Source organism: Schistocerca piceifrons, chromosome 1 (genome assembly GCF_021461385.2).
Source record: "Schistocerca piceifrons isolate TAMUIC-IGC-003096 chromosome 1, iqSchPice1.1, whole genome shotgun sequence".
NCBI classification, from domain to species: Eukaryota; Metazoa; Arthropoda; class Insecta; order Orthoptera; family Acrididae; genus Schistocerca; species Schistocerca piceifrons.
The window spans coordinates 68,329,013-68,837,688 of NC_060138.1; the positions used below are offsets into that span (position 1 = coordinate 68,329,013).

At 41.2% G+C, this 508,676-nt stretch overlaps 5 protein-coding genes and 1 long non-coding RNA gene across 10 annotated transcripts; 3 read left to right on the plus strand and 3 right to left on the minus strand.

Annotated features, from left to right (window-relative positions):
• The first annotated feature begins 4,482 nt into the window (after window positions 1-4,482).
• LOC124798521 (probable protein phosphatase CG10417) lies at window positions 4,483-100,545 on the plus strand. 4 transcript variants are annotated; one of them, XM_047261970.1, is made up of 8 exons: window positions 4,483-4,742; window positions 12,778-13,051; window positions 20,713-21,484; window positions 79,444-79,548; window positions 79,687-79,861; window positions 87,647-87,881; window positions 95,599-95,819; window positions 99,445-100,545. In XM_047261970.1, the coding sequence occupies exons 1-8, from the start codon at window positions 4,632-4,634 to the stop codon at window positions 99,634-99,636; spliced, it is 2,085 nt and encodes a 694-aa protein (XP_047117926.1). In that variant the 5' UTR covers window positions 4,483-4,631; the 3' UTR covers window positions 99,637-100,545. The 4 variants fall into 4 exon arrangements, with proteins under 4 accessions (XP_047117926.1, XP_047117933.1, XP_047117941.1 ...); XM_047261977.1 differs by having other exon boundaries at window positions 79,690-79,861; XM_047261985.1 differs by lacking the exon at window positions 79,444-79,548.
• On the minus strand, window positions 100,255-226,513 carry LOC124798548 (intraflagellar transport protein 20 homolog). 2 transcript variants are annotated; one of them, XM_047262003.1, is made up of 3 exons: window positions 226,279-226,513; window positions 222,244-222,398; window positions 100,255-100,441 (listed from the first exon to the last, which is right to left on the minus strand). In XM_047262003.1, the coding sequence occupies exons 1-3, from the start codon at window positions 226,400-226,402 to the stop codon at window positions 100,325-100,327; spliced, it is 396 nt and encodes a 131-aa protein (XP_047117959.1). In that variant the 5' UTR covers window positions 226,403-226,513; the 3' UTR covers window positions 100,255-100,324. The 2 variants fall into 2 exon arrangements, with proteins under 2 accessions (XP_047117959.1, XP_047117967.1); XM_047262011.1 differs by lacking the exon at window positions 226,279-226,513 and adding an exon at window positions 226,098-226,268.
• Window positions 226,514-226,567: 54 nt separating this feature from the next.
• Window positions 226,568-330,937, plus strand: LOC124798561 (BTB/POZ domain-containing adapter for CUL3-mediated RhoA degradation protein 3). Its single transcript, XM_047262022.1, has 5 exons — window positions 226,568-227,072; window positions 248,158-248,417; window positions 278,802-278,854; window positions 303,699-303,897; window positions 330,078-330,937. Exons 1-5 carry the CDS (start codon window positions 226,907-226,909, stop codon window positions 330,276-330,278), a joined length of 879 nt encoding a protein of 292 aa, XP_047117978.1. The 5' UTR covers window positions 226,568-226,906; the 3' UTR covers window positions 330,279-330,937.
• A 41,083-nt stretch (window positions 330,938-372,020) lies between these two features.
• LOC124709186 (otoancorin-like) lies at window positions 372,021-386,218 on the minus strand. The gene is made up of 6 exons (XM_047240822.1): window positions 386,171-386,218; window positions 376,266-376,433; window positions 372,914-373,060; window positions 372,544-372,829; window positions 372,314-372,420; window positions 372,021-372,236 (listed from the first exon to the last, which is right to left on the minus strand). The coding sequence occupies exons 2-6, from the start codon at window positions 376,359-376,361 to the stop codon at window positions 372,021-372,023; spliced, it is 852 nt and encodes a 283-aa protein (XP_047096778.1). The 5' UTR covers window positions 376,362-376,433; window positions 386,171-386,218.
• Window positions 386,219-427,719: 41,501 nt separating this feature from the next.
• On the minus strand, window positions 427,720-428,212 carry LOC124709202. Its single transcript, XR_007005395.1, has 3 exons — window positions 428,112-428,212; window positions 427,849-428,018; window positions 427,720-427,775 (listed from the first exon to the last, which is right to left on the minus strand). It is a non-coding gene; the product is annotated as an uncharacterized LOC124709202 (long non-coding RNA).
• A 13,224-nt stretch (window positions 428,213-441,436) lies between these two features.
• Window positions 441,437-501,926, plus strand: LOC124776852 (trichohyalin-like). Its single transcript, XM_047252063.1, has 3 exons — window positions 441,437-441,506; window positions 476,183-476,337; window positions 500,031-501,926. The coding sequence occupies exons 1-3, from the start codon at window positions 441,437-441,439 to the stop codon at window positions 501,924-501,926; spliced, it is 2,121 nt and encodes a 706-aa protein (XP_047108019.1).
• The last annotated feature ends 6,750 nt before the right edge of the window (window positions 501,927-508,676 follow it).

A 508,676-nucleotide genomic window follows, 5' to 3' on the forward strand; every position in this document is an offset into this window, starting at 1 on the left:
TCTCTTCTGTTCTGTCCATGGTACCATCCTACACCTGTCCACAACTACATGGTATTCTATCCACTTCTGCTTTCTCCAGAGCTTGACAAGCAACTTTGGCTAACTTTAGATAGCCACAAATCTTCTTTTTAGATTTATATATTAAGGTACTGTTACATTTCTCTACGATCTTCACTATGCAGTCAGCGACATCTTCAATTAATTGTAAGAAGACCGATTTAGGAGATAACTGAATGTTAAGGTGGCCTATTTGCAACAGAAGTTCAACAGTGTCTGGCTTCCAGTTCTGAAGAAATGCACAAGTCTTTCACATTGGAACGACAAGGATGGTGACAGTGCTCTGGACTGACCTCGAATCCTCAATAGTCTCTGAATGTGTCTACTGTGTATTGGGACTAAAAATTACGTTATCTAACAGATCCTAGAAAATCAATCAAAATATATTTAAACTTTCTGGGCATTCTAAGTTACTTATGTAACAAATCGTTTCACAATGATAGTACCCCAGAAACACTTGAACATGCTGTTGTCAAGTCAGTCTACAAAAAAGGAGACAAAAAATAGTTATGAAGTACTACTCATCACATAATTTCAAGTGCTTTCAAAAATTTTCAAGATGATCATGTACTTTAGACATTCTAAACATTTAGTGCAGGAAGATATATTCCATAGCAAACAAAATATGGATTTCAAAAAGAGCTGTCAGCTAAACAGCGTGTATTTACCCTGACAGATAATACACTGTAACCAGTAAACAAGGAATTACTACCATTGGGAGTATTTTGTGACTTGGCTAAGACTCTAGATTCTGTGAACGATGATACCTTAACGCAAAAGTTAAAATATTACGAAATAGTAGACACAACAGATTGATGGTTCTTATATTATTTGAATGCCAGAAAGCAATGTGTGACAGTTCCATGTTGATGACATAAGAATAGGCTCACAGAAGTTGAAGTATTTAGACATGATGAAGTCTAAGGTTGCGTTTTAGGTCCTCTGTTGCTTTATATATACAACAGAGGACCTAAAATCCAACTTTGGAGTTCACCATATCTGATTGCTTCAACTTCCTAGAGCCTACTACAGTGTGATTGACTTGGAACTAGTGCACATTGCTTTCTGTCGTTCAAATAAGTTAAAATCATCAACCTGTTATATCTAATAATCTGCCAAACAGTGCCAAAGTGAGTTTCTGTGGCGGCAGAGAAGTCATATGTTCTACAACTGTGACTGTATGTGCTGCAGTGTTGTCCTCATACTTTCATTGAGTATGTGGTTGGCAGCCTGTATGTTGACATATAACAACCAGGTGACTGTACTTGCCTTAGACCCAGCAGTTTGCTGCATGATGTAGGCATCAGCTTGTGGTATGCTTGCAGCTACCAAGCCATACATTGCAATGCAAAGGAGGAAGGGCGTTCCTGACCCACCTGAACATTATGAAAAAGATCATACGATTCTGAGGAGGGAGCAGAATCCTCAACATACTTAAGCTCTCACAAGGTGCTGGCAGTCAGACATCAGGTGAGACTTACGGGTAGAAATAGAAGATAATTAATTGAATTCATCAGTTGCTTGTGATGGTGACTGACCACTTAGGAAACTTGAATCTTGTTTGTAAAAACATGCTGAGCTTACAAACCAGCATCGAAAAATTTAGCAATTTGAAGTACTTCATCAAGACTAGGATCGATTTAGCTAAATCATTTGCAGTGACCACCCTTTCAGGGATAAGGCACACAGTCAGCAGCACAAGCTATGTATCACTGCTTGTATTGTTTGAGACACTCATTAAACTGAAGCCTAGCCACAACAAGGTGCGTCTCCTGACTGTAGCATTCGACTAACACCGCACAGAAATCACTAACAGGCAGTTCACTATGGTCTGAGAGTGGTTTCAATTTCTCCACCACTTCATACAAACAACTACTAGAAGATAAAAGCAAAGCACTTTGCTGCTACCAGATTAGATTAGATTAGATTAGTACTTGTTCCATAGATCATGAATACGACACTTCATAATGATGTGGAATGTGTCAGTGTTATAAGTGAAACAATGAAATTCAAAACGATGAAAGTCGACTTCCCAGTTCTCCAAAGATTTGCCCAATGCAGCGAATGGTAGTAGAGGCAGCGACTGATGTATTTGTTGCTGCTGAGATTGAGTTGAAGAAAAGCAGCCCACTCCCCTTTGTACCATCGCCACTAAATTGTCTGCGTCTGATATGAACATGTAATCCGTGAACAAAGCAAAAGTTGTCTTTTGAGGAGCACTGTATAAACACTGAGAGTCTAAACCAGAAAGTGACATCGAAAATGGGTTGTGAGATTTAACTGAGCTCATGCAAAGTACTAAACAAGACAGCTGCAGCTGCCTGCCTACTGGCAGGCTACTATTGTGGTTGTCTATGTTACTCAGTGCTGACCCCACTGATAATGCCTGACCAAGGGCAACTGCAGTGCCTCTGAAACTTCCTGGCAGATTAAAACTGTGTGCCCGACCGAGACTCGAACTCGGGAGTTCGAGTCTCGGTCGGGCACACAGTTTTAATCTGCCAGGAAGTTTCATATCAGCGCACACTCCGCTGCAGGGTGAAAATCTCATTCTGCAGTGCCTCTGTTCTGCTATTGACAACGTCTGCTGATGGGGACATTAAAAGGGTTTTCTTGCTTTCTATGAAAAGTAATTAAAAGCATGAACATCACATTAGCATCACAAACAAGTTCTACAAAGACTTCAAGAGACTAACATTACTATATAAAGGAGTTAGATACATGAATACATATGTATTCAACAACCTACCACAGCAAATTAAATGGTACTTATATAATTTGGAGCTAAAGACAGAATTATAAAAGATTCTATTAGTCAGTTACTTCAGTAAAATTCTTCAATTTAATGCGCTAGGTTATTTTATAATATTGTAATTAGCACCACAATATAGTAAGGTAAAGCAATTTCACTGCATTGCATTTAAATCAAATTAAATGTATACCTTTGACTTCTTATCACATTCCAGAGCCCACTCTTCAGTCTCATAACAAATGTAATGTGCCAATAAGACCAATCTCATTTTATAAATAAGCTTCTCACACATACATGCATTTTCATGAATTTACAATACTTAATTTTTTCCGCATTCAATGTTTTGTAGTTGTATATTAAAGACTCTGCACCCTGTGTATGGTTGTAACTTTCTAGCTTACGATATTACTCAAATGGTTACTACAAACCTACTCGCTACTCTCCCATTTCAACAAGTACTCATTATTTCCAGGAGAGTGAATAGCAATGCAGGCAATTTCTGAGAACGTTAAGCTAATTTCTTAATGAAATTAAGTGTGCCTTACTTGTATTTTTGACAATCGCAATCGTCAAACAATTATTTCTTACTATGTATACGATTTAAGGAATTTATGGTACTCGAAAGTCTCTATCTTCCAAAAATACGAACATGGGATTCACTGACTGCAATAACATTTTGAATATGAGTAACATATTTCTTGTTGGAAGGTAAACCTCACTGCAAGCATGCTGTTCATGATATACCAGTACAATCCCTCTAAAATAAAGCCATATAAATTTTTGGAAATTTGTGGTAAGGTCTTTTGGGACCAAACTGCTGAGGTCATCAGTCCCTAAGCCTACACACAACTTACTCTAACATAAACTAACTTACGCTGTGGACAGCACACACTACCATGCCCGAGGGAGGACTCGAACCTCCATATAAATCTAGAAGTTCTGTGTAGCTCACAAAATACATAGGTACAGGTACAATACGATAGAGAGAGTCAGATCTCACCATGACAGCTGTCACTCCTCTAATAATGTGACAGGATTAGGTTGACCTGTATTTGGGATGTGTTTATCTACCAGGTCAGAGAACCGTTTTGAAAACTGGAAACGGAGAAGGAACATAATGTTATAGGCCTATATTGTATTAATGAAGTGATATTCAACCCAACTCATAGTCAGTTACACGAATCGTATGAATAAAAAGGTTTTCCGTAGGGGATGCAGAGGGAAAACAGCTGTCTATATAAAGCCCATAAATAAAAATGTATCTCGAACAAGAAAATTCGGCCTGTCGAACAATGTTGAAATATGAGTATTCACACTCAACATTTTTCAGGATACTCTCTCTATAATAAACAGATTAAGTATCAGATTGGAATGATCTGTAATGAGCTTTTGACGCGTACACATTTTTCAAGGCAAAAGCCACAGAAACAGAAAGGGCCCTTCTTTTCTATTCGATTGTAATTAGATAATTAACATTTTTAGAATTAGGAAATAATCCGTCGTTTTATGTTTCAGGCGCTTTCCATAGTAGCATTAACGTAAAAAATAATATTGTACTTCAATCCAAATTTTGTGTTGGTAATATATTTTGAATTATCACGTGTACATTTCTATTGTCAACTCTTTGACGCGGGCAATTTTGTCTGTGTCTTAAAATCCGAGTGGCGCGATAGGTAGCGACACCATCGTCGTACGCGCAACATAGAATTTGGACATGGGCGATAGGAAGCCGATGCAGTTGTGTTAAGGTTAAAGTTGCACGGTCGTTTGTGATTACAGTTCCCGATTTGTTTCTGTGATTGTTTTGTTTTTTTTTCGTAAAATGGGTGCGTATTTGTCAGAACCAATCACTGAAAAGGTGTCAACTGATGAAACTGGCAAACGGGTGAAATGTGGCGCGAGTTCAATGCAAGGGTGGCGAGTTTCTCAGGAGGTATGGAAATTAAGTATAATCTATATTTGTTATTTCTAGTTTCTTTCGGTGTATAATTTTACCACCTGATCCACTTTCAGTGGAGATGTTTGTTTTATTACACGGTGTGCAATTCTCTATATGAGACAAGTGAATATTCATGCTAGACATATACGTCTCCTACAGTTCAAAAGACACGATACCCTCGACGATCACATTATTGAAAGTATTTTTTCATCATTGGCGTCATTTTCTCCTATAGGGTAGTGATTTTTATAATTAGTGTTACAGCTTTAATTGTAAAGATTAACCTTCTACGATGTATACAGTATTATGAATGTATACATAACCAGTTTATTGCGTTGACTTTTCAATGTTTTAATACTTGGTACCGATAGTATGCAGCACATTTCAATTAATAGCTGCCCGTTAAGATTTCAACTATTGATTCAGCAACAAGCACCCTTGTTGTTAGACAATATTTCTTTATATCTTTCCTTCACGATTCCATTGAAGACCGGCTTGTGTGCCAAAAGAGAGAGAGAGAGAGAGAGAGAGAGCGCTTGAGAGTTTCTGTAAAATTTGCGTATGTTAAAGTGAAGATTTTGTATCAGATGGAGTTCTACTAAATTACATTACAATTTTCACTCATTATAATCAGTGTTTCATTATTTATTTGGCATGCTAGACTAGTGACAGTTGATACAGACATTTTACTTTCGTCATTGCAGATGTTTTGTTACACGTAGGTACATAGTCTTTTTTTCCAGTGCAACACTTTAATCTGTCATGAACAGTAATAAGCAGTCTTTCCGAACTGAAATGGCGGGATTATCTAAAGATCTGCTGAGAGTACTGTAACAGACATGTACTACTAAAGAAATCAAACAGAATTGTCCACAAAGTCCCTAAATAAACTAACAAAGGAAGATAAACTGCATACACAGAACACTTCTCAAGGTGGAGCACATTATGTCTCCATATCCAATATATACTATTCCAGCCCTATCAGAATGGCTACATTTCACCAGTATGTCAATATTGTGGCATCAGTTCTCTCCAGTCGCAAAAGTAGACTGCCAATGGTGTATTGATGCCCTTTCCATAAAAGAATCGTTAATCACTAATCTCTTCCTCCAAAATGACAAATGGAAAAGTTAGGCACTACATTTAGGCCTATGCTCCGAACTGTTATAAGCAATAACAAGTGTTTGTGTGTTCAAATAGTAATATTGTTTCTATATTTTAAATATTATTTTACAAAAGGGCATGTGAAGTCAGTTTTTTTTTTTATTCTTTAATATAAATATTGATTCTTGCTCTTATTTATATATTTTGATTGGTAAACTTATTAAATGGGTAAGTGTGGATGCTTAGCATACAAGTAAGGGTATAATAAATCGTTTGACCTCTTAGATTAAGTGCCGCATCCAGGAAAATGACTTAGTACAGTGTTAAGGAAGAAAATTTTTCCTTGCCTATACAAACATTTTCTTTTAATTCAAAATGTATTATTTATTTAATGTCACCATGAAGGTAAAATTTTAATGTAATTACATATATTAAAATTATGACATAGCAAAGTGAAATTATTGGTTAGTAAAATAGACTTTGTACACATGTAATTTAAAACACTGTTCTAAGAAAGTATACTTGAGTGTAGTAAAATAACATTAGAAAATAGTTTATAAACCGCAAAATAATTCAAAATTATTGCTTAATTACTTGCTAAAGAGAGCATCAGTAATATTACTGGGAGTCTTAAAAAAGAAAGCACCAGAAAAAACTTTCATTTGTTGTGGTCTTCAGACCAGAGACTGGTTTGATGCAGCTCTCCATGCTATGTTATCCTGTGCAAGGTTCTTCATCTCCCAGTACCTACTGCAAGCTACATCCTTCTGAATCTGTATAGTGTTATTCATCTCTTGGTATCCCTTCACTCTGCCCTCTGATACTAAATTGGTGATCCCTTGATGCCTCAGAATATGCCCTACCAACTGATCCCTTCTTCTAGTCAAGTTGTGCCACAATTCATTTGGTTATTGTTCATAAATGTCAACAGGGCCCGAAAATGTATAAGTCTGTCTGAGATCTACCATTAATATGTGGTTCATGTAACACAAAATTTAACCAGGAGAAACATTACACACATCATTCTAGACAATTTAATAGGCCCTATATGTTTTTAGTGTTGTCTGTTGACTACATCCCCTTCAGTTTGTAAATGTCTATCAGCATGAAACTTCTGGATAATGCATGCATACCTGCATACAAAAGTTGTCTCATTACACTTGACGAAGTAGAAGTGACCCATTAGACAAAACTGAATCATTTGTAAACTTGCTCTGAATTAATTAGTCCTGCTGTTGAAAACATGTGCACTCTGAATAATTTTATAGATGCTCCACTACTACACTTCCCCAGAGAGAGAGAGGGGGGGGGGGGGCAGAGTTTTCCACAAGTGTTGCATGCAGTGATATTTTCGAAGGCCACTTACAGGCAAGCGGTTATTCTGTTGCCTTTTCAACATTGTCTTTATTGTTAAATTTCTTGACTCTGAGGTGTGAATTGCAATAATATTTTTGGCAAGATCTTTCGCAGCTGTTGCAGTTTCCTGTGCATTATTTACTTTTTTTCAGGAGTATCAGTCGAAAACTTTTTCAGTTCTCTTCTGATTGCATCATGTGGACCCTTTCCATGAGCAGTTTTGTAATAACTTTGGTCAGCTGTTACTGCAAAATCTTGTTTATGAGAAAGATCATGAACAGAGAACAGCCTTTTGATTTGACCTGCAGCTCCATCATTGAAATAATGAACATGTGAAACTAGAAACTCCATTTTCTTTGTTCTCAAATGTGCTGAAATTGCCACACTGAAAGCACGGTCACTCTCCATACTGTGTTAAAAAAAAATACTACCGAGTAGCTATTGTGCTTAAGCTTATGGCATTTGTAATACACAATTGCTGTAGAAAATAGAAACACTGGGTTAACTCAAGTATGCCTGCATGATCTCAGATTGATGTTTTATCGAAAAGTTTTTGGAGAAATCGTCTAATATAACAGCTTTGTAGTTTCTGGAAAGATATGTTCTAACATGCAATTCACAGTGCTGCCTACATGCATTGTAAACATGCTTGGATGGAGTCTATAATAGTAAATAAAGCTGGACCTTTGCTTCTACCAATTTTTTTCTATACACTATTTATAAAAAGTTACTTGCATGGTAGATCTAATCCTTCAAAATAACTTTTGAGATTTGAAATACCACATTCTTCATCTAAACTTTTTGGAATGCTTAACATATGCTTGTTCAAAGAGCTTAAAAATCTAACAGCATTTTAATGAAATGTGCACACACAAATGTCTTGATGTGAATGTTACAGGCACAACATGCTTTGGGTGTACTTCATTAAATTTTCGAAGTTAACACTCCATGCTGTTTGCAGAAAAGATCATAAATTTCTTTAATATTGTGTAACAAAAATATCTTCTCCCTGCACTCTTCTATCATATTTAATGGAAAAGAATTCATTTCTACCTGGACACTCCCAGCTTATATTGTCTCTTTCATGAAACTGTATGATCTTCATAATGAAGCCAGCGACTTCAAATCTTTAAGGTTTTCAGGTGATAAGTCTCTATGCCACTGATGATGTAATAATGCTCTTATTTGAGGTAATTATAGATAGAAAATTATATTTAATTGTTCATAATTTTTTATATTGAAATTATATCAACAGTTCATTACAGAAGGAAATTTACCATTTTGGGGGTAATTTTATGTCTCGAATAAACATATATTATTTCTTCTTTTAATATGTGTATATTACTAATAGGTTAACTTGGTGCTCAAATAATTATTCACATAAGCACCAATGTGTCTGATAAAAATAAGAATAAGATGTCCTCCCACGGCAAAAAATATTTTTTAATTTGTGAAAAATCACACTATTTTTTGAAAAGGAAAAAAAAACCTCACCATATGGGGCTCCAAAATTTTCTGAACAAATAAGAACAATGCTTTATTACTATTAAAGATTATTGAATTTTGGTACCTGCAGATACAATATCACAGCCTGACCCTGCTGTGACAGATGTGTTTAAGCGAGTCCGGCTTTCAATTTCCGGGAACTGCATTGTATTAAAGTTTTGCCGTGTGTAACTAACTACCTGAATGCAATAATCAGCTCCATTATTTCTGTTAAAACATCGTATCCAGTGTGAAAGAGAAAAGTCGGTCCGCTGTAGCAGTACTGTTTATTTCCATTTTCTGCATGAAACCTCAGTCATACATCCAGTTTCATATTGTAACAAATTTCATTTGTAGGTAGGTTTGGGTGGAGTAAGGTTTTAAACCTCCATTGCTAAGTGATTTTGTTTCAGGAACATAAATTTGATAGAGTAGAATGAGGATTACTACCTATCGTCTGAGAAAGGTAAATAAAAATTCGTGGAAGAATGCTCTAAGATAATTAATAACCGTAGCCACTAATGTTTATGCTGTTTATTAGGTGTTCCATTGGTATAAGTAGTTTTTGGTAACTGGTAGCTGCTGCAGGCAAATTATTCATATACATGGTCAGCTGGAGAGACATTTCATATGAGAAGAAAACTATTCATAGAAAAAATGTCATTTCTCCTTCAGTAATTTATTAATGTAGCCTGGCCAATGCGTTGGAAGAAACAAGACCACTTGGTTTCTATCTGCAGTTACAAAAATCGTACACCATCTAGCAGTGCTTTGTTGTTTATCGAATAGATAATGTCCATGTTTAAGGAATAAGCTTGTTTTGCAGAATATAGATTGTGTTCATAACTACACTCAGTTTCTTTAGCGTAGAAGAATTCCAGCAAAATATGGTCCAGTTATAGTTTTTAAAAAGCAGATGGTTTTTATTGTTGTGGTAGTAAGACAGGATTTTCAATCGTATTTTTTTTCAATTATGTTAAGTTTTCAATCCTCAGATTACTCTAGCAGTATAAGAATTCTTCTCACACTGCTGAAGTTGCTGCATGTGGTATGTTTAAAGACTACTGAAACTATTTTCACCATAACTCTAGCGTTTTGAAAAACAGTAGGGCGGCAATGCCCTCATTTGGTATAATGTGAATGGGGAGGGGGGAGATTCCTCGGGTGTTTCCCCGTTTTCCAAGTTGTTCATATCCAAGAGATCTAGTTGATAGTTGACAACAATAAAGTTATTTTTCCTGTATTGACCACCCATTAATCTTGTAAATCATTTATGCTCAAGGAGGTCACATGAAGAGGTACCCGCATTGAAATGCTTACTGATCTTGTCTGTAATATATCTTACCATGATGAAGAATGAAATCTGTTGCTCTTCCAGTTTTTCTGCTTGGCCACTACTCATAAGTGCAACTTTAATTTACACTTCAGTATACTGACAGAGAACTTTCAAAGATTAAGTTATTTATATTATTTAAGAATATAGCCTATTTACAGAAAACATGCAGTGACCAATCCCCAGGTTAGTTTAATAGGTAGTTGCTGTGAGCTGCTTAGTTTATTTCTGAATGTCTGAGGATTTCCACTCCCCAGTATTGTGATGCGTGGCAGCTTGCTTGTATTTTTCTGCCAAGCAGAATCATGTCCAAAAGTGGAGAGCAAAATATTTGATTCAGACCCTCTTGTAATCAATAGTCTCAATAAGCATTAATGACCAGTAGTGTTCCATAGTGAAATTAACAACAGTTCAGTTCATGAGAGAGGGAGATTATTTCAGGGGTTCACTTTGGGTATGTAATGGTATCTCCTATGATCTTTCCTTTGAGAGGTCAGAGGAAATGAAGATAAACTTGTGTTTAAAGTTTAGATGTCCATTGACGATACATCATTTATGTAACATTAAAACTTTGAGAACAAAATTTATGGTTTGATTTTTTTCAGTTTAAAGATCTGAATAATTATTTGAATGAAAATAACTTTGTAGGTGATCGTAGCTCTGTTTGTGATATTGCACTTGTCAAGGAAAACTTCATTGTGGCAATGCTGTTAGATTTTGAAAATTTGCAGAGTGGGCCATGTAGCCCATAAAAGTTGTGATGAAGTTGCTGTTTCCAGTATTACTGAGCTCACTCAAGTGTTAAAACAAAGCAGTTGTGTAATTGGGTCCATTTCCAAAACTAAAAAGGAATGCAATTTGATAATGATGTTGAAGTCAACCATGTGGAAAACCTCTCTCTTCTTGCAAACTAAATACTTGCAAATTAGAGACCGACTTGCTGGTCAATGCCTACTATCAGTAGGTAAAAATTTTTAATACTGCCAATACACACACACAAACATTTGTATAAATTCTTACTCTGTCCATTCTACCATCTCTGAACTGAATTTAGCATGGAGTTTATTGCTGATCCCATACTGTTACGCCTTTCGAGTCATCTTTACCACACAGCTGGTGGGTCCCTATCAATGTAGGGTATAAGTGATCTGTCCCTTCTTACCATCCTTCCACAACCAATAACCAGTGTCCCTTTCCTTCCTGATGAAAGAGCGCAAGACCTCTGAATGATTGGAAAGCTTTTTCCCAAGTTGAGACCTATATGACAGTACTTGGAAGTTACACCTACTGAAGATAAATACTCGTCAGCCTGTCTTTCTGTTTGTAATGTAATAGTTGTTCAGATTGAATTTACGAAAGTAAATAACTCATCACTCTGATGTGTGTTGGCAAATGACGGATGTTGATACTGAGCATTAGGCCTAAGATTTTGGTATTTGTCTGTAAAAAAAGACAGTATATGAAGAATTGGGAGTCTTTTAGCCAATTTTAAACATTCAAAATGAAAATTAGTGATGTTGATACGCTCTAAGTAGATTATTCTTTAACTCTCTTGCAGCAAATATTATGAAGATAAAAATAGATTTTAAAGTTAATGTGTTATTCTTTTGTACGGTTGGCATAATGTAGCTGCACTGACAACAAAATATGTTAGAAAGTAGTTGTAGCAAAACTGGTAAAAGTTAAAACACTGAATTTGCATTTTGTAAAGTAGACAGACAATGTTTAAAATTAAACTGGTGAACCCAGAATACAGTTATTTGATATTCAGAATTTTTTTATGCTATCCTGCATTTTTCAAATATGGTGTTATTGCAGTACTGCAGCCCAAGGTTGTAATTGTGATGGGTCACGTGAACTTAACCTTTCATCGTTTAAGTGAGTCTGAGCACTGCCGTTATTGCTGCATAAAATGTGTATCAGTTTTGCTCAGATCATTCTAACTTACCATTGAGGAGGTAGTGGTAACCACCTTGACAGTTTAAATTGTCCTTTTATGAGTGGTTACTTTCATAATATGGTAACATGAAATAAAAGATCACAGGTGAGAAATTACGAAGAACTGCAAATGGTGCTTTGTCTTATGGTATCTTGCTGTGGGAATCATTGAAATAAGTTTACTTTAAAGTTGAAAGAATTATTGTGATAGAAGTATAGTCTAGTTACATTTTTAATGTATCTTTTGGTTGAGGTCACAAATTTATCAGCCAGAATGCCACAGAAAGTTGGCACTTGATTTTGAGGCATTAGGTCACTCACTCTCATTGAGCCAAGTTCCTCCATTCAGTTGGTTTCAACTGTGATTATCATGAAGAACATTGGTACCAGTCTGATTCCTGTGTTACATCCTACAGAATGTTGGGATTTGAAATATGTAGAACTTCCTTAAACAGTATCTCAATATAATTTTAATGATTAAAAATTCTTCGTGTGAACATGTGTGATAGTGACAGTTATGTCCCAAGTGACTGTTTCATGAATCATTATTGTTTACTTGCAAAGGCCATGTTTGGTATATGGAACAAACATACATGCCTGTTCTGTTCAGTCAGCAGTTTCTCTCCTCTCTCCCCCCCCCCCCCCCCCCCCCACCCCCCTCGTTTTTTTTTCCATCACTTGTGTGAGGAGTGAGGAGATTTCAACTTCCACATTTCTGCATTGTTTCCAATAGTTTTGACTGATGGGTATTATGTTTGCCAAATTTAGAAATTAGTTATATGTTTATTATCTGTGTTGTAATTTTTGTTTCAGGATGCTCATAACTGTCTAATTAACTTTGACAAGAATGACACATCATTTTTTGCGGTTTATGATGGGCATGGGGGCCATGAAGTTGCACAGTATTGTGCCCAAAATTTGCCAGAGTTTTTGAAAACTTGTGAGGCATATAAAAAGGGTGATTACGTACAAGCTTTGAAAGATGCATTTCTGGGATTTGATGCCACATTGCGTGAACCCGAGGTTATTGCTATACTAAAGCAAATTGTCAAAGGGAAAGAAGAAAGCGGAGACAATTCCGCATCAGGTAGAGTATTACAAGAATACATTCATAATAATTGTAAATTCTATGCTGAATATTCACAGCTTTATTTTCATTGAGATTGCTTAATTTTTCTTACCTTGAAACTGTTTTCTTGTCTTGAAACTACCTGAACCACGGTAGTTAAAAGGAAAGTTACATGTAAATATTGCACACTCACAAATAATATGGCCTCATGTTTAGTGCTACTAGCTTTAGTTTGCAGGTTTGCTTAAGGTTCTAATGACATCACACAGTGTTACAAACTAACTGCAAAAGCAGAAGGGTAAATGTTAATTTGCCAAAATAGTGTTTTTTTCATATGACATCACAGCTAATGAATTTGAAAAATATCTGGTAACAAATCTGATTATTTTAAATTTTGGAGAAATATTTTTTCTACATATTTGTAATCAAAATTGTCTTTCTTTTGTATTGTTTCAGTAAAAAAATAGAGTAACATCTGCCAAATGAGGTGACACATTTGGGGATAAGGTACATTATCATTTATATTCAAGAGGGTGACATAACTTTTGACATCTTTTACTGTACCATTAAGGAAATTGAGAACTTTCACCTCTTCGGATTTTGCACCATTTAAAATAAAACCATCAGTAGCCAATTTTACTGTGTTCACTTTTTATTTATTGTGGCCTTACTGGGAACTGTGACTGTGTGCAATATTTATTTGTATTTTCTGCTGACAGTCACTTTTATATAATAAAACTACTCACAACTGATAGTACAGCTAAATACACTCCTGGAAATGGAAAAAAGAACGCATTGACACCGGTGTGTCAGACCCACCATACTTGCTCCGGACACTGCGAGAGGGCTGTACAAGCAATGATCACACGCACGGCACAGCGGACACACCAGGAACCGCGGTGTTGGCCGTCGAATGGCGCTAGCTGCGCAGCATTTGTGCACCGCCGCCGTCAGTGTCAGCCAGTTTGCCGTGGCATACGGAGCTCCATCGCAGTCTTTAACACTGGTAGCATGCCCCGACAGTGTGGACGTGAACCGTATGTGCAGTTGACGGACTTTGAGCGAGGGCGTATAGTGGGCATGCGGGAGGCCGGGTGGACGTACCGCCGAATTGCTCAACACGTGGGGCGTGAGGTCTCCACAGTACATCGATGTTGTCGCCAGTGGTCGGCGGAAGGTGCACGTGCCCGTCGACCTGGGACCGGACCGCAGCGACGCACGGATGCACGCCAAGACCGTAGGATCCTACGCAGTGCCGTAGGGGACCGCACCGCCACTTCCCAGCAAATTAGGGACACTGTTGCTCCTGGGGTATCGGCGAGGACCATTCGCAACCGTCTCCATGAAGCTGGGCTACGGTCCCGCACACCGTTAGGCCGTCTTCCGCTCACGCCCCAACATCGTGCAGCCCGCCTCCAGTGGTGTCGCGACAGGCGTGAATGGAGGGACGAATGGAGACGTGTCGTCTTCAGCGATGAGAGTCGCTTCTGCCTTGGTGCCAGTGATGGTCGTATGCGTGTTTGGCGCCGTGCAGGTGAGCGCCACAATCAGGACTGCATACGACCGAGGCACACAGGGCCAACACCCAGCATCATGGTGTGGGGAGCGATCTCCTACACTGGCCGTACACCACTGGTGATCGTCGAGGGGACACTGAATAGTGCACGGTACATCCAAACCGTCATTGAACCCATCGTTCTACCATTCCTAGACCGGCAAGGGAACTTGCTGTTCCAACAGGACAATGCACGTCCGCATGTATCCTGTGCCACCCAACGTGCTCTAGAAGGTGTAAGTCAACTACCCTGGCCAGCAAGATCTCCGGATCTGTCCCCCATTGAGCATGTTTGGGACTGGATGAAGCGTCGTCTCACGCGGTCTGCACGTCCAGCACGAACGCTGGTCCAACTGAGGCGCCAGGTGGAAATGGCATGGCAAGCCGTTCCACAGGACTACATCCAGCATCTCTACGATCGTCTCCATGGGAGAATAGCAGCCTGCATTGCTGCGAAAGGTGGATATACACTGTACTAGTGCCGACATTGTGCATGCTCTGTTGCCTGTGTCTATGTGCCTGTGGTTCTGTCAGTGTGATCATGTGATGTATCTGACCCCAGGAATGTGTCAATAAAGTTTCCTCTTCCTGGGACAATGAATTCACGGTGTTCTTATTTCAATTTCCAGGAGTGTATGTTAGTGCCATATCTTGATATGGGAACAGAATGACCTTCTCATTGCCAACCACCATGGTTTCCGAAAACATCGATCATGTGAAACCCAACTAGCATTTTTTTTACATGACATACTGAATTATCTTAACTGTGTCTTGTTAAATCCCCTTTTTCTTGCCACAGCTGGAAAGAGCATACCTTAAGCTTTCAAAGCTATATTTCTGGATCTTGCAGTTTGAAGAGTAAGAGTATGTGTCAAAAGCAGGGAAAATGGATTATCGATAAATACAAAAAATTAATACAATTTCAAGTTGTAAATCAAAATATGTGAAATTTTGAGTGTCTCCTAATAGTTCGATTTGCCTGTGGTTTAGGAAATGGAACTATGGTAATAAGTATGTTTATTATTTTACAGTGTAGAATATAAATATAATAAGACCTGATAAAATGCTCTTAGCTTTATAAAATCTGGAAGATGATAATGGAATGCTATGTTCCTATAAAACATTTTGCTCCTGTAATACATAGTGGTGCATATATGCATTGTCACTCAGTTTCCATTGACATTATAAAGCACGAATAGTTTAAGGCTCTATCCTCACAATGATTCATTGCTGAACCGCACCACTTTCAAATGTTGCTTTAATTATTGGCAATTTTCACAGTGGCAGTCTTCTGTGTGGTGTTATGTTTGATGTTGACATAGTTCTGAGTGTTTGAATCATCTGTAATCAATAATCATTGTTGTAGCTGAAGGTAAGCAGTAAAAAGGTTTTGATAGCATAATTTTTATATTTTATATACAAACAAGACCAAATCTGTTAAAAGGAAATTACAAAAACTGAGATTTTAAGTGAATGATTTGTATTAAATCATGTGTAACAGCATCTTACGTTATGCTTCAAACCAGGATATTCAGATCTTTCAAAAATTGCTTGTTATAGGTTAGTAAAAAATGAACCAAGAGACCCTTGCACCCTGCTGCTTTGGTGGATCAGATGGAGCTGATTGTCATTAGTCGTCACCATTCTATTATGGCAAAAGTCAATTACAACCAGATAAGGGAATGTCACCAATGGACAAGGAGCTTCTACGATATTGGTCTGGGTGTGATTTTACTGAAGATGCTCAAATTTGTTCATACCATAATGCCTTGTTGATGACAAAATTTCAGTTCCTGCAAAAGACTTGCTGAAACCCATTTGGTAAAGAAAAACACATAACCGACAAGGCTTTAACACCAGTAGCCATTGCAATGTCTGGTATGTTGAAGTTACTGACTAATTGAGTCTTTAAACCTGGTCAGAAAATTTGAACCAAATGTAGGTATGAAGAGGCCCAAAAAGAATCGCACACCACCAGGATAAGAAAGAATCACCATCCACTGAAGACATGGATGATGTTGATGCTTGCTTTACTGCTAACACTTCATATTGTCGCCTGGTGAGCCAATATTAAAGCTTCGACAGATTGGTGAAAGAGATTAAATACATAAAGTGCAAAGTTCTGAAAGCCCAAGAAAGCATTACTAATGTAACTGTTGCAGCTGCTGATGTGAGTGAAGTAGATATTGCTCCAATACAAACGAAAGAGTGCCAAAAGTGTAAAGATATGGACATAAAGATGGAAGGTGGGATTCTGGCAACATCTGCAGACTGAAAAGGGGAAAAGCTCAGTGATGAAGTAAAACAAAAGTCCTCACTTTTTGAAGACTGAGTTTTCTTGTTTATGCACAGGTAGAAAGAGGTGTGTTGCAGTAAGTATAAATGGGATAAAGATTTAGCAGAAACAACTGTTCCTTTGGTACCTGAAAGAAATATTCATTGTGTATTGTAAGCAGTGTAGAAACAAAGAGACCTTCTCATAATTTTGTGAGCTGTCCAAAGTGGTGTACTACAGCTTCTGGATCACATTCAGTATGCGTGTGTCAGTTCATTGTAATATCAAAGTAATGTTGGCTTCAGCAATAGATCCAAGATGACAAGGATTTGATGGAAAAAACTGTATGCAGTTTGGAATAAAAAGATTGTATGCTGCAGTGTTGTGAGGAATGTCCAGGAAAAATGCACCAAGAGGCTTTTCTTGAAGACGCTTTTGAAAACTGACCCTGAAGAAACAATGGAATACAAGCAATGGATCCATACCGACACACACTGGAGACATGCCAGAGAACTGTTGAAGATTTGGTGGTGCCACTAATTTTGAAAATTACCTGTTCAAGGAGCCATCACTTTGTGTCAAACCCTTAAGAAGCTAAAAGGAAATCTTGCAGAGAATGAACAAATTATATTTATGGATTTTGCTGAGAATTAATAATTTGTTATAGGTGTTGTGCAAGGATTTCATTGGGAGAATAGTCAGGCCACATTACATTCATTTGTTGCCTTTTTTGGGGGCAAAGAACTTCATAAGTATTTGTATGATTGTGACTGTCTCCGTCACGATACCACTGCTGTCCATGACTTTCAAATAAAGTTAATTGCATGTTTAACGGCAGATATTGAAAACATTAAGAACGTTTATTACTTAGTCATGGTTCAGCTCCTCAGTATAAGAACTACAAAAATTTCACCCATTTATATGTGCACAAAAGTGATTTTGGTATCGCTGCCAAATGGTTTTTTTTTTTTTAAAAACAGCCCATGGCAAATCACCCTGTGATGGCATTGGTAGAACAGCAAAAAGACTAGCACCCCGTGCTAGTTTACAGAGGCCTTAGATAAACCAGATATCAACTCCATATGACATGTTCAAATTATATGATGATAGTAGTCCAGGCATAAAGGTTTTATTTACCGAAAGAAGAAATTGAAAAAATTCAGCCCGATCAAGAAAGTTTTGCTGGAGCAAGAGAAAAATATCAGTTTATGTCAATTAATTGGAATCAGCTCAAAGTAAGCCGAGTTTCCAATAATGCTATAGCATTCACAGTTAATGACATCAAAACAGATGAACAAATTCCAACACTTTCAATTGCAAGTTTACAACGAAGAGAGGATGCTGCATGCATGTAAGAAAAGTTTTGATGTTTTTGGAACAAGATGATGTCAGCATCAGCTTTATGCATCCACACAGTTCTGCTCGTTGTTTTGACTGGCCAACTGCAAAAGACACTTGCTAGATTCCTGAGCAACCTATTTTACAGCTTTAGATGCACCATAATCATCATCATCAGAAAGACAATACAGTTATCAGCACTCTGCCCTTGACGAAACTGTGTAGCTGTTTAACCAAATGTGGAACTGACTTTTTAGTATTTCCGTTTTGCAGATTTGCTGTGTTGTGAAACTTCCTGGCAGATTAAAACCGTGTGCCGGACCGAGACTCGAACTCGGGACCTTTGCTGTGTTGTGCATTATACTTGTTTTTATGACCTGTGTTAAATTAATATTTGAGTGTGATTTGTGTACTTGAATTGAAAAGAAATTATTACCAGTCGTATTAAGACTTAATGAACCAAATATTTCCCTTTTAATCTTCATGAAGTGCTAAATTAACTTACGTAAGGTCTAGAAATCAAATAATACAGCTTTGAAAGCTTAAGGCATGCTGTTTCCAGCTGTGGCAAGAAGAAAAGTGTTGAACAAGACGCAGTTAATCATATTATCGTCATCACATGATATGAGCTATGACTGGCTTACAAAAGCGTCGCAATCTCGATTTCAGTAAAGTGCTGTGATTGGTGGAACTCGAATATATACTTTTGTAATACGGAAATAGGCAGCGTACATGTTGCTGCACATAGAAGCTTGTCCCAACGCATATGTGTCTGGAAGTTTTACGCTGGTGTGTAAAACCTAAACCATTCAAAGATTGATAAGTTTTACAGTTCAGAGGGAAAGTTTACTATCGCTTAAATTGGGAAAATGTGTATTTTCACCCAGGAGAAAGTATACTTTCAACCAGGAAATCAGGGAAAAATGGTTTCTCCCACCCCCCCCCCCCCTCCCCATATATACACCCTGGAAACATAACTGGTGCCGCCTCAAGGTCAAGCAGACCTGCCAGCTGCAGGGGAGCCAAACTTGGACAGTTGATGAACCAAACACCACAAACGAGAATAGTATCTCCCCCTTTGTACAGATTCTAAGATGCATTAAAACTAGGGAGTTCTTTTTCAAACACACTGTAATTTTTATGGCAATGATTCCACTCTAATAACTGCAGTTAAATGTATTTGTCAATAATAAAGGAGTTTTGAAAGTACACAAAGTAAGTAAAAAGAAAGAAAGAAGGAAACCTTTTTCATTAAGATAGCTGCAGCAAATTTTATCATTTTCAAATAGTACCTTTGTACTTAAAACTGGAATTTTCACCCTTAGAAAATTTGATAAACTTTCTATTCAGTTTGCAGCTGTTTGGTCATAGTCTCCGTCAATACTTCTTTCTATATAGTGGTGTTCTCTCTTTGTGCTGCTGCCCTGAGAAGTTTCGTTTGGAATATCCTTCCATTAGTGAGTATTAATGTAATCAGAAGGCTGTGCTCTGGAGGAAAATAGAACAGAATGGGATGGGGGACTAGGAATATCAAAGGTTGAGGGGGGGCACTGTGTGAGAATGAATGGTATGTTGTAGGGAGAGTTTCCACCTGTGCAGTTGGGAAGAAAACAGTCTTCGAAGCAGTTGTCAAAGTCAAGCAACAGCATTGGACATCATGCTCAGCAACTGGTTGGAAGCTCTCTCTTGGTCACATTTTGTCAGTGGCCATTCATGTTGGCAGGCAGCTCATTAGTGTCCATGCCCACACAGAATACCACACAGTGTTTCCATCTCAGTTTTCCCACTGTTTGAGAAAAACAGAGTATCAATTTGATATTGTTGTTGTGCTTGTTTTGGCCTACTTTTGTCCATGTTGTAGCTGCAATCCAACAATCTCTTATGAGAGCTCTTTTCCTTAATTTGTTGTCATTGTCAGCTTATTGAAAGAGTTCCTAGCTAATATTACATCTGTCATGTTTACTCCTAAGTCATTAAACAAGGAGGAAACTCTTCTGCAATGTCATGAGTGGTCAGTTTTTCAGCTAAAATGTCGTGGCACAAATCAATTAAGTCACTTACGTAAGTTCCATGACAGGTGAAGGTTGGTGTGCACCTGAGCCTTTCTTTTCTAAATGCCACCTCCCCGTGAACTGGGAGAACCATTTGTAATTTACAGCTTGAAGCATTATCTTTGTAAGCTTGCTTCAAGAGTTCAAAAATTTTCCTCCACCATCAAACAAGATTTCTCACTCTACAGTTGCTCCTGTAAATCAGACATTGGGCAAATCACCAAGAACACTGGTTTGCCTTTCGCTCAATAATATATGGAAAATTTAGGTAGATAGCCATTTGAAACAAGAGCATATATGCCAAAAGATTGTGACTGATAGTGTTGCCAGTGGTTTGTTGATAGGGCATCCCAACAGCAGAGAGAGGACATGTGCACAAACATCTTTTAAATGTGAGAATAATGAGAAGCAATTTCTGTGTTCTATTTGGGTAATATAATTTACTGCTTTCTTATTGCAGAGGATGAAGAAAATGTGAAGAATCTGTTTGCTGAAGCTGAGATGCCTCTGGAGCAAGTAATGGCAAAATATCGCCGTGATATGATTTCTTCAAGTACAAAAAAATCAAAAGACGGTTATGATGAAATAGGTGATTATCCAGACTTGGACAAGGAAAACATACCTGAAGCCTCTGGATCAGGAACAGCTGGCATTAAGCTGACAGATTGTGAGTCAGATACAGATGCAAACAGTTCAGATTCTCAGGAGAAACCATCAGCTGATGGTGATAGTGCAGCTGTTTCTGATTGTGATGCAAATCACAAGCCCACATCATCAAATGGTAATGGAGATAGTGAAACAGAACCACATTCTAAAACTGATTCACCTGATGTCATGGCTTCAGTTAGCGACAAAAATAAGGAACCTCTTACAGGCAGTGACACTGAGACAGCAGAGGAATTGAAAATGAAGGAAGAAATGAATGGAGAACATAATGTAAATGATGATCAGGGTGCTGCAAGTGGTGAACCACAAGGCAAAAGTTGTAATGTTACTGGCTCAGAGGCACCAATAAAAAATGGTGAAGTCAGTGTAAGTGAAGATAAAGATGACACATCTACAAATGAAGATAAAGGCAAAAGGAAAGCAATGCCAAACTTAAACCAGTGCATACTTAGGAAATCTCTGAGACAACATGCTGCAGTTGCATTGTACCATTCTCTTCTGGGTGGTCAGGATCAAAGTGACAGTGACTCTGATGAAGCAGATGAATCATTCAAAGCATTTGACAGGTAAGTGGCAGTTCTTTCCATGTCTTACACTTTAACATGAAAATGAAGGAAATCACCTACTTTTTGTTTTGTTGAACTATTTTTAAGAAGTGTTGTTTCGTAAACCAATTAGATTGTGGTCAGACATAGTGCGTTCGAAGAATGGAAAGAGAGCTTTTGAATGTCGTTTGGGCATTGAAACTAACCAAAATCTTTGTTGCACCATCGTGGTGACCAGGATATCAATTTGTTTGGAAAATAAGGGATTCTTAGGGAAGTAAACATGACTGGAAATCTCGTTGAATTCAGAGATTATCTGAGGAAGTTGAATTCTTTGTTGATGGAAATAAATGCATTGGGTAATTTTTGTACAAACCCAGATTCTGCTTTGGAATCATGGTTGTGGAATGTGTAAGGAAAGGTGAAAATATGCGTTGAAGTATTGTAATGTTTGTTGCTATCTCGTGCACGCTCACTAATGATGGAAATCTCACTGTCCATGAGTTCTCATTTATAGTCCATTTTCCATTGCGTGCTGAAGTGTCAGTGCTCATGAGAATTTTTCATACATATCTGAATTCATCAGTCACTCAGCAGAAGTTTTTTGAAATGTGCATATGGAGCTAAATTTTATGTGTTTTATGGGTGTAGCAGTGTAATGCTTAAAGTTAACAATACTGTATTTTACGGACTATAAGATGCACCTTAATTTTAAGCAATATTCTAAAAGTTACATTTTTACCATTTTTGTTATTAGATTGCAAAGCCAGACTAAAAAATTTCTTAGTTTATAAAACCAATGTGACAGACTGACCTTTAAAATCCCTGAAAATAGTCATCTGAACATCCTCATCGTCCTCTTGATACAGATGATGCTCTTCACTGCCATAGAGTGTTACTTATGCTTCACTTCTTGAGATTTAACAGTGCCTTCTGTTACCCTAGGCCATAATTGTTTTATCCACTGACACACTTGGTTGGTTGTGGAGCATTTTAAAACTTCCTTTGGCATGAATTCATCTTGGGTTTCATACATTTGTTCCGTCAAGAAGTTGCAGTTGTGAAGTAAGTTCTTTCAGAATAACAGCAAGCTCTGCATTTCCCTGTCGGAGTTTCTCTTTGACAGACTTTTCAAATTACTACCAAACTGATCTTGCATAAGAAGAGAATTGTTCTTCAGTAAATCACCTTTCCTTCTCTCCCACACTCAGCTAATCCATAATTTCCTACCAGCTTCATCCAACCAAACCTTGTCATGTATGTGAAGAATGACACATGGTGGTATTTCAGGAGGTTTTGGCATTGTTTTGCACATAAAAATGATTGTTGGATTAAGTTTAGCACCGTCAGCACAACATGCAAGGACAACAGTGTAGTACATTTTTTATGTCCACTTGTTTTTATGGTTTCAGCACTTTGTATGGCAACTGTTCTGTTACTTGCCACATCAAATATCAGGAGTTTCGCCCAGATTCGCTATCTGGCTTAGTACCACACTGGTTTTATTTTGAAGTTGAATAATAAAGCAATGGAAAGATAAAAATTTCCTTTTCATACTTGTAGCATTTTCTGAGATATTTTGGTTCACATGCTAAGTCAGTGACACTTCACAAACATTTAGCATCAACAAAGTCCGCCCTTAAAGTCTGCATGTATTTGAATCATTTTTGTATAAATTCACATGCATTTTGACGATGTTCTTGAATCCATTTCATTAGTCATCCTTTAGTTTTAACCATTCTGCATTCAGTCTTGTTTTTGCACATTTAGTCTTCCTCACTTTTTTTAGGTATTCTTTACTAGCCCACCAAACGAATTTCTTTTTTTCTGTTGGTGGAGGGCTGAAATTCCGTTCAGCTGCTCTGTTTCCATGGTCTTCTGCTTATGCTGTTTCAGTTTATAGCCTTCATCATATGAATGCCTTTTATTTCTTTCCATTATGAAACTAGCTACTAACAAAAATACTACACTGTTACTGATAACAAAAATCAATTTCAGTTAAAGTTCTCTGGCACCATAGACTGTAATGACACACCATAGGTCAGACAGTGTTCTGGGTTTGTGATGGCAGGGCAAGAAGGAGGCACTGTTAGCAAGTTTTAGAATCTCGCACCTCAAGTTTGTTGCATTGGTGTACTGCCGCTGTCAGTTGAATCCAGTGTTGCCATATAGAGAGAGGTTTCCTGCAACATCAAATATATGACAACTGTTTCACGACTGGTGGAATTTTAAATCAAGCACTGAGAATTTTTATACAAATTTAGAGTGTAAAGGCAGACCTAAATTTTGGACGCAGTTTTTTGAAGAAAAAAGTGCCTCTTATAGTCAGTAAAATACGGTAACTAAACTACAGAGAGCATTTGGTTTGAAACTTGGTAAATCATTACTATCAGTCTGTTGATATCAGATTTCTGTGAGAACTGTTAAAAACATATCCTGTGAGGATTTTTTGTGCATTTGGGGTTACCATATGACACACTGTTGACAGACAACAGTAATGATGGAATTTCAGGGGGTGACAAAAACTTATAGTTTGCAGAACTGTTGTTAAAAATGAGTGTGTGTTACTTTATTTTCAGGGTTTTGGTGTCCACTGATTTAGCCAAAGATCTCTCCACTGGGGGTGTCTTTGTGAATAAAGAGGGCATTTTATGAAATATGAAAGAATTAGTCGCTGTACATAGTAAGGCCTACAAAACTGTTGGGCAACAGGGTGGGATGAAGAATGTTGCCGAAACAAAGTTGTTCTGCTGCATTAGGAATATATGTTTTCCTGACGCATAACAAATAGCCTTTTGTGACACAGGATAATTGAAAAAGGTGATGCTATTAAAAGTAAAAGAATTGGAAGCAAAAGCATGTAGCAGTATAAGCAAATGTCTAAAAAGCAGAAGTAATCAAAATTGGTCACAGGGAACTGTGTAATATATTAAGGATAAGTTTACAGTTTTGATCTTTAGCAAAGATCAGTTACGATCTCCTCAGTTTAGATATGGCAGAAATTTCATTTATTATGAAGTAGTTCGGCTGTCTTATAGTACGTGGGTTCCCTCTTTTAATCTGGTGGCTGTGTTAAATGATTAAGATTATTGTTGGTTCACTGACCAGTACATAAGAGTAGGCCGTGCTTTGAAGTAAAAGTTCCTTTTCGCTGTTACAGAGTAATGAATAGTTTAAACTCTTGTCCTAACCTAACAAAAATCGTGTGATGTGCAATGTATCTGGAAAAAATGGCAATCAGCAGTCTGGGGCAGAACTAAAATCATGGTTGTTGTTCAAGGCAATTGAAGCTAACCTCTATGAACAAACAGAAAAATTTCAGTTACAATGCTAAAAGAAAACTGTAATTTCTCACTCTCATGTGTGATGAAATACGAAATGGAAAGGCCAGACCCAGTATTTGGGATTGAAACACATAAAGAAAGAAATCCATACAAGGAATTGGAAGTGAAATGACTAATTGTTGTGCCAGTTTGGCAACAGCAAATAGCTCAGGTATGATGCTGAGCCCTCTGATTGGAGGAAACCAGCTCCAACATGTAAAGTGTCAACTATAAAATATTATTAATTGGACTATAGTAAGAGTTTCCTCAGTGTAACTCAAAAGTTATAATAAAATATTTACTTGCGGTGTTTCTTCTACAGTATCTTACAATTGAATGTTATTTTTTGAGCAGCAACAAAAATCATGAGTTTTGCATGTATGTTTTTACAACCCTAACTCTACTTGGAATGATCACTAATAAGTGACATGGCAGTGTAACTTACTTCTTTTGTGGACATGAAAACTAGTAAAATAAAACTTGCTCTCATACTCAACAAAAAGTGCTTAAGAGAAATTTGGAATTTAAGTATGAAAATATCAGGGAAATAAGAAACTCCCTGGCTAACTAAAACTGTGTGATGGACCAGGACTCAAATCTCGGACCTTTGCCATTTGCATGTAAGTGCTCTGACTGAGCTCTCAAAGCATGGCTCTCCGCCTGCCCTCACAGCTTCACTTCTGCCAATAACTCATTTCCTACATTCCAAATTTTACAGAAGTTCTCTCCTATATCGGTACGGCACATAGTTTTAATCTGCCAGAAAGTTCCAAATCGGTGCATAATCTTTGCAGAGTGAAAATTCATTCTGGAATCAGGAAATCTTGTTATCTGATAGTCAGTGTCCTGAGGGCAGATGTGTATTAAGTTTATATATGCTGTATTAAGAAGTGTGGGAAATAGTCCTTAATGTGTTTGATTTGGAACTTTCCATTGTTAAGGTACTGGTATAGCCTCCCTTTCATAGAAATTTTTGATTTCATCTTTTATGCTTAATTGTGGTACTGAACAATATGCCAAATGTGTTGCTCAGCATATTACTTCAGAATTTGTAAATTTCCTGCAGATACCTGGTTTATGATCTTCCTCGTGGTGTGTTTAGTCTGCCAAATTATCTACCTACCTTTTTACAGAAGTTGGTTGGTTTGTAGAGAATCACATCATTTAGAAAACATTGTTTTCTATGTACATTTATCATCATTTAGAGTTCTACTGCTATAAAACACATGTGACTCCATTATAATATAATATACAGTATTGCAAAAACTTTCTCAGTGATTCCTTTCATGTGAAAGAATTCCTTGCATGTGAAACAAAATGGCTAGTAGAATCATGATGTGTACTCTACATGAAACTGTGTGTGGCCTCATAATGGGTTCAGTAAGACAGTTCACAGGTTGGAGAAAAGCATGGGCATACAAGCTCCAATCATACCTCGTGAAGTGCTATGGCAGTCTGAACAACTTTTGCCTCATCAGTGAGTCTTTGATTTTAAATAGGATTATTAAGAATATGCAGTATTTTCCTTTGAATTATGGAAGAGGCATTTTTTCTCTTGAGATATGCAGTAAAAACGGAAGTTATGAAAAATATATAAAATAATGTGACTTTAAAATATAAATAAAATACAATGCAACCCATCACAAAATAAGTGAAGGGCTAAGTTGTGATTCTATTTCTATTTTAAACTCACTCACAGAAACATTCTACCAAACGTGCATGTGTAAACATGTAACTGTAGTTCAGTTTCCACTGTCAGGCAACAAAGGTTCGGGATGAGGTGGTGTAGAAAAGCAAGTAAAAGCACTAGAAAAAGAGCAGATAATGGAGAAATCAGTACAGTAACCTACAATAAATGCCTTAGGTCTCTCCCCAAATAGGACTTTCAAAAGTCATGAAACAGTGATCTTTCTTAGTTTGACTTAAGATACTAGTGAACCTGGCTCCCATGTAGTGTTGTCTGCACTAAAATAAAAATGTTCCACAATTTGTGTGTGTGTGTGTGTGTGTGTGTGTGTGTGTGTGTGTGTGTGTGTGTGTGTGTCTTGTTTAATTGTTTTTTGTCTTAATATTGACACCCCAAGTCAACCAGATGTTATTTTCAGGCTGCTGGGAGATATGACAAACCCGTTGTGCCTTCTGTGAGTCTTCAAGTGTATTTTTCTCTGGTGTTTAGACAGATGTTTGCAGTTTAATTTTAGCAATGTGTAGATGTTTGTAGCCCAAACAAAATTTTGGGAGACAGAATTGCTGCCTGGTACTTGTTATAATGCTTGTGCGCACTCATGCTCTCTCTCCCTCCCTCCCTCCCTCCCTCCCTCCCTCCCTTCCCCCTTTTTACCATTGCTGCAACAGCATTTGTTAATGAGTGTAGTCTTCTTAGCATTGTCATAGCCAGTTACTACTGATTACTATCTCCTATGTCTATTTTCACCAATCTTTTTTAGCACTTCATTTCTAACTTCTTCTGTAAAATTTTCCTGTTCTAACCTTTTTATTCCTTATCCATGGATCTGCTTCCTACACTAACCATTCTCTGCAAAAAAAAATCTGGAGTCACATTTCGCGATTTCAGTTTGTTTCCCACATAACTATTTTTCATTTTGGATGCTTGCTTGCGAACTGTAATTATGGTTTTTAATTGTTGACTACATATCATGTTATCACTGATTGGTGGACCATGGTATTCGAGCTGTTTTACTGGTTTGATTTTTCTCTTGTCTTGTTGTTTTCCTTTCTTTTGAATCGTGGACCATACACTTAGCTTCGTTCTTGTTAGCTTTTATTCTACACTCTTGAATGTGGATCTCCAGTTATTGTGTTCATTAGACATAGCAGATACATAGCCTAAACCTTTGGGCCTTGGAACATGAAATTTGGAGGGGATGCTTACGTATAACAAAGACAACCATTAAAGAAAAGATTCTTTTTAAATTCAGCCTCTAACTTTTTGTGGAACAGTCACATGGAGCGCTGCTAATTGTTCTCTGTAAAGAGACCCTTTTCTGATAAGTGAAAGTTGGCTGTCTAACAGTCACTTCGGAGTGTTTATCCACATTGCTAACCTTAGCTATGTAACGATGTTGTGCACCATAGCGATAAGTAGTCATTGTGAAAATAGTGTTTTGAGTAGTAGTGGTGGTGGTAGTAGTAGTACTAGCTGTAGTAGTAGTATTAGTAGTAGTAGTAGTAGTAGTAGCAGCAGCAGCAGCAGCAGTAGTAGTAGTAGTAGTAGTAGTAGTAGTAGTAGTTCTGTTGTTGTTGTTGTCGGCAAAGAGGCTGTACCTCATTCTTCTAAAAGCTTGCATCAAAAGTTGTCTCATTTCATTTTTAAGCTATAGGGTGTCTGTGCGAGGAGGAGGAGGCAGGGCAGCAGGTGGTGGGTAGTGTGTGATCAGTTCTACATCAACATGGATACATTACAAATCAGATTTAAATGCCTGGCAGAGGGTTGATCGAACCCCTTTCACAATTCTCCATTATTCCAATCTCGTATAGCGTGGAGAAAAAGGGACACCTATATCTTTCTGTGTGAGCTCTGATTGCCCTTATTTTATTATGGAGATCATTTCTCACCATGTAGGTTGGCGTCGACATAATATTTTCACAATCGCAGCAAAAAGTTCGCGAGAAGTTTCCGCCGCAACGAGAAATGCCTTCATTTTAATGCTGTCCACCCCAAGTCCTGTATCGTGTCAGTGACACTCTCTCCTCTATTTCACGATAATACAAAACATGCAGCTCTTCTTTGAACTTTCTCGATGTATTCTGTCAGTCCTTTCTGGTAAGGATCCCACAGTGCACAGCACTAGTCTGAGGACGAACGAGTGTAGTGTAGGCAATTTCTATAGTAGATCTGTTGTATTTTCTAAGTGTCCTGGCAGTAAAATAGTCTTTGGTTAGCCTTCCCCACATTTTCTGTATGTTCCTTCCAATTTAAGATGTTAGTAATTGTAATTCCTAGGTATTTAGTTGAATTTACAGCCTTTAGATTTGACTGATATATCACGTAACTGAAGTTAAACTGATTCCTCTTAGCGCTCATGTGGATGAACTCGCACTGTTCATTATTTATGGTCAGTTGCCAATTTTCAAACCATACAGATATCTTTCCTTAATCGTTTTGCAATTTTTTTTTTTATCTTCTGATGATTTTGCTAGTCTATAAACAACAGTGTCAGCTACAAACAACCTACGATGGTTGCTCTCAGATTGTCTCCCAAATCGTTTACATAGATAAGGTACACCAAAGAGCTTATAACACTACCTTGGGCAATTCCAGAAATCACTCATGTTCTACTCGATGACTTTCCATCAGTTACTACGAACTGTGACCTCTCTGACAGAAAATCGTGAATCCACTCACATTACTGAGACGCAACTAAGCACGCAATTTCACTACAAGCTGCTTGTGTGGTACAGTGTCAAAAGCCTGGAAATCCAGAAATACGGAATCAAGTTGAAATCCCTTGTCAGCAGCACCCAACACTGTGTAAGTTCAGAGCTAGTTGTGTTTCACAAGAAAGATGTTTTCTAAACCCATGTTGACTATGTGTCAGTAGACCATTTTCTTCAAGGTAATTAATAATGTTCAAACACAATATATGTTCCAAAATACTGCTGCATATCAAAGTTAATGATACGGACTTGTAATGTAGTGTATTACTGCTACTAGCTTTCTTGAATATTGGTCCGATCTGTGCAACTTGCTAGTCTTTGGGTACAGATCTTTGATCGAGTGAACAGTTGTACATGATTGTTAAGTATGGAGCTATTGCATTTTCATCTTCTTTGGTGAAGGAATTTTGGAACGCTGTGTTTAGTAGCTCTGCTTCGGCAGCACTGTCTTCAAAAGTATCTCCATTGCTATTGCGCAGAGAAGGCATCGATTGTGTCATGCCTCTAGCATACTTCACTTATGGCCAGAATCTCTTTGGATTTTCTGCCAGGTTTAAAGGCGGTTTTGTTGTGGAAACTATTATAAGTATTTCACATTGAAGTCCACACTAAATTTTTAGCTTCTGTAAAAGATCGCCAATCTTGGAGATTTTGTGTCTGTTTAAATGTGGCATGTTGCTTTCGTTGTTTTTGCAACAGTGTTGTGATTCGTTTTGTGCATCGAGGATGATCAGCTACATTGTTTGTTAATTTATTTGGCATATATCTTTCAATTGCTGCCAACACTATTTCTTTGAATTCAAGCCACATCTGCTCTACAATAAAATTGTTAATTCAGAAGGAGTGGAGATTGTCTCTTAGGAAGGCATCGAGTAAATTTTTATATGCTTTTTTGGATAGGTGTATTCTTCGTTCATTTTTGGAGGATTTGGGGGGTTACAATATTCAATCTCACTACAACAACACTGTGTTCACTAATCCCTGTATCGATTTTGATGCTTGGTATTAGCTCAGGATTATTTGTTGCTGAGAGGTCAAGCGTGCTCTCACAGTTGTTTACTGTTCGCATGGACTCACGAACTAATTGCTCGAAATAATTTTCAGAGAATGCGTTTAGCATAGTTTCTGATGATGTTTTATGTGTACCTCTAGAATTAACCATGTATTTTCACCAACATATCGAGGGTAGATTGAAGTCGCCACCAACTATAATTGTACGAGTTGGGAACGTGTTTGGAATCAGTCAAATTTTCTTTGAACCTTTCAGCAATTGTACCATCTGAATTGGGAGGCCAGTAAAAGGATCCAATTATTATTTTATTCTAGTTGCCAAAAATGACCTCTGCCCATACTAACTCACAGTAACTATCTGCTTCAGTTTTGCGACAAGGTAAACTACTACTGACAGCAGCAGACAAGCCACCACCAACTGTGTTTAGCATATCCTTTCGGAACACTGCTAGCTTTCAGTGCCTATAACAATTTAAGCAACAGTAATTTCTTTCAGCACTTGGAGCTCTGCTACTTTCCCAACACACCTACGACAATTTACAACTGTTATACTGATGGTTCGTGTATCTACATCCTTCCCTGTATTTGACCTGCACTGTTTGTGACTGAAGCCTGTTTTGTGTTGTCCTTGAGACCCTCTAACCTAAAGAACTGCCCAGTCTATGCCACACAGCCCCTCCTACCTGTGTAGCCACCTCCTGCATGTAGTGGACTCCTGACCTATTCAACGGAACCCGAAACCCAACCACCCTATGGCACGAGTCAAGGAATCTGCAGCCTACATGGTCGCAGAACCATATGAGCCTCTGATAACTAGATTAATACATAGAGATTAAAAAACCGAACTTCTGAAGCATTCAGGAGAGACTAAATAATTCACTCTTAATTAGGAACTTGTCATACTTTGCAAAATCTGTTTACTTTCTGGCACAAATGAAAATGCAAGAACTGTGATTATTAGATATTAAACTAACACACAGAAACTCAAGAAACTAAACTATCAAAGCACACAGATGAAACTATACAATTCGTTCCAGGCTAGGAACTCGTAAAAGTTACAAAATCTGTTGCTGCGTCTGTCTCAGCCAGTCGCTGCTGCCTGACTAGCTGGCTGCCTAACACCCACATCTCTATAGCTCCAATAAAATAACTTCGATAGAAGAGGTGGGGCCGGAAAGTTTGCAACCACCCACTCTTGAGAAGGATCTGCATGTGCCTACTGATATGGCTACACTCACCAAAGTGGCACTCAAGAATGAGCTGTGATTGGTTGACCCATACCAATTGAATTTCTGAAATGTCAATCACAAAGCTATCTTGATCAAAGAATAATTGGAGGTCCTCTGTGTGAATAGGCTATACAGGCTTCATCATAACCCTGTACACACACACACACACACACACACACACACACACACACACACACACCTCTGTGGTACTGCATAGCACATTTAGAAGCACAGTGATTTGGCCCCAGCAAATCCTAAATTATATATTGGTGCTACACACTTGTCATTAACTCGATAGGCATTCACTTTAGCCGCTGGTCAGATCACAAATGGGTGTCTTGATTTAGTCAGTATCTGGAATAGAAGAAATTGTTGTTAATTAAAAGCTGTTTTATTCAATTAATGGTGCAGATAAATGACTTAATGAAAATGAAAAATCTTAAAGTATTATAATTTATCGCTTGAAAGTAAAGTGCAGTTTGCTTTTCTTATCGGCAAAACATACTGGCTCTAGCTAGTTGATGTAGTTGTCATCTTTTTTGTACAACAATTGAAATAACCTTCAACAAGGAGGTATCAACAGTCAGTTGTGTTACATTCGAAGCTGCAGCAGACGTGTATAGTCAGTAAAATATTCATTTCTCATTACTAGCGGCTATGTTTTGTAGAAATTTGCATCTCATTTTTATTGTTATGGTTTTAATTACTGACTGTAAAGATTTAAAAGGTTGTTAATGCTACATGCCTGAAGACAGACTTAATATGTTGACATTGACTGTTAAAGTTGTGATTGGGGAGCTTTTTGACTTTCACTTTTGCAAAAACTTCAATAGTTTTTATTTTCCCCCTGGAATGGTCTTTCATGTTTTCTTCTTTTGCTTCTGTTTAATTTTCCAACAAATGATTGCTTTTGTCGAGAATCATTAGCATATTCTCATCGGTTTATAGAGTGCTTATATGATTTAAGGTTTTTCACAAGATTGTTCCCCCCCCCCCTCAGATTCGATAATTACAAAATTAATAGAAATTGACCTCCCATGTCCACTCAGTAGTCAGACCCGTACTTGAGTGCTACAGACCAAACCGACAAAGTACTTATAATAGAAGTAGAGCCAAAAATAACGAGATTCACACATTAGGAGAAGACTCAGCATGTTTGAAAAACATTGACAGGTTTTGTTTTCCAGTCTGTACAATGTAGACCACAGACTATATAAAGCTGCAGTCAGACATGATCATTAGCAAACCAAATTTATGATTGCCAGAGGGGATATTCATAGGGATCATCGATCCCTTCTGGTGTTGTGATGGCATAATCAAACTCATTGATGTACCAGCCTTTCCACTCATTTCAAAATCAGAAAGGAACAAAAAAAGTAATGCCCAATGCAAAGCATTTGGTAACAGCTGCTGTGCAGTTTCTTGCTTAGGTTGGCAGTGTAGTAAACAAGGTAGTTCAGGTCTGACTTCTACCTGTATATGCCTCAACCACAATTCAAAGCACCTGCTGCCTAAAACTGCCACATTAAAGTATCCTCATTCACTATGTTCACAATGGGTTTCTAAAACAGGACTTACTAAACTGATTTCCCAGTTCCACTTTTGGTTGGTCACATGAACGTACTTGGGTTGTCAGGTTGTCTTGTTAACTTTTTCATTAATGTGGGCGAATGACTTTAGTGTAGTGAGGGAGAAGTAGAAATATTAGTGTGAAGTTTTCTACCTCTGGTACTGAAGTGGAGAGAATCGACCATTGTGCTGGCTAAATCAGAAACTGGAATAATTTATTTTCAGATGCAATATTTGTGACTAGTCTAGCAAAACAGTTTGAGCCCTTAACATGTTAATATAACAGCGAAAACAGCTTCCAAAAGCTGTCACACATGTAAGCATAGTGATTATACCAAGTTTTGCTGCCAAACAATTGTACGTGTTCCTTTGTTCTAAGATGTTAGGTCCCATGGCATTATGCAGTTTTATAGATCATGTCAAACATTGAGCACACCAATATGATATTGCATTTGTGCACTTTTGTGTTTTTGGAAACACACTCTTCTGTTTCTTATCTTTCCAAATTGCACTTCGCCAGATGATACACAATACCAGTAATCAAAAATTCATTAACTTTTGGATTTTTATTTGCAAAAAACAAAGCTATTTCAAGCTCTGTCGCATAAAATAGTTCACCTGATACATTTCGCGATAAAATAGCATTTATTTAGCAATATCATGTTTTCATATTTTGAGGCAGAATTCGCAGGTTTTCCAGATTCATACTCATTATGTCCTTCAAAGGAATGAAATTGATCTCTGCACAATGTCGTTCTGTATTTAGTTTACACAGGCTAAATTATGTCCATGTCTACAAGTTGCAGGTGACTGACTTATACAGTTGGCAAGAAATGACAAGTCATCAACTTTCCAGGAAATGTTGTTACCTTAGGGTGTGCAGAGCATCTGTCAGTAATATAAAGCTTTCTTCCCACTGTAGCCGTCTCACTATCTAAGCTCCTAAGAATCTTTGTACATATTGTATATCAGTTGTCATCCAGGCTTTGCTAATTATCATTACAAAGTTGTCCTTGTTTTTTAATCACATAGGGGAACAAAATTTTCTGATTATTAATTGCACTAAATTTTCTCCGCTGTTACCCTTTCTCCCCCTGAACAGAATAGGTTTATGTTATTGAAAGAAAGAAATCCCATTTCATCAACACTTGAAAATGCTTCTGAGTTCCTGTCTGTTCTAAGCTGTAGCAAAATATTTGTCTTCAAATGTTGAATACTTTCCATGTCTACTGCCTCACTTCATTCACTTAAAATAATTTTGGTAATAGAGGTTGCGGCACTTTCTATTTATTTTTATATTATTTGTAAGAGGATAGTTTCTAAGTCCTTAAGGGGTCTACACGCCTTTAGATTAGCTGTGCAGCTTGTTGCTTGGGATGTAACGTCTGAGTGATCAGCTGTACCATTATCTGACCTAACGCATTTTTCTGGCAGGCCATCCGCCTGCATGAGACACTAGGCTTTTGCAACAATAAACTGCTCAGTTCCCTCTTAATTGTCATCTGCCACATGAACTTCAACCTGTTACTATCAGTAGCTCCATGGAAATAAGACATTTTTATGTTTTATTGATAAGTTCCCAAAATTTACTGAAATGCGTATACAGAATTAATTTAGTGTTCTAAATGGGTGAAGGGGAAAAAAAGTAGCTATGTGTGATATTTTTAATATAAAAACTGTGGCTTTTTGGACCTTGACACAACTCATGTTGTAGTGAAGCAAATAAACAACCTTTGTCTTGCTTTTTGGAATTAATTAAAAAAGCCATACAAAAAACTTAATTGCTCCTTTTCCTGGCCCCTGTTGTCACTTTATCATCACAAACACTGCACAGAATGCTAGAGGACTGAGCTTTAGTTTAGATAATCATAAAGATTTCTACTTGCACAGTTATACAGAAGTCATGTAAACCCATTTAAAGGATGAATGTTTACCCATTTTTAATAAAGAAGAACCACGAGTGTGATCATTCATGAATGCCTGCTTATTTTTCAGTATATTCCGCGCAGAGAAGACTCCACCAAACAATGTCAAAAACATTGTGGTTTTCTTACACTTTAAAAATCATTGTGAGCTGTTGCTGAATCTTAGCTTTCTTCTTTTGGTGGCTATAACTAAAGAAAATTTTCAGTGAAAAATTCAACAGTTCGATAAACAACACAGTGTCGTCAGTTCATGCACTAGGACCTAATGGCAATGTTTTCTGTGACATCAGATTTCGTAACCTACATGAGAAAATTGGCGATTCTTCAAAATTATTGACCAAATACTATGACCTATCTATTGACAGAGTAAATTCAACTACAGATGTTTCTCCTAATAGCAGTTTCACACAGCTCATTTCAAAGTTTAGAAATTTCTTCATTACTGGGTTTCTGTTTACAAACTGTTTGATATTTATTTGTTAAAAGTGGACATTTTCTTAATGTGGAGCCCTTTAAAATCAAACTTCAGTAACATTCTTCTTATGCAGTTTCACTGGAGCCAACAGAAAGATTTGTTAAAAGTGTGAATTCGTTAAAAGTTGGCTCATTATTACACGGTTCTACTGTTACAACAACATAATAGGTGGTGTTACAGCATTATTACTAGGAATTTCAACAGGCACAGCCTTACGTAGCAAAAGTGTGCATCTAGAGATGATCTGTGTCACACTCAGTGTCCGTAAACTTGTTCATGTTTTCAGTCCAAGGATAAATTTGCAGATTTCTATACAAATGTATTCTGTGCAAGTCGCCTCTTGCCTCCATAACATCTGCAGCCTACATTGATTTGAACGTGCTTACTAGCTCATTCTACAGTTTTTACTTCTTAAATATCCCACAATTGTCAAATTGTTTCTTGGCGCCTCAGGATGTATCCTATCAACAGATCCCTTGTTATGCCATAAATTTTTCTTCCAGATTCAGTTCAGTATCTCTTGATTAGTTTTCAGATCTACCCATCCAATCTTCAGAATTCTTCTGTGGCACCATATTTGAAAATCTTCTATTCTCTTCATTTCTGTTCTGTTCACCATCCACATTTTCTTCGTGCCTAAAGCCACTCTCAAGACAAATACTTTCAGAAAAGATTTCCTAACACTGAATTTATATTTGAGGTTAATGTATTTAGCTTTAAAAGAAAGCTTTTCTTTCTGTTGCCACTGTGCATTGTTGTTTGTTTTTATTTTGATCATTGTCAGTTATTTTGCTGCCCAAATAGTTACTCATCTACTAATTTGTTTCATTTTCCCATTCTAAATTCTCCAGTGTGATTTAATTTCACATCAGTGCATTGCTTGTGTTTTATGTTCATTGATTTTTTTTCTTTGTATCATCTGTTTGCAGAACACTATCCATTTCATTTGACTGATCCTCAAAGTGCTTTGCCATTTCTAACAGAAATACAGTATCATAGGCAAATCTTAGTTTTTACTTCTCATGCAACAATACTTCCCATAAGAAATCTCTTCCTGGTTTCCTTAACTGCTTGCTCAATGTACATATTGAATAAAATGGTGGATATGTTAAAGTTCCTTCTCCCTTCACATTTACTGCTTCCCTTTAATGTTACCCTTATACTAATAATTTCAGTCTGGTTTCTGTCAAGTTGTAGATAACACATTACTTTCCATTTATTATTCCTGATAACTTCAAACTTTCAAAGTGTGCATTTCAGTCAACACAATTGAACGTCTTTTCTAAATATGGGTTTCTCTTTTTGCAATCTGTTCTGAGATAAATAAAGTCGATTGCATTGTGTCCAGTATGCCCACTTTTCTCTAGAACCCTAATTGATCTTCTCCCAAGTTGGCTTTTACCAACTGCTGTTACGCTGTAGATTATTAGTGTTAGTATTTCGTATCCATGACTTACTAAACTGATAGTTCAGTAATATCATCACCTTCAGTGCCTATGCCCTTTAGTATTGGGATTATTATATTCTTAGCTCTAAGCTTATTTTACATTTCCCATGTACATACAAGGTGGAATAGTTCTGTTTAGGTTGTTTTTCCCAAAAATTTGTTTCGAAATAGATGTTTCCATGATCTGTCAAATTCTTCTTGCGTTATTGCATCGCCATCTCATCTTCACCTTTTCTCTAATATTGTCTTGAGATTTGTTTCCCTTTTATATATATTTCTTCCACCTTCTCATCTTTCCTTAGTACTGGCTTGGTGTCTGAGCTCTTGGTGCTTGTTGTACAGCTGCATCTCTTTCCACAAACTGCTGCTTCAATTTTCTTCCTTACTTGTGTTGCATGCTTTTAGAGCTTTGCAGTTGTCCTTTAGCCATTACTACCAGTTCGCACCTTCTGTCAGTCATATTTTTATATTTTCCCCTGATACCAATTAAATTTCTATCTCCTCAGTTATTAATCCAAGGCTTTCTAGTGGACCTTGGTGCTCTACGTAGTTGTCAAACTGCTGCCTTTACTGTTTCCTGTCACTAAACTGCTGATCCAACTTTTATTGTATTTCTGCCACCTATTTAAGAAATTATTGGCTAACGCTCCCTTTAATACACTCAAAAGTCTCAGATTCTTTCAATTTAACCAAACCCCATCTCCAATTTTTCTGCAGTATCTTCAGCTCTAACCTGTGTTTCAGTACAAACAAATTAGAAAAGAAGGCGTCTTGCTTTCAGCTGTTAGTGTTTTTATTTATGACTGCCATTCAACATCATGCTATTTCAAACATCTACACAACATAACATAATGAAATAACGAGAGTGTAAAGTGGAAGTAACTGTACATAAACCAGTTTTGTAGCTTGTTGACATTCGTATACTTTAAAGATTTTGAGATACGGGTTTAAGTTATGCAGATATACCAACTAATATGCACATCAAAGAAAAACCAACCAGGAATTAATTTCATGTTCTGCAGTGTGATGTATATATCAAGACAGTTTGACAGTAACTGTGCACTTAGAAGGTCCATTAATGTGCCTTTCTCTACCCTATGTAGTACCTTTTAAAAATTTCTCAATGCTGCTGGTGTTGTTATTGTAGTTTCGTAGGTGTGCAGTGAATGAAGATATACAGTTCTTGCTTAAATTTTTGTCCCCTCCGAATCTGTTGGAGCAACATGTACTTGTTTACCTCACATACAAACTTTCAAATTCAAGACGTAATATTTTATAAATCCCTGATCGTGTAAGTGGTTTTGTTTTGTGGGTGAAGTGTATGTTGTCCCTACTTTGTTGTTTGTGCAGCATCAGATTTGTACATTAGCTTCACAAAAAATGTTGGTTATTTTGTCTGACACGGCACCATAATAAGGTAACAGTAATATAATTACAATGTAAGGAAAAGATAAGACCGCTACTTAACGTAAAGATTACATGTTAATTTGCAGACAGGAACAACTAAAAGATAGATACCCATTAACTTTCAGCCATACCCTTTGTCAGAAAAGGAAACGCGCGCGCGCACACACACACACACACACACACACACACACACACACACACACACACACACACACACAAGCAGACCTCACGCACAGATGACTGCTATCTCTTGACAGCTCAGATCAGAAGAGCTTCTGCGCGTGAAGTGTGCTTGCATGTGTGTTACCTTTTTTGATGAAGGCTGTGAGCGAAAGCTGATGTGTAAGTGTCTTTCACTTGTGCCAGTCCACCAAGTAATGTCACCTTTATGGTAAGTAGCGAGCTATCTTTTCCTTACGTAGTTGATATTGCAACCAGGAGGAGTTTCCATTGTTTAAAGTAATGTATTTCATTTTTCTCATTGCGTCAGATGGTCAATTTTCACACTTTCTGCTTAACTCGGGACACAGTGATTTCCATAAACAAAGCAATTAGCTGCTCCAAATAAGTTTTGCACCAGTTACTACAGTTCAGAAGTTGACAGCCAAGCATTACAGAGATAGATCACATGAAGGAGAGGCCTGTGAAATTTTGGTTTGATGGGAAAGCTTTAAGCTTTACCAAAGACTGTATGGAATAACATGCTGCAAATAATTGTCAAAACAAATCTTGCATATTGCCAAAACTTTTAATACTGAACATTGTGATCCAATAAGAAGTTGTAGATATACATTGGTTTGTTTGTAATGTAATTCCAGCTGGAACAGTTTGTGCTTCTACCATGAGGGGGCAGTATATCGAGTCTATGGTCACTGTGTCATCTGTAAACATTGCATTACTTGCACTGCATGTCATTGAGAATTGTTGCTTCAGGGTGGTTCAGCCAACAATAATGTATGATCAAAGGCTCTGTGTAGTTGGTCTAATATAGCAGGGAATGAGACAGGTGGACATCGCAGTGAATGTGTCTGAGTCGAAGTGAAGTCTCTAGAATCTGGAACGAGTTTCTAGCAACAGGATCAGTTGAGGATAATCAAAGTGGTGGCCGTGAAAGGAAAATGTGTGCAGAACAGATATCTGCATATAACAATAAGTGGAAACCCTTAACACAGTGCTACACATCTGTGACAGTGGCAGTCCCAAACATCTAAAAGTGTAGGTGTCATTACAAGCTGTACAAAATAGATTCCATGAGCAGGTATAACATGCCAGATGACCTTTCAAGGCGGCTCCTCCAAGTCTGGTTTGGAGGAGGGCTCTTCGTGGGCTAAGCAGCAGTGGGACAAAACACTCTCATTTGATGAGACACCTATCAGTCTCCATCCTGGCAATACTTACATTCATGTGTAGAGGCAAGGAGAACAAAATTTACACCCTGACAGCATTGTACACCACCAACCCTTACCAACAGAGTTTTTCTTTGAGTGGAATCATGTATAGACACCCTTTGTGTCAATACATAGGAGGATGTTTGGTGTGAAGTATCGGGGCAACGTCATTTCACGCATTGTAGCTCTCTTTGGTGAACATATTGAAGCAGGATTCACACTGATGGAGAACAATGCACACCTCCACTGTTGTAATCTTGTGAACACCTTCCTAGTGGAGTGTAGAATCAGTCAGAAGGAATGGCCTCCTTATTCTCCAGACCTCATCTACACTGAGAATGCATGGGCCATGCTAAAACGAGCTGTTTGCAATCATCCTGCCCCACCAGAAATCTTACCATAGAGGCTGCTGTGGAGAAGCGGGACAACACCCCACAGGATTACCTTGACAATTTGGCAAGGAGCATACCTAAATGCATTCAAAAGTGTCTCCAGTTAAAAGGAGGAGCAGTTGGTTTGTAAACTGTAGTGTTTCCAGTGGAACCGTTTGTAAGGTTTTGTTTTTGTCTTTCTGTTTTTGTTTATCAAGTGGAAATGTGTTTATCTTCTGTTGTGACTGTACCTGACAGAACAAAATCATTTTTGAATTTAATTCACTGACGCAAATTCCTTGACTTTAGTTGTATTAGGTATAAATCTACTATCCAGGAGTGACACATGAAAGTGGGACTTGAACCTGGATTTCCTGCTTGCCTTGAGTGGTTGCCTTAACCCCTTTGCCTATATGCGCATGCTCCCCAGGCCGGCTCAAACCTCCACATATCACACATTCTTGTATCATAGCCCACTGAATTAATCACCTAATCTAGGTCTACTGGGAACGTGTTTGGATAGAATCCTGGTCTGGCACTAATTTTCTTGTTGCTGTTGGGTAGCAGATCGATACGTAATATAGCTGATGTCGTGGAATTCCCTGTCAGCAAATTAATCTTGAAGTATTTTCTACAACTGTGGATCATCTAACAGCATCTGTTCTTTCAGACGTGGGTGTAAGTAGAACAAAATCAGTTTTGTACATGTTATGGCCATTATTGTTAAAGCATTTGTTTTGACAACTGTGTTTTGAGATTCATGTTTCTCTCTTGAGAGTCAAAAATTTAAGCAGTCCAATTTTTATAATATACTACTGTTTCTCAGGGAGACAGAGCTGATAAATGCAGAAACTAAATTTTGTACCTTCCATCTCATATTAAGTTTCTCATTTTAATTTTCATTGGGCAAGTGGTAGTAATCAGTCTTACCTCATTCTAAAATTTATCACAATCAAGCAGCAATTCTGGCTCAATGTTATCAGATGGTACAATGTAGCCGTGCAAGGACAGAGGGTCATGGATACATTGAACCTAGTTAAAGAAATAGATCAGTTATTCTTGAACTTACCATCTCTGTCATTACACAGAGAGGTTTTGCCTGAATTAGCACACACAAATTCATCTCTGTATGTTTTCAGGGAAAACAGATCCTCATCCTACTAGTTTCACAGTATTTTTATCCTCTTTGCTAGAAAAGATAAACTACTTCCTCTGGATCAAATTAAACTTAGCTTTTAAGCACAATATTCCACACTCTTAAAGCTGGTAATGTAAGTTGGAGTGAAATAATGTATGCAATACTGTCACATTTACAAAGAATAACTGCATATTTTGAGAGCACCCATTTCATCCTCACAGAAGAGGCGATTTTGAAAGATACGTGCTTATTGTATTCAGTTATGAAAAGCAGATTTCTAAAATCTGTTTTTACCTTCACGCGCTTGGATTGTGTGTAAAGTCCAGAACAATCATTAGACAGACACAGTCATAAAATATCAGCATTTTATCATTGAAAACATAGTAAATGAGAATATGTACTCTGTTTATAGCCTAGGATATTTTTTAAAATTGTTGATAAATAAATAAATCAATCAAGCCTGATTGTTTTATTAAATTTAGAGTAAAATGGCATGTACTCTTATACAGAGGATCATTTCTTACAGGAGATGTCATTTCTTCATTGGTAATTAGTTAAATGTCACTCTCAGATTCCTATGTGTTGGTCCTGAAGGTACTGGAGGCTTTTCAGAATGACTCCAATCTTCTTGTGGAAGGTGAGTTTGGATAAAAAAACAGCTCTCAGATTTCTTGTTTGTGAACATCAGAGAAGGGTAACAGTTTATATGATCTTTTGAGTGTTTCTGTCTTACGGATGCAGAAAACCATATGGTATGGCCATTGCCTCTCAACCACTTATCGGATTTACCATAGCAGTTCTATTACGTATGGTTTTCAGTTTTTACTGTAGTAGCACCCAATTAATCAGAGTAGTTTTTGTGCACCTTCATGGTGGTTGAAGTTTGTACTTTTATGATGATCAGTATGTGAGGGGGAAAGGAGGGGTGTTCAGCAAGCTCTAGAGCCCTGTGGAGTTCAGAAGGCAAAGGTAGTGAGGAGATTCAAAGTAGTAAGCAAGAGTATATCATGTGGCACATTCTGTTTTTCATACATTTTGTAAATGTTTAGTTGAGATTTTCACATCAATGAACCTATGTTGCAGCTGTATTGCTCACAAAGTACTGATTGTGGATCATGTGAAAATATTACATGAAGAAACTAGAGCTATATTATTTTGTATGTGTAATTTAGTCAGATTCAGACTGTTCGTATTCATATACTGTTTGCCCCATCGTTTCGAATTGCGAGGAGGGTAGCAGCTCAAGTCGTGGTGTAAGGCAGTGAACGGAGCATGATTATTAAGGTTGGTGTATGTGCATTGATTTTGCCCTATCGACGAAAGAAGCAGAGCCATAAGAAAGGAATGGGTGTTGTAGATGAATACGTAAAACTTTTCTCATTGCATAATACTTAATATGTACAGTGTTCTGAAGATGAATACCAGATTGCAGAAAAATTGAAAATTTACCTCCATTTGTGAAGAATCCAGGAATTTTAGTGGCAGTTGTTGGTCAAAGTTAAAAATATTATTTAATGGGTGTGGTATTGAGCATCTTAAAATATCAGTGGGAGGAAATTACTTACGAAGATAAGTGATATTGTGCTGCTTAGAAGCAGCAGAGATTTGAGGCAGTGGGACATTTTGCATTGTTACTGTGACACAACAAATATTAAAGCAGAACCACATAAGATCTATGTGATGGAAAATGTGTGACAGGCTTGGTTGTTGGAAAATTCAGAACCTAATTTGACTTAGTCACTGATGTGGTATACAAATCAGCTGTTGCCACACATTAAAAACTCCCTAGTATTTTGATGGTAAACACCAGCAGCCATCTGCTCAGTGTAAATAAAAAAGCCCCTACTGTGTACATTATCACTTAGTGCTCACTTGCGTGAAAACGGTAATTAAGAAATACAGGTTGTCCATAAGAAAAGTTCGTTTAAAGACACTATAGAAAGAGAACCAACAAATTCTGAGAATGACATCAAATTTGAACAGTATATTATTGACACGGGAAATATCATGGACCAAAAACATTTAACTGATATTTTACCAGTAGATGGCACTGTAAGCATCTTAAATGTAAACGGGGTCGGCTATGCCTTCCTGGGGAAAGCAATTGTCAGATAAAAGTGACGCAAACTAAAAGTTTTTACAAATGTTAGTCTTCATAATCGTAGATGAAATAAAAGTTTTTGAAGTTGGATCGGTGTTAACGCATGTTGTTAAGAGTTGGAAAGAACTTGCAACGTATTTTCGTTGCTCTGCTGCAGTTGATTCTTCTTGTAAATTTCTTATATGATGACAGGCCAGAGAATGCAACTATTCACTGATAATGCGAAAAGTCAAAGCAAATTTCAAATGTACACAAATTTATTTACAACACACAGTTCAGCTCAGTCTCACACTGTAATGGCTCTCCCACATGCTTTCTTGCAGGTCTTATATACTTTCACTAACAATTTGAATATTGTTACATATAGTAATTTTGTTAATGAAAATCACAAAAGTTTTTCAAAATTACAGAAAATGTTATCATTTGGAGATGACAGTTGGAATACATGAAATAGATTACAATGTCAAATACATATGTTGTTTACATGGGGAAAAACTGAAATAATTAAAATAAACAAAGCTGATTACATTTTTGTTAATAGCACTGAAACTACACTATCTCAAGTATTTCCATCTGTTTCCTGCTTAAAGTAAGAGTGTGTTTTTAGTGTAGACAGAATTTCAGTATGTAATCCAGTAGCCTATATAAACAGTTTATTTGCATTGTCAATTAGTTTTGTTCTGAATTACAGTAATTATGCTGTACTAGCTAGGGTAGTGAGCTTCACTGACTTGATATGAGATTGTGTGCTAGGTTTAATAGAAGAATTAACTTCAAAGTATAACAGGTAAAAAAAAATTATTGAAAACAATTCTGTTTACAGTACTTGTTTATAAATAGGATTTTTCATTTGGTTGTCTGGGTATACATGTACAAATTTCTGCGAATTTCCTACTCGAGAGCAAGCCACGCATAGTTGACCATGAGAGAAGCAAGACTATTTGAGGTTGATGCCACAATATTTTCAAGTTTGTCTTTGCGCTTTGTTAATTGTGAAACTGTAGCCTAAGTTAGTTGGAAATTGTTTTTCGGTTTCTCTGCATCTCACAGTACTCATATTTGTTTGTTGAGAACTTAGACATGCTTCGCACTCTGAGTCTGTTTCATTTTCTCACTGTTATTTTCGTTTTTGCCATTTTGCTTCTGAACTGTGAAAATATAAATCAAATCAACTTTCTGTTAAAAAATACACTAAGTACACTTTACACATTTTGCACTTTATTTTCGATTTATATTCAGTCACTGTATCACTTTGATTACTCACACTTCACCATTTTTTGTTCAGTCACTGCACTACTTTTTCTGTTCCTCCCTTTGTACTGATAAGAAACTGACATTCGAATCCACTACAGATCTTGCTTTATATACCCCTACCAATGCGTAGCCCCACCAGTGGCAAAGTCCAGATCATACCAAAAAGGCTTCGAACGATTCTCAATGTTCCAGACCATTCCCCAACATTTGAAAGTGTTCTGAAATGTTCCACAATGATCTGAGATGTTTCCGAACATTCTGAAATCTTCCTGAATGTTTTAGACTATTCTAGAACATTCCGGATCATTGTGGAACATTCCGTAACATTGTGGAATGTTCTTGAATACTTCTGAATGTGTGCAGCTGGTGACCCCCAGTTGTGCTCATTGTGTATGTTTCCGCAACTCCACTTAGGTGAAGCATCGATTCATCACTGAAGACAACACAATCCAAAAGATCTTTATCATCATGCAGCAACATTTTGTTTGCAAAGTTAGCACGTAAGCTATTGTCTGTAGTCTTCAGACTTGTAAGAACTGAAAATGATAAGAACGTAGTTTAAGCACCCCATTACATTTCCACACGCTCACTGGAATTGCTAATTCACAACTAGCCTTCCGAAGGGGTTTCTTAGGTCCCCGTGTGAAAGACTCTCACTCGTTCAACGCATTCTTCAGTTACTCTTGGTTATTCCATACTCTTCCCTCTGTACAAAGATATACAAACAAAAGTAAGTTGAATGCAAGGCGGTAAAACCTGTATATTTATTTTGAAACATTGAAACACCCTGTGTGCGTGATGTTTCTGGCACTACAAAATACAATATATTTTGTACTTCATTTGCTATCCAATTCTTTGTAAATGAAAAGTCCTAACTGCAATTTAAAAAATAAGCAACCCATGCCCCTACCAATAGACGTCCGTAATATTAGCCAAACCTTGACATGAAGTTGTTGGAAATAACATTACAGAGCTCAAGAGACAAAATTACATACATGGGTCCTACCTAATGAGTTAACAATGAAGGAATCCAAATTAGCATCAAAATCTTATGAAAAATGAACTGTTATGATTCAGCTATAAATTATAAATGAATCGTGATATGGCGGCTATGGTTTGAGTTGCGCATTACACCATTTGTATTGTTCCGTTTGCACGACTGGACAAGTTCAACAGTCGACAGTTGTGGCATTGTTAGTTAGGTAAGCCTATCCACCGTGGCAATGTCATACCACATCAGATGAGAAAAATTGGTTTTTAATTATCGTGAGGCCAAAAACAGTATAAAAAGCAAACTGACATCAGTTTCTAATTGTCATGAAACTGGCACAAGACATGTTCAATATGCTGTCCACTGTTATCTGCCACAAATTGAAATAGTGTCGGCGTATTTCATAACAGAAAGTGTCTCAGGGCTAGCATGCAGAATGTGTTGCACAATATATGCCTTCAATTCATGTATGTTTGTAATTGGAGATCTGAACACATCTTTCAGATAACCCCACAGCCAGAAGTCACACGGATTTAAGTTCAGGTGATCTAGATAGCCAGGCTGTAGGGAAATGACAGATGATAATTCTAGCATTTCCTAAATGCCACTGCAGCAGCCACTTCACTGGCTGTGCAGTGTGCGGAGGAGTGCCATCTTGCATAAAAATAACATAACCATACATGCAAACTGTTGAGTGGTTGGAATGACATTGATTTTGCAGAAGACCATTATAGCTTTTACCAGTGACTGTAGAGGAAACGGGACCCGTAGGAATCATCTCCTCGATAAAATGTGGCCCTGCGATAGACGATGGTGTCAATTTGCACCACACAGTCACCTCTGCAGAATGAAGTGGTACTGATTGATTTCATGTAAATTTTCTGTTCCTCGTATTCTGCAATTCTACATATTGACATGTCCTTGAGAAGGAAATGGGCTTTGTCTGATCACAGAATGTCCCATAAGCATTCATTGTCCACTTCCGTGCAAGCAAGAAATTCAAGAGCCAATGTTTGGCAGCTGCCAGGTAAGCAGGAAGGAACTCCTGAACATGGCTGATTTTGCACACCACAGCTCGAACTCTCCTGCAGTGCTGTGGCCACATGTTCGACAGACATTGGATCAACTGCTTTCCTTCCACTGCCACTTCGCACTTCAAAAGAAACTGCGTTTTTGAATTTCGTAATCTTTTCTCCAGACCCATAGCCAGACATTGAATCAGTGACTCTTTTTACACCCTTGAGTGTCTGGAACTTCGGCAGGGCTGCTGGGGCACACTCACCGTTCTGATAAGAGCTTTACTAGCAGCGCACAAACCCTTCTGGAGACAGCCATGTTATGGTTCACAGGCACAAACTGAGGATCAGTTGTGTGCCACACATCTGTTGGTGTGCACCCTCTATTAGTAACGTACAGGGTGATCAAAAAGTCAGTATAAATTTGAAAACTTAATAGACCACGGAATAACGTAGATGAAATGAAATGAAATGAAATGTCGTGTGGCTAGGGCCTCCCGTCGGGTAGACCGTTCTCCTGGTGCAGGTCTTTCGATTGGACGCCACTTCGGCGACCTGCGCGCCAGTGGGGATGAAATGATGATGATTAGGACAACACAACACCCAGTCCCTGAGCGGAGAAAATCTCCGACCCAGCCGGGAATCGAACCCGGGCCCTTTGGATTGACAGTCTGTCACGCTGACCACTCAGCTACCGGGGGCGGACAATAATGTAGATAGAAAGTAAAAATTGACACACATGCTTGGAATGACATGGGGTTTTATTAGAACAAAAAAAAACAAAGTTCACAAAATGTCCGACAGATGGCACTGGACAGCAAAACAGCTACCTGATGGGTGAGAGGTATGCCGATATGTTACAGAATCACATCGTCCCCAGCCTGGCTCATAAACAGCTGCTGAAACATAAGATGTTTATGCAGTATGGCGCTCCACCCCATAGTGCTAGACGCGTGAAAGATCTCTTGCGCGCGTCACTTGGTGATGATCGTGTGCTCAGCCGCCACTTTAGTCATGCTTGGCCTCCCAGGCCCCCAGACCTCAGTCCGTGCGATTATTGGCTGTGGGGTTACCTGAAGTCGCAAGTGTATCGTGATCGACCGACATTTCTAGGGATGCTGAAAGACAACATCCGATGCCAATGCCTCACCATAACTCCGGACATGGTTTACAGTGCTGTTCACATTATTCCTCGACTACAGCTATTGCTTAGGAATGATGGACTTATTGAGCATTTCCTGTAGAGAACATCATCTTTGCTTAGTCTTACTTTGTTATGCTAATTATTGCATTCTGATCAGATGAAGCGCCATCTGTCAGACATTTTTTGAACGTTTGTATTTTTTGGTTCTAACAAAACCCCATGTCATTCCAAGCATGTGTGTCAATTTGTACCTCTCTGTCTACATTATCCCGTGATTTATTCAGTTTTCAAATTTCTACTGACCTTTTGATCACCCGGTATTATTATTATTATTATTATTATTATTATTATTACATTTCTCCCTGCATCAGTAACTGGAACTTTAATTATGGACACACTGTAGATAGGAACAAGTTATGAATTGCCACCATACGTTTACTGTTACCTTTATATGCTGTGAAGCCTTCAAGCTGATATGGGTGCAGGTGAAATTGTTTGTTCCACAGAAAAATAGTACAGCCAGTATTTTTGGCATCAAACTGTTTTTTGTCCTGTTTGTCTGTCAGGACCATGGTTGCATTGCAAAACATTACGATCAGTCTTCAGAATAGTAACTGTGCAATTGTAGGATTTATCTGTGTAGAGAGAAATTGTGATCTCCATTATCTGTCATTTGAAAGTACAGTATAATAGTGACCGGTAATTTCCAGAAAACCAATCACTTCTGATCTTGTTCTCATTTAGTAAATTAAGTAAAAGACTATATACACCTGACTGGCTACTAAGGTTTGATTAAATATGTGAATCGCCAAATAGCATTTCTTCTAAATAAGTAACTTTGTCATATCCTTGAGCAGCACAGAGTTCTTTTTTTACTTCTGCCCAGGCATTTTCATTGTTTTTTGCACAATCATTTATGGGTCTTTCGTCACTTAGTATCACATTTGTCGTTTATGTGACCATGTTGATCATTACAGGTATACCTGCTAGACTTTGTAATTTTTATTCCACCAAGTGGCTATTGACTTTTTGTCTGATTGATGTTGTCTTTGGTTCTGTGAATAAATATTATTTTATATGATATTCTTTTAGGTTCTGTCTGTGAGGAATCTGCCATGGTGCCACAAAACCAGTGTCTGAAAGTGCAGTAGTACATTGTTGGCAGCAAGTTGCACATCACTGCCTTTGAATTTGTGTCTAGATGTTCGATGTATGACACATGGCAGTGTGTAGAAATCAGGTTTTGTATGTACTGAATTGTGGAACCGTGACACAGTAGTACATGAATGAGTACCTAGATTTGTGGAATAACACTACTTCCAGTCCACTGCAGTGGGCAACATCTTGTTGGTACACTGTCAGCTATTGTGGGTTGTTACAGTGGTTCAGCAGATCATAGTTCCTCAAAACACCTGCCCAATTCAATGTGTGACATCTAAAAGCAGTCATACCACACAGAAGCATGATACACAGAAACCACAGTCTCCTCACATGTACCTCTACTCTCTCTGCATCACAAGGCATAGAGATTAGGATTTTGTGAACACCACAGTTAAACGTGTTCCGAAAATTTAAAAAAAAATTAGCAGGCGTGATTATGCATCACAATTGCCAGTACACCTTTACTGCTGCTAGTGATTGAAGTATTACCACAAGGAGGGTGTGGTTTTTTTTTTTAGGGGGGCCAGAGAGGGTGGGTGGGGGTGAAATTGTACCTCAGTGTCATATAGTCTCTCTGTAGTGAATGATGTAGGAACATACTTGCATATCCATCTGTTAACTTAGTGTACTTCTGGTTACAAATGTGGATCTAATAGAGTTCTAGAAAGACCAATAAAGTTTTTATGTACTTTGCTTCACATGTAGACCTATACTCACAACCAAAATAATTTTAAAATTTAATTTTTGTGGCTGACTTCAGCTGTGGGTCATTTTCAAGCATATATCTTAAGCTTCCAGCTTCATTCCCCAATCTAATAAATCATTGGTACAAGAGGAACGATATAACTCATTTCTGTGAATGTGGCACAGCAGAGTAAAAATGGGAATTTCCCCACCATGACATTAAGTTTCACACAGTGTGCAATGTGGCTGAGAAACAGAACAAAACAAATTACAAACTTATAATTAAAAAGCAGTTTAAACTTTCCTGCCATGAGTCTGTAGCTTTATAAAGCGTAATGCACATAATTTTAAAAAGAGAAGGTAAGTACAGTCTTAAAACTGTCTAAATCTGCATCTGTACTCTGCAAACTACAGCGAAATGCGTGGCAGACATGGCATCGTACTAGTTCTTAAGTTTTTTCCCATTCCATTCATGTATGTTCACAGGAAGAATGATTGTTTAAATGCTTCTGTCCATGCTGTAATTAATCTAATCTTGTCCTCACAGTGCCTGTTAGCAATATGTAGGGGTTGTGTGTAGAGAATTCATAAGTCACTGATTTATAGCTGGTTGTTGAAACTTTGTAACTAGGCTAAAAGGGAAAGTTATGTATGTGTCTTCCTGTGTTTGCCCAGTTCCATTTCTTCAGCATCTCTGTGACACTCTTTTGTGTATCAGTCACCCATGTGTTGGTTTGTGCAGCCCTTGTTTGTATACATTCAATATCCCATGCTATTTTTATTTGGTATAGATCCCACACTCTTGACCAATATTCTAGAATGAGTTACATGAGTGATTTATAAAGTGTCTCCTTTGTAGACTGATTGTGTGCCTCTAGTATACTGCCAATACACCGATTTTTGCCACTTGTGCTTTACCTATGACTGAGACTACGTAATCATTCCACTTCATTTCCCTACAAAATGTTGCACACTGGTATAGGACGCTACATTTTTCATTTTGTGAAGCACACAATTTTACATTTCTGGACATTTAAAGCCAGTTGCCAGTCTTTAAACTCCGTTGAAAACTTATGAAGATATGTCTGAATATTTTTGCAGCTTCTTTCAAACAGTATTTCATTACAGATAACTGAATCATCTCTGGAAAGTCTGAGCGTAGTATTAATATTGTCTGCAAAGCTGTTAATATGAAACATGGGCAGCAAAGGTCCCCAACACACTTGCCTGGGGTACACCCAAAGTTACCTCAAGAAGTGTTAGTTTCATTTTGGAATAAAAATAAAACAAGTGGGCTTTTCTTAGCATATTTTCTTTTACATGAAAGCCTGTACTTTAATATGCTTTTCTACATAATTCACCCCAGTATTAAGACACTTCTCTTATCGTATAACCAGATTTTATTCCATCTTCATAGAAATCTGCCACCTGATTATGTAAAATTGTGTATAACACACTTTTGGCACTTGAAGAAACTCATAAGATACAGTAACATCAAAATCATAGAGCGCTGTTCTCACTCACTTTTTCATAAACTTTCTGCACCGATTTGTCAGTAATTACTGAAAATCACCCACATCGTTTCTCATCATGCACATTTTTGCAGCAGTCTTTAAATGCTTTCACCCATTTCCGTACCATCCCATCACTCGTAATTTCTTCTCCATACACTTCACTTATCTAACAATGAATTTCAGCCACTTTCACACTTTCAGCATTAAGAAAAGTGACAACCCTAAGCCCAAGACTGACAACCCTAAGAGGCCAGGTGACTACAGGCTGATCAGCATACTACCTGCAATATCTAAAGCCCTGGAATACATCGTCCATGAACAGCTGACGGATTACCTCAAAACTCATAACATCCACGACAAATATCAGTCAGGCTTTCGAAAGCACCATAGTTCAGCAACTGCATTAATCAAAGTAACTGATGACATTAAACATGCTATGGACAGACGTGAAGCTACCATCCTAACACTGCTTGACTTTAGCAAGGCTTTTGATACAGTTGACTTTGATATATTACTAATTAAAATGAAGCAGCTTAATTTCTCAAACAGCGCAATACACTGGTTCGACAGCTACCTCAAAAACAGAAGTCAACAAGTCATTTGTGGATCTGAAAAGTCATCATGGAAAAACATGCGCTCGGGAGTTCCCCAAGGCTCCGTCCTTGGTCCATTACTCTTCTCACTGTACATTAATGATATTTCTTCAGTGATTCACTCCTGCAACTACCATCTATATGCCGACGACACCCAACTGTACATAAGTGCAAGCCCCAAGAACATCGCTGACGCAGTAGCGAGTATGAACGCAGATCGTAGCTCTGTTTATCGATGGGCACAGAACCTAGGTCTGAAACTAAACCCCAAGAAATCCCAGGTCATACTTATATCTCATCCAAAGTTAATCAGTCGGTACTTTCGCGAAACAGTCCCTCAAATACTCCTCAATGGTACCCAACTACCATACCAAAAAACAGTAAAAGACCTTGGAATAATCTTGGATGAACACCTAAACTGGGAAGAACAAACAGTCACAGCTTGCCGGAAATCGCTCTCCTCCCTACATGCAATTCAAAAATTTAGAAAAATATTTCCAACCCATGTCAAACAAAAATTAGTCCAAACACTAGTCTTGCCTAATCTTTACTACTGTGATATAGTTCAACACGGCACAAATAGTGAAAATTCGAGATGCCTCGCGCTAGTGATGAATGCTTGCGTTAGATACGTTAGATACGGTTGTATGATCATATCAGTCCTTCATACTCCCAGCTAGGTTGGATACGCCCACATAAGGCACGCAATCTCCACACGATGTGCTTACTTCATCGATTTCTTAGCCAGTAGTGCCCCCAATACTTATCTTCTCACATTAAACACCTATCATCATTCCACAACCGCAATACCAGATCGGATACGTCTAGCATCTTGGCTGTACCTTTACATAACACAAAATCTTTCTCCGTGTCATTCTCCATCTCAGCCATACGACTATGGAACGCGCTCCCCTGTGATCTGTGTCTTATCCAGAACCACTCAACATTCAAGAGGGAACTCAAGACTTACATATTAGGGACGGTATAGCCACCATTGTTGTGCCCCTCTCATCTTTTTCTTTCTACTCTCCATCATAGCTTCGAATTTTACCATTCTATTTCTCTTCCTCTAACCTATCTACCTCTTCTATATCTCTTCCACCCCATTCTATCGTCTTATGTCTCTACTTGATGAGAATAACTCACAAGCTGCAAGAATATAACGAGAAAATTCCCAACTAGCAATAGGACTGACAATCATAAAAGAAAAATATGTTTACTTTCATACACATAGTCATTATTATTATTATTATTATTATTATTATTATTATTATTATTATTGAGTGTTATAATTATTTTTTGATTGTTATAATTATCATTGTACTACTTTTATAATCTCTATTTTTTCTTTAACATTAATACTGTATAACATGTTATGTCCTTAATGTTCTGTAGAAACTGAAATTTGTTGTATATGAGTATGCCTGGTTAGGTGTAAGAGAGGGCCTGAAGGCCCTAATCTTGCCAGGTAAAATAAATGCATGAATAAATAAATAAATAAATAAAAACAAATCACAGTTTGTGTTTCGCAGTCATAGGGTTCTCATTTGGAGTAGGCATCTCAAATTCTCACAAACTACACTGAATATTGTTGGGAATAATGTAGAAAAGTAATTTCCTGCGCAAATGATTGTTGAGGCTGCTTATAGTCAGCATCTCCATCAATGATAGCATTGTCTTCTTAACTTTCTGCTACTACCCTAGACTGATACAGTTCATTCAAAAACTGCTTTCATGTGACAATAAAATTGGTCAGTAGTCTTCTTGTTTTATTTTCATTTCAAAACTGTTCTTATTTAGAAAAACACCACTCTTATGTCTATTGACTCCCCATCCAAGACAACTTGCTGCGTCCTCTCTACCAAAAAGTCCTCAATCCAGTCACAGATTTCACTTGATGACCTCGCACTTTTGATAAGGAGCATTTTCAGAAATTAAGAAATACTGCACCTACCGACTACTTTGACCAATGGATTTCAGGTCATTCTGTGAGAAAAGTGCGAGTTGGATTTCACATAATCTATGTTCTTGAAATTCGTGCTGTTGGCATGGTGGAGGTCACTCTGATTGAGATATTTTATTATGTTTGAGCACAGAACATGTTGGATATTAGACAACAGTTTTGTGGGTCACTTCTACTACTATTCTTGCAGATTAGTGTGCCCTGTGCTTTCCAGAAACTAGTTAGCATATTTTATTGCTAGAGGAATTTGCGGTAGGTTTTAGTTAAAAGGACTAACTAGGCTCAGTATGGAATCTGTTAGGGATTCCATCGGGCCCTTTGTTCAGTTCTATTTCAGCTGTTTGTCAATGTCACTAATACTAACATCTATTCCACTCATCTTTCTATGGTACAAGAATTAGTTGGGACAGTACTCCTAGCATCGTTTTCCTTTGTAAAGTAATATTTGAAAGTGTTCATCATTTCTGGTTTTTGCTTTGCTACCCTCAGTGTCTATTCCTGTATCCTAGATTGCCTGGGCACTAACTTTTGTGTCACTAACAGCCTTTACATATGGTCAGAATATCATTGAGTTTTGTGAAAGATCATTTGATGACATTCTGCTACGGTAGTCTTTGAAGGCTTCAGCAGTGCTCTCTTGACAGTCAAATGTGTTTCATTCAGCATCTCTCCATCTACACTGAAGGGACAAAAGTCATGGGACAGTGATATGCACATGTAAGATGGTGGTGGTATCATGTACATAATACATGTCAAGTAGCTTCATGGTTGTAGCCCTCTGATCATGCAGGGATTACACTGTTGGTGCCTGAAACCTCTCCAAGTATGACAAGGAGTATGTGCCCCTCGTGACTGGGGCACAGGGACTGTGTTACTGGCTAGGTAGCAATTGCTGTGGCTGGGTGGTGCCCATGGGGAGAGGCCCAGTTTGGAATGGGTGGCATCATTTCAGATGAATCGCATATCAAGTGGATATAGCTTTCTCCTACTGTGGTCATAAGGCCCCAGCAGTCTCTTCAGAAGGAAATAACTCATTCAACACAGAGAGATATGACCCCAAAATGTTTCCTTCCATGCCTATGCTTTCGGAGGAATGTAGGCCTAAGCAGCAAGCAGAGAAATACTCCCCCAATACGTGGTTTCTACAAGGACATAAGGGGATTCCTTTTTTTATTCCCACAGAGATTTTATATCTTGTCAAGACTATAGAGGGTAAGCTTTGAGAAGTTGCAGCCACCTCCAAAAATGATGAGTGGGTCCATTTTGAATAAAACAGCATCCTCTGCCCAGTCACAGGCATTGCTTGCTTCTGACAAGCTGGGTAACATTCCAGTGACTACCACTCCCCATAATAGGCCAAACATTGTTCAAGGCATCATTTTCCAATGTGACCTCTTGCAATCTAAAGATGAGCTACACACCATCTTGGAGCGATGGGGAGTACACTTTGTTCATTGTGTCCAGAGGGGTCCAAAGGATGATAGGGTTGCTACTGGGGGCCTTCATCTTGGCCTTTGAGGGCAATTTGTTGCCTGGACATGTGACGTGACATGAAACTGTAAGTCAGCCCCCACCTCCTTCCCTAAGTTGTGCTTCAAATGTATGAAGTTCGGGCACATGTTTTTGTGTTGCAATGCTCTCTTTCAGAGAGGAAAAAAATTACAGGTATATAAAACTCTGGGCAGTCTTGACGAAGAGGCCAAGAAAAAATATGAGCATATCCATCCAATGCACATGACAATGTCATATGCTACAAGAATGATGATATTGCCCTGTCTGCAGACAGTACTCTCCTTCATTATGCATCTTACACCGAGCCTTCAGGGCTGCTCAACCATGCTTGCCCCCCCCCCCCCCCCCCCCCCCCCCCCCCCCGTTCCCCTCCCCAACTGTTGGGGGTTCTCATCCTTCTGCTTCTCCCACATCCACTTAGGGATCAATGGCTCCCCACTCACAGGGACATCAATCCCTGCCATCCAGCCAGAGATCTAGCACCCTCATCTGCCTTCTCATACCAAGAAGGGGTCCCTCAGGACACTCCCCTCCATGGTTTCTGCCAGTCTGCAACCAGGTACTAGCCAGAGACTGAAGGAGCCACAGGGTATATACGCGCACGCACGCACGCACACACACACACACCCAACCACACATATACAGACACAAGCAGACATATATATATGTCTGTGGATATGTGTGGATGTGTGTGTGTGTGTGTGTGTGTGTGTGTGAGAGAGAGAGAGAGAGAGAGAGTGTATACCCGTCCTTTTTTCCCCCTAAGGTAAGTCTTTCCGCTCCCGGGATTGGAATGACTCCTTACCCTCTCCCTTAAAACCCACATCCTTTCGTCTTTCCCTCCCCTTCCCTCTTTCCTGATGAGGCAACAGTTTGTTGCGAAAGCTTGAATTTTGTGTGTATGTTTGTGTTTGTTTGTGTGTCTGTCGACCTGCCAGCACTTTCATTTGGTAAGTCACATCATCTTTTTATATATATATATATATATATATATATATATATATATATATATATATATATATATATATATATATATATATATATATATATATACTTTCATTTTGTTATGTCGTATGGGATCATATTCTAAGGTAACTCGTCAAATTGAGCAAAAGTTTCCAGACTTTTCAAAGCCTGTAATGACTCATTGTGATGTGAATTCAGTAAACATAAGCCTGTAATGACTCCTTGTGATGTGAATTCAGTAAACATAAGCCTGTAATGACTCATTTTGTGTTGTGGATTCAGTAAATGTGTGTCTGTTTCCAACCAATAGCTCAATATGTAGTATCAGTATTAGGAATAAGAACAATGTACATAGAGGCCTAAAATCACTTACCTTGGTCCAAAAAGGGGTCCAGTATTCAGGTACACACATTTTCAGTAAATTGTGAGCAACCATTAAAACCCATTTTCAGATAAAGTACAGTCTAAACAGTTTGAAAGACTTTTTGGTAGGTGACTTCTCCTACTCTATAGATGACTATCTTAACAGAGAACAGCTTAAGTAAAAATGTCTGTTAGATTTCAGTTTTGGCAGCACCTGGTCACAATAGGCAAGATTACATATTTTGTGTGTGATAATTACATTGAAAGTGCGTAACTATGTTTCATTCTGTAAATATTAGCAGTTCCGGTTCAGTGTATTCACATGCCTTGACACTCTCCTGACTAATGATCAGGGAAGTGAGTATTATATTCAGATGTTCTATGTTTTTATGTAATACTTTGACATGTCCCACACCCATGAGAATAATCTCAGTTTTGTGTCTGTGGACCAAAAACTGAATCTAATCTAATCTGATCCAAGAGAATGGGATCCCTCAGGGCTTACTATTAAATGTCTCTCTCTCTCTTTCTAATGGCCATCAATGGTCTGGCAGCAGCAGCTGTGTGGTCTTCAGTATCGCACTCCCTGTATGCCGATGATTTTTGCTTTTAGTACTGCTTGTATAGCTTGGGTGTTGCTGAACGCAGACTGTAGGACACCATTTAAAAGGTGCAGTCATGGGCCCACACCCACAGCTTTCAGTTTTCAGCTGCAAGATGTGCTTCATGCTTCTGTCAATATCGTAATGTTCATCTGCTACCAGAACAGTACTCAATTGGGGGGAGGGGGGAGACTTATTGCTTTTTGAGACTGGTCTTGTGTGCCTGGCTGACATGGCTTCTCCATGTTTGCCAAACATGCAAAGGTGCTGGCTACACCTGAATACACTTCACTGCTGAAGTAACACTAGCTGTGGTGCAAATTGCACTACCCTTCTGCAGCCTTGCAAAGCCCTGATCTTGTCCTGTCTTGATTGTGGGAGTCTGTCATATGGTTCGACATTGCCTTCAGCATTGCGGTCACCGGACCTGATTCGTCACTGTGAGGTCCGACTTGCAACAGAAGCCTTTTGAACTAGCTCTGAGAACAGCCTACTTGAGGAGGCTGGGGTCTCCACTATGATCAGGCACAAACAACAGCATACTCAGTTATGCTATACATATTTGTAGCTCCCCTGAGCATCCAAACTACCATGTTCTTTTCCCTAGTAGGGAGGTCCGTCTCCCACGACAGAGGCTCGGAAGTGAGGTCACAATTGCAGTTACACTACAGTGTGTCTGCTCTGAACTCGAAACTCCCTCCAGTATTGCCTCTTGTCGGGGAGCAATCTTGTATGTCCTCATAGCATGTACCCAGACCTCAGATAAGTCTTGATTTATCCTTTGGTCCGAACAATTCTGTTCACACCATGGTGTTTAACCACCTGTTCCTGGCTGCCTCAATGCATTTTTGGATTTGGAAGGGGTTTTGTGTACACACATGCAAGGTGCTGTGAACTATGCTCCCTGTCGAATGGATGCAGAGTCTTCACTGCTGAATTGATGGCTCATCAAATGAGCCCGTAGCTGTGCTTGTACTTGCACCAGCGAGATTCTTCTAATCTGCAGGGACTCCCTGAGCAGCCTTTAGGCTCTAGACCAGTGCTACCTACCTCACCCCATTAGTCATGACTATACAGGATCTTCTTTCTGACCTCCATCATAATGAACAGCCAGCTGTCTTTGTTTGGACCCTTGAACATGTCGGGGATTCAGGGAGTGAACATCCTGATCACTTGGCAAAGTTGGCTACCAAGGTGCCATTTCTGGAAAAGAGGGTCCCTGAGGGCAATGAGACCAAGACCACGTGGCAGTCATACCTTCATACTTCTCACAGGGAATCCACTGTCCTTTGTCGGCTATGCCTGGGCAAGATGTGGCTGACCCTTGGCCCCATTCTCTGATTTGAGGACCCAACTTACTGCCTATGTGGTGCGTGCCTGGTGGTAGCCAACATCCTAAAATATTGCCCAAATTTGTCCGCTTTGCAATGATCTCTCAACCTTCCTGGCATGCTACATCTGGTGCTAGCAGACAACACCAAAGTGAGTTGCCCGGTTTTATGTTTCACCCGTGATGGTGGTTTTTACTTGTCTGTGAGATGGGCTGCCTTGGTTTCACTGACCGCCTTAGGAGTTGGAGGAGCACACCTCGCCTACTCTGGCCCAAGGGCACACAGCGACCTTTGTCGGTGGTCTGGTCTGGCCCTACCCTTCCCACCTTTGTTTCTCCTTATTCTTTTATGTTTGCTGTTTTTAGTGTTTAGTCTCATAAAATTTTATGAACTCGGTACTGCTAATTTTCTTGGCTTAATGGGTGGTTAAGCAGTGCTGGTGCGATGCAGAGGGTGTGGCTCCCACTACGTACCATGCTCTGGGGACTTCTCAACTACATCCTGGGCATAGTAGCTTGCCAACCTTACTTCCTCTCCCTCCCCTCCTACTTCCCCTTGATTTTCTGTTATCTTATTGTATCTTGCTTACAATTTTGGTTCCCAGGATTTGTCTTTTGTATCCTTCTGAGGATTATTCCTGGTTCGATACATAGAGGGTGAAGGGACAGATAATCCTGCAGTGTGGTCCCTTTAACTCCAACAACCAATCCCTCCATCGTGGACTGTGCTCCTGGGCACATATCAATCCAGTGCATGGTCAGCTATTCTTTTAAACTTTAGCCGTAGTTCCTCTACATGCCCCTGTCCTGTGCTGAAAGATTGAAGTTCCTCATTAAAATAAGACAGTGTTACTTTTTTACCTATCTTAGTGAACATAGTTACCCTTTGTACTTTGGTAATCATTGTTGTTTCAGCTGTCTCATGCTCACTGGCACCAGTGTCAGTGTGGACATCCACAAAGATATCAGGTCTGTTTGTTGCCATTAGATCTAATGTATTTCAATCATGAACGGGGTTCTGAATTACCTGTTCTAAGTAGTTTTCAGAGAAGGCATTTAGTAATGTTTCACAGGATGTCTTATCACACCAACCACTAAACAAAACTGTGATTTCCTTCAGTTGATTGTTAGATGATTAAAGTGCGCGTCATATATCTTGGCGGCCGAGTTTAGGTTCGTTCTGCGCATCTGACGTCGCAAAACAGTCAGCCAATGAACAGAGAACGACGTTGCCAGATCTCGACTGCAGTGCAGAGCACAGACTAGTGTCTTCAGTTTTAGAAACGTTCAGTCATAAATGAAGTAATAGAACAAAAGCAATGTCTTGATAGCAGACTTTCTTTTATAGAAAGTTTGGAAAAATCATTCTTTATACCAATTGCTTCATATTCTATTAATTAATTAAACCAAACAAGCAATAAGACTCCTAATTCAGGCGATAGCAAGGAAAGGTGTTTGTTTCAATCTCACGAACTGCTTTTTCGCATTAAAGAACAGTGGTAATTGTTTATTTCCTATTGTAATTCGACGAAGCGTGAGTAATTCATAGTCATACCAACAGTGTTTATAAGTAGTTGCATGAGGTGTTACAATCCTTATGGAGTTATACTGTTCCATGAGCTGAGGTAGCGGAACGGTTAAGGTGTTGGGCTGCCAAGTGAAAGGTTATGAATTCAAACCTTGTGCGGTGCTTAATATTTTCTTTATATAAAAACAATATTGGAGTGCCTTACTTCGCGAATTTTATTCGTTTGAATGAAATTTCTAGTGCTTTGCCTCTTCATTAACTTTTTCGCTACTGAGACACGTGCTCCCCACATTCCGCGCTGTGTGCGATTTTGTCTTCACTGCACTGCTCGCCTGTGCAGACACATGGTGTTCCCACTGCTTTGACACACTTATCATTCGATTTCGCAAAAACTATTTGGCCAAAAAATTTGATTTTTACACGTCGTCTTGACTTATACCTTCCCCCCATAAATGACTTAATTTTGTTTTGATGTGCAGCATTAAATGTAGTAAACCATTTCACGAAATTTTGAAGAGTTTGCAGAGGTAAAAGTCCATAGCGTATACTTTCCGTATGGTTGATTTTAGTTGCCACAATGTTGAGAATGAAATGTGGTCAATATACCTAAATTTCATATAATATTCACTGTATAACAATATCTCATTTAATTTAAGTACCACGTAGGTGTCGTATGTAATATTGAGAAATATTCCGTCTTTCGCGACTGTAATAAAAGTTTTATTTACACAGGGCGCGTTTGGCTTTATTTTAAAGCACTTCCATCGGTGAAAGGTATGGCACATACAGAATGGTATTCATGTTCTATTTCTTGTTTTTGTTTTTGTTCCACAGTCGCAGTTTTACCAATGGTATTGAAATATATCCCTCTTCTGCAACTGTAATAAGCGACTTATTTAGACCAGACGCGTTTCTCTCTTTTGAAGCATCATAAGAGAACTGTATTTTGTGTCCTCCATTGCCAAGTCACCTTTCGTAGTTTTGTGCTGCGGTAGCACAAGATTCAACGTTTGTGTTGGCTCATCAATGTTTTAGCAAATAAATGCTGTTTGTGTGTGCCACACACAAAATTATATTTGACATAGCTCTGAGCACTTCACTGACAGACGGTATATTCAAGTCCTAATGTTTTTGTAAGTCCACAGTTTTGTTTAATGTATTTTGTCTACTTCCTTTTGATTGATTGAAGTGCTTTAAAATAAAGCCAAACGTGCCCAGTGTAAGTAAAACTTTTGTTACAGTCGCGAAAGGTGGAATATTTCTCAATATTACATACGACACTTATGTGGTACTTAAATTAAATGAAATATATAGGTATCTTCTCCACATTTCATTCTCAACATTGTGGCAACTAAAATCGACCATACGGAAAGTATACGCTATGGGCTTTTACCTCTGCAAACTCTTCAAAATTTCGTGCAAAGGTTTACTATATTTAATGCTGCATAATAACTGCATTGAACATCGAAACAAAATTAAGTCATTTATGGGGGGAAGGTATCAGTCAAGAAGATAGGTAAAAATCTAATTTTTGAGCCAAATAGTTTTTGTGGAATCGAATGATAAAAAGCAGTCGGAACACAATGTGTCTGCACAGGCGAGCAGTGCAGTGTCAAAATCGCCCACAGTGCGGAATGCAGGGAGCACGTCTTTGTAGCAGCGAAAGGGTTAATGCGGCCGTGGTGGCTTTACTTCATGAACAGCGCGCTCCCCCCTAAACGTAAGCTTGCGAACTATGCCATTATGGCGCTGCTTCTCTTGGCGCGTGCGTCGTGTGCAGCTGGCAACGCAGCGATCTCCCGCGTCTAAGCGGGCATGCGCGAGCCGCCAAGATAAAAGAATTGAACTATAGTCTCCATTGATGATTACTGTATGAGAGGAGACCTTATGTACAAGCAAACTGCTGTTTTCGCTAAGTTTCCTGGTTACACCAGGAGGTGAGTATGGTGTTCAGTACAAGGATCCAATTACAATTTTATCCCCATCCCTGATATTGAAACTTGTCCAAACACTCCCACATGCAACTTCAGCTCCATTTTTCGTTAGTCTATTTTTTCGATATTAAAAAAAAAAAAAAACTCTCACAACTTCATTGCAAAAGCTTCAGCAGTTGGTAAGTGGCGGAAGGGATATTTCTTTCAGTCTTGCACTGATACTTTACAGCTGTCATTACTTGAACTGAATGGAGAGTTGCCTAATCTTAAAAAATGCACCTGAATAGCAGCCTCTGGTGTGTGACGCACACACTTGATCCATTCAGGGGGCCCATCCGTTACCAATCCTATGGCACTAGTCTAGTAGGAAGTCACAGCTTAGCTTATCAAAAAATCTTTGCAGACTCTGGTTCAACCCTACCACTCCACTCAGAACCAGGGGACCACTATCTATTCTATATTGTAAGCTTTGTTGAAACACCATGCAGTGATCAAAGTATGACCTGAGACCCCTGACAGACAGAAATGATTTGTCCCAACATGTGCTACAATCTTCAGTTTTGTTACACCTTTCTCTCTCTGTGGCTGCCAGAATAGTCTCTTGAACGTGTAGATTGAAATAGTAAAGTAATTTAGTGTTTCTTATAATATTGTATAGAGAAACTAGAAGCAGACAGGCTTATTTTTGTTGCTTTATAGGTAATTTATAAAATGTATGGATGTTCAGTATGGTAGATTGCAAACTAGTGTTTCTTTCTGTTTGAAACTGGAAAGATGGCATTTCACCTGGAAACTACATTAGAAACAGTAAAAATGTAAATGTCGTGTGACTAGGGCCTCCCGTCAGGTAGACCGTTCGCCTGGTGCAAGTCTTTTGATTTGACGCCACTTTGGCGACTTGCGCTCCAAAGGGGGTGAAATTATGATGATTAGGACAACGCATCACCCAGTCCCTGAGCGGAGAAAATCTCCGACCCAGCCGGGAACTGAACCTGGGCCCTTAGGATTGACATTCTGTCATGCTGACCACTCAGCTACTGGGGACGGACATTAGAAACTGAACAAAGTAACAAGTACATTGGAAGTGAGAGAACAGCTAATATCAAAGAAGAAGTTAGAGCTGTGTCCCCTTTCACCATACTTCTAGGATTAACATCCTTAAGTGAGAGAAAACAATCAAAATATGAGATATACAAGAAAAGTAAGAAAAGTGAAAAGACTGTTGTTCTCCTTGTGTAGACCAGTGTGTTCATCCCTTCTAGATGTTCAGTCTGAGTTTGTTCCTTACAGCCATCATGTGATTTTTGAGAGTGCCATCAGTGAGTTATCAAGAGCACGAGTTTTTCACTGGCACAAATCATTTCTGTGAAGGCTGTGAGACGTGTTGAATATTAACTTCCCTCAAGGAGATCTTCAACTTAAAATGTTGAACGTGTGTACGCCCTTGTGAGATCACATCAGCATTTAGATCCCATGTAGGATTGGGTGGGTGGTGGGCAGTGTCCAGTTTTTAGCCAAAGTGTTTGGAAAGTTCAATTTTTTGTTCCGGAGGGGAGGCAGAAAGTGTTTGGCCCTCCCCTTTCAGTCAGCAATGACAAGAGCCGAGGCATGTGCCATGCAGTCTTTCTCAAATGATTTTACAGAAACTATTCAGTAAAAGACTTTCATTTTTGCATTACTTATAGCTTTGTATGTCATCTGTGTGCTGATGTGCCCATCATTTCGTTAACACTCATGTTATTGTGATAACTTGCATGCAAGTAAGATACTCTGTCAAATTTGAAAAAGTTTACAATGAAAAACAGGGGCCGCTGTTTGGTGCATATTACATAATATGTTGCTGTGTACAAAATTTTGCTGACATATTGAAGTTCTCTTTAGACTTTGGTGGAGGTCTTTGTCACCAACATCGAGAAAACTGATCTGATGTAGCAGACCATTTGTGATCATGCCGTGCAGTTCCATCTGCATAACATGTTAATGTAATGGCACTGAGTAAAGTCTGCTGTGTTTTAGCAAAAGAAGCAAATTTTAATATGACAACAAGAGAAATCCATGTCTTACTCAAAATTCACCATTCGTGACACTTCTCTGAAAGTTATAAATGGTTAAAAGACCAGATGAAAATAAATTGCTACTTTTGTTGCATTTTTACTGGAATTTCTTGTAGATAATAACCAAAGCAGAGGTGACACTAAATCCTTTTGAATGGCCACCATGCAAGTATGGGTGTAGTGGGGCTCCATTTAATATTTACAAAAAAAAAGTAAGCGTAGGCTTCAGTTTAGAACATCACTTCGCCTCCAGCACTCAGCATTTCCTCTATTGTACCTGCCCACAACCCCAACCACTTCTGCTCTCCCCACACATACCCTACCAACTACGCATCTACCGGACATGGTATTCAGTGCACACTCTAATGATAAAGATGATAGGTAACCTGTTAAACACTTTCACCATACATCAAATTTTCACTGGAGATTTCCACAAGCCAAAGGCTTGTACCAAAATGGTACCAGCAAACCTCACAACTGAGCAGAAGGCAATCGAAGCCACATGTGTTGATCTTTTGAGAGGGTAGCCAATAATGCTGAATGGTTCAGTTGTGTGATCACAGATGAAGAATCTTGAATTTCTTAATACGATCTTGCAACCGATGGTAAGTGAGCAGTGGCACATTGAGACATCTCCTTGATCGAAAAAAGCTCGAATGAGCAAATGAAAAATCAAAACAGTGTTGGTTTGCTTTTTTGACAATAGGGATATTGTTCATAAAGAATTTGTTCCTCCAGGACAAACTGTTAGCCAAGTCTTTATAAATACACTCCTGGAAATTGAAATAAGAACACCGTGAATTCATTGTCCCAGGAAGGGGAAACTTTATTGACACATTCCTGGGGTCAGATACATCACATGATCACACTGACAGAACCACAGGCACATAGACACAGGCAACAGAGCATGCACAATGTCGGCACTAGTACAGTGTATATCCACCTTTCGCAGCAATGCAGGCTGCTGTTCTCCCATGGAGATGATCGTAGAGATGCTGGATGTAGTCCTGTGGAACGGCTTGCCATGCCATTTCCACCTGGCGCCTCAGTTGGACCAGCGTTCGTGCTGGACGTGCAGACCGCGTGAGACGACGCTTCATCCAGTCCCAAACATGCTCAATGGGGGACAGATCCGGAGATCTTGCTGGCCAGGGTAGTTGACTTACACCTTCTAGAGCACGTTGGGTGGCACAGGATACATGCGGACGTGCATTGTCCTGTTGGAACAGCAAGTTCCCTTGCCGGTCTAGGAATGGTAGAACGATGGGTTCGATGACTGTTTGGATGTACTGTGCACTATTCAGTGTCCCCTCGACGATCACCAGTGGTGTACGGCCAGTGTAGGAGATCGCTCCCCACACCATGATGCCGGGTGTTGGCCCTGTGTGCCTCGGTCGTATGCAGTCCTGATTGTGGCGCTCACCTGCACGGCGCCAAACACGCATACGACCATCATTGGCACCAAGGCAGAAGCGACTCTCATCGCTGAAGACGACACGTCTCCATTCGTCCCTCCATTCACGCCTGTCGCGACACCACTGGAGGCGGGCTGCACGATGTTGGGGCGTGAGCGGAAGACGGCCTAATGGTGTGCGAGACCGTAGCCCAGCTTCATGGAGACGGTTGCGAATGGTCCTCGCCGATACCCCAGGAGCAACAGTGTCCCTAATTTGCTGGGAAGGGGCGGTGCGGTCCCCTACGGCACTGCGTAGGATCCTACGGTCTTGGCGTGCATCCGTGCGTCGCTGCGGTCCGGTCCCAGGTCGACGGGCACGTGCACCTTCCGCCGACCACTGGCGACAACATCGATGTACTGTGGAGACCTCACGCCCCACGTGTTGAGCAATTCGGCGGTACGTCCACCCGGCCTCCCGCATGCCCACTATACGCCCTCGCTCAAAGTCCGTCAACTGCACATACGGTTCACGTCCACGCTGTCGCGGCATGCTACCAGTGTTAAAGACTGCGATGGAGCTCCGTATGCCACGGCAAACTGGCTGACACTGACGGCGGCGGTGCACAAATGCTGCGCAGCTAGCGCCATTCGACGGCCAACACCGCGGTTCCTGGTGTGTCCGCTGTGCCGTGCGTGTGATCATTGCTTGTACAGCCCTCTCGCAGTGTCCAGAGCAAGTATGGTGGGTCTGACACACCGGTGTCAATGTGTTCTTTTTTCCATTTCCAGGAGTGTATGTCTTGGAAATGCTCAGGAATAGGGTGAATTGAGTGGGGCTCGAAATTGCAGACAAGTGGATGCTGCATCATGACAACGCCCCATGTCACACGGCCATTTCCATCACAGAATTTTTGACCTCAAAAGGCATTTATTTGTGTTGTTCCACAGCTCCCCTGTGTGCCTGATCTAAGTCCTTGTGACTTTTCTCTTTTCCTGAAATTGAAAAATGTCTTAAAAGGATGTCATTTTGGGACTCTGGAGAACATTCAAAAAAATGTGACTGATATGCTAAAGGCTCTACCGGTTGAAGCCTTTCAGCGCTGCTACGAAGACTGGGAACGATGATTCCATTGGCGTATAGCTGTTGAAGGGAACTATATTGAAGGGGAAAATGTTATAAGAAAAATTTCAAAAAAATTGTCATTACTTTTCTCACATACCTTGTAAATAGAGAAACAGTTCATTGCAGTCAGTTTTAGTGGCAGATTAGAGAAAAAAGGCAGAATACAGATGACACTGACAATCCCACTCATTGTAAATTACAGCATTATTACGAATAGAAGAGACGGTTACTCTCTGTAAAGATGACATTTAGAGTTGCAGGCAGCCACAGTGAAAAGATTTACACATTGAGCTTTTGGTCAAAGCCTTCTTCAGAAAAGAAAATGCACAAACCTTCACATAAGCAAGGACACCACATGACTGCTATCTCCAGCTGATCAGGGCAGATTGCAATTGTGTTGAATTGAAAGCAGCAATCTGGAGTGGCGGCTGGGATAGCAGGAAAGGGGTGGGAGGGTAGGGGGGGGGGGGGGGGTTGTGCTGCTTGATGGGGGCAGTGTGAGCTAGGTGGTAGCAGGACAAAGCTACCAGGCACAGTGTAGGGAGGCTATGGGGCAGGAAGATGGGGGAAGATTGAAAAGATTTCAGTGGCTGCATCATAACTGGAGCCGTTTTGGTCCTCCCTTTCATCACTAGCTTTTCTGAACTACACAAATGCGAGTCATCCTTAACACATTCTCCACTCCCTGAATCATTCCGACCTCAACCTGAGGTACCTTACTGTTTCCACACCCTGTGCCATATCACCTCCTCCTGATTCACATCCCCTGTTCTTCCCCCCTCCTCCTCCTCCTCCTCCTCCTCCTCCTCCTATAAAATATAAATTGATGTAACCCAGGGAAAATACACTGTGAAGTGCCTCTATTATCATCAGAAGGTTTTGTGAACCCCATGTTGTGATACGGAAGCATTTGGAAAGTTTTTGTGCATATAAAATCTGATCTGAGGTGTTAAATTCTACAGTGTTAGCGTTATTTAAATTTCACTTAACTATCAAACTTTTATGGGTTCTTAAAGTTATTTTCAATGTGAGTGACATGCTCTGCTGTAGCAGGGAGAATACAGGAACCAGTGGGAAAATGCTCATCTTTATTAAGTCTCTGAAAAGTTGGGTACCATCTGTCTCATTCTACCTTCTTCAGCACTTTCAAAAATTTTCCTCAACGTTTTGGTATGTGAACATGGTTATAGAGGAGAGAACAGCATTGGGATGGACAGTTGTGGTATAGAAAGAGTGAAGGAGACAATGGCAGTGTGCGTGTGCGCACTTTCTACTAGAAAAAGAGCAAGAGCCAGAGCTGGAAAGCTAGAGAACACTATTTTGTTACTTGTGTCTGTGCCTCATATCAGTCAGCTTTAGGCAAGTAGTTGCCTTTCCCTTGTTTTATGTATTGTTTCATTCATTTTAACTGGAAACAAATACAATGTGTGTTTATTACCATTAAAAGGAAATGAGAGGAGGACGGAGTTACACTATTGTCGACCAAAATCGTGCAACTTGAATTGCACTTGGCTTTGCAAGCTTGAGATGCAAGATGACAATCCATTAGATGCTTCGTGGTGTATGGTTCTCTGCAGTCATGGTGGTGATTTCTGCAGGGAGCTGCCATTTCTGGAGGTTACTTCTGGATCTTCCATCTCCAGAGTAAATGTGATTGAGTGACCTCCACATGATAAAATTCTGTACATGCCCGGAGGGAGGGTTTCTGAAGAGAGATCGGGTAGTGTTATTCTCAAGTTGAGAAATCAGCAGTTTTTTTCTTGCTGTAGCTGCTGCTGTTTACAATACTGAAATGTTTTTAGGGAATGTTCAAGAACCTCAACCTTGGGCTGCTGGAACATGCCCATGTAATGGATGGGTTTCGCGATGAACCTGGTTTGTTCTGAAAAGGAAAGGTTCAGACTGGCAACAGTAAGTTACATCAACTGTTTTGACATTTTTGACATTAATGCCATTCTCAAATTACCTGTGAATACAACATTGGTGACATCAGCACATAACATTGTTGTCCATGTGAATAATTGATACTTGCAACTAGTTTGATTTGACGTCCCTATTGCACCTACAGTAAACTGTCATCGTCTAAGTCGTAATTATTACACGACATGTAGTGATTATAAAAGTAGGGAATACATTTTGACACTTACTTGATAGATTCATAACTATAAAGTATGATTTGTTATTTGACAGATTGTTTACTATTATGCTGCTTGTTTGGAAAGTATAATTAGCTAAACAGTGATAATGTTATATTCTACTCATTGGATTTTGCTATGAATCATATGTTTAGTTGGGGTATGTTTTGTTGTTTATATGTACTAGCCCTTTTTGTGTTCCAGTATGTCAATAAAGCTTTCCACATGATCCTTGTTAAGTCTGTTTGTTCTTTTAGTAATTCGTGTCGGTAGTGTCTCGTTTGCACACACGTTTCAATTAAAGTATGATCAAAGTGAATCCTTTTGGTATTCTATGTAGTATTTGTAATGCAGTTTAAATTTTGTCAGTTGTGTGGTGTTTGTTTTTTAGATATAAAATGAATCTAGATTGATAAGTCACTATTTCTGGTATGTTCTTTGAGTTTGATACTAAAATTTTAGTCGATATAGAAATTATTGCAATTTGTCAAAGTGGTTCTGTATATCTGATTATGCTATAAATTGCAGAGTTGGTGTCTCATTTTTCTTTATTACTTCATGACTAGTTTTGAGGCTAAGCTCATTATCAAGTTATCCTCAAAAACAGAAACCAATACAAAGTACTTTGGTTCGTAAACTCTCATTACTACTGCTGTGGAGGCAGAGTTGCCACTGTTGTTACGGTAGGCAGAGTTTGAGAGTTGTGAAATGGTTTCTGGTGCTGTACACTGATAAGACAGTTTCTTTCTGCCACTGTTACACAGCTACAACCCAGGGTCAGGTAACAGGATAGGAGAACGAAGGTTCTACAACACTCTTACAGATTAGTAACAGTCACACAAAGGAGTTCAAAAGGTTTGCTTATCTTCGTGACTTGTTGACTAATGAAGTCTAAACCTCTCCTTTGTAATGTAACATGAAAATTGCCCCCAGTGGCTAAGTGCAAAAAATCGTAGGTAAACTTCACAATACATAGCAAATGCAATTTACAGCTACTGTCTGTTTACTTCTAAGGATTCACTAAACGATGTTCTCTGTCTTAAGTCAACCCTGGGCGATGATCTAAAACCAAGTGGGCTAGAGCTGCTCTTCTGTCTTCAGAGTGGGCTTCTGTCCGTTGTCGTTCAGTCATTGGCGGATTGTACTCAAATGGCAATTGGCCAAGGCAAAGTCAATATCTTCATCCTCAGTGCCACACATGCCACTCGCGTACGTGGCATGAGTCTCTATGGCACTGGGACCAGCTTGCATTTTTGAGTCTGTGGTGCTTTTGGCCTGGTTGTGTCGTGTTCGGATGACACAGCACTTTGTACATTACGAAACAGTGCCACTGTAAAGATAACTGATGACAAATAATCATACCACTAACCTATGCAATAACATCAATTACAACACCATATGCCTATTCATTCCAGTTATTTACATCTTGTAAATTAGTGCAGGGCTGAACCACATTCACCTAACTGACACATCACAATGTGGAAGGTATTGGGAAGACAAGGATAAGGGGTGTTGATAGGAGCTGTGCCGTCTAGCAGCAACTTTATTTTACATATTTTCATTTTTCCTCTTTTTTTCAGTTTCTTACTAAGTGATTAACTGCACTTGTGGTAACAAGAATTACAAAATACATATTTAAAATACAACATAAATCTCTATGAAAAGATACTCAAGTTAAAATTTGTAAGGGAAAGAAAAATATCCCTATACGTTGCTGTGCAACTCCATACATGGTTTGCTGACGCAACAAATTTTGAATGCCTCGATGACACTAGTAATATGAAAAAAAGTTTTGAAAATGCCAACAAAAAGATCCATAGACAAATTTTTACAGACAGCTTTGTACAATATGGTGATATAAGAAACTGCAGCAGTACTGAAACCACATATTCATTTAGAAAATGATCATATAAAATCAGACATAAAACAGTGGTAAAACCACATTAAGTATGAACCATTATATACAGCCAGAAATAAGACAACTAAGTACAGTATAGCAAGATAAAATAGTTCAACATGAATAAAATGTCAAGTATAAAACAATTCCATAATATTAGACATAAGTTATAGGTAATAAATAAGTATTAGAGGTACATCTGCATTTGAGCTTGTGGCAGCAAGGCCCCATACTCACCACAAAGAGCATATATTCACACGCAATGTAAATTATCAATGTAAACATAGTTTTTTTCGAAATTGTGGAATTCCATTCTTTTAACTCTCAAATGAGTGTAAAGCTGATACCAGTTATAAAACATTGAGATATTAATGCAACAGCATATTTCTGAAATAATTTTAAAATTGTGCTTCACCCTTAAGATAGCTTCATGGGTATAAAATTGACATGTCAAATGTTATAAAACTAAGTTGCTGTAGGATAATGATGATACTGACCACTCTCATATTAATTACTTGAATTCAGAGAAAACTGAATTTTCTCCTGTGTCAAGCCTATTATAGGCAGGTAAATTAAGACTGCCATCCAAATTAAAAGAATACAGGAATGGATATGTACTGATGAAAATTAGTACTGTAAAGTGCAACGCTAATATAATTTGTCATAATATACCAGGAACCGGATTGTGCGGACACTGAGGTGTGGAAGGTGGAGGGGGAAGAGATCCACCTTGAAAGCTGATGTTATTGTACTGATAGTTCTGTGAATAAGCGAAAGTAATTGGCACATTGGCTCACAGAAGTGCAGAGTGCAACATGAATAAATATAAGCACACAGTCTGCTAACAAGCAACATTACCAAGCAAGCATTATGTTGTGCTTTGGGCTTCTCTATGCCAGTATTTCTGTTACTGTCCCCTGTTTGGGTAGCAACAAATACGTTCCTAACTTTCATTTTATGTTCAGGTCCTTGCTTCTATTTCAGATCCATTTACTGGATAATTTTTAGAAGGTCTTTAATTTCATGAGTTCTTCGATAGATGTTTTCCTGCATTATGAAAAATTGTGTTTTGTAATCGCTCTCTCATTCCTTGTACTGGTGTACTAGCATATTAAGTTTGTGGTGTTGAGACAGATTTGCCATTAAGTGGAATTTGTATGTTTTATGGTTTTTTTCAAAGCTACTTATTTGTGTATTTGTTGATAATTTGTTTAATTTTTTGCTTACCAAGTATGTTGAACAATTTATACAGTTCACTATGGGGCAGATGGGAATTAAAGGCTTATGTATTTTTTGTTTAGCACTTAATGCTGGTTTCATTGTAGTCTGTGTTCTCTTTTCATAGTCATTTAGTATTGCATTAAAATGTTTAATACATTTCCTTATTTGTGCTACATATTTATTTGTTGGGCTATTTGGCAGTTCAGTGATGTTGGTGGTTTCAAAAACAGTCATGACTTTATTTATGCAATCATTATGTTTAAATATAACAGTGCTGTTCCCTTCATCATATTTTACTGCTGTTGCATTGCATGTTAGTAATTTCTGATTTAAGCTTTAGAGAGTAGTGTTTTATGACTTTGGTCATTTATTATGTTTTTACTCATTACGTAATCCCCTCTCTGTGATGCTTACTACAATAACTGTTAGAGTTATTTCTAATTGGTAGGTTTTCCATATCAGTTAAAACTTGTGCTCTAGCTATTAGAAATAAGTAGATTTGATTCATTGTCTGTGAAATCAGTATTTGTGATACTTTCATCCATGTATAAAATTGGAAAGAGGACTGATAATCCTGCATAGATTTCTGTTTAGTGTTGAGTATGCATTATCCTATTAAATTTATCATTATGTGTATAATTAATTTGTAATATACTATAAATTTGGTAATATAATCAAACACCAATGGGTTACACTGTTACTTAAAGAGTAGATGTGCTGTAGGCAAGTCAACGAAGACCAGAAAAGGGTCAATAGGAGAAAAAATTCATTGCGGGTATTGTGCAGTGGTAGGGGTGAGTGTCATTAACAACATATTAAAAATCCCCACCTGTGAGGTGTGAACATTGGGGTAGGCTAGGGTGTCCATTCGTCCCATTTTTCCCGGGACAGTCCTGTTTTTTACCAAAATGTCCCGAAAGTTTTTTTTGTGAGGCTCAAATGCCCCGTTTTATTATGATTCCGCTTGGCTAGAGTATTTTACGCTACTGGTCGTTTGACTTGCTATTAACTGCGCAATTATTTACACTAGAAAGTGTGAGATGACTTTCAGCATACCCCAAACATGTACCGAACTGTCAAAAATCGCAAGTAATTTTAAGCGCACTATGGGTTACAAATAACAATGACAATTCTTCTCTTCTAAATTGATACACTGAATCCGTCCTTTCGGTCCAGAGATACTCTACACCACTGATACTTGCTCTCTGGCTTTCGTCACCACACTGCTAATGTTTTGCACTGTGCAATCACTGTTTCATTATGCCAACATGACAGTGTAATTTTAACAGCAATATAAAAAGAGTTTCCTTTTATCACTGGTAGTGGAGAAACTGTAGAATGTACGTTGTGCAGATCAAAATTTGCTATTGGTCTTGGTGGTAAGTCTGACATTGTGAATCAGATTAAGACAAAGGAACCTCACATGAGTGATCAAACGAAAAGAGCAAATACATGCGTGAGTGACTACTATGTAAACTTAAAATCAGTAACAGAAATGGATAGGCAGTTGGCAGCACAAGAATCTGTTTGCATACCACAGTGCAATGCATAACCATAGCTTTAAGTCAATGGACTGTACTACAGGAGTTGTTAAAAAAAACTTTTCAATCCTAAATTCACATGTAGATGCAGAAAAAGTAATGCAATCATTTCAAATGTTATTGCACCTTATGCAGCTCAGCAGGTTTTAAATGAACTGAAAAGTGCTGGATTCATTTCTGTAATGATGATACATCAAATTAAATGGATTTGAACTTGGTTACTCACCTTATCAGGTATTTTCACCCTGAAAATGGCATCACGGTGAAAGTGCTCGAATTGGTTAATTTAGCTGTAGAAACTTCAGATTTACTTCAGAATTATGTGCTGGAGGTTTTAAAGAAATATGATCTTGAGGGAAAGGTGATTGCAGTTTCTGCAGACAACACTAACACCAATTTTGGTGGTAATCAGAGGAAAGGAAAAAAAAAAATTATTCTATAAACTGCAACAGAACACAGTGAATAATATAGTAGGTGTTAGCTGTCCAGCACATGTGGTGCACAATTCCTTACAAACTGGCTCAGATTGCCTACCCATCGACTTCCAATTAATTGTAAACAAAATCTACCAGCATTTCCATATATATACAGTAAGGGTTGAATCTCTGAAGTCGTTCTGTAAGTTTACTGAAACTGAATACAAAACTGTACTTGGGCACAGCAAGACAAGGTGACTATCTCTGCTACCAGCATTGGAAAGAATTGTAGAGATATTTCCTGCTTTGAAATCATATTTCATTTCCCTTGATAAGTGTCCTGTTATCCTTAAACAATTCTTTGATAACCCTGTGTCTATTGTTCTTCTACATTTTCTTGTTAGCCAGCTAAATCCTTTCTCCACAACAATTAAATATATTGAGAAACAAGAAATCACAGTAGTGGAAGTTTATCAAGAAATAAACAAATTATTGGGCAAATTACAATGTAGAAAATCTGAAAGATTTCTCACATCCTTTGTACATGAAACTCTAAGAAAGCTGGAAGAAGAGGGTGAAATTACTGTAGAACAATTTCATATTTATGCTGACATCTTCTATGACTCTTGCATTGAGTATATTAAAGAATGGTGTTTACCATTTTTCTCACACCTTTTAAATCATTTGACTGGGTTAATACTGAAAAGGAGCAGCTACAGTGGAAAGATATTCAGGACTGTTGTGTTTTTGTTAAAAGTATTGTACCAAATTTTCCTGTTGATGAAGACAAACTATACGATGAATTGTCATGTGCACAGAACTTCATAAAAAGTGAAGGAGACAAAGAAAGTGTTTGTGCAACGTGGTGTAAAAAATTTGCTTATTTCAAAAGTAAAAACATTAACATGAAAAAGTTGATTCATTTGGTGGAGTTTTGTCTGGCAATTCCTGGGTCAAATGCTGCCGTGGGACGTGTGTTTTCGTTAGTGAACTCTTTGTGGTCTAAAACCGAATGAAAGTTGAAACAGTGAGCGCCTTGCTCATTGTCAAAACACGCTTTAATGGTGTATCGTGTACTGACTTTTATGATACAATTTCAAACGATAATGCACTTCATAATAAAATACATAAAAGTGAAAAGTATGGTGATAGTGTGGTAGAATAATTGTAAAAAGTGATTTGGGATCATCTGAGTGCACATTGTAAAGGTAAACTTGCATGTGTATCAAATTTAGTCAATACAATATTTATGTCCCGTTTTTTTTTTCTTCATTGTCCCGGGCTTTTCTCTAATTTATTTCAAATGTCCCCTTTTTCAATGAAAATGAAATGGGCACCCTAGGGTAGGGGAGCATTTAAAGGCCACTTTTTCTGTTTTTCTTGGATAACATGAAAACCGCAGCTTCACACGAAAATATTTCACAGCACAAAATTAAACTACTTTGTGGTTCCTACAAACAGTCCTTATTCATTTTTCCTAGCGAACTTAGTTTCTGCATTTCAGGGAATGGAGAAATAGCAAATAATTAAAAGTTGTGTTTTAATGGTACAAAATTAATGTTTATTGTTAAATTATAATGTAGCTCTCTCTCTCTCTCTCTCTCTCTCTCTCTCTCTCTCTCTCTCTCTCTCTCTCTCTCTCTCTCTCCCCCCTCCCCCCCCCCCCCTCCCCACCACCACCACCACCACTATGTTGCAGGAAACAACTACACTCTTTCACAATCATACCAATCCTTCTGCAGCACACCTTTTAAATCACTGGCGATACAATGCACAGAAACATTTGGAGAGTGTTTACTTTTTAAAAAATGCATTGCGTGCAGACTCTTGTAGGAAGAGTTTATTTTCCACAAAATGCGTTAACACTAAATGGAATATAGATATTAGTTACTAATAATACAACGTGTATGAAGAGAAACTGCACAAATCTCATCATCCTGCACTCTTAGTAAGGAAATTGTTAGTTATCCTGTAGAACTGTTGTGGCTTTCTTCTGTGAAAGGTCTGTTTCCTCACCACCAGAACTGCTCACTCTTCAGTTCCATGCAGTAACACGTGTATGACTGGTGGACAGTTACTCGATCTGATGATACAATTGTTGATATCTGAAATGCACTTATTCAAGATAAGGCATTATTTTATAACAACTAATTTAGATTTTCTGTTATTTCTAAGTTCAGTTTGTTTGCATTAAACACCAGTTTTTTACACTTAAAATACTATTGTCAATAATTTTTGTGTGTATTTTTCTTTTTTTTCCATACCCTGCAGCACGGAAACTCGTTTTTATAGAGGAAAAATGAATAGGGTGTTTTTTGTGTGCTATTGGCTTCCATTCCATCAGCTGCATTTTCAAATAATGTGCCACCAGTTATGCTGCTGTGTTTCCTACAGCTGTCATTGTGGCACGAGGGCACTGCCACTTACAATTATGCCACTGCCAGTGAGACACAAGCATCCCCTCTCCGGAGCTCCAGTAGTGGGTGTAATTAAGTTTGAACATTCATGCACTGATGCCATTTTTGTGTGTTTGCCAGTTGAATAACTTTTACAAACTTTCATAATGGCCGGGGCTCAGCATTGTCTGAATAGACATTAAATTAAAGAGTGACAGATTTATAAATCTTTTGTATGTATATGTATGTTTACATTCAAATCTGTTAGCATGTGACACTTCAAATGCAGCAACGAAGTTATGTATTATTTTTACTATTTGATATTAGATGTAGAATAAATTAATTTCGGAATTCTCTGTTCATGCACGACATGTGTTCCTCACTCCAGTAGCCACGAAAGAACCGCACAGCATGTAAGGAAGCCACAACATTTTGTAGGAAATTTAGTGTAGTTTAATTTTGTACTGGAGAACATTTTCACTAGAAGTCTCGATTTTCTAGTTGTTCAAGAAAACGTGTGCACCCCACCCTTTCATCCCAGCACTCACACGCCACAGGTGGAGATTTTCAGTATGCTGTTCATGACATACTCCCCTACCACTGTACAAAAATTTGTGATGACACGAGTTTTTCCCCCTAATTTTGCTTTGTTGACTACTGTGTACAGGTCTTGGTACAAGAGTACTTTACGTTGTAGTTTGTCCTTTATTCCTTGATTTATCGATAGTGTTGCTCAAGCATTCTTAATTGTCCCTTCAGTTTGGATTTTGCTGTTACTTGAACATAGATGTATGACTGAATAAATTTGTGTTGTAGATTTCATTTGTAAGATTATATGCCTTCAATTAGTTTTACTAATTTAATTTTTGAGCATAAATATTGCAAACATTCCCTCTTATTTCATATCACACCGTCACCAATATTTTTCATTAGATTGGGCCTGCAGCATAGTACATGTAACGACGTTTTGTAAAGGAAAGGTCCAGACTAACTGCAGTAGGTTTAATATTCTTTCAGATGGCTGTTTCGGCTTTAGTACCATTCTCAAGTAACCTGCAGATAAAACATTGGTGATATTATCTGCACCTGTGATAGATGCCCATTTGAATAATTATACATTGGTACTTCATGCAGTTCGATTCGATGTTCATATTGCATATGTAGTACACTGCCACTGTCTAATACGTAAGAACCCGCAGTATTATAGACTTTGTAAAACTTACATTAGCTCAGAATTATTTAGGGTTCAAAGACAAAATATACACCCAAGCAGGTGGAGTAGCTATGGGAAACATTGTAGCTGACACAACATCTGCTACTTTGACATACTGGAAGAAAAATGTTTTAACTCTAAATTACCAGTAATTAATAAAATAATTTACTGTTATAGAAATGCTAATTGATAGAAATCGTACAGACATCTGAGAAATCCACCAAACACTTAACTTCCATTCCAGAATAAAATTTACCATGGAAATAGAAAAAGACAATTCACTAAACTACCTTGACCTCAAAATTGGCAAAAGCAACCACCATCACATATCTGACCGTTATAGAAAACATGCCAACTTCTCTCATCCAAAATCATGAAAGCATGCACACTTCCACTCTGTGATCAATAGACTAATTATTTTACCATTAGAAAAACCAACAATACAAAAAGAACTTAAAATACTCAGTTAAATATCCCACAAAAATGATTTTGACTCGGACATAGTAAAAAAAATATTTAAAAAAATAAAAAATACAGTACATGATGACATATGTCTAACTAAAGAAACCTCAGTTAAATAAAGAAAAATTTATATACATACGGTTTATGTAAAACAAATATCAAAGAAGATAAATCTACTATTCAAAACCACACACACATAACTAGCCTTCTGTACTAATAAGTCTTCTAACAAAACTGCATTCAGAATCTCAGAATATGCCAATCTGGAGATACACAAAATCAGTTGACAGATTCAAAGAACACACCAGAAACAGTGACAGTTATCAGTGTAGATTCTCTTTACATTTAAAAAGTAATCACCACATGGCTAACAAAATTGAAGCTGCATTACATACACTACACAGAATACTGAAGTAAATCGCTATGAACATACTTCAAGATTTGGATATATGTAAACGTATGAATTATTAAAACACCACACAGACTTTCAACAAAGATTATGTGGAAAACTTTGACATACTGGAACATGAAAAGGGCTAGTAAATATGGGCAACAAAACGTATTTTTACTAAAGATATAATTCACAGCAAAATCCAATTAGTGAAATATTACATTATCTTTGTTTAGCTAATTATACTTTCTAAACATGTAGCACCATAATAAATGATCTGTCATTTAAAATCGTACTATAGGAAATGAAACATCAAATAAGTGTCAAAATAGATACCGTATGTTTATATTTACTACATGTTATGCATGAATTGGATGACAGTTTACTATAGCTGCAGTATGTCTGTCAAATCAAACTAGAAGTACATATCAACTTACAATTATCCACATGGACAACCACCACAGATGCAGATAATCTCACCCATGTTGTATCTACAGGCAACATGAGAATGGCAATGACACTAGAGCAGTTCTTGTAAAGAAAATTAACTTACTGCAGCTAGTCTGGACTTTTAGTGTTTAAAATACCATAATAATTTGTACCATGTTACGAGTCTTATTGAATGGGGAGAAAAAAAAGAGTTTATTCTATCTGCGTTGGCAGCCGCTTGTGGACAAATATCTGGAACTAGGTCTGAGAGCTTGGCAAGAGTTTTATGACTGACGTAGGTTTCGAATGACATGTAATAAGCTTGCACCTTCTGTTCAGACTCAAAATATGTGAATAGCATATGGATTTGTTATTAATGTGTTTAAGTGATTGAATATAGATTCAGAGTACGTCCTCAGAGATAGGTGTGTGCATATGCGAACGCGTGCATTGTTGAGAATGAACAGCAAGGATGTTGTCAGCTGTGCTTTTAATCTTTGCCATCTTCTCCTCCTTTCTCCATTTACCAGCTCTGCAAGATTGCAAATAATAGACAGTTTGTGCTGTCATTTTTTTTTGCTGTTGGTGAAATGCAAAGTTTGCTTTTGTGCACATTTTTTAACAAACTCTGAGAAAATATGGACGTAACACATTTAGAAACACTTCAGATATTGACGTGGACAGTTTTTCATTTCATTTTATTATTTTTTTAAGTTCTTTCATCATCTATTTGTTCCCTGCATAATCTTTCGTAAAATTGTTACATTATTGTAGGTAAATACTAGTGTAACAATCAGATGTACAGTAAGTTCCTGTTTTATTTTGGTTTCAGAATTCAGCCTTTTGCAAGGCTGATTAACTTTGTTTTCCCAGTAAAACAATAACTTACCTCGTTGATTTCATTTTAAACGAATATTAGTTATTATATTAGAGCTCTCATTTTATGTTCATTGTTTTATTAATTTCTAGGTCTATATTTGGTTTGTTTGGAAGATTCTTCTATATTTGCAAACTGAAGATTTTTAGCATTATAAAGTTTCTGATTCCAATAGGGATCTTTAATTTCCATTTAAGGTAATATGAACAATATTATCATTCTTATTATTAACAATAGCTTACTACTCACACTCTAATAACATAGAAATTGTATTTTTCAGTGTTTTGTGGAATTGTAAGTGTCGAAAAGCAACTTATGCCACTATATGTTTCTAGCAGTGAGGATGAGGAAGGAGAAAGTGGAAAGGGAGAAGAGGCAGAAGACGACTTAGAAGATGAAGAAGATGAGGAGGAAGAGGAAGAGGAAGGAGGAGACGATGAGGACGATGATGATGACAGTCTGGATGCAGACGACGAGGAAGAAGACTTTGGCGCAAAAGTGACAGAAGAAGTAAGGAATTTTTAATTAAGCTCTGATCACATTAACAGCATAGTGTGAATGAGGAATATTAGGCATGCAATAAGAATAAAAGATTGAGTATGTGCATCTAGATGGGCGTGAAAAATACATCTGTATTTGAATGACCTACATACACTGAAGCTAATTTTAAGTCACAATTAAAGCCACATCATATTCCATATGAAAGATGGCAGAATGGAATTTAAATGTATCGTAGTTAATTGAAAGTGTGAAATTGAAATTCGTGCATGAGAAAACATTTCTGCAGCCTCTATTTGATGTCTTCAGATATTATTAGTAGTATTTGAAGGATTAGCACAACCGAGAGAACCACTGAAAATAGCTGGAACTTTAAAGCTGTGCATTGACTCTACGATGGAAATCTAAAAAGTGATTAATTTTGTCCCAAATAAACATCATTTACAAAGATGCTTTAATATAGTATAATGTGTCTTTGACGATCAGCTGCATTTTTATGCATTACTTGACGGCTGTTAATAGTCACCTTCCAAAAATGATATTTTATCAGTTTAGACTTGTTTTTGGAGAGGGTACGCCGTGATCAAAACAAAATAAAAATTGATTTGTTCGAGGTGGGCCCTCTCCAGAAACAGATCATTTTGTAAGTAGAGAGAGATAGAAGAGCTTCAACCTCAAGATCGTTACTATATCAGTCTGTTGCTGGATTTCTCGTATGGTGATCTTGTTAAAACTACTTTGAACCAAGCAAAGTGGAGACAGTTGAACAGAAACAGTAGAATTGTACTTGTCTCATTGGCACTTTGATTATGGTTTGACTTTTGATTACAGTTTGCCTTTCATTACAGCTCTGCCACTCAAAAATGAGCAATTTGCATCAGATAGATCCGCCATGCCCACTATTTTTCATCTTAAACTCTGTTTCCTGCATGTTCTTTATGTATTCCATGCTTCCCTGGATTCTTATGCATTTCTTCACACACAGAATCGTGTTGTGTTGTTCTCCCCCCCCCCCCCCCCCCCCCCCCCCTCCTCCTCTCCCCCTCTCTTGACAAGTCATTACCTTATTTGTAATCCTTTCTGGGTTTGAAATGTAAACTGTTCTTTCGGCCTCAGAATAGCCTTAGACCCCCCCCCCCTACTTCTGATAGTTCTTTTCTGGTTATTGTGACTGTTACATATAAAAATTCAACTGTAACAACTGTGCTGTAGTGTCTTCCATATTTGGCTCGATGAGATAGGCATTTAGATTTGCAAGTATCCTAGCACAGTCAAATTCTGGCTCTTTCTTAAATTGCTGCCTTCTCGTTGATGTTTTTTGGGGAGGTGGGGGGTGAGAATCTCACCTTCCTACTAAAACTTAGGTGTTTTCATATACTCCTATCTTTTTCAAAAGAAATTTGAAACCTTGTGTTTCTTGTTACTTCCTCTAGAACTTCATTTAGTGTGGTCAGAGCACTTTATTTTTGGGTGGAAAACACACCATTTGTGAAAGAGTGGTTTTCAGTTTTGAGTCCAGCTTTTTGATAACATATCATAGTTTGTGATCATGTCAACTCATTTATTTCTGTCACCTTTGAATTACCTTTTCCAGTTGCACTTACACAGAATTGATAAGATAGTCTTTTTGTCTTACTCCTGTTTTTTATGAAAATACTCTGTGTTTCTATTCTACATTATGTAACTACTTATAAATGTGTCTGTCATGATCACCTTCTTATTTCCTGCTAGCATTTTAATTGTGATCTTAATGGTGAAGATGTTTTCTCCTTGTTGCTGATCTAGGTGACTATTCTGTTCTGTAGGGCTTTGGAGTGACAAAGTGGGGATATTATTATTATTTCTTTCCCTTCTCAGACGTTATGTCTGGTTAAAAACGGAAAGTGACGTGGACCTTGATCAAGCGTGACTTCCTTTTAACTGTACAGTATATGTTACATTGCATTTAGGAACTTTCGGGTAATTGAACATGTATCAATAATTACAGATTTCTGTATTTGAATATACAAGTTTGGATGTACAATATAATGGAAGGAAACATTCCACGTGGGAAAAATTATATATAAATACAAAGATGAGGTGACTTACCGAACAAAAACGCTGGCAGGTCGATAGACACACAAACAAACACAAACATACACACAAAATTCAAGCTTTCGCAACAAATTGTTGCCTCATCAGGAAAGAGGGAAGGAGAGGGGAAGACGAAAGGAAGTGGGTTTTAAAGGAGAGGGTAAGGAGTCATTCCAATCCCGGGAGCGGAAAGACTTACCTTAGGGGGAAAAAAGGACAGGTATACACTCGCACACACGCACATATCCATCCACACATACAGACACAAGCAGACATATTTAAATATGTCTGCTTGTGTCTGTATGTGTGGATGGATATGTGCGTGTGTGCCAGTGTATACCTGTCCTTTTTTCCCCCTAAGGTAAGTCTTTCCGCTCCCGGGATTGGAATGACTCCTTACCCTCTCCTTTAAAACCCACTTCCTTTCGTCTTCCCCTCTCCTTCCCTCTTTCCTGATGAGGCAACAATTTGTTGCGAAAGCTTGAATTTTGTGTGTATGTTTGTGTTTGTTTGTGTGTCTATCGACCTGCCAGCGTTTTTGTTCGGTAAGTCACCTCATCTTTGTATTTATATACAAGTTTGGATGTAGCTGTATTGCGTTGATGTGCTGGTGGACATTGTGTGGTATGACTCCTGTAGTTGATAGTATAATTGGTATAATGTCAACTTTATCTGATGCCACATGTTCTTGACTTCCTCAGCCAGTTGGATGTATTTTTCAATTTTTTCTCCTGTTTTCATTTGTATATTTGTTGTATTGGGTATGGATATTTCGATTAGTTGTGTTAATTTCTTCTTTTTATTGGTGAGTATGATGTCAGGTTTGTTATGTGGTGTTGTTTTATCTGTTATAATGGTTCTGTTCCAGTATAATTTGTATTCATCATTCTCCAGTACATTTTGTGGTGCATACTTGTATGTGGGAACGTGTTGTTTTATTAGTTTATGTTGTATGGCAAGTTGTTGATGTATTGTTTTTGCTACATTGTCATGTCTTCTGGGGTATTCTGTATTTGCTAGTATTGTACATCCGCTTGTGATGTGATCTACTGTTTCTATTTGTTGTTTGCAAAGTCTGCATTTATCTGTTGTGGTATTGGGATCTTTAATAATGTGCTTGCTGTAATATCGGGTGTTTATTGTTTGATCCTGTTTTGCAATCATGAATACTTCTGTCTCACTGTATATATTGCCTTTTCTTAGCCAAGTGTTGGATGCGTCTTGATCGATGTTTGGCTGTGTTAGATGATACGGGTGCTTGCCATGTAGTGTTTTCTTTTTCCAATTTACTTTCTTCGTGTCTGTTGATGTTATGTGATCTAGAGGGTTGTAGAAGTGGTTATGAAATTGCAGTGGTGTAGCAGATGTATTTATATGAGTGATTGCTTTGTGTATTTTGCTAGTTTCTGCTCGTTCTATAAAGAACTTTCTTAAATTGTCTACCTGTCCATGCTCCAGTCCGGAATCCCTGAACCATTACACCAACAACCTGAAAACAGCTTTCGCATCCCGCAACTACCCTCCTGACCTGGTACAGAAGCAAATAACCAGAGCCACTTCCTCATCTCCTCAAACCCAGAACCTCCCACAGAACCACCCCAAAAGTGTCCCACTTGTGACAGGATACTTTCCGGGACTGGATCAGACTCTGAATGTGGCTCTCCATCAGGGATACGACTTCCTCAAATCCTGCCCTGAAATGAGATCCATCCTTCATGAAATCCTCCCCACTCCACCAAGAGTGTCTTTCCACCGTCCACCTAACCTTCGTAACCACTTAGTTCATCCCTATGAAATCCCCAAACCATCTTCCCTAACCTCTGGCTCCTACCCTTGTAACTGCCCCCGGTGTAAAACCTGTCCCATGCACCACCACCACCTACTCCAGTCCTGTAACCTGGAAGGTGTACACGATCAAAGGCAGAGCCACGTGTGAAAGCACCCACGTGATTTACCAACTGACCTGCCTACACTGTGAAGCTTTCTATGTGGGAATGATCAACAACAAACTGTCCATTCGCATGAATGGACACTGGCAGACAGTGTTTGTTGGTAATGAGAATCGCCCTGTGGCTAAACATGCCTTGGTGCACTGCCAGCACATCTTGGCACAGTGTTATACCGTCCGGGTTATCTGGATACTTTCCACTAACACCAACCTGTCAGAACTCCGGAGATGGGAACTTGCCCTTCAGTATATCCTCTCTTCTCGTTATCTGCCAGGCCTCAATCTCCACTAATTTCAAGTTGCCGCCGCTCATACCTCACCTGTCTTTCAACATCATCTTTGCCTCTGTACTTCCACCTCGACTGAGATCTCTGCCCAAACTCTTTGCCTTTACAAATGTCTGCTTGTGTCTGTGTATGTGCGGATGGATATGTGTGTGTGTGTGCGAGTGTATACCTGTCCTTTTTTCCCCCTAAGGTAAGTCTTTCTGCTCCCGGGGATTGGAATGACTCCTTACCCTCTCCCTTAAAACCCACATCCCTTCGTCTTTCCCTCTTCTTCCCTCTTTCCTGATGAAGCAACCGTTGGTTGCGAAAGCTTGAATTTTGTGTATATGTTTGTGTGTCTATCAACCTGCCAGCGCTTTCGTTTGGTAAGTCACATCATCTTTGTTTTTAGATATATCCATAATGTAGGTTTTTTATGTCGATAAATCCCCTTCCTCCTTCCTTTCTGCTTAATGTGAATCTTTCTGTTGCTGAATGTATGTGATGTATTCTATATTTGTGGCATTGTGATCGTGTAAGTGTATTGAGTGCTTCTAGGTCTCTGTTACTCCATTTCACTACTCCAAATGAGTAGGTCAATATTGGTATAGCATAAGTATTTATAGCTTTTGTCTTGTTTCTTGCTGTCAATTCTGTTTTCAGTATTTTTGTTAGTCTTTGTCTCTATTTTTCTTTTAGTTCTTTGTTAATATTTGTATTATCTATTCCTATTTTTTGTCTGTAACCTAGATACCTTTTTGGTAATCAATGTATGCGTAGTGCAGCGACCTTTTAGTTTTAGCTTGATATGTCACCTCTGCATCTATTATCAGTTGCTCTTTACATCCTCGTGCTCCTTTGCAACAGACTTTTTGTTCTTCATTTATAATTTTGTTCTGTGTTGTATGTGTCATCAATTTCTGTGTAATGACTGAAGTTAATATTTTGTATATTGTTGGTAGGCATGTTATGGGGCGATATTTTGCTGGGTTTGCTGTGTCTGCTTGATCTTTAGGTTTCAGATAAGTTATTCCTTGTGTAAGTGTATCAGGGACTGTGTATGGGTCTGCAATGTAATTGTTAAATAATTTAAAAACAAAGATTATGTGACTTACCAAACAAAAGCGCTGGCAGGTCGATAGACACACAAACAAACACAAACATACACACGAAATTCAAGCTTTCGCAACCAACGGTTGCTTCATCAGTAAAGAGGGAAGGAGAGGGAAAGACGAAAGGATGTGGGTTTTAAGGGAGAGGGTAAGGAGTCATTCCAATCCCAGGAATTGGAATGACTCCTTACCCTCTCCCTTAAAACCCACATCCTTTCGTCTTTCCCTCTCCTTCCCTCTTTCCTGATGAAGCAACCGTTGGTTGCGAAAGCTTGAATTTCGTGTGTATGTTTGTGTTTGTTTGTGTGTCTATCGACCTGCCAGCGCTTTAGTTTGGTAAGTCACATCATCTTTGTTTTTAGATATATTTTTCCCACGTGGAATGTTTCCCTCTATTATATCCAAATCATTAATTTGAACTCAACAATTACATTTGTTAAATAATTTAGTTACATGTGAATGTGTTTAGGTGAACTTCTTTAGCCAGAAATTTGCTGTTTTATCATTTCCAGGGGCTTTCCAATTGTGTTTAGAATTATTATTAATAATAATAATAATTATTGTTGTTGTTGTTTAAATGACACAATGCATCTGTAAAGTCATGATGGAGTGTGAGTTACTATGTCGATATGTATTACATGTGACATATGCTATGACAACCAGCTGCAGAAGTAGCATGTTTAGTTTGGCTGTCATTCATGTATCTGCATACATTTAATTACACTGATCTTATGTTTTAAGTGGATGGAGTGGATTGAAAATGTTTCCTGGTGCTCTCTCTCGCTCTCACAGGAAATTACTTACCTAAATGCTAGTTCCTGATCTATTAAACAAAATCGTCATAGCTTTCTCTCAGTGTTTCATGATTGACTTGGTACACACATGGTAAAACATCATGAAAGGCAGATCTTCTTTATAATTTGTGTCATAGCTTAAATTCTACTCAATCAGTAGAGCTAACGGGATTTGCATGTTAGGTTGTTCTGTTCTGTAACAGATTGTTGACAGTTGTCGAATTGTATCTTGACTCTGTGGCAGACGCCAGTCTAGGTACACACAATGTAACTGTAATGCTTGAATAGTATTGTTAGAGCCAGTAAATCATCCATTATAGTTTATTTATTGAGTGGTAGACAGGCACAGAAGCAAGATTTCATACGTGTGTGTACATGCACACCTGTTTACTGCTTCGTAAATGTTTACCTTTACTCCTTCCATTGTTTCCACTCCACTCATAAGTTCTCGGGATCACCTAATGTTTGTAATACAGTTAGATTACTTTAGAAATGTTGGGGAGCAATGAGCTGGTAATCAAATAGATGAGGTGTCTTTCCAAAAATTTATCAAAGTGAAAGACCTTATTTGTTTATGAGAAACAACTTTCTTCTGTCTGCTCTGGCACTCTGTCCAGTGTCAGTTGAATATTATTAAATTAGTATCAAGCTGAAATGGTCTATTACTAGGAAGTTTGTTAGTGATATGTTGCAGACTATATCAAGATGTTGGATTCAAACTTTATTTCAGCTTATTGATGTAACACAACAGCAGTAAATCTATCCTCTGGGCATAACAAACTTGTAGTTACTGAGGAAAGGCCAATAGTTCCAAAAATGACCAAAACCGTTTGGCATTTGAAAAACAGATGTGCAGGTGTTAAATAGACTATGTTGAACATATCATAGAAATAGTGTATTTGCAGAGGACAATATGTACAGTTTGAATAGTGTCATCTGTAACTGTGCAAAAATATTGGCCATAGCAATAACAGTTTTTCAAAACCACAACATGAATATCACATTACATATTCCAGAAAAACCCCACACTTTTGAAGTATGCACACCTTCTATGCAGTCTTTGATATTGATAAAACTCTTTAAATTTTACTTTCTTCTCAGACACTTAGTGGGGAATTGTATTATGTCCTCTTAACATATATGTTGATATTACATTAGAAAATCCTACTTGGACTGCAGAAAATTTTATGAACAGTCATCAACATGTAGAAGATTGTTGGCAACTATAAATTAATATTGTTTCTCATTAGAGAGCTAAATTTTACTTGGAAAGGAGTGAAGTGCTTAGTATCAACTTATTTAATACTTCAGAGTTACAAAATTGCATACAACAGAAATGAGTTCAAGTGTAGATTATATTAAGAAATTAAGAATCTCCTCAGCTACACCATTTGTACCATAAATAAAATCTGCAGCACAGCTGAGAGTAACACACATACAGCCATATTGATTTTTCAGTATGTGAATGTAATGGCTGTGAAAATGTTACCACACATTAATTAGTTGCAAGTTTCACAATGTAGAGAGATTTTAAAACTTGTATGCCTTTAGTGTACAAAGTTATCTAGGATTAATGACTTGTGTGTGTGTCTTTTTAATTACAGCCGGGATCGGATAGTGGATGTACTGCAGTTGTGGCTCTACTGAAAGGGCAAGAACTCTATGTAGCTAATGCAGGAGACTCTCGATGTGTAGTTTGTCGTAATGGGCAAGCTGTTGAAATGAGTTTAGACCACAAGCCAGAAGATGAATGTGAATTGGAAAGGATAGAGAAAGCAGGCGGAAAAGTTACTACTGATGGAAGAGTTAATGGTGGCTTGAATCTGTCACGGGCTATAGGTAATATTTTGAATTTTTTTCGTGTGTGCCAGAAATATCTACATATTATTTTCTTTTCAAGAATTTGAATATGTTTGTGTTTAAAAAGAACATGTTATATATGCTGCTGATATCTAAGGATTGAATATAATTCTCAGGAAGCTGCAGAATTGGAATTTTATGAAAGCACAGTAAACTTGTACAAATGAATTAAACATTGTGAGAATGTAAATAGACCAAGCACAGTGCTGAATAGAAACTTGGGCAAAGTCTAAACACAATTGATACTTGGGTCTTCACTTGTGTTCTACATTACATATCTTGTAGAAGTGACACAGTTCTTCTCAGTATTTGCAAAGTATTATTTGGAGTAAGAAACTCTTTAACTGAGTAATTTTTAAAAAGTAAAATCATTTGGATAATTTTTACATTACTTACTGTACAGCCCTGTACAGTCAGATAATGTAAATGTGTCACAATATACATAACATAGAGTATTATTAATGTTCCTGTATTAAGTCTTATTACAATCATGTACCCTAGTAAAAGGTAGCTATTAGAAGTCAGGTAATTCATATGACAAAAGAGAAATACGTTAGAAGAAACTGTACTCTCCAAGCATTATGCAGTGTCCTGGATCAAGCTAGGCTCAATAAGACAGGACTACAGAGATGTTAAGTTCTGGTTCTGGATAATTTTCCTTCTTTATCCATAAATAGCCCAGGTTAGTCTCTCTCTCTCTCTCTCTCTCTCTCTCTCTCTCTCTCTCTCTCTCTCTCTCTCTCTCTGGTGTGTGCGTGTGCGCGTGCGCGATTTTATTTATAAACAGGACAACATTAGCGAAGTTAAGTGTTTCATTTATTCTACAAATATCTTGTTACTGCCTCATATGAAACTCTTAACTTCGCTAATGTTGTCCTATTTATAGATAATACACTAGCAACCTGCCCTGGCTTCACATAGCCAGACGACTTACCTGGTGTAGTGGGAATAAATCTCTTCATCTCTATGCATATTAAAAGTGCAAATTCATGATGAGTACCCTATTCACTCATTTTCTTTTGTATTAATTAAAGCTGAAGAACTCCTAAGTTTTGCTTTGAAACTTATTATGCCTAGAGTCCTGAGAATCCAGTACCAGATCTGTCTTTAAAGAAAATGTGTATTGAGTTGCAGTTACTTGCTCAAAGACAAATTATGATATCAATCGATTTGGAATTGTCAGATAAAAGTAGTGAGTGAGTGATCATTTTGTTAAAAACATTGAGGTGCAACTATACATCATTTCTGCCAAAATAAAGTCCATTGCAAAAAAAAGGTAATGTTTCCAGGTTTTTGTCTGACGTGTGTGTGACATTGTTTATTAGGAAATTGGTGTCATAAAGCAGTGGTTCCTGCTGACCAGAAATATTATGGTATAGCCCTACATGATTAAAAGTGAAAACACCAAGTCTAGCTTTCAGGACTATTAGTTTATCAAGAAGGAAAGAGGTGTAACATGAAAGATTAGAAGGGAGACACAGGCCTCAAGTACCCAGGCTGACAGCATTGCACCTATTGCAAGTAAGGGTGGAGACAAATGAGTGTAAGTGTGGAGAAAAGGTTGAAGGTGGTAAGGAAGTATAATGCCTTTGTTTTTAGTGAAACTCGGAAAATAAATAACTTTGGTACAAATCTGGCAGGGTGTATCATTTAAGCTTTCCCAATATAGGTCTTTAAAAATATTGTAACACAAGTCCAATGGTCTTTAAGTATAAAAAGGGCAACTGTATATAGGTTATGAGGATATTGTCCACTAATATAATAAGACATTGAAGAGGAACATGATCTGGTTCAACATTTTGGATTACTTGACCTAGGTAAATAGTTTTTCCTTTCCTTGCCACAGTTATGAAGTATGGACATAAAACATTATGAAAGCTAAGGTGGTCATGATGCATTCCATTAACTACTATGATTTCCAGGTTTTAGAACTAAACATGTCGTTTAAAATTTCTGAGAATAGCTTTTGTGGTATGGAATATCCCAGCCTAGCTTGTCAATTTCTGAGATTCTCACCGTCCTCACGAGGTCTAATGGGAGCTGTAGCATTAATATAGATACTTCTCAACACACTAACAGATTGGGTCAATTACTTTTCACCGAGCGGGGTGGCGCAGTGGTTAGACACTGGACTCGCATTCGGGAGGACGACGGTTCAATCCCGCGTCCGGCCATCCTGATTTAGGTTTTCCGTGATTTCCCTAAATCACTCCAGGCAAATGCCAGGATGGTTCCTCTGAAAGGGCACGGCCGACTTCCTTCCCAATCCTTCCCTAATCTGATGAGACCGATGACCACGCTGTCTGGTCTCCTTCCCCAAACCAACCAACCAACCAATTACTTTTCTCAAGGGCTGTCAGTACACACGTTGTTGAAACAGTGTCAAAGGCTTTTTCAAAATCTAAGAATCAGAGAGTTATAATTCAAATTGTTTTAAAATTTCAGTTGCAACTTGCAACTGGTCATTCCTTTGTCTGATTAAAAAAATCCAGTGTTGTTTTTTTACTCGTATTGTAGTGACTGGCTTGTCCATTATGGATAGCAGGGTGATAGGCCTGTAGTTTAAGTCCTATCTGTTTTTCTTGTGAAGTGAAATTTTTACACTTTTGGGTATTGTCTTTCTGTTGGGACATTTTGTGAACAATTTTTGCAAGTTCCTGTCTCACTTCACCTCAAACTGCTTTCCTTTCTTCATTTCTTGAGTGGCTTTGTGTACCTAATCTGGTATTACTTCTGGAAACTAATTATTTTCATTATTATCTGTGTTCTTGGTTTGTGTATTGAATTACAGAAATATTTAAACGCTTTTACTATTTTGTTCAGTATTTATTCTTTGTTTATATAAGTCTCCAACTTGCCAGTCTGAGACATATTATGTAGAGTATTTAAGTGTATCTGGTCTGTGTAGATATCACCTCACACAGTACTTTGCCAGTGTGTTTCAATTAACAGTAGCCATTCTTCTTGAATCCCGTGTAATTTTCATTATTTAAAAACAAAATCTAAATGGTTCATGCAAGCATCACTACTATACACAACATGTCAAAAGTATCTGGACACCTCTGTGTAACGTTGAAGTCGAGAGGTGGACGCACCAGTATAAAAGCAGGCAAGGGAGTTATGTGTTATTAGAGAAGTAACAGCAGAATTGAGTCAGTCAGAAGAGCTCCATAACTTCGGACATGGACTAATCATTGGATAACACCTGAGTAACAAATCCATCAGGGACATTTCAACCCTTCTAAAGGTGGCAGAGTGAACTGTTGATGATGTGACTGTGAAGTGGAAACACGAAGGAGCAACCGTAAATACGACTGATGTTGTGATGGTTGAACATTGCGAAGGTTGGTTTGAAAAAAAAAAATAGCACAGAATCAGTGGAAGGAATAACTAGAGTTCCAAATTTCTACCAGTGATTCAGGTAGCAATAACTGTATACAGGGAGTTAAAAAGAATGGGGTACAGTGGCCAAGCAGCTCTTCATAAGCCAAACATTTTTACAGCCAGTGCCGAGTGACGCATGAAGTGGTGTAAAATGTGATGGCAATGGACAGTGGATGACTGGAAACGAGGGATCTGCAGTGATGAATTGCACTAGACCCAATGGCGGTCCAATGGAAGGGTTTGGGTATGGTGAAGGACTGGGGAATGCTAGCTGGCATCATACATAGTGCCAACAGTAAAGTAAGGAGGTGGTGATGTTACAGTAGCAGGGAGTTTTGCGTAGTTATGATTGGTCCCTTTATTGCGCTTAATAACATGTTAAATGCAAAATTATATGAAAACATCTTAAAGCATTTCGTGCTGTGTACAGCAAAGGAACAGTTCAGAGGTGGTGATTGATTCTATCAGCACAGCTGCAGCTTTCACAAAGCAGCACCTGTGAGGCAGTGGTTTGTGGATAACAACATTCATGAAATGAAATGGGCAGGCATGCTTAGAGTCCCAACCTGAACCCAATGCAACCCCATTGGGATTAGTTATAATGTCAACTTACAAGCTTCGGGAAGAATGGGTTTCCATTCGTCAAGACAGGGTCACTTTATTGAAAGTGTCCCCAGCAGACCTGAAGCCATTGTAAAGGCACAGGGTGGACACACCCCATATTAATATCAAGTGATAGGTATCGGGATAGTTTTGAAATGAGGTTTAAAGCTACTTGTGTACACAAGAAAACATAAAATTGGAATATTAATGAAACCTTCTACAGTACAGCATCATTCAGACATCATGCAAAGCTGCCAAGAAACTGGAATGGGGAAATATATAAATAAAAGATGTGATAATTATTTTTAGTAAATGATTCAATTACACACAGTCTATATATATATAGGTTGGTCAGAAGCAACACAGTTTTTTATTAACAATTATTTTTCAGCATAACCTACCTTGCAACACTCTCACAAGATTTTTCAGGCTGTTTGTAACAACCCTGTATATGTAAATTGAAGTCACTTGTTGGTATCGTCTGTATATGAAGGCTAGTCTCAGGAACTGTTGTAGGGAATTTAATGATTTTGACTAATAAATATACTGAATCATGAGGAATGTTTTTGTATATAAATTATAAGTACTTAAAAGTTTTCTTAATTATGATGAATTCAAATTAAGTTGTGAAAATGCCATTGCCCCCTAGTGAACTGCCTCAAGTACACAGTGGGACCAGATTTGCATGTGGTGTGGTGGTCTAGCAGTAGAGCATGTGCCTGGAAATGAAAAGGTTATGGGAGCAAACCGCAGCTGGGTTACTTATTTTCACTCTACCTCTTAACGTAGCAATCACCTCTCAGTATGGAGATAACATATTTTGAGATATGACTTCAATTTCAGACAACCAATTGCTGCTTCTCTCCGATTAGCAATCGCAATTCGCACACTTAATTCACTGCAAATTATTTGGACAATGGGCAGTTAGTTACTCAGCTTTGAAGAATTGTAATAAATATGACCAATACCGTAAAGGTATCATCAGGCTCTGATGTGACCCTTACAATTTGAAATAATCAACCTTTTTAACCAATAGTTTCCTGGAATTATTTGAGAACAACCACATAGTTAAAAAAACTTGTGAATCTAAAATGTGCTTTTTGTATGCTACAAGGAAAATGTTTTTCAAAAAACTGCTTCAGACACTTTGCCTTGTCTACATACAGCTTGTTCTTTCAGCAGCACAGCAGATGGCTCAACCTACAGTTGAATCAATTAGTGACATCCATTTTCCTGGAACTGAGCCTAAATGTGGACCTTATTCCTTATGTGGCATGGCAAAGAAGTCTGCCATGGAGTCCACAACAAAGAATTGCAGCAACAATGAGTCTCAACAATGCTTCACAGTATGGAGAGCTGTAATAAGAACTAAGCATGTGCATCATGCAGTTTTTTTTCTTTTATTTGTGTGACTTCAGCCATCCTTGCGTATGTTACTTTGTGATGGCCTCTTAAAATTTATTCATAACTTTACACAGTGGCCCACAAACAAAATACTGAATGCTGCCTGTGTGAAGCCAGACTGGGTTGCCACTGTTTTCCAGTTTTTTTTTTTTTCGTAAGAGAACCTTCAAGGTGTATGTGGGTGGAAGAAGGGGGGGGGGGGGGGGGGGGGGAGAGGAGGAGAGTTGGGAGACAAGGGACAAGTGTGAAATTAATAAGAAATAATTTGTTGCTCTTACAAGAGAAACTCCCCATTGCAATCCCTTCAGCTTTAGTGGTATGATGGTCCAGTGGATAACCTGTCAAAAACTGAATACAGATCAAGCATGAAAACAGTAAGAAGGTGTACCGAACTGCGAAAAAAGAAAGTAAAATAGAAACTGTGAATGATGCAAGGTCAACAATTAAAATATTAAGCATCGTGGTCCAGTGGTCATGTTGTTGGACTGTAGATCAGACAGCCATGTTCAAACCTCCCTCGTGCCATTTATTTATTTGTTTTTCACAACATTGTGAACTGTTCATCCGGCCACTGAAATGGTTGTTTCCTTTCTGTAGTTTTGCCAGTTCTACATTGGTTATAGAATATGAGTGTTGTAGTAAGAATGTTACCATTGCAAGTAAATGTGGTGAATAGTGAGAGCAGGCGAGATACCACATAGACATATCACTGAAATGAAAACAACAAACTGGTGTGAACTGTTACAACAAAGGTATTAGTCAAAACTTCCAAACATGTGTTTTGACAGAGCACAGAGAAACTGTGTGACTGTGAAACTGTTGTGTTCATTTGTTGCAGCTTATGTGACAAACTATAATATTTTCATCATTTCCTTGTGAGTGCTCACATTCACATTCATACAGACACCTAAATCGAGCAAGGAGGCATATCTCACTCACTCACCAGGCATACAAATTAGGTGCGTTGGTAAGAGGTGCCTATCATACGATACACATACTGTCACTAATGCCACACACCAGACATGTTTTTCGGTGGAGGACTCCGTTGACTTGTCACCTTGAGATCAAACATTTGCAATTACCATTTGAAAGCCACTTCCTTTAGGCTGCTAATAGAGTAGTCTGCAGAATCAACTGTCATTATACGTTCCTTCCTTACACCTCGCTGTTGCAGAAGGACATGACACAATGGCACAGACACAAATTTGAATACATCAAACAGAGGGGGAGGAGGGGGGAAATTGGCACAAGAGGTTTGAACACGGCACGCCTGTGTGGCAATCCAACACCATGACCACATAACCACGACACCGTTCCTCTTAGAGGTTGCTGTATATTGCATTTCTTGTCCGTGGACCATTCGTTGTTTCTATTTTCTTTTTTTCCGCAGTTCAGTACACCTTTTTCCTGTTTTCATGCTTTATCTGTGTTCAGTTGATGGGCTGTCCACTGGGCTTCTGACAACTAAATGTGACGGGGGTGCGATGCGGAGTTTTCCTTGTTAGTAGCTATCTGTAAACACAATGTGACAGAAGTGTTTCATGATCTTTTTCTGTGACTGTGTGCACTGAATTTGCATTTTTAACACCTACCCCTTTCTTGCATTAGACAACATACATGTCTGAATTTACTGAACTTTCTGAGCAAGGATTGCAGTAGGTTTGCTTTTTAGGTTTTAAACTCTTACACCCTTCATTGGTTTCAGTTCATGCTTCTTCTCATTACATCTTATTAGTCCTCCTCTGTTGTTGTGCCATAATTTTCCACATATCAGATGTGCAGACTGTGTGATGCATTCCTAGTGAGATGTGCTCAGATGGCATATTTAGAAGTGCACTGCCTGCAAAATACAGGGATCCAAGGTTGAGTTCCAGTCCAGTTAAAAGTTATTAATATTCAGCATCTTTGTAGGGAATAACTGAGACAGGTGCAAATAAAATAACTGAGACAGGTGCAAATAAGATGTAGCCAGTAACATGGAGTACCATGCAGCAAAGTCTGCTCTGCTGTGTTTAACAGACCTGGATGTTTCACAATTTGGGCATTTCTTCAATATTGAAGGCACAAAACAATGTAGTAGGAATTTAACAGTCCACCCCATACCACAGATCGCAATAACAAGTTTGACACATGGACCTTCTTTGTTGCCAGTTAAGACTAAGAATTACAGACTCTTTTTCTTTCATTTGTATTCACACTATTTGCAAATCCACGGCTGTGAAAGAATCACAACATTTTGTAAGTATTGCATATTATTTTTGGAAATACAAATACTTTGCCATTAATAAATTTTGAACTTCAACAGGTGATCATGCATACAAACAAGCAGAGAAGCTTCCACCTGAGGAACAGATGATAACTGCACTACCAGATGTGAGAACACTCATGATAGACCCCAAAGAAGATGAATTTATGGTTTTGGCATGTGACGGTATATGGAACTTTATGTCAAGCCAAGATGTTGTGGATTTTGTACGCCCTCGTATACTAGAAAATCCAGAAAAACTATCACATATATGTGAAGAGGTAACATGATGACTAAAGCTGCTTTCATTTTAACTTCTCTTTAGTCTTAAATGATGCGGAGAGTTTGCAGTTTGTACAAACTTTTTATTTCCTCATGAACCTCACTGTGGAAATAGAAACAAAAGTTAAGCAAAATTAAGTGGTTTCTAAGTAGCCAATAATCATAATTTATGTATGCATTAATACTCTTTTGGAGTGGTAGTGAAAATGCTGATTGAGTGTGGAAGTTTTGATATGGCTCATCAGATAACTTAATCTTGACTGAAATACTCAATCATCTGCAGGTATTGTATTGGGGCTTGGGAATGGAGTAAAAGGGGTGCACAGGTGAGCAAACTTCTAAGAGGACAGGATGGCAAATTTTGGTAAAGTTCCCAATTTCTCATGAAGGAAGTAATTGTCCATCCTGTCATCAAATACTAGCATAACTTTGAGGGAAGTACAACCAAAGGTTGACGTCTTCCTTCCTGGTGCCTTTTATTGAGGCAACACCAAGTCAGGGCTTGTATGTTATGTCTCCAATTTTGCAGGAACCAGCCATACCCGTATACACTGGTAAGCTCAAACAACACACAGGTATTACGGAGGTGCTTTGAGATCTCAAATGTGAACCCCTTGAGGGAAGGAGATGTAGTTTTCAAGCAGCACTAGTGCGCAAAGATTCTACTACTGCCGATGGACATGGCAGGTAAAGACCATGAAGAACGAGAAAATCAACTTATATGGAGGCTTATAGACATTCATTTTTTCCCCTAACTCAATTTTCGAGTGGAACAGGGAACTAAATGACTAGTAGTGGTACAAAGTATCCTCCGTCACGCAGTGTAGCTTGCGGAGTATATATGTAGGTGTAGATGTAGGCAATTAATAAGGTGGGGTCAAGACGTTTTATAGCTGAATCTCTGTGCCCTCTGTGTGTAGGATAGTTATATGGTCAAATGTGACTTCATTTTTCAAAGTGTTAATGCATAGTCCTCAGACAGAGCAAGTAGACCACCCAGTGTTTATCGAGGTGGATATGGAAAGCTATCTAAAAACCACATCCAGGCTGGTCAGTACCCCAGCCCCTGTTGTTAATCAATGAGGAATAGTTGCTCTGAAGAAAAGGCTGAAGTTCAAGACATTGCAATTAATTGGTATTTGTCACCTTTCCATTCTCCTTATCTTCCTCTTTGTTACAGAACTCATCCACTAATCAGAAGTTCAATATAAACACATCTGAACTTTCTATCAATCCAGCATTAGCCACTCAATATTCTTCATCTAGAAAGTAACAATATGGTTGTATTTAATTATGTTTTGACTATTGTACAACTGATATAATCCATGTGCAGATTTACAATTCGTAAGTTGAGTGTTTTCCCTCGAAACTGTAAAACTTGTCAACCAGTTCTCTCTCTCTCTCTCTCTCTCTCTCTCTCTCTCTCTCTCTCTCTCTCTCTCTCTCTCTTTTAAAGGGAAAAAAAACACATTTTTGAAACACCTTTGATGTGCAGCAACATGTATGCTGCATATTTTCATATTACAAAAGTATAAATTCAAATTGCTCCAAAAGCAGCACGTTAGCTTCCGAAACTTTGAAATCAAGCTTACCATGCAATTTTGTAAGCCAATCATAGCTCACATCACATGATCCCGCCAGCCAATGAGAGCAGATATTCAGAGCATAGGGCATGTGATGTAGTCAGGCACATCATCGTTAAGTAATGTGAACACACACAAAGAAAAAGTTAATGGTTTAAATTAATATACATGGTGTAGCTACAAGAAAAGCTAAGCTTTCTCATATAATATTGGTCTCTTAAGAATAATAAGCTAAAAGGAAAGCTAAGCTTTCACTAGTAGAAATGGTCTTTTTTAGCGTGTGACATGCAAAGACACACGACACAAATGTCAGCAAAATTTTAATAATGACATTAATGTCCAGTTTTCTGGACTCAGTGGCTGGTTCTCAAAGTGTTAAGTTTTAAATGAGTCACGCGCTCTGCGATTTAAGAAATTCATCGACAATTCTTCTTGCGTAAAAAGATATTTACTTTGAAAATAACACTTTTCAAACCATATTTTTGTGCTACCTCCTAGAAATAGGTTCATTTCAGCAGTTGCCAGAAAATAAGCATCATGTAGTGTGTGCAGCTGCAATGACTTAGGAAGCCTGTATGTTCGTATGTATAAAGCATTAAGAAATCTTATGTTGTATCATAAAAGAAACAGGACATCAGAATTTCATAAACCATACTAAAACGCATAATTCGGCTTAAAGTGCACATTCGTATGTCAAGATTCACAATGAAGTAGGCCCCAACATGTTAAAACTACTGTATTATCACATGTTTGGTTCTTTACTACGGGATAAAGCCATATGTGCTAGAAGATGAAAATGTGTACTTGAAATTCCGCAAACAGTTGAAACTAGCAAACAGTGTGGGATGAAACACTTTGTTTCAAATAAACTGATTGACTTTTATAAATCTTTTCCACTGAAGCAAATTTCTTTAGCAAACCGACAAAACTAACTTCACTGTTCTGTAAGGCGATTAATGCTTTGACTGCCAAAAACATGGAAATAAGAAAACAAACTAATAACATATTTTAGCCTTCCGTAACTATGTAAATGTATTTTAATTCACTTGATAGCTCTTGGCCATTTGGGTTCATTTGACACAAGTTGTAAACAAAGTGGAAACAGCAAAATGACTTGACATAAACACAGGTCACATGAAAACTACCCCCTTCCCTCTGTAACTAGAATCGTTTTGTGCATGCATGAATTTGGCAGTTTGGGCGCGTCAGAAAAATTTCTGGTAGCACATGTCTGTTGCTACTGCCGATATAGCTAACAGCCACACCTTAAAATAAAGTAGCCAGAAGCAGGAGAAGCTATAGAGTATATGCGACTCAACTGTGCACGAGTCCACTGGCAACTGCTCAGAAGAACCTAATGTAAACAGTTGTGATGGCATGCAGTTTGTTGTTACGAAGTATTCCATACTCTTCGTCCTTAGGCCTTTGAAACGTTTTGCTGTTGGCAGACACTTGTATGTGCACGGTGTTTCGTTGTTGTAAATGGCGCATTTCCTTTCCAACTTAAGTTTTGTTTAGGTTTGGTTTATTTTTCTCTCGTTTGTGTTTCATTGCTGCAGTAGCAGGATACAGTAATATTCTTTGTTAGTATCAATTCTTACTAGTCAAAATTACAAAAATTTAACTGAAAACTAAAACAATGAAAAATTCCTGGAATTCTTAAAAATTACTGTGGTTTTCCTGATTTTCTCCCGGATGAAAAAATTGCAGAATTTTTTTTTAGTGTAATTTTAAGGAGGGGGGGGGGGGGTGATACAAATAAAGTAATGGAAAGTCCAGGTAGAACAGAGATACACATATTTATTGCAGTAGAGTCTTTTGTAATGTGTTAGTAGCAACCTTTTAGTATAACAATTACCTGAATTAATAGTATATGAAACTGTTGTGAATTTATATTTTACAGATGCGAATTTAACACTTAGTTCAGATTGGTAAATCCCTTGAACTTTTCAGATGTCTACTTCCAATATTAGCAGTAAACTTTGCCACACCATGTCATCAAATAATTACTGGTTTGTAATGTGCTTTCTTTACCTTTCAGCTGTTCGATCACTGTTTGGCACCAAGTACAGTTGGTGATGGAACTGGATGTGACAACATGACTGCTGTTATTGTCCAGTTTTTATCAGCAGATGCTTCCAGCAATGAAAAATCAGGAAAACGCTGTTTATCACCAAGACCTGAGGAAGAATCAGTGAAGCGTCCAAAAACTGAAGAAGTGTCAACCGTGTGAATTGTATGTTAAGTCTTACAGTTGTTTATCTTGCGAAATCTCAGGTACACAGCTGAGTCTTCAGATTCACAGTGCTAAAGACAAGTGATGGTCACTTCTTTTCTGAAGGAATTGAGAGACATGTTCATTTTTATTTGAAGAGGAGTAATCATATTAAGGATTCTTTGTTTGATTAGTGATGTACTTGAGATATACATACTTGACAGCACGTTTCTGTCCAAGCTATGTGAAGATTTCAGTTCTCTGCCTCAAGTTGCACATATATTGTGAAATTGACATCAGTATGTACAATATTTATGTTCAAATATCAGACTTGGGATAGTTGTAGAAGGTACACCCCAAGACAGTAAATGTCCAGTTTTATTGGATAACATAGTTAGAAATGGTTCATTTTATCTTATTTGTCATTTTAATATATTTTTCAATAAGACTTTTTACTTTGAGAAAATTTCATCATTTTTACTGTAATTGTACTTTCCAGTATTTTTGGAAAAACAGTACTTCTTTGCACACTAGTACAGTATTTGAACAATGAGAGGGACCTGTTACACATTCATAATGTAGTGACTTTTCTGTGAAATAATGTTAAGTGATAATTGATACTGAAAATGCACCACAGTGATGTCACATTGTATTCACAACTTTCATTTGTTTCTTAGCTAACAAGAACAACACAAGTATTTCAAAATCAGTGATTCAGTACCAGATTTTCAATTATGTCTTCTTGCTCTTGTTCAGTTTTCTGTAATGACTGATGCTGTATTCGAAGCCGTTCCAGTTCTGTGGATTTCTCGATTATTAGCGCCTGTAACATTTAAGTACCTTTTGCTGCATTAACTGTGTACATGCACATAAGTGTTAAACATTATATTTTTATATATCAAAAATAAAAAGGAATGGTGCCACTAATTTTGCTAGCTATTAATATTAACACCAGTGATGGTAGTTGCTTATGCACTAAAAAATATTTGTAGTATTAACAAGTAGTAGAACTGCCCCTTTATTCCTTTCAACTACTGTCTAATCAAAAAGAAAAATTAAAATCTTCTGGCTAGCCTTTGCCATGTCTTTCAGACGCAAAATTTAAGAGAACATGCATGTACTGGACACGGTTTATTAACCCCAGTATAGTTTATTATAAAAAGGATAGTTGCTACTCACCAGATAGTGGAGATGAGGAGTCATAGACAGGCGCCAACAAAAAGACTGTTGGAAAGTTAGCTTTCAGCCAACAAGACCTTTGTCAGAAACACACAAATGCAACTCACATACATGACGACAGTCTCTGGTTTCACCTTTCCTACAGTCTTTTATGTTTTGCCTGTCTGTGACTCAGCATCTCCGCTATCTGGTGAGTAGCAACTATCCTTTCCAGAATATTGTTAGATTCCATCCTGAATTTCCATTGTTTCATTTCCAGTTTCTTTTTTACTGTGTGCAATAAATTGTGTCTGTTGAGAGAAGCTGTGCCAGTGCTAAGACAAGCATCCCAACAGTTGATCACAAATTCGAAATGACACAATAGTGTATAAAACACAAATTTTCACGTAAAAGTAGCCTGTTAGAGTAAGAACAGTAATTTCTTAATATGTACACCATAGCCATATAGTACATGGTTTCTTTTCACAATATGTGAAGTGCCTTTGGACAATTTCCAAAAGTTGGCATAATGTTTGACAGATGCCAGTAATCAGTGAAATTTCAGAGTGCACCCTCCCCTGAACAGTCGTACAACTACTTTTACATGAACACACCGCCATTTGACAATATTGTTCTCAGTTACGACCTAGGTTTCGGCCTTTTATGCCATTTTCAAGACATCAATTCAATCACTCGAAAATTGCGTAAAAGACCAAAACCTAGGTTATAATTAAATAAACAATACAGTCAAAAGAAAGTGGTAAAACCTGTGAATATAATACTAGAACCATTTTTTTTCTTTCTTGAATTTTTGTACTGGCTTAATATCGGAATCTGCTACTAGTTTCATTCAATCAGATGGTCACTACACCATTACCCTGTCTATCAATGCTCTAACTAGTTGCTGTTGATGCAAAACAAACAATTAGTACTTTAAAATAATACTGAGCACAAAAATATTCGGAGTTTGTATAAAAATAAAAAGCAGCATCATAATCAGCTGAAAATAAAATATAACTGAACAAATTGAGAGGCAAGAAATTCACTGCCAGACTGTCCAGCAGTGACGCTTTTTGTTGACAGCCGTTGATGAAAGTTTGAGCTCGTGCCACTAAGACGACCACAACAAGCTTCGTCTAAATTCCCAGTGCACAGAGTACTCTTGCAGGTGTTAGCTGGTTTGTCAGTTTTCTGGCCAGTCACCATAGAGCACTAGTAAGTAGTACTATCAGGTGGGATAGGTCCCTTCAGAATGTCCGTATGTGAAATTTCTATACACAACCAAATGCATCTGAAAGTTACGTAGTAACTGACCAACTCAAGAGGCCCACATGGAACTATGTCTAAAAATGTGCACTTTATTTGTTAGTACTGGGAGCTACAGTTGACTGTCATAATATAAAGTTAGAAAGTTTTCTCAAAAAAAGGGGGGGCGGGGGCATTTAATTACTGATGCAGACAAGCTTGACATCCATTAAAAGCAGGATAGATAGTGCCTGCATACAGACTTGATCTGTAAGTAGTGAAACAGTAACAGGTACGCACAGGGAAGCCAGTATGGAATTACTATAAACTGAGCCACTTTTCGTGAGAGGGCAGGAAAAAGGAAGCCCAACAAAGGATGAAGGTAAAAAGAAAAAAGATGAGACTTCATAGCAAGGAACTGTGATTTTTATACTTCTGAATATTCAAATTTCTATTACACATTTTTTGAAAGTTTTTTTTTTTTCCTTTTGATGTAATAGTGGGTGAGGGATGAATTGTGATTTCACAAACTTTGAATCTCTGTCTTGGACTAGTTAATGTTCTGTAAATTGCTTTACAAACATAAAACAGGAAATTACAAAGTACCTGCAATTTAAAGAAAAATTTGTTCCTAGTTTTGACACTATAAATCTGCATTCTTGATCAATAGAGGCATTAGAACACTAAGAAAGTAAATCCCAATGGATCAGATGTATAGATAACTAATTTCCACACAAATGAAGGGTAGACAGGAGAAGGTAAATAATAAATTTATTAGTTTTTGTAATCCAAAATCTGACATTGTTTTTTTTCTGATATTGCCACATGCTTGTAGCTACCAGCATTTATCTTCAAACTGGGTTATCACAAAATTTTCCTCAGTTTCAAATACTGCATAATTGCACATGGAAACTGCTACATTGTTCACCACCCTTTCAACCTTTTCATAGTGCAGTTTGATTGGAGACACTGCATTCTACTAATTTGCCTTGAGAATGTAGGTGTTCTTTTACCTCCATTACACTGGAGACTGTACATAGTTATTTGCTGTGATAGAGTATTCAGAAAGACATGAAAGTCATGGCATGGTTGGAAATCTTATTCATACAAATTAAAATAACACCAAAATGAGAAGATGAGCATTAAGTAAAATAAACTGTCCAAAAAGTTTTTTCATCATCCCTGATTCGCATATCTCTTTTTGAGTACTCTTGTAACCACAGTAATTCGCTACATACAGCCACGTGTAATAGAGGGAAAAGTAAACCTGGCTTGGCTGTTTAGTGATATGTCAGATGTGATGAGGTAAACACGCAGTGATGCCATTTAAACTTGTAACTGCTGTTGTGGGACACAGGATACTGAAGACATGCCCCCTAACGGCTGCCCTCGATCAGGCAAGCCAGCTACCAATAAATTCTAGCTCAAAGGTGTGCCAAGGAGAATGCAACAGAATTGCACACTGCCTTTTGGGAGGCAACTGAAACGGCCATACTGACTCGGGCAGCACGCAACCATCTCCACATAGTCAGTTTGGCATCAAGCAAAAATTGGCAATTGACACTGTGAACAAAACATGTACCATGTAAGTGATTGGGTGGTGACCCCACAGTTCTTAAAAAGAACTTGTAATCCTCATAGTGTAACGGATTTTGAGATTAAAAATAAAATAAACGAAATTAACTTGAAGTTCGGACCTAATTGTTGAATGCTCTCGGAAACATGGCACCACTCGGAACACGGCCCCACTACGGATGCTGTCCTTGGGCACAAGATGACTGCAAGCAACTGACCTGATTGCTGTTGAAAGCTGCTGTAAGTGTGTGTGAGGGGAAACTATCATGTCACATACCTGCGGATACCAAAGGTACTTCGTGTACAATTCCTTTCCTGTGGATGCTGTCTTCTCTCAAGGAAATAAAGGGGTGGCATGTAGTCACTGGTAGGCGTAGGGGGCAGGGACCAGGGAGAAATCAAGCTATCCCTCTACCAACATATTTTAGGTGCTGTCTCACACTGAAATTAAGCCAGTGATACACACTTCACATTTGCTGGGAAACAAGCACAAAAGTGTAAAACTGTTCATAATCAGTAGTCCAAATGTATGGTAAGTAATGCTACCCCTTCATAAAATGGCAGCAAAGCATAAGATGGATCACATTGTGCATGTGTGCAGCAGCTCTGATATGTTGAAGAGGCAGCCATTGATGGAGCATGGTCCTATCAGCTACAGATTGTAGCATAAGTTGGAACATATGACATGTCTCATCTGAGCTCAGATGTTATTTCAGTTATTCCATCAACTTGAGTAGAAGTTTGAGAAAACCAGCCTTGCTGTTAGAAGTCCACAATCTACAGCATAGTCCCCGAAACTGATTGTGGTCAGCTGGCTCTGTCGAGGAGAAATACTAATCACAAATGAGACTGTTAAAATCAACTGCTGAACCAACTGATATTAAGTTTGAAATGCTCCTAAAATGCAGGTTGGAGCTCACCTCATACTAGGGTACATAACGCAGTTAACCTGAAACTGAGAGATATTGTGAGTAAATCTTGGTACACATTGTAATGACCGTCTAATGGTGCTGGAGATATTCATCATATCAGACAAAAAACGTAAATCCACAGAGATAAAAATGAATCTGCATGCAAGTTCATTTGGGCATGACTTAGCATTATTGTCATTAGGAGGACATTCAATAATTAGAAACTAATTGATGGAGAAATGAAACAGTTTGTAGTAGTTGTTTTGTACTTTCATGGTTTTGGTTGGCATCAATGGGAAGAGCTGACACACAGAAATTGTTTTGTTTATCAGCTAAACATTGCATTTAACAATAGTTGAGCAACATTCAGTGATTCGTTTTTTGCTTTCTGAATGTGAAAAACCTGCTAAAATCTTTCCTTTACAGTATGGTCAAAATTGTATGAACTGCGGAAATTTTTATAAGTGGGTAGAATCGTTCAAAAACTGGTAGACTTGTTATTTAGTTGAACATACAGCAAAAACAGTTGCAGTAAATGTTGGCACAGTTCTTAATGTTATCAGTAACAAGCTCAAGTACACAAAACAAATGCAAGGTAGGTCTGAAACAGTTAACATAAAGGAAACATGACTGAAATTGTGTACAGACTTTAAAACACTATGATAGGTAAGGTAATCATTTTCATATCACCACTTTGAACCAGAACCCAAAAGACAAAGCATATAATGAAAGATCACCTGTTCGAAATAAATTCAGAACAAGTATCAGCTGAAAATCATGTTGACCATCCTTTGTGGTTATTTAGACAATCAACATACAATACACAGTGCCTAGTAATTAGACAAGCTAATGACGTAAGTAAAGCCAGCAGTGAGAGAAACGTTGCACATCTCAAAAGGTGTGATATTGCTACCTAATAACGCATATTCCACAATTGTCCACCTTATCCAAGAAAGCATCGAGGAAAAAAAATAATGGGGTTGGAGATATTACATGATCCTCCAGGATTTGGCTCCCTCAGATTTTCATTTGTTTGGTCCACTTGAGGCATTATGTGCAAAACAGTACAGCTACAGTCAAAAAATTTGTGGGAAAGTTGATCAAACAATAAGACAGACTTATTTGCATCAGGTATAAGAAAAAAACTAGTGCATCATTAGAACACACGTTAAGGGTGTTCAGATTACGTGGAATAGTAGTAAAGGTCTCATTTTTAAAAATACACCTTTTTCTGTGTCAGTTTGTCTCCTTACTTTTTGATTACCCCTCATACATTTGGGTCCTTTGTTCAACCACCAGGCTCATTCCCTAGATGTAACTGAAAGTTAAGGAAAAAACTCAAGCCTGCTAACCTCCTAATACACACATTCACAAATCACAGTCATCACTGAAAGGGTAATCATCCCACAATTATTCGGGAGGACGACGGTTCAATCCCGCGTCCGGCCATCCTGATTTAGGTTTTCCGTGATTTCCCTAAATCACTCCAGGCAAATGCCGGGATGGTTCCTTTGAAAGGGCACGGCCGACTTCCTTCTCCGTCCTTCCCGAGACCGATGGCCTCGCTGTTTGGTCTCTTCCCCCAAACCAACCAACCAACCAACATCCCACAATTGACTGGCATAACGATCATTCTGTGATTTGTGGGTTAAATGGGACACCCTGTGAAAAAATATAAAGTGCTTAAAATGAAAACTGCTTACAGGTATAATAAATAGTTCAGAAGCCCACTTGTGATGGGAATGTTAGATCTAATGGCAACAAATAGACCATTTGTCTTTGAGGATGTACACCTTGCACCTAGGTTTCTGTGACAATGAGGCAGTTGATACTATAATCATTAGCAAAGTACAAAGGGCAATTAAAAAAAAGTAGAAATATTACTGTAACATTACCCACTTCACTGAGCATGTAGTGTCATATCTTGAGAAAGAACTGGAACCTTTAGCTCCGATAATAGGCTGAAGTTTAGCAACATAGGAGATGTAGTTCATGATGGGATGGACCCTCCATGGCAAATAGTCTTGTAAAGATAGCTTATAAATAAACAGTGACTACTCCACAATGTGTGTAAAACAAAGCGTAGGGCTGTAGATATAGAGGGGCTAAATGAAGTTTGTTTGGTGGTCAAAAGGACAGTAGGTGAAGCATTCCACAACTACCCTGCAATCCCTACTCTGCAATCCATCATACAGCGGAGGGTAGGACTAGTCATTCCCTTTCCTGATCCAATGCAAATGGAGTGAGGGGGGAAAAAACAACTCTCTATATGCCCCCATACAAATCGATTTCTCTTATCTTGTCTCTGCGGTCTTAAGTGAAATGTGCATTGCTGCCAATGCAATTGTTCTGTGATCAGCTACAAATATCAAGTTTTTTAAATTCTCTCAATAAACTGAAGTAGACCATTCACCTTCCATACTATTGACCATAGATGCTCACACCATTTCTTACTGCTTTGTAACAGTATGCCTAGATATGTAATCAATGTGACTACGTCAAGCAGCTCACTACTAATCCCGTGTTCAAACATTACAGGATTGTTTGTTGTATTCATCTACATTAAGCTAGACTTTTCTGAAGTTTGTTCAGTTTATGCTGCTTCCTCTTACAGTGACTAAATGATGACACTTTCCTGTACACTAGTGTCATCAGCAAACAGTCACAGATTGCTACTCACACTATCCATTAGATTGTTTGTGTGTATATAGAAAAAGAGCAGTCTTATCACACATCTACATCTATATACATACTCCGCAATCCACCAATACGGTGCGTGGCGGAGGGTACCTCGTACCGCAACTAGCATCTTCTCTCCCTGTTCCACTCCCAAACAGAACGAGGGAAAAATGACTACCTATATGCCTCTGTACGAGCCCTAATCTCTCTTATCTTATCTTATCTTTGTGGTCTTTCCATGAAATATAAGTTGGCGGCAGTAAAATTGTACTGCAGTCAGCCTCAAATGCTGGTTCTCTAAATTTCCTCAGTAGCGATTCACAAAAAGAACACCTCCTTTCCTCTAGAGACTCCCACCCGAGTTCCTGAAGCATTTCCGTAACACTTGTGTGATGATCAAACCTACCAGTAACAAATATAGCAACCCGCCTCTGAATTGCTTCTATGTCCTCCCTCAATCCGACCTGATAGGGATCCCAAACGCTCGAGCAGTACTCAAGAACAGGTCGTATTAGTGTTTTATAAGCGGTCTCCTTTACAGATTAACCACATCTTCCCAAAATTCTACCAATGAACCGAAGACGACTGTCCGCCTTCCCCATAACTGCCATTACATGCTTGTCCCACTTCATATCGCTCTGCAATGTTACGCCCAAATATTTAATCGACATGGCTGTGTCAAGCACTACACTACTAATGGAGTATTCAAACATTACGGGATTCTTTTTCCTATTCATCTGCATTAATTTACATTTATCTATATTTAGAGTTAGCTGCCATTCTTTACACCAATCACAAATCCTGTCCAAGTCATCTTGTATCCTCCTACAGTCACTCAACGACGATACCTTCCCGTACACCACGGCATCATCACCAAACAGCCGCACATTGCTATCCACCCTATCCAAAAGATCATTTATGTAGATAGAAAACAACAGCAGACCTACCACACTTCCCTGGGGCACTCCAGATGATACCCTCACCTCCGATGAACACTCACCATCAAGGGCAACGTACTGGGTTCTATTACTTAAGAGGTTCAAATGGCTCTGTGCACTATGGGACTTAACATCTGAGGTCATCAGTCCCCTAGAACTTAGAACTACTTAAACTTAACCAACCTAAGGACATCACACACATCCATGCCCGAGGCAGGATTCGAACCTGCGACCATAGCGGTCGCGCAGTTCCAGAGTGAAGCGCCTAGAACTTCTCGGCCACACCGGCTGGCACTTAAGAAGTCTTTGAGCCACTCATATATTTGGGAACCAATCCCATATGCTTGTACCTTAGTTAGGAGTCTGCAGTGGGGCACTGAGTCAAATGCTTTCTGGAAGTCTAGGAATATGGCATCCGTCTGATACCCTTCATCCACGGTTCGCAAGATATCATGTGAAAAAAGGGCGAGATGTGTTTCGAAGAAGCGATGCTTTCTAAAGCCGTGCAGATGCATGGACATCAACTTCTCTGTCTCAAGGAAATTCATTATATTCGAACTGAGAATATGTTCGAGAATCCTGCAACAAACCGATGTTAAGGATATTGGAACCAGAGGTTGTACAGAGTTTCAGGGAGAGCATAAGGGAACAATTGACAGGAATGGGGGAAAGAAATACAGTAGAAGAAGAATGGGTAGCTTTCAGAGATGAAGTGGTGAAGGCAGCAGAGGAGCAAGTAGGTAAAAAGACGAGGGCTAGTAGACATCCTTGGGTAACAGAAGAAATATTGAATTTAATTGATGAAAGGAGAAAATATAAAAATGCAATAAATGAAGCAGGCGAAAGGCAGTGCAAATGTCTGAAAAATGAGATCAGCAGGAACAGCAAAATGGCTAAGGAGGAATGGCTAGAGGACAAATGTAAGGATGTAGAGGCTTATCTCACTAGGGGTAAGATAGATACTGCCTAAATATGGAAATGGAAGAGGATGAAGATGAAATGGGAGATATGATACTGCGTGAAGAGTTTGACAGAGCACTGAAAGACCTGAGTCGCAAAAAAGCTCCGGGAGTAGACAACATTCCATTAGAACTACTGACGGCCTTGGGAGAGCCAGTCCTGACAAAACTCTACCATCTGGTGACCAAGATGTATGAGACAGGCGAAATACCCTCAGACTTCAAGAAGAATATAATAATTCCAATCCCAAAGAAAGCAGGTGTTGCCAGATGTGAAAATTACCGAACTATCAGTTTAATAAGTCACAGCTGCAAAAAACTAACTCGAATTCTTTACAGACGAATGGAAAAACTAGTAGAAGCCGACCTTGGGGAAGATCAGTTTGGATTCCATAGAAATATTGGAACACGTGAGGCAATACTAACCCTACGACTTATCTTAGAAGCTAGATTAAGGAAAGACAAACCTAGATTCCTAGCATTTGTAGACTTAGAGAAAGCTTTTGACAATGTTGACTGGAATACTCTCTTTCAAATTCTGAAGGTGGCAGGGGTAAAATACAGGGAGCGAAAAGCTATTTACAATTTGTATAGAAACCAGATGGCAGTTATAAGAGTCGAGGGACATGAAAGGGAAGCAGTGGTTGGGAAGGGAGTGAGACAGGGTTGTAGCCTCTCCACGATGTTGTTCAATCTGTATATTGAGCAAGCAGTAAAGGAAACAAAAGAAAAATTCGGAATAGGTATTAAAATCCATGGAGAAGAAATAAAAACTTTGAGGTGACATTGTAATTCTCGGAGACAGCAAAGGACTTGGAAGAGCAGTTGAACGGAATGGGTAGTGTCTTGAAAGGAGGATATAAGATGAACATCAACAAAAGCAAAACAAGGATAATGGAATGTAGTCAAATTAAGTCGGGTGATGCTGAGGGTATTAGATTAGGAAATGAGACGCTTAAAGTAGTCAAGGAGTTTTGCTACTTGGGGAGCAAAATAACTGATGATGGTCGAAGTAGAGAGGATATAAAATGTAGACTGGCAATGGCAAGGAAAGCGTTTCTGAAGAAGAGAAATTTGTTAACATCGAGTATTGATTTAAGTGTCAGGAAGTTGTTTCTGAGAGTATTTGTATGGAGTGTAGCCATGTATGGAAGTGAAACATGGACAATAAATAGTTTAGACAAGAAGAGAATAGAACCTTTCGAAATGTGGTGCTACAGAAGAATGCTGAAGATTAGATGGGTAGATCACATAACTAGTGAGGAGGTATAGAATAGAATTGGGGAGAAGAGGAGTTTGTGGCACAACGTGACCAGAAAAAGGGATTGGTTGGTAGGACATGTTCTGAGGCATCAAGGGATCACCAATTTAGTATTGGAGGGCAGCGTAGATGGTAAAAATCGTAGAGGGAGACCAAGAGATGAATACACTAAACAGATACAGAAGGATGTAGGTTGCAGTAGGTACTGGGAGATGAAGAAGCTTGCACAGGATAGAGTAGCATGAAGAGCTGCATCAAACCAGTCTCAGGACTGAAGACCACAACAACAACAACATATACAGGCGTCACCTGCGCTTTTTTCCAGTCGCTTGGGACTTTACGTTGGGCAAGAGATTCGCGATAAATGCAAGCTAAGTAAGGAGCCCAATGCAGCAGAGCACTCTCTTTGAAACCAAATTGGAATCCCATCAGGACCTGGCAGTTTAATTATTTTCAACCCATTCAGCTGCTTCACAACCCCAGGGATGTCAATCACAATGTCTTCCATACGGGAATCTGTATGAGACTCAAACGGCAGTATGTTTGTACGATCTTCCTGCATGAAAGATTTCTCAAATGCTAAATTTAAAATTTCAGCTTTCGTTTTGCTGTCTTCCGTTGCCAGGCCAGAACGATCAGTGAGTGCCTGGATGGAAGCCTTCGACCTGCTTACCGATTTTACGTAAGACCAGAATTTCCTTGGGTTTCCAGCAAGATCTTTTGCTAAGGTATGATAGTGGTAGTGGTTGTATGCTTTGCGCATCGCTCTTTTTACAGCAGCATGAATCTCTACTAACTTTTGCCTGTCCTCATTCTTCCGATCTTTCTTGTACCACGAGTGCAACTGTCTTTGCTTCCTGAGCATTCTCCGAATTGCGCTGTTAAACCATGTTGGGCCTTTTCCGTCTGTAACCGCCTTTTTGGCACATACTTGTCCAATGCTTTATTTACAATGTGTTTAAAATTTGCCCATAATTCTTCCACGCCCATTATACCGGAAGTAAATGAAGTCGATTCATTTACTAAGTGGGATGCTAACAACTGCTTATCTGCTCTTTCTAGTAAGAATACTCTCCTAGCCGTCTTGACCGACTTAACTTTCGTAACTATAGTCATAATGACAACATCATGATCACTAATCCCTGTCTCAACACTGACACCGTCGATGAGGTCTGGTCTGTTCATGGCTTACCAGATCCAAAATATTTCCATTACGCGTTGGCTGTCGATTTAGCTGCTCAAGACAGTTTTCGGATAATGTGTCAAAAGTAATTCACACGACAGCTTGTCTGTACCACCTGTAATGAATCCATAGACATCCCAGTCTATACTAGGTAGGTCGAAATAGCCTCCGACTAATATAGCATGATCCGGGTACTTCAGCGATACAGAGTGTAGACTCCCTTTGAATGATTCTAGAACTGTCACGGTGGAATCTGGTGGCCGGTAATAACACCCAACAATTAACTTTATTTCTCCTAGTCCTGTTAAACGTGTCCAGATAACTTCCCAATCACACTCTTACTTCGACCTCAGTAGACACAATATTTTTGTAAACTGCAATGAAGACACCACCTCCTACGGTGTCTAGTCTGTCTTTCCGATATACGTTCCAACCCTCACTAAATATTTCAGAACTTCCTATCTCAGGGTTCAGCCAGGTCTCAGTCCCAAGAATAATTTGCGCGCCACGCACTTCCTGGAGGGCAGTAAATTCAGGAACTATATTCCAAACACTCTGAAAATTTACTGCTAATATCTTGATAGCTGAAGTGTCTTTACACTGAGCGCGTCCTGATTTCCCTGCCTGCACGTCGACTGGTGAGTGTTCATCAGGACACCTCGCACTACTGACTAGCCTAAAAAAAACCCATGTGCACGCCACAAGTACTCTGCTACCCGAGTAGCCACTTCCTTTGTGTAGAGCACCGCTGACCTATCTAGGGGCGTCCTACAATTCCCCACCCAATAGCGCAAGTCTAGAAATCTGCAGCCAAGACCGTCACAGAGTCAACGAAGCCTCTGGTTGAGACCCTCCACTCGGCTCCAAACCAAAGGACCCCGATCCACTCTGGGAACGATGCTGCAAATAGAGAGCTCTGCTTGCACCCCACATGCGAGGCCAGCGGTCTTCATCAAAACTGTCAGCCGCCTGTACGAACTGAGGAACGCCCCACAACCCAAGCAACAGGCATCATTGGTGCCAACATGAGCAACTACTTGCAGACGACTCCACCCCGTACGCTCGATAGCCGCAGGCAAGGCCGCCTCCACATATTGGATGAGGCCCCCCGGCAGACAAACCGAGCACACGTTGGACTTCTTTCCAGCCCTGTACGCTATTTCCCTAAGGGGCTCCATCACCCGCCTAGCATTGGAACTCCCAATAACTGGCAAGCCTTTGCCCCTATGTGCCTGCTCGGGCCCTGTTGAAGGAGCGGCCACCTGCCCACTGACAGGATGAACAGGCGAGGCCAGATGGCGAGCCTCCACATTGGCCCTCTGCCTCGAGCGGCGCAAACACGTTGCAGCCCGCCGCTCACCCTGAGGTGAGGGCAGCTCCAGCGCGCCTGGTACACTAGAAGGTGCCTCGGCAGCAGAGTGAGTGGATGTAGCAAGCGACACCTGGGGTGTCTCAAGTGATACACCAGACCCTCTGCCATCACTGCACCTCGAGGCAGCAGCCTGAAGGCGGCTGACTGTGGCCAACAGCACGCTCAGCTGCTCGCAAACTGCGGCCAGTTCCTCCTGCACCCGCACACTGCACGCACACACCCTATCCACCCTACTGCTAATATCTGGACGTATAGAGTTGTGACAAATAAAACAGCAGTATGCGACTGCACCGCTGCATCACCAGTGCCAGATTGAGCTGCGATATATTAACAATTACTTATGAACTAAGCAATCAAATGACCACAACTACGCCACTATACAGATATTACAATGCGATTCTACACCCGTCTTAGTACAAATGACAACTGCCTACGTGATGTTACACTCTACCATTATTAAAATTTGATACTACCCCTCACTAATTCAAAAATACGCAAAGATCCGAAAAATTTCACCACGCAAGCACACAAAGTAATTTGAATTAAACCTGCAGAACTAATACAAAAAACTGAATATATGACTAGTTTCCGCTATTGCTGCTCGCACACATCACTCTGCAAGCACAGATGAAACTGCACTGGCCTCTGTCTACTGCTAACTGATTCTACGAAATAAACAGAAAGCACTGGCTGTCCAAAACAAACAACTGACTAACGACTCCACGAACTTATACTCTAAAGCTATCAATAAGCAATATTACTCCTCTAAAATACGAGAACACACAAGGATTTTATGTAATTAAATATGCAAGCACACAAACACTCGGAAAGAAATTAAGAATCAAACTACAAAACAAATATGAAAGCTAAATATGGGACTTGCTACTGCATTGATACTTCACCAGCAGTTGCTCAAGGCGCACTTCCCAGGGCACTCCTGACTATCCCTTTCTCTCTAATGAACACTCACTGTCCTGGACAGTGTATGGGTTCTGTTATGTAAGAAGTCTTCTGACCACTTGCTTATCTAGGTGCATGTTCATACATTAACAGTCTGCAGTGCAAAACTGTGTCAAACGCTTTCAGCAAAATCTGGGAATAAGGAATCTATCTGTTGCCTTTCATCCATTGTTCACAGGATGAAAAAAGGGCAAGTTGAGGTATGTGTGAGCAATATTTTCTAAATCTATGCTGATTTGTGGACAGAGGCTTTTCTGTCTCAATGAAACATATTATATTCAAACCTAGAACATATCCCCCCCCTCAGTGCCCCATGAACCATGGATGCAGCAATACAGATAACTGTACTATAGGTGCAAACACAATGGAGCAGTATCTGCTGAGAGGCCAGACAAACGTTTGGTTCCGGAAGAGGCAGCCTTTTCAGTAGTTGCAGGGAGCAACAGTCTGGATGATTGACTGATTTGGCCTTGTGACATCAACCAAGACGGCCTTGCTGTGCTGGTACTGCGAACGGCTGAAAGCTAGGTGAAACTACAACTGTAATTTTATGTGAGGGCATGCAGCTCTACTGTATGGTTCAATGAGGATGACATCCTCTTGGGTAAAATATTATGAAGGTAAAATAGTTCCCCGTTCGGATCTCCAGGCAGGAACTACTCAGGAGGACGTCATTATCAGGAGAAACAAAACTGCTGTTCTACAGATCGGAGTGTGGAATGTCAGCCCCCTCAATCAGGTAAGTAAGTTAGAAAATTTGAAAGGTAAATGGATAGGTTAAAGTTGGATATAGTAGGAATTAGTGAAGTTCAGTGGCAGGAGGAACAGGACTTCTGGTTAGGTTAATATCAGCTTATAAATACAAAATCAAATTGGGGTAATGCAGGAGTAGGTTTAATAATGAATAAAAAAATAGGAGCGCAGATAAGCTACTATGAACAGCATAGTGAACACATTATTGTAGCCAAGATAGACACAAGGCCCATATCCACCTCAGTAGTGTAAGTTTATATGCTAACTAGCACTGCAGATGAAGAGGAAATGTATGACAAAATACAAGAAATTATTCAGATAATTAAGGGAGACGAAAATTTAATAGTCATAGGGGACTGGAATTTGACAGTAAGACAAGGAAAAGTAGTTGCTGAATATGGACTGGGAGACAGGAATGAAAGAGGAAGCCACCTGGTAGAATTTTGTGCAGAGCATAATTTAATCGTAGCTAACACTTGGTTTAAGACATGAAAAAAACTGTATACGAGAAAGAGACCTGGAGACACCAGAAGGTTTCAGATTGATTATACAATGGTAAGACATTTCCAGGTGCAGATTTCGACTCTGACCACAATTTATTGGTTATGAACTGCAGATTAAAACTGAAGAAACTGCAAAAAGTCAAGAGTTTAAGGAGATGGTATTTGGGTAAATTGAAATAACCAGAGGTTCTAGTGTGTTTCAGAGGGAGCATTAGGGAACAGCTGACAAGAGCATGGGAAAGGAATACTGTAGAGGAAGAATGGGTAACTTTGAGAGAAGAAATAGTGAAGGCAGCATAGGATCAAATAGGTAAAAAGACAAGGGCTGGTAGAAATCCACAGGTAAGACAAGAGATATGAAATTTAATCAATGAAAGGAGAAAATATAGAAATACAATAAATGAAGCAGGTGAAAGGGAATACAAACATCTGAAAAAATGAGCAAGATCTGGGACACAGCATTATTGCCAGATGACGTAATGGTTACTACACCTGTCTGGTAGTCAGGAGATCCCGGGTTCGAATCACGGTCTGGTACACATTTTCGCTCAGCGCCACTGGTTCTGCTTAATGTCCCACTGCAGCTGATAGTAGTGATCCCCATTCAGTTTATATATTTTAAGTTCTGCCCGTAATTCCTCTGCACCCATCATTTTGAAACTAATTGATGTCCATTTCTTCTGTAAGTAGGATGCTAACATTTGCTTATCTGCTCTTCCCAGAATAAAAGTTCTCCTACCATATTGGTGGGTTTATTAACTTCAGTAACAATATCATGATCACTAATTCCTGTCCCTATACTGACACTGTCAACAAGGTTTGTTGCTACAAGGTGTAAAATATTCCCATAGCACATGGGTCGCCAAACTAGCTGATCAGTTTTTGGAAGATGTGCTCAAAACTACTTCACATGACTGATTGTTCATACCATCTGCAATGAATTTATACACATCCCAGTAGCCTCCAATTAACAGGTTTATTATTGAAACAGCAGCCAGCCACAAGTGTGGTATTTACAACCTTTATTTGAATCAAATCATGACCATTTTCAAATTTTTTTACATTTTCTATTTTTGTGCTTGCAGGGGCCTTATTTTGTATCTGTTATTTGTTTGCTGAACTAGACAGACAAGTTTTTCGTTAACTGTATGGTAAAGTTTCGATAGATTTTTCTCCTTACAACATCTATTGAAGCATTTATGAAAAAGTTTTAAAGTAATTAAAATGTGAAGTATAGGGAAAACGTACTAACTGCATGCTTATGTGTGATGAAATCACCCCGTGGTTTTGTTGTGAATTTTGAAATTAACACATGCACCATGCGAATGCTGTTCACTTCCTTGAAAAACACATTACACCACTTTGCTGTCTGTTTAATGGTAGAACACATGATAAACATTTACACAACCTGTCTAGCTTCACATGAGTAACATAAACAGTCTCATAGATCTTACAGTCAAATGAAAATTAACTATAATTATTTACACCACTTTCTAATATGACAAATGGTTAGGATTACTCATAAGAACATTGATGACGATGATGATGATGATGGTGATGATGTCGTCCCATACTCCGAGGAGTGTAGGGGACGATGTGGGAGATGCGCATCGCCATGCTAGGCAAGGTCCTAGTGGAGGTCGTTTGCCATTGCCTTCCTCTGACCGTAATGGGGATGAATGATGATGATGATGACACAACACCACCCAGTCATCTCGAGGCAGGGAAAATCCCTGACCCTGCTGGAAATCTAAACTGGGACCCCGTGCACAAGAAGTGAGAACGCTACTGGAAGACCACAAAAATATCAATGCGTACAGTACATAAGCACAATAAGATATGTTTTATATTATAGTGATAAAATCTAAGTGTGAACACTGCATATGAGGCTATCAGCGCTATAGTGGCCTAAACCGCAGCACACTAGTTTGTTGGAATGGCCACTGGAAGATATTGACATTTGCGGTATTGATGTGTAATGCAGTGATTTCTGTGTGTACCAATGATTGTGGTATACATAACGTGGTATGGTGTCCGATAATCTGCTATATGTAGAGTTAACTGTAACAGTGTTTTTAGTGTAGGTTAGACCACTATTGTTTCGGCACACTAGGCCGTAATACACGAAACCTGTGGGATGGGCTGTTATTGCTTTACACACTGTAGTCAAACACTGGACAAGATACACATGAGGCATTAATGGTCACCATCCAGATCTTCATTTACAGGGATGGTGTCGCCACACGGCTGTGCAGATGTCTTCAAGTTATGGTAATAATGATGGTATACCGGGGGTACGAACTGCAGACAGGTCATTAAATTGATCTTTTTCAAAAGGTACACTGGGGGTACAAACTGCAGAAAGGTCATTAAATCGATCTTTTTCAACACACTAATAGCGTGTCCATTGGGATACACTATGTTCAGAGTCTCAATTACTTTCAACCCTAGTTTAGCAAAACTGATGTCGGCAAATGGGACATCTGGCTCATTGGAGTACTTATAAAACATGATATGAGGAGAGTATGCTTTATACTGAATCCACTGAATATGGAACCATTGCATCCTGGTATTTCGTGTCAACACTACATGGTTATGTATGTTCCTCTCTAAAGGTACCGCGGACATGAAATCATTCCTTGTCCTCGGTATAGCAGTGAAGAGTTGTTGCTTTCGTGCAGAGATAATGACAGTCAGAGGATGTGTTCTTCACAATGATACTGAAATCCTGGTCACATGGTAGGTACGAATGCCCACTGACTAGGATTTTACGGTGGATTCCTTCCGGTGTGAAATCTACATGCAGAACCATGAATTGACACAGTAAGACCATTTTTATATTCCAATTTTGATCCGAGTACATAATCAGTCACTGTTTGGACATTATGTTTAATGTAATGCATGAGACACAATCCAATTTCATGCAGTCCTCGGGATGCTTCGCCCTCACTCTACACATACATGGTAGTTTTCTTGGTATATAGTTCATGTATTCCAAGGCAGTATGTCCACAACTGCCGCTTGTAGTAACAGATACCTGTTGTTAGTACCGGTGTTGGTAAAGTCCTCATCAAATCAAAGGCAATCACGGTCATATTGTTGTCCTGATTGCCTCCCTTCTGCTGCTTCGCGATGCATTCCCGTCCGCGCAGTCTCAGCCTTTCGTTGATTTAACTCCCTTTCATGTCCCCATTTACCCTTCTCTTCTATGGTGGCGGGTGCAGCATGTTTGATGTAGAGGTCACGTTTATGACAGGAATCACTTACAGGGGGAAGAAAGGACAGATTAAATCTTGTATTAAATATCTGACCGAACATGTAGTACGAGACCGGATCATCGTGCTGTATATAAATGGTATAACTTCCCCAGGCTTAGGTCTGGTGACAAATACTTCCGACCCACTGTTTGATTCATTTGTACATAATGGCTCTGATATGCTGGAAACCATTCTTTGAAGTTCTCTACCACAACTGTCTTTGCTATTGGTATTTTGTTTTTAGCAGGGCATGCACCTCGTTTATCGATGTGTGGGTCTGGTGCTGCACTTTATGCGAAAGAGCCCTTGTAAGCCTATCAACTGATATCTGCAAAATGTTCTTAAAAAAAGTTTTACACACCTTCATGTCCACTCCCTCTTCATTCTGGGAATGGTATAGGCGTATTGTTACTCATCGTGATTGTAATACCAGAGGAATATGAGCATGCTACCTTCAGCATAGGAAAAATGTATGTCAACTGCAAGTCAAAACTACCTAATGCATAGAACAAGTCAAATAGATGTTGCTGGTGTTCAGGTGAAAAATGTCAACCACATTCCTTTTGACACACACATGCTCCGAGGATGGGACATTTCTTTGGCACTACATTTCCCTTCACATTAATGTATTCTTCCCCTTTCGATCGCTTTTCTTTTCGAATGTTGTGTACCCACAAGTGTGCATTCAGCACCCGTTTTCTTCCTCGTTGCGGTGCAATTACAGCACCAATACTACAATCCCTCTCTGATACATCCATGATTGATGTAGTGGGTATGGTATCCTTTGGTGTACCAGGTAGCCAGAGCTCTGCTAACATGACACGTAACTGATCCGCTGTACCACTTGCACGCTGGCTGAATCGGCCAGGTTCACATTCCACATCTGAGGCATTGGTAGTAGTGTCCGATGCAAATAGGTCTGAAATGGAAATGTTCCTTATCTGCACCAGTGTCCATATCAAATCATATGAATCCAACAAGGGAATATAACACCATCCTTACCTCTCAGTGCGGCTTCGACATCGTCACCAGGGCTACTGCACATGTCGTTCTGTAGTAGACACACACTAATGACCGTTCAGCAGTGTGTCAACCACAATACTGTGAGTCTATACTGCAGCTGTGTCCTCTGCCGGCCGCCACGTGCTGTATGATGTATGGTTTGCTGTGCCACCGACCTACTCGATACAGTTCCGCACTGTCGCCTGATAAACAAAGTAAGAGCCTACGGAATATCAGACCAGCTGTGTGGCTGGATTGAAGAGTTTTTAGCAAACAGAACACAGCATGTTGTTATCAATGGAGAGACGTCTACAGACGTTTAAGTAACCTCTGGCGTGCCACAGGGTAGTGTTATGGGACCATTGCTTTTCACAATATATATAAATGACCTAGTAGAGAGTGTCGGAAGTTCCATGCGGCTTTTCGCGGATGATGCTGTAGTATACAGAGAAGTTGCAGCATTAGAAAATTGTAGCGAAATGCAGGAAGATCTGCAGCGGATAGGCACTTGGTGCAGGGAGTGGCAACTGACCCTTAGCATAGACAAATGTAATGTATTGCGAATACATAGAAAGAAGGATCCTTTATTGTATGATTATACGATAGCGGAACAAACACTGGTAGCAGTTACTTCTGTAAAATATCTGGGAGTATGTGTGCGGAACGATTTGAAGTGGAATGATCATATAAAATTAATTGTTGGTAAGGCGGGTACCAGGTTGAGATTCATTGGGAGAGTGCTTAGAAAATGTAGTCCATCAACAAAGGAGGTGGCTTACAAAACACTCGTTCGACCTATACTTGAGTATTGCTCATCAGTGTGGGATCCGTACCAGATCGGTCTGACGGAGGAGATAGAGAAGATCCAAAGAAGAGCGGCGCGTTTCGTCACAGGGTTATTTGGTAACCGTGATAGCGTTACGGAGATGTTTAATAAACTCAAGTGGCAGACTCTGCAAGAGAGGCGCTCTGCATCGCGGTGTAGCTTGCTCGCCAGGTTTCGAGAGGGTGCGTTTCTGGATGAGGTATCGAATATATTGCTTCCCCCTACTTATACCTCCCGAGGAGATCACGAATGTAAAATTAGAGAGATTAGAGCGCGCACGGAGGCTTTCAGACAGTCGTTCTTCCCGCGAACCATACGCGACTGGAACAGGAAAGGGAGGTAATGACAGTGGCACGTAAAGTGCCCTCCGCCACACACCGTTGGGTGGCTTGCGGAGTATAAATGTAAATGTAGATGTAGATGCATACATGGTGCAATAGTGGCATAGGCCACTATTGCGCCTCGTTTCGAATAGCACTGCATGGTGCATAAACAAAATCTGATGCTGCTCCATTGTCCATGGTGTCCGACTACACGTCTGACGATTGTACGACGTAATGGTAGGGCGTAAAGTGATGCTCTGTGTGAATAATTTATTTTTTCCAAAAATGTGAGTTAAGCCACTATTGCACTGATAGCCTCATATATGGTTGCATTTTACATTATAAATAGTAGTGTTTACTACATCAGACTATGGATGTCATTTGGATATGTATTTAGTATTAGAGGTAAAACTTAAAATTGGATGTCATTTGGATATGTATTTAGTATTAGAGGTAAAACTTAAAATAGTGTGGCTATCTTGAACTATGGAAATATTAGATTTGTGTAAACAGTGAGAAGACCTCTCAGAAATGATTTAGGAAGGCGGTGTTGGATGACTGTTCATTCAGAATGAGATCAGGGAAAGTGTTCTTATGTATATGAACCTCAATCTCATCTAGAAGATTCATTTTCCACTCTTATCTGTGAGGTGTAAGATCTGGAGATTGTATTCTATATTGTCTACTGTGTGATTTTTTTCTGCAAGATGAATGACAACAAAGGCCGATTTGGCTAAGTTGGTCAGTCGTTGCACATCTAGATGTTCCTTAAACCCCATTTCAAATGTTCTACCTCTTTGGCCAATGCAGAATTTGTGTCAGTTATTGTAGTTCATTTTATAGATTCCTGATCTTTTCTGGGGGATACTAATGTGTGGAGGTGTGTACAACTCTCTATTGAAGTTTATTGATGGGAAAGCTAATTTTAACATTCTTCTTTTTGAATAAGTTGGGTATCTTATATAAAAGTGGGCCTAAATATGGTATGACTGCATACTTCGTTGATTTTCTGTCCACAGTTGCTGTAGTTATCTGTTGCTTTCGGCAAATAGTGTAATCAATAATGAACACACAACTTTTCAACATATCAAAAATCAGCTAACTGCTAACAAAGCCCTCATGGTCAAGTCTGATAAACGAAACTCTGCATTCATTAGGTATAAAACAGAATACATTGAGAAAATCCTAGAATTTTTCCACACTAGCAATTTTACAGAATCAGACCCCACAGCAAAATTCCAAGCCAAACTCAGTAAACTGCTTAACAGCTGCAGATTCCTCATAAACAAATATGAAATTAGAGACCGCATAACCATGAAACAATCAGAACTGAAACTTCAATCACAACCTAAGATTGACAAAGAATCCTCTCCCATACATGCAATGGTAAACACAATAAACAGCCCCGCATACAGTATAAGCAAAAAAAAACTGAAGGGCCTTATAACAACTTACTACAACTCAGAAACCACTTACAAAATAAAAAACACAACTGACCTCATAGAACATATCAAAGATATCCACATACCACTGACACCTAGATTTGTCTCATTAGATATTGTTAACCTTTATGCTAATATCCCAGTAGAAGAAACTATTAATGTAATAAAAATTACCTCCTAAAACACACAAAGCTCAACCTGCCTGAAAGTTATAGGGATCCTCACACTTGTACCACCTCATGATCATTTCACTTTTAATAATAAAGTTTATAAACAAAATGGACTTGCAATGGGGAGCAAGCTAGCTGATATCTACATCTAAAGCAAAAGTTGTTCTCTTCCAAAAACCAAATAAGCAGTAAAATTATTTACTACAAGAGATATGTTGACAACACACTCCCACTGTTTGATGGTAACGCAGTGAAGTTGATGCCCTAATCGAAGATCTGAGCAAATTTCATAACAGCGTCAAACTCACATTCAGACATGAAATAAACACTAGCAGTACTGTCGGATCCTGTCATCTTAATGTCCATGAATTTCGGCAAACAACCATTCCGCCATCATCAGATGATGATGCTTATTATCTACTTGATTACACTGGTATTGTCAAAGAAAATATATACCTACATCTGTAAAGCAATTTAAGGATATCATAGAAAGCCTAAATCCGGATGGCCAAACAGGGATTTGAACTGCTGCCATCCTGAATAAGAGCCCAGTGTTTGTGTTTAAATAATCAATTGGAAGTGCTTGAATATTTCTGGGTAGCAGCTGTGAAATAATGTAATGTGGATGAAAGGTCCTCTTATTATTTCAACATTTCCAACTTGTGTTCCATCCCATCACACTACCTCAGCTGATTTCTAGCACACTGGTTTCTCTTGAGAACTCTAAGTGCATGATGAAATATGAATGTAACGAGTAAGTTGTTTTTTCCCATTCTGGAGGTGACAAGTCAATATTTATATCAGTTATCTGTGAAAAAAATTATATGCATGATGTTTTTTATACTATCATCACAAAAGGTCCATGAAACTGTGAACAGACCCATTTCAGCTATTTCTTATTTGTACATTAAAACAAGTATTGCTGAATTGCTATTCAAATCCTTCCACCAAGTCAAGTTTCTATACTTTCTTCTCTATATGGCAGCACCTCTAGATCCTCTTCAGTTTCTTTTGGTAGGTTCCCTGCATCATATATGTGCTTGGTTAATGCAGATTCCTCAAAATTTGTGATCCATATAATGTGAAATTATCATTTCGAGGAAACAAACTTAGTGAAATGTAGCTAGAAACATAAAATTGTTAATAAGAAGGGTAAGATGGAACAAGCGAGTGTTCATAAAATACTCAAAATAAGAAACATTGGACAACAGGAAAAACATTCTTGATGAGAAGTAAAGAACACAGAAAGAGTGTTATTATTATATTATGAAAAAGCAGCAGTACCCAAACACTGTCTCAAATGTCTGCTCACCAAAACCAACTGAAGAGGCTCCAGAGATATGGCACACAGGGAACAAAGGATAGAAGCAGGACTGACTCACTCACTCATTCATTCATTCATTCTGTTCCACAGATCCCCCATCAAGAACAACATCCAGAGATGTGGAACGAATGGCGGGACAAATTAATAAACAGAGAAGAAATCATAGAAACTAATATATATTCTGTATTGAAAATAAACCATCACTACTCTGCTTAACACACTGACCATCGCACGCCTAGTGATGGGTGTTTCCAAGCCAGGCCACGGTGTCAGGTTCTGATATGGCCACTGGCGGGCTTGTGGCAGTCAACATGCTGCTGTCTTGTATTGTGACTGTGCAAATCACTGTTCAGGTGAAACTAATTTTTTATCATCAGCATGAAACTATTAAGCCCTTGAAAATAACTCCATTGACAGTAACTCTATAATACAGCAGTGAGTGAAAAATGTGCAAAATAAGAAAACACTCTTGTCTCTAAGCCAACACATTGAGAGATGCTTCTAAGGGCATAACACACTGAACTGAGCTTCTTGATTAGTTTATATGTGGGTTGATCCCATTTTAACTTGTAATCCAACTGGACCCATAAGGAATTACACAGTGTTTTCCACTTAGTGTGTGTGATAGTGTGTACTTCTGGTTGTATTGCTCATCCAAAATCGCATAATGTGGATAATTAAGAAAGTAAGGCTTAAAATTGTTACCTGTAAACAACTAGGCCTGCTCACTTATCACTGAGCTGGCCTGCTAAAATTGAGCTTTCATCCTCCACTTTCCACTGTGTTGGTTACTCTCCTTGCATATGATCAAAGACTTGGCAAGGTCACAGAATATGCTAACACACTTTTTTTTTTTTTTTTTTTTTAAAAAAGCTCTGCTAGTGCTTTATTTGTAAGGTCTTGTATTACTTTCTCTGTGCAGAATCCTTTGTGAAAGCCAAACTGAAAGACAGTTACAAAGTTCTGCTGAGTTAAATGGGTCAATCCTGTGTCATAGAACTCTTTTGAAAAGACTGGAAGGAGTGAGACCTGTAATTATAGGTGGTTTGCTTATATCCAGTTTCGTACATGGGTGTAACCACAGCATATTTCAGTGTCAGGAAATATGCCTAGAATTGTTGACTGATTGCAAAGATAGCTTGAAGGTAATTCTATAATCCAGAATGAGATTTTCACTCTGCAGTGGAGTGTGCGCTGATGTGAAACTTCCTGGCAGATTAAAACTGTGTGCCCGACCGAGACTCGAACTCGCAGGTTCGCGGGTTCGCAGGAGAGCTTCTGTAAAGTTTGGAAGGTAGGAGACGAGGTACTGGCAGGAGTAAAACTGTGAGTACCGGGCGTGAGTCGTGCTTCGGTAGCTCAGATGGTAGAGCACTTGCCTGCGAAAGGCAAAGGTCCCGAGTTCGAGTCTCGGTCGGGCACACAGTTTTAATCTGCCAGGAAGTTTTTTAATTCTATAATGTTGGTACAAGATTTCAATCTTCTACTAGAAACACAGTCATATCTTGCATCATTTCTACTTTTCAGTTACATGATGGATTATATGATATTCTTAGAGGTTGCAGTTTTGAGAATAATGTTTGTTGGTGGTGCAGTATCCAGTGTCTGCACAAGTAACTCTAATGCAGCTATCTTTCTTCATTTATTACTTGGTGCAGTGTTTGGCTCAAATGGCTCTAAGCACTATGGGCAGTGTTTGCTGCCAATGGCAGGAAGTGGTTCACGGAATTGAAAGTGTCACCACATCTGCAGCACTATTTTCTAAGGGTTCAGCGCTCTCTCTCTCTCTCTCTCTCTCTCTCTCCCTCCCTCCCCCCTTAATCTTTTCAAATAATGTTTCAAAACAGTTTTTGCCTTGTTGTTGAAGTTCGTTTCTTTTCATACTGTCAATCTCGGGATCACACTATTTCAACAGCACTCTTCCTTTTCATTGTAGCTGGGCATTAATTTTAGCCCAGTCTTCCTGTGTTTGTTCCCTGTACTGTTCTATCCTAACTTCTGCCCATGTCTGCTAGATTTAGGGTGCCATACCTCAATTGCTAAAAAACGGAACCCTTATAGAATCACTTTGTTGTCCACCTGTCTGTCTGTTCAACTGTTAAAAGCACTTTTTCTCAGGAACAGGTAGATGTATCACTGTGGAATTTATGTTACATATTGAGATCTGCAGTCCTTTGGCAGTGTAAAAAATTGAAGCTTCTAAGTCAATGAAATCAAAAGATATGGCCCTTTATGTCACAAATTTTGATGCTTGCAAACTCATTCATTAAAACATATAGGGTACTTCCTATTGACCCAGAATCATGAAATTTGGGAGAAGCAAGGTTTCACAGTACAACTAAAGGAAAAACAATCAGAAAACAGACAATTTGTATTTATAACAAAACAAAAAAAATATTTCTTTTATTCATTTGTCATTCGACTTAAGATTAAAACACTGAAACACAGGAAGCAATTTTGCATGCCTTTTTCATTCAATTGAAGATTGACAAGGTAATTAGATGAATACACTAAACAGATTCAGAAGTATGTAGGTTGCAGTAGGTACTGGGAGATGAAGAAGCTTGCACAGGGTAGAGTAGCATGGAGAGCTGTATCAAACCAGTCTCTGGACTGCAGACCACAACAACAAGGTAATTAGAGGGAAATGGCACTGCAGATTCCTTGGGCAGTGTTTTTTATTTAAAGTATATCACATGACAGTGAAAGGACATAATGCACTCTATCTACATTAATTTCCTTTCATTTAACATGCTGCTGGTATGACTTGTTTCCTGGCCAACTTTTTTTTCCATGGAAGAACACAGCACACTGGATATGAGACAGGTTGGTAGAAAATACTATGAAAAAAGTCCTTTGATGTAAGGACAGCCTCAGTTGTCTTTTGTGGAAGGGACGAGCCAGGTTGCTGGCAATTGTATATTTCCAATCTGGGCCCTGCACAACAGCTGAACTGTGGCTGTGACACCATGCTATCAGCAGGAGAGTGCCACTTTCTCGTATTATACTGAGGGCTTTCTGTTGATAAACATCACTCACTTTCCATAAGAAACACAGCTTGTAGAAAATAATGGCATAGCCTTGTGAGCTGCTTTTCAGATTCAGAGGACCTCTGATATGAGACTAGTGCAGGGTGCCAAAATGTGCTATTGGTAAATTAGTCAGGACATTGTGGAGGCAGAGCTGTGGCAACCACTTTTCAGAAGTGGGAAGGCATTTTGTCATGTGAGTGGCACAGTATTGCGATGTATTGTCTTGGCAGGATTTTGTGTGTTGGGAGGATCCACACTATTGGGCTGCATTTATGCAGTTTCGCTATTGACGGGTGTTCACTTTTTGACAGGAAATTATAGCAGGCTATAAGAAGCAGTGAAATTTCATGGAGTCAGTGATTACATAGGAGAGCAGATTGGAAGAGACACAGAACTAATTATCTTGGTTACAGACAAATAGCTGTAGAGAATGGATATGACACAAACACTATAGATAAACTGAACTACAAAATCAAAACAAAATTAAAAAAGACACATGAACAAGAAACACCCTCAACGACAAACAAGTGGTTCACTCTGACCTACAACAACAAAGCAGCCCACAGAATAGGCAACATATTCAAAAAACAAGGGCTAAAAATAGCCTACAGGACAGGCAACTCAACACAGAGGAAACTAAGGACAACAAACACATGCACAGACAAACACAATACATCTGGCATTTACCAACTAACGTGTCAGGACTGCAAATTAATTTATAAAGGACAGAAAAGCAGAAACTTTAATACCAGATACACAGAACACAGAAGAGCATTGAAAAGTAACAGCTATCATTCCACATTTGCTGAACACCTTATGGACAATAAACATAGCCCAACAGACATCAACACCGATTAGAAAATTCTCAAATGCAGCAACAGCCCCCTAAAAAACTAATAACTGAAGAAAATTATCAAATACAATAGGCCATAGATGAAGGGAAGCAAGTAATAAATGAATACACAGCTCTCTGCAATAGAACTCTGTTCTCTGGCCTCAAAGAATTTTATTAGATAATACCAACCTATAGAACTCCCCCCCCCCCCCCAATCCCCCCCCCCAAATGCACACACAGACACACATACATACGTACACAATATACATATATGTATATAAAAGTAATACAAGAGTGGCGCGAACGAAAATTGGAGTTCAAAATTGACCAACCAGTGAAATTAGGACGAACAAACATTCGAATAGACTGTTTGGCCTTTGCAGACGACTTGGTTATTCTAACGCAGGACATCCAAATTGCTCAGAAACAAATAGAAATTCTTAAAGAAACAGCAGAAAGAGTAGGTCTCCAAATCTCATTTGAAAAAACACAGTATATGACTAGCAACAAACTGGCACCCAAACTTTTGGAAACTAAGTATGGAAAAATCAAAAGAGTTTCGCAATTCAAATATTTAGGTGAAACAATCTCAGAGACTGGTCTAGAAAAAATTGGAAATGAAATTCGTTGTCAAAAGATGGAGACAGCTTTTAGACTTACAAAAGACATCTACAACAAAAAATGTCTCTCGAGGTACTCTAAATTGAGACATTACAACACGGTCATAAAACCAGAGTGCCTTTATGGGGCTGAAATGCTAATTTTAAACAGAAAAAAGGACATTCAAGAAATTCAAAAAAGAGAAAGAAAAGTAATCAGAAAAATTCTAGGTCCAAAATATACTGAAGAAGGAACATAGAGGCTAAGAGCAAATAGTGAAATTCAACAATACACCAGCATATATTCGGATATGAAAAAATGCAGATTAAAATTTTATGGGCATATTAAAAGAATGGATGCTACCAGACTAACTAAACAAGTAGTGGAATTCTACGAAAATCGAAGTAAAGCTAAATTTGAGACAATAAAATGGATTGCTGCTATAAAAGAGGACATGAAAGAGGCAGATATAAAACAAGATGAAATTCAAGACAGAAAATTATTTGGGCAAAAAATTCATGACTGGGTAGTTGGTCAAGCTGAAAAACCAAAGAAAACTGGAACCACATGGTCTGATGAAAGGAAAAGAGCTCATTCTGAGAGAATGAAAACAATTTGGGCAGAGAGAAAGTCTAAAAGAAAATAACTGAATGCCCCGTGATTGTACTTCGCGTGGTCCAGTAGGGCCCAAACGTGAATAATAATAATTTTTTATATATATATATATATATATATATATATATATATATATATATATAAAAAGAAAGATGATGAAACTTACCAAACAAAAGCGCTGGCAGGTCGACAGACACACAAACAAACACAAACATACACACAAAATTCTAGCTTTCGCAACCAATGGTTGCCTCGTCAGGAAAGAGGGAAGGAGAAGGAAAGACAAAAGGATATGGGTTTTAAGGGAGAGGGTAAGGAGTCATTCCAATCCCGGGAGAGGAAAGACTTACCTTAGGGGGAAAAAAGGACAGGTATACACTCGCACACACACACATATCCATCCACACATACACAGACACAAGCAGACATTTGTAAAGGCAAAGAGTTTGGGCAGAGATGTCAGTCGGGGCGGATGTACAGAGGCAAAGATGAAGTTGAAAGACAGGTGAGGTATGAGCGGTGGCAAATTGAAATTAGAAATTAGCGGAGATTGAGGCCTGGCGGATAGCGAGAAGAAAGGATATGCTGAAGGGCAAGTTCCCATCTCCGGAGTTCTGACAGGTTGGTGTTAGTGGGAAGTATCCAGATAACCCGGACAGTGTAACACTGTGCCAAGATGTGCTGGCCGTGCACCAAGGCATGTTTAGCCACAGGGTGATCCTCATTACCAACAAACACTGTCTGCCTGTGTCCATTCATGCGAATGGACAGTTTGTTGCTGGTCATTCCCACATAGAACGCTTCACAGTGTAGGCAGGTCAGTTGGTAAATCACGTGGGTGCTTTCACACGTGGCTCTGCCTTTGATCGTGTACACCTTCCGGGTTACAGGACTGGAATAGGTGGTGGTGGGAGGGTGCATGGGACAGGTTTTACACCGGGGGCGGTTACAGGGGTAGGAGCCAGAGGGTAGGGAAGGTGGTTTGGGGATTTCATAGGGATGAACTAAGAGGTTGCGAAGGTTAGGTGGACGGCGGAAAGACACTCTTGGTGGAGTGGGGAGGATTTCATGAAGGATGGATCTCATTTCAGGGCAGGATTTGAGGAAGTCGTATCCCTGCTGGAGAGCCACATTCAGAATCTGATCCAGTCCCGGAAAGTATCCTGTCACAAGTGGGGCACTTTTGGGGTTCTTCTGTGGAAGGTTCCGGGTTTGAGGAGATGAGGATGTGGCTCTGGTTATTTGCTTCTGTACCAGGTCGGGAGGGTAGTTACGGGATGCAAAAGCTGTTTTCAGGTTGTTGGTGTAATGGTTCAAGGATTCCGGACTGGAGCAGATTCGTTTGCCACGAAGACCCAGGCTGTAGGGAAGGGACCGTTTGATGTGGAATGGGTGGCAGCTGTCATAATGGAGGTGCTGTTGCTTGTTGGTGGGTTTAATGTGGACGGACGTGTGAAGCTGGCCATTGGACAGGTGGAGGTCAACGTCAAGGAAAGTGGCATGGGATTTGGAGTAGGACCAGGTGAATCTGATGGAACCAAAGGAGTTAAGGTTGGAGAGGAAATTCTGGAGTTCTTCTTCACTGTGCGTCCAGATCACGAAAATGTCATCAATAAATCTGTACCAAACTTCGGGTTGGCAGGCCTGGGTAACCAGGAAGGCTTCCTCTAAGCGACCCATGAATAGGTTGGCATACGAGGGGGCCATCCTGGTACCCATGGCTGTTCCCTTTAATTGTTGGTATGTCTGGCCTTCAAAAGTGAAGAAGTTGTGGGTCAGGATGAAGCTGGCTAAGGTAATGAGGAAAGAGGTTTTAGGTAGGGCGGCAGGTGATCGGCGTGAAAGGAAGTGCTCCATCGCAGCGAGGCCCTGGACATGCGGAATATTTGTGTATAAGGAAGTGGCATCAATGGTTACAAGGATGGTTTCCGGGGGTAACAGACTGGGTAGGGATTCCAGGCGTTTGAGAAAGTGTTTCCCTCTATTATATTCATATATATATATATATATATATATATATATATATATACACAATTATAATAATAATGATAAATCCTCAAACCTTCTCTCTCTCTCTCTCTCTCTCTCTCTCTCTCTCTCTCTCCCTCTCTCTCTCTTCCTCACACACACCTCTGAGAAATTCAAACACACTGTCAACTGTTCCACTGTCAGCCACCTTGTTATTACAGCTGGTAAACAGTGACAGGGACAAGTCAATACACACAACTTGACAACAAAGAAGATGACGAAAAAAGAAAACAGTAAGTGAAACTTAATGTAAATACTCACACGCACGCACGCATGCATACGCGCGCGCACACACACACACACACACACACACACACACACACACACACACACACACACACACACGCACGCACGCACACATGCATGCTCGTGCACGCGCACACACACACACACACACACACACACACACACACACACAGAACCTTTCACATGAATGATTAATCTCAGGCATAGCCATAACAGTTTTAGAAAAGGTAATTTTTGGATAAATGTTTTGTCTACATTAAGTTGTATATAGTTGCAGGTGACAAACTGTAAATAAAAACTGTAAAGACAGACAGACACTGTAAAAATGTAATACAGCAGCAAAACCACACCATGTGGTAAGAAGGTATGAGTACACAATTTTATGTGCCCTTCAAAAACCCTGTAATTGCAATTTAGAAACTAATATTTAGATGTATTTAAACAGTAAAGAACATTCCTTATGTTTAACAGCAATAATAACAAAAAAAAACCGCTGATGATGCTGCAACTGCAGTGAAACATGTCTGGGACAAAAAACAAAATTGTGTTTTGCTAAAGGCGGACCCCACCTAAAAACACGTTATAGACATAGAACCTGTAATAAGAACACTTGGTTCAAGAATCATGAAAGAAGGTTGTATACATGGAAGAACCCTGGAGATACTAGAAGGTTTCAGATAGATTATATAATAGTAAGACAGAGATTTAGGAACCAGATTTTAAATTGTAAGACATTTCCAGGGGCAGATGCGGACTCTGACCACAATCTATTGGTTATGAACTGTAGATTAAAACTGAAGAAACTGCAAAAAGGTGGGAATTTACGGACATGGGACCTGGATAAACTGAAAGAAACAGAGGTTGTACAGAGCTTCAGGGAGAGCATAAGGGAACAATTGACAGGAATGGGGGAAAGAAATACAGTAGAAAAAGAATGGGTAGCTTTGAGGAATGAGATAGTGAAGGCAGCAGAGGATCAAGTAGGTAAAAAGATGAGGGCTAGTAGAAATCGTTGGGTAACAGAAGAGATACTGAATTTAATTGATGAAAGGAGAAAATACAAAAATGTAGTAAGTGAAGCAGGCAAAAAGGAATACAAACGTCTCAAAAATGTGATCGACAGGAAGTGCAAAATGGCCAAGCAGAGATGGCTACAGGACAAATGTAAGGATGTAGAGGCTTATCTCATGAGGGGTAAGATAGATAGATACTGCCTACAGGAAAATTATAGAGACCTTTGGAGAAAAGAGAACCACTTGCATGAATATCAATAGCTCAGATGGAAACCCAGTTCTAAGCAAAGAAGGGAAAGCAGAAAGGTGGAAGGAGTATATAGAGGGTCTATACAGGGGCGATGTTCTTGAGGACAATATTATGAAAATGGAAGAGGAGGTAGATGAAGATGAAATGGGAGATATGATACTGCGTGAAGAGTTTGACAGAGCACTGAAAGACCTAACTCGAAACAAGGCCCCTGGGGTAGACAACATTCCATTAGAACTACTGACAGCCTTGGGAGAGCCAGTCCTGACAAAACTCTACCATCTGGCGAGCAAGATGTATGAGACAGGTGAAATACCCTCAGACCTCAAGAAGAATATAATAATTCCAATCCCAAAGAAAGCAGGTGTTGACATATGTGAAAATTACCAAACTATCAGCTTAATAAGTCACGGCTGCAAAATACTAATGCAAATTCTTTACAGATGAATGGAAAAACTAGTAGAAGCCGACTTGGGGAAGATCAGTTCGGATTCTGTAGAAATATTGGAACACGTGAGGCAATACTGACCCTACGGCATATCTTAGAAAATAGATTAAGGAAAGGCAAACCCACGTTTCTAACATTTGTAGACTTAGAGAAAGCTTTTGAAAATGTTGACTGGAATACTCTCTTTCAAATTCTGAAGGTGGCAGGGGTAAAATACAGGGAGCGAAAGGCTATTTACAATTTGTACAGAAACTAGATGGCAGTTATAAGAGTTGAGGGGCATGAAAGAGAAGCAGTGGTAGGGAAGGAGTGAGGCAGGGTTGTAGCCTCTCCCCGATGCTATCAATCTGTGTAGTGAGCAAGCAGTAAAGGAAACAAAAGAAAAGTTCAGAGTAGGTATTAAAATCTATGGAGAAGAAATAAAATGTCGCCAGTGACATTGTAATTCTGTCAGAGACAGCAAAGGTCTTGGAAGAGCAGTTGAACGGAATGGACAGTGTCTTGAAAGGAGGGTATAAGATGAACATCAACAAAAGCAAAACAAGGATAATGGAATGTAGTCGAATTAAGTCGGGGGATGCTGAGGGAATCAGGTCAGGAAATGAGACACTTAAAGTAGTAAAGGAGTTTTGCTATTTGGGGAGCAAAATAACTGATGATGGTCGAAGTAGTGAGGATATAAAATTTAGACTGGCAATGGCAAGGAAAGCGTTTCTGAAGAAGAGAAATTTGTTAACATCAAGTATAGATTTAAGTGTCAGTAAGTCATTTCTGAAAGTATTTGTATGGAGTGTAGCCATGTATGGAAGTGAAACATGGACAATAAATAGTTTAGACAAGAAGAGAATAGAACCTTTCGAAATGTGGTGCTACAGAAGAATGCTGAAGATTAGATGGGTAGATCACATAACTAATGAGGAGGTATAGAATAGAATTGGGGAGAAGAGGAGTTTGTGGCACAACGTGACCAGAAAAAGGGATTGGTTGGTAGGACATGTTCTGAGGCATCTAGGGATCACCAATTTAGTACTGGAGGGCAGCGTGGAGGGTAAAAATCATAGAGGGAGATCAAGAGATGAATACACTAAGCAGATTCAGAAGGATGTAGGCTGCAGTAGGTACTGGAAGATGAAGAAGCTTGCACAGGATAGAGTAGCATGGAGAGCTGCATCAAACCAGTCTCAGGACTGAAGATGACAACAACAACAACAACAACAACAAAAGACATAGAACTGTTCACATCTGGTGCATATCAGCTGCGTATGTTGGAGACGACAGAGCTAATCACATGACAGTGGCATTCACCATGGATGTCCATGAATAATTGAGGCTATCAGCACTATAGTGGCCTAACCCACAACGCACTGGTTTGTGGGAATGGCCACTGGAAGATATTGACATTTGCAGAATTGATGTGTAGGGTAGTGTTTGCTGCGTGTAGCAATGTTTGTGGTATACATAACGTGGTATAGTGTCCGGTAATTGCCTATATGTGGAGTTAACCATAATAGAGTTTAAGATCGTTTTTTTGTGTGGGTTAGGTCACTATTGTTTCAGCGCACTTGGCCATAATACACGAAGCATGTGGGACAGACCGTTATTGCTTTAACACACTGTAGTCAAATGCTGGACAATACACACATGAGGCATTAATGTTCATCATCTGTATTTACAGGGATGGTGTTGCCACACGGCTGTGCAGATATCTTCAAGTTACGGTAATAACTATGGTACACCAGGGGTACAAATTGCAGCAAGGTCATTAAATTGGTCTTTTTTCAGTGTGCTAATAGTGTGTCCATTGGGATATAGTATGTCCAGAGTCTCAATTACTTTCGACCCTCGTTTAGCAAAACTGACGTCAGCAAACGGGACGTCTGGATCATTGAAGTACTTCTAAAACATGATATGGGGAGAGGATGCTTTATACTGAAGCCACTGAATGTGGAACCATTGCACCCTGGTATTTTGTGTCAACACTTTACGGTTACATATGTTTCTCTCTAAACGTACTGCGGACATGAAATCATTCCTTGTCATTGGTATATCGGTGAAGGGTTGTTGTCATCGTGCAGTAATAATGAATTCATCCAGTCAGAGGGTGTGTATATGTTTGGGTGAAATTTCCTGTTCTTCATGACGATACCAAAGTCCTTGTCATGTGATACATATGAATTCCCACTGTCTAGGAATTTATGGTGGATTACTTCTGGTGTGAAGTCTGCATGCAGGACCACAAATTGACACAGTATGGCCATTTTTATATTCCAATTTTGCCTGCTACATTGATCCAAATACACAATCAGTTGCTTTGTTTGGACATTATGTTTAATGTAACGCATGAGACATGACACAATTTCTTGCAGTCCTCGGGATGCTTCGCCCTCACTCCATACATATGTGGTAGGTTTCTTCACACATAGGGTGTGTTTTCCAGGGCAGTACTTCCACAATTGCCACTTGTAGTAACAGATACCTGTTGTAAGTACTGGTGTCGGTCAAGTCCTCATCAAATCAAAGGCAATCACAGTCATATCGTTGTCCTGATTGCCTCCCTTCTGCTGCAAAGCAAAGCATTCCCATCCACGCATTCTCAGTCTATTGTTGATGTAACTCTCTACCACATTCCCATTTACCCTTCTCTTCCGCAGTGTTGGCTGCAGCATGTTTGATGTTATAGATGTCACATTTAGGGCAGGAATCATGTACAGGGGCATGAAAGGACAGATTCAAATCTTGTATTAAATATCTGACCAAACATGTAGTACAAGACCAGATCATCATGCTCAGCTTTATATAAATGGTATAACTTCTCCATGCTCAAGTCTGGTGACAAATACTTCCGATCCACTGTTTGATTCATTCGTGAATAATGGGATATGCTGGAAATGGTTTTATGAAGTTCTCTACTGCAACCGTCTTTGCTATTGGTGTTTTGTTTTTAGCAGGGCGTGCACCTTGCTTATCGATGGGTGGGGTCCGGTGCTGCACTTTGTGTGAAAGAACCCTTGTAATGCTACTGTCTGATATCTGCAAAATGTTCTTAAAGAAAGTTTTACACACCTCCACGTCCGCTCCCTCTTCATTCCGGAAACGGTATAGGCATGCTGTTACTTGTCGCGACTCTGTAGTACCAGAGGAATATGCGCATGCCATAGGGATTACTTTCACCATAGAAAAAAATGTATGCCAACTGCAAGTCAAAACTACCTAATGCATAGAACAAGTCAAATAGATGTTGCTGGTGTTCAGGTGAAAAATGTCAACCACATTCCTTGTGACACGTGCATGTTCCGACCGTGGGACATTTCTCTGGCACTACATTTCCCTTCACATTAATGTATTCTTCCCCTTTTGATCACTTTTCTTCTCGAATGTTCCATGCCCAAAGGTGTGCATTCTGGACCCATTTTCTTCCTCGTTGGGGTGCAATTACACCACCAATACTACAATCCCTCTCTGATACGTCCATGGTTGACGTAGTGGGTGTGGTATCCTGTGATGTACCGGGTAGATTGGGCTCTGCTAACATGACACGTAACTCACACACTGTACCACTTGCATGCTGGCTGAATCGGCCAGATGCACATTCCACATCTGAGGTATTGGTAGTAGTGTCCGATCCAAATAGATCTGAAATGGAAATGTTCCTTATCTGCACTGGTGTCCATATCAAATCATATGAGTCCAACAAGGGAACATAACACCATCCTTACCTCTCAATGCAGCTTCAACATTGTCACCAGGGCTACTGCACATGTCGTTCTGTAGTACACAGACACTAATGACTGTTCAGCGGTGTGTCAACCACAATACTGTAGTAGCAACTTTTGACACCAAATGTAACAGCAACACCAAATATAGCGGGAAGAGGTAGAAGCCACCGTATTAAGACTTGTCTCAGCATCCAAGTGATTTATTGTTTCAAACTACAGTGCCGCATTCCCCGCGGTCTGCGTCACCACGTCCCACAATGCTGAGGACGCTACCTCAGCGACCATCAAACGTTCTGCTAATGTGTTGGCCTTGACAGCCACGGTGATATGACGACATCAGGGCTGACCCAGCAGCCTGCACTGCCTCAAAGCCGCCCTGCTGGCATGGCTTGGGTTGTGGCGAAAACAAGTGCCCACGATCCAGCAGCAGTATCTGCAGCCCTTGCCATGGATGTCTCCAGTGTGTGTTGGGAGCCAAGACGACAGCCTGTGGTAGCGAGCCAAGAAGTGGCCCGCTGCTGGCTGACTACGGACCCCGTGTCAGCCTCAGAGGGTCAAACCAGCGACCCGCCGTGGACTGGAATGCTAGCACCCCATCTGCTGCCGTGTGTAGCCAGTGGTGTGACACGCCCTGCCGTCCAGGAGAGCTGCCACACTTCAAAGCTTCGTTAGTCAACCGGCATCTACTTATATGCACTTGCGCCCCTCTGTTCTGCTAAATGTGCCGCTCCGCATCACATACTCATAACACTTAGGTTGGCTGGTGGGCCCCTTCTGCCTGTGACTTGCGCCATGCAAACCGCTGAGTGTACTTTTCCCAGCGGTTCTATGCCCCTGCGGCCCCTATTTTACTTCACACCTGCTGGTGAGTGTAACTCACTGTAAACAGGTCCGCACCTGGCTGTAACTTGTGCGCTCAGAAATATTGTACCAAAACTGACTTTTCCTATCCCAAATGGTAGTGCCACTACATTATTCCCCCATTTGGAAAGACCTTGTTCCGGGTCGACCTTTAACTAACTCTTAACATGTTTAGGTTGGCACCTATGACATATTTCCTTAGTTTTAGAAAACTTAAATGTGGTCTAGTGCCCCTTAAAACACACGACATGAAACAAAACATAAAAATTCCTTACTGGATGACAACTGCTTGATCAACCTCTTACCCACACGTCTCATGCCCTCGGCATCCAATCCACCAGGACTTGGACTACCCTTGGTTCCTTCTTGGAATTGGCTCTCCGCCTGATCAGAATGAAAACAACACACAACAAAGTTAAGACTGCGAAGACACTTGGCACAAAAGTCCTCAAAATGATCGTTATTTGCTGTTGCCTTTCCCTGAACTGAGCGACATGTTGCACAAGCTGTTCGGCTGATATGTGCCCCTCTTGCTCTAAAATGAACTGGTTTACGGATCTCAACAGACCTGGCTCCAGAGTTTGATTTAACAAGGTCAGATTCTGCCTTGACAAAAATTCTGAAGTGGCTTCTGGCAAGTATAGCGTGACTCCTGAAATTGATACTGGCAGGTGGAAGGTTGGTCGTATTATGTTACACACATTTCCATTGATTAAATCTCGGTCCCCTCGGGCTCTACACGTTTCGCTTCTGCAAATACTTCCTGCTCAAAACAACTTGCTACTACTACTAAATTCTTGTAGGTGGAGAAGATCCAATGCATACTGACCCATTCCAAGTTCAATGTTGGCTCCACGATGTCCCTTGGACTGTCTATACCTTCCCCCCTAGCAAAAAATAGCTGCATTGTGCACGTGTCCGGATTAGTGCCTATCATCCTGGCTGAACATACCATAGCCTTCCCTCTTGGAAAAGACTGCTGTCCACAGCAGGCTATACTCGAAAATACACATACGAAAATACAATGCCTCATTAATCTACACAAACCCAATGATACATAACAAGAAAACAAAACCAAAAAAAAACTACAAAAACTCTACTACTTTCTGGATTGCAAAGCATAGGTACTTCATGCTGTACTCTATCTTCCTGATTTTCTCTGTGCTTAGCACCTCTTTTCACTCTTTCTTTCTTCCTCTTTCCATCCTGTTATATGCCTGGAATCACTTCCGGGCAACCCTTAAATGGCTGTAGCCGCCCAATGTATACTATCGTTGTTCTAGTTAGCAGCTGAAGCCTAACATGAATGGGGGATGTGGTTTCAACAACATGGTATGGCCCTTGATACCTCGTGAGGAAATTCTTCGTTTTCCCTTTTTGCGTAAAGGGGCTGGAAACATTACCCACTGCCTCACTCTATACTGTGGTAAACTTCCTTTCCACTTCACTGCGTTTTCCTGCCTTTCCAAACCCTTTGTATTTGCCTTTTGTACCCATTTCCAAACATACCGAATTGGTCTCGTGATTTGACATACAAATTCACCGGTCCTCCCTTTCTGTAGCTTCACTAAATCAAATGGTGATGGCATTTTTTGCCCGTACACTACCTCATATGGAGACAAATCAGTATCGGTATGGACTTCCGCATTGTATGCGCATACAATATGCTTCAAATACTCGTCCAACTGACGGTGATGAGAATCCACATAAAAACTCAGCATTTTCTCGATTGTTCTGTGTACCCATTCTGTTTTTCCATTGGCCTGTGGATGCAATGCGCTCATCCTCAACTTCTTTACGTTCAACAATTTACACAGTTCCTTCAATAAATCCAATGTGAAGTTGGTCCCTTGGTCAGTAATTATTGTCTCCAGAACACCAAACTTCAAAATCCAGTTGTTTATTAATGCTTGCGCAACCATTGATGCCTGTTGATTTAGCATAGCCACCATCTCCACATAACTCCAATATTGGTCTATTATTGTCAGAACAAATCTGTTCCCTGATGGTGTTCGCCTGGAAGGTCCTAAGACATCAATTCCCTACATAGAGAATGGACATGTCTTTTCCGCTAGTTGTTGTAGCTGCATTTGTTTCCGACTCAAATCTGCTCTCTACACACTTGGTATACAATTCTCGACATACTGATAACATCTAATTTCCTACTTCTCCACCAATACCTCTCCGCCACTCTCTATTCATCACTCTACATCCTCCATGACCAGATAACACGTGATCATGTGCATCCTTTAAAACCTCATCCCTCAGCTTTGCTGGCACTACTACCCTTGGTCCTAACTTTGTTTCCCTGCACAGAAGACCGTTGTACATACTAATTTGTGGCTGTGTGTGATACAGTTAACAATTGTTGTCCATGTCCTGTAATTCTTGCCATACTGCTAGGTCATAACTTATGACTTCTACTTTTGCCACCTTCCTATTTAGTGCATCTGCATTACCGTGCTTCTTCCCAGGCTTGTGCACCACCTCATAGTTGAATTCACTAAGCCTCACAGCCCACCTAGTGACTCTAGTGGACGGATCCTTCAACCCCAACAACCACTTCAATGCAGCATGATCTGTCAGTCCCCGAAATCTTCTCCCACATAAATAACATTTAAAATATATCATTCAATAGATTACGTTAAGCATCTCCCTCTCAGTTGTTGAATAATTCCTCTCTGCTGCATTCAACTGCCTAGACGCATAGGCTACAGGATGACCTTTCCCATTAATTTCCTGACTAAGAACACACCCTAATGCTTGATTCGATGTGTCGAATGCTAGTATAAACTTCTTTTCAACATTTGGAAACACAAAAACCAGACTTGATGTTCACTCTTCTTTCAGTTTGTCAAACGCTTTCTGGCACTGTTCTGTCCACTCAAATTACACACCCTTCTGTAACAATCGCATCAACGGTTGTGCTAAATCTGCAAAACTCTTCACGAACGTTCTATAGAAATTGTAAATTCCGATGAATGACTGCACTTCCTTAGCGTTTTCGGCTCCTGAAAATCCGTTACAGCCTGTACGAACCTCGGATCTGTTCGCACTCCATCCTTATTGATAATATGACCCAAATATTTTACTTCTTCTAATGAAAAATGACACTTCTCCAGACTCAACATCAAACAAGCTGCTATTAACCTCATAAAGACTTCCCTTAACTACTGTCTATGTTGCTCCATACTACTTGAAAACACTATAATGTCACCCAAATAGACAAGACACTGCTGCAGTTTCAAACCCCTCAAGACACTGTCTAGCAACCTCTGCAACATTTCCGGAGCATTATTCAAACCGAATGGCATTCTGATGTACTGGTAATTAACTCCAGGAGCAGAGAATGCAGTTTTTGGCCGATCCTCTGGAGCCACCTCTAACTGCTGATAACAACTTGTCAAATCCATCGTAGAAAAGTACTGGCACTGTTATAAGTGATCCAAAGTCTCCGATATGTTTGGAGTGGGCTATGTGTCCATTACTGTCTTATTATTGAGATATAGATAGTAACAACACAACCTGTATTTCTTAGTTCCATCCACAGATTTTTTAGGTACAACGACAAATCCCCAGCAACTATTACTATGCTCTATAATACCATCCGCAAGTTGTTGATCAATGAAATCCTCCACAATTGGCTGCAAATAGCTTGGTATTCTGTATGGTTTATGGTAAACAGGTGCTTCATTCCCTTTTGGTATTCTATGTCACACTAATGGAGTTGCTGGCAATGGCCCGTGCGGAAAAAACAAATCCTTACATTCCCACAACAATTCTTCCATATGCTCTCTTTCTCCTCCTTTCAAATGCTTAATTTTGCCACACAATGCGATTCTATCAGCAGTTAGAGGTTGATTGCTTCACCTACCTCTCAAACACCAGTCTTTGTCATCTGACACATCCAAATTTGCCACTAAAACTTATTTTCTCACATATGCATCTACAGTACTAAAATTATCCACGTTCACGGGATCTATTCGCCTGTCGTTCCCCTCCTATACGCGTCAATACTACATTTCACAAAACAACCCAATGGACCCAAAACTTCATCATCCTCCAATGGTTCAATAACACATGCTTTACCCAAAGGTAGATTCGACTCAACACTTACCTAAGCGTATTTCCGGTGGCATCAGACACACACTCATGTGCATTAAGCCTTAATGCTAATGTACTCACTTCAACTGGTTTGTTCATTATGTTGAACGCCTCTCATAACAGCTCTGCTTCGACAACAGTTTCCCCAAGCTGAAATAACATTCCACCAAGTTCCACAGTTCATTGTACAAGGTCAATTAGGGCATGAAGTTGATGCAAGAAATCTACTTCTAGGACCATGTCGTAGCCCTCGCTTACCCATGGTACTACCTCCATGCATGCATCAAATTGGACTTTCCCTATGCAAAAGTCAACTGTCACTGACCTCAAAGGTGTGACCTTATCCCCCACGCCACACAACCTATAACACCCCATTAAACTCTTAGTAGCTACTGGCACTTGCGCCCCTGTGACCAACAAAATCTTAAACTTTTTAGTTCCTATGGGTCCTACCACTAAACATTCTGCCTCTGCAAACCTATTTGTAGCATTGAAATTAAAAGAGAGCTCCCTTAGGTTGGTCTTGGGCCCCCTCTGCCGTTTAACGATTGTCCACCTCTACTAACTCCACTTCTCATCCTCCATATTGCTGATTTCCACCCCTTCCTCTATTCTTCAGTGACTGGGTACATTGCCTCTGCATGTCCCGTACAACTACATTTATAACATTTTATACCTGCTGTAAACATTGTTTGTCTATCATGTACCCTCGTTGCCACGTCTATTTCCTCACATTGGATTGCCAGCTGAATGGCTGAATACAAATCTTTCACAGTCCCTTCATGCACTTCCCGTGATATATGCACTGGTAACCCCTTCAAAAATACATCAAGTGCACTTTGCTCGGCCTCCTGCAACAGAACACCATTCACTTCATCACTCTGACTCAACTCGTAAGTATACTCATTACTTTCATTTATTCTGTACGCAAATTTCTCTACTGTCTCCCCCTGTCTCTTCGTTACTGTACTCAACCTCTCCATAAAATACCAAGTGCTATTCTGTTTCTTGCATCTTTGTAAAAGCCCCTCCTTCAACAGCTTAAACTGTCCTGCCTTCAGGCATCAGAACACCTTAAATATGTCTTACATACGTCTAATCTTGGCTACATGTAACAACCGTTCATCAGACCAACCATTCATCACAGCTGAAGTTTCTAAGTCCTCCACAAATGAACGCACATCCTCAGATGCCTTGCCAGAAAATGGAATAATCAAACTCACGGCAGTTGGATCAATCTCCTGCTGTGGCACCCTAGGCTAAAACGACTGATCTGATGTAGTTTCCTGCTCACGTCTACATGTTAATTCGCTTCTCAAATGCTTATTGTCCTCTGTCAATTGTGCTACCTTTTGCAACAAAATCCGTACCGCTTCTGGTTCCGACACACCTCGCCTTCCTGACTCTGCCATTGTGTTGCTTTCGTTCCCCATTAATCCCGAAACAAAACAATTAAGTACAAAAATAACCCATCTCCCTACACCTCAGCATCATTATACTCCATAACATCATACTCAAACCAATACAAAAGTAATTAAATTCCACCAAAAACAAAAAAATCTTACTGCCCCAAATACAATAACACTTATTCTGACAACAAAAAATACTATGCCCATCCTAAACATCTAAAATGGTCTGCCATGAGCCATACTCAAAAACACCAAAAAGAAAGAAAACGTCCAACACTCAAAAGAAAACTGGTCAAAAGTCACCACATCTTCTGACTGTAATGCAGGCTGTGGGCTCAAACATCATACTGTACAGACGACATCTGCTATTCTGACGGCAAATGTAGTAGCAGCTTCTGACACCAAATGTAACAGCAACACCAAATGTAATGGGAAGAGGTAGGAGGCTCCGTGTTATGACTCATCCATGTGAATTTTTGTTTCCAACTACAGTGCCGCGTTCCCTTCGGTCTGCGTCACTAGGTCTCGCAATGCTGAGGACGCCACCTCAGCGACCCATCAAGCACTCTGCTAATGTGTCACCCTTGTACAGCTGCAGTGATGTGACGACATCAGGGCTGCACCAGCAGCCGACTCAGCAGCCTTCATCCTGCACTGCCTCAGCACCGCCCGCTGACAACTGCAAGGTGGCTTGCACCATGCATCCCTGCCGGCATGGCTTGCGTCGCGGTGACAAGCACCTGCAATCCGGCAGTTGCATCTGTGGCCCTCACCCTGGATGTCTCTGGTGCGTGATTGGAGCCAAGTCGACTACCTGTGGTAGTGAGCTGTGGAGTGGCCTGCTGCTGGCTGGCTACGGATCCGACGTTGGCCTCAGAGGTTCGAACCAGCAACCCACCATGGACTGGAATGCTGGTGCCCCATCTGCTGTCATGTGTAGCCAGTGGTGTGACATGATCCACCATCCAGGAGAGCTGCCACACTTCAATGCTTTGTTACTGAACCAGCACCTATTTATATGCATCTGTGCGCCTCTGTTTTGCTAAACATGCCGCTCCGTGTCACGTACTCATAACTGTTAGGTTGGCTGGTGGGCCTCTTCTGTCTGTGACTTGCGCCATGCAAACCGCTGTGTGTACTTTTCCCGGTGGTTCTATGCCCCTGTGGCCTCTATTTTACTTTGCAGCTGCTGGTGAGCATAACTCACTTAAAAGTGAGTGTAACTCACTTTAAAGCTTTGGTTATTAAAATTTATAGTTTAGATCTTAAAGGTATGGCCAGCTCACAATTAGTTTTCTTCCTCTGAGTAACTTCATGTGTGGAGGGGGTTTAACATAAATTGGTGAATCCATCCTCAGGATATGATTTCCTTTTGTATCTCTTGATGCACAGTCAGAATGTTTAATGTCAGTCTCTCTCTTTTTTTTCTTTTCATATTATTGGTGTGACAGAAAAAAGAGATAAAAACATCTTACCACAATTGTACCTAGTACTTGTTGGCACAAATTAATAACTCATGTAACTTATACTTATTATCTCTACGTTCACGTTACTGGTTTGTGGATTGTGGTCCATGTATGAATGTATAATCTGTGTTGCAAGACAACATTATGGAATTTCTGGAATAGTCTTACAGGTACATATGCCGTGTAAATACAATTTATTGTGTGCGAAAGTTAGAATACTGTCATCAGATTTTGTTTTTGTTTTTCGAGGCTTCATAGGAGTGTTCCTAGAATATTATGTCACAATAACCAATGTTTTGCATCAGACTGGTTCAAGAGGCTGGGCTACCAGAATCAGTTCAAAGAGAACTCACGCAAACCAGAAAAATTTATGTTCTACAAAATGCATGCAATGCAATCTGCCCCAGCATAGCACGCTGTGTAATCTAGTAAGTAGGGAAGTTTGTGCAATGTGCTAACAGTATGGGCACATTCACAAGAATGTAAGAGCTGCACATGGCTATGTTTGAGGAGGAAGAAATAAGGGGAGCAGGGAGAGTGGCATAGACTTAGTGATAGACAATGACTGTGGATCAGTTGACAAGAAGAATTTAGAGAGAAGAAGAGACAGAAGACAAATGCTGCAAAGAAGAGAAGAGTGTTTTTGACACACACCATGAGACAATTCAAATTATCAATGGCTGCAAAGGCCAGAAAATGTATGACGGGATAGATTACCAGGACAAGGTGGTTATGAAGGGATGTAGAAACAGGAACCCTACTGGAGAGAGGGAGGGTATTCTGCACAAGGAAGAAAATAGGGATTATTGGGGAATTAGTTCTGGCGCAAGAAAATATAAGGGAAAACATAACAATTTGCGTGCCATGGACCTTGCTGATCAAAGGGCACATGAGGAGCCAGTCTGTCGAAGAGGAGATGAAGAGAAGGCACAGCAGGATACAAAACGGGAAAAAATTCACAACTGGTAGGAAGAGGACACAGGAAGTTGAACCAGGAAGCGATAGATGTTACTCTGGTATGATCGCGTGCAGTTTCACCACACAAAACCAGTTAAATGTCAGATGATGAGTACAGTTGTGGCATAGTCCATATCAATTCGGGCAGGCTAGGAAAAAATATTACCTTCAGAGTCTCAGATGTTATTGAATTTAGCATATGTTAAAATAAAGGACTAAGTAAGGAACACGTATTTTTTTGTTTTCTTCAAAAAAATTTCTCCTCTGAGATATAGCCCTCCAAAGATGACACTGCACATACCATTTTGAAGATGTGAATTTTGGGAAAAAATTTAAAATGGTATATCTCTGGAACAGTTCTAGATATTTTGTTGGGTTTTTTTATTTGAAAGATGATTCCTTTATGATTACAAAGAAATCCTCCATTTGGACTTATCTGTCAAAGTTCTTTTACAGTAGTGTTCTGAACTTTTTTATAATTTATGGAAAAGATTTTTTTTTTTCAAAAATGCCAATCCATAATTTCTTTAGTGCACCATATAGTTCTACATTCCCTGAAAAGGAGAGCTTCCACTTTTAGGTTGGACAGGTATTATAAACAACTGAAATTTTTGCCATACATAAAACCTGTTTTATTACCACATTATCATATAACAGGCTCATAAAAATCAAAACCCAGCCTTATTTAACATAATTTTAGTTTTGAAAGATGAGTAAGAGACTCATTTTTCAAGCATGTGCTGAGTTATGTCCTGTGTCACGTGTCATCACTTATAACTGCAACACTTGTTGTCTTATCTTGAAAATATGTCACTCCTGTAAAAATTAAAACCTGGTCATTATTTCAATGATACTGTTGTACTTCTTGTGGGAGAATTACAGAACAGTTCTCCACAAAATCACAGTGAAGCACTAAACATAGTTCTTCAACCTGTACACACCCTTTCACTTCTTCAATGTGTCATTGTTGTTGCAATTTCTTCATATGTTGGTGTGTTACTGCTTTCACTGACCATTTACCAAGTTCATCAATGAAACTGTAAAAGGCAACAGTTTTCTTAATTAGTTTATTTTCCTCCCATGTCACATATGTAATTTCTGCAGAGTTACCTGCTACGTCTTCGAGGCCAAGTGCCTGTAAAGAAAGTCCTCCCTTTCCAGGGCAATCACCACATTCTTGAAACAAACAAGTGTCTCGCTTTATGTCACAGACTACTAATGAGTTCACATGCCCAACCAAGGTGTCATATGTAATGTGCTCCAGTAAGTTCTCCAAATTTACCACAAAAAATAAAAATTCACACAGTACACACACAAAAAGACATCTCTAGGTGAGTGTGGAACTACCCACTAAGGTCGTAGTGCATAAAATTTTGATCTTTCAATATGTGAAATTGTATAGTTGCTCTTATAAATTGCAAAAGTTTCTTTAATACTGTGAGTCATGTACCTCTTCACTTTCACAACTTTTTGACCTTCAACTGTTAACGTTCTAGCGTCTTTTTTGTTGGCACTCTGGTGAGAACAGCCCCATTTATCTTCCAGACAGAATGACTGCACTATTTGAGCTTGAGCTGCTTCTACAGGGTGATCATAAAAGGGAACTCATCTTCCAAAGACTCCTTTCACAGACTTCACATTTCTTGATTTGTCTACCATGTACTTTGGTACTGATGGAATGTGGTTCAAAATTGTTTTCTTTGAAAATGTCTCTGGAATAATAGTTAAAACTTGCACCTTTTCACTGTAGAATTCACTATATTCAACAGCTGAATTAATATTGTGAAAAATTCCTGGCAAAAGGTGCAAGAGTGCTTTGGTTCATTTTCTTCTGAATATGGAATTTCTACTTTGAAGAGAGTGGTCAGTTTTCCTGTAGTGTATTCATCCACAGCTTTAGTAATTTCTCTGCACTTTCTTGATGCATAGAGCTTATGACTTGATTTCACTGACCACGGTTTCTTAACAGGACTAACACCTACCTCTATAGTTGACTGATTCAGAGTATTTAATTCTTCTTATATTGATGCAAAATCTGCATCATCTGCACTGTGGGAGGCTTCACCTTGTTCAGATACTATCATTGTTGTCACTCTGTCAATACATTTAAAACACAAAAAGTTGTGACTGGAAACATCTTCACTTTGAAACAGTCTTCAAATGACAGCACTTATTCCCAACCTGAACAAAGTCTGTGTGGGTTTCCCCCCCCCCCCCCCCCCCGGCCCCAGTCAGAAGACATTTCAAACAGTCCTTTTCACAAAACACATTGCAACTGTATCAACGCAAATTCCTCGTGAAAACACAGAACTCACTGGATGGTTTCAGATTTCTTAGAAGCCTCTTCAGTAAACGAATTAGCACTGAACAATACAGAAACCTGCAATGAACAACCATGACGAAGAAACTGACAAGAAACAACAACAAAGTGTAAGAAATGTTTGCAACAATGAAAGTGAAAAGAAATAACTGCAACAAAGAAAGTGATAAGAAACAACTGCAACAAAGACAATAGAAATAAACATTGTAACAAAGAAATTAGTAAGAAATAACTTCAGTGAAAACATACATTACTCTTGAAAGGGAAAAAAAGATGTTTTAAAATAAAACCTGTCCAACTTAAAAGTAGAAGCTCTCCTTTACAGAGAATACAGAACTACATGATATTAATCAACAGAAGGAAAATCTAACAAAATCTGACAAAATACCTAGAACTGTTACAGAGATACAGCATTTTAAAAAAATTTCCGAAATTCACATCTTCAGAATGGTGTTTGCAGTGTCATCTTTGTAGGTCTGTAACTCAGGGCAGGAATGTTTTTGGAGAAAACAAAAAATACATGTTTCTTTTTTACTCCTGAATTTCAACATATGCCAAATTCAATAACATCCAAGACTGTGAAGGTAGCCCCTCTGCCTGAAGTGATACGGATTATGGCTATTGTAATGCTTTTGAAGGGAATGAGGAAAGAAAGTAAGGGCCTGGGAGAAAAGTTACAAGCAATGAGTAAAGAAAATAAAGATATGGGAGAGAAAATAAGGAAGAAAAACGACAAGGGATTGAAAATAAGGAGATGGGGGAGAGACTACAACATGAAATTTGTAAAATAAGTGGAGATATGAAGAAAACTGCCACACTCACAGAGGAAACAAAGAAATTGCTCAGGTGAAAGACTGAGCCCAAGAAGCAGAAAGAATAGCATTTGAGGCAAACGAGGAGTGTAAGAGGATAGAAGACATGAGTTGAGAGCAATATTACAGCTAGAGAATATGATCGGCATTTCAAAGATGCGAAAAAAAGGGTGGGGGAGACTAGTGTGGGAGTTGGAGAAGCCTGTGGACCAATTTGAGAAAACTAGAAGAGGCCTTGCACCAAATACACGACAAGAACTGGGAAGCAATAGCAGAGGTGATCTGGAAGCCACAGACCTGACTGAACAGCACAGATGCTGAGACCAAGATAACGTGTACAGTTGAGCTACGGTCATAGAGAAATGGAGGATAGAGCAATTCAAGTAGACAGCAAATAAGCAGCAGGTATCATTCAATCAGAAATGGAGAAAACTTGGCACACCAAGTTGAGAAAGCAAAATCAGTCACCAATGCAGCAGGAGGTATTAGCCTGGTAAATTTTGAGAAGCCAGTTTCATACGGAAGCTGTTAGGTCAATACAGAAATTACAAGGAGAGAAAAGGGAACATCAGATCACAAGAACTATGTACTGCTGTATATGCCTAAGGAATTCAAAGACAATAGGACTTTGAACCATCCTGTAGCTTGGGTACACCAATTTGATAACCGTTTTCCACCGAAATGTAGTCAGGATCTCATCATCTCGATTATGTAACAATGCACCTAGACCCAGTGGCATTGAACAGACTGCTACCAGTAATCTGGTAGTGCTCATTGTTTGTGGCTTTTCAGGAGAAGTTTCTCAACATTTAGTAGAGATTCATGCATCTGTGAAAGATCTATGCATGAAGCTTGCAACTACCACCTTCATACCTTAGCAGATCTAGCAGAGAACCCTAGAAAATTCTGGTCCTATGTAAAATCACTAAGTGGGTCTAAGGCATTCAGTCCCTTGTTGATCAGTCTGGTGTGGCAGTTGAGGATAGAAAATGAAAGCCAAAGTTTTAAATTTTGTCTTCAAGAAATTGTTCACACAGGAGAGTCATACAAACATACTGTCATTTGACCATTGGAAAGATTTCTGTATGGATGATATAGTAATAAGCATCTCTGGTGTAGAGAAACAACTGAAAGATTTGAAAGCAAAATTACAGACCAATATCCCTAACTTCAATTTGCTGCAGAGTCCTTGAACATATTCTCAGTTTGAATATAATAACTTTTCTTGAGACTACAAAGCTTATGTCCGCAAATCAGCATGGTTTAGAAAGCATCACTCCTGCAAAACTCAGCTTGCAGTTTTGTCAGATGGTATACTGCAAACTATGGATGAAGGGCAACAGGCAGATTCCACATTTCTAGAAAGCATTTGACATGGTGCCCCACTGCAAGCTGTTAACGAAGGTACGAGCATATGGAACAAGTTTGCACATATGAGAGTGGCTCGAAGACTTCTTAAGTAATAGAACCGGTATGTTGTCCTCAATAGCGAGTGTTCATCAGAGACAAGGGTATCATCAGGAGTGTTCCAAGGGAATGTGACAGGATCTCTGTTGTTCTCTCTATATATAAATGATTTGGTAGATGGAGTGGGTAGCAATCTTCAGTTGTTTGCTGATCATGCTGTAGTGTACGGTAAGGTGTTAAAGCTGAGTGACTGTAGGAAGATACAAGATGACTTTAACAAAATTCTAGTTGGTGTGATGAATGGCAATTAGCTGTAAATGTAAGGAAATGTAAGTTAATGTGGATGAGTAGGAAAAACAAACCTGTAATGCTCAGATATAGCATTAGCAGTGTACTGCTTGACACAGTCACATTGTTTAAATATCTGGGTGTAATGTTGCAAAGCGATATGAAATGGAATGAGTATGTGAGGACTGTGATAGGGAGGGCAAATTGTCGACTCCACTTTATTGGGAGAATTTTAGGAAAGTTTGGTTCATCTGTAAAGGAGATTGCATATAGGACACAGGTGCAATACATTCTTGAAAATTGCTTGAATGTTTGGGATACATACCAGGTTGGAAGGACGACATTAAAGCAATTCAGAAGCAGGCTGCTAGATTCATTACAGGTAGGTTCAAACAACATGAAAGTGTTACAGAGATGCTTGTGGGAACTCAAATAGGAATCGCTGGAGCACAGGTGGCATTCTTCTCGAGAAACACTATTGAGACAATTTAGAGAACTGGTATTTGGAGCTGACTGCCGAGTGATTCTACTGTCGTCAACATACATTCCGTGTAAGGAGCATGAAGATAAGATACAACAAATTAGAAGAATATAAACAGTCATTTTACGCTCATTCTATTTTCAAATGGAACAGGAAAGACTAGTACAGTACAGGATAGAGCTGTTGATAAAATATCAATATATCGGCATTTTTTAAAAAAAATATCGCTAGATATTGGTGATATTTTTTTCACTGATATATCAATATCAAAATGGCAATACTGAGAGCTGATTTTTTTATTTTATATTTTTTCACGATTTTTGATAAATATTTGAGGTTGTTCTCTTGAAACTATAGAAGAACATAGTTTTTACTTTCACTGTGCCAAAGAGTCTTACTACTTTTTGAGCTTTCATCACACCGAGTCTTTCTCTTTGACTATGTGACGCAAGTATAGATGTCACAAAGAAGTAGTCCGATTTCACTGGGGGAGGGGGGCAGTGTGAATGGAACAGCACGATATCCGATGTGAAGAAACAGCACACTAGTTGCATTAAAAAACAATTTGAATGCAACTAGTGTGCTATTTCTTCACATCAGAATTCTTCAAAAAGAGTTACTGAAATTAATGAACAAAAATCTAAATGACAAGATTGGTCTTTGTGGTGGGTGAAGAGTGTGAGGGTAAGTGCTGACATAATTGGCACTCGGTTCTACCAACAGAAACTGCAACATTTAAATTCACCATGAAATTCTGACACTACAGCTGCTAGGTTGCCGGCATATGCAGAAATGAAAAAACAGGGAAGTCAATATGAAGTGTTCCATACAAATTCGATAGGTGATGAAACAGAATGATGGACCCATCGGACACCTAATAATATGCCACTTACCTACAGTTACCATTTTTAGCAAAATGATTATTGCCAAACACAACTGTGCATGTTTTCTTTTCAATTCTTGTGCGAGGGGTGATAAGCAGGCTGTTAGCTTGTTGATGTACAGAATATCAAATACAGCTGTAAAACTGGCAGTATATTTACAATGTGGAGCCAACATTTCTTTTACTGATATGTCAATATTTTGTCTGTTGATATGTCAATAACTATTTTTCAACATAGTGACGCCCGATAATGGTATTTATTTACATAATGATACATTGGATTTCCGATATTTTTGAAAATATCAACAGTCCTAGTACAGGGTACCCTCTGCCACACATGGTGGGCTGTGGAGTATCTACTTAAATGTATATGAAGAAGATTTACTGGCCTGGCACAAAACAAAATATTTTTAAAGAGAAATGCTAAGTATGCAGCCACTGAGAGAGACAGGATTCGCGAACCCAGTCTGCTTACTCAACAAACAGGAAAAAAGAATTTATATGTTGATAAACCCTTCTCTGCCACAGAAATACTGTGGTTGTGCAAAGACAAGCTACCTCATAAATTTCTTTTGGGCTTTAATTGAACTTAAGAAAGTAAATATCGATGAATTTAGGAGAGGGTTGAAAGTAGACAGAGTGCATGGTGAGAGAAGAAAGAAAGCAATGGTGTTTCTGTATCCAATTATATGGACCATGTACATGGCAAAATAACCCATGAAATTATGCTAAATATAACCATAGTGGCTGACAGTTTAGGAACCAAATTATCAAAGGTAACAGATACAGAAATTGTGAATATCGCAGACCTCAAATGTGGATGACAAGCGAAGCCTGGGGCACACAATAATCACGTAATCAGTGGTAGGAAGGAAGGAGTAGATTTCTGTGTTTCTAGATTAGTCTTCATAAATAATTATGTAGGGTAAGTGGTACAGTTTACTAGAGTTCTTATCGCATACTGTTCTGTTTAGAATTAAGTGAGAAAAGCAGATTATTCACAGCCATGGGTATTTATAGGTGATCATTTGTTTATGATTATGTTGTGCATGGGTAGTTTGCATAACTTGTTACATTCTTCTACTCCCAGGAATCTCTTCTTGTATCATCTTATTGCCTATAGTGTAAATGTACTTGGTTAGTGAGGTGATAAGGAGGGAGCACAGAGTTGTGTTGGTTGACATGTGAGAATATCAAGATTGCAGTGTATGGCAACATAAGATTAAGAGATACGTTGCATATCAAGTATCTGCATAACGTCAGATGACTCTTGCAAGGGATAAGATACGGATACTGACTCTCAATTGGTGCTTTGTATTTCCTGGCTGTTATAGTTGTCTAGTCATCAACTGATTGTGTGGGGTCATGTTCTCCTTTATGTTGTTGATGCTGAGCAGCATTATAGTCAATGATTTTGTATGTATTGATGTCCTTACCAGTGACAGGAGTAAACATATATACGTGTTTGTTGTTGTTGTTGTTGTTGTTGTTATTTGACATCAGAGAACTGTTGAATGAGTTATCTGTTCTGTGTGAACATGTTTTGTGTTTTTTATAGTGGTATTAGTGGTATGTGTTTGGGGTAGCAAACACTGTTGTTTGACAAGTGAAGAATGACATGGATGAGCAATGACTACATGAATATGTGCTTCGCTGCAGAACACTCAGCTGTTCATCAATCTGCAACAATCTGCTAGCCAGCAACAGAATAATAATGAGATATGGTATACACTGTTTACTAAGCTTGTTTAATTTGTTTAATAGTGTACAGGTGAGGTGAAGTATGATGTGTGAGGGAAGATCAAAGGGAATGGCAAACAATATTGAGATCGCTGAAGGTATTGTAATAATGAAGGAAAAGTAAGGGAGATAAAAATTATCAGACCACGGGTATGTAATTAATGTGAATCTTGATTTATGCACAGTAAATTTAATGAGATGTAAAATTAAATATGCAGATAACTGTGGTAGTATCTAGTCTTGTGTTGTGAGATTTTGTCCACAGGAGTATGGAGCAACATATGAAGACTATGGATATGGAGGAGAATGCTGGCATGAAATGTAATCAATAAAGAAATATGTAAAGATGGTGTTACACAATGGCAGGGACAGCAGTTTGTATCCAAGATCTTGGCAATTTCATTAATCATGATGCCTTATAGGTAATTGCATGAACCACAGGATTACTAGGTTTAGTATACACGAAAATTAACCATACATATTATACACATAGACGATAAATAGTTTGGACAAGAAGAGAATAGAAGCTTTCAAAATGTGGTGCTATAGAAGAATGCTGAAGTTTAGATGGGTAGATCACATAACTAATGAGAAGGTATTGAATAGAATTGGGGAGAAGACGAGTTTGTGGCACAACTTGACTAGAAGAAGGGATCGGTTGGTTGGACATGTTCTGAGGCATCAAGGGATCACCAATTTAGTATTGGAGGGTAAAAATCATAGAGGGAGACCAAGAGATGAATACACTAAGCAGATTCAGAAGGATGTAGGTTGCAGCAGGTACTGGGAGATGACGAAACTTGCACAGGATAGAGTAGCATGGAGAGCTGCATCAAACCAGTCGCAGGACTGAAGACCACAACAACAACAACAAAAACAACAACAAGAACAACAACATTATTCATAAGGCATGACATGATGGAAATGGGAACATACTAATGTGCTAAATAATCTGGTACTAGCTTATTCTCCCCCTGCCCCCAGGATAGCACCTTAAGACAAAAGACATGCGTCGTTTTGCCATCAGCAGCACTGCTCCCCAATCACAACAAAAAAGGTGACAGAGGAGAATAAATATATAGAACAATGATTACACTGTATGGCACACCAACCATAATTCAATGTCATAAGATTTTTGTGTGTTTTTATTTATAATTGGGCTCACTTAGTCATATAATTGTGGTCATTATACAGGGTGTATACGCAGACAAAGAAAAAAAATTCCCAGATTTCCCGGTTAAAAATACCCTTTCTGCCGGGATGAAAATACACTTTTTTCGTGTTAAGTAACAGTATACTTTTCCCCAGAACTGTAAAACTAATCATTCCATTGAATCGTTACGGTTTTAAATACCGGTGTAGAGTTTCCTGGCACTTTACGAAACGAAACTTAGGGAGGGGGAAAAAAAAAGTTTTGGAAAGATCTGTGATGAGCAGCAACATGTAGGCTGTATATTTTCGTATGACGAAAGTATAAATTCGAATTCCACGAAACACCGCATGTTTGAACCATTGAATTGAGATTGCGATGAGCAGCTAGTCATAGCTCATGTCACGTGATCTTGTCAGCCAATGACAGCGGATATTCAGAGCACAGGACAAGTGATGTAGCAACATCATTGTTCAGTAGCACGACCACACAAATAGGAAAAGTTAATGGTTTAAATTAATATACATGGTGTTCTTACAAGAAAAGCAAAGCTCTCACATATAATATTGGTCTCCAAGAATAATAAGCTGCAAGAGACTAAGTTTTTACATATAAAGTTGATCTTTTTTGTGCGTGTTACACTTTAAGATACATCACGCAAATGTGCCAGTAAAGTTTTTAATAACAACATAAACGTCTGATCATACGAGCTTGAAATTCTTCTGATATTCATCCACAAAGAATTGATTTTTAAATGAGAGTCAAATGCTCTGTGATTTAAGAAATTCATCGTACATTCTCGCACATAGTTCATCGTGCATAAAAGGAAATTTACTGTGAAAGTACTGCTTTTCAAATCACCATTCGAAATATTTTCCCACGACTGTTACAAATATGTTCGTTTCAGCAGTTACCACAGAACACTAGATAACAGTAGCCACCGCACTTGCGCAGCTACAATGATGCAGGAAGCCCGTATGTTTGTATGTGGAAAACATTAAAACATCTTATATCATAAAATAAACAAGGCATCGGAGGATACTCCAAGAACTAGAAGATGAAAAGGTGCACTTGAAATGCAGCGAACAGTTGATACTAGCCAATGGTGTGGAATTAAACACTTCGTTTCAAATAAATGGACTGCCTCTGCACAAAAGATTAATAAAAGCCAAATTTCTTTAGCAAACCGACAGAAATAACTTCATTGTTCTGTTAGGCAATTAATGCTTGTCTGTCATAAAGGTGGAAATTAAATAAAAACTGAAACTAATAACTTATTTTAGTCTTCTGTAACTGTGTGAATTTTCACACCTGTCAACACGTGCTTTCTTTGGGATTGGAGTTGTTATATTCTTCTTGAAATCTGTGGGTATTTCACCTGTCTCATACATCTTGCTCGCCAGATGGTAGAGTTTTGTCAGGGCTGGCACTCCAAAGGCTATCAGTAGTTCTAATGGAATGTTGTTTACTCCTGGGGCATTGTTTTGATCTAGGTCTTTCAGTGCTCTGTCAATTCTCAAGTACATCGACCTTGTATAGAAACTCTACATACTCTTTCCACCTTTCTGCTTTCCCTTCTTTACTTAGAACTTGTTTTCCATCTGAGCTCATGATATTCATAAAAGTGGTTCTCTTTTCTCCAAAGGTCTCTGTAATTTTCCTGTAGACAGTATCTATCTTACCCCTAGTGCTATATGCCTCTAAATCCTTACATTTGTCCTCTAGCCATCCCTGCTTAGCCATTTTGCACTTCCTCTCCATCTCATTTTTGAGACATTTGTATTCCTTTTTGCCTGCTTCATTTACTGCATTTTTGTCTTTACTGGTTTTATGTATCCTATGTTTAATTTTGTGTCACACATAACAACAAGTCATTAGCTAATAGACAATAAAGAATGCAGCTTTTCTGAAGAGTTCTTTGTTCTCTCGGTTACAAGTAATCCCATCCACCATTAATTGCAAGATGTCAAAACGGCTGACTGGGAACATGAGAGGCACAATAGGACATTTTAATTTCTACCGTCCTGAATATAGTTCGATGGCATCCATTACGAAATATATGGATTTGAATTCAACAGAGGGGAAATACTGTGAAGTGCAATGGAAGAATGCTGTGTGGTGCATGGCACTGCACTTTGGCACACTTAAGATCAAATAACATGTATTATGCTTCGTGGAACACATATGTTTTATGAATCAGACTCTTCATAAAGATGTGTGCTACAAAATGAACATTTTTTGAAAAGCCGATTTAATTTTTGGCGTCGTACCTCAAATGCTGGATGGAGGGCGGTGGCTGGGGAGTCACTATCTACACTCAAACTCATAAATTAAGGATAATTGCAGAATGTGGTGCCACATAACATGGCACTACACAGAAGTGGAGCTAATAGCATAGGCACATAGGGAACACACATGACGCAGATCTGTAAGTTCACGGTATTGGTGACAAGTTGAGAAAACCATCCCGAAACACATGTGCTACAAAATGCCACTGTTTCCTGTGCATGTACCCCGACAGCAATATGGGATATGATCACTATGCACATGAACACAGGCCACACAACGAGTTGGTATACTCTGGATCCGGTGGTCGAGCAGCTGCTGGGGAATAGCCTCCAATTCTTGCACCAGTGCCTGTCAGAGCTCCTTAAGTGTGTTAGGGGTTTGAAGACGTGCAGCGATACATCGACCGAGAGCATCCCAGATGTGCTCAATGGGGTTTATGTCTGGAGAACAGGCAGGCTACTCCATTCGCCTGACATCTTCTGTTTCAAGGTACTCTTCCATGATGGCAGCTCGGTGGGGCCGTGCGTTATCATCCATCAGGAGGAAGGTGGGACCCACTGAACCCCTGAAAAGGTGGACATACTGCTGCAAAATTATGTCCTGGTACACCTGACCTGTTACAGTTCTTCTATCAAAGAATGCAGGGGTGTACGTGCACCAATCATAATTCCACCCCACACCATCAAACCACGACCTACATATAGGTACCTTTCAAGGACATTAAGGGGTTGGTATCTGCTTCCTGGTTCACGCCAGATGAAAACCCAGCGAGAATCACTGTTCAGACTATAGCTGGACTCGTCCGTGAACATAACCTGGGACCACTGTTCCAATGACCATGTACTGTGATCTTGACACAAGGCTTTACAAGCTCTCCTGTGACCAGGGATCAGTGGAATGCACCTTGCAGGTCTCTGGGCAAATAAGCCACATCTGTTCAGTCGTCTGTTGACTATGTATCTGGAGACAACTGTTCCAGTGGCTGCGGTAATTTCCCGAGCAAGGCTACCTGCAGTACTCCGTGGCCGTCTGTGGGCACTGATGGTTAGATGTCGGTCTTCTTGTGGTGTTGTACACTGTGGACGTCCATTAATGTAGCACCTGGACACATTTTCTGTCTGCTAGAATCATTGCCATAATCTTGAGATCACACTTTGTGGCACATGGAGGGCCCATGCTATGACCTGCTGTGTTTGACCAGCCTCCAGTCGTTCTGGTATTCTACCACTTATAACGTCATCAATGTGTGTTCTTTGAGTCATTTTCAACACAGTCACCATTAGCACGTGTGAAAACGTCTACACACTTATTCGCTGCACTGTGCTCTGACATGCACCAACACACCTCTGCTTATGTGGACTGCTGCTAGCGCCACCGTGCAACGACTGCAGGTCAAATGCACCGCATGGTCATATCCCGAGGTGATTTAAACCCACAAACCGCCCACCAGAGTGTTGTTTCACCATGTATCAGCATTATTCTTAATTTATGAGCATGAGTATAGAATTTCCCTGGTTTGGAAATCTTGTCAGGGTCTATATGGGGACAAAGAAAAAAGGAAAAAAAAAAAAAATCCTGGATTTTCTGGTTAAAAATACACTTTCTTCTGGGTGAAAATACACATTTTCTCTGTGTAAGTAACAGTAAACTTTCCCTCGGCACTGTAAAACTTATCAGTCTTTGAATGGTTTAGGTTTTACAGACTAGTGTAGAACTTCCAGGTACTTTAGAAAACGAACACACACTGGGGCGGGGGGGGGGGGGGGGGGGGGGGGGGGGGGGGAAACCACATACGTGCATTTTGGGACAAGCTTATACTTGCAACAACATGTACGCTGCCTATTTTTGTATTAAGAAAGTATATATTCGAGTTCCACCAATCGCAGCACTTTAGTGAAATCGAGACTGTGATGATTTTGTACGCCAGCCATAGCTCATATCACGTGATCTCTCCAGCAGATGACAGCAGATCTTCAGAGGATACATGATGTAGTCAGCCAATAGCAACATCACTGTTATGCAGCGTTAACACACAAATAGGAAAAATTAATAGTTTAAATTAATGTACATAGTGTAGGTACAAGAAAAGCTAAGCTTTTGCGTTTAGTATTTGTCTTCTTTGCATGTGTTACACTTTAAGATACATCATGCAAATGTGCCAGTAAAATAGCCTGATAGACTTGGGAGAGCCAGCCCTGGCAAAACTCTACCATCTGGTGAGCAAGATGTATGATACAGGCGAAATACCCTCCGACTTCAAGAAGAATATAATAATTCCAATCCCAAAGAGAGCAGGTGCTGACAGATGTGAAAATTACTGAACTATCAGTTTAAGAAGCCACGGCGGCAAAATACTAACACGAATTCTCTAGAGACGAATGGAAAACCTGGTAGAAGCCAACCTCGGGGAAGATCAGCTTGGGTTCCGTAGAAATGTTGGAACACGTGAGGCAATACTGACCCTACGAGTTATCTTAGAGAATAGATTAAGGAAAGGCAAGCCTACATTTCTAGCATTTGTAGACTTAAATAAAGCTTTTGACAATGTTGATTGGAATAATCTCTTTCATATTCTGAAGGTGGCAGGGGTAAAATACAGGGAGTGATAGGCTATTTACAATTTGTACAGAAACCAGACGGCAGTTATAAGAGTTGAGGGGCTTGAAAGGGAAGCAGTGGTCAGGAAGGGAGTGAGACAAGGTTGTAGCCTATCCCCGATGTTATTCAATCTGTATATTGAGCAAGCAGTAAAGGAAACAAAAGAAAAATTCGGAGTAGGAATTAAAACCTATGGAGAAGAAATAAAAACTTTGAGGTTTGCCGATGACATTGTAATTCTGTCAGAGACGGTAAAGGACCTGGAAGAGCAGCTGAACGGAATGGACAGTGTCTTGAAAGGAGGATATAAGATGAGCATCAACAAAAGCAAAACAAGGATAATGGAATGTAGTTGAATTAAGTTGGGTGATGCTGAGGGAATTAGATTAGGAAATGAGATTCTTGAAGTAGTAAATGAGTTTTGCTATTTGGGGAGCAAAATAACTCACGATGGTCGAAGTAGAGAGGACATAAAATGGCAATGGCAATGAAAGCGTTTCTGAAGAAGAGAAATTTGTTAACATCGAGTATAGATTTAAAAGTCAAGAAGTATTCCTAAATGTATTTGTATGGAGTGTGGCCTTGTATGGATGTGAAACATGGACAATAAATAGTTTAGGCAAGAAGAGAATAGAAGCTTTCGAAATGCGGTGCTACAGAAGAATGCTGAAGATTCGATGGGTAGATCACGTAACTTATGAGGAGGTACTGAATAGAACTGGGAGGAAGAAGAATTTGTGGTGCAACTTGACTAGAAGAAGGGATCGGTTGGTAGGATATGTTCTGAGACATCAAGGGATCACCAATTTAGTATTGGAGGGCAATGTGGAGGGTAAAAATCGTAGAGGGAGACCAAGAGATGAATACACTAAGCAGATTCAGAAGGATGAAGGGTGCAGTAGTTACTTGGAGATGAAGAAGCTTGCACAGGATAGAGAGGTATGCCGAGCTGCATCGAACCAGTCTCAGGACTGAAGACCACAACAACAACAAGCAAAAAGCTTTATGTTTGGAAATAGTTTCACATTTCATCCATACTGGAGCGGCACCACCGTTTAAGACAGGGAAGAGGTTAAGTACAATGTCAAAGACTCAGGAGGAGATGATAGAGAAATCTGCGGACAGGATAAGGGAAATTAATGAGTATACTTACGAGTTGGGTCAGAGCGATGAAGCAATTAGTGTTCTGTTGCAGGAGGCTGAGCAAAGGGCACCTGATGTATTTTTGAGGGGGTTACAGATGCATATGTCACGTAAAGTGCATGAAGGGGTTCCAAAAGATTTGTATTTGGCCATTCAGCTGGCAATTCAATGTGTGGAAATAGACATGGCAACAGGGGCACGGGAGAGGCAAACAGTTTTTTATAGTGGGTCTGAAAAGTTTTAATTGTGGTCATATAGGACATGTGCAGAGGCAATGTACGCAGTCACCGAGCCATAAAGGAAGGGGTGGAAATCGGCAGTGGGGAGGATGGAAAAGTGGAGATAGGAGAGGTGGACAAGCATTAAATGGTCTCCTACCTTCCAAACCTTACAGAAGCTCTCCTGTCTCTGCAGTATCCTATCTTTCAGGAGTGCTAGTTATGCAAGGTCCGCAGGAGATCTTCTGTAAAGTTTGGAAGGTAGGAGACGAGGTACTGGCAGAAGTAAAGCTGTGAGGATGGGGCATGAGTCGTGCTTGGGTAGCTCAGTTGGTAGAGCGCTTGCCCGTGAAAGACAAAGGTCCCGAGTTCAAGTCTCGGTCCGGCACACAGTTTTAATCTGCCAGGAAGTTTCAACATAGACAGTGGTTAAGGGAAGTCTTTATGAGGTTAATAGCAGCTTGTTTGATGTAGAGCCTGGAGAAGTGTAATTTTGTATTAGAAGAAATAAAATATGTGGGTCATATTATCAGTAAGGATGGAGTGCGAACAGATCCGAGGTTCGTACAGGTTGTAATGGATTTTCGGGAGCCGAAAACACTAAGGAAGTGCAGTCATTCATCGGAATTTACAATTTCTATAGAACATTCGTGAAGGGTTTTGCAGATTTAGCACAACCATTGACGCGATTGTTACAGAAGGGTGTGTAATTTGAGTGGACAGAACAGTGTCAGAAAGCGTTTGACAAACTGAAAGTTTGGTCTGGTTCTTGTGTTTCCAGATGTTGAAAAGGAGTTTATACTAGCGTTCAACGCATCGAATCAAGCATTATGATGTGTTCTTGGTCAGGAAATTGATGGGAAAGAACATCCTGTAGCCTATGCGTCTAGGCAATTGAATGCAGCAGAGAGGAATTATTCAACAACTGAGAGGGAGATGCTTAGCATAATCTATTGAATGATATATTTTAAATGTTATTTATATGGGAGATGATTTCAGGAACTGACAGATCATGCTGCATTGAAGTGGTTGTTGGGGTTGAAGGATCCATCCACTAGACTCACTAGGTGGGCTGTGAGGCTTAGTGAATTCAACTATGAGGTGGTGCACAAGTCTGGGAAGAAGCACAGTAATGCAGATGCACTAAGTAGGAAGGTGGCAAAAGTATAAGTCATAGGTTATGACCTAGCAGTATGGCAGGAATTACAGGATGCGGAGAACGATTGTAAATTGTATCGGACACAGCCACAATTTAATATGTACGGTGGTCTTCTGTGCAGGGAAACGGAGTTAGGGCCAAGGGTAGTAGTGTCAGCGAAGTTGATGGAAGTGATTTTAAAGGAAGCATATTATCACATGTTATCTGGTCATGGAGGGTGTAGAGCGACGAATAGGAGAGTAGTGGAGAGGTATTGGTGGAAAGGTAGGATAGTAGATGTCAATCAGTATGTCAAGAATTGTATACCATGTGCACAGAGAGCAGATTTGAGCCGGAAACAGATACAGATACAACGATTGCCAGAAGTGACATGTCCATTCTCTATGCTGAGGATCAATGTCTTAGGACCTTTCAGGTGAACACCATCAGGGAACAGATTTATTCTGACATTAATAGACCATTTTTGGAGGTACGTGGAGATGGTGGCTATGCCAAATCAACAGGCAGCAATGGTTGCGAAAGCATTAGTAAACATTTGGATTTTAAAGTTTGGTGTACTGGAAACAATAATTACTGACCAAGGGACCAACTTCATGTCAGATTTAATGAAGGAACTGTGAAAATTGTTGAATGTAAAGAAGTTGAGGACGAGCACGTTGCATCCACAGGTCAATGGAAGGACAGAACGGGTACACAGAACAATCGGGAAAATGCTGAGTTTTTATGAGGATTCTCATCACCATTAGTGAGACAAGTATTTGAAGCATATTGTATGTGCATACAATGCAAAAGTCCAAACAAATATCGGTTCGTCTCAATATGAGGTAGCGTACGGGCGAAAAATGCCATCACTGTTTGATTTGGTGAGGCTACAGAAAGGAAGGACCAGTGTATCTGTATGTCAGTTTGCAAGGACAATTCGAGATGTTTGAAAATGGGTACAAAAGGAGACTAGAAAGGCTTTGGAAAGACAGGAAGATGCAGTAAAGCGGAAAGGAAGTTTACCACAATATAGTCTGGGGCAATGGGTAATGCTGTCCAGCCCCTATACGCAAAAAGGAAAAACGAAGAAGTTCCTTACGAGGTATCAAGGGCCATACCATGTTGTTGAAACCACATCCCCTGTTAATGTTAAGCTTCAGCTGCCAACTAGAACAACGATAGTATATATTGGGCGGTTATGGCCATTTAAGGGTTGCCTGACGTGATTCCATGCATGTCACAGGAAGGAAAGAGGAAGAAAGAGAGGTGCTTAACACAGAGAAAATCAGGAAGATAGAGTACAGCATAAAGTACCGTATGCTTTGTGATCCAGAAAGTAGTAGAGTATTTGTAGTTTTTTTTGTTTTCGTGTCATGTATCATTCGGTTTGCATAGAGTAATTAGGCATTGTATTTTCATCTGTTGGTTGTATTTTCGAATATAGCCTGCTGCGGACAGCAGCCCTTTTGAAAAGGGAGGAAGAGTGTTTGTGATCCCTGTCCTCAGGTCACTGAAAAGGAGAGCATTGGTGGTGATTCATCTCTTCAACATCGGGGTGGATGCCTTACGGGTGCAGCACCTAGAGGGGGGTGTGCTGTACTCAAGGCAGGAAGATGTGGTGGTGTCGAGTCACTGGTGGGCATTAAGGTTGGTGTGGAACATATGGGAAATGCAGAATGAAGTAAGGAGGCTTGAGGGAGTGTTCAAAGAGCTTAGGCAATGTGCAGAGGGCAAGGGAATGCTGAAGGAAGTTGCAAGGGAGTATAAGAAATTGCATGAGGCTTATAAGGCACTATGGAAGCAGGTAGAATGGATGGAGGAAGCAGTGCCACGGGTAAGGTGGAAACGAAGATGGCTGAACGCAGGGGTACAAATTTTGAAAGACAGTTTTTGGAACCGCAGACGAAAGCGATATAAAAGAACTTAACAACATGGTGGAAGTGGTGAGGCAACTCACAGAGGAGAGTAGGGCAATGGAAGCTTGGCATGTAACTCAGATAGGGAGATTAGAAGGGGGAAGTCCTGAATAACACACGGTTCCTCCGCGCATTAGCAGGGCAGGTAGTGGAATACTCAAAGGCATCGGAAGACATAATAAATTGTAACCTGGGAACCCTACAGGGGCAGCTGGAAGTGCTAGATAGCAGGGTGGTGTTAACCAGACTTTTGCAAGGCATAGCTGACAGTGTGTGGGATGTGCAGGGAATAATAACGAATCTGCAAGAAGCGTAACATCAGGCATTGCAAGGCCAGATACGTACCGAAGTGTTACTGCCGGACCAATATTTACACCGGTTGTGCTAGGATCACAAGGAACTACCATCATGGTTATATTTAATAATGGAGCCTAGCGAGCAAAATTTGCCTATTTCTACCATGTCGCAACAGTAAGGGTAACAACCGACCACACATGAGTGTATATTTTGGTCCAGTTCCTGGTTATGGAGAAGAACGCGAGGTTTCAGTGTTACACGGTCCACCCATATCCAGTGAAGTGGGAACCATTTAGCAAATTTGTGGAAGTGAAAACTGAAAAGGTATTGCTGATCTCGGCAACTAGAAACCGGTACGCCAAGATGGCAAGGGAGGAATTACGAAGCTGCCATATAGGGAAGGTCCAGCCAGGTTGCTAAGTACCAATCTGGACACATGCATGGTGCAGTTATTTTTAGCCAGGGGGAATTGTACAGACTGTTCAATGGACATCATGAAGTCAAAATTGAGCTTGCAATGGGTCGGGATGCATTGGATCTTTTCCACCTACAAGAATTTGGTAGTAGTAGCAAATTGTTTTGAGCGGGAGTATTTGCAGAAGCGAAACATATAGAGCTCAAGGGGAGTGGAATTTTAATCAATGGAACTAAGTGTAACATAATAAGACCAATATTCCACCTGCCAGTGTCAATTTCAGGAGTTACGCAACTGACTGTTACGCAGCCACAGCTGTACTGGCCAGAAGCCACTTTAGAGTTTTTGCCAAGGCAGAACCCGCATTGTTAAATCAAACTCTGGAGCCAGGTCTGTGGAGATCTGTAAACCAGTTCATTTTAGAGCAAGAGGGGCGTATATCAGCTGAACAGCTTGCGCAACATGTTGCTCAGTGTAGAGAAAAGCAACAGGAAATAACGATCATTTTGAGCACCTCTGTACCAAGTGTCATCGCAGCCTTAACTTTGTTGTGTGTTGTTTTCTTTCTGATCAGGCGGAGAGCTAATACCAAGAGGGAACCAAGGGTAGTCCAAGTCCCAGTGGATTGGATACCGAGGGCGTGAGATGAGTAGGTCAGGGGTTCATCGAGCAGGGGTCTTCCAGTAAAGAATTTTTACGTTTTGTTTCATGTCATGGTTTTAAGGGGCACAAGACCACATTTAAGTTTTCTAATAGTAGCCATAGGTGCCGACCGAAACAAGTTAAGAGCTAGTTAGGGGATGTACCAGGGACCGGGTCTTTCCGAAGAGGGGAATAATCTAGCGGCACCACCGTTTAGGATAGGGAAAGTTAGTTTTGTGCAATATTCTGAGCACAAGTTACAGCCAGGTGCGGGCCAGATTGCAGTGAGTTACGCATACCAACAGTTGCGAAGTAGAGTAGAGGCCACAGGGCCATCAAATTGCTGAAAGTGTATATGTAGTGGTTTTGCATGTTGCAAATCACAGGCAGAAGGGGCCCATTGGCCAACCTAGAGTGTTATGAGTACGTGAGACAAAGTGGGCCATATGGAAAAACAGAGACGCACAGCCGCGTATAAATAGGTGCGGGTTTCTAATGAGATTCATTCAAGTGTGGCAGCTCTCCTGGATGGTGGGGCATGTCACACAACCAGCTACATGCAGCAGCAGATGGGGTGCCAGCGTTCCAGTCCACGGTGGGTCATTGGTTCAACCTTCTGAGGCCAATGCGGGTTCCGTAGCTAGCCAGTGGTGGCCATTCCATGGCTCCCTACCGCAGGCAGTCGTCCGGGCTTCCAACACACTTCAAAGGCATCCTGAGGTGAGGGCCACAGATTTGGACTCTGGATCATAGGCACTTGTTGTCGCTGCAACCTTAGCCATGCTGGCGAGAAGCACACAGCTGGCTGCCTCGGGCTCACACTGAGCGGCACTGAGTCGGCAGGGACGCAGACCACTGTGTCAACTGCCAGCATCCTGATGACGCAACTCTGCTGGCGTACAAGGCCGACACACATCACATGCACGGGTTGCTGAGGCAGCCATTCCGCACCAATCTGTTTCACAGACAGCGAAGTGGTGTCCTCAGCATTGTGGGACACGGTGACGCAGACTGAGGGGAACACAGCACTGTAGTTAGAAGCAATTAATCACTTAGAAAGCTCAGACAGGTCTTAATATGGTGCCTTCTACATCTTCCCGCTACAATACAATGTAACAGTGGTGCTGAGTGGCAGGGGCACACCCGCATGAAAGACGGCGCATGTCTCGTTGCAATGTCATGGGACTGAGCAACAACTCAGTTCATGGTGGCTGTGGTCAAGGTCAGCCAGGGTGCAGTCATCTGGGAAATTTCACTGTGGTGCACTCTGCGAGGACCCAGGAGGTGAGGGGAGGCGACTACAGGTGACTTGCACATGGTGGACAAGGAACAGTTGTCTGTTGCAATGCAGTGGCCCATGTCAACAAGGCATCTGCAAGCCTAAACGAGTCATCAGGTCTGGTAAGATTAGTATTAGGGCCACAACAAATGAACTTCATACTTTACAGGATTCTTAACAGTACATCCACAACACCAGAGCCTGAACTGACCTTCTGCTCTTGCTGGAGAACAGTACCTACTAGCCATTCTGTCCACAACACAGAACTGTGCTACACAACGATTCTGAGCCACTATTTCTGTTCTCAGTGAGAGAACTTTCTGACTACCTACTGTCACACTTGGTAAAACTCAGCACACGCTTTTCACTGAGTCTTCTGGATACTGTGGACTGACTATCCAAGCTATTCCACAACATATTTCTGTTCAGCTCTAGTGAGCAGTTTAGCAACACACTGTCAGGGTACAGTCGAGCTGAGCACTATGACCAGCATGTCATATTGGCATGAATTTTGAGACATCTGACTGCTTATTCCTGGAAACATATCTGCGGCCAAGGGACTGTCACGATGGGAGAATGCCAACACATTATCGCCAAGCACGCCTATGTCATACCCAGAGTCACTGTCACCCCATTTATAGACTGTAACAAGGAAAACAAGGAGGTGGCCTACCTGCTGTACACTGTATTGGCTGCATCCATTAGATGCAGAAACTCATGCTGGAAGCAACAACCAGATAGCCGCATCAAACTCATCTGCTTGCCTACCCTCTGTGCACTGTGCCTCAATGAACTCCTACTACACTCCTTCGACAGAAGTGAATCCCGGTGACTGTGTGACTTTCCAAAAGAGAATAAATGTGAAAGATAAGGCTCATTTCCATTTTGTGCATTATGTACATATTTATACTGATGTCAATGTTGTTGAGTGTTTACTGTCATATTTGTGTTTTGTTCTGCTGTTTCATATCACACATATTGTCAGTGCATTATAGATTTGACAAGTTACATATGCTTACTACTAAGAATTCTGCAATCACACAGAAGGTTTGTTTCTATGTTCCTTTATCATTGTCACACTAATGAAAAACTCACACCATGTTTTCACAGATACGGTAATTAGTAAGCTCAAACACCTTATCATCTTATATTTAGCATTTCATTCAATATTCAATTAACTTCTTATGTGATTTGAAAACATGGCTATATGCAAATTCAGTTGCAATATTTTAAGAATTCATGTTTTTTATCATGTCCACTAGTTTTGTGTCAATCACACCTTACAGTGACGATATTTACAATACATAATCAATATTCTGATGTTCTACTTGATAGTCTGAAAACACTTTTAAATACTATAAACATTGAGTGGAACTTCAGTCACAATTATATTGAACATGTAAAAGATGAGTGGGAAAGGAGCCATATTAAATGTCAGGCCAAGTAAGAGATTCAAAGTGTACAAGGGTCGTCTGATAAGTCTGGTAAAAAAGCAAGAAAAAAAATGTTTGTTTCCTAAACAACTCATCTTAAATCTTGACATATTCTCCTTTGAGGGATATGCACCTGGTCCACTGATCTCCAGCTTTTTCATCCCATCGGAAAAACAGGTTCTGCCAAACTCTGCAAAATACTCATTGACTGCAGCTATCACTTCCTCATTTGATGAAAATTCCATCCCAGAAATAGAATATTTCTTGCCAGAAAACCAAAGTTTGAAGTTAGGGAACAGGAAGCAGTCACTAGGGGATATGTCTGGCGAATAGGGTAAAAAACGAACCAATTCAAAACCCTATTAATGCACTTTCACAATTGTTATTCTGATATGTGGGATGGTGCATTATTCTGGTGAAAGAGCACTTTTTTGCTTACCAGCCTTGGTCTCTTCAGCCAACACAAGTTTCAGATGATCCAGAAATGAAGCATCATAGGGTCTAGTTATAGTTCTGCCTTTTTCCAAGTAATCTATGAGGATTATTATTTGGGGATTCCCAGAAAACAGTGGCCATCACCTTAGTAGCTGAGAAAATGGTCTTTGCTTCCTTTGGTGCACTTTTACCTCCCTTTCGCCATTGTTTCAAATGTCATTTGGGTCTGGTGGGTAATGATGGATCCTTGTTTCTTCAACCATCACAAATCAGTGCAAAAAGTATTGCAGAATGTTACTAAACAGTGCTAGACATTGTGTTGAAATATTGTACCGGATGTGCTTTTGGTCAACCATGAGCAATTGCGGCACCCATCTCACATGCAGCTTCTAACAGCCAATTCTCCTTGCAAGATATTATGCACTCACTCTTTTCAGATGCCTACAGTCTCAGCAATCTCAAAAATTTTTATTTGGCTGTCTTGCATTACCATATGATGGATCTTGTCAATGGTTTCTTCGTGGTTATCTCAATTAGACAGTTGGAGCATTCTTCATCTTCGATGCTTCTCTGACCATGTTTAAATTCATTAATCCAAAAGTAAATGGTCTTCAGTGATACTGTATAGTCCGTGTGAACTTCAGTCAACTGTCTTGTTTTGTGTGGCAGTCCACGCTTCAAATGAAATTGTTTAATAACAACATGAAACTCGATTTTCTTCATTTTAAATCACAGTTGACACTCTGACCAATTCAGACAGCTGCCAACAACGAACAGTACATTGTTGAAATTCTTTAAATGATCCTTGGAATAATCAAGCTTACCAACCATGAAGGTTCAACAAAAATCGTGCCATTCTTTCACAAAAATTTACCAGGATTATCAAACCACCCTCATCTAACATAACATTGACTGTGACCTGAGAGAAAAATTTGTTCTTCATATTGTTCAGCTGGTATTCTAGTCCTTATTTGCTATATTATATTCCATAATTACTAAGGACGTGACTTCAGCACAGAGTCCAGCAGTAAAGTAAGCTTAGTATGGTTCCTTGGGGACGTCTGAGATTGCATACATTTGTCACTGAATTATCATTAACACATGGTGATTAACTGAGTTGCTTGGCGCTATATTGATGGTCAATAATAAGGTTTGTCATTTATGCAAAGCAGATATTTATGCAATTTCAGATGGTTAGTGAGTAGCAAAATTTTGCTCGGTGGTGCCCCCTCTATGTAACTTAAGAGGGTCACCTACTGTACAAAATTTTCATAGATAGGGGGATGTTATGAAACACAGCAAGCAATTTTGCATGTTTTTTTTCATTCAATTTGAGGCTGATTAGATAATTAGATGGAGATGGCATGGATTACTTGGGAGATGTTTTTATTTAAAGTAAATGAAATGACAGTGATTGGACATACTGGATCCTTTCTATGTTAACTTCCTTTTATTTAATATGGTGCTGGAATGGCTTGTTTTCTTGAAATCTTTCATGTGCATGGGGAAGCATAGTACATTAGATCCGAGACAGGTTGGGCAGAGAATGCTATAAAAAAAAATGGTCCTCCACCATCAGCACAACCTGGAGCTTCGGCTGTTTGTCTTCGCAGAAGCCGAGATGGATGGATGGCCAGAGGTTGCTTTCTAACCCAGTCCAGCTGCTGAACTGTGGTTGGGACACCGCGCTAGCGGTAAGATGGTGCTGTTCCCTCATGTTTCACTGAGAGCTTTTTGTAGATAACCATTGCTTGCTTTCCAAAAGAAACATAGCTGGCAAAAAATATAGGTCTAGCCAGATATAGGTCCAGATACAGTGGACCTCTGATGTGAGGTTAGTGCTGGGTGGGAAAAGTGAATTCGTAAATTAGTCAATGACATCACAGAGATGGAGCTGTGGTGGCCCTTCTTTAGAAGTGGGAGGGCATTTGTCATGAGACTGGCATTGTATCATGACATGTTGTCTAGGTGAGATTTTGAGTGCTGCAAGGATCCACGCTATTGGGCCGCCATTGTGTCAGCAGTTTTCACTATTGGCAGGCATGCAGTGTTTGACAGGAAAATATAGCAGGGCTTCAGAATCAGTAAAAATTAGCAAGAGTTGGGGGTTACGCATGTAGTACAGCAGATTGAAAGATAAGTAGAGCTGTTCACATCTGGTGCATATTAGCTGCATATGTTGGAGATGGGTATCAGAGCTCATTCTAGGAGGCAAACGAGGTCCAAATCTGCAGCAGCAGCAACACGTTCTCAGCTTATCTATGGCAGAGCCGTTCATATGACAATGGCATTCACCGCGGGTGTCCATGAATTATTATGGTGAGCATTATGTAGCAGCACTGGCACAATATTGCATTTCTTGGTCTGGTGCCTGTCTCATGTCCAAGACTGGTGTATTGATTGTTTGAGCTTCTTGATTAACCAGCCGGTTTACAGCCACTGTTTCCGCTGGAGTTAAAAAACTGTGAAATTCATGTTCAGATTCATCCTTTAGGAGGGCATACTTCTATCATTCAGACAACTAATTCTGGGTCTCAATAAGAATCCACTAACTAGAATTTATATGTGTAGAGTTTGTAAACCATTCCACAGTCTTTCACAATCTGTTTGGTATAAATATGTTTATTTAATAAAGTAATATGTTACTGAAAGATTGTTTCTGTTAGACATTTTCCATTCATATTAAAATACTCTTTGTGTATATCACTACTTTAGGATCTATACCTAGGGCCTTAAAAATCATGTTATCCATTAATGTTGTGCATATTAAAATGTATAGATTATATCTTAAAGACATGGTCAGCTCACAATTAGTTTTTTTGGGTCTGGGTACTTTACCACTTTGCTACTGTATTCTGCACTCAACATCCAGTTTGTGAACATGCTAGGAATACTTTGTTTTCAATAACTACTAGATAATTGCTCTAAACTTGCTATGCCAAAGAGTCTCTTAATTAATATTTATCAAAAACTGTAATGACTACATAAGCAAAATGTATTCTGCAGCTTACAAATTTGTTTTCAGCAAATCAGCTAGTTATTTTTGTTAAACAACTTATTTGGAATTCTACATATGGTAGGAATACTTTTTGTTCTTTCTTTTGACTGTAATAAACTAAAATATAATATGTATTGTTATTTTCTAGAAACTTGTAAATTACTTTGGAATTCTTAATGCATTTATGTCTGCATCTACACAAAATTGTAAAGCATGATTTTCTTTTTCTATATATGTGAATCAATTTTGTTACACACTTCTAATTGTCATTACTTAAAATTTGTAAATTCTGATTGTTAATGATTGCTGTAAATCATATAAAAATCAGTGACATCTGTGTCATTGGTTATCACCATGTGTGAACTAGTAAAGGGATTTATTAGGGGTGAATGAAGGCTGAAAGCCTGTATCAACAGTTAAAATCAGCCAACACCAGTATGCGACGTAGGAGGCTCAAGTTCTATGGGCACCTACAACGAATGAACAACACTAGGTTTACCAATAAGATCTTCTCATTGGTTAAAAGCTACAAGACTGGAAGCCTGTGGCTTAATGAAGTACTAAAGGACTTGGGTTCAGCTGGAATTTCTGATCTTGAAGTAGAAGATTGCTCCAAATTTTGGAGAATCTTGGACCCCACCACCTAGAGTCTTGGACCCCACCACCAAGAGTCCCTACATGTCAGAAGCCCCTTTCACAGGAGAGGAAGGAGAAATTATCAGCAGGGCTCGAGATATTGGGAATGGGAGAGAGCATCGAAGAAGAACTAATCATAAGCGTGTCATTAAATCAATGATAATAATAATCATAATAATAAATGTCAGTGGTTTGAGTACAGCAGTCAGGTAGTTCATTACCAACTATCAGTAGAACAGCATGTAGGACTTTGTTTACATATTTTTCACCACTGATCATCCTGTGTGTAAATAATGCAATTTTGTATAAAATCTATACCTGGAATTTATACTATACATTACATGATTAGTTTTGCATGCACAGCAAAAGAGCTCACGAGGATTTACAGTGAAGCTACATCTCAAGAATGAAGATCTACAAATTAAGTTCATGAATAATATTTTTGGTAACATTCTGTCTATAAAGTAATGAACAGTTCTGCTTTTTTCAGTTCAATTAATTTGTTGGGATGGTTGCATCTCAGCTGATGGAGGCCTTTATTTCCAGTTCACATTGTTACTGTGGCCATGAAACTTGGTATAACTTTTGGCATAAACTTTCAACTTTTATAAGTTTGTGTTTGTTTTACCAGCAATTCATATCATACACGCCCCACATCAGGCTGAGTTCTTCACTATCAGTGCCACGGCATTTAAGAGTGCCGCCACGTCAGTACGCGCAAACGGCGATAGAGGCACTCCGCAACTCGGCTGAGCGTGGGAGCGCCACCTGGCTACGAACGGCGCCGGCCGCATGTCACGGCACAGCAGTCAAATGACCGATATGAAATTGGTAGCATGTAACCAGCTATTGTTTCTACATTTGTATATGCATGCAATTTATTAGTGATTAAAGGTTATAACACTTTTTGGCGACGAGATCGGATATTTTTGTTCCTGCGTTGTGGATTTGTGTGTTCGTGTCGGGGCAGACATGGAACAGCTTATGCAAGTGCTCATTGAACAGCAAACACAGCTGACAGCTGCTATTCAGGTGTTGTCGACGTCACTTACTCATCGTCTGTCTTCCTCTTCTCCGCCTCCGTTCCCTCCTTACGACGAGGCCACTGAAGACTGGGAGGATTATGAGAAGCATTTGCGGCAACACTTCTTGGCTTTCGGTGTTGTCGACGCTCCTATGTGTAAGTCATTATTTCTATCTTGGATTTCCCCACGTATCTATCAGCTGCTATCTCAGTTAGCTCCGCTGCAGGAACCTGCCTCTCTGTCCTTCCAAGAAATGTGTGACTTATCGTCTAACTATTACCGAAAAAACACCCACGTCGTCGCCGCCCGCATGGCGTTCTACTGGTGTCGTAAACAGCCCCATCAATCTTACCGGGCTTGGGCGGCAGAACTACACGGTCTGAGTAGGAAATGTCAGTTTGTCATGGACACTCATCATGAGTCTTATGCTGATTCAATGGTTAGGGATGCTATTCTACGGCTTGCTCCTAATAAAGAAGTTCGGCAACGTGCCTTACAACTCCCAAACCCATCGTTGTTGGAAGTTCTAAGCATCGCTCAATCTTTTGAAGTGTCTCACGCTGCTGGTGAGCAAATAGACGCGTGGTGTGATGTAGGCGCTACACAGACCACTTTCGACATGGACAAATTGCCTGTTTCCCAGGGGACCGACGATGTGGCGGCGGTTCACTCGCGTCAACAACGTCGCATTGGGCCACCACGCTCGCAGCGAAAACAGCAACCACAGAAGCAGGTTCGTTCCACACTTCCTTCTTGTCCATGATGTTTCGTACAGCATGACAGGGCCGCGTGTCCAAAATGTTGGGCCACGTGTAATTCATGTAGGAAAAAAGGCCACATTGCTTCTGTGTGTCAGTCCCCTAAAGTTCCTGTCGACGATGACGAGGCATCGGACATGGATGTTCCAACTGTGTGCTTTCTCAAACAAATAAGTTGTTTGTTACTGTTCATGATCTGGATAAAGACATACGCATGCAAGTGGACACTGGCTCTGCAGTAACTCTCATTAATTCTCGCACGTATTTGGAGTTGGGTTCCCCTCCCTTGTCTCCAGTTACACGAAATCTGAGAACTTATAATAAACAGAAAATTCCTATCGTTGGCCAGTTTGATGCTTCCACTGCCTACAAGTCTGCTGTTAGGCCCCTCACTTTTTATGTGGTGGATCATGTGGGCACTGAAAACCTGTTCGGTTATGATGCTTTCCAGTTGTTCGGGTTCTCCATTGGTGATGATGTACACCTCATATCTGAGGATATTCTGTATCAACAGCTGGATGGATTGTGTTCTGAATTCTCGTCCGTGTTCTCTGCTGGTCTGGGTTGTGCCAAGGATTTTGAAGCCCACATTACTCTTAAACCTACAGCTCGCCCTAAGTTTTTCCGGGCACGCCCTATTCCGGTGGCGTTGCGTGCACTTGTCAAGGCTGAGATAGACAGGTTAACAGCTTCAGGGATTCTCCTTCCTGTTACCTCCAGCGAATGGGCATCGCCAATCGTGGTGGTTTCTAAACCAAACGGGAGTCTGCGATTGTGTGGTGATTTTAAAGCCACTGTCAACGCTCAGAGCCTCATTGACACTTGTCCTCTTCCCCGTCCTGAGGAGTTATTTACCAAGCTCGCTGGGGGCCAGTTCTTTTCCAAACTTGACTTATCGGAGGCGTACCATCAGTTGCCATTGGATGTGTCTTCCAAGGAAATTCTCGTCATCAACACTCCTTGTGGGTTGTATCAGTACCAGCGGTTACCGTTTGGCATCGCTAGTGCGCCGGCCATTTTTCAGTGATTTTTGGAACAGCTCACGGCTTCCGTTCCCGGCTGCATAAACTATCTGGATGATATTGTTGTCACGGGGGCCTCCACTGAGGAGCACCTTCGCAATTTGCATTCACTGTTTTGGGTTCTGCATTCGGCTGGGTTGAAGTGCAATCTGGACAAGTCACAGTTCTTCCAACCCTCCATCGTGTACCTCGGTTTCCACTTGTCCCGTGAGGGTATACGTCCTCTACGTCAGCATGTTGCGGCCATTAGCACTCTATCCCGGCCGTCTACAGTAAAAGAACTTCAGGCGTTTCTAGGCAAGATTGCTTATTATCACAAATTCATCCCATCCGCGGCGGCGGTAGCTCATCCTCTGCATCAACTGTTACGCAAAAATGTTCCTTTCTGTTGGTCCGATGAGTGTGAGCAGGCTTTTGTCCGCCTGAAGGCTCATTTGCAATCGGCGCCTTGTCTTGCCACATTCCGTCCGGGTCAGCACTTGGTTCTGGCGACTGACGCGTCCCAGTATGGCCTAGGGGCTGTTCTCGCCCATCGGTATGAGGATGGGTCGGGACGACCCATCGCCTATGCTTCCAAGACCCTCAATGATGCGCAATGGCGTTATTCTCAAATCGAAAAGGAGGCGCTCGCTATCATTTATGCTCTAAAAAAGTTCAGCGTTTTTTTGTATGGTTCTAAGTTTCACCTCATCACCGACCACAAGCCGCTGGTCTCTCTGTTCAGCCCATCGGCGTCGCTTCCGGATAAGGCAGATCACCACCTGCAACGTGGGGCCTTATACTTGTCTTGTTTTCACTATGAGATTCACTATCACCCCACGGCCCAGCACGTCAACGCTGACGCGTTTGCCGATGGGCCCCGACCCGGTTTTCGATCGAGATGAACTACTCTGTTTCCACATTGATGAGGCAGAACATCGTGCGGTCGAGGGTTTTCCGCTTACAGGGTCGCAGGTCGCGTCGGCTACTGCGCGGGACCCGGTCCTGCGTCAGGTGATCGGTTTTATTCAACGGGGTTGGCCGGACAGGACCAAGGGCCGGGCATCGGATCCGCTTCGCAACTACCATGCCTTGCGCCTTCGTCTGTCTGTTCGTGATGGTGTTGTTCTTCTGGCCACAGATGGCACATCTCCACGGGTCGTGGTGCCAGCCTCTCTTCGCAAAGATGTTCTCAAACTGTTGCATGAAGGCCATTGGGGGATTTCCCGGACTAAGTCCCTGGCCTGCAGGCACGTTTATTGGCCCGGTATTGATTCGGACATCGCCCACATGGTCGCTGCATGTGGTCAGTGTGCTCAACAACTGGCTGCACCCTGTACAATGCCCTCTCCATGGTCTGACCCGGCGCAGCCATGGGAACGGGTGCACGCTGACTTCGCGCCCCTTCCTCGGCAATTATTGGCTGCTGTTGATTGATGCCTTCTCGAAGTTTCCGTTTGTTGTTTGATGTCCGTCGCCCACCACTGCGGCGACGACGCTGGCTTTGTTCAAAATCTTTGCGCTAGAAGGTCTTCCATCCACGATTGTCATGGACAATGGCCGTCAGTTCTCTTCACAGGCCTTCCGTGATTTTTGTACTGGACACGGGATTCATCATGTTACAGCACCGCCCTTCCATCCGCAATCGAATGGGGAGGTCGAGCGCCTTGTCCGCACTTTCAAAAGCCAGATGAAAAAATTCCTTAGTGATTTTTCCACAGATGACGCTCTGTTGCATTTTCTGAGTTCTTATCACTTCACGCCTCTGGGTGATCGCAGCCCTGCTGAACTCTTGCATGGCCGCCAACCGCGCACTCTACTGCACCTGCTTCACCCTGTCAGGCCTTGTACTGTGTACCCTCGTGCGGGAAAATACTCGGTGGGCACCGACGTGTGGGCACGAGGGTATAGATCTCGCCCTAAATGGATTCCAGGGGTGGTCAAGGCTCTTCGCGGCCGCCGGCTTTGTGAAATACGTACGGACGACGGCATGGTTGTTCACCATTATGACCAGATGCGCCCACGAGTGGTGGTCACGCCGGTGCCACCGCCCCTTCCTTCGCCTCCACCAGCCCAAGAAGCCAGTCCTATCGCTGCTGCCGATCTCCCGTGCATGTTGCTGCGGCTGACGTCGCTACCGCTTCCGAGTACGCCGGAACCGGCCCCAGTCGCGATGCTGCCTTCTCCGGGACCCATCTCGCTGGAGCACACCCCCAGGTCCACGACACCTATGGCTGCTGCTCCGGAGTTTTCACCCATCATCTCATCCAGGAGGCACGTTCCACGCACGGGCTTCCATCCTGGACATTTTCGACCGTACTCTCGTGTTTCTCTGCGGGATCTTCTCAGGGCCTCCCAAGAGGCCATGGATGTCTCCGCGCTGTCCGTGTCTCCCAGGAAGTGAGTTTTTTTTTCAAGGGGGGAAAAGTGTTGTGACAGTGCCACGACATTTAAGAGTGCCGTAACATCAGTACGCGCAAACGGCAATAGAGGCGCTCCGCAACTCGGCTGAGTGCGGCAGCGCCACCTAGCTACGAAAGGCGCCAGCCACATGTCACGGCACGGCAGTCGAATGACTGATACGAAATTGGTAGCATGTAACCAGCAATTGTTTCTACGCTTGTATATCCATGCAATTTATTAGTGATTAAAGGTTATAACAATCAGCAGTTCCATTTTATATGGAACCCTCAGAGTGCGAATCCTAGTTGTACCTGGCCTATTCTCAATTTTTATTAAGTTTTGGCTTTTGTTTGAAACCCAAGTGTTTTTGGAGTTTATTCTTGAGCTGCTTATGTTAATGATATCTGCAGTGTTATCTGTCCTCCTTGCCAGCTTCTTCCTACCTCAGTGAACCATGCTTCCTTGTTTTCTTACTGAGAAAATGATGGATAAATCAAATGCTCAATCCTGCAGGATTTAAATGGGCAGTGTAGCCACTGAAAACAATCCTCCTCCTACGAATGGTGTCTGTAATCTTTTATACACACGTGCAGAATTGTGTATCGTCTCCTGAATTCGCTATTTTCTTCAATCTGGTCTAGGTTTTTCATTAACACCTGTCTTGCTCTTATTTCTAATTTCTAGGTCAGACCTATTCTACTCATAACAAGAAATCCTGCAGCAAATAGAGCTTCCAATCGTTTTACTGTGCAGTAATGTTCTTGGAGTATTTTATTTTCTTAATATAGTACGCAAGTTTTGCTTTTCTAATGACAAACTGGAAGATCTGATAACACAATATGTTGTACTTTATAAGTCGGTACACTTTTTGTGACTGCTGGCAACTTACTGAAATGTGTGTATCCAAGTAATGGGCACCTTTCAGACCAAAAATAATTGACTTTAAATTTTTGTGTTGATTATGCTTGCATTGACTGACTGTTCTCTCAGTTCTTGCTAGAATATTTTATACATTATGAATGAAACACACCCTTGTGTACTATTCTACAATATTGTAAAATATTACCCCAGAGGCATGTTTTGTCATTCATAATATTATTTTTATTTACAGTCTCTTTTTTCCCCCCTATTGGCAATGTTTATCAAGTTCTACTTCACCTGCCGCCATTGGATAAGCAGTTGCCAGCAGCAAGTCGTATACTCCTAGCTCACTTATTTGTTACATAGTTTAATTCTTAACTTCTTTGCGTGTTTTTGGTACTTGCATTGTTTAATTCATAAATTTTGGGCGTATTATAGTATTTGAGAGTTGTACCATCGCATTTTAGTACCTGAATAGTGTAAATTCGCATAGTTGTCTGTCTTCTGTTTTTGTTTTAAACAGTCAGTGTCAGTTGGTCACAGCCAGTGTGCTCCCTGCTGCCATTGGATAAGCATCTGCCAGCAGCAAGTCGTATACTCTTAGCTCACTTATTTGTTACATAGTTTAATTCTTAATTTCTTTCCGTGTTTTTGGTACTTGCATTGTTTAATTCATAAATTTCGGGCGTATTATAGTATTTGAGAGTTGTAGCATCGCGTGTTAGTACGTGAATAGTGTAAAATCACGTAGTCTCCTTCCGCCGCCGAGCAGTGTGTCAGCAGTGCGCAAGTAGCAGCATTACTGCATTTATTAGGCAGTCTTGTATTTTAATAACCATTTAAATTTTGTGTCAAATAGTTTGTGCTCTCTGTAGATTAGTTCAGATGTTCTTTGCACAACAGTATTTAGCATGGATAGGGACTGCAACTGCTGTGTTCGGATGCAGGCTGAGTTGGCATCCCTTCGCTCCCAGCTTCAGGCAGTGTTGACTTCAGTCACATAGCTTGAGGCTGTTGCCAATGGGCATCACTGTGGAGGTCCGGATGGGGGTTTGTTGGGGACGGCCAGCTTGTCCCACGCATCCCCCAATCGGAATACGACTGTGGCTGCCCGGGATACTACCCACATTGAGGCTTATCCCTCACCTGTGGTAGAGTGGGAGGTCATCTCGAGGTGTGGCAGGGGGCGAAAGACATTCCGGAGGGCTGAACGGAAGGCCTGCCCAGTTTTTCTGACGAACCGGTTTCAGCCACTGTCTCCAGCTGATACTGATCTTCGGCCGGACACGGCTGCTTGTCCTGTTCCAGAGGTTGCCCCTCAGTCTGCAAGATCTGGGCAGTCGCAGAGGGTGGGCTTACTGGTAGTTGGGAGCTCCAATGTCAGGTGCGTAATGGGGCCCCTTAGGGATATGGCAGCAAGAGAGGGGAAGAAAACCAATGTGCACTCTGTGTGCATACCGGGGGGAGTCATTCCAGATGCGGAAAGGGTCCTTCCGGATGCGATGAAGGGTATAGGGTGCACCCATCTGCAGGTGGTCGCTCATGTCGGCACCAATGATGTGTGTCGCTATGGATTGGAGGAAATCCTCTCTGGCTTCCGGCGGCTATCTGATTTGGTGAAGACTGCCAGTCTCGCTAGTGGGATGAAAGCAGTGCTCACCATCTGCAGCATCGTCGACAGGACTGACTGCGGACCTTTGGTACAGAGCCGAGTGGAGGGTCTGAATCAGAGGCTGAGACGGTTCTGCGACCGTGTGGGCTGCAGATTCCTCAACTTGTGCCATTGGGTGGTGGGGTTTCGGGTTCCACTGGATAGGTCAGGAGTCCACTACACACAGCGAGCGGCTACACGGGTAGCAGGGGTTGTGTGGCGTGGACTGGGCGGTTTTTTAGGTTAGATGGCCTCGGGCAAGTACAGAAAGGGCAACAGCCTCAAAGGGTGCAGGGCAAAGTCAGGACATGCGGGGACCAAGCAGCAATCGGTATTGTAATTGTAAACTGTCGAAGCTGCATTGGTAAAGTACTGGAACTTCAAGCGCTGATAGAAAGCACCGGAGCTGAAATCGTTATAGGTACAGAAAGCTGGCTGAAGCCAGAGATAAATTCTGCCAAAATTTTTACAAAGGCACAGATGGTGTTTATTCAATTCAATTCAATTTTTATTATCACATAACATGCCTTATACAATCAAAGATTGTGACGTGTTTAGAAAGGATAGATTGAATGCAACCGATGGTGGCGTGTTTGTCGCTGTTAGTAGTAGTTTATCCTGTAGTGAAGTGGATAGTTCCTGTGAATTATTATGGGTGGAGGTTACACTCAGCAACCGAGCTAGGTTAATAATTGGCTCCTTTTACTGACCTTCCTCAGAACAACTGAGAGAAAATTTGGAATACATTTCGCATAAATTTTCTCAGCATGTTGTAGCCTTAGGTGGAGATTTCAATTTACCAGATATAGACTGGGACACTCAAATGTTTAGGATGGGTGGTAGGGACAGAGCATCGAGTGACATTATACTGAGTGCACTATCCGAAAATTACCTCGAGCAATTAAACAGAGAACCGACTCGTGGAGATAACATCTTGGACGTACTGATAACAAACAGACCCGAACTTTTCGACTCTGTAAGCGCAGAACAGGGAATCAGTGATCATAAGGCTGTTGCTGCATCCCTAAATAAGGAAGTAAACAGGAATATAAAAAAAGGGAGGAAAGTTTATCTGTTTAGCAAGAGTAATAGGAGGCAGATTTCAAACTACCTAACAGATCAAAACGAAAATTTCTGTTCCGACACTGACAATGTTGAGTGTTTATGGAAAAAGTTCAAGGCAATCGTAAAATGCGTTTTAGACAGGTACGTGCCAAGTAAAACTGTGAGGGACGGTAAAAACCCACCGTGGTTCAACAACAAAGTTAGGAAACTACTGCGAAAGCAAAGAGAGCTTCACTCCAAGTTTAAACGCAGCCAAAACCTCTCAGACAAACAGAAGTTAAACGATGTCAAAGTTAGCTTAAGGAGGGCTATGCGTGAAGCGTTCGGTGAATTCGAAAGTAAAATTCTATGTACCGACTTGACAGAAAATCCTAGGAAGTTCTGGTCTTACGTTAAATCAGTAAGTGGCTCGAAACAGCATATCCAGACACTACGGGATGATGATGGAATTGAAACAGAGGATGACACGCGTAAAGCTGAAATACTAAACACCTTTTTCCATAGCTGTTTCACAGAGGAAGACCGCACTGCAGTTCCTTCTCTAAATCCTCGCACAAACAAAAAAATGACTGACATCGAAATAAGTGTCCAAGAAATAGAAAAGCAACTGGAATCACTCAACAGAGGAAAGTCCACTGGACCTGACGGGATACCAATTCGATTCTACACAGAGTACGCGAAAGAACTTGCCCCTGTTCTAACAGCCATGTACCGCAAGTCTCTAGAGGAATGAAAGGTTCCAAATGATTGGAAAAGAGCACAGATAGTCCCAGTCTTCAAGAAGGGTCGCCGAGCAGATGCGCAAAACTATAGACCTATATCTCTGAAGTCGATCTGTTGTAGAATTTTAGAACATGTTTTTTGCTCGATTATCATGTCGTTTTTGGAAACCCAGAATCTACTCTGTAGGAATCAACATGGATTCCGGAAACAGCAATCGTGTGATACCCAACTCGCTTTATTTTTTCATGAGACACAGAAAATATTAGATACAGGCTCCCAGGTAGATGCTATTTTCCTTGACTTCTGGAAGGCGTTCGATACAGTTCCGCACTGTCGCCTGATAAACAAAGTAAAAGCCTACAGAATATCAGACCAGCTGTGTGGCTGGATTGAAGAGTTTTTAGCAAACAGAACACAGCATGTTGTTATCAATGGAGAGACGTCTACAGACGTTAAAGTAACCTCTGGCGTGCCACAGGGGAGTGTTATGGGACCATTGCTTTTCACAATATATATAAATGACCTAGTAGATAGTGTCGGAAGTTCCATGCGGCTTTTCGCAGATGATGCTGTAGTATACAGAGAAGTTGCAGCATTAGAAAATTGTAGCGAAATGCAGGAAGATCTGCAGTGGATAGGCACTTGGTGCAGGGAGTGGCAACTGACCCTTAACATAGACAAATGTAATGTATTGCGAATACATAGAAAGAAGAATCCTTTATTGTATGATTATATGATAGCGGAACAAACACTGGTAGCAGTTACTTCTGTAAAATATCTGGGAGTATGCGTGCGGAACGATTTGAAGTGGAATGATCATATAAAATTAATTGTTGGTAAAGCAGGTACCAGGTTGAGATTCATTGGGAGAGTCCTTAGAAAATGTAGTCCATCAACAAAGGAGGTGGCTTACAAAACACTTGTTTGACCTATACTTGAGTATTGCTCATCAGTGTGGGATCCGTACCAGATCGGGTTGACGGAGGAGATAGAGAAGATCCAAAAAAGAGCGGCGCGTTTCGTCACAGGGTTATTTGGTAACCATGATAGCATTACGGAGATGTTTAGCAAACTCAAGTGGCAGACTCTGCAAGAGAGGCGTTCTGCATCGCGGTGTAGCTTGCTGTCCAGGTTTCGAGAGGGTGCGTTTCTGGATGAGGTATCGAATATATTGCTTCCCCCTACTTATACCTCCCGAGGAGATCACGAATGTAAAATTAGAGAGATTCGAGCGCGCACGGAGGCTTTCAGACAGTCGTTCTTCCCGCGAGCCATACGCGACGCGACTGGAACAGAAAAGGGAGGTAATGACAGTGGCACGTAAAGTGCCCTCCGCCACACACCATTGGGTGGCTTGCAGAGTATAAATGTAGATGTAGATGTAGATCTGAATCCAGTCAGTAGTTTCAGCATTAGTTAATGTTTGGTAACTTTTGTTGTTCTCTTTGTACTGCTCCATGTCAAATTTAAGGACTCTATTGTTTGGAAATTCTTGCAACTGTTATGGACCAATTGAGCCAGGAAATATAAGGGGCAGTCAAATGAAAATGAAATGGATAGAATAAAATAAGTAAACTGTTTATAATTTAAAAAACATTTGCCTCACTATGGGGCAAGATGGTCAATGCTCTCATGGAAAAATGTTTGTAGCTACCTATGGAACCATGATTGTACCAAGGCATGTACCTCTTTGTCTGAAACAAATAGATGGCCACAAATTTCTATCTTCAGGGCTCCAAAAATCTGAAAATTCCATGGAGAGAGATCAGGACTGTATGAAGGATGTGTAAGGGCTTTCCAGCAAAATTTGTGCAATATACTTGAAATGACCTTGGCAACTTGTGGCAATTGGTAATTTATTTCTAAATCAAACTGTCTTTAATGAAAATAATAGAGGGAAACATTCCACCTGGGAAAAATATATCTAAAAACACAGATGATGTGACTTACCGAACGAAAGTGCTGGCAGGTCGATAGACACACAAACAAACACAAACATACACACAAAATTCAAGCTTTCGCAACAAACTGTTGCCTCATCAGGAAAGAGGGAAGGAGAGGGAAAGACGAAAGGATGTGGGTTTTAAGGGAGAGGGTAAGGAGTCATTCCAATCCCAGGAGCGGAAAGACTTACCTTAGGGGGAAAAAAGGACAGGTATACACTCGCGCACACACACACACATATCCATCCGCACATACACAGACACAAGCCTCTTTCCTGATGAGGCAACAGTTTGTTGCGAAAGCTTGAATTTTGTGTGTATGTTTGTGTTTGTTTGAATGTCTTTAATGAAACATAAGTAAGGCCTTAATAAATGGTTTATCTGACCATGATCGTCAGATGAAAGCAACAAAGCAATCCCATCAATAAGGTTGAACAAAGAAAGGAGAAATACAGTATCTAAACTTTCACAGAATTGTTAATTATAATACAGTTACACTATTCAGAGAGAATTTACAGAATGAAAAATAGGCAGAAGTTAACCGGAACACACAGCAGATAGAAAATTTAATTATTTTCTTAAGATATTCTTACAAGACTATGAATCCAGTTATATTTTGCAACATGTCAGTGATATTTACAATGAAAACTGTGGAAAAGGGTGGCTAACATCTGGGATCAAAATGATATTTTACACTAGGAAGAGAGAGCTTTATTTAATGCAAAGGGCTAACTCTAATCATCAGTTAAAAATGCTAGGAGTATTGGATAATTCTTTAGTGTGTTGTCAGAACTGCAAAAACCATGCACTTTGCACAAAAAATTTGAAATTTTGGAACAAAGTAAGGACAATTTGGATCATTATTAGGCATGAAATGAATAAATTTGGTAAAGAAAATGCCACTCAACTGCCAGATGACAGCAGCAGTGAGACACATGATATGAAATTCAAATAACTGTATACTAAATTCAATAAATTCTTTTTAAGAGGAGCTGAAATGAGGCACAAAAAATGGTTCATCAAAAGCACAGGTAATATGTACTCCACTGCCAGACACCAGTTTTGCCATCTCATCTGTTATAGATATCACAAGAGTCATTAGGTCACTAAAAAGAGTAACTCCTCTGGTTATGGTGGTATCTCAGATGAAGTACTGAAATCTTAAGCTGACTTGGTACAGACACTTTTGAGTTAACTCTGTAACCACTTGATGAGTCTACATCTACATGCATACTCCACAAGCAACCATACGGTGCATGGCAGAAGGTACCCTGTACCACTACTTGTCATTCCCCTTCCTGTTCCAATCGCAGATAGAGCATGGGAAAAATGACTATCTATATTCCTGCAGCTGATTGTAATTCCTCTTACCTTGTCTTCAGGGTCCTTATGTGAAAGGTATGATGGTGGCAGCAGAATCGTTCTGCAGTGAGCCGAAAATGTCAGTTCTACAATTATGGTGTTTTATGAAACAAACATTTTATTACCTCCAGCGATACTCATTTAAGATCATGAAGCATCTCCGTAATACTCAAGTGTTGATAAAGCCTACCACTAACAAATCTAGAATTGCATTTCTTAATTGCTTCAATGTCTTCCTTTAATCAAGGATGTGTTGCACTGGTGCTCTATATACAGTCTCTTTTATAGATGAGCAACGCTTTTCTAAAATTCCTCCAATAAACTGGAATTGACCATTTGGTATCCTCACGATCGCCTGCAAGTGATCTTTCCATTTCATATCGCTTTGCAGCATTACACCTAGATATTCAATCGACGTGTGTGTGTCGAGCAGCACACCACTAAATACAGCATTCAAGCATTACAGTATTCTTTTTCCTATTCAGCTGTATTAACTTACATTTTTCTACCTATAAAGCAAGCTGCCGTTCATCGTGCAAAACAGAAATTCTGCCAAGTCATCATGCATTCTCCTAGTCACTTCACAACATCACATTCCAATACACTGCATTATTATAAGCAAATAGTCACAGATTGCTGCTCACCATATCTGTCACATCATTTATGTATGTACAGAACAAGAGCATTCTTACCATACTCCTGAAATTACCCTTGTCTCTGATAAACACTCACTGTCCAGGAAAACATACTGAGTTCCATTACTTAAGCTGAAGATCTATTTCGTGTGCTCAGACATTCGTTAACAGTCTGCAGTGAGGGAGTCCGCAAAACACTTTTCAGAATCTAGGAATATAGAAGCTGCTTGTTATCCTTCATTCATGGCTGACAGGGTATTGTTGTGTGTGAGAAAAATGCAAACTGAGTTTTGCAAAAGCGATGCTTTCTAAATCTACACTGATTTGAGACAGAAGCTTTTCTGTCTCAATGACATTTTCTATGATTTTGTTCATAGGTGTAGTTAAATGCCTGCAGTGAATTCTTTCAACAGATACAAAATCAGTTGCCAGCTGCAAAAAAATGTACATTGGGTCCACTTTAACAATGTCAACAGTTTGAACTGTCATCTTCACAAGTGAAACAGGCTCAAAACATTGGTAAGTCAATGTCAAAATAACAACGGGATGATAGTGTCCTACTAAGAATTGGCAAAAAATACATACATAAAATAATGAGTTAAAAACAAATGTACAAAGACAGAATGGTAGAAGTATAACAGGTTATGGCAAATGTAAAATAGTTAAGCTTGAGAACTACAATGTACCTTTGTTACAAAATCAGTAAATGGAGTTAAATTACAAAACAATACATGATATATGTGATCAGTAATAAGCAATAAATTGTCAAATCACAAATCATATGCAATATATGCAACAAGTCAGCCAACATACTGGGGAAATTTATCTTGCCTGAATACAAGGTGGGAGAGCTAGTGTTCACAGAATATTCATAAAAGTATGCATCAGACTGGACCTTAAAATCCACATAAAATGTTTAACATAAGTATTTTAATTGACAATTACACCGTGGATCGAGTTCTAAGCAAACAGACAACTAAAAACATAATATCATTACATGTACAGGGAACTAAACAAAGGCATGTCAAATGTTCAGATTTAATTATCAGTTGAGGACGGTGCCAAGGAGCAATGGAGAGGCAGCGATACTTTGAACTGTTCAGTATCTGGGAGACAAGGCTGGTTGCTGGACATGAGTTAGCAGGTAACACAAGTGAGCTAGCTCCACTGTAGTTTCTATGGCAGCGAGTAGAGATGGCTGAACCAAAAGTGTGTTAGAGGCCCCACAGCATGTTCTCAAGTTGACTCTGTGTGTATAACTGTGCCCATAGCTCATCCACATGCTATGTAAAGCCTAGTATATGAAAGTGTACCTTGTGCCTATGACAAGAAAAAACAGTTGAAAAGTAAAAGATCTGCCACTGGTACATACTGGATGGAGATGATAAAACGAATTACTTAAAATCTTTGGGCAAGCCACCTCCTACTGCATAATCAAATACAACAAGAGATGGATATGAAGTAGAATAATTTGACAGAGAAGCTAAAAAAAACCACTGATCTTTCACAAATCCTTAGAGTTTATGTGGGAATATTTATAAATTTCAACCTATTCTTTTGGCACCCTCTTCAACTATACGCAAAAATTCTGTATCAAGCAAGGAGGACGTGAGAAGTGTGCATTTTTCAATTTTAAGACATTCCACAAAAGTTATGTATGAAAAGCAACTTAGTGACATTATTAGTGATAAATGCCACATTGAGGCAGTATTTTCTAAACAACTTAGCAGTCCAATATGAAATGTCCCCTAGGAAAGGAATTTTAAAATATTTATTCTCTGTGTGACTATTTTTATTAAATAGAGAAGAATTAGTTTTTGTACAAGGCTAGAATGATACCTGGTGTTGACAGCAATATACTTAAGATTCTTAAGTTCTGTGGCAATAGCAGAGTGTGTACATGGTACCTCTAATACGCAGTCAATTGTAGCGTGAAAAGATGCCACGTTGTGCCTAAATGGGTGACAGGATGAAGCATGAAGAACGTTATCTGTCATAGTAGGTTTTCTATACAGGTCAAAGCTAATTTTTTCATCCAAGAGACACAATTTAAAGTTGAGGAAACAAAATTTATGACACTGATTTTCTATTTCATATGTAAATTTGATTTTTGGGTGATAGCAGTTCAGACAGTCAATAAGAGAGATGAAATCATTCACCTCACCTTTGAAAATAATGTTGATATCAACAACATACTGTCTCTAGAATGAAATGTTAGCCAGAACAGGCTAAGATTTAAATAATACTAAGTTCAAAAGGATTAATGTAAACATCACATAAAAACCCAGTGATGCAGTTCCCCATAGCAAGGCCTTAATCATGATGAAACATGTGACCACTGAAACTGAAACAATGAATTATATTTAATTCTCAAAAGGGTTTTAATTTCCTTACTTTCATCAGAATTCAGTTTTTTGTTCTTTGTGAGATTCCCTCTAATAATGAGGATTGTTTCATCTATCAGAATATTAGTGTGGTGATTTGCGATATCGAGTTATGCAAGCAGATGGCCAGAGAAGAAGGTAGCAACTTTTAAAAAGTTAACTAGTCCTTTCCTATTTTTCACCGTAAAAGATGTATCATACATGTAATATTTCTTGAGAAGAAATTGGACAAGAAATACCCAGGGTTACCAATTTAATTAACAATAAGATGAATGTACCAGTTATTCTTATGCATATTAACTTGAGAAGGCAAAGCTGACGTCTCAGCATTCGTGCTTAACAAGCAAAAAGGGAATCATGTGACTCAAAGGCTTCTTTAAGCTATTTATTGACATTAGTAGAGTGCTTACTACTGATAGTATGAATGTTATTTCCAGAAAATATTTCAAATATTTTGTTAACACAGTTACCCATACATAAGATGACAGAGGAGTAGCCTTTATCTACCTTGATGATGAGTGCATTTTCTTCCCTAGGCTTACTAATGCGCCCAATTGTAGCAAGACAGAAAAAAAATCTACATTGCATGCTTTTGGAGCCTGTCAGAAAATCTGAAGGGGAAGGAAGAGGGATGAAGGAAGAGGACTTGTGAGGTGTAGTAAATCAGGAGAGGTCGAAAAGCCACCCCAAAACCCACGTAAGGGGAGACTTACCACATGGGATGAGAAGGAAAGACTTATTCTGATTTGATATAAATGGACTTATTGCTGGCAACTGCACCAGACATGATTTGAAAACCTGAGAGCTTAAAGGTGAAAGGTGGGTTATACACAATACAAAGATTACTGACTAAACATTGAAAAGGGTATGCACAAAAATCTGTGGAAAGAACAGGTACGCATGGGTGTTCTCATATCTGCATGTTGCCTCATTGCGCAAGCACTCTGCTATGAATTACCTTCTTTACTTGGGAGCTTGTGTTGCATTTAATGTGATGAAAAGGTGACAGAAAAAGAAAACACAAAAGCAACTGTAGATAAATAAGTATATAAATAACAGAGGTACGAGAAATACAAATTGATGATAACGTTTTGTCTGCAAATTTCAGAAGGAAGTTATGACTAGATTTTAGATTTTCTGCCTGGGATACTGCAAAGATAAGGCTGGCAATAAAATTTTGTTAGCTAGTAACTGGTGACTTATATACTCGCTTGAATGATTTATGCTTCATTTCAAAACAAAGCATTTGAATACTATACAATTTGTAACTTGTAATATGGAATAATTGTAATTTATTATTTGGTTGTTTTATACCTCTTTTCACTGTAGGAAACACATCTGCTTGTAATTATTAGCATATTATGTTCCTATATAATATTACAATTTGTATCTATTAGCATCTATAAGTATTGTCCTCATGTATAATTGTAACTCATTCTGTATCCATGTACTTCCCTTACATACTGGATTACCAGCACATGAACAAATAAACAAATAAAAATAAAAGTGATAATTCCTAAAACTGAGAAATACTTAGGGGAATTTCTTAGTCATCATGTGAAGGTTAATGTACTTCCGTGCATCATTTGTATTTAATCATGAAGTACAATACGTAGATTATTTGGGAATTTCATAGATGCCAGAATCCACTAGAATGGAGGCTGTGTTTTCCAGCTTCGTATTTTTTGCAGCGTCAGTGCGCTTCATTTCTATATTTAGTAGTTTGTTGAGGCACTACATGTACCCCATCACTTCGTTTTTTCAGATGACAGGTTCCTCAAGTTGTTGTGTTTCCAAGTCGCCACAGCGTGGATATTTGTTCACAGTTTTAACATGCACTTTTCATAAATTTTTGGGTTGTTGTTCTCAGTTTTCCTATGGTAACTTATTGTTTACTGGAATGTGGCTAGAGACTATATACTACAAGTTCAGGGCAACACATTTCGAATTTTTATTAAAATAATCTTCAGAAGCAGCATTACACATGACTTTTTCTTTGTTTGTAACCATCTATAAACTTAAGCATTCTTCCTTTGGAATCAACAAACATTATTGCACATAAATATGATTACAGCATAACCTCTACACACTATACAATCAAACACATATGGACCCCAGCTTCCTGTCATTTGCTAAAAAGTGCGAAGATTCCCATCGAAGATGGGTATCAATGTCCTATATGTATGGCCTCCATTTCCAGGAAATTACACACACACAAATGCGCATGAGTACTTCTGCTATTGGAAATTTATGTGCATGCACAAAGTTGAACACAAAGAAGGCATCATGTGGATTCACCTTAAGAATGGAAAGCTAAGTGCAGAGTATGTGGTAGAGTTGGAGGAGAGGAAAATATAAAGGTCAGAAAATAAAAGATACAGGAAACTACGAGGAATTGAAAAAAGGAACAGTTACTGAGAAGAAATGTTGAGACTGGAGAAAATAAAGTAAACTAAGGCCACTTGGGTGGTGCAAACCAATGACAGGTTGTAATGCCAGTTCCCAACTGCAGAGATCAGAGAAACTGGCCTCTGGGGGAAGAATCCAGATGGCAAGTTTGGTGAAACAAGCACCAAGGTCATGACTCTCATGTTATAGAGCATGCTCTGCAACAGGATATTGTGTGTTGCCAGTATGCAGCATCCGCCTGTGCTCATTCTTCCTGACTGATAACTTGGTGGCAGTCATGTCAATGTAGAAGGCCAACAGTGACTACATAACAGCCAGTACACAACATGTGTCATTTCACAGGTGGGTCTCCCTTTGATGATAAATACTTTGCCACTTACTGGGCTGGTATAGATGGTATAAAAGGGTGTTTTGGGCAAATCTTACACTGAGGACACTAACAGGGGTAGGAGCCATAGGGTAGGGTAATGAGTTCATGAATTCAGAAGGAGCATATGGTCTGACAAGGGTACTGCAGTGATTGAGAGGGCAACAAAAAGCTATTCTAGGTGTGGTGGGCAAAATGTCAGATTGAATGGATGTCTGGGTTAATTATGTCCAGTGAAGGCTGAGGCGAGAATGGTGGTATACTGCTATAATGAGCCAACATTGGAACAAATACGTTTGCCTCTAATGTCAAAGCTGTGCAGGAGGGAACACTTGACATGGAAAGGACAGCAACTGTCAAAATGTATTGATGTGCATTGGTAGGTTTAATGTGAACAGAAATGTGTAACTGAACCTTGGTGAGGATGATGTCAACAACAAAGAAGTGGCATGGTATTCAGGAGATGTATTTACAGATCCAAGAATTCTAGCAGATCAGCATCACCATGATTCCATATGGCAAAGACATCATCAACATATCCATCTAGTAAAATCATCAGACACTCAATTCTAATTACAAAATGATCTAGAGAGAATTTCTGTATGGTGCAAAAAGTGGCAATAGGCACTAAACAAAGAAAAGTGCGAGGTCATCCACACAGGTACTAAAAGAAATCCGATAAACTATGGATATATGATAAATCGCACAAATCTAAGAGCTGTCAATTTGACTACATACCTAGAAATTACAATTATGAACAACTTAAATTGGAAAGACTACATAGATAATATTGTGGGGAAGGCGAAACAATGACTGGCTTTGTTGGCAGAACACTTAGAAGATGCGACAAACCCACTAAGGAGGCAGCCTACATTACACTTGTCCATTCTCTGCTGGAATACTGCTGCATGGTGTGGCATCCTTACCAGGTAGGATTGACAGAGGACATCAAAAAAGTGCAAAGAAGGGCAGCGCGTTTCATGTTATCGCACAATAGGGGTGAGAATGTCACTGGTATGATACGCGAGTTGGGGTGGCAGTCACTGAAACATAGGCGGTTTTCTTTGCGGCGAGATTTCAATCACCAACTTTCTCTTCCGAATGTGAAAATATTTTGTTGACACCCAGCAACGTAGAGAGAAATGATCATCATAATAAAATAAGAGATATCAGAGCTCGAACAGAAAGATTTAGGTGTCCCTTTTTCCCACGCACCATTTGAGAGTGGAACGGTAGAGAAGTAGTATGAAAATGGTTCGATGAACCCTCCGCCAGGCACTTAAAGTGTGAATTGCAGAGTAACCACGTAAACGTAGATGTAGATTCTTTCCCCAGACACCAATTTCTCAGAACTCTGCATTCTCCTGCCACCACTTGGTGAATAGATTTTTTATCTATCCAATTAAATTACATATTTTCAAAAACTGATTATTTTCACTGATATGTTAATTGTAGCAAGAGAATTATTAGTCCTTTTATAAAAAATGTTGTTAATTTTGGTAGTGATAAGTTCATTAACTTCGTACCCTATCTTAGTTTGTTCACGTCTGCCAAGTTTCACAGAATCCATGGCAAGTTTCACATTAGCAAGTTTAACAGCTCTAGACTGATCTAGGGGGCTACAATGTTATGCTTAAGACTCTTGTTTAAAATTTTAAGTTTATTTTCGTCAAATAGTTATTAATTTTAATAATGAGCCTCCCATGAAAAGAAAACTGCAGGGTGCTACTTGGTTTCTGTTTATGACATTGGGTTTTTTAAGCATATGTAAGAGTTGAAAGTTTTTTTTATGGTGCTGCTTAATGATCAAATCCCTGCCCACAAATAGTCACTCATGAAACAGATTAACAGCAATGTCAAAGTGTGTGGCATGCAATAATTTACTGAGTTAGAAATGGAAAAGATAAGCTTTAGAGATGAGAAAGTCTTTCCTGAAATAAGCATACTTTATGTTTCATAGTTGAAAGTTGGTGACCCATCACACAGTCTTCTTAACAGTTAGTCTGCAGTCTTCTGAGCTACAGAGAAGCTGGCGCCATGTTTGGTGTGTTTCTCCTTTATCTGGTCTATCCATCATTTTGCTGGTATTCCCTGCAATCTTTTCTTTTTGACTTTGCCTTGGATGATCATCTTTTCCAAGCTGTCCTCATTTTGTCAAACTATGTGACTGAAGAACTGCAGAATTCGCTGGCAACAAATACTGGGCAGTATCGTCTCCACCCTGAGTTCCTGAAGGATTCATTTGTTGGTCTGATTGTCCACCCGTGATATGCTCAGCAATCTCTTGTATGACTACATCCCAAAACCATCAATTCTTTTGCAGTCTCCTTCAGTTACTGTCCACGTTTCAGCACCCGAAAGGAGAGTCATTACCACAGTCACTTGTTTGCAAAGCATGATATTTGTTTTTATCATAAAATGTAATAGTTTTAGCAGAGTTTGCTGTTCTTTTTGGAGTTGGGAAACTATCTTTATACATTTTTTGCAAAAACAGTATTCACTTTCAGCTCAATGATTTTTACAGGTTCACAATAATTAGTGCTCACAGCACACTCACAAAAGTATGCGACAGTGGGATTGCTACCATCCACTGGACCTATGAAACAATATGAAATGTTTAACATAAGCATTTAAACTGATAAAAAAACCATAGATCAAACCTTATGCAAATGCAAATATAAAAAATAATATCATTTTATGTAAAGGGAGATAAACAAAGGCAGGTCAGTATGGAAATTTGGCATAGTCGACAAAGGGTGCAAAACGAATCTTTTAGAAGAGGTTGAAATTTTTAACAATCCCACCTTAACTCTAAGGGTTTGCTGAATGATCAGCTCACACAGAAGAATAGATTGTTTTTTGATTGTATAGCTTTTCTGTTAAATGACTTAGAGTAAGCAACTTCATAGCCAACTCTTGTTGTATTTGATTATACATTAGGAGCTGGCTTGTCCACATATTTTTCAGTAATTCACTTTATCACATCGGTCCAATATGTTACCAGTGCCTTTTAATACATCTCTTAATTTTTAGTTGTGTTCCCGTGTCACAGACAAGTGATACTAATTAGTTAGATAACTGCCTCACTCCAGCATAATAAAATGCCTACCAAATTTTACTCACTTTCACGTACTAAGCTTTACTTGGCATCTGGACGAACTGCAGGCATTGTTCCACACACATAGTCAACACACACTGGGGCCTCTCACATGCCTTCAGTTCGACAGTCTCCACTCCCTGCCATAGAAGTCTACGTGCAGCTCACTTACTTGTGTTTCCTGCTAACATCCAGCAGCTGGCCTTGTCTCCAAAATACTGAACAGTTCAACGTTATCACAGCTTCTCCACCATCTTCTTCATGCCACCATCAACTGATGATAAAATTTAAACATTTTACCTGCCTTTGTTCAGCCCCCATTGCATGTAATGGTATTTTTTATATTTGTCTATTTGATTAACACTTGATCCATGGTTAACTGTCACTTTAAATGCTTATTTTAACATTTTATGTGGTTTTATAAGGTTCAACAGATACTAACTCTCTCACTTTGTATGCGGGCCTGATCAGTGCTCTTCAAGTCAACAGTATGTTGATTGACTTTCAATACATATACTATGTACGATTTGCCAGATGACAGTTTACTGCTGCTACTCATCACATATATCATGTGTTCTTTCATGAAGTAAATCTATTTACTGATTCTGTAACAAAGGTATGCTGTGTTTCTGAAGCTTAACTATTTTACACTTGGTGTAACAAACCTATTACATTTCTGCTGTTCTATCTTTGTATGTTTTTACGTACTTTTTTATACATATGTTTTTTACCAATTCTTTGAGGGCACTATTGTCTCTTATTCTGATGTTGGCTTACCAATGTTTTGAACCTATTTCATTTTTTAAGATGACAGTTCAAACTGAAGTATGCAGTAGTAACACCAACATACAGAACTGGAGATAAGGAAGCTCTAAATAATTTTTTTCCTTGGTAAAGTAATTTACAACAGAATACTGAGCAATTGAGCTGAATATAACTTTCCCCAATAATTACCCTGCTTGCATTTTTGCTAATTTTACCAAGGCCCCTGATTGAGAACATCATAAAATTCTGCTAGGGAAACTAAAATAGTAAGGCATTAAATGTACATCCATGATATGTGATGTGTTGGTATATGTGATGTGTTGGTAAATGTGCCAACACCTTGTAGATAAAGGAGGCCGAAAGGCACGCTATCTAACGCAGACGGGCGTGAATTCTGGAACAGGATAAGTAGTGAATTCTAATAAGAAAAGTATGCAGCTCCTCGAATACTTATCTTTATTCCATCCTTGTGGTACATCGCTCTTGATAATACAAATAAGACTATCTTCAGATACGGTTAATGGCGCCTTGCTAGGTCGTAGCCATGGACTTAGCTGAAGGCTATTCTAACAGTCTCTCGGCAAATGAGAGAAAGGCTTCGTAAGTGTAGTCGCTAGCAAAGTCGTCGTACAACTGGGGCGAGTGCTCGTCCGTATCTCGAGACCTGCCTTGTGGTGGCACTCTGTCTGCGATCACACAGTGGCGACACGCGGGCCGACATGTACTAAATGGACCGCGGCCGATTTAAGCTACCACCTAGCAAGTGTGGTGTCTGGCGGTGACACCACAATATGGATGAGGCCATTTTTTAACAACAGAAAACTGAGGGTCACATTAGCAAATTATATAACAGAAACATTATGTGCTTGAGGTTCAATGCTTGGTCACTTCCTGTTCTTTATCTACATAAATAATCTACCAGAGACAATGCAGGACCTTTCAAGAACAGTAACTTTTGCTGCTGATAAGCACAAGGTGATCATAATTAAAATTCCAGTTTCAAAACACTGTAAAAAATAAGTCATTGCTCAGAATGAAGTCAAATTTGAATGGAAAGTTATTGAAGAAGGGGGAAACATTATGGAACCAAAGAAAACAAATTAAAAATTTTTTACCACTAGATGGTGCTGTAAGCAGCAGAATATGCAAAATAAAAGATAGAGGGTACAAGGCTGTTCCTCAGTTTCCATCTGATGCTCAGTGTGGCTTTTTCAATGCAGAACTGCATGCTGCTTGTAAAGCTTTTTTACAAGAATGACAACTGGTGCCAGTAGCTCTGCAGAAGTTCAGACATACAAGGACATGAAAAAAGGCATTGGTCTGATGTCTGTGAAGGGTCTGCTGAAAATGATTATGAAATTCAAAGTGCAAACATACAGAACATGAGGAGCTGCCTGAACTTTGCATACGACTGTGTTACGGTGCATAAAATTCTATGAAACATTGTGCATTGCTATCCACAAAAAATTATCCACGTTCAGGAGTTGCTTCATGCTAACCTGCCAGTAAGACAAATATTTGCTCTGGAATTTCTTGCTCACGTGGACATGGGTAATTAATGACCGCAGAATATTCTGTGGACAGACAAAGCCCATTTTCATCTCCAAGGATATGTCAATACTCAAAACTGCAGAATACATTCTGCAAAAGTAACTATATGGTGCAGCTTCATGGGTTCATTTATCATAGGGCCATATTTTGTCAAGAAGATAGGTCCTGCTGGTCCTGTTATCTGTACCGTCGCTAGTAAACACTATAAAAGTCTTTTGCACGCCAACATCATTCCATCCCTTTATCAGTATGGATGTGTGGTAGGATTATTTTTATGCAAGATGGCACTCCTCCACACATTGGACAGCCTGTGAATCAGGTGCTGCAGTAATTTCTCAACCGTCATTTCCCTACAGCCTGTCTGTCCAGATCATCTTATCTTAACCTGTGTGGCTTCTGGTTGTGGGGTTATCTGAAAGATACTGTGTTCATTGCTCCGATTACAAATGTAGCTGAACTGAAGACACACATTGTGCAATACAGTCTGAACATGACCCCTGAGACACTCCAGTCTGTTATGGCAAATGATGATTCTCGGTTTCCACCTTTGGCAGAAAACAGTGGACAGCATACTGAACATCTATTGCGCTAGTCTCACAACAGTGAAAAACTGATTTCGTTGTTGCTTTTTATGTAGTTTTTGGCCTCAGGATACTAAAAAACCGATTTTTCCCATCTGATGTGCTACGACTTTGCCATGATGGATGGGCTTACATAAATGACAGTGCCAAAACTGTTGAATGCCAAACTTGTATGGTCACGTGCATTGTACAGTACAGTTGAATCAAACAATGTAAATTCAAATATTATGAAAAGAATAGTTGCTAATCACCATATAGTGGAGATACTGAGCCATGGATAGGCATAAAAAAAAGACTGTCCCAAAATTAGTTTTCGGCCAAAAGGCCTTTGTCAAAAATAGACAAAACACACACACACACACACACACACACACACACACACACACACACATATATATATATATATATATATATATATATATATATATATATATATATATATATATATATATATATATATGAGATCACAGTCTCTGGCAGCTGAATCCATACTACAAGCGGCAGCAGCAGCAGCAACACATGATGGGAGAGGTAACTGGGTGTGGGTAGGAGGAGGCTGGAGCAGGGAAGGGAGGGATGGCAGCAGGATAGGGGTGGGAGACAGTGAAGTGCTGCTGGGAAGCAAGCAGGGACAAGGTGGAGAGAGGGTAGAACAGAGCTGAGATGGAGCGGAGAGGGGCGGGGCGGGGGGAGATGACGAGTAGTGGAAAATGAGAGAAGTAAAATGACTGGATGCATTGGTAGAATAGAGGACTGTGTAGTGGCAGAATGGGAACAGAGAAGCAGTTAGATAGGTGAGGACAATGACTATCAAAGATTGAGCCCAGGAGACTTACAGGAACATAGGATAGATTGCAGGGAGTTCCCACCTGTACAATTCAGAAAAACTGGTGGTGGGGGGGAAGGATTCAGATGGTACAGGCTGTGAACAAGTCATTGAAATTAAGAATGCCGTGTTGGATGGCGTACTCAGCAACAGGGTAGCCCAGCCGTTTCTTGGCCACATTTTGTCAGTAGCGATTCATGCGGACAGACTGCTTTTTGGTTGCCATGCCCACATAGAATGCAGCACAATGGTTGCAGCTTAGCTTGTAGATCACATGACTGACTTCTTCACAGGTAATCCTGCCTTTGATGGGATAATGGGTTAGGTGATGGTTGTGACTGGACTGGTGTAGGTGGTGGTGGGAGGATGTATGGGACAGGTCTTGCATCTAGGTCTATAACAGGGATATGAGCCATGAGCAAGGGGTTGGGAGCAGGGGTTGTGTAGGGTTATGGTTTGGTATGGTATGGTTGGTTTAATGTGAAACTCAGACAATAGCTGTCACACTGTGATTCATCTATCATCTGTAGCCAAACCCATTTATGTTACATAGCTTAAAGTGCCATCCAGTGGGAAACTTTTAATTGAATTTTTCTGGTTCCACAAAATTTCCCCCTTCTCTGATAATATTCTGTTCAAATTTGACATCATTCTGATCAGTGGTTCTTTTTCACAGTATGCTGAAACTGGAACTTTAATTATAATCACCCTGTATACTGATAAAATGCCACAATACATCCATACTAGACACAACAAGGAGAATAATGGAACAGACTTACAACCAATGGCTTAACCCTCAACCTAACATAACGCAATCCCAAACAAATAAGACTAACACACAAGTATCAGAAGTAGTGATCAGTTCATACACTGGATAAGGATCCATGTGTGAAGTTCCTGGGCTTCCAGATGGGTTAAATAGTAAACTGAGATGGGATCATCTTGTGGTAAGTCAATCAAAATGCTCACATCTGTACTGCAGTCAGAAATCCCACACTCTGTTTCTGCGGTACCGACAGCATCTTTATCGACTGCACCTGTCGCGCTGCTCACAGACAAGCAAGACATGGCACTTTTAAACCTTCCATCTGCACCCCACTGAGTGATCATCCCTCTTCCATCACCCACTGTGCCCTGTCTGGTGGTGCCACACATGCAAACCACCAGAAGACAATTACATGACCTCACTGCCCGCAACACTGATTAGCTGGTGCACTCAGAGCTTCCCCTGAGATTCAGTGCATTGACAGACTTACCAACATTAGTACAAAATACTGCAGTAAGGGAAGTCATTGTCATAGCACGACAGTACTGAACATTACTAATATTCAGTGACTCATATAAGTGTATCAGCAATCAAAACTATTTGCTACAATCAAGAACTTTACTCTCTTTGTAAATAACTCAGTGTCACAAGAAAACCTACACCATTCAATATTATGTATAACTCAGTTATTAATTGTGCACAGTGTAAATAAACTTATTGATGTGTTACCTTCTGTCTGATTGTGTTTATTGGTCATCTCTAGTACAGAGCCAACAATTTGACCTATGGACAGAACTGCTAGCACACTTAGTGTCCTTTCACTCAAATCTGTACTCTCACTTTATCTTCTGGGGCATTGCAGCTAAGGTGAAAGAAGTATTTATTCTACTAAGTATGCAATAAGAACATTGCGTGAAGTCAGTTAACTGAACATCTTGCACAGGGACCTAGGGATTCTTACATGCCAAGCCATATACTCCTTAATGGCATCTTTGGTTGGGTAACAAGAGTAAATTTAAGGTGAATGCAGCAATTAACAACCACAACCACAATAAATAATAGAAGTCACAGATCATGCAATATTAGTTGGGGGCAACTTTAACCTACCGATTATAGAATGGGATGTCTATGGATTCACTGCAGGGGGTACAGACAGGCAATCTTGTGAAGTACTTTTGAACATGTTTTCTGAAAACTGTCTTGAGATACTAGTTCAACAGCTCACATGAAATGGAAATATTTTAGACCTTGTAGCTACAAATAGGCCTGACTTAATCAACGGCTTCAGTAGAGAGACAGGGATTAGTAACCATGATGTCTTCATAGTGACTTTAGTTACTAAAGTTAATAAATAAATAAAGGAGGCTAGGCGAGTATTTCTGCTAGAAAGAGCAGATACACAGTTGTCAGCTTCATACTTATGCAATCAATTAACATCATTTTAGTTCGAATATGATGGATGTAAGGAGTTATGGGCAAAGTTTAAATGGATTGTAAATTATAATCTGAAGAAGTATATGCCAAGTAAGTGGATTAAGAATGAAAAAGAACCACTGTAGTTTAACATGAAATTCGAAAAATGCTGAGGAAGCAATGGGTGTTGCACTCTCGGTTCAAAAGAGGACACATACAAACGATGTCTGACGAAAGTTAATAGAAATTTCTGCAGCAGTAAAAAGATCAATACATGAAGCTTACAACAACTACCACTGTCATACCTTAGCAACAGATCTTGCCACAAATTTGAGAAAATTCTGATCATAGCTAAATTCATTAAGTAGGTCTAAGGCTTCTATCAAGTCACTCACTGACCAGTCTGGTGTGACAGTAGAAAACAGCAAAAGTAAAGACAAAATTTTAAATTTTACAAAATGGTTCAAATGGCTCTGATCCCTATGGGATTTAACTGCTGAGGTCATCAGCCCCTAGAACTTAGAACTACTTAAACCTAACTAACCTAAGGACATCACACACATCCATGCCCGAGGCAGGATTTGAACCTGCGACTGTAGCGGTCGCGTGGTTCCAGACTGTAGCACCTAGAACCGCTTGGCTACTCCGGCCGGCTTAAATTTTACACTTAAGAAATTGTTCACACAGGAGAATCTTACGAACATACTGTTGTTTGAGGACAGCCCATATCGACAACATAATAAGCATCCCTGGTGCAGAGAAACAACTGACAGAGTTGAAAGCAGATAAGTACTAGGTTCTGATGGAATCCCAGTTCATTTTCACAAAGAGTACTCTATGGCACTGATCCCTTACTTAACTTGCTTTATCATGGATCTCTCACCCACCACAAAGTCCCAAATTACTAGAAAAAAAGTGCAGGTGACTCCTGTACATAAGAAGTGTAAATTACAAACCAATATCTTTAAAATCAGTTTGCTGCAGAATCCTTGAACATATTCTCAGTTCCAATATAATAAATTACCTTAAGGAAAAACTCCTGTTAACAAATCAGCATAGTTTTAGAAAGAATCGCTCATGCGAAACTCCCATTGTTGTTTTCTCTCAAGATCCTGTGAACCAAGGATAAAGGGCATCAGGTGGATTCCATATTCCTAGATTTCTGTAAAGCATTTGACACGGTGCCACACTACTGACTGTTCATGAAGGTACAAGCATACGGAATAGGCTCCCAGGTATGTGAATGGCTTGAAGACTTCTTAACTAACGGAACCCAGTATGTTGTCCTAGACAACAAATTTTTCATCAGAGACAAGGGTATCAACAGGAGCACTCCAGGGAAGTATGATAGGACCACTGTTATTTTCTATATATGAAAATGATTTGGTAGACATGGTAAGCAGAAGTCTGTAGCTGTTTGCTGTGGTGTATGGGAAGGTCGAGTTGCTGTACAAGGTTACAAGATGACTCAGACAAAATTTTTCTAGTTGGTGAGATGAATGGCAGCTCTAAATGTAGAAAAATGTAAGTTAATGTAAATCAGTAGAAAAACAAACTTATGATGTTTGAATACAGCATTAGTAGCGTGCTGCTTGACACAATCATATCTTTGAAATATCCGGGCATAACAATGCACAGCAGTATGAAATGGAATGACCATGTAAGGATTACAGTAGGGAAGACGAATTGTTGACTTCGATTTATTGGGAGAATTTTAGGAAAGTGTGGTTCATCTGTAAAGGAGACAATATATAGGACATGAGTACAACTTATTGACAACTTATTGTTGGCTACTGTTCAACTGTTTGGGATCCGTACCAGATCCGGTTAAAGGAAGGATACTGAAGAAATTCGGAGACGGTCAGCTAGATTCGTTTCCGGTAGTCTCAAGCAACATGCAAGTATTACAGAGATGCTTCGGAATCTCAAATGGGAATCACTGGAGTGAAGGCGATGTTCTTTTCGAGGAGCACTATTGAGAAAATTAAGAGAACTAGCATTTGAGGCTGACTGCAGAATGATTCTACCACTACCACCGTACATTTTATGTAAGGACCATAAAGATGACATTAGAGAGATTAGAGCTCATATGGAGGTATATAAGGCTCGTTTTTCCTTGCTTTATTTGCGAGTGGAACAGGAAAGAAAATGACTAATAGACATACAGGGTATCTTCTGCCATGCACCATACGGTGGCTTGTGAAGTATATAATGTATGTAGATGTAGAGGCAGAAGTAGAAACAATGTACATATGGTCCAGGCCTCACCAAGGCTGCGCTCCTGCCAATCACTTCGAGTGCAGTGATGAATGGGCTGCTACAGCAAGACAGGTGCAAAGCAGTTAAGCAGCAATACCATTTTTAGACAGACATTCTGCGTTAGGAATACTATGCTGTCTATGCATTTGTAAAAAAACTGAAGAAACCCCATCATTCATCGCAGAATGGGAATTACTTCACTTTTTTGTATCACCTGAAGGCCATGCAAAGTGCTTAATGTGCCATTTCACTATTATGAGTGGGAAAAAACACTCATTAGAATCTCATTACACCACCAGCCACAAATCCCATATAATACATTTGTTTCTGATGAACAAGAGGGAATGCTGGCTGAACTGAAGGCAGTCCTTAGGGAAAAAACTGAGTTCAAGATAAATAAAGAAGAGAGAAAATCTTGTAAATTGCATGTTATGAAGGTTTAAAGAAACAAGTGCATAAATACATAACCAAATAAATGCAGTAACAGAAGAACACTACCAACACAAATGAAAGAAAATCATTGTTTTGTGTACAACTCGCAGACATAATTGATGGAAACTAAACATTTTGTTTCTGCAGGAGGAATTTAGAATGCTGTTAAAAATGGTAGCCCATGAGCAATATCCTCAACTGCACAGTAAAACTGCTACTGTTATTTCAATGTTTGACACAACATGTGTGTGCGATTCTTTTTTTTTTTCTTTTTTTTTCTTTTTTCCCCCTATTACAAAATTAAGTGGCCTCAACATTTGGCTGCAACAGATTTCAATCTGTGTAATTCCAACTGTTTGGCTGTATTATGAATCATAGTTTCATGTGGTCTACATACTGCAAAGTGGAAATATCTCTTTACAAACATTGCAATTTAATATTAAATGCCTCTATGTAAAGCATTTTACTTCATGAAAAAAATGTTTATTTTATTTTTTTTAAATTATGGTTTAAGGACACAAAACAGCTATTGTCAAAAGCACCCATTCTGTGGCTTAGTGAAGGATAAAAACAAGAATTTAAATCAGCGGCATTGGGCGCAAAACCCAACAAGGAGGGAACCTAAAAATGGAAGTAAATCTGAGAAAAGTGCTACTGAAGGGCATTGTTTTCCCCAAAAAGAGCTTCAAATGACCGATGGCATCTCACTAACACTTATAAACTCATGGACACTATCGGCCGAGTGCAGGTCATCTACTAAAAGGGAAGATATATCAGGCGACAGCGGTAAACAGATGTGTAGTGGATTAAAATAGGGCCACTGAAGTAAAAGGTGTCTCACCGTCTATGATTGAGAGCAGTAGGAACAAAGGAGCACCACTTAAAAGATGTTGATGGCTAAAAAGACAGTGCCCAATCTGGAGTCTAGTTAAAATTACCTCCTCCCAACAACAAGGCCAGGAGGAAGCGGTCCAAGCACAGAGAAGAAGTTTTATGTCCCGTAATTTACTATCCTTGAGTGCAGACCAATGAGTGTGGCATAAAAGAGCAACATGATGACACAAAATGCTCTGTAGATCGGCAAAGGGAACCATGCAAACAGTGGGTTGAGGATGAGAAACAGCAGCCTTTGCCGCTATATTGGCTGCCTCGTTTCAGTGTATACCAACACACCCTGTTATCCAGAGGAACGTCGCAGAGATGCCCCCCACCCCCTGTGGAACATGTGGAGGCAGTCCTGAATCCAGTGGACAACAGGGTGGACAGGATAAAGAGCAGGAAGATTGAGAAGAGAGCTGAGCGAATCTGAGCATGTAATATACTGTATCCGCTGATGGTGACAGATGTACTGGACAGCATGGAGAACACCACAAAGCTTTGCAGTAGAAACTGAACACTGGTCAGGAAGCCGAAATCTAAAAGTGGTGTCATCAACAATATAAGAACTCCCGACATCAAAAGTGGTCTTGGAGCTGTCAGTGTAAATAAATGTGGCATCCTCCATCTGTGCTCATAGAGCAGCAAATGCCCAATGATAACCTATAGGGGGTACTATCCTCAGGTCGCGGACAAAGGTCATGGAAAAGGCAGGTCTGGAGGTGAAGCCAAGGTGACATCATATCCCCATTTATCAAGAAAGTTTTAGGAAACTGCAAGAAAATTGAATGTAGCAGTTGACGGAAGAGGACTCCCAGTGGCAGTAGAAAAGAAGGGCTGCATGCATACCCTAAATCCAAGGAGGTGTCGAAAAAAAGGACATGGATCGGATAAGCAGGCATGGAAGACAGATTACTAGTGTAATGACTCAGAAGGAGAGCTCACTGGGTGGACAGCGGAGGTTCAGCAGTCTCAGTGTAAAGGCTCTCCACAGGGCTAGTGTAAAAAGCTCCAGATGCTAAATGCAGTCCACAGTGGTGGACAGAATCTAGACATCGAAGAATAGACGGCCATGCAGAGGAGTAAACCATGCTTCCATAGTCCAATTTCAAGTCCACTAAGGTGCGATAGAGGCAGAGGAGGACCACTCAATTCGCTCCTCAGGGGATACCACTCAGAACATCGAGGCTGTTGAGGGACTGCAGACAGAAAGCCAAAAGATATGAAAAATGGGAAGACCAGCACAGTTTTCTGTCAAACATAAGTCCCAAGAATTTGGTGTTGTCCAGGAATGGAAGGTCCAAAGGGCCTAGATGCAGGGAAGGTGGATAAAACTCTGTATGACACCAAAAATTTACACAGACAGTCTTACTCGGAGAAAATCGAAAGCCATATTTGATACTCCATGAGTGGAGGCGATCAAGACATCCTTGAAGACGTCATTCAAGAAGGCTGGTCTGTTGAAAGCTGTAGTAGATTGCAAAGTCGTTGACAAAGACGGAGCCTGAGACATCGGGAAGGAGACAGTCCATAATTGGATTTATAGCGATGGCAAACAGTACAACACTTAGCATGGAGCCCTGGAGCACTCCGTTTTCTTGGGAGAAAAAGTGGGATAGAGTAGTGTTCAGCCACACCTTAAATGTGCGCTCTGTCATAAATTCACAGGTGAAACAGGGTAGCTGACCTCGAATGCCCCAAGAGAACAGTGTTCTGAGGATGCCCTCTCCAGATCAAAAAGTATAGCTACCGTCTCTTGTTTCCTGAGAAAACTGTTCATGATATAAGTGGAGAGAGAGCAACAAAATGGTCAACTGCGAAACAGTGGTTTCAGAAACCACATTGGGCAGTTCTTAGAAGGTTTCAGGACTCCAGCCATCAGCCTAAACGGCAACGGCAATTTACCATCTGCTCCAAAATCTTACAAACACTACTCATGAGAGAGATTGGGCGATAGCTGGAAGGCAGATATCTGTCCTTTCCAGGTTTTGGAACAGGAATGATGATAGCTTCCCGCCATGTTCTGGGAAAGGTATTGTCGACCCAAAGTCAATTATAAAGACGAAGGAGGTAGCACAGGCTAGGGTATGATAGATGCAGCAGCATTTGGGTGTGGATACCATCCGGTCCCAAAGCAGAAGAGCAAGAGAAGGAGAGTGCATGTCTGAGTTCCCACATAGAAAAAAGGGCATTATAACTTTCACGATTTTGAGAGGGAAAAGCAAGAAGTCGCTCCTCTGCTACCTGTTTCTTCGGGAGAAAGGCTGGTGGGTAATTAGAAGAGCTCAAAATCTCAGCAAAGTGTCGACCCATTCAGTTAGAGATGGCAACTGGGTCCACTAAGGCATCTTGTGCGTCAGATCAGAGGTTGGGGAAAAACTGGATGTGCCGGATATCTGTCGGAGTCGACTCCAAACAACTGATGAAGGAGTGAAGGTATTAAAGGAGCTGGTAAAGAAATCCCAGCATGCCTTCTTGCTACTGTATATGATGCGATGGCAGCATCCCACACGTAACTGCTTATAGAAGATACAGTTGGCCAACATAGGATGATGGCAGAAAATGCGAAGAGCACGTCTCTGCTCATGTATTGCATCAGGGCATGCCTCGTTCCACCAAGGAACTGGGGGGTGCCGGGGCAAAGGGGAGGTACGAGGTATTGAATGTTCCACAGCTGTAAGAATAACTTCTGTAACATGAGTGACCTGATCATCAATGCTAGGAGATTGATGGTCATCAAATGTTGCTAGAGAGGAGAAAAGTGTCCATTTGGCTTGGGAAAACTTTCAGTGTCTTGGGCGCATAGATGGCAGTTGTGGCTGTAATCAAAGGACACACAGAAAATGGTCACTCCAGACTGTGTATCGGCAAGAGCAAACCATTCAAAGCGCTGAGCTAGCTGAATAGTACCGCCTGAAAGATACAAATGAGAGTAGGTTGACATGGAGGCAGGCAAAAATGTAGGTTCCCCAGTGTCGAGACAAACAAGATCTATTTGCTGGAAGAGGTCAATCAATAGGGACTCACTCGGACAAGGATGCAGAGATCACCAAAGTGGGTGGTGGGCGTTGCAGTAAATATGGGGGTGGGAGCTGACCAAGGAGATGAAGGAGACCGGCTCTTACTATTGGTGTGGATGGTGGAATGTATATGGTACAAAGAGAGAAGGTAAATGCAGAAAGGGAAAGACATCCAGTAACACCTTAGAAGGTGCTGTAGCCACCAGAAAGATCGCGGGAGGCGCACATTGGCACGGCGCGTCACGGACGGTAGTTGCTGCAAGTAGAGTCCCGTCCACCAGAGGGCACACGAGAATTCGGACGCGACCTCTGCCGGCATAACAACAACAACAACAACTCCGGCAGCACGGGCCGGGCCCAGTCAGTTGACATCGGGCAGGTCTAGCAGACAGTTCCCGGTCTACATTAGGTGAAGTGCGACGGAAACGTGAATAGTGTTACTACAGAAGGAACTGTGTAAGTGGAGTGGATGATAATGGATAGTATCACGGAGAAGAATCATAAGTCCCCTGTGTGCCAAAATGCCAGCAACAGAGGGGAGATCAAACCAGACTGATTGGAAATGAGGGAAGACAAAGCTATCTTGGCGACATACCTTTTTTTCCTGAAGACAGAAGACGATCGGGGAGTAGGATTGTAAGAGGATCGACAGTTCATCCTGACTGGAGTAAATTCTGCTGATATTCCCATGGATAAATGACATAGGGTGGACGAAAAAGGAAAAATCTCACCACGGTCCCCATCAACTCAGCAACCACTGAGAGCTGGTGGCCGACGGCACAGAATGGCATTCAGCCAGAGGCTGATCCATAGGCTGTTCAGAGGCAGCTCCTGCTGCCAGTGATCGGCTGGTGGATGGCCGCCAGCGGTGTGTCTCGGTGACATGGAAGGTGGCCGAGAGTGGCTACCACTGGGTGGCACTGTAGAAAAAACACGTGGTGGTGGAGAAGGAGAGGAACTGTTTTTGTTATGAGCCTTCTTGGAAGCAGGACATTGAGATGAAGGAGGAGTTGAGAGTTGTGAGGTCTGGGTACATAAAAAATCTTCATGAGTAGACTCTTTTTTGGAAGTCCAAGTATCCAATTTTGGAGCCCGTGATTTAGCAGGAGCCAATGAAATTTTGAGCCTTCAGTGAGCAGGTGATAGTGGGGAGGTCGAACGGGCGATCTCTGGACTGACTGATCTGATGACCGTGGCGCTAAAGGTAAGATCGCAAGTTCGCTTGGTTAACTCCTTAGTAGGTTGAAGAGACGGGAGGAGAGTGCTATATTTACCAGCTGGGAGCACAGTGGGCTTTCTACTGGAGAATAATTTACGAGCAGAACAGGTAGACTCCTTTTCCTTCACTCAGATTTAAAAATAGGACAATCTCTAAAAAAAGCAGCATGGTCGCCCATACAGTTGATGCAACAAGGGGATGGGGCTGGACAATCACCCTCATGGGCACACCTGCCACAGGTAATGCATTTGGCCGTATTTGAACATGACTGGCTGATATGATTAAACCTCTGACACCAATAGCAACGCGAAGGGTTGGGGATATAAGGGCGAACTGAAATTATCTCATATTCTGCTTTAATGGTGGATGTAAGCTGAATGTCATCAAACATCAAGAAGAGAGTGCGGGTCTGTTACTCCCTGATCAGACAGGTCATTTCGAATGTCCTCATTTGATAATCTGTTGAGTGATCTTGTATAAACCACCCCACACGATGAGTTTAAAGTATGTTGCGCTTCCACTTGAACAGGGAAGATGTTTAGTAGTGTAGTTCAAAGCAATTTTTGTGCCTGAAAGGGGGGGGGGGTGTAAAGAATGTGTGGTTCTTCTCATTGCATAAATACTATCTAGAGCACTTACATAATTAGACAATAAAGTTACCGCTTTGGCAGAAGAATAATAAGTTGAAAAAAAAAGCTACTGGTGGTAAAATACTGCTTATAAAAGTATGCTGCAACATTCACCTCTTAGACATGGTACCACTGTACTGCGAGCATATTTTTCTATATTTCCTGCTTGGGCAGCACATAGCAGTCTGACTCGCACACCTGCTCAGAACAGCACAGTGGTGCTGGAGGACTGGACAGACTAAGATGCATGAGCACTTGCTAGGAACACAAATCTTGGCAGCTAGATATAAAGTATGCATCCTCCTCTAAGGTTCAAAATGGAGTTTTATATTCAGGCGCAAAGGTCCAAATCTGGTGCAAATTTCCATAGTGCACACATTGTTGAAACACTTTACTCCCTCCACAAGATACTGTTACTGTGCAACCCCAACTGCTTACACCATATATCCCAAACTAAAATTCTTGGCCTCCAACACCTGGAAGAGAACACCAGACACCACTTCAAGAAGTTCTCAAATTTAATGACATTGAACACCTATACTATCCTACTATTGAAGCCCTCATAGCACTTAGACCCTGCCTTGCTGACCTTTTCAATCTGCCACATTCCCAGGAACTCCCTTCCAACATCCCACAAAACCAAGAACTTAAACAGACCCAGAAAACTGTTGCCAACCTGTCCATCGAAAACCTCGATCTTCTCACCTTCAGCCTCACATATGAATCCAACCATGCTGGACTTGTAGGTAAAGACCTATAGCAGAAACACTTTTCTGCTACCACCCCAGCAAACAAAAGCCAACTCAATCCCAACAGTGAACATTGCTTTGCCAGTACAGTCCACTATCCATGTCGCTCCACCTCTCCCACCTAACCACTCCTTGGCTGCCTTCCAGGAACTCTTTATGTTCAACTTAGCATCATCCTCCTTCTCCAGGTCCCCTGCTAAGAACACACACCAATCAGTGGAACAAACCTTTTTAAGACAGAACCTGATTTAATCGTCCTCCATATGAATGCTCCATCACCATCATGATGAACCAGTGACAGAAGGCATCCGCCAACTGTCTGACTCTTTCACCTACAAGCTTCATCATAGCTCAGAAGTCCAGCGTAAGCTCCAATCCTTACTCGAGTTCTTAGGCCCATCCCAGAATCTCTCACCTAAATTCATCTCCCTCCTCAACCCCAACCCACCCACCCACCCACCCACCACCACCACCACCACACACACACTCCATCTACATACTTCCCAAACTTCAAAAAGCCAACAATGCTGGATGTCTCATTGTAGTTTGTAGCTTAACCTCCCATATTAATGACACAAATAACTTCCTTCACTGACCCTCAACCGTTGCTGCTGCTATACTATCTACATCTCTACTTTCACTTCATCTACCCTTACTAAGCAGGTTGACAACCAGTATTGATACAACCAGCAATAAATAAACTAATATGTGTATTTTCATCTCTGATTTATTCCATTGGCAACAGGCTTTGGCATTTCATTATGCCATCATCAGGCACTCTATGGTAACATAGGGGCTGAGCTTACATTGCCAGACAAAATATCATGCAAAAGTGAACCAGTATCTGCACCAGCACATGTAACACAGCTGTACACTCGAACACCTGAGTCATGCTCAGATTGTTTACAAGTGTGTAGCCATGTTACATACATTGGTGTGGATACTGATTTGCTTTTGCATGATATATTGTCTGGCAATACAAACTCAGGCATAATGTTATCATAGAGGGCCTGATGGTGGATGCAGAAACCAGTTACCTCTGGAATAAATCAGATATGAAAATACAACTGTTGGTTTATTTATGGTTGGTTATAGATTTCTAATCATTACTGTTGATGCCATCTCCCTACACATCAACATCCCCCATGTCCATGGCCTTGCCACTATTGAACACTACCTCTCCCAACACCCTTCAGATGGCAAACCCATGACCTCATTCCTTATCATTAAGTCAACTTGAATTTGCATGGGCAACAGCCTGATTGACTAACTTCAATGCTAGTTAACGCAGAAATGGCACAACATATTGATTTTTTCTTAAAAATTGGATGGTTTTATGCATCAACTGACCAAGCACCATTTTGTACATTTTTAAAGCTTTGCACCCAGTCGTGTGCGGAGCAGTAAACTATTCATAAGAAAGTTGACATCAATATGGTTGAATTATCATCAGGAAGTTAATTTGAACCAAGTGCCAAATATTCCACCGCAATTATTATATTTTGTATCTGTTGACTAATCACATAATCTTAGTTTTATTTTGAACCAGTTAGCTATGCGGCAAATGAGTGTCATTTTGTCACATGGTGCATTAATGCTTTGTCTGCACACTTTCTTTGCCTCTCTCTCCTGCGGGTTGTGTGTTTCTGATTGTGAGACAAACCTCTAATAACATATTTTATAGTTTTCACTGTTCTTAAGCATTGTCTGGAAAATGGAAATGTATAAACCATGAACAGAATGTATAACAGAAATGTGATGATGATGAAGAAGAAGAAGAAGAAGAAGAAGAAGAATAAACTTGAAACTCAGGTTACTTTCTTTAATATAACATTGGCAAATTGTAGTGTAATACTGCATATTACTTGTAGGTTGTTCTAGTTATGTTCCATGAAAGTGACCTTCTGCATTACTATGTTTAATAAAGCATCTGGTTTTCCATACACAGGAACTTGAAGCTGCATCAGGCCCCCAGTCAGCTACCTTTGCAACACTAGGTCCAGTACTTGATCACTCATATAAATTAGCTCTTGATCTCCCTGAGTCCAGTAAGGTCTAATTTAAGGCCCATAACTACTGTATAGTCATATCATGAAAGAAGTAATGTTTCCAATTTGGGTGCTGTGAGCCCAGCTGAAATTTCTGCGGACTGTGAAGAAATACTAGATCATGAAATGTCAAATTCTGAAGACATGGGAGTCTCTCCAAATGAGAGACCAAGGAAGGGGTAGACAAGAAAATACCCATCACAAAACAGACAAATAAGGATGACAAAATACATTAGAAATTAGACATACATAACCTAAAGTGGCAAAGTAAAGAAAAGAAAGTTTTCAGAGGATATCTCTGCCCCTGTAAATGTTTTTTCTAAGTAAGGAAAGGATACTTTAAAAGACAAGTTTGGAAAATTCTGCAATACTGACTTACATGATGCTCAAACAGCACTTATTTGCACTATGGTATTAGAAAATGAAGCAAAAAAGGAAGAACGTTAAGAATTCACAGATAACGACGAAACCAAGGATGTACAAAATATGTGGGATACCTATATGTAACACTTTCTTTCTCCAGACTTTTAGAATATCCAGTGGAAAGATACATCTGGCTCTAAAGAAAATTAAATCACCACAAAGCATTAGGGACCTACGATGTGTGGGTGGCAGAAAAAACACGCTTCCTGAAGAAGTAATAAATCACATTAGAAAATTATCTAAATACAAATCTCACTACAGAAGAAGAAAAACAAGTAGAGAATTCCTCACCCCAGAAATTACACTTAATGACATGTACAGTTTGTACGAAGAAGAATAGTCAGACCCTGTATAACTGGCATCTTAAAAGAAAATATTCTTGTTAAAATTTAATTTATGAAGAAAGAAGCTAAAAAAATAAACATGTAATGTTTGTGACACATCTGACAGTCTCATAAAAAATTGTGATGATTCAGTGGCAGCAAACGATAAGAGCAACAAAAAATACTCACCTTAATATAGCAAAGGCTGCTCATGATCTGAAATCTTCGGATATTTTCAGAGTAAAAGAAGATGAGAATAAACAGTTCTTTGTTTTGACCTCGAAAAAACACTTCCGCTTCCACAAATTCCTATGAACATTCTGCTATACAAGTGACAGCTGTGGCTATATAACCTAGTTATTCATAATGCTAATAATGACAAAGGATACTACTATGTCTGGTTAGAGAGTGAGGCACAATGTGGAGCACAGGAAGCAGCATCCTGTTTATTAAAACAGTCAATGGAACAGGTATTGACAGCCAAAGAAGTAATTTTGTGGTCTGATTCATGAGGTGGACAGAATACGAACATCACGATGGTTCTAATGCTAAAACCAGTTTTAGATCAGCATCCTGCATTGCAGAAAATAAGGTAGAGGTTTCTTATACCTTCACATTGCTTTCTCCCAAATGACTGATTTTGAAGGCATAGAATACACTCTCACACTGCAAAAGAGTCTTTATACGCCAGGCAATTCCATGAATGTCACGAAAATGTGTTGCAAAAGAAATCCTGTTACTGTTCACAGAATGAAAGTTCAATATTTCAAGATTATGTCAAATATAGAAAACAGCATAGTAAATCACGAAACCAACTCCCAGAATGAGAAAAGAAACTTGTTGTACGTGAGAGACATGGAATTGTTTTACAGACAAACCATTCAATATACTGTTCAAAAGTGAATTTAATGGTGAACCATTTTAAGTTGACATTGGGAAGAAATCAGCTGCTCGATCTCCTCAAATGCAGAACAAAATTAATTTTCGTGCCCTCTTAACACCTCTATAGCCAAATAGGAAGACAATTTCTGAAGTCAAGCTAAAAGATACTCAATCTCTAATGGATGTTATTCCAAATTATGCACAAGATTTTTACCGCAAACTCTTCAGCCACCCTGAATTTGAGGGTGACATTGATGGCTTCAACTGCTCATGCAGTTTCTAGAACCTTTGTAAGATGTAAGAGCTTTTATTATAATTTATAATAAAAATGAAGTAGCTTAACTTGATTTAAATTAAATGTATGCAATAGTTTTGGAATGTTGCAAAAGCTATCAAGTATTGATGTATTCAAATCAGTTGTGTAAATGTTAAGAATCAATGTTAGTAACAGTAAAATATATTTACATCTTCAAACTCATTAAAATATATTATTTATTGTCATAACTTTTTATTTCTAGATATGTTTTTTAATCACATCAGAAAGAATACATTACTTTCTGGATATATAAGGAGGGTTCTTCTTCAAGTTATATATGCAGGTATTACTTCAATAAATAGGCAAATATCATGCATAAACCAAGAATAGTAATACTATTTTCCTCATGTATCAGTTAAATATAATTAAATATAGCCTGAACTAATAGAATCATATTGTATTTTGTGAAATCAATGACAGTACATTCTTCTCTAGTCTGCATCACTTGACTAAGCAGTATGCTTGAACTTGCAAGTCAGATAATGCAAAATGCAGAAAAGAACATCATATATAAAAGTATCACATGACCAAGCACCATTTCTATATAAAATCAGAGTTTGTTATATTTTACATGATTTTAAGATATGAGCATGTAAATTTAATTCAGTTTTATTATTTTACTTCTTAAAAAAACTAGATTTGGTACAGATGACGAATTCATATTACACTTTCACATATTGATTAATATCTCAAAATCAAGTTTTGACACTTGGTCAACTGATGTGGAAACTGTCCAATTATTTCTCAGCACAACCAACCCACCAATACCCTTACAAGCTTTTGAGACTGTTTCTGACCACCCCATACATGCAAAGAAATCTGGAGCCCGACCACTGGCATCCATCTGACACATTCCAATACCAACCTGTTACCTGAGTCACCTAACAGAAACCTTCCCGGCCACCCCAACTCCTTATCTCGGGCAGGTTCACTGATGACATCTTCATGATCTAGATCCAGGACAAGACATCCTATCCTCATTCCTCCTCAGCTCAAAACCTTCTCTCCTACTTGCTTAATTTGGTCCTCCTTGGCCCAATGTGTTACCTTCCTGGACATTGACTTCAATGTCTCTGATGGCTCTGTTCATACTTCTGTGCATACCAATCTCACTAACCATTAACAGTACCTGCATTCTGATAGCTGTATCTCTTTCACACCAAAGAATAACTCCTACAAAGTCTGGCCTCCCATGGCCACTTACAATAATGAAAATTACCTTGCCCAGTATACCGAATGTCTCCTTAAGGTCGTCACTGACAGTCGTCTCCAAACTTAGTCCACAGACAGATTTCCCACATCATACCCTCACGCAGCCCTAATCCTCCCACTGTCAAGAACCAGCTGCAAAGTGTACCCATCATCACCCTATTTATTTATTTCGAGTCAAAAACATTACAACAATATTTACAATATATACAATATAACAAATCAGGTCAAATCATAAAAGAACAAACTAAACGGTATTAGCCCAAAATTGTGCAACGGCAGCAGCATTGTCTGAAACATCAACAAGCTCTTGTGTGGAACATGATACAGGACATCTAGGACAGTTAATTAAATGTTTGGTTGTCTGTTCTTCTCCGCAGTCACACAAGGTGGAAGATTCCTTCATGAAGCCCCATTTAAACAGATTGTCCTTAGTTCGTCCGACGCCACTCCTGAGCCGATTTAGAGACTTCCACACTGTCCAGACTTGATTTCCACCAGGAGGAAGGGTCTCAGAAGGAGTCATCCAATCGTTACTGTCAGATTTTGCTGTCCACTGAGATAGTCTGGCTGCTCCAGTCCGACCGGTGAGGGGTGTAGTAGTTCTCATGAAGCTCCTCCTAGATTTGAGTCTACTAATTGGTAGCTGGTATCCATGTAGCAGGTGATCGGTGTTATGATCTACTTTATGTCTCTCAAGTTTGGCTGCGACTTCACGCCTTATGTCTGGAGGAGCAATACCTGCTAGTTTATGGAGTTTATCAATAGGTGTAGCTTTGAGGCATCCCGTTACTGTCCTGCAGGTTTCGTTCAGGGCCACATCAACCTGCTTTGCATGAGATGACTTGTACCATACAGGACATGCGTATTCAGCTGCGGAATAACACAAGGCCAAGGCTGATGTTCTTAGTAGTTTGGGATCTGCACCCCAAACGCTGCCAGTGAGCTTCCGCAGGATGTTGTTACGAGCAGCAACTTTCTGCTTGGTGTTAGTGCAGTGTTTTCTGTAGGTCAACGTTCGATCTAAGGTGACACCCAGATATTTGGGGTAGAAACAATGTTCAAGCTCTTGATCTTCCCAAAACACTGTAAGTTTTCTATAGGCCTCTCGATTGCGTAGGTGGAAAGCACAAACTTGAGTTTTAGCAGGGTTCGGTCTTAAGTTATTGACTCTGTAGTACTCAGATAGGTCCTTGAGAGCAACAGTAAGCTGGTTTTCTACTGTGTCAAAATCTCTGGCTTGTGTGACTAAGGCAAGATCATCTGCATAGATGAAACTCTTTGTAAGAGAAGGTTGAGGCTGGTCATTTGTAAATATGTTGAACAATATGGGGGAAAGGACACTACCCTGAGGCAAGCCATTCCTTTGACTTCTCCATCTACTCTTTCTTCCTTGGAACTCCACATAGAATCGCCGGTTTTCCAAAAGTGTCTGCACAGTTCTGGTGAAATTAATGTCTCTAGTGATGTAGTAGACTTTGTGCAATAATTGTCGATGTTGAATGGTGTCATATGCTGCTGTGAGATCCACGAAGACAGCCCCGGAAATGTATCCTTTTTCATATCCCTCTTCAATATGTTCAGTCAGATTAAGGACTTGTGCTGTACAATTCTTTCCAGGTCGGAAACCTGCTTGTTGAGGTATGAGTTGTTTTTCAACAATGGGAGTGAGTCTATTTAGCAACATTCTTTCATAGATTTTATACAAATGGCAAAGGAGCGAAATCGGTCGGTAGTTCTTGGGATCAGCTGCACCCTTTCCAGGTTTTAGTAAGGGAATAACTTTAGTTTTCCTCCAGATGGCAGGGATCTATATTATCTATATTATCCTGGATTGAAACAACTGAATTATAGTCTTTGAGAATGATTATTTATCATTGCGCCTGGAAATGAGGAACATTCTACCCACCCTTTTCGAAAAAGTATTCCACCAATCATCCAGTCTACTCAATCCCTATGCCACAGCACTCCCAACCCCTGCCACATGGGTCATATCTGTGAGAGAGAGATCCAGATGCAAGATCTGTATGATACACACACCCAGTATACTCTACTTCAGTCTGTCACAGGCTCATTCTATGCTATTAGAGGTAGGGTCACTTTTGGAAGCAGCCATGTCATGTACCAGCTCTGTTGGAATTTCTGCACAGCATTTTATGCGGCCATAACTACCAGCAATCTGGCTGCCATTGGTAAACTGTGGCTAAAAGGAAAGTAGATCACCCAGTGGTAAAACACACTATTGAGCACAACACGCTTGATCACAATAGTTCCTTCACAAACAATGCCATCTGTATCAAACCCCATCCCCAAACACCCCCTTCTCTAAGCAACATAAATGGGAGCTGTCCTTCCAACACATCCTTCACTCCTATAATCTGCCTGGCCTCAGTTTCTGCCCCCAGTGCTCCTGCAATATTGCAGTAACACCTAGAACAACTCATGACAGATATTCCACAATCTGTAAATTACCCACATGGTATTACTGTCACAATTCAACAAATGCTAAACATCTCAGACACATTCACACCATGACCTTAAATCTAACCTTTCTAAATGTTATAACAACAATGTGGAAGGGATAGATACCTGCTCACCATACAGAGGAGGCACTAAGTCACAGACAAGCACAATGGAAAGGAGTGCTGAAATATTAAAGTTTTCGGACAACGTCCTCCTGCAGTAAAAAACACACATACATTGTCATTGTCTTGGGGTGCTAGAGACCGTGACAGTGGCCATGTGTGTGTATGTGTGTGTGTGTGTGTGTGTGTGTGTGTGAGTTGCACTAGTGTAAACGTGTATCTGAGTTTTCTACTGCAGAAGGAAGACCTGTTCCAAAACCTTTATATTTTAGCACTTTTCCATTGTGCCAGTCTGCGATTCAATGCATTCTCTATATGGTGAGTAGCAATGTATCATTTCCATATTATTTTGTAGAGAGGTTCTGGTAGAACATATATGCTATGGAGTAAAGGAGGTGCTCACTGAAACCAGAAGTGTTGAGTAGAGAACAGGTACACACAAAAAAAAGGAAAGAAAGAAAACTTGCTAGCTTTCAGAGTAATCATTTTTCGAACCGCTCTCTCCCCTAGGCCCGTACATGATGCCAGTTGGATAGACAGTGCCTGTGCTGCATCTTGGTAGGTGAGCAAGGCTGAGGTGTGGGTTGCGTCATATGAGGTTGTTGGAGGGAGAGAGAGGAAGGGAGGTTGGGGATGGAAGGCTAACAGCTCAGAGGGAGTCAGTTCATTCTCTGGCTAGGAATGTGGGAGGGAGGGGCAGTAAGTGCATGCATGGGCTAGGCATGTAATGCATGGTTGTTGGAGCCGGTGGGAAGTGGCGACATGGTGAGGATATTGGGGCACTCAAATGGGAATCCCTGAAGGGAAAGCAACATGCTGTTTAAGAAACACTATTGAGAGAATTTAGAGAACTGGCATCTGAAGCTGACTGCAGAACACTCCTAATGCCACCAACACACATAAGGACCACAAAGATAAGATGTGAGTAATTAGGGCTCATAGGGAGCCATATAGACAGTCTTTTTTCCCGACTCTTTTTCCAAGTGGAATAGGAAAGGAAATGATTAGTAGTGGTAAAGGGTACTCGCAGCTGTGAATCCTACAGTGACTTGTGGAATCAGTAAATAGATGCAGTTGTAGGTTACCAGAGACTGAGGCCAAGATGATTATAAGAGCAAGGGATGCGTTGCAACTGTGTAGTTCAGGGAAACATGGTAGAGAGAATAAAACAGAAGGCCTGGATTGTGAAGCAACCACTTAAATTAAGCATGTTATGCTCAGCTGGATGCTGTGCATTTGGTGGTCAACTTTTTTCTTGGCAACAGTTTGGCATTGGCCATTCTTCCCGTGGACAGCTCTTTGGTAACCATACCAACATAAAAGGCTCAGCAGCATTTGCAGCAGAGGTCGTAAATGACATGGCTGCTTTCACAGGTGGCCCGGCCTCTGATGGGGTAGGATAAGCCTACGACATGACTTATGTAGGAAGTGCTGGGTGGGTGGATTGGGCAGGGATATGATCCCCGTGAAAAGGGTTGGGAGAGGCATAGGGATGGACTAGGATGTTGTGTAGGTTGGGTGGATGGCAGAACACCTTTTTAGGAGGGGTGGGAAGGATCTAGAGTAGGACATCCCTTGTTTCATATCATAATGAGAGGTAATCAAAGCGCATAGGAAGGATATGTTTCAGCTGTTCCAGTTCAGAGTGGTAACCTTAAGAATTTGCAAGTGTTCCAAGGCAAAATCAATTATTGCCTCAAGTAGCCTTAAAAAGAAGAGGGGGGGGGGGGGCTAAACTGCACCTGAACAGGCCATGAAGGCCCAACGGTACTGACTGGCCCCTGTGGTAATCCTCAGCCCACAGACGTTACTGGATGCAGATATGGAGAGACATGTGGTCAGCACACCAATCTCCCAGTTGTGTGTCAGTTTACGAGACCAGAGCAGCTACTTCTCAATCAAGAGCTCCTTAGTTTGCTTCAGAAGAGCTGAGTGCATCCCACTGGCCAACAGTGCTCGGCATACAAGACGCTCACTCACTCAAGTGTTAGCCCAGCCCAACAGTGCATAACTTCAGTGACCTGACTGGAACCAGTGCTACCAGTGCAGCAAGACTGTTGGCCCCTCAAGTAGCCTACGTCACTCATTTTTTGAAGCTTTACGGGTATGGCACAAATGTTGAGTTATCCCAGGCAAATTTTCAATTAAAAGCAAACTCAAATCATCACACACTGTTGAGCAGCATACCAATCAAGACAGCACCTGGTCCTAACTTCTTTTAGATGCTTCTGCCCACAGCAATTGGCACAGATTCATCACAAATTTTCAAATGGTTCCAGGAGGCCATCAGTTTTTGCATAAAACACGTTGTCGTCAACACAAGAACAATATTCTTAAATATGAAAAGAGATCCTATTGATTATTTTTGGTGTACAGAAAATTGCAATCTTTTTATATGGCAACAAATTTCACCTAATTACTGACCACTCATCTACTTTTCTCCTTTGGTGCAAAAGCCATATTGCCCAATTCTACTGAGGACCAGTTCCAGCACTGGACTTCACAATTTTCAAATTTTCAATTTTGAATTTATTACTGTCAACCTCAACAAAATTCAAATGGTGGTGATTTTCTAAACCACTCCAATTTTTTCCTTCTTTTTTTTCACTACTAGCATATCTGCCTGTCCTGCGTTTAAACAATTGTCCTCCTGAGATCATCAAGTGCACAAGGATAGTTCTTATGATGATGTACTGCATGTTTTAACTGTTTCTAAGCTAGTTTAATCTGGTTTGTGCAAGCAGGTACAATAGGCACACCCACCTACTGGCTTGATTCCTGCTTCCTGGAGTGAGGTGTTCACAAGGTGGCTACAGTGTGCTCGTGCATCTTCCTCTTAACAGATGTACCCTTGGCTGTAGTGTAGGGCTGGGCAACTGCTTGAAGGATACTGTCTCACAAGGGGAGGCCACCAATTGTGAAATTCAGATTCGATTCATACTGCGCATAATGAAAGCCCATGGCCAGAGGTGTAATGTGGCAAAGCACCAAGATGCACTTCTCAGCCGTTATCGAGAAAATCGAGTTACAAGAAACCGTTGCGATGAAATACTCTCTACGATTAATAATTTTCTACAGCGTCGTGGCTCAGCGGATGCCGGCACGGTAGCTCAGCGTGTTCGGTCAGAGGGTTAGCTGCCCTCTGTAATAAAAAAACTGAGTTAATGGATCAACAACGAACTGAAACGGGTGTCTTTCGATGTCCGCGCCGAGCAGATACAACGAACTAAAATGAACAAAATGAGATTAAAAAAAAAGTGATGAAAAAAAATAAAAAAAGCGGTATGCGCTCGGGTTCGTACTCCGAAGGTCGCCGGATCGAATTTCGCGCCATGCAATTTTTTTTTTAGTTTTTTGTAACATAAACTATTAATGAATTGCTTATGCATGTTGGTGAACGCGGATCGCTCTCCAATTGTACCGCCTCCAATTTTCCGTTTGTTTAACAGGGTGCACCAAAGCTCTCCATCCGCACTGATTTTCGACGATGTTATAAGTTGCGCTAGGGACCGCATCTACCTTCTTTCGAAGTTAGCAGGCAACTACGCTGTTATGCGGCTGCTCGTCTCGGCCCATTCAACATCTGTCCTTCAAGTGTAACGAGCGAGTAACGGAGTTTATATTTCATACCTGCCACAGCAAATTTGTGTTTGTGGGGTCTCTGTTCTAATTCGAACGTTTGACTTACGTTACACGTATTCGTTTCGGAATATCGTTTCTATGTCTTCCGTTAACAATACGTGGTTAACATTATGAAGACAATTAATAACATTTGTGAAATACAACTTTGTTTGCGGAAAACATAATGATGTTCGAAGTCGCCAGTTTTTCCACGAGAAACGAGTTTCAACAACTTATTATATGCATAATTGTTGCAACTGGTTGCCGGGAATTATATATATATATATATATATATATATATATATATATATATATATATATATATCTGTGTGTGTGTGTTTGTTCAAAAATGGCTCTGAGCACTATGGGACTCAACTGCTGAGGTCATTAGTCCCCTAGAACTTAGAACTAGTTAAACCTAACTAACCTAAGGATATCACACACACCCATGGCCGAGGCAGGATTCGAACCTGTGTGTGTGTGTGTGTGTGTGTGTGTGTGTGTGTGTGTGTGTGTGTGTGTGTGTGTGTGTATACACATTAAAATTACAAAAAACAAATACTAAAAAAAAAGTTGCACGGCGCGAGATTCGATCCGGTAACATTAAAATTACAAAAAACAAATACTAAAAAAAAAAGGTTGCATGGCGCGAGATTCAATCCGGCGACCTTCGGATTATGAACCCGAGCGCTTACCGCTGCGCCACGACGATGTAGAAAAATTATTAATCGTAGAGAGTATTTCACCGCAGCGGTTTCTTTTAACTGTAGATTTTCTCGACAACGGCTGAGAAGTGCATCTTGGTGCTTTGCCACATTACATCTCTGGCCATGAGCTTTCATTATGCGCAGCATGCATCGGATCTGAATTTCACAATTGGCGGCCTCCCCTTGTCAGTACTGCACAGCTCACAAATTACCTTTGCAGTGATAAGTGGTGTTAAAAACGTGGCTGTATGCAGGTTTTGTGTGGTGAAAAGAATATTAAGCAACAGGCTTCCAAACAAAAACCGAGCGAGGTGGCGCAGTGGTTAGCACACTGGACTCACATTCGGGAGGTCGACAGTTCAATCCCGCGTCGGCCCTGTTGATTTAGGTTTTCCGTGATTTCCCTAAATCGCTCCAGGCAAATGCCGGTATGGTTCCTTTGAAAGGGCGCGGCCAACTTCCTTCCCCGTCCTTCCCTAATCCGATGAGACCGATGACCTCACTGTTTGGTCTCTTCCCCCAAACAACCCAACCCAACTCCAACCAAAAGAGAACAAACTATGGAGTCATAGGGGTGATGAAAAACTACTTTTGAGCACTTTAGAATGTCTATGAACTGGATATAGAGCTCAATACCCAAGAAACATTTGCTCTCAAATAGACCATCACATTATCCAAACCTTGAACAAACTCCCCATCATGTCATAGGACATAGCAAAAGCTACAAGGCAAAATCCTATTCTCAGCAAAGTATTATGCTATATATAAGAATGGTGGCTAACTGCTCTACTGACAACAGAACATCCATCATCATCAATATTATACAATTACAAGCTTTCAAAAGTGTACATGTATGCAGGTCCAACCTTCCTGCGATAACGTAACTTGAACTTTCTTCACCAACTGTACCAGGGAATTATAATGATGAAAAATCTTGCTAGGAAATATGCTTCTTGCCCAAAAACAGATGAGGACATTACACACCTTTAGCAGGATTATCAGGCATGTAAAATACATCAATCAATCCCTTGCCAAAATTTTCCCCATGGCCAGAGTATAATCAAATGTCAGTATGCCTGCATACTGATTTTCGTTGTAACAGTTCCCAGCCAGCTGTCCAGTTATTAGTAAATTATTAATGCTTTTTGAGGGAACTATCCTTGAACAAACAAAATCACAATAACCAAATTGGTTTAAAATCTTCCTCTTTTGATTATAATTTTTGTGTCTTATCCACATCATTGTCATCTCAAAAGTCTACATAACAGACTTTTACTTAACAATGAAGAAATGTTCACTGCCTTTCTTGTCTAAAAAAAAAAAAAATATTGACAAATAAAGCACCGAGTTTCAAACTTTCTCATTTGTAACTCACAATTCCTTCCATAAAACTCAGAATTTTACATTTCTTCAATTAAACTTTATTTCTGTAGACTCCACTGTTGGCACTTATTATAAAAACTTCACCAGCAATGGTAGACAATGGAAAACTTAGGTGCTGTATGCAAATGCAATAAATAATTATTGAAACAGTGGCATAAAATTATTCGTTTTTTCTTGTAATCATAATGTTTCACCAAGTAGCAACTGTGAAGTCTACAGAAACAAACTCTCAGTGATACAACTGATAAGAATAAATAAAATGTTTCATATTTAAAAATGTCATGTGGAATAACCACTCATCACAGGCACCCATCTGGATATATTAAGTTTTGCTTCGACCATCAACTACTGAATATTATTAAAAATAATTATTGTAAGATGTGAAATATTCTTGAAAGAATCATTATTAATGTTACCTGTAACTGTTGCTGCTCAGACTCCCTCTGTTTTGCTACAGACTTAAGCATATTTCTTATTCCAATTGCTTTCATTTTCTCCCTTTCCACTTCTTTTGCCAAATTTTCCATTACTGATATAAAACCATCAACTAGTTTTTGAAATTCCGTTATTTCTGAAATTGGAAATAGTTTCAAAAATATTCTTTAGGAGTTTAAGTTCGACCACTAAGGTATTGGTTCTGGTGTGTGTGCATTATTAACACCAATGTGCTGTTTGTGAATACAATACAAAGTGCTTTTTATAGTCACATACATGCATTATGGCATTCTAGCTGAATAGATAGAAGAAGTAACCCAACTTTTCAGTGCACCCCCTACTAGATATGTGTTTTGTATATGACCCTTATCTGCAGCACTGGATAATATGCATTTAGATAATGCTGTAAATCACAGTCGACTTTCATCCAAGTATAGATTTTTCTGAAATAAAAGCATTGTTCTACGTACCTTGGTGGATAAGTTATGCATTCTGTATGGTACAACATATTATTCTATGGCAAATAGTTAACAGGAATAATAAAAGTAATAGGAATTTAAAACATTTAATTGTAGTAGTTTCGACTGTATAAGCAACATTCCCGTACAGTAAGCATATAAGCACTAACCAATGTTTTAGCACATTTGGATTCTATGGTGCTATAAAATAAGTAATTTCTCTAATGCTCACACGACAGATTCTCTGGTACAAGATTTTTAGTGGTGATAAAGGCAATATACGATGTTTGAAACTTAGTGTAAACTCACAGTATCCCAGTAATGAATATACTCAGCAGCCTTCACATACATATGCACACACAGGTAATTGTAAAGGAAAACAACTAAGCAACGATATCATAATAAGAATGTCAGGCAGTAAGTCAAAATCTGTATGGGAGAGTGTAAAAAGTGAAACAGGGAAGATACATGAAGAACAGGAAATTACTCTTATAAATGCTGACAATATCAATACCGTCTAAAAATACCTGCCAAAATGATTACTTTATACATGCTTAACAAAACATTTATAAAACTAAATTTAGCTTATCAGGGTAAACTTAGGTATCGCACATCTGCATAGAGCATGAGGTTAGTTCCAACGAGTGACTATGAAGTAGTAATGGACCAGTATCACTTATAATCCATACTGCTTCACAAATTGCAAAACCCTTGACTCACATTGTTAATTTACCATTTACCCCACAGATTAAAAATCTCGAAAGTGATACCTCTATTCGAGAGTGGTATTAGGCATAAAACTGAAAATTATTTACCTATTCACTCTTCTTGGCATTCTCTACAGTAACTAGAGACTAATGAAACAATGAATTGCCAAGTACTATACTTAAACAATCATGATCTACTGAATAATAATAAATATGGCTTTCAAACAGGTAGAAACAGCAATAATGGATTGCACAAATGAAATAGTCAGAAACTTCGATAACAATGGTAGTGTTACAGGAATGAATTTAGATCTTTCTTAAGCTTTCAATACTATTAGTCATGAAATTCTTTTGGATAAGTTGGACGCAATGGCGATTTCAATCATATTTGGAAAACAGATCACAGGTTGTGGAACTCATATCAGCTCACTGTAACCATAAAATCAGACTAGTATCTGATGCAAAGTAAGTCAAAATAAGTGTACTGAAGGGTAGTGTGTGAGGTCACCTTCTGTTCCTTATTTATTTAAATGACATACACACCTTAGAAACTGCAGCCAAGGTCATGTTGTTTGCAGATGATACTAGTTTACTAGTGAGCAATGTTAAGAAATCTGTCCACAACAACTGATAAAGCCCTCAAGTCCTTGGATTCATGGTTCAATGCCAACAGGCTGACCCTTAATGCGAAAAAAAAGAAAATCAAATTGTATTCAATTTGGAAAGATGAATCAAAAGTAAGATTTCCAGCTGGTACTGCGCAGAAATGAGTTAGGAGTATGGGACATAAAACTTTTGATCAAGACAAATTAGAAAGCCCACATAACTAAACTCTCCCAGAGACTCAGTTCTGCATGTTTCATTCTGAGTATTACTTCTAAGGTTTGCTGTTTAGATGGTGCTAGATGTGCTTATTTTGATTACTTTCAGTCCCTCGTAGCTCACGGAATAGTGTTTTGAGGTAAAATTTATAGCTGATCAAATGAAATTTTTATGTTACAGAACAGGGCTACCCAAATCTTGTCATATAGCTCTGCTAGGGCTCACTGTAAGCTCCTATTTAAAATGTTCTGTTTGCTTACTGCACCCTCTCTGTACATATACAACTATGTGTTGATGACAAGAGCTGACTTTGTGACCTGTAAGCCAATCTCACCTACCACAGTTACATCACTCACAACTGTCGATCCACCTTATAAAACAAGTAAGAACAACTCACAATCAAAGATATGTGACCCCACTTTGGCGTCATTCTTTATAACAAGCTGCCAAGTTACATAAAGAGACTGGTGAACGAAACACCTTTTAAAGCAGAGTTAAAATCATTTCTGTTGATAAGTGTGAATATATTAGCTTACTGGAATATTAGGCCCTACTTACTGCTCAGTTTTTTTTTTAATTGTCAACAGATGTACCATCTATGCTTAATTTGTCTTTGCAAAAGAATGTTTCTGCTAATGATCATCTTGGGGCTGAATGTAATGTTTCTGCTGTTGATTTTTTTGCTTCACATGTAGTGTCACACACACGCTCAGAGAAGGAATATGGTGCTAGACTAGTTGTGATGACTATAGAATCAGTAGGTTTTTGTGTTTCTGTGTGTTACACTTTTCTGCAGTGTTATATAAAAATGTTTGTGTTTTTCTTTTTTCGGAAGTGTTTTATGTCAAAGGTTCAATTATAGTTATAGCACCGATTTATTTCTTGTGCACATCGTATTTTCCAACAGTACATAACATGTTCATTCATTTTCTGTAGTTTTTTTTATATCGAAACTTCATGTTGCAATTACATCATTGATTTATTTGTTGGGCATGTCACAATTCCAATGTACAGCGTGTGCTTCAGATTCCCCTTCCAGTCATGTACTGAGTAAGGTTGCTATGTCAGTCTTAATGCACTGGACTCGCATTCGCAATGAGTGGGTTTTATTCCCCGTCCGGCCATCCTCACTTAGGTTTTCCCAAGTTGCTAAGGTGAATGCTGGGATGGATCCTTTGAATAGGTCATGGAGACCATCCTGCCTTATCCTCACTGAGGGGCGATTCTAGAAGTCGGTTAAGCGGGGTGGGGGTGGGGGGAGGAGAGGGTTGGGAGAATGGAATACAGCTTAACAAAAGGAGAGTTGGGGTGCTCTACCGACAAATTGGTAAAATTTGGTGCTGCTTAAAGTAGTTTTTGGTAACTGTTTTGGAGTTCAGGGTATAAAATTAGTATTAATAAATAATAAAACGCCTATTTTGAGTTAAATGATATTTATTGGTTTAGGTAGTAAGCTATCTGCCGCCCTTATTCTTCTGTTAAAATGTGTTTGGAATACACTGCAATCTATATTGCTACATAATTATAAAAAAATGATTGAATCTGTTGCATTAATTTATTCGCTGATTTCTGAAGTCATTTTATCCGGAATAATATGATACCCCATGGACGGGCTATAGCCCCCATGCCCCACCGCCCCCCGTTGCCACCCCCCTGTCCTCACTTAATCCTATAATATAAATAATGGGTTTCAGACACTGCTGTACTGAACAGTCTTAAGGATGAATAAATAAACAACAGTGGGAGTTAACCAAAATGGCACAAACTTTGAACCTTATAAATGAAAACAAGGCCCAATGTATGCCATATATTAATGTTCTTTATTTTCTATTTAAAATTTTTACTTACTGAAATAAAGAACATTGATGTACAGCCTACAACGTAGCATGTTTTCATTTGTAAAACTTTTCGGGGCTGTGGACACACACTGAACCAAAATTTACTACTTTTATACCACCTTCAATCGACCAAATGCATACCGCATGTTAAATGTTCTCACGCTATACAAAATGAATGAAAATATAGTTACTTTCCACAAAAGTTTTGCATTCTTCATTCAGCTCATTTGTCTGTTCGGCTACTTCCGGTTCGAGAATTCGTATTTTGGTCAAGTCATCGAAATAAATTCCTAACTTTGCGAGCATTTCTGTCATATTCAATATCGAAAACACAACCACCCTTTACGTATAGATTGTATACACTCTATAGTTGACAACTTGACATAAACTAAGGTGCGCAGCTTTTCACATATAAAACGAGCTATTCCAAAGATGCATACTTTGCAGTATCTGACGTCGCAGATTCTGGACGAATAGTCGCATTACACGCTCGAGAGCAATTCACCGTATCGATGGTTGTAACTCAATATTGCAAAACTTGTCATTTCGATTTCATTATCGTTGTGGGTACAGTTTGCCGCTACGTGAAAGATTTGGGTTATGAGTGTATAGAATGGTTAGTGTAGTGCGAAACTGATAAGAAGAGGAACTAGTGAGACGCATCTTTATTTCCAAAGTTCCATTACCTACAGATGCTAATTAATGCCGTCATTTGCATTCGCTAACTTGATTGGAATGACATTCACGCCTTCAGATTGGTTTCATATCTGACTAGTAAGAGATACTTTAAAACTCCATTAAGTATTAGGCTTATCAAAAATGTCTGGTGATCATAAAACCGTAATCAAAGGCAACCCATCCCAGTATGTTAAGCTTAACATTGGAGGGTCCCTTCATTATACAACCATTGGAACTTTAACCAAACACGATACTATGCTGAGAGCTATGTTTAGTGGCCGTATGGAAGTGTTGACAGATTCTGAGGGTAAGAAATTTTAAAGCATTTGCACCATACGTGTCAGTTTAACCTAAAAACCTGATTGGTGAACTACTTGTCATTATCAGAGAATTGTGAGTGCTGCTTATTGCCCACAGAAGTACATTAACACTAACGCAAACTTGTTATACTCCAAAATAATAGCCTAATTGAGCATCATGCCCATTGTCTGATGCTAGTTTTAGTTCTTAACATGTCACTATTTTGTAATGCAGTGGTATGCTTATATGTCAAACTAGCTACCTTTAGGGCAATAATTTACTAAAGGTTGTATCTCCTCAGAGTGTCTCTTATACAAAGTGCCTGAAGCTGATTTCTGTCACACTTCCTAGTCTTCCTCCTTTGTGTTGGTTGTGATTCTGAAATTGTCTCATTTCACCTTACTTCATCGGCTACATCTGTGCTCTCAACACAGTTTGTGTTGCTGTAGAATTAGTAACAGTTCATCATACAAGACTTGTTGCCAATATGTAGCAGTTTACTTTCCAGTTTTTCTTATAGTGGTCACTTCCCAGTCTGTGCCCTGGTGGCTCTGCAGGGTCAGACTACAAATTATTGACTAGTTTTGCCGGCGTAACACTAAGAGTGTGAGATTTTTAATGCTTAGCAATTTAGCCAAGTTAACAATGGTCCATAGTATATATATATATATATATATATATATATATATATATATATCTAAAAAGAAAGATGATGAAACTTACCAAACAAAAGCGCTGGCAGGTCGATAGACACACAAACAAACACAAACATACACACAAAATTCTAGCTTTCGCAACCAATGGTTGCCTCGTCAGGAAAGAGGGAAGGAGAAGGAAAGACAAAAGGATATGGGTTTTAAGGGAGAGGGTAAGGAGTCATTCCAATCCCGGGAGCGGAAAGACTTACCTTAGGGGGAAAAAAGGACAGGTATACACTCGCACACACACACATATCCATCCACACATACACAGACACAAGCAGACATTTGTAAAGGCAAAGAGTTTTCAACTCTTTGCCTTTACAAATGTCTGCTTGTGTCTGTGTATGTGTGGATGGATATGTGTGTGTGTGCGAGTGTATACCTGTCCTTTTTTCCCCCTAAGGTAAGTCTTTCCGCTCCCGGGATTGGAATGACTCCTTACCCTCTCCCTTAAAACCCATATCCTTTTGTCTTTCCTTCTCCTTCCCTCTTTCCTGACGAGGCAACCATTGGTTGCGAAAGCTAGAATTTTGTGTGTATGTTTGTGTTTGTTTGTGTGTCTATCGACCTGCCAGCGCTTTTGTTTGGTAAGTTTCATCATCTTTCTTTTTAGATATATTTTTCCCACGTGGAATGTTTCCCTCTATTATATATATATATATATATATATATATATAATTTTTTTTTTTTTTTTTTTTTTTTTTTTTTTTTTTTTTTTTTTTTTTACGGTATTGAACTGAAATATTTTGTCAGTGTCCATTCACATTAAAGAGAATGTGGCCCATAAGTGTTGCGTGGCAGACAGAAACATGAATCAGTGCATACTTTACTACCTTTACAGCAATCACTGGTTTCATAACATAGGCTTAAGTGCACTTAGTACCATACACACAACCTTATAGGTACCCAAACATATCTTGTCGAACAGTGTTAGGGCAGCACGTTTGTGTGTGTGTGTGTGTGTGTGTGAGGGAGGGAACACCTACTTAAATTGTAAAAAATCTGAGAGCTAGTCATTTCTCTCTCCTGCTTCATGTGTGTATGTGCCACACAGCAGTCGGTTACAGTTGAGTGGTTTGCTTGCATCCAAAAACTTTTGTTAAGCAATTTATTATTTGTATGTACTGTGTTTGAATGAATTTAATGTAAGAGTTATTTAATGAAATATTTGACACTGAATCAGTAAGTCATAAAACTAATGCATCATTTTCACTTAATGTTAATATTTTCCTGTAAAATGCCAATCAGCGAAGTTTGCATTCAGTATTACACTGTTTCATTATTTGTGACTATTAATGCACAGTGCACTACTCAGATTTTGTTTCACACCTTGGCCCATAAGGGCCACAGCCTAGCCCTCCGGGGTGGAGAGCTGAGTCCAGTCCACTACATCAGGATTGCAGGCTAGTAGATCAGGCCATGGACCTGTTGGCTCCCTAGCCTATTGCATTGTGTATGCTATGGCCCATCTACTGTTCTGCGGCACGTGCAGCATATATTTCAAACATTCTAAAATTTATGCCAGTAAAAGTTACATAGTAGGCTTCCCATTCAATTTCTGATAGAAGAATATGTAAATAGTATGCATGAAAATATTGGCCGAGGCCTTTTTTTCTGAAGTTACTTTGCAGCTTTAGATTTAATGACAAAAGGTGTTTTAAATATGACACAGATGTAAACATTGGGCTATGCTACAGGATAATCTGTTATTAAAAACTTTATTTGGTATTCACATTCATTAACTTTGTGAACTTGCAACCAAATTAACATTCCAACTTAATCTAGACCTCGGGTTGTACTGTAGATCAATCTGTCATCACAACATAGTATTTTGCTTTCACATCCAATGACTCCACCAACTAGCAACAGTAATATGAATATACGCACCACAATATGACGGGTTAACGGAAACATCCGATTCCATCCATCTGCTTTGATCAATGACGTCACCAATATGGCTGAAACAACCATTCACGACAACTCCCATATCGCGACTATGACGTCATTACGTAAACATGACAAAAAACATAAAAATAGATTGAAAAACCATCAAACACATATTCCTCCAAAAATATAATGAAACTAACGGGACAAGCAGGGGAAAGTGTGGGTTTTGTGGTGGGGGCAAACTAAAAATAAACACACGCCACTAATCCAAATGACAAAAATGATAAAACGACCGAAACCTTCCCAAAATCAACTAAAAACAATATCAATTGGAATCGAACACTTTCCTTGACCTACATAGGTCAACAGCAACTACCAATACCACACTATAAATCTCAAAACTTTCACCACCACACTTAATCATACCAAAAAGAAAAAAAAAACCTAGAAAATCAAAATTGGAATTGAACACTTCCCTTGACCTGTTATCCTTACGACATCTCCACATATAGCCGTCCCAGGTCCGAGACGCTAGAACTTTAGTATGCCTCATTTCTTCACGACACACTGGACACTTCAAGACTTCAGTTGACAGGCCGAATAGATGAAGAAATTTTATTAGAGACAATGCACTGTCCCCCATCATCACCGACATCTGAAAACTGTTGACCTTGTCAGTCATATCCATACCTACATAAACAATTCAATTTACCAAAATTCACACATGCCGAACAGAAAAAAACTACAATAACGTCGACGTAACAAAACCAAAATCGTTAAATCACTGAAAAATATTCCACTGAAAGCACAGTCACCACCGATACCACACACATGCAATGCTACCCTGCAAATGAACCCCATATGCCACATAACATGCTACCCATAAACACACCACCAGAGAGAACCACCAACCGCTGTACATCATCTACAAACACGCCACTCTCACAAACTAAACTCCGCGCCGTCGTGACGTCACACACCACAACAGCCTAATGTCACGGGTCAAAGCCAACGGGTGGAATCGGATGCTTCTGTTGACCTAGGCATTAACATCGTCAGTGGTCAAAGCCAAAGACCTGTATCTAATATTTGTCTTGACCCAAAAGTTCTTTGTGGACATTATAATTGGCTGGAGATAAAAACCTGGTGCTACAGGGAAGTGTGTAATCTGAATATTTATTGAAAATGAAAAAGCTCTGGTGCAGAGTCAATTTGAATAATAGTAGAGGACAATAAATGTAGGGCTTTGCAGATGGAAGCTGACCATCACACAGCAGAGACGACCTGCTGACACCACGTCACTGTAGTGTGCAACTTGCTGGGCTGGGGAAGCAACTAGATATTTTGTATAAACTTTAAAACTGTAAATGTGTTTTGTAGTGACTGCTCCATTGGCTGTGAATAACAGGAACCTCATGTAGGTTTTTGACAGATACAGGTTGCATATCATTAGACACAGTGAAAAGGAATAGATGTAAAGATGGCAGATCATGACTGAATAAACGTGAAATTTTTCATAGAATGAATCTTTCACTTAGTGTTAAAGACTGTGCTGTTGTAGAAATATTGTATTTGTTACTGCTGTGATGATGATGTTACCAGTTGGGATGGCACTGTCTGCTTAGTACCTCCCTGAAACAACCACTATCACTGCATGATGCCACAGTCACTTCATTTTTGATATGGCACATTGAACCATTACCATTGTGGTTTTGCTGTCGCAGACTTTTTAACATTGTTGATCTCATTTCAAGACCCAATTTAAGGAATTCGTTTGATGTAAGAACTGAGTTTTAGTTTCAAATCCAGTATGATATTTAGTAGAATATTGTTTTGGAGGAGCATCATTAAGCTGATTGATTTGAAACACAATAGCTCAAGCTTAAAAGTTCATCAGAGTGATTGTAAGGTGCAAATATATTTTCAAATTTCGTGCAATACATTCAGAGACTACCTTTGATAGTAAAGATGAATTTTTACTTCCAAAATCAGTAGGGAAAGGTTACTTAATATGAAAGGTAGGTCTGTTATTGAAGCGAAGACATAAGTTTTTGTGGTGGGCTTAGTGTATACACGAGTGTTAAAGTAAGCATCAGATATGTGAACGGCAATACCAAATAAGAAAAAAGAATTTGTTAAGAGAAAGGTGTTGCAAACTTTACAGAAGAGAATTGAGTTTCTCACAAAAATTAGGAAGTTCTGGCTCACCAGGAATTTGCAGATAAAACATGTCACCCATGTATAAAACTGAACCAGATCAGAGGCTTTCAATCCGTGGTCTCAAACAATCTCTAGGCAATTCACAGATAAGCTTATATAAAACAGAGCAGTTCTGTTCCTCAAGACTCTACCAGTAATATGTTTGTAAGCTTTTCCTTGAAAGGTGAATTAATTGTCTTTTAGTATAAAATTAATGACTGTGACTGATAACAGGAACACATGTTTTGAAGTACACAAGCTATGTATGTATGAAATATTGTTATAGAAAACAATTTCATAAAAAAGATCAAGAAGAATATTAGCTGGGATGAGAAGTGTAGATTTCAGGTGACTAATATGGTACACTGGTTAAGACCTTGGACTCGTACATGGGAGATTCGAGGTTCAAATCTTCATTCATCCAGTCTAATTTACATTTTCCTGAATTGCTAGATCACTGAAGGCAACTACAAGTTTTCTTCCCCATATTTGTCTAATCTGAACTTTCCCATCTTTCTAACAACACACTCTTCTATCCATTTTATGCCTTTGCTCGGGGGAGGGGGAAGGGTGCGCGAGGGAATTCTATTTTTTATCTTAACACATTTTTTCCTCTGTTTTCTATCAGTTACCTACTATTTTCTGCTACTTATTTGTATTCACGTAAAATTTCTTTTGCTGCTGTGCCTATTCAGATACAACTATAAGCTATTAACAGATATGAATTGCATTATAGCTTTTGCAGAGCTGAACACACACTTATGTAGTGTTATGGAGCTACTTATTTGACATTTGTTGTGCGGTGCTACAGGGGTCAACGGAAGCATCCGATTCCACCTGTCTGCTTTGACCCCATGAAGTAAGGGTGTTGTGGTGTGTGATGCCATTATGGTGCAGAGTTTGAGTTAGTTGTGTTTGATGGCACTGTGTGCGTGCGTGCGTGAGAGAGAGAGAGAGAGAGAGAGAGAGAGATATGGCCGACCTATTTTGCACTGCCAAAATTTGTTGGTTGTAAGTAATTGTGTTTTTTTTCTTTTTTTTAAATATTTTTTCTGTTTTTCTCAAGTTGTAGTGTTTTGAGTATTGAATGTGTTTTAATTTATGTAGGGATTTTTGACTTGTTGAGGTGTTGTGGTTTTGGTTTTGTTTTTCTAAGTTGTAGGTGTTGGATTTTTTGTATCAGTAGTTATGGTTGAGCTATATGGGTCAAGGGAAATAACCGATTCCAATTTTCGTAGTTTTATTTGTAGGTATTGGTGTTTTGGTATCATCATCTGTGGTCAAGGGAAATATCTGTTTACAGTTTTCATAGTTTTTGCTATAGGCGTTGCTGTTTTGGTATCGTCAGCTACGGTTGACGTATATAGGTCAAGGGAAGTGTCAGATTCCTGTTGATTTTGTAATTATTGTTTTTTTGTTCATTGTTTTGTGTGTTTTGGGATCATGGCGGTTTTTTTTTTTCCTGCCCCCCTCTCTCTGTGATATTTAGGTTGTCCCCTCCCTAAAACCCCCAATTTCCCGCTGTTGCCCCATTAGTTTGATTGTATTTTTGGAGGTTGATGTTATTGTCTTATTTATACATATTTTCAAGTTTGTTGCTGTGTGTATGTAGTGACATCATATGTGCCATATTGGAGACACTTAGAATAGCCATTTCCGCCATATCGATGACTTCATGGGTCAAAGCAGACGGGTGGGATCGGACACTTCCGTAATTCTGTGCTACAGCATTGCTACATTGAATGTCATGTGGTTGTTGGATATAGCTTGGATAGCAGGAAGTACAGTGCTAATACAGGTAGAATGTGTTCTTGTGTGTTGCAGCCACCAACAGTTAAATGGGCTGCAATGAGTGCTTGATAGTGTGTCTTTTGCACACTTCACTCTACTCGAATATATAGTGCAAGTGAACTGATGGTTTGCTGTGATGCATTAACAATGGTGGCCAGGTGCATTTGACTTTGAGAGCTGAAGTGCAACTTATACATAGTCATTTTAATTAAATGTGACACTCATTCTTCAGCAATATCCCATAGAGCAGTTGTGGTGAATGAATAATTTGTACTAGTGCAGTAGTATGTTCAGCATTACAATACCACTTGTGATGCAGATTGTACAATGCTAAAATAGTTTTTTTGTGGTTATTGGAAAGAGAGATCTGTCATTTCTACACAAGAAAAATTGTTTGAGATGCAAGGATCCACTGGAAAAGTCAGGCTAATGGTATCTTTGGGATGTTCCCTTTCAGGAGAAGGGCAAGACAAACTAATGTTTCATACTGTAACTTGTTTAGTTAAGATACCACACAATCAAAATAACAAAAACTTCTCTAACATAGAGTAGATCTACTTCATCCAGATATCGATAATGAGAGCACACTCTGTGATCAGAAATTTGAGTTGCATGTGCCATACAGCTTGAGTTTATCAATATCATTTTTTCACTTATTTGGAAGAACATTTGTGTGGTTAAGAATTTGCATGTTGTCATTGAGGGACTGTGAATACAATTTCAAAGGTGCACATCTGTAACTATTGGAACGTAAGACACCCGTTTCTGTAAGTATCTTTGCATTGAAAAAATAGAGCTCTAGTCATACCTGTGAGTGTGATGTTCACACTGTGACACATTTTTCACTATGTTGTTATCACTGACAGAATTGATGCAAACAACAAAGCTGTTAGCTAACTTCTAACTGAAGATTAGAGGTTAGGTCATTTCGAGTAATGTGAACTCATCAAATATTTCATAATCGTTAAAGACATCAAAACAAGGTTTGATTGTCAATGTTTGCAATGAAAAAATTGTATAAAAGTATTGTGCAGTTACTGAAAGCAAAGGCTCAGTCCCAGAACTGTTTTCAAGAACTGTAGAATACTATTAAATGTAACTGTTGTTGTTGTGGTCTTGCGGTCTTCAGTCCTGAGACTGGTTTGATGCAGCTCTCCATGCTAATCTATCCTGTGCAAGCTCCTTCATCTCCCAGTACCTACTGCAACCTACATCCTTCTGAATCTCCTTAGTGTATTCATCTCTTGGTCTCCCTCTACGATTTTTACCCTCCACGCTGCCCTCCAATGCTAAATTTGTGATCCCTTGATGCCTCAGGACAAGTCCTACCAATCGATCCCTTCTTCTAGTCAAGTTGTGCCACAAACTTCTCTTCTCCCCAATCCTATTCAATACCTCCTCATTAGTTATGTGATCTACCCATCTAATCTTCAGCATTCTTCTGTAGCACCACATTTCAAAAGCTTCTATTCTCTTCTTATCCAAACTATTTATCATCCACGTTTCACTTCCATACATGGCTACACTCCATACAAATACTTTCAGAAACGACTTCCTGACACTTAAATCTATACTTGATGTTGATTCTAGTGCTACACAGCCATCTATTCCACCAACACACTATCTTTTGACTTCTCTCCTTTTCTGCTACCTCCCTCTCCCCGTCCTTTGTCTAACCTCCTGACTATCTATCTGCCCCACCCTCTCTCCACCTTGACCCTGCTTGCCTCCATAAGCAGAACTTTACTGCCACCCACTCCTACCCTGCTATCCCTCCCCCATCCTGCCTCCCCTTCTTCCTTACCCCACCTGGTTGCCTCTCCCATCATGCACTGTTGCTTGCAGTCTGGCATCAGCTGCCAGAGATACTCTCTCTCTCTCTCTCTCTCTCTCTCTCTCTCTCTCTCTCTGTGTGTGTGTGTGTGTGTGTGTGTGTGTGTGTGTGTGTGTCAAAGGCCTTGTTGGCCAAAAGTTATCTGTGCTATGTGGTGAATAGCAACCATCCTTTCATTAATACTGTTACATTCCATCCTTGATTTTTCATTGTTTGATTTTGTGTTGCATTTCTTATTGAATGCCTTATACTTTCCTTTTGCAGTGGTACTATGTAACTGATAATTAATGCTTTTGTACAATATTGGTTTTAGGTGACATTGAATACCACAGGTGTGATAAACTGAGAGTTTATTTCCAGATGGAATTTGTAGTAGTGTAAATAAAGTGGCAGGCAAAAGGGCTTTTGGACGGAACAGCTTGGAACATGTAACTAAGAGTTGAGAAACTATACTGAGTATTCTTCCGTTAAGTGAAATACATTCTCTTTATATGCAGGTCTACACACATTTTCCTGGCTGGCCTTGCTTTTGGAATGTCTCCCTATAAGACACAGTTTTCTATGACTTCTAAACTGATCATCAGTCTCTCCCATGGTAGCTTCTCTTCTGCTTCACTAAAATTATTAGTACTACAGCTGTATATTTTTATTGGGTATAAAATTGTTGTATCACAAAAAACACTACTCTGGCACTGCCTCATTTTCTTGCATGGAATAACATGTCCGTAGTTGGATTCAAAGATGTTGTTGTTGTTGTTGTTGTCTTCAGTCCGGAGACTGGTTTGATGCAGCTCTCCATGCTACTCTATCCTGTGCAAGCTTCTTCATCTCCCAGTACCTACTGCAATCTACATCCTTCTGAATCTGTTTAGTGTATTCATCTCTTGGTCTCCCTCTGCGATTTTTACCCTCCAATACTAAATTGGTGATCCCTTGATGCCTCAGAAACATGTCCTACTAACCAGACCCTTCTAGTCAAGTTGTGCTACAAACTTCTCTTCTCCCCAATCCTATTCAGTACCTCCTCATTAGTTATATGATCTACCCATGTAATCTTCAGCATTCTTCTGTAGCACCACATTTCAAAAGCTTCTATTCTCTTCTTATCCAAACTATTTATCATCCACGTTTCATTTCCATACATGGCTACACTCCATACAAATACTTTCAGAAACAACTTCCTGACACTTAAATCTATACTTGATGTTAACAAGTTTCTCTTCTTCATGAATGCTTTCCTTGCCATTGCCAGTCTACATTTTATATCCTCTCTACTTCGATCATCATCAGTTATTTTGCTCCCCAAATAGCAAAACTCATTTACTACTTTGTGTCTCGTTTCCTAATCTAATTCCCTCAGCATCACCCAACTTAATTCAACTACATTCCATTATCCTCATTTTCCTTTTGTTGATGTTCATCTTATATCCTCCTTCCAAGACACTATCCATTCCGTTCAACTGCTCTTCCAAGTCCTTTGCTGTCTCTGACACAATTACAATGTCGTCGGCAAACCTCAGTTTTTATTTCTTCTCCATGGATTTTAATACCTAATCCGAATTTTTCTTTTGTTTCCTTCACTGCTTGCTCAGTATACAGATTCAATAACATTGGGGATAGGCTACAACCCTGTCTTACTCCCTTTCCAACCATTGCTTCCGTTTCATGTCCCTCGACTCTTATAACTGCCATCTGGTTTGTGTACAAATTGTAAATAGCCTTTCGCTTCCTGTATTTTACCCCTGCCACCTTTAGAATTTGAAAGAGAGTATTCCAGTCAACATTGTCAAAAACTTTCTCTAAGTCCACAAATGCTAGAAACGTAGGTTTGCCTTTCCTTAATCTTCCTTCTAAGATAAGTCGTAAGGTCAGTATTGCCTCACGTGTTCCAACATTCTACGGAATCCAAACTGATCTTCCCTGAGGTCGGCTTCTACCAGTTTTTCCATTCGTCTGTAAAGAATTCACGTTTGTATTTTGCAGCTGTGACTTATTAAACTGATAGTTCAGTAATTTTCACATCTGTCAACACGTGCTTTCTTTGGGATTGGAATTATTATATTCTTCTTGAAGTCTGAGGGTATTTCGCCTGTCTCGTACATCTTGCTCACCAGATGGTAGAGTTTTGTCAGGACTGGCTCTCCCAAGGCCGTCAGTAGTTCTAATGGAATGTTGTCTACTCCTGGGGCCTTGTTTCGACTCAGGTCTTTCATTGCTCTGTCAAACTCTTCACGCAGTATCGTATCTCCTATTTCATCTTCATCTACATCCTCTTCCATTTCCGTAATATTGTCCTCAAGTACGTCGCCCTTGTATAGACCCACTATGTACTCCTTCCACCTTTCTGCTTTCCCCTCTTTGCTTAGAACTGGGTTTTCATCTGAGCTCTTGATATTCGTACAAGTGGCTCTCTTTTCTCCAAAGGTATCTTTTATTTTCCTGTAGGCTGTATCTATCTTACCCCTAGTGAGGTAAGCCTCTACATCCTTACATTTGTCCTGTAGCCATGCCTGCTTAGCCGGTTTGCACTTCCTGTCGATCTCATTTTTGAGACATTTGTATTCCTTTTTGCCTGCTTCATTTACTGCATTTTTATATTTTCCCCTTTCATCAATTAAATTCAATATTTCTTCTGTTACCCAAGGATTTCTACTAGCCCTCGTCTTTTTACCTACTTGATCCTCTGCTGCCTTCACTGCTTCATCCCTCAGAGCTACCCATTCGTCTTCTACTGTATTTCTTTCCCCTATTCCTGTCAATTGTTCCCTTATGCTCTCCCTGAAACTCTGTACAACTCTGGTTTAGTCAGTTTATCCAGGTCCCATCTCCTTAAATTCCCACCTTTTTGCAATTTCTTCAGTTTTAATCTACAGTTCATAACCAATAGATTGTGGTCAGAATCCACATCTGCCCCTGGAAATGTCCTACAATTTAAAACCTGGTTCCTAAATCTCTGTCTTACCGTTATATAATCTATCTGATACCTTTTAGTATTTCCAGGATTCTTCCATGTATACAATCTTCTTTTATGATTCTTGAACCAAGTGTTAGCTATGATTAAGTTACGCTCTGTGCAAAATTCTACCAGACGGCTTCCTCTTTCATTTCTTAGCCCCAATCCATATTCACCTAATATGTTTCCTTCTCTCCCTTTTCCTATTGTCGAATTCCAGTCACCCACGACTATTAAATTTTCGTCTCCCTTCACTACCTGAATAATTTCTTTTATCTCATCATACATTTCTTAAATTTCTTCATCATCTGCAGAGCTAGTTGGCATATAAACTTGTACTACTGTAGTAGGCATGGGCTTAGTGTCTATCTTGGCCCTTGTAATACGTTCACTATGCTGTTTGTAGTGGCTTACCCGCACTCCTATTTTTTTTATTCATTATTAAACCTACTCCTGCATTACCCCTATTTTATTTTGTATTTATAACCCTGTATTCACCTGACCAGAAGTCTTGTTCCTCCTGCCACCGAACTTCACTAATTCCCACTATATCTAACTTTAACCTATCCATTTCCCTTTTTAAATTTTCTAACCTACCTGCCCGATTAAGGGATCTGACATTCCATGCTCCGATCCATAGAATGCCAGTTTTCCTTCTCCTGATAACGACGTCCTCCTGAGTAGTCCCCGCCCGGTGATCCGAATGGGGGACTATTTTACCTCCGGAATATTTTACCCAAGAGGACGCCATCATCATTTAACCATACAGTAAAGCTGCATGCTCTCGGGAAGAATTGCGGCTGTAGTTTCTGTTATATTGCTAGAGAAGGCCGAAATGCACGCTATAAGCTCACGCCAGATGGCGTGAGGTCTGAAACAGGATACGTGATGAATGCTATAAAGAAAAGTACGTAGCTTCTGGAATACTTAACTTTAATCCATCATTTGTATGCATCGTTCTTGATGAAACATGCTTCATACGATAACTATCAATTGCTATGGCGCCTTGCTAGGTCGTAGCCATTGACTTAGCTGAAGGCTATTCTAACTATCTTCTCTGCAAATAAACGAGGCTTCGTCAGTGTTGCATCGCTAGCTAAGTCGTCCGTACAACTGGGGCGAGTGCTAGTAAGTCTCTCGAGACCTGCCGTGTGGTGGTGCTCGGTCTGCGATCACTGACAGTGGCGACACGCGGGTCCGACATGTACTAATGGACCGCGGCCGATTTAAAGCTACCACCTAGCAAGTGTGGTGTCTGGCTTTCAGCTGTTCGCAGTACCACAACAGCAAGGCCATTTTGGTTAGTGTTACAAGGCCAGATCAGACAATCATCCAGACTGTTGCCCCTGCAACTACTGAAAAGGCTGCTGCCCCTCTTCAGGAACCACATGTTTGTCTGGCCTCTCAACAGATACCCCTCCGTTGTGGTTGCACCTACAGTACGGCTATCTGCATCGTTGAGGCATGCAAGCCTCCCCACCAACGGCAAGGTCCATGGTTCATGTAACGGATAAATTCCCTTTTAAAAATGTAGTTACTTAAATATTTCTGCAGATAAAGTTTTGAGTGCTTTCTTTACAACAGAATAATTTTCCATTGTGTACTGCCATTTTGGAAAGTTAATTAAAATATCACAGACTGTTTGTGAAATAGTGTGACTATCTTTAGTGGGATATACTGTGATTAAGTAGAATCTTCGCATTCCTTGTACAGGACATCAGATTACAGATAATTATTACCATTATCTGCAGACTTAATGAAAAATGTTGACATTTATAAAATTAAACATTTGTGTGACAACCAGAGAGATACTGAAGACTTAAGGTATGCAGAAAGGTGGTCCAATATCCCTGCATAATGTTCCATGCGTTCCATGTTATAAGGACTAGCTACATGTCAGTTGGTGACATTGATGTGCCACAACGCATACTGTTATTGCACAATCAATTCCCATAAGAATTAAATGAATGTGCAATACCTGTCTTGCCATTAAACAATGCAGTGCAGTTGCCAGCATGTGTATTTGGATGTAATGTAGACTCCACATTTGAACAGGGAGACTGTTTATGCAGTGCACTCATTTAGAAGCTGACAAGGTAATGATGTGCATCAAATCCACAGTCTGTCCACAAAGAGAGACCCATATGCTGTAGGACTAACGGGATATTGGACGTATGCAGAGAAGAGCAGCATGAATGATCACAGGTTTGTTTAATTTGTGGGAGAGTGTCACAGAGATACTGAAGAAACTGAACTGGGAGACTCTTGAAGATAGACTTAAAGTATCCCAAGAAAGCTTACTAATGAAGATTCTCAAGAACCGACTTTAAATGATTTCTCTAGGGATATACTACAACCTCCTACATATCACTCACACAGGAATCTTGAGGATAAGATTGGAATAATTACTGCATTCCAGAGATATTCAAACAGTCTTTCTTCCTGCACTCCATATGTTAATGGAACAGGAAGAAACCCTAATAACAGGTACAATCGGACATGCCCTCTGCCACGTACCTCACGGTGGTTTTTAGAGTATGGATGTAGAGGTAGAGACTAGGGTTAATATCCAGAAACAGAACTAGACTACAGAACAGCTAAAGTCACAGCTGAAAGAGTAACATCAGTTACTATCAATACAATACTTTTCCCTCATCCAACAATAGTAACCATACTGTCTTACTAGGGTTAATTCTAATGCAGGTGCCATCTAGAAACTATAAAGAAACAAGTTACCTTACACATGTCTCACAGATGTCACTTATTTGGTAACACCATGCTTGATCTGCATGGTTTATACTAGCACAGCTTGCTTATTTTCAACATTGGGACTAAGGCTACTCTTTTTTACAATATTGTTATATTGAAAATGTTGACAGATGCATACTGAAGTAAATATGCTATTTGCCCACAGACTTCAGATTAATGCCAACTAAGTGTCAGGACAAGAACTTGACAGTAGAGGCAGTATGTAGTAAAGGTGGGGGAATAACCTCTTTACGTGCCCCCTGCAACCACCACTTTTATGAACTACTAAAAAGTGTGACTATTGTTTCACCTTCCTATAGTATTGTCATAGTCAACTGAATTTGATGATGCAGTCTTAAATCACAAGTTGTGTGAAATTTGAAAAAACCTCTGCATTAAAAATGTGAGTGACTTGCCTGATGATAGTTCCAGAAAGAGGTGACTTAGAGAAATATTGTTTTACATCTGTTGCTGTGCCCTGCTCTTCTTATTGGTATCTTCTAAACTGTCTTACATATTTGTGCTGTTGATACGCATGGCCCTTTGGACGTGCAAAATATCTAGCCAAAAAATATTTTGTCTTGTCTTCAGTGGATACTACTTTGTTCCTGCTAATTGTGATGGCATAACAGACATTGCAGATCTAGTATGCTGTTATAAATTACAATGTGGTGTGCTAATTACAGTCAACTGCTGCTGGAACCTAGATCATAATTTAAGTGTATTATAATATTGCTGAAGAAAAATAAGCTTTTCTCTATGAATCCACACAGGTTCAGAGAAAATCACTCATTCAAAATGCAGCTTCACTCATTTTCTCTTGCAAATAGTATGTGCATATGAACAGATCCTGTCATCCTAGCTTTTCAGTATGAATGAACATTGTACAGCATTATTAATTACTTCACAACCTGTGATTATATGAAATATTTTCCCAGATATGCAGTCAGAAGTGAAGAATATTTTACTAATAGAACTCATTGTCATACTGGATAGCAGTTGTTCTACAGAATTGTGTGTGCCCCAGGCTAGCATAATAGGACCATGTATGTTGTCAGTATACATAAATAATTTATCAAATTGGGCCAGCAACTGACAATGCTGTTGTCCAAAGGAAAATATAACTTTTGGATGATCATCTTAGGCAATGCATAATTATTTTCCCTTGGTCTAATATGTGACACTTCTCATTAAAAGTAAATAATCACAGGATAATTCCCATAACAAAGAAAGAGATCATTATAGCATCCAATAAAAAGATGACTATATCTATTAAATGTCACATCCTTTAAATATCTGAGGATAATAGTAAGAAGCGATTTGGCAGGTACTATTGTATAACAAATTATTTGTGAAATCACATAAAAAGAAGTGCTGCACTTGGGAACTATACCAGTTATAAAAGTGTACATTCTGTTAAGCTAGTGTCAATTTTGGTATGTCTGAAGCACCCCCCTCTCTCTCTCTCTCTCTCTCTCTCTCTCTCTCTCTCTCTCTCTCTCTTTCTTTCTGGGCCTACATTGAAGGTGTGATGTGATACTGGAATTTGGAGAAATACAGTGGAATATTCACTGTGTAAGTTTCCCTTAGCCAAGAGAAATGAAGGTATTGTAACTATTTATTGACACGCATCCATGAGGAATGTATTGATGATCATATACAAAACCAAGGATAATAATTTATCAATGAAGAAAGAGTTCATATTCCCTGCAATTACACCTAGTTTGTATACATCTCAAGGAAAGTATAAAAAGAAAGGACAGTGTTATTACCTTAGTAAAAACATTGAAATATTTAGCTGTTGATGCAGTACTATGAGGGTACATCAAATATGAACAAAACATTTGTTTTTAAATTTTTTATTTTGTTGTTACAGCATGATCAAGTGTACATAATTTCTAAACATAATCAACTAATTAAGAGCCGCGTGAGATTAGCCGAGCGGTCAAGGGCGCTGCAGTCATGGACTGTGCGGCTGGTCCCGGCGGAGGTTTGAGTCCCCCCTCGGGCATGGGTGTGTGTGTTTGGCCTTAGGATAATTTAGGTTAAGTAGTGTGTAAGCTTAGGGACTGATGACCTTAGCAGTTAAGTCCCATAAGATTTCACACAAATTTGAATTTGAACTAATTTAAAAATTCATTTACCCCAAAATATCGACATCTTTTTAATGCCATCATTGTAAAAAGACTGTAGCTGTATCACTAACCAATTGCCCATGAAGTCTTCCAGACCTGTGTCATCATCAAGTGCCTCCTTGAGTGATCCTAGAAAATCAAAAGATGAAAAGTATCGGCTGTAAGAACGGTTATTGTTTCTTCCAAGTCTTGTTTCTTCTAAGTTCTGATGAGTGAGAGCTGCAGTATAGGTGCAGGTGTCATGAATGATAACGACTTGTTGTATTATTTGGTCACATTGTTTGCTGTGATAAGCAAACCTAACCTTACTCAGAAAGTTACACCAATATGGTGTGGTAATTGTATAAAAAATGAATATACAAAGAGCTATGCTAGTCAGAAAAAAAAACCAGTTGCAAGCACCTTGTCTGCCAACACTGGGGCTTCCTCATACTTTCTTTGCCACACACAACTGGTTTATTTTGGTCCAGATGCATAGTAGTGTACCAAAGTTTCATCACAGGTTACTGCATGGCTCAAGTATGCATCATCTTCAACCACAATCATTGCTAAGTCTTTCAGTAAACTGCACAAGTTTTGGTTTCTGTTCTTTAGTCGGAAGTTGTAAACCCAAATAGGGGCACACTTAAATGGCTTAGTTACTTTGTGATGATGGCTTACAGCAATCGTAACTTAATATGACATGAAAAACAGTTTTGGGTACTGTCAAACCTCAGTTGGCTTCATTGGGATTACAGATGTTCAACAGTATGTGTCATCATCAGTGTTCTGGCAAAGGGCAGGTTTTCACATGGTAGTTTCTCCAGGCTGTCTAGTCTTCTGCCATCCTCTTCAGGTCTGCATAATTTCATCTTCCGTTTATGTCATCTGTCATCGTGTATCTCCTTCTTCCTCTGTCTTCTCCCACAAACCAATCCTTCCAAAGCATCTGTTAGCAAGCACTCGCTTCTCAATAAATGTCCGAACCAGTTCTTTTTCCTTTCTCTTACAACCTTCAGCAGACATCTTCTCTCACCAATACTTTCCAATACTCTTTCATTGCTCACTCTTTCCATCCTGCTTATTCTCTCCATTCTCCTCCACATCCACATCTCAAATGCTTCTAACCTTTTTTCGTCCTCTTGTCTCAGTGTCCTTGTTTCTGCACATATTGTGCGACACACCAGCAAAACATTTGCCAAGCCTTTTCCATAGACCTTTATCTAATTTGCCACCTAAGAGTCTCCTCTTTCTGTTGAATGCCTCCTTCGCTATGGCAATTCGAGTTTTCACCTCCTGGTGACATCTCAAGTCTTCAGTTATTGTGCTTCCAAGATATTTAAATGCACTTACTTGGCTAATGGTAGATTGTGCTATTTTAATATTGGACAGTCTGCATCTTGTACTGATTACCATACTCTTTGTTTTTGCTGTGTTTATTTGCATCCCATATTCCACACAAGTGTTATTCAGATCTTTCAGCATGTTAATCACTGTCTGCTCACTTTCTGCCACTAAAACCATGTCATACATTCTGTTCTCTTTCGACCAATACATGTTTCTCTTTTTCCATATAAGCCTTTTGCAATAATCTCTTAAAAGTATGTGTTAAACAACATTGGGAAAAGGCAGCAACCTTGTCTAACACCTCATCCAATGCTGCTTCCTTCTGACATTTCATTTCCAATCCTTATCCTTACTTTCTGGTGTAAATATAGATTCTGTATCAGTTGCCTCTCTTTCCAATCTGCAAATAGTGTCTCTTGTTGTTTTTCCTCTTCTAAATCTGAACTGCTCCTCTGCAATCCATCTATCCAGCTTGCCATATAGCCTTCTGTTCAACACTCTCAGCAAGATTTTAGCTGCATGAGAAATTAGACTGATGGTCCTATGCTCTTCACATTTTTTAGTGTTTCTCTTTTTCTCTATTGGTATCATAACTGTTGCAAGGAAGTCCTCAGGCCATTCCCCTTTGCCGTATATCTCATTACAGAGGTAGACTATTTCTTTCCTTTTCTTGCCTTGTTTCCCAGACTCTTTAACAGTTCTGCTTGCAAATCATCAATTCCACATGCCTTCCTATTCATCATCTCCTTCAGTGCCTTTTCTACTTCTAATTCTGCTTCCAAGATGGTGAATCCCTTTCCATCTTCCAGCACATATTGCTCCTCTTCAACCTTAATTTCACTTTGTATTCCTTCCCCCTTATACAGACATTCAGTGTATTCTTGCCATCTGTTTAAAACCTCCTGTGGTTCTTCTGCTAGAGTGCCATCCGCTCTTTCTATTCACATGTTATTCCTCTTTCTTTTATGTTCAAAAACTATCTCACTAGCCAATCTATACATCATTTCTTACTTTCCCTTTCTCCATTTTCTCTATTTAATCGCATTTCTGTTTCATCCATTTTTCACTTGCTTCTTGTTTCTCTTCTTAATTCATTATTGTTTCCTGTACCTCTTTTTGCCTTCTTCAGTTTCTACATTTTTCCACTTTCTCTGCCCTTCCATCTTTTTCAACATGTTTTCTCTTATCCATTCTTTCCTGGTACTTTGGGATACTCTAATTCCTAGTACTTCTGTGGCAGAGTCCATGAGCCCTTCCCTTATTTTTATCCATTTGTCATTAACGCTTTCATCAACACTACCTCTTTCTGATTTTTCCATAAATCTGTTTTCCAAATCTGTTGCCTTTCCTACCTCTTTGAGTCTGTATATGTTTAGTCTTTCTTTTGCTTTACCTCTCAAGACTTTTTTCAACTTCACTCAAGACTTTTTTCAACTTCAGTCAAGACTTTTTTCAACTTCACTTGTATTTCTCCCATTACTAGGTTGTGGTCTGAATTTATATCTGCTCCTAGATAAGCTTTGGCATTCTTCAAACAGTTCCTAAACCTTTTTTGTATCAGGATGTAGTCTAACTGATATCTTTCCCTATTCAAATTTGATATCCATGTGCAACGTCTCCTTTTGTGGTGTTCAAATAATGTATTACTCACTGCTAATGAATTTTCTTTACAGAAACTAATTAGTCATTCACTTCTCTCATTTCTTATTCCTAATCCAAATTTTCCTACTGTATCTTCATCTCTTCCTTCACCCCCCACTGCATTCCAATCCCCCATGATGATAATGCAGGCATTTCTATTTTCTTTCTCGATGAGTTCTTGTATTTTCTCATAATATTCTTCCACTTCCTCATCTCTACGCTGTCTGGTTGGCATATATACCTGTATTAACACCAAATCTTTTGAACTGCCCCTCAGTCATATCATCATCACTCTTCCATCAATATATTGTATCTTCATTACCTTATTTTTCAGCTTTTGCGCTATCAATATTCCTACTCCATTTTCACCACTCTTGATTTCCCCTGAGTAAAAGAGCTTATAATCTCCACTTTGTATCTCCTCATCTCATTTCACACAAACTGAGGACATCTAATCTGTTCCTTTTCATCTCCTGTTTTGCATTCTCTAGCTTTCCTGCTTGCAGTAGCACATTCCATGTTCCAATCCTTATTTTTCCTTCCTTCACTGTCCCTTTCTTCCTTTCAAATATGTCTACTCTCATCAAATATGTCTACTCTCAATGTGTTCCCCTCCCAGAAATCCGAATGAGGGGAAGCTTTAATTTCGGATCTTTCACATGGAGAGACATACCATGTACTGCTTGGGAATGTAATGTGGTAGTTTCCTGTTACTTTCCACATAGGCGGTAGGATGACCAGCCTAAAATCAGCTGCTCACTATGAGTCAGACGCTGTCTGTAGCCGCCCCTCTGGGGTACAGTCGCTTGTTGTACTCTTTTTGTACCCAAAGAGAAATGTGCCTCTTCCGCCAACTTCACCGTTCTGAAAGACGCTTTCTCTGCCCAGTGTGTGTAGTGTCAATTAATTCATCTGATATAGAAATCCCACGTCACTTCTTTAATTATTGCTGCTCCAACCCTGCTGTACTGAGTTATATGGCACACCTGTTGCACTCAGGAGGACAACAGTTCAAATCCACGTCCAACCATCCAGATTTAAGTTTCTTGTGATTTCTCTAAATATTTTAACACACATGCAAGAACAGTTTTTTTGAAAGGGGGTGGCCAATTTCCTTCTTCCTCCTTGTACTCCGTCTGTAATGATCTTCTCTCCAGCCTGTCTAGCACAGTTTTTGTATACAATGAGATTTTCACTCTGCAGCGGAGTGTGTGCTGATATGAAACTTCCTGGCAGATTAAAACTGTGTGCCAGACCAAGACTTGAACTCCAGACCTTTGCCTTTTGCGGGCGAGTGCTCTACCAACTGAGCTACCCAAGCACGACTCACACCCCGTCCTCACAGCTTTACTTGTGCCAGTACCTCATCTCCTACCTTCCAAACTTTACAGAAGCTCTCCTGTGAACCTTGCAGAACTAGCACTCCTGAAAGAAAGGATATTGTGGAGACATGGCTTAGCCACAGCCTAAGGGATGTTTCCAGAATGAAATTTCCAGTCTGCAGCGGAGCGTACACTGATATGAAACTTCCTGGCAGATTAAAACTGTGTGCTGGACCGAGACTCAGTTGGTAGAGCACTTGCCCGCAAAAGGCGAAGGTCCTGAGTTCGAGTCTCCGTCCGGCACACAGTTTTAATCTGCCAGGAAGTTTCACAGTTTCTGTATACTTGCTCTGTCCACAGCTCGTCATCTCTTTCCCTTCCTTTCTATTGAATAGTCTTTGTACATTTGTGTGACAAATATGGCTACATTACTTATTTTCCTGTCTGTTTAAAACATTGCCATTTATTGATAAAATTTGTATTTCATATTGCAATACTCAGTTTCTTTCCATCATTGTGCATGCTATGATTTTAATATTGAAATATCTACTCCAGGTTGGATATTGATAGACCGCTGCGGAAAGCATTTTGGAACAATATTGAACTTCCTGCGCGACGGAACTGTTCCACTTCCGGAGAGCAGTAAGCAGATGGCAGAGCTGCTGGCTGAGGCCAAGTATTATTGCATTGCCGAGCTGGCGGAATCCTGTGAGCAAGCTCTAATGAAGAAGGAGCGAGACACTGAACCCATTTGCAGGGTTCCTCTTATAACATCACAAAAAGAGGAACAGCTGCTCATTAATTCAACATCAAAGGTCTGTATTTTCTGCAAATGGAGTGTGCACTTAACTAAGGTTGTGGAAGTAATTCATTTCTGGAACAATTTGGAAACAGTAGTTACCACTTACAAGTGATCTGTTGTTAATTTTCCCACCAGCATTACACAGGAAAGCAGTACAGTTCTTAAGTGAATGGCCTCTCTGATGCACAACTACCCACAGTAAAAAAACACCTAATTACATGAAGTGATATTGTGGAAAACAGAGTAATTAATGTGTAGACAATAAAGGTTCTAAGCAGCATTACAGGAGACTGACTATGGGGTTGTGTATGATGGAAATCAATTCTAAATTGTATGTATTTATAGATGGGGCTTTATCTATTTTTAACAGTTGCTTCCTGAAGAAAACAAGTAGTGAGTAACAAGTCATCAAAACAGCCATTTATTACAAAAGATATCAAAATGTGTGAGGAAAAGGAAAGTGTTTCAAATAGTTAGAGCAAAGAGAGAAGTAAGGCTAATTACATATTACAAGAAATACTTAACTGTTTTAAGGAAAGTGATAAAAAATCTCTCTAAATGTTGGAAATGAATAATTCATATAATGAAATTAAATGTGTATCTGCAATAGTTGAAAGAAAAACCAGGAAATCAGTTGAGAAATGTGAGGCCTTCATTATTAAAGAAAATTGAAAAATAATAAATGATAGCAGTCAGGTGTCCATCATATTTAGTAATCACTTCCTGGAAGTAGCTCAGAAGATTGGCAGGGCTAGTTCATGGGACAGAGCAATACAATTAAAGTTATGCAAAACTTGAATAAAAAATTGACAACTGGTATTTTCTGCATATACAGGGTGCCCCAGCTCCCAAATGTGCAAAATTTTTATTTAAAATTTACAGATAAGCTACTTTTTCATCCATCACCTTTCTGCAGATACAACAATAGTCGACCGTTTCACTTCTGAATAGGCCAAATTGTCACCAGCAAAACTGTCTTGCCAATCAAACCATGCTGCAGGATCACCTGACTTGTGAAACTGAAGGCTCTCAGAGGCACAGTCAAAAAAATTTCTCCTTTGTTCGAAGCTGCCACCTAGAGCAGTCACTAACTGGCTGAGCTTCTTTACTTTTGCATTTCCCTTCTCCTCCAGGATGGGTCTGGGGCTACTGGAGCTACATTCTCGTCCCCCTGGGAATCCTTGCTATGTAATCCCAATGAGCAAATAAATTGATAAGTTTCTTTTTCTGAACGTGAGTATCATATTAATTATAGCCGATGCTGTTTTGCATTCCTGACTACATCTCCAAGAGGGTGCATGGTGACTTGTCAAAAGCATTTCCTACCAGATAAGTTCAAATATTGTATCATCAGAGGCCTTGCGGGTAACTGTCTAACTAAAAGGATGCAGAGTGTAGCATTAAGAAACTTGTGGAGTGTACACAATCAAATAGCATCCTCAGAATGGGGAGTGGTCACTACAGTATACCACAGGTATCAGTGTTGGGTGTGCTCTTGTTCCTGTTATATGAAAATGATCATCTGTCACATCCAAGAAACAAAAAATAGTTCTCTTTCCTGACAATGGGAGTATTATAATCAATCCTAATGGAGTAACTTCAACACATGAATATGTAAATATTATTTTCCGGAAAATTAATAACAGGTCTCGGCAAGTGGATTGTCACTGAATTTATTAAAACACAATGCACACAGTTAACAAGGCTTCTGTAAACTGTATCATGTTATATTTTAAATCACTATCTCCAACATTGCAGCTTCTGGGTCTACTGGCTATGGGACCAGTAGACCGAGGAGGAGGCCAAACATTTGTGATAGTTACTTACAATATGACACTGTACAATACCTGGAAATCTTTTATGTTAATACACTTGGGACACAGAAGCTTATGCAATTATAATAATATTTGCAGTTCAGTACTACTCAGGGCCTGATCACACCATTAGAAATAATGCATGAGGATAAATCGGGAAATTAAACAGAATATTCTAAATTCTTAAGTGCTTATATTGATAAGAACATGAACTGGAAGTCAAATGCTACATATCTTCTTAAATGATTAAACTCTGCAGCTTTTGTGTTACAGATAATATAACATTTTGGAGATGAAAGTTGACGCCCTGCGCCTCCCTTGACTTCCCTTGACTTCTGGTGTCATATTCTGGCATGATCTGTCGCTTAGGGAAAAAATTATTTATTACACAGAAGCATGCTATAATAATAATGTGTGGTGTACACTCTGGAACCTCTTGTAGGCAGTTCTTTAGTTGGGCGTACTGAAAGCAGCCTCAGATGCATTTATTTCTCTCGGAAGTTTGTTGTCAAGAATCAGTCACAGTTTAAACACAACTAATAAATACTAGGAGGTGAAGAAATTTACAATATTGATCACTCAGCCTTAAAGTGACACAGAAGGGAATGAAGAATTCAATCAACAATCTTTGATGACGTAGCCTGTGATACAAATCAGTCGCACCTGCAGTTGCCCCTAGTGACAATTCATTTAAGTTTACAAGTATGAAAAAGGACCCATAATGGGAGAACCCAGATTTTAATGACCTGAAAATATCAGTAAAATGACATCAAAAAGAAAATTCCTACCAGATTAAATGTGTGTGGCAGACCAAGACTCAAATCTGGGACCTTTGCCTCTCACACGCAAGTTCTCTACCAACTGATCTACCTGAGCATGATTCACAATTGGTTCTCAAAACTTTACTTCTACCAGTACCTCGTCTCCTGCGTTCCAAACTTTATAAAAGTGCTCCTGCCTTACTTGTGGGACTAGCACACCTGGAAGAACAGATATTGCAGAGCCACAGCCTGGAAGACTGTTCCCAGAATGAAATTTCTGGGCCTCTAGGGCACCTTCAGTAGATTTTATGTTTTTTTAGCTCCCTCATGAGGATGTCCAACATACACTATGGTGCAACAGGACCCAGAGTGGTGCTTGACATAGTTTGGTTACTTTTCAATGATGGAGGAGAACACTTCATCAGAATTACACACAACTTGATATAAGAGAAGCCACCATCAAGGAGCCGAACCCCCCCCCCCCCCCCCCCCCCCCCCCCCCCCGCCCCGGGGGTGCGCGCAACTCTTTTGCAGGTTCGTGCTTGGCTACCATCCTCATGCTATTCTTTTTCCCCTCCCTTGGGGATCATGTCTGAGGCATTTTTGGGAATGTTCTGCAATTTCTATAGCTGACATAAGAACAGTCTCACCACTTTCTTTTCATTCTTTTTTTCCTTTCTGTATTCACCTTCTCATATCCTTCCTTCACTTTGGTGTTTGTGGCTCCCTTTTTTTTTTCTCCCTGTGCACTCCTGAAGTGCGGCCCATGCATCTGATGTGTAACAGGTGGCTTGGTAACGTGTAATTCCCAGCCCCTGGTTGACTGGTAGGGTACACATGTACCGCCTGATACAGGCCAGGCCCAGGTAGGGGTGACTGCCTGAGCTGCTACCTTCCCAAATTGCCAGTTGCTTCCTATGTTAGGTGTTTGGAAGGTGTGACCTGAGGTGTGAACAATCACCTAAGGTGGGTGAGCCCCCCTCTGAGGGGGATCCCCAGTTGGAAGAAGCATGCCATTGGAGACCCTGGCAATAGTGCGGGATTTTCTCACAATGAGCCAGTCATCATCTTTGTAACCCAAGTATAGCAAATGTAAACGGAATGAATTTCCCGATACAGAGACCCTTCCAGCGGCACCACAGTTCCTTGCGGTTTCACATACCAAAGATGGTCAATCCTTTGCAATGATAAATACGTTTCTAATTCAGAAAGGTGTTGATCCAATTGCCAGTCCTGTGAGATCTTGCTCTCATTTGCACTTTGCTTTTGGAGACTACTTTTGATTCTCAAGCATAACAACTGTTTGCCGCTTCGCTTTTCCATAGCTATCCTGTTTGTGTCGAGGCCCATAGAAGTCTTTAATTCTTCCTGTGCTGTTATTTACAGTAGGCTGCTCGATGTTCTGACCGAGGCAGAAATCCAAACGTACCTCTCTGATCAGGATGTCATTGGCATCCAGTGTGTGATGAAAAACGTAAATGCATCCTTAGTGCCCACAGGCACTCTTTTTCTCACCTTTGATAGAGTGGTGTATTGATCCGAGATCAAAGCAGCCTATGAAGCTATTACATTCTGACTGTACATTCCAAACCCGATGCGCTGCTGCCAGTGTTACAGTTTCATCCACACTTGAATGTCTTGTCGACACCCGGCCAAATGTGTAACACGTGGTAGAGATACCCACGAGGGCGATTGTCCACCTCCTTCTCCCACTGTATCAACAGCATTGGCGACCATGCCACCTCCTCTCATGATTTTTCCATGTATCTCGATGAGTGGGCTGTCCAAGAGATTCGGGTAAAGGGAAAAGTGCCTTATCCATTCGCTTGCAAGTTACTGGCTAGTCGCAAACCCTACGTTCTACTGTCTGGCACTTACAGAACTGTTCTTGCTACATCTCACTCGATGAAGGACATGGCCATGCGGACATTTGACCTAAGATTCAGCACTGAGGTTGTGAAATTGCCCAGTGTCATGGTAGCATCGCTGTCCATTTGTCCAGCTGTGCAAAAAGCCACCGTACATTAGCCTCCCAGGGTGAAATCACCTGCTACACAACCAGCAGGGCAGGAAGGACAGAAGTACTCCTGCAAAGACTTCCTACCTCTCTCCAGCCAATGAACATCTGAGTCTTCCTCTGCCAACCAGAAGGGCTCCAGGAAGTCAAACAATGTTAAATGGTCTTCTCCTTCGCCAACTCGGAGATCCTCGTTGACAGTGTCGCCATGCGATATCCTTGGGCTGTCGATCTCAGTGTCACTGGTGCACACTGCAACCATTTTTCTGCCCTGGGTTCTGCAGATCAACAGAGGGAGAGAGCCGACGCTTCTGTAGATCTCATAGAGCAGGATCCTGTAGCAGTGAATCTTTGAAGGCTGGCACTCGGCAGCTGCCGAGGTGACACCCCTTCATTTTTTCCCTCTTCCCCTTTCCTCGTTATGGCTCTCCTTCAATGGTACGTTCGTGGCCTTTGATCAAACAAGGATGATTTACCGCTGCTCTTACAATCCCAGCGTCTGCTAGTTCTCTGTGTCCAGGAAGCAAAATGTCATCTTCACGACTGCTTTGAGCTCTCACATTTCTTTCCAACCCATTTTGACCTACCTCCAGAGGACGGCATTTCATCTTGTGGAGGAATCGTGTTGCTCATACAGGATGACATTTATAGTCAACCCATCTCCTTGACTACCCGCCTTCAAGCTGTTGCAATTTGCCTTTTCCTTCCTCACTTAAACTTCTCCCTTTGTACCGTTTGCACCCCTTCCATCATTTGATGTCACCAGGGCAGAGTTCCTCCAGCTTATGGGGTAGCTACCTCACCCTTTTTGCTGCTCAGTGACATTAATGTGCACCATCCCCTTTAGGGTTCTCCACGAACATGTCTGAGAGGTGCCCTCTTGGCCGACCTTCACAATTGGCTTAATCTCTTCTGCCTTAACACAGTCTCCACACACACCTATTTCCATTTGGACCTATCTTTCTGCACTGCCCAACTTGCCCATCGTCTCGAGTGATCTGTTCTCTCTAACACATACTTGAGCAACCATTTCTCGTGTGCTATCCGTTTGCTGACCCCTACCCCACCTACGTGCACACCCAAATGGCTGTGTACTGAAGTTGACTGGAGGCATTACTCCTTCCTGGTGACCTTTGGTGAACTACATTTCCCCAGTTGCGATAACCAGGTATGATACCTTACAAATGTTACCCTTCCCACACAAAACATTCCATTCTTCGCACTTCCTCTTTATCAAGCCGTGTCCCGAACCATTGGGGGACTGAGCTGTGCTGCGTCACAATTCACAGAGACTTGCTCTCTGTGTTTTTAACTGTCATCCTACGATGGCAAACTGCATTCATTATAAATAGTTGCATGCACAGTGTTGTTGTGTTCTTCAGGACAGCAAAAAATCTAGCTGAATTTTGCTCTTTTAAGAGTTCCACCCCCTCTTCCGTTGTGTGGGACAACCTCCGATGGCCCTCTAGAACCAAGACCCATTTCCCAGTTTCCAGCCTGACAGTAGCAGACAATGTCATCACAGACCATATTGCTATCTCCAACATCTTGGGCTGTTATGTTGTGGAGCTTTCAAGATCCTTCCACTGTCACCTTGCCTTCCTCCATCAGAAATGACAGGAGTAGTTTCGGGTCATATCCTTCTCTTCTCAGAATTGTGAGTGCTACACTGCCGCCTTTACTATGAGGGACCTAGATCATGTTCTCACTTCATCGTGATCCTTAGCCATTCAGATGTTGCAGCACTTTTCTCTTGTAGGAATGGAACTTTCTGCTTCATACATATTACCACATCTGGACAGAGGGCACGTTTCTCAGACAGTGGTGTGATGCCACTTTCATACCCATACCTAAGCTCAGTAAGAACAAACACCTTCCTTCTAGCTACTGCCACATTTCTCTCACTAGCTCACTAGCGGTGTCTGCGAGGTGATGGAATGCATGATTCACACCTGGCTGGTATGGTGGCTTGAGTGTCGCAATTTACTAACAGTGGCAGTGTGTGGATTTTGAGCACACCATTGTGCAGTTGACCATCTTGTCACTTTATCCACCCACGTCACAAATGGTTTTCTGTGGAAATCCCAGACTGTGGCCATGTTTACTGATTTGGAGAAAAATCAAGACACCTGCTGGAGGACTGGTATCCTCTGTACACTATACACATGGGGCTTCTGTGGCCGCCTGCATTATTTCCTTCAGGAATTTTTAAAAGACCAAGCTTTCAAGGTACATATGGGTTCTGCCTTGTTGGACACCTTTATCCAGAAAAATTGTGTGCATCAGTGTTCCGTCCTGAGCATAGTCCTCTTTGCTATCGCCATTAACCCTCGCTGTTCACCTCCAGCTCCCTTATCGTTGATGATTTTGCCACCTATTGCAGTTCTTCATGGACTACTTGTCTTATTGAGTGATGTTTTCACCAGTGTCTCAATCACCTTCACCCATGGATCATGAAAAATGGCTTCAGTTTCTCCACTGACAAAACTGTTTCTATGAATTTCTGGCAGTGAAATTAGTTTTTTCCACTGTCTGTACATCTTTGGCCTGTTGCTCTTCTGTTTGTTGAAACTACTAAATTCCTGGGGCTCTTGAACTTCCTTGGTGCTCCCATGTGTCTTACCTGGCAGCCCTCTGTATGCGGTCCCTCAATGTCCTACGTGTCCTCACTGGTGCTTCCTGGGGAACAGATCTTGCCATCCTCCTCCATTTGTACCAGTCCTTTGCCAGTTCAAAACTAGATTGTGGGTGTTTTGTTTATGCATCCCCAAGTCCGGCCCTCTTACACTGTCTTAATACTATCCACCATTGTGGCATTCGTTTGGCCACTGTCACCTTTTACTCTAGCCTGGTTTAGAGTCTGTATGCAGATTGATCACAAATATGGGGCACGTCCCTCTTTTTTATTACCTCTTGGAGTTCACTTTTGGCGCTTCCTCCGGCAGCTTTACTTCACCCTAACAGCCACTTTCCCGGTGGGTGTGAAACCTTCACCACCTTGGCTTTGTGCAGAAGTCCGTGTTCACCTTGTCCTTCATAGGCACTACTCCAGCCTCGCTCTATCACCTACAGTTTCAAGACCCTCATGCGGAACTTCACAATAGTACATTTGTGTACACTGATGGCTCTCTGACTGACCATGGTGTTGGGTGTGCCTGTGTCACTGGCACTGAAGTTTTTCAACATCAGCTTCTGGAACACTGCCCAGTATATAAAGCAGAGCTTTTTGCCCCTGTATCAGCCCATGCATTACATCTGGTGACACAGGCTTTTCAGTTGCATCATCTGCTCCGACTCTCTTGGTGCCCTTCAATGTCTGTGTGTGCTGTACGGGTCCAAGAAGGCTGTCACTTGCTCTGCCGTGATGAAGCCACTGTGATGGTTATGTGGGTTCCTAGTCGCGTCCGTCTGACAGGAAACAAGGCTGCTGATGCTGCTGCCAAGATTGCAGTCCTCGAACCTGAGCCTACTCGTTCATACATTCCTTCTGATGATCTCTGTGTTGCCATCTGTCAGCAGTTGGTGTCCATTTGGTACCACGACTGGTCCTCCCCTCACAAGAAGCAGCTCCAGGTTATTAAGCCTCTCCCAGTTGCTTGGATACCTCCTCTCACCGTTAGATCATTTCAGGTAGGTTGCACCTCGGGCACTGTCTTTTCAGCCATGGCTGCTCACCCACCCCTTTTTACTCACTGCTCTCAATCTTTGATGGTCTGCCATTTCCTGACAGAATGCCCTTTTTTAACCCCTTACATTCTCATTTGTGTTAGCCCTCTGAGATATCGGCCGTTTTAGCAAATGGTGCGTGGGCTGTCGACCGCGTTTTACTTTTTATCTGTCGTAGCAATATAGTGAAGGCCATTTAATCTTTAGTTCAGGACCTCCATTTCTCCATGATGTATTTTATAGATCTATCTCCCCATCCTTGGTTTTAGCTGTCTTCTCTTGCATCGTTTGGGATTAACACGTAGTTGTTGTTAACTTTTCTCTTTGTCTTTGTGTCCTATATGTCTGACATGGGTGTTTGTGACCCTCATTGGTTTTGTGCCCTAAAACTAAACAAAACATCAAGGATGAAGTCTGTGTTCCTTGTGATTTTAGCTTTGACTGGATTTCCTAGTTGAAAGAGGTCTGATTCTATTGTGAGGCACATTATTCCATGGTCATCAAAAATATTTAATGGATAAGGGACTAATTCAAAGGCAAAACTGTTGTGATGCCTTGATGTCAAAAGGGATTAAACAGAAAATTGTACCAGATCTGACAGAGATTGGTTCACCATTCATCTTGACTGTACACTTAACAGCTCGCCTCCTTAAAGTTTTTCCCTTGAATATATTCCATACTTTTCCCCTGTTGTTAGGTGCTCTTTACAGGCTTACAATAAACACAGGTAATTAATGCAGAACACTAGAAATTACCTATTTGAATCATTAAATTAATAAATAGAGCTAACTACTGAAGTAGGTAGGTACCTAAATAAATCACCCCTAAATCTGCATATTTGGACAAATATAGATGATTTTGGACTCAAAGTATTTTGACTTCATAAGAGTGTCTTAGCAGGAATTTAGTGTCACGAATACTTTCATGTTTTTATTTGTATCTTTGCAGAGTAGTGAGTAAATTTTAAAATTTAGGAGCTCTTTTTAAGCACAGGTTGATGATTCTTCTGGGTAAACCTGGAATTCTCAGGGAATTACAGTTTACCTGGAAAAATCGGGGAATTTCAGGAAATTTCTGGGAATTCTGCATTTTTAACCTACCATTGTAATTGAGTGCCACTGAGTTTTATAAATCAGAAATTTTAAAGTATTTAATATCTCAAATTGTACTAATTATATGAAGATTCGAGAATGAAATTTTCACTCTGCAGCAGCATGTGTGCTGATATGAAACTTCCTGGCAGATCAAAATTGTGTGCCGGAAAGAGACTTGAACTCAGTAAGTAGAGTTCAGGTCTTGGTCTGACACACAGTTTTAATCTGCCTGGAAGTTTTATATGAATATTATTTCATATAAGTTATCAATGTTTTAAAAACTGTGGTTGAAATACTGCTTATGACTGCTACATAGCCCAGCTGAGAGGAAATAAGTCATTATTGTGGTATGCTGCCCCCACCCTCCTCTCACCATTAATTTATCAGAAACTTCTTGATACTATCTTCCTCCTAACACCCAGAATTCATAGGGATTTTTTTTTTTTCTGAAGCATAATTTAATGGTCTACAACTTTCATGAGTGACAATTTTTTATTTGGAGTAGCCATTTTGGACTTAGACATTGGAATATGAGCATAACTCATTTTACACCAAATTGGTAAAAATTGCCAGTATTTGATGATTGATTGTGCTAAACAACTGGACTAATTTTAACTCTTGATTGAGTCATTCAGCATGAAGTTTTATGATCTTTCATTTTGTTGTTTTGAAAATGTCCTGTGGGATATATTGTTTCCAAATTACTACTGGAAAACAAAGAAATCCAAAAATTTCATGGTTTTTTTGCTGTTCAGAATTTTAGCACTATCCCAAAACCACCACAAAATCATTTGACTCTTATTTGGGATGCCTAATGGACGATAAATAGTTTGGACAAGAAGAGAATAGCTTTCGAAATGTGGTGCTACAGAAGAATGCTGAAGATTAGATGGGTAGATCATGTAACTAATGAGGAGGTATTGAATACAATAGGGGAGAAGAGGATTTTGTGGCACAACTTGACAAGAAGAAGGGACCGGTTGGTAGGGTATGTTCTGAGGCATCAAGGGATCACAAATTTAGCATTGGAGGGCAGCGTGGAGGGTAAAAATCATAGAGGTAGACCAAGAGATGAATACACTAAGCAGATTCAGAAGGATGTAGGTTGCAGTAAGTACTGGGAGATGAAGAAGCTGCATCAAACCAGTCTCAAGACTAAAGACCACAACAACAACAACAACAACAACAACGACAATGCCGATTAAAATTATTTCCAGCTTGTGTATGTTTATTGCCCAGTACAGATTTTTTTCAGGCTAATATTCCTGGGCTACATATGCTCGATGGAACTTTAAGTTGGGGGAACGGGCAGGTCAGCCCATTTACCACATATCCTCTCATTCCAAGAACTACTCCACCTAAGCTGTTTAATGCGATCACACATTGTCAAGCTTAAAAAGGAGGTCAGGGCAAATGTACCACTGAAAAGATGCTCATAGGGGAAGAGTAGTGTAACAATGTTGACCTTTGAATGTACTGTGTTCAAAGATTTGGATGTTAGTACACCCATGCAACATCATACCTACCCACACGCATGACCTCGACCACCAAAACAATCATTTTGAACGGTGCTGGGCAATCGTTTCAGTGACTGTGTGTTATGGTGTGACGCATAATATTCCATATTGACCTTCAAATCTTTGAACCTGATACACGCACACCAGTCAACGTTATTGTGATACTGTACTCCTTCCGCCATGTGCAAATTTCCAGGGGTGCATTCAGCCATGACTTAATTTTTATGGATGACAATAAATAACGTTGCAACATGTCCACATGCACCAATGACCATCGAGCTGTTGTCAGCCATGCTGGTGGAGGAGTGGACCACTCTACCACAAGAATTCCTTATCAACCTCATGGCCGGCATGGGAGCACCTCGCAGAGCATGGCCACTGCCATCCATGGTAATCACACGCTCTATTACAAACCTTGTCCCATTTTTTGTGATGTCGAGGTTGACATCAGTGCAATTATTGTTTATGAACGAAGGTGCCGTTTCTACTCATCTCATTACATATTTCTTTCTGTTATGTTCTGTACTATATCATAGTAGTTCTCTCTGTGTGTATAGTTGAAGTTTCTTTGGGCTGTGTTACCAGGCAGTGACACATCATGCGAAAGTTACTTTTGTCATAAGTTTTGCACTTGAGTGTATTGTCAACTGTTCGAATATACCCTTGAGCAACATTATTGCATGTATCCTAAAGACATGTCTTGTGCATTCTTGCTGACATTAAAAGAATGATTTGTTGCATCTTAAAGGAAATTAGACAAAGATGTCTAAGGTTTGTATTTTATTACTTACAAACAATGCATAGGTCATAATGGAAGAAAGATTACATGTCAACAAACTCCAAGCATTACTAATAAATGGTAATAAATGAAATGAAGCTGTCATTTGACTGAACGATGAAACTACTGCATGTGTATGTGGTCCCATTAATGGTTTGCGTGATGAGAATACTGTCTCGGAAATGTTTCCTTCCTTGGGAATGATAGTTACCCTTCCAGTTTTCATGTTACTAGGCTCGCATATCTAAATAAACCTCGAATGGCTATTGCCACTTGGCATTTATTTCAATATTGCTGGCCAAGACAGGGTATTAACTATCTGACAGTGATCAAATACTCTCCGGGGTCTCTAACTCTTTGGTCAGTTCGTGCTAGGCCATCACGAGGCCCCAGCCTTTGCAGCACCTTTCCCTTTCTGTATTGCATGTCTGCTCTCCTTCTATTCTTTTTTCCCCTTCCTTGGGGAACCTGTCTTGGGTATTTTTTGGGAATAAATGTTGGTTTCGATAGCCCAGTCTCAGAACAGTCCCTCATCTGCTTTTCTTTCTTTCTTTCTTTGTTCTCTGTCTCCTCCCCTTCCTCTGCTTCAGTATTTGAAGTTTCCCTTTGTTTATTCTTCCTCCCTGTGCTCTCCTGAAGGCCAAGCCATGCTTTTTTGACATGTAACAGGTGACTGGGTAATGCGTAATTACCAGCCCTCGGGTGACAGGTAGGGTTCATACATCCCCTACTACCAGAGGCTAGGCCCAGGGAGGGGTGGTTGCCTGAGCTCTGAGGGAGTGCCCCCCCCCCCCCCCTCCTCCAGTTGTAATGAGCATGCTGTCACAGACACTGGCAATCATGAGGGATTTTTTCACATTGAGCCAGTCACCATCTCAGTCTACTTCCACTGAATGTAAGCGGAATGAGGCTAAAGATTCAAAGACTCTCCCCGCTGCACCTCAGTTCCTCGTGGTATGTGTATCAAAAGAGGTCAGTCCTTTAAGTTTTCACTCTCTTTATTATTCAGAAAGGTGTTGATGCAGTTGCAGGCCCTGTGAAGTCCTGCTCTCACTTATACACTCCTGGAAATTGAAATAAGAACACCGTGAATTCATTGTCCCAGGAAGGGGAAACTTTATTGACACATTCCTGGGGTCAGATACATCACATGATCACACTGACAGAACCACAGGCACATAGACACAGGCAACAGAGCATGCACAATGTCGGCACTAGTACAGTGTATATCCACCTTTCGCAGCAATGCAGGCTGCTATTCTCCCATGGAGACGATCGTAGAGATGCTGGATGTAGTCCTGTGGAACGGCTTGCCATGCCATTTCCACCTGGCGCCTCAGTTGGACCAGCGTTCGTGCTGGACGTGCAGACCGCGTGAGACGACGCTTCATCCAGTCCCAAACATGCTCAATGGGGGACAGATCCGGAGATCTTGCTGGCCAGGGTAGTTGACTTACACCTTCTAGAGCACGTTGGGTGGCACGGGATACATGCGGACGTGCATTGTCCTGTTGGAACAGCAAGTTCCCTTGCTGGTCTAGGAATGGTAGAACGATGGGTTCGATGACGGTTTGGATGTACCGTGCACTATTCAGTGTCCCCTCGACGATCACCAGTGGTGTACGGCCAGTGTAGTAGATCGCTCCCCACACCATGATGCCGGGTGTTGGCCCTGTGTGCCTCGGTCGTATGCAGTCCTGATTGTGGCGCTCACCTGCACGGCGCCAAACACGCATACGACCATCATTGGCACCAAGGCAGAAGCGACTCTCATCGCTGAAGACGACACGTCTCCATTCGTCCCTCCATTCACGCCTGTCGCGACACCACTGGAGGCAGGCTGCACGATGTTGGGGCGTGAGCGGAAGACGGCCTAACGGTGTGCGGGACCGTAGCCCAGCTTCATGGAGACGGTTGCGAATGGTCCTCGCCGATACCCCAGGAGCAACAGTGTCCCTAATTTGCTGGGAAGTGGCGGTGCGGTCCCCTACGGCACTGCGTAGGATCCTACGGTCTTGGCGTGCATCCGTGCGTCGCTGCGGTCCGGTCCCAGGTCGACGGGCACGTGCACCTTCCGCCGACCACTGGCGACAACATCGATGTACTGTGGAGACCTCACGCCCCACGTGTTGAGCAATTCGGCGGTACGTCCACCCAGCCTCCCGCATGCCCACTATACGCCCTCGCTCAAAGTCCGTCAACTGCACATACGGTTCACGTCCACGCTGTCGTGGCATGCTACCAGTGTTAAAGACTGCGATGGAGCTCCGTATGCCACGGCAAACTGGCTGACACTGACGGCGGCGGTGCACAAATGCTGCGCAGCTAGCGCCATTCGACGGCCAACACCGCGGTTCCTGGTGTGTCCGCTGTGCCGTGCGTGTGATCGTTGCTTGTACAGCCCTCTCGCAGTGTCCGGAGCAAGTATGGTGGGTCTGACACACCGGTGTCAATGTGTTCTTTTTTCCATTTCCAGGAGTGTATAATGGGACTGTGCTGCTGGAGACCAATAGTGATTTTCAAGCCCAACAATTGCTTACAGCTTCACTCCTCCATGACTTTTGCGTTCACATTGAGGCACATTGAACGCTGAATTCTTTGCGTGGAGTTATTTACACATGACTGTGTGATGGTCTGACTGAGGGAGAAATCCAAACTTACCTCCCTGATCAGGGCATCACTGGTCCATCAGGTAATGAAAAAGGTTGATGGAACCTTAGTGCACATACACGCTCTTTTTCTCATGTTTGGTTGAGTAGCGCTTACATTGAAGATCAAAGCAGGCTATGAAGTAGTCATGGTCTGGCAATGAGACGCGCTGCTAGCAGTGTCAGCATTACAAACACACTTGCATGTCCTGTCAAAACATGGCCAAAGGTGTTACTTCTGGTAGCGATGCTCAAGACAGTGAATGCCTGCCTGCTCCTACTCCTCCTCCTCCCCCCCCCCCCCCCACCCCCACTGTATCAATTGTAATAACAGCCATGCTGCCTGTTCCCGTGAATGTCCCATGGATCTCAGTGAGAGGGCCGTCCAGGAGATCCAAGTCATTCGTAACTTGTTGGCTAGTCGAAAGCCCTGCATTTAACCATCCAGAACTTAAAGTAGGATGAAAGGAATAATCCTGTTGTTGTTGTTGTCGTTGTTGTTGCGGTCTTCAGTCCTGAGACTGGTTTGATGCAGCTCTCCATGCTACTCTATCCTGTGCAATCTTCTTCATCTCCCAGTACCTACTGCAACCCACATCCTTCTGAATCTGCTTAGTGTATTCATCTCGTGGTCTACCTCTACGATTTTTACCCTCCACGCTGCCCTCCAATGCTAAATTTGTGATCCCTTGATGCCTCAAAACATGTCCTACCAACCGATCCCTTCTTCTAGTCAAGTTGTGCCACAAACTTCTCTTCTCCCCAATCCTATTCAATACCTCCTCATTAGTTACGTGATCTACCCACCTTATCTTCAGCATTCTTCTGTAGCACCACATTTCGAAAGCTTCTATTCTCTTCTTGTCCAAACTAGTTATCGTCCACGTTTCACTTCCATACATGGCTACACTCCATACAAATACTTTCAGAAACGACTTCCTGACACTTAAATCTATACTCGATGTTAACAAATTTCTCTTCTTCAGAAACGCTTTCCTTGCCATTGCCAGTCTGCATTTTATATCCTCTCTACTTCGACCATCATCAGTTATTTTGCTCCCCAAATAGCAAAACTCCTTGACTACTTTAAGTGTCTCATTTCCTAATCTAATTCCCTCAGCATCACCCGATGTAATTTGACTACATTCCATTATCCTCGTTTTGCTTTTGTTGATGTTCATCTTATATCCTTCTTTCAAGACACTGTCCATTCCGTTCAACTGCTCTTCCAAGTCCTTTGCTGTCTCTGACAGAATTACAATGTCATCGACGAACCTCCAAGTTTTTACTTCTTTTCCATGAATTTTAATACCTACTCCGAATTTTTCTTTGCTTTCCTTTACTGCTTGCTCAATATACAGATTGAATAACATCGGGGACAGGCTACAACCCTGTCTCACTCCTTTCCCAACCACTGCTTCCCTTTCATGCCCCTCGACTCTTATAACTGCCATCTGGTTTCTGTACAAATTGTAAATAGCCTTTCACTCCCTGTATTTTACCCCTGCCACCTTCAGAATTTGAAAGAGAGTATTCCAATTAACATTGTCAAAAGCTTTCTCTAAGTCTACAAATGCTAGATACGTAGGTTTGCCTTTTCTTAATCTTTCTTCTAAGATAAGTCGTAAGGTTAGTATTGCCTCACGTGTTCCAACATTTCTACGGAATCCAAACTGATCTTCCCCGAGGTCCGCTTCTACCAATTTTTCCATTCGTCTGTAAAGAATTCGCGTTAGTATTTTGCAGCTGTGACTTATTAAACTGATAGTTCGGTAATTTTCACATCTGTCAACACCTGCTTTCTTTGGGATTGGAATTATTATATACTTCTTGAAGTCTGAGGGTATTTCGCCTGTCTCGTACATCTTGCTCACCAGATGGTAGAGTTTTGTCATGACCGGCTCTCCCAAGGCCATCAGTAGTTCTAATGGAATGTTGTCTACTCCCGGGGCCTTGTTTCGACTCAGGTCTTTCAGTGCTCTGTCAAACTCTTCACGCAGTATCTTATCTCCCATTTCGTCTTCGTCTACATCCTCTTCCATTTCCATAATATTGTCCTCAAGTACATCGCCCTTGTATAAACCCTCTATATACTCCTTCCACCTTTCTGCCTTCCCTTCTTTGCTTAGAACTGGGCTTCCATCTGAGCTCTTGATATTCATACAAGTGGTTCTCTTCTCTCCAAAGGTCTCTTTAATTTTCCTGTAGGCAGTATCTATCTTACCCCTAGTGAGACAAGCCTCTATATCCTTACATTTGCCCTCTAGCCATCCCTGCTTAGCCATTTTGCACTTCCTGTCGATCTCATTTTTGAGACGTTTGTATTCCTTTTTGCCTGCTTCATTCACTGCATTTTTATATTTTCTCCTTTCATCAATTAAATTCAATATTTCTTCTGTTACCCAAGGATTTCTATTAGCCCTTTCCCTTTTTACCTACTTTATCGTCTGCTGCCTTCACTACTTCATCCCTCAGAGCTACCCATTCTTCTTCTACTGTATTTCTTTCCCCCATTCCTGTCAATTGTTCCCTTATGCTCTCCCTGAAACTCTCTACAACCTCTGGTTCTTTCAGCTTATCCAGGTCCCATCTCCTTAAATTCCCACCTTTTTGCAGTTTCTTCAGTTTTAATCTGCAGTTCATAACCAATAGATTGTGGTCAGAATCCACATCTGCCCCTGGAAATGTCTTACAATTTAAAACCTGGTTCCTAAATCTCTGTCTTACCATTATATAATCTATCTGATACCTTTTAGTATCTCCAGGATTCTTCCAGGTATACAACCTTCTCTTATGATTCTTGTACCAAGTGTTAGCTATGATTAAGTTATGCTCTGTGCAAAATTCTACAAGGCGGCTTCCTCTTCCATTTCTTCCCCCCAATCCATATTCACCTACTATGTTTCCTTCTCTCCCTTTTCCTACTGACGAATTCCAGTCACCCATGACTATTAAATTTTCGTTTCCCTTCACCACCCGAATAATTTCTTTTATCTCGTCATACATTTCTTCAATTTCATCATCATCTGCAGAGCTAGTTGGCATATAAACTTGTACTACTGTAGTAGGCATGGGCTTTGTGTCTATCTTGGCCACAATAATGCGTTCACTATGATGTTTGTAGTAGCTAACCCGCACTCCTATTTTTTTATTCATTATTAAACCTACTCCTGCATTACCCTTACTTGATTTTGTATTTATAACCCTGTAATCACCTGACCAAAAGTCTTGTTCCTCCTGCCACCGAACTTCACTAATTCCCACTATAACTTTAACCTATCCATTTCTCTTTTTAAATTTTCTAACCTACCTGCCCGATTAAGGCATCTGACATTCCACACTCCGATCCGTAGAATGCCAGTTGTCTTTCTCCTGATAACGACGTCCCCTTGAGTAGTCCCCGCCCGGAGATCCGAATGGGGGACTATTTTACCTCCGGAATATTTTACCCAAGAGGACACCATCATCATTTAATCATACAGTAAAGCTGCATGTCCTCGGGAAAAATTACGGCTGTAGTTTCTCCTTGCTTTCAGCCGTTCGCAGTACCACAACAGCAAGGCCGTTTTGGTTAATGTTACAAGGCCAGATCAGTCAATCATCCAGACTGTTGCCCCTGCAACTACTGAAAAGGCTGCTGCCCCTCTTCAGGAACCACATGTTTGTCTGGCCTCTCAACAGATACCCCTCCGTTGTGGTTGCACCTACGGTACGGCCATCTGTATCGCTGAGGCACGCAAGCCTCCCCACCGACGGCAAGGTCCATGGTTCATGGGGGGGAGGGGAATAATCCTGCGAAGACTTATTACATCCCTCCAGCATATAACCATTTCTCACCATGGCAGCCTTCCACTAGCTTATAGGTAAACTCCTTCACCCCTTTTTGCTGTTCGGCGACTTCAGTGTGCACCATTTCCTGTGGGGCCCGTAAGAGCTTATCCAAGAGGTCCTCTCTTGGCTGACGGCAACTGGGGTAATTGGAACAGCAGGTTATTAGAACAGTCGACCAGGCAAGTTAAAGGTACCAAGATGATGATGTGGATTTGTAACAATCAGCTCTTATGCCTAAATTAATACCATTATTTAAGATTCACTAATTAGTTTTTGGTTATTTCAGGGTATGTAGTGCTAATTGTAGACTGCCATTTTATTGGCAAATTGGGCTGCTTCAACTTGTTGCCTTTCGGTCTGCACATGTTTCACTATAGAATCTTTACGCTCTCATGAAACTCTGATATTGCAGAATTTACACAACACTGTTAACTTATCGGGAGCATATAAACCATCAATTTCAAATTCTCGCACCCTTTCGTCAGCGGTTACTGTAGGCTTCGGCATTTTCACAGAATACATGTGTTCATCGCTGAGACTATAATAAGAATACAATGGAAAAAAAAGAAGCAGATGGTAACAATGGGTATCTAAATGTGGGTAAATTGTTGATTTCTTAGGATGGATAAGATGTGTGACTGCTGTGTACGGATGCAGGAGCTGGCCAATGTTTGTGTACAGCTGAACATGTTGATGGCCGCAGTCAGCCGTCTTCAGGCTGCTGCCTTGGAGTGTAGCGGCAGTGGGGAGTCTGGTGAGGCGCATGGTACAGCCCAGGTGTTACATGCTTCACCCACAGTCCCTTCTGGCGAGACATCTTCGCGGGTACCGGGCGCGGTTTTGCCACCTTCTCCCCAAGGGGAGTGGCGGGTTCAACAGTGTTCGCGTCGCACAAGGCGGAGGGTCAATGTGGAGGCTGGCTGTGTGGCATCGCCCGCTCTGCCTGTGAGTGGACATGTGGCCGCTCCTTCAGCAAGGTCCGAACAGGCACACGGGGGGAGGGGTTTATTAGTGATTGAGAGCTCCAACGTTAGGCGGGTGATGGAGCCCCTTAGGGTAATATTGGAAAGGTCAAGGAAGGAGGCCAGTGTTCACTCTGTCTGCTTGCTGGGGGATCTCATCCGAGATGTGGAGGAGGCCCTGTCGGCGGCGATAGAGAGCACTGGGTGCACCCAACTGCAAAACGTTGCTCATGTCGGCATCAATAATGACTCCTGACATCTGGGTTCAGAGGTCATCCTCAGTTCATACAGGTGGTGGCAGACTTGGTGAAGGTGGAAAGCCTCATTCGCAGGGTGGAATCTGAGCTAACTATTTGTAGTATCGGTCCCAGAACCGATCACAGTCCTCTGGTTTGGAGCTGAGTGGAAGGCTTAAACCAGAGGCTCAGATGATTCTCCGGAGATCTGGGGTGCAAATTTCTCGATCTCCACTATCGGGTGGAGAAATGTAGGGTCCCCCTAAATAGGTCAGGCGTGCACTACACACAGTAAGCGGCTACAGGGGTAGCGGAGTACGTGTGGAGTGCACATGTGGGTTTTTTAGATTAGAGAATTCGCTCCCTAGGCCCGACAAGAGACTTCCCAAAGACGCGACAAGGTAGTAGTAGGCAAAACGCAACAGGGAATAACAATATTAATGTGGTAATAGTAAACTGCAGCAGCGTCTATAGAAAGACCCCAGAACTGTTCTCATTAATAAACGGTCACAATGCCCACATAGTGCTAGGGACAGAAAGTTGGCTGAAACCAGATGTAAACAGTTATGAAATCCTAAACTCAGATTGGAATATATATCGCAGAGACAGGCTGGACAGTGAAGGGGGAGGCATGTTTCTAGCTCAGCAGCTGTTGTGTTGGAGCACCTGAAGGAAAATTTGGAAAATATTTCGAGTAGATTTCCCGACCATGTTATAGTTCTGGGTGGACTTTTAATTTGCCAGATATAGACTGGGAGACCCAAATGTTTATAACGGGTGGCAGGGACAAAGAATGCATTGAAATTTTTTTAAGTGCCTTATCTGAAAACTACCTTGAGCAGTTGAACAGAGAACCGACTCGTGGCGATAACATATTAGACCTTCTGGTGACTAAACAGACCCGAACTCTGTGAAACAGTTAATGCAGAACAGGGAATCAGCGATCATAAAGCGGTCACTGCATCGACGATTTTAGCCATAAATAGAAATATTAAAAAAGGTAGGAAGATTTTTCTGTTTATCAAAAGTGACAAAAAGCAGATTACAGAGTACCTGACGGCTCAACACACAAGTTTTGTCTCAAGTACAGATAGTGTTGAGGATCAGTGGACAAAGTTCAAAACCATCGTGCAGTATGCATTAGATGAGTATGTGCCAAGCAAGATCGTAAGAGATTGAAAAGAGCCACCGTGGTACAACAACCGAGTTAGAAAACTGCTGTGGAAGCAAAGGGAACTTCACAGCAAACATAAACATAGCCAAAGCCTTGCAGACAAACAAAAATTATGCGAAGCGAAATCTTGTGTGAGGAGGGCTATGCGAGAGGGGTTCAGTGAATGCGAAAGTAAAGCTCTACGTACTGACTTGGCAGAAAATCCTAAGAAATTTTGGTCTTATGTCAAAGCGGTAGGTGGATCAAAACAAAATGTCCAGACACTCTGGGACCAAAATGGTACTGAAACAGAGGATGGCAGACTAAAGGCCAAAATACTAAATGTCTTTTTCCAAAGCTGTTTCACAGAGGAAGACTGCACTGTAGTTCCGTCTCTATATTGTCACACAGATGACAAAATGGTAATATCGAAATAGATGACAGAGTGATAGAAAAACAATTAAAATCGCTCAAAAGAGGAAAGGCCGCTGGACCTGATGGGATACCAGTTCGATTTTACCCAGAGTACATGAAGGAACTTGCCCCCTCCTTGCACTGATGTACCATAGGTCTCTAGAAGAGCATAGCATTCAAAAGATTGGAAAAAGGCACAGGTCATCCCCGTTTTCAAGAAGGGACATTGAACAGATCTGCAGAACTATAGACCTATATCTCTAACGTCGATCAGTTGTAGAATTTTGGAACATGTATTATGTTAGAGTATAATGACTTTTCTGGAGGCTAGAAATTTACTCTGTAGGAATCAGGATGGGTGTCAGAACAGATGATCACGTGAAACCCAGCTTGCACCATTCGTCCATGAGACTCAGAGGGCCATAGACATGTGTTCCCAGGTAGATGCCATGTTTCTTGACTTCCGCAAGGCGTTTGATACAGTTCCCTACAGTCACTTAATGAACAAAGTAAGAGCATATGGACTATCAGACCAATTGTTTGATTGGATTGAAGAGTTCCTAGATAACAGAATGCAGCATGTCATTCTCAGTGGAGAGAAGTCTTCCGAAGTAAGAGTGATTTCAGGTGTGCTGCAGGGGAGTGTTGTATGACCATTGCTATTAACAATATACATAAATGACCTTGTGGTTAACATCGGAAGTTCACTGAGGCTTTTTGCGGATGATGATGTAGTATATCGGGCTTTTTGCGGATGACGCTGTAGCGTATCGAGAGGTTGTAACAATGGAAAATTGTACTGAAATGCAGGAGGATCTGCAACGAATTGACGCATGGTGCAGGGAATGGCAATTGAATCTCAATGTAGCAAGTGTAATGTGCAGCGAATACATAGAAAGAAAGATCCTTTATCATTTAGCTACAATATAGCAGGTCAGTACTGGAAGCAGTTAATTCCCTAAATTGTCTGGGAATAGGCGTTAGGAGTGGTTTAAAATGAAAGGACCATATAAAGTAGATCATCGGTAAAGCAGATGCCAGACTGAGATTCATTGGAAGAATCCTAAGGAAATGTAATCCGAAAACAAAGGACGTAGGTTACAGTACACTTGTTCGCCTACTGCGTGATTATTGCTCACCAGTGTGGGATCCATTCCAGATGGGATTGATAGAAGAGATAGAGAAGATCCAACGGAGAGCAGCGTGCTTCATTACAGGATCATTTAGTAATCGCGAAAGCGTTACGTAGATGATAGATAAACTCTAGTGGAAGACTCTGCAGGAGAGACGCTCAGTAGCTCGGTACAGGCTTTTGTTGAAGTTTCGAGAACATACCTTCACCAAGGAGTCGAGCAGTATATTACTCCCTCCTACGTATATCTCGCAAAGAGACCATGAGGATAAAATCAGAGAGATTAGAGCCCACACAGACGCATACCGACAATCTTTCTTTCCATGAACAATACGAGACTGGAATAGAAGGTACTCAAAGTACCCTCCGCCACACACCGTCAGGTGGCTTACGGAGTATGGATGTAGATGCAGAGTAGAACTGCAATTGCTTCGAAACGATTGAAAAACTCCTTAAACGAACCTTATTTCAATGAAATTAAAAAACAATCCTATCAATATTAATTGAAAGAGTGGTAAGTTAATACATGTAGAAAAATATGCACTCAGCTTTGAAAACCGCAATACTATTGGTATTGTGCACAATATTGTTTATTCGCAAGGGTTGGCAGTGAGCATACGCAAAACAGTTGTCCTGCCAATGAATGGTCTCTGTAAACGTGACTGATGACTTAAACACAAGCATGTAGAATATTAACGTGGTTTGTGTTCTGTCACAGAGTACACCTTTTTCTTTATTTGGATGGTTTGAGAATGGGTTCTGATATGTGAAATCGGTCATTAATTTAACAAAAGTATCCGAATTTTGCAACTTTGGCTGTATTTTTTTTTTTTTTTTTTTTTTTTTTTTTTTTTTTTTTTTTTTTTTTTTTACATAAAACTGGTTAACTCAAGTTGCTGTCTTGTTGTTATTCCAGCATGCTGGAAATCGAAGAAGTTGAAATTTATAGCTGCTCTTTTCCGTAGCAGAAGTTAATGCTGTCTTGTAGAATACCTGCCACACCAACCATTCGGAACTCATCACATATTCGGAAACAAACATCAAATATTTATTTCATTCTTAGATCTCTAATCAGATGGAAATGTTAACACCATTAATTGCAGAACATACTTGTATTACACTTTTGGATTTTTTTGTTTACTTTTACTGTAAAAAGTGGTAGAGTCATAAGCTAAATGATACGATAGAAAAAAAATTATACATAGTAGCATGCAGTGGGACACAAACCTACATCCATTCATATTGTAAACCATAAAAATATCCGTTACATTATGGCTTACTCAATGGCTACTGTCTAAATGATCACATTTCTTCAAGCTTTATATCGTTGCTGCATTATTAACCTGCGACACACACACACACACACACACACACACACACACACACACACACACACACACTACAAAAGAAATAAATAATCGAAAATCACACAATGGTCATTCGTACACACTCGCAAAAGTTGATAGTTGAAAGGCCACTAGTGATGTCACAACTGCTAAAAGTAGTACGATAGTTGAACGTGGAACATTTCAACATTAAATATGTCACTGACATCATTAGATTTACGACACTTCTTACGAAGACACAAAGAAATTTTGTTGAAAAACGCTGATGTCACTTCCTCAAAAACCACTGAATTCCCGTTACTTCCTTAAAAACTGTTGAATTCATGTTATTTCCTTAAAAACCACCAAATTTGCGTTATTTGTCACGTTATCGTGTAAATGAATTTTTCCAGTCCCTAGTTATAAACAGTTGTGTGCGCTGTGTCGTCGCATTCTTCAGGATAACAAAAAAGCTAGTTGGGTTTCATTTTCTAGTTCTTCTAACAGTTCCACTTCCTCTTCTGCCATGTGGGCCAACCTCCAATGGCTCTCTGAGACCAAGGTCCATTATCCAATTTCCAGCCTGACCATAGCAGATGATGTCTTTGTGTATCCCATTACTAACTCCAACACCTTGGGCCGATATTTTGCAGAGATCTCTAGCTTCAACTACTAACAGCCTGGTTTCCTCCATCAGAAATAAGTGGAGGAGACTCGGGCAAGACCCTTCTCTTTCCAGAATCATCAGTGCCACAACACCTCTTTTACTGTGAGGGAACTAGTTCATGCTTTCACTTCATCTCGATCCTCCACCCCAGGGCTGGACAGTGTTCACATTCAGATGTTGCAGCAGCTTTCTTTTGCGGGAAAGCATTTTGTCCTTCATACATAAAATTGCACCTGGTAGGATGGGACATTTCCCAGTTGCTGGCATGAAGCCACTGTCATGCCCATACCTAAGCCCAGTAAGGATGAACACCTTCCCTCTAGCTACTCTCCCATTTCTTTCACCAGCGATGTTATGTGGATTTCAAGCACACTGTTGTGCAGGTGACCGTGTTGTCACTTTGTCCACACATGTTGTTAACGGCTTTCTGTAGAAATCCCAGACTGTGGCCATGTTTTTTGATTTGGAGAAAGCCTATGATACCTGCTAGAGGACTGTTATGTTCTGTGCATTGTACACGTGGGACTTCTGAAGTTGCCTGCCCTGTCTCCTTCAGCAATTTTTAAAAGACCAAGTTTTCAGCGAACACATAGGTTCTACCTTGTTGGACACCTTCATCGAGAAAAACGGGTTGCCTCAGGGCTCTGCCCTGAGCATTGTCCTCTTTACTATCGCCATTAATCCTATTATGGCCTGTCACCCGCTGAGCATTTCCGACTCCCTATTCATTGGTGATTTTGCCATCTCTTGCAGTTCTCTATGGACTTGTCTCCTTGTGCGGAATCTTCAGTAATATCTCAATCCTCTTTACTCGTGGAGCATCAACAATGGCCTTCGCTTTTCCACTGACAAAACCATCTGTATGAATTTCTGGCTGTGTAGTGGGTTTCTTCCACAGTTTTTACACCTTGTGTCTGTCGCTCTTCCATTTGCTGAAATTACAAAATTCCTGGGGCTCATGCTAGATAGGAAACTTTCTTGGTCCTCCCACTTGTCTTACCCCAGTGGGCTCGCCACTCTGGTGGGTTCATGCTTGCCTGCCATGGGGCCCCAGCCTTTGCAACATTTTTTCTCTTCTGTGCTGCATGTCTATCCTCTTGCTATTCCTTTTCCCCTCCCTTGGGGAACATGTCTGGGGTGTTATTGGGAATGTTCTGCATTGTCTGTCGCTGACGTAAGAACAGTCTCACCTTTGCCTTTCGCTCTCTTTTCCTTTCTTTGTTTCCCTTCTCCTCTCATTCCTCTGCTTCATAGTTTGAAGTTCCTCTTCTTCTTCTTCTTCTTCTTCTTCTTCCTTGTGCACTCCTGAAGGTCGGTCCATGTGTGTGATGCATAACACATGACTGGGTAACACATAATCCCCACCCCGGGTCAAGAGCAGGGTTCACACATACCCCCTGGTACAGGCCAGGCCCAGGGAGGGGTGACTGCCTGAGCTGCAGACTTCCCAAATTGCCGATTGGTCCCTCTGTCAAGTCTTTGGAAGGTTTGCGCAGTCACCTGAGGTGGGTGCGCCCCCTTGTGAAGGGAGTCCCCAGTTGGAAGGAGCGCACCATCGAAGACGCTGGCAATCGTGAGACATTTTCTCGCAATGAGTCAATTGTCTTCCCAATCAATGTCTATGAAATGTAAACGTAATGAGGTTAATAATCCAAAGACCTTTCCCGCTGCACCACATACTGAAGACGGTCAGTCCATCGCCACAGTAAATCCATTTATTATTCAGAAAGGTATTAATGCAATTGCTGGCTCTGTGAAATCGTACTGTCGTTTATGGAATGGCACTTTGCTTTTGGAGACTACTTCTGATTCTCAAGCACAACTACTGCTCGCTGCCTCACTTCTCCATGGCTACCCTGTTTGTGTCAAGGCCCATAGAACTTTGAATTCTTCCCGTGATGTAATTTACACCAGGCTGCTCGACGGTCTAACAGAGGCCAAAATACAATCTTACCTCTCTGATCAGGGTGTCATTGCCATCTTTTTGTCACCTTTGATAGAGTGGTGCTGCCGTCCAACATCAAAGCAGGCTATGAAATTATCAGAGTCTGCCCATACATTCCGAACCTGATGCGCTACCAGCAGTGTCATCATTTCAACCACACTAGAACGTCTTGTCGACACCTGCCAAATGCTTAACCTGTGGTAGGGATGCACATGAGGGCAATTGTCCGCCGCCTCCTCCCCGCTGTATCAACTGCAATGGTGGCCATGCTGCCTCCTCTCAGGATTGTCCCATGTATCTTTATGAACAGGCTGTCCAAGAGATTCGAGTAAAGAAAAGTGTGCCTTACCCAGTTGCTCGCAAGTTACTGGCTAGTCGCAAACCCTATGTTCTCTCATCTGGCACCCATAGTTCTGTTCTTGTTACCCCTCGCTCCCTGAAGGCCATGGCTACGCAGACATACGAACTCAAATTGAGCTCTGAGGTTGTTAAATCGCTTAGTGTTAAGGTAGCATCAAAATCCAATCATCCAGCTGTGCAACAAACCATCAAACTCTAGTCTCAAGGGGCGAAGCCACCAGCTACACAACCAGTAGGCCAGAAGGAGTACTCCCATGTAGATTTCCTCCATCCCTCCAGCCATACAACACCCTAGTCTTCATAGAACCAGAAAGGCTCGAATAAGTTCACCAAAGGCAAACTGTCTTCTCCTTTGCCAATTCGAAGATCCTCTTCGATGGTGTCTCCACGTGGTACCTTAGCCTGGTTGGTCTCGGCATCGCCGGTGTGCACCACCATCTGTTTTTGTGTTGGATTCCATGGACCGACTGCACAAGCAAGCCAATTCTTCTGTGGACCCATGGAGCAGGCTCTTCCTGCTTCTGAGCCCTGTAGTAGTGACTCTACACTAGCTGTCACTCGGCAGCCACTGAGTTGACACCCCTACCTCTCTTCATCATGACTGTCCTCCAATGGAACATTCGCGGCCTTCAGTCTCATAAAAAGGATTTATGGCTGCTGTTAGCATTGCAGCATTCCCATGTACTCTGCCTTCAGGAAACGAAATTGCACCCTCACAACCGCTTGGAGCTTTCACATTACTTGCCGATTTGTTTTGACCTTCCCCCTGATGTTGGTATTAATAGTAAACTCATCTCCCTGACTACCCATCTTAAAGCTGTTGCAGTTCGCCTTTCCCTTCCCCACCTGACTTTTTCTCCTCTGTTCCATTTATGTCCCTCTGTCATTCGATATCACCAGGGCAGACTTCTTCAGCTTATTGGGCAGCTGTGTCCCCCATTTCTGCTACTCGGTGACTTTAATGCACATCATCCCCTTTGGGGTTCTCCCAGGACCTGTCAGAGAGGTGCTCTCTTGGCTGACCTTCTTAACATCTTCCACCTTAACACTGGAGCACCCACTTTCTTTTCCAAGTCCTCACTCACCTATTCCCACGTGGACCTATCCTTTTGCACTACCCAGATTGCCCATTGTCTTGAGTGGTCCATTCTTTTTGACACCTACTCGAGCGACCGTTACCTGTGTGCTATCTGTTTGTTAACTCCTACCCCATCCGTGTGCATGCCCAAATGGCAGCTTACTAAGGCTGACTGGCAGCTTTAATCCTTCCTGGTGACCTTCGAAGAACAAGATTTCCCCAGTTGTGATGACCAGGTGGAATATCTCACAAACATTATCCTTACTGCTGCAGAGCATTCCATTCCTCTCATTTCCTCTTTACCACATCGTGTCCCAGTCCCTTTGTGGACTGAGGTGTGCCACGACGCAATTCGCGCACGGAGACATGCTCTCCGTGTTTTTAACCATCATCCTAAGATGGCCAACTGCATTCCATCCTACAATGGCAAACTGCATTCATTATAAACAGAAACAGATGCGTGCAACCTGTCATCGCGTTCTTTGGGATAGCAAAAGAGCTAGCTGGCTTTCATTCACTAGTTATTTTAACATTTCCACCCCTTCTGCTGTTGTGTGGGCCAACCTCCGATAGCTGTCTGGGACCTAGATCCATTCCCCAATTTCTGGCCTGACAGTAGCAGGCGATGTTATCATGCACCCTATTGCTATCTCCAACACCTTGGAACACCATTTTGCGGGAGTTTAAAGCCTTCCTCCAATGGAAATGAGCAGAGGAGGCTCAGGCAATATCCTTCTCTTCTCTGAATCATGAGTGCTACAATGCCGCCTTTACTGTGAGGGAGCCAGATTATGCTCTCAGTTCATCACCATCCTCCGCCCAAGGGCCTGGTGCCATCCACATTCAGATGTTGTAGCACCTTTCTCTTGCAGGCAAGCAATTTATGCTTAACACATACAACTGCATTTGAGCAGAGGGCATATTTCCAGGACGCTGGCATGAAGCCACCGCCATACCCATACCTAAGCCCGGTAAGGACAAAAATCCTCCTCCTAGCACCGTCACATCTCTCTTACCAGCTGCATTTGCAAGATGATGGAATGTATGATTCATGCTCGGCTGGTATGGTGGCTCAAGTATCACAGTTTACTGATGAATACACAGCGTGGATTTTGAGCACGTCGTTCTGCAGTTGACCATCTCGTTACTTTGTCCACCCATGTCATGAATGATTTTTCTGTTGAAATCCCACACAGTGGCTGTGTTTTTTGATTTGGAGAAAGCCTATGACACCTGCTGGAGAACTGGTATCCTCCATACTCTTTACACGTGGGGCTTCCGTGGCCACCTGCCCTGTTTCCTTCAGGCATTTTTAAAATATCGAGTTTTCAAGGTACATTTGGGTTCTGCCTTGTCGGACATCTTTATCCAGGACAGTGGTGTGTGTCAAGGTGCCAGTTAACAAAATTGTGTACACTTGAACAGTAGTATATTATCAAGAAATAATTTAACACTTTACAATTAGCAAAACACACAATTTAACAGTGGGAGCACTGATGACTAGTAAATAAGGCAGGTAAACCCAAGGCTTACCACATCAGTAAATAGTCCTTAAAATGCATGGGTGCAAGATGATAATTTAGAAAGCAAAGATCACTGCTTGTTGAGGTATGCAAAAATAAAATCGCCTTCCTTTTTTATCATAGTAATTTAAAGTACTAAGCAGTTGCAGCAAGAATTATTAATGGCTATGTGCTGTGGCTCATTAATAGACAATTACAGGTCAAGAACTTAAACTGACCAAACAAATAACTACACGTAGCAACTGCACAAATGGCTGAAGGGCCAATAATTAATGATTAACACTACAAAGCCCTTTAGGGTAATGAAATATTACATACAAATTTCATTAAGGAATAAGATGACTCACCCCTAAAGATCACTTACAGCAACAATGACCAATCATATTAAGTGAATAGAACTTTGTGGGAAAAAAATCTAAAAGACAGATACAGGATAACAGAACCAGTGATTGGTGACCATGCAGATGAGTTTTACAATGAGAAAAGGTGCTTTATCATCCAAGCACGCCTCAGCTGGCATACAGGATATCAGGCTTGTAAACACAGTGAGCCTTGAGGTGCAATAGCCACCCAATGTACTGCTCACTCAGCTTAGATAAAATCAGCCCTCCAAATCTCCATACTGCTGCCAACAAGTTCTCTCATTTCTGCTTGATACACATGTCCTTTTATTCCCACCCACTGCTGCTCGTGCTCTCTAGTGGACTGGCGTCCACCAGTTTCGCATGTGCGCGCGCGCACACACACACACACGCACACACACACACACACACACACACACACACACACACACACACACACATTGGCTGATCCTTCTGCATCTTGAGTATCTTGTGAGTGTGTCGCTACTCTTCTTCCACACACACACATTACACCTTTTGAGGCTACAAATGGAGAAGACTTATGTGACAAACTTCTGTATGGTATCATAACAATTGGCACGTACTTGAACAAATATGCACTTTAATTAAGAATTGTATTGGGAAGTAATGTTGCTCATTTCCTAAATAAATTTATCTTATTGTATATATTCTGGCTCGCAGATAGTCGCAGCGAAAAGATTGTCAGACAGTAAGCTTTTGGCCAACATGGCCTTCATCGGAAATAGAAAATGTACATATGCACACACAAATGCAAACACAACTCACACGTGTGCGTGTGTGCGTGTGTGTGTGTGTGTGTGTGTGTGTGTGTGTGTGTGTGTGTGTGAGAGAGAGAGAGAGAGAGAGAGAGAGAGAGAGAGAGAGAGAGTGTGAGAGTGTGAGAGAGTGAGAGTGCACACGTTCTATTTCCAATGAAGACCTTGTTGGCCGAAAGCTTATTTTCTGACAGTCTTTTTGTTGTGCCTTTCGAAATATTGTCAAATTCCATCATGGATTGTTTGTATATATTCTGCGTGTACAGCTTAAAAAAGTTCTTTGTTTTTATTTCACTTAAACATTTAAGTTTTTTCAATTTGTTCTTTCTTTATTTCAGCCTGTTGTGAAGTTGTTGATTAATAGACACAACAACAAGTACTCTTATACAAGGTAAGGCTGCACGAGTTATTTGATTTCATTAGAAATAAGATTAAAAAATAAGTCTTTATTAATTTCTGCCATGTAATTTAGCTAGTACAGCAATCTTTTTACTAATTCTTTTACATGCACAGTATTTTTTCTGTTGCCATATATTCAGACACATGGCTAAATTTGGTACAGGAAAGTCACATGAACAGCACAATTCAGCACACTGTTATCCACTGGTTTACACCTCATTTTTGTGATTATGGAACAGATGTTACTTAATTCCTTAAATCACTCCAGTGCTTTGAGTTAAATGGCACAGTGATGAAGACAGTGCATAAACATCCCATTTCAAGTCTCCTGTGATTTTCCTAAATGATTTCTGGCATGGGCAGAATGACTCCTCCACTGAAGTAAGTGCTCTGTTTCTAATAGCCACCTATTGACAGATAGTTGGCACTTTGGAGACGAGTGATGTGTTTGTTACAGAATGCAGATTATATTTGGAAAAGATGACAGACATATCTCAGCTTTGTAAATTTATTGTAACATTTTCTTATGTCTGTTGCTTGTATAAAGGTGCTCTGTGATGTTTGTATTGCCATCAAAAAACAAAGATGGCACCACATGTCACCCCCAGGGGGCTCATTGCTCTTTGACGAGTTCTTGCTTGGCAACCACATGGCCCCAGCCTTTGCAGCATCTTTTCCCTTCCGTGCTGCATGTCTATCCTCTTGCTGTTATTTTTCCCTTCCCTTGTGGAACATGACTGGGGTGTTTTTGGGAATGTTCCACATTTTCTGTAGCTGACGTAAGATCAGTCTCACCACTGTTTTTCATTTCTTTTTTCCTCTCTTCATTTATCTTCTCTTACCCTTCCTCCACTTTGGCACTTGCGGCTCCTCTTTTTCTTCTTCTTCTTCTTCCCAGTGCGCTCCTGAAGACTGACCCACGCATCTGACATCTAACTGGTGACTGGGTAACATGTAATTCCCAGCCCAGGTTGACAGGTAGGGTTTGCATGTACCCCCTGGTACAGGTCAGGCATAGGGAGGAGTGATTGCCTGAGCTGCTAGCTTCCCAAATTGCCAATTGGTCCCTCCGTTAGGTGTTTGGGAGGTGTTACCTGAGGTGTGAACACCAAAGGGGAGTGGGGGAGGGGGGGGGGGGGGGCGGGGCGGTTGGAAGGAGCATGCCATCGGAGAAACTGGCAGTCATGGTGGATTTTCCTGCAATGAGCCAATCATCATTATTGCAGTCGACGTCTACCAAATGTAAACAGCTGGAAGCTCCCATTTCGAAGACCTTCCCAGGTGCGTCGTGGTTCCTCATGGTTACACATACCAAAGATGGTCAGTCCTTTGCAACGGTAAATCCATTTCTAATTCAGAAAGGTGTTAATGTACTTGATGGCCCTGTGAAATCCTGTTCTCATTTACACAATAGCTGTTTGCTTTTGGATTCTCAAGCACGACTACTGCTTGCTGCTTTGTTCTTCCATGGCTGTTCTGTTCATGTTGAGGCCCATAGAACTCTTAATTCTTTCTGTGGCGTTATTTACACTAGGCTGGTGCTTTACCTAGTCGCCTGCAAGTTATTGGCTAGTCACAAACTCTGCGTTCTACCATCTGGCACTTACAATGCTGTTCTTGCTACATCTCGCTCGATGAAGGACATGGCCATGCAGACATGTGATCTCAGATTCAGCAGTGAGGTTGTGAAATTGCCCAGCGCATGGTAGCATCACCGTCTCCTCGTCCAGCTGTGCAACAAGCCACTAAACATTTGCCTCCCAGTGCGAAGTCACCTGCTTCACAACCAGCAGGCCAGAAAGGACAGAAGGAATACTCCTGCGAAGACTTCCTGCACGCCTCCAGCCAATGAACATCTGAGTCTTCCTCTGCAAACTGGAAAGGCACCAAAAAGTGAAACAAAGGCAAACGGTCTCCTCCTTTACTGCCTCAAGAGATCCTCTTCAATGGTGCGATAACCCCTCCCGGCTGACTTCTGTGTCACCGGTGGGCACCACAACCGTTTTTCTGCCATGGACTCCAGAGATTGACAGAGGAAGAGTTCCGATGGCCCTGTAGATCTCATGAAGCAGGATCCTCCAGCTTTTGCACCTCATAGCAGTGAGTCTTTAGAGGCTGGCACTCAGCAGCCTCCAATGTGACACCCGTTCATTTTTCCCCTCCTCCTCTTTCCTCATACTGGCTCTCCTTCATGGAATGTTCATGGCCTTCGATCAAACAAAGAGGACTTATGACTGCTCTTAGAATCCAACTGTCTGCTTGTTCTCTGGGTCCAGGAAACAAAATTGCACACCCATGACTGCTTTGAGCTCTCGCTTTTCATCAAAGTCCATTTTGCCCCCCCCCCCCCCCCCCCCCCCCCCCCCCTCCGCCAGGACAGCATTCCACCTCATAGGGGAAGGGGAGTCATGCTTCTCATACAGGATGACGTTCATAATCAACTCATCTTCCTGGCTTCAAGCTGTTGCGGTTCACCATTCACCTTTTCCTTTCTCACTTGAACTTTTCCCTTCATGCGTTTTCTGTCCCTCCATCATTTGATGTCACAAGGGCAGACTTCATCCAGCTTATTGGGCAGATACTTCACCAATTTCTGCTGCTCGGTGACTTTAATGCGCACCATCCCCTTTGGGGTTCTCCCAGAACCTGTCAGAGGGGTGCCCTCTTGCCTGACCTTCTCAATCAACCACTTCTGCCTTAACACAGGAGCACCCACATTCCTTTCTGACTCCTTGCACATGTATTCCCATTTGAACCTGTCCTTCTGCATTGCCCAGCTTGCGCATCGTTGTCTGTCCTCTATGACACACACTCAAACTACAATTTCCCGTGTACTATCTGCTTGCTGACTCCTACCCCACCTACGTGCACACCCAAACAGCAGCTTGCTAAGACCAACTGAAGGCTTTACTCATCTGTGGCTAATTTCGATGAACAACATTTCGCCAATTGTGATGACCAGGTGAAATATCTTATAAATGTTGTCCTTATTGCTGCAGAATATTCCATCCCTGGCACTTCCTCTTTATCATGCCGTGTCCCAGTCCCTCGGTGGACTGAGGGATGCCACGATGCAGTTCGCATGCGGAGACATGCTCTCTGTGTTTTTAACCATCATACTATGATAGCAACCTGCATTCATTATAAGCAGTTGTGTGCACAGTGTTGTCGAGTTTTTCCAGATAGCAAAAAAAGCTAGCTGGATTTCATTCACTTGTTCTTTTAACAATTCCACTCCCTCTTCTGTCATGTGGGCCAACCTCCGGAGGCTCTCAGGGACCGAGATCCATGCCCCAATTTCAGGCCTGACAGTAGCAAACAATGTCATAGTGAACCCTGTGCTATCTCCAACACCTTGGGCTGCCATGTTGCGGAGTTTTCGAGCTCCTCCCACTCTCACCTTGCCTTCCTCCATCAGAAATGAGTGGAGGAAGCTTGGGCGATATCCTTTTCTCAGAATCATGAATGCTACAAATTTACTGTGAGGGACGTAGATCATGTTCTTACTTCATCCTGACCCTCTGCCCCAGGGCCAGATGATGATCACATTCAGATGTTGCAGCACCTTTCTCTTGTGGTCAAGCACTTTGAACATACAACTGCATCTGGACAGAGAGCACATTTCCCAGACAGTGGCGTGATGCCACTTTCATACCCATACCTAAGCTCAGTAAGAACAAACACCTTTGTTCTAGCTACTGCTCCATTTCTCTCACCAGCAGTGTTTGCAGTGTGATGGAACGTATGATTCACGCCAAGCTGTTATGGTGGCTCAAGTCTTGCAATTTACTAATCACTGCACAGTGTGGATTTCAAGCGCACCGTTGTGCGTTTGACCATCTAGTCACTTTATCCAACCGCGTCACAAATGGTTTTCTGCGAAAATCCCAGACTGTGGCTGTGTTTTTCAATTTGGAGAAAACTATAATACCTGCTGGAGGGTTGGTATCATCTGTGCTCTGTATATGTGGAGCTTCTGTGGCTGCCTGCACGGTTTCCTTCAGGAATTTTTAAAAGCTGGAGTTTTCAAGGTACGTGTGCATTCTGCCTTGTCGGACACCTTTATCCAGGAAAACTGTGTGCATCAGGGTTCTGTCCTAGTGTCATTCTCTTTGCTATCACCATTAACCCTATTGTGGCCCGCCTCCTGTGGTGCATCTCCGGCTCCCTTTTCATTGGCAGTTTTGCCATCTAGTGCAGTTCTCCATGGACTTGTCTCATAGAGCAGCATCTTCAGCGATGTCTCAATCACCGTCACTCATGGAGAATCGACAATAGCTTCCGTTTTTCCACTGACAAAAACATTTGTATGAATTTCTGGCAGCCCAATTGGTTTCTTCCACCACCTTTATATCTTGGGCCTGTTGCTCTTCTGTTCGTTAAAACTACGAAATTCCTGGAGGCTCATATTTGATAGGAAACTTCGTTGGTCTTTCCATGTGTCTTATGCTGCCTTAATACTATCCAGTATCGTGGCATCCATTTGACCACCGGTGCCTATTACACTAGCTCAGTAGAGTCTGTATACAGAAGCTGCCAAACTACCGCTGTGAGTTTCTCCTCAGCAGTTTTGCATGCTGTTTGTCTGCCATGTGTGGCCACCCATCCTATGACTCCTTTGATCGCCAGTATGCGGTGTGTCCCTCTTCTCTGTTACCTCCTGGAGTTCGCTTTTGGCTCTTGCTCCAGCAGCTTAACATCATGCTACCTGCCACATTCCCAGTGTGTGTGAACCCTTCACCACCTTGACTTCGTATGGTTGCCTGTGTTCATCATGGCCTTCATTCACTTTCTGAGGACACTACTCCAGCCTCGCTCTATTGCCTTCATTTTTAACTGCTTTCGGTGTCTTCATGTTCTACAGTTCTGACAAGGGCGTGTATGACTATAGTTGTTTTTGGCGCTAAAGCAAAACAAACCCACTTGTCACACACATTGGCTGGAAAGAAATACAGACAACATTATTTACGAGACAACATTGTGTTGCTTCGCAGCATTTACGTTCCCCTTGTTACCACACCCTACACCTCACAGGGTCACATATGGTGCAAATGGCATTGATTGATGTCTGCTACAAGCTTTGTGTTCATTTTCAAGATGACCCTACAGTACAGTACTTAAAAATAGATGTAAATGCCCAAAAGCCTGGAGGTGGGGGGGGGGGGGGGGGGGGGGAGAGTGTGTGTAAAACAAACTTTCATTTCACAGCAGACAAGAGCATTAGATGTTTGTGAAATGGGAAGACATTTCTAATGTCTTGCTTTTGACAACAAAACACAATATGACTGCATCCAATATCAGTGTCTGAACAAAATTAGGAATGGTAGCAATGAAGAAACTTGCCTGTATGTTGGATAAAAAAAAGGACTGATGTAGACCACAGTGACCAGCTGATGGACTAATAACCTTTTGAGAGGAAGCAGATACAGTGCCAAAAGCAAGCTTTTTTCATGTTTTCATTACAATTATAGCAAATTTGTATCCTTTATGTAAAAAGTCAAGGCCTACTGCAAACATCTTGTTAAATTTATTACTGAATTGGCATTGACTATGATAAGCAGAGGTCTGGTTGAATCAATTTGTACTCAAAATATGAGGGGCATTTGAAAAGTCAGTGCAAAAATAAAAGCTACTTACGTGTTTGGGGTAACCTTTTTTATTTTTCGACATAGTCTCCTTTTAAACGTATACACTTCGTCCAACGCTGTTCTAATTTGTTGATCCCTTCCGAATAATAGGAATTGTCCAAGTCTGCAAAATAGCTATTAGTTGCTGCAATCACCTCCTCGTTTGAATAACATCTTTGTCCCACCAGCCGTTTCTTTAAATTGGGGAACAAATAATAGTCCGAGGGAGCCAAGTCTGGAGAATAGGGGGGATGTGAGAAGAGTTGGATTCCTATTTCCATTAATTGTGTGACCACAACTGCTGATGTGTGTGCTGGTGCATTGTCATGATGGAAAGAACATTTTGCAGTGCAATCGCCGGTGCTTTTCTTGCAGCGCGGTTTTCAAACGGTCCAGTAACGATGAATAATATGCATTTGTAATAGTTTTACCCTTTTCCAGATGGTCGATGAGGATTATCCCTTGCAAATCCCAAAAGACAAGTCACCATAACCTTTCCAGCCAAAGGACTGGTCTTCACCTTTTTGTTGCAGTTTCTGCCATGGTAACCGATTGTTTAGGTTGCTGTTTGGTCTCAAGAATATAGTAATGTATCCCTGTTTCATCCACAGTGACAAAATGATGCTTAAAGTCCTGTGGATTTTTCCTGCACAGCTGCAACCATCCTTGGAACACTTCACACAATTCCATTTTTGGTCAAGCGTGAGCAATCACGGAACCCATCTTGCGGATAGCTTTCTCATGTCCAAATGTTTATGCATACCTGTTCATTTGAAATGCCCACAGCACTATCAATCACACGCACCATAACTCTTCTGTCATCCATCACCATATCAGGGATTTTATAAATGATTTCTGGAGTTGTAACCTCCACAGGGCATCCAGAACATTCAGCATCACTTGTGCCCATATGGCCACTCCGAAAATTTTGAAACCACTTATAAACTGTTCTAATCGAAGGTGCAGAATCACCATAATGTTTATCAAGCTTCTCTTTAGTTTCCTGAGGTGTTTTGCCTTTCGCAAAGTAATGTTTAATCACCACACGAAATTATTCTTCATCCATTTTTTGGCAATCACTTAACTTCCTTGCTTCACATGAATGCCAAACACAAAGAAATAGACCAAAATGGCTGAAACTTGGTGTGCATTCTTTCCAAAGATACTACTAACTAAACATGATCTCGATATGCACCGGTGGTGCCATCTCTCGGACTTTGCACGGACTTTTCAAACACCCCTCGTAGATCACCTGTAGACAGACTTAGAGGAAAACATTTTTCTAAACTGCTTCCTGCTACAGAAATGTCAAAATAGCGTGGGAGAAAATGTAAGGCTTGTGCTGAACACAGGAAGGGAAAATCTGGGAAAGTGGCAGGAAAAGATATCACATATTATTATTATTGTGAAAAATGTGAAATAGGCATTTAGGTTTCCAAAATCCTTTGAAGTTTTCCATACTAAGGCAAATGTAATCAATTTTCAACAAAAAAACTACATTTTCATCAGTTTTATTTTTAGTACCAACAGCTTCCACTTCTGTCCCCATTTAGGAAGTGAAGGATGAAGAAAAATTTTTTTTTGTGTGTGTGTGACAACAGCACATTTTCACTTCAGTATAAAAAATGCGGTCACTGATGTATGTCTGTTTCTTCACAGTATTTCATACAAAGAAGAACCCTCTTTCAAATGCTAAGTTCTCTGCAGTAGAGTTTATCACACAAAATTCAGAAAAACTATGAAAAAGCACAGTATCAGCCAGTTGAACTATGCTCTAGCTGTCCAGTCCTCAGAGCATTACTCTTTAACTTTTCTTCCACCAGATGGTTTCTTAAACATAACTATGTATTATTCCATCTTAGGTTATGTGTAATGAATGATATAATTATCAGTAATTTATCAAATAAATATTCTCTTTGAAATACTCATAAAATCGAGCAAAAAATGAATTTGTCTGAATTTTTGTCCCCCCTTCAGATATTAATATGTAGAACACAAATAATAAGAAAAAAGAACGTATGCCAAAACCATTTCAGTTCCAAAAGCTATGGCTTCCATGCAGATGAATTCAGAATCATTTACAATCCCAGTGTCCACAGTTGTCACACATACTTATGCTTTGGATTGCTGCACATTTGGATATTTGGGTGAATACATAGGCTGAATGTCTGCCTGTCTTCTAGCAAATTTATGCAAGAGTAGATCACACTGCTTATAATGCTATCTAAATTATAAACAATGTAGTGATTACATGCACCGTCACTGAAACAGTTTTGCTCTTCTACTTCTAAATACAGAGTATTGTATCCTGTTTGATTTATTGTAATTATATTACTCTGTGTTTCATCTAGTTTCAATTAGTCTGAGTTTCAGCCTAAGAAATTTCTTTTCTTGTCCTCCTTTTTCCTCTCAATTGAGTGTCAAACCATGCTGTTGTTGTTGTTGTGATCTTTAGTTCAACAATGGTTTAATGCAGCTCTCCATGATAGTTACCCTGTAAGTACCTCTTCACCACTGCGTAACTGCTGCAACTGCCCCATCTATCCAAAAACTTTAGAGACAGGATTAATAAAAAATAAAGAAAAGTTTAGATGGTCGTTTTACTGCTGCAGGTGATTCTACTTACAAGGAGATCAACTAACAACTGTTTTTAAATGCTACACGACATTCAGAACTTAGATATCTATCTTGAAAAATTGTTTATAAAAACAAAGATGAGGTGACTTACCGAACGAAAGCGCTGGCAGGTCGATAGACACACAAACAAACACAAACATACACACAAAATTCAAGCTTTCGCAACAAACTGTTGCCTCATCAGGAAAGAGGGAAGGAGAGGGGAAGACGAAAGGAAGTGGGTTTTAAGGGAGAGATCTCCAGTTACTTTCCGGTTCACCTTCATCTCTCCCCATATATTTTTATTTTCATTTTCATTTCACCTCGTGTTAAAAACTCTCCCTTAAAACCCACTTCCTTTCGTCTTCCCCTCTCCTTCCCTCTTTCCTGACGAGGCAACAGTTTGTTGCGAAAGCTTGAATTTTGTGTGTATGTTTGTGTTTGTGTGTCTATCGACCTGCCAGCGCTTTCGTTCGGTAAGTCACCTCATCTTTGTTTTTATATATAATTTTTCCCACGTGGAATGTTTCCTTCTATTATATTGAAAAATTGATTGGTGGAACTGGAAAAAAATCTTGAGTAAATTGAATTTGAAGATTTCCTATGAACATTAATTCACTAAAGTAAAGGCGATTTTTACAAGGTGATGCATGGCTCACTTGATAACATCAGAGAATGGTAATCAGGTAACCTTATGGTGTTTTTTTCCCCCCCATTCAGTTTGAATACCTGCATCATTTAAATATGAAATTCATCAATATGAAAATTGCGCATCTTCTACTTTCTATTTCATATAACACGCATAGTTAATGTAAACTATTAATTATTGGTATTTTCTAAAATATTGTAAATTAAGATTGTTTAAATTAATTAATGATCTTTTATAAAATACTGATAATTAAGAATTTATATTTGCAATGAAAACTGGAATTTTACATGCAATATGTCATTAGGAACAAGAGGACATGCATTTTTCATAAAAAGTTATGATCAGATACACAGTAATTAGTATATATTTGAGGAATTTTATATATTTAAATGATGGAAGTATTAGTTTTGAATGGAAAAAAACACCACAATGAGATTCAAACCAGCTTTCATTATTTGGTTGCCATCCTCCACTGGTGCCGACTAAGCCACCCACTCATGAAAAATTGCATAAATTTTAGTGAATTAAGGTTTCCTGGAAAACTTAAGTTGGTTTTGAGAGTTACATCAAAGTACCTTCAGTGACTGATGTTTGAGATCTGAACTTCATATACCATAAATATTTTTGAAAAATTACAAAAATCTGATTGCCAGGTGATCTGCTTAGTCTCTCCTGTTTGTGTACAATGCTCAGAACTTTCATATATCCATGTGAAACTGTCAGAAAAGAGACAGTTACCATGTGTGTTGTGCTTGCATGAATGTGTGTGTGTGTTTTCTACCCTAGTACAAGGCCTACTTTTCATAACATTGTCATAGAAAGTCCTTATCTGAGATGTTCAACTTGTGCATCACATTGACTTGAATGTGAGTTTCTGCGTTAGTCACTTTGTGGTAGATTTGTATTGATAACAGAAGTTTTGTAATTCATGATGATTTTTTCCAGAAAATAATTGCCCATATTCAGTCAAGTTGAGGCAGACATTCACATTCTTAACACTGCCTGCTCACAACGGACTGGTAAAGTGCACATCTGTTGTTTACAGTTGTCAGTTCCAGCTGCCACTGTAGTTACCATGCTGATGTCGTTATGCCAGTAATAAAATCAGTCTTAGAACTTTCTGGACAGAAACAGTCTATATCCATTTGAATCTGGTTACTGTATTCGAGCCTTGGCCTCCCCTCTACAATCTGTAACACCTGCTCCTCCTGCACATGCACTCACTCACTCACTCACTCACTCGCTCTCTTTCTTTGTCCGTTACCAAAGTGCCATTTCCTTGGTGCCTTCTTTTAATCAGGTTGTGTCATGTGATTCAGTTCTCCTCATTAGTTATCCAGTTTACCCATCTACTTGTCAGCATTCTTCTGTACCACCAGATTTGCAAAGCTATTATTCCCTTCTTGTCTGAACTGTTTATTGTCCATTTTTCAAATCTGTAAAAGGCTGCTTTCCAGACATATACCTTCTGAAAAGACTTGACTTTACATTTGATTAACAGTTTTCTAGTTTCAAGTGTACTTTCCTAAGGGTAACTATTACCAGTGTGTATTTTATATCCTCTCTATTTCGACCATCATCAGTTACTTTGCCACCAAATAACAAAACTCATCTAATGGTTTTAACTATATTCCATTATGCTTGTTTTATTTTTGTTGCTTTTTGTCTTATAACCTGTCTCCAAGGTGCTTTCCATTCCATTTAGCTACTCTCCGAAGTCCTTTGACATCTGATAAAATTAGTGTCATGAATAAACTTCAAAGTTTTTATTTATTCTGCCTGAACATCAGTTACCTTCACATATTTCTTCTTGGTTTTCTTCAGACCTTGCTCAATATACAGAGTTTATAACATTGCCTCACTTCTGTGCCCTTCCACTGTTATAACTGGAGTCTGTAGTCTGTATAAACTGTATATAATCTTTCGCTCCCTGTATTTTATTTCTGCTACCTTCAGAGTTTCAAATGGTGTAATCACTTCAGCACTGTCAGAAGCTTTCTACTACTACAAACTCCATGAATGTGCCTTTCTGTAACCTATCTTCTAAGATAAATCTTGCGGTTAGCATTGCCTCATAAGTTCCTATCTTTCCCCAGCCATTGCCCAAACTTATCTTCTCTGAGGACCACCTGTACCAATTTTTCCATTCTTATGTAAACAGTTTGTGTCAGTATTCTGCAAGCATAACTTGGTAAACTAATAGTTTGGTAATATCCATACCTGTCAGCACTTGCCTTTTTGGAATTGGAATAGTTACAATCAAGTCTGAGGGTATTTTCCATGTCTTATATCTTGCTCACCAGGTAGAAAACTTGTCAGGGCAGCATCCTGGAAAACAAAGAAAACTAAAAGCCTTTTTTTTTTTTTGAAAACTTTGGAAAGTCAGGGAATTTTTGCATTTTGTCTAAAACCCCTGGAAAAAGCTTGGTGTCTCATTTGATTTTGGGCGGAGGCATTTACTTGCCTTCTGCTTGGCTTGATGCAGAACTGCACTTCACTAAGGCATCCCCCAACCCCTCCCCTCACTCAGTCCAGTGGAGCAGTTAGTAAGCCAGTGCCGGACTGCCTAAACCCAGATGAGCTTAGTGGAGTTTTATTGTTGTTGGCATGGAATGGCTTGCACCACCACCACCACCACCACCACCACCTAAAGAGAAGGCCACGGCATGCTGGGTGTGATATCACCTAGAGAAAAGCTTGACAAGGGAATGCGCGGACAGAATCGAGGTGCATGGCCTGCAACCTTTCTCAAACAATTTGACAAAAGCTATTCAGTAAAAAAATTTGATTTATATGTTGATTGAAGCTTTGTCAGCTTCATGTTGAAACGCCAATCATTTTGTTAATGGTCATAGTTTCTGTGATATTTCCTATATAAATATTTCATATATAAATAACAAGTTTGAAAACGTTGCAACAAAAAATAGGGGCTGCTAGGACTATGTGTTTGGTGCATGTTACACCATATGTTGCTGTGAATGAAATTTACTCATTGAATTTTTCTTTAGACTTGGGAGGGGGTCTCTGTCTCCGATCTCGAGAAAATGGATTTTAAGCAGCATGTTCATTTCTGATCGCATGAACACAGGAATGAAATATTCATAACATCCCTCATATCTTGTACTTGTTTGAGAAATTTTATGACATTTTCGCCAATGATAGCATACAAAGAGAAGACTGTTTTACCATATGGTGAACATACAGAATTTTACCCCCCCCCCTCCCCCCATGAACCCTGGACCTTGCCGTTGGTGGGGAGGCTTGCGTGCCTCAGCGATACAGATGGCCGTACTGTAGGTGCAACCACAACAGAGGGGTATCTGTTGAGAGGCCAGACAAACATGTGGTTCCTGAAGAGGGGCAGCAGCCTTTTCAGTAGTTGCAGGGGCAACAGTCTGGATGATTGACTGATCTGGCCTTGTAACATCAACCAAAACGGCCTTGCTGTGCTGGTACTGCGAACGGCTGAAAGCAAGGGGAAACTACAGCCGTAATTTTTCCCGAGGACATGCAGCTTTACTGTATGATTAAATGATGATGGCGTCCTCTTGGGTAAAATATTCCGGAGGTAAAATAGTCCCCCATTCGGATCTCCGGGCGGGGACTACTCAAGAGGACGTCGTTATCAGGAGAAAGACAACTGGCATTCTACGGATCGGAGTGTGGAATGTCAGATGCCTTAATCGGGCAGGTAGGTTAGAAAATTTAAAAAGAGAAATGGATAGGTTAAAGTTATAGTGGGAATTAGTGAAGTTCGGTGGCAGGAGGAACAAGACTTTTGGTCAGGTGATTACAGGGTTATAAATACAAAATCAAGTAAGGGTAATGCAGGAGTAGGTTTAATAATGAATAAAAAAATAGGAGTGCGGGTTAGCTACTACAAACATCATAGTGAACGCATTATTGTGGCCAAGATAGACACAAAGCCCATGCCTACTACAGTAGTACAAGTTTATATGCCAACTAGCTCTGCAGATGATGAAGAAATTGATGAAATGTATGACGAGATAAAAGAAATTATGCAGGTAGTGAAGGGAGATGAAAATTTAATAGTCATGGGTGACTGGAATTCGTCAGTAGGGAAAGGGAGAGAAGGAAACATAGTAGGTGAATATGGATTGGGGGGGGAGAAATGAAAGAGGAAGCTGCCTTGTAGAATTTTGCACAGAGCATAACTTAATCATAGCTAACACTTGGTTCAAGAATCATGAAAGAAGGTTGTATACCTGGAAGAATCCTGGAGATACTAAAAGGTATCAGATAGATTACATAATGGTAAGACAGAGATTTAGGAACCAGGTTTTAAATTGCAAGACATTTCCAGGGGCAGATGTGGACTCTGACCACAATCTATTGGTTATGAACTGTAGAATAAAACTGAAGAAACTGCAAAAAGGCGGGAATTTAAGGAGATGGGACCTGGATAAACTGAAAGAACCAGAGGTTGTAGAGAGTTTCAGGGAGAGCATAAGGGAACAATTGACAGGAATGGGGGAAAGAAATACAGTAGAAGAAGAATGGGTAGCTCTGAGGGATGAAGTAGTGAAGGCAGCAGAGGATCAAGTAGATAAAAAGACGAGGGCTAATAGAAATCCTTGGGTAACAGAAGAAATATTGAATTTAATTGATGAAAGGAGAAAATATAAAAATGCAGTAAATGAAGCAGGCAAAAAGGAATACAAACGTCTTAAAAATGAGATCGACAGGAAGTGCAAAATGGCTAAGCAGGGATGGCTAGAGGACAAATGTAAGGATGTAGAGGCTTGTCTCACTATGGGTAAGATAGATACTGCTACAGGAAAATTAAAGAGACCTTTGGAGAGAAGAGAACCACTTGTATGAATATCAAGAGCTCAGATGGAAGCCCAGTTCTAAGCAAAGAAGGGAAGGCAGAAAGGTGGAAGGAGTATATAGAGGGTTTATACAAGGGCGATGTACTTGAGGACAATATTATGGAAATGGAAGAGGATGTAGATGAAGATGAAATGGGAGATAAGATACTGCGTGAAGAGTTTGACAGAGCACTGAAAGACCTGAGTCGAAACAAGGCCCCGGGAGTAGACAACATTCCATTGGAACTACTGATGGCCTTGGGAGAGCCGGTCATGACAAAACTCTACCATCTGGTGAGCAAGATGTATGAGACAGGCGAAATACCCACAGACTTCAAGAAGAATATAATTATTCCAATCCCAAAGAAAGCAGGTGTTGACAGATGTCAAAATTACCGAACTATCAGTTTAATAAGTCACAGCTGCAAAATACTAACGCAAATTCTTTACAGACGAATGGAAAATCTGGTAGAAGCCGACCTCGGTGAAGATCAGTTTGGATTCCGTAGAAATGTTGGAACACGTGAGGCAATACTAACCTTACGACTTACCTTAAAAGAAAAATTAAGAAAAAGCAAACCTACATTTCTAGCATTTGTAGACTTAGAGAAAGCTTTTGACAACATTAACTGGAATACTCTCTTTCAAATTCTGAAGGTGGCAGGGGTAAAATACAGGGAGCGAAAGGCTATTTACAATTTGTACAGAAACCAGATGGCAGTTATAAGAGTCGAGGGGCATGAAAGGGAAGCAGTGGTTGGGAAAGGAGTGAGACAGGGTTGTAGCCTCTCCCCGATGTTATTCAATCTGTATATTGAGCAAGCAGTAAAGGAAACAAAAGAAAAATTTGGAGTAGGTATTAAAATCCATGGAGAAGAAATAAAAACTTTGAGGTTCGCCGATGACATTGTAATTCTGTCAGAGACAGCAAAAGACTTGGAAGAGCAGTTGAACGGAATGGACAGTGTCTTGAAAGGAGAATATAAGATGAACATCAACAAAAGCAAAACGAGGATAATGGAATGTAGTCAAATTAAATCGGGTGATGCTGAGGGGATTAGATTAGGAAATGAGACACTTAAAGTAGTAAAAGAGTTTTGCTATTTAGGGAGTAAAATAACTGATGATGGTCGAAGTAGAGAGGATATAAAATGTAGACTGGCAATGGCAAGGAAATCGTTTCTGAAGAAGAGAAATTTGTTAACATCGAGTATAGATTTAAGTGTCAGGAAGTCGTTTCTGAAAGTATTTGTATGGAGTGTAGCCATGTATGGAAGTGAAACATGGACGATAACCAGTTTGGACAAGAAGAGAATAGAAGCTTTCGAAATGTGGTGCTACAGAAGAATGCTGAAGATAAGGTGGGTAGATCGCATAACTAATGAGGAGGTATTGAATAGGATTGGGGAGAAGAGAAGTTTGTGGCACAACTTGACTAGAAGAAGGGACCGGTGGTTAGGACATGTTTTGAGGCATCAAGGGATCACAAATTTAGCATTGGAGGGTAGCGTGGAGGGTAAAAATCATAGAGGGAGACCAAGAGATCAATACACTATACAGATTCAGAAGGATGTAGGTTGCAGTAGGTACTGGGAGATGAAGAAGCTTGCACAGGATAGAGTAGCATGGAGAGCTGCATCAAACCAGTCTCAGGACTGAAGACCACAACAACAACAACAACAGAATTTTACTTTCTGGGATATAGCAGAAGCTAGAGTTTTTATTGTATTTTTTTCAAATCAGTACTGTAATTTTTTAGGAATTGTGTACAGCTAGTGTAAAGAGAATTTCCTAGTATGAAAAAATATAGAATTTCTTTCTTTTTGTTACTGTTAGCCAACACAGTGAAACTTATACAGGGTGTTCAAAAAGTCTCTCCGCAGTTCCGTACAATTGTTAGCCATGCACGCTGTATGCCGCAGTGAATATACCGAAATGAAACTCGGTGAAATACAAGTTATTAATTTATTGAATATTCATTTTTACTTACAAATTTTCACATTAAACGTTGAGTGTCCCCTCTTTTGTTGAATACACAATTCAATTCGTCTAATCATGTTTCCAAACACAACCTGTAACATTTCTTCTGTAATAGATGCAGTGAAAGTGGATATTGCAGTTTTCAATTCATCAATGGTTTTTGGATGGTTTTTATAGACAGTTGTTTTTGCTGCACCCCAGAAGAAAAAAGTCAGGTCGTGTTAGGTCAGGCGATCATGGAGGCCAAAGTCCCTGTGAAATTATGTGATCAGCAAAAACATTAGCAAGCAGTGACATTGAAACGTGAGCTGTATGCGCGGTTGCACCATCTTGTTGAAAATAACCATTCAGTATTTCACTTAAGACAAGATCTCCTATGAATGGGTACAGAATATCACTGCAGTATCGTTGTGCATTTATTGTTTCGTTGAAAAATATGGGACCCACAACTCGATGTCTAGAAATTGCAATCCAAACTCCTATTTTCACAGAATGAATGTGTTCTTCATGAATACACAATGGATTTGCAGTACTCCACATATGAGAATTTTGTGAGTTAATGTACCCAGATAAATGAAACCACGTCTCATCAGTGAAAAATGTTTCATTAAGAATATCCCTTCCATTTTGTCGAATGAAATTTTTGAACCATTGACAATAATGCAGTCTCTTGCCATGATCAGTATTTTTCGGTTCTTGCATGACTGTCACTTTGTATGGGAAAAGTTCTGATTTATTCCATACAGCTGTGTCGGCCATTTCGACACTAACATCGATTTCCTGGGCGAGTTTTCTTACTGATTTGTTACAACTCATAGACATTTTATCAGAAATATCGAGTAGTTTATCCTCAGACAAAACACTAGGACGACCCCTTCTCGGTGCATCTGTCACTGAACCCGTACTTCGAAATTTCTTAATCAAATCTCGCACAGTATTGCGATGTGGGAGTGTTGTCTCCAGGAAAACTGAATTAAATGTTTGACGAGCTGAAACTGTGTATTTACCACCAGCTTTGAACACTTGTTAGACTAAAAACACACATTCTTCAATGGTTAGTATTTTAACAGTGACGAAAACGAAACAAAGGAACTAATCTTAAACGTTCACATCAACACGTAAAGACACACACCAATGATACTACTGATGCTGGCTGAGATAAACGAAACAGTGGAATGTTGGGAGAGTCCACTTGAAGGGAAGTAACCCAGGCAGGTGAACAGTCATCGGCAAGCGTGGCTAACAATCATACGGCACTGCGAAGAGTCTTTTTGAATACCCCATATAAGTGTTTCATTTCTACACTTCAGTTATCTTTGACATGTGAACAATTACAGCAAATAGTGCAGCAGCTTTCCACACCTATTCCTGTACAGAGTGATGGAGTGAATCTTGTTTCTACAAATGTCTCTTAATTCACCAGTGAAAGATACTTTTATGAATAGTTGGGAAGGTTCTGCAAGTTGTCAGTTTTCTCACAGCTCCAGATTTATGAAAGAGTTTTACTGGGTCAGTTCTAGTCTGCATCAAAAATGCAGAATTGTTTTATTAGAAATAACATATTTGATGTCTGTCTGTCACAAATAAGGTTATGGAAACAAGGTAGTCATTAATGAACTGCTTGAGATAGTTCATTAAGGTTATAAATATAGATAATTTATCTGTAACACATCAAAGGTAATTAAGGTGAAGACGTTCACCTCATCACTCTGGATAGGTATAAGAACAAAAAGTTTGTATACTATTTGCTATAAATATTCATATTTCTCAGGTGGAGAACAGGAAGAAAATCCTTTGGTAAGTTTGTTGGGATGTTCACTATTAAAAATATGATGGGTTACATGAATCCACCAAAACTTTAACAGAACTGGTGATTTATTTTGGTCTGAATTGCTAACCTTTTCTTATTTAAAGAAGAATCATCAAATATGAGTTTTGTTGACAGGTTTAGTTTTGCTTATTTTGCCAAAACACATTATAATTTAATCAAAGTCACCTTGCAGTAGGTGTTGCGACAGAATCCTGAAACAGACTGTCTCATTAAACAAGCAGTGAGTTACCAAAGAGGTCAATAGCACACGGAAGATCTCATTGTGTCTGTTTACAGTGACACGAGAGAAAAAATGTTGTGTTTTTCATATTAGCACATTCTCATTTCACTAGCTGTCCATGACTCAAAAAAAATTACAGCACTGGCCTGAAAAAAATAAAATAGAAACTTTAGTGTCTGCTGTATTGCTGAAAATAAACTTCTGTTTGTTCACCATATGGCGAAACACTCACCTCTTTGCATGCTGCCATTGACCAGAATCGTTTTGAGATCTCAAATGGTTTACAAGATATGAGGGATGTTATGAATATTGCATTCCTGCACTTGTGCAATTGGAAATGAATGTGCTACTTCAAATCCATTTGCTTGAGGTTGGAGACAGATAGACCTCCTCCCAAACCTAAAGAAAAGGTCAATATCTAAATTTCATTCACAGCAACATATGCGAAATATGCACCAAACACAAAATCATAGCAACCACTATTTGTCATTGAAACATTTTTGAACTTGTTATTTATATAGGGAAATATCACAATAACTATGAACATTAGTAAAATGATGGGCATTTTACCATGAAGCTGACATATGAAGTTACAAGAAATGTTTAAATAGTTTTTTTTTATCAAATAGATTCTGTAAAATTGTTTGAGAAAGATTTCAGGGCATGTGACTTGATTCTGTCAGCATAGCGCCTCACCGATCTGGCCCACTCTGGGTGATGTCAATGTCACACAGAGTGCAGCGCAACCTTCTCTTTAGGTGGTGGTGCTTGCACACACATCACTGCAGCCTGGCTGTGCTATTCTCATTTGTTGTCGTGATTTTGTGTGTTTGTGACACAATGTGACCAGCAAGGATCTGTGATAAGTAATTGGTGTGGTTTACATTGACATCTGTTCAAATGTACTGCCTGTCTTGCTTTGCTAACATGGAGTTATCACAGAGAGAATCCATTTATTTTGAACCTGGGATACTAGAGCATGATAGGTTTGAATACAGTACATTTTTTGGACATATATCTAAAAATTACAGTATTACATACCTATAGCTATCAGTCTCATTGCAATGTGTATGAATAAGATCTTCACGATCTTTAATGGTAGGCATTAAATAGTGTAATTAGAACACTAGCAAGCAACTGTTGGGCTTTGGTTTGTGGCTGTTGGCTTAGTTAACATAGAGCCTGCAGAGGAATACAAGTGGCCAGAGTGTGAGTGGTGGCTTTGGGAGTAGATGCCTGGTGCACAGGGGCAAGGTGACTCTTTGTGTCATCTCTGTCTTTACAGGCTAACATTTCCGATGCTGCTGTGGGTCTTAGTCAATATAAATTACTTTCAAACAAGAGAAAATCCAGGATGGAATGTAACAATATAATGAAAAGGATAGTTGCTACACACCATATAGCGGAGATGCTGAGTTGCAGATAGGCACAACAAAAATACTGTCACAAAATAAGCTTTTGGCCAACAACGCCTTTGTCAGAAATAGACAACAGATGTACCCATACACTCACGCAAATGCGACACACACACACATAACCACAGCCTCTAGCGGCTGTGGTCAGACTACGAACTGCAACAGCAATAGCAGTGCATGATGGGAGAGGCAACTGGGTGGGGTAAGGACGAGGCTGGGGCAGGGAGGGGGAGGGATGCAGCGTAGAGATGGGGGGCAATGAATTGCCATTGGGAAGTGTGCAGGGAGGAGGTGGAGAGAGGGTAGGGCAGCTAGGTGCAGTTGGGAGATTAGACAGTGGGTGGGGCAGAGAGTGGGTGGCTAGTGGAAAAAAGAGGGAAATAAAAAGACTGGGTGTGTTGGTCAAATAGAGGGCTGTGTAGTGCTGGAATGAGAATAGGCTAGATGGTTGAGGACAGTGACTAATGAAGTTGAGGCCAGGAGGGTTACGGGAACATAGGATATATTGCAGGTGGAATTCCCACCTGCACAAGTCGGAAAAGCTGGTTTTGGAGGGAAGGATCCATGTGGCACAGGCTGTGAAGCAGTCATTGAAATGTAGAATGTCATTTTGGGAGGTGTGTTCAGCAACAGGGTGGTCCAGTTGTTTTTTGGCCAGTTTGTCGGTGGCCATTTGTGTGGAGAGACAGCTTGTTGGTTGTCGTGCCCACATAGAATGCAGCACAGCACTCGCAGCTTAGCTTGTAGATCACAAGACTGGTTTCTTCGGATAGCCTTGCCTTTGATGGCATAGGTAATGTTTGTGACCATACTGGAGTAGGTGGGTGGTGAGAGGATGTGTGGGACAGGTCTTGAATCTTGGTCTGCTACGTACCTCCAATTACATGCGCACAAGGAAGATTTTATTCTCTCACTTTGGACCCACATCCTCACTAGACTGAGACATGTCTGAAAAATTCAGTGTCTGGTTCATACTCTATGAAATGACTCCTCGCTCAGCAGTATAGGCAGACATGCCTTGTGCAATCATACAAGGGAAAGAACTAGGCTACTAGTTAGGTTACAGAATCACTGCAAATGGCCCTGGCTCCAATGCTACTGGATCAGACATAGCCCTTGCAGGGCCACCAGCCATTTCAGATCGCACTCAACTGATCATCAACTCTGACAGTGGAAAGGGTGATCCTGTTGGTGTCCTCAATTCAGCAAGTGCACTGGAAAATAATGTTACTAGTTTCAATGAAGAAAAGTAGTATTTCTAATTAGCTTCCATGTATTTTTAGTCTGCTGCAGTGCAGGCAGGGAACGTGTCATGCAATTGTGGTGTGTCCTAGCAACCAGATGTAATGCTGAGGCAGTCACATCAAACATAAATAAGTTGGATCTCAAAAAGTGGATATCAGGTAAGAATCAAAAAAGCTCTTGGTGAATGTGACATATTGGGGAAAGGTATCTAGACATTTTTATCCAAAACTCTGGATAAATTGCTCCTGGCTTATTTCTTTATGAAGCACAACCCACATTTAGTCCCAGAAGTGGAAATTAATGCCAACCCTGGAAAGAGACAGTTAGGCATAACATTGACACATCTAACTATCTTAATTTTTTTGGTTGTCATAAGGCTTCACAGTATAGGAAATTCTCGGAGAATGTGATGGGATCGCGTTTGCATCAATCAGTTCTGGATGATGATCATTGGGGTCAAGAGTGGGCATGAAAATGTGAAGTGATTTATTGAGGTTTCTCAAAGCAGATAATGTACAGCTTCCAAAATGCACTTGATAGTTATAGTGACACAGTAGCAGAGAAAAGGTCAGCTGAGAAGTTCTCAAAAGAAATTGAAAGAAAGATGAAAGTGAGTGAAAACAGCCAAGAGGACTACAGAGTATCAAAACAAAACTTGTGGAAAGTGCAGAGAGAGACATTTCTCAGATTGAAGTAGTAGTACTATCACTAAAAACCACCTGTTTGTCACAACAAAACTTGTGAAAAGTGCAGAGAGACACATTTCTCAGATTGAAGTAGTAGTACTATCACTAAAAACCACCTGTTTGTCACTACACTTAATGTCCATGTATGCGTTCTTATCAGATTAGTCTGTTACCGTGTCTTCCGTAACCCTTTCATTCAAATGGTGTCTGGACATTATTTTAAATCTCTTTGTAGAAGGTGTAATTGTTTGCTAAGGTAGATAATGCTCTTCACTTTTATGTCAAGTGTGCCCCCAACAGCTGATTTTTCCTTGTGTTAATGTTTTTTAATAATGTTCAAAAATAATGTTTTACTTTCATTGCAACCTGCTCACGTTCTACACTGTACAATCACATTAATGTGACCACCTGTCAGAAGCTTGAATACACTTCCCAAGAATAGACGCATACTTGTTGATCCATTCTGCCTTCCAGAATGATGAAATCACCCAAGGAATGCCATGAAAATATTCCTCAGGCCATAAAATTCACTTCTCCGCCCTATCCAATGGAGCATAAACTTGATTCATCTGGAAAGGCTACCTGTTGCCATTTAGTGGACATCCAGTTGCTGTATCAGCCTGCAAAATTCCAGCCTTCGTTGCCAGTGAACAACAGTCAGTATAGGTACACGCTCAAGGCACCTGCTGTGGAGGCCCATACGCAGCAATGTTCACTGAATTGTTGGTGACGATACACTATTGGTGGCCCCTTGGTTCATCTGGGTGGTCAGTTGCATGTCTATTTGTCTTTACAGATCTCTGCAGCCATCGTTCACGCCCCCCCCCCCCCCCCCCTCCCCACTTAATCTATGGTCAGTGGTGCACCACAGTTCCCTCAGTGCCAGTTTTTTATATAACCATTTTGCCAGAGGCTAGGTATACTTTAACCACAGTGGCACATGAACAGTTAACAAACTTAGCTGTATCAGAAATGCTTCCAACCTTGGCCTGAAAGCCAATTATCGTGCCCTTTGGATGCCAAATAAATCGTTCCATCCCTGCATTACAATGACTGCACTGTTTTTTGTGTCCATATTATGCTTTGTATACTTGCCCCTACTAGTGCTGTCACCTGCAGTCTGTGAGTGATTATTTCACATTAACATCAAACGTAGGTGATCCATGCAATTTTCCGGTGCTTTTTTTTACATTGTCGTATCCTGGTAATTATATGAAAAGAAACCATGTTCCTTTTAAAGGTTTTTTTATTCTTTTAAGTCAGAGTGTAGCCCCCATTATGTTCCTATACATTGACAAAATTTGTAGATTTTGTCATAAAATCGATCAAAATTGGTTAGGGTCTAAGCACAGTGCGACTCCGTAAAGCTGAAAAATTGTGTGTGTGTGTGTGTGTGTGTGTGTGTGTGTGTGTGTGTGTGTGTGTGTGTGTGTGTGTGTGTGTGTGTGGGGGGGGGGGGGGGGGTTCTTCACGTCATAGAAATAAATTCCAGTATTACTAAAAGTTGTTGAAACTGAATATTGCATTGGGCTATGGTGGAAATTTTGTTGATTTTTCCACCAATATCTTTGTGGAATTATCCTCTTTATTAGTGTGCCTTTTTCATAGATCAGTAATGCAGTGAACAGGGATTTTAAGAAACATCACTCATGTGAAATACACTAGTCACCTACTGGAGATGTATTTTGACAAATTATCAGTTTCATATATGCCAGAAAGAGTTGATTACATGTATCATGGAGCAATGTTGTAAGTCTTGACCGTAAGGTAGGATCGGAAGGAAAAAGTCTGTGTCAACTGCTGGATATACACAGCCAGTGAAAGCGCAGTGGACAGATGATGTGTGTCGAAGCAATATTGTCACGCCCTCCAAAATTGTAACACATGTTGAAGAAAACGGCAAATATTCTGACAGTCATGATTGTTAATTCAATTAAAGCTGTGCTGTTAGGTCTGAACCTAACCACAACATCGTAATTCGTGACATATACAGAAGAAACAAATGTATGTAACAATAAAGATTGTTAATTTAATTTTTGTAAGTAAAACTGTGGTAATCCATCCTGACCTAGCCTTTGCAGGTCAGTCTGTTACCACAGCCAGGTATTTTAGCTTTCAAATTTGTTAGCTTCGCCACCTCACATCCACACTGTTACATTCCAACCTTATGTAAATCTCGGGGTAGGCTTATATAGATCAGTTTATCACCACAATCAGCCTTCTTAACCCTCACATTTCTTGGCATCGCCAATTTACAGCCAAACTTCACAGTCCAGTCAGATATTTATGACAACAAAGATTAGAAATTTAATTGCTGCTTATTATACTTGCAGAAATTTAAGCTGTGCTGTTAGGTCCCAGCCTGATTACCACCTCGTAATTCATGATATATTCAGAAAAGAAAGTCAAGTACTTGTGACAATAGCAAAGAGGAGTATGATTTCCATTTTGGCACTAGAAATTCATTGCCTCTTTTCTTGCCTGTCATTGGCTATGTGAAACTGGCCCATTGCCAACCTTTGAACAGCAGAGAAACAGCACTGTGATTGTTGCTGGTTTTGATCTAGACTTTATCCCCAGAAAGAAGTTTGCACTTTACAAATTCACCAAGAGGTTCAATATCAATTACTTGAAGTATTTCTTGAAGTGTGCAATTAGCTCAAAGAAGTCTTTCTGGCAGAACTTAATATACAGTCCTTAATGGGGTAAGTGCAGCCTAATATAAAATTCGTCTAACTCTTGATAGTGTATCTGTACAATTACCTAATGTGTAAACACAAGTTAAGAGCTTAAATGTCATAATTGGACTCCATAAAGAGTATTGTTTTTCCATTGTGGGAGGTGGTGATTAAGTAAATGTACGAAATGGATTTAATTACACCCAAATTAAAAGTCTGATGTATTTGTTGACCAAAGTTAGTTAATTAATAAGTGCCTATTGGATATTGTACATGTGTGTTCCCATCTTAAACTATGAACCAATCAAGTGTTTGTACTGACATTAATAATATAGTACAAAAAGATCTAGTGTAAAGTTTTGCTTCTGTTTTGCTGTGAAATATTTATCTGGCTTCTCATACAAGTTAACAACTCTATTATTTTCAACATTTTAGTAGTCTTGTAGCAGATTGCTTTTTTGTGCTGCTTATGAATGAATGTAATAAGTTTGAAGATGAAAGAGCAGAATGTAAACAGCCAGTAAACAGTGTCATGCAAAGGTGAAGGCAGTTCAGTATAATAATGTAATAGTAAGAAGAAAAATTTACTAAATGTAAAATTATGATCACCAGAATAGTTTATCTATTTTACTCTAGCTCACCTACAGTTTTTGGATGGACGTAAATGTGCACTTCTCTCTGGTACAGGTACTGTTTATTTTGAACGCTGTTTTGATGAGGGTGTGAATAGGTTCAAGTCAAAAATAATTCTGTTCTGAGTTCCATTCTCTTGATAGTACTTGATTTTTGTGCCATTTAACCCTGCCTTCTTTTGCTTTTTCTCCATTTGTATACACATAACTTGCCATCAATGTATATTGGCTTCTTTTGTTTCATGCATTTTGTGTGTTTTTTTGTATATTCCTATTCAAATGCACATTATCTTCTTTTCAGGTTACTTTCTTATTGTCCCTACTTTGAGCAAGCGTGATAAATATCGAAAACAAATGTCATCATGATAAACAATTTTCAGAGTTCAAAGATTAATGCCTGGGAATGAAATATTGTATTGTTTCAGCACATCTGATGACAATCTGCTTAAAAATATAGAATTATTCGACAAACTGTCCCTGAGGTTCAGTGGAAGGGTATTGTTCATCAAGGATGTTATTGGTTCAAGTGAGATATGCTGTTGGAGTTTCTATGGCCACGGAAAGAAGGTTGCAGAAGTTTGCTGCACATCAATTGTGTATGCAACAGACAAGAAACACACAAAGGTAATATTTTGTCTTTTATCTGTCAAGCCATAAATTAATCACCTGGGAGCAGGCCTCAATTTGTAAGTTTTCCATTTCTTTAGAAGAGCTTATTGCTCCTCATTTCACCTACAGAATACATTGATGAGCCCGAACATTGTGATCAAAATCCACAGTGAATTTGAATGCCACCTAGTAGGGCTCAGGGCATGTGGTGTGGTAAAGAAATTATACAAGCAGAGCAGAAAAGAATGGGAATCATTTTAGCGACTATAAAGGCCACAGATTGGGAAATCCACTGACATAGTGACATTGATAAAGGGTACCACTCACTGGAAAGCAGAAGTATTGAGTTGTTAAGTGCACAAAAAAGATTGCCCACTTTTGGAGTAACCCCTGTTTGACTAGAGCGCGCGCGCGCGCACACACACACACGCACACACGCGCACACACACACACACACACACACACACACACACACACACACACACACACACACCCGCGCGCAGCGCGCACACACACACACACACACACACACACACACACACACACACACCTACGTCTCTGCATGGTGTCAGCTGGACTAACAGTAACGGCTCGAAACTATTCTCGTGCTACTGTCATGAGCATCTGTGGAAAGTGTTTGAAGAATGGTGAAACCACGAGTTGGTAAAAAGATATTGAGCATCTACACTTCATCACAGGTCATGGAGGTCAGAGGCAATCTTTGTCAGATCTGATGGCAAATTACAATGCTGGCGCATCCACAAGTGTTTTGGGGTACACTGTTCAACAAAGATGGTGAAACATTGGGCTCTGCAGCAGACAAGTCCTGTGTGTTCCCATGTTGACCCAACAACATATTTCAGTGGCATGGAGTCATTGAGTTTGGACCTTGGATTAGTGGCTACATGTCACCTGGTCAGATGAATCATGTTCCTTGTTGCACCAGGTCCACGGTGATGTCTGAATACACCATCATTCAGGTGAACAGCTGTTTGAAACTTGCGCTGGACCACAGACATAGGCCGTGGGGCAGTAATATGCTATGGAGGTAATTCACCTCTGCTTTCATGGACCTGTGGTAGTAATTAGAGGCACCATGATAGCTGTGGACCATCTAGCTATCTTCATGCCTGATGTCTTCTCCAGTGGTGAAGGCATTGACGGGCAGAATAACTGCCAATGTCACAGGTCAAGAATTGAGCTGGAGTGATTCGAGAAGTTTGATAATCGTTTTGTGTTGTTGGCCACCAAATCTGAAGCCAATGAAACACATCAAGGATGCTACTAGACACCAACTCCACACCCCTAAACCAAAATTTATTCGTATTGCATCACCTGTCTGTAGACATCTGGTGCCACATCCGTCTGTAAACGAGTGAAGTGCTTGCCAAATCGATGGCGTGCAGAATTGCTGCTGTATTTTGGCTCAAAGGGTGATCAACACGCTATTAAGCAAGTGGTCATGGTGTTTTGGCTCATCGATATGAATACAATATCACAAGTACATTCATCTATAGAGCTAACATAATTTCCTTAACAGCTTGATTCTTCATTAATTCATGAATACTAATAAACAATTTTCAGTAATGATAGAAACTAAAGAGATGACTTAAAATTTATGCCACAGCCAGGACTTGAACCCGGATCTCGTGCTTACTAGGCAGATGTGCTACTGTATTTACTCAAATCTAAGTCGCAGTTATTTTCCGGTTTTCGTAATCCACAAAACCACCTGCGGCTTAAAATCGAGTGCAAAGTAAGCGGAAGTTCTGAAAAATGTTGGTAGGTGCCGCCACAACTAACTTCTACTGTTGAATATATGTAGCGCTACATAGGTGTGTTTTGCAGGCACAAAGATAAATACTGGTGCCAAAATCTCTGCATCAGTAAATAAATAAAAAAAAAAGGTAGAAGACGAGCCTTTTTTTCTCTGCCCGGAGTTTTGACCACTGCATTTTCATACATTATCCAACAAAGTAAATAGAAATTCCGTATTGTTTGTCTTTGAATGTAGCAGCCTTTCAAATATTCGTAGCAACAATAATAAATTTCTTTACACAAAAATACCAACAATGCACAAGGCTTTAGGAGTTGATATACTGGGACTCTTTAAGATATCACGTAGCGGCACCTGTTGCATTGTGGAAGTTTGTGAAGTGCTTGTTGGTGTTAGTGAACCATTTTTGAAGCACTTTCATTATAGTGCCAAATTCAAAAGGGGGGGGGGTTATTTCTTTTTCGGAACAAAGTTCTAATTGTGCTGCAGGTCTGCAATACAGGATTGATGAGAGCGTCAGGCAATGGCGACTGCAGAGAGAGATCAGGCGATGGCAACTGCAGAGAGAGAAATTATTTGAATGTTCAAGTAGCAGGAAAGCATTTAGTGGGCAAAAGTGTGGCCGATATCATGCACTAGACGTGATTTTAAATGAATTTGTTAAGCAACAGCGTCAGAAATTCCTGCCTGTGAATGCTGAAATTTTAAAACTTAATGCACATGAAATTGCTAGAGAGAAAAAAATCGAAAAATTTAAGGCTAGTCGCAGCTGGATTGATCTGTTTATGAAGCGCTGGGGTTTTTGACTTCGGAGGCGAACTTCAGGTGTACAGAAGCTGCTGAAGAATTATGAAGAAAAACTTGTGGAATTTCAGCGCTTCATAATCAGACGGCGCACAGAAAAGCAATACCTTCTTGGTCAGATATCAAATGCTGACCAAACTCCCTTATATTTTGACATGCCATCAAATTGTGCAATTGATGCCAAAGGAAAGAAAGGCATAAGTGTTCTTACATCAGGGGGTGAAAAAAAGCAGATGTCTGTCATGCTGGTTTGCACAGCAGATGGACATAAATTACACTCATTCATAGTTTTCAAGTGGAAGACTTTACCAAAATCGGAAGTGTTTCCGAAAACTGTAATTGTACGAGCAAACGAAACTGGGTGGTTTTCGGAGGACATGATGCTGGAATAGATTAGGCGTGTGTGGAATTGTCCTGGTGCAATGCTTGGTTTACGCAGTTTGCTGGTATTAGATGTGTACACAGGCCATACAACACCTGCAGTAAAACAAAAATTAGGAGAAAGCAAAACGGACTTGGCAGTAGTTCCAGGTGAGATGTCAATTCTGCAACCACTCGATGCCTGTCTGAATAAACCATTTAAGGACAAGCTCAAACGCATATACACAGACTGGCTTTCGAAAAGCGACAGACAACTGACACCAACAGGACATGTAAAACGCGCAAGTTTGTCGCAAATGTGCCAATGCATTTATGATGCATGGAAGTGTGTTCCAAATCAGACTGTGCAACAAGCATTTAAAAAAATGTTCGATATCCAATGCACTAGATGGTACAGAGAACAATGCTCTGTATGAAGCAGTGAGCAACAAAGAATCGAGTGATAGTGATTCAAAATCATGAGTGATTGTTTAAACATTTCACATAAGATGTATCACAAACCTAATAAAATTTTGTTTTAAATTTCAGTGTTTAATTTCTAAGTTATTTTCATTCTTTTTTTATAAGGGTTGCTACTCTGCATTGCACAGGATAGAAAAGCGTGGAGAGCTGTATAAAACCAGTCTACGGACTGAAGAAGATGACGATGACAACAACAACACACTCTGAATTTGAAGTCATCACTAAAAATCTACTATGAAAATCTGACTGGCAAGACTGATTGGGATATTTGTCAATATGGCCAACTCTACATTCTGAATTTTTTCGCACCTGTGACAAAAGGTGGTTGCTAATAGGAACGTTTGTGAATCGTGACTCACATGCAGTATTCTCTTCACCATAAGAATAATACGAATGTAAACATTATGCCATGTATCCTTTCGTGTTTGCTGTTATCGCATTTAAATCCTGTCTGCCTAATAAACTACGAAACTAGAGTGAGACAACAGCAAACGCAGAAGAATATACATATCGTGTCATGTTTATATTTGTATTATTCTTATGCTGGATAGTGATACAGTCAGAAATGAAGCATGGCAACTGACTAGATTTTTTAAAATCTAAGATGACTAATTTCTGTGCAGAATGTAATGTACTAAAGAGGTGTCTGCAAACATTTTCAAACGGAGATAAATTTTCACTAAAGTCTCGTTCAGAACATCTTCTATCATACACAGTCTATTATTTGTTCTTGTTATCAAAGAAAGCAGCAGTGTAAGTAACAACAAATAGCAGTCTCTTGCCATTATTTCACTAATGAGACAATTCCTCTCTTTTTTTATTGTAAGCGGCGGTAGCGCGCACAAAAGCAAGCCATGCCGCGAGCGGCGACAGGTCGTAAACACTCATTATCAGAATGCGACAAACAATGCATGACACAGCACAATAATGCATTTTCAGCTTACAAGGGGAGGCCGCCAATTGCGAAATTCAGATTCGATTCATACTGCGCATAATAAAAGCTCATGGCCAGAGGTGTAATTTGGCAAAGCACCAAGATGCACTTCTCGGCCGTTGTCGAGAAAATCGACAGTTAAAAGAAACCGTTGCAGTGAAATACTCTCTACGATTAATAATTCTCTACAGTGTTGTGGCGCAGCGGTAAGCGCTCTGTTTCATAATCCAAAGGTCGCCGGATCGAATCTCGCACTATGCAACCTTTTTTTTCTTTTAGTATTTGTTTTTTATAATTTATATATATATATATATATATATATATATATATATATATATATATATATATAAAAAAACAAAGATGAGGTGACTTACCGAACAAAAGCGCTGGCAGGTCGATAGACACACAAACACAAACACACACACACAAAATTCAAGCTTTCGCAACAAACTGTTGCCTCATCAGGAAAGAGGTAAGGAGAGGGGAAGACGAAAGGAAGTGGGTTTTAAAGGAGAGGGTAAGGAGTCATTCCAATCCCGGGAGCGGAAAGACTTACCTTAGGGGGAAAAAAGGACAGGTATACACTCGCACACACGCACATATCCATCCACACATACAGACACAAGCAGACATATTTAAAGACAAAGAGTTTGGGCAGAGATGTCAGTCGAGGCAGAAGTGTAGAGGCAAAGAAGTTGTTGAAAGACAGGTGAGGTATGAGTGGCGGCAACTTGAAATTAGCGGAGATTGAGGCCTGGCGGATGACGAGAAGAGAGGATATACTGAAGGGCAAGTTCCCATCTCCGGAGTTCGGATAGGTTGGTGTTGGTGGGAAGTATCCAGATAACCCGGACGGTGTAACACTGTGCCAAGATGTGCTGGCTGTGCACCAAGGCATGTTTAGCCACAGGGTGATCCTCATTACCAACAAACACTGTCTGCCTGTGTCCATTCATGCAAATGGACAGTTTGTTGCTGGTCATTCCCACATAGAATGCATCACAGTGTAGGCAGGTCAGTTGGTAAAAACTGACCTGCCTACACTGTGATGCATTCTATGTGGGAATGACCAGCAACAAACTGTCCATTCGCATGAATGGACACAGGCAGACAGTGTTTGTTGGTAATGAGGATCACCCTGTGGCTAAACATGCCTTGGTGCACAGCCAGCACATCTTGGCACAGTGTTACACCGTCCGGGTTATCTGGATACTTCCCACCAACACCAACCTATCCGAACTCCGGAGATGGGAACTTGCCCTTCAGTATATCCTCTCTTCTCGTCATCCGCCAGGCCTCAATCTCCGCTAATTTCAAGTTGCCGCCACTCATACCTCACCTGTCTTTCAACAACTTCTTTGCCTCTACACTTCTGCCTCGACTGACATCTCTGCCCAAACTCTTTGTCTTTAAATATGTCTGCTTGTGTCTGTATGTGTGGATGGATATGTGCGTGTGTGCGAGTGTATACCTGTCCTTTTTTCCCCCTAAGGTAAGTCTTTCCGCTCCCGGGATTGGAATGACTCCTTACCCTCTCCTTTAAAACCCACTTCCTTTCGTCTTCCCCTCTCCTTACCTCTTTCCTGATGAGGCAACAGTTTGTTGCGAAAGCTTGAATTTTGTGTGTGTGTTTGTGTTTGTTTGTGTGTCTATCGACCTGCCAGCGCTTTTGTTCGGTAAGTCACCTCATCTTTGTTTTTATATATAATTTTTCCCACGTGGAATGTTTCCTTCCATTATATATATATATATATATATATATATATATATATATATATATATATAAAAAATTCCCGGCAATCGGTTGCAACAATTATGCATATAAGAAGTTGTTGACAGTCGTTTGTCGTGGAAAACCTGGCGACTTCGAACATCATTATGTTTTCTGCAAACAAAGTTGTTTCACAAATGTTATTAATTGTCTTCATAATGTTAACCACGCATAGTTAACGGAAGACGTAGAAACGATATTCCGAAACGAATACGTATAGCGTAAGTCAGACGTTCGAATTAGAATAGAGACCCCACGAACACAAATTTGCTGTGGCAGGTATGAAATATAAACTCCGTTACTCGCTCGTTACACTTGAATGACAGATGTTGAATGGGCCGAACAACGGCTGAGAAGTGCATCTTGGTGCTTTGCCACATTACACCTCTGGCCATGAGCTTTTATTATGCGCAGTATGAATCGAATCTGAATTTCACAATTGGCGGCCTCCCCTTGTTAGAGTGACGCAAACACCTATAACAAAGAGAACAGCACTTACCGGATCAAAGCAAAATAAGCAATCGATTCAACCCAGACATAGCACATGAAAAAGGAATGGTGCCCGTATAAATACGGATGGAGTGCCTGACACATAGCAATGGCTACCTGGTAAAGCTCAACTGCTAAGCTTATGACTCGAACCAAACTACTGTAGTTGTATCTTCGTCCATTGGACCTAAATTGTCTCTCATGCTACAATGGACTAACTTCCTTTCGATTTGGAGGTGCGGTCTAAAACTTTTCTCTCCCCTTGAATTTCGAGTCACAAATTTCAGGTGCGACGTAAATTCAGGAAAATTTTTTTCCTTGATTTCGAGTCTCTCTTTCAGGTGCGGCTTAGATTTGAATAAATACAGTAACCATCACAACGCTATAGCAGTTTGGTTGGACAGACTACCCTAGTCTAATGACCTCCCTAACAGACTTCAATTCTCGCCTTCAGTGAAGTTTGTGTTGGGGAGGGCATTGGACTATGGTAGTTCGTGCAGCTTGTTGGCCATACTACTACAGTAATGTGATGGTTAGCGCATTTGCCTAGTAAGCAGGAGGTCCGGGCTCATGTCCTGGCTGTGACACAAATTTTAATTCATCTTTTCAGCTTCTATTATTATTATTATTATTATTATTATTTAAGATAAAGTTGAGACTCATATGTCTCAAGGAAATTGTAATTCCATCAGATAAATTAATAAATAACATCAAGCCATACTTAATTATACACAGCTGTTGTGCCATAGGTGCTGGTCCTCATGATGTATTTATGACACCTGATTTTGTACCATCACAAAATATAGATGATCCTCATTAAATTTTTGTTGAAATTTAGAAACTAATTAATTTCAGGCAATGCTATTACTACAAAGTAAATTGTGAGAATGTGTTCCATATGTCACTGTTAACAATGGGGAAGAGCCCAGAAACTGAGACAAAACTCTTTACTCTGCATTTAGTTAAAGTGTTCATGAAACCTAGGAGCTTTCATAGTAAAAATATGCTCGGTTCCAAGCTTACTAAGATTTTTACATTTACTTGATAAATTGTTGTGGCTCTATAAGAGACTAAAAACAAATTCAATAAGGACATTGTGCTTCTTATTCATATTGAGTAAATGCTGGAACAAAAGTTGTGTGTCAATATATCTGATACACCACATTCCACAAACATTTTCCATTACTTCATTGATTCCTTGTAGTTTTTGGCCATTGACCAAGTGAGTGAAGACAGCCAGATGAGGACCACATCGGCAAAGGCTGGCTATGAGGGGGTTGAGTGTAGGCAGGGAAATGCTGTAGCTACCGGCTGTAGTGAACTCATGGTGTGGCACTCTGACATTGTCATTGTGACTAGAGTGGTGCCAGAGGATACATGCAGGGTGTCAATGTGAAGAAGTGGCCAGCAGGCAGGATGCTTATGGTTGGAGGCAGAGTCTGATTGTGGCCCAGGGACAGTGTGGAGAGAGGTGCTGGTATGAGGGAATAACAGTGACAGCTGTGAGTTTCAGAACTGTGGGACAAACAGCATCAGCTGTTGCTACTCTGCCTAATATTGGGGCCAAACAATTTCCGCTGCCCCCATGGATGGTGTCTGTATAAATGCTGTTGCTGCACCTCACACTGGTAAGCAATACACAAAATAATCTGATCTTAGGAAATATCTTCCAGTGCCATGGAAATTATGGAAATGTATGGCTCAGGGGATGCCACAGAATATTCTACATGCACAGAACTGAGTTTAACATAATGGTGCAGTAAGAAACCAAACTAAATTACTTCATGAGGGTGTGATGAAGAGTTTGGTTTTCCAATGCAAAAAAATATCCCTTTGAATTGTGGTGTGGGCTGAAAGTTGGTAAACACATCCAAAGTGAAATGGCTGTAGTGGTTTCACCAAGGTTGCACGTCAGACCCTGACAGAAATTGTATCTGCACCATATGGTACGTAATGGTTTTATTAAATAGCTTCTTGTTGTGGAATAATCAAGGATAACGTAACATTGTGGACGCCAGTTTCTTCCACATTCCTAGTAAATTATCGAATGAGTAAATATCTCATTCTCTTATTCACTGTCTGTATTATGACTGCCTCTATAGTCTAGGATGTGGTGTTGTCAGCTGAGATCCAAAGTACCTTCTTCCCAGTTGGGTCAGACCATACCAAGTAGTCAAAGAAAAAACTAATTGGTTGCCTGACCATTGCAGAAAAATTTTATATTTCCTGGGTGAATTCCCCAATGTTTAGTAATCACAAAAACACTTTTTAAAAAAATTGTTGTTTATTATTTTGAAATGGCAGCCATATTTGTTCCAGGCCGCATGCATTTTTCCATATTTGCAAGTGTCTACATTTTTTACAATTATTCAGTAGTGGATTGTTCTAAGCCTTTCAGATAAAATGCATTTAGTTCAACACGCTCTGGGCTACAAATTAACATCATTATCACTTAGCTGAATCTATTCTTTAATATATTTTTAATAGTTCAAAGTCATCAGCCACAAATTTAAAAAAAACTCAATTTTTGAACAATAGTTTTCCAAAGAAATATTAATTTCTCAGATTTAATATTTTTTCTGCTATTACACTGTATTATACAGTATCAGTGGTGAGCAGCTTACACTTAAAAAAACACGCTATTTAAAAAAAATGGATTTTTTAAGTTTTTCCATTTTGTAACCTGCAATATCTTTGTTGGGGGACCAGATAAAAATCTGAATTTCACGGTTAATACAACTTTGATATTCATTTGGAAGTTATGGGAAAAAAATTACAGACAACTCAAAAATACATTTCTTAACATCTGCGATACCTAGGCTTATGTAGTAAAATATATGAGTTGTTGTTGTTGTGGTCTTCAGTCCTGAGACTGGTCTGATGCAGCTCTCCATGCTACTCTATCCTGTGCAAGGTTCATCTCCCAGTACCTACTGCAATCTACATCCTTCTGAATCTGTTTAGTGTATTCATCTCTTCGTCTCCCTCTATGATTGTTACTGTCCACACTGCCCTCCAATACTAAATTGGTGATCTCTTGATGCCTCACAATATGCCCCACCAGCCGATCCCTTCTCCTAGTCAAGTTGTGCCACAAATTTCTCTTCTCTCCAATTCTGTTCAATACTTCCTCATTAGTTATGTGATCTACCCATCTAATCTTCAGCATTCTTCTGTAGCACCACATTTCGAAAGCTTCTATTCTCTTCTTGTCTAAACTGTTTATCATCCACGTTTCACTTCCATACATGGCTACACTCCATACACATACTTTCAGAAACGACTTCCTGACACTTAAATCTATACTCGATGTTAACAAATTTCTCTTCTTCAGAAACGCTTTCCTTGCCATTTACAGTCTACATTTTATATCCGCTCTACTTCAACCATCATCAGTTATTTTGCTCCCCAGATAGCAAAACTCCTTGACTATTTTAAGCCTCTCATTTCCTAATCTGATTCCCGCAGCATCACCCGATTTAATTCGACTACATAACATTATCCACATTTTGCTTCTGTAGATGTCTATCATCTTTTCAAGACACTGCCCATTCCGTTCAGCTGCTCTTCCAGGCCCTTTGCTGTCTCTGACAGAATTACAATGTCATCGGTGAACCTCAAAGTTTTTATTTCTTCTCCATGGGTTTTAATTCCTACTCCAAATTTTTCTTTTGTTTCCTTTACTGCTTGTTCAATATACAGATTGAATAACATCGTGGATAGACTACAACCCTGTCTCACTCCCTTCTCGACCACTGCTTCCCTTTCATGTCCATCAACTCTTATAACTGCCATCTGGTTTCTGTACAAATTGTAAATAGCCTTTCGCTCCCTGTATTTCACCCCTGCCACCTTCTGAATTTGAAAGAGAGTATTGCAGTCAACATTGTTAAAAGCTTTCTCTAAGTCTACAAATGCTAAAAATGTAGGTTTGCCTTTCCTTAATCTATTTTCTATGATAATCCGTAGGGTCAGTATTGCCTCACGTGTTCCAACATTTCTACGGAATCCAAACTGATCTTCCCTGAGGTCAGCTTCTACCAGTTTTTCCATTCGTCTGTAAAGAATTCGTGTTAGTATTTTGCAGCTGTGGCTTATTAAACTGATAGTTTGGTAATTTTCACATCTGTCAACACCTTCTTTCTTTGGGATTGGAATTGTTATATTATTCTTGAAGTCTGAGGGTATTTCGACTGCCTCATACCTCTTGCTCACTAGATGGTAGAGTTTTGTTAGGCCTGGCTCTCCCACAGGTGTCAGTAGTTCTAATGGAATGTTGTCTACACCCGGGGCCTTGTTTCAACTTACGTCTTTCAGTGCTCTGTCAAACTCTTCACACAGTATCATATCTCCTATTTCATCTTCGTCTACATTCTCTTCCATTTCTATAATATTGTCCTCAAGAACATAGCCCTTGTATAGACCCTCTATATACTCCTTCCATCTTTCTGCTTTCCCTTCTTTACTCAGAACTGGGCTTCCATCTGAGCTCTTGATATTCATGCAAGTGGTTCTCTTTTCTTCAAAGGTCTCTTTAATTTTCCTGTAGGCAGTATCAACCTTACTGCTAGTGATATGCGCCTCTACATCCTTACATTTGTCCTCCAGCCGTCCTTGCTTAGCCATTTTGCCCTTCCCGTCGATCTCATTTTTGAGATGTTTGTATTCCTTTTTGCCTGCTTCATTTATTGCATTCTTATATTTTCTCCTTTCATCAATTAAATTCAATATCTCTTCTGTTACCCAAGGATTTCTACTAGCCCTCATCTTTTTACCTACATGATCCTCTGCTACCTTCACTATTTCATCTCTCAAAGCTGCCCATTCTTCTTCTTCTACTGTATTTCTTTCCCCCATTCTTGTCAATTGTTTCCTAATGCTCTCCCTGAAGCTCTCTACAACCTCTGGTTCTCTCAGTTTATCCAGGTCCCATCTCCTCAAATTCCCACCTTTTTGCAGTTTCTTCAGTTTTAATCTACAGTTCATAACCAATAGATTGTGGTCAGAGTCCATATCTGGCCCTGTAAATGTCCTACAGTTTAAAACCTGGTTCCTGAATCTCTGTCTTACCATTATATAATCTATTTAAGACCTTCCAGTATCTCCAGGCTTACAGTTTTGCAGTGTAAATTCTGATTCTTCACACTGCATCTGATTTGCAAACAAATGATAAAGATGCTTCTTGCAGTCTTACAATTATGCATTTTAATTAATCACTTACATCATATTAAACAAATATATTGTGTCAAGAATGAATTTTCACACTGCAGCGGAGTGTGGGCTAATATAAAATTTCCTGGCAGGTTACAACTGTGCGCCGGACTGAGACTTGAATTTGGGACCTTTGCCTTTTGCAATCAGATACTCTTCTGTCTGAGCTACCCAAGCATGAGCTGTCGTCACAGCTTTACTTCCACCAGTACCTCATGGAGGTACTGGAGGAGATGAGATACTGGCAGATGTAGAGCTGTGAGGCCAAGCCATGAGTCGTGCTTCGGTAGCTCAGTCACAAGAGTACTTGCCCACAAAAGGCAAAGGTCCTGAGTTTGACTCTTGGTCCAGCCCACAGTTTTAATCTGCCAGGATGTTTCAAATAAATTGTATTTACACTGGACATTTTGTACCTTGAGTTTCTTATCATGCACTGGAACAATTTCACAGGACACTGGAAAAACTGAATCATACTCCAAAATTATAAAATGCATCTTATGTAAGTTTTTTCATCAACCATGCCACCCACATGACTGATGCCTGTTGTGACAAACATACAGAATCTCTCAAGCACTGATTGTCAGTGGCAGATGTGATTCTTCAACCAATAGCAGGGAAACCTCTCTTTCCAGGTCATCCAGTTTGAGAGCCAATTTATTTTGGGCCACGTCACCTCAGACAAAACTGAATATAATTATGGGGTAGCTGCACTTAATGAGCAAGTGGCTGTGGAAGTAAGACGACATAGCTTTGCTACCTAACACTGAAAAATACACCACTATCAAATATGAGCTTCTTTGAGTTGGAAGTTAAGCAACTTTTATTGATCTACACTAATATCTCTGCAGTTGTGCACTGTCTCAACTACTTGGTCATTTTCACATGCTGTTGGATGGCGAAATTAACAGTGAAATTGTGCAGAAAATTGGCTGCCATGCTTGTCTGCAGATGCAGTAATCACATATGTTGGTGACCTTGACACTCTTGCTCAAACTGCTGACTGAGTAGTCAAGCTATATCCACCAGCGGGTGTTGCCAACATCTCTGCCAGCACAGATACTTCCCCAGAAGCACTACAAGCACAAGTAACTGAAATATCTAACCAAGTCACGGCAGTACAAATACTGAGTTCCACACGTGCATCTCAGTGGCAATGCTCTTCCAGCAGAAATAGTTCAACCACCGGGAAGAATATCTGCTGGTATCCTGTGCCACATACTGAATACTTTGTTATGCACATTCATGGTAAGACTGTTTTCTTCACAGTCAACCTGTCTTTGTAGCATATACCAGTGTGCACTGGAAGCCACACCTAAGACCACTTCTGCACCTCATTCGGACTTTATTAATGTGTTCAAATCTCATTTGGATTGTGCAGTACCACCCACACTTTCCTGCACTTTATAAATGAAGTAACTAGAGAATTAAGAGTTCTGTTATGTCTACATTGTTGACTGGGTTGTGATGTCATCCAGTGGGGTAGAGTGTCTAGCATACCTACAGCGACTGTTCACTAGACTACAAGGACATACCTTAGTGTTTTGGGGTAATGGATGAAAAATTCTTAGGGTATGCTTCACGAGGAATCCTGCCACCTCAATACGGAGTGGAAGATATTTCACAGTTTACTAGTCCATTACAATATGGGAATTATGCTGTTTCTTGGGCTTGACACACTTTTATTGATGTTTTGTTTTTGTTGTCGTGCATTGTTGGCAGCACTCTCAATGAGGTGTTAAAAGATTTACCTAAATCTGGAGACACAATACAGTGGACTGATGAAAAGAAAGCATTCTTGGCTACTTGTGCAGAGCCTGCATTGTTAGCTCATCCTCTTCCTGGTGCACATCTTGCAATGCGGTGGACACATCATCAACTGCAACTATAACTGTGTTACAACAATGTGTGCAACATAACTGACAACCTTTAACTTTCTTCAGCAAAAAATTATCACCTTCACAAACAAATTGGCCAACTGATAGCCACGAGCTTTTTGCAGCATATGCCTCAATCAAAAAGCATAGGCACATGCTTGAAAGTAGACATTTTACACTTCTCACAAACCATTAGCCACTTGGTTTCTGCCAGAAGCCAGAAAAGGCTTCATTGCACCAACTGTGGCATTTTGGCTTCATTTCACAATTTACTGTGAATATTGATAATATTGGTGGCGAGTGGAATGGACCATTAAAGGCACTAACACTGACGCCATCTCAAAGGAACTGGACTTTGTAGCATTTGCCAACACCCAGAAAGGAAACAGCAAACTTAACATATGTCTTCAAACTAAGTCAGGCTTACAGCTCCAACATATTCAGATACTGAGCTCAAACATAGCACTAGACTGTGACATATCAGCCCAATAAATGTGAGCGTTCATTATGGCAGTTTTTCACAAACAAGCCACCTTCTTCACCCAATACCACATCCTTCAGCAATATTTTGACTGTCTATCATCACACTGTCAAATCGTGGATATACTACCAAAGATCCTCGCCACCCATCCTAAAGAACTATTCTGTCCTCCAACCAACCTTCACAACCTCCTAGTTCATCCCTATGCCAGTCCCAATGCCTGTGCAAGACTAGGCGCAAGACTTGACCAGTCCACCCTCCCAGCACTTCCTATTCCAGTCCTATTACAGGGTTTTCCTACAGCATCAGAGGCTGGGCCATCTGTGAAAGCAGCCATGTCATATATCAGATCCGCTGTCTTCATTGCTCAGCTTTTTTTTTATGTTGGTATGACTACAAACCAAGTGTCACCTCAGGGCTCAGGGCTCTTTCGTGAGTAGGTGCTTGGCTACCACAAGGCCCCAGCCTTTGCAGCACTACTTCCTTTTCTGTGTTGCAAGCCTATACTTCCAGTATCCCTTTCTCCTCTGCCTTTCCATCAGACGGTCTTTCTGGTGTAGATCCTACTTGGACCTGGTACATGATTTAGAACCCTGGATTTCCTTTTCACTTCTGGCACTCTCTACACCCTCTCATTAATAAATACATGGTCCAGATGTGGACCTGCCACCATATTTCCAAATTATTCAGAAGTATAGATCATGCAACAAATGTTGCCCAATGTAATTTCTGTTCCACCTTTGTGCCTTTCCACTTAGCACCCTTCCTTTCCAACAAGATAGTATGCCCAAAACCAAGTACAGTAGCCACTCCATTGTGGTGGGGCCGTCAAGTACCTGTATGGTGGTAGTCTCCTGATCATACAGGAATCACACTGTTGGTTCCTGAGCTGATACCTCCTAGTGTGTGCCAAGGAGTATGTGCCCATCATGGATGGGGTACAGGGACTCCGAGCATGGATTACAGGCCAGGTAGCTGTTGCTGAACTTGAGGCATCCATGGGAGAGCCCCCATTTGGAGTGGGTAGCACTATGGCAGATGACTTGCATATGAAATGGATGGAGCTTTCTCCCTGGCAATCACATGGCCCCAGCAGTCTCTTTCAAAGGAAATAACTCATTCAACACAGAGAGATACAAACCCAAAATGTTTCCTGCCCTGGCTACATCATTCTCCACATAGCCTTTATTCTTTGTAGAGACTGTAGAGGACAAGTTTGGGGAACTTGCAGCCATCTCCAAAATAAAGAGTGGGCCAGTTTTGATTAAAACAGCATCCCCTGCCAAGTTGTGGGCATTGCTTGCTTGTCAGAAGCTGGATAACATTCCAGTGATTGTCACTCTGGATAATCGTGTAATGCAGCCTGATGATGAGCTACGCACCAGTTTGGAGCGACGGGGTGTACACTTTGTTGTGTCCATAGGGGGCAAAGGATAATAAAGTTGGTACTGGGACCTACACCTTGGCCTTTAAGGGCAATTCATTGTCTGAAAAGGTCAAGGTGACTGTATAATGCTGTTACGTGAAACTGTGTCCCTCCCTCCTTCCTCTTGTACGTGGTGATTCAAGTGTTTGAAATTTGGGCGCACACTCACTCTTGTTGCCATGCCAAAACAGTCCGTAGGGATTGCGGATGACAGTTATATGCCAACATACCTTCTGATCTTCCCCACATCTGCGTCAACTGTGAAGAGCACCGTTCTCCCTACTCATGAGATTGCACTGCCTTTCAGAGAGACAAAAAGAAAAAAATACAAGAATATGTGACTCTGGACTGAGTGACTTACCAAGAGGCCAAGAAAAAGTATGACCGTCTACATCCTGTGCGCTTGACAATGTCATACTCTACAACTATGACATCATCACCCTCTCTGTCAATGGTACTTTTCTCCATCATGCATCCTACAGTGAGCCCTCAGGGCTGCTCAACCGTGCCTGCCCCCCTGATGGTTGGGAGCTCTCCTACTGCTGCTTCTCCCACACTCACTTTGAGATCACTGGCTTCCCACCCATTGAGGATGCTGATCTCCATCCCTCAGGTGGAGGTGCATCATCCTCGTCTGGCTTCTTGAGGCAGGAAGGGATCTATAGGGACACTCCTACAAGGTATCTGCTGGTCTGCAGCTGGATACCAGCCAGTGGTTGAAGGAGCCACAGGCTGCTGGTTGTAGGACTTAACAACGTTCTTCAGCCCCTGAAGTTTTTCGGAGAGGTCCTCCCAATTATGCAAACCCCCTAAACAAAGGACAAAAAGCAATCCTCCAAGATTAAGGAATTTACAGTAGCCCCCTCACCACTGTATCCCACATGTTCTGCTTCTGTTGTGGCGGCGGCGGCAGCAGCAGCTGCAGCAGAAGTAGTGATCTCAGTGACTCTCGAGGCTCCAGATCACAGCACACAACCTGTCTCAGAGTGGCAGCAGGTGACCCTGAGCATAAGTTGCCTCAATGGTCCCTTCATGCCCTTACAGTATATCAACAGCATGATTCTCCAGTGGAATTGTAGCAGTTTTTTTTTTTCACCATGTGGCTGAGCTATGGCATCTCGTATGCTCACCTGCTTTCTTCGTTGCCTTCAAGAAACTTGGTTTCCAGCAACGCTGACCCCTGCCTTTCATGGCAACCAGGGATATTTTAAGAATCATGCCAATTACAATAGGGTGTCAGCTGAAGTACTCACATTTGTTCTGAACTCTATACATAGTGAATGTGTGCTCTCTTCACGCAACTTTCAAGGCTGTGGCTGTTCGGGTAAGGATATTTCAGGATTTTTCTGTCTGTAATGTTTATCTCCCTACCGATGTTGTAGTGCCTCGGAACATATTGTCTGCATTGGTTTCTCTGCTTCCCCCACGTTCCTAAATTTGGCCAACTTCAATGCCCATAACCGTTTGTGGGATGGAACCACGTTCACAGGCCATGGTAAAGATGTTGAAAACTACTGACAGATCTCAACCCTTGTCTCTTGAATACTGGTGCCTCCACACACTTCATTGTGGCATGTGGTACTTAATTGGCCATTGATCTTTCTATTTGCAGCCCTGTTTTCTTCCCCCCTTTTATCTACTGTGTGGTAGCGACTACTTCCCAATCTTCCTGTCCCACCTAGATTGGCTCTCCACAATGCCAACTGAAATGCTTTAACCTCCACTATCGTTCTGAGCTCCCCACTAAATGAGGCATTGATGAGGCTGCCCAGAATGTGACTGGAGCCATTCTATCAGCAGCCGATTTAGTGGTCCCCTATTCTTCTGGACAGCCTAAACCACCGCCCACCCCCTCCCCGTCGGGAGGGGTAGTTCCCTGGTGGACCTCAGAAATCACCGAAGCAATTAGAGATCGTAGGTGGGCTCTCCATCACAATAAGCAGCATCCATCAGTTGAACATCTCATTGGCTTTAAATGGCTTGATGCACAGGTCTGCCACTCAATAAAACAACAGAAGCAAGAATGCTGGGAATGGTACGTATCAACCATTGGACCACTCTGTGGATTAGAAGTTCTCTGCAGGTGTACTTGGTATTTCCTTGAACAGTGCTGTTTTTACTGATGCAGATGCTATAGCTGAACATTTTGCTCTGCATTATACTCGAGCCTTTGTGTCTAGGAACTATATTCCTGCTTTCTGTGTCCTTAAACAGTGGATTGAGTGATTGCACTTATCTTGCACTACACACCACCTGGAGCCCTAAAATTCTCCATTGAGCGAGCGAGATTTCTTCAGTGCCCAACCCTAGTGCCCTTATATGGCTCCATGACCAGAGCACATCCACAACCAAAAGCTCAAACACCTATCAGTGGATTGTCATCATCATCTCCTTACCATCATTAATAGCATCTGGAGCGATGCTGAGCTCACATCTGAATGGTGGAGAGCACCACTGTCCCAGTGCTGAAATTGGGTAAGCATCGCTCAGAGGTGGACAGCTATCACCCAGTTAGTCTCACCGTTGTCCTGTGTAAGTTGCTCACACACATGGTGAGCTGGTGGCTTTGTTGGCTCCTTGAGTGTCGGGCCTTCTGGATCTGTCCCAGGACAGTTTACACCAAGGCTGTTCCTCTACTGATAATTTGGTTTTCCCAGAGTCTGCTGCCCGTCCAGCTTTTGACCAACATACACACCTTATTGCTGTCTTCTTCAACCTACAGAAGGCTTGTGACATCACATGGCGACATCACATCCTGAATACCTCACATGAGTGGGGTCTCTGGGGCTCACTTACAGTTTTTGTCCAGATCATCTTGTTCCTCCATATTTTCCACGTTGAAGTTGATGCTTCCCACAGTACACCTCATATCCAAGATCTTCTTGTTGCACCATATTTTCCATGTTCAAGTTGATGCTTCCCACAGTACCCCCTGCCCCCCATATCCAAGAGAATGAGGCCCACAGGGCTCCATATTGTGTGTCCTTCTCTTTATTGTGGCCTTCAATGGTCTAGCAGCAGCTGTAGGGTCTTCAGTATCACCCTATTTGTATGCTGTCGATTTTTGCTTTTACTATTGCTCTTGTAGTGTGGGTGTTGTGAATGCCAATTGCTGGGAGTTATTCGAAAAGTGCAGTCATGGGCCCCCACTCACAGCTTTGTTTTCTGCTGCGAGGACTCATGTCATGCACTTTGGTCACCATCATATTGTTCATCCACAACCAGAACTTTACCTCAACGACCAGTTACTCAATGTGGTGTAGACTTACCACATTTTGGGGCTGGTCTTCGATGCCCATCTGACATGGATTCCCCATCTTCGCCAACTTAATCAAAGGTGCTGGCTACACTTTAATACATTTCACTGCCTCAATTATCCCAGCTGGGGTGCAGAACACATTAACCTTTTTGCAGCTTTGCTAAGACCTGACTATGTCCCGTCTAGATTATGGGAGTCTGGCATATGTTTTTCGCACCACCCCTTGGCATTGCGGTCACTGGACCTGATATACCACGTTGGAGTCCAACTTGCAACAGGAGCCTTTCGAACCAGCCCTACAAACAGCCTACTCATGGAGGCTTGTGTCCCTTCACTACAGATCAGCAACTACTACTCAGTTATGCTATACATGTCTGTAGCTCCCCTAAGCATCCAAACTACCATGTCCTTTCCTAATAGGAAAACAGAGACCCAGAACTGGGGTCAGATTGCAGTTCAATTAAAAATGTCTCTGCTCTGAACTCCAACTGTACGCTGACCAGTGCTGTTCCGCCACCTGTTCCTGGCTGTCCTAGAAGCATTTCCAGGTTTGGAAGTGGTATAAACTGATGTCTAAATGGTCGATGGATGAATGCGTTTTACATACACACATGTAAGGTGCAGTGAACAATGCTCCTTGCCAAATGGATGCAGTGTCTTCACAGCTGAATTGATGGCCATCATACGAGCCTTAGCATGCTCGTTCTTGCACCAGCAAGATGCTTCTAATCTGCAGTGACTCCTGAGAAGCTTTCAGGCTTTAGACCAATGCTACCCTTGTCACCCATTAGTCATGACTATCAAGAATCTTCCTTCAGACATTCTTCAAGCTGGGTGGTCAGTCTTTGTGTGGACACCTGGACATAATCGGATCTCGGGGAATGAACATGCTGACTGCTTGGCAAATTTGGCTACCAGTATGCTGATTTTGGAGATGGGGGTCCCAGAACTGGACCTTTGATCAACTGTTGATTGTTTGAAACTCTGAATGGTTCACCCTGGACTCTCCAAGCAAACTGAGGGCAATTAAGGAGACCATGACCACGTGTCTTTCTTCCATTCATGCTTCTTGCAGGGAATCCACTTACTTTGTCGGCTACACATTGGCACTACTTGGCTGACCCACAGCCACATTCTCCAATGTGAAGACCCTCCTTACTGCTATCTACATCTATACTCCACTAGCCACCAAGCTGTGTGTGGCGGAGGGCATTATTCACGCCAAGGTCATTTCTGTTCCATTCTGACCAGAGCAGCCTAAAGTAGTGGTCATGTACGTATGAATGCTTGTGTGAGGTTTTCTTTCCTGATGAAGGCTTTGTCCAAAAGCTTATTTGTAACAGTCTTTTCTTCGTGCCTGTCTGCAACTCACCGTGTCATGTTTACAGTGAGTGACAATTATCCTGTCATAGTATTGTAGATTTAAAAGTAATGTAACGTGTGCGTGCGTGTGTGCACGTGCTTGCACGTCTACGTGGATAATTGTGAACTACAATCCGAAAGGTTCAGGATTAAATCCTCGGCTGGACCTAGCGCTTATCGCTTCTCACATCTGTTGCAATGATTTGTGTATGTAAAAATTCAAAGTAGGCACTTTGGTTTACTGTCCATGAAAACTGCAGATCCCACTGTAACAAGTGGAGCTGACAGAAGGCAAGGTACTATAGAACCACATTTAGTAAAGCATTTACATTCTAATGCCTTTGTAACACAGGAGAACATTGAAATCAGTACTTTTGATTTGTTTACCTGAATTGTGGTTTTTTACTTGCCTGACTAAATGATTGGCAATGGCCTTGGTGCAGTGGATACACCGGTTCCCGTGAGATCACTGAAGTTAAGCACTGTCGCGTGTGTTCTGCACTTGGGTGGGTGACCATCCAGGCCGCCATGCGCTGTTTCGGGGTCCAAATTGATAAATGAACAGCCGGCTGTCAGCAGAAATACCAATTGTGGATCCAAAGGATAATCAGGTTGCCACTAGTGCCTTCACCTTAACCTTTTAGGGTGATACGTTGCCCGAGAAGGTCAAAGTGATGGTCTACCTGTGTGATGTAAAGCCCTATGTCCCTCCCCCAATGTGGTGCTTTAAGTGCTGGAAGTTTGGCCATATGTCTTCCCGCTGTACTTCCAGTGTCACATGCTGAGACTCTGGACGCACATCACATCCCAATACTCCATGTGCCCTGCCTTCCATCTGTGTCAACTGCGGAGGGCACCATTCACCATGCTCACCTGACTGCAGGATCCTACAGAAAGAAAGGAAAATAATGGAGTACAAGACCCTGGACAGACTGACCTACACTGAGGCTAAAAGAAAATTTGAACACCTGCATCGTCTTACGCTGCCGCTACATCAGTTTTGGCACCATTAGCTCCGCCAACCCAGGTCGCCTCTCAGAGCCGGAAGACTACACCTGCCCCCTTGATGGTGGGGGGGCATTTCCCTCCCTGTTGCTACTTTGGGAGCAACACACCCCCAACCATCAGGGACATCCGTTCCCACTTCTAAGCCGGAGAAGCGTAAGTTTTCTTCGGCTTCTCTCACTAGGAAGCGGTCCCTTGGGTCACTCCCTTCCCAGGTTTCTTATAGTAGGAAAGATGACACCCACCAGGGGCTGAAGAGCCCAAAAGCAGCTGCTCATAGGGTTTCACACTAATCCTCAGTCCCGGAGACTGAGCCAGAGAAGTCCTCCCAGCCAAGGAAACTCAAGGAGCAGCGTGATAAATCCAAAAAGAAAACCCCTAAAATCAAGGAAATTGCGGTGGCACCCACACCACCGCTACCTACAAGCTCTGTGGCTGAGGATCAGGTGGAGATTTTGGCGTCCACTGAGGACCTAGACCTCGCCAGACCCTCAGACACAATGAATATAGACTGCTCAGGCAATAAATCGGTGACAGCAGGTGACTCTGAGGCGTAAACTGCCTCACTGAATGTTCCATGCCTTCCCAGTCTCACAATGTCGTCTTCCAGTGGAATTGCGGCGGTTTTTTCCACGACCTGGCTGAGTTACGGCAACTGTCAAGCTTTACACCTGCTATCTGCATTGCCCTCCAGGAAACCTGGTTCCCAGCAGTGCGATCTCCTGCCCTCTGTGGCTATAAGGGATATTACAGGAACCATAGTGTCTATAATCGAGTGTCAGGTGGAGTTTGTGTTTATGTCCTAAACTCGGTCTGTAGTGAAACTGTGCCCCTTCAAACCCTTCTTGAAACTGTGGCTGTCAGAATCAGGATGACGCAGAAAATAACTGTCTGCAATATATATCTTCCTCCAGATGGTGCAGTACCCCTGAATGTTTTAGCTTCACTGATTGACCAACTCCTTAACCTTTCTTCTTCTGGGAGATTTTAATGGCCATAACCCCTTGTGGGGTGGTACCATGCGTACTGGCTGAGGTAGAGATGTCAAAACTTTACTGTCACAATTCGACCTCAGCCTCTTAAATACTGGGGCCGTCACACGTTTCAGTGTGGCTCATGGTAGTTACTCGGCCATTGATTTATCAATTTTTAGCCCAGAACTTCTCCCATCTATCCACTGGAGAGCACATGACGACCTGTGTGGTAGTGACCTTTTCCCCATCTTCCTGTCACTGCCCCGGCATCAGGCCCTCGGATGCCAGCTCAGATGGGCTTTAAACAAGGTGGACTGGGAAACTTTCATCTCTGCTGTCACTATTGAATCTCCCCCACACGGTAACATTTATGTGATGGTTGAGCGAGTGATTACAACAATTGTTTCTGCGGCAGAAAACATGATCCCTCGCTCTGTGGGGTGCCCGAGGCGTAAGGCAGTCCCTTGGTGGTCGCCAGAAGTTGCTGAAGCAAATAAGGAGCGTCGGCGATATCTACAGCGGCATAAGCGGCACTCTTTCCTGGAACACCTCATAGCCTTCAAACGGCTCCGTGCCCACGTTCGCCAACTTATCAAATGATGGAAGCAAGAGTGTTGGGAGAGATGAGTCTCTACCATTGGGTGCTATATGTCACCTTCCCAAGTCTCTTCGTGTACCAGACCCCAACAGGTGTTCCCGGTGTTGCCATAAATAGTATGTTATCTACCGACACAAACACGATTGCCGAGCACTTTGCTCGAGCCTCTGTGTTGGAGAATTGCCCCCAGCCTTTCGCACACTCACAGTGGCTGGAAGGGAATGTCCCCTCATTCATTACATGCTGCAGTGAATCTTATAACGCCCCATTTACAGAGTGGGAGTTCCTCAGTGCCCTTGCACATTGCCCCGACACAGCCAGATGATTAAACATCTCTCATCTGACTACAAGCAACATCTTCTCGTCATCTTCAACCAGATCTGGTGCGAAGGCGTCTTTGCATCGCAATGGTGGGAGAGTGCCATCATTCCGGTGCTCAAACCTGGTAAAAACCCACTTCATGTGGATAGCTAACGGCCCATCAGCCTCACCAACGTTCTTTGTAAGCTGCTGGAATGTATGGTACGTCGGCGGTTGGGTTCGGTCCTGGAGTCACGTGGTTTGCTGGCTCTGTCAGGGCGGCTTCCACCAGGGGCGCTCTACCACTGATAATCTTGTGTCCATCGAGTGTGCCATCCGAATAGCCTTTTCCAGACTGCAACATCTGATTACTGCCTTTTTTGACATACTTAAAGCATAAGACACGACTTGGTGACATCATATCCTTGCCACATTGTATGAGTGGGGTCTCCGGGGACCACTCCCGATTTATATCCAAAACTTCCTGTCACTCCATACTTTCCGTGTCCAAGTTGGTGACACCCATAGTTCCATCCATAGCCAGGAGAATGGAGTCCCGCAGGGCTCAGTATTGAGGGTCTCTCTATTTTTAGTGGCCATTAACGGTCTAGCAGCAGCTGTTGGGTCCTCCGTCTCACCTTCTCTGTATGCAGATGACTTCTGCATTTCGTACTGCTGCTCCAGTACTTTTGTTGCTGAGCGGTGTCCCCAGGGAGCGATCCACAAGGCATAGTCATGGGCTCTAGCCCATGGCTTCGTCATTAGCCGCAGAGTCGTGTGTGATGCACTTCTGTCAGCATCGTACCATTCATCCGGAACCCACACTTTACCTTGATGACGATCCACTCACTGTAGTGGAGACACATCAATTCCTAGGACTGGTTTTCAATGCTCGATTGACTTGGCTCCCTCATCGTCAGCTTAAGCAGAAGTGCTGGCAGCACCTCAATGCCCTCCGTTGCCTGAGCAACATCAATTGGGGTGCAGATCGCTCCATGCTGCTGCAGCTCTACAGATTCCTTGTCCAATCCTGAATTGACTATGGGAGTGTGGTTTATGGTTTGGCACCGCGTTCAGCATTGCATTTACTCAACCCTATGCGCCACTGTGGGGTTCGATTAGCGACAGGAACTTTTAGGACGAGTCCGGTGACCAGCGTACCTGCATTGTGTCTCTCCACTGCAGATCATACATGCACAACTGCTCACCAGTTATACCGCACACATTCATAGTTCCCCGGAGCATCCGAATTACCATCTTCTTTTCCCGCCCACGGCTGTCCATCACCCACATCAGCGGCTCACATCGGGGCTAACGATTGCGGTTCGCGTGTGGTCCCCTCTCTCCGAACTGGAGTCCTTCCCTTTACCAACTCTTCTTGTGGTCCGTTCACGTACGCCTCCATGGTGTACGCCTTGGCCACAGCTTTGTCTGGACCTTTTGCATGGCTCTAAGGACTCTGTTAACCCTGCTGCTCTCTGCTGTCACTTCCTCTCGATTCTTGACATGTTCCTGGGCTCTGAAGTGGTTTACACCGACGGCTCAATGGCTGATGGTCACGTAGGCTTTGCATATGTTCATGGAGGACATATTGAGCAGCACTCCTTGCCAGTTGGGTGCAGTGTTTTGACTGCAGAGCTGGCGGCCATATCTCGTGCTCTTTAGTATGTCTGCTCATGCCCTGGCGAGTCAATTCTCCTGTGTACTGACTCATTGAGCAGCCTACAAGCTGTCAACCAGTGCTACCCTTGCCACTCTCTGGTAGCGTCCATTCAGGAGTCCATCTATGCCCTGGAACAATCCCCCATTCCGTTGTGTTTGTGTGTACCCCAGGACACGTCGGAATCTGCGGCAACGAACTTGGCAACAGGCTGGCCAAACAGGTGACGTGGAAACTGCTTCTGGAGATAGGCATCTCCGAAGCTGACCTGCATTCTGTCTTACACCGCAGGGTTTTCTGGCTTTAGGAGACGGAATGGCATAACAGCATGCACAACAAACTGTATGTCATTAAGGAGACTATGAATGTGTCGCAGTCTTTCATGCAGGCCTCTCGCAGGGAATCAGTTGTCCTCTGCTGGCTCCACATTGGCCACACGTGGCTAACGCATGGTTACCTACTCCATTGCAAGGACCCAACTCAGTGTCACTGTGGCTCCCACATGACAAGTCATCCACCTCTCGCTGGACTGCCCACTTTTAACTGCTCTGCAGCACACGTTTAACTTTCCCAGCACCCTGTCTTCGGTGTTGGGTGACAACGCCTCCACAGCCGCTTTAGTTTTAAGTTTTATCTGTGAGTGTGGGTTTTATACCACTTTGTAGGTTTTAGCGCATGTCCTTTGTCCGTCTGTGTCCTCCACCCTAGTGCTTTTAGGGTGGAGGTTCTAATGTGTTGCAGAGTGGCTGGCTTTCTCTTTTTATTCTCGTGGTTGGCCAGTCACTGTAATCTGCTTTCATGTTTTACTCTCTTCTGTTTCTAGCGCCTCTGTGTTGTTTTCTTGTCCTGTTTTGTTCCTTTTAGTGTTCGTTGCCTTCCCTTCGTTCTTGTGGCTTTTCCTTTCTTTCCGTTTTGTGTTACATGTTTTGTTGGTTTTATTCTCACACTTGTGGCATTGTTTTATTAGGAACAAGGGACCGATGACATCGTAGTTTGGTCCGTTATCCCGCCTTCCACCCAGTCAGTCAGTCAGCCTGTGCATGTAACACGGCATAAAATGTATCCTTATGATTGTACTTGACTGTACTGGTGGACACAGCTTGGCTTCTGCTCCACATGAAATGAAATCCAATGACTCTCAAGCAAACTTGGAAGAATACATGGTGTAATGTTCACATAAGATGTATGCTTACGATGAAAACAGTATAGACTATATTTCTCTACATACATACTTTACTTAAAATATCCATATAGTATTACTGTACCTTCTCTATATTATACCAAGTAACAACATTGCATGATAGTACACTCACTGTGAAATCTAAGAGAGTGAGTTCTTGTCTCTCTTTATGTCTGTCTTTGATTAATATGTGCTTTATCATATGCAACATTTAAATTAATGGATGTTTCTGTCTTGTGCATTACAGGTTGAATTCCCAGAAGCACGAATATATGAGGAAACTTTGAACATTTTATTGTATGAGAACCGTACAGGACCCGATCAAGAGCTAATGCAGGCTACATCCACAAGAGGAGCAGTTGCAGGAATGTCCTCCTACACAAGTGATGAAGAAGAAGAAAGGTCGGGTCTAGCAAGACTTCGCTCAAATAAGCAGAATATCATCTAGCGGTAGCTACCAGCTTGTCACCACAAGAAGGGTCGCAGGCTGCATTAACCCATGAAACTGTCATACACGAGCTTGAGAAAATGCTTGATTATGCAGATAATGCAATGTGTCTAATATTTCAGTAACTTATTACTAATTTCATTGTTGCTGAAATAGCTGAAATGTCATTACAGGTATTATGTATGTGTCTGATGTCTAAAAATTATCATATGGACGATGAGCTGACTATCGAAGTTTACAAATCAAGATACTATTTAAACTGTAATCCTTTATTCACATCCTTAGGTATATTTAAGAGACTGTAATTAGTTGCTCATATCTATACTACCCTGTGACTGTGTGGAACATTACCTGTGAATGGTCTTCCAATTATAGTATGACTTTGTACCCCTGACTGAAAAGTATTCTCCTGTACCCCGTTTTAAGGGTCCTTGACCATATTGATTTGCTCATGGAACCAGAATTGAATGCATTTATTCTGTTGTTGATGATGTGCACATAGGAAGATGTTTGTAATTTTAATATACATTACTTATAACCAAATTGTTGTGAAGCAGTCAGCTGTTTGAAATTGCTTTGTGTTTGTATGCTGTAAGTGTCAGTTTTGTGCCTAAACTTTGTTACTCATGGCTGCATTAAAACAATTATTATTAAGTGTTCTCAGTTGTATGTTTTCATTGCTGTGCTGTGTGTATATATATATATATGTGTGTGTGTGTGTGTGTGTGTGTGTGTGTGTGTGTGTGTGTGTGTGAGAGAGAGAGAGAGAGAGAGAGAATATATATGACTACTTCCTTCATGTACAATATGGAAATATAATGACGTTTAATCATATTGGTACAAAATGTTATACCAGGTGAGTGGAAGAGAAGAGTGTATTCGAGCAGAGCCACAGTATTTTTCTTTTACCTGTAACTATTTTCTTCTCTAAAAGTTTGCTAAGTTTTTACATCCAAACTATTTCAAAAATGCCACCTCTCAATAAGAATAACCACCTATAGTATGAATATATCATCATTCCCATAAGCATGCAGTATTTTGCAAAGGACTATGTACAATAGTGCTGAGATTGAACTGAATTTTAGTGACAAATCAAAAGCAAGTTGCAGATACTTCTTTCTGGGCACTGCTTTTCAATTAATTTTGCAAAGTGTTGTGTGTTAAGCATAGAATGTCATTCTCCCACTGCATCTTTTGTATTTCCATTATGCTTTGACATACTCTTTCTTGACAAAGCGGGAGTGTAAAAATGTGACCATTGCCAGGGGCTATTAACATTTGTTGTTAGTCAATATTTTCTGATGGTACATGACCTGGTACTGATTGTGAAAAGCTGGAGTGTAATCGTGAACCCACCATTAATTTCTGTAGGACTCCATCTTTTCACAAAAATACATGTAAAGTGATAATGGTTTTCTCACAAATTGAAGATCATATGCAATGCTGAAGTAGGGAATGCACAGGGTTATTAATTTTCAGTTCTACATCAGCCCACACCATATGCAGATTTCATTAGCGGGTGTAGAGATGTGGTAGAATCAATGATCAGTGAAAATTTAATAAAATAGGATGACAATGCTCAGTTTGGCTGAATGTTCCTGGCTACTGTCTTAAAATCACATTGTGGCATTGTTTAGCCTGACAAAAGCAAAGTATGCACTGTTGTGCTGTTAGGTTTTGGGCTGAAACTTCTGCAAATGGAAAGCTGGTATTAGCCTTCTGCAGTCTAAAATTCACTATTGCATACACAATTTGGTCAGACTATGGAATTAGTGGATTAGGTTCACTCGTAAAGTTTCATCCACAACTACCACTTGTTACTAGAGGGGTAAGTATTGGTACATTCATGTACTGAATTTGGGTGGTGGTGAGAGCATTCTCTGTAATTGTACATTGAAGTTCTTTGAAGTTGTCTTTAATTCTGCTGAACTATTCTTGAAGTTTCTTGTAGGAACCTGTCAAAGATAGGAATTGAATTAGGGAGTGCCACACAAAATGTGTGCATCAAACAACAGTATCAGAAAGTATTGTTGGTGGAAAAAGATTACTGTAAACTGCTGGACTTGGGTAAACCAGCAGCAGCTACAGTAATATAATACATACTGTGCAGTGAAATTGAGCAATAAACTTTTTAAAAAGTCACAAGTGTCTAGTAAGTATTCTGATTTGTGTGTGTGTGTGTGTGGGATGGGATGATATAGAACCCTTAGTCATTTTCCCTCTGTTAGCTTAATAGAATCACAAACATTAGATTTTCAGGTTGTCTAGTCCATGCACAACTTAACACACTGACTGCCACATGCTTAGTGACATATATTCCACCCTCAGGCGCACAGCTCTGCAGGCCAGCAGCAGCCACACGGCACTCAGTATCTTAAGTGTAGTTTACACAAAAATAGCAACAACAATTTGATTCCTTTCAAACTTGATCAATCTCACAATGTTATTTTCTGCATCATTACAATTCTTTATTGTATCATATTTAATGAACTTACTAAGTAACTTTTCTGCAAAAACATTTGCTGTGATTAAATTAGTGACGATCTTGTTTTATTAGAGCCAGATGAGCAAATGAAAATAGAATTTCTGGTTTATGAAACTCTTAGGTAGTTATATGTGGAGGCATGTCTCAAGTTTACAGGTTTACATATGCCGGAGAAGCTGTCAGATACTTGAATGTGTCATAGCAAAGGACTCTCCCTCTTAAAGGTGAGCAGAATACTACCAGTAATTACAAAATCTAAATCTTTTGAAGAAAGGTCATAAAGTATGTGCAAAATCATTAATGAAACGCTTCAAAATGTTATGCTTTTCTGATAACTGAGAAAGACATGGAATCTAAGAAACTCACTGTTTCCAGTATAAAACTCTCAGCACAAATAATGAATGACTTGAATTCAGAGACTCACATTCATAGATTTTGCGAAAACAATGTGTGGAGAGAAAAATATGCAAGGCCCCAAAAGCATTGAAAGTCATCCCGAGTATCAGTACTAACAAGCCAATATTCAGTAATCGAGAAATCGAGGATGGAGGATAATGCATGTGAGAGGGTACGTAACTCAGCAAACAGGAGACACACCATGCAGTGGTAAAATATAACAAATGTGACATTCACTTTGATAATGCATTCCTGCTCATCATTTCATGTAGTTACTTATCCTCATACACAAGCACTATGAAAATTCATGTCAGTTGAGAGCTGTCACTTTAAATACATACAAAACAGTGAGGCAGAGGATCAGTGCATCTCACACAGACATCGCACACCAATGTGACATGTTGACTGGCCAGACCAGGTGTGAGGCTCTGCAGTGGCCTTGGAGCAGTTAAAATGTTAATCCTGTTTGGTAGATATGAGGATTGTACAGAAAGTAAGGAACGATTGGTCGTGAAATGGAAACCACAGTCAAAATTCAATGAAGTTTTGCACATGTGTGTTGGCAGTCTAGTACACCCGTTGATTGCATTATGTCATTCTTTTTAGTTATGAGCACACACAGAGCACATAAAGATAGCTAGAATAATAGTGTCTCCTGCCAAGTACGAGGGCCTGGTGAGAAATTTCACCTGAAGCTATGCAGACAACATAACTGTCGTGCACTTTCAAGACAATTCTCAGCCACATTCTGCAGGGGAAATGATACTCCTGCATAGTTTTCAATTGGAAATGTTTGATTACCCAAAATACAGCCTGTAATTGTCTCCTGAGTTTCATCTCTACTCACATGAACCTCTGGCTACGAAGTCAAAATTTTCGCACAGACAAGGAGCTGTAGGCCAGCGTAGAGAATTGGCGGGAAGCACTGACGGCTGCCTTCTATGATGAGGGTAGTGGAAAGTTGGTACAATGCTACAACAAACATCTAAGTTGGATCGGTGACTATGGAGATAAGTAGCTGGAAGTTTTAGCTAACTGTTGCAAATAAAACAGTTTTGATTTTCACTGTGATTTCCATTTCGCAACGTATCGTTCCTTACTTTCCAAATAGCCCTTGTACTTTCAAGATCATCATCATTCGAGGTTGTGGAACAAGTGAAGATACACATTAACCAAAGACAAGGAACTCTTAGAAATTTAATCCTTATACTCTATTAACAGGAAATTATCATACTACTTAGTGCTTGTAATGTTTAGTATAGATAAATTTACTGAAAATTGAAAACTGCCACATTGAAAAAAGCTACTGCCTAATGAGTTTCATTGTAAAGCTACCATTTTCGGAGTAGGTATTAAAATCCATGGAGAAGAAATGAAAACTTTGAGGTTTGCCGATGACATTGTAATTCTGTCAGAGACAGCAAAGGATTGGGAAGAGCAGTTGAACGGAATGGACAGTATCTTGAAAGGAGGGTATAAGATGAACATCAACAAAAGCAAAACGAGGATAATGGAATGTAGTCAAATTAAGTCAGGTGATGCTGAGGGAATTAGATTAGGAAATGACACACTTAATGTAGTAAAGGAGTTTTGCTATTTGGGGAGCAAAATAACTGATGATGGTCGAAGTAGAGAGGATATAAAATGTAGACTGGCAATGGCAAGGAAAGTGTTTCTGAAGAAGAGAAATTTGTTAACAGAGTATAGATTTAAGTGTCAGGAAGTCGTTTCTGAAAGTATTTGTATGGAGTGTAGCCATGTATGGAAGTGAAGCATGGACGATAAATAGTTTAGACAAGAAGAGCATAGAAGCTTTCGAAATGTGGTGCTACAGAACAATGCTGAAGATTAGATGGGTATATCACATAACTAATGAGGAGTTATTGAACAGAATTGGGGAGAAGAGGAGTTTGTGGCACAACTTGACTAGAAGAAGGGATCGGTTGGTAGGACATGTTCTGAGGCATCAAGGGATCACCAATTTGGTACTGGAGGGCAGTGTGGAGGGTAAAAATCGTAGAGGGGGACCAAGAGATGAATACACTAAGCAGATTGAGAAGGATGTAGGCTGCAGTAGGTACTGGGAGATGAAGAAACTTGCACAGGCTAGAGTAGCATGGAGAGATGCATCAAACCAGTCTCAGGACTGAAGACAACAACAACAACAACAACAACAACAACTTTACAATGAACACTTAATTGCCATGCAGCTGACAGAATTTCAGTCCCTGCATCTAGATATTCAGATAATTTGTAGAAAGACAATGCAGTATTTTTTAATTGGTAGTGATTAACAATTTCTTGCTTTGTTATGTGGGAGTTAGTTGGCTATCATACAACTAGAGTGCAGTGTAAACTCCATTCTGAACCCTGAAGAAGAAAACAAAAGTTTACAAGAAAATTGTGTACATCAGAGTTTACTCAAAACTGATTTATTTTATCAGCAACAAAAACTATTGAGGAGTAAATGTATTGAGTACTGGTTACAAGAACTCCAAAACCCTTAAAAAGGCTTCTGGAGGAATTGCAGTTACTTGCACAATAGTGTTACTGTTTGATTCTGCTAAACAGTTTACTTTAGGAATACCATTTGAGAAGGTAATTCCACAAGACAATGGTAAGTAAAAATATGTGAAAGACAGAAACAATTGTCTTTGGGTCAACACTTGGGAGGGGTCTTTAATAGCATAACATGCTGAAAGGAGCTTGTTGATTAGTTTCTCCACACGTTGACTCCATTTTAACTTCTAATCCAGCTGGAGCCCAAGAAAGTTTGCAGTGTGTTTCTTTCAGTATATGATCATTAATATCTACTTGTGGCGCGAAAAGGTCATACGTGCCTGCTGACAGTGCGTAATATGGGTCTTTGTGAGAATAAGACACAAACTTAACTTTGATGACAGTTGAACAGACCTACAAGTAGTACGGCTGTGTGTGTTGAATTTGGACCCAATGCTGTACACTACATGTTGTTCTGGCCACACTGAAGAATGGTGACTAAGCTACCGTAGACCACTGGAGCCAATGGTGGGCAGTTGGCAAGTTGTGATTTTCTAGAGACCATGGCAGTATAACAAACTGACTTGATGCATGCATTACAGAATTCTAGAATGTGGTGCAAAAGGCAGCAAAATGAAAGACTAGACAATTCCAATTTAAAAATTATTAATTTATTCCACATGTTTATAAATGAATGCATACTTTTATTACATAATATGCCTGCACTAACTTAACAGCCATTAATTTCATATCAAAATTATGAATAATAATCTGGGAGAACGGTTTCATTTTCTGGGATAAAAGTGCAAAATTCTTTATGAATTTTTAATGAGACATTCAGGTCTGAAATCAGATTAAGTTCATTATAAAAAGCCATTAGATGCAGGGAAACAAATTTATAAATAATAGTTTCTAATAAAGCAAGATTTAGGGATTACTGGATCATCTAGACCTTACTGTACAGTGTCATACTGGGCCAACTGAAATATGCAATTCCAACTCAATTTTGGCAAAGTTTGTTACAATTTTTGTTGTAATGTATGCTATACAGGGAAGTGTTTCTGAAAACATACTTTCCAAATTTGTCAATATAATAAAACATTTCTACTGAGATACAGTGTGAGAACATAACATTACAAAAAAATTGGCAACCTATCGATTTCACTTTACAAAATCTCACATTCAAGAAGTGGTATCTTTAAAAGTTGTAATTAGTTTTAATTTAATTTATACAATTTATAACAAATGCCACATGTATTCACCAAAATTTCATATGAGATATGGAAAATGGTAATTTATTAGTAATTCATTATTTATTCATCACACAAATAGTTTTCAAAATATGTAATTATCTTAAATAGAAACACTTTCTCTTGATGTTAAATTTTAATACTGCAACTTGTAAACAAACATTGCAATTTACATTTTGAAATTTCTAAATTTTATTTCAAGATTTTATAAATACTTTTTGTTACTGTTTTGAATCTCACATTTTTGTTACTATGAAGAGATAGTTTTGCTTAAATTTTTCTGTTATAAAAACCAGGAGTCATTTATTTTGATGAAGTTCTAGAAAATTCTATGTAAATAGAATAGAATGCAAACCAAATCAGTCTGGAGAGAGTAGTTGGCTGAGTTACTGCACATAATGAGTCATTATGAGCAAATGTGTGTGGGTGAGCTTTATTGGTGTAGCAACAGTTTGTTGTGTTTTATTATATGTAACAGTTTGGTTGTGAAAATGAATCAAGAAGAAGTATTGAGAAATAGTGTCCTTACTGATGAGCAAGAATCTGAGGACCAATTCATCCAAAATTAGACACCATTTAGTGATTCACAATGAAAACAAGATGAGTATTTACATTTTTTCTACAAGTTCTATAATCAAATTTTGAATATGTCTTTCTCATGCAGTTTCAATATACTAAAATAACACAAAAGAACATAAGCTAAAAAGTGCACAATATAGATTAACTTCTATATATATTACAGCTGTTTTTTTAGTATTTGGATGTTGGTACTGTAATCTCAATTTTGTACCACTGTAAGCACGTATTTCGTGAAATCTAACCTTATAGTCACATCTGCATACATATTTCACAAGCCGCTGTGTGGGACACGGTTGAGGTTACCCTGTACCACTACTAGTTATTTCCTTTTTGTTTCACTTGAAAACAAAGTGAGGGAAACATGCCTGTCTACATGCCTCTGTATGAGCCCTAATTTCTCTTACCTTCATGGTCCTTTCATGAAATGTACGTTGGCTGCAATAGAATGGTTCTGAAGTTGGCTTCAGATTTTCTCAAAAGTGTTCCTCAGAAAAAATTTTTGTATTGTTCAAACCTGCTAACAACAAATGTAGCACACTGTCTCTAAATTGTTTTGATATTTCCTTTAATCTGACCTGGCATGGATCCCAAACATTTGAACAATACTCAAGAATAGATCACTTTAGTGTCCTATATGTGATCTCCTTCACAGATGAACCAAACTTTCCTAAAATTATTATTTTCAGGAAGTGAATTTAATTTTTTTGGAAGATGAGAACTAACATGTAAGTTGGTAAGGAGGAAGGGAGTAAATATGAATGTCTTCATACAGTATCAGTTAAAGATTATACTGACATATGTTTGATTTACCTGGAAAATGCCTCTTTGGCAGCGCTGTCAATATACTCCCAACAATTTTAATTACATTTGTGAGGAATTCCCATTTGAAAGAAATAGAGCTTCACTTCACAAACAAGGCTTACAGACATTATTTTGAAATAGTCACTGGGGATCAGGATGAAGAGTGGGTACCACATTTATGTTGCACAACTTCTTGTAAATTAATTAAATGGTGGAAATGAGAAGAAAACATTGTGTCATCTGATGTAGCTATGGTACGGAGAGAACAAAAAGACAATCTCAGATTGTTATTTTTGTGTGGTGAATATTCACGGATTTGCAAAAAAGGAACAATTATTTATACTTCCACATGAAGACCAGTACCACACACTGAAAGTCTTCCAGTTCCTTCAATGCAAACAGATGATCTTTGTAGTTACAGTGAACTGCATCCCAACTAAGAAATGATAATCACATTAATGTGACTACTGCCAATGTTCAACATCTATGTGCAATAACCAACCACAGATGGTAGGTGGCAGCACTAGCAACTGAGGATACATAAAGTGTGTCAATAAGGACACAGAAAACATTGCAGTCATCATTGTAAAGCAGAAATGGATTGATTTGTCTGATGTGCAAAAGGGCATGATCATTGGCTTTTGAGCTAAGGACAGAAGCATTTACAAAATAGCGAAGTTTGTAAACTGTTCACGTGCTGCTATGGCTGAGGTATACCATACATGGCAAAATGGCACTGTCCAAAACTAGCAAAGACAACTGTGGTACTCCGCAGGCCATAGATGAGGTGAACGACGGCTGCAGAGATGTGAAAGGGTGATCAGGTGCAACTGAGCACCCAGATGAACCAAGGAGCCATCAACAGTGTCTCCTCAATGGCCATTCAGTAAATGTTGCTGCATGTGGGCCTCTGCAGCTGGCATCTGGTTCATGCACCTATGAAGACTTATTTATTGGCAAAAGGCTGAAATTTGCTTGCCAACGCTGCAACCCGACATCCTCTTAAGGGACAACAAGTGACCTTTGACAGATGGTCATTGATGTGTACAGTGTAAAACACCTAAATGCTGACAGCCTGCAACAATCGTCAGAAGGGTCCAGGCCAGCAGGCATTCCCTGAGTGATATCATTCCAGGAGGCACAATGGATCAACACAAGTATGCATCTATCCTAGAGAATCATGTCCACCCCCACATGCAGTTTGTTCTCCCTCAGCATGATGGTATCTACCAGCAGGACATAGCTTGCAGTGTATATGCATTGTCTAAGAGTGTCAGGACGAGTTTACTGTACTCCCCTGGACACCAAACTCCCCCGGATTTGAAGCCAATTGAAAATCTGTGGGACCACCTCAATCAGGCTATTCTTACAACCATGAAACAGCTCCGCTGGTCACAGCACTGCAGTCAGTTGTTGGTACCTTCCAAAACCTCCCTGCCTCACTCCTCATGTCCAACAGCTGACCACACTGCAAAAGGTGTTTGTTTGATCTTTTGACGGTCACATTAGTGGGGCTGGACAGTGTATGATCCTCTGTACCAGACCACATGTAGCGGTTCTATGCCACATTTATTAACACGGGCAGACATAGGATTAAGTAAACAAAAGGCAGACCTACTTTGTTCTACGTTACAAGATCATTATCTTCCCCACCAATGTAGCAACATCAGCAAATTTGGACAAAGAACATATTTTTATTTTGTACTTTGCAAGTGAGGGGGTCCTGATGTTTTGCAATGATGTTGCAGGTTTAATGAAAGCACTTTAATGAGGGGTGACACTACAGATGCAATGAGAATAAGTCTCAAGGGTGTTTTGCTCCACACTGGAAATAGAATGACCTCTGTCCCACTTGCACATGCCAGTCTGGCTAAAAAAAAACAGGGTGGTCCAGTTGTTTCTCAGCCACAGTGTCAGTGATCATTCATGCAGACAGACTGCAGCTCAATGGTTGCAGCTTAACTTTTAGATCACATGACTAGTTTCACTTGTAGCCCTGCCTTTGACGGGATAGGTGATATTTGTGTCTGGACTGGAGTAGATGGGAGTGGGAGGACGTATGGGGAAAGTTCTTAGATCTAGGTCTATTACTTTGGTATGAGCCGTGAGACAAGGGGGTGGGAGCAGGGGCTGTGTAGGATTATATGAGGATACTGTGCAGGTTCAGCAGGTGGGGGTGGGAAGGATAGTGGGTAGGACATTTCTCATTTCAGGGCACAATGAGCGGTAGCTGAAACACTGGCACATAATGTAATTCAGTTGTTCCAGTCCTGGATGGTTCAGAGTCACAAGGGGAATGCTCCTCTGTGGCTGGATTGTGGGACTGTGTGAGGTAGTTCGTGACTGGAAAGGTAAGGCAGCAGAGATCTGTTTTTGTACAAGGTTGGGAGGATAATTACAGTCTGTGGAGGCCTCAGTGAGGCCCTCAGTATATTTCGAGAGGAACTGCTGCTCACAACACGTGTTAGAGCCACAGGTGGCTGGGCAGTGTGGAAGCAACTTCTTGATATGGAACGGGTGGCAGCTGCCTAAGTATAGGTATTCCTGGTAGTCGGTAGATTGGATGTAACCATCTTTGAGGTGGAGATCAACAGTGAGAAAGATGGCTTCATGGATTGAGTAGGACCAGGTGAAGCGAAGGGGGGTAAGGTGTAAGTTCTGGAGATATGTGGATAGGATGTCCTCATCCTCAATCCAAATCATGGTGACATCAGTGAATCTGAACCAGGTGAGGGGGTTTGGGATTCTGGGTGTTTAGGAAGGATTCCTCAAGATGGTCCATGGATAGATTGGCATATGATTGTGCTATGAGGGTGCCCATAACAGCTGTTTGTAGGTAATACATTCAAAGGAGAAGTAATTGCGGGTGAGGATATAGTTGGTCATTGTGACCAGGAAGGAGATTTTGGGTTTGGAATTCACCAGGCATTGGGAAAGGTAGTGTTGACTAGCAGTAAGGCCATGGGCATTAGGGATGTGAGTGTAAAGGGAGATGGCATCAATAGTTATGAGCAATAGTTAAATAGACAAACACAAAAAAAACACCTCACCACGCACGCGCACGCACACGCTCGCACACGCACACGCACACGCACACGCACGCGCACGCACACGCACGCGGCGCGCGCGCTGACAAGAAACACCCACAACAACAGACAAGAGGTTCACTCTCACCTACAACAAAGCAGCCCACAGAATAAGCAACTTTCTCAAAAAAACAAGGGCTAAAAATAGCCTACGGAATAGACAACACAGAAAAAAGTAAGGACAAACAACACAACACATCTGATATTTACCAACTAACCTGTCAGGACTGCAAATCAGACAGACAAGCAAAAACTTTAATACCAGACACACAGAACACAGAAGAGTGTTAAAAAGTAACAGCTGTCATTCCACATTTGCTGAACACTTTAGGGACAAGAAACAGAGACCAGATAGATATCAATACCGATTTGAAAGTTATTAAATGCAGTAACAGCCCTCTACAAAAACTAATAATTGAAGAAAATTATCAAATACAAAAAGCCATAGTGGAAGTAAAACACGTTATAAATGAATACACAGCTCTCTGCAATGGAACTCTGTTCTCTGTCCTCAAAGAATTATTAGAGAAGACCAACACACACACATTATATATATATATATATATATATATAATGTCTGCTTGTGCGCTGCGCGCGATTGTATACCCGTCCTTTTTCCCCCTAAGGTAAGCCTTCCCGCTCCCGGGATTGGAATGACTCCTTACCCTCTCCCTTAAAACCCATTTCCTTTCGTCTTTCCCTCTCCTTCCCTCTTTCCTGACAAGGCAACAGTTTGTTGCGAAAGCTTGAATTTTGTGTGTATGTATGTGTGTGTCTGTGTGTGTTTAAATCGACCTGCCAGCGCTTTCGTATAGTAAGTCATATCATCTTCGTTTTTATATATATATATATTTTTTCCTCCCTCCCCCCTGGGAAATGGGTGGTCCTTTGGTGCTTTATGAAGGGTTATCAATATTGTCTTGTCCTCAAGTTAGGATACCGGTGTGTCTGTCATAAGATTAATACATTTCAGGAGGATTTCCTTTGATGTTGCTGGCAAATGTCTAAGCATGCAGTACCATGAGTCTCAGACAGTACAGATTCGAGTTGTCACATGTAGAAGGGCAGTTGTAAGACAGAATTGTTGGATCTGAAGTCCTGCTTGCCCCTCTCTGCAAGGCCAGATCCTGGCTAGTATTGGCAGCAGTTTGCTGCAAAATGTTGTACCACTGTCTGACAGAAATCTCCAAGTGCTGTTTGAAGGTACACCTATTTCAATACTGCTGCTATTAGTAAATGACCATGGTCACAAGATATCCTCTGTACGACTTCCCACATCTTTGTAGAACAAGCAGAATGGTTGCCATAGTCCAGGAAAGCTCATTATGATGTTTTCATGCATTTATTAATTACCTGTAAAACCATGGCTCTTGCAGCCCAAGAGGTTGTGAGGTTGTCTGCTGTGTGGCATTCAGACCATTGAAGAGCTGCATGCACATCTCAGATTGCTGGATGGCACTCATCAGTCCATGAAAGTACAGGTTGCCTCCTAAGATAACCTGAAGACTGGCATGGACAAGTCAGTGGCATGATGTGATGTGGTCCATCCATTCCTGGGTGCTGTCTTAGGGTTCAAAAACAGCCAGCTGGCTAAACAGCATCCAGTTAGCCCTGATGACCACCTATTTTGGTGGTTTATATTCAGGTAATACTCCATACAGTACATGAATGCACAATGGGAACTGGTCACTGGAATAAAGGTAATCAGTAACTTCCCATTGAAGAGTGTCCATGAGGGCTGGTGAGCAGAAAAAGGTTGATGGATGAGAATGACCAAGCAGCCACACAGAAATGAATAAGAGTACCTATGTTGAGGATGCACAGCTTGTGAGATGTCATGAGGTTCTCCAAAACCTGAGGGAAGTAGAGATTGAGCCCCACAAGGCATGATGTGTATTTATGTCTCTCAGTAGAATAAATGGTCGAGGCAGTTCTATTAGATCTGCGAGAGCCTCAGAATATATTGCATCTTGGAGGAGGTACATATAGTGAGTAAGCATTGATCCTCTGAGAACCAAATTTCAACTGCAACTGCTTGGAGGTCAGTAACCAGGGGGAGACAGAGGAGTGGTGTGTGTTACTGGCAAACTCAGCAGCCCCTCCCTTGGCTCTTTTCCCAGTCATATCATCCTTGCAGTGTAGGGTATAGTCCTGTAGCACAGAGGTGTCAGTATCATGTGTTTCTTGTAAACACAAACAAGTGGGGTGTCTGTGCTAGGAGTTTCAGTTCCTCCACATGAGTCCCGAACCCCAATCATGTTTCATTGTAGTAGGGGATCCATTTCATTGGTGTGGTTTTAATTTACCGCTATCTTTGCACCAGAGAGGTGAGGCAGTTTTACAGCAAGGGGAATGAAGTGGCTGCCTGTGCCAGTGACTAGGCATCTAACTCCATGATGTCCTCTTCAGTTAGATGACATCTGATGGCACCTGGGACAGCTTTTGCCCTCCCTTCATCCTGTCCCTTTGAGGATAATGGGGAAGGGGTCATTGAGTGGCACTCTGCTTTTCATGTGCCTTCTTTATGTTCATTACAAAGCTGTTGCTGGTCTCCTCTGTTGTAGCAGGCTGGATTGCTTTGTCTTTACTCACTTTGCTTGGTGCAGGCGCAGGCGCAGGTGCAGACTGAATGTTGTCTGTGTCTAAGTGTCCAACATGGGAACATATTTCTGCACCATGGGAGCATATTATATGGCAAGGACAGGAGTTTTATCACCTTTATTCCTTTTTGGCTTCAGCATGAGGAATCCAACTGGTCCCTTATTTCCTGAACCTTTACTTCCTCAGCAAAGACTGGGCAGTATATGCTACAAACTGTGTGGCTCCCAGAGCAGTTGATGCACATCACCAGAGACTAGAAGTGGGGGGGGGAAAAAAAAAAAAAAAAAAAAAAAAAAAAAAAAAAAAAAAAAAATATATATATATATATATATATATATATATATATATATATATATATATATATATATATATATATATATATATATATATAATGGAAGGAAACATTCCACGTGGGAAAAATAAATATATATATATATATATATATATATATATATATATATATATATATATATATATATATATATAAAAAAAACAAAGATGAGGTGACTTACCGAACAAAAGCGCTGGCAGGTCGATAGACACACAAACAAACACAAACATACACACAAAATTCAAGCTTTCGCAACAAACTGTTGCCTCATCAGGAAAGAGGGAAGGAGAGGGGAAGACGAAAGGAAGTGGGTTTTAAGGGAGAGGGTAAGGAGTCATTCCAATCCCGGGAGCGGAAAGACTTACCTTAGGGGGAAAAAGGACAGGTATACACTCGCACACACGCACATATCCTTCCACACATACAGACACAAGCAGACATATATATATATATATCTAAAAAGAAAGATGATGAAACTTACCAAACAAAAGCGCTGGCAGGTCGATAGACACACAAGCAAACACAAACATACACACAAAATTCTAGCTTTCGCAACCAATGGTTGCCTCGTCAGGAAAGAGGGAAGGAGAAGGAAAGACAAAAGGATATGGGTTTTAAGGGAGAGGGTAAGGAGTCATTCCAATCCCGGGAGCGGAAAGACTTACCTTAGGGGGAAAAAAGGACAGGTATACACTCGCGCACACACACACATATCCATCCACACATACACAGACACAAGCAGACATTTGTAAAGGCAAAGAGTTTGGGCAGAGATGTCAGTCGGGGCGGATGTACAGAGGCAAAGATGAAGTTGAAAGACAGGTGAGGTATGAGCGGCGGCAAATAGAAATTAGAAATTAGCGGAGATTGAGGCCTGGCGGATAGCGAGAAGAAAGGATATGCTGAAGGGCAAGTTCCCATCTCCGGAGTTCTGACAGGTTGGTGTTAGTGGGAAGTATCCAGATAACCCGGACGGTGTAACACTGTGCCAAGATGTGCTGGCCGTGCACCAAGGCATGTTTAGCCACAGGGTGATCCTCATTACCAACAAACACTGTCTGCCTGTGTCCATTCATGCGAATGGACAGTTTGTTGCTGGTCATTCCCACATAGAACGCTTCACAGTGTAGGCAGGTCAGTTGGTAAATCACGTGGGTGCTTTCACACGTGGCTCTGCCTTTGATCGTGTACACCTTCCGGGTTACAGGACTGGAATAGGTGGTGGTGGGAGGGTGCATGGGACAGGTTTTACACCGGGGGCGGTTACAGGGGTAGGAGCCAGAGGGTAGGGAAGGTGGTTTGGGGATTTCATAGGGATGAACTAAGAGGTTGCGAAGGTTAGGTGGACGGCGGAAAGACACTCTTGGTGGAGTGGGGAGGATTTCATGAAGGATGGATCTCATTTCAGGGCAGGATTTGAGGAAGTCGTATCCCTGCTGGAGAGCCACATTCAGAATCTGATCCAGTCCCGGAAAGTATCCTGTCACAAGTGGGGCACTTTTAGGGTTCTTCTGTGGAAGGTTCCGGGTTTGAGGAGATGAGGATGTGGCTCTGGTTATTTGCTTCTGTACCAGGTTGGGAGGGTAGTTACGGGATGCAAAAGCTGTTTTTAGGTTGTTGGTGTAATGGTTCAAGGATTCCGGACTGGAGCAGATTCGTTTGCCACGAAGACCTAGGCTGTAGGGAAGGGACCGTTTGATGTGGAATGGGTGGCAGCTGTCATAATGGAGGTACTGTTGCTTGTTGGTGGGTTTAATGTGGACGGACGTGTGAAGCTGGCCATTGGACAGGTGGAGGTCAACGTCAAGGAAAGTGGCATGGGATTTGGAGTAGGACCAGGTGAATCTGATGGAACCAAAGGAGTTGAGGTTGGAGAGGAAATTCTGGAGTTCTTCTTCACTGTGAGTCCAGATCACGAAAATGTCATCAATAAATCTGTACCAAACTTCGGGTTGGCAGGCCTGGGTAACCAGGAAGGCTTCCTCTAAGCGACCCATGAATAGGTTGGCATACGAGGGGGCCATCCTGGTACCCATGGCTGTTCCCTTTAATTGTTGGTATGTCTGGCCTTCAAAAGTGAAGAAGTTGTGGGTCAGGATGAAGCTGGCTAAGGTAATGAGGAAAGAGGTTTTAGGTAGGGCGGCAGGTGATCGGCGTGAAAGGAAGTGCTCCATCGCAGCGAGGCCCTGGACATGCGGAATATTTGTGTATAAGGAAGTGGCATCAATGGTTACAAGGATGGTTTCCGGGGGTAACAGACTGGGTAGGGATTCCAGGCGTTTGAGAAAGTGGTTGGTGTCTTTGATGAAGGATGGGAGACTGCATGTAATGGGTTGAAGGTGTTGATCTACGTAGGCAGAGATGCGTTCGGTGGGGGCTTGGTAACCAGCTACAATGGGACGGCCGGGATGATTGGGTTTGTGAATTTTGGGAAGAAGGTAGAAGGTAGGGGTGCGGGGTGTTGGTGGGGTCAGGAGGTTGATGGAGTCGGGTGAAAGGTTTTGTAGGGGGCCTAAGGTTCTGAGGATTCCTTGAAGCTCCGCCTGGACATCAGGAATGGGATTGCCTTGGCAAACTTTGTAAGTAGTGTTGTCTGAAAGCTGACGCAGTCCCTCAGCCACATACTCCCGACGATCAAGTACCACAGTTGTGGAACCCTTGTCCGCCGGAAGAATGACGATGGATCGGTCAGCCTTCAGATCACGGATAGCCTGGGCTTCAGCAGTGGTGATGTTGGGAGTAGGATTAAGGTTTTTTTAAGAAGGATTGAGAGGCAAGGCTGGAAGTCAGAAATTCCTGGAAGGTTAGGAGAGGGTGATTTTGAGGAAGAGGAGGTGGGTCCCGCTGTGATGGAGGACGGAACTGTTCCAGGCATGGTTCAATTTGGATAGTGTCTTGGGGAGTTGGGTCATTAGGAGTAGGATTAGGATCATTTTTCTTCGTGGCAAAGTGATATTTCCAGCAGAGAGTACGGGTGTAGGACAGTAAATCTTTGACGAGGGCTGTTTGGTTAAATCTGGGAGTGGGGCTGAAGGTGAGGCCTTTGGATAGGACAGAGGTTTCGGATTGGGAGAGAGGTTTGGAGGAAAGGTTAACTACTGAATTGGGGTGTTGTGGTTCCAGATTGCGTTGATTGGAATTTTGAGGTTTTGGAGGGAGTGGAGCTGGAAGTGGGAGATTGAGTAGATGGGAGAGACTGGGTTTGTGTGCAATGAGAGGAGGTTGAGGTTTGCTGGAAAGGTTGTGAAGGGTGAGTGAGTTGCCTTTCCGGAGGTGGGAAACCAGGAGATTGGATAGTTTTTTAAGGTGGAGGGTGGCATGCTGCTCTAATTTGCGGTTGGCCTGTAGGAGGATGCTCTGAACAACAGGTGTGGATGTGGGAGAGGAAAGATTGAGGATTTTTATAAAGGATAGGAGTTGATGGGCGTGTTGATTGGCTGAGTGGATGTGTAGGTGAGGGCAATGGATTGTTTGGTTTGGAACTGGTATAGGGACTGATGGAAAGAAGGGTTGCAGCCAGAGATGGGAACGTTAAGTGTGAGGCCTTTGGGGGTGATGCCAAATGTCAGACAAGCCTGAGAAAATAAAATATGGGAGTGTAATCTGGCTAGGGCGAAGGCATGTTTGCGGAGGGAATGTAAATAAAACTTAATGGGGTCGTTGTGAAGGTGTTGTGAGGGTGACATGGTACTAGAAGGTGGAAAGTGGAGCACGAGGCTGAAATGAAAATGAAAATAAATATGAAAAAATATATGGGGAGAGATAAAGGTAAAATTAGAAAGCAAATGGAGATCTGGTGTGAAAAAAGGCGAAAAAGGGTTGGTTAGGGCTGGGCTATGTTGATCCTGTGGTGAACTTGTGTAGGTAGATAATGATGTGCATAAAGGTTAGGTGGTTGTGTTGCCGCCAAAACACGTTAAAGGGTGGAGAAATTCGGGAAAATTTCGAAAAAACTACGTGAGGATGTATTAAAAGGAGTGGTTTGGTGGTGGCAGATTATGGAAATGAAGCTAACAATTGTTTGATGAAGAAATAATGACGTTAAAACCTGTGGGAAGCGGCTAAAAATGATCGGTGATGTGAGAAAAACGGAAATGGAAATAAAGCAAAAGTTATTAAAACTGCCGAAAGGGTTGTTTAATAGCTAAAAGGAACTGTTTGTGGACTGGAAACGGTGGATTTTATAGCAGCAAAGCGGAAAAAAAATTTTTTGGTTATGGTTTCGAAGTGATTTACGTATTATTACGTATTATTGAGTGTATATCGACGGGATAAAATTGTATACTGGAATACGGTAAAAAAGGAGAAGGTGAATAGAAAGTGAAACTGCTGGCAAAAACAGAAGGAGGAAATAAGACGACAGAAAAGACTTCGAAATGTAACAGTGACAATAACAATAACGATAACAATAACAAACGTGATTGTTGGCTTCAAATTAATGATATGAATATAATAGAGGGAAACATTCCACGTGGGAAAAATATATCTAAAAAGAAAGATGATGAAACTTACCAAACAAAAGCGCTGGCAGGTCGATAGACACACAAGCAAACACAAACATACACACAAAATTCTAGCTTTCGCAACCAATGGTTGCCTCGTCAGGAAAGAGGGAAGGAGAAGGAAAGACAAAAGGATATGGGTTTTAAGGGAGAGGGTAAGGAGTCATTCCAATCCCGGGAGCGGAAAGACTTACCTTAGGGGGAAAAAAGGACAGGTATACACTCGCACACACACACATATCCATCCACACATACACAGACACAAGCAGACATTTGTAAAGGCAAAGAGTTTGGGCAGAGATGTCAGTCGGGGCGGATGTACAGAGGCAAAGATGAAGTTGAAAGACAGGTGAGGTATGAGCGGCGGCAAATAGAAATTAGAAATTAGCGGAGATTGAGGCCTGGCGGATAGCGAGAAGAAAGGATATGCTGAAGGGCAAGTTCCCATCTCCGGAGTTCTGACAGGTTGGTGTTAGTGGGAAGTATCCAGATAACCCGGACGGTGTAACACTGTGCCAAGATGTGCTGGCCGTGCACCAAGGCATGTTTAGCCACAGGGTGATCCTCATTACCAACAAACACTGTCTGCCTGTGTCCATTCATGCGAATGGACAGTTTGTTGCTGGTCATTCCCACATAGAACGCTTCACAGTGTAGGCAGGTCAGTTGGTAAATCACGTGGGTGCTTTCACACGTGGCTCTGCCTTTGATCGTGTACACCTTCCGGGTTACAGGACTGGAATAGGTGGTGGTGGGAGGGTGCATGGGACAGGTTTCACACCGGGGGCGTTTACAGGGGTAGGAGCCAGAGGGTAGGGAAGGTGGTTTGGGGATTTCATAGGGATGAACTAAGAGGTTGCGAAGGTTAGGTGGACGGCGGAAAGACACTCTTGGTGGAGTGGGGAGGATTTCATGAAGGATGGATCTCATTTCAGGGCAGGATTTGAGGAAGTCGTATCCCTGCTGGAGAGCCACATTCAGAATCTGATCCAGTCCCGGAAAGTATTCTTCCGGCGGACAAGGGTTCCACAACTGTGGTACTTGATCGTCGGGAGTATGTGGCTGAGGGACTGCGTCAGCTTTCAGACAACACTACTTACAAAGTTTGCCAAGGCAATCCCATTCCTGATGTCCAGGCGGAGCTTCAAGGAATCCTCAGAACCTTAGGCCCCCTACAAAACCTTTCACCCGACTCCATCAACCTCCTGACCCCACCAACACCCCGCACCCCTACCTTCTACCTTCTTCCCAAAATTCACAAACCCAATCATCCCGGCCGTCCCATTGTAGCTGGTTACCAAGCCCCCACCGAACGCATCTCTGCCTACGTAGATCAACACCTTCAACCCATTACATGCAGTCTCCCATCCTTCATCAAAGACACCAACCACTTTCTCAAACGCCTGGAATCCCTACCCAGTCTGTTACCCCCGGAAACCATCCTTGTAACCATTGATGCCACTTCCTTATACACAAATATTCCGCATGTCCAGGGCCTCGCTGCGATGGAGCACTTCCTTTCACGCCGATCACCTGCCGCCCTACCTAAAACCTCTTTCCTCATTACCTTAGCCAGCTTCATCCTGACCCACAACTTCTTCACTTTTGAAGGCCAGACATACCAACAATTAAAGGGAACAGCCATGGGTACCAGGATGGCCCCCTCGTATGCCAACCTATTCATGGGTCGCTTAGAGGAAGCCTTCCTGGTTACCCAGGCCTGCCAACCCGAAGTTTGGTACAGATTTATTGATGACATTTTCGTGATCTGGACTCACAGTGAAGAAGAACTCCAGAATTTCCTCTCCAACCTCAACTCCTTTGGTTCCATCAGATTCACCTGGTCCTACTCCAAATCCCATGCCACTTTCCTTGACGTTGACCTCCACCTGTCCAATGGCCAGCTTCACACGTCCGTCCACATTAAACCCACCAACAAGCAACAGTACCTCCATTATGACAGCTGCCACCCATTCCACATCAAACGGTCCCTTCCCTACAGCCTAGGTCTTCGTGGCAAACGAATCTGCTCCAGTCCGGAATCCTTGAACCATTACACCAACAACCTAAAAACAGCTTTTGCATCCCGTAACTACCCTCCCAACCTGGTACAGAAGCAAATAACCAGAGCCACATCCTCATCTTCTCAAACCCGGAACCTTCCACAGAAGAACCCTAAAAGTGCCCCACTTGTGACAGGATACTTTCCGGGACTGGATCAGATTCTGAATGTGGCTCTCCAGCAGGGATACGACTTCCTCAAATCCTGCCCTGAAATGAGATCCATCCTTCATGAAATCCTCCCCACTCCACCAAGAGTGTCTTTCCGCCGTCCACCTAACCTTCGCAACCTCTTAGTTCATCCCTATGAAATCCCCAAACCACCTTCCCTACCCTCTGGCTCCTACCCCTGTAACCGCCCCCGGTGTAAAACCTGTCCCATGCACCCTCCCACCACCACCTATTCCAGTCCTGTAACCCGGAAGGTGTACACGATCAAAGGCAGAGCCACGTGTGAAAGCACCCACGTGATTTACCAACTGACCTGCCTACACTGTGAAGCGTTCTATGTGGGAATGACCAGCAACAAACTGTCCATTCGCATGAATGGACACAGGCAGACAGTGTTTGTTGGTAATGAGGATCACCCTGTGGCTAAACATGCCTTGGTGCACGGCCAGCACATCTTGGCACAGTGTTACACCGTCCGGGTTATCTGGATACTTCCCACTAACACCAACCTGTCAGAACTCCGGAGATGGGAACTTGCCCTTCAGCATATCCTTTCTTCTCGCTATCCGCCAGGCCTCAATCTCCGCTAATTTCTAATTTCTATTTGCCGCCGCTCATACCTCACCTGTCTTTCAACTTCATCTTTGCCTCTGTACATCCGCCCCGACTGACATCTCTGCCCAAACTCTTTGCCTTTACAAATGTCTGCTTGTGTCTGTGTATGTGTGGATGGATATGTGTGTGTGTGCGAGTGTATACCTGTCCTTTTTTCCCCCTAAGGTAAGTCTTTCCGCTCCCGGGATTGGAATGACTCCTTACCCTCTCCCTTAAAACCCATATCCTTTTGTCTTTCCTTCTCCTTCCCTCTTTCCTGACGAGGCAACCATTGGTTGCGAAAGCTAGAATTTTGTGTGTATGTTTGTGTTTGCTTGTGTGTCTATCGACCTGCCAGCGCTTTTGTTTGGTAAGTTTCATCATCTTTCTTTTTAGATATATTTTTCCCACGTGGAATGTTTCCCTCTATTATATATATATATATATATATATATATATATATATATATATATATATATATAGTGTGTGTGTGTGTGTGTGTGTGTGTGTGTGTGTGTGTGTGTGTGTGTGTGTGTGTGTGTGTGTGTGTGTGTGTGTGTGTGTGTGTGCGCGCCTTGGAAATCTCACTTTCCGACAGTCTACAGTCTTTTTTGTTGTGCGTATATGCAACTCAGCATCTCCACTGCATGGTGAGTAGCAACTATCCTTTTCATAATATTATTACTTTCCATCCTAGAGTTTCCATTGTTTGAGTATTTCAAATGACTTACACTGGTTGACATGAAATTATGTTTATTTACAAATTTTCTTTCTCTCTTTACAAATTCCAACCATCCCTTGCATTCCACCTCCATTTTAACATTCCATTTTCTACGAAATCTCATCATTGTAGAAATGCCTCTATCTTTCTAGTAAGAGTCCTAAACAGTCCTTTCTCCATCAAGAGAAATCTAAAGTTCCTGTTGTTCATACAAAAACACAAAGACTCATTTTCATAATTACATTAATACCACTTCACATTTAAACCTCTGTGGTCCAATTTACATGTTCTCATATTCTTGTCATTCTTAGATGACAGTCTGTGGTCTCTTCACCAAGTTCTCATTATTACCAATGGTGGGCAATAGCCCTGGCTGTCACAGTGCAAATGCTGGAAGAAATTAGCTGTATTTCTTTGGAGACAAAAACTGCTCAGCTTGTGAACTAAAATCACATGAAAAAAACAGATGCAAAAAATTGCCACCTTACAGCTTGTTAACAATGATCAAATCATGCCCCATGAAAAATTCTACCAGTTTCTTTAAGATTAATGGAAGAAGGTTTCAAATAGCACAGGTAAACTATAAAATTAGGAGACAATTTCTGCCAGTTTTTCTTTTAGAGGGCAAAATATTTAGTACTGCCAATATACACACATGAAAGAAGTGGTGACCTTATTACAGCTGTCAGGACTATTCCTGCCTTCCTTGAGGAGAAATGAGGGGAAAGGTTAAAAAGTTAGGACTCACCTGCCATGAGAATTAGGATAGTGTCCCCACTATAGGTAGATCGCATCCTGGCATCTGAGTGGCTTGTCCTTTCTTTTTGATCTTCCCCAACCTATTCTTCTCCTCCCTGAGAGAATACTAAATTGTGAAATCTAGAATGTTGTTGCCACTTTTACCTTTATGCACATACATGTATTGGCAGTGCCAAAGTGCCAAGTATTTGACCACACTTGTCAGATTAAATTTGTTTGATGAAAAGGGAAATATAAAAATGAAGTAGACAAAAGGGAAAATGGTTGCCTAAAAAGGATACAGGGAAAATGTGAAGAAGGAATGGCTAGAGCAGAACTGCAAAGTTGTGGAAGCATGCAAAACTATGGGAATGCTAGATGTCACATACAGGGAAATTAAAGAAACCTTTGGAGAAGGGAGAGGCGTGTATATCAATATCAAGAGCTTAGGTAGCAAAACAAGTTCTAAGCCAAGAAGGGAAGGCAGAAAGGTGGGAGGGATATACAGAAGAGCTACGGAAAGAAGAAGTTTAAGAAAATATGGATAGGGCACAGGAATAGATGCATATGAGATGCGAGGTATGATATTGTGAGAAGAATTTAACAATGGAAACAATCAATTACTTACAAAATAATTCAACTGGCCAGAGAAAAAATCTGTTTACCAAGCAGTGGCAGAACACGCACATAAAAGATGGTTGTAACTGGCAAGCTTTCGGAGGCAGTGGCTCCTTCAGGCAGAAGGGTTGTAGAGAAAGGAAGAGGGTGAAGGAAAGGACTGGAGAGATCTAGGAAAAGAGGTAGATGTCAGCAAAGTCACCCAGAACTGTGGGTCAAGAGAGAGTTACCACATGGGATGAGAAGGAAACCCTGATTGTTGTCTTCCCCTCTCAACACCTGCAGTAAGTCTCCCCTGACTGCAGTTCTGGGTGACTTTCCCCAACATCTACCCCTTTTCCCAGACCTCTCCAGTTCTTTCCCCCTTCCCCCTTCCCCCTTCAACCCTTCTGCCTGAAGGAGCCACTGGCTCCTAAAGCTGGCCAATTACAACAGTCTTATGTGTGTGTTCTGCCACCACTTGGTGAGTAGATTTTTTTGTGTGTTCAATTTATTTTGTGAGAAGAATTTAACAGAGCACTGAAAGACCAATGCAGAAATAAGCCTGGAGTTGACAGCATTCCCTCAGGATTGTTAAAATATTTGGGAGAAATCACAATGACAAAACTGTTCCACTAGTTACGCAGTATGTATGAGGTAAATGAAAAACCCTCAGGCTTTATTTATTTATTTATTCCATGTGATCTGATGGTACACACTGTGTTGCAGATGTTGGATAATATTTAACATTGTTAACATAGGCCTATAGTATCCTAATGTATTATATTGCTCAATGTTTTCAATTTAACACAAACAGCAAGATTACTGTTCTAAGTATTCATTTACAGAGTAAAAACAGTGACAACAAATATGACTTCACGGCTTTGCTAAATTTTATGTTGTCTTCGATGGACTTAATACTAGTGGGAAGACTGTTGAACAGTTGGAGGCCCATGTGGAAAGCTCCCTTTTTACGCAGTTGAGTGTTTGTACGTATAACATGCAGGTTTGCATTTTTCCTGGTGTTGTGTTCATGTATTTCATTATTTTTGATGACTCTAGGGTCAGTTGGCACTATGTGGTTTCTGAAAAATTTTAGAGTCTCAAGAATGTAGAGGCAAGGCAGTGTAAGGATTTCCAACTTTCTGAAGATGGGTTTGCAGTAGTGTCTGGGTTTGCTCCCAGTAATAATCCTCATTGCTCTCTTCTGGATTCTGAATGTGCTCAGAGCAGTTGGAGAATTTCCCCAGAATATTACACCATATTTTAGGTGGGCTTGTATGTAAGCGTAGTATGCACTGGTTAATGTTTTCAGGCTAGCGTATGTTTTCAGTACACTCAATGCATTACAGCAAGTACAAATCCTAGCATTTGCCTTTCCTGTATGTGTATTCCATTTCAGTTTATCTTGAACCCACAGACCCAGGAATTTGAAAACAGTGTTGGTATCTATTGATTGGTTATTTACAGTGACAAATGGCTGAGAGGAATTTGCATTTTGTGTTGTGTGAAAGTTCATGGAAGCTGTCTTTTTGGTGTTGATAGTTAATCTGTTGATTTTAGCCCAGTTTCTGAGTTGTTCAGCAGCCAAGTTCACAGCTTTTTACACAGCCTCTGTATTCTCCCCTTTGAGGAGTACAGTTGTGTCATCAGCAAATACTGTTTTGTGTGAATCAACATTCAGGCTCAAGTCATTAATATACAGGAGGAAAAAGGGGGGTCCCAATACTGAGCCCTGTGGAACACCTTGCCTTACATTTTTTTTACCTGATAGTATTTTGGTTATTGAGTTGCTTTGTCTATTAGTATATTTCATGCTGACACACTGCATCCGATTGGTTAGAAATGTAGCAATCCAGTTGTTTGCAATTCCTCTGATACCATAGTGTTCTAATTTTTTCAGTAATATTTTGTGGTCAACAGTGTCAAAAGCCTTTGACAGGTCCAGAAATATGCCTGTTATGGATTGTTTTCTATCTAACAGTTCTAGTAGCGTATTTATGCAATCATATACTGCAGTTTCAGTAGATTTGTTGCTTGTGAACCCATGTTGAGCTAAACTTAGTAAATCTTTTTTTCAATGAAGTCCATTTTTTGTACATAATTTTTTCAAAAACTTTAGAAAAGCAGGATGAGATTGAGATAGACCTGTAGTTATTCATATCTTTATTATCACCTTTATTGAAGGCAGGAATTACTTCAGAAAGTATCAGAGCTTCAGGGAAGATACCTGCCTGGAAAGAACAGTCACAGAGGTGAGTTAATGGTTCAGCAATTGTGTGTTCACAATTTTTGATTACAGCTGCTGGGATACCATCAATTCCAGCTGAATATGAATTTTTTAACACTGAGGGCTTTTGCAACATCATTTTCAGTGACTTTGGTAATGAAAATTGACTCTGCACATGTGTGATATTTTTGGTTTGCTGGTTGGTAATTTGTGTTAGGATTATTTTGGACCAATTTTTCAGCTATGCTCGTAAAGAAATTGTTGAAAGAGTTCACCACAACTTCGGGATTAGATATAGATTCATTGTTGAGTTTGATTTCTATGTTCTTATATGAAGCTTTCATTTCCCCCCTTTCCCTTTTTATGATATTCCACATTGCTTTTACTTTATTGCTGGATTTGTCAATGTACTCATCATTCTGCATCCTTTTTGCTTGTCTTATCACTCTTCTTAGGATACATGTGTAGTTTTTATAGTATTCTGTTAGTTGGGGGAGTCACTACTTTGTTTACATAACATGTGGAGTATTCTTTTATGTTTGCAAGAGATTTTTATAGCTGGTGTAATCCAACTTTTGTTTCCATTATTATTATTATTATTATTATTATTATTATTATTATTATTATTATTATTATTATTATTATTATTATTATCTTTTTCTTTTCTCAGACGTTATGTCTGGTCAAAAAATGGAAAGTGACGCGGACCTTGATCAAGCATGACTTCCTTTTAACTGTACAGTATATGTTATATTGCATTTAGGAACTTTCAGGTGATTGAACATGTATCAATAATTACGGATTTCTGTAGTTGTATGTATAAGTTTGGATGTAGCTGTATAGCATTGATGTACTGGTGAATATTGTGTGGTATGACTCCTGTAGTTGATAGTATAATTGGTATAATGTCAACTTTATCCTGATGCCACATGTCCTTTACTTCCTCAGCTAGTTGGATGTATTTTTCAATTTTTTCTCCTGTTTTCATTTGTATATTTGTTATATTGGGTATGGATATTTCGATTAGTTGTGTTAATTTCTTCTTTTTATTGGTGAGTATGATGTCAGGTTTGTTATGTGGTGTTGTTTCATCTGTTATAATGGTTCTGTTCCAGTATAATTTGTATTCATCATTCTCCAGTACATTTTGTGGTGCATACTTTTATGTGGGAACGTGTTGTTTTATAAGTGTATGTTGAAACGCATGATGTTGATGTATTATTTTTGCTACATTGTCATGTCTTCTGGGGTATTCTGTATTTGCTAGTATTGTACATCCGCTTGTGATGTGATCTACTGTTCCTATTTGTTGTTTGCAAAGTCTGCATTTATCTATTGTGGTATTTGGATCTTTAATAATATGCTTGCTGTAATATCTGGTGTTTATTGTTTGATCCTGTATTGCAATCATATTATTCCTTCTGTCTCACTGTATATATTGCCTTTTCTTAGCCATGTGTTGGATGCGTCTTGATTGATGTGTGGCTGTGTTAGATGATACGGGTGCTTGCCATGTAGTGTTTTCTTTTTCCAATTTACTTTCTTCGTATCTGTTGATGTTATGTGATCTAGAGGGTTGTAGAAGTGGTTATGAAATTGCAGTGGTGTAGCCGATGTATTTATACGAGTGATTGCTTTGTGTATTTTGCTAGTTTCTGCTCGTTCTAGAAAGAATTTTCTTAAATTGTCTACCTGTCCATAATGTAAGTTTTTTATGTCGATAAATCCCCTTCCTCCTTCCTTTCTGCTTAATGTGAATCTTTCAGTTGCTGAATGTATGTGATGTATTCTATATTTGTGGCATTGTGATCGTGTAAGTGTATTGAGTGCTTCTAGGTCTGTGTTACTCCATTTCACTACTCAAAATGAGTAGGTCAAGATTGGTATAGCATAAGTATTTATAGCTTTTGTCTTGTTTCTTGCTGTCAATTCTGTTTTCAGTATTTTTGTTAGTCTTTGTCTCTATTTTTCTTTTAGTTCTTCTTTAATATTTGTATTATCTATTCCTATTATTTGTCTGTATCCTAGATATTTATAGGCATCTGTTTTTTCCATCGCTTCTATGCAGTCGCTGTGGTTATCCAATATGTAATATTGTTTAGTGTGTTTTCCCTTGACTATGCTATTTTTCTTACATTTGTCTGTTCCAAAAGCCATATTTATATCATTGCTGAATACTTCTGTTATCTTTAGTAATGGTTGATTTGTTGCTGCCAGTAGTTTTAGATTATCCATGTATAGCAGGTGTGTGATTTTGTGTGGGTATGTTCCAGTAATATTGTATCCATAATTCGTATTATTTAGCATGTTGGATAGTGGGTTCAGAGCAAGGCAGAACCAGAAAGGACTTAATGAGTCTCCTTGGTATATTCCACACTTAATCTGTATTGGCTGTGATGTGATATTTGAATTTGTTTGGATATTAAGTGTGGTTTTCCAATTTTTCATTACTATGTTTAGGAACTGTATCAATTTAGGATCTACTTTGTATATTTCCAACATTTGAAGTAACCATGAGTGGGGTACACTATCAAAAGCTTTTTGGTAATCAATGTATGCATAGTGTAGCGACCTTTGTTTAGTTTTAGCTTGATATGTCACCTCTGCATCTATTATCAGTTGCTCTTTACATCCTCGTGCTCCTTTGCAACAGCCTTTTTGTTCTTCATTTATAATTTTGTTCTGTGTTGTATGTGTCACTAATTCCTGTGTAATGACTGAAGTTAATATTTTGTATATTGTTGGTAGGCATGTTATGGTGGGATATTTAGCTGGGTTTGCTTGATCTTTAGGTTTCAGATAAGTTATTCCATGTGCAAGTGTATCAGGGAATGTGTATAGGTCTGCAATGTAACTGTTAAATAATTTAGTTAGATGTGAATGTGTTGAGGTGAACTTCTTTAGCCAGAAATTTGCTATTTTATCTTTTCCAGGGGCTTTCCAATTGTGAGTAGAATTAATTGCTTGGGTGACTTCATGTTGCAAAATTATCACTTCAGGCATTTGTGGTATCATCTTGTATGTGTGTGTTTCTGCTTGTATCCACCGTGCATGCCCATTGTGTTGTACCGGGTTTGACCATATGTTGCTCCAGAAGTGTTCCACGTCTGTTATGTTTGGTGGATTGTCTATTTTAATGTGTGTGTTATCTATTGTCTGGTAAAATTTCTTTTGGTTTGTGTTGAATGTTTGGTTTTGTTTCCTTCTATTTTCACTATTTTTGATTCTTCTAAGTCGTTTGGCCAACGCTTGTAATTTCTGCTTCTTTTCATCTAATTGCTCTATCGCTTCTTGTTGTGAGATTTTACCTAACCTTTTTCGTTTTTTTTCTGACATTTCATTTCTTATAAATTGTGTTAGCTGTATGATGTCTTTTCTCAGTTTTTCTATTCTGATCTGTAGCCTGTGTTGCCATGCTGGTTTTGTGGGTTTCTTCTGTGTGTTGGTTGGTTCTGATCTCTGCCTAGTGTGTACATTTAGTGTAGTGAGTGCTCCTATATAAACCAGTAGTTGTAACTCTTCCATAGTTGTGTTTTCATTTATTTTGTTGTGTTGATAGTTTTTATTGTTGTTTCAACTTGTGGGTTATTTGGCGGTCTATGCAAGAATGGTCTAATGTCTGTATTTGTGTCTTTGTATTCTATATATGTCAGCTGAAATTTTTCTTCTATATCTAATATATGTGTCACTTCGTGTTCTATTTGTGCTTGTTCTGGTGGCTGCCTTAAGATTTCGTTTTGCTCTGATTGTTTAATTTATGCGTGTTGTTCTTTGTTTGTTTGCTCTGGGATGTTTGAGTCCATTACTGTATTTTCTTCTTCTTCTTCTTCTGATTGCACATTATTTTGTTCCAGTATTTGTTGTACTTCTTGTTTGATGTTTTCTAATTCTGACTGGGGTATCCTGTTATTTTTGATTATTACACGGATCTGATCAGCTAGTCGTTGTTCTGTTAAAAATTTTAATTCTGGGTATCTGGTAATAAATGTTGTGTATACTTGTGATCTGTATCCAGTTGTGTTGGTTCCTAGGTTTGTTGCTTGGTAATAACAGAACATGAGGTGTCGACTAACTTCATCTGACCATCTCATCCTCTGTCTTTGTTTTCCTTCTAGGGTGGTTGCAGGAAGCATATCCTGCAAAACACCTCTATTTGGATTTAAATAATTTTCCAGTTGGCTAGCAGTGTCGTTACCATTGTGGGCGGGCATAGGGTTCAAGCGTCGTCCCTGACCATGACGGGGCCTGTTCTTTTCCCGGGCCTCCAAGGGGTTTATTATTATTATTATTATTATTATTATTATTATTATTATTATTATTATTATTATTATTATTATTTACTGGTTTTTGCGGAAAGGCCTCTTCAAAGTGGTGGATCATTTTGTCAAGAAATTTCATGTTGACATCATTGGCTGTGTACATCTCTGTCCGCTTTTCTTTACTAAGGAGGGCATTTAGCTTGTTCAAGTTCTCTTGGGTGAAAAACCTTCATAAAGTTTTAGGTGGGACTGGGTTTCAGGTATGCTTGCTAACATCGACCTTTAGAATGACAGCTTGGTGGTTGCTGAATCCTGCATTGTATACTTCTAGAGTTGGGTTAAGTTTATTTCTAATTGCAAAAATTTGATCTAGAGCTGTCTTGAGTGTGGGTGTTATTCTAGTGGGCTCGTTTGCAAGGCCATGCAGATAATAAGTTTTTGCAATGTTAATCAATGTTTCCCTGTTTCTGTTGTGGGTGACTAAAATAGTCCCAAGGCCAAAGAAGGTAGAGGATGGCAAAAATGAACATCACCAAACCTTCAGATTAGTAAGTCATAGTTGCTAAATACTAACATAGATTCTGCACTAAAAAAAAATGAAAGAACTGGTAGAAGCCAACCTCGGTGAAAATCAGTTTGTGTTCCAGAAAAATGTTCAAAGATTTAAGACAATGGTGACCATATGGCTTGTCCAAGAGGCTAGATTGAATAAATAACTGAAATTTATAGAATTTGTAGAATAAAAAAGCTTTCAACAATTTTGACAATGACCAGCAATAGAGTACCGGGAATGAAAGCATAACTTTTACAGAAATGAGACATCTCTTACAATAGTCTAACATGAAAGGGAGGCAGTGGTAACAAAGAAAGTTCAACACAGTTTTATCCTGTCTGCCTACGTTATTCACTCTATATAGAAAGCAAGCCATAATAGCCACTAAGGAACAATTTGAAAGGGTCATTGAGGTACAAAGAGAAGAAATAAAAATGAATGTTCATCAATTACATTTGAATTGTCACACAACAAAGGACTCTGAATGGCAATTAAATTGAGTGGATAGTGTCTAAGGTCATAAGATGAACAACAAGAGTCAAACAGGGGTAACAGCATATAGTCAAATCAAGTAAAAGTGAGGGAATTGCAAGAGGAAATGAGAGACTAAAAGCAGAAGATTTTTGGTAATGGAGCAGGAAAGTAACTGATAATCTCAGAGGTATGGAGTAAATAGTACTTCTTCAGTACTAATAACTTTTTTCCTCAACTTATTTAAAATTTAAATTATCTCAGTTGAGTGGGTGCACTTTTTTTGGAGTTCTAGTACTCATGTCATGTGGAAAAATGATAACACATCACAGTAAATAGTTTCAAGCAGTATTAGACCTTTCAGTTTATTTAGAAGTGTCGTAAGACCATGCCTAGTCATATTTACAATGGAATTTTAAGTACCTTCAGTGTTGCACTATTTTTAACACATGCTTGGTACATGTACCTTTACGTATGATTTTATGTTTTTTATCACTAAGAATGGCAGACTTTAGATATTCTATAATGATCCTATGGTTGGTTGGTTGGATTAAAAAGGGGAGGGGGGGGGGAGGGAGGAATAGACCACACTATGAGGTCATCAGTCTCTTGTTCCAAATAAAACAATGCCACAAGTGTGAGAATTTTAAAACAAACGAGACTGACAACACAAAATTGAATGAAAGGAAAAATCACATGAATGATGAAGGGCAACAAATGTGTAAATAGGCAAAAGGTGGACAAGAAAACCACAGAAATGCAAGAAACAGAATGCAGTGAGTAAAACAAAGTAGCTGGCTTACCATGAGAATAAAAAGGAGAAGTCAGCCACTCTGCAACACATTAAAACCTCCACACTAAAAGCACTAGAGTGGAGGACAGAGGACAAAGGAAATGTACTGAAACTTAGATCAAATGATAAAACCCACCCTCACGAATAAAATGTAAAACTACATCAGCCAATGAGGTGTTGTCAGATAAAATTAGTAGCGATGAGTCCGGTAACCCAAGATACCGTCGCTGGGGAGTCAAAGTGGGACAGTGTACCAGAAGATGGGCCACTGTCAACCAGGCACCACACCGACACTGAGACGGGTATTTATGGCGCAAGAGGTAACCATGTGTCGCCCAAGCATGGCCAATGCAGATCAGGCAGAGGACAACTGATTCCCCGGCCGCATGGAAGATTTGCGCACATTCGTAGTCTCCTTAATGAAACTCAGTTTGCTGTGCTTACTGTTATACCATTCCATCTCCCAAAGGCGAAAAATCGTACGATCTAAGTCAGAATGCAGGTCAGGTCCAGAGATGCCCATCTCCAGAAGCTGTTTCTGTGTAGCCTGTAGACAAGTTTATTGCCTGGGATTCTGACGTAACCTGGGGGCCAGATAAACACCATTGAATGACTGGTCCATTCCGGGGAATAGATTGACTCCCTGATGGTTACTACCAAAGGATGACTAGGGTAGCAGTGGCAGATAGCTTGTAGGCTGCTCAAGGAGTCAGTGCACAGGAGAAATAACTCGCCTGGGCATGAGCAGATGTGCTGAAGATCCCAAAATATGGCCACCAGCTCTGCAGTGAGAACACTGCAGCCATCGGGCAAGGAGTGCTGTTCTATATGTCCTCTATGAACATAGGCAAAGCTAACATGACCACTTCACGGCCCCGGTACATGTCTAGAATCGAGAGGAAGTGACAGCGGATAGTTGCAGGGTTAACTGAGCCCTTAGGGCCATGTGAAAGGTCCAGACAAAGCCGTAGCCTAGGTGTACACGATGGAGGTGTACGTGAAGGGACCTCACATATAGTTGGTAAAGGGAAGGACTCCAGTTCAGACAGGAGGGCTTACATGCGAACTGCAATCGTTAGCCCTGACCTGGGCCGCTGATGCAGGAGACGGGCTGCTGCGGGTGGGACAAGGTAAAGGTAATTCAGATGCGCAGGAGAACTACAAACATGTGCAACGTAACTGGTGAGCAGCTGCACATGCCTAACCTTCAATGGAAGGACTCTGGCCTCCACCAGGACACTGGTCACTGGACTAATTCTGAAAGAACCTGTTGCAGTATAATGCCACAGTGGTGCACTGGGTCAAGTAAATGCAACGCCAAGGGCACTGCCAAACCATAAACCATACTCCCATAGTCAAGGCAGGATTGAACAAGGGCTCTGTAGAGCTGCAGCAGCTTAGAGGTATCTGCACCCCAGTTGGTGTCGCTCAGGCAGTGGCGGGCATTGAGGTGCTGGCAGAATTTCTGCTTTAGCTGATGAAGGTGAGGTAGCCAAGTCCCTCAACCATCAAAAACCAGTCCTAAGAATTGGTATGCCTCCACTACAGTCAGTGGATCATCAGTAAGGTGAAGCTCTGGTTCTGGATGAACAGTATGACCCCGACAGAAGTGCGTAACACACTACTTTGCAGCCAAAGACTGGAAACCGTGGGCTACAGCCCATGACTGCGCCTTGTGGATGGCTCCCTGTAAGCACTACTCAGCAACACCAGTACTGGAGGAACAGTAAAAAATGGAGAAGTCATCCACGTACAGAGAAGGTGAGATGGGTGGCACAACAGCTGCCACTAGACTGTTAATGGCCACTAAAAATAGAGAGAGACCCTCAATACTGAGCCCTGCAGGACTCCATTCTCCTGAATATGGATGGAACTATGGGAGGCACCAACTTTGAAACAAAGTATGAAGTGACAGGAAATTTTGGATAAAAATCAGGCACGGGCCTCAGAGACCCCACTCATATAATGTGGCACAGATATGATGTCACCAGGTGGTGTCATACACTTTCTGTAAATCAAAAAAACGGCAACCAGGTGTTGGCATCTGGAAAAGGCTGTTCGGATGGCAGACTCGAGGGACACAAGATTATCAGTGATAAAGCGACCCTGTCGGATGCTGCCCTGAGGTGGAGCCAATAAGCCACATGACTCCAGGATCCAACCCAACTGCCAACATACCATACGTTCCAGCAGCTTACAAAGAAAGTTGGTGAGGCCGATGGGCAAATAGCTATCCACATCAAGCGGGTTTTTACTGGGTTTTAGCTCTGGAATGATGGTGCTGTCCTGCCTTTGCGACAGAAAGACACCATCACACCAGATCCGATTGAGGATGACTAAGATTTCGCTTGTAGTCAGACAAGAGATGTTTAATAATCTGACTGTGGATCCAATCTGGCCCAAGAGCTGTGTCGGGGCAATGTGCCAGGCCACTGAGCAGCTCCCACTCTGTAAATGGGGCGTTATAGGATTCACTGTGGCATATAGTGAACAAAATCACTTTCCTTCCAGCCACCGTTTGAGAGTGCATAAGGCTGGGGGGTAATTCTCAGATGCAGAAGCTCAAGCATAGTGCTCAGCATTCACGTTTTCATCAGTAGATAACACGCCATTTATGATAACACCGGAAATACCTGTTGGGGTCTGGTACCTGAAAACACGTTTGATCTTTGCCCACACTTTGGAAGGTGACTTATGGCACCCAATGGTCCAGACATCTCTCTCCTAACACTTTTGCTTCCGTCATTTGATAAGATGGTGAACACAGGCAGGGAGCTGTTTAAAGGCTATGAGGTGCTCCAGGGAAGGGTGCCACTTATGCCAATGCAGAGCTTGCCAACTCTCCTTAATTGCTTCAGCAACTTTCGACGACCACCAAGGGACTACCTTTCACTGTGGGCATCCTAAAGAGCGAGGGATCATGTTTTCTGTCGCATAAACAATAGCTGTAGTCACCTGCTCAACCATCACATCGATGTTACCATGTGGGGGAGATTCAATGGTGACAGCAGATGTGAAAGTTTCCTAGTCCACCTTGTTTAATGCCTATCTGAGCAGGCATCCATGGGCCTGCTGCTGGGGCAGTGACAGGAAGATGGGGAAGTGATCACTATAGTCTAGGAGACGAGTCTTTGGTATTGACAGCTCGGTAGCGTCTTTCCGTTGCTTAGCGACCGCAGGCAGGCAGCCAATGACGGCTTGACTGTGCGGGTAGCAAGGGCCACGTTGCCACTCTGAAACCCGGTCGCACGTGCTTATGAAACTTACCAGTGTCTTGCGTGCAAGCGGTGTGGTCATTCGTCGTTTGTCTGAAGTTGAATTCGCAGTTTATTTCGTTTTTTTTGTTTTTAGTGTTTCTTTGTTTATGTTTCGTTGTAAGCAATGTCTAGTGCGGCAGGTAGTACCAGCCCAACACAAGAAGTGAAACGGAGGAAGAAAAGTGTGCTACACACCCAGGCCCGTGAATTCGTGTGCTCTGTGACGGATTACTTTGAGAAAGAAAAGGACAAAGATGGGCCCTTAATTCCTGTTGTTCAGGTTGTGAAGAGAACTGCAGCAGCATTGAAAATAAGTAAGAACACTGTTGTAAAGATAGGGAAAGAACAGTATAGTGTAGATTGTGACGAGAGTGGCACAACAAAGCTGCACACACCAGGAAAGAAGCGACCAAGAAATAAGCAGGTGACAGCTTTGGACGATTTTCAGAAAGACGCTATTCGTCGTCATATACACTCCTGGAAATTGAAATAAGAACACCGTGAATTCATTGTCCCAGGAAGGGGAAACTTTATTGACACATTCCTGGGGTCAGATACATCACATGATCACACTGACAGAACCACAGGCACATAGACACAGGCAACAGAGCATGCACAGTGTCGGCACTAGTACAGTGTATATCCACCTTTCACAGCTATGCAGGCTGCTATTCTCCCATGGAGACGATCGTAGAGATGCTGGATGTAGTCCTGTGGAACGGCTTGCCATGCCATTTCCACCTGGCGCCTCAGTTGGACCAGCGTTCGTGCTGGACGTGCAGACCGCGTGAGACGACGCTTCATCCAGTCCCAAACATGCTCAATGGGGGACAGATCCGGAGATCTTGCTGGCCAGGGTAGTTGACTTACACCTTCTAGAGCACGTTGGGTGGCACGGGATACATGCGGATGTGCATTGTCCTGTTGGAACAGCAAGTTCCCTTGCCGGTCTAGGAATGGTAGAACGATGGGTTCGATGACGGTTTGGATGTACCGTGCACTATTCAGTGTCCCCTCGACGATCACCAGTGGTGTACGGCCAGTGTAGGAGATCGCTCCCCACACCATGATGCCGGGTGTTGGCCCTGTGTGCCTCGGTCGTATGCAGTCCTGATTGTGGCGCTCACCTGCACGGCGCCAAACACGCATACGACCATCATTGGCACCAAGGCAGAAGCGACTCTCATCGCTGAAGACGACACGTCTCCATTCGTCCCTCCATTCATGCCTGTCGCGACACCACTGGAGGCGGGCTGCACGATGTTGGGGCGTGAGCGGAAGACGGCCTAACGGTGTGCGGGACCGTAGCCCAGCTTCATGGAGATGTTTGCGAATGGTCCTCGCCGATACCCCAGGAGCAACAGTGTCCCTAATTTGCTGGGAAGTGGCGGTGCGGTCCCCTACGGCACTGCGTAGGATCCTACGGTCTTGGCGTGCATCCGTGCGTCGCTGCGGTCCGGTCCCAGGTCGACGGGCACGTGCACCTTCCGCCGACCACTGGCGACAACATCGATGTACTGTGGAGACCTCACGCCCCACGTGTTGAGCAATTCGGCGGTACGTCCACCCGGCCTCCCGCATGCCCACTATACGCCCTCGCTCAAAGTCCGTCAACTGCACGTACGGTTCACGTCCATGCTGTCGCGGCATGCTACCAGTGTTAAAGACTGCGATGGAGCTCCGTATGCCACGGCAAACTGGCTGACACTGACGGCGGCGGTGCACAAATGCTGCGCAGCTAGCGCCATTCGACGGCCAACACCGTGGTTCCTGGTGTGTCCGCTGTGCTGTGCGTGTGATCATTGCTTGTACAGCCCTCTCGCAGTGTCCGGAGCAAGTATGGTGGGTCTGACACACCGGTGTCAATGTGTTCTTTTTTCCATTTCCAGGAGTGTATATAGCTATTATAAGAGAAGGGAACATCCCACTATCTAAATTACAGGTGTCACTTCAGAAAGACGATCTTTTTAAAGGGAGCAAATTTTCATTGCGTACAGTGTTGAAAGACATAGGCTTCAGCTATTCACTGTTTAACGGACGCAAAATATTAATGGAAAGGACAGATGTAGTTGCATGGCGGGGCAGATTTCTGCGCAGGATCATGGGTGTGGAATTTGACAGTATAGTGTGGTTAGATTAAACTTGGGTCAATGCCAGCCATTCTTTACGTAGAGGCTGGAATGATGGAACGCCCGAGGGGACAATGGCAGTGCCTGTTGGCAAAGGAGGGCGTATTATTGTCTTACATGCAGGAACATCGAAAGGTTTTGTGCCAAACTGCTTGAAAATGTTTCGGTCAAAAAAGACAGGAGATTACCATGAAGAAATGAACAGTGTAGTATTTCAAGAATGGTTCGAGAAATCGCTTATGACGAATCTGACAAGTCCATCAGTGATTGTTATGGACAATGCACCTTATCATTCTGTTGTTCATGATAAGGCACCAACCTTGGCAACAAAAAAAGACGATATCACTCAGTGGTTGAAACGGCGAAAAGTAGATTTCAGAGAAGATTTAAGGAAGGCAGAACTGCTCGAAATTGTGGCACAAAAGAAACCCCAATTTCCAACATATGTAACTGATGAGATTGCTAAAAGGCACGGGCATGAAATCGTTCGGCTTCCTCCATACCACTGTCACTTCAATGCAATTGAAGGAGTGTGGGCGCAGATAAAAAATTACATTGCTGCAAACATAAAAAATTCACGATCTCTGAAGTGGAAACTCTCCTTCCAGCAGTTATCAATAAAGGGACAAGCAAGACGTGGGCTAAAATTGTAAGCAGCACTGTAAGTGCCATCAGAGAGGCGGCCAAAACTGAAGGGGTTGCGGAAGAATGCATCGAAAATTTAATTATACATCTGGGAGAGAGCCGTGATAGTTCGAGTAGTGCTGAGGAAGACAATGTCAAATCAGATTCTGACAGTGATGCGAGTGGTGTTTTTTCATTACAGTAACTACAACATATTCAGGAATGTAAGGAGGGAGTTTGCTATCGATCTACAACCAGATCATCATATTGTGAGTACTTTCTTCAGATTATAACTCTTAATACACTGACCAATTATTCTGTAGCTTTTAGTAGAACAAATTAATAATGCTAATACTTAACAATGGAAACCAAAACTGCTAATGTTCAACAACTTGCGAAAATAGTTTTCATTTCGGTTGTGAAGTTTAACAAATAACTTTATTATGTTTCAGCATCTTAGATACTTGTACTAAATAGCTCTTATCAGTTTTTGAGTTAATATATTTCAAGCATCAACTTTAAATAAATAAATTCACGCGTACCAATACGACTTGTATTTTGTCTCGCTTTTATTTCTGCTGCTAGAGAATGCGTGTAGCAGACAGGGCGCCACGTGCTGTGAGCCACGTTCGGCAACAGCGCCATCTGCCCGCCGGAATTGTCAGTACCAATCACTCGTCTCACGGACTATAGCACATAGGTCGTCATGTGCTCTCCAGTGCATAGATGGGAGAAGGCCAGGATTGCAAACCGAGAGATCAATGGCAGAACATGTGACATGTGCCACACTGAAATGTGTGGGGCACCTGTACGTAAGAGGCTGAGGTTGAGTTGTGACAGTAAATTTTCGACATCTCTGCCTCTGCCAGTAAGCACTGTGCCACCTCACAAGGGATTATGAGCATTAACATTTTCCTGAAGTAGAAAAGGTTTAGGGAGTTGTGCAGCCATTGCATTCAGGGTTACTGCACCATCTGAAGGAAGAGATAGGTTTCAGACAGTAATTTCCTGTGTTGTCCTTATCCTGATAGTCACAGCTTCAAGAGGGGTTTGAAAGGGCACAGGTTCACGTCATACTGAGTTCAGGACAGACACAAACTCCACTGGACACTCGATTATAGTCGCTACGGTTCCTGTAATATCCTTCATAGCTGTGTGGGCAGGGTTCCACATTGCCGAGAACCAGGTTTCCTGGAGGACAATGCAGAAAGCAGGTGTAAAGCTTAAAAGTTGCCGTAGCTCAGCCAGGTGGTGCGAAACACCGCCTCAATTCCACTGGAGGATGATGTGATTGTGAGGCTGGGAAAGCACGGAACATTCAATGAGTCAATTTACACCTCAGGGTCACGTGCTGCCACCGATTTATTTCCTGAGCAGTCTGTATCCATGGTGTCGGAGGGTCCGGCAAGATCTAGGTCCTCAGCAGATGCCAGAATCTCTGCCTCATCCCCAGAAGTTAAGCTTGTAGGTAGCAGTGGTGTGGGTGCCACCGCAGGTCCCTTGGTGTTGGGGCTCTTGTTTTTGGATTTCTCTTGCTGCTCCTTGGGATTCTCTGGCTGGGAGAGCTTGACTGATTTAGTCTCCAAGAATGAGGGTGATAGTGAAGCGCTATGACCAGCTACATTTGGGCACTTCACCCACTGGTGTGAGTCAACCCAAGGACCCCTTCCTAGCAAGAGGTGCCGAAGAAGACTTATGGTTCTTTGGCTGAGAAGTGGTGATGTGTGTCCCCAATGTGTGTGTGTGTGTGTGTGTGTGTGTGTGTGTGTGTGTGTGTGTGTGTGTGTGTGTGTGTGTGTGTGTGTACGCGGTGGGGGTGGGGGGGGGGGGTGTTCAGTGTTCCAGGGTAGGTGGTGTGGGAGCAACAAGGAGCAAAGCAAATGGCACCCCACCATCAAGGGGGCAGATGTAGTCTTTCGGCTCAGAGCCTACCAGAAATTGCGGAACGGATGGGGCTACAACTGTTCTCCCCGTGGTGGCATAAGAAGGTCATAGCCACAGGATGTAGACGCTCAAATTTCCTCTTAGCCTCAGTGTAGGTCAGTCTGTCCAGGGTCTTTTATTCCACGATTTTTATTTTGCGCTGTAAAATCATGCAGTCTGGTGAGCGAGGGGTTGACACAGATGGGAGGTGGGGCATATGGAGTCTTGGGATGTGATGGACGCACAGTAAAATCATGCAGTCTGGCGAGTGAGGGGAATGATGCTCTCTGCAGTTGACACAGATGGGAGGTGGGGCACATGGAGTATTGGAATGTGATGGACATCCACAATCTCGACATGTGACGCTGGAAGTACAGCGGAAAGACACGCTGGAAGTACAGTGGAAAGACACGCTGGAAGTACAGCGGAAAGACACGCTGGAAGTACAGCGGAAAGACATGAGGCCAAACTTCCAGCACTTAAAGCACCACATCAGGGGAGGGGTCACAGCAGCAGACCATCACCTTGACCTTCTCTCGGACCCTGATGGATGTGGTGGACAAAATGAACACCTTGTTGGTGTGTAGCTTGTCATCAGATTGCAAAAGAAGGTCCCTGGACCATAATTAAGCTCTTACGGGGCCTGATGGCAACAGAAATATTCCCAGCTTGCCACAAGTGAGTACTGCCTGTGACTGGGCAGAGGATGCTGTTTTTTCAAGACTGACCCTGACCGCATTTTGGACAAGCCCTCCACCTCCCCAAACTTGTCCTCTAAATGGTCAACAAAAAACTATGGATTCATCGAAACAAAGGAGTACCCATCAGTTCTCGTACATAAGAGTTAACAGGGTGAATAAGGTTCACTGCCATCCTTAGCCTGGCACTCCTCCCATGGTGTGGCCAGGGAGGGGAGTGATTTAGGGTCATACTTCCTTGCATTGTACTGAGACTTAGAATGTTTAGAGACTGCTGGTGTTTGACCACCAGCAAGAGATGATGTCTGACACTTCATCGGGCATCATCCACCTTGATGCCACCCACTTTGACCAGGGGCCCCTCCCCATAGGCACCACCCAGCTGCATCAAAGGCCACCTGGCAGGATGGCCATTGCCGAGAGTCCTGATGCCTCAGAGTGTCTGGCATCTACTCCTTGGTATAGCGGGGAATTAACGGCACAGGCATCAGCAGAGCAATCCCTACAGATCTCAAGGCACAATGGACATGATGCACCTTGTAAGGCGCCCTTTCCCAACTGGCTTGCTCTTTGGAAAAAATTTTGAAGATTGGAGGTCAAACCCTACAGGGGACCATCACAAAGGCCAAAATGTGAGAGACTCCTTTCAGTTGCCTCTTAAGACAAGCAGGAATACCTCGGGCCCATTCTTAAACCCCCCCCCCCCCTCCCAAGGGGCTATGATGATTCTATGTTTCCTCTTTTTATGTATTGGTCATTTGAATGCAACTGGCTGACCACTCAGTTATGATATTGTGAAATGCTCATGTAATTGTGGCGTGGAAAGTAGAAGCAAATAAAATATATTTCATCATGATTATTTTCAATAACGGCAATATCCATAGTCTATTTTCCTTCAAAATCCATTATAACTGCAGTAACAGTCATTTCTTCATGCTGATTGGTTTCAGACAATAATGTCCATTATCAAATCATGGTCCAAGACTTAAGTAGCTTGAAAACTTGTGAGATTGTCCACCACAAATCAATGCAGAGAAATGACTATTGTTGCAACTGTGACTGATATTTAACTGGATCTCTCAACATCTAGCATCAGTTTATCGAATAAACTTGACACACCTTTAACTAATCAAAGGCTGTTGCAATGCATTTACTGCCAATTCTCAACATGATCTGTTTCCTACAATGTAATTAAGATGTAATTAGTCATTTGTCATTATGCAGAATTTTAGCAAAGTAATTACGAATATTAGAATAAATAGCAATTGCGAGAAATAAAAGATATATAAAAGTACAACACATTTATTGGATAGAATACCAACACAAAACTTTGCACATGAACTGTAAATAACACCATGACAACAAATGATAGATGTAACATTTTTCCATGTAACTAAAAGATTAAATGAAACCATAAAATATTTAACATAATGACTGTTTGTATGTTTAAAACCAAATTACACACTGATTTATTAATTAAATCTCTCTCTTGACGTCTCAATGTTTTTTTTAGTATTTCTTTCTGTTGTTCCGGCAGCACAGAGAATTTGTCTTCACTCACTGAAACAGCACTTGGAAGCAGGGATGCCACTTGTTCAACTGTAAGATCCTGAGGAATATTTTGGTATGGACATTAATTGTGTATCAAACAACCAAAATAATGACAGTGAAAGAGAAATGAGTTACCTTAATCACATTCAGAGGTAAGCATTGCACAGCACGAGGAGTCAAGCCACAGAGGGGTTGGTTACCCCGAGTTCCTTTCAGCGATTTCCAATGTCTGGTATTCAATCCTTAGAAAACAATTGTTTTTAAAGGCATTGGATTTAAGTGAATAAAACAAACTGTTTCCATGTTAACAACAACAACAACAACAACAACAACAACAACAACAACAACAACAACAACAACCTTACCTGCCATTATAACCCCTAAAGCAGAAATGTCTTCTGAACTCCATGTGCTTGGATCTCCATAATTTCTTACAGCTATTGCTGCAAGATCCTGCAAGCACATCATTGGACACCCCTTTATGTTTCTCAATATAGGTAAAAGTTTAGCAAAGGCTCTGTTCTTACTAAGTAAGTCTGTGATAGTGGGCGTTGGTAAACCACAAATAATGTTTCCCAAAGCTCCAACTGCTTCTGTTGGTAAGGTCTTATTCAGATTGTCAATTAACCACTTGGTTGCTAAAATTCTGATCTGTGAAGTTGGATTCACAAGTTAAAAGTGTTTCAGTTCATGATTAAGCAGCTAATGTAAAAGAAAAGTTTAATGTTTACTAACCAATTTTGGATCTTCTATTTCTTCACCTAATGCTGCTATTGTTTCCATGTAGAATCTCTTGTTATTTAATTTCACTTCATTTATATCATTCATTCCCATTACTTTCACTAGGTGGCCAAGATCCAGTAAATTTGTCAGGAGAAAGGCCTGTTAATAAATACAAGTGAGGATAACACAAATTTTTTAGTGTTATAGTTTGTGAAACTAGTTTGTTTTTATTTTTGTATGTACTCACTGTAAGTAACATCTCTATCTTATAGCAATAAAGAACAAAATTTGATAATCTGATCTCTCTGTACATCAGGCACAACATGCTGGGTACACAATTCATTTAGATGGAAAGGGGGATTAGATTTAGATTAGATTAAAGTATGCAAGACTCTTGCAAATAAACAAAGTGGAGAATTTTGAAATACCGTATTTACTCGAATCTAAGCCGCACTTTTTTTCCGGTTTTTGTAATCAAAAAAACCGCCTGCGGCTTAGAATCGAGTGCAAAGCAAGCGGAAGTTCTGAAAAATGTTGGTAGGTGCCGCCACCACTAACTTCTGCTGTCGAATATATGTAGTGCTACACAAGCATGCTTTGTGGGCACAAAGATAAATACTGGCGCCAAAACCTCTGCATCGGTAAAAAAATTTTAAAAAAAGGTAGAAGACGATCTTTTTTTTTCTCCGCCCCGAGTTTCGACCACTGCATTTTCATACATTATCAGACGAAGTAAATAGAAATTCCGTATTGTTCATCTTCGAATGTAGCAGAATTTCAATGTACTATGAAAATCTGACTGGCAAGACTGTTAGGGATGTTTGTCAATATGGCCAACTCTACGTTCCGAGTTTTTTCCTACCTGTGAGAAGAGATGGTTGCTAATAGGAACCTGATGAAATGTGAATCACATGCAGTATTATCTTCACCATAAGAATAATACGAATATAAACATTTTGTCATGTATTCTTTCGTGTTTGCTGCTATCTCATTTAAATCCTGTCTGCCTAATAAACTACGAAACTAGAGTGAGACAACAGCAAACGCGGAAGAATATAAGTATCGTGTCATGTTTATATTTGTATTATTCTTATGCCTAATAGTGATACTCAGAAATGAAGCACGGCAACTGACTAGATTTTAAATGTAAGATGACTAATTTCTGTGCAGAATTTGATGTACTAAAGAAGCGGCCGCAAAGATTTTCAAAAGGAGAAAAATTTTCGCTATACTCTCGTTCAGAACATCTTCTATCATACGCAGTCTATTATCTGGTTCTTGTTGATCATTATCAAAGAAAGCAGCAGTGTAAGTAACAACAAATAGCAGTCTCTTGCCATTGTTTCACTAATGAGACGATTCCTCTTTTTTTTTTTTTAAGCGGCGGTAGCGCGCACAAAAGCAAGTCATGCCACGAGCCGCGACAGGCCGTAAACACGCACTATTAAAATGCGTCAAACAATGCATGACACAGTACAGTAATGCATTTTCAGCTTAGAGTGACGTAAACACCTATAACAAAGAAAACGGCACTTATCAGATAAAAGCAAAATAAGCAATCGATTCAAACCAGACGAAGCACGTGAAAAAGGAAGGGTACCCGTATAAATACGGATGGAGCGCCTGACGCATAGCAATGGCTACCTGGTAAAACTTAACTGCTAAGCTTACGACTCTAACCAAACTACTGTAGCTGTATCGTCATTCATTCGACCTAAATTGTGTCTCATATTACAATGGACCAACTTTGTTTCGATTTGGAGGTGCGGCCTAAAACTTTTCTCTCCCCTTGAATTTTGAGTCTCAAATTTAAGGTGCGGCTTAGATTCGGGAAATTTTTTTTCCCTTTATTTCGAGTCTCATTTTTCAGGTGCGGCTTAGATTCGAGTAAATACGGTAAAATCTCATAGATGCACTGGCAAGGGCTTCTAGAGATGGAAAAATGTTGAAGTACACATTTCAATGAGTATTAGATGTCTCAGCTGCTTGACAAGTAGTGTATTAATTGACTGACTGGAGGAAATAAATCGACCGAACTGAAGTCATTGATTCCTCCCCACAAAAACATTCAAGAGAAAAGTATTACTTTAAGGAGAGGGTGGGTGTATAATTCTCTTATGGTTTCTTCAGAGACATAGAAACAAGGTAAAGTAAGTGAAGGTGAAAGAGCCATAAAAGAATAATAAAACACCTTTAAGTAAGAGGCCAGATCATTGAAAACAGCCAGAGACCCCATGTTTAACTTTGTTGTGGGATTCTCACCTTCCACATCCAAGTGGTCTGCTTCTAGTTACATAAGCACTTTTAGTTGCAAATATCCTCAAGTGGGAAGAGGTGCTTGTTCAGAGCTTATTTCACAGCTATCGAATACTTGGTGCCAGATTTGGTATAATATGCGCTTTTATTATTTTGCAATGAGAATTCTATATGAAGCAGGCTTTCATTAATCTCTACCAAGTGCCTTGTATCAACACTTGTCAATATGGCGTTAGGTTACCAAAAAGTTTGGGTTAGTCTTTTTGCCATGTGCTTCTACTTGGAACCCTGTACATTTACATTCCTCTATTCCTTTAAAATTAAACTACTACTTCAAAGCATTGTGGTTATTTGCATGCTGTCACTAAGGGAGCAATGGCATTTTATTTAATTGAAATATAATTCAAACATACTTTAATTTTAATGCAATATTTTATTTTTCAGATGGATGGATGGGTGGTGTATGATGATTTATTCACCCAGAGCCCCAGAAATGTGAATTTATATTTACAGTTTATACTCACTGGTGGCAATTTCACACCCATAATCATAAGAGAGTGGGGACTTCTTTCCATATTTACACATGTAAGAAATATGTCACAAACAGGTACAAGGAACAGGATATAACTGCAACCACTTCTTCCATTAGTTATTCAACATTTATACTGTAACAACAGTTGCTTTGGGAAAAAAACTGCAATACACAGTACAAATATTTTTTCACATTTTATTACATGATAAACTACTGACTAAATCTGTACATTCTTCTTTTAACTGTCAAATAACATGAGGCCAAATGAGTGAAAGCTACCAATAGTGGAATCAGCTCATATATGATTCTGATAAATGGAGTTAAAAAAGGTTGGAAATGAACAGAAGTACAAAAGCAGGAACAGAGTGAATTTAAGCAGTATTACAGTGCTGCACACTGAAATACTATGAGAAACAATCTTAGAATAAAAAGGAGTGTATTGTGAGGGAACAAGTTTCTCCATTACAGAGAGAGAGAGATACTGCAGTTACTAATGTAAACGTGCATGCATTCATGCAGGTCAAACTAATGTTCTCTGAAATCTCTTATTAATATCTCTTACTAATAGATTAATACCTTGCCAAGCGTGTTCCACACAACCTTTTGTGCCCTTTGTCCAAGGTCTAGAGCACCAAAAATGTCAAGACATTCTTCAGTTTCATCATTAACCATATTTTCTATATCTTCCTCCTTTAGGCCAAGGTAAGCACCAATTCCACTTGCTTTTATAGCATCACATGTAAGCTGAAATATTTTACAAATCTCAGCACATTTCCATTATACTTTTAACTATAGTTTAAACACCACATTAAGATTTTCCCAGCATATTTCTTGCAAATTTTTGGGTGTGCAGCCAGATACCACTGAGATTCTGCCACAATATTAATTTTGAGTAACATTGGTGCCCCCAACCTATTCTACTGCAAAACATCTGGCCCTGCTACTCAAGCTGTATGTGGGTAAGTGTTGTTAACACATGCCTAATTCTGTGGTTCTTTGTCAATTGCTTGAAAACAAACTTAACAGCTCTGATTTACTTGTTAGCTTTGATGTAGTCTCACTTTTTACTTAAGTGCATTTAATGGACTCTTTACATCTTACTGGTAACTTCTTCAGTGGTGACCTGATGGCCTTGTTTGAACTTACCCTCTCATCAGCTTACTTCTTATTAAATATCAAATTCTTTGAACCAACAGATGGCTTTGCCATGGGGAATCCTTTGTCCCCTGTGGTAGCTAATCTTTTTTGTGGAAGACTTAGGAGAAAGCACTTTAGTCCGTTGTTTTAAAACCAATGGTTTTCTAGCATTATGTAAGATGATATTTTTGTTGCATGCCTTCATGGCAGACAAGAACTGGAGAAATTCCTTTCTCACATAAACTCACTACATGAGAATATCAAGTTTATGATGGAGAATGAGAAATATGGGACACTATGCTTTCTAGATGTGCTAGCATGCCATAAGAATGAAGGGTCACTGGGACATTTTGTACACAGAAAACCGATGCACACAGATCTATATCTCCAGCTGTCACCACTCTGTACAACCCACCAGTGTTCTCCATATCTTAATACATTGGGTTTACATAATACCAGACAGTGAAAACCTCCACGAAGAATTACAATACTTGGAGAACAATTTTTTTTAAGAGAATGTCTACACTTCATGCCAAATATGTAAGGCCAAGCACAGCTGTATTAAGAAGAAGCAACACACTGAGGACACTTATGACTATAAATCAACTGCGTTCCTTTCATACGCTGGGAATGTGTCTTCTAAAATATGCAGATTGCTTAGGAAAAATAAAATCAAGGTTATCTTCTGTCCACCACTGAAGATTTGTCCCTGGTTGGCTTCATTAAAGACAACTTACAATTGGAAAAAAAGATGCTTACAATAAACCCTGTGAGTGTGGTGCTGCTTATACAGGCCAGATCACCAGATGACAAACTGTCCAGGAGTATTGTACAGAACACTAAAGATACACCTGTCTTCAACAACCATTAAAAATCAGTGGTAGCAGAACGCTATTTCCATGGGACACTCAATGGAATACAATAGAAAAATAATTTTAGCTCGTTTCCACTTTTTTGCGATTCATTAATCAAAGAATCTGTGGAAATGCATCTTGCTGATAATCTTATAAATCTTGACAGCTTTCAACTGGATAAAAATTAAAATCCTGTAATTAAAATTGTCATAGCATAATTGATGGGGTCATTCAGTACTCAATGATTAATTCATCTCACTTTAACCACTGATGACAGCAGACCCACCTCTGCTGTCCTGCACAGTCATCACCTGATGCATGCACCAAAAGACACCAGCACATTTTGCATGAGAGAGATTCAGTGCAAATACTGTGAATGCACCTAGGCTCTTCATTAGTAGTCTACTCACCTGAAGATGGCCGGACATATCTGGGCTGAAAGATCATGGCAGAATGTCAACGGGATCTGGCTGCATGCCCAAAAATTATTAGAAGAGCGCGTTAAACACCTTACACAAATAAGTGCCTTGATCACTTAAAGCCCATATCCTAATTTCTCACTTTTTCCGGAGAGTACCAAGAGCACAAGTGTCGTAGTGTAAGTAAATTTTACTGCCGCCAACTTAAATTTCGTGGAAAGACCACAAAGATAAGAGAGATTGGGGTTCATACAGAGGCGTATAGGCAGTCATTTTTCCCTCGTTCTGTTTGAGAGTGGAACGGGGAGAGAAGATGCTAGTTGTGGTATGAGGTACCCTCTGCCATGCACCGTATGGTGGATTGTGGAGTATGTATGTAGATGTAGATGAAGATGAAGTGTAATTTGGAAAACAGGACATTCCTCATAAGAACTGTCTTAACATCATGTTGTGAATTTTCACATATCTTTCTTAAGTGGTGGAATTCCGTGACATCCAAGTGCATTTGTACAATTTGCTTAAGATGGCAACAACATGGAAAGGAAAGATTGCTATTCACCATACAGGAGGCATTGGGTCGCAGAGAGGTACAATAAAGAAGAATCCCAGGAACACTTCAGGCTCCAGATAAAGTCCTCCCGCCTACACATGCTGAAGCCTGAATTTGGCTGTATCTGACAATAGCAGCAATCGAAGTGGGGTGGGTCGTGGGGGTAAGGGAGTGCATGGGATAGGAAAGGGGAGGCTTATCCTGCCCCAACACATCGATGCATGTTCCCACAGGAAGAACTAACATCTTTTCCCTCCTTCACCCTACTATCCCTCCTACTCCAACTACCCACCCCCGTTAGATTACTTCAAAAGAGCCTATCAGAGAGCTGAAGTATTTCTAACATTTTTTCCATTGTACCTGTCTATGACTCAATGCCACCTCCATAATCTGACATCCCCATTTCAGCAAGTATGAACAGGGGAAAGATTTTGTTAAGGTTTTGGATATTTTTGTAGTATTAGCTGTAATTGAATTTCTGGTCAATGCCTTGATAGTTGTGATATTTGTTGGGGTTATAGGAGAAAAATGGTGTGGAAGATCTGTTTAAGAAGAAAGCTTAGGAATTGATGTCTCACTGATGAATAAGTCAATAGTGACCGAGCAACTCAGATGACAAGGAAGGTGAATGAAACTGGAAGGAACCATCCTGCAATTTGCCTGAAGTTGTTTAAGGAAACCACAGAAACTCTGGATCTGTACAATAAATTTTCACCACTGATCAGCCCAGGATCAGTTTATGGGCTAGCTGGGCAAATAGCTAATTGATCATCAACGCCCAGTCAAGGTTTTCAGTAAATGGACATCTGCTGTCTCTCTCCACAGATGTAATGTCTCTTTTGACATAGAATGGTTGTCAGCTGTTAAATGGAGGTATTGTTGGTGGTTGTGAGTGATGTGTAGAAGTTTTCACAATGCCATTAAAGAAGTGGCAACCAAGCCAAGGAAGGCACCTCATGGAGGGTTATATGAATGACATACTGGAGTATGTTTTCATATTCTGGGCAAAATGAGTAGAAAGTTATGTATCTTAGAATCTAGAGAAACATGCCAACCATTAATTGTTAAGACAAAGTGTTTAAATTAATAGCTAACCCATAAATATGTTGACATAAGAATACGTATCCATGTACCAATGATGTTCATTGTTTTGTTTGTGGATTTGTGTTCTGACGGAGAATTAATTGTCAATCAGAATGAGCATCGCAAAGCAAAAGGAGATTGTAGATTTGGTTACAGTACAACACTGAGAAAATCAGTGTTCACTGATAGTAAGGCCATAAAGACAGGGTGTGTGTGTGTGTGTGTGTGTGTGTGTGTGTGTGTGTGTTAATGCACGAGAGAGAGAGAGAGAGAGAGAGAGAGAGAGAGAGAGAGAGAGAGAGAGAGAGAGAGAGAGAGAGATAGAGACTTGAGAAAGGGATTCAGGTCTTTTGTGTTCAAAGGAGACTGGTCATAAAAGGTTGTTGATCATTCAGAGAGAAAACAGTAGACACTCCTGCTATTTCCACTAGCCACATTTCCATTAGCCACCCTTCCTTGTCCTAACATACAATGGTTTATCAATAAAAATTTGTCGATGTTTCTCCAACACCACGAACTTGAGACATAGTGATCATGTATGTCCGGTAACCGATAACATCACGAGGAGGTATCTGCTCCAAAACCGTAGCTGTAGACTTAGTAGTAGTAGTAGTAGTAGTAGTAGTAGTAGTAGTAGCATTAATACGAATTATTGTAACAGTCAACCAACATTGACCGACTGGATTGTCAGTAACAGAAAAAGTAAAATCAAAATGACCTCCTCGAAAAACAGTCTATCTTTGGAGCAGATACCTCCTCGTGATGTTATCGGTTACCAAAGGTTCTGATCACTATGTCTCAAGTTCATGGTGTTGGAGAAACATCGACAAATTTTTTTTATTGATGAACCATCATGTGTTAGGACAAGGAAGTCTTGTAAACTATTGCAAACTTATTCATTCAGGTGCTATTCTTGCTCCCAGATCAACATACCCCACTACTCATTCCATATGACCCAGATGAAGGGCCTGTGTGATACATTCACTTGCTTATCATCTCTCACTGCAGGATTGAGCTATATAGCATAGGTGTGGTACCGATAGCTACGATGCCATGGCGTAGGTGCCAAGTTCTTAGGTTGGCACTAAGACACGGACACAGATGACAGCACCCTCTAACCAGCACTGTGCAGATCTACGAGCTCCGCTACAGATTCAGCCTATTTTATTCCGAGGAGACGACCTGGCAACATTGTTTCTACATCATAGGGGGCTAGCAATTACAGACTGTGTTACTTCAGTGATAGTCTGTCCAACTAGTAGTAGCTGTTACATTTTGTGAACGAACAGCTTCACACCTACATGCTCATCTATATGCAAAGTTAAGTGAAAGAGTTGTAACCTAACTGCAGTACCGAAACATTTTCACCTTTCTCTGCTCCTATTCACTTCCTACATTTGGCCTATCCTTCAGTTTACAGGAGCAGACCCACATGCTGCCTTCCAGGCAGGATACAAAAGTTGGCGACGAGCATCATTTTTCTCCTCTTACCTATGATTTTTGCTCAGTACTGCTTTATCTTTTTTGTGGTATCTCCATGTGACTGAGTGACTGTATCTAAGTGTTCCCACCTTTTGCTATAAGATTTTCAATTGTGTAAACCATGGCTTCGCCACAGGAACAAGGTTCGCTGTCCGATCTCTTATGTTTTCAGGCTCAGCAAATGACACAGCTGCTTGCTGCCATAAACGGACTGGTCACACTACAAACTGCAGCTACTTCGGAGCCTCCGGTGCCACCGCCTGTACCGACACTGTCGCCAATGGCGCCACCATTTTGTGCCTTCAATCCTGACATTGAACGCTGGCCAGAATACATTGCCCAGCTCGAGGCACACTTCACAGCATACAACGTACCAGATACAGAGTGGCTTGCCTTTTTCTTTGCCAATGCAGGTATTGTGTTATACCGTGTGCTCATAAAATTGTTTCCTACCACCCGCCCAGAAACTAAAACTTATGACGAAGTGCTTTGAACTCCCACTTCTGTGACAGTGTAAATGTGGTAGTTGCATGCTACAAATTCTTTCATCTCTGGTGTGGCCCTATGCAGTCCAACAAATCTTGGTTAGCAGACCTTGAGGTACTAACATCTGATTGTGACTAATTGCTCATGTGGGTACTCATATGCAGATATAATGATTAGAGACACTATTGCACAGAAGGTGGCGGATCACTGCATCAGCGAGAAAATCCTCAGATTTAAAAACCCGTCCTTGCAGGAAGTAGTAGACTTGCTAGATAGACAAGATGCATTAGATATGGCTACTTCCACGTTTGACGTGACCCTGGGGGTGTGTACTGTTAGCACGGCACAACATGTGCCCTTCTGCCCAGCCCCAGCAAAGTCAGCCATGCCGCACTGCGCCGCTTGCACGTAAGTAAATAAGTTTCAAGCCTGGTACCCACTGAGAAACTCAAATCCTGTCTGAACTTCTTTTGTGCCCACCCACGGGACAGTTGCCCATCCCATCAAGCATAGTGTTATTTTCGTAATAAGAAATGACATGTGAAAGCTGTGTGTAGTAAGAGAAACTCATTCACAACTTGTCTCCCATTCGCGTGACTCACGTGGGCGTCACCGCAATGGCAACTGCCATGATCATGATTCACATCAACCTCCTGCTTCACATGCATCAACAGCTCATTGTGTGGATCACGTTTTGCCAGACACTTCCTCTCACATTCAGTGCAATGCAAGGAAACTTTTTGTGATGTTTAACATGTGTGGACGTTCTGTTCGCATGCAGCTGGACACTGGTGTGTCCGTTTCTTTACTGAACAAATCTACGTATGAATTGCTTGGTTCACCCCCTCTTTGTCGTTCATTCCTCGCTGACTGCATTTACTGGACAGGAAATCTCAGTGCTCAGTGTGTGTAGTTTGCAAGCCACGTATGGTGCAATGACGTGTACAGTGTCTTTCCATGTGCTCCACTCTACTGATGCTACGAATGTTTTTAGCATGGATGCATTTTAACTTTTTTGGCCTCGCAATTCACGACAATGTACTTCGCATCAATGCTAGTGGCCATGCAGACAGTGTTGCTGCCCTATGCAATGATTTTGTTGAACTCTTTTCTGATGGCCTTGGTTGTGCCACAGACTTTACAGTGCGTATTTTAGTTAAAGACAATGCCATGCCTATTTTCTGGCGCTCATGCCCTGTACCGCTCACACCGCACGATGCCGTAGCTGCTGAACTTACGCATTTGCAAGACAGTGGTGTCATTGAACCTTGTTTCTGCTTTATCATGGGCTTCGCCTATAATGTGTGTGTGTGAAGTAACCAAACAATTGTCTCCGTATTTGTGTTGACTAAGTGTACAGTAAATCCCCAGACAGTGGTAGCTACTTTTCCCTTACTGTGTCCTGAAGACATTTTTGATCTACATCTACATCTACATTTATACTACGCAAGCCACCCAACGGTGTGTGGCGGAGGGCACTTTACGTGCCACTGTCATTACCTCCCTTTCCTCTTCCAGTCGTGTATGGTTCGTGGGAAGAACGACTGCCGGAAAGCCTCCGTGTGCACTCGAATCTTTCTTTTCCACAGCTGGCTTGCGGGACGCATACTTTCAGATTCCGCTCGACGAACAATCTCGGCACTATTTTGTGATCAACACTCACCTAGGATTATTCAAGTTTCACCACCTTCAGTTCAATTGTGCTTTGGCTCCTATTTTTCAGTCTTATTTGTAGCAGTTGTGTGCCACTGTCCCTGGTTGTTCCAATTATCTGGATGATATAGTTTTATCATGTCGCACCCCTGATGAACATCTGCAGAATTTGAGTGCCTTATTTTCTGTACTTTTGCAGGCAGGACTAAAGTGTAAAAGAGACAAGTGCAAATTTTTCAAACTGAGATTCAGTGGTGGCCGGCGTGGCCGTGTGGTTCTAGGCGCTTCAGTCTGGAACCGCTACGGCACAGGTTCGAATCCTGCCTCGGGCATGGATGTGTCTGATGTCCTTAGGTTAGTTAGGTTTAAGTAGTTCTAAGTTCTGGGGGACTGATGACCACAGATGTTAAGCCCCATAGTGCTCAGAGCCATTTGAACTATTTGAGATTCAGTATTTAGGACATATGATTAATGGACAGGGTACCCACCCCTCGCCATCACATCTCAGTGGGATTAGATACTTGCCAGCACCCAGGAACTTGAAAGAATTTCAGTCTGTGTTGGGCAAAATTACATATTATATTCAGTTTATACCAAATGCAGCGCAGATTGCAGCACCTTTGCATCGCCTTCGGCGTAAGAGTGTTCCTTTTGTTTGGTCTTCAGAATGTGATGCTGATTTCCACAACCTAAAATCTGCTTTGTTGAGTGATCACTGTGATTCCTTTCGATCCCTCCAAACCAGTTGTTTTGGCTGTCAATGCATCTTTGTACGGCATTGGCGCTGGTCTCGCACCGCATTAATTCTGTTGATTGCCTGATCGCTTTTGCATCTAAGTTGCTCAATTCTGCCCAGTGAAACTATTCTCAAATTGAGAAAGACGCTTTAGCTATTGTATATGGAGTGACTAAGTTTCATGATTTTTGTATGGTCGAAAGTTCTATTTGGTCACTGACCATAAGCCTTTGACATTGTCGTCCCACCCATCATAGCCAGTTCCGGCCCATATTGCACAAAAGTTGCAATGTTGGACTTTGTTTTTGCCTACAGCCCAGCATGGCAACGCTGATGCTTTGTCTTGTCTGCCTATCGGTCCTGACGAACTGTTCGATTCTTCTGAATGTCCTGCATGTTTATTTATTTGTAAGATAAGGAATTAGCTGCTGGTCTTCCAATGGATTTCCTTTCATCGCATTGCTTCCATGACAACTGCCAGTGCTTCTTTGCAGATTCTTTTGCAGTATATTCATACTCAATGGCCTCAATCTGCTACACTGATTCGTGACCCACTTGTTCAATGTTACTTTGCGCAAAGTCACAACTTCTCTGTACACCACGGTGTTATCTTGCTACAAACTGACAATGATCAGTCTCGTGTTGTTGTACCTTGTACGTTGCAATCTGAAGTCCTCCAATTGTAGCATGCTGGTCATTGGGGGTCGGCATTGATAAATTGAGAATTTGCTTGCTGACTGTTGCTCTTGTGTGGAGCATCAATCTGCTCCCTGCCAGCACTTCTTTGCGTGGCCAACTCCTGCTGCACCTTGGCAGCATGCGTTCATATTGATTTTGCGGGTCCTTTCTGGGACACCCACTGGTTGATAGTCATTGATGCATACAGAAACTTTATTTTTGTTGTGCCTATGTCTTCTGCTACACCTGCCAGTACTATTCAGACTGACGTCTATTTTTTGTATTGAGGACCTTCATGAAGTTATTGTCTCCGACAATGGCCACCAATTCGTATCCTCCAAGTTTGAAGCATTCTGTGCTGCTAACAGCATTTGGCATCTGACCTCAGCCCCGTTCCACCCCCAGTCGAATGGTGAGGCTGAACGTTTTGTGCATACATTTAAGTCGCAGATGAACAAGTTGCGCACCATGCACTCTTGCGAGCGCGCACTATGGACTTTCCTTGCTTCATATTGCTCCCAGACACGCGGCACCCCCATACTTTTTGACATTGCATCGTTTCAGGGGGAAGGGATGTGGTATCGACAGCTATGATGCCACAGCGTAGGTGCTAAGTACTTAGGTTGGCACCATGGCACAGACATCGACGACAGCGTCCTCTAGCTGGCGCTGTGCAGATCTACGAGCTCCGCGCCAGCTTCAGCCTATTTGATTCAGAGGAGACGACTTAGCAACATTGTTTCTACTTCATAGGGGGCCAGCAATTACAGACTGTATTACTTCAGTGGTAGTTTGTCCAACTACTAGTAGCTGTTAGATTTTTATGGATGAACGGCTTCGCACCTAAGTGCTCATCTGTACGCAAAATTAAGTAAAAGAGTTATAACCTAATTGCAGTACCGAAGCATTTTCACCTTTTCCTGCTCCTACTCACTTCCTACATTTGGCCTACCCTTCAGTTTACAGGAGCAGACAAGTGCCGCCTTCCAGGCGGGATATAAAAATAGGGACACACTTGAAAGCAGCCATTTCATTTACTAGCTATGATGCAACCAAGATTATTAACCTGTTACCGATCTGGACATATTACCAAACTTACACTGTTATTATCTACCAGCTTTACCTATTGCTTGCTGAAAATGCCAACTATCTGAAGTATTGAAAATCTTCAAGTGTTTTTTTTTCTTTTTGATGTTCTCCTCCAACTTCTTAGATGAGCTTTTGGACTATCAATAATGATCTATAAAAAATTGTGATCCACTAATTGCAAAACAAACATGAGAAAATAAATTTATAAACATTTTGTTTAAGTGACCATGGTGGGTCCAGCTTATACTCTTCTTAAATGCAATACTTCAGGTATTATATAAAATACATCAGATATAACATCCATATTTACTTACATTGCTAACAATATTTACTTTCTGTAAATCTGTAGCAGAAAGAGAATCTTCATCCTCCACATTGCTATGCTCTATTGTAGGTGAGCTGCCGAGTTCCTTTACCTTTGAGTCTTCAGTTGTTTCATGAGCATTGTTCATTACAGCTGCTCTCAAACTGTTACCAGGCTCATTTTGTGGATTAAAAATTTTAGATGAAGCTGCCACTACATAAAAAGGAATGTCATTATAATTTGTGCATTAACTGATTTCACTTATTTGGTGGATTACATTTACACAGATTACATGTATATGTCTCAGTAAAAATCTTGCACACTGAGTACAACAGTACAACAGGGAACTGAAAACAACAGTGTGGTCATTAGGGATGGAGCACAACCCTAAAATGGGGAAGGATTGGAAGAAAATACAGCCATTTCATAAAATACATACCATCATTTGGAGCAAGTGATTTAGGGAAACTGGATTTTTTTTAAATTGGACAGGGATATGAAACAAGGAAAAGCTAGATTGCTAATCACCACAGAGGTGGTGTTGAGCAGCACATTGAAAAAAGACTTACATATTGTTAACAGTCAGGGAAAGCACCCTATATAAAATAAGGGGGAAAAGACACTTATACCACATGTGTGAAACATAGAAAAACATGACAGAAAACAGTATTCACACTAGCTTTTCAGCTAATGCTCCTTTTCTAGTAAAGAGATCCACACAACCACAGCCACCCAAATGTTCATCACCTGATGAGTTAGGGTGTCTGCATGGTTGTGTGCAAATGGATGTAATTTTGTTACAGAAAGTGACAGAACTCAAAAGGCTAGTGTGAATACTGTTTTCTGTTGTGTTTCTCTGTGCCTCACACATCAGTTTGTTATAGGAAGGTGATTGCCTTTCCCTTATTTTTAGTAATATTCCACCCATGAATTTCCATTATTGTTGGACAAACTACTCTTTCAGACTTTGCCTAGAAACTAACTAGTATGAGGAACTATGTATCAGTGGGTGTATGATCCAGTCTGTAGCAGTTTCAGCAAGGTATATAACAATGAATGAAATCTAACACGTTACAACCAGAAAGCATTTTCAGTACATTAAATGACATGTAAGAAGCAACAAAGTAAACGTAAAATTTATACCTCATTTTCAGTGTTTCATTTTTATTGCATAAAAATTCATTTTTCTCAGAACATTATACACTGCTGGAATTCATGGGCTGAATGGAGAATGTAAAAGTTATAGTACAATGGAAGACAAAACTACATCAGCATGATACTCTAAAACACCATCTACATTGATACTCTGCAAATGACATTCAAGAGCCTGGCAGACAGTTCATCGAACCACCATCACAATGATTTCCTATTATTCCAATCTCTTACAGTGTACAGGAAAAACCAACACCTATATCTTTCCGTGCAAGCTGTTATTTCCCTTATTTTATTGTGATGATCATTTCCCCCTGTGTAGGTTGGCTTTAACAAAATATTTTTGCATTCAAAGGAGGAAATTTGTGATTGAAATTTCATGAGAAGATTCTGCTGCAACAAAAAAACCTTTATTTTAATAATGTCCTACCCAAATCCTGTATCATTTCAGTGACACACTCTCCCCTGTTTTACAATAGTAAAAAACGTTGTGTCCTCCTTTGAACTTTCTCCATGTACTCCGTCAATCCTATCTGGTATGGATCCCACACCATGCAGCAGTATTCTAAGAAGACAGACAAGCATAATGCAGGCAATCTCTTTAGTAGATTTGTTGCATTTTCTAAGTGTCCTGCCAATAAAATGAAGTCTTTGGTTAGCCTTCCCCACAACATTTTCTGTGTGTTCCTTCCAATTTAAGTTTTTCATAATTGTAATTCCTAGGTATTTAGTTGAATTTAAGGCCTTTAGATCTGACTGATTTATCATGTAACTGAAGTTCGACGGATTCCTTTTAGCACTATTGTGTATGACCTCAATCTTTTTGTTATTTAGGGTCAACTGCCAATTTTTGCACCGTACAGATATCTTTTGTAAATCTGTTTTGCAATTTGTTTTGATCTTCTGATGACTACTACTCAAAAAATGGCAGCATCATCTGCAAGATGGCTGCTCAGATTGTCTCCTGAAACGTTTATATAGACAAGGAACAGCTAAGGGCCTACAACACTACCTTGGAGAATGCCAGAAATCACATCTCTTTTATACAATGACTTTCCATCAATTACTAGAACCGTGACCTCCCCGACAGGAAATCACAAATCCAGTCACGTAACTGAGATGTAAGTACACAATTTCAGTACAAGATGCTCATGTGGTACAGTGTCAAAAGCCTTGTGGAAATGCAGAAATATGGAATCAATTTGAAATCCCTTGTCAATACCACTCAACACTTCATGGGAATGAAGAGCTAATTGTGTTTCACAAGAATTATGTTTTCTAAATCTGTGTTGACTGTGTGTCAACAGACTATTCTCTTCAAGGTAATACATAATGTTTGAACACAAAATATGTTTCAAACTCCTGATGCATATTGACAATGATATGGGCCTTAATTTAGTGGCTTACTCCTACAACTTTTCTTGAATATTGATGTGACCTGTGCAACTTTCCAGTATTTGGGTGTGGATCATTCATTGAGTGGAGGCCTGCATGAGGCTGTTAAGTATGGAGCTATTTTAACAGCATAATATGAAAGGAACCTGACTGACGTACAGTCTGGACAGGAAAACTTGCTTTTGTTAAGTGATGTAAGTTGCTTCACTACTCCAAGGACATCCACTTTGACATTACTTATGTTGGCAAATGTTCCTGATTCAAATTCTGGAATATTTATTTCACCTTCTTTGGTGAAGAAATTTTGCCAGGCTGTGTTTAGTAACTCTGCATTGGCAGCACTGTCATCAGTTTTATTTCCATTGCTGTGACTTAGAGAAGGCTTTCATTGCTTCTTGCCACTAGTATGCTTCACATCCAGCCAGAATCACTTTGGATTTTCTACCAGGTTTCATTGTGGAAGCTATTATCAGCATCTTGCATTTAAGTCCATGCTAAATATTGAGCTTTGGTAAAAGATCACCAATCTTTGAGATTTTGTGTCAGTTTAAATTTGGTCTGCCTTTTTGTTGTTTCTGCAACAGTGTTCTGACCCATTGTGTGTATCTTGGAGGACCAGCTCCATTATTTGTTAATTTATCTGGTATAAATCAATTGCTGCTTATACTATTTCTCTGAATTCAAGCCACATCCATCTGGTCTACACTTACATTGTTAATTTGGAAGGATTGGAGATTTTCTCAGAAAGATGTCATGTGAATATTTATCTGCTTTTTTGAATAGGTATATTTTTAATTCATTTTTGTAGGATTTTGGGGGTTACAACATTCAATCTTGCTATAACAACCCTGTGTTCATTAATCCCTGTATTCATTTTGGTGCTCATTATTAGTTCAGGATAATTTGTTGCTAACTGATCAAGTGTGTTTTCAGAACCATTTACTGTTAGCATGAGCTCATGAACTAACTGCTCAAAATAATTTTCAGAGAATGCATTTAGCCTAATTTTGTATGATGATGATGATGTGTGTGTGTACCTCTGGAATTAAATATGTATTTTCACCAACATATCGAGGGAAATTAAAGTCACCACCAACTATAATTGTATGTCGGGTTTTGTGTGAAATCATTCAAGTTTTCTTTGAACCTTTCAGCAACTGTATCATCTGAATTGGGAGGTCAGTAGAAGGATCAAATTATTATTTTATTCCTGTTACCAAGAATGCCCATTGCCCATACTAACTCACAGAAACTATATACTTCAGTTTTGTGACAATATAAACTACTTCTGACAACAACAAGCATGCCACTGCCAACTGTGTTTAGCCTTACTTTTCAGAACACTGCCAGATTTTTCGCAAAAAATTCAGCTGAACTTATCTCCAGCTTTAGCTGGCTTTCAGTGCCTATAACAATTTGAGCATCATAGCTATCTATAAGCACTGAGCTCTGGTGCTTTCCCAACACAGCTACAAAAATTTACAGCTGTTATACTGATGGTTCCTTCTTCCTATGTTCAGCCTGCACCCTTTGTGACTGAAGCTCTTTTGTGTTTTCCTGAGACCCTCTAACCTAAAAAACTGCCCACTCCATGCTACACAGCCACTGCTACCCTCGTAGCCACCTCCTGCGTATAATCGATGCCAGATCTGTTCGGCAGAACCTAAAACCTGACCACCCTATGGCACAAGTCAAGGAATCTGCAGGCTACATGGTTGCAGAACCATCTGAGCCTCTGATTCAGACCGTCCACTTGGCTCTGTACCAGAAGTCCGCAATCAGTCCTGTCAACTACTGCAAATGGCAAGATCTGCTTTCATCTCACAAGCAAGACTGGCAGCCTTTACCACTTCTGTTAGCTGCTCAAAACCAGAGAGAATCTCTTCTGATCCAAAGCAACACACATTGTACCAATGTGAGGCACCACCTGCAGTTGGCTGCACCCTGAGCTCTTCATGGCATCCAGAAGTACGCATTCCACATCTGGAATGACTCCACCTGGTATGCACACCGAGTGCACATTGGCGTCCTTCCCCTCCATGGCAGCCGCATCTCTAAGGAGCCCTTTAACATGCCTAACATTGGAGCTCCCAGCTACCAATAATCCCATCCCTCTGTGACTGCCCTGATCTTGCAGGCTGAGAGGTTTCCTCTGAAACAGGACAGGCAACTGCATCTGGCTGAGCAACTGTCAGCCACAGACAGCACTTGGAACCTGTTTGTCAGACTAACTGGGGAGGCCTTACATGCAGTTTTTCACCACCTGCCATGCCCCCACATGACCTCCCACTCAGTCACAGGTGAGGGGTGCACTTCAGTGCGAGCAGTAACTCAGCTGGCCACTGGTGAGGACCAATCAGAGGACTCAGACATGATTGACATCCGTTGGATCCCCACGGCCAGTCCACAACAGTGATATCCATCCACTGCAGCTTCAAGCTGTGTAACCGAACCCATCACAGCCTGGTGCCGACAGTGAAGTGTCACCAACTCTGCTCTCATCCGTGCACGACAGTCACAGTCCCTATTCATACTAAAAAATAACGTGGAAAACTTCACTACTCAGAAAAATGGACCATTGACACATGCTGCAGAGCTCTCCTGTAGGCCTTGATGAAGGTTCAAGAACAGTGTCTAATAAATTAGACTAATACATGGAGATTTGAAAACTGAATTACCGAAGCACTCAGGCAAGACTAAATTGTTCACTCCTGATTTGGAACTTTTAATACATCACAAAATCTGTTTACTTTCTCACACAAATGAAAGCATATGGATTGTGTTATTAGATGTTAAATTAACACACACAAACTCAAGAAACTGAACTATTGAAGTACACAGATGAAATTATACAATTCACTCCTGGTTAGGTACAAAAGTCACAAAATTGGTTACTTCCCTGTTGCTGCATCCGTCAAGGCTGGCTGGCTGCTGCTGCTGCTGCCACCTGACAATCTGCTCCTACAGTTAATTGAAAATGTGTGTCCTCTTTGTATCTGTGCATCGTTCATACATACATCATTATTTCTGTCATCCTTACAAGGATGTGGAAAAATTCAATTGTACATCTATTGGCAAAAGCAGCCACTACAGTCTACTTCCTGCAAGTTCCTCTTATGAAGACATTCCTCTTCCCTTTACGCAATTGAGCTGCTGTTTTAATCTAATACCTTGTACAAAATTTATGTAACCAACCACTTATAGCAGACTGATGTGTAACACAGAGAGAAACTTAACAGAAACCTGTTCACTAGGTTTTGATCTCTGGCTGTTTTTCTAACACAGGACACACCCAGACACACAAAAGATGAACACCCACAACATGGCCAGAGCAACACTTACTCTCTAGCCAATTTGGATGGTGGGAGAGGGTAGGAAAGAACATGTGCAGCACGGGGGGGAAAGGTGGTGCGTGTGTGTGTATTTTATTGATGAACAGAGGAAATATAAAAGTAACAAATGCAGAAGTAAATATAATATCTGAGAAGTGAGAATGATAAAGTGCAAAGGGCAAAGCAGAACAAGTGTATAGCATGGCAATGGGATTCACAGATGCCACTTACAGTTAAGTTAAAGTAACATTTTCTCCCCAGGCAAACAGGTGTATGAATATCAAGAGATCATATTTCAATCTAGTACCAAGCAAAGAAGGTAAGGATGAAAGGTAGGAGGGCTACATAAAGAAAATTTTAAGGTTATATTGTGGAAAGAGTAGATGCAGGTGGAATGGTAGGTGTGATACTATGAGAAACTTTATGGAGCACTGAAAAACTACACATCCAGGATGGATATTGCCTCAGAATTCTTAAGATGTTTGCAAGCACAAACATTATAAAACTGTTGTTGTTGTTGTTGTTTAGGAGATAAGGAACAGGTAGATACCCTCAGATTTCAAGAATGGTGATATGATCACAGCTGTAAACAAGACAAGCTATGATAAGTGTTAATATTGCTTAACTTCAGTTTTGTTAGCCATAATTTCAAAAAGAAATCTACATTTATATCATTTTCATATTTAAAGGAAGTTTGACAACACTGACTGTAAGGGGCTCAAATTCTTTCAGCAGCAGAGATAAAATACAAGAAGTCAAAGGTTACAACTTTTAAGGAAACCAGATTTCAGTTATAACAGCTGTAGGATAGGAAAGGGAAGCAGTACTTGAGAAGGGTTTGACAAGGTTGTAGCCTATCTCTGATGTTCTTAATCTGAACACTGGGCAGGCAGTGAAGGCAACCAAAGAGAAATTTGAAAAAGGAATATTTTGACATATGACAATATTTTAATTCTGTGAAACAGCAAACTTTGAAGCCCAGACAAACAGGAAATTTAGTATCATGAACAATGGTTATAAAAAGAAAACCAATGGAAGTAAAACAAGGATAAAGGAGTGTTAGTCAAAACAAATCAGGTGATACTGAGGGGGATTAGTTAGGGAATGAGATGCTCAGTAGTAGAAAAATTTTGCTATACAAAAATAACTGATGACTGAAATAAAGGGATATGAAGTGCAGAAGCATGCAATTAAAACATTGCAGTAAGTATATCACCACCGATGTTCCAGAAACCTCTTTAAAGTTATTTGCATTTTCACTTTTCAGTCACTTTGCAGTACAATCTGCATTTTTGTTACTCATAAAATGAAAATCAACTTAATTGAAGCATGAATTACACAATCACATACATTACTCAAAAATGATTTTTTAAGTGTGCTTTGCTTACTTGTCATGGGTTGAGATACTGTTGTGTAAAGGCATTCAACCAGCTCCTATTTAATAAGAACCATTGAGTAGGAAATTGCAGAAGAAAATTAAAACTATACCTTATCAACCACTATTTCCCCAAATTATCTGAATATTTTGATTCAGAGATTAAAATGCTTATTAGCTGTGTAGTTAGTTTTAAAATTACATTCCTCCCACACTCAAGAATTTAATATCGGGGAAGTGTAGGAATTCCACATTACCACCATGGATGAGGTCTTTGAGGAGAACTGTCATTGCCTTTTGCTGTCTTTAGTAAGTGTTGACTGAGTATCTATATCATGAAAATGACTGATGAATGCTTGCACAAGTTAGTGTGTGTTACTATGGATGAACAGGAGGTAGAACAAAATCCAGTGCCAGCACATAGGCTACTTCTCTCCAACAGCACCAAGAGGACTGCTGATCTCACCACCACCACCACCACCACCACCACCACCACCACCACCAGTGTTCATTGTAAAGCTGCATGACCATTAGTAGTGCATCATATATATGTCTCTGTTACAGATGTAACTATTTTCTTTGAGAAATGCCTCTGTACTCTCAAATAGTGAGCTACCAGTATGAGATATAAAACAACTATTTTTCATTACTGAGAGTTTTTAAACTAACAGCTGTCCTGTTGATTTACAAGATTACATTTACCTGGTGCAGTGGCAAATATTAGTATAAAGTTAAGCCATACTTTGTTAATAATGTGTACTGGTTAAGTTCTACATGTTCTATGTGTCTTGTTAATGATTATCTTTACTCATTCCACAGACTCAATGCTTATTCTTTTTAGGATCAACAGAAGATTTTGAAATGAATTACAAGTTCAAACTGTGTGAGACAGACTTTGCAAATAGTTACATGCTAGTCAGGTACTGATAGCGCACTAACTATTCATTTACATTCACCACTGTAGACACTATTCCAACCAACTGATTTATTGTCTCTAGTTTTGTTTGAAAATATTTTGAAAAATTCTTACCAGAGGATCCTAGTTCTCTTTTGGTTCGATTATGTTCATCCATGTTCAGCACTTCAATTTTTGTCAGCTGTTCATTTACTCTTCCAAACACACTATGGAACTTTACATTGTGTGACTCAGTTGTATTTGCTGCTTTATTGGCATGCACAATGTCAGCAGCAGGAATAATTTTATCTAGGACTTCTTGTGTAGCTATTAAGTACAAATGCATCAGTTCTTTTACAGATTTAAGGTAGTTCCCATGATCAGTAGCCTCTAAGAACTTCAGACACATCTGTGAGGAGAAAACAGCACAGAGGTAAACTCTTGACGGTCACTCAAATCTTACAGTGTCTTTAACATTTTGATACAAACAATACTTTTTTCCCCAAGAGGAATTATTTAATACGGTAGTGACAACAACAAAGAAATGAAGTCAACAAAATCTAGAAAAATGTGTACCTTTTAGAATAATTAATGAGAAATCCCTTCTTGGTGTACGAACATTTGTAAGAAACATGTAAAATTCAAATTATCGATTAGCCAAATTCGGCGAAAGAATCACATAAAATTTTTAGGATTGAAGAGTACTGAGTGAATCAGAGCAGAGTACATACAATGAATGGCGGTGGCGGTGGGCATACTGAACGGCCTGATGGAGAGCAAAAAGCTCGGCCGTTAAGCTCGAACATTGGTCGAGGAGCCGGTATTTGAAGGTGACGGCCCCAACGACAAAGGCACAGCCGACACCATCGTCAGTTTTGGAGCCATCGGTGTAAATAAAGGTGTGACCGGCAAGTCGAGCACGAAGTTCGACAAACCGTGAGCAATACACTGCAGCCGGAGTACCCTCCTTCGGGAGTGAGCTGAGGTCGAGATAAATATGAACCGGAGCCTGGAGCCAAGGTGGTGTCAGGCTCTCACCCTCTCTGAAGGTGGTAGGGAGGGCAAAATCCAATTGTCGAAGCAGGCGACAGAAGCGGACTCCAGGGGGCAGCAGGGCAGACACATACAACCCGTACTGACGGTCGAGAGAATCAGCAAAGGAGGACTGATAAGAGGGGTGGTCGGACATTGACAACAGCCGGCAGGCATACCGACACAGCAGTACGTCGCATCGGTAGGTCAATGGTAATTCGGCAGCTTCAGCATAAAGACTCTCGACGGGACTAGTGTAGAAGGCTCCGGTCGCAAGACGTAACCCCCGATGGTGGATGGAGTTGAGACGGCATAAGAGGGATGGCCGAGAAGACGAGTAGACGAAGCTCCCATAATCCAGCTTCGATCAGACTATGGACCAATACAAGCGAAGCAGGACAGTGCGATCTGCTCCCCAAGATGAACCACTAAGAACTCAGAGGACATTAGGGGAACGTGTACAACGGGCCGCCAAATAAGAGACGTGCAGAGACCAACACAGTTTCCTGTCCAACGTGAGCCCTAGAAACCTAGTTGTTTCCACGAATGGGAGAACAACAGGACCGAGATGTAAGGATGGCGGAAGGAACGCTTTATATCGCCAAAAGTTGATACAAACCATCTTCTCTTCAGAGAACCGGAAGCCATTTGCCACGCTCCATGAGTATAGGCTGTCTAGACAACGCTGAAGGCAGCGCTCCAGGAGGCATGTTCTCTGGGCACTGCAGTAGATCGCGAAGTCATCGACAAAAAGAGAGCCTGAGACATTAGGAGCTGGTGAAAGAGGCCCAACAAGCTTTTTTGTTGTCTTTGATGACTCTACGGCATTGCGCTCGGAGTCGTTTGTATCCAATACAATTCGCCAACGTAGGATGGCGGCGAAAGGTGTGTAAAGCACATCGTCGAGCACAGATAGCGTCTCTACAAGCCTCATTCCACCAGGGGACGGAAACGCGACGTGAAGAAGAGGTAGTACGAGGAATGGAACATTCGGCAGCATTGATGAAAACAGCCGTGAGGTATTCAACCTGACTGTCACAACTGAGAAAATCGTGGTCTGGAAAGGTCGCCAGGGAGGAGTAAAGTCCCCAGTCAGCTTTCGGTATGTTCCAGCTCGAAGGACGTGGGGATGGGGTGTTAGTGCAGGAGACGAACGACACAGGGGAAGTGGTCGCTCGAATAGGTGTCAGAAAGGACATACCACTCTAACCGACGGGCAAGAGTGGTAGAACAGATCGAAAGGTCCAAGTGGGAGTAGGTACGAGTAGAGTCCGAGAGGAAAGTCGGGGCTCAAGTATTGAGGCAGACAAGATTGAGATGGTTGAAGACATCCGCCAAGAGGGAGCCTCGTTGACAGGATGCAGGAGAGCCCCAAAGGGGATGATGGCCATTGAAGTCGCCAAACAATAAAAATGGCGGAGGAAGCTGAACAATCACGTGCATCATGTCAGCCCGACTAACTGCGGATGACGGAGTGTAGATGGTACAAACTGAAAAAGTAAAATCAGAAATACGGACAGCTATTGCTTGGAGAGGGGTGGTAAATGGGATGGGATGGTGATAGATATCGTCCCGAACGAGCAACACGACCCCCACCATGAGCTGGGATACCGTCCACAGGGGTGAGGTCATACCGCTCCGAGGTATAGTGGGTAAAGGCAATACAGTCAGTTGGGCGCAACTTGGTTTCCTGGAGACCAAGGACAAGCGGACAGTGCAGGCCGAGGAGCAGTTGTAATTCCTCCAGATTAGATCGAATACCTCTTATGTTCCAATGGAACAATGCCATCGTTAGTAATAAAAAAAAAAATAAAAAATAAAAAAAAAAGGGGGGGGGGGGAACGAGACCGGGGAAGAGCTGGTCACCTCGACGGCTGCGGAGGGCCAGGTTTCGAGGGAACAACGCTACAACCGGCGGGAGGCGAATCCTTTTCCATCGAGTCGTCGCCAGCTGCGACCGCTGTCCCGGGTTGCGTAGGAGGGGCAGCATCATTTGTCGACGAGAGGCCAGCTGAGCACCTGGCAGCAGAGCGTCCTGGTGAAACCAAGGACGGCCAGGAGCAGCGACTCATGGATGGAGTGTCTGACGAAACGCGCCGGGGTGGAGTGGGGGATAGAGACTTCATTTTGGAGGCCTTCTTGGAAGTCCGAGGAGGCACAGGGATAGTGGGCTGGACCTCGGAAGCCGGGGTCCGCAACGTTTCGCCGATGGACGCTTGAGAAGAGGATCGCTTCTCAGGGGGGAGGAGGAGGAAGGGTGGCCCCTGGGGCAGAGGGGGCGGGGGGGGGGGGCGGGGGCCGCGGTGGAGGAGGATTTGGAAGGGAGGGATTTGGGAGGCAGAGGCATAGACCCCGGATGGGGGGAGGAGGTGGAGGGGGGACAGGATAAGGGTGAGGATACTGTGGAAGGAGTGGACACGACTGAGGCAAACGAAGTGGTCAACGTCACGGGATGGAGACAGTCATACTTCTTCCTGGCCTCAGAATAAGAGAGACGATCCAAAGTTTTGAGTTCTTGAATCTTCTTCTCCTTCTGATACGCAGGGCAGTCTAAGGATCTAGGCGAGTGGATGCCAGGACAATTAACGCACCGAGGTGGTGGGGTGCATGTATGTTCCTCACGAAGAGGACGTCCACAATCGCCACAAAGGGGCTCAGCCTCACACCGTGACGACATGTGCCCAAAGCGCAAACAAACGAAAACAAACGAAAACAGCGCATAGGAGGCGGGACGTAAGGTCGCACGTCGCACCAGTAGCACATCACCTTTACCTTCTCCGGGAGAACGTCCCCCTCGAAGGTGAGGATAAAGGCCCCGGTGTCGATGCGACGGTCTTTGGGGCCGTGCTGGACCCGCTGGACGACATGCACGCCTCGGCGCTCCAGGTTGGCCCTGAGCCCCTCATCAGATTGCAGCAGGAGGTCCCGATGAAAAATAACCCCCTGCGTCCTATTCAGTGCCAGATGTGGGACAATGGACACTGGGATGTCCCCTAGTCGGTCACACGCCTGGAGCGCCGCCGACTGTGTGGCGGAGGCGGTCTTTATAAGAACGGACCCCGAACGCATTTTGCTGAGAGCCTAGATTTCCCCGAAGATGTCCTCGATGTGCTGAACAAAGAACATGGGCTTGGAGGTGGCGAACGTCCCCCCGTCAGTCCGAGAACAGACCAAATAGCGGGGGAAGTACTTCGCCCCAAGCCGGCGGGCCTGTCCCTCCTCCCAGGGAGTGGCCAAGGGGGAAAGGGCAGGAGAACCAGAACTAGAAACAGTAGCTTTCCTTTTGAAAGACTTGGCCGCAGAGCGACCTGATACATGTTGACGTTTCATCTGCGAAACGTCCGCCCCGATACCACCCACTCCGACCAGGGGCTCTCCCCATGGGCGCCACCCAGCCTCAGCAAGGGCCACCTGGCAGGATGACCGTTGCCGGGAGTCCTGATGCCCCAAGGAGATGGGCATCTACTCCTTGGCCGACGTGGGGAGGGTGCAGCTCAGGTATTGGCAGTACAATCCCTGTGTTGTCAGGGGGCTACAACCTAGAGGGTACATGACGACCCCACCACAACAGGCTGGCTACCGTGCTGGATTTCGGGTGCCATGGAAAGTCCATCAAGATCATAGGTGCAGATGGGGATGCACTATGGGCGTAACTTTTACAACCCATCAGGCGTTTAGGCCCAATTTGTTGAATAGTGGGTATGGTTACAACGCCATTACAATGCTGAGTGCCAAGGTTTTAGTGCACTGAGGACCAGTGATACACCACGTAAGGTGTCCTTCCCCAAAAGGCTCGTACTTCTGTAGAATTTTGAAAAATGGAGGTCAAACCCCAAGGGGGACCGTTACATGGAAGGCCGAAACGGTTGAAACTCCTTTTAGTCGCCTCTTACGACAGGCAGGAATACCTCGGGCCTATTCTTACCCCGGACCCGCAGGGGGACATCTAAGATGGGAAAAACATGTAGAAATGCTTAACAAAAAAATTAAGCAAGTACTGTTACATATTGAGAATGCTTTCAGATTGCTGCAATACTGAAACAGTGTTTAGTGCTTATTACGCATACATTTATAGTTAATGAAGTATGGAATAGTGTTCTGGGGAAATACCTCTTTTGCATAGCAGTCTTTTAAGCTCCAAAAGAGAACTTTAAGATTAGGAAGTGATGTTGCTTACAGGGCACCACGTAGAGGTATCTTTAAGGAATTAAACATCATAACTTTACAATCTATATTTAAATTTGGAAGCATATGCTTCATTAAAAGCCATCAAGTTTCACCTTTGAATAGTGAGATCCACCATTATCAAACAAGGAACAGGGTTAACTATTGTAGGGATGCACACAGAAAATCAATATCAGGACAGTGCTGTTTACAAACCAAAAATTCTGTACAGTGCATTGCCAAATAGCATCAAGAAAATACCAACCAGTAATACATTCAAAAAAGAACTAAAAATCTAATAAACAACAGATTCTACAGCATTAATGAATACCTGGATTTTTGCTCAAATCTGTGGATCTACTTCATAACTCTCTAAACAAAAATTCATAATTATCAACCATAGCTAGATAAAACCGAACTTCTTTCATCCATGTATGTATTGTATGAAATTATGCACCTAGCTTTTGTGCTGTATGTTACTATGTCTAGTTAACTGAAGTACTGGTATTTAATAGTTTTAGTAATATCAATCAAGGGGTTTTGCAAGCTTTTCTTCTATATGTATGTAAGCAGAATAATGTTTTGTTATAGAGATGTGTTGATACCAATGATAAGATTTTGTACATGATATAGGTATGTAATAATTTATACTGTTCTGTACTTTGACAAGTCCAATATCAAGAATGTGATATACAGGCACTAAATAAATAATAAAGCACCTACTGCATAATATGTAAAAAACAAAGTACAAATTCACAAACAAATAGTGGGTAACTAAAATATGCCATGTTACCAGAATAACAATATGTAAAATCTCCAGTAACACAGCAAAATATTTGTCATAGGACCAACACCAGTATCAAGAAAAACTCATTCCATATGTGAAGGATATCTGTGGCACAAAACTCAGTGTCCATACATTCTTTTATTCAGCAGGAACTGAAATAGCAAATGGCAAAACATGTTTTATCGTATCTTAAAATGTTCCTTCAGAAAGGAAAATAAAAATGTTGCTATCAACAGCCACATCACTTCTAAAATATTAACATCTTCGCATTTTTGGTCCACAATTCAAAAGCTCACGGGTAACAATAATGTCAAGTGAGGATAACATTTATGAAATAAAATTCTGGGAATGTTGCTAACCATTTAACATCATTGCAGCTGAAAGTGCAGGGTAAACTAATGACAATTTCTGGGGTGAATGTTCACATTCATACAACCACTGAACTACTGTGCATCATGAATCACCTGACATTACCCTTTCTAAGTCAATTTTCAGCATGTTATTTCAAAAACATCAAGACATTAGCTTCAAGATGTGATAAACTGAGTGCAAAACAGGTAAGGGGAATGTCATAATGTGTTCCTTGCACATGGCAACTTTGACATAAAAAATGAAATGTTTACACAGCAGTGCTCCAGTTTAAAGCTGGACTGATTTTAACGGCTAGTATTAGCTGCACATTATTAAAAACACACAATGATGCAAGAGTAGCACTTTAAGCAGGAAGTACAAAAATTTCATATTTCTCCATGTCCTTTACATAAAAATTCAGATTCTGAAAGTATAGAACAAATATTCTGGGAGGAAAGGAATTGTGAACAAGGTTAAAGAGAAAACAAGACAAGGCCACATTGAAAAAAAACACTGTTTGGGTGAAAATTTGAAAAGATACCTGAATGAAAGATAAATGTGACGTTTCACCCAGAAATTTTCCCTTTTTATGGTAATATGTTGTATTTGTCAGTACATCTATGGCATTGAACCAGCTTGCTTCAGGAACATCTAGCAAAAATGTGTGGGGACATACTATGAGTAAATCGCCCATAGATGCCAAACTACTACTGCTCCACAGTCTTGGTGCTCTGTAACAAAGTTTAATTAAACAACATTTATATTTTAGTATGCATGCTATTAATTATACAGGATAAAACCATGCTGAACTTACCCAAATGTTTCATTTATTAGATTGCACCAAGCTTCCATTGCAATGGAGGAGGTGCACAAAACTTTATTTTCCTGTGGAACAACTTCTAAAAACAATTTGAAGGCTTTAGGCTGAATTTTGTTAATGTCACTGACTTTCAAAAAATTGGTGAGGGTTCCCATGTTTAATAAATCATTAAGTTCAATGGTTTGACCTGTAATCTGGATAAACATGACTAGTAACTTTATATGCCTGTTTAACTACTACACTTTCAAATTATTGTCACACTAGTGCACTAAAATTAACATTAATCACTAAAGCAAGTGATTGTTTAAACATTTAAATAACAAGGAATATAAGAAACAGAAAACAAATGCCTTCAAGATATTAACTTGCACAGCAGATTATATGACAAGCTCATAAAAAAGATAGAAACACGCAAAAATTTTGATTCTACTGATATGAACCTCAATCTAGTCCATGTTATTTCTTATAAATGCTTACTACTTTGACATTAAAGTCAGTTGATATACAATGTAACTTACATGTTTCTCAACAAATAGTGCAGCATAATCTGTTGGGTTTTCATTATTCATCGACTGCAACAGCTCCATTGGAGATAGTCCACCAATGGCCTTAAGTATATGGAATCTGTCTGGTGCTTGTGAAATGATCATTGAGGAAAGACCACCCAATACAAAACCTAAAAATTTTTTTACACAGTTAATAATTTTCTTCAAGAGTCTTTACCAACATTTTATTGTAACACATACCTCCAATAGCATAGATATCTGCCCTTTCCACCTCTCCAGTAAAATCAGCAGTTGCACTATGGCCTCTAACTTTGCCTTTCATAAGAAAGTAGTCAGAGAGGACTTTGAGCCAACAATACTGTAGGTCCTTAGGATATTCCTGTTGAGAAAGCAAAAACTTTTACAGATTAGTATATATAGAAAGCAATTAGTATATGCTGCCTTGCATAAATTAAAGACTGGAAGTCTGAGTAGAGTGTCCATATCTTAGAGATATGGGTCGAATTTACATGTGTGAAATGATATACATGTACTGAAATGTATGGATCTATGAAGATGAAATAAAAATACAGTGACATGAAATACCAGTACAGACCTTTTGGATATGCTGAACCTGCGTTGTCTATAGAGAATTTAAAATTTGCACCAGATCATGATGTAAACCTAGATTATCTGCTTATGAGCAGCCACATTAACTGTTAAACTATCCGAGCAGGCCTCCAGACCAGACTCGAAGATTCATTGTTACTGATATTTACACCTATGATTTATGAAGGAAGGAATGGCAGTTTGAGCCAGCTCTTTGCATTCTATGAGGACATATGTACCTGTAGTGAGCTGTATCATCTTCAGAAGTATGAAGAAACACTGCCCACATGTGGAAGATTCTGTACCTAACACCTCCTGATAGTAGCTGTAATTCCTAGAGATCAAAGTGGTGACATCAATCACAATCTTCATTTTAGCACAACTGATTCTTTTTGAAAGACACCCCTATTCGTGTGCAATGTAGCCTCGTTGGGTGGCAATGCAGGCACTGACTCTGGCGTCCAGTCAGTCATAAAGATAGTGATTACTGTCCTGGGATACATTATGCCATACCTGCTTTACCTGTTCATGTAGTTCTAAAATAAATGTTGGATGATGAGTCGCTTCCGATCCCATTGTATCCAACATGTGCTTGACTGGGGAGAAGTCTGAAAATCATGCTGGGCAGATACTGCACTTCTTGCAGAGCATGTTGAATTTCATGGGCAATGTGTAGGTGAGCATTATCCTGTTGCTACAACACATCACCTTCCTGCTACAAGACTGGTGAAAGAACAGATTGAACAACATTCTGCATGTATCGAATGCTAGTCCTATGAACATCAAAGATGAGTGAGAGTTGTAGCTTAATGCACCCCAGACCGTAAGGCCTTGGGTCAGGCCAGTGTGTGTCACATGAATGCACAGGCTAATCAGTCTGTAGCTGTCAAGAGATATTGGTTTCTTCCCAGTCTTAAGTATGGGGATAACTACACTGTCTCACCATTGCGAGGGGGAGACACCTGTGAGTCAAATGTGGTTGAAGACCCTGAGCAGATGCTGCCTCTGGGTAACACCCAAGTATTTGATCATCTAGTTGTGAATGGAATCCAGGCCTGGGGCTATGTCATATGAAGAGGAAAGAGCTTGTAAGAATTCCCATTCAGTGAGGGGTTAATTACAGGCTTCAGCTTGGTGGGGGCAAAAGCAGAGGGGAGTTTCTTCAACTCTTCGTTTCTGTCAGAGAAACATTGCAGGATGGGATTGGACACCAATGCTGTCATGAAGTGTCGCGAGGTGTTCTGTAAGAACAATCGATCAGAATACAGAGCACATTGTAGGATAAGACCCTGGACAGTTGATTGTCACTGGCAGCTCAGAAGGCTATGGAGCTTTGACCAAATCTGGGATGGAGAGAGATACATCCCCAAGAGGAAAAATAGCACTGCCAGCATTTTTTTTACTCTGCTTAATAAGGTAGCGAGCCTCAGCATGGAGATGCTTAAAAGTGATAAGGTCGGTCTGTGAATCGTGTTATTTAAATCATTGCAACACCTATCGTTGATCCTGGACAGCAACTATTACGTCCTTGGACCACAACCATACCTGTCAACAACGAGCAGAACCTGTGGATAGTAGGAGAGCAGTACCAGTGGCATGAAGAATTGTGTCAGATCTTCCATGACTGCACAAATGCAATTCGAGAGAGGTGTCTAAGTGCATAACAGTGGCCAATTGGCTCTGCAGAGTGTTCACCATGGGTGCCTATCTGCCTGGCAGTGTCAGAGGAATGATAGAATCACCTGAAAGTCATCACTGTCACAAAGATGATCATGGGGTGACCAGTGAGGTGAAGCCGTAAGAGCAGGGAAGGAGATTGTGACAAATAGCAGCAAAGGTGCCAAGAGCGGCACTGATCTGGGTAGGGGAACTGTCATTGAGGATACGTAAATCAAAGTCTGTAGTAAGTTGGTCAATTACAAGACCCCTACCTGTCGAAGTGCCACAGTAGTTGTATGCAGTTAAACATGAGGAATTTGCCTACCTAAAGGGAGGTAGACATTGCACATGGTGATTGCTGGAGTCGTTTGCACTGTTATCACAACTGCTTCCAGGTTGGTATGAAAGGGGATTCAGTCACTAAAGACATACAAGCGAACTGAAGTACAGACCTCCCCAGATGCTATCCCGGGGCCAGCACAGTTCTGACAGAACACCTGATAACCAAGAAATGTTGGAGAGTAGTTATGATGGAAGTGTGTTTCTTGACGAGCAAGACAGAATGCAGAATAAGAGGAAACAAGTTGTTGTGTTTCCCACAGGTGACTAATATCCATTGCAATTTCACTGGATTATAGTGTCCAGGTTAAACATATGGAAGCCTAGGGGGTGATCATGGCACTGGATCAATGGTCATCAATTAGGATGGGGTGACATCCATAAAACTAGGTCCAATTTGGAGTGAGGATGAGGGAGTGAAGCTCTTGGGATGCTGGAGAAACCTTGCCCTTTGACTACTACTTCATCCTCCTCCTTGGAGGGAGTGAGGGAGGAAATTTTGTCAATAAAAGAAAAGGTGGCAGCGATGTAGAGAGCGAGTGGCTAGAGCTCTCAGTGTGTGGGTCCCTTGTCTGACCCGATGTTGCAGTCTTCCTATCTTGAGAAAGCCAGGGAGGAGTGTTCAAAGAGGGAGCCCCTTCCTAGCAGAAGCTATAGAAGAGGTTGGCTGTGTGGTTTGGGGTATAAAGGGACCAGATTACAGAGTCGTCAGTCCCTTTTTCCTCATGCAAACACACCTCAGGGTAAAGCAATTCCCAGAGAGAGTTTGGGAAAGTAAAAGGGCATGAAAATAACACAGACCACACTGAAGAAGAAAATGAAGGAAGCAAACCAAAAGAGGAAAACATACACTAAAAGGAAAGGTAGAGGAAGGTATTAAAAAATCAGCAGATGCCGTGGACTGGGTGATCACAAGAATAAAAAAGGATGAGTCAGCCACTCTGCAACACACAAGAATCTCCAGGCTAAAAGACAAGGCTGGATAGAATCCAGCAATGCAGCATGGAGGGTGATATTGAGCCATACACTAGGCTCCCACAGTTAATACCAGACAAGGGCTTTGTACAGCTGCAGTAGTGTAGGATGATCAGCACCCCAGTTGGACAGTACAATGACTACGGAGATGCATGACTCAAGTCTTTACGGCCGAAAACAAAGCCATGAGTGAGGGCCCAAGTCTGTGCCTTCTTTAATGGCTCCCTGCAGCTGGCATTCAGCCACACCAATAGAAGAGAAGCAGAAGGAAATATAAAAACCATCATCATATAGGAGGGGATATACTGAGGACCTTACTGTTAGCCAAGGCAACTGACGGCAATTAGAGTGGGACACTCAGGACAGAGCCCTGCAGAACCCCATTTCCTTTTATGTGGAATGCACTGTGGAAAGTACTGACGCAAACTCTGGAAGTGCGGAGCAACAAGAAGTTCCATATAAAAATCAGGAGCAGGCCCTTGGAGACCCCACTCATGCAGAATAGTGAGGATATGGCGTTGCCAAGTGATGTAGGTGTTCATCAGGTCAAGAAAGACAGCAATAATGTGTTGTCATTGGGAAAGGCCAATCGAAAAGCAGATAAAACCATAAAACCTGGAGAAGAGGATTTATTTTCTTGCAGTGGAGCAGGAGAGGGGAATGGGATCAGCATAAGGAAAAAGTGGGAGGGAGAAGGATGTAACAGAGAGAAAAGTAGATGACGCAGGGTGGAGTCTTTCATATTTTTGACAAGCCCCAGTATAAAACAGACAATTCAGGGACTTGTACTTTTGGATCTTCCTTTCTTGTACGTTGGGCAATGTAGCAAGCATGGAAAGTGGCAGTCATGACAATTTACACACGCAGAACACAGGGGCTTCCCTCATGGACTGGGAGCCCAGTCACCACACAGAGGGTCAGCCATACAGTGAGAAAGAAGCCATATGCCCAGAATGTAAGCACTGAAAACACCTCATGGGTGACCGGATGTATGGCTTCAACTCACATTGGTAACATATACTCTTCATTTTCTCTGGGAGGTAGAATAAAAGCACCAATATTGGTGCAGTTAAGACAAGCCTTCTGCACACATCAAACACAATGAATGCTGTGTCACTCCACATTAGCCTGGAGTTCATCAGCTTGAAGGATGAGGTCCCTATGAAAACTCACTCCCTGGACAATATTCAGAGGTTGGGAGGAGTAACAGACACCGAGGCATTGTCAAGATGATCACAAGCATGAAGAGCTGCATAGTGGGTGGCAGCAGAGGCTTTGATCAATAGGAAGCCTGACCGAATCTTACTGAGAGACTCAACATTGTCATACTTTCTCTCAATATTCCCCACACAAAAAAAAAAAAGACACCAAGCCTGGTCCTCCTCCCAGAATGTGTCCAAGGATGGAAAGTCTGTAAGGTCATGCAAAGCAGCATTTAATGATCTGGTACCATTCGAAGAGACAGCCATTTGAGAACAGCCACATTTTTGCAGTTTGATACTTTTCATGCATCAAATATCCAGCAGGATACCACCCACTTTGATCAAGGGCTCCCCGCCATGGATACCACCCAGCCACAACAAGAGCCACCTTTCACAACAGCCATTGCCAGGAGTTCTGATGCTCCGTGATAAGAAACTACTCCTTGGTATACATGGGGAAGCAACAGCTCAGGTAACAGTAGTGTGATCCCTGTGTTGGCAGGTGGCTCAGCCATATGGGTACATAACAGTCCCACCAAACGGACTGGCTACACATTCTGGTGACAATAGGTAGAGGGGGGGCTACAGCTCGGATGGAAGAGGGAAAGGTGGGGCTGGGGAGGAATCCACACTAGATGCTAGGGAGGAAGTTCTTCCCCTAATGGCTCACACTAAAGCCAGAAAATTTAGAAGTGGATATCAGACCCAAGGGGGGACCAGAAACGCCAAAAAGGACGAAAGAATAGACAAGAGGAACAAAGCTGCAAGGAATATAAGAACCCAGGATGATAGCCAGTTTGATATAAATATGAAAACAGAGAGGGGAAGGAGGGGGCAGCAGGGAAGGATGATGATAAGGAGGGGTATTGTAAAGGAAATGCAGCATGGGAAGAGAGAATGGGCAGCAATAGCTCTGGGCCCAGCATGCACCAAGCGTGAACTCGTGAAAGAACTATGAGCCCCCTGGTGGTGCGGCAGCATTGGTGGTGGTACTAACAATGACTTCACTCATGAATGACTGATCATTGTCCTTGAAATGACTAACACTGTTACACAACACAGATGTGCTGACAGTTTGCTTGACATTGTGCTCACTCCGACCCACTGATGTCTTCATCAATTGAAATTAGTGTAGCTACTGCCAATCCCTTCAGAAGACTTCATTCTGAAATTATCCAGGTTTATTGGCACCAAACTTCGCCATTCATTTCCCTAGTATGTGCTAAACTTCTTTGTATGAAACAATGCTGTTCATGCAACACTGTGGCGTCTTCTGTCATCATCCAGCACCATGACATGCTCAGGTGTTTGAAAGTACAGTGCTGCGAAACTTTCCCACAGAACACGTGTGACTTTACCGTCATGGACCTCACTGAACCAATCATCAGAGCCAACTTCCTCGCCCACTACAACCTGCTGCCTGACATAAGGAACTCTCGCCTGGTCGATAACACCACCGGCCTAACAACTTCTGGATTCCATAGAGATGCCGCTGTCCATACTGCCATGGTAATTCAGGTAGTGGATGGCGAGTACACAGAGCTGCTGCGAGGATTTCCAGCCCTGATGCGACCACCCGGAGAACCTAAGGAGGTAAGACATGATACCATCCATTATATTGAGACTACTGATGGACCCCCTACCTCTTGTAGGCTGTGACGTTTAGCCCCAAATCAGCTCAAAATAGCAAAGGCAGAATTTGACTGTTGCGCGAAGGTGTAATCCAGCCTTTCAACAGCCCTTGGTCCGTAGCATTACATCTAGTGCCAAAGAAGGAGGGTGCATGGAGGCAGTGCGGCAATTATAGAGCCCTGAACACCCAGACAATACCCGATCGTTATCCTGTACCTTTGTTGCGCGTTGAGTGGTTCAGTAGTGTTCACTGTGTTAGACTGTGCAAAGGCGTACACACAGATACCTGTAGCCAAACAAGACATTCCAAAGACGGCCATCATCACTCCTTTGGTTTATTCAAGAGCATGTTTTTGACATTCGGACTGAGGAATTCTGCACAGACATGGCAGCGATTCATAGATTCAGTGCTACAGGGTTTGCCTTTTGCGTTTGCATACCTGGACAACATTTTGGTTTTTTATCGTCACCTGAGGAACATTGCCACCATCTAACCGAAGTATTCAAGCGATTGGAACACTACGGAATCGCGCTCAGTACCTCAAAATGTGTCTTTGGTCAACCTGAAGTAGACGTTCTCAGACATAGAATTTCTGCGGCAGGATGGCTACCACTACATGAGAAGGTGAAAGCCATTTTGGGCATTCCTAGGCCCACTACAGCCAAGTACAGCGTTTTTACCGCCACCATTTACCACACTCTGCTGAGCTACAGGAATCTTTAGTCGCAGCACTAACTGGTCTGAAAGCCAAGGGTAATGCACCCATAACTTGGACTCACGAAATGACTGTCGCATTTGAAGTGGCCAAGTAAAGCATCACCAATGCAGCCCTGCTGGCACATCCAGATCCTACAGCCACATTAGCACTGGTAGTCGACACTAGCCAGACCACAGTCAGCACTGTGTTGCAACAACAATGTAGTGACATGTGGCAGCCACTCATTTTTTTCACGCAAGTTGACAACCTCGCAAAGACTTTGGAGCACATACAACAAAGAACTTCTGACCATTTACGAATCTGTCAAGTACTTCAGACTGCAACTAGAAGCACATGACTTATCTTTACGGATCACAAGCCACTAACATAAGCATTCCGTCAGAACAACATGAACTGTTCCCCCAGACAACACAACCAGCCCATGTTTATTTCTCAGCTTACCACTGATATACGTCATGTGTCTGGGATCGACACTGTAGTGGCCGACTGTTTGTCCAGAGTCAGCAGCATTGCCAATACAATCTATTACGCCAACCTTGCTGCAGCACAGCAAGCTGATGCAGAAATACAAGTGATTCTGTCAAATGTGAATCAGCGCAGGACCTGCAGCTGGTTGACATTCCTGGAAGCGATGTAAAGGTATATTGCGACATGTCTACATCGAAGCTGAGACCTTTCCTACCTCTGGAATTTCGGAAGGATACTTTCAATTCCTTGCACGACTTATGTCACCCTGGCATACAAGCTACGACACGCTTAGTAACAACACATTATGTGTGGCCTGGAATGCAAATGGACTGCCGTGAATGGGCGAGATGCTGCTTGAAATGCCAGCATAGAAAGATAAACTGCCACATCCACTCACAGGTAGGAAGCTTTCCAATCATGGCAACATGATTCACACATGTCCACCTTGACATTGTTGGCCCACTGTCATCATCCAATGGTCACTGTTACATACTTACGATGATTGATTGGTACACTCAATGGCCAGAAGCTGCACCAGTGGACAATGTTACAGCAGAACCTATTTCATTCGCCTTCATCACACACTAGGTATCACATTTTGGTTGCCCACTGCACATTACAACGGACGGGGTCGTCAATTTGAGTCCGATTTGTTTTGACAGTTGACAAAATTCTGTGGCACACTTCTCCACCAGACGACGAGCTATCACCCTGCCAGCAATGGTTTAATAGAGCGATGGCACCATACACTAAAAGCTGCCCTAATGTGTCATGACACCAGATGGATGCCAGAGACACTATACACAAGCAACATTTGTTCTATGTTTTATTCTTTGATTGTTGATTTCTCTTCCATGTTCTACTCCGTGGCAAAAGCATGAATCCAAGTGTGTTAGATACGGAGTAATTTACCGTACTGAACTTTTCTCACGCCTTCACACGAGTTATCGGTTTCAGTGCATTATTGTCCGTTCCAACTGCAGGGTTTCATTAATAAATTATTCCATCAAGCTTAGACAAGCCTACTTCTCTTATTCAGCCTACAAGCACATACACATGTTAAACCGTCAATTGCAGTAATTCAAACCGGTACCGACAAACATGTCATTTCTTGACAGAGGTTTTATTAGGAGTAACATGCAACACAACCCTTACTGGCTTTCCTGTACATGCTCTGTCATGTGAAATAACATGCTTGTACACAGATAGTTGGTACCAACTTAGCAATAGGTGTGCCTAGTGACACAAACATTTGCAACTGTTGCACACATCAAAAATGAATCCCCATTGAGTTAAACTGTTTGTTGCTAAAGGTTCAGCATGATGCCTGACTATTAAGTCTAATCAGAGTATTGCAGAAAATCCTTGCTCCACAGTTGGCAACACTTCCATTTGCTCCTGAAACCATATGTTTCCTATTCTAAACTTGAGCTGTGTTGTCCCACTGAATCTACTTTGTTATTTCCTATTGCATGCAGTCTGTACCTCCTTGTTTTCAATCTCTTCTTGTCCATGAAGTCCAGCCACTCAATATCTGTGGCCGAGTTTCTATAAAATTTATCCAAGCTATCGAGCAACAATCTATCTGTCTACATGTTTACAGAGCTGATAGTTATTGGAAACACTTCCAGTTGGAATGAACATTTCCACTGGTGTTTAACTGCTGCTTTTTTTTTTTAATTGTGCTCATCATGTTTCCTGGATTCAGTCTTGAGCCTTATGCCCTGTCGTTGGCAATTATATCATCATAATTGGTGTCTGGGCACCTTCAAATGCCCCTGCTGACCACAACAGTAACATTCTTTACCAGATCTGAGTATTTAGTATTTTCTGTTCAGTGATTGTCCTAGTTGTGTTTTCTGCTTCATTTAAATGTGTAGCAACATGAAACGCTGTGGCTAAATCCTCAAGGTTTCCCATTCATACCTATCATGAAAAAATGTGGGTGGGGTCCCTCTGAGAAACAGATCCAACAGTCTATACTCTGCTTCTTTGAGGAACCCTATCTGCATCTGGTTTGTGCATCAGCTCATAGATTTGTGCAGTAATTTTGTGTATTCTGTAGGAAAATGACTCCACCATTTCATTTGTCTTGTGTTAAACTACTGAGATTCTCCCTAAAAAATTATTTACCATTTTGTTTTTATACTCCCAATGCAAACACTCTGCTAACACACTGTGTGTGGATACTTTGTTGAAGTACTTCTTGATATGAGATATAGGTTTTCTCCTCACTTGCAATATGTAACTTTCCCATCTGCAATCACATTTCATCTGACCAGCTACTTTACACAGCTGTAGCTAATACATAATCTATAAACACAACATCATCATCCTCTGTTTGCCTGGAGAAAAGACTTATCAGATTTATGGCTAGAGGATCAGGGTGTGACAAAGGAGCACTTATTACTGTTTTAGTTTCTCACAGACCTGACTGAGGCAGCTTTTCTGCCAATAATGAATGCACTTTGCGAGTTAGCAATTCATTTAGTATTTTTTGCTGTTCATTCTCATTCGGTAATTTAGAAACACACACTGTAAGATCATCCATTATCTTAGCAGTGATACTGGCCCTATTTGTGCAATATGTGCTGTATGAATCAAACTACTTTTACTTACAAGAATAACTCAATACCCACAGTTGCAAAAATAAAACAATTAACCACTGTCCCACTGAACAATCATCTGTTGGGTGATGGTATTTTTTATGAGTAGTAGATGTTGCTGGGACAGATCTGTCACACTGACCACTATGATCCACTAAGTTTCAAACGTCTGAAGAAGATACTATTGATGATGAACTGTGTTAAATCCTGTCTGTCTGTCTATACAAGGTCACTTCAAAGTGCAAGTCCTAATCTGGACATAGGAAACAATACAATTTTTCCTTTGAGAATTTATATTAAAGGCTTCTCTGACTACTCTCTGTGACTGCTGCTGATACTGTTTGGAAGCCATCCAACTCTTACTGATACTGGGCTGGAGCACTTCTGTACACCAATTTGTAGGGGCCACCCTTTGTTAGGCTAGGAAACCTTCTTCTTCTTCTTCTTCTTCTTCTTCTTCTGTGCTGAATGGCAGCTACATAATCCAGAGAGGAGGCTGCATAAACCAACAGCAGACTCTTGGTTGCAGAGAGCATGATGCAGTGGTTTTGCCTCCCACTGGCTAGAGAGGCATGTCCTATTGGTAGCTCTGCTTTAGGAAATGTCTGTGACCACAACGTGCGTATTTTGATCCATTCACGTACTATATTGGTGAGTTCTCATCCCTCTGTGAACAGCTTACACAGTCTCCTCAGGTGGACCATTATGTCTGATATTGTATAGGTGTGCTGAATGCTGAACCTGGCCTGCTGGTATGATAGGCCTACAGAACCATGCAATGCATATTGGACTCAATCAGCCATGGCTTAGGAACACTGACTGCTTTGTAGGGCAGCAAGTACAAGACAGACAGACAGACAGACAGACAGACAGTAGTGCTGCTTCTCTTCCTGAGTTGTCAGCAGTCTTCAGTTCCACTTCATTTGCTTAACAAATCTATTACAGTGTCCTTAATCTTGAATCAAACTCTCACTAGCAGTCATTATGTCCTACCTATTATGTTGTGCACTATTTTAACTATTTACCACGTGGTTGCTCGCAGTCTGTTTTAGGACTTGCGGGGCAGCTGTTTTCCATGATCGAGTAACAGTGTTTAAGATTGGTTGATTTAAAGGTTGAAGAAGGGACCAAACTACGAGGTCATCGGTCCATTGTTCCTAATAAAACAATGCAACAAGTGTGAGAATAAAACCGACGAAACACATAACACAAAATAGAAAGACAGGAAAAGCCACAAGAACGAAGGGAAGGCAACGAACACTAAAAGGAACAAAACAGGACAAGAAAACAACACACAGACGCTAGAAACAGAAGAGAGTAAAACATGAAAGCAGATTACAGTGGCTGGCCAACCATGAGAATAAAAAGGGAAAGCCAGCCACTCTGCAATACATTAAAACCTTCACCCTAAAAGCACAAGGACAGAGGGACATGCTCTAAAACATAGATAGCAGTATAAAACCCACTCTCATGGATGAAACATAAAACTAGAGCTTCTGTGGAGGCACTGTTGCCAACACCAAAGGCAGGGTGCTGGGAAAGTTAAAAGTCTGCCGCAGAGTGACTAAAAGTGGGCAGTCCAGCAAGAGGTGGATGACTGTAATTTGGAAGCCACAGCAACATTGAGTTGGGTTCTTGCAACAGAGTAGGTAACCATGCATTAGCCACGTATGGCCAATGTGGAGCCAGCAGAAGGTAACTGATTCCCAGCGAGAGGCCTGCATGGAAGGCTTCCAAGTGCTCACAGTCTTCTTAATGACATGCAGTTTGTTGTGCATGCTGTTTTCCGTCTCCCAAAGCCAGAAAACCCTGCAGTGTAAGACAGAATACAGGTCAACTTTGGAGATGCTTATCTCCAGAAGCAGTTTTCGCGTCTCCTGTCTGGCCAGCCTGTCGGCAAGTTCGTTACCTGGGATTCCGATGTGTCCTGGGGTCCATACAAACCCCACTGAATGACAGAACTGTTGTAGGGCATAGATGGACTCCTGAATGGATGCTACCAGAGGGTGGCCAGGGTAGCACTGTTCGATAGCTTGTGGGCTCCTCAGTGAGTCAGTAGACAGGAGAAATGACTTGCCAGGGCACAAGCAGATGTACTCAAGAGCACGAGATATGGCCACCAGCTCTGCAGCCAACTGGCAGGGAGTGCTGCTCAATATGTCCTCCATGAACACATGCAAAGCCTATGTGACCATCAGCCATTAAACCAACTGTTTTTTTTTTTGTGGTTTTAGGGCGCAAAACCTCTATGGTCATTAGCGCCCAGCCCGTGACGTAGGAAACAGGAAAAAAACGAAATTTAAAATCAGCAGCAATGGGAACAAAGTCATAAAATTTGAGAAACTAAATGCAGAAGGAATGCTTAAAAATCCACTATAGAGAGGGGTTGGTTGTCCCCAAAAAAAGCTTCAAATGACTGACGTCATTTCACTGTCACTAATAAACTGTAGAACGCGGTCAGCTGAGCGCGTGTCATCTGCTAAAATCGACGATAGATCAGGCGATAGCTGGAGACGGGAGCGTAACGGATTAAAATAGGGGCATTCAATTAAAAGGTGTCTGACTGTCCACAGCTGAGAGCAGTGGGGACAGAGTGGGGGAGGATCACCGCTTAAAAGATGTCGATGGCTAAAAAGACAGTGCCCTATCCGCAGTCTAGCTAAAATTACCTCCTCCCGACGACGGGTTCGGGAGGAAGAGGTCCAAGCGCAAGGAAGGGCTTTCACTTCCCGCAATTTATTATGGGGAAGTGTTGACCAATGCGCATGCCATAAATGAGCAACTTGGCGACATAAACCGCTCTGCAGATCGGTAAACGGAAGAGACTGAATAGCTGGCCGAGGAAGAGAGACTGCAGCCTTGGCCGCTATATCGGCCGCCTCATTCCCACAGATACCAGCATGTCCCGGGAGCCAGAGGAACGCCACTGAGACGCCCCCCAGGTGGAGCAAGCGCAGACAGTCCTGAATCCGGTGGACCAGAGGGTGCACAGGGTAAAGAGCTTGGAGACTTAGGAGAGAGCTGAGAGAATCTGAGCAGATTACGTACTGTATCCGCTGATGGCGGCGGATGTAGTGGACAGCCTGGAGAACAGCGTAAAGCTCCGCAGTATAAACCGAACGCTGGTTGGGAAGCCGAAAGTGATTTGGGGTGTCGCCAACAATATAGGCACTCCCTACACCTAACGATGTTTTCGAGCCGTCGGTGTAAATAAATGTGGCTTCCGTCATTTGTGCACATAGAGCAGCAAATGCCCGACGGTAAACAAGTGTAGGGGTACCATCCTCGGGAAATTGACATAGGTCTCTGAGCAAGTCGATCCGGGGACGGAGCCAAGGCGGTGCTGTACCCCAAGTTGTCAAGAAGGTTTTAGGAAAGCGGAAGGAAAGAGAATGGAGCAGTTGACGGAAGCGGACTCCCGGGGGTAGTAGGGAGGAGGAGTGGCCTGCATACCCGACATCAAAGGAGGCGTCGAAAAAAAGGTCATGGGCTGGATTAGCAGGCATGAAAGACAGATGGCTAGCATAACGACTCAGAAGGACTGCCCGCCGATTGGACAGCGGAGGTTCAGCAGTCTCAGCATAAAGGCTTTCCACAGGGCTGGTGTAAAAAGCTCCAGACACTAAACGTAATCCACGGTGGTGGATAGAGTCGAGACGCCGAAGAATAGTCGGCCGAGCAGGGGAGTAGACTATGCTTCCATAATCCAATTTCAAGCGCACTAAGGCGCGATAGAGGCAGAGAAGGACCACTCGGTCCGCTCCCCAGGAGGTACCATTCAGGACACGGAGGGTGTTAAGGGAACGCAGACAGCGAGCCGAAAGATAGGAAACGTGGGAGCACCAGCACAGTTTTCTGTCAAACATAAGACCCAAGAATTTAGCGACATCAGAAAACGGAAGGTTGACAGGACCTAGATGTAAGGAGGGCGGAAGAAACTCCTTACGTCGCCAAAAATTAACACAAACGGTCTTACTGGGTGAGAAACGGAAGCCGGTTTCGATGCTCCACGAGTGGAGGCGATCGAGACATCCTTGAAGATGCCTTTCAAGAAGGCTGGTCCGTTGAGAGCTGTAGTAGATCGCAAAATCGTCCACAAAGAGGGAGCCCGAGACATCAGGAAGGAGACAATCCATAATTGGATTAATGGCGATGGCAAACAGTACAACACTCAGCACGGAGCCCTGGGGTACCCCGTTTTCTTGGGAGAAAGTACGGGAGAGTAGTGTTCACCCGCACCCTAAATGTGCGCTCTGCCATAAATTCGCGAAGAAAAAGGGGCAGCCGGCCTCGAAAGCCCCAAGAGAACAGTGTGCGGAGGATGCCTGTCCTCCAACAGGTATCGTATGCTCTCTCCAGATCAAAGAATATTGCTACCGTTTGGCGTTTCCGGAGAAAATTGTTCATGATATAAGTGGAGAGAGCAACAAGATGGTCAACGGCAGAACGATGCTTTCGGAATCCGCATTGGGCTGGTGTTAAAAGACTGCGGGATTCCAGCCACCAAGCTAAACGGTAATTCACCATACGCTTCAAAACCTTACAGACACTACTCGTGAGAGAAATGGGGCGATAGCTAGAGGGGAGATGTTTGTCCTGTCCAGGTTTCGGAACGGGAACGACAATGGCTTACCCGCCATCGCCTGGGAAAGGTACTGTCGGTCCAAATTCGATTATAAAGGTGAAGGAGGTAACACAGACTATGGGTTGATAAATGCAGCAGCTTTTCGACATGGATACCATCCGGTCATGGGGCGGAGGAGCGAGAAGAAGAGAGGGCATGTTGGAGTTCCTGCATGGAGAAAACAATATTGTAGCTTTCGTGATTTTGAGAGGAGAAAGCAAGATGTCGCACTTCCGCTGCACGTTTCTTCGGGAGAAATGCTGGCGGGTAATTTGAAGAGCTCGAAATCTCAGCAAAGTGCTGACCCAATGAATTAGAAATTGCAATGGGGTCCACTAAGGTATCATGCATGACAGTGAGCCCAGAGACCGGGGAGAAACTAGGCGTGCCTGAGAACCGTCGAAGCCGACTCCAAACTTCCGAGGAGGGAGTGAAGGTGTTAAATGAGCTAATAAAGAATTTCCAGCTTGCCTTCTTGCTATCGCCGATGACGCGATGGCATCGCGCACGGAGCTGCTTATATCGGATACAGTTGACCAAAGTTGGATGGTGACGGAAAATGCGAAGAGCACGTCGCCACTCACATATTGCGTCACGACATGCCTCGTTCCACCAAGGAACTGGGGGGCGCCGGGGCAATTCGGAGGTGCGTGGTATTGAACATTCCGCAGCTGTGAGAATAACGTCAGTAACATGTGTGACCTCATCGTCGACGCTGGGAAAGCGACGGTCATCGAATGTCGCTAGGGACGAAAAAAGTGTCCAATCGGCTTGGGCAAATTGCCAGCGTCGCGAGCGCAGATATGGCAGTTGAGGCTGCAGTCTAAGAACACATGGGAAGTGGTCACTCGAGTGTGTATCATCAAGGGCGAACCATTCGAAGCGCCGAGCTAGCGGAACAGTACCGACCGCAAGGTCCAAATGAGATATATTTGTCGTGGAGGCAGACAAGAATGTGGGGACCCCAGTGTTGAGGCAGACTAGATCCGCTTGGTGGAAGATGTCTAGCAATAGTGAGCCACGTGGACAAGGATGTGGAGATCCCCAAAGCGGGTGGTGGGCATTGAAGTCCCCAACCAGCAAATAGAGGGGTGGAAGCTGATCAAGAAGATGGAGATCAGCTCGTGCCATTGGTGTGGACGATGGAATGTATACCGTACAAAGAGAGAACGTGTATCCAGAAAGGGATAGATGGACGGCGACAGCTTGGAAGGAACTGTTTAAGGGGATTGGGTAATAATGGAGAGTATCATGGAGCAGAATCATGAGTCCTCCATGGGCTGGAGTGCCTTCAACAGAGGGGAGGTCATATCGGACGGACTGAAAATGAGGGAGAACAAAGCGGTCATGGGGACGCAGCTTTGTTTCCTGAAGACAGAAGATGACCGGCGAGTAGGATCGTAAGAGGATCGACAATTCATCCCGATTGGCTCGAATGCCGCGGATATTCCAGTGGATAATAGACATTGGGTGAACAGGAAATGGAGGAGCGTGACCAAGGGTGCTGTCAACTCAACGACTGCTCAGAGCTTGCGACCGACAGCATGGAATGGCATTCAGTCGAAGGCAGAAGATCCTGATCCATAGGTTGGTCAGGAGCAGCTCCTGCCACAAACGATCGGCCAGTTGACCGGCCACCAGCAGTGCGCCTTGGCGACACAGAAGACGGCCGAGGGCGATTTCCGCCAGGTGGTGCTGTAGATGGGACACGCCTTGGCGGAGAAGGAGAGGAACTGTGTTTCTTCGTAGCCTTCTTGGAAGTATGATGTTTAGATGAAGGAGGAACCGATGGTTGTGAAGTTGCGGTACGTAAAAACTACTCACGAGAATGCTCTTTTTTCGAAGACTTGGCGTCTGACTTTTGGGCTCGAGATTTAGCAGAACCCGACTAAGGGTGAGCCATAGAGTGGGCAGGCGAAAGTGGTGAGGTTGAACGGGCGATCTTTGCGCTGGCCGATCTGACGGCCGTGGTACTAAAGGTGAGGTCGCAAGTCTGCGTGGCCGCCTCCTTTGTTGGCCGAGGAGAACCAAGGACAGTGCTGTATTTTCCTTTCTGAGGCACGGTGGGCTGTCGACTGGCGAGTAACTTTCGAGCAGCAAAGGTCGACACCTTTTCCTTCACTCTTATTTCCTGGATGAGCTTTTCGTCCTTAAAAACGGGGTAATCTCGAGAGGAAGCAGCGTGGTCACCCATACAGTTGATGCAGCGAGGGGATGGAGGTGGACAAGCACCCTCATGGGCATCCTTGCCACACGTAACACATTTGGCCGGATTGGAACAGGACTGGCTGGTGTGATTGAACCGCTGACAACGATAGCAACGTGTAGGGTTTGGGACATAAGGGCGAACAGAAATTATCTCATAGCCTGCTTTGATTTTTGATGGGAGTTGAACTTTGTCAAATGTCAAGAAGACAGTGCGGGTTGGAATGATGTTCGAGTCAACCCTTTTCATAACCCGATGAACAGCCGTGACGCCCTGGTCAGACAGGTAGTGCTGAATTTCTTCGTCAGACAATCCATCGAGGAAGCGTGTATAAACGACTCCACGCGAGGAATTTAAGGTACGGTGCGGTTCCACCCGGACAGGGAAGGTGTGGAGCAGAGAAGTACGCAGCAATTTTTGAGCCTGGAGGGCACTGTGTGTTTCCAACAACAGGGTGCCATTCCGTAATCTGGAACAAGACTTTACAGGACCCGCAATTGCGTCGACACCCTTCTGAATAATGAAAGGGTTGACCGTGGAAAAGTCGTGACCTTCGTCAGACCGAGAAACAACAAGGAACTGTGGCAACGATGGAAGAACCGTCTGTGGCTGAGACTCAGTGAACTTACGTTTGTGAGCAGACATAGTGGAAGGTGAGGAAACCATTGCGGAAGAATCCCCCATGATTACCGGCGTCTCCGATGGCGCGCTCCTCCCTTGTGGGGGCCCTCACCGAGGGCACACCCGCCTTAGGTGATTGTTCACACCTCAGGTTACACCTCCCGACAAACGGACGGAGGGACCAATCGGCACTTTCGGAAGGTATCAGCTTGGGTAATCACCCCTCCCTGGGCCTGGCCATTACCAGGGGGTACGTACGTGTCCTACCTGTCTACCCGGGGCGGGGAATTACGCGTTACCCCGTCACCGGCTACGCATGGAAGTGCATGGGTCGGCCTTCAGACACGCACAGGGAGGAAAAAAGAGAAAGGGAAAGGAAAGAAGAGGGGGTCTCAAACGCCGCAGCAGAGAAAAGGGCAAGGAGAAGAGGGAAGGAAAAGAGAAGGACAGAGGAAGGACGAGGACTTGCAAGTGTAGAAAGCAAGGAAATTGGAACAGTTTCGAGCGTCCGTCTTCGGACGTAGGCAGAAACCATACTCCCAGAGGGGGAGAAAGGGAAGGAAAGAGCCAGAGGTGAGGGGGGGGGGCGAAGATGGGGGACGGGGAGGGATGCGGAAAGGGAAGGGAAGGTATGCAGCCCGGAAAGGAAGGAGGGCCACATTAGCTCGGGGTCCCGTGCACGCTACGCACATGACCACAAAAAGAGTTGTGGACCCCCTGGGGGGTAAACCAACTGTGAACACCGCTTCAGAGCCCCAGAACACGTGAAGAATCTAGAGGAAGTGACAGCAGAGAGGGGCAGCCTTGCAAAAGGTACATGGAGGTGTACATGAGCAGACTGCAAGTAGAGGTGATAAAGGGAAGGACTCCAATTTGGAGAGAAGGGACCACATGCGTACCGCAATAGTTAGCACCGATCTGGGCCGCCGATGCAGGAGATGGACTGCAGTGGGTGGGAAAAGGAATCAGTAATTCGGATGCTTAGGGCAACTATGAATGTGTGCTGTGTAAATGGCAAGCATTTGCGCACGTCTGGTCTGCAGTGGAGGGACACCAGCCTCCACCAGTATGCTGGTCACTGGACTCATCCTAAAAGCTCCTGTCGCTAATCTAACCCCACTGTGATGCACAGGATTATGTAAATGCAATGCTGAAGGCACTGATGAACCATAAACGACACTCCCATAGTCAATTCGGGATTGGACAAGGGCTCTGTAGAGCTTCAGCAGCAAACAGTGATCTGCACCACAATTGGTGTTGCTCAGTTAATGGAGGACAACGAGGTGCTACCAGCACTTCAGCTTAAGCTGACGAAGATGAGGGAGACTAGTTAATCGAACATTGAAAACCTGTCCTAGGAACTGATATGTCTCCACTACAGTGAGTGGATCGTCATCAAGATATATCGTGGGTTCCGGATGAACGTTATGATGCCGACAGAAGCACGTCACACACGGCTTTGTGGCTGAAAACTGGAAGCCATGGACTAGAGCCCATGACTGCACCTTGTGGATGGCTCCCTGGAGGCACCACTCAGCAACAACAATACTGGAGCAGCAGTACGAAATGCAGAAGTCGTCAGCATACAGTGAAGGTGAGACAGAGAGCCCGACAGCTGCTGCTAGACCGTTAATGGCCACTAAGAAGAGAGAGACACTCAATACAGAGCCCTGTGGGTCTCCATTCTCCTGGATATGGATAGAACTATGGGAGCCATCAACTTAGACACGGAAAGTATGGAGCAACAGGAAGTTCAATGTGGTAAGGATATGATGTCGCCAAGTCGTGTTGTATGCTTTACGCAAGTCAAGAAAGACGGCAATCAGGTGTTGCTGTCTGGGAAAGGCTGTTCGGATGGCAGACTCTATGGACACAAGATTATCAGTGGTAGAGCAACCCTGGAGGAAGCTGCCCCGACATGGAGCCAGCAGGCCAAGTGACTCCAGGACCCAACCGAACTGCCGACATACCATACGTTCCAGCAGCTTACAAGGAACGTTGGTGAGGCTAATGGGCCGATAGCTATCCACATCCAGCAGTTTTTTACCGGGTTTGGGCACTGGAATTATGGTGCTCTCCCACACTGTGATGCAAAGATGCCATCACATCAGAGCCAGCTGAAGATGACGAGAAGATGTCGCTTGTAGTCAGATGAGAGATGTTTAATCATCTGGCTGTGTTTGGACAATGTGCAAGGGCACTGAGGAGCTCCCACTCTGTAAATGAGGCGTTATAGGATTCACTGCAGCATGCAGTGAATGAGAGGACATTCCCTTCCAGCCACTGTTTGAGTGTGTGAAAGGCTGCGGGGTAATTATGTGACACAGCAGCTCGAGCAAAGTGCTCGGCAATTGCATTTGTGTCGGTACACAACTCACCATTTATGGTAAAACCAGGGACAGCTGTAGGGGCCTGGTACCCCAAAAGATGTTTGATCTTTGCACAGTCTTGGGAAGGTGACATGTGGCACCTAATGGTGGAGACTTACCTCTCCCAACACTTCTCCTTCCATTGTTTGATAAGGTAGCAAACATGGGCACGGAGCAGTTTAAAGGTTATGAGGTGCTCCAGGGAAGGGTTCCACTTATGTCCCTGTAGAATGTGATGCTCCTTAATTGCTACAGCAACTTCTGGTGACCACCAAGGGACTGCCTTATGCCTCTGGCACCCTAAAGAGCAAGGGATCACGTTTTCTGCCGCAGAAACAACTGTGCTAGTCACCTGCTCAAATATCACATCGATATCACTGTATGGGAGAGATTCAGCGGTGAGAGCAGAAGTGAAAGTTCCCCAGTCTGCCTTGTTCAAAGACCATCTGGGCTGGCATCCATGTGCCTGACACTGGGGCAGTTACAGAAAGATGGGGAAGTGGTCACTACCACACAGGTCGTCATGTGCTCTCCAGTGGATAGATGGGAGAAGTCCTGGGCTGCAAACTGATAAATCAATGGCCAAGTAACTACGATGAGCCACACTGAAATGTGTGGCGGCCCCAGTATTTAAGAGGCTGAAGTCGAATTGCGTCGGTAAATTTTTGACATTTCTGCCTCAGCCAGTACGCATTGTACCACCCCACAAGGGGTTATAGGCATTAAAATCTCCCAGAAGTAGGAAAGGTTTAGGGAGTTGATCAATCAGTGAAGCTAAAACATTCATGGGTACTGCACCATCTGGAGGAAGATATACACTGCAGACAGTTATTTCCTGTGTCGTTCTTATTCTGACAGCCACAGCTTCAAGAGGGGTTTGAAGGGGCACGTGTTCACTACAGACCAAGTTTAGGACATAAATGCAACCACCACCTGACACACTATTATAGCCACAGAGGGCAGGGGTCTGCATTGCTGGGAACCAGGTTTCCTGGAGGGCAATGCAGAAAGCAGATGTGAAGCTTAACAGTTGCCGTAGCTCAGCCAGGCGGTGGAAAAAACCACTGCCATACCTCTGGAGGATGACAGTGAGACTGGGAAGGCATGGAACATTCAATGAGGCAGTTTACACCTTAGGGTTAGCTTCTGCCACCGATTTATTGCCTGAACCCTCTATATCCATTGTGTCTGAGGGTCTGGCGAGATCTAGGTCCTCAGCAGACGCCAAAATTTCCGCCCCATCCTCAGACACAGAACTTGTAGGTGGCGATGGTGTGGGTGCCACCGCTATTTCCTTGGTCTTAGGGGTTTTTATTTTTGATTTCTCTCGCTGCACCTTGGGTTCCCCTGGCTGGGAGGACTTCACTGGCTCAGTCTCCAGGACTGAGGATGACTGAATCCCTATGACCAGCTGCTTTTGGGCTCTTCAGCCACTGGCGGGTGTCTTCTTTCCCACTAGAAGAAACCTGGGAAGGGAGTGACCCAAGGGACCCCTTCCTAGCGAGAGAAGTGGGGACGGACGTCCCCGATGGTTGGTGGTGGTAGGGGGTGTTTCTCCCGAAGTATGTGGTTCAGGAGCAACAGGGAGGGAAATGCCCCCACCATCAAGGGGGTAGGTGTAGTCTTCCTGCTCTGAGAGGTGACCTTGGTTGGCGGAGCTGATGGTGCCAAAACTGTTGTAGTTGCGGCCTAAGACAATGTCTTATACACAGGATGCAGGCGTTCAAATTTTCTCTTAGCCTCAGTGTAGGTCATTCGGTCTGGGGTCTTGTATTCCATGCTTTTCCTTTCTTTCTGGAGAATCCTGCAGTCAGGCGAGCAAGTGAATGGTGCTCTCCGCAGTTGACACGGATGGGAGGCAGAGCACATGGAGTATTGGGATGTGATGGGCATCCGCAATCTAGGAACCTGACATGAAGTACAGCAGGAAGACATAAGGCCGAACTTCCAGCACTTGAGGCACCACATCGTGGCAGGGATATAGGGCTTTACATCACACCAGTAGACCATCACTGACCACCTCGGGCAATGAATCACCCTCAAAGGCCAAGATGAAGGCACCGGTGGCAACCTGATTATTCTTCGGATCCCAGTGGACATGCCAGACAAAATTTACACCTTGCCACTCTAAATTGGCGTGCAGCTCATTGTCAGATTGCAAAAGAAGGTCTCTGTGAAATATGATACCCTGGACCATATGTAAGCTCTTATGGGGTGTGATGGTTACATAAACATCCCCCAGCTTGTCACAAGCAAGTAACTCCCATGACTGGGCAGAGGATGCTGTTTTGATCAAGACTGACCCACATCTCATTTTGGACAAGCCCTCCACCTCCCTGAACTTATCCTCTAAATGCTCAACAAAAACTGAGGCTTCATCATGAAAGATTCCCAATCAGCTCTGTAACAAACAAGGTACTTGGGTGAATAAGATCCGCTGCCATCCTTAGTCTGACATTCCTCCCTTGGTGTGGCCAGGGAGGGAAATGATTTGGGGTTGCACTTTTGTGCGTTGAATTGAGCTCATGATCACTTAGAGACTGCTGGTGTTTCACCACCGGCAAGAGATGATGGACTACACTTCATCGCATGTCATCTGCCCTAATGCCACCCACTCCGACCAGGGGCCCTCCCAACAGGCACCACCCAGCTGCAGCAAAGTCCACCTGGCAGGATGTCCATTGCCGGCAGTCCCGATGCCCCAGGATGATGGCCATCTACCCCTTGGCATACGTGGGGAGTTAACAGCGCAGGCTTCAGCAGAGCTTTCCCTGTGTTGTCAGGTGACTACATACAACAGGGTACATGGCAGCCCCACCACAATAGACTGGCTACTGTGGTGGATATAAGGTGCAAAGAAGTCGATGGTCATTGTCGACACAGAAATCGACACTGCATAGTGCATGGTGGGAAATGCACACAGGAAGGTATCCTCACCCAAGAGATGGAGAATGGGCAGGACTGCAATGTGATGACGAGGAAGTGGGCTAGATATCTCAATGCACAATGGACATGATGCACTTTGTAAGGCGCCCTTCCTCAATTGGCTCACTCTTCGGGAAAATTTTGAAGAATGGAGGTCAAACCCTACAGGGGACCACCACAAAGGCTGAAACGTGTGAAACTCATTTTAGTCACCTCGTACAACAGGCAGGAATACCTCGGGCCTATTCTAGCCCCCGGACACTGTTTAAATGTTTATGCTGGTATATGGTGACACTTCCACACATTTAGTAAAGCCAGCGTTAGGAATTAAAAATTTTTACTTTCACATTTGTCACATAACAGTGCATTTCATTAGCAAAAATGCATGTACTCATGACCGTGAAAGCAATGGCAGTACCTGAAGACACTGAAGCAATTTCTGTAGCTCGTGTTAATGGATATTTTGACCAAATTGTGTTGGCGTTGGTAGGAAGTGAGTAACATGATTGTCATTAGAATGAGCTATCATTGAGTGGACTGACTTTCATTAAGGACTGGATCAAGTGAATTATTGCAGTGCATTTTTATCTGAAAGACAGCAGCAGTTTTGCGGTGTATAGTATAAATATGAACAGTGACTTATACAACACCTAAATATTTAGTTTAGTGATTTGTTAGAGCTACCACTGATTGTTGCATAGTGTTTTAGTAAGTCATGTATTCTGCCACTGGATCCTTTCATTTGTTAGTATCCACCTGATTTATCCACTAAATCTTATGAAGTTGAAAATCTGAATATTGTACAAACAGAAGCCTGAGGATGATAAGTTATGGGAAAGTGTCATTTACTAAGATTTTCAACTCCATGACTACAGACTGACAGGCAACTGAAGAGGTGATGGAGAAAGACTACAAAAATCAGGTTGGTGGACTTTAGCAGATAAAGTGGGATTTAGAAAATAAAGGAATGAGTGGGCATGACCTTTGAATTCTACATTTGGACTGTAGAACTTTTACCACTAGACTACATAAAGGTATAGCAGAAGACAACTTTCCTGTAGAAACTATTACTCCTTACAGTGTTGCCAGTTTGCTCATATTGGTAGACTTAGGGTTCTGAAGAGCTGTCAGTTTTGTTATTGCCTTAAGTGAACATTTCTGACAAACTTCTGACGGGTGACAGGATTTGTGCCAAAGATTGTACATTCCTGACTGAAAATTCTTCTGCCTTAACAGAAATCTACAGTGTCATTTCTCTTATTTGAAGCATTGCAACCATCTATTTGTTCATCAGTTGTACAAGAAACAGGATATCTTAAGAGGCATTACAATAACTAACTACTATTCCCAGCTTTATGTACACTTGGGAAAATTTGCTACTGAATTGCAATTGTAACATTCATTCCTACTTCCAGCCTACACTCATGTACCAAATCACAGTATAGTGATATGCACATACACAGATAGTGGTAATATCATGGAAACAAGGTACAAAGAGGGTTGTGCAATGGCAGAGCAGTCATTAGTGCTCAGGTGATTTGTGTGAAAAGATTTCCAAAGTGATTATGGCCACACAAAGGGAATTAACAGACTGTAAATGCAAATTGGTAGATGGAGCTAGATACATGGGAGACTCCATTTCAAAAATTGTTAGAGAATTCAATATTCTGGCACTCACAGTCTCAAGAGTGTGCTGAGAATACTAAATTTCAGGCATTATCTCTCACCATGGATAACAGTGGCTGACAGATTTCACTTAGTGACCAAGAGCAACAGCATTTACAGCACTTTCACAGTTATGGATGGCTACAGAGGCAGCATAGCTCAATATATCTGCAGGGGATTTCCAGTGATTAAGTCCATGCTACACTGAGCTGATGCACTTCTCCAAGCTCAGGGAGATCCGACACAGTATCAAGAGAACCCTTGAATTTACACCTCAGTACGTTTCTCCTATTAGAAATTTAGTAAATTACACTAATTCCCACGAATTAACAGCCACATCTTATGAGACATACCAGTGCACAGATTCCTCAAATTAAAACATCCTTGGGAATAATGTACACACTTTTGCAATTACAAGAAATTTATTCTTTAGCAGCTTAATTAACTCTTAAAGCACCACTTATAACTTCATCTGAAAGACAAGTGTTACTCCTCAGTTCACTGATTCACTTTGTTTCCATTATTTGCAACTCCATAGTAAAGCTACATAATACCAGTAGCAGATGCAAAGCAGAGTCTTAATTCTCAGACTTACTACTGACATCATTTTTCATATTTAACACAGATTGTGCTAATGATGTAATGGAGAAATAAACACACACACACCATCTCTGTTAATGAAATAACAAAAATGCATAATAGTAATTCTGATAAGTAACAGAACTAAGTAACTGCATTGCCTGCAAACAAAAAAGTCTCTAGAATTTAAGACATGTGAATAGATCCCAATCCAGACAATTTCAGCTTGTAGAAAGGAACAAACTTGTTACTACAATGCTCTTAACAGTGTTAGACTAATAGATAAAAATTATTTAAGTTCGAACATTTATCACAGTTGGGAGCATTAAAATGGGGAGTAACTACTGATGCAACATAGAATAGTTTTAGCACATTTTCATGTTTATACTTTACAAAACTATTATAGCACTCCAAAGACTCCTTACACTTCGAGAACTTACCATTCTTGCAAGTCTGACATATTTGTTGTACAGTTGAAGTACCTGAAGTACATCAAGAGTATCAATAACAGCAACATCATTGCAGGTCATTCCAAGGATCAACTGATTTAATTCAGTAAATGAATTCAATGTCCAAGAATCATTTCTCTCTAATATCTTAGATCTGATACTCCCCAGGAGAACTGAAAGCTGATGCATGATCACGTAAATTTTAAGATCAATGAATGAATCTAGAATAAAGCTAATTTATCATAAAACTTACTGTATTTTGTGGTAGTCCACTGAAGTCCTGTGCAAAGTGCTCAAAAGAAACATCTGATAGGGTGCCCCTCAGCTTCTTTTGTATCTCCAATAATTCCTTTGGTGATATAAATGTGAAAAAATGACCTGGATTCCCACTCTTATATATGCTTTCCAGAATGCTTCTCTCAGCTAAGAAACAAATACTTTGTTTAGTTACTAGAAAGATGTTTAAACCAGTATACAAGTTCTGCTGATTACATCTCAGTGACTGGTGCTACTTACCCAAGTAAGGTCTTATTTTCTGTAGTACTGTCAAAATTTGCATCCGAGTTGACACAGGAAGATCAGTCACATCCTGAGCATGAGCTGCAGTGACAATATTAGTTATTAAATTAAACAGCATTTCCTGCTTTAGACCTCCAATCTCAAGACTGGAAATCACTGATGATGGTACAGATTTTACAAAACCTTCTAAACTCAACAGTAGTTCTGGATCATTTTTTCCACTCAGCAACTCTGCCTGAAAAAGTTGCTTCTCTTAGTTTCAAACACAGAAAAAATGGAGGATTATTTTTAATCGATACAGCAAACACTGACTTTATAGGCACAAAATTGAAGGTTAACAAATATCACTCACCTAGTTTGTTCTTTGAAAGTACTGCATATTCCACAAACAGCATTTATTAACCATATACTAATTGTTTATGTATTACCAATTATTAGTTTTAACCCCAAAATTTTTATCTAAAATAATGGTTGTCTGTTTTTCTTATTTACATTGTGTGTAAAACATCTGACATAACATTAATGATAGATGATTAAAATTACTTGTTAACTGACTTTTCCATGTGCCATAACATTGCCATTACAGCTGTCAGCTGTTATATCAGTTAAAGCTCTGTGAAACAAGGAGGTGGTTGCTGGCATAGGCCAAACCTGCTGTTATCCTCTGCTATCAAAGACCATGGAGACTGAGGGTTGTTGTTGTTGTTGTTGTTGTTGTTGTTGTTGTTGTCTTCAGTCCTGAGTGGTTTGATGCAGCTCTCCATGCTACTCTATCCTGTGCAAGCCTCTTCATCTCCCAGTACCTACTGCAACCTACATCCTTCTGAATCTGCTTAGTGTATTCATCTCTTGGTCTCCCTCTACGATTTTTACCCTCCACGGTGCCCTCCAATGCTAAATTTGTGATCCCTTCATGCCTCAGAACATTTCCTACCAACCGGTCCCTTCTTGTCAAGTTGTGCCACAAGCTCCTCTTCTCCCAAATTCTATTCAATACCTCCTCATTAGTTGTGTGATCTACCCATCTAATCTTCATCATTCTTCTGTAGCACCAGATTTCAAAAGCTTCTATTCTCTTCTTGCCCAAACTATTTATCGTCCAAGTTTCACTTCCATACATGGCTACACTCCATACAAATACTTTCAGAAACGACTTCCTGACACTTAAATCTATACTCGATGTTAACAAATTTCTCTTCTTCAGAAACGATTTCCTTGCCATTGCCAGTCTACATTTTATATCCTCTCTACTTTGACCATCATCAGTTATTTTGCTCCCCAAATAGCAAAACTCCATTACTACTTCAAGTGTCTCATTTCCTAATCTAATTCCCTCAGCATCACCCGATTTAATTAGACTACATTCCATTATCCTCGTTTTGCTTTTGTTGATGTTCATCTTATATCCTCCTTTCAAGGCACTGTCCTTTCTGTTCAACTGCTCTTCCAAGTCCTTTGCTGTCTCAGACAGAATTACAATGTCATCGGTGAACCTCAGAGTTTTTATTTCTTCTCCATGGACTTTAATACCTACTCCGAATTTTTCTTTTGTTTCCTTTACTGCTTGCTCAAAATACAGACTAAATAACATCGGGGAGAGGCTACAACCCTGTCTCACTCCCTTCCCAACCGCTACTTCCCTTTCATGCCCCTTAACTCATAACTGCCATCTGGTTTCTGTACAAATTGTAAATAGCCTTTCGCTCCCGGTATTTTACCCCTGCAACCTTCAGAATTTGAAAGGGAGTATTCCAGTCAACATTGTCAGAGGCTTTCTCTAAGTCTACAAATGCTAGGAATGTAGGTTTGCCTTTCCTTAATCTATTTTCTAAGGCAAGTCGTAGGGTGAGTATTGCCTCACGTGTTCCAACATTTCTGTGGAATCCAAACTGATCTTCGCCGAGGTCGGCTTCTACCAGTTTTTCCATTTGTCTGTAAAGACTTCGCGTTAGTATTTTGCAGCTGTGACTTATTAAACTGATAGTTTGGTAATTTTGACATCTGTCAACACCTGCTTTCTTTGGGATTGGAATTATTATATTCTTCTTGAAGTCTGAGGGTATTTCACCTGTCTCATACATCTTTCTCACCAGATGGTAGAGTTTCGTCACAACTGGCTCTCCCAAGGCCGTCAGTAGTTCCAATGGAATGTTGTCTACTCCCGGGGCCTTGTTTCGACTCAGGTCTTTCAGTACTCTGTCAAACTCTTCACGCAGTATCATATCTCCCATTTCATCTTCTACTACATCCTCTTCCATTTCCATAATATTGTCCTCAAGTACATTGCCCTTGTATAGACTCTATATACTCCTTCCACCTTTCTGCTTTCCCTTCTTTGCTTAGAACTGGGTTTCCATCTGAGCTCTTGATATTCATACAAGTGGCTCTCTTTTCTCCAAAGGTCTCTCTAATTTTCCTGTAGGCAGTATCTATCTTACCCCTAGTGAGAAGCCTCTACATCCTTACGTATGTCCTCTAGCCATGCCTGATTAGCCATTTTGCATTTCCTGTAGATCTCATTTTTGAGACATTTGTATTCCCTTTTGCCTGCTTCATTTACTGCGTTTTTATATTTTCTCCTTTCATCAATTAAATTCACTATTTCTTCTGTTACCCAAGGATTTCTACTAGCCCTCGTCTTTTTACTTCTTGATCCTCTGCCGCCTTCACTACTTCATCCCTCAAAGCTACCCATTCTTCTTCTACTGTATTTCTTTCCCCCATTCCTGTCAATTGTTCCCTTATGCTCTCCCTGAGATTCTGTACAACCTCTGGTTTAGTCAGTTTATCCAGGTCCCATCTCCTTAAATTCCCACCTTTTTGCAGTTTCTTCAGTTTTAATCTACAGTTCATAACCAATAGATTGTGGTCAGTGTCCACATCTGTCCCTGGAAATGTCTTAGAATTTAAAATCTGGTTCCTAAATCTCAGTCTTACTATTATATAATTTATCTGATACCTTCTAGTATCTCCAGGATTCTTCCATGTATACAACCTTCTTTTATGATTCTTGAACCAAGTGTTAGCTATGATTAAGTTACGCTCTGTGCAAAATTCTACCAGACAGCTTCCTCTTTCATTTCTCTCTCCTAATCCATATTCACCCACTATGTTTCCTTCTCTCCCTTTCCCTACTCTCGAATTCCGGTCACCCATGACTATTAAATTATTCAGGTAGTGAAGGGAGACGAAAATTTCTTTTATTTCATCATACATTTCTTCAATTTCTTCATCAGCTGCAGAGCTAGTTGGCATATGAACTTGTACTACTGTAGTAGGTGTGGGCTTCGTATCTATCTTGGCCACAATAATGCGTTCACTATGCTGTTGGTAGCAGCTTACCCGCACTCTTATTTTTTTATTCATTATTAAACCTACTCCTGTATTACCCCTATTTGATTTTGTATTTACAACCCTGTATTCACTTGACCAAAAGTCTTGTTCCTCCTGCCACCGAACTTCACTAATTCCCACTATATCTAACTTTAACCTATCCATTTCCCTTTTTAAATTTTCTAACCTACCTGCCCAATTAAGGGATCGGGCATTCCATGCTCCAATCTGTAGAATGCCAGTTTTCTTTCTCCTGATAATGACATCTTCTTGAGTAGTCCCCGCCCAGAGATCCGAATGGGGGACTATTTTACCTTCGGAATATTTTACCCAAGAGGACGCCATTATCATTTAACCATACAGTAAAGCTGCATGCCCTCGGGAAGAATTGCGGCTGTAGTTTCCCCTTGCTTTCAGGCGATCGCAGTACCAGAACAGCAAGGCCGTTTTGGTTAGTGTTACAAGGCCAGATCAGTCAATCATCCAGACTGTTGCCCCTGCAACTACTGAAAAGGCTGCTGCCCCTCTTCAGGAACCACACATTTGTCTGGCCTCTCAACAGATACCCCTCTGTTGTGGTTGCACCTACGGTACGGCCATCTGTATCGCTGAGGCACACAAGCCTCCCCACCAACAGCAAGGTCCATGGTTCATGGGGGTAGGGACTGAGGGTTACCTAGCATATAAGCTGCAGTGCTCTAGTGGAACACTGCTTTTGTTGAGGCATATTGGCAGACAGCTAAACATGACAGCCAGTGGCTCAGCAAGGAAGAGGAGGGGGTGGCAGGGGGAGGGGTAAGAGACAAGGTGATCATTATGCCCTGCACACTGCCTGCAGATGAACGCGAAATAGTCTCCAAGATAAACAAGATATTCTGGAAAAGCCAGCGTCATAGAGTGTGTTTTTGGAGGAAAGGGGGCACCAAAAAAGTGTCGCACAACTGGCACTGCTGCAGGGTAGTGGAGGGGGTAGAGGCAAAAAAAGCACCATGGCTAAGGCACCACTTATATTTGCTGCACTACTGGATATACCTCATACTGAAGTAGTTCAATTGCAAGATTAGTAAGAACTAATTAGTACAAACAGCATACAAATTAACTCTCATTAGTTCTAAGTATAGCATAATAAATTCAACAGATTTTACAGATCTGAGCAGATAAGAACTGAAAAGATCATGAAAGGTATATGAAATTAATAATGAAACATGTATTTAGGGTATAGTTACAGAAAAAGTAAAATTTAAAACATTTACATATTTCTGTATTACAATATGAGAAAGACAAACCAAGTAACCAGGAATTTAAGCTCTGTTTATGAGGTTACATAAAAGAATAAATGAATTTAAAAAAAGTGTGCCTTCCTGAAAAACATTTTTTTATTTTGTTTAATCCCCATGAATATTTCGTTATTAAAACAGAAAAATGTTCTTGCAAGGAGGGATAACCTCTAACTCATTTATTTTTGAAGTTATTTATCTTCTGCTACAATTTCAGAGATGTGAGAGGTGGGTTATTTTGAGAATAATATAAAATTGTTATTCTCTTCTGAAATGAAATTTATAATTATGTAGTAGGATTGTCACTTCTACACAAAGAATAAATCTGTAAACCAATAGATTAGACTCAGTAATATGCAGACGTAATAAATAAAAAGTGTTTTATGAGGATTTTCCAGTGGATAGTATTATCTCTTGTTCAGATATTCTGGTTGATAACCTTACAGCCATCTTCAAGGTGAGTCATTGGTGGAATTTGAACACTTTTACACAATACTGTGAAGTAAATATGAACACATCTGTTGGCATTCTCTAGCTCATGCATGTTTACTCCACAATATTTTGTAAAATGGTTTAAATTCTGCGAGTGACTCACCCTGAAGACTGCTGTAAAGTTCTCAGTCAGAATGTCTCAACAAGAAATAATGCTATTCTGGATACACACCCAAAAAATATTGTTTAGACTGGTGAAATCTTGCTCAAAATGTAGCGTGTAATGTTTTCCCAAATATCTCTTCCACTACAATATTAGAGAGAAACTGCAAACATTTTGCATTTTTTTAGATTTGTCACAGGTATTTGACACCATAAATCATGATAAATTGCTACACGAGCTAGAAAAATCTTGGCATCAGATGAACAACTAACAACTGGTTTAGGTCTTATTTTAAGAACAGGGAACAATATGTGGAAGTAGATCAGGAGAAGGATAATGTCATTGGGAAATTTAATTCCAAGCTACTGATGTAAATATGGTGTGCCACAATGATCAGTAATGTTTCCTGTTTTGTTCTTACCCTATGTAAATTACCTGAACATAAGTAATGACAGCAGTAAAATATTTCAATTTGCTGATGATACAAACGTTCTAGTTACAAGAAACTCAGAAGAAACCATTATAAAAACGTAAGAGAAGCCACTGACAGGATAACATGTTAAGTTGATAACAATGACTTAATAATGTCGTCGTCTTGGTCTTCAGTCCAGAGACTGGTTTGATGCAGCTCTCCATGCTACTCTATCCTGTGCAAGCTGCTTAATCTCCCAGTACCTACTGCAGCCTACATCCTTCTGAATCTGCTTACTGTATTCATCTCTAGGTCTCCCTCTTTGAGTTTTACCCTCCACGCTGCCCTCCAATGCTAAATTGGTGATCCCTTGATGCCTCAGAACATGTCCTACCAACCAATCCCTTTTTCTGGTCACGTTGTGCCACAAACTCCTCTTCTCCCCAATTCTGATCAATACCTTCTCATTAGTTATGTGATCTACCCATCTAATCTTTAGCATTCTTTTGTAGCACCACATTTCGAAAGCTTCTATTCTCTTCTTGTCTACACTGTTTATCATCCACGTTTCTCTTCCATACATGGCTACACTCCATACACATACTTTCAAGAACAACTTCCTGACACTTAAATCTGTACTCGATGTTAACAAATTTCTGTTCCTCAGAAACACTTTCCTTGCCATTGCCAGTTTACATTTTATATCCCCTCTGTTTTGACCATCATCAGTTATTTTGCTCCCCAAATAGCAAAACTCCTTTACTACTTTATGTGTCTCATTTCCTAATCTAATTCCCTCAGCATCACCCGATTTACTTTGACTACATTCCATTATCCTCGTTTTGCTTTTGTCAATGTTCATCTTATATCCTGCGGTTTTTCCAGTGGATAGAATTATCTCTTGTTCAGATATTCTGCCTGATAACCTTACAGCCATCTTCAAGGTGAGTCATTGGTGTAATTTGAACACTTTTACACAATACTGTGAAGTAAATATGAACACATCTGTCCATTCCGTTCAACTGCTCTTCCAAGACCTTTGCTGTCTCTGACAGAATTACAATGTCATCGGCAAACATGAAAGTTTTTATTTCTTCTCCATGGATTTTAATACCTATTCTGAATTTTTCTTTTGTTTCCTTTACTGCTTGCTCAATATACAGACTGAATAACATCGGGGATAGGCCACAAGACCTGTCTTACTCCCTTCACAACCACTGCTTCCCTTTCATGCCCCTCGACTCTTATAACTGCCATCTAGTTTCTGTACAAATTGTGAATAGCCTTTTGCTCCCTGTATTTTTACCCCTGCCACTTCCAGAATTTGAAAGAGAGTATTCCAGTCAACATTGTCAAAAGATTTCTCTAAGTCTACAAATGCTATATACGAAGGCCTGCCTTTCCTTAATCTATTTTCTACGAAAAGTCACAGGGTTAGTACTGCCTCACATGTTCCAACATTTCTACAGAATCCAAACTGATCTTCCCCCAAGGTCGGCTTCTACCAGTTTTTCTGGTCATCTGTAAAGAATTCGTGGTAGTATTTCTCAGCCGTGGCTTATTAAACTGATAGTTCAGTAATTTTCGCATCTGTCAGCACCTGCTTTCTTTGGAATTGGGAGTATTATATTCTTCTTGAAGTCTGAGGGTATTTCACCTGTCTTTTACATCTTGCTCACTAGATGGTAGAATTTTGTTAGGCCCGGCTCTCCCACGGCTGTCAGTAGTTCTAATGGAATGTTGTCTACTCCCGGGGCCTTGTTTCAACTTAGGTCTTTCAGTGCTCTGTTAAACTATTCACACAGTATAATATCTCCCATTTCATCATCATCATCATCATCTACCTTCTCTTCCATTTCTATAATATTGTCCTCAAGAACATAGCCCTTGTATAGACCCTCTATATACTCCTTCCACCTTTGGCTTTCCCTTCTTTGCTTAGAACTGGGCGTCCATCTGAGCTCTTGACATTCATGCAAGTGGTTCTCTTTTCTCCAAAGATCTCTAATTTTCTTTTAGGCAGTAACTGTCTTACCCCTATTGATATGCGCCTCTACATCCTTACATTTGACCTCTAGCCATCCCTGCTTAGCCATTTTGCACTTCCTGTCGATATCATTTTTGAGACGTTTGTATTCCTTTTTGCCTGCTTCATTTACTGCATTTTTATATTTTCTCCTTTCATGAAGTTAATACAATATCCCTTCTGTTACCCAAATATTTCTATTAGCCCTTGTCTTTTACCTACTTGATCCTCTACTACCTTCACTATTTCATCTCTCAAAGCTACCCATTCTTCTTCTACTGTATCTCTTTCCCGCATTCTTGTCAATCGTTCCCTAATGCTATCTCTGAAGCTTTCTACAACCTCTGGTTCTTACAGTTTATCCAGGTCCCATCTACTCCATTGCCACCTTTTTGCAGTTCCTTCAGTTTTAATCTACAGCTCATAACCAATAGATTGTGGTCAGAGTCCACATCTGCCCCTGGAAACATCTTACAATTTAAAACCTGGTTTCTGAATCTCTTTCTTACCATTATATAATCTATCTGAGACCTTGCAGTATCTCCACACTTCTGCCATGTATACAAGCTCCTTTTATGATTCTTGAACCAAGTGTTAGCTATGATTAAGTTATGCTCTGTGCAAAATTCTACCAGGCGGCTTCCTCTTTCGTTCCTTAGCCCCATTCCATATTCACCTACTACATTTCCTTCTCTTCCTTTTCCTACTATTGAATTCCAGTCATTCACGACTATGAAATTTTCATCTCTCTTCACTATCTGAATAATTTCTTTTATCTCCTCATACATTTAATCAATCTCTTCGTCATTTGCAGAGCTAGTTGGCACAAACTTTTACTACTGTGGTGGGCATGGGCTTCTTATCTATCTTGGCGACAATAATGCGTTCACTATGCTGTTTGTAGTAGCTTACCCGCATTCCTATTTTCCTATTCATTATTAAAACTACTTCTGCATTACCCCTATTTGATTTTGTATTTACAACCCTGTATTCACTTGACCAGAAGTCTTGTTTCTCCTGCCATCAAACTTCACTAATTCCCACTATAACTCTAACCTATCCATTTCCCTTTTTAAATTTTCTAACCTACCTGCCCAATTAAGGGATCTGACAATCCACGCTGCAATCCGTAGAACGCCAGTTTTCGTTCTCCTGAGAACGTCCTCCTGAGTAGTCCCCACCTGGAGAGCCGAATGGGGGACTATTTTACCTCTGGAATATTTTACCCAAGAGGACGCCATGATGTTCTGGGGATTTTCTGGAGATGCATCAAACCATTCAAAATTCAAAAAGTTGTAAGAATAATGGAAGGGGCAGATAATCCAAATCATGCAGACCATTGTTTAAAAAAATCTAAATTTAAGTCTGTCTTGTTTGATCATGGCTTTTACACAGTAAATGAATATCTACGAAAATAAATTTTCCTATGTTAACCCAATGTTGTCTAATACAGAAGAACATTTGTATATTATCTCTCTGTATATAGTGTAACAACATTTAAGTGTTCATTATTAATTGATATATTAATATGGGTGTTATGTACAAAGGTATGTGTGAAATGAAATTAAGTCCCATGCTTCTTTACAGAGCGTACGGGAAAGATGCGGGAAACCTGCACCGCCTTACTAGGCAAGGTCCTAATGGAGGTGGTTTGCCGTTGCCTTCCTCCAACCGTAATGGGGATGAATGATGATGATGACGACACAACAACACCCAGTCATCTCGAGGCAGGAAAAATCCCTGACCCCGCCAGGAATCGAACCCGGGACCCCGTGCTCGGGAAGCGAGAACGCTACCGCGAGACCACGAAGGGCGGACGTACAAAGGTATAATTATGTATAAACTTGTTAATATCAACATAAAAATTCAAATAACTCTTGGACATTGTGCAACTGTAGATAAATATGGGTCAATAAATCAAATCAGATGTGAAGGGTTTGAGACAGAAGAGAGAGACAGCTGTATTCATTTATCTTAATCTGATAAAGGATAGGTGGAGAAGGTAGAGAAATATTAACAGTTAAAATCATTATTCAGTGTGTGTGTGATTTAACAGGTAATGTAGTTTAAACAGTTTAACTATTTTCCAAAGTTGGAAAGTTGCTAAACAATCTTAATATACTGTTGTTCATAAATGAGTAGAACACTATTTAATAAATTGAGAGAAGGGGGAGGAAAGGAGAAATCACTAGCTCAAACATGCAAAAACACAATACTAAAACAGTTCCTGGTAAAGATCTTATATTCAAATTTTGAAAAAGTTTAAAACATGAAGTTAAGTTTGGTGTCTATGACCTCTACACAGAATGCATGCAGCTGCTATTGTGAGGATGCTCTCAGTGCAGTAAGGATCTGCAGAGAAAGACAAAGCAGCAACTTTTCTTTACTGAAGATGATCTCTGTGCCCTATGGATTCAGAATGCAAACAGCTGACCATGACCACTCCACAAGTTGCATTGTTTCCTGTGTAAGTAATTTGTCAGTAAGATAAGCCACATGTGATCAAGCATGATTGCTGGAAGAGGAATCAGTCACTTATTACACCCACATAAGGGGACACAAGCAACAATCATGTTATTTCTGGACCATCCTGTCTTTATTACATTTGCAGAGAGCTGAAGCTTTTGTCTCGACCTAGAGATATATTGTCTTCACACACACAGACACACAGTTCAAAGCACCACTTCACAGTTGTGTTTTTCTCTGAGCTGTCAAGAAGTTAAAACCAGAATTCATTCAGAAACACACTTTTCTTCCATCATCTGTGATCCAGTGTACATACTGGTGGTTGCCCATTTTAAAGCTTGATCAGTGGTGAAAATTATGGAGTGGAGGACCTTAGCTCTATCAGAAACAAATGATATCAAGTTTATTAGGGCAGTGGAATTAGTAAGCAACACCTCTCCCATCCAGTGGTGATAACTAAACCTAAGAAATTGCTGCAATGATACAGATGTAAAACCAATAATCTATATATCTCAACATAACTGTCAAATGTTAAACTTTAATGATTAGTTAGATACTATCAAAGAAGAAAATATTTTATTGCAGAACCTTACACAATGACCAGGGCTGTTTAGAGAACATTTTTCCACACAACTGACTTATTTTACACCACCCCTCCACTTTCCCTTCTTACACTTTTACCCATATCAGTTTTCACTAGTAATTTTGATACAGCATAAAATGTTACACTTTGGCACTCCTTTAACCTTTCTCAACCTGGCACTGCAAGTGCATTCTACTAATTGTAATGCCTTTCACATCGCTTTCAGCTTGGTGCCCCAAGCACCAGCTTGGGTCACTAGGTCCTTTTGTCACATTATTTCTAGAGGAATTACAGGGAGAATGTTGGAAAAATGTTTATAAGTAAGACAGGGTGTATCGAAAATTTATATCAACATAACATTTTGAGTGTTTTTCCCCAAAACAGTGTCCTTAACAGAAACCAAACACAGAAAAAATTACTAGGGTTTTGTCAGGATAGTGCTTTAACATCATGCTATAAGCTATTGGTATTTCTCCAATAAGAATTACTCTTTAAGGAGAGACATGGACCGGTAATTAGAGGAACTAGGTTACATTAACTTTTACAGATAATTTCTGTAAGTTCTTCTGAAGATTTCAATCATTGAGGAAAAACACCTTGACTTAACTGATTACAAATTTAGCTTGAGGGAGGTGTTAGAAGGTTTGTACAATATTTCAGTACTATGAAATACATTTTCAGTTACTGCCGTTGAGTGAACTTTCCCTCTTTTAGCACTTGATATCTTGGCAGTTAGGTCTGATGCTGGAGTATGCAAGGCCTGTAATTTAATGTAGTGTTTTTGATGGTCCATTTCCTCATCCTGAGTTTTCAGTTCCTGCCAGACTGATTTGTTCACAAAGAAAGCTAAACAAGACCTTACAGAGGCCTATCAGAGCTCAGCACAAAAATTTACCCTGCTTGTATATTGTAATGCACTGGTAAAAGTTTTGATTGGCATTTAAAAACAGTCATAAAAATGATTACTGATGGCAAGTATAATCACCAAGAGTCCAAACTCAGTCTTACTGGACTAAGTTCTTAACAGACCTACAACTGTTTCTGTCAGTATCTCACTCATCATGGAGGGAAAAAAAACATCCTGCTAACATATGAAGTTAGTTACTTTTGGAAAGGACACGATAAGTGTTACCATACAATCAAACAAGAAACTGATGATCTCACTAACCACTCCTGTGAGTCACCTGATTATCTGAATTCAGTAACTGAAAATTTCTGTTAGATATGACAATACTGCAGTGTTCATTGTAAAATGCTGTGACATGGTTGTATGTCTAGTTTTATGGAGGTTAAGGGAGCAAACTATGAGGTCATCAGTTCCTCAGTCCCAAACCAAGTTTGAAAGTGTAGTGTTCCAGCTAGCAGTAAAGGCCATCTGCTTATATTGCCACAATGTGTAGTAATGGTAGAATCAGATATTTTGGGGCAATGCTTAGTGTTAGAATAATTGTATGAGATGTAAAGTGAGTGTAGGGTCAAGTCAACTTGTAGGTCATGGTGCAGGTGGGGCTCCCTTAGGGCTCAACTTTGGTGAGCCAGAGACATCCCCATTCTCAAATACCAGTCAACTAATACAGGGATGAAAGAGTGAAGTAACAAATAATGTCCATTTAAACAGGTGGAGAGGAAGTAAATTTAAGTAAAATGATAAGTCACTAAAACAATCTCAAAAATGAACAGAGATGATGATGAAACAACAAGATAAAAGAAGAATGCTAGCTCTGCAGGCACGATGAAGTCAAGGACCCACTAGGCTCAGCATGTGGTGGGAAGCATCACTTCCACAACTGCCCCAGCCCCAATAATGTATGATCAGAACACTGAAGTCTAGAACAAAACTCACTCATTTAAGAAAGCATTAAACCTGTTCAAATATACATGCATCATAAGGCAGTATCAGGGATAAGGAATCCTCAAATCCCTGAATCCTCAAACTCCTGTGTTGTCCAAGTGCTTTAAGTAGAGTATTCCCCTAATATTCATGACACTGTCAGCAGAACATGACAATTTTATCAGGAGGGATGCAGATCAGATTGAATAAAGCCATGGGTGAGATGAGTTTCAAAACATGGTTGGGGAGAGGGGAGGGTGACCAATCTGAGGAGGTCAGCAGCACCATCCAAGGAGGCAGAAACTATGGGAGGAACAGTGCCAACAGCGCAGTCCAGTCAACAAAGAGGCAGAAGGAATGTCAGTGTGGAAGGAAAAGTAAACAACTGGGGGTGGGGGTTAGAGCAGGAGGCACCCCATGCAATAGGGCACCGCCATCAGCCCATACTGTATGGAGGCAAGGCTGAAAGTCTCCCAAAACACACCAATGCCAACCACGAGACTCCAATTCTGCAAGGAAATTCAGGTACTTCCTTCTGGGTGAACAAACCACTCTCACAAAGAAAACCAAGGACAGATGTAACCATGTGATGGTCATCTGCTAACACTTGGGACAAGGGGAATGAGAGGGCATATTTAGTGCAAAGGGCCAAAAGGCAGGGCAATTCCAGCAAAATATGGATCATCATAAGGGGCCCCGGCAACTACAAAGGGGAAGGGGGCAGCTCAAAGGCATGCCATGGGTCAAGCTGGTACAGCCAATATGCAGACGGCAGAGGCTGATACATTCCCACTGGGAGATGCAGACATACCATGTGAAGCTGGAAATCAATCCCCAGAGGTGTGGTGGTGGTGGTGGTGGTGGTGGTGGTGAGTAAGTGGCTGCCCACCCCCCTCCCACAGACAGACAACCACTGACCAACTTATTGCCCAAGATATCCACATGGCCAGGAATGCAAAAGAAATGAGCCAAACAAGCAGCACAGTTGTGGATAGCAGAAACTAAGTGGTGGAAAAACACTAGGCAGTAGCCTGTAGGCCACTAAGTCCATACATGACAAAATGCTGGTGAGGGAGGACCATTTAACAAAACAAAGGACTTTGTAAATGACCATTAGTTCTGTGGTAAACATCCCACACATGGTGGCAAGAGATGGTGTTTTGTGCAAACAGGTGAAATAAAGTCATAACTGGTGGCCATTGGTGTACAAAACACCAGCATCCCAAAATTCTCTGTAAGCGAGCAGAATGAACAACTTAACACCACTGACATGATGGAATCTTGCCGACACCAGAAGAGGAACTAACCAAGGGAGGGGATGTTCAGGAGAGCAAGTGGGGAACAGGATAAAGAGGAAATATGGAAATCATGGTGGAGAGAAGTGAGGTGGAGCCCTACCTGCAGACTAACCCATGAGGGGGATTGGGGGTGGAGGGAGGGGGAGCAGCAGATGGGTAATTTTCTGAAGTCAGGGAAAGAATAGAACAGCTGGTATTAGCAGAAAGAGCAAATAATAGTGGCACAGGAAACCAGGAGCTGGAACCATTGATCAATCAGAAGTCTAGAGTAAAAGGAACCAGTGCCCAGATACCATGATTTTAGACTGGGTCCAAGAGGAGCAGTGTGGAAGAGGCAGCTGAGTCCTAACTTGACAACCGTAGTCCAGATGGGCCAGAACTAAGGCCTGATGAAAGTTGAGAATAGACTAATGGTCTGCACAGCAAGAAGTGTGGGCAAGGAAGCATAGGCCACTGAATTTATAGATAAGGCCAATTTTTTGGGAGGTGGATATGGGACAACCAAGTAAGCTTGTTATCAGAAAAAGACCCAAGTAATGAACTGAGGGACGACTATCAGGCATTGAGTATTGAGATAGAAGTAGAATTCTGTATCAGGATGAAATGTAGTACAGTGACAAACACCACACAGAATTTAGTGGGAGAACTGAAAACTGAGTCCACATGGAAGTGTGCCAATTGGCACCCTGGTCATGTTGCACCACAGAAGCCACAAAGTCTGGAACTAGCCCAAATACAGAAATCAACCACATACATGGCAGGGATTATAAATGGCCCAACAGAGGCCACGAGTTCATTAATAGTAATGAGAAAAAGAGGTACACTTAATACGGAACCTTATGGAATGCCATTCTTCTGGGTCCATAGAGCTGAGAACGTTGTCAAACCAATTCTGAACAACTGGTGAGACAGGAACTGGGGAATAAAATTCAGGAGGGAGCCCCTAAGGCCCCATTAATGGAGTGTAAGAAAGACATATTGTCACCAAGCTGTGTTGTAGGCCTTATGAGAGTCATCCACCCCAAAAGCTGCACTGGCAAGGAGATCAAAGGTCCCAGGATTTGAGGACCCAACAGAGCTGACGAGCCACTATCTTTAAATAACCTGCAGGTTGTGTTTGTCAGATAGATCTGCCAGTAACTATCAAGAGATGACTTATCCTTACTGGGCTTAAGGACAGGAACCCCACATTGTCCTGCCATTGAGACCAGAAAACATCCTGGAGCCAAATATGGTTCAAGACTTGGAGGAGATATCATTGTGGAGTACTAAATTGTTAAAGCAATTGGTTACAAATGAAATTGGAGCCAGGGGCTGAATCATTGGAAGAGGAGTGTGTCAGAAGAAGATCCCATTCACTAAAAGATTCACTGTAGCATTCTGCCTGATAAGGAGTAAAATTTAAGTAGGAAGCTTTAGCTCACTGTTTTTGAAGGATGGCAGCAGGATAGCAGCCTGATGCCATTGCAAAATGGGTAGCAGGATATTCTGTGAGAACCAATGGATCTGTTCAAAGGTTGTCCAGAAGTGTAAGGCCTGGGATGGAAAATGGTCGCTGGCAATGTGAGTGTGGGGAGTGTAGCCCAGATCCATAATGAATGGACAGAGGAACCTAGGTAGGAGAAAGCATTCCCAACACATCCACTAGCTGCGTCTGAGGAAGTGATGGTCTTTGGTGCAACAGCCCTTTAAAACCGGTGGAGGATAAGTGCTGTTTAAGGCATTTTACGGCTTGATGGTGATTTTATATGGCAATGGCAATGATACACCACAGGACTGGCAGGCAGTGGAAGGGGCCTTTCGAGTGCGGCACAGGAATGCCAGTGGTGTGAATAATCTTATCAGGAATGACATGGACAACTTTATCAATACAACCTGACAGAGGGTCAAACACAACCTGGAGGTATACAGAGGTCAATTAGTGTAATGGATAGCCCACCAGGACTACATGATCATCAGGAGGTGGGAAGGGACAGAGGATAAACAGGAAGTGGTCACTGCCACAGAGGTCATCATGTGATGATGAGTAATGAAAGGAGATTGGGAAGGATAGTGAGTTAAAGATCACTGGTAGAGAAAGTGCCTTAAATAGCACTAAAATGGGTAGGGAACCATCATTAAAAAGGCACAGGTTGAGGTCCACAAAAGTCCACCACTAGACAACAAAGCACTGCTCCTAAATGGGTGATAGACATCAAAATCCTGAAGGAGGAGGAAGGGAGAGGAGAGCTGCTGACAGAGGGCAGTTAGGCCAGTGGATAGATGTGGCCTGTCAAGAGGGTGGCAGGGACTGCAAACTGTGACCACAGAGTCCAAGTGGACCCAGACAGCAGGAGGATCCATGTACTACTAACACCTATATGGACAAACGTGTGAATACCACTGAAGCCCTCAAAGTGCTGACCTGGTTCTGACAAAGCACAGAAGCCATGAAGTGTCGGTGAGTGAGAATCATTAAAATGAGATTACTGGAGAAAGACAATCTATAAAGTAAAACGAAATATTGGACTGCAACTCCATAAGGTGATAGTAGTATCCATTACAGCTCCATTGAATAAGTACAGAACAGGGATCCAAATGAGAGCTGAATGGGCTGATGATGGTTGTACCATGAGGTCACTATCCATGACCAACAAGGATGGAGTGACATGTATAAAGAAGTCAGATTCAGGTTGTGAGGAGGGCGTCATCTCCAGGGGCACAGGAGGGGTCTCGTCCTGGGATTTCTGTTTCTTGTCCTCCTCACACACACAGTGATATTTGGAGTAGAGGGAGCAGGTAACTTTGGGGTGCATGGACTATGGGTCCTGCTGCCAACTTGTGGCAGCAGGCTGCTGGTCTGGGAGCCACGGAGTGGGGGAGTGGGGGGAAGGGGGGGGTCAGATCCTGGGAGATGCCAAAGAAGGGGTACACTTCTCCAGGTGAGTAGGGGGACCAGAACCCAGAGGGGAGGGCGTGGTACTGCAGGTAGAGGGAAGTGGGATTGGAATAAGGAGGAGGGAGGAATGATGTAACAGAGGAAAAGTTAGAGTGAAGACTCATTTCTGACAAGCCTCAGTCTACAATAAACTATCAGAAGATTTCTCTTCCAGTACCTTCTTTTCCTTCTTATAAGACACATGGGTGGCATAACATAAGGCCTTCCCTCATGGTGTTCATGTCCACATTCGCAGTGTAGAGGGTCCACTGCATAGCAGGAAGACATGTGCCAAAAATGCAAAAATTGTAAACACCTCATGGTTGGAGGGACATACTGCTTTATGTGACAATGATAAACTATAGTCTTTACCTTCTGCATGAAGGCATCCCCCTGAAGTGTCAGGTATATACAGATGCCAGTATTAAAACGCAACTGCCCTTACAGCCTTTCTGAACAAGCCAATCAAAATCAACACACCACCATTCCAGGTCAGCTTGAGTTCCTCATCACTTTGCAGGATGAGGAACTATGTTCAAATACTGACGAGATGTAATGGACACAGATGTCTCCAAGATGGTCACAGATGTGAAGTGCTGCAGATTCGACAGCAGTAGTAGTTTTGCTCGACAGTGAACTCTACCATATATTATTCAGATTATCCATTTCAAACTTTTCTTTGATGATTTCTATGAATAACACCACCTTGGTGGTGGTGGTATCCCTGTCCAATCTAGTGCAAGCCAGTTCATGAGGAAAGTGTTTCACTCCAAGATGGCATGCCTGACTCCCCTCCCAGGGTGTAGACGGGGAAGGGAAGGCCACAGGGTCATAAGAAGCAGCATTAAAAGATTAAAAGATCCATTCACAACGAAAGAGATGGCCATAGAAGAACAGCCAGTTTTTGTTTGGATCTTAATGCATTTTGTATGTGTAGTGTCCTCCCTGATACCACCACATCTAATTGGGGGGTTTGCCTATGGGTGCCACCAAGCCCCAGCAAGGGTCATCCAGCACAGCATCTGTCACCAGCAGTTTCAGTGCTCCAGAATGACAAGCAACCACATCTAGGCATACACAGCAGCTCAGGTATTAGGAGTGTGATCCCTATCTTGTCATTGGCTCTACCAAAAGGGTACATAATGACCACCACATGGACTGGCTACCATGCTGGCTATGTAGCATTAACAGACAACAACATCAAGGAAAAGATGGAAGAGGCACAGCTCCAAGCCACTAAGTAAGGTGTATTCTTTCCTAGTTGGCTCACAGAACACAGATAAAATTTAGAAGGGGAGGTAAAACCCAAAGCAGGGATCACAAATGTCCACAAGGAAAGGCGAAAAAAAGAGGAACAAACCCATAAGAGCAGAAACCAGGAGGATAATCAGGCAAACATAAGCAAGTACACAGAGTGGGGAAGGAACAAGGACAGGGGGAGAGGGCATGGGAAAGGGAATGCAGCCTGGAAAGGAAGGAAAGTCCACAGTTTATTGAGGTCCCACATAAACTCTCAAAAAAGCCATCAGTCGGGGGGGGGGGGGGGGGGGGAGGGGGGGAAGGGGGGGGAGGGGGAGGGGAGGGTTGGGTTCCAAAAATCCAACTAGCATAAAATCGTAGAGCCCCTCAGATGAACCAAATGAGGAATGGCACACAGTGTTAGAGGGAGGAGTATGCCAACATGCCCTGTTCAGGCTGTGGTAGACCATCTGTCTCAGATGTGTTCACAAGTTACTTGGTATCCACAATGCCACAGTTGGTTTTGGGTCACTTTTCTTGTTAGTGATCATCCATCTCATTCCCAGGGAACCCCAGTATCTGACTGTGGCTCCAGTGAAAGAGAACTTAGTAACTAACAGATCACTGATAGTGGACAATATCTGTTGGTGAGGGTGGTATCAACTAGTAGCCTAGACTGCTCATCAAGTTTCTTGATATTGAATTGGTCACAGTTCTTCTTCTTCATGAAAGAGGACTCTGGCAATAGATACCAGATCTGCTGTGAAGACACTACAGGTCTCTGGCAGTAATGTAGTTGCTGGTCATTAAAAGACATGTAAAAAGATATGTCCTTTTGGTGTCTTACGTCATTGGCATAGATTATTTCAGCATTTTGGTACTCAATAACAGAAGAAAAAGATGTGTTAATGACCAATGGAAGAAACTGAAGCTTTAGGGCCATGGGATATTTCCATTTTCCTAGATTTTCAGAAAGCATTTGACACAGTGTCCCACTACAGATTTAACAAAGCTCTGAGCATGAAGAATACATTATTTGAGTGGCTCAAAGGTTTCTTAATTAACAGAACCCAGTATATTGTCATGGATTTTGAGTTCACTGGAGACAAGGGTATCAGGATAGTGACTGTAGAAGGATAAGGGTGACAATTTCTATTTGATGATTTAACTGATAGACTACTCCCAATGTAGAAAAAAATATCTATGTTAATACAGAAGAATTGGAAAACAGTTCTGTAATAACATCTTGGGTTGTCGGGTGTTCTGCCGGATATCAGCGTCGTACTTGCACGATATTTCGGTCTCTCAGCTCGTAACCTTCATCAGGTGCGACCCGAGACTGCTCCTCGAGTGGACCTGGTCCAGTATTTATGCCTATGGCCTTCCCCCTCCACCAATGGCTGCAGGCGCTTCCTCTGTGGTCCGCGCCCATTCCCTGCGACCAGCTGGAGCGTTGCTGCTCCATTTTCCGTCCGCTGCGGTTCTAAGTGTTCCCTCTGTGGTCCACACCCACCAAACCCGCTCCTGGGGGTTTCATCTATGGTCTGGGGTACCAAGCGTTCCCCCTGCAGTCCGTGCCCGCTCACCATGACCTGTTGGAGCGTTGCCGCTCCGTTTTTCATCCGCTGCGGCTCTGGATGTTCCCTCTGCAGTCCGCGCCCACCAGTCCCACTTCTGGGTGTTCCATCTTCGGTCTGGTGCACCTGGCAGTCCATCAGGGGCTCGTTTTCCATCTCCATGTGGGTTTAAATGTGGCTGTCTCCAATGCCCTCTCCTCAAAACTCTTCATAAACATGTTGGCAACCACAGGGGACAGTGGGCTGCCCATAGCTACACCTTCAGTTTGCTCGTAATATTGGTTTCTGTACAGGAAATACATGGATGTCAGTGTATGACTGAACAGGTCCAACAGAGCACCGTCAAATTTCTCTGCAATCAGTTCTAGTGAGTCCTTCAGTGGGACCCTGGTGAACAGCGATACCACATGAAAACTAACCACGATGTCCAAATCTGTGATGTGCAGTTGCTTGAGGCATTGCAGGAAATCTTCTGAGTTGCGGATGTGGTGAATACATTTCCCCACATATGGAGACAGGAGACCTTTCAAGTACTTGGCTGTTGTGTACGTAGGTGGAGATCAGGTGCAAAGAACATCAGAGGCACACTAGATTAAGACAGGTGACTAAGTCAGCCATTGCTGAGCACTGTCTTGAACTAGATCATGCCATGAAGTATGAGGATACCAAGATTCTAGTATGAACACCCAGATTTTGGGACAGTGTTATAAGAGAATTGATAGAAATTAAAATGGCTGATGATCTTATGAACCGTGACACAGGGTACCAGCTAAGCAGAGCCTGGGATCTGGCTCTGGAATTGTTAAAGGAGCAACGGGGCCAGCTGCAACACTACACAAACAGAAGAACCAGAGACATGGAGATGGAAAACGAGCCCCTGATGGACTGCCAGGCGCACCAGACCGAAGATGGAACACCCAGAAGTGGGACTGGTGGGCGCAGACCACAGAGGGAACATCCAGAGCTGCAGCGGATGAAAAACGGAGCGGCAACGCTCCAACAGGTCGTGGTGAGCGGGCGCGGACCACAGGGGGAATGCCTGGTACCCCAGACCATAGATGAAACCCCCAGGAGCGGGTTTGGTGGGCGTGGACCGCAGAGGGAACACCTAGAACTGCAGCGGACAGAAAACGGAGCAGCAACGCTCCAGCTGGTTGCAGGGAATGGGCGCGGACCACGGAGGAAGTGCCTGCAGCCATTGGTGGAGGGGGAAGGCCATAGGCAGGTCCACTCGAGGAGTAGTCTCAGGTCGCACCTGATGAAGGTTATGAGCTATGTGACCGAAATATCGTGCAAGTACGACGCTGATATCTGGCAGAACACCTGACAACCCAAGATGTCATTAGATCGCGGGGAAAGCCTGAAGAGTTACAGTTCTGTAATGTCTGAATATAGTATCAGTGGTGTGCTGTTTGACACAATAACTTGTATTAAATGTCTAGGCTTTACACTTTGAAGTGATGTGAAATGGAATGGAATGAGAATGTAAATTCAGCTGTAGGAAAGTAGGTTCAATCAACATGCAGTTATGGAAATGCTTTGTGAATTCAAATGGGAATTTGTGGAGGGAGGGTTAAATTCTTTTTGTTAAACACTGTTGAGAAAAGTTAGAGAACTTATTTGCAACTGAATGCAGAACAGTTCTACTGCTGCCAAAGATGAGAGAAATTAGGGCTTGTATGCAGGGGTGGCCAAGTGGTTATTCATTCACAGAACATATGCAATACAGTTACTTGGAATGTAGCCTGCATTAGCTGCATCTATCCACAAGAGATCTAATTGGCACTCCACAGTGCACATTTCCCGAGGGACAGTGTCTGAACAGCCTGATTTAAGACAAGGGAAATATGGTTCGAGTCTGTGTCACTAGTCACCTGACATTCTGACAGTGTCTTCATGCCCATATAATGTGATGGAAACACCTTAAAGGCTATAAGGTGTGGGCAAACATTACTTTTAGCATCCTCTGCCAGCACCCTAATATGAAATTTAAATGTGGTCAGAAAATCATTTTATTTAATGCATATTAAATGTAACTGGAAAAGAAATAAGTTCTCTTAGATTAAGAAAAGTTTAAATGAAATGGTAAAGTGTCCCAGACCCAATGGGAGCCTTAATGTAAAAAGGGAGAACAGGTAAGGATAACATGCCAGCAGGGTGCTTCAATGATGTTGATGACAGAACTGTATTGATAGTCGGCAGCCATGAAGAGATGCAAACATCTGTATGTCCAACACTACACACGCATGTGCAAGTGCCCACAAAGAGTGGCAATGAAGTAGGTGCTGCAAAGAATAATTTGAAGGGAGTTGCCTCTACTTCTATCCTCAATGGTCCATGTGTATTTGTAGGCTGTAATTTTAACTTCAGTATTGTTAATAAGGATACCTCATTCATGGTAAAGATTTAGTGTTACTGTTTCAAAAAGTGGTGGTAGTGCTATTGCTAGTGCTGGTTGCTTATCACACATCATATTGGTGAGACAGTAAATAAAGATTTTGGCAGATCATCATATTATTCTGATAAGGCCTTGAGTCTTCATGCCCATAGCAAATGAGCTGCAGGGAGTACTGAAGGTGTTTTTATTTGGTTTGAGGGCCATGGATTATGTGAAAATTTAACTAACTGTACTGTTCATAATCATCCATCATCTATCATCATGTGACCTTTAACACCATGATTTTGAAAAAGCACATTGATCTTGTAAAAATGTGTGTTTGCAAGTGTACACAGCAGGAGGACTGGTTGTCAAGCTCAATGACAACCTGCCAGGTATTGAAAAGTTGGTTGGTCAGTTTAAAAGAGGGGGGAGGGAACAAACTGCTGGGTCATTTGTCCCTCATTCAGATTAAAGTAAGTCCACAAGGGTTGGAGTAAAATAATCAAGACGTACAAAACACAGCTGGAAGAAAGAAAACCACAAGAATGACTGAAGGGCAACAAACACCAAAATGGACAAACTCAGACAAGAATGGCTGCCCGACTATGGGAATAGAAAGGAGAAGCCAGCCACTCCAAAACACATTAAAACCTCCACCCTAAAAGCACTAGGGTGGAGGATACAGAGGGACAAAAGACAAGTGCTAAACTTTAGATCAAATGATAAAACACACCCTTATGAATAAAACGTAAAACTGAAGTTGCTGTTGAGGCATTGTCTTCCAACATCAAAGGTAGGGTGCTGGGAATGTTAAAAGTCTGCCACAGAGCGGCTAAAAGTGGGCAGTTCAGCAAGAGGTGGACAACTGTCATTTGTGAGGCACAGTGAAACAAAGGCAGGTTCTCGTGATGGAGGAGGTAGCCATGTGTTAGCCTCATATGGCCAATGCAGAGCCGGCAGAGGACAACTGATTCCCTGCGAGAAGACCACATGGAAGACTTCCACACATTCTTAGTCTCCTTAATGACATGCAGTATGTTGTGCATACTATTTTGCCATTCAGTCTCCTTAAGCCGAAAAACCTTGTGGCGTAAGACTGAACACAGATCAGTTTTGGAGACGCTCATCTCCAGAAGCTGTTTCCGCTTAGCCTGTTGGCAAGTTTGTTACTTGGGATTTCGACGTGTTCTGGGGCCCACACAAAAACCCCACTGAATGACAGGACTGTTCCAGGGCATAGATGACTCCTGAATGGACACTACCAAAGGATGGCAAGGTTAGCACTGGTCGATAGCTTGTAGGCTGCTCAAGGAGTCAGTACACAGGAGAAATGACTCATCAGGGCATGAGCAGATGTGATCAAGAGCACGAGATATGGCTGCCAGCTCTTGAGTGAAAACACTGCAGCCATCTGGGAAGGAATGCTCTTCAATATGTCCTCCACAAACATACACAAGGCCTACGTGAGCATCAGCTATCAAGCCGTCAGTGTAAACCACTTCACAGCCTCGGTACATGTCTAGAATCGAGACAAAGTGATAGTGGAGAGCCACAGGGTTAACGGAGTCTTTAGGGCCATGTGAAAGGTCCAGAACAATCTGCAGCCTAGGTGTACACCATTGAGGTGTACGTGAATGGACCTCAAGTATAGGTCGTAAAGGCAAGGACTCCAGTTCAGAAAGAAGGGATAAGACACGAACTGCAATTGGAAGCCCTGGCTTGGGCTGCCAATGCGGGAGATAAACCGCCATGGTTGGGAAAAGGAAACGGTAATAAGCTGATGAAGGTGAGGTAGCCAAATCAATTGGGCATTGAAAACTGGTCCTAAGAATCAATATGTCTCCACTACAGTAAATGGATCGTCATTAAGGAAAAGTTCTGGTTCTGGATTAACTGTGCAACGCCGACAGAAATGCGAGACACTGATTTTGGAGCTGAAAACTGGAAGCCATGGGCTAGAGCCCATGACTATGCCTTGTGAATGGCTCCCTGTAGGTGCCGCTCAGCAACACCGGCACTGGAGGAGCAGTACGAATTGCAGAAGTCATCCGAATACAGAGAATGTGAGACCAACGGCCCTACAGCTGCTGCTAGACCGTTAATAGCCACAAGAAATAGAGACACACTCAATACAAAGCCCTGTGGCCTGTGGAATGAGATTCTCCTGAACAGGTGGGGAGCAGGGGGAGGGGGACGCTACGGGATGCATCGACTTGGACACGGAAAGTATGGAGTGACTGGAGGTTGTGTTGGATAAAAATCAGGGCAGGCCCCAGAGACCCCACTCATACAATGTGGCTAGGATATGATGTCCCCAGGTTGCGCGTTATGCTTTATGTAAGTCAAGAAAGACTGCAACCAGGTGTTGCCATTTGGAAAAGGCTATTCGGACAGCAGCCTCTAGGGATGCAAGACTATCAGCGGTAGAGCAACCCTGGTGGAAGCCGCCCTGACGGAGCTTGTAGGCCACGTGACTCCAGGACGCAATCCAAACACCAACACACCATGCATTTCTGCAGCTTACAACGGAAGTTGGTGAGGCTGATGGGCCGGTAGCTATCCACATCAAGTGGATTGTGGCCAGGTTTGAGCACCATGATGATGGTGCTCTCCCACTGCAATGGAAAGACACCATCGCACCAGATCCAGTTGAAGATGATATGTTGCTTCTAGTCAGATGAGACATGTTGAATCGTCTGACTGGATACAATTTGGCTCAGGAGCTGTGTCTAGGTAATGTGCAAGGGCGTCGAGGAGCTCCCACACACTAAATGGGGCATTATAGGGTTCACTGTGGCCTGTAGTTTTATAGGGTTCACTTTGGCATATAGTTAACAAGAGGACTTTCCTTTCCATCCACATTTGAGGGTGCAAAAGGCTAGGGGGTAGTTCTCCGATGCAAAGGCTTGAGCCTAGTGCTCAGCAAAGTGCTCGGCAATCATGTTTGCGTCGGTAGATAACACGCCAGTGATGTTAATGCCAGTGAGACCTGTTGGGGTCTGGTATCCAAAAAGACGTCTGATCTTCATCCAGACTTGGGAAGGTCACATATGACACCAAATGGCCAACACATACCTGTCCCAACACTCCTGTTTCTGTCATTTTATAAGCTGGCAAATGCGAGCATGGAGCCATTCAAAGGCTATTAGGTGCTCTAGGGAGGGGTGCCACTGATGTCCCTGCAGAGCTCGCTGAAGCTCCTTAATTGCCTCAGCAACTTCTGGTGACCACAAAGGAACTCTTTTGTTGGGGGGCAACCTAAGGAACGAGAAATTACTTTTTCTGCTGCAGAAATGATCATTGTAGTGACCTGCTCATTAACATCGCTGGCACCATGTGGGGGAGATTCAGCAGTGATGGCAGAGGTGAAGGCTTCACAGTCTGCCTTGTTTAAAGCCCATCTGGGTAGGCTTCTGTGGGTATGAGGAGAGTGACAGGAAGATGGGGAAGTGTTCATTACCATACAGCTCGTCATGTGCTCTCTAGTGGATAAATGGTCGAAGGCCAGGACTGCAAACCAAAAGATCAATGGCTGAATGTGCGCCATGTGCCACATTGAAATGTGTGGGGCACCTGTGCATAAGAGGAAGAGGAGGTCGAGGTCGATTTGTGACAGTAAATTTTCAACCTCCTTACCTCAGCCAGTAAGCATGGCACCACCTCACAAGGGGTTATGTATGTTAAAATCTCCCAAAAGTACATAGGTTTAGGGAGTTGATCAATCAGTGAAGCCAATAGGCTCAGGGGTACTGCACAATCTGTAGGACGATATACATTGTGGACAGTTATTTCCTGTGTCATCCTTATCTTGACAGCCACTGCTTCAAAAGGGCATAGGTCCACTACATACCGAGTTCAGGACGGATGCAGACTCCACCCGGTGCTCGATTACAGTCACTATAGTTCTTGTAATATCCCTTATGACTGCAGAGGGCAGGGGTCCGCATTGCCGGGCTCTCAGTTTGTCTCAGAAAGATACTATCATTCAGTGCTGACTGCATATCGGCTCCACCAGACTTGCGTATTAATTCCTTTAGAGTTGTGAGGACTTCCCATCAATGCAGCTATGGTGGTCAAAAATTGTGGAGTGGGACAGAGGTTTGAATACATACACAGTTCAAATGGGTGTATATTATGTTAGCTATGTAGAAATGAGGAAGTTTGACCAGGATAGATCAGCACCATGATGGTGCTGCCAGTGGTAGCAGTGATGGCTAAGACCATTGTGATGGGGGTGCTGGAGGCACAACGGCTGTGCAATTGACATGTGTATCATTGTTGAATTAGCAGATCTGTTACAGTGCAATATAAATTATAGAAAAGTCAGTATTACTAATGATTCTACTGAGAGTACCCAGTGTAAGATGGAATTAGTTTCTGCTCTTCATTTTAAACTTACAGATCTCAGTAGATGTACTGGACATTAATGGAAAAAATGTCAGTGACTGGACTACTTTAAGAGCAAAAGTCTTAAACACCATCTTAATTCATTGACAGAAAATAGTGATTCTACTTTCACGAAACTGAAACCATTTTGAAATTAAAAAATGGTCACCTTTCGATTTCCTGACTTTCACACTTGTCAGATTCCTCCAGTGTGCTTTTTGTAAAAATATTGTATAGAATTTTGTGTTCCTAGGAACTGCCATTGGTCAGTTTCAGCTGAACTTCAGCATTTAGAATTTTTATCCATTCTCCTGCAAAAGCTAAAAGTTATTGCTCATACAACTATAAAGATTTAGATCTATAGCAAGCAGTGTGATGCCTGATGGCCCATCCAAAAGGTTCAAACACTTCTGTAGTTCATGTATCATGTGCCTAGGTGGTCCCCTGGATTGCTCTTAACTTTTTGAGTGTTGTGCAGTGTACCACTGCATGACCCAGGTTTGTAAAATTTGGCATCACAGTTGCAATCTTAAGTCTGTACACACTACTCTGAGTTCAAGTTTGTTGCCTGTCATTGCTTCTTAAGATAATTTGTCAGGAAGTTCATTTTCCAGAATACCCACTTGGCTCAGTGCACAGATGAACATTACTGTCGTCCCAGAGCTGTGGAAGTGAACTAATAGGTCTTGGATGTTGGTGAACAAAAGGTTTTTCTGGTAGCACTGAGATATCCCTTGGAAGCAGCTCTGAGTCTGTGCAACCCATGAAGTCCTTTGTAACTAGAGTTTTAGTGTACTGCAGAGCCTATGGAATGGCAGCCAACTCTGCAGTGTACACACAACATTGCAGGGAATACTTCAACATCCCTGGCATGTTTAAAATGAAAACTGTTCCTGTCATTGACTTCTGGTCCATCCATGTGAATTCATCTCTAACTTGGGTAGTCACAGAGCATCAAACAGAACAGGTATCTGAAAATGTTGGGATCAGCATTTTTCTTAGGAGTGGGTACATACGATGGGGGGTGCTGAGAGGAAGACTGAGCAGACAAGTGGGGGCAATGGGAGGTTCTTGCATAGAGCCTCCAATCATATCCCAGCTGATCTACTCACTTTTAAGTAATTTGTCATTAGTCTGAACTGTTAGCTGTGAAACAAACACTGCGTAATCACTGACAGTTGCTGGCATCTGACTCAGTGGTGGGACACCAGCTTTCACCAGGAAGCTGTTTCACAACCACAAACCACTGGTGGACCAGTCTAACGAGCTCTGTAATGATGGTTCTGCTGACCTGTAGGCAACAGATCTGTAGTCCAATAGGGATAAAATAGCAACTTCATAAAGTCACAGAACTACTATGCAGTCCACACCCCAGAAGGTGCTGCTGAGAAATCTGAGAATATTAAATTTCCTCATGCAGTTTACCTTTAACTGGCATACATGTGGCAACCATGTTAACTTACTGCCAAAAAACCTAAAAACTTTAAAGTTACTAATTAACTGGTTACATAGGTAGAAGTTGTGTGTGCAGATGCACAATCACGAATTGACAAAAGTGCATGACATACATTTACATGATAGCCATGTTTCAGGACCCAGTTATGTACTTTCTGTATGGGAAGATGGAAGTCACACACACTTCCACTCTGCAGTCATGATGCCATTGAATGAGATAAAAAGGGTTATGCTCAGAACCACTCCCTGGGGGGCACCAGTTTCCTGTATGTATTGGTTGCTGAGAGTCAAATTTATATGGATACTCAGTGCAAGGTACAGAAAATTCCTGATAAAATGGGTAAAGAGGCCTGGAACCTCCAATGATGCATTGCAGAATGGATCTGGTGGTGCCAGATTGAATTTTGCGCCTCCTGTAGGTCAAACACAGTGATCAGGTGTTAGCGAGGTGCAAAATCATTGCACACTGCAGATTCCAGTTGGTCTGTGATTCAACGGAATGCCTGCAAGCCACTTTAAAATTGTGATGTATATGCCCTGGCTTCCAGACACCAACAGTTAGTTGAAGACTGAAATAATTTCAAAGTCCTTACATTAGAGAGATTGGTTGATAGTCAAAATTTGAGGGTCTTTCCCCACTTTCTGTATAGAAATAACACCCTCCATCTACTGGGAGGGAAAGTCCCATTCCCGCCAAATGTGATTGAAAACTGCAGGATATACTTTATGCTGATATTGAAAAGATGTTTAACCATTTGATTATGAATTTTATCAGGGCCAGGGACTGCATTCTGACACTGCTAAAGCATCGCAAAACTCTCATTCACTAATGGGACACTGCACGATTCAAAGCCTTGTGCCTGGAAGGATAAGGACTCGCAATGCCAGGTGTTTCCAGGTCAGGATGTTAGGAAGGTAGAATGGTAGTTGCTGCATTCAGACTAATCAGTGAAGCATGCCACAAAATATTCACCAATGATAGATCAGTACAAATGTTGCCACTGAGGGGCCAGGAATGACTGGATGGTCACAAATGTGATTGCATTTAGCCCATACTTGAGATACTGGGGTGTGAGGTCCCACACGAGAGACACTGTTACTAACACTTGTGGTTTCTCTTCTTTTTTAAAAATCATGTCTTCACTAAGCCTCTCAGCTATTAAATGTTCCATAGAAGAATGGTGCTTGTGTCTAAGTGTCCTGCACTGCTTTCCCATAACTACAGCTATTTTTTCAGAACACTGAGGTGCCAATGTCTACTGGCAAGAGCCTGAGACACAACATGTTCCACTGGTTGATGGGTTGACAAGGAGAGGCAGGAAAGTGTTTGCTGTTGCACAGGTCACCTTGCATGGACCACTAGGTTATGGCTGAGATGCTCAGGCTGCAGACTGGCACCATTGGCTGAGTATGTTCCTTGGTCTGTATCAGATGTGTTGCAGCTCCTGAGTTATTGAAGCAGACTTCCACTTCTAAAAATCAACTGCTCTATTACTTGACATCTGCTAGATGATGATTCGCTGCTCTCCATAGGATTGTGATCACTGAAGTACCCCAGTAGGAGGACAGTGGAAGCAGGGTAGAGGCAGCTGTTCCATTAGCACCACTAGCTCATGATATGGTACACATCTGTCTGTTGGTAGATTAGATAGATATTACATACTCTTACCTTCACTGACAGCTAGACACTAATGGCTACAGCTTCTAACATAGTGGTTGATGGCACCTGCTCATTGTGTCAGACAGAAAAAGTGTGTAGACTCCTCGAGATGTCCTCTCCGCATTAATGTGATGTGCTATGGAATTTGTAATTTTTTATAGTAGGGAGTTGGGTTTTGAGGGTTGTGTCCCCTGAAGTACCACACCAACTGCACAGCAAGTATCCATTAACTGATGAAGTTTGGCCATTGAAGAAACATCAGACTGGGAACTGGAAAGCAGTGAAGGGGAAACAGCAGTACAAATTTCTTTACTGGTGAGTTTGTTCCAGCTGAATATGTGGTTCTTTATCAGTGTTCATAGGCTTGACCTCGAGGGAGAGGAGGGGAGAACATGGCCATGTCGACTGGAGCAGCAGAGTTCTGTTTACTTTTTATTTATCCTCCTTGTCTCTGTAAGGTTTCAATTTGTGAGACAATTTTCCTGTTTTGACTTCTGGAACAGAAGGGGACCATTCTTTTTTAAGATGATCAGTCTGTGGCTCTGTCTGCCACTGGGTGGCGGGAGACTGCTGATATGTTTTGTCCTGGAAGGGTCACCTTGGCAGATGTCCTGTTCCCTGTAGTACCAGAGGAGGATGAGGCAATCCTAGCAGTACTGGTGGTGTGGTTATCACTGTTTCTGTGGGTGTAGGGGTTGAGGAAGCTGGCGTGTCTCCCTGACAAACAGGCATTGACATCTGTCAAGTTTGACATCATACTGTCTGGGCAGATGTTCTAACTTTTCGTTAGCATCTGGATGAGACAGGTCATCAAATGTTTTATATTCCTGGATTTTCTTTTCCCTAAAAACTGAACATGTCGATAAATCAAAGGAGAAAGGAGAAGACTGGGTTTAACAACCCACCGACAAAAAATGCCACTAAATGGATGGCAGGAGAGGGGGTATGATGTTCTGGCATGTAGGAGGGGTGGAGGTTGTTCACTAGTAGCCTCACTGGCATTGAAAACATATCATAGGAGGAAAATAGGACTCAACGTGACACCTAAAAACCATAACCTTAATTTTCTCAGAATATTTAAATCAAATACTAGGATGACAGGTCCTCTAAATGCAACAAAATGGACTCTATGCAGCCTTAGATAGGCATGCAGTTCAACTGTTTGTAGTATTAGGTCCTGATGGGAGGGGATATCTTGAATCCTGTAAAGTTTGTTATATATTATCTGGTATATCCCCAAACTTGTCACAGTCCTGAAGTGTCCGTGATTGGTTAACAATCAATGTATTGATAAAGATCCATTGCCCAACTCAGCCCACAGCATGGCCAAAGATGGTAATGTCATGGGTTGCAAGCCTCAGCATTAAACTCTTGCTTTTTATCAGGACCAGGTAAGATGACTGTTTTTGCATAGCCACCAGTATGGCCAAGTTTGATCTGTTTCACTGTGGATCATCCACCTTGATGCCACTCACTTCAGTCAGAGGCTCTCCCTGTGTGCACCACTATCTTGGCAAAGATTACCAGGCACAGTAGCTGTTGCCCAGAGTACTGATGCCCCCAGATTAGACAGGCACCTACTCCTTGGCATACATGAGGAGTTTACAGTTCAGGTATCAGCAGTGCAATCCACGTGTTGTCATGAGGGGGCTACAACCACAAGCATACATGATATGCCACCACCACCACCACCACCACCACCACCACCACCACCACCACCACCACCACCACCAAACCCTAAAACAAGAGCATAACTAATTAAGCTGAATTGTTAAGGAAAAGATTGTGAAGTCTGCTAAAACTGATGGCAGAGTCCTCAACATAAAAGCCTTGCTAGGTATAAGCCTCCTTTTAGTTGCATCTTATGACAGGCAATGAATAACTGAGTTCTTTCTAGCCCCTCACAGCACAGGGACACACTTTGTGTTACTATAACGAACAGAACGTGCTGTGTGTTTTGCAGCTTTTACTGTACTTGCTAGGCCTTCTGAGAGTTCAGACAAAAACAAATTAAAATGGGCAGGAGTTAAAACAGACAGTAAGTTATAAAGCAGAGAACTGTCAGTGGTTCATTAAAGCATCCACAAAGTGGTGACAATGACTTGACTGTGTAACTGGAGAAACTGATAGCCATTATGTATGTCCAGAGTGTCATTTGTACAAAAGGTATATCTGTAGATATCTGGTTGCACTCTTAGGGGTGTACTTTTATCAAGGACATTGCGCCAAGAAGGGACATTTCAGGAGGTGCTCAGATTTCTCCTTTTCAATGAAAAATCCACACAAAATTTAAGGAAAGTTCATTGAAACAGAATTCATTCTTACCACCATAGAGAAAATATAACCACTAATGTGGAACTATTACCAAGCAAAGCAAGATGCAGGTTCATGGTTCATTCAGTTAATGTCCAACAAACCAGACAAATATGTTTTAACAACAAAGTATATATTTAATGCTTTCTCACACCTTGGCAAAGGGAACACACACAGAGAGAAGCAACCAATTGGAGCGTACATCTTTCTGCATCTGCTAGAGCCAATTGTAAACCAAGAAAGACATGTGATGACAACTTTCTTACATCTCTTCAACTTTCTAAGAAACTAAAGAAAAGGAAGCTCCATGATGAAATCTCTGATGACATATGGAAGCCCAGTGCTGAAACACTCCATCATCCAGTACCATAGTAGCAAACACAGACTGCACAATAACTGCATACCACGGAAACCATAACACTACACAGTGAAAAGAAATATAGGATAAAGACTGCATGTAGGAGATGGCCAACATATATCTCATACAATTTTACAACACTTTGGACATGGTGGCAATAAATGCATGGCCCATCTATATCATCTTCTACAACATAGTAACAAATAAGAAAATGGAAAGGAAGTAGTTCATACTTCAGATGCCAAATGAACTCTAGTGAAAAAAGAGCAAGATCATCAGACAAAGGAAGATGATATGGGACTGAAATCACCTAGAAAGCAGAGGAAGTGGCAAATCAGCATATGCAAGGGCAATAAGAACAGTGAAAACTGAAGTGCCACAATGCATTGAGTGGAAAATATGCACATAAAACCGAATTTATGTAATTTGTGTGTGTCTAGCAGATTTCAATGACTTGAGTGAAAAGTAATACAAAGCCACATTTGGAACACATGCAAGAGTAATAGGGACCAAATCTACTAAATTTGTGCAGGAGGTTGTTCAAATAGTTAATAAATGAAAATCTACAGTTTAGGAAACTTGTTGCCATTAGCAACAATAAATGTAAGATTTTTGTTGTTGACATAAGCAAAATTATTAATGATATTTAATAACTATTACAATTGTTAAAAACATATGAATTAATGAACACTAAACGTATTTGTCTAAGTGAAATGCAAAAATATTTTATGTGGTGTCAAAATGACCCCTTTCCACCATCTTACGAATGTCAGAAACTCCATTTTAGTGTTAACAGATGGCAATGGCTGTAAATACAGTGTCCAATGCAGAACCAAGTTAAAACTTCCACATCAAGACAAGATGGACTAAGGGAAGGCACATAAGCTGTATGGAGAGGTTTAATTTCACCTAGTTTATCACATGGAGAGGGCCAGTGTACATGCCACAGCAATCAAATGTTCCTGCTTACAGCAACACAGTTCATTTGAGGAAAGAAAATAGCTGTAAAATCTAGGTATTAGAAATGCAAACTTACCAGCAATATCAATAGTATCATTCCCCAAGACAACAAAAGACACACTGGTACCAGCATCAACAAGTGAGAAGGCAAACCTGGATCTGCTTTGCTTAAGGGTGACATAAGCAGGACACACAGCCCCTGTAGAAAACTGAGGAAAGCTAAGAATACACATTTAGAGAATGTGTTTGTTGCCCAATGTACAGGTTGGCACAATGAAGGTCACATAGCTCTGCCATAGAAGTTCAGCACTGGTCTGAGAGGCAATACTTAAAACTTTCTTTGCCAAAATATGTGCATCCTGCACTATGGTCACCTACTGAATCATTAGTAAAAATGAAGGTGCTGCCCACAAGAGGTGTATGGTGCTACATAAATGTTGAGCAAATGACCAAAGCCACAAAAGAATATTTTGGAAACAAATTAAGTCCAGCAATGGAAATTTCTGCACAAATTCAAAGGAGGAAACAGGGGGGAGGAGACTTTCAGTATCTCAAGAACATAGGAGGTAAAAGCGAGATGAAGCTTTCAAAGCAGAGTACATACAAATGAAACAATCGGTATCATCGACTACGTGCCTAGCAACCACCAAAACTATAGATGCTATACTAATATCGGTCATTATCAAATACTTCTACATGTCACAGCATATCAGCCCTATCCCCACACACAGGGCTTGTGAGGGTATATTGCTAATTCAGAATCCTTCATGTAAATGTGTACAATGACTCACCAAACATGCATTCATTTTAAATGTTAAATTATTTAATATTATTTGAAAAAACAGATGAATGATCATGTATTAACACACCATCTCATTAACAAAATTACAATCATCATCATATGAAGTAATTTATTTACAAATTCTTATTGTATTAACACAAAATCAAACTTAAGAGAAAAAACTTGACATGTAATACAGTTAAGTTTTTGGTAGCAAAAAATTGTAAATCAAGGATGGAATGTAAGAATATTATGAAAAGGGTAGTTGCTACTTAGCACACAGTGCAGGTGCTGTGTCACAGATAGATTCAACAAATTGAGCTTTCAGCTAACGAGGCATTTGTCAAAAAAATATTTCTCATGTGCACGCACATGCAGGAACAGACATGTGCAGGCAGAGACACAGACACACAGATATGTGCATGCAAATGGACACATGACGGGTCTCTGGCAACTGAAGCCACATTATGAGCAGCAGCACATGATGGCAGAGACAACTGGGTGGAGGTAGTGCTAGACTGGGAGCAAGGAAGGGGACAAATTGGTAATGACAATGGCCAGTGAACATTGAGCCCAGGTGGTTTATGTGAACGTAGGACATATTGAAGGGAGAATGACACCTCCAAATGTTAGAAAATATCAGACAATATTGGTGGGAAATATCCAGATGGTACACGTTGTGAAGCAGTTGTTAATATGAACATTGTGTTCAGTGGCATGGTCAGCAACACGGTGGTCCAGTCATTTCTTAGCCACAGTTTGCCAGTGACCATTCATGCAGACAACCAGCTTGTCTGTGGTCATGCACAGATAGAATGCAAAATGGTGGTTGCATCTTAGCTTGTAGATAACATGAACTGTTTCAAAGGTAGTCCATACTTTGATGGTATTGGTGATGGTTGTGATCGGACTGGAGTTGGTGGTGGTGGTGGTGGTGGTGGTGGTGGTGGTGGTGGTGGGACAAGGTATGAGAAAAGTTTTGCATCAAGGTCTATTACAGGGATATGAGCCATGATGGAGCGGGGTTGGGAGCAGGTTGGTTGGTTGGTTTGTTTAGAGGTGGGAGTAGTGAGCAAACTACGAGGTCATCAGTCCATTGGTCCTAATAAAACAATACCACAAATGTGAGAAAACAGATGAAACATATATCACAAAATTGAAAGAAAGAAAAAGCTACAAGAACGAAGGGAAGACAATGAACACTAAATGGAACAAAAGAGGACAAGAAAAAAAGAGACGTTAAAAACAGAAGAGAGTAAAACATGAAAGCAGATTACAGTGGCTGGCCAAACACGAGAATAAAAAGGGAAAGGCAGCCACTTTGCAATACATTAAAACCTCCACCATAAAAGCACTAGGGTGTAGGACACAGAGGGACATGCACTAAAACATAGTAGTATAAAGCCCAGTCTAATGGATAAAATGTAAAACTAAAGCTACTGTGGAGGCATTGTTGCTAACACCAAAAGCAGGGTGCTGGGAAAGTTAAAAGTCTGCCACAGAGTGGCTAAAAGTGGGCAGTCCAGTAAGAGGTGGATGACTTGTCATTTGGGAGCCACAGCGACACTGAGGTGGGTCCTTGCAACAGAGTAGGTAACCATGCGTTAGCCACATATGGTCAATGCCAAGCTGGCAAGGGACAACTGACTCAATGCGAGAGGCCTGCATGGAAGACTTTCACACATTCATAGTCTCCTTAATGACATACAGTTTGTTGTACATGCTGTTATGCCATTCCATCTCCCAAAGTCAGAAAACCCTGCGGTGTAAGACAGAACGCTAGTCAGCTTCAGAGATGCTTATCTCCAGAAGCTGTTCCCGCGTCGCCTGTTTTGCCATCCTGTTGGCAAGTTCGTAACCAGGGATTCCGATGTGTCCTGGGTCCACACAAACATCACGGAATGGTGGGACTGTTCCAGGACATGGATGGACTCCTGAATGGATGCTACCAGAGAGTAGCGAGGGTAGCACTGGCTGATAGCTTGTAGGCTGCCCAATGAGTCAGTATACAGCAGAAATGACTCACCAGGGCATGAGCGGGTGTATTCAAGAGCACGAGATTTGGATGCCAGCTCTGCAGTGAAAAACACTGCAGCTAACTGGCAAGGAGTGCTGCTCAATATGTCCTCCATGAACATGTGCAAAGCCTCTGTGACCATCAGCCATGGAGCCGTTGGTGTAAATCACTTTAGAGCCCCAGAACACGTGAAGAATCTAGGGGAAGTGACAGCAGAGAGGGGTGGGGTTAATGGAGTCCTTAGGGCCTTGCAAAAGGTACAGACGAAGCTGCGGCTGAGGCGTACACCATGGAGGCATATGTGAGCGGACTGCAAGTAAGGTGGTAAAGGGAAGGACTCCAGTTCGGAGAGAAGGGACTGCACAAGAACTGCAATCGGTAGCCCTGATCCGCGCTGTCGATGCGGGAGATGGGCTGCCGCATGTGTACTCCACCAGTATGCTGGTCATCGGACTCATCCTAAAAGCTCCTGTTGCTAGTTTAATTCCACAGTGATGCACAGGGTTGAGTAAATGTAATGCTGAGGGCGCTGCCAAACCATAAACCACACTCCCATAGTCAATTTGGAATTGGAAAAGGGCTCTGTAGAGATGCAGCAGCATAGAGTCATCTGCACCCCTATTGGTGTTGCTCAGGCAATGGAGGGCTTTGAGGTGCTGCCGCACTTCTGCTTAAGCTGACAAAGATAAGGAAGCCAAGTCAATTGAGTGTCAAAAACCAGTCCTGGGAATTGATATATCTCCACTACAGTAAGTGGATCGTCATTAAGGTAAAGTGTGGGTTCTGGATGAATGGTACGATGCTGACAGAAATACATGATACACAACTTTTTGGCTGAAAACTGGAAGACATGGGCTAGAGCCCAAAACTGTGCCTTGTGGATGGCTCCCCGGAGGCGCAGCTCAGCAACAACACTACTGGAGCAGAAGTTGTCTGCATACAGAGAAGGTGAGACAGAGGGCCCAACAGCTGCTGCTGCTGCTGCTAGACCATTAATGGCCACTAAAAATAGAGACACTCAATACAGAGCCCTCCAGGACTCCTTTCTCCTGGATATGGATGGAATTATGGGAGTCACCAACTTAGACAAGGAAAGTACAGAGTGACAGAAAGTTTTGGATAAAAATCAGGAGTGATCCCTGGAGACCCCACTCATACAGTGTGGTAAGGACATGATGTTGCCAAGTCGTGTTGTATGCTTTACGCAAGTCAAAAAAGACAGCAATCAGGTGTTGCAGTCTGGAAAAGGCCGTTCGGATGGCAGACTCGATGGACACAAGATTATCAGTGGTAGAGCAACCCTAGCAGAAGCCGCCCTGACATGAAGCCGGCAAGCCACATGACTCCAGGACCCAACCCAACCGCCAACATACCATATGTTCCAGCAGCTTACAAATAACGTTTGTGAGGCTGATGGGCTTTCCACATCAAGTGGGTTTTTACTGGGTTTGAGCACCGGAATGATGGTGCTCTCCCACCATGAATAAGGTAGCAAGGAGGGGGGGGGGGGGGGGGGGTAGTTTCCAACAGTTCTTGTGCATTGTAGTTCTTAACAACATTCCATTATGTAGGTGATTGGGTGATTTTACAGGGCATGCAATTTTGCCCACCCCTTAACAAATGATGAAGGTATTTACTCAAACATAACTAACCATTTATGTGCCACACTAATAGTGAGGTGCAGCTGGAAGTTTCATAATTTCTTTGGATTTAATGAATTCTCATTAGCAGTACAGTGGTTGAATGAATAGATTGGTTTTGTCCCCTCATTGCAGTTTGAGCCCTAACAATTGCCAGCATCTTCGATGCTCTCCTATATTATTATTATTATTATTATTATTATTATTATTATTATTATTTCTTTACTTTCTCAGACGTTAAGTCTGGTTGTGGTTGTTGTTGTTGTTGTTGTTAGTAGTAGTAGTAGTAGTAGTAGTAGTAGTAGTAGTAGTATGTGTAGGGGAAATCTGAAATGATTTATTCATAAGAAAATAATGATTTGAGGAGAAAATATTCCAGTTGTTCAGAATGTAAAAGACTTTCAGATCTTGCTGCAATAATATGAGTATGATCTACATTCACGACAATCAGAATTTTTACTGTCCCATAAAACACGAAGTTAAATCAGATTTAATGTACTGGCGAAGTGTCAACACTGCAATTACATTTCAATAACAGCATTAATGTAAAAAAAATAATTATTACAGTCCTTTGACATAAAACTTCTATGCTTAATTAATGATAATTTGCTTTCCTGCTCAGATTCTCACATCATCATTCAGAAATCTTCTGAAGAAAAGCAACTTTCTGTACTAACAACTTTTGTAGCTTTCGTTTCAGTTGTCCTGTCTCCATGTTGTGGATTTTTTTTTTCTCCCAGAAAATTGTAAATATTCATGCCCATATACCTCGGGTTTGTACACATAGCTTTTACTTGCGAGAGGGAAGCATGAAATACTCCTTGTTACTAGTGCTGTATTGATGTTTAAAATTATGTTTATGATTAGCTCAGGGTTACTGTTCACAGAAGTAATCAGTTCATAAATATACAGACAGAGGACTTAATTTTTTTTTTAATTTCTTAACAATAGGCAATTGTTTCTTTTGGTTTCGTATTACATGTATTTCTAACAAGATTTTTTTAAATTTTAGTGTTCTAATGTTTTGCTTATGTTACACCAAAAAAATTACACCATTCCTTACTCAAAATAGCTGCTGTAAACTACTTTGTCTCCATGCTAGTTGAATAAAACAGTCTTCATTACGAAGGCCAGGCTGTTTATTTTTTTAACAACTTTATATGTTAAGACTGGGATAAAGGTTGGTCCAGACACATTACTAAAAATTAACACAACCTGCTTCTTTCAATTTTTGGTTTCTACGATTTATGTCAGTTTCATTTACCTTAGAGTTTTTAGTTTTAAATAGTAGTGAATATGTTTTTCCAATATTCAATTTCAATCCATTTATCTGGAACCAGTTTCCTAAACTGTCTAGAAGAATTGTAACAGTTGAGGGAGTTTGTTCCAAGTCACTGCTTTTGACAAGGGCTGAAGTATCATCGTAAACAAAGGTGTGAATTAATGTTAAGGGGCAAGTCATTTGCATAGCATAGAAATAAAACTGGACCCAGAAATAAACCTTATGGACCACTTTGCAAAATAATTCAGAGAAGGAATCTCACTTGCCTGATGACTTAACTACCCATTGTTTTCTGTTTGTGAAATCTGGCAAACCACTATAAAGCACAACCTACACTTCTGTATCTTTCTATTTTATACAAGAGCAAGTGATTGTTTACACAATCAAATGCTTTTGAGGGGTCACAGAATAATCCTGCAACTTTTCTTGGCTTTAACATGGAACTGATTTTTTCACAAACTCATTAATGGCCCCTGCTGTGATTTTACCTTTGTGATTGTCATTGATTATCTGAAATTATGTTCGCTTTTTCTATAAACTTTTTTATTTTGTATTCCCATCACTTTTTCAAGTATTTCTGAAAGTATTGCAATAGAGATGGGGTGGTAGTTACCCATATCTTATCTTGAGCCTTTTTTTAATGAAGTTTTTACCTCTGTATACTTTATGTGTCTGGAAATTGACGTCTTCCAAATAATATATTAATTGAGCAGGGGGGTAGGGGAGAGCTATTATCCTGGTAGCTGCTGTAACTACTTTGGTAGCTGTGTCTGTATGTGTGGATGGATATGTGCGTGTGTGCGAGTGTATACCTGTCCTTTTTTCCCCCTAAGGTAAGTCTTTCCGCTCCCGGGATTGGAATGACTCCTTACCCTCTCCCTTAAAACCCACTTCCTTTCGTCTTCCCCTCTCCTTCCCTCTTTCCTGATGAGGCAACAGTTTGTTGCGAAAGCTTGAATTTTGTGTGTATGTTTGTGTTTGTTTGTGTGTCTATCGACCTGCCAGCGCTTTTGTTCGGTAAGTCACCTCATCTTTGTTTTTATATATAAATTATTTAGAAGTACGCATAAGCCTCCATGAGTACTATTAGTGCTACAAAAACTTGAGGCTATACATAAATTTTGTAGCTTGTTGGAAATTGTTATACTGTCTTTTGTGAGCCAATGCTCATGACAAATATTTTTCCATTCTGAAATTAAAATCTGTAGTTCATAAATTTTGTTCTGTTCAAGTGGTTGGAGAAACCACTTTTACAGTGTTCTTTGTAAGATTGTCAAACACTCACTTTTCCGTCTTTTTATTTACACTTTTTTGTAGAACTGTTTGAGAACTTGCACTGTCTTCAACAAAACATTTTATATTTGTCTCTGCTTTAGGCTCACTGACACAAAAAATCTTTTAGGTGTAATGATGATTGATTCAAAAAGTTGATCAAAGAAGTCCTTGGATGGATGTTCTATCAATCCTTGAAATTTCACAGTTTCACAAAATGAAATCAAAAGAACAGGCTACACAGTGTAAAACAAATGCTCTCTTCAGATTATGTTAGTTTTGGAGCTGAAGGTGCATTTGCTGGACTTCACTATCAACTAGAGTGTTGTTAATTACCACTGGGTTCATCACAGATAAGAAATAAATTACTGTGACACTGAAGAAGTTAATGTCATGCACGAGTCCAAGGTCCCGATTTTCTTCATATGGCCAAAAGAAAGAGATGACATACTTTATTACCATGATGAAATTGTGAATATAGTTCCTGGCTGCAGCAGGGGACTATAAATTTGACAGTTGAAAATTTTGGTTATTTTGTGTCACAATACTGTAATGTTAACAAATTACTTGTGTGTATTTTCTTTGATAAAACAAAGAAGTATTCACAATGTTCCACATGACAACAGTTTCCCACCACAAGTGTCCCATACATGATGTATGTTGGGGAAGTAGCTAATATATAGTTATTAAAAAATTCTAATACAATAAAAAGTTCTTATGCTCAGGAGTTTTTAAGTGCAATCAAGAAAAAACTTTTTCATGTCAAGTGACCACATCCAACACACAGTAATTTCCTTCAGTATTTCATGCATCACAAACATTCTAAACATAAATTATTGTAAACAGTTGTCTATGTAATTTTCAGCTGCATGCTAACTGGTTGTTACATTCAGTTTTTGAATCAGAAAAATAAAGTCTTAAATAAATTAAAATGTCACACGTCACACGCACCTGTGGAATGGTCTCTAGTTATTTCATTCTATTGCATTAAAATTTACTTTTTACTTCTTTTCATAACCCAGAAAGCACCTTAACATCCACTGAATATTACTGATGTAATGAAAGTTACGACTAGTATTACTGCAACACAACTAACACTAGAATGCAGAATATAAGAGACTAAAAACTTACCTGTTTTCTTGAGAGCTTAGTTGTGGCAAGTCTTGACAGAATTTGAATGGGAAGACTATCCATGCTGTAAGATTGTAAAGCCCTTTTTGGTAGCAAAAATGTGAAGTGTGATATATAAGATATATTTTGCTTCCATGATTCAGGATATTCATTTTCTATTTTATCCTCTAAAACCAGTTTTGCAATGTGGTATTCAAATAACTGAAAATAATAAACAACATCTAAGTACAATTAATTTTCCTCTGAGTAATGCATTCCCTAGTATACATTCAAACAAACTGACATTGTATTTATATAATCTAATTTTTTGTAATTACACATTAGTAGTATGGAATTGGGTTAGATTTTAGTATTAGTGCCAGGAAATACCACCATATGACTTTTCTGTCATTTTCATCTGTTGGTAATAGAGCATTTCTGCCAGTAAAGCTAAATAGAAGTATCAGATGTCTAGTGAACAAAAGATCTTTTATTGGGCTGGACAAAAAGGAAACTTATGTTTAAGAAACTAGAAACAGTTTTCTCAAAAAGGAAATTTTTAAAATTCTGAAAGACTTATTTTATTTACCATGGTTACAAAAGTGTCTCACAAATTGACTTTTCCAACGTCATAAGTACCCCAGCAAAAATTACTTCAATTTTTGGAAGTCTTTTGTGAATTTTAACTCTTGTGTTAAGTACCATTTTGGTATGTGTTGACTTTGGTCATTAAGTTTTGTTTTGTCTGGTTAAAGTGGTCACAAGTATCAGTTTTTTGTAACATATGATATGCTGTCCTTACGTATTACATTTTAAAGAATAAAATGTTTCTAAAATGTCCATACAAAAAGAAAAAAATACCAGTGACCTTAACCCGTGCTTTACACAAACAGGTTTGCATTCAAACATGGTTCTATTGGATCTTTTCTGCAGTTTGGCTGTTGATAGTTTCTTCAACACTTCCCAGAAATGTGACCCCATATTTAAGGTGAGAATGAAAGCAACAATATGCACTCTTTACTGTTTTCTCATTACATAGTAAAGATTTTAGTGAACAAATTTGCAATTTTGCATTAAGACACACTGTATGTGCATTCCATTTTACATTGCTTTGCAGCCATAATCCTATTGACATGGTTTTTCTACTGTCACCAAGCAATTCATCATTTAGAGCACTAAATGGAATGTACATGTTGTTTGGAACATTATCACAATGTAGTGCAACAGCTTTTTACTATTCATTAAAAGCCAATCATTCTTTGTCACATTGGTAAGTTGTTTTGTGATAGTTGTGCTGATTGTAATTCTTTCTTACTTCTCCTTTCAGGAAATTGTGGGGTCATGTACAAACATGATTTTTATGAGCCTCCATGTTTAAGTTTAGATTGTAAATGTACCAAATGAACAAATGTGGAATAACAACAATCCTTGACGGATGTATTCAGATTCTGCTCTGTTAAGTGTTCAGAACTAGTTTTAAAGTTGACAGTATGCATGATGCTCACTGCTCATTTACAATAACTCAGGGAGGCGCTGGTTCAGCTGTTTAACAGAAATGAAATATAGTCTTCAACTTGTGACGGTGGAATCTGACGATACTCAACGTCAAAAGCTTTCAATTGGTCAATGAATATTTCTATTTCTGGTTTTGTGTCCATCAGGATTGGTACACAACTAATGCACTCAAAGATAGTATCTGACTCGCAAAGCATTCTTAAAAACATTCAGTACAGTCGATGGAACAAAACAACCAACAGATATATCTCGGATGTGATATCTGAATATATTCACAGCACACGCACAGGCTGGACGATCCATTTGTTGTGGGTACCTTCCCACTCTGGTATCCTCTATAATGATGAAGTTGAGGCATTAGCCAAACAAGCGGCAACCTTAGGCACCGTCCTGGATCTGCACCTTCCTTATACAGACTACTTATGTGAAGTCAAGGATCACGCAAGACAACATTGGCAGGAAATGTGTAACGTTTCTCAACAGACAAAAGGTGGTTATTAAGCAGTGCTACAACCTCGGATTCCTTCACAACCATGGTTCATGAGGACACATCTGGACTGATCCACGACTTCTACCATCATAAGACTCCGCTTCAATCATGCCTCTTTCCCACAACATCTACATCGGATCAACGTTTACAGTTCAGCAGCATGTGTGATCCTGAGTCGGAAGCTGATGTCAACCACATCTTATTTATGTGCCCCAAATTTGACCGTGAACGGTTGGCCTTTCTGAAGACATTTCTGCGTATGGGCTACCATCTTCCTCAATCAGCTTCTTCTCTTGTGTGTACTAAAGACGTTAATAGTTAATTTCATCAAGAGTACTGGTTACAATCTGTAGGTTTTAATGGTGTACGTAAATTATAAATATGGTTATCACTGTTAGCATTCAACCGCGATTCTTATATATATATTTTAACAACACGTTTCAAGATACAATGCTCTCATCATCAGGTTGTAAAGTCTATGTCATGAAATTAAACGGACTAAAAAGACAAAATACCATCACAAATAGTTGGGAAGTCCATAGAGTAAAGCAGAATTAAAAGTATATTGGACTGTGGGTCCTCGTCTTACATTGAAGTTGTTGACACAAATCGATGGCCGTCCCATAGCTACCAAATATTACAACAACTGCTACCTTGACTCAATAATGGATTATATTAAAAAAAAATTATAAGTATGTCTTGTTGATGAAGATATTTCAAAATTGGTGTGAATTTTAAGCCACGACACTTTATGTTTTAAAAATTGAATTGAATTGGAAAATAATTATGTACAAAACTAACAGTTAAGCTTCTTATTATTGTAAATATGCATTTCTGTATTTGTTTATTCAATTATGTGTACATTGTCACTATGTGTTGCCGATGGCTAAATTGAGTACACACTCAAAGCAAAGGGGGGGGGGGGGGGGGGAGACCTCAAATGGCACTTATGGACTTTCTGAATGTATTTTGTTCATTACAAAATGCTTTGTTTTTACTCATAGAATTCCATAAATTTCTCATACACAACTTCTAATATTGTTGAAATGCTAGAGGAAATTGTGATAGGTCTGTAGTTGTTTATATTATTCCCCACAGTTTCCTTATATACTGACCATCACACAAAGCAATATCTAATACATGATTTGTACTTATCTATTTAATCAAAGTAGCACTTTATCTTGTATTTGTGAGCAAACAAACTTATTTTTTTATTGCAATTGCCTCAATTTTTCTTTCCCATGCAACCTGGAAAATGTCAATGGAGGTTCTTGATGTATTTGCTGCTCTTTGTGTTGTCCTTTCAATCGTGTGTGTATGGTCTTTTCATGATTAGTGTTATCAGATTTTTGCAGCAAACATGGGATTAAGATCTGACAATGCTGCAAAAGCTGCTACTTTGGTGGAAGATGCATTATGTTGCAGAAGAGTTTACTACTACAACTTTCACAATTTCAGAACTCTTAGAAGGTACTGCAAAACTTATGGCTACCCAGAGAAACCAGTATCAGGCCCAACAAGACTAACATTAGCAAGAGATTACAACTTCTTATAACTTCCAAGTTCTCTGCATCTGTCACACCAAACAGACTTCAGAAAGTTAAAGGGGTCAGTGTCAGAATCATTTGAAGCAGACTGGGAGAAAAGCATCTTCAATCCAAAAAACATGCAATCACTTGATGGTAGAGTGGATCTGGAGAAGTCCTCAAGAAAATATTCCCTTGGACATTCTCATCTAGGACACCTTTCCACACTGGTTCTTTGACCATGTGTGCAGGGATCATGACTGAAAGATGGATTTGATCTTTGTGGAGTATGGGAGCCTTACAGCATACTGCAAAATGGATTTGGTGTTAATGGAGCATGGGGGCCTTACACCACACTGGTATATGGACAAAATCCTTTTGAAGCATAATGTGCCTTTCACTCCATTTACAGGTAACGGTTTTGCACTTATGCATGTCATGCCTGCCCAAATGTACAATTCTCACAAGAATTATTGGGTGAAGTGGAGATTCATGCTACGGCTTGGTCTGGTTGAAGACTGATTTGAATTCTACTCAGCATGCATGGGGCCAGCTGGGGAGAAGGGCCTGTCAGTGCTATTGAGAGGTCTTACAGACGATCCTCCTGCACGATAGGGAGATGACCCAAGAGGACATTTCAGCATTAATCAGGAGCATGCCTAAAGGTTGGATGCAGTGACTGATTTCCAAGGAAGTAATGCACATTTTTGAAGAGGTGAAGAGAGGTCTGAAGTAAAGTATTAAGTGCAGAAAACCAGAACAGAAGTGCATTACCTTCATGAGCTGCCACAAAAGCTTAGTTGAAGTGTGACTCCATGTTAGTTGCATACCTCTGGTTTAATTTATTCATTATATTGTTAGATAACTAGATGGGACTGTACTGTAATATTTAATGATGAACAGTAGATTAGTGTCAAAAGTGACATTGAAAATAAGGTAAAAATTTTAATTGCATCATACTGCTCATGTCTATTGTGTGGTCTCCATACACCTTTAGCAAGCATTGATCAATTTCAATTAGTACATTTTCTTCAGCAGTGAGGAATTTACACATTGCTCTTTTATACACTTGTCCATATCAGAGTATTTTGGAGAATTCCTCTGCTGGCATCACCTACCACAGAACAATGAAACCACCAGCAACTGAAGAGGAAGGTTCAAGCATTAGCAGTACACCACTGACATCTGGTGTGGACATTCAAAGTCACCACGACGAAATAGGCATTACTTTTGGAACAGCCCTCATATGTATTTACCACTGTGCTCCATTTTTGCTGTTATTACTTTTCTTAGCATTTTGAAATACTTTTTCACTTTTTTGAATTTATGATCTGCTCTTAACAGAAGTTTACATGCACAAGATTGTTAACATTGTGTAAAATTTTTAATGACAAATACAGGGCTATTACAAATGATTGAAGCGATTTCATAAATTCACTGTAGCTCCATTCATTGACATATGGTCACGACACACTACAGATACGTAGAAAAACTCATAAAGTTTTGTTCGGCTGAAGCCGCACTTCAGGTTTCTGCTGCCAGAGCGCTCGAGTGTGCAGTGAGACAAAATGGCGACAGGAGCCGAGAAAGCGTATGTCGTGCTTGAAATGCACTCACATCAGTCAGTCATAACAGTGCAACGACACTTCAGGACGAAGTTCAACAAAGATCCACCAACTGCTAACTCCATTCGGCGATGGTATGCGCAGTTTAAAGCTTCTGGATGCCTCTGCAAGGGGAAATCAACGGGTCGGCCTGCAGTGAGCGAAGAAACGGTTGAACGCGTGCGGGCAAGTTTCTCGCGTAGCTCGCGGAAGTAGTCAAATAAAGCAAGCAGGGAGCTAAACGTACCACAGCCGACGGTTTGGAAAATCTTACGGAAAAGGCTAAAGCAGAAGCCTTACCGTTTACAATTGCTACAAGCCCTGACACCCGATGACAAAGTCAAACGCTTTGAATTTTCGGCGCGGTTGCAATAGCTCATGGAAGAGGATGCGTTCAGTGCGAAACTTGTTTTCAGTGATGAAGCAACATTTTTTCTTAACGGTGAAGTGAACAGACACAATGTGCAAATCTGGGCGGTAGAGAATCCTCACGCATTCTTGCAGCAAATTCGCAATTCACCAAAAGTTAACGTGTTTTGTGTAATCTCACGGTTTAAAGTTTACGGCCCCTTTTTCTTCTGCGAAAAAAACGTTACAGGACACATGTATCTGGACATGCTGGAAAATTGGCTCATGCCACAACTGGAGACCGACAGCGCCGACTTCATCTTTCAACAGGATGGTGCTCCACTGCAGTTCCATCAAGATGTTCGGCATTTCTTAAACAGGAGATTGGAAAACCGATGGATCGGTCATGGTGGAGATCATGATCAGCAATTCATGTCATGGCCTCCACGCTCTCCCGACTTACCCCCATGCGATTTCTTTCTGTGGGGTTATGTGAAAGATCCAGTGTTTAAACCTCCTCTACCAAGAAACGTGCCAGAACTGCGAGCTCGCATCAACGATGCACCGAGTGTGGGAGGAACTTTATTATCGGCTTGATGTCTGCCGAATCACTAAAGGGGCACATATCGAACATTTGTGAATGCCTAAAGAAACTGAGTTTTTGTATGTGTGTGCAAAGCATTGTGAAAATATCTCAAATAATAAAGTTATTGTAGAGCTGTGGAATCGCTTCAATCATTTGTAATAACCCTGTATAATAGCTGCAATTTCTATACTTATTTCTAGTACAGGATTGTTTCTTACACTATTGTTTGGTTTAACATTATATGGGCATTTCTGGATGAACCACTGCTAGAGTCAAAAGCATCCCCTGTCAACATCTTAACTTCATTTAGCATCAAACAATGATAGCAGCTCTTTCAACATAGAGGCTTTCTGCTGTTAAAGTTAATCCATTAACCATGTGCACTTCTTTAGAGCCCTTCACCATGGGTGTGAATTTCCATTTTATTAGTGACCTTAGTATCTATCAGTAGTGGACTTTAATGTATGCTGTTATCTGGTTTTATGCAAGTAATTTTCAACAATTATTAGAAATATTGCTAATTAGAAGGGGTTGGAAATGACAAATCCACATTATTATTTCTAGTTGTTGCAACCATGGTGCTACAGAGAAGTTCATCTTAGAATTAGGTATATCTGACCATTCAGCCCTTTTTGTCTCATTGCCAAATTTAGATGAAACTAACAGTGAAACGAGTCAGGAACCTCAGCCAGCACAATGTGAATACATTTGTCTCAAGACTAAATGAAACATACTGGTTTTTCAGCAAGTGGTACTCAGTAAACACAAACTACAATGCTTTAATATCAGAATTCATAAGTGTTTTCAATGAATGTTTTTGCTTCATAACAGCATGTGACAAAAACTGTAAAAAGAACTCACGGATAACTGAAGGCATCAGGATCTCTAGTATTAGGAAGAGGAAACTGCACATGCAAGCAAAGAACAACCATGATGCAGAGTTTGCCAACTATGTAAACAAATACAAAAGAATATTTGAGGCTGAAGTATGTGGAAGTTCAACCTATCCAGAAAAAGGGCAAACAAGAGGAGACAGGAAATTTTCGCCCAGTATCAATACTACCAATTATTTCAAAAATATTTGGGTGAGTAGTATGCAACCAACTAGAAAAATATAACATATTACATAACATTATTCTTAATAATCAGTTTGGATTTATGAAGGGCTGAATCACTGTGCGTGCTATTAATTAACTAATCACTAAAATAAGCAAATGCCTTGATAACAAGGAGATTGTATCTGGTATCTGCTACGATCTCAGTAAGGCATTTGATATGGTAAACCATAAGCCACTGATCCTCAAATTAGCTTCTTATGGCTTCCATGAAAAAACTTTAAATTACTTCAAGTCTTATTTCAAAAATTGGAAACAGAGGGAAGTTATACAACATAAGGGTGAAAAAACTTTCTCTAGTTGGAAGGAAATGCAAGCAGGTGTACCCAGTGGTCCATACTAAGCCCATTACTATATTGTATAAATGACATGCCAGGTAAAGTTACTTCAGATACAATTCTGTATGCAGATGACTCACCAGCAGTAGTCTGCTGTAAAAACACTGAAGAATTAGCACAGAAAACAAAAGAGACTCTTCAAGAACTAGAAAATTGGATAAATAATGATGCTATGGAACTAAACTTAACAAAAACACAAATTGTACACTTCAGGACACTGTTGAATATGTAACACAGTTAAGTTATGAAGGCAGAGAATTGAGAACTGCAGAATCAGTCAAATTTCTGGGAGTGACCATAAAAAAAAAACTTGACATGGGCTGATCATGTGGATTGCTTACTGAAGCAGTTACATAGTTTTGTTTACAGAATGAGGGTTCTGAATAAAGTGACTTAACTGTTATGAAAATTGTATATCATGCATATTTTACATCAGTTATAAGATATGGCATAATTTTTTGTGGAGTTGAAAAAGGAAGCTGCCTCAGAGTGTTCAAGCTACAGAAAAAATTATCAGAGCTCTGACTGGAACAAACAATAGAAAATCATGAGAATCTTTATTTACAAGCCTTGACTTACTGACAATTCCTTCCTTGTTTCATATATGAAACACTTTTGAGTTAAAAACCCACATCTTTGAGGGAAATTCATTTACATATACTTATGAAACAAGGCACAAAGAAGATTGCATGTTACCTTGCCACAGACTAACATTATTTGAAAATCCTCCATATTACATGGCTGTGAAGCTTAGCAGTAAAATCTGTTCAAAGTTGAAGGACTGCAAGCTAGAATCCTCCTGTGCAAACACTGAAAAATATTTAAAAAGCAAATGCTACTACAGTGTGGATGATTTTATAAACAAGGAAGCTGAGTAGGAGATATTGCATTGTTTTGTTTTCCTGTTTTTTTTCTATATTACATTCTGTGTTTATGCTTACATTCCCTTTTAATGGGGGTATATGTTCTTTTCATATATGTCCATACATATAAACTATGTATCATGTGAACTATGTATCTTAATATCTAGGCATAAACATATATACTACTATTATGAAAATATGTAGTCTTTGAAGTATGACCATATTTATAAACTACATAAACAAACATGAAAAATACTTTAAAAGAATGATTTCAAACCACTGTGGAAATGTTAAGAAAAAGGAAGAAATCTTATATGTAATTATCTTTATGTTGCTGGGAGCATCCATATGCGTTATTTTAATGTATCTTGTTTTGGGTATACTTAGCTAGGCTTAGAATTATTCACTGATGAGTCATCAATATTTCAGGCAAATGATTGTATATAACATGTCATGTGACAAAGATTCTATTTTATTCAGTATTCCTGATTTCATTTACAACTGACCAGCGCAACAGCTGTTATCTGAATTTCTTATCTGTTGGCTAATTCTTTCTGCTTTTAATCTCCTGATTTTTGCAAACATTTGTACTGCTTGTAGAATTCTTTATGTAACAGGCACTTTTTTTTTGGTGGGGTTTAAGGGCGCTCAACTACTGAGGTCATTAGCGCCCAGTCACTGTTGTTAGAGCACATGGAATCTAGTAAAACTCAAGGGGAGGGGGGAGGGGGGACACCAGAAAGACCTGACGAAGATGCATATAAAATAAGTAAAAAGGTTAGATGTCTTTGGACAAGCCAGTTAAAGTTATAAAACGCAGAACACGAGCAGCTGCTCGAGCATCATCAGCTAAAATACCTGGTAAAGTAGATGGCAGGGACAGGACAACACGAGATTGACGAAAGCGGGGACACGACAATAAAACATGGCACACTGTTAATGCCTGACCACAAGGGCACTGCGGGGCTGGGTCACCGGAGAGCAGGTAGCGGTGGCTAAACCGGCAATGCCCAATCCGCAACTTGGTCAGAAGGACCTCCTCTCGCCGAGATGGTCGGGAGGAGGTTGTCCAAGCTGTTGGGAGTGGTTTTACTGCCCGGAGCTTGTTTCCTTGGAGGGATGACCAAGCATCCCACCACAACGACACAAGCCTCTTACAAACAACCCCATGAACGTCAGATGACGGGACACAATGGGAGGCTGGCTGAGGCAGGAGGACTGCAGCCTTGGCTGCAGCATCCGCAGCCTCATTCCCAGGCACTCCTACATGTCCAGGAACCCACAGGAAGCTGACAGGAGAACCATTATCAGCGAAAGAATGGAGGGACTGCTGTATCCGTTGAATCAAGGGATGGACTGGATAGGGAGCTCCAAGGCTCTGAAGAGCACTGAGTGAGTCAGAGCAGAGTACATACGATGAATGGCGGTGGCGGCGGGCATACTGAACGGCCTGATGGAGAGCAAAAAGCTCAGCCGTAAAGCCCGAACATTGATCGAGGAGCCGGTATTTGAAGGTGGCGGCCCCGACGACAAAGGCACAGCCGACACCATCATCAGTTTTGGAGTCATCGGTGTAAATAAAGGTGTGACCGGCCAGTCGAGCACGAAGTTCGACAAACCGTGAGCAATACACTGCAGCCGGAGTACCCTCCTTCGGAAGTGAGCTGAGGTTGAGATAAATATGAACCGGAGCCTGGAGCCAAGGTGGTGTCGGGCTCTCACCCTCTGAAGGTGGTAGGGAGGGCAAAATCCAATTGTCGAAGCAGGCGACGGAAGCGGACTCCGGGGGGCAGCAGGGCAGACACATACAACCCGTACTGACGGTCGAGAGAATCGGCGAAGAAGGACTTGTAAGAGGGGTGGTCGGGCATAGACAACAGCCAGCGGGCATACCGACACAGCAGTATGTGGCGCCGGTAGGTCAATGGTAATTCAGCAGCATCAGCATAAAGACTCTCAACAGGACTAGTGTAGAAGGCTCTGGTCGCAAGACGTAACCCCCGATGGTGGATGGAGTTGAGACGGCGTAAGAGGGATGGCCGAGCAGACGAGTAGACGAAGCTCCCATAATCCAGCTTCGATCGGACTATGGACTGATACAAGCGAAGCAGGACAGTGCGATCCACTCCCCAAGATGAACCACTAAGAACTCTGATGACATTAAGGGAACGTGTACAACAGGCCGCCAAATAAGAGACATACGGAGACCAACACAGTTTCCTGTCCAACGTCAGCCCTAGAAACTTAGTTGTTTCCATGAATGGGAGAACAACGGGACCAAGATGTAAGGATGGTGGAAGGAACGCTTTATATCGCCAAAAGTTGATACAAACCGTCTTCTCTTCAGAGAACCGGAAGCCATTTGCCACGCTTCATGAGTAGAGGCTGTCTAGACAACGCTGAAGGCAGCGCTCCAGGAGGCATGTTCTCTGGGCACTGCATTAGATCGCGAAGTCATCGACAAAAAGAGAGCCTGAGACATTAGGTGGAATGCAATACATAATTAGATTGATTGCGATGGCAAAAAGGGCTACGCTCAAGACGGAGCCCTGAGGCACTCCGTTCTCCTGGAGGAAGACGTCGGACAATACGGAACCCACACGTACCCTAAACTTTCGATCCGTTAAAAAGGAATCAATAAAAAGGGGCAGGCGACTGCATAGGCCCCATCTGTGCATAGTGTGGAGGATACCACCTCTCCAACAGGTATCATAAGCCTTCTCCAAATCTAAGAACACGGCTACCGTTTGGCGCCTTCGCAAAAGGTTGTTCATGATGAATGTCGACAAGGTCACAAGGTGGTCAACAGCAGAGCGGCGGCGACGAAAGCCGCATTGGACATTGGTAAGTAGCCGTCGAGATTCAAGAATCCAGACTAACCGAGCATTAACCATGCCCTCCATCTCCTTACAGACACAGCTTGTAAGAGAAATGGGGCGGTAACTTGAAGGAAGGTGTCTATCCTTCCCAGGTTTGGGTATAGGAACAACGACGGCGACACGCCAACGCATGGGGACCTGACCTTCGGTCCAGACGCCATTGTAGGTACGAAGAAGGAAGCTTTTGCCCGCCGGAGAAAGGTGTGCCAGCATCTGAACGTGAATGGCATCTGGCCCCGGAGCAGAGGACCGGGACAGTGCAAGCACACGTTAGAGTTCCCGCATAGTAAAGGGGGCATTATAAGTTTCCAGATTCAGCGAGTGGAAGGAAGGTCGCCGAGCCTCTTCTGCCTCTTTCCTGGGAAGGAAAGCAGGGTGGTAATGGGTGGAGCTTGAAACCTCCGCGAAAAAGTGGCCGAAGGCATTGGAGACAGCCACATGATCAACAAGGACCTCATCACCTGTGGTCAGGCCAGGTACTGAGGAGTGGGCCTTAATGCCCGACAGCCGGCGCAGGCACCCCATACAACAGAAGAGGGAGTAAAACTGTTAAAGGAGCTGGTGAAAGAGGCCCAACAAGCTTTTTTGCTGTCTTTGATGACTCTACAGCATTGCGCTTGGAGTCGTTTGTATCCAATACAATTCGCCAACGTAGGATGGCGGCGAAAGGTGCCTAAAGCACGTCGTCGAGCACGGATAGCGTCTCGACAAGCCTAGTTCCACCAGGGGACGGAAATGCGACATGAAGAAGACGTAGTATGAGGAATGGAACGTTTGGCAGCATTGATGATAACAGCCGTGAGGTATTCGACCTGACTGTCACAACTGAGAAAATCGTGGTCCGGAAAGGTCGCCAGGGAGGAGTAAAGTCCCCAGTCAGCTTTCGGTATGTTCCAGCTCGAAGGACATGGGGATGGGGTGTTAGTGCAGGAGACGAACGACACAGGGGAAGTGGTCGCTCGAATAGGTGTCAGAAAGGACATACCACTCGAACCGACGGGCAAGAGTGGTAGAACAGATCGAGAGGTCCAAGTGGGAGTAGGTATGAGTAGAGTCCAAGAGGAAAGTCGGGGCGCCAGTATTGAGGCAGACAAGATTGAGATGGTTGAAGACATCCGCCAAGAGTGAGCCCCTTTGACAGGATGCAGGAGAGCCCCAAAGGGGATGATGGCCATTGAAGTCGCCAAACAATAAAAACGGCGGGGGAAGCTTAACGATCAGGTGCATCATGTCAGCCCGACTAACTGCAGATGACGGAGTGTAGATGGTACAAACTGAAAAAGTAAAAGCAGAAAGAGTAATACGGACAGTTATTGCTTGGAGTGGGGTGGTCAATGGGATGGGATGGTAATAGACATCGTCCCGAACGAGCAACATGACCCCACCATGAGCTGGGATACCATCCACAGGGGTGAGGTCATACCACTCCGAGGTATAGTGGGTAAAGGCAGTACGGTCAGTCGGGCGCAACTTGGTTTCCTGGAGACCAAGGACGAGCGGACAGTGCAGGCGGAGGAGCAGTTGCAATTCCTCCCGATTAGATCGAATACCTCTTATGTTCCAATGGAACAAGGCCTCACGCGCGAGGTTCGTTGTGGAACGCCGGACCTCGGAAGCTTGGGTAAGGAACGTTTCCCCGTTGGACGCCTGAGAAGAGGATCGCTTCTCAGGCATAGGGGGGTGAGGGGGAGGAGGAAGGGTGGCCCCTGGGGCAGAGAGGGCGGGGGCCACGGGGGAGGAGGATTTGGAAGGGAGGGATTTGGGAGGCGGAGGCAGAGACCCCGGATGGGGGGGGGAGGAGGCGGAGGGGGGACAGGATAGGGGTGAGGATACCGCGGAAGGAGTGGACACGACTGAGGCAAACGACTGAGGCAAACGAGGTGGTCAATGGCACGGGATGGAGGCGGTCATATTTCTTCCTGGCCTCAGAATAAGAGAGCCGATCCAAAGTTTTGAGTTCTTGTATCTTCTTCTCCTTCTGATATGCGGGGCAGTCTGAGGATCTAGGCGAGTGGATGCCAGGACAATTAACGCACCGAGGTGGTGGGGTGCATGTATGTTCCTCACGAAGAGGACGTCCACAATCGCCACAAAGGGGCTCAGCCTCACACCGTGACGACATGTGCCCAAAGCGCAAACACCGAAAACAGCGCATAGGAGGCAGGACGTAAGGTCACACGTCGCACTGGTAGCACATCACCTTTACCTTCTCCGGGAGAACGTCTCCTCGAAGGCGAGGATAAAGGCCCCGGTGTCGATGTGACGGTCTTTGGGGCCGCGCTGGACTCACCGGACGAAATGCACGCCTCGGCACTCCAGGTTGGCCCTGAGCTCCTCATCAGATTGTAGCAGGAGGTCACGATGAAAAGTAACCCCCTGCATCCTATTTAGTGCCAGATGCGGGACAATGGACACTGGGATGTCCCATAGGCGGTCGCATGCCTGGAGCGCCGCCGACTGTGTGGTCTGTATTAGAACGGACCCCGAACGCATCTTACTGAGAGCCTCGATTTCCCTGAAGATGTCCTCAATGTACTGAACAAAGAACATGGGCTTGGAGGTGGTGAACGTCCCCCCATCGGTTCGAGAAAAGACCAAATAGCGGGGGAAGTACTTCGCCCCAAGCCGGCGGGCCTGTCCCTCCTCCCATGGAGTGGCCAAGGGGAAAGGGCAGGAGAACCAGAACTAGAAACAGTACCTTTCCTTTTGAAAGACTCGGCCGCAGAGCAACCTGATACGTGTTGACGTTTCATCTGCGAAACGTCCGCCCCGATACCACCCACTCCGACCAGGGGCTCTCCCCACGGGTGCCACCCAGCCTCAGCAAGGGCCACCTGGCAGGATGACCGTTGCCGGGAGTCCTGATGCCCCAAGGAGACGGGCATCTACTCCTTGGCCGACGTGGGGAGGGTGCAGCTCAGGAATCGGTTGGTTGGTTGGTTGTTTGAGGTTAAAGGGACCAAACAGCAAGGTCATCAGTCCCTTGTTTCAAATAGACTCCATTCTGCTAACGGGACATCTCAGTATAGTCAGAAAAATAAAACGGATAAAGGGGAAACGTAAAAGGGCAGTCACGTTGTCATTAGTAAAAACAAATGAGGGAAGTTGGCAAGAGAACGATGGTTGGTTGGTTGTTTGAGGTTAAAGGGACCAAACAGCAAGGTCATCAGTCCCTTGTTTCAAATAGACTCCATTCTGCTAACGGGACATCTCAGTATAGTCAGAAAAATAAAACGGATAAAGGGGAAACGTAAAAGGGCAGTCACGTTGTCATTAGTAAAAACAAATGAGGGAAGTTGGCAAGAGAACGAACCCAACACTATGCTGAAATAGCATAGGCAAGACCACCTGTGACTTAAAAGGTACAACTGCTATAATGCAGAAAGTACGTATGGGAATAGAAAAACTAACCAAGCCTTAAAAAGAAGGGGTAAAAACAGAGTAAAAGGGAAAGAAAAGAGGATTCCGGTCAGGGAGGTGAATCGGGAATCTCTGAACACTGCCTACAGTGGGAGACACCCAAACACTCACCGCCCTGCCCCAACACCAGAGGGAGATTAAAAACTTTAAAACTGAGAATAAAAACCACTCTCCCGGAGGAAACCTAGAACCAGAGAGACCATCCGGGAATCGTCAGCCAACATCAAAGGTAAAGTGTGGGGGAGTCTGTACTTAGCACGCAGAGCCAAAAGAAGGGGGCATTCAACCAAAATGTGGGCCACTGACTGGAAGGCTCCACAACCACATAGCGGGGGTGGCTCATCACGCAAAAGGAAACCATGGGTCAGCCTGGTATGGCCAATGCGGAGACGACACAGTGTGGTCGAGTCCTTGCGGGAGAGGCTAAAGGAAGAACGCCATGGGCCTGTATTCACCTTAATGGCACGAAGTTTATTAGACAGTGGAGTAGCCTCCCAAGAATTGGCCCATGACTGTGCAAAGTGGGATTTGATGTGAAGCCGTAAATCCGCTGCAGGAGGGGTTACGGAAAACGGGGGGGTAAGTAACTGCTCCCCCAGCCAAACGATCAGCGAGCTCATTACCCGGGATACCCACATGGCCCGGGACCCATAAGAAGTCAATGGAACAAGCAGCACGGTGAAGATCAGCGAGATGGTCATGGATGGCAGAGACCAAGGGATGGCGCGAAAAACACCGGTCAATAGCAAGAAGGCCACTCATCGAGTCCGTACATAACAAAACGCGGTTGTGTTGGGATTGTTTAATAAAGGTAAGGGCCCGGGAAATTGCCATCAATTCCGCAGTAAACACCCCACATGTAGGTGGCAGCAGATGATTTTCCGTTCCAACAGAGGACGTGAAGGCATACCCAACATGATCAGCAGATTTAGAGCCATCAGTGTAAAAAATAACAGCATCCCGAAACTCCCATAAAATTTGGCGGAAAAAGGTACGGAACACCACCGGGGGGATGGAATCTTTCGGTCCGCGGCGGAGATCCATCCGAAGTCGAGGCCGAGGAACTAACCAAGGAGGGGTGGAGAGGAGGGAGCGAGGAAGACAGGACAAAGAAGGAAGCCGAAAATCACGGGTAAGAGACGCAAGGCGCAGCCCAACCGGTAAACCCGCCCGAGGGCGGGAGTCAGGCGGGCGACGTCCATGGTCTGGGAATAGGATAGAATAGGAAGGATGGGCGGGAGAAGAACGGATAGTAAGGGCATAAGACACCAGAAGCTGGGACCGCCGAACAGAAAGGGGGGGGATCCCAGCTTCAACCAGGAGACTATCAACAGGGCTAGTAGGGAAGGCACCGGTGGCCAAACGGATACCACGATGGTGGACTGGATCCAGCACGTGCAGTGTGGAAGGAGCAGCTGAACCATAAACTTGACAACCATAGTCCAAACGTGACAGAACTAGAGCACGATAAAGACGGAGGAGGAGGGAACGGTCCGCACCCCAGGAGGAGTGGGCAAGGAAGCGAAGGACATTGAGTTTACGGAAACATCCTACCTTCAGGAGTCTGATATGGGGCAGCCAAGTGAGCTTGTTGTCGAAAAGAAGACCTAGGAAACGAAACTGTGGAACCACAGGCAATCTTTGTGCAGCGAGATAGAGCTCTGGATCAGGGTGGACCGTAGTACGGCGACAGAAGTGGACCACCCGCGATTTTAAAGGAGAGAATTGAAACCCGTGGGAGAGGGTCCATGCAGAGACACGCCGTATAGCCACCTGGAGTTGCCGTTCTGCAGATGGCATCGAGGAGGAACTAACCCAAATGCAGAAATCATCCACATACAGGGCAGGGGCGACCAAGGGACCGACAGAGGCCACAAGTCCATCGATAGCAATGAGGAAAAGGACACTCAAGACAGAACCCTGTGGGATGCCCGTCTCCTGGGTCCGTGGAGAACTAAAAGCAGTACCAACTCGAACTCTGAATGACCGATGGATCAGGAACTGGCGGATAAAAATCGGGAGTGGGCCCCGAAGACCCCACTGATGAAGGGTTAGTAAGATGTGATGGCGCCAGGCCGTGTCATAGGCTTTGCGAAGGTCAAAAAACACTGCAACCAAATGGCGGCGCTGGGAAAAAGCCTGCCGAACTGCGGATTCCAAGCGAAGCAAATGATCGATTGGAGATCGTCCCCCTCGAAAGCCACACTGGTAAGGGGACAATAGATCCCGAGATTCGAGGACCCAAGTGAGCCGACGGGCTACCAGCCGTTCAAGTAACTTACAACCAACATTGGTCAAACTAATTGGCCGATAGCTGTCAACAGATAGGGGGTTCTGACCAGGCTTAAGGACAGGAACCACAATGCTATCCCTCCACTGAGAAGGGAAGTCACCCTGGAGCCAGATACGGTTAAACACCCGAAGAAGATGGTGCCGTTGTGGAGCACTGAGATGTTGAAGCAGCTGGTTATGAATGGAATCTGGGCCAGGAGCCGTATCATGAGAAGCAGATAGAGCAGAAAGAAATTCCCATTCAGTGAAAGGTTCGTTGTAAGATTCAGACTCACAAGTGGTGAAACATAAGGTGACAGCTTCAGCCTGCTGTTTTTGATGAAGGAAAGCAGCTGGATAGGAGGCCGACGCTGATGCCACTGCAAAATGGGTCGCAAGATGTTCTGCAAGAACTAATGGGTCCGTACAAATGCCATCTGGGAGGTGAAGGCCTGGGAGGGTGGACTGCCGATGGCAACCTTGGAGAGAGCGAAGTGTAGCCCATACCCGTGACAGGGGGACAGTGGAACCAAGGGAAGAAACGAATCGTTCCCAACATATCCGCTTGCTCTGTTTGATTAAATAACGGGCTTTAGCGCGAAGGCGCTTAAAGGTAGAAAGGCTGGCTACAGATGGGTGCCTCTTAAAGTGTTGCAAAGCTCGACGGCGATCACGGATGGCAATGGCAATGGCCGTACTCCACCACGGGACTTGCCGACGACGAAATTGTCCAGATGAGCGCGGGACAGCAAGGTTAGCAGCGCGAACAATCGCGTCAGACACGTCACGTAGGACGTCATCAATACAACCTGACAAAGAGGGAGAAAACTCGACCTGTGCAGTATATAGAGGCCAATCGGCGCGGTGGAAAGACCAACGAGGTAACCTCTCCATCGGGGAGCGGGAAGGGAGCGTGATAATCAACGGGAAATGGTCACTATCACAAAGGTCGTCGTGTGGCGACCAGTGTAATGAAGGGAGGAGAGAGGGAGAAGAAAGAGAAAGATCAATGGCAGAAAAGGTACCATGACCAGCACTGAAATGAGTAGGGGAGCCATCATTAAGAAGGCACAGGTCGTGGTCTGCAATAAATTGGTCGATAAGAAGACCTCGTCTAGATGGAAAGGCACTGCCCCACAAAGGATGATGAGCATTAAAATCCCCAAGGAGGAGGAAGGGAGGAGGAAGTTGCTGAAGAAGGGTGGTTAAGGCAGCAGGTGTAAGAGTCCTGTCAGGAGGGAGATAAAGATTGCATACTGTGACTGCAGAGTCTAAGTGGACCCTAACAGCAACTGCTTCCAATGTAGTTTGGAGAGGAATCCACGTGCTAGCAATGTCTGTACGGACCAACGTACAAACGCCACCAGAAGCCCGCAAGGGTCCGACCCGATTTCGACAGAAAACACGGAACCCACGGAGGGTCGGTGAGTGAGCATCAGTAAAATGAGATTCCTGGAGAACCACACAAGCTGCTGAGTAGGACGAAAGAAGGGATTTCAATTCCGGAAGGTGACGATAGTAGCCATTACAATTCCATTGGAGAACCACAGAACGATGGTTTGAATGAGGGCTGAACACGCTAAATCCAGTCATACCGCCGGGTCCCCACCCGTCACCGACAAGGAGGGGGTGACATCCATAAACGACAGGTCAGAATCCGGTTGTGAAGCCGGGGAAGGGACCTCCGGTGACACCAGAGGCTCTTTGTCCCGGGACTTATGTTTCTTCTTCTTTTCAGGCTGAGATCGAGGAGGGCTGTGTGGCATAATGGAGCCAGCTGCAGCAAGATCAGGAACAGAAAGAGACCGGGCGACCTGGGGGCCGATAGACCGTGGCTCTCGCGGTCGCCGCGCTGCAGCAGACCTTTGACCTGGAAGGTGCCGGGAAGGGGCATCCCGGGAGAGGCGCCCTTGACCGGCAGACGCCGAAGGAGTGGGACACTTCTCCGGCTGGGGAGGGGGAGCGGCGCCCAGAGGAGAAGGTGTGGGAGCTGCAGGGGAGGGGGGAAGGAGAGGGGTCCGGGACGGGGGTAAGGAAGGGGGAGGAAGGGATGAAGATGTAACCAAGGCGTAACTAGATGTCATGGACACAGGGTGCAATCGTGCATATTTCTTACGGGCCTCTGTGTAGCTTAAACGATCAAGAGACTTATACTCCTGTATCTTTTTTTCTTTCTTATAGACTGGGCAATCTGCTGAACGTGGAGAATGACTACCATGACAATTTACACATACAGGAGGGGGAACACAGGGACTCCCCTCATGGAGTGGACGTCCACAGTCACCACAGAGAGGGTCCTGGGTACAGCGAGAAGACATGTGGCCAAAACGCAAGCACTTAAAACACCGCATAGGAGGTGGGATGTACGGCTTCACATCACAGCGATAGACCATAATCTTAACTTTCTCAGGAAGGGTATCCCCTTCAAAGGCCAGGATAAAGGCACCAGTATCAATACGATTATCTTTAGGACCCTTCTGAACACGCCGAACAAAGTGAACACCCGGCCGTCCGAGATTGTCCCGAAGTTCCTCATCAGTTTGAAGGATGAGGTCTCTGTGAAAAATCACACCTTGTACCATATTTAGAGACTGGTGAGGGGTAATGGACACGGGAATTGTGCCAAGATGGGTACAGGCACGAAGGGCCGCAGATTGGGCAGCCGAAGCAGTTTTTATCAGTAACGAACCCGACCGCATCTTGCTCAGGGAGTCCGCTTCGCCGAACTTGTCTTCAATGTGTTCCACAAAGAATAAAGGTTTGACACTGGTGAAAGTATCTCCATCAGTCCTGGTGCAAACTAGATAACGGGGGAAAGGTTTTGCCCCTAGACGACGGGCCTGACCCTCCTCCCAGGGGGTAGCCACGGAAGGGAAGGCCGAAGGGGCAAGAGAAGCAGCACTTGAGGAATCAGTACCACGCAGAGAGACGGCCGCAGAAGAGCGGCCAGAGGTTTGGACCCTTATGCGTTTCATCTGCATAGCGTCCGCCCTGATACCACCCACTCCGATCAGGGGCTCTCCTCACGGGCGCCACCCAGCCACAGCAAGGGCCGTCTGGCACGGCGGCCATTGCCGGGAGTTCTGATGCTCCAGGATGACGAGCAACCACTCCAAGGCATGCATGAGGAGGTCACAGCTCAGGTATCAGAAGTGTGATCCCTGTGTGTTCAGGGGGGCTCAACCAAAAGGGTACATAGCGACCCCACCACACGGGCTGGCTACCGTGCTGGCTATGCACCCTAGCATCAGACAACGACGTAGAAGAAAAGGTGGAATATACTAGGAGGGCACACGTCGGAGACACTAGGTAAGGTGCTCTTCCCCAAATGGCTCACACTACGGAAGAGAAATTTTGGAATGGAGGTCAAACCCCAGAGGGGGACCAAGGAATGCCAAAAGGAGGAGATGATTACGCAACAAAGCCAGAGTGTAAAACCAACAGAACCAGGTGGATAGCGGGGGCCAACATAAGCAAGGACACCAATAGAGGGAGAGGAGAGGGCGAGGGGAAAGGGGTATGGAGGGGAAAGGAGGGGAAGGGAGGGGAAGGGAAAGGAAATGCAGCCTGGGAGAGAAAGAAGGCTGCAATGGCTCGGGGCCCCGTGCTCGCCACGCACGTATCCACGAAAGAGTTGTGGACCCCCTGGGGGGCTCAGGAATCGGCAGTACGATCCCTGTGTTGTCAGGGGGCTACAACCTAGAGGGTACATGACGACCCCACCACAACGGGCTGGCTACCGTGCTGGATTTCTAGTGCCATGGTAAGTCCATCATGATCATAGGTGCAGATGGGGACGCACTGTGGGCGTAACTTGTACAACCCATCAGGTGTTTAGGCCCAATTTGAGGAATAGTGGGTATGGTTACAACGCCAGTACAATGCTGAGTGCAAAGGTTTTAGTGCACTGAGGACCAGCGGTACACCACGTAAGGCGTCCTTCCCCAAAAGGCTCGTACTTCTGTAGAATTTTGAAAAATGGAGATCAAACCCCAAGGGGGACCATCACATGGAAAGCCAAAACGGTTGGAACTCCTTTTAGTCGCCTCTTACGACAGGCAGGAATACCTCGGGCCTATTCTGACCCCGGACCCGCAGGGGGGAGGTACTCAATCTATGCAAGCTGTATGTGTTTCCCATTATTTTCAGATCTTTTAAGATATGATGGCACTGGTTTTGAATTTAAAGATGTATTTTCTTTAACACTCACTTTTTTAATGGAATGGTCCTATTTATGTGCCCAGTCAAAGCTAGGAACATGTTCTATTTATTGTCCACCCCCCAATGGTAGCAATAAATGATTTTGAAGATTACTGACAAACTACATTTTAGTTTAGCAGTAGTGTTTGCAGATAGTATCTTCTTGCGTTCTCACATTTTTCTTGGTATGAATTTGATATTACATTTAAGCACCAGTGTCACCTAAATGATCCGAGAGATGAACATTTATTATGTCTGCCAAGATGACACTGTCATAATTTGTCATATCATCATCATCTATTGAACACTGTTAACTGTTCTATTGAGAACTAGTCCAAGTATCTCTTTAGCTTTATAAGGTAGAATACAATGTGTGAAACATCTGCTTTCCTGTGAGTCACATAAATTGTTGATGTTCATATCCCCAAGTGACATGATTTACCTTTCTACAACATGGCAATTAACTCAAGCCTCTCCAAATGATTTCAGCAAAGCAAAATTTCCATATTTGGGTCTATATATACACCTATAACAAAGAAAGGGACAGTGTGGAATATTTGAGAACTGAAATTTCAAAATTTTTGCCAACATAAAATCTTTTCACCCAAGCAACTTCTTCTGGAGGTGGTTATACACATATTTTCTCAAGTAAATTGCAACACCACAACCTTTTAATTCTACAGTAGAATGTTTCTAGGTTAAAGCCTTCTAAACTGAAATAATGAGTGTTGGCTACTGGTTTCTGATGTCCTTTAACAACTACAGCATGTTTAGCCAATTATGTGATAAATGATTTAAAAATATCTTTTGTTCCCTAAACTTAATTTGTAATTACATTACCCAAAAATTTTTTTTCAGTTACCAGACTTCAAACTTGCCATTATCAATATCTATAAGAGGTAAAACCTATCAATATCCTCAATTCCTGGAGTGAAGAAACTAACTGTATACATGGCTAAGTCTGTACAGAACCCCCAGTGTCCAAGTACTACTTTCACCTGGTCAATCCTTTATTTACACAGATATTTCATAGGTCTTTTTATGTGTGTAAATTGCTAGAAAATGGGACCAGTCTATTAATACAAAACATATAAACGTAAATTACATGGAATATATAACAGGGAAAGTACAGTTATTTTACAAAACTGCTGCAGAGAAATATAAAATTAGAACAAAGATAATATTTAAGTAAAATAGAAGACAGAATTGGCACATGTTGACCAATAACACACAAAAATCATATAATGGAAAAGAAGTTTGGAGGTCAAAATTTTTCCTCTTGTGTGGTGATCATGGACATTACATCAGTTTGTTAGTGCATAAGATTGTCCACCGTGAAGCTCATAATGAAATATATTGGGAAATGATTGTAAGTATCCTAATTTTCTTGTAAAGGTTATGACAGGAGGTTCTTGGGGAAACCTCGCACATAAATCTGAATATCTTTTTTGCAGAGTAAAAATTCTTATGTAGGTGAATTCTCCCCAGAAAATAATTCTATACGACAATAGTGTGGAAGTATCCAAAGTTGGTGGACTTTTGTTACCAGTATGTGAGGTTGTCCTAATGGCAAAGGTATCTGAGGAAAACATTACTATGGACTGAAGGACATATTGTTCACAACTACTCATTTATGTGGAGGTCTCAGCATTTGGTGCAGTATACCCTTTGCATTTTCTGAGTGTCATGTACATACATCAGATATCTCCTGTGTGGTTCTGCGAGCATAAATGAACTTTCAACTAGCTTTGCTTCAGTTTACTGACAGTGAAGTTACTTTGAGGTTAGAAGTCCTGACTAATGTATGGCCATTAGCCTCTAATTTGTTGGAATGCTTATTTATGCAGTGCTGGTATAATCAGCAAACCTAGTGAACTTATGTATGCTGTACGAGATGGTCAAGCTCTATGGAGTATGGTGCTCCAGTTGGGCAGCAGCAGTAATCTGTCTACCTTCAAGTACAAATTTAAGAATTTCCTCATGGCTCTCCTATTCTGTTGGAGTTTCCAGATAAAAATTACACAAATGCTTAAGTTATATTGTTGACTATGCTAGTATATACTCAGCAGCTTTTCATCTGCTTACAAAATCACAAATTTTACTTTATCCGATGTTAATACTTCAGATAATTGTATGTTCTGAGTTGTCCTGCGCGTGGAGATTTGCTCCTCTATTTGGCACTACGAAACTAAGTGTGTAAAACAAACTTAAGCTTCTTATTTTGGTGGAAAGCTTTTAGCCAGTTTCCCACTGCCCCTCTGATGCCATATTAGCACACTTATGAAGTATTAATGAGCCACACAATTAAAACCCTTACAAAGATCACAAAATATACCAACTGGCTTCATTTTCTTGTCTGGGGATTCTAGTATATTGTGCAAGAAAGAAAATGCAGCTTCAGTTATGGGCATTTTGTTTCATATACCTAGCTGTCTTTCATTGACAGTTTAACAGTTTTCAAGATGCCTCACAGTTATGAAGCATAATACTTTCTCAAGGGCTGTTGATCATGTGATAATAGGACAGGGCAAGTTGTTATTTTTGTTGTGCCTCCCTTTTAAGGGAAGGCTTCATTTTAGCAATCTTCATTCTGTACCGGAAGATGCCCTGACTCATAGAAGCATTAAACATGTTCACCGCAATTTTGTGCAATTTATCTGAGTGAGGTTTCTAGAAATTCATTGGAAATATTATCTACACCTAACAATCTTTTGCTTTTTAAAAAGCAATAGTTTTCTATGCTTCATTTCCAATTACGGTGAATACATTTACCTCTCACATGATTAAGAAAATGATGTTTCAAACTTTTCTTGTACTTTCTAAGAGTCCATTGCAGGCTATTTACTCAGCAGCACTTAACGGATCATTGAAGATTCTTTGTTATCTCTTCATTGTTTATATATTCAACATCAATATTTATGACAATGATTTTACTGTTACAGTTGGCATGTGTCACGACATATATTCCAAGTTGTTTTGATTTTATTACAAGACTGGTTGATTTTTTAGTTAAATTTACCCTGATTACTTTGCTTAATAATTTACCATACCATCCTTATGCCCTTTGTTGTCCAAGGCTTTTTGTGACTTCTTCAGGTTAGTTACTGTATACTTTAGTAGAAAAACCTTCAAGCAGTTGTAAAATTTTATTGTAAAACAGACTGTACTTGGAACTGACATCTCTCCCCCTCAGTAAATCTGTCACTAATTCACATCTTTCAGGCCACATTTAAAAGTATTAATCAGTTCACTTATTGGTAGACTACATTCCAGGTGGGCTCAGTTTAATTCTGGCAAATATTCTCATAATATTAAAGTTTCTGACCATGATCATATAGAACGTTCAGTACTTTCACTTTTATCTATGAAGATGTCAGTTAGGGTCTGGTGTTACTCAGGATGAACTTGCAAGTGTACATCAAATATTCCAGGTAGGTTCTTTCATACATCTCTTACATTTCAACAGGAGTAGCAGCAGTGAGTCTAACTGTTTCAAAGAGGCCAAGATTCCCTGAAGGTGTCCTATGTATCACTACATTTAACAGCACTGAATTATTTACATATTAAAAGTCCTTCAGTTCCAGAACAAGTAAAATGCTCAGTGAAAAACAGTACATGGGTGTGCTCTACTTTCACAGTCATGCACACTGATTTCATGTAGCTTATTACACAAGTCTCTAACATTCTGGTGGAAAATTGCCAGCTGACATTTACGAGAATCAATGATCTTTAGTTTAAATTCTGTTTTGGTGTTTCCTTAAAAAGGGGGTCAATACATATGGACAGAGAGATTGACTTGAAAAATAAGACACTTGCATTCATGTATTTTATTTATAATATTGTCTACCTCCCAACAAATGATTTCCAATGGTAAAGATATTCACCATGCCTGCTGTGCAAGGTTCTCTTTTCTACTAATATCCAGTACACTACATTTTGCATAAATGGAGGGTAGTAGGTTGATTTTAGTATTGGTTTTCTGTACAACATTCATAACACATGAATTTAAGATTACGTAATGTCTATGAGGTATCATAATAGCTTTTCATCTTAATCATGGATAAAATGAATAAAATTGTTAACAATGTAGGGAAAGATAGATTGCTACTTACCATAAAGAAGACATCAAATTGCAGACAGACCTGTTCCTCTCATTTTTGTTATTTTTCCCACCTCCCTGCCTCACAACCTTCTGACACTGCACCTGTTTGAGTCTAGTATTTGCACACTCCACCAAACAGTGTTCATCTCTTCCCCTTCCCTCCAGATGGCACATTCTGGTCAAAGATACTTGAGTTGGCAGTCATGTGCATTTACATTAAGTAGCAATCTATTTTTTCGTACATTGTTGACATTCCTACCTTGAGTTTCCATTGTCTAAAATTGTCACAATGAGGAGGAAACCTATAAAATGATACTCATTCACTCCCACATCAATTGCATTGATCCACACAAACATTCTATCTCACAGGCCGTAATAGAACAGAGAAGGGTGAAAGGTTCTATTCCTGGGATTAAAACAGAAGTAAAACCACAGAAGAGCTAAAAGAAAATCCCACTGGCTGACTACTTACAAAAAGCATGGGTGAACCAGTCACTCAGTTAGCACATTAGAAACTTATCCTTAATATTTTTGGAAATAAGTTCGAAATGTCACAAAATGCCTATTGGCTCCTAAGTGGCCACAAAAGCCTTAATTTTGTATGTCACAAAATCTTAAAATTTTAATCAAATTTGTTTCAGACCCACTTAAAAGAGCCAATCTACCAGCAAATTTGCCACTGCCCTCTGGCCTGAAAATTAAAGTCTAGTGAAATGTGGTGCACAGTGATCTATGTGCCATGAGCACCATACATTGAAGGATCTCTTGGTGGAACAAATAGCCATGCATCAGAGGACTGATCTATGAAAAGATGAGTAAGCAAGACCTCATCCTGCCTTCATGGGCAAAAGAAGGTATACAACAGGCACACACTGTATTTTGCTAAGTGCAGGTTATTATCAGTCACTTCCATAAAATGAGCAGGTGTACACAACCCACTCCCCAAGACCAGTGGCTAAGACATTTTATGGTATTTAGTGTCTTCTGGGATCTGGCTTTCTGGTGTATCAAGCATGACAGTTTGGAGTCATATCCCTCATAGGCAAGTCAGGTAAATTGGGGAAAAACCTACCTCTGCACTGCAGGTTGCAACTGACAGATCACAGTTGGAACACTGCAGGAAGAGCAGAAAACAAAAATCATCCACAAGTAAGGAGCACTGTACAGGACACCTTAACTGTATGAGATATAGTTAATGGCTATGGGCAAAGGGGGTAACACTTAGATCACTGCCCTGCGGATCATCATTCTCCTGTTCAAAATGATCTGACAGCACAGCACCAATTCAGGAACTAAAAAAACATACAGGGAGGACAGAATGGAGATGATTAGGTGGCCATGGAAGCCCCAAGAATACTTTGTCTCCAAGTAGTATTATAAGCCTCACTGATATCCAAGAATAACCAAGCGAATGATGTTTACCTAGGAAAACTTGCTGAATAGTCACCTATAGTATGGTCAGGTCGTCAATAGTGGACCAAAATCACCAGGAGCCACACAGAGTGGCTAAGGAGTTACCTCATCTCCAACAACCAGACCACATGATTGTTAACCATTTACTCCAGGGTCTTTCCCACACAGCTCATTGGGGTGATGTTCTGGGGCATGTGTGTTTCTTTCCTGGTTTGAGGACAGGTATGATCTGTCATAAGGCACCTAAGACCCATGGAGCTACCCTGTGTGGCACACTGCTTTCTGAGATGGCAAGAAGAAAAAATGAATTTGGTTATTTCTGTATGTTGGATTAATTTAGGGTTAAACCAGCGCTCAGAAATGCTTATTACTGAGATATCCTTTAGCTGATGTTAGTAGCAGTAATTTCATTGATATCATTACATGGGGTTTGTACATTATGGTGACAAATTTTTGCAGAATTGTGTTATTTGCAGCATCAGCCTCACATACCTTCAGTTTAAATTCATAGCACCGGTAGTGTTGCCTTTCATTTCTGCTCACATACTCATCCATAAAGGTATATGTTCTTGTTCGGTTATTTCACTTCAGGGTCACTGTATTTTATCTGTTTGTCCATTTGTGTATGCTTTGTTACTGGTATTTTACTTCAATTTTTTGTTTTCATTATACGTATGATATAATTTTTTGTATTGGTCCAGTAATATCACACAGCACAAATTTTGCAATTGATATTGGACAGGACAAAGTTGAAGTAATACATAGTCTTAGCAAATAGTAGCAAATTAAAATTAGGTACATATTCTTACAATTTAATTTTTAAGTAACTTGTTACATATTCACAAATTGATTTATAAAATAGATCTACTGCTTTATTAGAAATGCCTCAAGTTCAATTTTAAATTATGGATACATAGCAATTCCTATTTCATCTAGTATATCATGTAGCATTACATGAATGTGAGTTATGCACTGATATACTGTAGTTCTGTGATATTTTTGGTGAATACTTGATTTCCCTCTGGTACAATAGTTGTGTACATCCTTGCTTTGTAGTAGTTTGCCCGTTTTCAAGAGGTAGTCTAGTGAACAAGATATCATTAATGAACGTTCTTGGAACATTCAGAATAGCAAGCTCAGTAAAATGAGATTTACGGGACTCCATCTTTTTAAAGCCAGAAATTATTCTTAGAGCTCTTTTTTGCATTCTAAAAGCCTTCATGCTGTGTGTTGAGTGTCCCCAGAAAAATAGTCCCATATTGAAGCAGTGAGTTAAACTGTGTGTGGTACGCCTGCAGTACTGTTTTGCTTGCCATAGACTAATATTCTTAGACCATAGCACATGGATAAGAGTTTCTCAGATGAGTTATTTATGTTTGTGTCCTGAGTCTTGCTGAGCCTACAAACCCAAAAATTTGACACTTGCCTTTTCTAGGGGATAATTTTTTTTAATTGTGCTTGAATAGACATTTGGTTAGATGGAGGAAATAAATTAAAGTCGACATTTTTTCAGTATTTACAAAGTGTTTTTGTGGGCAACTCAGTCTTTTCATAGAAATTTCTGCTGTTGACTAAGGTTTCTGGTGTGGATCCAGTAAGCAATATGCTGGTGTCATCAATAAATAGGATAGTTTTTTGGGACTCATATTCAATGAAGTTGTCCACATAAATCAAGAACAGTGTGCCTAAGAATAAGCCCTGCTGAACACCATATTTTATTGGTAATTCACTAGAAAGGAAGGAATTCTTTCTTGTTTTGTTCGTAGTGTTGAACTCATACTGAAGTGATACCTTATGCTTGTTTTAGGTATGAACACAACCAGCCTGTTACTCCTAACTTTTCAAGCAGAATGTTGTGGTCTAGGACAATAAAGGCTTTTGACAGAAACAAACCCATCACAAATGTGCATCTTTTCTTAGTCGTTTTGATGTAAACCATGACCTGTATATTCATTTCTTTTGAGATTTTTGATTTCAGAATTCAGTGTCCCCATTTATATTTCAAGATTTAGTGAATGAAATTACATCGCTGTGTATGAGTTTCATTACGCTTTCCCATGCATCTGTCACATTTCTGTGGTGCTCTTTCAATGGCTTCTCATTTTCATTTTTGCCACCAGTAACTCTTAATGCATCAGTTGCTGAGATATTGTAAGTTAATTTGTTTATGTTTTTAACAACTTCCTTTATTGGAGCATCAGTCTCTATGATGTATTGCACAATGGACTGATTACCTGTCTTGTCCTACAGTCATTTGTCACAGTTTCTTCCTTTTCTATGCTTATGATAAAAACTCTGTATTCTTTGTTAACAATCTAGTAAAATTTCTTTCCAGATATGAGATTCCATTTAAGATTTCATAACAACGGCTAGTATACAACAAGTTAAGGCAATGTTCCACAAGGATCCGTAATGGGCCATTTTTGTTCCTAATAATTAGCTGTCATAATTTATGAAGCCTAATACTGTGCTATACATGGACAATACAACTTTTCTCGGTTGTAGTAATGCTCTCAGTAGCCTAGAAAGAGTTGCAAACACAATGGATCAAGCATGCACACTGTATGACTGGTTTGTTACCCACCCATTCTGTGATGAACACTTCAATTGTAATATAATATGGCACTAATAAGTCTTTCTTTTAAATTATCAATTGCATTTTATTATATGTGTGACATTGTCTATTACTGATATGGCCAAATGGCAAAATAATAATTGTCAACGTTGAAATGTTTCAGCACAGTAAGTTAATCATTGAATTGAGCGCATCACAGCAGAACATTCCAACACAAACACTATTGATACATAGACAACATTGAACTTTCACATTTTAGTGGTACATTTGGTCAACAGTACACTGCCTACAAAATATTACTCCTAGGCATCCTGATGGAAGTGCTACAGAGCTGTGCAGCCTATTTTTGGAGAGCTAGGAGGGCTTTGTCAATCCAGGTAGTATGCAGCTTTCCCCACATAAGGACTGAACAACAAACACACCAGCACCATAGAGTGCAGAGAAAATGACCAACAGCATCTGGAATGGAAACTGTATCAATAGTGTAGGATCCTCTTCACTGGCAAATGCAGGCGTTGCCTTTTCCTCATGATCATAAATGAATGTGGCAGCAGACATACCAGAAACATCTGAGCATGCATTCCTATCCTGTCAGCAGAGGTGTACAGAAATGTTTTGGGGCAATGTCATGTACAAATGTTTGATGCTATCCAGAGTAATTAGAGAGCTGTGCAGTTTCTGAACTATCTTCAAACATATTGGCCAATACTACAGAGATATCAGTTGCAAGTTCATTTTTAAGAGAATACTGCACAAGCACACCATGTCTCTCTTGCCTACCTCTCTGCACAAGGCAGAACTCACCTAATCATGTGGTCTGTAGTCTGATGACATGAACCTGAATAAGCTCACTTGGGGGGCCAAGTTCAAACTAGCAGTGCACTATTTTAGGATCCTTCCTCATACAATAGCTGAACTCTGACAGTTGCTGTTGTGGAGACAGACTAACAGCAATATCTTTACCACCTTATGGTCAGTAAGCCAAACAGGATAAAAAGCATGACGGTGAATGTGGTGGAGCAACACAGTATCAAGTATTGCCCAGCAGCAGACTTCAATATCAATGACATGGAAAGACACTTTTGAACAGATGGCCTCTTGTTTATTGATTTGTTCTTATTTTACATTTTTGTTTTAATCAAGTAGGTTTGGCAATTCTATGGATTGTTTCTGTAGTATATAAACAGGAGTTTAAGATAGTCCTTGATCTGAAGTGTGTGCACTTCTGTTAGTTTGTACTATTGGTCAATTTTGACCATAAAGTATTAAATAAAACTAACATGGAGACCACAGCATTCGGATTTTTGTATTTTCTTTTTATTTGTGGTATGTGAAGTTAAAAACTAATATCAATCAGCCAAAGAAGTTCATTGCAATTTGAGAAAATTTACTTAAATTTTCGAAGTATCTTTACAAGGGAAACACCCCATTACATTCCCTCAGATTTAGTGGCAAGATAGTCCAGTTGATAGCCCGTCAAAAACTGACCAAACGGGAAAACAGGAGGAGAAAGGAGGAGGAGGAGGAGGAGAAAAGAGGAGGAGGAGGAGAAAGGAGGAGGAGGAGGAGGAGAAAGGAGGAGGAGGAGGAGGAGAAAGGAGGAGGAGGAGGAGGAGAAAGGAGGAGGAGGAGGAGGAGAAAGGAGGAGGAGGAGGAGGAGAAAGGAGGAGGAGGAGGAGGAGAAAGGAGGAGGAGGAGGAGGAGAAAGGAGGAGGAGGAGGAGGAGAAAAGAGGAGGAGGAGGAGGAGGAGAAAGGAGGAGGAGGAGGAGGAGAAAAGAGGAGGAGGAGGAGGAGGAGAAAAGAGGAGGAGGAGGAGGAGGAGAAAAGAGGAGGAGGAGGAGGAGGAGAAAAGAGGAGGAGGAGGAGGAGGAGAAAAGAGGAGGAGGAGGAGGAGGAGACAAGAGGAGGAGGAGGAGGAGACAAGAGGAGGAGGAGGAGGAGACAAGAGGAGGAGGAGGAGGAGACAAGAGGAGGAGGAGGAGGAGACAAGAGGAGGAGGAGGAGGAGACAAGAGGAGGAGGAGGAGGAGACAAGAGGAGGAGGAGGAGGAGACAAGAGGAGGAGGAGGAGGAGACAAGAGGAGGAGGAGGAGGAGACAAGAGGAGGAGGAGGAGGAGACAAGAGGAGGAGGAGGAGGAGACAAGAGGAGGAGGAGGAGGAGACAAGAGGAGGAGGAGGAGGAGACAAGAGGAGGAGGAGGAGGAGACAAGAGGAGGAGGAGGAGGAGACAAGAGGAGGAGGAGGAGGAGACAAGAGGAGGAGGAGGAGGAGACAAGAGGAGGAGGAGACAAGAGGAGGAGGAGACAAGAGGAGGAGGAGACAAGAGGAGGAGGAGACAAGAGGAGGAGGAGACAAGAGGAGGAGGAGACAAGAGGAGGAGGAGACAAGAGGAGGAGGAGACAAGAGGAGGAGGAGACAAGAGGAGGAGGAGACAAGAGGAGGAGGGGAAAAGAGGAGGAGGGGAAAAGAGGAGGAGGGGAAAAGAGGAGGAGGGGAAAACAGGAGGAGGGGAAAACAGGAGGAGGGGAAAACAGGAGGAGGGGAAAACAGGAGGAGGGGAAAACAGGAGGAGGGGAAAACAGGAGGAGGGGAAAACAGGAGGAGGGGAAAACAGGAGGAGGGGAAAACAGGAGGAGGGGAAAACAGGAGGAGGGGAAAACAGGAGGAGGGGAAAACAGGAGGAGGGGAAAACAGGAGGAGGGGAAAACAGGAGGAGGGGAAAACAGGAGGAGGGGAAAACAGGAGGAGGGGAAAACAGGAGGAGGGGAAAACAGGAGGAGGGGAAAACAGGAGGAGGGGAAAACAGGAGGAGGGGAAAACAGGAGGAGGGGAAAACAGGAGGAGGGGAAAACAGGAGGAGGGGAAAACAGGAGGAGGGGAAAACAGGAGGAGGGGAAAACAGGAGGAGGAGAAAACAGGAGGAGGAGAAAACAGGAGGAGGAGAAAACAGGAGGAGGAGAAAACAGGAGGAGGAGAAAACAGGAGGAGGAGAAAACAGGAGGAGGAGAAAACAGGAGGAGGAGAAAACAGGAGGAGGAGAAAACAGGAGGAGGAGAAAACAGGAGGAGGAGAAAACAGGAGGAGGAGAAAACAGGAGGAGGAGAAAACAGGAGGAGGAGAAAACAGGAGGAGGAGAAAACAGGAGGAGGAGAAAACAGGAGGAGGAGAAAACAGGAGGAGGAGAAAACAGGAGGAGGAGAAAACAGGAGGAGGAGAAAACAGGAGGAGGAGAAAACAGGAGGAGGAGAAAACAGGAGGAGGAGAAAACAGGAGGAGGAGAAAACAGGAGGAGGAGAAAACAGGAGGAGGAGAAAACAGGAGGAGGAGAAAACAGGAGGAGGAGAAAACAGGAGGAGGAGAAAACAGGAGGAGGAGAAAACAGGAAAAAGGTGTACTGAGCTTTGAAAAAAAAAGTAGAAACAGTGAATGGTCCCAGCTTAAGCAATGCTAGCAGGAATGATATCATCATCATCATCATCATCATCATCATCATCATCATCATCATCATCATCATCATGTGGTCACAGTGTGACTAAAGTGGATGAGCCATCGTCAAAATTCCCTTGAGTCATTTACTTTTATATTTTTCCACAACATTATGAACTGTCCATGTGATCAGTGAAATGTTTGTTCTCTCTCTGCAGTCTTGGCAGTTACACTTTTGTTACAAAATATGAGGTCATTAGTCCCCTAGAACTTAGAACTAGTTAAAAAGGTGTACTGAGCTTTGAAAAAAAAAGTAGAAACAGTGAATGGTCCCAGCTTAAGCAATGCTAGCAGGAATGATATCATCATCATCATCATCATCATCATCATCATGTGGTCACAGTGTGACTAAAGTGGATGAGCCATCGTCAAAATTCCCTTGAGTCATTTACTTTTATATTTTTCCACAACATTATGAACTGTCCATGTGATCAGTGAAATGTTTGTTCTCTCTCTGCAGTCTTGGCAGTTACACTTTTGTTACAAAATATGAGGTCATTAGTCCCCTAGAACTTAGAACTAGTTAAACCTAACTAACCTAAGGACATCACACACATCCATGCCCGAGGCAGGATTCGAACCTGCGACCGTAGCGGTCTCGCGGTTCCAGACTGCAGCGCCAGAACCGCGCGGCCACTTCGGCCGGCACAAAATACGAGTCGTGTAAGAATACGTTACCATCACAAGTAAACATTATGAATAGTGAAAGCAGGTGAGATACCACATAGATGTCTCAGAAATGGAAACAAGCAGGTGTGAACTATGTTACAACTTATATATATATATATCTCGGGCAAGGAGGCATATCGCACTCACCAGGCATACTAATTAGGTGCTTTGGTAAGGTAAGAGATTCCTATCACATGACACACATACTGTCACTAATGCCATGTATGGAACATATTTGAAATTCCTGTTCAAAAGCCACTTCCTTTCAGTAGCTGATAGAGTAGTCCTGCAAAATCAACTTTTAGGTCCCTTCCTTACACCTCGCTGTTGCAAATGGACATCACACCGTGACATACGCAAATCTGAATACAGTGGACTGTGTAGAAAAAATTTACACAGTCCACCCACTTAGCAGTTCAACACTGACCAGTTAACCATGCCACTCTTGCTCATTCAGGCTGCTTGATATTACACTTCCTGTCCTTGGAATGTTCAGTGTATCTATCTTGCATTTTTTTCCTTCAGTTCAGTACACCTGTTTTCACACTGTGTGTGTTCAGTTTTTGATGGGCTGTCAACTGGGCTCTCCTATCACTTAATCTGAGGGGAGAGTCCAATGGAGAGTTTCCCTTGTTAATACCCTATAGCAAAATACTACTACTGATGGGATGTGTGGCTGTGGTAGACTGATCACCTACCACTTGGGTGTTTTGGGTTTGATTTCTTGTCATGGCAAAATTTGAAACTAAGGTGCAAGTTCCATGAATATTTTTGTCAAGCAACATTAGCAAGAGAAAGTATGTAATTTTTTTAAAGTAAAACACGTTTGTGAAGTATCAGAGACTCAGAATTTATATTTGTTATGAAAACTGGATTTTTGTGTCATATGCAATTAGTAATAAGAAGATATGCATTCCTAAAAAGAATAACTTTTGTTAATTGTCATGTATTTCATTTATTTTATGTATTTTATGATTTAATTATGTAAGTATTCAAACTGATGGAGGGGAAGAGGGAGACATGAAATACAAGGTGATTCAAAAAGAATACCACAACTTAAGGAATTTAAAACTCCGCAACGACAAAAGGTAGAGCTAAGCACTATCTGTCAGCGAATTAAGGGAGCTATAGAGTCATTTAGTTGTACATTTGTTCGCCATTTCAGCCAATAAAGTTTTTGGTCCCTTTTTCTTCGAAGGTGCTACTGTAACTGGACTACAGTATCTGGAGATGTTAGAGAATTGGCTGTTCCCTCAGCTCGAACAAGAAGCACAACAATTCATATTTCAGCAGGATGGAGCGCCACCACATTGGCACTTATCTAGCCGTAACTACCTGAATGTCAACTACCCGAGGCGATGGATTGGCCGCCAGGCAGCCCGTGACAGAGCACTTCATCACTGGCCTCCAAGAAGCCCTCATCTTACCCCCTGCGATTTTTTCTTATGGGGGTATGTTAAGGATATGGTGTTTTGGCCACCTCTCCCAGCCACCATTGATGATTTGAAACGAGAAATAACAGCAGCTATCCAAACTGTTACGCCTGATATGCTAGAGAGAGTGTGGAGCGAGTTGGAGTATCGGGTTGATATTGCTTGTGTGTCTGGAGGGGTTCATATTGAACATCTCTGAACTTGTTTTTGAGTGAAAAAAAACCTTTTTAAATACTCTTTGTAATGATGTATAACAGAAGGTTATATTATGTTTCTTTCATTAAATACACATTTTTAAAGTTGTGGTATTCTTTTTGAATCACCCTGTATAATGACAAACTAAACCAACAAGCGATTGCCAGTCTTAACTGCTATGTTTTCCCATCTTTATGTATTTCAAACTTCATGGAAATAATAGTAGTACATGCACCTCTGTTTAAAGTTTTGTATCATCCAGGAACAGAAGACCCATACAGGACAGGTGAGCATTCTGCCTGTCAAAATGCAACCTCATTTTAGGGCATTATAGTTGACTGGAGAACTTCAAAGTCAGTTTTCTTGAGAATATTTGAGGATTGCATCATATACTTTGGGTGTTTAATATTGAAATTCTGAACTTCACGTAACAAGGATAAAAAATTACAAAAACCCAATTGCTGTGTCGTCTTGTTAGTACAGAAAAAATAGCCTTTGTGGAATAACTTCCTTTAACATGTGTGCGAGGACTGTGGACCCCCCACAATGAATAACTTTGTAGAAACCAAAAATCTCCTGGGTTGTAATGCCATGTCCTGTTTCTTGTTTAGCATTCACAGTCCATGGACATTCACTGGATCCAAGGGAAGATCCCAGCAGAGGGGTTGGAATGTCAGTCATGTAGAAGAAACATGACATGGTGTAACTACGAGGTGCTATCCACAATTTTTGGGACTGGTGCTGCCGTCTGTTGAAAACCTTACCTTTGGACTAATGGTCACCATCACCCTCAAAGTAGTTCCCATCCACACATACACACTGGTTCCAGTGCTTCTGCCACTGGTCAAATGTTTTCTGGAAGTCCTGTTCTTTGAGGGTGTTTATAACCAACAGCGATGCTTCTTGAATCCTTTCTAGAGTGTCAAACCAACAGCCTTTCAATTTTAGTTTCAGTTCTGGGAATAGCACAAAGTTGCAAGGTGCCAAATCTGGTCAGTGCAGTGGGTGGAGTACAACCGCCTTGTTTTTGCCAGAAAGGTCATGGTGAGCAAGGACGTGTGACAGGGCGTGTTGTCATGACGCAGCAGCCAGTTCACTTGATACCAAAGTTTGGGCTATCATCGCCACACGTTTTCACGGAGCCATCACAAATCATCACAGTAGTATGTGGAGGTCACAGTTTGGTTGGGTGGAATGAATTCTTTGTGCACAATTCCCATGGTATCAAAGAAAACAATGATCATGCTCTTCACCTGTTTTGCTTTTTTGGGTCTTTGAGAACCTGGTCTCTTCCACTGGGATCATTGTTGGTTTGTCTCTGGGTCATAACCATAAATTCAGCTCTCATCACTGGTGATAACTCGTGACAAGAAGATTGGACCATCAGATGTGGTCTGACAAAGGTCCGTGCACACTTTAAAATTGCCGAACAACAAGCACAGAGTATTACGGAAATCACTGACTCATCAGATATGTAGCTCTCACCACTTAGTGGTGCGAAGATCTGCTACCACCACCACCACCACCACCACCACCACCACCACCACCAGGCAGGACCAGTCCCGAAAATTTTGGATTCCACTTCATATTGAGAAGATTCTATGACAATAGCCATGAAACCCAGCAAAATTATGCAGTTTATAATTAGGAGTGTTATCCATACTAGCAATTTTTATTTGAATTTTTGGACAGTCTTCAACATTCATTTTGTAATATACCAGACCCTAAAATGTGAATTTGATTGGAAGTGCATTTTCTTTACACATTAGTAGCAGTTTCTATTTATATCATATTTTTTACTATTTCTGATATGCCAGTTGCATATTGTGGTCAGATATTTTGTTCCAATTTACAACATGATTTTAAGTTTGAGAGTGTACAGAATTTAGTGCAAGAGCACTTCACTCCAGTGTAGTTCCTGGACATTGGAGACAACAAATACCGAGTGGACAAGATGGAATCTAACAGATACCATGAGTCCAGATTGCATTCAGTCATGAACAGAGTGTAAACCATTACATGTTTGCCTTAAACTTATGTCAAACCAAGGAGTATTATTTCACTAAACCAAGAAAAAAGGTAAAATTTGTGAACTGGAATGATAAGCACAGCAGCTGCAGTACTCAAAATAAAACAGAAGTTCAACTTTCAATGTATTTACATGTTCTGCTGTTTAATGAGTCCAGAAGGAGAATTCAGATTATAGTAATTTTTTTATCTCAACATTTTTATTACATCTAACCAACCAACAAACGACACTTTTGAAGTTACAGTTTTCTGGGAGATTTTTACTCATTAGTTTAATAGGTAAATGCATTTTTAATTGGTTCAGTTATATGTGATTTAATATTTTTATAATTGACAAATTTACCAAAATCTAATGTTTGAGAATAATCATTGTGTAATATCTTTTAGTTCACTTGTATCCTTGACAGCAGAACCTTAAATGACCTTTTATGTTGGGTAAAATGAGCAGGCAGGTTTTAAATTTTAGTGTCTTCATTTTGAGGACACATTCACAACAATAATATGTATATCTGATATGTTTCTGCTGTTGGAACTATAACATTTTAGTAAAATGGTTAAAAATAATTGTGTTCAGTACACTCTTAAAACCACAGTAATTTATTATGAATCATATTTGTAATGAATATATGGTGACAATTTAAAATGTGCACCTGACCAGGACTCTCTCTCATATCTACTGCTAACTGTAAGTAGTTCCTTAACCATTAGGCTATCTGGCCCCACTTCCATACCTGACAACTTTGGTTGCTACTGACGTTTCCGCTTATGACACTTAACAGATCTAGGAATAGCACCAAAGAGAAGTAAGTCAGGTGAGGATCCTTGCTTATCCTGCCAAAATAATCATGGATTCTCAAATACATAGGAAGCAATGGTTACAGCTTAGCTGCGTGGCATTTATTATTATTTACAACATTTTAAATTAAATTTAAGTTTCAACAGGTAATTTTTTCCACACCATGGAGAAGTGACTTTAAATCCCCAAACAAAAAACATTTAATTTTCACTTTTTGTGTATGTAGGGGAGTGTCAAGCCACTAGTAGGGTACTAACTAATGTCTTGCATGAACTAATAGTCTGTATTTGTGACAAACCCTCATTTCTTGCATGGGTTGTATGGGCTAGATAAGAAAACTGAAACAGCTTATGTGAATGAGCTACACTAAAAACAGCAATAATAGCTACTGTGTCAAGGTCCACCAGGTTACTTTACTTCCATTTATTATGAGCATCTGTGATGGCACTGAGGGCATACTTTTGATCCACCTTCCATCAGCATTTTAAATATTAGCAATGGTTTGACCATCGTTAAACAGAAAGCAGCATATTAACAGGGAAGTATAATGTAATGCATCATGAGTAGGTTGAGAAATGGAATGGCCTACATAAATGACTTACGACGGGGATGCAAGAGTTTGGCAAAAAACTCATTTATTTGAATACATAAATGTGAAAATGATCCAAACTAGCACATTATCCATCATTAAGGAAATAGGCTATCAAAAGGCAGCTGCAAATACAATGGAAGGAACATGAAAAGCCACTCATACCAGAGGACAATCTAATATCCACCAAATCTTTTCACGAACACCATACCAAAAAGCTATATTTCACTTGGTCCATATTAGGCAGTAAGATTCCAGACCAAATAAAACTTGCTTCAGATTCAGTATTTAAAAATAAACTAAAGGCATTTCTAACAAAGCACTACTACTATTCAGTGCAAGAATTCCTGGGAATGAAAAATTTAAAAAGTGTTGAATATCAACAACTAAATGTTAAGCTCAGTTGTCACTCATTAAACTACTACATTCAATCACAGTATTTTTCAGCAGAACATTTTTGGGTAGAAGAGTAACCTATAATTCTACATTATACAAATATGTTTCAGTTACACTTCACAAAATTTTATTAATACTTTTATGTATGTACACATTTTATTACTACTAAATTTCATTGTGTGTCCATTCTCAATGGTAACTTCATGTTTCATTTATTTTTGAATGTTTTACTCCTATTTTATTTCCAGTGCACATTTTCATTATTTCTGTACTTTTGTATTTCCGCAAACATTTGTGTAAATTCTTGAGCAACAATCCATTTGCCTACATATTTCTCAGTTAATGATATTCATAATGAGATTTTCACTCTGCAGCAGAGTGTGCACTGATATGAAACTTCCTGGCAGATTAAAAAAATACTTCGCCCATACCACGTGTACTTTTTGTACAATGTGTGATCCACAGGATAAATAAAAACTACAAATACAAAAATCTGTTCTGTGCAGTTTTAAATAACAATGAAAGAAAGGTCCTATAGGCCTAAATAGGAAACCGT

Coding starts and splice junctions, on each gene's coding strand:
- LOC124798521 (XM_047261970.1), top strand. CDS start 4,632: ATGGGTGCGTATTTGTCAGAACCAATCACTGAAAAGGTGTCAACTGAT. Junction 21,485..79,443: donor TCATTCAAAGCATTTGACAG/GTAAGTGGCAGT, acceptor ATTAATTTCTAG/GTCTATATTTGGTTTGTTTG. Junction 79,549..79,686: donor ATCTTTAATTTCCATTTAAG/GTAATATGAACA, acceptor ATATGTTTCTAG/CAGTGAGGATGAGGAAGGAG.
- LOC124798548 (XM_047262003.1), bottom strand. CDS start 226,402: ATGACAGAAATGCTCGCAAAGTTAGGAATTTATTTCGATGACTTGACC. Junction 222,399..226,278: donor ATGCAAAACTTTTGTGGAAA/GTAACTATATTT, acceptor TTCCAATTTCAG/AAATAACGGAATTTCAAAAA. Junction 100,442..222,243: donor CTGAGCAGCAACAGTTACAG/GTAACATTAATA, acceptor TAAATGTTACAG/GCGCTAATAATCGAGAAATC.
- LOC124798561 (XM_047262022.1), top strand. CDS start 226,907: ATGTCTGGTGATCATAAAACCGTAATCAAAGGCAACCCATCCCAGTAT. Junction 248,418..278,801: donor TCATTAATTCAACATCAAAG/GTCTGTATTTTC, acceptor TCTTTATTTCAG/CCTGTTGTGAAGTTGTTGAT. Junction 303,898..330,077: donor CAGACAAGAAACACACAAAG/GTAATATTTTGT, acceptor TGTGCATTACAG/GTTGAATTCCCAGAAGCACG.
- LOC124709186 (XM_047240822.1), bottom strand. CDS start 376,361: ATGGTTAATGATGAAACTGAAGAATGTCTTGACATTTTTGGTGCTCTA. Junction 373,061..376,265: donor TGTGGAACACGCTTGGCAAG/GTATTAATCTAT, acceptor ATTTATTAACAG/GCCTTTCTCCTGACAAATTT. Junction 372,830..372,913: donor AAATAGAAGATCCAAAATTG/GTTAGTAAACAT, acceptor CCAACTTCACAG/ATCAGAATTTTAGCAACCAA.
- LOC124776852 (XM_047252063.1), top strand. CDS start 441,437: ATGCAGACATACCATGTGAAGCTGGAAATCAATCCCCAGAGGTGTGGT. Junction 441,507..476,182: donor TGGTGGTGGTGGTGGTGGTG/GTGAGTAAGTGG, acceptor GCTTCATAACAG/CATGTGACAAAAACTGTAAA. Junction 476,338..500,030: donor AAAGAATATTTGAGGCTGAA/GTATGTGGAAGT, acceptor ACGGGAAAACAG/GAGGAGAAAGGAGGAGGAGG.